Source organism: Lineus longissimus, chromosome 4 (genome assembly GCF_910592395.1).
Source record: "Lineus longissimus chromosome 4, tnLinLong1.2, whole genome shotgun sequence".
Classification (NCBI taxonomy): Eukaryota; Metazoa; Nemertea; class Pilidiophora; order Heteronemertea; family Lineidae; genus Lineus; species Lineus longissimus.
In genome coordinates this window covers 21,736,523-22,176,300 of record NC_088311.1, presented here as the reverse complement: position 1 = coordinate 22,176,300, position 439,778 = coordinate 21,736,523, and the positions used below count along the sequence as shown (strand labels likewise).

The 439,778-nt window shown below is 41.6% G+C and overlaps 36 protein-coding genes and 4 long non-coding RNA genes across 74 annotated transcripts; 19 read left to right on the top strand and 21 right to left on the bottom strand.

The window, feature by feature from the left end:
- Positions 1 to 24,701: 24,701 nt before the first annotated feature.
- LOC135486828 (neuronal acetylcholine receptor subunit alpha-10-like) lies at positions 24,702 to 26,294 on the bottom strand. The gene is made up of 3 exons (XM_064769932.1): positions 26,287 to 26,294; positions 25,568 to 26,127; positions 24,702 to 25,225 (listed from the first exon to the last, which is right to left on the bottom strand). Exons 1-3 carry the CDS (start codon positions 26,292 to 26,294, stop codon positions 24,702 to 24,704), a joined length of 1,092 nt encoding a protein of 363 aa, XP_064626002.1.
- Positions 26,295 to 32,867: 6,573 nt separating this feature from the next.
- LOC135486721 (uncharacterized) lies at positions 32,868 to 44,449 on the bottom strand. 8 transcript variants are annotated; one of them, XM_064769782.1, is made up of 7 exons: positions 44,341 to 44,449; positions 41,961 to 42,055; positions 41,328 to 41,450; positions 40,523 to 40,655; positions 39,702 to 39,863; positions 39,335 to 39,463; positions 32,868 to 38,958 (listed from the first exon to the last, which is right to left on the bottom strand). In XM_064769782.1, exon 7 carries the CDS (start codon positions 35,449 to 35,451, stop codon positions 33,295 to 33,297), a length of 2,157 nt encoding a protein of 718 aa, XP_064625852.1. In that variant the 5' UTR covers positions 35,452 to 38,958; positions 39,335 to 39,463; positions 39,702 to 39,863; positions 40,523 to 40,655; positions 41,328 to 41,450; positions 41,961 to 42,055; positions 44,341 to 44,449; the 3' UTR covers positions 32,868 to 33,294. The 8 variants fall into 8 exon arrangements, with proteins under 8 accessions (XP_064625852.1, XP_064625853.1, XP_064625854.1 ...); XM_064769783.1 differs by lacking the exon at positions 44,341 to 44,449 and adding an exon at positions 44,298 to 44,328; XM_064769784.1 differs by lacking the exon at positions 41,961 to 42,055 and having other exon boundaries at positions 44,294 to 44,449.
- On the top strand, positions 42,494 to 46,749 carry LOC135486723 (uncharacterized). 2 transcript variants are annotated; one of them, XM_064769790.1, is made up of 6 exons: positions 42,494 to 42,543; positions 42,723 to 42,796; positions 43,544 to 43,610; positions 44,931 to 45,156; positions 45,375 to 45,533; positions 45,990 to 46,749. In XM_064769790.1, exons 1-6 carry the CDS (start codon positions 42,505 to 42,507, stop codon positions 46,061 to 46,063), a joined length of 639 nt encoding a protein of 212 aa, XP_064625860.1. In that variant the 5' UTR covers positions 42,494 to 42,504; the 3' UTR covers positions 46,064 to 46,749. The 2 variants fall into 2 exon arrangements, with proteins under 2 accessions (XP_064625860.1, XP_064625862.1); XM_064769792.1 differs by having other exon boundaries at positions 42,501 to 42,596.
- LOC135486720 (collagen alpha-6(VI) chain-like) lies at positions 46,734 to 59,399 on the bottom strand. The gene is made up of 20 exons (XM_064769780.1): positions 59,243 to 59,399; positions 58,224 to 58,781; positions 57,548 to 57,574; positions 56,671 to 56,713; positions 55,738 to 56,297; positions 55,317 to 55,364; positions 54,421 to 54,978; positions 54,115 to 54,141; positions 53,837 to 53,882; positions 53,005 to 53,564; positions 52,372 to 52,518; positions 51,889 to 52,003; positions 51,476 to 51,569; positions 50,702 to 50,798; positions 50,222 to 50,272; positions 49,672 to 49,701; positions 48,730 to 48,956; positions 47,984 to 48,305; positions 47,378 to 47,557; positions 46,734 to 46,952 (listed from the first exon to the last, which is right to left on the bottom strand). Exons 1-20 carry the CDS (start codon positions 59,307 to 59,309, stop codon positions 46,810 to 46,812), a joined length of 3,900 nt encoding a protein of 1,299 aa, XP_064625850.1. The 5' UTR covers positions 59,310 to 59,399; the 3' UTR covers positions 46,734 to 46,809.
- A 1,285-nt stretch (positions 59,400 to 60,684) lies between these two features.
- LOC135486717 (uncharacterized) lies at positions 60,685 to 63,636 on the bottom strand. The gene is made up of 4 exons (XR_010446742.1): positions 63,585 to 63,636; positions 62,721 to 62,839; positions 62,106 to 62,333; positions 60,685 to 61,349 (listed from the first exon to the last, which is right to left on the bottom strand). It is a non-coding gene; the product is annotated as an uncharacterized LOC135486717 (long non-coding RNA).
- A 1,534-nt stretch (positions 63,637 to 65,170) lies between these two features.
- Positions 65,171 to 91,948, top strand: LOC135486827 (uncharacterized). Its single transcript, XM_064769931.1, has 21 exons — positions 65,171 to 65,548; positions 67,579 to 67,784; positions 67,892 to 68,107; positions 68,270 to 68,411; positions 68,764 to 69,344; positions 69,685 to 73,652; positions 77,864 to 77,897; positions 78,236 to 78,349; positions 80,185 to 80,354; positions 80,452 to 80,562; positions 81,135 to 81,385; positions 86,413 to 86,573; positions 86,935 to 87,223; positions 87,428 to 87,605; positions 87,879 to 88,383; positions 88,677 to 88,812; positions 89,098 to 89,223; positions 89,557 to 89,721; positions 90,036 to 90,137; positions 90,459 to 90,794; positions 91,149 to 91,948. The coding sequence occupies exons 1-21, from the start codon at positions 65,440 to 65,442 to the stop codon at positions 91,292 to 91,294; spliced, it is 8,046 nt and encodes a 2,681-aa protein (XP_064626001.1). The 5' UTR covers positions 65,171 to 65,439; the 3' UTR covers positions 91,295 to 91,948.
- On the bottom strand, positions 74,507 to 77,486 carry LOC135486716 (protein SLC31A2-like). 3 transcript variants are annotated; one of them, XM_064769776.1, is made up of 6 exons: positions 77,218 to 77,486; positions 77,012 to 77,115; positions 76,429 to 76,492; positions 76,035 to 76,140; positions 75,558 to 75,639; positions 74,507 to 75,431 (listed from the first exon to the last, which is right to left on the bottom strand). In XM_064769776.1, exons 2-6 carry the CDS (start codon positions 77,021 to 77,023, stop codon positions 75,225 to 75,227), a joined length of 471 nt encoding a protein of 156 aa, XP_064625846.1. In that variant the 5' UTR covers positions 77,024 to 77,115; positions 77,218 to 77,486; the 3' UTR covers positions 74,507 to 75,224. The 3 variants fall into 3 exon arrangements, with proteins under 3 accessions (XP_064625846.1, XP_064625847.1, XP_064625848.1); XM_064769777.1 differs by having other exon boundaries at positions 77,335 to 77,486; XM_064769778.1 differs by lacking the exon at positions 75,558 to 75,639 and having other exon boundaries at positions 77,218 to 77,484.
- On the bottom strand, positions 82,128 to 85,637 carry LOC135485963 (potassium/sodium hyperpolarization-activated cyclic nucleotide-gated channel 3-like). Its single transcript, XM_064768396.1, has 3 exons — positions 85,388 to 85,637; positions 83,628 to 84,808; positions 82,128 to 83,210 (listed from the first exon to the last, which is right to left on the bottom strand). The coding sequence occupies exons 1-3, from the start codon at positions 85,635 to 85,637 to the stop codon at positions 82,128 to 82,130; spliced, it is 2,514 nt and encodes an 837-aa protein (XP_064624466.1).
- Positions 91,949 to 92,583: 635 nt separating the features above from the next.
- On the top strand, positions 92,584 to 96,749 carry LOC135486714 (uncharacterized). The gene is made up of 2 exons (XM_064769773.1): positions 92,584 to 92,881; positions 93,071 to 96,749. The coding sequence occupies exon 2, from the start codon at positions 93,093 to 93,095 to the stop codon at positions 94,359 to 94,361; it is 1,269 nt and encodes a 422-aa protein (XP_064625843.1). The 5' UTR covers positions 92,584 to 92,881; positions 93,071 to 93,092; the 3' UTR covers positions 94,362 to 96,749.
- A 96-nt stretch (positions 96,750 to 96,845) lies between these two features.
- Positions 96,846 to 112,482, bottom strand: LOC135486713 (protein Hook homolog 3-like). Its single transcript, XM_064769772.1, has 17 exons — positions 112,355 to 112,482; positions 111,075 to 111,160; positions 110,483 to 110,658; positions 109,883 to 110,031; positions 109,509 to 109,753; positions 109,164 to 109,243; positions 108,675 to 108,823; positions 108,206 to 108,248; positions 107,741 to 107,826; positions 107,199 to 107,363; positions 106,784 to 106,850; positions 106,430 to 106,658; positions 104,799 to 105,096; positions 104,489 to 104,593; positions 103,980 to 104,051; positions 103,055 to 103,188; positions 96,846 to 100,265 (listed from the first exon to the last, which is right to left on the bottom strand). Exons 1-17 carry the CDS (start codon positions 112,391 to 112,393, stop codon positions 100,247 to 100,249), a joined length of 2,142 nt encoding a protein of 713 aa, XP_064625842.1. The 5' UTR covers positions 112,394 to 112,482; the 3' UTR covers positions 96,846 to 100,246.
- A 791-nt stretch (positions 112,483 to 113,273) lies between these two features.
- On the top strand, positions 113,274 to 116,934 carry LOC135487157 (E3 ubiquitin-protein ligase RNF170-like). Of its 2 annotated transcripts, none has more exons than XM_064770594.1 (4): positions 113,274 to 113,471; positions 114,481 to 114,665; positions 114,863 to 115,056; positions 115,341 to 116,934. In XM_064770594.1, the coding sequence occupies exons 1-4, from the start codon at positions 113,353 to 113,355 to the stop codon at positions 115,638 to 115,640; spliced, it is 798 nt and encodes a 265-aa protein (XP_064626664.1). In that variant the 5' UTR covers positions 113,274 to 113,352; the 3' UTR covers positions 115,641 to 116,934. The 2 variants fall into 2 exon arrangements, with proteins under 2 accessions (XP_064626664.1, XP_064626663.1); XM_064770593.1 differs by having other exon boundaries at positions 114,475 to 114,665.
- A 2,544-nt stretch (positions 116,935 to 119,478) lies between these two features.
- On the top strand, positions 119,479 to 131,368 carry LOC135486712 (glycine dehydrogenase (decarboxylating), mitochondrial-like). The gene is made up of 19 exons (XM_064769771.1): positions 119,479 to 119,852; positions 120,125 to 120,203; positions 120,976 to 121,111; positions 122,192 to 122,356; positions 122,670 to 122,747; positions 123,451 to 123,598; positions 124,012 to 124,208; positions 124,666 to 125,008; positions 125,246 to 125,326; positions 125,693 to 125,796; positions 126,130 to 126,256; positions 126,552 to 126,770; positions 127,099 to 127,374; positions 127,495 to 127,607; positions 127,894 to 128,153; positions 128,435 to 128,638; positions 128,869 to 128,933; positions 129,205 to 129,285; positions 129,532 to 131,368. The coding sequence occupies exons 1-19, from the start codon at positions 119,613 to 119,615 to the stop codon at positions 129,691 to 129,693; spliced, it is 3,078 nt and encodes a 1,025-aa protein (XP_064625841.1). The 5' UTR covers positions 119,479 to 119,612; the 3' UTR covers positions 129,694 to 131,368.
- A 2,590-nt stretch (positions 131,369 to 133,958) lies between these two features.
- LOC135486897 (mpv17-like protein 2) lies at positions 133,959 to 140,471 on the top strand. The gene is made up of 6 exons (XM_064770063.1): positions 133,959 to 133,977; positions 135,560 to 135,781; positions 137,987 to 138,148; positions 138,476 to 138,552; positions 139,135 to 139,263; positions 139,884 to 140,471. Exons 2-6 carry the CDS (start codon positions 135,586 to 135,588, stop codon positions 140,181 to 140,183), a joined length of 864 nt encoding a protein of 287 aa, XP_064626133.1. The 5' UTR covers positions 133,959 to 133,977; positions 135,560 to 135,585; the 3' UTR covers positions 140,184 to 140,471.
- Positions 140,472 to 140,599: 128 nt separating this feature from the next.
- On the bottom strand, positions 140,600 to 148,715 carry LOC135486896 (uncharacterized). 5 transcript variants are annotated; one of them, XM_064770060.1, is made up of 3 exons: positions 148,678 to 148,715; positions 143,642 to 143,980; positions 140,600 to 143,129 (listed from the first exon to the last, which is right to left on the bottom strand). In XM_064770060.1, the coding sequence occupies exon 3, from the start codon at positions 143,090 to 143,092 to the stop codon at positions 140,786 to 140,788; it is 2,307 nt and encodes a 768-aa protein (XP_064626130.1). In that variant the 5' UTR covers positions 143,093 to 143,129; positions 143,642 to 143,980; positions 148,678 to 148,715; the 3' UTR covers positions 140,600 to 140,785. The 5 variants fall into 5 exon arrangements, with proteins under 5 accessions (XP_064626130.1, XP_064626131.1, XP_064626129.1 ...); XM_064770061.1 differs by lacking the exon at positions 148,678 to 148,715 and adding an exon at positions 146,989 to 147,144; XM_064770059.1 differs by lacking the exon at positions 148,678 to 148,715 and adding an exon at positions 146,993 to 147,144.
- A 1,797-nt stretch (positions 148,716 to 150,512) lies between these two features.
- Positions 150,513 to 152,086, top strand: LOC135485845 (uncharacterized). Its single transcript, XR_010446638.1, has 3 exons — positions 150,513 to 150,616; positions 151,186 to 151,276; positions 151,669 to 152,086. It is a non-coding gene; the product is annotated as an uncharacterized LOC135485845 (long non-coding RNA).
- A 1,859-nt stretch (positions 152,087 to 153,945) lies between these two features.
- Positions 153,946 to 158,036, top strand: LOC135486209 (dynein light chain Tctex-type 5-B-like). 2 transcript variants are annotated; one of them, XM_064768865.1, is made up of 5 exons: positions 153,946 to 154,093; positions 154,904 to 155,094; positions 156,375 to 156,474; positions 156,689 to 156,779; positions 156,903 to 158,036. In XM_064768865.1, exons 2-5 carry the CDS (start codon positions 154,921 to 154,923, stop codon positions 157,066 to 157,068), a joined length of 531 nt encoding a protein of 176 aa, XP_064624935.1. In that variant the 5' UTR covers positions 153,946 to 154,093; positions 154,904 to 154,920; the 3' UTR covers positions 157,069 to 158,036. The 2 variants fall into 2 exon arrangements, with proteins under 2 accessions (XP_064624935.1, XP_064624934.1); XM_064768864.1 differs by lacking the exon at positions 153,946 to 154,093 and having other exon boundaries at positions 154,710 to 155,094.
- Positions 158,037 to 158,829: 793 nt separating this feature from the next.
- LOC135486160 (histone H2A deubiquitinase MYSM1-like) lies at positions 158,830 to 165,786 on the top strand. Its single transcript, XM_064768731.1, has 14 exons — positions 158,830 to 158,888; positions 159,151 to 159,247; positions 159,466 to 159,536; positions 159,651 to 160,990; positions 161,197 to 161,380; positions 161,529 to 161,659; positions 161,910 to 162,004; positions 162,334 to 162,411; positions 162,613 to 162,738; positions 163,077 to 163,263; positions 163,507 to 163,634; positions 163,805 to 163,937; positions 164,173 to 164,336; positions 164,656 to 165,786. The coding sequence occupies exons 1-14, from the start codon at positions 158,830 to 158,832 to the stop codon at positions 164,770 to 164,772; spliced, it is 2,910 nt and encodes a 969-aa protein (XP_064624801.1). The 3' UTR covers positions 164,773 to 165,786.
- A 3,155-nt stretch (positions 165,787 to 168,941) lies between these two features.
- Positions 168,942 to 175,788, bottom strand: LOC135487124 (glutathione peroxidase-like). 4 transcript variants are annotated; one of them, XM_064770519.1, is made up of 6 exons: positions 175,369 to 175,788; positions 171,163 to 171,257; positions 170,783 to 170,927; positions 170,450 to 170,601; positions 169,966 to 170,050; positions 168,942 to 169,724 (listed from the first exon to the last, which is right to left on the bottom strand). In XM_064770519.1, the coding sequence occupies exons 1-6, from the start codon at positions 175,402 to 175,404 to the stop codon at positions 169,686 to 169,688; spliced, it is 552 nt and encodes a 183-aa protein (XP_064626589.1). In that variant the 5' UTR covers positions 175,405 to 175,788; the 3' UTR covers positions 168,942 to 169,685. The 4 variants fall into 4 exon arrangements, with proteins under 4 accessions (XP_064626589.1, XP_064626588.1, XP_064626587.1 ...); XM_064770518.1 differs by lacking the exon at positions 175,369 to 175,788 and adding an exon at positions 174,985 to 175,092; XM_064770517.1 differs by lacking the exon at positions 175,369 to 175,788 and adding an exon at positions 174,288 to 174,401.
- A 1,585-nt stretch (positions 175,789 to 177,373) lies between these two features.
- Positions 177,374 to 182,913, top strand: LOC135486184 (uncharacterized). Of its 2 annotated transcripts, none has more exons than XM_064768821.1 (11): positions 177,374 to 177,540; positions 178,214 to 178,290; positions 178,635 to 178,849; positions 179,185 to 179,322; positions 179,631 to 179,740; positions 180,128 to 180,223; positions 180,813 to 180,896; positions 181,054 to 181,109; positions 181,486 to 181,662; positions 181,895 to 182,077; positions 182,352 to 182,913. In XM_064768821.1, the coding sequence occupies exons 1-11, from the start codon at positions 177,459 to 177,461 to the stop codon at positions 182,508 to 182,510; spliced, it is 1,377 nt and encodes a 458-aa protein (XP_064624891.1). In that variant the 5' UTR covers positions 177,374 to 177,458; the 3' UTR covers positions 182,511 to 182,913. The 2 variants fall into 2 exon arrangements, with proteins under 2 accessions (XP_064624891.1, XP_064624892.1); XM_064768822.1 differs by having other exon boundaries at positions 177,501 to 177,558.
- An 857-nt stretch (positions 182,914 to 183,770) lies between these two features.
- Positions 183,771 to 194,968, bottom strand: LOC135486708 (reticulocalbin-2-like). Of its 2 annotated transcripts, XM_064769763.1 has the most exons (6): positions 194,670 to 194,968; positions 188,406 to 188,553; positions 187,794 to 187,959; positions 187,352 to 187,553; positions 187,117 to 187,128; positions 183,771 to 186,003 (listed from the first exon to the last, which is right to left on the bottom strand). In XM_064769763.1, exons 1-6 carry the CDS (start codon positions 194,854 to 194,856, stop codon positions 185,720 to 185,722), a joined length of 999 nt encoding a protein of 332 aa, XP_064625833.1. In that variant the 5' UTR covers positions 194,857 to 194,968; the 3' UTR covers positions 183,771 to 185,719. The 2 variants fall into 2 exon arrangements, with proteins under 2 accessions (XP_064625833.1, XP_064625834.1); XM_064769764.1 differs by lacking the exon at positions 187,117 to 187,128.
- A 340-nt stretch (positions 194,969 to 195,308) lies between these two features.
- Positions 195,309 to 199,117, top strand: LOC135486612 (uncharacterized). The gene is made up of 9 exons (XM_064769547.1): positions 195,309 to 195,389; positions 195,963 to 196,074; positions 196,370 to 196,496; positions 196,638 to 196,753; positions 196,858 to 196,942; positions 197,268 to 197,910; positions 198,129 to 198,258; positions 198,481 to 198,525; positions 198,767 to 199,117. Exons 2-9 carry the CDS (start codon positions 195,967 to 195,969, stop codon positions 198,884 to 198,886), a joined length of 1,374 nt encoding a protein of 457 aa, XP_064625617.1. The 5' UTR covers positions 195,309 to 195,389; positions 195,963 to 195,966; the 3' UTR covers positions 198,887 to 199,117.
- Positions 199,118 to 200,431: 1,314 nt separating this feature from the next.
- Positions 200,432 to 206,521, bottom strand: LOC135486957 (trafficking protein particle complex subunit 12-like). Its single transcript, XM_064770168.1, has 10 exons — positions 206,432 to 206,521; positions 204,139 to 205,991; positions 203,822 to 203,938; positions 203,402 to 203,515; positions 203,040 to 203,178; positions 202,674 to 202,786; positions 202,038 to 202,184; positions 201,731 to 201,835; positions 201,257 to 201,442; positions 200,432 to 201,038 (listed from the first exon to the last, which is right to left on the bottom strand). Exons 2-10 carry the CDS (start codon positions 205,969 to 205,971, stop codon positions 200,778 to 200,780), a joined length of 3,015 nt encoding a protein of 1,004 aa, XP_064626238.1. The 5' UTR covers positions 205,972 to 205,991; positions 206,432 to 206,521; the 3' UTR covers positions 200,432 to 200,777.
- Positions 206,522 to 206,588: 67 nt separating this feature from the next.
- LOC135486826 (annexin A6-like) lies at positions 206,589 to 230,723 on the top strand. The gene is made up of 19 exons (XM_064769928.1): positions 206,589 to 206,617; positions 206,926 to 207,010; positions 207,468 to 207,562; positions 207,689 to 207,802; positions 208,186 to 208,276; positions 208,443 to 208,591; positions 208,857 to 209,034; positions 209,354 to 209,466; positions 209,779 to 209,925; positions 212,845 to 212,913; positions 215,277 to 215,303; positions 215,763 to 215,838; positions 216,096 to 216,190; positions 217,216 to 217,329; positions 225,203 to 225,293; positions 225,671 to 225,819; positions 226,900 to 227,074; positions 228,165 to 228,277; positions 229,022 to 230,723. The coding sequence occupies exons 1-19, from the start codon at positions 206,591 to 206,593 to the stop codon at positions 229,148 to 229,150; spliced, it is 2,037 nt and encodes a 678-aa protein (XP_064625998.1). The 5' UTR covers positions 206,589 to 206,590; the 3' UTR covers positions 229,151 to 230,723.
- Positions 230,724 to 232,085: 1,362 nt separating this feature from the next.
- On the top strand, positions 232,086 to 235,237 carry LOC135486825 (annexin-B12-like). The gene is made up of 8 exons (XM_064769927.1): positions 232,086 to 232,116; positions 232,426 to 232,542; positions 232,825 to 232,995; positions 233,427 to 233,631; positions 233,759 to 233,910; positions 234,303 to 234,477; positions 234,755 to 234,867; positions 235,109 to 235,237. The coding sequence occupies exons 2-8, from the start codon at positions 232,537 to 232,539 to the stop codon at positions 235,235 to 235,237; spliced, it is 951 nt and encodes a 316-aa protein (XP_064625997.1). The 5' UTR covers positions 232,086 to 232,116; positions 232,426 to 232,536.
- Positions 235,037 to 238,014, bottom strand: LOC135486707 (uncharacterized). The gene is made up of 4 exons (XM_064769762.1): positions 237,968 to 238,014; positions 237,012 to 237,074; positions 236,735 to 236,813; positions 235,037 to 236,299 (listed from the first exon to the last, which is right to left on the bottom strand). The coding sequence occupies exon 4, from the start codon at positions 236,146 to 236,148 to the stop codon at positions 235,708 to 235,710; it is 441 nt and encodes a 146-aa protein (XP_064625832.1). The 5' UTR covers positions 236,149 to 236,299; positions 236,735 to 236,813; positions 237,012 to 237,074; positions 237,968 to 238,014; the 3' UTR covers positions 235,037 to 235,707.
- Positions 238,015 to 238,263: 249 nt separating this feature from the next.
- On the bottom strand, positions 238,264 to 239,859 carry LOC135487283 (uncharacterized). The gene is made up of 3 exons (XR_010446801.1): positions 239,730 to 239,859; positions 239,065 to 239,307; positions 238,264 to 238,503 (listed from the first exon to the last, which is right to left on the bottom strand). It is a non-coding gene; the product is annotated as an uncharacterized LOC135487283 (long non-coding RNA).
- Positions 239,860 to 242,663: 2,804 nt separating this feature from the next.
- On the bottom strand, positions 242,664 to 246,205 carry LOC135486524 (poly(U)-specific endoribonuclease-A-like). The gene is made up of 7 exons (XM_064769374.1): positions 246,152 to 246,205; positions 245,801 to 245,863; positions 245,207 to 245,310; positions 244,843 to 244,938; positions 244,222 to 244,459; positions 243,767 to 243,926; positions 242,664 to 243,423 (listed from the first exon to the last, which is right to left on the bottom strand). Exons 2-7 carry the CDS (start codon positions 245,833 to 245,835, stop codon positions 243,142 to 243,144), a joined length of 915 nt encoding a protein of 304 aa, XP_064625444.1. The 5' UTR covers positions 245,836 to 245,863; positions 246,152 to 246,205; the 3' UTR covers positions 242,664 to 243,141.
- A 109-nt stretch (positions 246,206 to 246,314) lies between these two features.
- On the top strand, positions 246,315 to 252,499 carry LOC135486729 (ethanolaminephosphotransferase 1-like). Its single transcript, XM_064769801.1, has 9 exons — positions 246,315 to 246,368; positions 246,995 to 247,063; positions 247,326 to 247,518; positions 247,924 to 248,186; positions 248,575 to 248,695; positions 249,144 to 249,192; positions 249,796 to 249,976; positions 250,325 to 250,507; positions 250,869 to 252,499. Exons 1-9 carry the CDS (start codon positions 246,315 to 246,317, stop codon positions 250,953 to 250,955), a joined length of 1,200 nt encoding a protein of 399 aa, XP_064625871.1. The 3' UTR covers positions 250,956 to 252,499.
- Positions 252,500 to 259,354: 6,855 nt separating this feature from the next.
- Positions 259,355 to 311,198, bottom strand: LOC135486824 (uncharacterized). The gene is made up of 95 exons (XM_064769926.1): positions 311,184 to 311,198; positions 310,675 to 310,757; positions 309,880 to 309,938; positions 309,528 to 309,652; positions 308,855 to 308,942; positions 308,340 to 308,466; positions 307,806 to 307,974; positions 307,074 to 307,263; positions 306,607 to 306,815; positions 306,397 to 306,518; positions 305,887 to 306,110; positions 304,957 to 305,102; positions 304,410 to 304,586; positions 303,684 to 303,842; positions 303,085 to 303,227; positions 302,485 to 302,719; positions 302,198 to 302,364; positions 301,774 to 301,966; positions 301,330 to 301,494; positions 300,826 to 301,017; positions 299,918 to 300,425; positions 299,243 to 299,432; positions 298,644 to 298,891; positions 297,829 to 297,956; positions 297,357 to 297,498; positions 296,778 to 297,063; positions 295,948 to 296,197; positions 295,074 to 295,368; positions 294,815 to 294,869; positions 294,404 to 294,588; positions 293,772 to 293,948; positions 293,276 to 293,540; positions 292,631 to 292,941; positions 291,537 to 291,807; positions 290,916 to 291,214; positions 290,504 to 290,759; positions 290,231 to 290,373; positions 289,604 to 289,695; positions 289,279 to 289,333; positions 288,842 to 289,054; positions 288,252 to 288,452; positions 287,795 to 288,133; positions 287,314 to 287,529; positions 286,666 to 286,989; positions 286,349 to 286,552; positions 285,967 to 286,031; positions 285,553 to 285,702; positions 285,244 to 285,361; positions 284,697 to 284,993; positions 284,279 to 284,488; positions 283,737 to 283,977; positions 283,174 to 283,427; positions 282,478 to 282,704; positions 281,974 to 282,133; positions 281,283 to 281,508; positions 280,698 to 280,917; positions 280,370 to 280,576; positions 279,731 to 280,031; positions 279,352 to 279,563; positions 278,633 to 278,940; positions 278,179 to 278,447; positions 277,817 to 277,997; positions 277,396 to 277,562; positions 277,047 to 277,174; positions 276,285 to 276,537; positions 275,907 to 276,078; positions 275,374 to 275,732; positions 274,967 to 275,130; positions 274,522 to 274,681; positions 274,057 to 274,245; positions 273,580 to 273,828; positions 272,951 to 273,110; positions 272,170 to 272,551; positions 271,750 to 271,903; positions 271,154 to 271,381; positions 270,479 to 270,690; positions 270,070 to 270,215; positions 269,546 to 269,679; positions 268,970 to 269,239; positions 268,181 to 268,650; positions 267,668 to 267,904; positions 267,230 to 267,439; positions 266,675 to 266,849; positions 266,043 to 266,308; positions 265,673 to 265,819; positions 265,143 to 265,326; positions 264,687 to 264,835; positions 263,929 to 264,231; positions 263,296 to 263,491; positions 262,606 to 262,811; positions 262,159 to 262,249; positions 260,930 to 261,313; positions 260,493 to 260,643; positions 260,020 to 260,168; positions 259,355 to 259,862 (listed from the first exon to the last, which is right to left on the bottom strand). Exons 1-95 carry the CDS (start codon positions 311,196 to 311,198, stop codon positions 259,501 to 259,503), a joined length of 19,494 nt encoding a protein of 6,497 aa, XP_064625996.1. The 3' UTR covers positions 259,355 to 259,500.
- A 2,779-nt stretch (positions 311,199 to 313,977) lies between these two features.
- On the bottom strand, positions 313,978 to 321,404 carry LOC135486703 (DEP domain-containing mTOR-interacting protein-like). The gene is made up of 8 exons (XM_064769754.1): positions 321,276 to 321,404; positions 318,274 to 318,455; positions 316,993 to 317,113; positions 316,341 to 316,519; positions 315,627 to 315,812; positions 315,018 to 315,208; positions 314,629 to 314,733; positions 313,978 to 314,354 (listed from the first exon to the last, which is right to left on the bottom strand). Exons 1-8 carry the CDS (start codon positions 321,341 to 321,343, stop codon positions 314,208 to 314,210), a joined length of 1,179 nt encoding a protein of 392 aa, XP_064625824.1. The 5' UTR covers positions 321,344 to 321,404; the 3' UTR covers positions 313,978 to 314,207.
- Positions 321,405 to 323,327: 1,923 nt separating this feature from the next.
- On the bottom strand, positions 323,328 to 330,611 carry LOC135486705 (plasminogen receptor (KT)-like). Of its 5 annotated transcripts, none has more exons than XM_064769760.1 (5): positions 330,593 to 330,611; positions 325,606 to 325,738; positions 325,074 to 325,204; positions 324,656 to 324,765; positions 323,328 to 324,073 (listed from the first exon to the last, which is right to left on the bottom strand). In XM_064769760.1, exons 2-5 carry the CDS (start codon positions 325,684 to 325,686, stop codon positions 323,967 to 323,969), a joined length of 429 nt encoding a protein of 142 aa, XP_064625830.1. In that variant the 5' UTR covers positions 325,687 to 325,738; positions 330,593 to 330,611; the 3' UTR covers positions 323,328 to 323,966. The 5 variants fall into 5 exon arrangements, with proteins under 5 accessions (XP_064625830.1, XP_064625826.1, XP_064625828.1 ...); XM_064769756.1 differs by lacking the exon at positions 330,593 to 330,611 and adding an exon at positions 328,612 to 328,702; XM_064769758.1 differs by lacking the exon at positions 330,593 to 330,611 and adding an exon at positions 328,605 to 328,678.
- Positions 330,403 to 347,840, top strand: LOC135486704 (uncharacterized). The gene is made up of 4 exons (XM_064769755.1): positions 330,403 to 330,543; positions 342,703 to 342,987; positions 343,737 to 343,980; positions 344,156 to 347,840. The coding sequence occupies exons 1-4, from the start codon at positions 330,477 to 330,479 to the stop codon at positions 344,250 to 344,252; spliced, it is 693 nt and encodes a 230-aa protein (XP_064625825.1). The 5' UTR covers positions 330,403 to 330,476; the 3' UTR covers positions 344,253 to 347,840.
- Positions 333,066 to 339,876, bottom strand: LOC135486706 (uncharacterized). The gene is made up of 7 exons (XR_010446741.1): positions 339,824 to 339,876; positions 339,539 to 339,598; positions 338,126 to 338,812; positions 337,472 to 337,557; positions 336,933 to 337,057; positions 336,275 to 336,647; positions 333,066 to 334,962 (listed from the first exon to the last, which is right to left on the bottom strand). It is a non-coding gene; the product is annotated as an uncharacterized LOC135486706 (long non-coding RNA).
- Positions 347,841 to 348,695: 855 nt separating the features above from the next.
- LOC135486702 (tyrosine-protein kinase SRK2-like) lies at positions 348,696 to 362,170 on the bottom strand. Of its 2 annotated transcripts, none has more exons than XM_064769753.1 (12): positions 362,036 to 362,170; positions 361,010 to 361,173; positions 360,164 to 360,254; positions 358,880 to 358,987; positions 358,462 to 358,553; positions 357,960 to 358,121; positions 355,523 to 355,672; positions 355,111 to 355,373; positions 354,576 to 354,735; positions 353,898 to 354,032; positions 353,447 to 353,682; positions 348,696 to 353,276 (listed from the first exon to the last, which is right to left on the bottom strand). In XM_064769753.1, exons 2-11 carry the CDS (start codon positions 361,149 to 361,151, stop codon positions 353,468 to 353,470), a joined length of 1,518 nt encoding a protein of 505 aa, XP_064625823.1. In that variant the 5' UTR covers positions 361,152 to 361,173; positions 362,036 to 362,170; the 3' UTR covers positions 348,696 to 353,276; positions 353,447 to 353,467. The 2 variants fall into 2 exon arrangements, with proteins under 2 accessions (XP_064625823.1, XP_064625822.1); XM_064769752.1 differs by lacking the exon at positions 357,960 to 358,121 and adding an exon at positions 357,746 to 357,910.
- A 134-nt stretch (positions 362,171 to 362,304) lies between these two features.
- Positions 362,305 to 383,888, top strand: LOC135486701 (proto-oncogene tyrosine-protein kinase Yrk-like). 2 transcript variants are annotated; one of them, XM_064769751.1, is made up of 12 exons: positions 362,305 to 362,655; positions 366,757 to 366,959; positions 367,349 to 367,451; positions 367,724 to 367,822; positions 368,090 to 368,193; positions 369,185 to 369,334; positions 369,711 to 369,875; positions 370,314 to 370,573; positions 371,929 to 372,082; positions 372,347 to 372,478; positions 373,602 to 373,818; positions 378,043 to 378,171. In XM_064769751.1, the coding sequence occupies exons 2-11, from the start codon at positions 366,791 to 366,793 to the stop codon at positions 373,808 to 373,810; spliced, it is 1,545 nt and encodes a 514-aa protein (XP_064625821.1). In that variant the 5' UTR covers positions 362,305 to 362,655; positions 366,757 to 366,790; the 3' UTR covers positions 373,811 to 373,818; positions 378,043 to 378,171. The 2 variants fall into 2 exon arrangements, with proteins under 2 accessions (XP_064625821.1, XP_064625819.1); XM_064769749.1 differs by lacking the exon at positions 373,602 to 373,818 and having other exon boundaries at positions 362,309 to 362,655; positions 378,043 to 383,888.
- Positions 383,889 to 384,391: 503 nt separating this feature from the next.
- Positions 384,392 to 391,494, top strand: LOC135486254 (protein KRI1 homolog). Its single transcript, XM_064768923.1, has 16 exons — positions 384,392 to 384,501; positions 384,968 to 385,138; positions 385,465 to 385,570; positions 385,984 to 386,070; positions 386,368 to 386,446; positions 386,837 to 386,917; positions 387,095 to 387,201; positions 387,559 to 387,682; positions 387,918 to 388,013; positions 388,130 to 388,300; positions 388,811 to 388,898; positions 389,152 to 389,222; positions 389,388 to 389,490; positions 389,736 to 389,866; positions 390,066 to 390,223; positions 390,486 to 391,494. The coding sequence occupies exons 1-16, from the start codon at positions 384,393 to 384,395 to the stop codon at positions 391,156 to 391,158; spliced, it is 2,355 nt and encodes a 784-aa protein (XP_064624993.1). The 5' UTR covers position 384,392; the 3' UTR covers positions 391,159 to 391,494.
- A 4,578-nt stretch (positions 391,495 to 396,072) lies between these two features.
- On the bottom strand, positions 396,073 to 401,319 carry LOC135486883 (S-phase kinase-associated protein 2-like). Its single transcript, XM_064770015.1, has 11 exons — positions 401,089 to 401,319; positions 400,281 to 400,476; positions 399,930 to 400,077; positions 399,595 to 399,703; positions 399,112 to 399,226; positions 398,640 to 398,686; positions 398,235 to 398,369; positions 397,885 to 397,983; positions 397,483 to 397,610; positions 396,946 to 397,108; positions 396,073 to 396,524 (listed from the first exon to the last, which is right to left on the bottom strand). Exons 1-11 carry the CDS (start codon positions 401,166 to 401,168, stop codon positions 396,329 to 396,331), a joined length of 1,416 nt encoding a protein of 471 aa, XP_064626085.1. The 5' UTR covers positions 401,169 to 401,319; the 3' UTR covers positions 396,073 to 396,328.
- A 9-nt stretch (positions 401,320 to 401,328) lies between these two features.
- Positions 401,329 to 404,633, top strand: LOC135486884 (holocytochrome c-type synthase-like). The gene is made up of 6 exons (XM_064770016.1): positions 401,329 to 401,423; positions 401,968 to 402,258; positions 402,499 to 402,646; positions 403,178 to 403,298; positions 403,506 to 403,589; positions 403,814 to 404,633. Exons 2-6 carry the CDS (start codon positions 401,977 to 401,979, stop codon positions 404,031 to 404,033), a joined length of 855 nt encoding a protein of 284 aa, XP_064626086.1. The 5' UTR covers positions 401,329 to 401,423; positions 401,968 to 401,976; the 3' UTR covers positions 404,034 to 404,633.
- A 971-nt stretch (positions 404,634 to 405,604) lies between these two features.
- Positions 405,605 to 412,432, top strand: LOC135486698 (sushi, von Willebrand factor type A, EGF and pentraxin domain-containing protein 1-like). The gene is made up of 8 exons (XM_064769741.1): positions 405,605 to 405,687; positions 406,416 to 406,695; positions 407,189 to 407,380; positions 407,590 to 407,781; positions 408,380 to 408,562; positions 409,155 to 409,406; positions 411,116 to 411,364; positions 412,162 to 412,432. Exons 1-8 carry the CDS (start codon positions 405,634 to 405,636, stop codon positions 412,209 to 412,211), a joined length of 1,452 nt encoding a protein of 483 aa, XP_064625811.1. The 5' UTR covers positions 405,605 to 405,633; the 3' UTR covers positions 412,212 to 412,432.
- On the bottom strand, positions 412,387 to 435,528 carry LOC135486699 (cys-loop ligand-gated ion channel-like). 8 transcript variants are annotated; one of them, XM_064769746.1, is made up of 9 exons: positions 433,386 to 434,238; positions 421,573 to 421,701; positions 421,083 to 421,280; positions 420,550 to 420,807; positions 419,280 to 419,435; positions 418,690 to 418,878; positions 417,899 to 417,946; positions 416,914 to 416,994; positions 414,999 to 415,089 (listed from the first exon to the last, which is right to left on the bottom strand). In XM_064769746.1, the coding sequence occupies exons 1-8, from the start codon at positions 433,569 to 433,571 to the stop codon at positions 416,944 to 416,946; spliced, it is 1,215 nt and encodes a 404-aa protein (XP_064625816.1). In that variant the 5' UTR covers positions 433,572 to 434,238; the 3' UTR covers positions 414,999 to 415,089; positions 416,914 to 416,943. The 8 variants fall into 8 exon arrangements, 7 of the variants coding, with proteins under 7 accessions (XP_064625813.1, XP_064625815.1, XP_064625817.1 ...); XR_010446740.1 differs by having other exon boundaries at positions 415,031 to 415,089; positions 416,884 to 416,994; XM_064769743.1 differs by lacking the exons at positions 414,999 to 415,089; positions 416,914 to 416,994 and adding an exon at positions 412,387 to 413,064.
- Positions 435,529 to 439,778: the final 4,250 nt, after the last annotated feature.

Sequence of the window (439,778 nt, the reverse complement as noted above, 5' to 3'; positions counted from 1 at the left end):
TTTGTGACACTTATGGAGCTTGAGATTTACCTATCGACATTTTTTTCATCTCGTCGAAAACTGACATTTTGACTGACCTGGGTAGTTTATCATGTTTATACACTTGTTTTTGATTGCATCCATTTAAATGATACTACATAATTTCTTCTTACATATGTGTCTCCCCTATATCTCTCGTTATGCAATTGTTCTTAATTGCATCTATTTACTTAAACATGTGTTCTTATATTTGTCTCCTCATAACTCTCTTACCTGACTTTGAAACATGTGCCATCCTGTTTCAAAGGTGATGTCATCTTCACCAGGGCAATTGGGTCTCCCCAGCCGGATCTGGCACGAATATCGCCTGTTCGCCATTAATATTAAGTTAATCATCGTACATCTGGATCTCAAGCAAAGTATTGCACACTGGATATATGAGCATATCGAAATACTGAATTCCACGTGGCAGAAACGGCGGTCGTCGAGAGTGTGCTTATAGAACGCGTATCCAAAAGACATATCCTAAAGATGACTCGGAATAATCAGGATAAGGTATTTTAAGAATGATATTTTGCCGAGGAGGATTTTTCGTTGATTCTGAACAGATCCAAGGAACAGATCTCGACTTAGAACCAGATGAAGTCAGTAATCATGATCAGAGTACATGTTTTACTGAACAGAACACAAATTGAGGAACCATATATTCTCGAAAAAGGCAGAACTTTATTAAATCAAATTAAAGCTGACATCAAGTATACTGTAAAAAGTGAGAACACCTAGAACATGTTCAAAATCAGAACACCTCGATTTGAACCCATTTTTTGAACACGTTCTGAGAACATGTTCTTCATATTTCTGGTGTTCTAGTTCTAGAACACGTTCACAATACAAGGTGTTCTACCAAGGAACACGTTCTACAATGGGACACGTTCTCCAGTCAAAAGAACATGTTCTAGTATTTCAGAACCTGTTCCTGAAAACATGGGTTTTCTGAACATTTTAAAAACAACGATTATCTCTCTTTTTACAATTTTTATTTCAAAATACAAAAATAAACTGACATGTACATGTTATCTTGCCTCAGGAAGCTTCCTGACATTTGGGATACTGGCCCTTTTAATAGGTTTCCAGACAGGTACTATTTTTCACTAGTCCCTACCAGCACCTACCAGGAAGACCCAGAGAGGCTGACAAAAACGCAAGAAGTCTTTGAACACGTTGATGATTCTCATCCCTACAGAACAATCATCAACTCTAATTAACACAATTCCACTCTGTCAACGCCTTGGTTGTCACATGGACCAAAACGTCAAATTGTACTACAAGTAATTGTACTACAGATTACACAGTCAGAACACAACACTCGGTTCAGCAAAACAAATCCTTGGAAATGGAAACACTCCCAGCAAGTTAACAGATTAACGGAATTACCAGTGACTGCTGTAGGGACACACTAGTAGATCTGAAAGTAAAAAAAGAGAACTATAGGCACTGAGAAATACAGTTTTGACAATCCGCCTGGACACGTACATTATGTATGCATCAATTCATGTAGCCATACATGTGTCAGCCTATACATTGATGTGTACATTCAATAGTCGGATGATTGTTGTAGGGTCGCGCTGTCAGTCAGTCTCTTCAAGCAGCTGCTGGCGACGCCTTGGCTCTTCTTCTAACGCTAATATCAGTTCTACAACATCGACTGGCATTACTTGACCAATTGCATGCATTGAAATCGATACAAAATCTATAAAAACTCACCATTTTCGCAGAACAGTTCGCGGCTCAGTTTGAGAAAGTTCACAATGGCGGCGGAAAAATGGAAGCGAGGCCGAGGGATAGTCTCAGAACGCGTTCGCCGTGTGGGGAGAACACCGCGGACGCGTTCGCAGTGTTCCCTGTTCAGCTTGCGCATGTTCACAGAAAATGAGATGTGTTCTGATCCTTCACTGAACACGTTCTGAACACGTCATCTCAGAATTCTTTTTCTGCGTGCCTAGGGAACGTGTTCCGTGTGTGTTCTGAACATGTTCCATGTGTTCTCACTTTTTACAGTGTATGCATTATGAGATCCAATGCACACAAAATGTATGTCCAATTCTTAATGTTCATACTCGGCAAAAGTTAACTGCAAGCAGACATCGAAAGTTGTGGACAGTCTACACTCTAATCGATGATGAGAAACTTCGGAAGAAATATCATTGTACAAATAATGTATGGTGACAAGGAAAATCAAGGGCATCGCTTGTAAATCATGTCCCATTGACTGCAACGTGCATGATCTGTGCATATGTGATACAATTCGACGAAATGCCACCTTGCTTTCACCAGCTAGACCCAATAGAACAGAAAAAGTCATAAGATGCTGTTTAATGATTTCTAAACACTTCTGGACATCCTAAAAAGAGAAAGTATTCAGCCACTTTACATGTATGTATGGCCTGTCACGGTTTGATAATGACTGTAACGCTTTAATAATGGGTCCAGATGATATCGATCCTTAATGTGGCAGCCACTTAGCAATCTGGGTTAACTTAGACATGGTTTCTTTGACCCCTTCCCCGGGCGACATCAGTCATCGTTTGAAAGCTTACCAGTTACCTCCCCTGAACAAAAACAGCAAAGAACAATCTTGTGCGGAGTCATGATATCATGCAACGATGGTCTTTTTTAAGAGGCTACTATACATGTACAGGGCATAGCTATTCCAATGAAAATTAATCCACCTCACATACTGTAGATATTGCAATACGTGACTGCCGAATGAGATCGGCAAAGCCTACATATCAATCAAAATATAAGCATATTCTGATACCAGGGAATGCAGTATATCATCAGGTGCATATAGATCTGCTAGGATAAGCATAACACAATTAAAATAAATGAAATGTCCCCATTCAGCTTGCCCTATCTTTATTGACCGAAATGGATCGTTTATTTGTCTCACTATTTTTTTTGTAACATTGCCAATGATTGCTCTCCCTCTTTTCAATATCTAGACCTCAAAATCAATATCAACAAGAGCCAACCAATTGTTATTCACTCCATGCAACACCACTCCCTGGAGAGGTGCCGCAGCCTAAATGTACGTACCTTGCATTATATTAGTTCAGGAGTGCTTGGATAGGGCTGTATTTATCAGTAGAGGTCATGAAGTCATTATCTAATTGTCTAATTATGTATATGAAATGTACCAACTTCTCGTTTGGTTAACAAAATCTTTGCTTTTTTTTACCTAACAACTTTCTGTAACCCTCCTAACTAACCCAAACAGAAATGACGAAAATGTACTGACTGCACAAGACAGTCCAGATAGTACTACATACTGATCTGTTAATATCCTCGCTCTCTCCCTGGCTAGCAGTGTTTTTGCACGCCAATACATAGAGAACACCTTGGGCTAAATCTGTGTTGCTCTTGGGGCATGCTGGTCCCGAATCACCGGGAATATGGCAGTATCTTTCAAAGCGACATTCAACCCCATAACATATACATGCACGTTTACATTCTTAACACATTACTTACGATGTGTTCCTCGTTTTAACGTGAAAAATAATGCTAGAGTAAAACTCTAGCCAACAGTATTTGTTGGTAAAATTTGCAGGAGTTCGGTCCGAGAGAGAAGGCGGACGTTGAGGTCGGCGCCAACTGACATAAATGCAGCTTGTTAAGAAACGGCAAGACATGTGGTTCAGGTCAGCACACACAGACCTACAACGAGCCAACAGAAGGCAATGCATTGGGGCTGATGCAGCACACGCAGACATACAGCATGCCGAAAGAAAACAAGGCATGAGGCTGTGGTGAGCATATGCAGACCTACAGCTGGCAAACAGAAGGCAAGGAATGAGGGTGATGCCAGCACACGCAGACCTCAACATGCCAACAGAAAACAAGGCATGAGGCTGAGGTCGGCACACGCAGACCTACTGCATGCCAACATAAGACAGCTGGGCATGCGGCTCAACCTGCCAACAGAAAACAAGGCATGAGGCTGAGGTCAGCACCCACGTGACTTACAGCATACATTTACCAACAGCCGACACTGTGTGAGATGAGCACCCACGTAGAGCTATATACATCATGTATATACACATCGTAAGGCACAGATTTGTACTATTTCAACCAAGCAACCAAAATAGACCAGATGTTGAACTCAAGAAACGTTCCTGTGGAAAACCCTCAAAGAGATAAATAGTTTAATCTTCCTTGCCGCCTGTGCCGATATGGCGCTCTGAATACATCGTATCACGGCTTTAAAATATACCGATTATTGGATATTTCAAAGACACGATTTAGTGTATGCAGCGCTAGATTGATCTGTGAAGATGTGACAGCATCCCACACATTCCAAGATGACACAAATATGGAGAAAGATAAACGCGATTCAGCATTCCCATTCTTGTCTTGTTATAAGCATAATTTGAAATCGCATTGCCGGTTTCCAATCCATTCCTCAGATGGGATTGCGGTTATTGGTCCGTCTTGCGGTAGGATCTTGAACGAGTCTAAAACAACTAATAAGACAACCACCAGACTGGCGACACCAAAATATGGCCATCAAACATTTAGTCAGAGATCCAACGATAAAATTTGCTTGGAGCAGTTGATACCGAACAGGTCTTGGTTGTACACTCTCAATTGTCTTGTCGCTTCTAGTTTCAGCAACCGAAGCGGTGCAGTCGGAATGAGGTGTAATGCATTGTACGTAGAAAATGACACTACAATGAAACCAAGATGTTTTAGAATAAAAAAACATATAAAACACTTTATATTGATAGAGCTGGTCGTCGAAATTTATTTCTCCAGAGTAGACTGTGATACTATAGCCTGTCGCGCGACACACATAGACCAAACTTGTGACAAGATCTCTCGATGCAAACTCAAGTGATTTGACAACAACGAAATATAGAAATCAGCTATCTTTTTCCAAAACTAGAAGTTTGGTTAATGGTAACATGAATTAGTCGTCATCAATTCTTGATAGTGCATACCTCTTTGGCGGATTTCTGTGGTTTACCACGCTAAGGCACCACCGCTCCATAATACACCTACCTGTCTTTAACTTAATAAAAACGTCGTTAAGTCTCCTCTGCCTCTAATTTCTCATTGTCTTGTATTCGTTCCACAAATGAACTAGCTCTAGTCTTAACGGGGCTTTATAATTTGTCACCAAGTTGGCGATTAAATGATATACTTCATTAGAAGAAATTCTTTGTAAAATCCTACTCATAACTAGCAGTGAATATTCTCACATCTTTGAAATATTCCCTCTTCGATCCGGTTCGACTAACATTCCTAAAATGATAAAACCCACCATTTATATCACTTTTCAAATAAAGATTGCGGAAATCAGGCTTCCTCGTAGTGATTTTGAAAGGTTTTGAAAGCAATTTTATTTTGACTTCATCCAGTTTATAGGTTTTCGTCGGTAGGGTTGCCTGCATTGGAGAGCAAGGTATCCTAAATGCAAATATCGAAAGCGGAATGGGGAAAATGTATAGGAGGAGAAGATCCCGTGCGTTTATACTGTGAGTGTGTCTAATAGGCTTGACGTACATTGGGCCTCCGCGATGCCTGCTCAATAGCCGACAGTCCCTCGTACAGTCGTACAGAAGGAGGGAAACATAGTATCTACCATCAACCAGAGTAGTTTGCGTTGTTATCAAATCATTGTTCGGTAAAAACGTGAAGGCGCGAAGACGTGCAATCTTTAATGTATTTCCATGGGTCAATCTTACGATTTCCTCCTTTGAATGTCAACTCATGTTGTATATATTGACATATTTGGTCGTTCTTTCACTGCAACCAAAAGCGATGATGCGTTCGTTTATGACAGGTGCGGAATGTCGCCTACATCTTCGGCATGGGTCGTTCCGGGGAAGATACATTTTCTTTGTAATGGTACCAGTGGAAAGGTTAAACCTTGTATAGCTTATTTCTACCAACCTCCCCATGTTGTTGTAGCGTTGACACATGTATAAGACGCTTAAAGAAAGGAATACGGAGCAATGACACCGGCACCTTCCCTCGGGCTTTGTTCTCACTTTATATCTTGTGTAAAAAATGGAACTCTCTTGATCGTAATCGTAAACAAGGAATTTGTTGTCATTCGTTTTCGGATCAGCTCCAACAATATAGAACATGTTCGTTGCTCCGTCAAAGTGCCATGCCTGTTTAGGCCTAGGGTCTACTACTGCTGGCGGTATGAACTTTGCGATACGAGTCCATCTGTATCGTAAAAAACCCTTCTGCTGGCAATAACATAGGAGGGACAAGGAGAGGGTTTAAAATAATTTGGTATTTTGTATCGGTAGGACAGGCTGGCAAAAAGGGCCACGACTGCTCGTAACAGGATACGTGGACGAATATGGCGCTACAATAGCCTGTACACTCTCAATTGCGCTGAAAGTGTGGATGTCGTCCTGGGTGCCGACAAATGGTACCCAGGTTCGAGATCGACTGGACAATAAGCACCCTGGGTGCCATTACACTAGACAAACAGCACCCAGCTTCTTTTTGCCTGGCTTACGGATCTTAGGGACGAGGACGTTTCTTGCAATCTCGCGCCTTGGTACTTGTGGCATTAGCAGTGCGCGAAATAAAAAGAACAGATAAACAGAAAAAAAACGCGTTTAGGCCTAAAGGTCTTTGAAAGCACATTTCGGATGATTTATTCAGAAAATGTATGTAGGAGGGATATATCCAAAATGTGCTTTCAAAGACCTACTATAGGCCTAAACGCGTTTTTTTCTGTTTATCTGTTCTCTTTATTTCGCGTACTGCTAATGCCGCAAGTACCACGGCCCGAGATAAAACGAGATTGCAAGAAACGTCGTCCCTAAGATCCGTAGCCAGGCAAAAAGAAGCTGGGTGCTGTTTGTCTAGTGTAATGGCACTAGAGTCCATTGATCACATTCTTTTGTTATGAAAGGGTATTTCGATGCGAATCCGCTATTTATCAATGGGCTATACTCCGTCGGCATTGATATGTCCACTTGTCCACCCTATACAACAAAGAATTGGGCCATGGAATGTACTTCCTGTTAGTATAGCAGGCTCTGCTTATGACGCGCTTGTACACAGTGGTGAGGCCTACATGAAATTCGCACACCACCTCACATCCTTCATTGGATATTACCATGGTGTAATGTGTGTATCGTTCATGCATTGTGCATCAGGCAGTGGTGGATGATTGTGACCATTAGGGGTACTGAAATTCGCCATCAAATGCCCTTCTTCTCTTCGGTCTTTCGATCAAAAAATAGTATTCGCAAAATCCGTCAATATGAATTGCTTGTGAAAATTCGGCGGATATTTGTGACACTTATGGAGCTTGAGATTTACCTATCGACATTTTTTTCATCTCGTCGAAAACTGACATTTTGACTGACCTGGGTAGTTTATCATGTTTATACACTTGTTTTTGATTGCATCCATTTAAATGATACTACATAATTTCTTCTTACATATGTGTCTCCCCTATATCTCTCGTTATGCAATTGTTCTTAATTGCATCTATTTACTTAAACATGTGTTCTTATATTTGTCTCCTCATAACTCTCTTACCTGACTTTGAAACATGTGCCATCCTGTTTCAAAGGTGATGTCATCTTCACCAGGGCAATTGGGTCTCCCCAGCCGGATCTGGCACGAATATCGCCTGTTCGCCATTAATATTAAGTTAATCATCGTACATCTGGATCTCAAGCAAAGTATTGCACACTGGATATATGAGCATATCGAAATACTGAATTCCACGTGGCAGAAACGGCGGTCGTCGAGAGTGTGCTTATAGAACGCGTATCCAAAAGACATATCCTAAAGATGACTCGGAATAATCAGGATAAGGTATTTTAAGAACGATATTTTGCCGAGGAGGATTTTTCGTTGATTCTGAACAGATCCAAGGAACAGATCTCGACTTAGAACCAGATGAAGTCAGTAATCATGATCAGAGTACATGTTTTACTGAACAGAACACAAATTGAGGAACCATATATTCTCGAAAAAGGCAGAACTTTATTAAATCAAATTAAAGCTGACATCAAGTACACTGTAAAAAGTGAGAACACCTAGAACATGTTCAAAATCAGAACACCTCGATTTGAACACATTTTTTTAACACGTTCTGAGAACATGTTCTTCATATTTCTGGTGTTCTAGTTCTAGAACACGTTCACAATACAAGGTGTTCTACCAAGGAACACGTTCTACAATGGGACACGTTCTCCAGTCAAAAGAACATGTTCTAGTATTTCAGAACCTGTTCCTGAAAACATGGGGTTTTCTGAACATTTTAAAAACAACGATTATCTCTCTTTTTACAATTTTTATTTCAAAATACAAAAATAAACTGACATGTACATGTTATCTTGACAAAAACACAAGAAGTCTTTGAACACGTTGATGATTCTCATCCCTACAGAACAATCATCAACTCTAATTAACACAATTCCACTCTGTCAACGCCTTGGTTGTCACATGGACCAAAACGTCAAATTGTACTACAAGTAATTGTACTACAGATTACACAGTCAGAACACAACACTCGGTTCAGCAAAACAAATCCTTGGAAATGGAAACACTCCCAGCAAGTTAACAGATTAACGGAATTACCAGTGACTGCTGTAGGGACACACTAGTAGATCTGAAAGTAAAAAAAGAGAACTACAGGCACTGAGAAATACAGTTTTGACAATCCGCCTGGACACGTACATTATGTATGCATCAATTCATGTAGCCATACATGTGTCAGCCTATACATTGATGTGTACATTCAATAGTCGGATGATTGTTGTAGGGTCGCGCTGTCAGTCAGTCTCTTCAAGCAGCTGCTGGCGACGCCTTGGCTCTTCTTCTAACGCTAATATCAGTTCTACAACATCGACTGGCATTACTTGACCAATTGCATGCATTGAAATCGATACAAAATCTATAAAAACTCACCATTTTCGCAGAACAGTTCGCGGCTCAGTTTGAGAAAGTTCACAATGGCGGCGGAAAAATGGAAGCGAGGCCGAGGGATAGTCTCAGAACGCGTTCGCCATGTGGGGAGAACACCGGGGACGCGTTCGCAGTGTTCCCTGTTCAGCTTGCGCATGTTCACAGAAAATGAGATGTGTTCTGATCCTTCACTGAACACGTTCTGAACACGTCATCTCAGAATTCTTTTTCTGCGTGCCTAGGGAACGTGTTCCGTGTGTGTTCTGAACATGTTCCATGTGTTCTCACTTTTTACAGTGTATGCATTATGAGATCCAATGCACACAAAATCTATGTCCAATTCTTAATGTTCATACTCGGCAAAAGTTAACTGCAAGCAGACATCGAAAGTTGTGGACAGTCTACACTCTAATCGATGATGAGAAACTTCGGAAGAAATATCATTGTACAAATAATGTATGGTGACAAGGAAAATCAAGGGCATCGCTTGTAAATCATGTCCCATTGACTGCAACGTGCATGATCTGTGCATATGTGATACAATTCGACGAAATGCCACCTTGCTTTCACCAGCTAGACCCAATAGAACAGAAAAAGTCATAAGATGCTGTTTAATGATTTCTAAACACTTCTGGACATCCTAAAAAGAGAAAGTATTCAGCCACTTTACATGTATGTATGGCCTGTCACGGTTTGATAATGACTGTAACGCTTTAATAATGGGTCCAGATGATATCGAGTCTTAATGTGGCAGCCACTTAGCAATCTGGGTTAACTTAGACATGGTTTCTTTGACCCCTTCCCCGGGCGACATCAGTCATCGTTTGAAAGCTTACCAGTTACCTCCCCTGAACAAAAACAGCAAAGAACAATCTTGTGCGGAGTCATGATATCATGCAACGATGGTCTTTTTTAAGAGGCTACTATACATGTACAGGGCATAGCTATTCCAATGAAAATTAATCCACCTCACATACTGTAGATATTGCAATACGTGGCTGCCGAATGAGATCGGCAAAGCCTACATATCAATCAAAATATAAGCATATTCTGATACCAGGGAATGCAGTATATCATCAGGTGCATATAGATCTGCTAGGATAAGCATAACACACTTAAAATAAATGAAATGTCCCCATTCAGCTTGCCCTATCTTTATTGACCGAAATGGATCGTTTATTTGTCTCACTATTTTTTTTGTAACATTGCCAATGATTGCTCTCCCTCTTTTCAATATCTAGACCTCAAAATCAATATCAACAAGAGCCAACCAATTGTTATTCACTCCATGCAACACCACTCCCTGGAGAGGTGCCGCAGCCTAAATGTACGTACCTTGCATTATATTAGTTCAGGAGTGCTTGGATAGGGCTGTATTTATCAGTAGAGGTCATGAAGTCATTATCTAATTGTCTAATTATGTATATGAAATGTACCAACTTCTCGTTTGGTTAACAAAATCTTTGCTTTTTTTTACCTAACAACTTTCTGTAACCCTCCTAACTAACCCAAACAGAAATGACGAAAATGTACTGACTGCACAAGACAGTCCAGATAGTACTACATACTGATCTGTTAATATCCTCGCTCTCTCCCTGGCTAGCAGTGTTTTTGCACGCCAATACATAGAGAACACCTTGGGCTAAATCTGTGTTGCTCTTGGGGCATGCTGGTCCCGAATCACCGGGAATATGGCAGTATCTTTCAAAGCGACATTCAACCCCATAACATATACATGCACGTTTACATTCTTAACACATTACTTACGATGTGTTCCTCGTTTTAACGTGAAAAATAATGCTAGAGTAAAACTCTAGCCAACAGTATTTGTTGGTAAAATTTGCAGGAGTTCGGTCCGAGAGAGAAGGCGGACGTTGAGGTCGGCGCCAACTGACATAAATGCAGCTTGTTAAGAAACGGCAAGACATGTGGTTCAGGTCAGCACACGCAGACCTACAACGAGCCAACAGAAGGCAATGCATTGGGGCTGATGCAGCACACGCAGACATACAGCATGCCGAAAGAAAACAAGGCATGAGGCTGTGGTGAGCATATGCAGACCTACAGCTGGCAAACAGAAGGCAAGGAATGAGGGTGATGCCAGCACACGCAGACCTCAACATGCCAACAGAAAACAAGGCATGAGGCTGAGGCCGGCACACGCAGACCTACTGCATGCCAACATAAGACAGCTGGGCATGCGGCTCAACCTGCCAACAGAAAACAAGGCATGAGGCTGAGGTCAGCACCCACGTGACTTACAGCATACATTTACCAACAGCCGACACTGTGTGAGATGAGCACCCACGTAGAGCTATATACATCATGTATATACACATCGTAAGGCACAGATTTGTGCTATTTCAACCAAGCAACCAAAATAGACCAGATGTTGAACTCAAGAAACGTTCCTGTGGAAAACCCTCAAAGAGATAAATAGTTTAATCTTCCTTGCCGCCTGTGCCGATATGGCGCTCTGAATACATCGTATCACGGCTTTAAAATATACCGATTATTGGATATTTCAAAGACACGATTTAGTGTATGCAGCGCTAGATTGATCTGTGAAGATGTGACAGCATCCCACACATTCCAAGATGACACAAATATGGAGAAAGATAAACGCGATTCAGCATTCCCATTCTTGTCTTGTTATAAGCATAATTTGAAATCGCATTGCCGGTTTCCAATCCATTCCTCAGATGGGATTGCGGTTATTGGTCCGTCTTGCGGTAGGATCTTGAACGAGTCTAAAACAACTAATAAGACAACCACCAGACTGGCGACACCAAAATATGGCCATCAAACATTTAGTCAGAGATCCAACGATAAAATTTGCTTGGAGCAGTTGATACCGAACAGGTCTTGGTTGTACACTCTCAATTGTCTTGTCGCTTCTAGTTTCAGCAACCGAAGCGGTGCAGTCGGAATGAGGTGTAATGCATTGTACGTAGAAAATGACACTACAATGAAACCAAGATGTTTTAGAATAAAAAAACATATAAAACACTTTATATTGATAGAGCTGGTCGTCGAAATTTATTTCTCCAGAGTAGACTGTGATACTATAGCCTGTCACGCAACACACATGGACCAAGTCTCGTGACAAGATCTCTCGATGTAAACTCAAGTGAATTGACAACAACGAAATATAGAAATCAGCTATATTTTTCCAAAACTAGAAGTTTGGTTAATGGTAACATGAATTAGTCGTCATCAATTCTTGATAGTGCATACCTCTTTGGCGGATTTCTGTGGTTTACCACGCTAAGGCACCACCACTCCATAATACACCTACCTGTCTTTAACTTAATAAAAACGTCGTTAAGTCTCCACTGCCTCTAATTTCTCATTGTCTTGTATTTGTTCCACAAATGAACTAGCTCTAGTCTTCACGGGGCTTTATAATTTGTCACCAAGTTGGCGATTAAATGATATACTTCATTAGAAGAAATTCTTTGTAAAATCCTACTCATAACTAGCAGTGAATATTCTCACATCTTTGAAATATTCCCTCTTCGATCCGGTTCGACTAACATTCCTAAAATGATAAAACCCACCATTTATATCACATTTCAAATAAAGATTGCGGAAATCAGGCTTCCTCGTAGTGATTTTGAAAGGTTTTGAAAGCAATTTTATTTTGACTTCATCCAGTTTATAGGTTTTCGTCGGTAGGGTTGCCTGCATTGGAGAGCAAGGTATCCTAAATGCAAATATCGAAAGCGGAATGGGGAAAATGTATAGGAGGAGAAGATCCCGTGCGTTTATACTGTGAGTGTGTCTAATAGGCTTGACGTACATTGGGCCTCCGCGATGCCTGCTCAATAGCCGACAGTCCCTCGTACAGTCGTACAGAAGGAGGGAAACATAGTAACTACCATCAACCAGAGTAGTTTGCGTTGTTATCAAATCATTGTTCGGTAAAAACGTGAAGGCGCGAAGACGTGCAATCTTTAATGTATTTCCATGGGTCAATCTTACGATTTCCTCCTTTGAATGTCAACTCATGTTGTATATATTGACATATTTGGTCGTTCTTTCACTGCAACCAAAAGCGATGATGTGTTCGTTTATGACAGGTGCGGAATGTCGCCTGCAGCTTCGGCATGGGTCGTTCCGGGGAAGATACATTTTCTTTGTAATGGTACCAGTGGAAAGGTTAAACATTGTATAGCTTATTTCTACCAACCTCCCCATGTTGTTGTAGCGTTGACACATGTATAAGACACTTAAAGAAAGGAATACGGAGCAATGACACCGGCACCTTCCCTCGGGCTTTGTTCTCACTTTATATCTTGTGTAAAAAATGGCACTCTCTTGATCGTAATCGTAAACAAGGAATTTGTTGTCATTCGTTTTCAGATCAGCTCCAACAATATAGAACATGTTCGTTGCTCCGTCAAAGTGCCATGCCTGTTTAGGCCTAGGGTCTACTACTGCTGGCGGTATGAACTTTGCGATACGAGTCCATCTGTATCGTAAAAAACCCTTCTGCTGGCAATAACATAGGAGGGACAAGGAGAGGGTGTAAAATAATTTGGTATTTTGTATCGGTAGGACAGGCTGGCAAAAAGGGCCACGACTGCTCGTAACAGGATACGTGGACGAATATGGTGCTACAATAGCCTGTACACTCTCAATTGCGCTGAAAGTGTGGATGTCGTCCTGGGTGCCGACAAATGGTACCCAGGTTCGAGATCGACTGGACAATAAGCACCCTGGGTGCCATTACACTAGACAAACAGCACCCAGCTTCTTTTTGCCTGGCTTACGGATCTTAGGGACGAGGACGTTTCTTGCAATCTCGCGCCTTGGTACTTGTGGCATTAGCAGTGCGCGAAATAAAAAGAACAGATAAACAGAAAAAAAACGCGTTTAGGCCTAAAGGTCTTTGAAAGCACATTTCGGATGATTTATTCAGAAAATGTATGTAGGAGGGATATATCCAAAATGTGCTTTCAAAGACCTACTATAGGCCTAAACGCGTTTTTTTCTGTTTATCTGTTCTCTTTATTTCGCGTACTGCTAATGCCGCAAGTACCACGGCCCGAGATAAAACGAGATTGCAAGAAACGTCGTCCCTAAGATCCGTAGCCAGGCAAAAAGAAGCTGGGTGCTGTTTGTCTAGTGTAATGGCACTAGAGTCCATTGATCACATTCTTTTGTTATGAAAGGGTATTTCGATGCGAATCCGCTATTTATCAATGGGCTATACTCCGTCGGCATTGATATGTCCACTTGTCCACCCTATACAACAAAGAATTGGGCCATGGAATGTACTTCCTGTTAGTATAGCAGGCTCTGCTTATGACGCGCTTGTACACAGTGGTGAGGCCTACATGAAATTCGCACACCACCTCACATCCTTCATTGGATATTACCATGGTGTAATGTGTGTATCGTTCATGCATTGTGCATCAGGCAGTGGTGGATGATTGTGACCATTAGGGGTACTGAAATTCGCCATCAAATGCCCTTCTTCTCTTCGGTCTTTCGATCAAAAAATAGTATTCGCAAAATCCGTCAATATGAATTGCTTGTGAAAATTCGGCGGATATTTGTGACACTTATGGAGCTTGAGATTTACCTATCGACATTTTTTTCATCTCGTCGAAAACTGACATTTTGACTGACCTGGGTAGTTTATCATGTTTATACACTTGTTTTTGATTGCATCCATTTAAATGATACTACATAATTTCTTCTTACATATGTGTCTCCCCTATATCTCTCGTTATGCAATTGTTCTTAATTGCATCTATTTACTTAAACACGTGTTCTTATATTTGTCTCCTCATAACTCTCTTACCTGACTTTGAAACATGTGCCATCCTGTTTCAAAGGTGATGTCATCTTCACCAGGGCAATTGGGTCTCCCCAGCCGGATCTGGCACGAATATCGCCTGTTCGCCATTAATATTAAGTTAATCATCGTACATCTGGATCTCAAGCAAAGTATTGCACACTGGATATATGAGCATATCGAAATACTGAATTCCACGTGGCAGAAACGGCGGTCGTCGAGAGTGTGCTTATAGAACGCGTATCCAAAAGACATATCCTAAAGATGACTCGGAATAATCAGGATAAGGTATTTAAAGAACGATATTTTGCCGAGGAGGATTTTTCGTTGATTCTGAACAGATCCAAGGAACAGATCTCGACTTAGAACCAGATGAAGTCAGTAATCATGATCAGAGTACATGTTTTACTGAACAGAACACAAATTGAGGAACCATATATTCTCGAAAAAGGTAATTCCGTTAATCTGTTAACTTGCTGGGAGTGTTTCCATTTCCAAGGATTTGTTTTGCTGAACCGAGTGTTGTGTTCTGACTGTGTAATCTGTAGTACAATTACTTGTAGTACAATTTGTAGTACAATTTTATTAAATCAAATTAAAGCTGACATCAAGTACACTGTAAAAAGTGAGAACACCTAGAACATGTTCAAAATCAGAACACCTCGATTTGAACACATTTTTTGAACACGTTCTGAGAACATGTTCTTCATATTTCTGGTGTTCTAGTTCTAGAACACGTTCACAATACAAGGTGTTCTACCAAGGAACACGTTCTACAATGGGACACGTTCTCCAGTCAAAAGAACATGTTCTAGTATTTCAGAACCTGTTCCTGAAAACATGGGGTTTTCTGAACATTTTAAAAACAACGATTATCTCTCTTTTTACAATTTTTATTTCAAAATACAAAAATAAACTGACATGTACATGTTATCTTGACAAAAACACAAGAAGTCTTTGAACACGTTGATGATTCTCATCCCTACAGAACAATCATCAACTCTAATTAACACAATTCCACTCTGTCAACGCCTTGGTTGTCACATGGACCAAAACGTCAAATTGTACTACAAGTAATTGTACTACAGATTACACAGTCAAAACACAACACTCGGTTCAGCAAAACAAATCCTTGGAAATGGAAACACTCCCAGCAAGTTAACAGATTAACGGAATTACCAGTGACTGCTGTAGGGACACACTAGTAGATCTGAAAGTAAAAAAAGAGAACTACAGGCACTGAGAAATACAGTTTTGACAATCCGCCTGGACACGTACATTATGTATGCATCAATTCATGTAGCCATACATGTGTCAGCCTATACATTGATGTGTACATTCAATAGTCGGATGATTGTTGTAGGGTCGCGCTGTCAGTCAGTCTCTTCAAGCAGCTGCTGGCGACGCCTTGGCTCTTCTTCTAACGCTAATATCAGTTCTACAACATCGACTGGCATTACTTGACCAATTGCATGCATTGAAATCGATACAAAATCTATAAAAACTCACCATTTTCGCAGAACAGTTCGCGGCTCAGTTTGAGAAAGTTCACAATGGCGGCGGAAAAATGGAAGCGAGGCCGAGGGATAGTCTCAGAACGCGTTCGCCGTGTGGGGAGAACACCGCGGACGCGTTCGCAGTGTTTCCTGTTCAGCTTGCGCATGTTCACAGAAAATGAGATGTGTTCTGATCCTTCACTGAACACGTTCTGAACACGTCATCTCAGAATTCTTTTTCTGCGTGCCTAGGGAACGTGTTCCGTGTGTGTTCTGAACATGTTCCATGTGTTCTCACATTTTACAGTGTATGCATTATGAGATCCAATGCACACAAAATGTATGTCCAATTCTTAATGTTCATACTCGGCAAAAGTTAACTGCAAGCAGACATCGAAAGTTGTGGACAGTCTACACTCTAATCGATGATGAGAAACTTCGGAAGAAATATCATTGTACAAATAATGTATGGTGACAAGGAAAATCAAGGGCATCGCTTGTAAATCATGTCCCATTGACTGCAACGTGCATGATCTGTGCATATGTGATACAATTCGACGAAATGCCACCTTGCTTTCACCAGCTAGACCCAATAGAACAGAAAAAGTCATAAGATGCTGTTTAATGATTTCTAAAAACTTCTGGACATCCTAAAAAGAGAAAGTATTCAGCCACTTTACATGTATGTATGGCCTGTCACGGTTTGATAATGACTGTAACGCTTTAATAATGGGTCCAGATGATATCGAGTCTTAATGTGGCAGCCACTTAGCAATCTGGGTTAACTTAGACATGGTTTCTTTGACCCCTTCCCCGGGCGACATCAGTCATCGTTTGAAAGCTTACCAGTTACCTCCCCTGAACAAAAACAGCAAAGAACAATCTTGTGCGGAGTCATGATATCATGCAACGATGGTCTTTTTTAAGAGGCTACTATACATGTACAGGGCATAGCTATTCCAATGAAAATTAATCCACCTCACATACTGTAGATATTGCAATACGTGGCTGCCGAATGAGATCGGCAAAGCCTACATATCAATCAAAATATAAGCATATTCTGATACCAGGGAATGCAGTATATCATCAGGTGCATATAGATCTGCTAGGATAAGCATAACACACTTAAAATAAATGAAATGTCCCCATTCAGCTTGCCCTATCTTTATTGACCGAAATGGATCGTTTATTTGTCTCACTATTTTTTTTGTAACATTGCCAATGATTGCTCTCCCTCTTTTCAATATCTAGACCTCAAAATCAATATCAACAAGAGCCAACCAATTGTTATTCACTCCATGCAACACCACTCCCTGGAGAGGTGCCGCAGCCTAAATGTACGTACCTTGCATTATATTAGTTCAGGAGTGCTTGGATAGGGCTGTATTTATCAGTAGAGGTCATGAAGTCATTATCTAATTGTCTAATTATGTATATGAAATGTACCAACTTCTCGTTTGGTTAACAAAATCTTTGCTTTTTTTTACCTAACAACTTTCTGTAACCCTCCTAACTAACCCAAACAGAAATGACGAAAATGTACTGACTGCACAAGACAGTCCAGATAGTACTACATACTGATCTGTTAATATCCTCGCTCTCTCCCTGGCTAGCAGTGTTTTTGCACGCCAATACATAGAGAACACCTTGGGCTAAATCTGTGTTGCTCTTGGGGCATGCTGGTCCCGAATCACCGGGAATATGGCAGTATCTTTCAAAGCGACATTCAACCCCATAACATATACATGCACGTTTACATTCTTAACACATTACTTACGATGTGTTCCTCGTTTTAACGTGAAAAATAATGCTAGAGTAAAACTCTAGCCAACAGTATTTGTTGGTAAAATTTGCAGGAGTTCGGTCCGAGAGAGAAGGCGGACGTTGAGGTCGGCGCCAACTGACATAAATGCAGCTTGTTAAGAAACGGCAAGACATGTGGTTCAGGTCAGCACACGCAGACCTACAACGAGCCAACAGAAGGCAATGCATTGGGGCTGATGCAGCACACGCAGACATACAGCATGCCGAAAGAAAACAAGGCATGAGGCTGTGGTGAGCATATGCAGACCTACAGCTGGCAAACAGAAGGCAAGGAATGAGGGTGATGCCAGCGGGTAGTTGTAAAACAAGAAACACAGAAACGAAACAGAAACACAGAAACACAGAAACGAAACGCAGAAACCAGTCTTGTGGCGAATTCTGGTCTGCAGACTCCATCTTGTTGCCATGGTTGTGGCCGCGAACGCGGGTGTAACTAAAACTGGTATTCAGTCGGAATAAAAGGAGGAATGCTCATTTCCCAATACCCCTTTTAGCCTCATCAACGTGTGCGCAGATTGGCAGCATCCGGCCTTGATCGTGCCCCTGACAATCCACCATCTGTAGGGCATGAGGACTTTATGATCGATATGAGCCGCCAGTAAGTCGGCATGACCAATGACCAGAACACGACCATAGGCCTGCTAGGAATGTACAATAGAACATGACTCTCTAGTCGAAGGACTATTTTCTATTTACACTGACCTCCCCAATACACTACATGTATGTACTACACGGCGTAAGTAGAAAATAGTCCTTCGAATAGCGAGTCCTGTTCTTTTGTACATTCCATGGCCTGTGCACGACACTGGGCTGAACTTCCCTACTGCAACCTCATTAACATAAACAGATATTTAAAGGGACTATTTAAAGGCAGTAGCTGGGCAGGCAAGATTGAGTTACTCCAAGTCCAAGTCTAGTGCCCGCCCGCCCCCCCCCCCCACTTTACTCTATTCTAGTCGCCAAAACGTCGAAATGATTCACCCATGTACTGGTACCGTACCTTGCATTTAGTGCTGCATCAGACGGGATTTGTAGGATGATCCTGGTACTTCATGTAAATTGAACACTACAAGGCAAGATGTTGCTCTGCACCTTCATTTAAAATAACATGCTGTAGGAATCGAATCGAACCTACCAAAGTACTACACCACCACCTCAAAAGACTTCACCCATATCGTGCCGCCCCCCCCCCAAGGTGCTCCATGTATCCCCTCAACAACTCTATTGCATTCCAGCTGGCCGCAACCCACCAACCTCAGATTTTACTTTTAAACGACAATAACAACGGATTGGGCAAGGAAAGTATCGGCGTGCCGCTTGATTCCAACTTTTATGAAAACCCGTTTGATTTTCGTTTCTGCGTTTCGTTTCTGCGTTTCTGTGTTTCTGTTTCGTTTCTGTGTTTCTTGTTTTACAACTACCCGATGCCAGCACACGCAGACCTCAACATGCCAACAGAAAACAAGGCATGAGGCTGAGGTCGGCACACGCAGACCTACTGCATGCCAACATAAGACAGCTGGGCATGCGGCTCAACCTGCCAACAGAAAACAAGGCATGAGGCTGAGGTCAGCACCCACGTGACTTACAGCATACATTTACCAACAGCCGACACTGTGTGAGATGAGCACCCACGTAGAGCTATATACATCATGTATATACACATCGTAAGGCACAGATTTGTACTATTTCAACCAAGCAACCAAAATAGACCAGATGTTGAACTCAAGAAACGTTCCTGTGGAAAACCCTCAAAGAGATAAATAGTTTAATCTTCCTTGCCGCCTGTGCCGATATGGCGCTCTGAATACATCGTATCACGGCTTTAAAATATACCGATTATTGGATATTTCAAAGACACGATTTAGTGTATGCAGCGCTAGATTGATCTGTGAAGATGTGACAGCATCCCACACATTCCAAGATGACACAAATATGGAGAAAGATAAACGCGATTCAGCATTCCCATTCTTGTCTTGTTATAAGCATAATTTGAAATCGCATTGCCGGTTTCCAATCCATTCCTCAGATGGGATTGCGGTTATTGGTCCGTCTTGCGGTAGGATCTTGAACGAGTCTAAAACAACTAATAAGACAACCACCAGACTGGCGACACCAAAATATGGCCATCAAACATTTAGTCAGAGATACAACGATAAAATTTGCTTGGAGCAGTTGATACCGAACAGGTCTTGGTTGTACACTCTCAATTGTCTTGTCGCTTCTAGTTTCAGCAACCGAAGCGGTGCAGTCGGAATGAGGTGTAATGCATTGTACGTAGAAAATGACACTACAATGAAACCAAGATGTTTTAGAATAAAAAAACATATAAAACACTTTATATTGATAGAGCTGGTCGTCGAAATTTATTTCTCCAGAGTAGACTGTGATACTATAGCCTGTCACGCAACACACATGGACCAAGTCTCGTGACAAGATCTCTCGATGTAAACTCAAGTGATTTGACAACAACGAAATATAGAAATCAGCTATCTTTTTCCAAAACTAGAAGTTTGGTAAATGGTAACATGAATTAGTCGTCATCAATTCTTGATGGTGCATACCTCTTTGGCGGATTTCTGTGGTTTACCACGCTAAGGCACCACCGCTCCATAATACACCTACCTGTCTTTAACTTAATAAAAACGTCGTTAAGTCTCCACTGCCTCTAATTTCTCATTGTCTTGTATTCGTTCCACAAATGGACTAGCTCTAGTCTTCACGGGGCTTTATAATTTGTCACCAAGTTGGCGATTAAATGATATACTTCATTAGAAGAAATTCTTTGTAAAATCCTACTCATAACTAGCAGTGAATATTCTCACATCTTTGAAATATTCCCTCTTCGATCCGGTTCGACTAACATTCCTAAAATGATAAAACCCACCATTTATATCACTTTTCAAATAAAGATTGCGGAAATCAGGCTTCCTCGTAGTGATTTTGAAAGGTTTTGAAAGCAATTTTATTTTGACTTCATCCAGTTTATAGGTTTTCGTCGGTAGGGTTGCCTGCATTGGAGAGCAAGGTATCCTAAATGCAAATATCGAAAGCGGAATGGGGAAAATGTATAGGAGGAGAAGATCCCGTGCGTTTATACTGTGAGTGTGTCTAATAGGCTTGACGTACATTGGGCCTCCGCGATGCCTGCTCAATAGCCGACAGTCCCTCGTACAGTCGTACAGAAGGAGGGAAACATAGTAACTACCATCAACCAGAGTAGTTTGCGTTGTTATCAAATCATTGTTCGGTAAAAACGTGAAGGCGCGAAGACGTGCAATCTTTAATGTATTTCCATGGGTCAATCTTACGATTTCCTTCTTTGAATGTCAACTCATGTTGTATATATTGACATATTTGGTCGTTCTTTCACTGCAACCAAAAGCGATGATGCGTTCGTTTATGACAGGTGCGGAATGTCGCCTGCAGCTTCGGCATGGGTCGTTCCGGGGAAGATACATTTTCTTTGTAATGGTACCAGTGGAAAGGTTAAACATTGTATAGCTTATTTCTACCAACCTCCCCATGTTGTTGTAGCGTTGACACATGTATAAGACACTTAAAGAAAGGAATACGGAGCAATGACACCGGCACCTTCCCTCGGGCTTTTTTCTCACTTTATATCTTGTGTAAAAAATGGCACTCTCTTGATCGTAATCGTAAACAAGGAATTTGTTGTCATTCGTTTTCGGATCAGCTCCAACAATATAGAACATGTTCGTTGCTCCGTCAAAGTGCCATGCCTGTTTAGGCCTAGGGTCTACTACTGCTGGCGGTATGAACTTTGCGATACGAGTCCATCTGTATCGTAAAAAACCCTTCTGCTGGCAATAACATAGGGCGGGACAAGGAGAGGGTGTAAAATAATTTGGTATTTTGTATCGGTAGGACAGACTGGCAAAAAGGGCCACGACAGCTCGTAAAAGGATACGTGGACGAATATGACGCTACAATAGCCTGTACACTCTCAATTGTCTCTACAATACACTTATAATGTACTGTCCCGGCATGTGAGCACAGTGTACACACGAGCTGCTATATCTCCCGGAAGTAGAGTCCATTGATCACATTCTTTTGTTATGAAAGGGTATTTCGATGCGAATCCGCTATTTATCAATGGGCTATACTCCGTCGGCATTGATATGTCCACTTGTCCACCCTATACAACAAAGAATTGGGCCATGGAATGTACTTCCTGTTAGTATAGCAGGCTCTGCTTATGACGCGCTTGTACACAGTGGTGAGGCCTACATGAAATTCGCACACCACCTCACATCCTTCATTGGATATTACCATGGTGTAATGTGTGTATCGTTCATGCATTGTGCATCAGGCAGTGGTGGATGATTGTGACCATTAGGGGTACTGAAATTCGCCATCAAATGCCCTTCTTCTCTTCGGTCTTTCGATCAAAAAATAGTATTCGCGAAATCCGTCAATATGAATTGCTTGCGAAAATTCGGCGGATATTTGTGACACTTATGGAGCTTGAGATTTATTAATCCACATTTTTTTCATCTCGTCGAAAACTGACATTTTGACTGACCTGGGTAGTTTATCATGTTTATACACTTGTTTTTGATTGCATCCATTTAAATGATACTACATAATTTCTTCTTACATATGTGTCTCCTCTATATCTCTCGTTATGCAATTGTTCTTAATTGCATCTATTTACTTAAACATGTGTTCTTTTATATTTGTCTCCTCATAACTCTCTTACCTGACTTTGAAACATGTGCCATCCTGTTTCAAAGGTAATGTCATCTTCACCAGGGCAACTGGGTCTTCCCAGCCGGATCTGGCACGAATATCGCCTGTTCGCCATTAATATTAAGTTAATCATCGTACATCTGGATCTCAAGCAAAGTATTGCACACTGGATATATGAGCATATCGAAATGCTGAATTCCACGTGGCAGAAACGGCGGTCGTCGAGAGTGTGCTTATAGAACGCGTATCCAAAAGACATATCTAAAAGATAACTCGGAATAATTTAAGAACGATATTTGCCGATTTTTCGTTATTCTGAACAGATCTCGACTTGGAACCAGATGAAGTCAGTAATCATGGTCAGAGTACATGTTTTACTGAACAGAACACAAATTGAGGAACCATTTAACAAATTGAGCTATAGTTCAGCCGTGAACAGGAGACGTACAGGTCAGTTTTGAATAAATTCCGGCCTTCTTCTGCCGTGTGGGACGTCGTGATTTGAATTCAATATAGGAAGTTTGATTGTCAAAAATATTGACCCGTGAAATCATATTCGCTACCAGATTCTCGAAAAAGGCAGAACTTTATTAAATCAAATTAAAGCTGACCTCTTAAGTCCTGGCCTGATATCGAGTATGCATTATGAGATCCAATGCACACAAAATGTATGTCCAATTCTTAATGTTCATTATCGGCAAAAGTAAACTGCAAGCAGACATCGAAAGTTGTCGACAGTCTACACTCTAATCGATGATGAGAAACTTCGGAAGAAATATCACAGTACAAATAATGTATGGTGACAAGGAAAATCAAGGGCATCGCTGTATAATTGTAAATCCTGTCCCATTGACTGCAACGTGCATGATCTGTGCATATGTGATACAATTCGACGAAATGCCACCTTGCTTTCACCAGCTAGACCCAATAGAACAGAGAAAATCATAAGATTTTGTTTGATGATTTCTAAACACTTCTGGACATCCTAAAAAGAGAAAGTATTCAGCCACTTTACATGTATGTATGGCCTGTCACGGTTTGATAATGACTGTAACGCTTTAATAATGGGTCCAGATGATATAGATCCTTAATGTGGCAGCCACTTAGCAATTTGGGTTAACTTAGACATGGTTTCTTTGACCCCTTCCCCGGGCGACATCAGTCATCGTTTGAAAGCTTACCAGTAACCTCCCCTGAACTAAAACAGCAAAGAACAATCTTGTCCAGAGTCATGATATCATGCAACGATGGTCTTTTTAAGAGGCTACTGTACATACTGTACAGGGCATAGCTATTCCAAATGAAAATTAATCCACCTCACATACTGTACGTGGCTGCCGAATGAGATCACCAAAGCCTACATATCGATCAAAATATAAGCATATTCTGATACCAGTGAATCCTCAGGTGCATATAGATCTGCTAGGATAAGCATAACACAATTAAAATCAATGAAATGTCCCCATTCAGCTTGCCCTATCTTTATTGACCGAAATGGATCGTTTATTTGTCTCACTATTTTTTTTATAACATTGCCAATGATTGCTCTCTCTCTTTCTCTCTCTCTCTCTAGCAGTGTTTTTGCACGCCAATGCTTAGAGAACATCTTGGGGCTAAATCCGTGTTGCTCTTGGGGCATGCTGGTCCTGAATCCCCGGGAATATGGCAGCATCTTTCAAAGCGACATGCAACCCCATAACATATACATGCACGTTTACATTCTTAACACATTACTTACGATGTGTTCCTCGTTTTAACGTGAAAAATAATGCTAGAGCAAAACTCTAGCCAACAGTATTTGTTGGTGTAGTGTGTTCAAGATGGAGTTCAAGTCACTCTCACTGAGAGTATCAAATTACACTAAAAAAATTGTGTGTCTGGAAAGAAATACTTTTGGCTAATTACATTGATCGTATAGACATTGAGAAAAAGCGTCATTCTTTTCCTGTTTTGGTTTCATTTGAGAAATCATTTGGCCAGGTGGTGCTAAGTATAATGATGGTGGAAATCACGGTTACAATGATATAGAGGGTCATGAAGCTGCGGTCGAGGATCACCGCTGCAAGCCGCCAGCAGGGTCCGAATTGTCCGCTAGGGGGCTGTAGCAGTCCATCGAAATCTGGCTCTCTCATTGACGTGAAGCCCTTGTTATTTTGAATTTCCATCCCTCCGATCTGCACAAGGGAGATAGCGCTCCTTTCCGCACCAACCGAGCGGCAATCTTTCGGATAAAGTGTACTTGGATCAGGGGTAACCATTGAGTGACTTGGGAAAAACTCAGCTTCTAGCTTCCTTGCAGATTGCCTTTTCAAGGTCAGAAATGCAAGTCCTCTGAAGGTCAGCCATCTAAACCATTTGGGAAGTGGCTTGTCGGGGTCTTGGTGATGTACGTTTAGGACCAGCATCGTCAGAAACACAGCAAGAGAGGACAAGCACACCAGGACCGTCAGGTAAACCGCTGAAATAAAGGAAAAGTTAAGAAAACGAATCCATTCTATGATCGTCTCCAAATTACTTCAGTTGTTTCAATCACTGCTCTGAGCATGGTTCTGCAAAAAATCGCAATGTAAAACATTGATCAAGAATGATGGTCACTGTAAAACATCCCTCTCCCCTCGAAGTAGTCAGGTCTACCTTTCGTATCACATCCTCAACCCAATGGTTTCCACTCCATTTTCGATAAGAGAATTAATGAAAGACTTGACAGTCAATGTTGGTCTACAACATGTTTTCCTTTTCAATACGTTCAAGAGCTTTAATGCATTAAAGATAGAATTGCATGATAAATAAAATGGCTTACACAATCTGGAAGTTGTTTCAGACGTCCTCGGAAGGGAGTCAGCAATAAGGAGTTGGTATACCGTGAAGGCGAGTAATATAGTCACGGTGAATGACACCCTTTCTCCAGAGTCGATGGGCATGTAAAACGCCAAGGCAACCAAAAGTGAGATGCACATGCACGGTATCAGGATATGGACCCAGTAGTAACCTGTCCGACGCTGGAGGATCAGCTTCAGGGTGAATACGGAGTACTCCATGACATCATAATCCATGCTTTCTCGGTCAGAGTCGGCTATGATATGGACTTCCTGTATTGAATCCAACAGTTCCCATTCGCTGTTCTCCTGGTAGAAGGATAAGCTCGCCTTTTCGTTCAAATTGGAAAAAATTAACTGGTCTATAGTGTAGCTTGGCGAGCTCATTACAACTTTGCAGGTCTGTTTGTCAAATGGAAAGTTGGACATGTCAAGGACGCACGTGGTGGTGATGATACGCTGCACTGGCCATGCTACAACTCCTTTTGACCAGATCTGTATTTTGCTGCCCGTTTCCTCGGCCATGAGAACTTTACCGGCAGCACTGGAATGAAATGTCAATCATTAATATCTGGTAGTTATTCGTTTGCTTGCTGGTCAGGAGAGGAAACAACGGAACAAGCGGGAGATTAAATACCAAGTTCATTGTCTCAGATGTCTTTCGCCTTCAAACGTTGACCATCTACCCGGACATACAACTTACTTGTTCATGATTCCTATGTCAGGTAACCAAACGGTTGAAGAAGGAATTGACAAAATGTTGATGCCAGTAATGTTTACATCCTGTTGCCAATCTAGAAACACGTCTTTCCACCACTGCAAATACATTGTTATGCGAAGATCGTTTATCTTACATGTTGCCTGTGGCATTTGTTACCATCCCCAAGGCCACAAAAAGTAGTTTTTGATTATCCACGCCTCTTTCGGCGTTCTAAAAACATGACAATGAGGGGAAACACTCACACAATACAATGCACTAAGGTGGACCAAAAATGGTCCTGATTTTAGCGGCAATGGAAATCTTCTTTCTATAACCCACTATTGTTCCAATACAATCAACGTAGCGATTTATTTTAGTATCGGAAGGACAAAATATATTTGGATATGAACGAACATCTTTAATACAATCTTTACCATTACCGAATTTTCAGAGCTTTGAAATTCAGAACGAAAATGAAAATACGTGTAACTTACAAAGGTGATCCTTGCCGATATTTCAAGAACTTGGGAACGGTCGTCCTGAAAGATTGAATTGAAATAAACATTTAATAGAGCTCGTTATCATTACACTGCTTCGTCGTGATCAAACTGACGACACGAGATTGAACAGTATAACGGCAACTTTTTAAAATGTGTAGCACCAAAAACCCAGTGAGATCTAGGATGGTTCCATATACATGTACATGTAATCAACTCAATATTGGATCTTCGATATTTTTTCCCAAAGTATCAGTGGGATTGAAAATGGGTGGGTCACATGTGTCCGATGGCCAAACGCCATGCTCCGATAGAACCTTGCAACGAAAAATTTCAGAGACGGTCTTATATAAGCGAAACTAGAGTAGTTGCAACATGATATACAGTTTAGTTACCAATGACAATATCTGTAGGAGCGTCACTTGCGGATACACTATAAGTGGTATTGTTGCATCGTGGACGGGCCTAGCTAATTTCTCATAGCTGTTTAGCAAAAGATTGATGACGTCAGCTTCCACGATTGCCTCGGATGTGATATTGCCTACGAGAAAAAACAACAACCGTGAAAATCGCGAAAGCCCCACTCCGTTCGTTCCAAAACAATTAACATAATCTAATTGCCAGGTTTCAGCGAACTTGCGTGCATAATAACTACACTTCTGTAATGCCATTTCTTTTTTAACCCAGCCACCAGAAAGTTTCATCATGTACTGTAATCATTTATCATGATAGAATCATACTTACTCTGCACCAGAAAAATGTTGCCACCAACAACAGCTATTCGGATTTGGTCCACATCTTACATGCCGATTCGGATCTGACATGTCCTACATCACTTTCAAGCTTTAAGCCTTGGAAAAGTCGATGACATTTAGGTATATGATTATGTGCAACGTGTATTTGAAACATTCTTACCTGAGATTGCTTTTGCCGTTGTGCCCTCATTCGAGTCACCAGATGTAATCGTTTCACTGGTGTCATCGTCTCCTTTGTCGAAAGTCGCCGCAGTAGTCGGAGTAGTTGCGTCGTCTTTGGAAGTTGCCGCGGTAGCCAGACTTGTCGAGTCGTCTTTGTAAGTTGCCGTTATAGCCGCAGTGGTAGTATCGTCGTGGGGAATTGCCGTGGTAGCCACGGTAGTCGGGTTGTCTTGAGAAGTTGCCGCCGTAATAGCCACAGTGGTCACGTCGTCTTGGGAGATTGCCGTGGTAGCCACAGTAGTCGGGTTGTCTTGAGAAGTTGCCGCCGTAATAGCCACAGTGGTCACGTCGTCTTGGGAAATTGCCGTGATAGCCACAGTAGTCGCGTCGTCTTGGGAAATTGCCGTGGTAGCCACAGTGGTCGCGTCGTTTGTAACCACCTTGCCCGAATCCGCTTGTCTACATCTTAGCAGAGCAGTAAGTCCAATCAACGAAATCACTGAAATACACTTCATAGTTCTTGCGGTTATATTTTCTGCGATAAGATTTCATCAGAGCACGACTCCTTCGTTCAAATTGAAGATGGTTTTGAAGAAAAAAATGCTTTGCCTAAAATCACAGCCACTGATAAGTTGGAATCCAATAAAGGCATTAAAACGAAAAGTTGACTATGCGCTTGTCACGAGTAATTCTTCGTTTCAGGACGATTATGATACAAATGCCCCTTTCTTGAAGAGTTTCGCTTTGGAGAGGTCCGGACAAGCATTTATTGGGGACAGGATCATAGTACGAACAGATTCGACCGAGAAGGTTAGAGAAAAATGACACAACACAACGAATTTCTCCTCAGTGTTCCTTATCGTTTTGTTGACTGACAAACTGCAACAACCCGTTCCGGTTCTAAGGAAGGTTGCAAATGAGACCAGTCCACTATCATCTGCGTGTGGAAGTTAAGGATCCCGGGAACACGATTTACTAGACATACAACCTCATGTAACTTGTAATTATCATGACATTGATACGTGATCTTGTTTCCGTGAAAATATTTGATCATTTTCTCATAATATTAACTGATTCTACTTGCGACACAAAACTATGAAAACATCAATTTTTACCAGAACCACATTACACAAGTACAACAATCGATCTCGCCCAATTGTGCAATAAATGTATTCCGTAGTAGTTTTCTCGTACACATATCATTGGGCTACTAACCGCCATATTTTCATTGAAAATATACTTGGCGCTCGCATGTCGTAATTCGTTCTTCCCTGCGTTCTGTTTACCTACTTGGTGGACACTTTAGCTATGAATTAGCCCTCTAATTACGACGAACTTGATACAAAATCGTAATCATTGTTTTGCTAATTGTCAAAAAAATATGCGGTGATGTTATTGAAGTTATTGTTGTAGCAAGTAAATGTGAGCTCATATCATGTCAAAATATTAATGTCCGAGATAAGTCAATATCTACTTTTATGTAACTCAACCAAATATGAAATAAAGTCTTCAAAACAGAAAGGAAGACAAGATGCTTGCTACACATTCCTTGTAAACCAGGGAGTTCTAGACAATGCTTCTGTTGAGTGTTTTGACTAATTACCCATTCATTCCCCAAGCCCAATCCGGATGCCCTTCAGTAGAAACCATACTGGCCACACTTGGCCATTTTAGGCTACATTTGGCCATTTCACGCGACTGCGCTGAGGTTCGAGTTGCACTCGTCGAGTCTTGGACCCACGACCACGACCAACGACCGTTTATATGGGATGACTAAAGCTTGTTCCATTCACGCTTGTCGCAATCTAAAAAATAACGCGTTTGTAGCGTGTTTGGCGGCATTAGTAGGAATAAATTGGGCAATCACGCAATGTCTGAATTTGTCAAGGGGTAAAATATATATCATCATCATGGAAACAAAAAGCTTAGGCAACAGAAATTAATAAAACTTAAGAGAAAGCTCACTCGTCTGGTTGCCTGCGCATCATTTTCATAACACGTCCACTGTGGTTGATTGCTTTAAGAGCGCACGAGGCAATTGCACATCAGGGTAACGGAAAGATATAAAGAAGACTCAGAGACAGCACGAGAGTTTCTATTTAATCCATTGTTTGGACACAACCACATCAAAAATGCTTGATTTACATATGTCATTTTTCTTATTGCTGATATCCGTCTGGCATTTGCTCCCCCAGGAGACGACTGGAGCGTGCTTAGGTAAGGGAAGTGGGAACACATAAACCTCGCATTTAAACTTTTCATGGGCATCTTCAAGCTGAGACATTGTTTTAATTTGAAAGTTTAATGTGTGGACTATATGATCTTTTCCTTTTTGGAAAGTGTTTGGGTCCCGACGGGCCGGGGCCGGAGCGCTACCAGCTATCTTCAATGGCCAGTGCAGTTTTTTCTCATGTTTGATGCTGCCGATGGAGATGTGTTTTCGTGTGCACACTTAAAAATTACACTTTTTTCGCATTTGATAGGCTTTGTTGATTTTTCGGCCAACACAAATATGGACTTCGTGGATGTTTTGCATCAAAGTGAAAAACCCTCAGAGGTTCTTAACAAACTCAAAACGATCTTTTTTATTTGCCGCATCCTTTAACCAAATTAAATTTAAACAGCAAACGACTAAGAAGAAGAAATTTACTGCCGTTATCTCGTCAGCTTCTGCTTATTATACTCAAATCAATCTTGCAACATTTCAAAAACCATTACCTCACTAACGCAATTACATTGTCTTTTTCAGGTGAGAATGTTGCACAATACCGGCCCTCGTCCTACCCAACTTTTGTCGGCGATAACTTAACCAATGGTCCTTGGCTGGTAACCGCCGTAACTGGCGGCGATCGGACCAATCTGGAGGAGTGCATCTCCATATACTTCGGCAGGCCTTGGTGGTATGTTGACCTCGGGGATGAGACAACCGTCAAGACTGTCGTTTTCATCTACCGAGTTGATAAAGGTGAGTAAACAAACAAGTAACGCTGATACTGTGAACCTAAAAATGTTCGCGTTATGCCTCTACACTTTGACTTGAACCGACAGAGCTAAGTGCTGCGCCGCCCAATGATTTCAAAATTTCAATCATTCCAGCCCAGCCAAAGGCAGGATTAACCATCAGGTTGACGAACACGACTCCACCAGCTGATACAGAAAGCAAGATTTGTTATGAGCATAAAGGACTTGCGACGTATGAGGTGGTGGCAGCAGAGTGTCGAGGAAACAGTCGTTATATCATTGTCAGTCTGGACTTAACTCCACCCCTATTCCCTGCTCTCTTTGTAAAGCTCTGTCAAATGGAAGTCTACAGACCATCTGATGGTAAGTAAAAAGGAAACTCCAGCCGATACGAATTTAAAGGCCTATGCCGTTTGTTAAAAATCTGAAATTTTTCAGTGAATTTGAAAATTTCCAATTCTGAGAACACGAACTGAATATAAACTTCAACGTTGCCATTGTGTTGACAGATGTACAAATACATTGTGTATAACTGCATTTCTATTTTCATCGACCATCAGTAATTCCTTTAAGAAACCGTCACGGTGCCGTTTATCAATATGAGTATTATGATCTAGTGTCATTGTTTCGCAGTACTTACATTTTGAGCTGATTATAATTACATGTACCGCAAGGGCCTTCGATGTTTTTTCAACCACATTGATATTTGTGATTTTTTAGTTCATTTTTTGTTTGTTGCAGGGTTCAGGGGAGACTTCTTCGCCACTCCTCCTACTGTGCCGGTTCGACAGTACGAGGCCCTCACCAGCCCGACAATGATAGGCTGTGCTTTGACCTGTGCGGATACGGACGTCTGTGTCGGGTTCAATTACGCCACTCAAACAAAAGCGTGCACCCTCTTCAGAAACAGCACCACGGCATCAGGAAGTTTGCCCGAATTTACTTTGGACTGTAGCTAGACAAAGCCGCCACAGTGAACTGACTGAATTCAAAGTCCGTCGTTCTACAAACTTTATGACACAGGAGTAGCCGTAATCGTTGACTGAATTCAGAGTCCGTCGTTCTATAGACTTTATGACACAGGAGTAGCCGTAATCGTTGACTGAATTCAGAGTCCGTCGTTCTACAGACTTTATGACACAGGAATAGCCGTAATCATTGACTGAACTCAGAGTCCGTCGTTCTAAAGACTTTATGACACAGGAATAGCCGTAATAATTGACTGAATTCAGAGTCCGTCGTTCTACAGACTTTATGACACAGGAATAGCCGTAATCATTGACTGAATTCAGAGTCCGTCGTTCTATAGACTTTATGACACAGGAATAGCCGTAATCATTGACTGAATTCAGAGTCCGTCGTTCTACAGACTTTATGACACAGGAATAGCCGTAATCATTGACTGAATTCAGAGTCCGTCGTTCTATAGACTTTATGACACAGGAATAGCCGTAATCGTTGACTGAATTCAGAGTCCGTCGTTCTACAGACTTTATGACACAGGAATAGCCGTAATCGTTGACTGAATTCAGAGCCCGTCGTTCTACAGACTTTTTGACACAGGAATAGCCGTAATCATTGACTGAATTCAGAGTCCGTCGTTCTATAGACTTTATGACACAGGAATAACCGTAATCGTTGACTGAATTCAGAGTCCGTCGTTCTACAGACTTTATGACACTGGAATAGCCGTAATCGTTGACTGAATTCAGAGTCCGTCGTTCTACAGACTTTATGACACAGGAATAGCCGTAATCATTGACTGAATTCAGAGTCCGTCGTTCTACAAACTTTATGACACAGGAATAGCCGTAATCGTTGACTGAATTCAGAGTCCGTCGTTCTATAGACTTTATGACAAAGGAATAGCCGTAATCGTTGACTGAATTCAGAGTCCGTCGTTCAACAGACTTTATGACACAGGAATGTTGCGTGTAACACCGGAATGGAGGCAATTTCAGCATGGTATTTCGGGTTTTCGTTATGTTTATTTCACGGGTGTTTCAGGAAAAATGTTGTTGCTGTTTATAGGTGTATTGCTAATCTGATGACGTGCTATCCAACACGAAGAGAAATTCAAATTGCCCATGAGTTATAACTCCACACCACTCGAATAACTCAGCAATTGCATGTTTTAGTTTGTATCGTTAGGAAGTAGAATTTCCAACCGAAGATAATATAAAAAGAAAACGAGGCGTCGTTGCAAGTCTACATCAACAAATGTTTAATACGTGTGCAGTAAATTTACATCATTCAGATAACTTGTGGTACACGATGCTCCACTCATTGTACATGTTTTACGAATCGATCATATGAATCGGAAAATACATTCTGGAAAGATGCTAAAAAATGAAACACCATGATATTTTGCAATGGCATACACCCTGTATCTGCAAATGAGATTGTGCAGTGGTAGAGGCATTAAAGCGTCGGATTCTAATAATCAGGAGATCGTGGTTCTTGCTTTGGTTGCAGTTTGGCTCGGATCAACACTATATCTGCGCGACCTCAATCGTCACGTGGTGGAATGGAAGCGCGGACAGACTCTTCAATATGACGATGACGGATGGTATAAGACGGTCTAAATGCCCAAATCTCGTCCCCAAGTCGACCATCTAAGGTATTATAGATAAAGTCTACAGACTGCTAGTCTGTGTGACGCGTTTACCACTGCTTGAGGACAAACTATTCCTAGCTCGGCGGTAAATTACTTTTGATCCAGTACATTTCTCGGTTACCTGGTGCCATATATTCTTCCTACACAAGAATACAAAGCAAATGAACAGTCCTTGCATACTGTTAAAAACGATGAATAAGTACCAAATAGGCTCACTATTCGACACAGTGCCTATAAACCCAAATAACCAGGTCAAACCCATTATTACGAATAATTTAAAATATATAAACAAATAATATTTATCTTTCTTTCCCTTCCGTGCAGCTTTTGCCTGCTTCTGCACTGTGCAGATGCCATAAAGCGTCAACATAAACAGAACCAGGTTTGCGACAAGAACTATTGCGACAGGAATGAGAAAAAACACAAGTTGGGCGCTAGGGTTCCCGAACCAACAAACGAATTTACCGTATAGTGGTCGTAGATTAGGGGCCAGATCTGCTTCGTTAAAGGTAATGGCTACTGCTACGATGAGCACAGGCGTAAACCAGGCGTAAACAGAGTACTTCACGAACCTTCTCGTTGCGTGTTCGTAATCTCGCGTGATTATACTTGTTGACGCGAAGGTTGACGCGAGATCAAATGCTAACACGTTCATCCACATGAATGAGACAAGAAAAAAATAGTGTACAAGAATCCCGGCTATTTTACACCACAGGAACTGATCGATTAAACCTGACCCAACAAGAAGGTTGACTTGTCCGAGTAGCAGCGAAACGTCCAGCGACATTATGGCCTTACTTACTGGTATGCGCCTTAGAGACTGAAATATCATCGATGCTACTAAGTGGATAACCAAACCGATCATGGAAAGTATCTGGCCGATCAAGGACACGATCCCTTTTGCCGTGTCGCCACTCGTAAAGGGAAACTTAGCCCGGATGATCTCCCGAATAATGTGCTCGCATATGAGGAGGCTTCGATTTTTTAAAACGTAATCCCCGCCTGAAATCAAAGCGGCATATTTGTTGATATAGACAGAGTCATTTGCGTTGATCGTGTACTCCCATTGATCAAATGTAACATAGGTACAGTTCCCAGTGCATAACTCATCCGACTGGCCCTCTAGAGTAAAACAGAATAAAAACCGACACTTTTCGGAAATCGGGTCGTAGACCTCGGTGTCTTTGCATGGATCAGTGAAGAGGCCACCTCCCGCGATATGATCTAAATCAAACAAAGTTACGATTGAACTGAAGCCTGTCATCATGGCAGGATCGGAATAAAATGTAGCCCCCAGCAGGTTATCAAAGGAGCAATGGAAATCGGAAATATTATTACATTTGGCACAGTCCTTATTGCTGTACTTCACTGCATTCTGGTGTCCCGTGTAAGCATAGACGTACGACGTGTATGCTCTACAGCGTTTTGTGACCTTATCACCATCCTCAGACCAGTCGTCAGGGCAGGAATTCACAACAGGGTCACATGATCGCAAAGAATTTGCTATGGGACTTTCAAACATAAACCCGTCTACATTTTCGAGTGAAGTTTCATTCAGTTTGAAATGATGAAGTAATGTTCGCCAAGCAGGGGGAATTTCCTTCAGTCGAAATGCATCCCCTTTCGATTCTTCATTTCCCAATACATCATATTCAAATTTGTGTGCGCTGATTTTCCAGTAAAGCACATCGGAATCGCCCCAGCACATACTGCAGAAGACATTCTTGTACATTATGCCATACTTTTTGCTAGTCACGGGTAAGAAAAGGAACAAATTGCTAACACCGCGATGCTCACATTTTGATTTCATTGTAGGATCTTTGTACCACGATGGACAAGTCGCGACTACGTACTTTTGGCTCGGCACCAAAATACGACCCGAGACGAAATCACCATAGGGACTTCCATCACCAGGCGTACACCTGAAAGCCTTCCTCAACTCCACATGATGTTCATCACTAACCTTGACTGCCGAGTTATAATCCTTGCAACAGTCATTGTATACCGAGCAGAATCGGTCACAGAAGCAGTTCGGATCTGATCCCCCATCGTCTCGGCATTCCGTAGAACATGTCACATTTCGGCAAGTGGAAAATCCAACCAGTACAGAAACGGAAGTCACGATAATTCCAAATATCCGTAACTTACCACACCCTTTGGAAAAGTGGCCAGCCATTTTTTAGCAAACGTTCATTCCGACCATCAGTTCGTGAGGTCAAAATCGATTTCCCATGAGTTGTGAGAAGTTATTTTTTAACCAATGCTCATTTTATGAAAAGAGTCCCCATGTCTTGATGTCAGGCGTCGAAATTTCGTGATTGCTGCAGGGATAAAGACTCTCGACTGTTCCATTGACGTCTGATTGAGCTTATTGCAACCTACAAACTTCTAACTAACATTATCATTCCTCCTAAGGTTTGGTGTGCTGCTGACCCAGTTCGTCACTTACTCACAGTTCAAGTAAATTATTTTTCATTGAGTTCAATCGCGTTTTACTCGGAAGAAATTCGCTTGGAATTCGACACTGTAACCTACCTTAGGTTGATGTGTTTTCCTTTTAAACAATCTTTCTTAAGACACCTTTTTTTAGTTCCGATCCCATCGCCTATATATGAATAACTACTCCTTAAGTATAGGCAGAAACATTCCGTTTATCTTTTTTTACTGAAAACTATTCAGTCGATGTTAATTCTTATCAGCACTTTACAGTTCTTTTTTAGAACTCACTGACAATGCCTAAAATCCATCTTGACAGTGACACACAATGCTGATGTTAACAAACCACGTGCACCTGATAGAGTGAGGAACTTGATTTGTTGGACTCGGAGTAAGAATGTATAACCTAATAGTTCCCATGTTCACTTACACCAACGGTAAATCGTGAAAGAGCAGCAAACTTACCACTAACAAGCAAAGAAACACGACCCGGTCTTTATTGATTAAGAGGGCAGGAATATAACGTAAATCCGAGTCGATGTGTCCAATCTCAACCTCAGACATTGCTAACGTATTGTAAAAGATACTCCAACCTTGCGCACTAAAAATCAGACGGCTTGAGCTGCGAATACGAACTCCGAAGTTAAATACATGACAATACGCAGCGTACAACCTACGTTTTTGGCCGGTCTAGCGGCATATTAGATCCTGGTAAGGGGAATAATCTGATGTCCACCTACCAATGGCGTGATGATAAGTCTATAACCAATGTCCCGGGGTAATCCTGGAGAGCCGTAAATTGTTACGCGATACGTTCCCAGTCGTTAATGAGAGCGATATCTGTTGACAAAGGAGCACAGCATCCGAGAATGACCGGACAAAACAAACCTTTGGGATATCACTCACATGGTAATCAGATCATTGTCAATATATAGCCAGTTCACTTGATCTATGATCTATGATCGCATGTTGTGTTTGTTTGTGTGTTGATGTTTCATTACCGTTGTTTCAATGAACTCATCCTCGGGAGACTCTTGTCTGGTTTATTGTAAATCATTCGCAGGGTCTGGTTCTACAAGAGCGGCTTTCCGCTGCTCCGACCTACGCGGCAAAACTACAGTCAACCAAAGCGGGATAGTACATGCTGGAGCCGAACGAAATTCTACCGCGGCGACGGCAGCGGGAAAGCTTTCCATAGGCTTTTGCAGAAGTTGAATGAACCCGTCCTTTCGGGCCCCTAGGCCGATTGACTTCTGACCGCAAGTGTACACGAATACATACAAAAAACAAGGTCAGATCACTGACCCCTTCCAATGGAGTTCACCGTATTTAATACCGATATGCCTCTAGCTTTGATGACTTACCTCGATTCGTATGTAACTACAAGGAACGTAGCGTTAGTGTTGGTCAAAATGTCATTGTGACAGACCTAGATTTGTAAATTCACCCCCCCCCCCCCCCCCACGTACATTTGGTAATTGATATTTACAATAATTACCCGAGATTGGCAACAGTTACATTAATAATAGCAACGACAAATTGCTCTTGATTTTCCCAGCTTGACCTATTTACTTTACTCGCCAATTTACATCCAGCAGTCTAATCACGTTGACAGGCTCGTTCGGCACGTTTGATTGAATATAGCCTATCAGTAACATGTAACCGCAGCTGATTTCATCCCCAGTGACGCCACATGAACACATGTATGTCGTGAATGAAGTAATTGATGGCGAACTGGCGTCCAAACTCCAGCAAAGAGATATCCATTTCTATTCTAACACACCTTAAAGGCCTTCGCCGTTCGATAAAAATTTGAAATTTAATTTGAAAATTTCCAATTGCATTTATGGGTACTAACTGTATAACGTTCAGCATTGCCGTTGTGTAGATAGATATACAAATAATGTAAATCCAAAGTTTCAACAAATTCGTATCCATAAAAACTGCATTATGGCATTTTGTATAACTGCATTTCAATTTTTCTGGACCACCAGTAATTACGAACGGCGTACCCCTTGGTACATTTTAGGCATAATCCGCCAAGAATCTGTTTTCGACGCGCTTTATACTCACTCAAGAGGTTGTGGTACTCTCATCCAGAGAATCCGCGGTTTAAACGAGGCTAAAACATCACCAATTATGAAAAAAATAACAACATTTTAACCAGTGGTTTTAGAATTTAGATTATGATAATCGTGACCTACTCCAGACTGAGTTCTGAGATTAATGGGTTTTTCGAAAAGAATATATAATTGAACTAAAAAGATAAGATGACAATTGCCTTTAAAGTTACTAAAGCTGTCTTATGCAATATTAAGAAGATGGAATGTGTCTTTATTTCATGCCATATTTTATGATGTTGGTGGTCATCATGATCAAAACCATGTGAACTTACGTATCAAACAAGCAAAGAAAGTCTTAGCCCATTATTAATTATATAGCCTCGATCCGCTACGCTGTACATCGAGCCTATGTGCTACCTCAAAAAAGCCAGGAATTCCAGCCCAAACGCATTTAAGCTTAAACAATGATGAAAAACAGGAAAAACCCTTGGTGTAACAATAGTTTGACGTCACAAGGCTAGCCAACCAATCAGGGAGCCATATTTACAAAGTCCTCGCAACTTTTCGACCACGCTAATCTTTTGTCCGCCAGTCAGTGAACAATAGGGTGTATGCAGGTGAACAATAGATTTGCGTGGTCGCAAAGATGCGAGGGCTTTGTAAATACGGCCCCATTGTTTCGTCAACCAATCATTTTCGCAATATGCACCTCGCACTTCGTCCCTTTTGGGGATGAAGTATTGGTCTAAGAAGGTCTTCTCTACGTAGCCCATCGTAGCCCCGGTCAACTCCGAATGTTTTTATCAAAGTTGAACTGCATTCATTACAGATACTATAAGCTTTCCAAAAGCTTTTCTCGCAAATTGAGCAGTAAAGTAGCCGCATTATGTTCCAACAATTTATTCTATCTTCTTATTGAGGATGGGGCATACACCTCTTCGCGTATAGTTTTTCATAATACGGTAGTGAATGCTCAATCTCCTCCCTGACAGCGTCAGGGTAATCATCCAAGTTCCTTTGTCGTGTTGCTGATTTATGCAATCCTGTAGAATTTAGGACACCCTCCACCCAAGGTTCCCAGCCGACAAAGCATGATTGGTCTGCTGGTTTCTCGTCTCCCCACTCCACCATCTTCTTGGTGAACGGAAGTCCAGTGTGTCTGCAGTACTGCTGGAGATACAGTTCTGTATAACAGGAAAAGACATGACATTGTTTGGAAAAGCTGTAAAGAGCTGAACACGCGTTAGGTGTCACGCATTAAATCCCTCATACGGCCAAAATTACTTGTATCGACTGTTATAACTTTTATTTTCAGGAGGGAAACTTTTTGAAAAGACAAAATAATTCAAAGAATTCGAAACAATGCGGGACGAAGAGTACCTCTACAAAATAAGTCGCGTACAAAAACAATATATTCGAGGTTCAGATCTTGATCTGAGAACGAGAACGAGGTGATTTTTTTCCCTGGTTGACCTCAAGTCAAGTTGACTGTGTTGTATACATGTAATTGCTTCTGGGCATTACCAGCTATAAGGACACACTGTTTCAGTGCATACTCACCAGGGGATTCAAGCAGATCACCCGCATCAAACACCAAGAGTTTATCTTCACCGATATTCTTCGCGAGAAGGCAGTACAATTCCCACAACTCCTCGAATCCAGCTTCGGACGGGACGAAAGAGTCAAAACCTAGCATTTAAGATACAGTAAGTTAAAGAACCTTTCAATCTGCGCTGGCTTTAAAGAACAGCGCGTCAATTAGATGGGTTAGGTCACGAGGCTAGCCAGAAGCTATCAGTTTACATGTAATGTACCTCAGACCAAGAGAACGTCGTAACCGCAAATGGCATGCATATGCACAGCGAATCTTCTACATGTATTTTCATTTGATTTTATCTGGAAAATGGCATTTCGTGAAACCTCTAACCTGGGTACTTTCCATTAGAAACATCATAATATGACATCACCGCGTCACGTGGATTTCGTATCAAAAAAGTGTGGACGAAGCCCTTTGGAATATACTGCTGCACGGTGTCGAGTTTGCCGGTGAGAAAAAATGGCATGTCTTTCGAGAAAATGCAGGTGTTTTCTGAAATCATGAGGTGACAGGGCAATCACGAATGGTCATGTTTATTTTATTTATTTATTTTTCGTACTAGGTACAATCAGAGGTGCATGGTGTTGAAATATATACAGTGCTGTAACAAGTTTGACAAAATATCGATACAAAATGAGGACATATAATTTAGTTGTACATGAGGCACTCCAGCGGTAGAATCCCATCAACCGAGGAAGTCACCTAAGATGTACATAAGTAGTCTAATATCTCATTGAATAAAGAGTTGGCTAATAGTACCTTCACTACATGTGGTGCAAGTAGGATACGTCACGCACACTTTCTTTCTGGTCAACTAAATTATGAATTTTATCATAGTCTTTTGCGGTGTTCCTCACTGAAATGTAACCAGATTTAAAAAAAGTGAGATTTGCGTGGCGTATTCTACTCGCACCACATTATCTGCGGTATTCCTTTCCATCGAATAGAATAATTTTTTGATTGCACCATAAAAAACATTTTTCAGCAACATAAGTTCACGATTTTATCGAGTTCAACCCTGGTCAAATCCCTTCAGCTTGTGTCGTGTAAAGGAACTGAATCTTATAATTCCCATCAGAGTGTAACTTATCTTTCGCACAAAGACTGAACTTAAAAGAAGAAAAAGAAGAAGAATGAGAAGTCACATTTACCCGGATATTCTTTCTCCAGCGTATTCTTGATGTCCAAAAAGGTAGCGTCCTCTGTTATTGGTTCGTCGGCATATCGCGTACTAACACGCTCAGACCCGAAGAAGTAAGCGTTGCCAAATGGTTCCAGGAATGCCTAAAGGTTGGCAAAGATAGCAGTAATAATAATACAATAAAGGGCAACATGTCATTTTACTGGTAAATCGGAGCTGATGCCTGTAACATACTGAAAGATTCTTCGCACCGATATAATTGCTCATATTCAAAAGTCCTACATTGAAAATGATTCTTCCATTTTTCGCCGCAATAAACTTATGTAGCCGTTGTTGGACGGTTGGTGCTACATATCCCCTGCGGTTGTGGATATGCATGCTTCGTCTTCTTCTTCTTCCGGCGTCAAACTGGTTGAACAATAACTTCAGTCCTGTGGCGGAGACCTGCTGGCAAGCCATAGGTCTGCCGCCACAACGAACAAAAGTTGTCTGGTATAAGCATTATCGGCTGCTGTTGCGTGTTGGCCGGTGCGCTCCGTCTTCAATCAGATTTTATTTTGGAGTCTAGTGGTCGCCATTTCCCGACTTCCCGGTTTGATTCTGGCATGTTCTCTCCTAGACTGCTTGACACCAGGGCTATTGAAGCCAGTTTCCCCACGGGATATGCATGCTTCAAATGTTTTTGCATTGGCAAAAACATTGTAAGAAAACTAGAGAATCTATTGGCTCATATGTCTCAGGAAAATTTGTTCCAGATTTTTCCCAAAGTTGCTGCCGGTAACAACCCCTAAAGAACCCGGTCGTTTATTCCCTACCTTAATTCCTGGAATGGTCATCATTGAGCGCAAGAATGCGCAAGAGGTGCTGCGGGGATGGCACCACAGAAGCACGCGAGGTTTCTCCATCTTTGCTTGAAGTCGTTTCAAATATCAGCCATGCTGGTGGAAAGAAAGGTTGCCTTAAGTTGGCTGCCATCTTGTATTTTTGGAGGACTCATTTTGGCGACATTTCTGCCAATGTTTTCTATCTCTAACAAATTGTGATATGCATGCTCCGTTATCCTAATGTTAGGCCATCAATATGCATGGAGTTCGAAAACAGTACGCTGTATATACCGACATTTCAGTATACTGTGTTTAACCTAAATCGGCATCAAAAGTTTTCGATGGGATTTAAGGGTTGACCATAGATACCACCGTTTTGGCTCGGCCTCAAAATCCTAAAGCAATTAGAACTTTTTCAAAACGTAGTGAATGCTTATTTCAAGGGCTGGAGGCTGTTCTTTGTTTTCCAGAAAACAGCCTCCCGGGTCAATTCATTTGGAAAGTGTTTTAATTGCTTTAGAATCATGAGGCCTAGCCAAAATGGCGGTACCTATGGTCAACCCTTAATGGCAAGGAATGCAAAATATGTCCTCTTATAGCCGGAATATGAAAGTTTGTCCTTACCGGTCTACAGATAAAAATCGTCGAAGTACCCGCACTCGGCACCGTGACTTCTCGTCGTGTTCAACTTGCATAAACCGGTTATGCTTTGCCCGCATCTGTTGAATTGTGTAATATTTTCAGTGGTATTACTCTGTATGAGCATTTCAACTTGTACATTGTCAGTGAATATGTAAATGTAAATGTATGAAGGTTGCTATAAATAAATTCAAAAATTATAAAATGAATAAAACAATTTTGACCCACATCTCCATCTATATTACAAAATTGAAATACTGTGTTTGATTCAAGGGTGCCTGTTCAAAAAGCCTATTTTAAGTCCCATAGACCTTTTTAGCGCCGTTTGCAAGGGACCAAACCAGACCGGCACTTACCCGGTAAAGCATGTGGAAGTTCTCAACTGTCATATCACCAAATAGTGTACCTTTATGGACTCGAAAGTTTCTTGTATAGGCCTACTGATTCATGTATTTCAAAGCTTTCATTCATTGTGAAGTCAAGTTAAACGTCACTCGATATGTTCGAGTCGTTACTTACCCAGACCGCCATGTCACGACCGACGACCGCGGTTGCCCCTGGCTATAATGTAGGTTAACTATGAATATTCCACCGTAATCGTCAGCGGATTAACTACTGCATGTATGTTATTTTTTGGCTAGTCAAGATTTGCAAATAAATACGTATAAGAGGCTACACACTAAGGATTTCGTACTTGATAATGTGAATACAAGAACTGATAAATTTCTTGCTTAACATCTTTCAAAGTCGGTTTTCAAGATGTCGATGGACTTCCTTAAAACGACCTACCGACCTGCTATTCCACGGGATACGAAAAGCAGGTAAGGGTTGAGCAGAATGCTTGGTACATGTACATTAATGTCATGTTCTTAAGGCCGTTTAAGTCAGATATAACCTTGGACGAGCCCCTGTCACAGTTATACTGGATAGACTGGGCCTACATTGTGTCACGAAGGTTCCCTGAGCTGCTAATGTATGGTACTGTCAGTCTGTATGGGTCTACCAAACCATTTAAGCAGACCATTTATCACATTTACTTCGGTTTCGAACTTCTTACTAACTGCGAAGTAGGCCTACGAAGTACATACGAAAGTACGTGGTGTCATCAACAAGTTCTGAGCTGATTCACTCACGCGACACAAGTGCACTTCCCTGTAACTGAGTTGTGGGAGTAAATATTCTGGATAAAATACATGGAGAGGCGAAGCTCAAAAAGAGGCCTGGATACGGTTTTTGAATGTTACATATTTCGTATATCGTCGTTCGATGCTCTTCATACGGCGTGCGAAGCCTGACTATTCTACAAATGCCCACAACAATAGAATGATGTACAGACGGACCTGAGTTTACCTTTACGCCAGCTCGGTGGTCGACCGAACACACGCCGCTCCTCGCCCTGAGCATTCAACCTTATACATCAATTTGCAAACTACTGATGAAATAATTGTCAGACCTTTTGCAGCTAAGCAACGCTGACGGTTGGTGCATACGTCGTGAGTCTGCAAAAGCATATTCCGTACAATTCTAAAGCTACACTGATGTATTCTTAAATGTCCTGTTAATTTCAGGACGTCGTACAGCCAAATGAACAGCTGGATGCAAATGCCACCTATGGAAAAGAAGCACATAGTTCAGGTAAACCACGTTAAAGGGGGAGTATAGGTAGGAGCAGGGGAGTTAAATTGACCATCTTTTAGTGACTTATATGCACAGGAAGGGCGCAAGGTCATTTTGATGCACCACTTTCCCTCGTACAAGCGTGATTAATTTTGACGTACTTGATCTTGCCTACCTACATGTAGCTGCTGCAGAGTTCCTTTAACGTAGAAATATGGGGCAGCGGTAGCGCAGTGGAAGAGAGTCGGCCTCATGATTAGGAGGTCGTGGGTTCGACTCCCGGCCGAGTCACTGCTTAGTTCCCCTACTGGTCGAGTTCAAGTGAGCACCTTCTGGGGTTGCTCCATGAAACCCCTGATTGATTTCTGTGGAGACCGGGGTAATAATATGATATCCCCAAGCGCTTTGAGCGGCCAGTTGATGGTTGGATACTGCGCTATATAAGACTCGTATTATATATTATTATTATTTCAACTGTGAGAAAAATGTCGTTAAACCGTCAAACATTGGTCGAGTATCCTCTCGTCGTAAAAATGTTCAAACAACCTCTCAGTTAAAAAAGTAGAGGATTGGCAGGAGAGACGGCAGTGCGTGGGCAGGTATTTTATCGCGGGAAACCTCGGGGAGGCTTGGGTTCGGAGTGCGACTTGGGGAACACGAGAGGAAGGGTCGGCAAGATAGTTAAATACTCATTGTCTTACTAACAGCATCTTGACCAGCAACGTTTTGAAATCGCTAAATCACTCACCCAAGGTTGTGGAGCTCAATAGTGGTGACGCAAACGCATGAGAGTCAGGATGTACTAATAGATATAGGGCAGTGTTCGCGTTTGTAAATCTCGCATATGTTTACGTGTACATGTTTGTAGGTGACGGATAATTTGCCCTACTTTTTTTTCAAGCATGCTTTATCCTATCACCTGCATAGATATTGTCAGCGCATAGTAGGGCAGATCAGCATTAAAGGCTTATCTGCCCTGTTTAAAATCAACCAAATTGGGCAAGAGTTATAAATGTTTTTGGTCACCCAAAAGGAAATGATCTAGTAATCAGCACTGAAAAACGGCCGAATTTGAAACAGTCATACCATTAGTTTTAAGGTTGATATATTTAAATAAATTGAAGGAAATAATCCAACTGCGAATGAATATATTTTTTGTACCAACGTCCGTGCTCAACTGTCGCGGAAAATGTGGCAGCGCATTCAGTGTGGAGGGTATAGCCTTAGAATTACTTTGATGAAGACCTCCTCTGTTCTTGATAATCTCTTATTGTTGAACACCCAGATACTCCTATTGCGTCTTGCTGTTGCTAACACTATTTCACTGCTTCTCACTAGTTTGGGGGTGCAAGCAACATCCCGCCACCCGTCCACCTGCAATACTACAAGTCTGGCGGCTACGACGATGCGCACAAGGCATTCAGACAATTGGAGAATCAGAACCTAGCCAATTCATATCCCCATTACGGTCCCCCGAGGCTGCGTAATGGTCACGTGGGTGGTAGCTGGCGTCATATGAAGGAGGTCTTACAAGCAGGCGGACGCCGCATAGTATTTGTTGATGGTACGTATTGGCAAATTCCTTTATGGAATTCGTAGGTACTGCACGTATTTAGATATTTTCTCGGCTGTCCGCAGGGCTGTCATATGCAGCGTGTTTTTAAATTTAATCTCTACTTTGGCCGTTCGTGGTCTCGAAACATCAATGTCCCGCTGGCTGAGACCAAGTTATAACTCGGACTCAGCCGCGTAAATCTCGCTGACTCGGCTTTCATTATGCAGGTCAGATCACCAATGATGATCGTCATCGATCAGAGCGAGTGCCTCACGGAGACATGATCCGACCTATCATAAGGAAGCACAACAATGACGAGCATACGGCCATGGCCGATCACCAGCCAGATACCCTCCCGAGAAGACAAAGGATAAGGCAACTCAATAGTATGTAACCATGCAGTGCTGAGACCAAACGACTGTCTGAGAATTAGTCTCCAATATAACGACGAAAGGAGGAAACCGCACGTCGGTTAAAGGGCATCTACCCCCCCCCCCCCCCTTGAATATTCCATAAAGATGCATGTTCAGACCTTAGGCTTAATTGAAACGATATAATCATATCAGTCAGCAATTCCTCTTCTTCTCCTTCTTCTGCTTCCTTCTCTCTTGCATGTGGGCGTTTGTTGCGCAGTATGTTTATCAAAATTTACTTAAGATATGTTTCTCGCATGGGTGTGCTATATTTCACCGGCCCCTGGGACGCAAAAACCAACAGACCCCCAACATCATTCGATAAGAACAGTTTGATGACAAGTATGATTACCATTACAAACATTAAATCACCTCATTCAAGACCCAAATAGCCAGTGATACAATTCAAATTTCATTTTACCTTTTCAGTGACAGCCTACAGAGCGACAGATACCGAGGGCCAGAGGGCCAGGGAAAAGGTGAACTGGTGTGTAATGCGATAGTAGCTGATGTGCGTGTACCAATCCCATAAACTTTTCTTGGCTTTGCATTACAAGACATCTTCCGAAACATGCCTTTGTCTGGATTCTAGAGATTTATCGTATACCATTTATTTTTGCGAGGAAATTGCCGGAGCTTTCTTCGAAAAGCTGTATGATGAATGGTAGAGTGATATTTTCGCAGCACTAGGTGTTTTCGCAAAATCGCCAAAGTCAATTTCTTTAGTGTTGTGAATGGATGGATCGCATATTGTCCAACATTTTGGCGGCTTTATCGAAGATCGCTTAAATAGTTGTGCTGAAATATCATATCGTGCACTGCTATACATATGGATATCATCCGAGACTTCAGAGGCGTATCTAGCTTTTTGGTCGGGGTGCCTGAGCAGAAAGCAAATTGATACGTTTTAAAAATTTCGACGAAAATACATTTTGGGCGACTTCTTGGGGAGCAATGGGCATCCACCCCCACGCTAACCCCGCTAGCTACGCCCCTGGATTGCTTCCCGATGTACAAGCAAGGAGAAGTAATACATGAGTGATATATCCTGAGGTCCGAGAAAAACGTCCGAAAAACTCATACCTGGGTCAATTAATAGTTTTTAGTCAATTTAAAAAATGTGATAATTTAAAAAGTATTAACCTAGTTTGAATAAAGAAACAAACAAAGAAATATGTCTGATGAAAATTTATCAAATCAGAAATTGCTACACGCACGATGAGTACGGATTAACGGAAACCAGTCACAATCAGCCAGAACACGTGTAGGAGGTCTTGGGCCTGTCGCCATTTCTCTCGATGGAGCATGTACACTTGTGATAGATTGTTCCTTGAATCCGGTAGCTGAAGTTTTCTCCAGGCAGCTTGCAGTTGCCGTACACATCAGCACACTCTGAAATGAAATGCACACATGATTGTAAATTTTGAGAAGTATTTTGACTTTGAATGAAACCCAATCGTCTATTAGTTGACTCCCACTACGCAGGGAAAATCTGGCGATGTATACATTATTTACGTCTCGTCAGATTAATGTCCAATAGATGTCTATTAAACATTTGTCTGGCACATGTCTATAGGACAAAAACTTTACTTCAATTTTGATTGGGTAGTCCTCCAGTCAAAATACGAACACCAGGAATAAACTGCAATTGTTTTTCCACATCCCAAAATCAAAGAATAAATCAAAAAACTTCTGCTGTGATTTGTTCTAGATTCGGTCATTTTTTCGTATATTGACTGGACTAAAGTGAAATCTTGCCTTCTTATATTATTTTCATCTTACAAAAGGTTTTTATAGCAACTTTTAAAATAACTTACTTATGTCCAGGATTTCCGTGTACGCCTCTATGGTCTCCCTATTCGCCAAGCATTTATATACCACACAGCCAGATATCCATTGCTCATTTTCTTTAAACACCTTGCCCGCCAGCTTGGGATCACTGCACGAGTACACGTACTTCGTGATCGTTTGATAGGTGGTTTTCCACATCGTGTAGGCTGCCAGAGAGAAATGTATGTGAATCTGATGAAAAGTATTGCATGTATAATTATAATATAAACAGAATTCAAGAAGTCGTGGTTATATGGCGTACGAGCTAACAGTAGAATAGTTCATCATTTTCTCGACTTTCTTTCAAGCATCTCGTTTATTCACCCTTGTCGGTTTATGCCTATTGTTCCGATGAAAGCTGTGTCGTGGGGGTTGATGTAACCGTTTGATAAGCGAGTAGAACAATGGAAATCGAGGTCTCGGTGCTGGCGTGCTTTGTTCAAAGACAACGTGTATATTGGGCTCGGCCTTAGTTCTTTTAACTGCGAAGTATAAAGGGGCAAAGATCTAATATCCATTTTACAATTATAGCGTCACAGGACATGCACTAAGGGAATATATACCAAGCTGCGAGAGTCACCCTGAAGACTTACTTGAGTGGATAACGTAGGAAATATATTCGATGTTGTCCCGAATCTGCATGACATGCCAGAACGAGATTATCGTACTTCCGCTGGTTGTGAGCACCTTCGCCATGGCCGATTTGGCCGATGATTGATATATGAAGGCAATGACATTGACGTTGAGCTTCTTCAGTTCCAGGATGAGTTGCTCGACTACGTGTGCTTCGCCGGCATTGCCGCTGAACTGGCCTACAAGGACAATGACCTTTTGGGCATCGGGGCGACTTGATTTAAACTTCTGGACCAGCTGCTCAAGGGCAACGACTATATCCACGGTTTGAGAAGAAGAAGTCTGAAATTTACGAAGAGTACGTGTATACCGCAGACAGCTGTAACAGGGTGTTAGACTTAACCATTGCAAACCACTGTATTTGTCAGTATGTAATAGACAGCAAGCTTTCAAACATGTTGTCCAGTGACTAGAGGGATTCAAATAGATTTCCGGTAACACTAGACAATTGTAACATCTAGATCTACATGTAAAGAACGACCATTCGTGTCTTACATATTTATAAGGAAGGCCCTCATAGATCTTAATGGACTATATTTGTGCGCTCATAAAGTTATAAGACGCACCATTTGTTGACCTATCAGAAGGGCCATTTGTGCCCTTATAGATCTCTAAGCAGGGCCATTTAAAGATCTATAAGAAGGGTCTATAAGAATGTCCACTTGTGCCCTTATAGATCTACACGAGGGATCACTTTTAGGCTTACCGTTATTCGATCTATTGCGGTAATGATGTCGCTATCAGATTGAGGACCGTTTTCCAATGGAATGACCTGTGTAGCTCTTCCGCCAATGGTGTAGACGCCGACATGGACGCCAGCGCTGCTGATGTGATATCTGCTTAAGACGTATCTAACTACCATACGATAGGTGTCCATGCTGCCGGTGTTCTCAATGATGAAGACAAGGTCGACCTTTTCGTCCTTACCGCCAACTGCAAAAGAAAACAGGACAAAATGTTCATCGAATTCGCCGGCCGTCAGCCGTATTGGTTCATTTGGTTTCCAACAGAGCCAAGCTGCTAAAACCTTGTTGTCGATGTACACAGAGATGTGGAGGGCTATGTACACAGTGTTGCATTTTCTGCTTGGCAATCATCATGGCATCCGCCTTGTGAATTCGGTGAATATACGTGAATACGACAGATGTTGACAGTCGAATACGGTGAAAAACTTTTAAAGATCCCTGGATAAGTGTCGGAGAACAAAAAGGTTTATTTTGCGCTGTTTCCCTCTGAGGTATTGTCGGTTACGGTCTCAATATCACTGTATACCTTTCAAATCTGTCATCATGCATGGATGGACACTTTTTCCAGGGGGACATTTAAAAATACTACATCGGACAATAATTCGATTGCTTTGTACAACATTTGTTTCGTATTGTTTCTAGGCGTACAGTATTTTAAACACATGCAGCTTCATTGCATTTCGGACAACAGGCAGTGCGATATTCGTCGTTCTCGTTTTCATTCTTGGATCAAAATCTAAACTTCAATATTGTGACCTACTGCGGTGACAACCCACATATGAAATAATGAAAATAACGTGAAGAGTGTCTTGGGTGGTAAAAACATCGTCAACATAGTAATAGCAATAATATCCGACTGGTGGTTATATACGTATATTTGGTAGTGGAACTAAAAAACGTACCCTTATCCGCCTCTGGAATTTCTTCTGGCTCTACAAATAATAGAAAAAATGGGTTTGCAATCTTCCTTTTTAATTCATGAATTTACGACAAGATTTCAGAAATTTTCCTAGAATTAGAGTAAGGACAATATACATGTACATGTACTAGCAGTATAGCCACTACGAAACGAAACGTAAGGTTTTCCAAGCACGCTTGAAATATATTTTGATAACGCCGTCTTGTGCCAGACAACTGACGATTAATGGCTATCGCTAGGTCTGAATATCTAAATATTTGAAATTCAATATCATATCAATACATATCAATGACATATTTGAATTTGAACATAAATCGGAGATCTAAATTGTGTGTGCATAAGGACTGTTCGTGCCCTCATACATCTAGTAGAAAGGCAATTTGTGCCCTGGTGGATCTTTAAGAAGGACATTTATAGTTTTGAAATATTACAATATTAAGATATAAAATCTTTCCTGTGAGAATACAACCTATGAAACATTAGCAAAACTAAGCTGATTACACTCCGTTTGAACTAAAATGAAATTTCCCTACCTTGTTTGGGGACTTCTGGAGCGCGAGTGCTTTTGTTGGGTACCTCCCCAGCTGCAATAGATTCATATTTTATGTGTTTAAAGAGTGATATCAGTAAGTGTGGCGATACAAAACTGCCAAATACATATACGTCCACATGATCACGGGGTTTCTTAAGGAAGGCAGAGTGCGGGTCGATGTAAGCTTTTTTCTAATCACGAAGGGTTAATGCAATCAAGTATCCAATGGTGGTCAATATTTCATATCCTCCCCCCCCCCCCCCGTCAAGCTGTCGACGCCTGTCGCCACTTTGCATTTTTTTCTCTAGGGCCAGGATTCCTCACTCGTTAATCAAGGGCTGGAAATCAATGAGAAGTCAGGAGTTCATCTACATGTACATATACAATGGAATACATTATATCAGAACAAATCTGAAATAAAATACGGTAACAGCGCTACAGTGACAGGGCTTGATGGATGTTTTATTGTTATTCAGCTTACATGTTACAGTGGCTGTGATTCGCTCATTCACCCGGAAAGTATGGCTACTTGTGATGACGTCGATGTTTGTAGATGTACTGTCGTCGTAGACCCTGAACTGAAAAGATAGGCATTCGAAAAATATAGAAATATGTTTCTGCTCATGCCAGACACTCGAAACTCTTGTGTCCACATGTCCGCATACACTGCACCAACGTAAACAGTGCAGTCTTCAGGATATTTGACTTAGACTGGTCAAGGCCTTTATTCTGACACTTGCATCGGAATATGTGGCGACTCAAACAATGACAGATAACACCAAATCACCCCCTACAAAATGGCGTTGGGCTCCGTCCGACTGTGTACGATAAGTTGGTCGGCTTCGATACGACGACATGTACGTGGCCTTGGGTCGACGGCATGTGTACTGAACAACAATACTGTACTGTACTGTACTGCACTGTACTGAAGGGAACAAGCGGAGGGAGTCATGTATGGAAAGGACATGGGAAGTCAGCGGCATACTATTTTACTACAGCCATGGTCGCCCGGGTGTATGAGGGGTGATATATAGTTAGAGCAGCTAATGTGAAAGGCCTCAGGTCAAATGCATGTGCTGTCTGAGCAGCGGCGGGACACATGTGTGGAGAAGCCTGGTGCAAACCCGGTTATTGGACGTTCGGCAAGGCGATATAAAGATTGCTGAGAAAGAGCTTAGTGGGATGCTGACTATACTAGTATTTGCGCACAGTACCACCTTGCCGTTTTGTTTTGGCGAACTCAGCTAATACCTACCAGCGTCATGGTAAGCTCTGTAGAGGCCCCATTGGTGATCTGAATCTTTTTGATTGTTCCTACATCGGGGCATTGCAATTCAAACCTGTTCACCCTGAAAGAGACATAGAAATCTGGTTGACATTGTGGCTTTCATCAAGCGAGCCTCCCCAAGGTATTATTGCTATTTTGTCTGACCAACTGTCTTATTTTTAAATTACAAAAGATAAATGTAACGATTGACAGCATTGTTTTTGCACTCTGAGACTCCTATATGTACTCAGTGAACAGAATATGCATGTATGTAATTTGGAGAAAAAAGTTGTTTTTGAAGCCAGTTTGGCGACGAATGGACAAAAATGTCGATCTCTAGAAAGTTCACAACAAAACGGTTAGTTATGATGATAAAACCAGGTTAAACGGTCAAAACATACACATCGTTTCCCCTGATTCTTCCGAGTCTCATATCTGAGCACACCCCTGATGAACCATAGATGACGATTTCCAGTGGTCCAGGGTAATCTTCCACGGTTGATAAATAGAAAGTGTCTGAAAAAAGGGCAAATTCTGACTATGTTGGTTCTTGATTCGTTGCCATGATCCAGTTATGACGAGATGATCAATCAGTCAAGGGAGGGGGTTCGCATTCAGAGTAGTAGGAGTTTTTGGATAAGAATTACCCTTTATGTTTAGGGGCATAAGGATTCTGGTGTATTGACGGTCATGGACTCTATGAACTACATGTACCATAATCTGTCAGAATACAATAGTGTCGACTTTTTCTTAGGGACATTTTTGACTGCTACACCAGCTCTATGCGTTCTTCCAATAGGAATGTACGGATGTTCTTTTACAAGTGAATGTGATCGCTGTAATTCAGTCCCAACGGTGAGTCGGGATCCCCAGACAAAACTTACATGTCTTCGTATTGGTTGGTCTGTCTGTGATGACGTCAAACATTGGAACCGTTGTCGTTGTTGTAGTTGTTGTTGTTGTTGTTGTTGTTGTTGTCGTTGTTGGTGTAGTCGTCGTTGTCGTTGTTGGAGCAGGTGTTGTTATTTCAGCTGAAGTTTAAGGTGAAAACTGCCAGCAATTACAGCCACATGTAATCGAGAGGCCAGGTGAAAATCTAGTGATATTTACCGATATAAAGGGCCGATTCCACTAAAATGATTTCCCACTTTGATCGCCGCTATGGCAAAGCTACACCTGACTCCAGCAATTATTTGGTAATTAGAAATTACCCACTGATATTGTAAGCAGGTAATTTGAAAACCCGCAGTAGCATTGAACTTTGATCTTTCAGGCACAGACTGTGGCTTCATTAAAAAAAATGTGTTCATCCCAACAGACGACATACTTGTAGCTGACGTGCTTGTTATCTAACGATGCCTTCATTAAAATTTCACACCGTTTCGGTAAAATCTTAGATCGATTTTAAAGTGGCCCTTTCAAGGATAGAACATGGACAAAAAGTAGACATACTGTATGCTACTACTTTTTCGAACCATCCTTTTGTATTAAACCAGTTAATGAAATAATGCACTTACCGAGTTTATTGAAGGTCACGACATAGTCCATAGTTAACGCATAATTATAGACGGATACCCTGGCGATCTTTCCTTCGAAGTAAAGATTTCCAGAATTAGGCAGGTTGCCCACGATGTTAGTAGTGCTTCTAGTTGGGTACAATGATTTCCCTCTCAAGACCTTCTCGGCCACAATATCACCATTCAGGTATATGACCGCTTTTCCGTTCGTTCTATCCCACGTGACCACAATCACCTGCCAGCCATCTTTGTTTGGGCCGGAAACATCGCCGCCTTCCAAGTCTTCAAATTCATCGTTGCCGTTGTCCATTAAATGGACCTTCAACTGGACCGTGTTTCTCTCCGTAATTGATAGAAGATATTGTCGGGTGTTTTTTGTTGTTCCCCAGTCGCCTATGATAACTTGGGCTTTGTTAAATTTGGTGACCTTGACGTAAATGCTGAAGGTGAAACTCGATTGCGCGATTTCCGGGCGAGGAACAGTGACGTAGCTGGTTGTTCCGCTCAGAATGAATACCTTTCCGAATATACGGGAAGTGATGTATTGCACGAGATGAGTACTGGAAGAAAACAGTTGCATAATCATATACATGTATGATGTATATTTTATTGTATGCTGTAAATCGGCTAATTTTCTCGGGGTTATATTTTTGCGGATTTTGCGAATATCTGAGATTCGCGATTATAAAAATCGCGAAAAATATTTTGTGATCAGAAAAACTGAAAGGACTCCACCAAACTAAAAATCGTAAAAATCACTTCCGCAATTTTCGCGAAACGGCGCGTAAACTCCGCAGTTAAATTCAATCATACAAAAAGTACAAACACTTACGTGATTTTGGAGTTGATCGTGCCATCAAATTTCCAAGTAGAGAGCACTAGAAATACACGGAAATTTTGTCATTACATGCAAATGCCTTGCTATTTTATACCTTGCAGCGTGGCTTTAGTACTAATAAAGAGGTTGAAGAACAGAGGTTGAAATTCTCATGCCGTCTTGGGAGACCAAACATGACAACATCAGTGTCGTGCAAATGCAAGGCAATTTCACGTCTTGCCTCTTCAAAGAATTGAACAGTCATAGTTTTAAAGATTAGATTGGAAACTTACCAGTGTCCTTCTTAGTTGCTTCTGCAGCTGAAAAATCAGAAAACGCGGTCATAATGTTGGTAAACGAGAAAACAGCCCAGTGACTCCTTTTTTATATAATCGGTCATAAGCTGTGTTATTTAATATGATTCACCACTTCTTTCAACTGGACAAGAACAACAATTTTTTAAAATACAATAAGGTACTTAGTAGCTCTAATAAAAACTAATGATGAAAATAAATGCAATTACGTGTACCCGAAACGGGATAACATTTGTACCGAGGCTGGTTTTTTTATATTCGACAATTTGATGACCCGATATTTACCTCTACAAGTCTTCTCTGCCAGGGTTCCAATGAAGTGGACCAACTGATCGAAGTTTTCAGCTCTAAAGACTTTGGACGAGTCCGAGGCAATATCATGCAGTTGCTCATCAGATATCGAGGTGCCAATACCAATAGAGAACACGTTGATACCCTCGGCCTTGACTAGATCCGCTTCTCTTTTCGTATCTGCTGCACTATTTGCATTCCCGTCGGTCATGACGATGAGAACCTTCGGTATTCCTGCGCGGTGGCCCCCATTCGCCGTAAAAACCTTCGTGCGAATGTCTTCCAGGCCGAGGTCGGTACGGGTTCTTCCCTGTGGGTATCTGATGGTCTTGATGGCTTTCAATAGGGAATTCTTTGTGGTGTATCTGTTAAAATCGAACTTGACCGAGGACCGGGAGGAGTAGACTACAGCAGCGAACAACACATCATCTGGTCCGACAGTATATTTCGTTACAGTCTCTTCGATGAAATCTAACATTTTAAAGAAGTTATCCTCCATTACGCTACCAGATCCATCGAGGAGGAAAGCGATATCGGCTCGGAATTTGCAAACTGAGGGAAAAAAATTATTGATTTATCAGCGGTTGCAATTTATATACTCATGTAAATGAGCAAATACGAAACCCTTTCGATACCTTTTCACACCCTACAAGACCTTGAATTCAGTGTTTAACATTAAAGTAAAAATTCAATGTGGATAGGCTGATGTCCGTGAGTTTGTAATCTTAGTAGCTTGTAGGAAAATAATTCAGCGCCCGGTTTCACAGAAAACACGAAATTTCGTAATCGTGAAACTATTTTTCATTACTGAATTATGATAACGGGAATACCGAAAACATGGGCGTGATACCTTGCATGTTTACGCGGTTCTTGTGAATAAAAACACTCACCAACTGGCGCTTCACCTCCTTTTACGTCAGATGACGGTTTAGTCTCGACTGAAAGTTATAGAAACACTTATCAAATACTTGACTGAATTATACAGGGAGGTGATCAAGAACATCACATCAGAGAATTGGCACCAGTAACTAACACTAGGAAAAGGGGGGATTTTGATAGTATGTTTAATGCATTTGTATAAACTACGCAATGAGCGCTTTAAAAATATGTCATTTTTTAACATGGACATTTTTGAGTAGCAATGGACATTTAGCTAAGAATAAACGATTCGTTCATAATGACGTCACATGTAACACCCGAAATTCGTTACTCAGTAGTGGATTACCTTGTTCGAAATTACCTCTTATCGCCAGAACTGAAATGTCTGCTGAATTGCAGAAGAAGCAAAATACAACTTGGATTTAAACTTACTCTTCTTATTAAATGTTTTCACATAGTCAATCGTCAGGGCGTAGTTGAAGATAGACAGTCGTGAGATTTCACCGGTGAAGCGAAGTCCACCGAGTTCCTTAATGCCACCGATCTCGTTTGTTGGACTGCTCCCGGAAACAATGGTAGCACGGCCAAGGGTTTTTTCTCCAACGACGTCCCCGTTGAGATAGATAACTGCCTTGCGTTGATTCCTGTTCCACGTGACCACAACAACCTGCCAACCAAACTTCTTGCTCCCAGCAACGTCGCCGCCCTCAACGAACTCCGTGGCAGGTTTACCAGACGTACGGAAGTTCAGGTAGACCCTGATCTTATTTTCCCTCGTTATTGCCACTAAGTATTGCCTCTCATCATCGCTGGCGCCCCAGTTCCCGACGATGGCCTGATCCTTCCTGAACGTGTCGACCTTAATGTAAACACTGATGGTGAAACTTGTTTGGACGATGTCGGCACGTGGTATAGTGACGTAGCTGTCGAAGCCATTCAAAATCAGTACTTTTCCAAAAACTTGCGAAAACTCGTATTTGGCGTTCTGTACTCTGAAAAGATTTATGGTGAAGCGATGTCAAGAATACTGATCGAAAAGAATATTTATCATCCGGACCTTGGTTTCATCCGATATACAGTAGAGTGCTTTCACGGTCAGCCATGTTGGAGGGCAGGACAAGGCTGTGGCGTGACTGACTTAGCTGAAACAAGAGCTGTCATGGTCATGTGGGCTTGCTTTCTTTTGTCTGTCCCTCCAACAAGGCGGATGATGATGTCACGTGAAACCAATCTACACTGCCCGAGAGTTCCATTTCTTGTAAGGTTAATATGCATGCAGGGAAAAATATTGCCCTGTGTTCACGACTACTCAAATATGCTAATGCAGAAGAACTCCAAACCAAAAGTAATAAATTTCAGACTCACGTGACTCCAATGTCTTCGCCAGTAAACTTAATAACGGATGTCACTGAAATGATAAAAGACAAAGGCCATTGAGAAAAAAGTATCAAATGAACAGATTTCCGTGCAATTCATCAGATAAAACTATTCAAAATAGTTCAAAATGTGTCCTTTAGGGGGCAATCTCAATATTTTGACTATCACTTAACAACTCAAGAGATTAAATAGGATTCATTTATTGATGTCAAAGATAACTCAATCAATGCCGCCATGTGTTAGTCCGATGCCAGCTGACAAATATTTGTTCAGAATTGTGCAGAAATTATGCCTAATAGTTGAACATAATTGCCTCTAACAGATCGATAATGACTAATTAGTAGTAATGATCGAATAATTGAGGTTTCAAAAACACATGGGATCTGCCAATGACAGGGGGTGTCATGCAATAATCAGGGGTATCAGTTACACAGTGTTTGGATTCCGTTCCATCGTCATCTGCTTGATCATCCTGTTATTATAAGTACATATGCGGGTTTCTTATCAAAGTTTAACGATTTGAAGCGATTTGTGCTACATCGACTAGAACCAACTCGCCGCAATTGGCAAAAACCGATATCTGGGGAAAGAAGCTTTTTCCTTGGCCTGTTCGCTTCAAAAGAGAATGAGCATGTCATTTCATCGACTCACGCATGAAAAGACATGACAGAAGACATGCCGGTGGGAATTACAAAATTCACTTCTGTGTCAATAGTTCAATGGGTAATGCAATGATCATTTGTCGGTTCACAAATGAAGCATGAAAAATGAATGATGAATAGTAGAAAGCGGATTCCTATGTAACATGAGCCTCGTTTTTCTCTGAATATACACGTTGTTCTACACTTGTTATACGTGTACTTACCAGTGTCCTTCTTTGTTGCTTCAGCAGCTGAAATAAACAGATTGTTAAACGTAAGGACTCCTTCAAAACGAAGTGCATGTCAATTTCAAGGGAAGGAGTCTGGTCTTTGTTTTTCCAGAGAACAGCCTCCCACACTTGATATTGACATTCACTTCATTTTGAAGAAGTTCTAATTGCTTTAGGATTTCTAGTTCTAGCCAAAATGGTGGTGGCTATGGTCATCCACTAATATTCTATCAAAAGACAAAAGCGAACGTTCTGTTTTGTTGGCATCAGAAGTCCAACCCAAGCTCGGTGTTGGGGGTTGGGGTAGGCCTCCTACACGAACACTACACCAACACCAACACCTAACACTTTCTCAACCCCAAGACTTGACCTGACCCAATGTGTGGTGTCAATCGTATAGATGACACAATGACACAATGTCACAAAACAAAACAAGAATCCTGCAATTAATGTATATCAATTAGATCTCAACTATAAGAATCGTATTTGGATTTTCAACCTTGAGTTCTTTTTATATCATGATTATGATATACTTTGATATACTTTTATGTACGAGTAATGGTAATGATTAGTTTTGGGGGAATGTTAGGTGCCTCAGGTAAGGGTAGTCAGTGTGGTAAAGGAAATGTATTACTGGACACAGCATCAGAGAATATATCGGCAGTCCTACCTTTGCATGTCTGCTCCGCTAAGCTGCCGATGAACTTCACCAAGTCGTCAAAGTTAGCTGCGCGGATCACCTTTTCCGAATCGGACGCAAGCTCCCGCAGCTGAACATCAGATATCGAGGTGCCAATACCGATAGAAAACACGTTGATACCCTCGGCCTTAACTAGATCCGCTTCTCTTTTCGTATCTGCTGCACTATTTGCATTCCCGTCGGTCATGACGATGAGAACCTTCGGTATTCCTGCGCGGTGGCCCCCATTCGCTGTAAAAATCTTCATGCGAATGTCTGCCAGGCCGAGGTCGGTACGGGTTCTTCCCTGTGGGTATATGATAGCCTTGATGGCTTTCAGCACCCCATTGGTGGTTTGGTATTCGTTGAAATCGAACTTGACTGTGGACCGACTGGAATAGAGTACCGTCGCGAACAACACGTCGTCTGGCCCGACTGAGTATTCCTGGACGACCTTTTCCACGAAATTCAACATCTTGTCGAAGTTGGCCTGCACCACACTGCCAGAGCCGTCCAAGAGAAAGGCAATATCTGCCTTAAACTTACATCCTGAATATAAAGTATATGTTATTTGTTATTATGATTTTCCTCACAAAGCCTTGTTAAACAACTTTTTGGTCTGACATATGTTTCCAACATTTCAATTCTTGACGTGAAAATTCATAAAAGTCATGTATATCGTGTGTTTTTTTAATTATCTCTGTACATGTATTTCATTTGACTTGTGACCAAGGTACATGTACATGTAGGTTTTTTATAGGCCCTCCCTTGCCCATCACATGTACATTACTATTTGGCGTCTAAATTCTACTTGCACTTCTGCAGTGCTAATATTTTTGTAATTCCTTATATGATTACAATTAACTAGTTGTTTGATTTGGCATTTGATATTTTCGTCCGCAATAATTGAGTAAAATTATATTTTTTTCAGCCAAAATGTTTGTGAGTCAAAAAATTAAAAAGAAAAAAGATGCACGCCAATTAGCTATGGTACATAAAAACGTACTCACCTTCGCTTAGAACGAATGGTAAAGCTGCAAGAAAGACCATGCTAACGGTGGCCAGGAACGTCCTCATGGTTGTAGATTCGAACAGACTCAGGACTGAGAATTATAGTCGTGTGGCCCAGCGTTGTTGGGTCACTTACAGTGAGTCCACATCTGTGATCATCTTATATTGCGGTCAAAAGTGCCTTCGTCGTCATCTGATTTGTTGATTATATAAACAGTGAACATATGATCATGTTGACAACATTGCCGCCAATTATTTTAATGAACAAACAAGAAAAGTGTGAGAAGGAATCTAGATTTAATTATGGTGATTTTAATTGTTTACTTTATTCAAAACAAATATTAATCTTGTGGTCTCAAGAACACTGTCAATGCTATCGAATTCACTGTCATTGATTAATATTTAAACGGTGATGAAAAATTACCAGAAAAAAGTTACGCAAATTTGGATATCCCGTTGGCAAACCTATTCTCATCTCTTTACTGCTTGGTGAGTTATCGATCACAAATAATGAATGACTTGAAGTGATCATATCTCGGCCTTCTGGCGGTGACACTGTCATCAAGAGATAGATCTGAGATGACCGAATAGAATGAGTTGTCGTTACTTGTTTGTTGATGCATGCCCACTCCCAAATCTGCTGTCGGTGAAACACAGTCATGAAAGGATGGTTTGTGACGTGTTTTCATCTCAAAGGTGGCCATGTTAGGATTTCTTAGGCTCTTTATTGACGGTAAATATAGTGGGTATTATTACAAACAAAGAGTTTTGCTAAATACAATGTACATGTATTTGCATCTCGGGAAAATAACACTTTAAGGCAAAAACTGCCAATCTCAAATTCCCTTCATTTTCACAACTGCGCAAGTTCATTCCCACAGCTGAGCTGATTTTTTTTAACACAGATATTTAAACAGCATTTAAACAGCATTTCTTTGCAGAATGTATTATATCAGAGGAATGCCATTCCTGACAGAAATGTTGGAAATATCAGCCTGCTGTCAAAAGCCGTGTTTTGAAGGACCTTTTATCCCGACAACTTTAAATCATTTTGAAATCCAACTGTCTCTGTTTCTTCTGGCTTCTGGCAGCCAGCTATAATGATAATAATAATAATAATAATTCATTATATTAAAAGTGCTTTTGAATGAAAATCATTTGCAAAGCACTGTACAGTTTAAAAAACAACACTGACATAGTAAAAGAGAAAATTGTGCATAGAGATTAAAACAGTCATAGAGATTAAAACATTTAGGTGCTGCTGTCGAAGTGTTCGATAAAAAGGTGAGTTTTAAGATGTTTTTTGAAGGCGCTGGTGCCAATGGGATCACGCATCCAGGCCGGAAGTGAGTTCCACAGCCTGGGTGCCAAGTTCCCCTATCTGCATCATCTAGCTTGTGTGAGATGACTAGGTATAAAATCATGAAATAGAACGAGACATGGTTTTTGTAATTTTATTTATTTTTAAGTTCTGGATCATGTCATACATGAAGTTCGGCTGTCATACTTATGATTACAGAGGATCACGTGACGTCGACATCTGCCATCGCACTTCTGCGACATGCCAGTGGTTGTTATGAATAAATATTTATAATAAATGCTTTTACTGGTATCTTATTAGACATTTACACAGAGGCTTCCTATAGGCTACATAACTGAAGTAAAAGCATTCACAAGCCTTTATTCATAACACCAAGTATAGATTACCAAGAACAATAGTAAAGACTGGAAGATTTTGCACTTACGATAAAATGTAACATATGTCTTTTATCATTGGCACATTTGGAGCTCTAAGTCAATGATGTATCATTTTGTTCGACTTGATTTCATCTTTGCAGAGAATTGATAAAATAAATCAATTATCTGAGTTCAGGAAAACCTGGAAACACTTTTTGGCTTTTCTTAAGTTCAAAATATTCCGTCTTGACTTTTTCTTGATATTACTCATTGGAAAGCATTCTACTTCTTATTTGCACGAGTAGTTCCTGGTTGCCTTTCCATTGGATTCGTCGATGCTACATTTGCAGGTGTTGTAAGTTTGACCAATCATAGTAAAGGTAAATATCTCCCCTGGGACTCTGCACGTCTTCGAATCGTCCATGCACTCTGCAATCAAGAGAAACCGGTGAAAATTCAAACCAATACTCCGTTGAGGACATTCAATCAGCGCCCGGCAGAAGATCAAACTAAAATTCCAGATTTTGCATCATGCACATGAATAATTATCTCTTGGTTTCGGCCAATGCGCATGCGTAACCGGATAAATATTCTGTAACCTTGGTTCTGACTTCTGCCGACCGTTTGGTTGATTCGAAGGCCTAAAAGGTACCAGCAAAACTTCGGCCGCCGCTTCATGGCGCTGACTGTCACTCAAGAATAGAAGTGTTCTGACACTTTTGGCGGGATGTCAATATCCTATAGCGTGGAAGAAGGTATGGTTGATGGTTGGGGTAAAGTCAAGCGTTTATAGAATAATATTTGAAAATACCAAACTCTTGTATTTGCCGGCAGATTTGTTGCTTTAACGACCATCTTCCGATCGCGTGCCCCCCCGCCAGCAGGCGATAAACATCAATTGCATCAGTACGTAGTGACACAGTCGATCTGGTTCTAACCGATCGGCCACTTAACTTCTGACAATGTTTAACCAGGCAAATACTCCCGTCTACTCCGTCTTAATCGAGAAATTGAGTGTGGAGATGCATGCACCAGGATGCAAGTGCCCTACCACATATAGTCCCAGGCATTGGTTGCCATCACGTGGAACATTTTCCTCCTGTTTGTGATAACCAACGCTGTGAAACCGCACCACAGGAGGAGAGCAAGGATTCCCCGCGATGGATTTACACTATTTTGACTTACTGGTTGTCTGTATTTCGGATTTGACCGTCCCAGCACTGTAGTTGACGGTGCATTTGTACGTTACACAGTTATTGGTCCACACATCGCCATCTTTGTAGGTGAACTGGTTCGTCGTGGGGTTGCGGCAGCTGTAGCTGGTTGTAGTTACGGTGTTTGTATTTGAGATGCTAGATGATTTGGCAGGCTTCTTAACGACTCTATAGGTCGTGGTAGTGGTTATCTTTGTATCTATTGAAGCAAAAATACGCCAGCAATGTTTACTTTTTTAGAAACACCTCCGCAACCCGTTCCGAAAGACGCGCGTTGGGACAGAGCTCTCTCGGGTCACGCGTTGACCCAAGCCAATTCCGCACAACTGGAACTTGAAGAATTCTTAAAATTCATTGATTTCTTTGAAACTATTCAGATATAGTGACAAAGACTCTGGTTGTACATGTACGAATTATAATATTGGTCCAGTGCCTTCAAGTTTCTGATACTATTGATGGTGTTACCTAAATTTAGAAGAAACTCATAATTTCTCAATTTGTGGATTTTTATAGAAATATTTGGAACAAAAAGTCATAAGATATTACATGTGTACCTTATTATAATGGCAAAACATCAATAACTTACATGTGTGCTTGTAGAAGCCGAGGCCCTGAATGACCGAAACGGCCAACAGTAGCAGAAGACAGCTGGTGAAAAGAGATATCTTCATTGGTTGGAATTTTTGGTCTGTGATTTGGTAGTCTCTGAAGAAAAAAGAAACCCTTGTGCACGAAAGCAGGCAAATCATTGTGTAGAGACATATTTCGCTCGTTTAAAACAAGTTAGTCACTGACTTGATGTATAAATTTGACTGTTGGCAGCGGATAGCTCGATGATAATGTCCTTAAACTCCGTTAGTCCTTTAACTAAAGGGTTTACTAGTTATTTTAAGATGATTTAATACCAAGTTAGGTGATTTGTTCAATAAATGAGTAGTGAGTGACAAGACCAGACCAGAACAGACAGAGCCCGGTGTAGCATATGTGTCGTTCTTCCCCATATCTCAGTGTTCAGTTCAGCAGACAGTTGGAGAGACCATGACTTTTCATTCGGAGGAAACTCAGAAAAACGTGTCCATCTATCCTTCAGCGGTCCCAATTAATGGGGGACACACCAAGACGATCGCTCTGTGGAGCTAATTGCTTCGAACGCCCGTGAAATATGTCTTCATTTTTCGCTAAATATGGAAACTACATGTACGTGTAAATGATGACGTGTCAGCCACCAGCTTGTTACTGGTGCCACTAACTGGACGGTTGTGTGCAAATGGCCCGTATGGTGTCATTTTGAGCATGTGGTTGATGTATCGTGTTGAAACTAGTTTTATTTAAAGATGAAGTCGTTTTAGGTGACCTACCAAGAGTAAATTGTATCAAAGTCGAAGTATAGATACAATCCCTTGCTTGTATGATCGGCCGAAATTTCTTACAGAGAAAAACTTTTACCTACCTTCTTGTTCAATTACTTCTCATAAAATGTCGCAACGTCAGTTTTCATCAAGGAATACAACCTGGTCGCCTCAACTTATCAATAATTCTACTTTTGACAAGTTCGTGTAGTGCAGTCATGTACATGAACAGGACTAGCTGCTCGCCCATTGCAGTCGTTGAACGAGGTTTGGTTGAAGAGCGCTTACGTGATAAATCACCAAGGTAAGAGGGAAGAGACAACCACCTGCCCTCTTCTGAATCATGAATATGCGTAAAGCGAGGCGATTCATGAAAGATTGACAACTATCCCAAGGCAATATGTTCGGTGAGGCAACCACCTGCACTCTTCTGACGTTGGAGAGGTACGTCAAACACACTTCTGCACATTATGCTTCAGGAATATTGATACCCGATTAGCATTGGATGTGTCACCAAAGCTTAACTGAAGACAAAATCCGAGGCGCTTTACGAATTGCCGGTGTTGATTGTAGATGAGATGACTACTCCATCCAAACTGTGTTTGGAGAGACAACTTCATGGACCTGCCCTCTTGGGAGCCTTCAGGGTTAAACCTCATTAGGGTTAATAATAATAATAATAATAATAATAAAGTTAAATTTATAAAGCGCTGTTTCCATTTGAAAATGTTCAAAAGCGCTCCCCACTATAGTTGACAGTCATTAGTTGCGTGAGAAATGTTTTCTGAAAAGCTCAGTTTTTAGAGCCTTCCTGAACTTGTTCAGAGTGTCCTCCTGGCGTAGGCCTTGGCCGAGAGAGTTCCAAGCCAATGCGGCCGCTGAGCTGAAAGCTCTCCCGCCAAAACTCGAGCTTTGGGACCGTGGGGTGACGAGAAGGTTCTTGTCCGCAGATCTAAGTGCACGCTTTGGTGCGTACGGCACTAACAGTTCCTCCAGATATTTCGGGGCCAGTTGGCGATAACATTTGTAGACAACTGCTAGGATTTTAAACTCAATCCGCGCTCGTATGGGTAACCAGTGCAGGTCTCGAAGCGCTTTTTCACGATGGGAACTACTGCTATATTGCTGAGTTATAGGCAACTGGGCACGCAGCTGACAGCCAGGTAATAATGCCCTTAATAATACCATTGATCCTTTAAAGAAACCAACAGATGTAAGATGTGCTGTGCCCGTTAAAGGAGTTACCATGCCGTATAAGTGTCAAAGCCGTTTTTTATGTCACCCCAGGAGTATTATCATCCTGACAGGTTTATATCAAGAAAGCCTTTTATGAGGTTTTATAGGCATATTGATTTATTAAAGCTGCCATGGAATTATCATGTGACACAAAAGCCGGGCCACCAGAGCCGTGAAGACTGCCCAACTATGTATAGGCCCTTATAATCGTTTTAACTATGGCTAATCCAAGCATGTTCCAATATAATAGCTTACTCTATGCCGAGTAGCCTACTCGTATAAATATATATTATACTAGGCCTTTCAGGTCAATACAACTTTATAAACGATAACGGTGCTATTGATAATCAGATTCGATTTTCCGGAAAATTCCGATTGGCGTCCGGAGATCTGATCGGCTTGTCGTCGCCATTGGTTACTCGATACAATCGTGCCGCCGGTGGCGTACGAATATGTTCGTGTGATATGTTATCATAGATCGTAGGCAAGGTATACTAGACACGTATGGCCGATTAGTTTACTGTATTACACGAAGAGGAGTATATTTATATATCTATTTACTGCTACTGGAACCGTCACGACACGGCAGACTATTTCACCCGTCGCACGAGATCACGTCTTGGAATGTCTTCACTTACCACTGATTTGCCGATTTCGCGCTAGCTGTCATTGGGAATTTTTGCAACCACCAAGGCTTACGCGTCCAACCTTCCGGATACCATGGATTCGGAAAATAGATCACACCTCGTCAAAGGGACGCTCAGTTTGGATGCCACTCCTGAGGTACCCTCTAGGGTGATTAAGGTGTTTTTGTCTTCGACGTCCACTGGTAAGTCATTATGCAAATAAACAACCACAGCTCACAAAACATGCGAACGCATCGAGTTTCCTAGTGTTGCCAGAACGATTCAAATATCGTTGTGCACTTAAATAACGACACCAGCGTGTATATATAATATGGTACTAAATTCGGAACACCTTTTTTCTACAACTGCTGCTGCTTTTAATGGAATGCAGGAACGGTCAAACTCTCGTACCTACATTCTCACTTTCATAATGTCCGTGATGATGACCCTTCGCTTTCAATTCATTATTTTGATATTGCTAGCCACCGGCATTAGCGGGTGTAATAAATCGGCATATAAAGCATTTCTGAACGACGCCAATCAAACTTCCTCGTAAATCAATTAGTTTATCAATCTGCTACTGAACCGCCGAGGTTTTTTCATGTTCATTACTTATTAAAAGGTAGCAGTTCCTTCTGCGAAAGGTGATCGTGTGATATTTTCCCGATAATCAAGCTATTACGCAGCGGTGTTTGTGCGACAGTTCGCGCCATTACTTGGAGTAGCCATGGGTTACTTCTCCCTGAAATAGTACATTTGGCTTTCGACTGAACGATAAGTTACTGCTAGTAGTTCGATCACCAAGCGCAAGTACCACAGCAGGCTAGAACACTATGAATTTTTAAGTCAATGTTAAAGAGGAAGGGCTTATCTGATGTGAAACCTTAAGGCGGTGAACATATCAATAGCGAATTGAACACTTCAAACATGGTGAAGACCTTTATTTGTGACCACTCTGATGGGATAATCATGTTCCACTCATAATACTTAATGCATTCACCCTAAAGAAAATAGCTATAGCACAAATATAATATTTATCCATAATGTTGTGTTCCACTTTAGAGCAACTAAGGCTATTGTTGATTATATGTTAAGGGTGTAATGATGCGTTGTACACGCTGTCCCATCGATTTGGCGTGACGTGGTTTTGGAATGATTTGTATGACTTCAATAAATGCAAAATGCCCTTAACCTACAAGTGGTCTTTATTGTGGTGAGATTTAGCGGCGACGAAGCCTGGCCAACAAACCCAGAGGTCACCAACGACTACTACGTGAACAAAGTATTAAAAGTGTGTCCGTTGCAACGAATGAACTGCTTTAAAGCTCATACGAGTTTCTAAGATCGGCATGCTGCTCGTAATGTCAATGTTATCGTAAACTTTATTTTTGTCTCCATAACTTTATGAACTAAAGCAATCGTAAAACCAAATTGCTTTGATAAATTTATGGAATCTAGCACCGGGGTGGCCAATATACTAATCCAAAAAATGAATATTTGGCTTTAACCGCATGAGTTGTACATGTATGACTTATAATAGCCTGAGCTCTTATCGGGTATAGCTAGGCCTATGAAATGGTAGGTATGTGTACTTACACAGGGTACACCGCATGTTGACACTAACAGTTAGCTGATCGAGGCACTACACTGTAGGCCAAGTTAGCCGTGAGATTGTAACAAAGCCAACTATAACCATTGACATAGCTTTCAGGTTGGATAGTTTGAAAGCAACGTGAATCAATTTTCTAAAACCAGTGTCACTCAAGCTTGTAAAACCATCAATTGAAATGATGAACATTCCGGTTTAGTACCCTCTGCTCAACAACAAACACACGACCCGCCCAGAAATCGCATTGATTGTAACCGAGCTGGGATTGTCCTATACCCAGGTCAATTTCGTAAAGATATTCTCTAACAAGCTAGGTCACGTTGAATGGATTCTTTCAAGTTGTTTTGTCATCAACTCCGATAATCGTATGCCAACTCAACTCTCACTGCATCATCAACTACTTGAAATTAAAGGGAGAAGTTGGTAATCCGAAAAATTGAATTTGTTGTTCGTAAAGAGAGGAAACGAGTAATGTGTAGCGTTAAAAATGAGAGGCAAACGTAGGCTTGCAATACCTGACCACACAACGATCAACACTGGTGTAGTCTAATTGTGACCATCACATTGACACGATTCAGCAAGAAGGTCTTATCTGTAACATCTCCCTTCCCACACCGTTTCCAGATATGCTCCAGGAGAGAAACCTTCTTGTCGAAAATGTCTACCCAAAACTGCGGGAATACTGTCGGGAGAAGTACGGGCTGGAGTTCGAGGTGGTTGATCCGCGATGGGGGATCAAAGATGAGACCTTTGATGACCATTCCTTCACAGAGAGAAGCCTTGCTCAACTTCAAGATTGCTGCAGTAGTTCACCGGGACCGTACTTTGTGGTGAGTTGCGTTGATTTCTCTTGACCAAATGTTGTTTCTATTGGTGTATTGATCTGCGAGATATTGATCATTTTAGCTGATCTTTAAGCTATGTTTTCTCTGTCCAGGCTCTGATCGGCCAGAAATATGGCAGACGCCCCCTACCTGCAGCAATTCGAAGTGACCTGTACGAAAATATGAAGACATTGTTGCGACGCCACAGAAGTCGTGAGACGAGGGATGCGGGTCTGTTGGACCAGTGGTATAGGCGAGATGAGAATGCTGTCCCGCCTGTCTATAGATTACAGCCCATCAGTTCCAGGTTTCCTAGATTTATAAGCAAGGTTTGTCTCTAAAACCCGTCCATGAGCTTTCTTCTACTACTGCTACTAATGGTAACTCAGTAAACGATGCTCAGATTCGTAACAACTGGCCATGGTTACTCCTGACTTTGCGCCCATGACGATATCTTAGGTTCCTATGCAGAACAACCATATATTTTTCAGGACGCGGTAGAGATGCAAACAGCCAAGAAGTGTTGGGAGGAGACCGAGGTCGTCCTGAAACGTCTCGTGAAGAAGGGACTGGAGTTGTGTGTCATTGACGGCAAGCTGGATGACTACAGTAGACACCAGTTGGTCATGTCAGGTAAATAGTTTTAAAGTGGCTTATCTCGCTCTTAATGGCTTTGATTCCTTGATTGAAATGGAAAGTGGATAGAGAACTGGACTTTCCTTGAGGCTATGTTTTTCAGAAATGTCGAACTGGAACACACCCCCACACACACACACTTGTCACGTCCTTTTGGTCGTATAAAGCTTCTCTTTTTCTGATGAATTAGCTCTCAGTGAGAACATTCCTTCTTCCCTACTTGGTTCAACCAAGTGGTTTTGCATTCGTACTATAAACATCACGTCCAAATAAGAAGCATATCCTCATTGTTGGATTTCTTTAGTTATGATTTCAATTTGATATCTTGTTACTTATTCGACTTTTTCAGATCTTGAACGCGAGGTCCAGCTTTGCATGATGCAGCAAGGTGACCCAAGTGAAAACTGCCTCGTCTTCTACAGAAACATAGAGGACTTAAAGAACTACATGGACCACGAAAGGGCTTCGAAATTCATGGAAGTCGTCTACAACGAAAAGGAGGAGAAAATCGAAGAGGACTTAGAGTGCCAAAATCTATTAAGAGACTTGAAAGAAAGAAAGATCAAAACGCAATGGATAAAAGGGAATGGCGTTGAAGAAAGAAGTGTGCTGTGGCGGTTTGACAATGGAATAAACCCTAAACTGCACGAGCAATACTTGACGGCGTTCTCGACGAGCTTCCTTGAGAAGATGACCAACCTTATAGACATTCACGCAGCCAGGCTCTCTAAGGGCTGTGATGATGCACTCCTCGACGAGATCTCTGCCCATTTGTGCGTCATGAAAGCCAAAGCAAGCGACTGTTCCATGCGGGACTCGACACTGGACGATATCAAGGAGTACCTATGCGGAAAGAGCAGCAGTCCATTGACTCTTTTCGGAGAAGCGGGGGTGGGAAAGGCGACTCTGATGGCGGCAGCACATTTGCAGGTGAGCTATTACTTCATTGGCTACGCTACCAGAAGTAAGGGGGCAGACCTCTTATCAAATTAAAAGGGGTAAACAGGCAGGTTAAATTCTTTCCTTGATGGTCAATGCTGATTGGCAAGTTTTAGATTTTGATAAAGCCTGTTGTCAGCAATAATCCTAGACGACTATATTACCTTAGCAGTAATTCCACCTAATATGATGGATGAAAAAGACTCGGAGTTGTGAGTGCGTGCTCTATGTTCATGATTCTAGCGTGGTTTCAACATCAGTTGTCCTGTAACTTGCGGCATCCATGAAAGTATCCCGGTGACATAATAACTTACGCAAATGTTTTCTTCAGGTACTGGATTGGCTTGGAGATGATACTCATGTTATATCACGCATTGTTGGACTGACTACAGTCAGTTCAAACATCCGGGACATCCTGTTGACCGTCTGCCAGCAGTTGATGACCATCCTCAGCCAAGAGACATCAACACTTCCGAAAAACGCAAAAGGGCTTCAGAGCTGCTTCCAAGAACTTCTAGACCAGTTTCCCAGTAGCAAAAACTTGGTGATCATGTTTAGTTCACTGGAAAGACTAGCGCCAGACGACAACGCCCATTTCATGGGGTGGCTGCCGATTTCCTTAAAGGAGAATGTGAAAATTATCCTGAGCACACTGCCAGAGACTCATGGATTACTGAATCGTCTGCAAACTGAAATTTACAGTGACTCTTGTAGTTATTTGGAGGTGTTGCCACTTTCTTCTGACGCTTGTTTAAGTCTAGTGAGTGATTGGTTAGAAAACGATGAGAGGACACTGAGTGAAGAACAACAGGACACCTTAGGTTACGTGTTCCAGTCGTGTTCTTCTCCGACATTCGCTCGGCTCATTTGCGCGGAAGCCAAAACGTGGCCATCTTGGTTTGCACCTTCTGAAGGTCAATGCTTTAAAACAATGGAGGAGTGTGCTGGGAATATGTTCGATTTGCTCGAGGCGCATTACGGCAAAGCTGTCATTGAAAAAACTTTGGCCTATTTGATCGCCGCGGATACTGGTCTGAGTGATTGTGAAATTGTCGACCTTCTCTCACTTGACGATGACGTGTTAGCGGAGGTCTATAAAACATGGCATCCGCCGGTCAGGCGCTGCCCACCGATGTTGTGGCTGATGATAAAGTCTGACATATCAACATTCCTGACAATCCGAGACAGGGACGGTGTCACACTGTGTGATTTCAATCACACCCTCATAAGAGATATTGCTACAAAGCGGTACTTATCTGACGAGTCTCTAAAGAAGAACATTCATTTCAACCTGGCAGACTACTTCCTTGGAAATTGGCATGGCAAAAAGAAGCCGTTCCTCATTCCAAAAACTTTGATCGAAATGAAGAAACTACCGGTCTCGGCAGCGGAGGCCGATCGCCTTGTACCAGCCCAGCCTCTCACTTTCAGAATCTCTGGGGGATTCAACCGAAGGAAGTATGATCAGGTCCCCCGCCACCTCTATCTCTCTGGCAGACTCGATGAGCTAAACATGCTGGTACTTTTCAACTACGAGTGGCTTTACAACAAAGCAAAAGCGCTATCCTTGCAGCATATACTCCAGGATTTCAGCTTAAACCCAAGCGTTGAAGCCCAGCTGGTCGAGGAGGCCTTGCGTTCGGGTCAAGCCATCATTGAGGCAAATATCAACAACATGGCTGCCGAACTGGTAGGCCGTCTTCTGTCCTACTACCAAAGCCATCAGCTGATTCGTGAGTTGATCAATCAGAGCGACAAGACAGGTTTAAAGCACAGCGCTTTGATCCCGGCCTACCCCTACCACCAGACACCTGGAAGTCCGTTACAGTTTACCCTTAACTGTGAGACAGCAATGGACTTCTTCCACATCTCAAATGATGGGCGGTACCTCATGTGTAAAAAGATAGACAGATCAATTGTGCGGGTGTTCGACCTCGCAACCGGAGAGCACAAAACTGACATCCCTGTATCCGTCGGAGACCTTCACGTCACTCCTGACGGGAAATACTTCGTCCTGGTTGACCACGTGACCAGAATGGCGGTCAAGATACATGACGCAGAGAGTGGAAAGTTCATCGGGCAGCTCATCCCTGCCAACCACATTTCCCTCACCCCTCGGGAGAAGTATACGCTCGAAAAGATCAGCATTTCAAATGATTACATATGTCTGCTTGTCTCAGCTGAGACGAGTTTCGTGTGCATAGCTGATTTGAAAACCTGTAAATTCCTGCATATTGTTGGACTTGAGTCCAAAGGAAATGTTTGTGAAATCATGCCAGATAACATGTTCGTTGTCTGTAACGCCGGCCCGAACATTCTGTCGTATAATCTGCAAACATTAGAACACGTTGGTAGTGCTAGGTATGAGAAGAAACCCATGATGATCGTGTTCACCAGTGACGGGAGTCGGGGGTTCTGGATAGACGGCGTCGAGAACAAGGTGACCGTAATGCATCTAAAGAATGGCTGCGTGGAGATGTCTTACAGAATAGTCTTGGATCATTCTATGCCCATGGATCGGGTGTCTCACATCGAGGTATCAAATGAGGACAAGTACCTGATGGTGCGGGGGACTAACAATATTCTCGCCTACGACATTCGAGGAGAGAAGGTGGTAGTCCGGTGTCAGCGCCCGCACGATATTCCCAAGGAGTTCCGACTACCTCAGTCTCATAGCGTTGACATGTGCTTCACTCATGCAGCCTTCTCTCGCGACAACAAATACCTCATTGGCTCTATCTTCCGCAACGTCTACATCTGGCACGTCAGTGGAGGACAGCTTGCGACAACACTCCAGGCCCCCGTGGGCGTCATCAAACGCATTATTGTCAATAAGCACAACTCTCAAATCATTAGCTATCTCGACCAGCATCCAGCAATTCATGTTTGGAATGTCGAAGACGCCATGTACGACATCGGTATACTAGACAAGCTCACACGAGACATAGTGGAAGTCCAAGTCACCAAGGATGATAAGACTAGTTTCGTTCGCTGCCGCAACAGTGATGAAGTCGGTGTGATTGACATGAACACGGGGACGTTGACAGATCTTCTGACTCATGATGGCGTCGTGACGAACCTCTCCATCACCCCGGACGGACAGTACGCATTCGTTGCAACAGATACAAGGAAGCCGAATGTCACCAACAAAGTATGGTACGTCCCAGAGCGCAGGTTAGTGTACGAATTCGGCAGCGAGCCCGCCTTTGGGGTCAGCACGTTCAATGGCGACTCTATCTACGTTATGTATAACCACAACACCGAGGGACACCAACCAACCTTTATAAAGAAGCTTTGCTTAGACGAGGACACAGTTCGGGAGATCAACTACACCAACACCGCGAATAGGGCGCTTGGTCGGCCTTTCCTGTCGCCTGACGACCAACGCCTGGTCATTCTGACTGAAGCCGATGGCGGGGGAGTTTTCGACAGCAAAATCATCTCTGTCTTCAAGTTATGCAAGGATTATTCACACACCATGGACGCCATTACGATATCGCCTGATCACCTTCAGACGTTTGTCAATGTCAAGAGAATCTTAGACGCCAGACCCTGCTACTACAAACCAACCATCTTGATAATCCTTTACGATACACAAGAGAAGGTAGAGAATGGGATGATGAACGTAGGTTCTGGATACTGCAAAGGGCTCCTCCTAATGGACTTGGAAACAGAGACTGTGGCTCATGTTTGCGACAGCTTCCTCTCACCCAGCACACCTATTGACAGCTCGTTACTCTTCAGCAAAGACATGCGGATCTGCCTCGATAAGGAATCCAACATCTACGACATCGAAACGGGGTTCTTCTTGAATCAGCTGCACCCAGAAGGGAAGCAGCCGATTGGGCTGACGCTTGGTGGGACTGTGGCAATCTTCCATGACAAACGAGAGGTGTATGCGCTTCGTATCGATGACTGTGCGGAGATAGCCAGGTGCAACATTCAAGGAGATATCACGTGCGTCACCATCGGTCATGATGAACACACCATTGTCATTGGCTGCGCTGACGGTCGCGTAGTTTCTCACGTGATCATAGACGAACAACGGGAGCAGAAGTCGGCCATTATGAAGCAAATAGCGAGACGTCGATTTCCATTATCTGATGGCCGTGCTTCCAGCAGATCGTGGGATAAAGTAGATACGGCAAGTGACCCTCCGTATTCGAGACCAACATCAGGAATCAGCCTCGGAATCGTCGATAAAGAACTTCTACGCAAAGTTAAGCCGGTCCCGAGAATTCGCCCAAAGTCTGACACTCTTCTGTATCTCAATCCGAAAACTTCAGTTTGCAGTGTTATGTGAAGTAGCATTGGGGGTAGCAATATTAGTTTCAATGACTAGTGGCAGGGAGCAGTATTATGAGCATACGGCTTCCGTGAGGCGCATCTCTACGTATAATGTAAATAAATTATTCTAAGTAGTTTTTCTGAGGACGTTCTAGACGGTGTAGCTATTAAGAAATGTTTCGTCAAAATACTCTGTCACCCACTGAGCCATGTTGATCCCTTAGCCATGTAGCTGTGCCCTGAGGTTGGAAGGAAGCATTAAGGGATACAAATCCTTCCTGGGAGTCGGGATGCCATTGACCAGGAGAATTATGCTTTCTTTTTTCCTTGCCACCTTCTTTGATAAAAGTTATTTTATCAATCTAAAACACCAAGCTAATGAACCTTTTTGGCCATATACGTGCAAGGTTTAAAAAAGTAGGTAACTTAAAAGACAAAGGTTATAAGAGTTGGACGAAATAGTCGTGCTAATTATCAAATCCTCCGTTGGATTTTAACCTTGTATTATACATGCGTAGATGTAAGCTTACTTAATTTATAGTTTATCCATTTTGCTAAATTCATGCGTTCAACGCGGAAACCTGACTGTGATAAAAACCTTTCATTTTGTTGTGAACATATTTGCAGTAATATGCTAAATTATTTGTCAAAATTGATATGTCAAAATGATTATGTATGTCCATGTGAAGTGTTATATAGTTCCGTCCGTACAAGCTTGCATCAATCTCGTAGATGTCCTTTTTAAGTTTCACCCTAAGAAAGGGAAAGGCAGTCATGTTGCTGTCCTTACTTGGGAGTTTATCTGTTACATGTGGTAAGATCGATTACTATTTCAAAATTTTATTTAAAAAATTGCTATTTGCAATGACTATACATATAATGAGCATCTGTGAAACGTATCTGAAAATGTTGGCATCCTTAACAATAAAATCTGATTTAAAATTGTGTTTACTCGCAACTTTCGTCAAAATTTAGAAGTATTAGAGCCAAATAAATGTATTTTTTAAACGTGTGCTTTTCCCTTCTATGGCACGTGCAGAGGCTGAAGTTTAAGGAGATTTTGTAGTCACAGCGGGTTAAGGAAACGACCCCACATCGATGTGACTGTGAAGCCACTCGTTAATACCCGATGGGAAATACGGAAAAGCGCCGGCTACAACTGCACTGAAGTACATGTGCATGTATTCGTTTACACTATGCATGCGATGTAACACACAAGGCGACAAGCCTTCAGAACGCAATGAAACAATGAAGAGCAATTGTTCGATAGCCAGGGGTGATGCATTTCACAAACTGCCAAAAGATTAAAATTGAATACCCACCCAATATGAAATAATAACTAAGTACACATAAACTACGGTGTGGCCTACTTCGGCATTCCTCCTTCTTGCACCGCGGCAGGCCGTATTCAATGAACCATATTCCAAGAAGAATTTGAACCTATGGACCAAAAGGATTTACAACAGGTCTCGGCATCGAATCTTTTCAGCTACACAAAAAGCCTATCGTCAGAAACTGGATTCCAGCTGCAGCAGTATTGCTTGTTTTTTAAAGTCGTTTAATTGTTTGTCATGGTTTGGTGTTCTACTTTTTACACGCACTTGTTGAGGAATTTCCTGTCGAACATTTAGAAGAGTCCACGCGCAACTGAGATAGCCAGCGCCGGTGCCAGCGATTACAGACAGCATGATCCAGAAGTTGAATGTCATTACCATGAGCATGAGGAGGTAACCAATCACCAACTGGACCATGTGAAACAGCGTCCGGCTTGCGTGATAAAGCACGCGCAACCTGAAATGAAAGTGAAAAACAGATGTTGAGACTACTGCATTGAAATGAAACGAAATATTGCGTCAGTAAACACTTCCGTTGTTTATTACTCTCATGCAGAGAACCGTATACTGACGACCAACTTACATGTAGTCTGTCACGTGAAGACTCATGCATGGCGAATGAGCGCCACCCGTGGGGCCTAATGGTATTAGGCTCGGCTCCGTCACTGAAGTTAAGCAAAGCCAAGGCCGGTTAATTTGTGGATGGGCGTCTGAGAGAAACATCACAAGACCAGCTGCTTTAGACAAATCGATCACCCCGATTTTGAATGAGTCGTCTGCTCCGCAAATGATACCTTGCGCGCGCCATCTTGGGAAAATTACACACCACTTTCTTGTGCAGTGTAGGACCTTTGACCAATCAAAACCCAGTGCTAAATTACACCGTGTGGTCAGCACGAACGAGCTGAGCAAGACAGCTCTCTTCTGATTGGCCAATATCTGACAAGTAGTTCCAAATTGCTGCTTGAAGAAAGTTGCAAATTTTCAGTCGATGCAACGAATGAATTACTCGACCAATCCTTATATTCCGTCTGAAATGCAATAAATATCCGTGACCTGCCTAAATGTCGCACTAGGCGAAATGATCAGGAATTTAATCATCACCATCTTGCTAGCCTCGAGCAGAACAGCGAGCAATGCTGCCGTCACACCCGCAATAGCAATATCTGAAAAAGGGGAAACAACTACATGAACATGTATGTATATATGATATAAGAATGATTAGCTGTTCCACTCCATATTAAACTTGGGCAACCAATCTCCAAGCCTCGACATTTGTAGCGGTTACTGGTGATACTAGCACCGTTTACTGAGCGCACTTTTGCTGCGGAGCGAATGCTACCTATCCTCTCATTGGGAGATTGTTGGGAAAGCCGGACTCGGCATAGTTTTGGAATGTAGACTGCACTAATATTGCATTGGGAGATTCAAGTATTTTGTTGACGAACGCTTACCCGACGCAGACGTCACATTCCATCCTTTGAAGAGTAGCTCGATCGGCTCAAGTTGGAAGTTTATCTAAAAACCAAGCAATTACACGCGTTAATTTTGACGCCATCTTCGGTCACTCTACGCGGTCTTCGTAAAAGTCAAAACCTGAGAATACAGGCGTGACTCCATACCTCCGGCAAAATCCAATAGGGTTACGACGCCGGTAATGATAATGATGCTGATGCTGATAATGGATATGCCATTGGCGCATCACTCTTCGAAGCTTTCGTCGGTCGATTCGGGCCGATTTACTCTCCGCAATGCATTGTCGGTATAGTTCGCACAACATAATGGGAAATTAACGGAAAATTTTATTGGTACGAAGCAACTAGTCAATATGAACAATTTCGATACCTCAAAGTGTCAGTAGCGTAGGAATAGGATTTTTAATATGGCAGATCCTCCGTACTGGAGAGGTTAAAACTGTGAAAAAAGAAAGACAAAAATCGTATCCTCTGCTACGGAGAGTGATAACACGCGGTGGGTACCTTCCCATTACAGTGTTTGATTGGTATTATCCAAAATTCGGCCCTCAACTTTGCCTACCTTGTGTGACATGTCAATTCGACGATATTGTTGTCCAGCTATTCCGCGATTTCTTCTTTGTATATACTGGATCGTGTTTTAGTCAGCCTCGCTTGGGAAAACTCCTGGACAAACAAAAGCCAAGAGGATGTAATTGATTCGACACGCCGGGTAATTCCTGCATCGTAACACAACAGAGTAAATGAAATAAAAATCGGCGACCTTACCTGATTTGTTTATGACTGAGTCATTTGCTTATGACTGAGTCATTTGCTTATGACTGAGTCATTTGTTTATGACTGAGTCTTTTGTTTATGCTGTAGTCAGTGGAAGTGTTCACTTACATAGAAGTTGAACTACATGTAGAAGCAGAAGCGGGTGGGCTGTCTACTAAGCTAAGGAGCCGAATAACCCGACATGAACATGATCAAAATGGTGGCCTAGTTAGGCCTGTTCCATTACATATGCATGTTATATCGCCAAGTCGAAATCATGTACAAACATTTGACGTTCAAATAGTAATCCTTTACTCGGTCAAGCCATAATTAACCCACAGAACCTTTCATACATTTGCCCTACATAGCTAGCATAAGACGGGCGACTTTTGAATGTAGGTGATAGTGGTAGTGATATGCAATTCATTTAAATGAATTATGGGCGGCAATGTTTATGAGAGCTCACTGTGATAGCGGAATCGCTCAATAGCTTGAATTAACACAGTGAATGAGATCCGTAGAAATCTCGGAAATCTCATCACAGGTATTTGAAATCGATCTGCCGGTTTGGCCTATTATATATCGGACAAGACTCGGTGATGTGATGTGTCAAACACGAAAGCCTTCCGAGAAGATGCCTTATCAACTCTGATTTCAGGAGTAATTTCTCTAGTCCCGTGAACAGAAAGGACGTAATGTATGTCTCGAACGTTTCTATTGGTGTCTACTAAACTATGTTGCCCAACGCTGTGTTGGTAATAAACACCTCAGTCAACCAGAAGAAATCATGAAAACAAGGAAAGTTTGTATTGAAGTGTCTGTCACGGAATGTAATATAAACCGTAATTAATTTAAACTAATCTCAACTAATCACTCTACGATATGACAAACAGGAAGGTTCTCTGAAGAGACGTCTTATCAAATGTCAATTCACGAGTAGCTTATCAAGGTCCGGTAAGTGTCATGACGTAATGCGCGCCTTCGTTCATATCGTTGGCCTATAATACTCAATAATAATCATTTTACCCAGACACGCGATCGAATTAGGATGTGGCTGCGCATGTCGATATTTGTAGTGTTCGCGCTCGGGGCTGCCCAGGCCCATAGCATCCTTGCTGACCGGTTTCTCTTCCGCAAGAAAAGAGTGAGTGTTTTGCATATTTTTTTAATTTACTACTACATAGCTCCAGTTGAGTATAAATGAGAGTTTTATTTATCATGATTGTAATCCATACTATAGAATAGTCTTTATAAATTCTAGACATATAATTATCTGACCTCCGTGGTAAGTTTTTTAAAAGGACACAGTAAAAAAGGTTATACAGTAAAAGGCTACAGTAAAAAAAGGTTATACAGTAAAAGGCTACAGTAAAAAAGGTTCAGTAAGAGAGTTACAGGGTAAAAAAGCTACGGGCCTTTTTTACCGCTGCGGTAGGCTTTTTTAAATAGATTCGGCCTTCCTCAATGTAGTAGTTTTGGTGGTATTCTTTTTAGGTTTCCGCTATTGTTCATTGAAAATCTGTCTAAAGTCAATCCGTTCAATGTTTTGTCAGGTGTGCAAGGGATAGTAGTCCTAGGGCTGATAGTCCGTGTAACAATAGCCCGCATTGCTAAATGTTTTGGTTAGGGTTAGCGGTACAATAGATCATGCTGCTTAATTGATCAAATACAATGCTACCGGACCTTGACTCCAGGGGGACTATATCCGCTGTCACACCGGTGCTGGATGCAGTACCTCACTGGTCACCTGAATCGCACGCCCTACTTGTGTATCCATCGATGTATGAGCAGCAATCCAAACGATTCCGGTTAAGGAGTGAGCGGTATTTTACTTTAATATTTTACTTCATCCCTTGTTTCATTAGCAAACTGTATATACTTCTGAAAGTTTTTAAGGTCTATGGCATGGTGGCATGGACTCGACTGCGTATTTATTCGAAATGCCGTAGTGTATGCAAATTCGCTGAAACTTGGTATTTGTAGTATTTGTATACACGTATCTGTCTACACAATGTCAATGTTGAAAACGGGCCACTGAACATTTTCAATTTCAATAAGCAATTTAAAAAATTTAACGAATGGCACAGGCTTTTGAATTGTCAACATCTATAAATAACGTATGTTTAGTGGGTTCCATTCTCAACTTCCAACTTTATTACCAACTAACCCGGAATACAACTAATGTAATACAAAACCGACATAAAGTTTGATGCCAACTGTAGATAAGGTGACATTGGGTAATAATTATGAGTTGATACAATTTCGATCGGAAAAGTGTCATTTCCTAAGGCTCGACCTACTATCACTAAATTAACTGATATTCTAGGCCATAACCATTTAAATTTTATTTGCTTTGTACTGATGAACCAGAAATGTCTTAGCAGCAAACAAACTTGTCATGCTGATTTGGCCCTGATTTGGTTCGAAATTCAGCCTCTTCCTGTGTCTGTCACTGCTGATCGTAGTCATATTCGAATCGACAAAAAACGACTTGGCACCATGATTCGACTAAATTGTGGAGGTCGACTATCTGTAAAATAGCTATAGGTTGTGGACCCTTCTGACTCCCACTTTTACTTCATCTCAGAGGTTATTTTTTGTCATGTATAGATATATTCGATTTAATTTCATTGGCGAAGGTTTTTCATCTATTTATTAGATATTCCACCTGCATCTATACAATAATATTTTCGATTCCACACATAACCTGTACATAAGATGGACATAAAATTAGCCAAGTCGTAGGCCATCACCACGACTTGGGAATACGACTCCTCATAGGGGAATTTCGCAAGCCTTACAAAGATACGAACGACGAAATATTAAGAAGTATGTGAATGTACTTTATCGCCTTCTTTCAAAAAATCTCCGATTTCTCGTAAAGCTGAAATATAGAAGATAATATACGAGCGTCACGTAAATGAATTACATGTAGCATATGACCGATTCAGACAAACAAATGATGTCTTTTCTTTTCAGGATGTATCCGCGGGACCTGACATTCGTTACCTTTACATCAAGACTGATGTGGCCTATCGTTTTGCCACCACGAAGGTTGCCAGCCTGTTGGCGAACAAGGCGAGGAAGTCTCGCGAAGCTGTCTTTACGATCGAACTACCCAAGTCTGCCTTCATTACGGAGTTCTCAATGTATGTATCACCGACCGCATCGCAGGCAAGGTTATTCATTTTTTTAAATGACCCACCTTTGAGAGTTAAATTTTTATATCTGATGTTATCATTTCAGGACCATTGAGAACATTGTCTACAATGGCACAGTAAAAGCCAAGGAAGTGGCTAGAAAAGAGTACATCGAAGCAAAAAGACGCGGGCAGAGTGTTGGACACGTTGCAGCAAAGTAGGTATTAGTTGAAGTGAAATGAATTAGGTGGCAATTTAAAGGGGAAGTTAAAGAATGTTCCCAGCAGGTTCTGCCCTGTGCTTGAAATATCTCGTGATGGTAGAATGCGTTGACCCACAACCACAATATACCGACTTATACCGGCGATGAACATCAATCCTACCCACAGCGACGATCAATCGGCATGCAACCACATCATCATCGTCGTCGTCGCCGTCGTCATCATCATCATCATCATCATCATCATCATCATCATCATCATCATCATCGGCTTCGTGACTGAGGCCATGTATTGTCTGCACTCTCCCTGTAAGGAATACCACATGCAACAAACGGTACTGTAATAAGCTCCGCTGGCGCACACAGTTCTTTCAAAATCGACGCTTTAACCATCTTCGAAAATCCAGAGTCAGTCGTATCCTCCTCCAATCGCACTCGGTCGTTAGTGCAGAGTGTTGGTCAGAGGCTCACGATGCGCTTGAACTGGTGTGCCCTTCTTCATGATTTGTCTTGCGATATCCAGACATGCCAGATACACTACTACAGAGAGTTATACACAACTATTGCAGGACAAGAGATGCCAACACATTCGACGTGTCTGTCAACGTTGCCCCGCAGCAGAAGGTGACCTTCAACTTGACCTACCAGGAGCTCCTGCAGAGAACTCTTGGCATGTACCAAAATGTGATGTATATCAATCCGGGTCAAATCGTCCCAGACTTGAAAGTGGACGTCTTTATCAACGAGTCGAGAAATATTACGACCATCAGGGTGCCGGAGTTGAAGAGAGACGTGGAGGAGTCAATCAACTCACTTGAAGGTAGGCCAAATAATATTTGTATAATTAATAATAATATACAAATAAATTATATGTTTTTTGATCGCCATTTCTATGAAACAAATTCTCGTGTTGGTACAGAGAAATTCACTTTGCCAGCAAAAAGCTATTCTTACTACACATGTCATTTTTCATCATCCGGTCAGACACTGCCGTGTTGTTTTTAAAAGCTGTAGCGGCAACAATGTACGGATCGATCAAAAAATCCAAAACACGGATGGCTATCATTCGGGGCACAAACTACTGCTGTAATAGACATCTTGTTGGACCAAAAATCTATAACTTTTAATGGTCAGAGGTAATAAGTTTTTGTCTAATAAATAGACATCCACAGGATGTTCTAGTATAACCACAACAATGACCATACCACATCAGGTAAGATTGGTGTGATGTCTAATGGACATTCAAAATAGCCCATTGAACATCAGTCCAAAATCATTTTTTATTTCTTCTGATAAATATGGTATAACAAACAGAAAAATATACATTTTTTACTCTATCTGGTCCCATCGGATCTGCCTATACTGGCATATGAAATCGGGACAACCCGGGGGAATATGAGGTGTTCATTCCTAACAGTGCCAAGAATTCTTGAAAGTTCTCTGATTGACGAGTGAAAGACTGTCGGGAAACGGACTTCATGTTTCTGACAGATACTATGGTATCGGCCAACGTCATCAGAAAACATAGTTTTTTCTTCTTTGAATGTTGTTCAATTAATGCTCTAAGCTTTTGTGTTTTCATGTACCACCGTACACGTGTCTGGTGAATCATCCATGTTTTCAACAGGTTTGCTATCTGCACATTTCTCACTACTACTATTGATATCTTTTGAGGCTTGCATCTCGTTTGCCGAAGTCATGCCAGACGTGTTTGAACTCGTGCGTTGCGAGTTTTGGTCTGGTCCGAATTTGCCATTCTTCCCACCTTCGACAGCAAGGTTCCCTATTGATACGATTTTGAATGGCCAGCCAGTCGTGGCCTCCTCATCAGAGTCTTCCGGTGAGCGGCTGAATATGTTGGGATCTCTCCCTATTTTGGTCAGTCTTTCTGCTGCAACTGTCTCCATCGTTCGTCGCATTACTGGGTAGTGCTTCAAAACTGCATTGAAATGCTCTGCAGCTAAGGAGAACATATTGCAGTACGTCTCTGCCTTGACGCTCGCTACCCGTTTCGCATTTGTGAGAAGGCAGATTTCGCCGAAGTATGATCCATCCGATAGACTAGTAGCGACATCCCCCTCCTTGGTGATGATATCCACAATGCCTTCCTGTATAAAGTACATTTTCGTACCGATGGTGCCTTCCTTGATAATGATATCACCCGGTTGGAATACTTTGTATTTGAGTTTGGAGACGACCTCTGACACAAAGTTAGGATCAGCATGCGTGAAAAACGGAACAGCAGCAACAAGTGGTCGGCAGTTAAAGTTGACGATGTGCTCTCTAAGACACTCGGAAAGTTCCTTCATGATGTTCTCTTCATCGAACATTTTACCCTGGTAGCGATACTCAAAGTAGTCAGTGATCTTCTGGCGCAGATCTGGTGGAAATTTCCTGTAGGACATATATTCCTCGACTTGTTTGATCTTATCACGATAAAGCCTTTTCGATGTGTCGAATGACTGGATCAGTGTTGTCGCATGACCGACGAAGAGTGCATAGCATATTGCTCCAATTAGCATGCTAACCATGGTTAGCCAGACATCAGTGATGCTTTGGGGAGGAAAGCGACCATATCCAATGCATAACATGTGAGAGAGGGCTTTAAACAAAGCCCATGTGTACTGTTGCCACCAAGGGGCGTTCTGAAACGAAACGAGTTTGGCATGTGTACATGTACATGTATCCTATGCTTCAATATCCTATGCCTCGTTGCATAGGGCGTGAACAAGAAGAGTTTTCTTTAGAACAATTGGACGACTACAGCAGGTTTTATTTCCTTTTAAAGTTTAAAAAACTTTGACAAGTGGCCTGATATTATCAGGTCACTGATTTTTAGTCAGAATGAACTATTTTACTGTAGCATGCGAATCGAGTCCATCTTCAGTAGAATACGACGTATTGCGGTGTACGTAAAAGGTTTTGGCTTTCTAACCAAGGTCACGTGATGTACTGTGGTTACATCAGAGACTGATAAGTTGAATAGTATGCAACCACCGTTGACAATATCGTATAATAGCACGTGACTTGACGTCATCACGTCACCTTCCTCTGTTTCTTACCTGTAATTCATTGATCGCTATCCATGAGTTTGGGGGGAAGTCTTCTAGCATCGGAACCAGGAACTGAAGGCAGCCACTCCAGTGGCTTATAAGCAACATAAAGCCGATCAGGTTGAAAATACGGATGAACATGCCAGCAAAGTTGAAGAATGCTTCCGCCTGGCCGACGTATCTCACCAATCTCGACAACCTCAATAGACGGAGTAGACTGAGAAGCTTGGCTAGCCTTAGCATACGAAAGGCTCGACCAGCATGGATCAGCTGAGTGACGTCCGGTGCGCTGTTGTCAGCGTCTATCATCAGGAATATGTAATCCATAGGGATGGAACTGATCAAGTCCAAAACAAACCATGTTTTTAAATATTGCACTGCTATTTGTTTCGGGTCTAGTAGAATCTCGTCTCCAATATCGTTCATGATGACCCCGGTGCGGAAGTTGATGATAATGTCTACGAGGAAGACTGTGTCAGATATACAATTGAAGACTATCCAGTGAATGCTGAGGTCGTCGTTGAAGAAGGAGATTGCTATAGGTAGAGTAATGAGGTTGGTAATAAGCACCAGGAGCATGAAGAAATCCCAGTAAAACCGGAAGTTACTGCATGGGTGAATGACCCAGTTGCCGACTGCTTGCTGTCGCCGTTTTTCCTTCAAGAGTGCGCTCTTGTTACCGAAGAGTTTCAGCGCCAATTTATTGTCCGCAGGTTGAAAGAATGACACAATTTGGTCCCTAACTTGTACAGCTGAACTGACCACAATTGTCGATGTCTGCCTTCCAAAAAACGCAGGATCCAGCAGGATACTGTGAGCAGAATCGTTCTGGTCCGTTTCTTTGAAACGCACCTGCCCTTCCTTTTTGCTATCGTGGCTAAGACGTGCACTGATATGGGAGTCTGCCTTTTCGTCCACGGAAATTGTGATAGCGGGGCCCATCGTTGGGCACGTCATTGAGGATCCCGCAGAGGTATTGAACGACCCGACCCGATTACCGTTTCGGGTAAGTTTAGGGAACCTAAGGGATACGTTAGGCGAAGACGATCTTAACGTAACATCAGCAGCACTTGAGTTGTACTCTGAATCACTGGAGTTCTTTGCCGCGGAGTGCAATGGCGCTTCGCGGGGAAAGCTTGATGAACCTTTGTCTTCGCTGGCATTCACTGCGATGGGCCAGGTGGCATCTCCTAAAATAACAAGAAGACGGAGGTCGACATTATTACATTTTCCGCACGATAAACTATAAATTGACAACATCCTAAAGTAACAGTGATAACAGTGATTATGAGTAGAGCCTGGTAGAGTCTCATTATCATTGTACATGAAGGCCCTATCATATATGTATAATGAATATGCAATCAAAATAATGGCATAGGCTCATGCTCTTTGACGCTTGGACTATACCCAGGGGAAATGGTGCGACCCAGGGCGGGCCCATGCGCCCGCAATCGTGGCGACCAGCGTTTTGAATCGCTCGTTTGCGCGGCGCTTTAAACGTTGTCCACCTCGCTGCTTTCGCGAACCATATAGGCAATAAAGGATAACATGTAGGTGTCTCTCAAGGACACGAAGACGAAGCAATAGTGATTCATCATGGCATTCGAGAATCAAACCCACGAGCTAATAGACTGGAGGTCCTACCAGTACCACTTTGTCTTTGCCATTGCCTATTGGCATTGGTGATCAAACACGGCTTTTCGGATAAAAGGGGAAAGATTATTTCTGCTATCTATTGTGATGTGCATGATATGAATAGGCTTACATACCAATGAAGTCGCTCATAAACATAGAATTTACACTTCCGTCTGAGGAAGTCATTTCCGAACGTTCCACCGAATCCGATGCCTCGTCATCCGCCATCAGTGATTCACGGTCTTCGAGATGATGCGGGTAATAACTTTTTAATCCACCAGAGAAAGATCTGCAATTATTTACCGCCAAGTCATAGGCTGGAGGCAGATTCTCAACCTCCAGCACACCCGGACCAACACATTGCGGGGTGGGGAATCGGGACATCGTTTCCCCGTTCTCCCGTTTGAAAATTACGAATTGTGCGAATCGGCCATTTTCTCTCGGACCATAACGTCATCCAACAAAGGTCGTCACGACACAATTAATGACCGCCAGCCTCCAATGTATGTAGCGTCGCGTCGCGGGTTCGCAAGCTCCTTTGCGTGACACGTTTTGCGTTGGATTACACGTCTTTATTATAGGTTTTGCTCGGAAATCTTTACGGCTGATGATCTATTCTATTGGTCATTTTTCAAAAGCGTGTTACCGAGATAATGGTATCTCTTTTGAATAATTTTTGGGGATCATTGCAAAACAATACATGTAGATTTATATACTTGACTGGGAACATTGTTTCAAAAAGTGACCATGCCACTTTGTAAAAGTTAATTTTTGGTAGGATTCTGTGGTAAATTTTTGTAACACTACGAATAATGCATTTGGTATTTTCTCCTCTGCAGGGTTCGTTTACCATGAGGGATAAGGCGCAGTTCAGAAAATAATAGTTTATTTGGGCTGTAGTTCATGAAACAGCTGGCCTGGGTCATTGTTTGAAAGCATGCTTTCTAACAACCGGGCCCTGGTAGTTTGCGGTCGATGGATATTTGATGACCCATTCTATGCTACAAAGCTTTCACGAATGCTGATTTAAAGAAAGCAACCCTATCTGGCTGACAAGCCATCAAACCTCGACGCTATGTGGTTTATTTTTTTACAGTATTGCACAGAAATAAAGGCTTTAGCAGAGTATTTAAAACTATTCTGTGTATTATTCTTCCAGACAATCCCATCGCCGTTGTTGATAAATCGTCGCCAACGAGCGCCCACATCAGCTATTACCCATCGATCGATCAGCAGAATGTGATCAATGAGAATGGACTCACTGGACAATTCATCGTACAATATGACGTAGCCAGGGACTTTGATGGCGGGGACATTCAGGTTAGTGTTGAAAAGAACCTTTCCTATGCTTTTAAAGGAGCCCTTTCCAACGTAAATGCTCGCCATACACGATCAGATATTGTCCTCCACTTTTCTAAAAATGCTGCTTCATCTATGGCCATGGCTTGAATGTAATGGCGCCCGTTTTTAGGCTATAAATGTATATATCTAATCTAGCAATGTTTGAATAAAAGTTGTACGAAAAAGGTTCCGGATTAAATCTAGAACTTGTGTCGATGATTGACCCATAAAAATTGATGAAATAAGAAAAAGAAAAGATAAACATTGATAAGCCTTGCATAAGCCTTGCATAAGCCTTGCATAAGAGAAATTGCATTTTTTTCCTTTATTCGTTTTCAAGGTCGTTGACGGCTACTTCGTTCATTTCTTCGCCCCAACTGGTCTGCAGCCGGTCAAGAAAAACGTCATATTCATTCTTGACATAAGCGGCTCGATGTCGGGCAGGAAGATTCAACAGGTCAAGGACGCCATGAAGGTTATTCTGGATGACCTTCAACCCGGTGACCTCTTCAACATCATTCTCTTTGATAGCCAGATAGAGTTCTGGAACAAGACCAACCTCCTCGAGGCGACAGAAGAAAACATTGATGCTGCAAAGAGCTACGTGTTGAATATGGAAACTAGAGGCTGTAAGTGCTGGTTTGTTTGGAATCATTCTACGGTCTGAATGATAAAGTTCTAGATCTCTACCTTAACCAGTAAACGTCGACTGCGCTAATGGCTCATGAGCTATCAGCGCCTAAAATCTTTCAGAAAACGATGGACTAGATCGGTCGGATATGTATGTTGGTGTCAAGGACGGTGACCTGTCATCCATTTTTCGCCTATTTCAGCAACTAATATCAATAGTGCACTCATCGACGCCATCGGGTTCCTTGACGATATGCGAAATGATGAGAAGGCGATGAACCCGTCTTCTATCATCGTTTTCCTGACCGATGGTGACCCAACCTCTGGTGTGACCAACATTGACAGGATTCTGGAAAACGTCAGGACCGCCAACGAGGACAGGTAAGCATGTGTTTATAGGAGCAACATAGTTATCAAGGGCATTGTTTCCAAACTGTCGACAGTCACCTTCCACTCTGCAGCTAGTAGTTTTCAGCATTCTGTTATGTGCTTTTAATCTTTGAGGAATTGAAGGTCATGGGTGTTTTAGAACCATACCTTGTGTGTGTGGGGGGGGGGGGGGGAGGGGGCATTGAAGGCTGCCACGATGGTAAAAGTCCGTGTCGGATTTAAAACATTTCTTTCGTGTATACAACGCAATTATCTTTTCTGCAGATACTCAATCTTCAGTCTCGGTTTCGGCGAGGGCGTCGACTTCGGCTTCCTCCGCAAAATCTCTCTACAGAACAGCGGAATCGCCCGAAAGATCTACGCAGATTCCGACGCCACTCTCCAGCTACAGGACTTCTACAAGGAGATCTGTGCACCACTTCTAACAGACGTCAACGTCGACTACTTGGACATTGATAACACGACCAAAGTGACGCGACGGGTCTTCCCAAACTATTTCAACGGGTCGGAGATTGTGATCTGCGGAACGTACACCCCGAGGGTCGAATCTGGTCCACGATTTAGGGCGGTAGTTCAAGGGAAGTCCAACGGGAACTCAATAATAATTGAAAAGGAGTTGGATGTCAGGAGCAAGACTGGTATCCGTGCCTCGACGGAGAAGCTGTGGGCCTACCTGACCATCAAGGAGATGTTAGATAAAATGCAATGTGCGACGAATGAGACCAACAAGAAGGAGATGAAGGCCGAGGCTCTACGGCTTTCACTGAAGGTAGGACTTGGCTGTATATTCACCAGTTTGGTGATTCAAGTTGATAATACATACAGTATACTGGAATAGACTGAATAACTACTTTTTCGGGCTGGTGAAATTGAGGGGCGAAACGAACTGGTAAACAACATTGAAAAAGGAGTAAAGGTGGCCAAGGGGCCACGTTTGTCCAAATATCAGTCAAGTGGAGGTGGACATGAAGCCACAATGCCCGAAAGGTGTGACAATTGTTATCGTTGCCGCAGGTCAGCCTTTCCAGGAAGAGAAGTTTACATTTTTTTCTTTGAATGCAGTATTCATTTGTGACACCTTTGACATCCATGATCGTGAAGAAACCTGACCAGAATGCAACGCGAACAGACACAGAGGATGAGGAAGTGGAAGCTGTAGAAGAAGCTGCAGACCTAAGACCAAGTCGATATTCGTCTTGTAAGTACCAATCATCCTAACAGACAACTCCTAAAAGTAGGATTTTTTCACATTCATCAGTATTTTCACGGATTACGATTTTTTTGGAATGCCGTAACAAATCATTTCCACGATTTTTTTTCGCGAATCGAGGTTATTGGCGCAATCGACGACAACAACAAAAACGTCCGCGAAAAACCTCATTTAGTTTATCATCCCTTTCAAATGTTTAGCATACCCTGTATCACTCTGTTGTATATTTTGGGAATATAATATATTTACTCGATTTTTTATATCGTATTGCAGCTTCAGGTTATGGGGGTTCGAGTGGTAGATCCAGTTATGCAGTTCCGAATTCAGCTTATGGTGGTTACGGGGCTGGCGCACCTGCCCTCGGCCTCCCGATTCCTCGGAGGAAATACGCTTCCTATCGTAAGTCACATTGAAAATCATTTTTATGGAGTTTGAATAATAATTATAAAGGTATTAGGCCTAGATGTAGTACACGTTATGTGTGCTGGGTCATCTTGGACAGGTGTTAGATAGTTTTTCGCTATTTCGATTTAACTTATGATAATAATTCATTCCATGATCGATCCCCTCCTTTTAAAATTTTGATTTTAGATGATTTCCGAGACTTTACGATGTTCTTTTTGCACACGATCCCAAAGGATAACCGGAAGTTCGTGTCTGATTACCGATCCAGAACCCTCTGACTGTCTGAGTTATACTAGTTTAAAGTAGGGCATAATTCATTTTTTACAGCCTATGGTGGAAGACCGGCGCCTACGTACATGCCTATGCTGGTAGCAACGATGATGTCCTTCCTGACCACCACTACCACTACACCTGCTACGACCACAACAGTACCAACGACTACCGCAAAACCTAAACCAAGGGTTCCTACAACCAGGGTTACCATTATGGGAGGTACGTTCATAAGGTCTGACCTCTTTTTCATTATAACGATATGTTTGATGCATATCTTGATGAGAATCTTTGAGACATGGTTACATTATTCCATTCAACCTTTTTAATTGAAACTGTTTAACTTCAGACGATAGACATTTTTGTTGTTTTATCTCTAAGTGAGTACGAATCTATTGCGGAGACTACCTACCGTCCTGTTACACTGCGAGAATGCAATGATGTTCAGTGACTTTCCAGCATGGACGCCATTATTACCTTGAATGCAAAAGGAAACACCGAGCAGACGACTAAAATTATTGTTTTCTTTTTAACAGGTTCACCTAGTTTAATGGTTGAGGTGACCGGTAGATATTTCTGTATTAATTGGCCCATCACTGCGGGGAAAATGCACACCTTATTCAGAGATTCGAAGAAGCGTAAGTTTATAACAAAAAGGGATTATATAGACAATCCGACATGTTCAGAACTAAGAGGACCTTGTTCCATCTTATAGGATGATGTAGTCTCATTTCTCTTACCGTTATTATCCGATCCCGCTCAACACTAGAAACGGAGGACTTGGTTTCAGAGGTCTTTGTTTCGGTTGTCATGTTCGTTTTAATCGATCGTTATACCTTACCGTTGCTCACTATATTTCTTATGCAATTCGACAATATCACCGGAACGCTGACAACTATTCTGTCAGTGTAGGGCAGCAACTTGTGGGTGACATTCCAATAACTTGTGTGTATTTTCAGAGACCGTCATCCTGGGCGAATTTGAAGATTCTAACGGATTTGTTGGACTGAAACATATCATCATTCGCAATGAAGCCACTGGTGAGGAACTGGTCATCGACAGCCAAACGATTTCGAACAACTTCGCTTCGCAAATCCAGATCTTCACATGGGAAAACGCCCAGTCTGATCAGATGATTAGCATGGTGGATACCAACACTATTACCGTACCAAAGCATTCTCTTTCTAATTGTATTTCCCTGGACATCGTCAGGAAGCAGCGGAACAACGACCACTACCTCGTTCTCAAAATCAACTGGCGTCGGCGATCCAGAGTTGGTCTCAGTGGATTATTAAGTATGTTGGTTGTGTTGATTGATGAAAACACATTTTCAATTTATTTTATTCTATTTACAAAACGAGGCCAAGAAATTTTAAATAACTGGCGTGGGGAACGTTTTAAATACATTTCTCTTTTCAGAGAAAACACGTAACCAATTCAAATAATCGAGTTGTTCATGCAAAGGTATATACAGGGTGTAAAGTAAAACCTTTCGTCTGAAGGGCAAGCAAATTTTGATTAAAATTATCTAGGCCTGATATGTCTTGTTTATATTTCTTTGAAACCATTTAAATGTACCGTGTAAATTGTATATATTGATGGATGTTTGATGTAGCTGGAACCTCTTAACAACAATATTCTTCTTTCAGGAAATTTTGTCCTAGCGACCATGAGTAGCACGGGCCTGAACACTAGGTCGGCAGGACTAACACCAGGGACTGGAAACCAGGGGGCCATGAGAGTTGAAGACATCAGCGGCCAGCAAAGGACATGCAAACTTTATGCTCGGGTCTAATTTTATCTAGGACAAAGCGATGGAACTCTTCTATTGCCCATCCTCGTATATAGGGGCTTTCAATATGACGTATATGATGAAGGAGCGACAAGAGCCTTTGTCTCTGAAGACTGACTTTCGTTACGTCTGGTTGAGAATGCAGAGTGCAGACATCCGCGGAAGAGATTGTACATCGGTTACCCTCAATCCCGGGTACTTAATTATATATATATGATAGATTTTATGTGGCGTTTACCATTGACCAGAGTTTTATCAAGGTGCTTAACAACAATATAAGCAAGCATGACCTGTGATGAACCAAACGTCCGCCAAATACATGTAATAGCCTCAGACGCCCTTAGGCGATCGGACAGCACTCTAGGAATTGACTATCTTCCAAATGTATTATGTAATTGAGGCTGGACTGAATGAGACAGACCATGCAGATAGTGCCAGTGGTTCGAACCTACGAACATTGCATTGGAATCCGCAGAGTCAAACACGCTACAGCCAATAAATAGAGCGCCACTGGGCTCAGGATGTTAGAGAAAACGGACTAGAAGTTTTACTTGAATACTGTGCATGGCTTTTTCGTTATTTTCGCAACATACAACACTATACATGTACATACCTTTATAACGAAAAGTTTGTGAATAATAAATACATCTTGTGCTACATTTGTTTTGTTGGTGGCACTATTACCCTTGAGAAAAGAAATTCTGAAGACCGGTGTAACATCTGTGCTTGTTCCCCATGTTTCAGTGTTTCCAAACAATAGGCAGCTAGAGAGACCATGACTTTTCAATAGGGGGGATACACAGAAAAACTCGTCAATCTATTTTTGAGCGTTCCCAAACAATGAGGGGAAACACTCAAAAACAGAAACACTCAAAAACATTACACCGGCCTTAACGAACCAAAATCCAGGTTCCGATAGTCATCACTTCAATGAATATATCAAGAGTTCCTCGATCGTGTGTCTAGAAAAACGGCACACTCCTGCTTCAGAGACGCGATAAAGTTATAATTTTACGCGTGTGTTCGGATTTGGGTATCTTCGGAAGTTTCATCTCTGTAGTTCCGTTCGATATGCTGCAATATGTGAAAAACTGCTGTCCATGCAACCTTAGCAGGAATACGCTCATTGATTAAAATAATAGCGCTGCCACCGTATGTCGGGTGATCAGATTACCAGCGGATACCATCTGCTGTGACCGGCTTCAGATTCCGTATCGAGCTCACATCCATTGATTTTCAAACCTAGCAATACCACATGGAGAATATTTACTTCGGGTTGGAGCATAAGGGTGAACCAGGGAGAAACGTGGGCCAACACTGTATATAGTCAGCCATCCCATTGTTAGACATCGTATGGCAGTATTGACACCTTTTAGCTGCCCTTCCGAGTGATCGATGATTTTACTCTGTTGGCAGTTGCATGTGGTGTGGGCAAGCTCTTCGTCGAATTCAAGGGCTTCAAATCGTTCCGCTGTGTGAATGTCACAATTTTACTGATCAAACAGCTGTCCACCATACATTCTGGATATGCCTTTAAACTGTTATTTCATACGCTGAAGCAGACGACCGGTAGGAGATAACCAAGTGCAGGTATGTTCATCAGTCGCCTAAACTCTTATATAACGATATAACCATTTTTTGAGCAGCTTTCTGGTTTTCGGCCAACACAGATATGCATCCCACAGAGGGCTTTCAAAGGAGTGAAAAATTCTTCTTCAGATTCTCAAAAACTCGAGTAAATGTAGTTTACACTCTGTTGAATCTCTCTTTCTCTTTTAGGAAATCTCAGACATCCGCTGCCATGATGACGCGCCGAATGGTGAAAAGATTGTTACTAGCCATTTTCTTCCTTTACCTCGTCTACTTATTCTCCTTTAATGGAATGGACTTGAAACTATTCGATCAAATGGTGGCAATTTCACACAAGGGACGAGGATGGATGAACGAGAATGGACATAGATCATTTAAACCAGACCGCATGTCAGGGTCGAATGAAGGACTGCGCAAAATAGACTCAACGAAAGATTTCGAAGTAACAACGCTGACTGGAAGTGAAGAGAATCTCGTTTCATTCGCTTCTTCTACTGTAGCAGCGGCCGGGCGCAGACATCGAACGTTGGACCAAGTCACTCATCAGAAAGTGATGTTTGCAAAAGGAAGAACCGAACCGCAGAACATGATCGCGGCGAAATCAAAATTGACTCAAACTAAACAAAAAAGCTTGTCTCCACCTAAACGCCGTGAGCGGATTAATCACACCTTTCCGTTGACTGAGGAAACGCAATCCCGGATGCAATCGAAATCGCACTATTTAAGATCACGTGACGAACCGAAATTACCTCCACCAATGGGATATGATCAACAAATAGAGATGGAACCTTTCAAGAGAAGTTTGGATGCAAAGGATCGGGATACATATATGTTCCTTTTGAAGTTGTTCCACGACACATTTGTGAAGCATCACCTGACCTATATGATGTACAGCGGAACTCTCTTAGGTTCCTATAGATATCATGGATTTGTGCCATGGGATGATGACGTAGATGTGCTGATTCCCTACGCAAAGAAACGTATCGCCACGAGAGTTTTACAGAATTTGGGCTCCAATTATTCCGTTTTTCACATAAATGGCAGATTGAAGTTCTTTCGAACCAAAGACCCGAAATTTCGAGATTACGAATTTCGATATCCTTACATAGACATCAGTTTCTATGGAGAAAAAAACCATTCGATTTTCGACATCGGGCTCCTCTCTGATCGGCGGTGGAAAAAGTACGTCTTCAAGAAGGACATGGTGTTCCCATTAACGAAAAGACCGTTCGAGGGCCACTGGTTCTACGCTCCTTTCAAGACAAGAGACATACTTTATGGCTTACATAATCTAACCAAATGTGTCACAAATTGGTGGAATCATAAATTGGAAGTTATGAACCACCGTATGCTGTCCCTTCCGTGCGACGACCTCCGGCCGTACTTCGCCATGGTAAACAGGACAACCGCACCAGGCGGAAAGGTCGCGGAATCATTGACATTAAAATCAAGGCTTTTATATACAATCTTTTACGATTGATAAGTAATAAAAGCTCACCACTGTAAAGCACATTTCCAAATTGGTACCCCGACCCATCCAACATTCCAAGGTTATATCCAGGGAGTTTAGGGAGTCGAATCCCATATCCTCTCTAACATCTGCACGAGACCAACCCTCCTTCACCACCACTCTTCGCTTGATCGAGTTCAAATGAGCAGCGCCCTGAAACGTGTGTCTTCTCATATATTGGAGACGGGTGTCTTCAAGAAGGATTCCCCACTTAAAGGAGACATCACAACCCCGAAAAGGATTTCAGGATTGTCCGCCCGTATTCTTTGTGCTTCGTATGTCCCTTGCTTATCCCTGTCTAACTCCAATTGGAAAGAACCCTTTGTAAGTTAGAGTGGATGCGAACTGTGTCCCTGTTGATCAGCCAAACGAAAGGACACTCTATGCGTATCGTATGTTTTTGCTTATCCACATAATATGACCCGAAAGATGGTAGGAACAACTTGTGTAAGCCAGGATTTGGCCTGTCTCTGCTGTTCAGATTGCACACCGAAGGTGGCCCTCGGAAGGACCCCGCAAGGAAACACGGAAACGTGGACGGCCAAAGAACACCTGGCGCCGCACGATGACGAAAGAGCTGGAAACCTTTGGCCACAGCAATACGAGTAGCCAAGGACAAGGGAAGATGGTGAGAAATGTTGAAGGCCTTATGCCCCAGCACCAGGGACGAAGAGGACTAAGTCTAAGTCTAAGTCTGCTGTTCAGCGCACTGAAGGACCGTCTTTGTGTGTCGGATAGCCCTTGCTATTCCTCGTTGTTTAACCCCAAGTGGAAGAAACACTTTGTAAGACAGGATGCGAACTGTCTCTGCTGTTTGGCCCAATGAAAGCACTGTCTTTGCATGTCAGGATGTGACTTATTGTCATGAGTTGGTACCACCACAAAAAATGACGAATACTTTGTAAGGATCAAACTGGATGGAAAAAAGTTATCTAAACTCCCGAGGAATTCCATTCGTCATCCTATTCCTACTTCCTTTAAGAGGAGGACCGAGGCCGATCCACTGCCTTCGGTGTTGAGGTAGGAAGGTAGGTCTATCATGAGTGCTTTCTCTTCCGAAGAATACATCCATGTACTTCGATGGTCCACTGCGTACGGAGTGCACATCCAATGGACAGTATCTTGTGGTAGATTCCTCCCTACCGAAGACGGGATTCACGAGGGGGATTATATTATATCCAATCAGCGCACAACTGTGGCACACAACGAGCATGAAGCTGAACACCCCGGACCGGAGGCGTCGTTTCTCATCGATTTGCGCCCGCCTACGCTGGGGAGGAGCGTACCATGACGCTAGTCTATTTTTTACCAGTCACCGTTTCGGCATGGCTTTGAGACGAACCTTCTGATTAGATTGGAGAAGGCCCAGCGGGACTGACACTGGCATTTTTTACGGTGAGACATGAGTTTTGACCCCGAATGACGTTATGCTGATGTAGAATATATCCAACAGTAAAGACAGCGAGGAGTGAGTCCTCCATCCGGACAATCCTTCCTAAAGACACCCGTCTCTTATATATGAGAGGACAATCTCCCCTAAGTGTATAATTCTTCCTAAAGACACCAGTCTCTTATATATGGGAGGACAATCTCCCCTAAGTGGATAATTCTTCCTAAAGACACCAGTCTCTTATATATGGGAGGACAATCTCCCCTAAGTGGATAATTCTTCCTGACACCCAACTCCAATAAATGAGAGGTCAGTCTACTTCAAGTGTAGGAACTCTTCCAGAAGACACCTGTCTCCAAGATATGAATGGACAGACTCCTCCAAACTGGGTAACCTTCCTGAGGGCTGGTCCCTGCCTGGCAAGACACTACCAGTGATTGCCAGTCATCCATCAAAGCTTGCTGCCCTGCTTCCAGGTCTGGTAATGGCCGACTTTTCAGGGCTGGCCACGACCGGAATACACCTGGGACCCAGGGCTGCCCATGGCTGTTCCAAGGCTGGTTGATGGATCTAAATAGGGGTTCCTGGCCTAAAGTTGAGCTTATGCTGGTTTGTCCTTCCTTGTCACAGGGCGAGGCATCCAGAACGGAGACAAGCCACACCCTGGCAAGCAAGACAAAGTGTTTGGCCATCTTGGAGAGAAAATGAGGACAAGGAAATCTCTACCAGACATGAAAAGAAACTTCCTTTTAATGTTTGGCTGAGCAACAGGGACAACCACATCTCAATCCCGATGTTTGTCCTGTATTTGGGTTTAACAATGAGGACAACCTAAATCTTTGTCACAACCCAGGCTGGACGTACAGGATGTCTGCCCTACAATCCTAATATTTTGATGCGAGAAGACAATTCTATTGCCTGTTTTGAGGAAATGTTATTGGCTTTGGTGGTCCGTAAATCAGGACAAGACAAGTGTGCGGACCACCACTCTTGAGACTCTGAACTCGTAAATGACGGAAAATTGCCGATGTTTGGCTCTAACCATTAAGTTAACAGGAGAATGCTTCATTCAGGTCACATTTATTAGTACAAATATAGGTGTTCTCAAGTTTCAAAGAATACTCAATCAATGGAACGACAGGCCAGATACAGGGGAGTTACTTGATGATGCGCATATTGTTGATGATTTCATGAAGTGACCAATCAGCAAAATTTCATTTTTTTTAGAAAACTCTACTCTAAGATTACGTATAGATTGAATGACTCTGTGCATTACATATGAAAGAGTATAATGGCACAAAATGCATGAATAGAGGGTAAAGCGAAATGACATTGGCTTTGAACATCACCATGATAATTGGTGTGAAAGTAGACATGACTAGTACATCTCAGATGGCGCTGTTATCTCCATTTCAGAAAAATCGCAGACTGGTCACTTTGTGAAATCATCGACGATTATAAACCAGAAACAAAATCTGGAAATTTTGTTTTACAGCTGCTGATCCCACACTGATTCTTAAGGAGTGTAACACAAACCTGTGTTTTGATATAATAATACTTCCATATATATCAGTGAATTCTCCCAATTTTAGCTTTGCACACCAGAGGTTAATAAAATAATGATGAGACTTATATAGAGCTAAATCCAACTGGTTTCAGTCGCTCAGAGCGCTTCACATTATTACCCCTAGCTATTGGCCATTCAAGCTTTATTTTTTGGGAGTATTACAGATCCGAGCAGACGTTATACAGCGCTCGGCACTAACATCTCTGCCAGCTAGGTACCCATTTACTCTTAGGTGGAGAGAAGCAAGTAGGGTTAAGTGCCTTGCTCAAGGAAACAAAGACGAAACAGCAGTGACCCTTCTGATAATCGAACCCACGACCTCCAGATTACGAGCCCGGTGCTCTAGCCACTGATCTCCCTAAATGTTGCACCTAACTATTATGTGATCAGTCATGAAACAAGCAAAATACCAGAAAATAGTGTTTGTTCAAGCAAGTACTTCCAATCCCGCTCAGCAGGACCAGGTCTGGTCAAGTGCATTTCAAATTCTAAAAATACACCACCAGTAACAAAATCCACATTCCTCATCAGAAATACCTTATAAATGACTTATTGGCAGCCTGCAAATCAGTTATGTCTGCCTTTGATAAAGATAGTAAAGTATATATTATGGCCTACATCAGGTACTGATCCTAGCAGGGGCAGTCATGGCCCGAGTTCCCTAATTTCAGCAAACCTTTGAAAATGACAATAAAATATCCTTGAATTCGAACATGATGAAAGTGAAGGCCCTGTCCCCCTCTTACCTTGAGTCTTTGATCCGCCTCTGAACATGTAGGCCTACAGGACCTGGATGTCGCACTTATGGTGATAAGGAGTCTGCCTGACCAATTGATCTCAAGCCCCAAGCAGGCAGGCTACAGGTTCTTTCCAATAATTTCAAGATAACAAGTTCAAAATTTTACAGTTTACCGTGTATATTTTCACCAGAAAATGTATTTGTCTGATGAGAAACTTGGTTTGTTTAGCTGGCTTTTACACACCAGACGGAAGTCTATCAACACATACTTAAAATATTAGTAAAATTTTCAATTGCGAGAACATGATACGAATAAAACCTGGATACTATTTACAGTGAACTTAAAAAGTAACAGAAACATTTTTCAATAAAAACAAAGAAATACATGTACGATGAACTGAATCACTGTCAAATTATCCTCAGGCATGCCATTATTGAGGCGGTACATTATTTTTCTCTGAACTGAACTCCCCAGTTTTTATAATTGGTGCATCACAAATTACATCAGAAGAACATAAAGTTAGACCTTGACAGGAATCACCTTTTATTTATGCATTTATTCATACATTCATTCATTTATATATATAATCACAGATATAAGGAGAATAAACAATGTGTAAACAAAGAATTTCACAAACACTATGCCTTTCATGTTATACCCAGTTCGAGCAATACTTCATTCACTTATTATTGATAACCTCGTTCCTGAAAATACCAGTTGCAAGTGGCTGCTATTTCTTACACCGCACAACCCCCCCTCGAATCCATCTTCAGAGTTCAGAACACAACACTGACTGCCCATACCTATAACAACTTTGTACATAAACCTACAAGTATATACAAACACAAAAATACTGAGTATTCTAAAATGCAACATAAGTTTGAAGAGCCTACTGGAAATTTACTGACTATCAATCCCAAAATAGGCACACACAGGCACTAGATCTTTTCAACCAGGAGAAAAAGTTGCATGGAAATTACTCTGAGCGGGGGGAAGGGGATATATCTGCCCGATATTCTGAAGACCCCATCCTGATTCCTGACAGATTATTTAGGCAAACCCCCACACAGTCCATGATATCCAGGCCATTATTGGTCTATCCCGAAAAAAAACACCCATATAAATCAAGGATTACATAAACCATACACACAACCGATCACTTTGGATCTTTTGAATTGTGCTATGAATAGGCAGAGGCTGCCCAGTCAGGATGCTCATTACTACACGACAGAGTTGAACTCAACATCACCAGTGAAACAATACTTGGTTTTCATTTGCAGACACTTTTAAATAAATCATAATCAATCGATGTGAGAAAAAGAAACACACCAAAGTTTTCTAGCCATGTGCCGTTCCATTGGCAGCTCTTCCCTGCCGTCTGCTGAAAAGGCACCTTGAAATTTGACATCACAGTGACATCTACCACGTCAGAAAACCTGCTCTGTTATCAAGAATCCACAACCGAACAATCTCTTCGACATGAGGCTGCTACAGAGCCACAAGGCATGCACAGAATAGAGGCCATGCAGATGACGTCATCAAAGGGATGCGGGGAAAGCAGAAGCCACCTCGAACACCCGAGCAATCAAATGTATGGCAACTCTATTGGAATCAACTGAAAAACCTAGTACACCCTTGAACGGGTAACTGATAATACCATTTACAATCAGTTAAGTTTCCAGCAACTTTTTGATAACCGTTTTCTTACGACAGTAATCACGAGTTGCCATAGGTTTGATTGCTTGTGTGCAGAGGGAATGCAGCTGGTTTGAGCCTTGTCATCAAATGTCATAAATGCAGATGATATATATTGGGTCAGACAAAGTTTTAGTGTTACCTTGGTGTTAGACTTTCATTGAAACTATGAAATGTTTATGAATAGTCGCGTCACAGAATCATGCCAATCTGAACATTTTTGAAAAGTTTTCTGCACCCAAGGCTACCAACAATCCCTAAAGGATCCAACAAGTCAGATGGAAGGGCAACTAGGCAAACCTTGGGCTAAGACTAACACCAAGCTAAGACTTTGACTTGGCCTCACCCTACAGATCCTGACAGATGAAGCATGCAGGCAGGGCAGAGCACAGCGGCACAGGTCCGGTCTCTCTTGGTGGCGGTGGTGGCATAGCGTCGGTCTTGACGCGGGATTATCATGCGGTTAGTATTCAAGGTAGTCGCTGCAAGAGAGAATGAATCCGTCAACTATGAAATCATAACAAGACAGGGAAAGAGGGAAATGGGAAAATGGGCTGTACAGTATGAAGAAATCTTGTTCGTTATTGTAAGTATCGCAATGCTTGAATATACTTCTAAGCAAACTATACGCTCTTATCAAAATATCTTTCACATCAGGGTCATCCATTTTGATTTTGTCCCAGAAAAATTTATTTTTTCCATTTCCATTTTTGTACCCAGAAAACGAGTTTGCTCCAAAACAAATTCACAGAGATGACAATGGTTTCACTGTCAGCGCACCAGGACAAATTTTGCTGCCAACTTGGCAAAAACTCAAATGAAGTTTAAAATGTGACTGCACCCAACCATAGAAATGTGGCTTGGAGAACACTGCATATAGCATTCCAAGCTTCCAGCAGCAGGTCTGAGTACAACGGAGTAAACTTGAATGCATCAAGACGCTATAATAGGCAACTAAAAAGATTTGTGCAGACACACATTTATGATGTGCATACCTAACGAAGATCGAAGATGTATCTAAAGATTAACTGAAAACAAGTGTGCTACCTATTCCTTAGCCTTGGGAATAGGTAGCATGAAATAGCTTGGCTGTTGTAACCGCTTAGCAAACTGAAGTCCAGCAAAACAGCAAAGTAATCAATAGCTCAGCTCTGGCAGTGACAAAATTCATTGAAACTTCTCAGTTTAATTTCTCAAGCACAGTGGCACAAGATCATGGAACCAGTATAACATCGTCTAAGGCTGGGTTTACATATAGAGCTATGGCATACGAACATACTTGCAAGCACTGGTTTCATGATCATGAACCATTTGTGAAGCTACTGCTTGCCAGCGTACATGTACATCTGTATACCGCATAGCTCTAGCTAGCTAAACCTGGCCTAATTGACATGACTGTGCATGCACCTCTAGATAACTCCAGCCTTGTGGATATTAACAGTGTCCGCAGAGCAACACAAGAAACGATTCTGAAAACTAGAACATAGCTGCAAAGAAGTTTGGAAGCATCTTTTCTTACAATAAGCGACCATTATAAACATACAATAAAGTCTGGTATTCCTTTTGAGTTGGTCATGCAAACAAAATAGATTTGGAGCGCATATTGTCAAAAAAATTGAAATGATTCATGGATGGTGCTTCATAAGGTGCCCAGCAAACAAGCGATTTACATCGCAGTGACCTACCATCATGATTGCATGTGACAGAAATTGCTTGTTTGCAGTGGTCGTTGCAGATGACTGCAACAAGGATTAGCGATCGACGCGACCTGGGATAAATATCAAACCCAGCGCTTACCGGTTTTAACGGCAGACAAAATATCTTTTCGCAGCAGCGCTGATAGGTCACAGCTACTTTAAATGCTTGTTTGCTAGGTGCTTAAGATCAACAAAACTTCTAAGAGTAAGACAGCAGGGAAATGTTCAAAGTCAAGTGTAGGATAGGTTTAAACAGAGTGTTTCATAAAGACTGCATAAACCAACCTCCCAGTGATTATTCAAGTTATATCGAATTTCAGAATATCGGATCCACGCCTCTCTGATTACCATCACGACCTGGCAAATTGGGACCTGATGTTACCCACTGCACTGCTTTCTAAACTTGGAACAGAAGCTCGAGTAGAGTTTCGGAACAGACCTTTTAAGGTGCACAGAGCCACTAGCAGCTGATGTTTTACTCAGAGAGACCGAAAACTGGGTAATCAAGCCATGCAGTGTTTTTGGGACACCCTGTGATCGAGCATGTCAAAATCAATACGAACATGATTCTTCCTTGAGTTGATGGAAGAAATGAAGAGAAATAACAAACCATGTAAGAATCAGTTTAGGAAAATTAAAGTTTTGAATCTGAGCAAATTTTGAAACTGTTTTAGGGTTACCAGCGTATTTCAAAATCTTACTCTACAAATGTAGTACAGACACTCATAAGCTCCATCTAAGAGGTGATGGAACATATCATATCCAGAGCTTAGCTCTCAACTTAATATTTTCAAACTCAAAACAACTCAAAACATAACACAACTGTCACAATTTTCACATCTGGACTTACTCATTGTTACACAATTACTGTTCCTGGATTTTGTAATCTATCGCTAGAACTAGAGTAGATAGAATGGTCTCGGGTTAGTTCAACTCACAGCGGCATATGTTCGTATTTGAGTATGGATTTTAAAACGACAGAAAATTAAAACGCTCAAATCTAGTTTGTTTGCATGACCTAAATTATCAAAATGAGACGCCATCACAACGCAAGAGAACACTGCCCCGCCTTCTTTTGCTTACTTTAGTTTCACCAGTCATGTCAGGAGTTCCTTGTTACAAAAGGACTATATACATGTATGCTTATAGCATTAAAACCACACACCGACAACCTCAGCAAAGAAATGTTGAACTAACATGGCAATGTGTTGTTAAAACCCCAAAACAGATTTTAAAATTGGAGGTTTCAAGCCAGTTAAGAAGATCAACAATCCTGACAAAAAAACAATTTACAAAATTATGCAATACAACTTACAAATTACATACATTTCTCTAGCACCTTCTAACTAATTTCAATTCAATACGTGTAATGTTTATCGAAACAATTCAACATCTTTTTAAAAACGATATCGTACCACTTCAAGACTGATGAGACTGTGTTTTTTTCCTGACAGAGATAGTAAGGAAGAATAATTCATGATTCGGAATCTGGCAGACACCAAAAAAACTATTTAGTTAAATGCAATTTGGAGCACCACAGGTCTCCAGGAGACAAACAATGATAATTTATTCACCTTGATGAGGTATTAGCACCAGGGAGGGTTTGCAGGCGGCGGTTCTGGGCCTGACGTTGACGCGCCAGGAATGACTGACCGGCACCGCTGTTGGATAACCGATCCTCAGCAGCTTTTCTGTGCATCTGCATACCCTGAAATTGAATAAAAACAACATAAACATGTGCCGACCATTGAATTGTCAATATGATATACAATCCATAGACATATGAGCTTTCACATGATAAGATTTTCCAATACAATTGATCCACATTTGAGTTGTATGTTATTCGTGTTGTGTCCTTAACTATCATAATGATGATAGATGTGACTCGCACTGTCTCCATGTTTCTTTCAGCTTAGAGGCCTGGCATTGGAACATTTGTCAGTGATGTCAGAAGGAAGTTAGGATAGCGAAGGAGGCTTATGTTACACAGACAGAGTTTTCCCACTATCTACATGTATTTAGTTGTTTGATTGACATTTCGAAGCTGGACACCCATATGGTAGATAACTATCTGTGATTCAGGAAAGCAAGAGACTAAATCCAGAGCAATCTAATACACATGATATATTAGTTGGAGGCATGCACAATATGACTTTGTCCAGAAGTCTTAACTCAGTTGAAAATATTCTAATACATGTACGATTGTTTAATTTTTTCTGCCTCACTGCGATGATTTCCACCTGGCAAAAGGTATACCTGACAAGTCAAAATTGCTATTGTGTGTTTCAGAGCCCTTCAAAGACAGGTGTGGGTCACAGAATGCTTGAAATCACTATCACTTTCAAAAACTGTCTCTCATAGAAACACACGTTTCTCTGGTAAGGAAACTCTAGCATGTGCCAGTGTTTTGATGTGCTTTCTCTAAGAATGATGGGAATAGGACTAGTTTTCCTCACAATCACTCAGTTTTTTTAGAGCTGACTACGGCACACAACTTACCAAATTGTACCAAGCAGAGACTATTAACTTTTCCTCTTGATCACGTATTGTCTTTGCTCTATCATGATCTCTCTGCAAGAGGAATAAAGAGGTCAGAACTTTTCATGCTGTGCAGGGGGACTAGCATGTTATCAATATCAAGCTGTAATGGCATAGACTAAACACCAAATGTATTATGTTTGAAACAGATCTAAGAAACTTCATCTAACCGAAACGACAGAACACTTCCACCCAGCACCAGTTGAAAAGGAAATATAGCAGTTATGTCACGAGTTTAGAAATGGTTAGCTGTATGTACAAATGTGTTAAATTTACGAAGAATAGCGCTCTACATTCGTGACGAAACAATCAGAGGTGACCAGGATCTAAAATTTCTGCATTGTGTGTCATAGACGTAGCATCAGTTTTGTTCGAATTTTGATGTCGGCCATCATGACATATTTTCTGTGCAATGTTCAGCCTGAGTGTGGAGCGGTATTTGTATGTACATTTGTATGAATGTCACCTACCTCTAGATGTTCAATGAGCCTATCTTTATCCTGAAGTTGGTTTCTGAGGGCCTGCACTTCAGGGGCAGCACCAGGGTTTTGTTTAGGATCTAACGTCCTTATCACCTGAAACCCAAAGAGTATACAATGAAGTCTCCTATTTTCCAGGTACTAGTGAGTTCTGACCAACTTAAAAGTTGTAAGGTCAAACACCTGAGACTTGAAAAAACACTGTGTAGTCAAACGCCTGTAGCAAATACCTCCCAACTTTTACCAACACTAGAGGAATACTTTGTAATAAGTTAGGGTGACAATAAGGATTCATACTTACACTCTTTGCTTTCTCGAGGTATTTCTTATACCTCTCCTCCATCGCCTTCATCTCATCCTCCTTCTTCAACAACTTATCTTCCAGCTGCGTCGCCTTCTCCACGCTTTTCACACACCGAGATTCCAACTCCTCACTCTCTCCCCGCCGACGCTGTAACTCCCCGTCTAACTCCTTTGTCTTCTTGATTTGTTCGTTCAGTTTCTTCCTGACCTCACTCTGGTCGCCACTTGTGGTTGTCTGTTTCTCTTCCATGTCTTCAACCTGAGCCTCAAGCTCCAGGATTCTTTGGTTGGCGATTCTGAAGGACGAGATTTAAAATGATTGATGAGGAGGAGCCTCATAGCCTTAATTGTTCACACTGCTCGCCTCCAAGCAATAGGGCATGCGCTCCATTCTGGGGAGAACCCAGGATTGTATAGGAGCCTCATAGCCTAGTGGTTCACACTGCTCGCTACCAAGCAATAGGGCATGCGCTCCATTCTGGGGAGAACCCAGGATTGTATAGGAGCCTCATAGCCTAGTGGTTCACACTGCTCGCTACCAAGCAATAGGGCATGCGCTCCATTCTGGGGAGAACCCAGGATTGTATAGGAGCCTCATAGCCTAGTGGTTCACACTGCTCGCTACCAAGCAATAGGGCATGCGCTCCATTCTGGGGAGAACCCAGGATTGTATAGGAGCCTCATAGCCTAATGGTTCACACTGCTCGCTACCAAGTAATAGGGCATGCGCTCCATTCTGGGGAGAACCCAGGATTGTATAGGAGCCTCATAGCCTAATGGTTCACACTGCTCGCTACCAAGTAATAGGGCATGCGCTCCATTCTGGGGAGAACCCAGGATTGTATAGGAGCCTCATAGCCTCATAGCCTAGTGGTTCACACTGCTCGCTACCAAGCAATAGGGCATGCGCTCCATTCTGGGGAGAACCCAGGATTGTATAGGAGCCTCATAGCCTAGTGGTTCACACTGCTCGCTACCAAGCAATAGGGCATGCGCTCCATTCTGGGGTAACCCAGGATTGTATAGGAGCCTCATAGCCTCGTGGTTCACACTGCTCGCTACCAAGCAATAGTGCATGCGCTCCATTCTGGGGAGAACCCAGGATTGTATAGGAGCCTCATAGCCTAGTGGTTCACACTACTCGCTACCTAGCAATAGGGCATGCGCTCCATTCTGGGGAGAACCCAGGATTGTATTGGAGCCTCACAGCCTAGTGGTTCACACTGCTCGCTACCAAGCAATAGGGCATGCGCTCCATTCTGGGGAGAACCCAGGATTGTATAGGAGCCTCATAGCCTATAGGTTCACACTGCTTGCTTCCAAGCAATAGGGCATGTGCTCCATTCTGGGGAGAACCCAGGATTGTATAGGAGCCTCATAGCCTAGTGGTTCACACTGCTCGCTACCAAGCAATAGGGCATGCGCTCCATTCTGGGGAGAACACAGGATTGTATAGGAGCCTCATAGCCTAGTGGTTAACAATGCTTGCTACAATGAAGTAAGGCTAAGTTCCATCCCATGATTGTATTTCTGGATGAACCGGCATGGCTTTCAAGGAACTAAATTTATCAGCTCTTCACAACCAGTTATTAGATAAGGGTTTGTTTGATGAGACCAAAAAGCCCCTACCTATTCTCCGACTCTAGCTCACTCTTCCTGGCATTGGAGTCATCCAGTAAACTTTTCAGCATCTGCGAGTCCTCATTATCTGTATCACTGTTTGTCATCTGTGCCTTAAACATTTTGTTCTCGTGCTGCAATCGGATTAATCTCTCTCGGATTTCTGGCGGGATCGACATCATTTCCATGTTTGGTGACATTGATAGATTTGCCAGGTCTTCGGAGCTGTCTCTATTACCTGAGGAAAAGAGATGTGGCAACGTAAGTATCACATTGTTGTTGTTGTTGTTGTTGCAAAGAGGAAGAAAGACTTTTCAACTGGAACCGATTGAAAAAATGACTCAAATGACTCAATATGCCTACCTTGTAATTGTGTACATGTGAGTTCTTCATTTGTTTCCTTTAATGAGTCTCTCTCTGCCACCAACCTCTGCAAGACAGAAGAAAATTATCGACTTCAAACAAAATTTAAACGTCCTAAGTTTTCAGCAGAGAAATTAAAGACGGCTATTGACTTGTGACAATATCTGAAATTTCGACAAGATATTCTAAATGCCGAATAAAACTTCTTTTTTGTTGTGTGTGTGTGGGAGGGGGAGGGGGGCTGCACTCTGGCACTGCCCTCATCAACAGTTATAATTCACCTTTCCATTTTCAAAGCAACTGATCCACTTCTTGTGATTTTTCGAACAAAATCATCAATTTAAAAAAAAAATCTTATTCGATAAATTTCTAACCACCATGGTATTTTGCGTAAAATGGTGGTATCTTTGCCTACCTCTCGTTCCCGTTGCAACGACGTAATCTTCTCCTGAAGTCGTTTATTTTCAAACTCTGACTTGTCGGCCCGCTTCGTCTCCTCTGATGATTTTGTCTGCAGCTCCTGTACTTGTTTCTTGTAGATGTCAACCTGGGCCTTCCAGCTCCCACCTTTACGCACGTCCTGTAGATACATAGAGAAGTTAGCTGAAGCAAGGACAAAAGATCTGACGCAGATCTAACATTTCCAAGCGGAGAATCTCGACCTTCCCCAAATTTAAGAAATACCATAAGTCATTTCAATGAGATATAAAGTGAGGTTCCATGTATCTGGTGCCTATGCCAATGTACGTGATGTGATGCCCTGTCCGATGTCGTCCCGTCATTTCATCCTTCATGCCTCTGACAGCAGGTCACCCTCTCAAACAGGGACTGTGATTTTGGTCCCCGAGGCCTAGTTTTCTCCATTTCTGCTGTCAAATAAAGCCCTTTTTTGAAGGAGGAAAACAGATACCCTCCATAAATTGGAAATGTTTCATCCCAGTGATTCATAGCACCTACCTCCTCTAATTCCATATTTTGTTGCATATATGATGTATTTTTGTCTTCAAGAATTTTAAGCTGCCTTCGAAGATCACCCATTTCCTCTGAAATACAAAATCCAAGTATCGTAGACAAACATATTCAGTCAGAACAACCAATTCAATTTGCTATTTTGGAGATGAGAAAGAGCAAAGATCACTCAACATTCAATAGAGGACTTGAGAAATCAAATCATTATTGGATCACCATTTGGCCACAGCAAAAAAAGCTTCTAATGCAGGGCTTTTCAACTTCTCCTCAACTTGGCTCTTTGCTGAAGGTCTCAGATGCAAAGATAAGGCTGAGAAAATAGTTCACTGCAGTACTATATGAGCAGGAAACTAACATATTACGCAGACTCTTGCCATACTACATGTACACCAGCAGCACTCTCATTACTCTAACATGTCTTATTGAGAAACTTTCTTTTTTCATATGACTTACCTAATTTCTTTTTATACGTGTCTATTGTGGCTTCATACTTCGCCTGAAGATGAGAACATTTCAGAAATAGTTATTAATGGAAAATTCTGATACTACTCAACTTACACAATTTTTCATTAAGTGACTTTTGATGTTTGTCAAGACCTGTCTTTAGTTATCAATAAAGGGCACCAAGGGAAAATTTACGACTGTAAGATCATGATTTTGACCAGATCTTGATAATCCAGATGACGTCAGCAACATCGATGATCAGCAAAGATCAGATCCCCTCACGCTGTCAAAGACTGCAGACTATCACAGTCTATCACATGACTGCATCGGGAACGACTGAGATTCTAACCCAGGACCTCGGAGATGACAGGTGCTGATATATCCACTGCACCACTCCGACATCCCAAGCCCAATCTGATGAACCTGAATGGATCGCAGGATTATCCTTATCATTATGAGCACAGTCGAAGATGCTTACCACTTTGTCTGAATGATGTTTGAGTACATCAACCTCATCCTTCAAGGCCCTGGCCTCCTCAGTCACTATATTCATTTCATCACACTTCAGTTGTAATTCTACAATTTCTTTTTCCTGAACCTCGACTTTTACCTGGTAGTCATCACGTGCTGTAGGAGAGAGAGGACAACATTTCATTTATGATCTGACAAAACTATGGTTGCACTGTAGGCTTCCCTCTAATCTCATTAATATCAAAATCAAATCAGGGGATGTGGAATATGAGAGTCAACTTTCTTTAATGAAGGATTCATCCATACTTTTGTATGGTGGCTGTTATCCATCTATACTCCTGGGAAAATCATAGACGAGAGCCATGGAGGATCAGACGCCTTGCTCAAGGACAGATAAAACAGCTGCGATCTCACCGAGAGCTGAACCCACAACCTCCTGCTTATGACCCATGCTCTTATCACTATGACACGGATACCTTGTCTCACAAGTACTTACCTACTTCTATCCGATACATCTCCTCCTGAAGTTTTTCGACTTGACTTTGAAGCTGTTGATATCGTCGCCCAGAAGGCGTGCTGAAGAATAATTTTGAAAATGTCATTTCTCAAATTCGAATAATAAACCAACGTCGGCTGTCGTGTTGGATTTTGGTCTGCATATTCAGACTACCCAAGCAGCGGTCTTGATTCGACAACCAAGGAATGCCACCTTGGGATTAATTCCTTGATTTTACAAGACAATGCAGCAACATATCAGAGCTACTCCCCTCACAATCACAGAAAAGCTTTGTCCAGATTAAAAACGCTGTAAAGTAATCAAAGTGAATAGGCATGCCCTAACCTTGGATCTTCCATACTTTCCGACTGGTTGGCCCTCTCCTGTAACTTCTTGTTCTCGTCCTGCAGGCTGACCTTCTCTTCCTGCAGGCACGCCACCTGAAGGTCAAGCTCGTGACAACGCTGCCCAATCTCCTCCTTCTGGCGAACGACCGTGTTTAACTCCTCTATCGTCCGTTTCAGCTGATCGCCCAAATCTGTCGAGATGCCTTCTCCCGAGTTGTAAGCGGGAGACTCCTTGGTCATCAGCTGCAACCAAAATGGTGTAACTTAAAATCTGAAAATGCATTTCATAACAGTACTAATTTTTTTAAACAGATTAGACTTATTGGTTTGTAGATTGAAAGACCCTCCTTCCCTAAGGCTAACACAGCTTACCTCCTGAATAGCATTCATGACGACATGTTGAACCGTCTCCTCCATGGCCATGATGTTCTGAATGTACTCTTGTTTATGGCTGCAGTTGACAGCACATCCCAGAATCAGCTGCAGCAATCGACCAAGCTCGCTATAATCTTTATGTTCACCTGAAAGTGGATAACAATGCTGTAGAAAACCACTTGCTATTCAATAAAGGGCAAACCCATAATAATAATGACTGGTGTCTTATCACTCTTTTCGGTACTCCACACGGTGTCACAGAAACAAAGATGGAACAGATTTTGAAAATGTCTAGACTCCCAATGCATTTTTAAGGTTTTTACATGTTCTAGCATCATAACTTTTTTGCATAGCGAGGACATAAAACTAATCGGGGACACATTTTCACCAAAAAAACCCAGTAACTTCTGATATGATTCATAATTATTAAGGGAGACATAGGTATCTTTTAATTTGGTAATCCAGTAGGGGTGCCTTCCAAGATATTTTCACCAATGGTGAACACGCAGAACACTGTATGCTATCTTCAATTTCTCACATAATTCAATAAAATTCTGAAAAAGGATTTGGAGCGACCATGACTTTCAAAATACCAACCTATGGCATTGACATCTGGCATATGGAAATTATTGATGTGTTGTCCGAGAATATCTGAATAGTAGTCTAAAATGCCTTTCAATATCTTCTTCAAATTGCTGACTTTCAAGCGCCAGTTATTGCCAGCATCTGTTTTGATTTTTGACATCCAGCTTTGATCGAAAAAGTCTGGAGCTCTGAAAGTAAAAAGGTATTGAAAATGTAATGTAAAACCTCAGAATTTGCATGGGTGGAACTTTAGTGGCGTTTTTTCCAAACTACTGGTCTACACAATGCACAAACTAGGTCAGGTAATTTAAATTTTTTCAACTCCACAAATGTAGGCATATCATGATATAATTACTACATGCAATGTTTACATGCCACATCAGAACATAACATTGCATACATGTAGGCATATACATAGGCCTATTCTCTTCTCATCAGTTCAACAGGAAACATGAAGTTTGTCCTTCACAAGTTCCCACCCTATTTAATTAAAAGGGTCAATGCGTGCAACTGCAACCATCAAATTACCATGCTAAGTCACTCGGTTATGTTTTATCGTGCTTAAGTCTGAGAGGCCTACTTCATAATTCTTGAGTTTGCTTACATTTGATTTAAAACCTGTGCCATGGCCACCCCATCTGAGATGTCTTCAATAGTCGAGTTTGGGGCTTCCACTGAGAAGGTTTTAAGCTGGAAAGAGAAAGGTGCAGAAATACTTAGTGGGGTGTCATTCTACCATCCCCCAGTAGCTCCAAGTATGCAGTACATAACTTAAAACAGGATGACCCAGTACAAATGTAGTTTATCACCAGTTGTTGCAAAGGAGAAGAGGACATAATATTCTCTAACCTAAATCAAGCAAACTGCTCATCAAGAATATCAACAAAATCAGCCCAGGGTCAGAACAACATGCAAACAAAGCGAATCGTGAAAAACCAACAAATTAGATTTCCCATTAAACCGAGGGGCACCAATTTAATCTGTGGTATGGTTTATTTGGTGTTAACCCAATTTGTGTCCAGAGGAGATCAAGACAAAAGACAAAATGCACCACCTGGCAGGCCTATTTAGTACACCACAATAACCATCAATGAAAGAGATTCAGCTCGGCTATTGTAACAACAACATGCTTTAGCATATCCTCAACAAGTCCAAAGACAACCCCAATAATGAGAGGCGCGAAGTAAAGATTGGTGTTTGCATTCAATACATTGGATTTTTTCAGTTGAAAGGTTGTTGTCGCTTTTCAAAAGAAAAAGATTATATCTTCAGTCTGGTACTGGTAGTGGTAAATTGATGCCCAACAGACAAAATAATTTCGATTTTCTTGCATGATCTTTATGAGATGGTAATGATCAAATGTATTGTTTCTGACTACAGTTTTTGCCAACATGCACACGTACCACTACCATAGGAAGGCAACTGGCTAGCACATTTTAAAGAATTGTACTAAAAACTAATCCGGCAAGAGCAGACACTATCAATATCATCTGCAGATGGCGTTTGCGCAGTTTTTGACGATCCTCGACTCAACGTCAAGGGGATGATGATTTGACTGATCCTCTCTGCACGTCATCAGAGCTAGCTGAGGCTGACCAGTGTCGTGAGGGCGATGTACTTCGAATGGAAGACGACGACAGATGCCAATATGCCAAGCCCCAGCACATAAGGGAGTAAATGGATACCCATGTTTGATATGTTTACATTACTGTTCATGCATGTGATAGTGCCGTGGGACCGTACAGTGGCCCGTACAAAACATAGTGCATTGGCTGTGCATTGCTGACAGTGTATTGGTAGCTAATTTGACAAGGTAGCAGATCCAAAAACGATCGCTACATTTCAATGGGAAATCGGGAATTTTACATTGAAAATTAACCTTACCCAAGTAACCAGGCTTTCACACAACACCTCTTTGTCCATCCTGGAAGAAAATGAAGCTGAACTATCGAGATTTTGACACAAATTTGAGACAGAAAATTGGCAACCCTCCTCAAAAATTTAGCGATATGTTACATCTTCGCTTGGCTTCGATGTATGGACATCGATGTCAAAGCGCTTCTCCAGGTGACGCCACCATTAGTTTATAACGCGGGAAATGGGAACTGAGGTATAAATTCACAGGTTTTCATGCCCCCTCCGTAGGATTTGTTACTTTTAAAGAAGGGGTCCTGGGGGGTTCAATGTGAACTCAAGTTAATCGATGTTGTCATCTGAGGGATATGGATTCATACTGGTGATATACCATTCAATGGTAACTCAAGTTAATGTGATCATCTGAGGGATGTGGATTCATACTGGTGATAAACCATTCAATGTGAACTCAAGTTAATGTGATCATCTGAGGGATGTGGATTCATACTGGTGATAAACCATTCAATGTGAACTCAAGTTAATGTGATAATCTGAGGGATGTGGATTCATACTGGTGATACACCATTCAATGTGAACTCAAGTTAATGTGATAATCTGAGGGATTTGGATTCATACTGGTGATAAACCATTCAATGGGAACTCAAGTTAATGAATAATGTGGTCATCTGAGGGATATGGATTCATACTAGAGATAAACCATTCAGTGTGATCGCAAATGATTTCAGCAATCAGAGGATTAATGGATTCATGCTAGAGTTAAACTATTCAATGTGAACTCTGGTGTATCTTCAATATCAATTCATCCCCGAGATGACCACATTAACTTGAGTTTGCGCATCCGTGTTTCCCGCGTTAAGAATTTATGAACTATTGGTAGCGTCACCTGTGATCACTAGGAGAACTCCAACATCCGTCGATGTGTGGATTGAGGATGTAACAAGTCGCCATGTTTATGTCCTCAAAACACTATCTAAACACACGTATTATCAGCGAACTTTGATAGCATAATGACGAATCCAGTGACGGGTAGTCTAGTTGAGGGCATCGCTGATGATTTAATCGTTGGTGCATTACTTTTTGTGGTGTTACTTGCCATTTTCATAGTGTTTATTGTGAACGTACAAGGGTGAGTTTTCACTTTTTTGTCCCTTCTGTGTAGGCCTACGTCCAGGGTATGTAGATGTACACTGTTATGTACATTGCATGCATGTTCTTTGGCCAGAGGTTCCTCTCCTCAAACTCATGGATTGAGGAAATCAGTGCATTATTCTGATCATGACATGCAAAGTGATACATTTGGGGCCATTCCTCATGTTTTTTTCTTTGTTGTCCCTATATTAGGTTTGTTTTGGCTTTGCATGACCTCCTTGGCTTTGCTCTGACTAGTCATAGTCATAGTGTGATGATGTCTTTTTGCTGTATTTGGCATAGGCTTACAAAAAGTCAGAAATGAGATGACACTGTTGTGTTTCTCACTGTTAGTGTCACAGTGTATACTGTATCATCACCCCTGTTTAGTGTATACCAAACATGAACATGTGTGCTATGCATCATCATTTAAACAAATAGGGTGCTGATGTGTCTAAACTGTGGAGTGCCAACTCATCATTTAGCCTGTTGTGAGTCAATTTGCTAGTCTTGACTCCTTCTTTCAAACAACATCATTGAGAAATTCATTGTTCAGAAGCAAATTTCAAAGATCAGAACAATTTGGGATTATCTACTGCAAGTATTCAATAACCTGTTCATTTTTACTGTAAAATGGGGAAAATACTACTCTCAAGACTTCTCAGATGGTGAGTAAAGTTCGATAAAATGAATGTCTTATTCTCTATTAGTGCTTCTTCATGTAGAAGTAGTCGCAGAGTTGGGCAGTTGTTTTCAAGTGTTGGAAAGGTGGTTTAAAAGTTCACCAATGATTCATAAATTAACCTTCAAAGGATCAACAAGCCAAAGGTAATACGCTTACCCTTTAGAGAGTAGGGCATGAAAAACACGTTGATACTTGCATAGAGAAGTCGACCAATCGGATATTTCCATGGTTTGGCACCCATGGTGTATACATGTACATTTTGTAATAAAACTCCACAAATCGTTATCACTTTGATGACTTCACTATTTCATTTCAGCCACAGAAGTCGTCAGCAGCGTCAGATCCATCCTGAGAGTGAGGCGAGTGTGAATACAACCAGGCAGCGACTTGAACAGCGGAATTTAATGTCCCGTAATGTTCGGAACCCTGGGGAATCTTCCACCTGTCCAGTATGCCTCGGCGACACATCTTATGCAGTAGAGACAAATTGTGGACATGTGTTTTGTGGTACGGTATTCTGCCTTTTAAAAAGTTACGAGCCGATAAGTTAAGTTGTAGTTGACATTGCTGGTCAAGCCATCAAGAGCATCTGGATTCCCATCTGAAAGGGTGCGACATAAACTATACACTGGACACTGTAAAGGAGTATTGGAAGGAGAATTTGTCATTATTCTATCTTATATACCTTTCGATTTCCATTACAGGTAGCTGTATAACAACCTACTGGCATTATGGATCGTGGCTTGGTGCTATTCGCTGCCCAGTTTGTCGGCAGCAGGTCAATATACTGCTGTTCAACTTCACGGAGCAGGAAGCACGAACAGTCACGAATGAGAGGGGTGAAATAGTTCAAGAAATTAATAATTATAACCGGAGATTTTCTGGGGAACCCAGGCCTGTAAGTACCAATCATTGAGCCATGGGATAGCTCTATCTTGGATACAATTCCTTCTGGTTCGCAATCTCACAATTCAGAGCACCAAATTACGATCTTTGTGTAGTTTGCTGACTGTGGTATACTGTGTTCATCATCTTGACCCCCAAGGTCTTAAGATCGCTATGTTACTCGTACAATGTGGATCCCAATAGTGGTGATGCAAATGCATCAGAGTCAGGGTTAACGTTCATATTCTTTAATAAACATTGTTACTAGACTTAATGCTTTTGGTTCTCCATTTTCAGTGGATGGACTACATCCGAGATCTCCCCACCCTTCTCCGATATGCTGGCAGCGAGTTTTTCACTTGGAACGGTCTGGTCTGGGTATTCCACGCTCGTATCCTCATCTGCTGCCTGGCTGCTCTTCTTTATTTCATCATACCATTTGACATTATACCTGAAGGTGCTTTCGGACTAATCGGCTTTTTCGATGACATGTTTATAGTATTTATGCTGGCGATTTACATTACAATTATATACCGGCGACTTGTCGAGGCGAGAGCGAACAATATCAATGCTGCTAACAATGTCCGAGTAGGATGAAGAACACCCCACCAAGGACTGTTCAGACAGAAATACTGGCTATCATTGCTCATTACTTTATCCAACTTATATCAGTTTGTGTTTGTGTTTCTCTGTTTCCTCTTTTTGTTTGGGAAACACTTGAAAACAAATACATTTCCTCTGTTGTGAAATCAATGGAATGCCTCAATCAGTTACGGGGTACACTGGAACATGAATACAGACATATCTTAAGTATTTTTTAGAAAGCCAGGTCATGATATCGTTTTGGTTATTGTGTTGGAAATGCCGGAACACGCCCAGATTTGTTTCCGTGTCCCCTAAGGTTAAATCACTTTAGCATCAGTCAGTTGTACTGGAACATGAAAACTAACATATCCCTGGAATTGAGGACAGTTTTTCCCATATGTTTTTTAAAAGCCAGGACGTGGTGTCTTCTTGAGGATAAAAGACTTTATTCTTCGTGTGAGAAATACTGGAAAAGAATACATTTCTCAGTGTGTTATCTGTTGTGAAGCCAGTATTTGAAGATTTTGAATATCTTTGACGTGATGGATTTCGACCGGACTAGGTCTCCGTATCTGTCCCACTTAAAAGGGGATTTCGCCCCACCAGCACTTCAGGCACTTGCCCAGGAAAATGTACCTTGTTATAATTTTTTGTTTAATTGTGCGGCCTGGTGAACATGTGGGCAATAGGGGTACATTCAGAAACTTGCACATAGCTTAATGTTTCTGGAAGGGCATTTTACAAGGATGTCTTGCTGATATGAAATTCGCTTTAAGTTGAAGTCTGCAAAGAGAAGAAAGATGATTTATTTATTGATTCCGTTTCTGTTGTCCTGTTTTTATGAAATGTGTCAATTAATTAGTCTGTTATCCGTGTTGCCAAACTTTGTGTCATGTTTTAATTTATATTTGATTTAAGACCAAAGCCATTGCCAATGAGATTGGTGACTAGACATGAATTTTGAGATTTCTGTGTTGTGGGCATTGGCAGAAGTAAATTTTTTTGGCACTGATGAATAAATTTCTCGTGGAAGCACCTACCGAATTCACTATGCATACTGATCCAATAGCCTCTGGTTCTTGTTTTTGTCTCGTTGCTACATGTACTGAAAGTCTTTCAAAGACTGTGCTACACATTTATATCATGTACAGATATTTTTCGTATGAAAATAATAATGTTTTGTAGATGTTTCAACAAAATATTGTAAGGACAGCTATTAAAATTTAATGAATATTCAAGGGTTTTTTGTGTAGCTGATTATTACAGGCTATTTCCTGCCTGTGTGATTAAAGCAAATCATTTTCTCTGTTCTTTTGCTCTTATAATTATTCATTTGCTCTGCACTTGGAGATTTTATTCATCGGGGAGTGTTTGTCCTCCAAGGTGGCAGGATGGTTTTCTTGTAGTAGTTTACTCTATATTCAATGAGAGAAAAAAACAGATGAGCACATTGTCCATGGACCATTCCATCTGTTCTAGTGTTGAATACATGTACATGTATGCATAAAAATTTACATTGTATATGAATATAATGACTTGATGAACATTGATGTCTCTTCAAAGTGAAAATCCTTTCTCAAGACAACCATCCCAAACACACCTGATGACACTGCTACCCTGCGTGGAATGAGAAATATTCATACCATTATTGTGACAACATTTACCGGCTCTGATAGACTAAAAGCCCACCTCAAGAGGATGAACATGGCCAAGTTTGGAAGGTGCCAGTGCAACATATCTGATCAGACAACAGAGCATGTGCTTAAGACTGCCAACTCTGGGACACCGAGAGATTGGCCACATGGTCATATAACACGGTGCATCATTGGAGACTTAAGCTCTGGGGTAGAGGAAGTAACAAGAGACGACAGCCAGGTTTATAAGAGATATAGGCCTGGTTGTGTAGTATAGTAATAACAAAAAACCTGCCGTCATGTGAAATGAACAACAGTCAACACAAAAACAAAAATCCTATTCTATTATCAATGACACAACCGCATCTCATACCATAGCTGGGACAAAAATGATGTGTACCCAGTAAAAAATGATCATGGCCCTATGTTGTATATCTGCTAGGACTGTGTGTTCTTTAGAAATAAAGTCTGCCAAAGGCCCTAACCTGACCCTTTTCCTTGGATTGAGCTAACTTCTCTCTGACATGCATAAGCTGGACGTTATTCGGGTACATGCATTATAATCTGACTTGGTCCAAGCCAGCATCTCACAATTTTCTGGAAGACATTCACAGCCTTGTCTCTCCCACAGCAGTTATCTGGACCTGCTGTCTTGGACTGACCTAACATCTCACTGTGCTCTAGAGGATATGCACACCAGGGCCTACTGCCTTAGGCTGAGCCACCATCTCACCATGCTGGTGAAGACAGGTACAATGTACTTGGCCGTCAACGAAAAAAATCTTGGATTCGCCAGCGTGAAATCAGAATTGTAACAGCTACTGTCAATGATCAGCTTGGTTGTGACAGTGTCTAGGACGAGTGAAGTATCTTGGACATTGTAGCAGCTACTGTCATCAGATTGGTTGTGACATTGTCTCTACAGGGAGACATACAAGACATGCCTTCCCAAATCAAATACAATGTAGTTGCTTGATGTGAATTTAAGCAGTTTTTGTAAATCGCTCGCTGATAAATGATCAATCTCGTGTCGATAATAAAAACGAAGAAAATATTATCCTTCATTAGAATATTGATTGCAGTGTAAATTGATACAACAGGTAGTAGCACAGACGTTTGGCCAACAAAAGGGCTTGCCCGGGAGTTGAACCCGGGACCTCACGCAGCCTGAGCGAAAATCGTACCACTAGACCAACGATTTTCATCACCCTTTGTCACTGGTGCATTAATACAACAAGTGACAGCACAGACGATTGACCGGACATGTCAGTAAGCCCTGATTTAGCGAGTGAATATCATTTTTTTCCTGAATGTGTGAATATCATTTAGGCAAACACTCTCAATGAACCACTTTGTAATGTTATGTATATTTGATCTCCTGTATAAGACAAACGTGGTCGTCTTACCCTATACGATCAGATAATGTCATCGGGATAATACCACAGGACTAATGCGGAGAGAATCAGCAAAACATAAAGGCCGTGGTATGTGAGTTAAGTTCAGATAAGCTGTGATCTATCCGGTCAACAGAGACTGTTTGGGGTTCATGCTGTCCCGGCCGACCTAAAAACGGGCGTGATCTTTTTATTTCAGGCAAAGTCTATAGGTCCAATGTCTCAGTTCAGATGGCAGCACTTGGTAGTGACGTACTCCTAAAGATGTGGCAAGTGCCCCGGCCGTGTTTTATTAACACCTTCAGTGCCGAACCACGTAGATCTACGTGGCTCAAATCCCCCCTCTTTGAGCTGGTTATCGGACATGTCGGAGTCTCATGGACTGAAAAGACCAAACGGTCTTTTCAGTTCCTACCGTGCCCTGAAGATGGGACTACGCCATCGCCATCTTCAGGGCAAGGTAGGAACTGTGTCTTTTCCTGAGTTTACATTGTTTATCACCAGTATGAATCAATATCGGATTCCTCAGATGATCACATGCGCATTCACCTGAGTTTACATTCAATGGTTTATCACCAGTATGAATACAGGCTAACAGAAGCCCCAGGCTGACACCCCCTCCCCTCCCCCCCCCCCCCCCAGTACCCCCTTCAAAAATCCTACAATGTGTCATCTCTTTTTAAAGAATCTCAAGTAACCAAGTCCACACGAGCGCATTCGTATTTCCCGCGTATAGGATCTCGTGAACTAATGGTGACGTCACCTGTTGTTACTAGAAGAACTCCGACATCCCTCAATGTGTAAATCGAGGATGTAACAAAATGTACAGTGTTGTGTAAAAAGATCGAAGGGCCTAAAAAGATTCTCTCAAAAAACTTATTTCGGTCTATCACAAACGAAATCATTGCTTATTTTGATTTCCTGTCGATTTGATATTTGAAGAACGCTCGGTAGCCATGCACCGAGTTTGGAGGAGTGTGAATTCAGTTCGCAAAGCGAGTCGAATCCAGATCCATCCTGCTGCAGGAAAAGTCAAAGACTTTCAAAAGTTTCAATTTCGCCTCCTTTCATCGAGTTCAGCAGATGCAGAGCTGCATCTCAGCCAATTCTTCCCGAAGCATGATGACTTTACAGTCCGTCACATTGGGCCAAATGCAGCTGAAAAGAAGGAAATGCTTGACTTCATCGGAGTTGAGGTGTGTGCTTGGCGACCTCCGCTGTTTTGTGTCGGCGCCTCTAGTTTTGCGTTTACTACTTGCCTTCTGTCCCTTGTCTCTCTTAAACGTCCTTGGCAGCAGATACTGTGCCCAGAACGAACTGTTGATATAGTAGTACTAGTCTTACAAGTACCATTCCATGTGTTCTAGAGTTAGACTAGAGTAACCAATATGATGGAGATGAGTAGGGATTTACATTGTATATTTGAATATAATGTCTGTTTTTACTTCACTTTCCTTTCTTCACGCAGTCCATTGATGAGATGATACAGAATACTATTCCTGAAAACATAATGCTGGGCAGACCACTTCATGTAGAGGAAGCATATAGTAAGTATTGGACCGATGACTATTGAGTTTGTTTCCTAGGATGTAATGAGTATGACTAAATAACCTCAGGATGAAGTAGCGTTTGTTGTAGTACTAGGCCTATTTGGTACCATGTGAGGGGCTAATTTCATGAAGGCAGACCGGGAATAACACATAGCAAAATAAGAATTGTATCACCCCTCCCCCCCTCCCCCCTCCCCGAAGCTTTGTTCCAACTTTAAGTATCAGTTAGTAGGCCTTCTGTACTTGGTACTTGTCATTGAAAATTGGCAGTGTTCTATTTCCATTTGCCCTAAATCTCAAAATGATCTGTTGGCACCTGTACAAGGTCAGGACAGCCGAGATGAAAGATATTACAACCTACAAAACACTCTTGCTCCATAGTTTATTGATTGATATGCTGCTCTCATTTTATGAGGCCGTGGTGACCTTCAAGATCCTGGGCCAAAATTTGATCTTGCTCAGAAAAAAATTCCATTTTCCTGTCGCCCAATGCAGCAGCTTGTAACTTATTAGACGTTGAGAAAGCTGGGGATATGGGGGGGGGGGGGGCTTGAAGCTTGAATCATACAAGGGTCTTGGTGTCTTCTTAAAGATAATTTCTTTGTGCATAATGATAATGCACACAGTAAGTAGGGTCGTCCTTTAAGTAGAATATTGGTTAAATCAAAAATGAGTTTTTGGTGAATTGGATATTGGCACCTGTGACTGGGTCTTTCAATGAACCTCTTTAGATGTGCCGATGATTAACTATATAAATGCCTTGTTCCAGGCGAGAGAGAGTTGATCGAAAGAATCCAGGAGATCGCAAAGAAAAACAAAGTATGGCGCTCGTATATTGGGATGGGATATTACAACTGTTGTGTGCCAAATACAATTCTGAGGAATATATTCGAAAATCCAGGATGGTAGGTATCGATTGTAGTAGCTCTCATGAGATAGACAATTCCGTAGGAACAAAAATAGGCTTGGGCATAAGCTTACAACCAATTTGCTACCATAACTAGTGGATTGTCCCCTGTGAGACCTTACTAATCATGTAAATCTCAGTTCAGCCCTGCAATGGTAGAAGGCAGTAACTCCATATTTTGGTCAAATCCACCTTTTGGGCATTTCTGGAACTACTGCTAGTGCTTTATCTTCTGAAATGGTTGTTATCCCTGTAGAAGCAATATTTTCTGAGATTTCAGCATGGGGGTGAGAAGTAACTCCGACCTCCAGACACTAATACAATGGTAAAAGGCAGTAACTCCAATTGCAATGGTAAAAGGCAGTAACTCCATGTCCAATGTGGAGTTACTGCCTTCTACCATTGTTTTTTTTAAACCCCTGTGGAGTTACTGCCTTCTACCAAAAAAGAAGTTCAAATCCATTGCCTGGAAAGCTGTGCACTGACCCCCACACCCCACCCCAGTACCCCGCCCCTGATAATTCATTGACTGGGTGCCCTTGATCCTTGACAGCCACTGTTCTCCCACTTCCCTGTTACAGTCAAAAACGCATTGGAGTTACTGCCTTTTTGTGGCGGTGGTTTACAATGGAAGAAGGCAGTAACTCCACTTTGACCTTGAACTCTGACCTTTTGACCTAAATCACAGTACTTTTGATATTTGGAAGATGAAAAGACAAATATCAAATTGTAAGTATTTTGATAAGATTCCTCATGTTTGAGGCATAAGGTTGATCACAAATTGTTGTTTTTCTCAAAACTATGAAAAGTGGAGTTACTGCCTTCTACCATTGCAGGGCTGAGTTGGGTTCCAACATCCTTGTTTGGGTTGCTTTAGAAGACCTCGATTCTGGCAGAGATTCTGCTGCTGCTAAGTCAAAGACTCCCAGAGATGGAGATCCTTGGGGGGAAGCAGCCAAGCAAAAACGAAAGAGGCCAGGGGGCTAACCTAATGCTTCTTCAAAAGGTGATACTGATATGGAATCCACACAAGTAAAAATGTGGTTAGATGTGACAGATGATATATTTTTGCTTCCAGGACCACCCAGTACACGCCTTATCAACCAGAGGTTGCCCAGGGTAGACTCGAGGGTCTTTTGAACTACCAGACAATGATATGTGATATGACAGCGATGGACATAGCAAATGCCTCTCTTCTTGATGAGTCGACTGCTGCTGCTGAAGCCATGGCTCTGTGCTTCAGGTAAAAATTTTGAAAAAATTATCATTAGGCACAAAGCGGCCAAAAAGATGTAAAACTTTCTTCTTCGGTGTTCCGAATTTTTGGAGATGTGCGGAAGACAAGTCAGTCTGTTTTTGCTAAAGAAGTGGATTGTCCTAAAGAGTTGCTCAAGAGGTCAATGAAGCAGTGAGTCTTTAATGTCTAATGCCTAGAAACAATAATGCAAAACCATTGAACAGGTGAATTCTAAATTAAAACGATTTGATTGTCAACCAAAATTTGTAACCTAACAAGCCTCACACATTGACAAATTTCCATTTCTGACTTATTGCAGACACAACAAGCGGAGGAAATTCTACATTGACAGCAGATGTCATCCACAGACTATCGCTGTTGTTGCCACTCGAGCCAAGTAAGTTTGGGACACAGTCTTCAAGGCCTACAATGTTCTTTTAAAAAATTGAACATGAGTTTGAAAATTTCGAATTTTCAAAATACATGTACACCAAAACACTTATTTTCATTGGGCCATCTGGATTCCTTCATATTTCAAACTGTTTGGAATAATTGTGCCCTTCAAGTACTTGACTCTTTTTAGTCTCATCCATCCAATGTTTATATACCGTACTAGGCCTAACAAAAGTTGAAGATGTTTTCATTTCTAACTCATATTATACTATTGTGTTGCACTTTTAACCTTTCTTATTTGCATTTAACATACATGTATGTGCTACATTGAATTTATCATCCGGCCTTAGAGCTAGAGGTCATCGTAATTGGTTTTAATCTGACAGCTGTCACTGATTTAGGCCTGAATATGTCTCTGGTGGCAACCGCATTGCCTCATGTGTGTGAGGATGGTGTTTACTTTATGACAGATAATAGTCTTATCTTATGGTTATAAGGTTAAGAGAGCAATTCAAGGCCTATATTTCCGCGCTATTAATCCAAGAGAACTTTAGTTAACACCTTAACTTTTCCCTTTAGCTTTTGGGTGTACTCCTCTGAGTCAATCCCCAGATTCAGATTTGAACACAGTCTGTCATGTAGATGTACTTATCCAATATGAGTAAAATGCTGCATAGTTCCATTCAACTTGATTGACTTATTTTCAGTGCCATGGGTATCGAAGTGTTGCCCACAACCTTTGACGAGATGGATTTCACCAACCGCGATGTGTCTGGTGTGTTATTTCAGTACCCAGACACTGAAGGCTCAATCTATAACTTCTCAGACCTGGTCGAGGCTGCACATGACAATGGGGTAAGACGCTAAATGCTTGCGTACACTTGGAGATGTCAGAGCATTTGGACTTATAACAGATCCACAATATTATTCACATGACGTAGTAGTTGTAGATATCTTTGTTTTGCTCACTAAGAGGAAATCAATTACATACACAGATCAAGGGCAGTGTACTGCTTTGCCATAATTGTCTTGGGCAAATGTGTCATCCATGCAAGTTTCAGGAAAACCGCTGTGGTACACCTTTAATGCCATCACAATCGAAAGGATTGTCTCTTGAGGACTCATCCCCTATAGTTCATTTTAAAAACTGAGGGTGCAGCCAAAATTCAACAATTTAAAGGCTTGTCTTGAGAAATTGGTTGTTAAAGAATCTGTGCAAATCCTTTATCTAAATGAGCAGTTGACTTATCATAGTACCTCTGTTTCAGTCTCTGGCAGCATGTGCGAGTGACCTGATGGCTCTGACCATCCTCAGGCCACCGGGTGATTTTGGTGTCGATATTGTCCTCGGGACCAGCCAGAGATATGGTGTTCCTCTAGGGTACGGTGGGCCCCATGCTGGATTCTTCGCTGTCAGGAATGACTTTAAACGTCTCATGCCGGGGAGGATGGTGGGGGTGACGAGGTGAGTGTCCCTGTCCAACCAAGGTTAAGTCAATCAGCTCGCTAGGGTGACTAAATATGGGCATGACCAGTATGAGGCTTGAACATAACTGGAAACCAAGATGGCACCAAGACGTTACGACGTTGGTGCAGGATGCAATGGTGATGTTAGTACAGTTACATCCACTCGATTCACTTGTGAGAGGATTATTTTGACAAATTCAAACAAGACCCAGTTGCCCAACTGTGCCTATTTGTCCTCTGGAGACCACCACCTGGACTCCCTAACGTCTGAGGACATGTTATTGCCACATCATTCATATTGCTGCCATTTTCGTCATGACCCTATCCCAACAGAACTTGGGCAATGATATGCACAACCTCGTGGCGATAACATGTCTGATGTTATCGCTTGCCTGATAAATCCCCTTGTCCTTGTCCTTACGCTCACATCAGACCTCTTCTGGTTGTGTTTTCAGAGATGCTACAGGTGACAGTGCACTCCGCCTCGCCCTACAGACTCGTGAGCAGCACATCAGACGAGACAAAGCGACCAGTAACATCTGTACGGCCCAAGCCCTCCTGGCCAACATGTCTGCCATGTACGCTGTCTACCATGGTCCTCACGGCCTAAAGCATATCGGAAAGAGAGTCCACCATGCTGCGTTGATCGTGGCAAATGGGGTGACAGACGCCGGTCATCAAGTTGTCAACCCGCAATTCTTCGACACGCTCAAAGTGATGCCCAACTGTGATATGAAGGAGATCATGTTTAAAGCTGGACAGAAGGAAATCAACCTACGATATTATCAAGATCAGCATGTGAGTTTCAGTTTAGAGCTCTGGAAATGTGTTGGCTCTTGTGATAATCTGATGGTCACTAATGCTGAAATTAACTTAACTTGGTGTGAGAAGACCGATGGCTTTGTCCTCATGTCCTGGTCCCATGTGTGCATTCAGTCTTCAGAACTTCAAGATCATGGTGACCCAGCTCAGGAGTTGCTAAAGTATCTTTCATTTGTTGTTATATGTGATGATCAAGAATGCAATTGTTTTCAGGTTGGCATAGCGATGGATGAGACAGTCGGTGTCCAAGATATCAATGATCTCCTCTACGTTTTTGGCTCATCAAGAACAGCTGTAAGATGCCATAGCTATTCATTGCAATCAGTCAAGGCCATTTCTCCAGGAGGTCACTGATGTTACGTCTCTTCGGATGGAGGCCACCAATGTGCATAAGAATTGAAAATGACATAGCTGACATAATCACAATCAAAAATGATGTCATAGACGTGAGAAAAAACGAAGAAGACTTCGATACATGCTAAAAATGTTTGAGTTTTCCACAACGACGATGTCATGTATCATTTTACACAATATTTTTTTTAAAGAGAGCTTATATCTCATTTTCATTTCATAGTTTCATTGAATAAGTTTGAGCTGGCCAAAAGTGAGAAGAGAAATAATAAATAATATTCAATGCTTCAATTCGTTTGATAACTTCAGGCTGACATCGCCAAAGCCATATTCAGCGAAGACGAACCAAGTGGAATTGAAGCATCTGAGTTCAACAGGACGAGTGACTACTTGACTCATCCAATATTTAACAAGTAAGGTAACATTCCACTCAAATTCCGACTCGATTTCTGAAGAAAATCGATTCGAACTTTAGTCATAATCCGCCCAATTATGACATCATTGGCGCCAGAAACCAATTCTTTCAAGCGCCATTCGAAAAATGTTTCTGTGCTGCATGTCACTAGAGGTTTGACGACATGCTATTGCTGCATGCTCCAAAATGTGTACGTATGCATTCTAGTGCATTGCTTGAGTGCATCAAGGAATTTGCTGCAAATCAATGCAAAAGAGAGAACTAACTTGCAATTTGACTTGGCAAAGTTTGTACAGGAAAATGGACACTGATGATGACACTTAATTTTCAGATTCAACTCTGAGACAAATATTGTGCGCTATATGAAGATCCTGGAGAACAAGGACTTGTCGCTGGTTCACTCGATGATTCCACTGGGATCCTGTACCATGAAGTTAAATGCGACCACAGAAATGATGGTGAGTGATCGGTCCCAATCTCTTGTCTAAATTCATTGTCTATTTAATGGTTTGTCTGCTCAAGTTAAAGGTCAGGTTCTTTCTTTCAAAGTTTGTACTTGAATTTGAGACAGACTGAGGAATTGGTACCTTACGGGAGGTGATTGTTGTCTCACCTAACACTTTGAGGGTGAAGCTAAAAACAAGCAAGCCAAAACTGAGGCGCCTTAAAGAGGTTTGGAATGAACCAGTAGCTCAACCCTTGTAGTGTTTCGTAGAAAAACCAGTCTGATATTTTTCCCATTGTTTGTTGCAGCCATGTTCATACCCCGAGTTCAGCAACATTCATCCGTTTGTTCCCATTGACCAGTCCCTCGGTTACCTACAGCTCTTGAAGGAGTTGGGACGGGATCTCTGTGAAATCACTGGTTATGATAAGATATCGTTCCAACCGAACAGCGGTGCGCAGGGAGAGTACACAGGTCTACGAGCAATCATGGCTTATCTGGACGCTCAAGGAGAAGGACAGCGCAGTGTAAGTAACATGGGAGAAGGGGGCACATAGTGCACACAGAGAGTAGGGCAGTCTCGGGCTCAACCTGGCTTATCCATCAGCACAAGGGGAAGGACAGTGCTAAAATTACTTGACGAGTCTATCCATGCACTACACCTTTTGGTGGGTGGGAGGGATCGTTTGAAATGTTGTGTCCTAGAGATCTGCATGACTCCTGATGCAAGAAGCTTCCTGGAGTTGAGATGAAGCAATGCTCTTGCTATGGTAAAGGTATCCATGCTGGTATATCTCACCCATCCTGCCACTGCTCAAATTCATTCAGAAATTATTCCCTCTGTTACTATTCCAGGTGTGTCTCATCCCCGCGTCGGCTCACGGCACAAACCCTGCCAGCGCGCAGATGGCAGGAATGAAGGTCCAAGCCATCATGGTGGACAAGAAAGGAGCCGTTAGCATGAAGCATCTGAAGGAAATGGCTGAGAAGTATAAAAAGACGTTGGCGTGTGTGATGATTACCTATCCTTCCACGAATGGAGTGTTTGATAGGGAAATCCGTGAAATTTGTGATCTCGTGCATGACTGTGGTGGGCAGATATACTTGGACGGTGCTAATATGAATGCTCAGGTAAGCAAGGGCTGTGCCTGTTTTACTCTCAGGAAGGCAGAAGTCTTCAGATTTTCTTGTCCCCACATAAATACAACGTAAAGATAGCATTTCGATGAAAAATTCTGTCCTCTTTTATAGGTTGGTCTCTGTCGCCCGGGTGACTATGGATCTGACGTCAGCCATTTGAATTTACACAAGACATTCTGTATTCCTCACGGCGGAGGCGGACCTGGCATGGGACCAATTGGAGTGTAAGTAGTCATATCCTCCAGCACATTTCGTGGATCCTTTTTAAATGCATTGGTGTTTGTTTTAGTTGAGCAGACTTTTGTTGGGGCAATAATTATGTACACTTAGTATAGGCCTTTTGTGCAACCACCATTTGACCGGCTCTACACAGTATGTTATTTTATGCGTCTTGTGCCGCTGCTGTTTCACATAGGCCTATTACACATAATGTAGGCTCAGCAGTGTCTACACAATATGTTAATTTAGACAATTTGAAGAGAATTTGATCATAATTTCTTTAATTTTCAGTAAGAAACATCTGGCTCCCTATCTTCCAACCCATCCTATCGTTCCTCCCTTTGGCACCACCGGCCCGATGGCAAAGTCTTTCGGTACAGTCAGTGCGGCCCCATTCGGTTCAAGTGCGATCTTACCTATATCTTGGGCCTACATAAAACTGATGGGACCGGAGGGACTGCGTCACAGCTCGGAGATCGCCATTCTGAATGCTAACTACATGAGTAAGAGGCTAGATGGATATTACAAGACGGTCTTCAAGAATGCCGAAGGTAATTTGGGGGGGAGTGCAGTGTTTTAGAGAGCAGCAGCTTGTGGGTTTGGTTTCCAATGGTGTGAATACTCCATTCCCCTACTGGTCGAGTTCTTGTGGGCTTTGTTGCTGCCTATAAACAGCCCCAGGTCATCGTATCAAGACGGTATATGTTTAACTTAACCACAAGTCTTGTTTTTATCAGTGTGGGTCTAAGTTTGATGAAGTACATTTCTTGTGTACATCACCCTAGATTGTTTAGCTTCAGTTCTTCATAAGTTTTGGTCAATACTTTTGTAGGTTTCTGTGCACACGAGTTCATCATAGACTGCAGAGAGTTCAAGAAGCAAGCGGGTATCGAAGTTGTTGACGTCGCCAAGCGGCTACAGGACTACGGCTTCCATGCACCGACCATGTCCTGGCCTGTCAGCGGTGCACTGATGATCGAACCAACCGAATCAGAGGATAAGGAGGAATTAGACAGATTTTGTGATGCCTTGATCGGTAAGTTTTGATTGGTCACCATGTAGCAGGGTGAAACTGCCTCTTGGTGGGGGATAAAGTTTTCCTCCCATCTTATTTTTCACAGTAGTTCATCGCAGCATGAAATAAAAGTGCTGAGGGGAATTATTTTGTTGAATTCATCCTTAAGTTAATTCAAGTCTTAGTAATAATCAAATTGGTGTTGCTCTGCTGTTAGTATCTTTTCAAAAATGTAATTTTTCTTCCTGCAGCTATTCGGAAAGAAATTGAAGACATTGCAAATGGGAAAATGGATAAAGTTAATAACCCATTAAAGGTAAGGAGCACATTTCATCATCATCACCATTATCATCGTCATCCCCTTTGGTTTCATGGTCCACTTAGGATCTTTGCCGTATTTGGAGGAATCAGCCCACACCAGGTTACGCATTTTCCCTGGTCTGTCATGTGTTTTATGTTATTAAACATGAACCATCATTCATGTCTGTTTCTTCTCATTTGATGATATCAAATGGTTTAAAATCAACCACACAGTTGATACACCATCCTCGTAGGTCAACTTGTGAAGAATCCTTGTCCTTTTCCAGAATGCACCCCATACTCTAGCTGCGCTGACGTCGGACCAATGGGATAGGCCTTACACCAAGGAACAAGCCGCATACCCAATGGTAAGTCATAAGATTCCATATTCCATGTCTTCTTCTTTCATCTTTTTGATACTGGAGCAACGTCTTCATAAAATGGCTCTGTCGCTATGCAGACAAAGGAATCTAACCAGTGCTATAAAAGTAATTAGTATTTGATGGACGAAAGTTACTCTGTCACACTGCTGTGGTAATTTTCAGTTGGCAGAGCATCAGCTTGCATCAACTGAGTGTCAGAACTTCTACAGTGTCCTGTCTGTTCTCTTTCAGTCCTACATTGTGCCAGAAACGAAGTTTTGGCCAACGTGTTCCAGAATTGATGACATTTACGGAGATCAGCATCTTGTTTGTTCCTGTCCGCCGATGTCGTCATACATATCTCCATTCATTGAAGCAGACAAGAAAAAAGCTAAAGTTGTGACTTTTACATAGACTTACAAGAAGGATTTTGTTTGTTCTGTTCATCAAGAATTGAACATTTCGCTAGCTATCGTGTGTTTAGAAATAAAGACAGACTAGAGGCATGAGCCAGGGAGGGCGGATTAGGTTCCATGAAATTGCCAATAGGGGTCTCATTATCTCATGTACCGTAGAGAACACGGAAAATATTGTGCTGTACATGTATGAGGAATATAATTCTCTTCAAATCAAACGCAAATGTGCAAACGTTGGCAGCCAGCTGAGGACTTCTAATTTGACATTTTTCCTCGCCATCTTTAGACTAAGCAACAGATGGATGTGTCATGGTCTCAGTGTATGCGTGTGTATATGTGTGTTTTTAACTTGAAGGTGTCCTGAAACACCTTTTAACATGCAATGAAGGTTAAAGTGTCCCCCCCTAGTCCCTCTGACATGTAAGGTGGGCAGTTTGATTTTTATGCAGTTTTCACCATTGTGTTTCTCATTTTAAGCACTATAATACTTTACATGTCACCATTCAGTTAATATGAAAGTGTTCCAGTGCTTTATTTCAGTAGTGTAGTCCCTTCTGTTTATTTTGAATGTTCCAAATGTGATAGGTTGCATCCAAACTGACAACAGACGATTGTGTGGAGTTTGTTTTTGAGATAAGTCACCATGTTTAACACAGGTATTGGTAATAATGATAATAATTCGGTGAAATTTGATAAGGGGGCTACTATTAGATGTCACTCACAGCTTACGAAACCACTGAGGTTCGTGAGGAACTTATTCATGACCTGGTGCTGATACATGTACACAAATTTACATGTGACTCCTACGTTTAATTTAAGACCAACGTTAATGTGCCAAATTATTTGTAAGTCTTAAGAAGTCTTAATCCACAACAGAATTATCTGAAAAAGTTTGATGTTAAAATCTCTATTCTGAAGAGGTATGAAATGATCGAAATAAATATTAAAATAGGCTTACTTAAAAAGTATGATTCCTGTGGGATTGTTGAATTGATAAATATTACCATTTCGGCCTGTTAGGAAAAGTGTGTGATGTCAGCCACATGTGTTATGAATAGTGCAGTGCTTTGATGCAACCAAATTGCATAAAACCAGCATGAAATCTCTGTTGAGGTGCTGGATGACTATAGAATTTATGTTTTTGCTGACAATTCTTGGAAGTGATGAGCAGAACAATTAGTTATGGATTTTAGGAATGATAAAAATGACAGAATGTCGATTGATTGAGAAAAAGTGTGGTATTGTCAAGTTTCTGTCCTGGTCACGAGTCCCAGCAGACGACACAGCAAGTCATGTATCTTTTCAAAGCCCTTACAAACATTGTAACGACAACCAAGGTCCAGGGGCGTAGCTAGTAAAGGGAATGCCCCCCCCCCCAAAAAAAGTTCCGTGAAAATGTGTTTTTGACCATGCCCTAGGCCAAAATATTACAAAAATTGTCATTTTGCATTTTGCCCCCCTCCAGACCAAAAATCTAGCTACGTTCCTGCAACAACAACAGTCAATGACTATGTCGTCTGCTATTGATTTCAAATGTTGTTACGCAGGATGTTTTGTCATCATATTTTCACTCTGTTTGTTGTTTTTTGTGAGCCCTGAAGTGGTAGCACCCCCTATGGTAACAGATCCGATTGATTACTACCTATTAGCATGAATAAAAAAGTAACTATTGATTGGTGTCTTCTGCTTTATTCTTTTTACACATACTGCTTGTGGAAAGTGCAAATAGCCCAGCACACTGATAATCATCTTTTTTTGCATCTGCAGCATTTTTATCAATTGACTTATCAAACTTATTACCTCTTTGGATGAAGACTATAGTCATGAAAATCCATTGTCAAAAAGCTGACAATGCCTGTGAAAAGTTGCCAAAATCAAGTGAATGTTGCGTTCAAATGAGCTTCCTTTGGCCAAAGAAAGGGGATGGCTCTTTGGCTCACCGTAAGGGGAGTCTATATGATAGCGCTGTGTCCGTCGTCGTCGTCGTCGTCGTCGTCGTCGTCGTATCCTAACAGTGGCACGTTTCTTAACTGCTAGGGCTATGAATTTGAAACTTTGTACACAGTATGCCCTAGGTCAGCAGACCTCTGACACTGATTTTCGGTCCGATCTGATTCTCTGTTTGGCCACCAGGGGGCCAAATGTCGATATCTAAAAAGTGTGATATCTCGCTTATTAGTGACTTGTTTTCGATGAAACTTTTGTTGTAGGTACTCATAGCAAATATACATCTTATATCGTACGGGTTTTTAATTTGACCTACTTTTCAAGGTCACAGAGGTCATATGGCGTAAATTGGTCATTAGAGTGTAAACTATGGCACGTTTCTTAACCACTAAAGCTATGAACTTGAAACTTGGTACATATAACCCCCTATATCACATAGCCTTTGGTGCTGAATTTCAGTTTGATCTGATTCTCAACTTTGCCACCAGGGGGCCAAAAGTGGAAATCTAAAAAGTGTGATATCTCGCTTATAAGTGACTTGTTTTCGATAAAACTTTTGTTGTAGGTACTCATAGCAAATATACATTTTATATTATACAGGTTTTCAATTTGACCTACTTTTCAAGGTCACAGAGGTCATATGGCGTAAATTGGCCATTAGAGTGTAAACTATGGCACGTTTCTTAACCACTAAAGCTATGAACTTGAAACTTGGTACATATAACCCCCTATATCACATAGCCTCTGGCGCTGAATTTTGGTTCGATCTGATTCCTAACTTTGCCACCAGGGGGCCAAAAGTGGAAATCTAAAAAGTGTGATATCTCGCTTATAAGTGACTTGTTTTCGATAAAATTCTTATGGTAGGTACTGTTTGGAAGAATACATCACATATTTTACGGGTTTTCAATTTGACCTACTTTTCAAGGTCACAGAAGTCATATGGCGTAAATTGGCTGTTAGAGTGTAAACTATGGCACGTTTCTTAACCAGTAAAGTTATGAACTTGAAACTTGGTGCATATAACCCCCTACATCAGATAACGTCTGATGTCGAATTTTGGCCTGATCTGATTCTTTATTCGGCCACCAGGGGGCCATAACGGAAAAAGGAAGAAGTGCAATATCTTGCCTATTTGAGTGAATTGTTTTCGATAAAATTTTATGGCAGGGACTCCTAGCAAGGATACATCACATTTCCTATGATTTTTGGATTTGACCTCCTTTTCTAGGTCACAGAGGTCAAATGGCGTAAATTGACCGTTCGAGTGTAACTATGGCACGTTTCTTAACTGCTAAAGCTATGAACTTGAAAGTTGGTACATGTAACCCCCTACATCAGATAATCTCTGACACCGAATTTTGGCCTGATCTGATTCTTGATTTGGCCACCAGGGGGTCAAAACTGAAAAAGTAGGACGTGCAATATCTCGCTTATTAATGACTTTTTTTCGATGAATTTTTTATTGCAGGGACTCTTAGCAATCACACGATATTGATCTTGTTGATGTCATAGACAATTATTGGTTGGATCATAAACTTATATATACTGCCCTGTCTTATTACTTGACATCAATACACATCTAAAAAAAGTCTTCATGCCTGATTGTGTTCACCATATTCACCTCTAAACTAAGCATGATCCTGCCTAATAAAAGATGTATACGGTGAGCACAATGGCCCCTGGCCGTTTCATTTACATGGTTTGGCAGACAATGGGTGATATGAATAAAGACTAGCAAATGCTTTTATCTAAAACTCCATGTACATTTACACTGGGCCTTTCTGTACAAAACTGAAGTAAAAGCAATTGCTAGACTTTATTCATATCACCCAATGTCTTAACGGTAGTTGATAAAGTATGGAATTAGTGAAACCTTGGAAACACTGATAAACCTTGGAATATTCAATGTAAACCATGGAATCACTGTGCAAATAGCGCGGTAAATCGGGTGCGTTCCTTCTACGATTTATACCCTCCCAACTGACAGTCTCGTCCCAGCTGACTTTATTGATAGCAATTTGCCAGTTAGTTCAGAAGCCAACATTTTTAATGTGGAGGATGACGTCATCAATTGGCAATGCGCTGTGGTCGTTAAAATATTTTATTTCTCTTCAATGGAAGCAAAAATTAGTTTTTATGATTGTTTTGTATTCCATAGACGATAAAGTATTATGCTCGGTACTAGATGCACGAGATCATAGGACAAACACACACGTGAATAAAAAAACCGCTTAGAACTGGTGACGTCACAAAGATCTCTGCATCCCTCGATGCGTACTGGAAGATGTAAGAAATCGCTCACGGCGAAGGAAATTTTCATCCGCAAACTTCGGTAATAAACATACATGACTAGGCTTCTTTTATTCATCGTTTGTTATGAAATATCAGTCAATCATAGACAATTAAGCCTAGACATAGTCGTCAACCTTATCCATGCATAATGCATGACAGGCCCCCAATTTTCTCTGTATCACCCTGTATGAACAGACCGATCCGTAGTTCAAATAGGCCCCGCGTGGTGGTGGCGTATTTATAAGCGGAGCGCTATTGGTTCATATTATGGGTGTGTGGTGGGCGTGTCTTCCCATATTTGGGAGATCAGTACTGTACACTGGAGGCGAGGTACAACTCGGTTGTTCTTAAATATAGACTATTGAATCGGATATGCGACAGATTTCTAAATTACCATAAAATTCCGATCTGATCATGTAAGAATAAGCTCCAAATGTTGATTCGTAACCACGTTAGGTTCGAATGGCATTATTTCATGTTTTTATGCATTTTTAGGACTGATTCCAAGGTTTATCACTGGTTCCAAGGTTTCACTGATTCCAAGCTTTATCAACTACCCCCATATACAGGTGGCCATCATTTCCGTATCCAATCAAATTATGCTGATGGTCGCTATCCTGTTCGCAGCTGGATTGATCATGATTTACATTAGGATGGACATGCTGGTTGCTGTGTAACATGTTTATATGCTAAAATTAAGTAATGGGTTCTGTGTGACCTTGGGCTAGCAAAATTGGTTTTAGTGCATTGCATCATTAACTATTTCATGGCCAGGTGTTGCATCGGGATGAATACTGTCATCTACTACTATATCGACCCGGACAAGGTTAGGATATTCTTATATATGGTAAGGGCATTTCTGCATTTACACACTTGACAAAGCCTAAATGCACTGGTCTGCACCGAATTGATAATAGGACAGTAGGGCCTACTTGTACCGGTATCAGGCTGTTTCGCTACATTGCCAGTTCGCTACCAGTCGTTTTGCTACATGTGGCGGTCGTTTCGCTACATGGTAGGTCGTTTCGCTACATGGGTGGAGTCGTTTCGCTACATGATGGGTACGGTCGTTTCGCTACATGGAGGACGTTTCGCTACATGGGTGGAGTCGTTTCGCTACATGGATGTAGGTAATTTCGCTACATCGTAGGTCGTTTCGCTACATGGGTGGAGTCATTATTTTTTCAAGTTTGTGCTAAACTCCGGGCTAAATATTTGTTGTGAATTTAGGGAAAAAATGCTCGCGTATACTACAATCAAGATGTACAGACCGGGGGAGCTGGCGGTACGTACCCATAAGTCTTTGCGGTAGTCTCGCGCGTACCTTAGGGTTGAGGCCTACCTGTTGACAATAGGCCTCACCATTTTGGCCAGAACTCATGTATCTTAATAGGCTTTGGCCTTTGGGAAGGACATTCCTTCATTCAATTGTGGCAATAACTAGTTCTGAAGCAGGGATCGCCAAGAAAGGCAATGTTAATGTCATTGCCATGGTTTATAATGTGGCAGTGAAGTGCATATCAGGTCCAGCATGACTGACAGGACCATGTGAAGCTAACACTGTTGGCATGTGCTTTAATACATTTTAATCATAAGTTGGTCACTGATGAAATTTGTTTTAGGTGTGAAACCTGTTAAAGTCTTCAAAATGCTGAGGGCTGGTGTGTCGCGTCTTCGCCCAATGGTAGGAATGGTTCGGACAGCAGTCCAACGGTACCCCACGATACCGACGGTTCTGTTGGGTGGCGCCTGTATTGGCTTGGGAGATGTCGCTGTACAGAGATTCGAAAATCAAATGGTCAGGAAAACTGAATTTGCTGCGTGGCTAGACCCTGAACGATCAGGTAGGACGTAACATTTTTATTCTAGTTTCCAGTAACAATTTATACTCCAAGACTTGTTCCTTCATGTCTCTTGTTGGCTCACCGTAAGGGGAGTCTATACGATAGCGCTGTGTCCGTCGTCGTCGTCGTCGTCGTCGTCGTCGTCGTCGTATCCTAACAGTGGCACGTTTCTTAACTGCTAGGGCTATGAACTTGAAACTTTGTACACAGAATGCCCTAGGTCAGCTGACCTCTGACACTGATTTTCGGTCCGATCTGATTCTCTGTTTGGCCACCAGGGGGCCAAATGTCGATATCTAAAAAGTGTGATATCTCGCTTATTAGTGACTTGTTTTCGATAAAACTTTTGTTGTAGGTACTCATAGCAAATATACATTTTATATTATACGGGTTTTTAATTTGACCTTGTTTTCAAGGTCACAGAGGTCATATGGCGTAAATTGGCCATTAGAGTGTAAACTATGGCACGTTTCTTAACCACTAAAGCTATGAACTTGAAACTTGGTACATATAACCCCCTATATCACATAGCCTCTAGTGCTGAATTTTGGTTCGATCTGATTCCTAACTTTGCCACCAGGGGGCCAAAAGTGGAAATCTAAAAAGTGTGATATCTCGCTTATAAGTGACTTGTTTTCGATAAAACTTTTGTTGTAGGTACTCATAGCAAATATACATTTTATATTATACGGGTTTTCAATTTGACCTACTTTTCAAGGTCACAGAGGTCATATGGCGTAAATTGGCCATTAGAGTGTAAACTATGGCACGTTTCTTAACCACTAAAGCTATGAACTTGAAACTTGGTACATATAACCCCCTATATCACATAGCCTCTGGCGCTGAATTTTGGTTCGATCTGATTCCTAACTTTGCCACCAGGGGGCCAAAAGTGGAAATCTAAAAGTGTGATATCTCGCTTATAAGTGACTTGTTTTCGATAAAATTCTTATGGTAGGTACTGTTTGGAAGAATACATCACATATTTTACGGGTTTTCAATTTGACCTACTTTTCAAGGTCACAGAAGTCATATGGCGTAAATTGGCTGTTAGAGTGTAAACTATGGCACGTTTCTTAACCAGTAAAGCTATGAACTTGAAACTTGGTGCATATAACCCCCTACATCAGATAACGTCTGATGTCGAATTTTGGCCTGATCTGATTCTTTATTCGGCCACCAGGGGGCCATAACGGAAAAAGGAAGAAGTGCAATATCTTGCCTATTTGAGTGAATTGTTTTCGATAAAATTTTATGGCAGGGACTCCTAGCAAGGATACATCACATTTCCTATGATTTTTGGATTTGACCTCCTTTTCTAGGTCACAGAGGTCAAATGGCGTAAATTGACCGTTCGAGTGTAACTATGGCACGTTTCTTAACTGCTAAAGCTATGAACTTGAAAGTTGGTACATGTAACCCCCTACATCAGATAATCTCTGACACCGAATTTTGGCCTGATCTGATTCTTAATTTGTCCACCAGGGGGTCAAAACTGAAAAAGTAGGACGTGCAATATCTCGCTTATTAATGACTTTTTTTCGATGAATTTTTTATTGCAGGGACTCTTAGCAATCACACGATATTGATCTTGTTGATGTCATAGACAATTATTGGTTGGATCATAAACTTATATATACTGCCCTGTCTTATTACTTGACATCAATACACATCTAAAAAAAGTCTTCATGCCTGATTGTGTTCACCATATTCACCTCTAAACTAAGCATGATCCTGCCTAATAAAAGATGTATACGGTGAGCACAATGGCCCCTGGCCGTTTCATTGGAGCCTTGTTAGAGCCAAACCCCAAAGTTCAGTGCGTACACTCCTGATTACGCAATGATTCTCTGGATGATAAAACTGTGCAAAGAAGCGATTTTTGTTGCTGCAACATGCGTTAAGTCTAGAATGGGAAGTTGATCTGCGGTAGATAAGCATCCTATCCATGGGAGTTCTACTTCTTCTTCTTCTGCATTCAGACGTTACGTAACCTTGGCATCATATCTTCAGGTCATGTGCGGACAAAATCGGCAGTGTTCGCTCGAGGTCTTCAACAGTTCCCCACAGCTTTGGCTGCAGCCGAAAGTCTTGTAGCCATGGGAGTGTGATCCTGTGTGCTTTATGCTGCAGAGTAAATAACGTAAATATCCAATTTGGGACCAAAACCAGTGACCTAAAACGGCACTAAATTTCCTTTTTCAGGTCGAATGGTCAAAATAGGAGTTGTAATTTGTGCCATCGGGTTGAAGTGGTATGCGTGGCTGGACAAGCGTTTTCCGAAGACGAATATGAGGACGGTGGTTAAAAAGGTCTTCTTAGACTCAATTGTGATGGCACCTGTATTTATTGCAGTGTTCATTGGAGGTAGGAAGACCTGTGAAGCCCTTTTCATTTCTCATGTTTCAAATGTATGTATCAAAATTGATGATAGGCATTAGGATGATTTATAGGATCACTATGATGCCCGAGATGCTAAAAACTGTCTATTTTTTACCACCTGCTCTTCAGCTAGCTTGCTGGTAGTATGGTGAGTGCTGTCCTTAGTCGTTGTCTGTGAACCATTCGTGTGAGTGGCCTGTTACTAAACCACTTGAGCTGTATCCTTGATACTACTGGTACACATGACCCCATAGATCAGATACTGCATCTGATGCTGAATTTATCATTTGTTTTCTTTATCTTCTACTGTAGGTCTTAAATTGTTAGAAGGTTGTTCCCTCCGTGAGAGCATTGGTGGTGTGACTAAAGCAATTGGTCCCATGTATGCAGTAAGTTGCTCCTAATATCTTTTAAGTAACCTATATTTTTATAGTTGAGGTATAATGGTATCGAACTAGAGGTATTGGTTGTCTTACCAAACACCTCGAAGGTGGAGCTAAAATGATGGTCAGACTGATGCAGCAGCCAAGGTTTTGTGCAAAGTGACAGCTCCCCCTAGTGGTGTTTGGAGAGACAACAAATACCAACAATGAGGAATCACTTTCTTTTGTAAAACACCTCAAATTAAAGATGAAAGGTGTTTTTGACTGCCTCCAAATTTTATAGTATCAACCCAAGAGATGGCTGTGACACCGAAACGGCAGCTGAGAATGCCGATTGATTATGTGATTTTGACTGCAACAATATTTTGCACTAACCCAAGCGGTTATGCTTGCCTGATGATGACTGCCAACTTCAAAGCGCAGTTTTGCAGGTGCAGTGTGCATTTAAGTTAACTGCTCAATGGTGTGGACTCGGGGGTTGTAATATTTTCAGAAATGATAACACATACTAAGTGGGAATTTGGGTAACAACGAGCTGCTATTCCTCTTGATGGCACGACCTTGCCTGATGCGCTCTCCTGTTTGCAGTTTCAGATAATATTCTGGGGCGGTGGACAGACGTTCAACTTTGCCTTCATTCCACCTCAGTACAGGCTTCTTTACTTGGGTGCTCTCTCAATGGTCTACGATGACGTCCTCCTCTCATACTTCCATCATGTAAGTACAGCGGAACCTCCCTTAGCGGACACCTCTCTATCAAGGATACTAGTTTTGGTCCCAAATTGGTTCTTTCCATTCAATTTGACCTAGAAGGACAGCACTTGTCAGTCCCGAGGGTGTCCTAAAATGATTGGTTCTACTGTAGATGTAGCCTGTTTTATACAACCCTTCATTGGCTCCTGGTCCAACAATTACGACGCATCAAGTTCGAAATGTTAACCTTCGCTTTCAATGCCGTGCAGGGCCACTATCCTTAGCTTCCACTTCAGAGGCCAAGACAAGAAGCCAGAGCACACTAAGCTCCTACCACGGGTGGAAACAATTCCCGAAAGTTACTGCTTGTGATAAAGCTTTGGAATGCATTGCCACCACATCTGAAGCAGATTGAGTCTTTTAACAGTTAAATGACTCAATAAAAGTTTTATGGAGACCTATTACAATTAATTGCTTTGATAATGTTTTGAAATGTCATTCTTGAGTAAATGCTACCAGGAAGATTGAGATGGTCCAATTGCAGAGACATTGGATGTTGGACATGAGAGTCTTGCATTCAAGAGTGGGTGAAACGTCTCCTCGACGTTACTTTGCCTGGTCTGATTTACATTTATATGTTTAAGGTTTATATCAACTATGACCAGTCCGAAGCTGATAAAGACAAATCAGGCAATCCAACGGAAGGAAGTTCAATACTCGAGGCTGAAGAAAGTGACCAAGAGGGAGATCGAGTTCGAGGGACTGCAGGAGATGTTCACTTAGTGAAAAAGACTGTGGTTGATGAAGCGTCTGGTTTTGAGGATGTGAAAGATGACAAGGGAGCAGAAGACAGCAATACTGACCCTGTACTGATAGATGACATTGATGAGAACTCCATTCAGAGGCCTACAGTTGACTCAGGTCAACGATTCCAGACTAGATGACGGGGGCAGGATTCTCTCAATGGCTTAGGATGGAAACAGAGATGTAGCTAGCAGTTTGGTCTTGGGGGGGGGGGGCAGAATGACACTTTTTGCAATTTGTGGGCCAAAATCATGGTCATGAACACATTTTTTTGGTGACCTCTGGGTCTGCCCCCCCCCCCTCGCTACGCCCCTGTAACTGTCTCCTAAAACTGTAAACTTGCCCTGTTTTATTAAACAGGTACAGTGCTCGTGAGAAATGTATATCAATGCAAAAAGCTGGAACTTTTCTTCCTCCAAATATATTTGATGTCAAAATAAATAAGTATTTCAAAGGGAATTTCTAGACTAAATTTTATTACCGATGAATCATGCTGCCATTGATCAACTCAAGAAAATCTCTACACATTGACACTTGGCATCGCTTCAATGCTGACTTGTGGCATGTTAATAGTCAACTTAGTGGAACCTGATGCTTTTTAGTCGTTGAGGGTGCTGACTTGTTGGGAACCTATTGCAAAATAAACCAACTGGAGCAATTGCTGTTAAATCATTTACTTGACCCTACACGTTGTACACTATGCTTTTGTATCAACCAGATAACCGCATTTTATCGGCAAAGTTTAACTTTGAAACCCAACCCCGTCTTCCAACCCCTTATTTCCTGAACCAGGTTCTCCGACCTTGACCTTCAGGTATTTGACCTTTGTTTCATCATTATAAACCACTCGGTTTGACCTCCTGGAGTCCGTGTCTCGCCTGAACTTGCTGTGTTGGAATCCATCATAAGCATTCATGTCGAACATAGCATTAGGCATCTTTGGATTCTTAGCACTACCTAAAGATTTGTGTACATTGTTATTTGACAGATTTTCGGCGACATTTTCTGAAGATTGATTGAACAAATTATCACCAACTTGAGTGACTTCATTGTCTACATCATCAGCGATGTTTACATCACTAGTGTTGTTGATGTTATCTACATCATTCACTTTAGTTACAGTTAACTCATCCGAATTCATATCATCCTTGTCTCTTTCAGAGTCTTCAGAATTGTAATTTTCTCCCACATCCCTCGTCTCGCCTGACCAATCTGGGTGATCAACTGTTCGGACTGGTGATGGTGTTCTTGTGGGTTTTGTCCTTGGTGTTGAACTGCGGGAACTGATTTGAACTGAGCGAATGTCCAGGCTTGGATCACATGACTTTGGCTGCGAGTTCAGATGAGACTTTTTCGACATCTGAGAAGTAGGCCGCGAATTTGACCTCTGATGAGACCGAGTTGTTCTATTGGACGCAGACGACAATCCATTTGAGTTATTTTTGAGATTATTCAGACCTACACTCGTCTGTCCCTCAAGTACTTCTTCATTTTCATCATCTAACTGATCATTAAGTCTATTGTCACCAATATCTCCAGATGATGGGCTGAAGGTGACACCCACAATCTGCAGATCTGCTCTTTCAGCTTGTTTACCCTTTGACGGTGTATCTGAGACATTTGCAGAATTGGACCTCGATTCTTTTGAATATTCTGATCCGGTTTCCCGACTTGATTGGTCGCTCATGAAAGCTGCCATTGTGGGTACCTTGATTTTGATTGGCTCGACATCATGAGCGCCATTGTCATTGATAGGCTTGGTAGACTTGTAGGTGAGCGGAACATCTTGATTGAACGGAGAGGGAACTTTGTACCTATAAAACTCCATTTCAGGTGGAATGGCCACCAAATCTGGTTTTTGAACAGAAGATACACGCGCTCTCATTGAACTGTCACTTTGTGTTGAGCTTGGTCGATCTGGTCGTGTTTGTTTACTGGTCTCAGCGTGCCATATTGGTTTGCGTGTTCGCCGCAGACAAGATGGGACTTCAGGTACTTTCAGCGTTTCTGAGTTGTACCTCTTCATGTATCGGAAATCAAGCTTACCATTCCGACCAACCTGTCGCCCAAGCTTTTTAGGAAACTCCGAATCCCTTTGGCCCTCTTCTGCTTTCATTGCTTCATTGCGTTCGTAATGAGCGTGGAGGGGTGAGGCCCGTGGAAGAACACCTTTACGGGATGCGAAATCAGTCACAGCCATGGTATGTGTGTAATTACCAGCATCCCGGCTGAATGTAGTGATAAACGACTCGTAAGTGTCAGCACCTTCAGTGTTTATCTCTGGTAGTAACGTCTGCCCTTGAGATGACACGATACCTGGGTGTGCAGTCAAACGATCTATCTCGGTCATCACATCACCTATCTTAGCATTGTTTTGCAGGCCAATTTGCACCATCCTATATTTCTCGGAGCCAATCACAGTAGCTTGCGCATCCAGCGGATGAGGTTCAGTGGTCAAGCCCTGTATTGCATCTGCTGAAGTTTTGTTTTTATCCCTTCCGTTATAGGCACTATTCGATCGCCGTCCCTTTTTACTATGATAACGCTCACTCCCCTTTGGGGTTGGCGTGAAAACTTTAATCCTGGTAGGTGACCTGCTATTTTGTCGTCCATTGGAGCTGATATTAGTAATGTCATCATCAACCACAAGATTTGAACAAGGACCTTGTTGGTCTCGAAAGTCTTTGAAAGAAGAAATATTTGTTGATTTCAGCGGCGAAGAGTCGATAAGACCATTGGGCAGTTTTGAAGTCTGACTCTTCGTTGGTGTCAGAATGTTTGTCAGAAATGTTTGATCCTTCAGAACTCTGAGGTTATTGAAAACGTCTGGTATTTCTCTACTTGCAGACGATATGCGGTTCTGCTGTGCTTGTGCTCTGATAGAACGTCTTGAAAGTAATTTTCCAGCTCCAAGGTGTTTTTGTTGGACACCTTGGGCAAGTTTGAGGGATTGGTAGTTTGCGAGTGCTGAGTAGGGACAAGATTGCTCCATCTTGGTGTGGAGATATTCTGGCAATATTAATGATGATGTATTGTCAAGGCTTCTCATCCCTTCCGTGCCTGATTCTCATAGCGGAGGACATGACCTGGAATCAAAATAAAGCAAATTACAGTCTGCATCTATCCTTATCACAAACACAATGCCAACTGCAAGCAATGTCGCTCGCCCTTGGATCCATTAGCTACCTCCGAGGCACTGAGAACCTCATGGTACCAGCTTGAGGACCCCATGGGGGGGGGGCAATATGGTGTAAAAGACGTCATGAAGGACAAGGGGAAGTTTTGTCCTGTCCCAATGACCCTCTCCTGTGTATCCGTGGCTACCACCACCACAACCACAACACCCCCACCAAAATAGCAAAGGAGGACCGCTTCTCAAAGGGTAACTTTTTAACAGCCTAGAAAGACATTGGTTCTTATTACTAGATGTCATGAAAATGCACATCTAGCCATCAAAGTTTCATCTAGGATTGCCCTCCTGACCCCTGCCAAAAGGCTTAAGCTTAGTCAACAATTGAGTTCAACCTATACTTGAGATGAGCACCCTAACCCCATGGTCAGACCAGCCTATTGCCCAGAGAACCTACTATCTACTTACTAATCATCCCTGATTTAAGTGTGTCAAGTTTTATCCCCAGTTTGTCTTTCATTTGCCTTGGACGTGGTTGTTCCTTAGTTCTGTCCTTACATGCTACACAGTTGTGAAAGTGTTTTTACTCCAAAAGATACTGGTACAAATATCCCTGGGCTTTGTCAAATTGTCAAATTCGAATGGATCAGTCACATCTCCTAACCAGTGGCTTCCTCATCAGAAGTCTTCTATCCAATCTGTTCTAGACTCCCGAGGCTGTCCATTGCATCATCCTAATTGAATCGAATGAGGCAAAGGACGTATCAAGAATATTTGAACCAACAATCACTTCAGCCTCACTCTAGTCTGTAATGAGAAGACAAATAAGAATGGTAAGTTAATGTGCGAAGATTCCTGAGATGGGAAAAGCTTCCCATCTACACACAGAAGTGTGTGCAAGTATATAACACATCAGATCAATGCTGTCTGCATCTTGACAAACAAGGCTCGGAGATTGTTGAGTTCCTTTAAAGGTTGACCATAGACACCACCATTTTGGCTAGAAGTAAATTACAACTCTTTCAAAACGAAGTGAATCTCAATTACAATGGTAGTAGTCGGTTTCTTGTTTTCGGCAGAACTTACTCCCATCCTTGAAATTGGCGTTCACTTCATTTTGAGAGAGTTCTACTTGTGTTAGCGTGTCAAGTGTTCACCAAAATGGTGGTGCTTGTGATCAACCCTTAACTAGAGGGACAACCTCACCTATAACTGGCTTCTTTAAGTTCGGGATTGGACTTATTGGGCTATATGGGCTGTCTGTAGTCTAAAGCGCCATGTTACCTTCCTTGGAAGTGAGCATGACAATGGGTGATATGAATAAAGACTAGCAATTGCTTTTACTGAAAACCTCATGTACATTTACACTAGGCCTTTCTGTACAAAACTGAAGTAAAATCATTTACTAGTCTTTATTCATATCACCCAATGTCACTCTTTATCATGAAATGTTTCAAAACGTTTGTTCTGTCCCGATCAGGATTCCTTAGAAGGTCTAGTGGTTTTGGTTCAAATATTCCCTAATATTTACAAGGCAAACACTTTTATAAGAAGATCATCTGAGGGTGGACGGACCAATAATAAGTTTGATTTATTAGTCTACTACAAGAACATGTCACAATTAATTTCAATTAGGGATCTTTACATATACTACTCTCATTCCCTGTTCAAATGAGTTTGGTTATAAATCTCAGACCAGTCGTGCATGGCTGAATGCCTTCATAAGTTTCTTTAAAAGTCCATTTGTATAATGATTCCAGTCTATTAGGCACCAGCATTTTAACTCAAGCTTGAAATCCTGAAGCAATCATAAATCCTTCAAAACGAAGTGTTTGAGGACTATGAAGACGGGAAAGTTTGTAAAAATGGTAACGAAAAAGGGTCACTCTATGATATAAAGATAATTACCACCACATAATGACGAATACGAAGCCGCGGCAAAAACGGTGAGGAAATATTTTCTCCCTCAAAGATGCTGAACAAGAGACCACAATATTCCTGCACATATTCCAATGAAAACACTTCAGCCTTTGGTCGTATAATCACACACGACGATGTTAATATCGGATATGAATATCCAGTTAGATATGAACTCTAACAATCCCGATTGCACTAAATGCACAGAATCGATTTTTCTCAAAATAAATTGTATCAACAAGAAACTCAGCTTGAGTTATTTTTAATTGAATATGTTGTTTCCTTTCGTCACTTAATAATCGATAACATGACAGAACAGGGCGATATTCCAATTAATATTTATAGTTGTTTATTTTTCCATGGATACCTTTTCATTCACTGACAACGCGAGAATGATTGGTGAATTTCTGTGAACCCAAAATGCGATCAAATCATGATTGTGATGATGGCAGTAGCAGCTATCAGATTCAAATATCACAGGCAGTCTTCAATACTGAATTAAAGTTGACTTTTGACAGTGTAAGCGGTTAAGCCTACTGTGTATATAATCTGCTTTAGGCTATAATCAGAACACATGTATAAAAAAAGTTCAGGATTAAGATAATTGGAACGAACCACGATTTAGTTGGTGTGCCAAGCTTTCATTTCTTGCATTAGTGATCAGTCCAAACTAATTTGGTGCTACTGCTAACAGAAACACTTCGGACGCCATGGACCGGTCTCATTTAGGAGATCCAATTAGGATGACGCAATGGACTGCCCCAGGAGTCTTCTGACAGATGGCAACCGAGGAGGATGCCGAACGCCACCACTGCTCTGGGAGTGTATCATTATGTGTGCCCCGTCTTCAAGAGACTCGTACTGTAGAACCAGACCAGGAAAAAGCCAGAAAGGCCTCACCTGTTCCCTTTTGGACAACATGCATGCCTCCCGAGACGGTTGATGACACCAAGACGTCACATATCATGGCCTGGCCTCGATTTCGACTTCGATTTCGGAAGAAATCATCAACCGATCGTACATCAGTGAAACTAGATGATGTTATTTCGTGATATATGTAATAGGCCTCAGCAGCAGGGCCTGGTTATTCAAAACAAACTTGTCACTAACGTTGGCGTTAACTTAACAAAGCGTTATCTCCTTCACTTCAGTTAAGTTAAGTTAAGTTAGCGTTAGAGAAAAAACTTGTTTTGAACAACCGGGCCGAGATCGATAGAAACCTGGCACTTGTATAAAAAAACATGCACCCTCCGTGGGGCCTACTTAGTCCGCCAACTGGCTTAGGCATTAGTGTCAGCAGCTTTTTATTAGTGTCATAGAAGTAGCCATGGGGGTTACCATGTTCTAATCCTACTGGTATATCGTTTATATACTCATTTCATGTCGATTAAAAGTAAGATCAATTCGAGATTTAAGTAATCTGCTTATGTTCCCGGCTTATCTCGCAGCAGTGGTCGTCCATTAATCGCACCCGGTTTCTCACGTGGCACTCATTCAACGACACAGCTTTGATTTTGATTTTTGCTTGAAGAATGATTAGTTATCATAAAGATACGTTTATCAATCTTTATGGTATGTGGCTTTGTTAAGTTGAACCGCGGGGAGCAAAACCGTTGAACTGCTCATCATCTGCCGGGGAGACAGGTTGTCAGGCCAAAGAACTTTATTTCTCCTTTTGGCCATGACATGTTAATGACGTCACAGACGTTTAGTGATAGGACGAGTAGATTTTGATGTGGCAAGATATATTTGATGATGGTTACAAACAATTCAAAATATTCTTTGATAGAAAGAAATGCATCCTTTTGGTAGCAGACTATCTAAATCAATATGCTTGCTATCACGGATATAGACCGGAGTGACCCCTATTGGCAACTTCGTGTAAGGTTTAGTCTGACCTACCTGGCTCCAACCTGTAATTTCCCTTTGAGGTTCAACTTTTCAATGAAGCAATTCAGGAATCATCTTTGCATCCTCGGGAAATTCCCACGAGGCATAATTCCAAGGAAAAGAGTCGTCTGGTAGTTTATAAATGATCACTTACACTCGTTACCTTAAATCAGCAACCACTGCCTAGAAGGCTTTCCGTCAAAGCCTACACATTACACTTCAAAGGGCCTACTGAATGTTTGCATGGATTTAACAAGTTGTCCAGTAAAGCCTAGCTAAGCCTTTACAAACTTTCCCTCAAGTTATTCTATAACATTTCAATGTGTAATGAATATACGTTTTAGAATTACTTTGTGTTTGTTGTCACTTCATCATAATAAATCCGGCGTCCTCGAGTAAGTTTGAACTAGCAGACGATAGACAAGCGTATTGTTTTGATCTGGAATCAGCGACTCCTGAATCATTGGCTACTGGTATATATGGCAAGAAAGATTCATAGCCTTATATATATACATGTACCTCTGGACTTAGATCGATTTTTATTGCACGATCACTATGAAGTCTAGTTTATGGGCCAAATATTGCCAACTTCTGGTCAAGGTTCTGTTCCATGATGGACTCCCATGCGGTCCATTTCGTCAGCCTGATCGCCTCTCGATGGCGACAGGACGAGGCCGGTTCACTGCAGCCGGCGGAGTGTAATCCATGATGGAATAAGTTAATAAGCCGTGCCTTTTCTCAGCCGTGCCTTTACAATCCAACTCGCACAAACGGGCTTTGCAGTATTTCTAAGGCAATGTGAGATGGGACAGAGAGGGAGAGCCCCCTGCGAAGGACGACCACCGAATATTTGTTCAAGCTGGGCTTTTTTCAAAGTGATATTTACGACAGTGTCGGTTTAGAAATCATATTGAATACTACATGTATCTGTTTCTACAGAAAGATGATTTGTAAGGAAATAATGCCAGTGCCTGATGGGGTTTGTCAGCTGTCATAAAGCCATGCCCAGCCTTTGACAAACCTGATAAAAGATAGCAAACAACTTTTGATTTTTCTGTCCGAAAGTATGAGTTGTTTCTCTTCAGAACTGGCAGCCTATAGATTCTGCTGTGAGAAAGTTTGACGAGACGAAGCCTATCTTTTGGACGATCATATTACGCTTAACACTCTGGACGCTGTCGACCGGCCTCGTCCTTTCGTCCATGCAGACGATCAGGATGACGAAATGGTTGGCATATAGGAGTCGAATTACACTTACACTCCGGACGCTGCAGTGGACCTGCCACGTCCCTCACCGTATCAGTAACTATGAGTATAGGATGATGAAATGACCTGCCCGGAGAGTCTAATTACACTTGGCTCCAGCGGGTATTTGGCACAGGATTGGTATTACCCACTAGCGTAGTTGGTGGGAGAGAAGTATAATCAACTGTATTACAGCAAAGTTTTCGCGCCGTTTTGTTTCTGCGCCATTCACGAAAATTCCTGACAAAAAAACATTCACACGATGTTTGTTTTATCTTCATCACGAAATTTTCTCCGTTTTTCAAATGAAAAATGTCCTCTTTCGCTAAAATGAAACGCAAGTTTAGCGGTTTACAAATAACTGCTTGAGCCAAATGTGACAGCTGCGCGCGGGAAAATGTGCACGCCTATGAAAGTGAACTGTCAGAGTATAGCAAACTCTATAAACTTACCAGTAAGCACTGATGACTTGATATCAACGAGAAGACCTATCCTAGACAATCCCAGTTTGATTAAGTCCGACAGTTTGTAACATCGGGCAGTCAAAAGTCAGTCCTTTGAGCCCAACACAAGCTTTCACACGGGTCCTTCACACGTCGAGAAGTCTTGTGTCGATATTGGCGTAAAACACTCGTCAGTAGTTGGTAATAATATGTCAATGTGATCAAAATATAAGCAGACATACATAAAATATAACATAACGTGGCATTAGTAATCTATATGAATGCGCGTCGAGTGGAGGACTCAGTTAAAGGGACCGTGGTCAACGTTTCAAAAATACTACTCTTTGGTATCGGGCTCCTGGCATGCAGGTGGTTTAAATTTTTCACCCTGCGTCTCAAGTGACCAAGTCTCTGGGTTATGGATTATCAAATTATTTATTAGCGCTTTACCGAATTGGCTGGTTTCAGTCCTGTGGCGATTCTTTGTGCCTCGAGGTTGGTTTTAACCTATGTGTAGTCGTTGTCGCAAGTTAACATATTTTCACAGCGTGTTCTGAAGAGATTTATTCAAGAAATTAAAAAGAAGGAAAAAAATGTTTAAAAATCTATTCACAATGTTCATATTGGAGGTGTATAAGGAATTTATTGCTTAGGCATGAATTTAATTGAATTAAACACGCGATTGCACAAAATAAACAACTTCGGGCATTTTAAATCACGCTATTCAGAAAGCAATTCAAGATTAATTGAGTATTTCTGTATCATATTCCACTTGCATACGACTATTTTATTCCCCGCGGTGACTGCAAACCAGCCATTTTGGTCGCTGCGAACTGCTGATATCTCTGCAATGTTTGACCAAAAGAAAACTTAACCGATAACCCTGTGAAAAAAAATCATTCCCCGTTTTAATCCTGCTCTTTATTTTATTGATTCTCATGGATTAATAGCTAAAGAGGCAATACCTCTATCCCTGCAGAGTCTTCGTGTAACAGGATTGAGTGTCCGCAGGAGGTTTTGGCATACACGGGCCGCTTACAATGAACGGTGCCTGACTGAAGAAACCAATGACCCTATACCGGTATATAGTTCAAAATATTTAGGACAACAAATTGTTGGACAACAGCTTCTCAAGTAGACAGAAGTCTTCCGCATGACTGCTGGTCCCACAGCCTCTGTTTACGACAGCGACCCCAGACAATTATCCACATTGTGATTGACTCGGCCCATAGATTGATCATGACGTCAGTAAGAAGTTCGTCTGCTGACGCAAATGTTTGCTAAATTCACGAAGGTGAAGCTATAGGTCTTCAGAGGATTTAATCAGGGATTAAGAGGTCAATATTTGATACATCAAACTTGAACGTATGATGGGAAAACAAATAGTTTCTCTCTTCTGAGGATGACGTTACAATGCCTCCCTTTTCTAAAGATGACGTCAAGGCCCTTCCCCGTGCACTGTTTTTTTATTGGAATGCAGCAAGGTGCGGTTGTTCAAAACTAATGTCACTAACGCCTGCTTTAACATTGTCTCTCTTATGGACCCCCATTGCCAACTAAGTGACCCGACCGAATTAAGTTTGATATCATGCTATCAAAGTTGGCAATTGTATTCTGTTTCGAATGTTTGCAGGTTTCGAAACTGAGCGTCCTACTAACGACGAACTACATGTACAAGTACATGTACAAGTATGTATGCTAAAGCCAAGCCCACATTTTGACAATGCCTGTCATTTTTTGACAATGCCTCTCATATTGACACTACAAGTGCCCGGATGTTGTGAAGTCAAATGTATTGTCTTCTGCATGATCGGTCGCGTTTGAATTGAACCCATGCAGTCGGTTGGTGTGTGAGCTGCGGAGAACGTCGCGGGAACACTTTCTCCGATTTCAAACGTAAAAATGCCTTCAAATTTTCCGAAACAAATCAAAACGGCTGTAGCAGATGGTAAGGCACAGTATCTATTCCTGATAAAAGTATGGATTGGTTTCAAAGGGTTTTTATTGTAGAAATAGTCATACTATCAAGGCGGGAATGAACTGCGTAGTTTGAAATTTCAAGTCCGACATGTGTGAATTATGAACATCACTGTACTTCATGTACATGTTCAACGGCAATTTTAATTGCTATCCCTAATCAAATACCATTTGCTGAAAGAAACGGCGCACATCCAAGTCATGATGGCAAGGATGGAAGTGATCATGTTAAATCTGCGTGATAGTTAACAGTTTTAAATTCAACGACCATTCATTTGGCGGCCACTATCCCGACTGTGGTGTAGCACCCGACTATAACTGGCATGAAAAGGGGATACGCTGGTTATGGATGTCAGATGGTGGTTCCGTGAACTTTGCAAACAATTTCACTGGACGTAACCCACGCGGCGACATGTGGGTCTTAATTCACGTTGCGATTGTCCATGTGAAAGGTAAGTCTTGCTGGAAATTTATTGGAAGGAAATCTTGATCTTGTGTTCCTGAATTTGACCATTAACTTGATCTGTCTCATGATTTCAGAGGTGACGACCCCGGGGCCCATAGATGTGAAAGCGAGAATGATCAGTGCCAGTCTTCAGAATGACGAGGTGGCAGTGCCCAGTTTAAGCAGGTAGGATGCAGAACTTGTGTAACCAAATACGACTCGGATCCAATTGCACCTGATGCATATGATCGTACATGTATATCCAGAGTAGGCTAACGAAACGTCTATTCCATCTTGACCCTCAAATGTATTGACATAGCTCAGCTTCGAGACAACGCGTGTATGGGCGGAGGCTGTGGAGGCAATAGCGCTGGCAGTACGGACTCTTCGGATTGATACCCCAGGGTCATTTAAGTGCAATTTGTGCAGAATCGTAGTGGCACGCAAGAAACGCACAGAGGAACGAATTCGGGTGAATTCATGCACATACGAGATGGAGACTGGTCTTCAGGGCACAACAATTAAGCTTCTCAGTGAGACGCTCCCTATAATATCGATGTATCTTATTTTATTTTCAGGGGCATGGAACAACTCTTCCCTCCGTGAAAAGACCTCCATGGAAACAGAAATAACTCTGGGCCAAGTCTCAGTAGAACCATACCTTATCCCGACGTCACCAACCAAAAGGGAAGGACGCGTTTTCCAGTGGTCATGCCATTCTACTACCCTACCAAACTGGAGCGCCACCTGTTCACACATGTAGTGCCTTCATAGCTTTTTGTAAGAAATATCTTTTTTTAAACCTATTAGTGATTTTTAAATATGGACAGATGAAGATACCAGTTCAAGTTGAACATTTGAATTTGTCCTAAAAATTTCAAATATCAGTCCTTGTTTGCTTTTGAATGGGGCCTGGTGCAAGAGCGTTTGGGCTTGTGTCATACTGGGCTTCAAAGCCCGTGATAAATTACCTTGTAATGAGTTTTGCATGAATGTCCTGACATGATTGATGCAAAATAAAAGTTATTTTTAAAGCTATTTCCATGACTTGAGTCATTCCTATGTACTGTCAAGGATGCTGGTCCCAGGAGCAGAACCAGATATGTTGATATGATGCCACCCGTTGCTCTCTGTGAACTGGTTGTTGACTGACACCTTTCTGATAGGTGAGAGAGGTGTGACCAATCTTTTGATCTTCTTCGATGAGATGCCGTAAGGATGGATTATGGGGCAGTATTTATTGTTCCCATACAATTTGACTAATATAACTGCTGCCTTAAAGGCCAGTGTCTTTGGCACTCGCACCAACTTTCTGTGACGTCACGTCGAATTCACGAAAAAATACGCATGCCCGCCTCGAGCCCGCCGAGAGGAGAACTGCACAATAGGCCTAGTGGTAATGTCAAGAGTTGCTCTTGTTATTTTTGCCAGCGTCCTCTATCATTAACCATACAAACTGAATTTCTAAGTTTTTGAGCGCCATTTTCAAAACATTCATAGAAATTTGTTCATCAAATTTTCCCAATTTACTTCACATCGATCACTTGGGTTGGTATTCAAAGTAATTCTTTGTCGAAATAAAAGTTAATAGGGGCAAGAACTCTAAAATTTATAAGTTTGCGAACGAGAAATTAAGATGTATTTCTTAATCTGTGAACGTTTGTGGCGCGGCTGGATGATGCACCACAGCACTATGCACTCACTCTGACACACACTGTATCATGAGTGTAAGTTGCATTGTCTTTGCACTGCATTGCATGGTGATGCACGCACGGGTGCACGCATCACTCACTGCCCAGTGTTCTCCACAAGGCAAGCAATTTGGCAAGGCGTCCCACCCTACCTTGACAGCTTGCCACCCCATCTTCGAAGTAGCCAACCTGCCTTGCCCTATAGGGCCTACTTCTTGTAAAGGTTTTCTTTAATCGGCATTGGTTTGTTGAGCCTCCCCCTGCCTGACTCTGAGTATCTCATGCCCAATATCATGATATTATACCTCAATGAATTGTTGTGTGATTTGATCCCATTGATTGATTGATCTTGACAGTGTCTGTTGTGTTGTCAAGGATAAAGTCTCATTGCTAGGATGGGCTCATTGTCCCAGTGTCATTTGATATGATTAATCGAATCAGTTCCAGATCAATATGGGTGTCCGGTGAATAGAGTGATATTAAACAACCCAATGCAATATGTGCCTAATCTTCTGTAACCAAACCCAGCCATTTGCTTGTTTTGTAGTAGTACAGGGTAGTAAATTGTGAAAAAAAGAAGTGTCTGAAAAGTATCATTTCTTCAATTCATGCCATATGTCCCCACCAAGGCGTAGGCCGGGGTAGGGTTATAAGTATGATACAGGAGTTGCATTTGCCTCTTTCTAGAACTTTGAATTTTCAAAGTTGGACCACAAAATTGGACCAATCACAATCACAAAATCACAAAATTGGACCAAAATGAACAACATTGTATTTTGGAGTAATTTTTTTGCCAGGCAGTTCTCAGAAGAAAAAAATCAGTTGTTTTGCTTTGAGCACCGTCACATCCTGCAACAGTCGCGAGACAAACAAATAAAGGAAATTGTCTGAGTGCTCTTGACGATTGATATTGATTTCAAATCACCATTCAAAACAATTCATCAGTGTCGAAATAAGAGGTGAGATCATTTCAACCGCTGCCACTAGCGACTATCACAACATGGCTGCAGAATAAATTTAATTGATTCTTGATGCCATGAAAAGAAGTATCACTCAACTGTACTGGAGGACGTGTTGTGTTAGTATCATGATGACAAGATCACCTTATTAATTCAGTCCAGCCAATGGCCTCTATAAATTGGCACTGGGCGAATCACTAGTCATAAACTGATATATCAGGTGTGCCAGCTTATCAGAGTTGTAAACTGAGATGGGACAGATCAATCATGTTGAAAATTGATTAGATTCAATTTTATTGTGAAAGTGTCATCATTTGGAGTGGGTCATAGTAGAAATAGAAGACGAAAGGCAGGTAGGTGGTGGTTTTATATTTTATACAGAGACTGTATTTAGATCAAGAAAGGTTGGGTTTTTCTGTACATTGTTTCCCTTCAAGATGAAATATGGCTGTGACACTGTATCCATGGCTCCTTGGGCGGTCTTGTAGCAGATGGGGACACGAACCTTGTTTAGCACAGTTCTCAACATAACATTATGGCTAATTAGTGTCTTCTGACGCCTTGAGTTTGATTGCTGAAGGTTGCGTAACAAGATGATAGATGTCGACGTAATCAAGTTAGGTAAGTCAGTTAGCAGGTTGGCTGTGAGTGTGAGACATGGTTATACATGTCCAAGTAATCAAATAATCAAGTTAGGAGTCAGTTGGCAGGTTGGCTGAAGACATCGGTAGTATAGACATTGAGTCTTCTGCATACATGTATGAGGGACGGCAAAGGAAGGTGATTCTCACAGCATAACAGTGACTCTTGATCGATTATCTTGGTTTACTGAAACTAAGGTGAGTAGCCATGGGTGGAGCAGGGGGGGGCGGGGCAATACAAAAAATTGGGGTTTTACCACCCGGCCCTGAAATTGGCATTCACTTCCTTTTGAAGGAGTTCTAATTGCTTTTAGGATTTCAAGTTCTAGCCAAAATGCATCTTGACCCTCAATGTATTGACATTGCTAAGCTTTACAGACAACATGGAGGCAATATCGCTGGTAGTTCAGTATGGCCAAAATGGTGGTCAACCCTAAAACCGAATGACAATTTTGTCATCCATCCTGTTGTGTTTTTTTAAGTTACGACAATGTCTTCCATCGTCCCTCTTCAATTCTTCAGACTTCAGAACTGATGAGATGACTCATCTAAACCTGCCAGACCAGAGTCAAGGGGCAAGGAGGTCCAGCTTGTTTCAGATTCCGATAAATTTCAAGCCAGCTCCAAGGGGGTCAAGCCATGTCTCATTCATACGCGATCCACACCATGATGACACTTTACATGAGGACAGCTTCCACAGGAGGCCAAAGAAGGCAAGTATATTTATACAGTACTGCCGTAGATTATAGAAAACAGAAGTGTTACATAATCCACTTACCACACGGGTCAATAACGACCTTTTAGAGTAATAGACTCGTAAATAACTGATTGGTTGCAGTAATCTATATTGAGATATTAGCATGATAATCTATAGACTTGTTTAAAAATGCATCTTGTTGGTGTTTGGGTTAACAAGCTCCCCTAAAACTGAGCAGTACCGTGGCTATAGTATAATATAAAAGGTCAGAGGTCTTGCCAATGGTCTATTAGTAGTTCCTTGGAGACTGTGTTGGTCAGTCATCATCGGTGGAGAATGGAAGCTTTTTGAAAGTGTCCAATTGATTGCCAGGGATAATAAATAGCACCGGATGATGAGTGAATTTGACGCAGTGAGTATGATACATTGTTCATCTTCATTTAAAAAGTGAAGGTACTAAACAAAAGTAAAAGTGAAAAGGTCCTAAGAAGAAAAACCTTTATAGTGGAGTGAAATCGATAGTCTTCCCCAGCTTGTCGGCTGGGAAGCCTAACCAGAGTACCATATTTTGTGAAATGGAGTATTAGCCTGTTTCATTCAATGAAGGCCTGATTGGTACATGAAAGAAATGAAAATTATTTGTTCCGCTTTGTTTAGTTTTATTGCCTGTTGAAGTGCATGTATTCCCCATTCATTTTCTCTCCACAGAGTTCTGTCAGGTCTAAAAGTTGGGACAACTTGACTGTCAGTCATTCCATTGTCACAACTCTCAGCAATGTATGTAGAAAGAAAAGTTTTCCGTGAGAAATTTTTGGTTGACTTGACTGTGAATCAAATTGTGTTGAAAGATATCTAAAATGTGTGACATTTGATGGAGCAATGGGTAATCACGCTTGAAAAATCTTGAAATGTGTGAAATTTGAGTGATAAGATTATTTGTTTGATTGTGTTTTTCTGTGTGCTTTCAAAACATAGCGGCTTCATATAACCATGACTAATGTAGGGGCTTTAACCCATGACACCATGTCCTAAAGTGCAATAAATATGGCGATGTAAATCTGAGGGTACCGGTAAGCCAGAATGGCATGACACATTCATAACAGGATGTTATCTTCCCCAGTACTACCACCACACAGAAGCAAGAATCAGAATCATCTCAACTTTTAAGAAGTTCTCCTGAATTCACATTTTTTCAGGCGAATTATTTTTTAAAACTCATTGGAAAGTTCTCCTGAATAGTAATTGTTTGCTAATTTGATTATGAATGCTTTTGATTTGATTTGATTGCTCTTTCAGGTTTACTATGAGAACACGTACCAGATGGACCCGCCCGAGAGGTTCAAGGCTGAACAGGTGTCTGATATCATCCGGGAGGTACTCAATAGTTCACTGGAAGGTCAGCACACTTCACACCCAACTCAAAAATTCCAAGTCCAAGTCTTTTTTAACTTGGTGAAATTTCATGGCAGTTTCTGAGATTTTTAATTGAATGGGAGCCCGGAGTCTTGGTGTTGCTGGAGTAGAGTTTGAACCTGGGCAGACCAAGATTTCAGAGTTGCAGTGTTACACCATCACTTGTACCAAAGGTTACTTTTCCAATCCATTTTCAGAGACAACGTACGAGCCAATGGCATGCAGCATCCTCTCAAAAACAATCGCTCAGGACATAAAGCTCAGAGTTGAAGAACTAGATTTCAAAAGGTGAGCACAATTTCAAAAGGTTTATTCAAATTGTAAATAAGGACACTTCTGTTGACTACGGTGTTGATTTAAAGCAGGTGTACGCAAGCTATAACAGTACCACCTTATCTTACTCCATTGCAGGTACAAGCTAATCAGCTGGGTCACAATCGGTGAGAAGAAGGACCAGGGAGTTCGCATCGGAAGTCGTTGCGTGTGGGACCAAGATAGAGACAATTTTGCCACAGCAACGTTTGAAAATACCCATATTTATGCTGTTGGTATGATGTATGCTGTTTATTATGAATAGAGAGACAACCAAAACTCAGAATTACATTCATTGGAGAGAAAGAGCGATATGCGTCTGGTATTGTCATTTTCAAAATTGTTAGGTAAATTACTGTACTGTACTGTGGTCTCTATTGTCACATTGTACAGCAATGACAGTCTGAAAGAGGCTCATACCCAACAGTGAAGTATTTAGAAATCAAAGTTTATGGACCGCAAGAGACAATCTTTTTACTGCAAATAAGGTTTCTTCAATGACAGATGAGAGAGGGAGCTGTACACACTTTATAGGATGTGCAAAAACAAAATGCATTTTATGATCTTACCAATCAATGGGGATGGTATAACTAGCAGTTACCATTAGTATTTATTTGTTGTTTATGTTCGCGTTGCAGTTTTATCAGTATTCTATTAAAGGGTGACTATAGGCAAGAGCCAGGTAGGTAGGTCAGATTAAGTCATACAAAGTTGCCAGTAGGGGTCTCTCATGTCTCGTACATCAAAACTGTTCGTCCTTGCACGAGGAAGATATCGCTAAATCACACATGACCAAGTCCTCTAAACTTAGTGACCCGAAGACCACCAATTTGACCACGAGGCACCTAGCTCCTGCCTATGGTCCCCCACCCTTTAACATATTCTAAATGAATATGTGCAATATTTCTGTGCCATGGAATATTAAAAATGCCAGAAAAGTATTCTAATAAATGCCAGCACCGGTACTTTTGCTTTTACACTTGAGTGCACCTGCAAAAGACTCTTAACTGTTGTATCGAACCACAGGATATGCATGATTCTTACAAGTGTTTTAGCAGAATGTCCCAGTTAACACTCCAGGACCTCTGCAGCAGTATTTTTTTTAGTCCAGCAGGCATTTAATTGACATCGATTAACAATGACATTTCATGATATCAACATTTTTAACTAAAGTTTTAGTGTTAAAAGAAATTGATTTATCTGTAAATAAAAATGAACTTTGTTATTTTAGAAGCTCGTCTTCATTCAAGTCATTGTCCATGCCCAAGCCTTTGTGTCTCAGTCTTAGACAGAAGCAGCACTATGCAACTATCTTTAAATTGGGAATGCAGGGTACTAGTCCCACGTCCAGTTATATAAAGACCCCATCCCGTGTGTCCTGAATCCCCTATACAAGTGGTTGTCCGGAATCAACTGTTGCACCCATCCGGCATGCGAAAAAAACCCTCATCACCTTTTGTTCACTTTTAGAATACAGTAATTGGGAATCACAGGAAAGCATTCTGGCATTTTTGTTTAAATTTCTTGCTAATTAGCACTTTTTGCCTCAAATCCCTGTGGCCCCATGGACCAGGTCCTCTTCTCAGTTGGTGTAGTGTATAACAATCTTGTATGAGCTGAGGATGGCAGTGGATTTGTTTTGTCACACAACAAAGCGAGAGCTGTACAGGGAGGCCCTTATCATTGTGGTCGATCTCCCGGTCTTCGGGCCGTAATTTCGTAATTTTACATACACCCGTTGAAACTCTTACATAGTCAGTAGGTCGAGTGAGACTAGTGCCAACGGTCACCGTTGACGATGCTTGGAGAATGAATTGTGGTCTGTCATTTGTAGCAATATATTCGTACTCAAATATTTTTTAATTCATCAAAGAACACAAATTAATCGGTATTGCCAGCAACCCATATCAGATGTATGACAGAGGGATAGTGTTTTATATTTTAGAATACTTATATTGATGAACTTGTATTTGTTCTCGAATGCACATCGATTCCTTAATCCTACAGAGCTGGCCAAAACCGCAAAATGGCGGACGAAACTGAGCTCGATGTCGATGTTGAAGGCGATTTTGACGTTAAAATAGGGTATGATAAATCGCCTAGAGACATGATAATTATGAATGCAGTGAAAGATACAGACCTCACCTATCCAATAAGAGTATTTATATCACTGTTCTTCGTTGCTGAGCTATTCCCAATGAGCATGAATAAGGGACAATCCCTTGGATTTGTGATGCTCATGTCCTAGTACACATGCATGTGCAATACTAACATGCAGGGCCTATACTGTATACAATACATGCACATAGTGTTACGAGATCATTATTCTGACATCTGATTGTTGCAGGTCTGATTTGGACTTTGCGTTCGATACCAATGAGCCTCCTTCACGCACAGTTCATCTCCAACCCGAGTTCACTCACCATCCTTGGGTTTTGGAGCAGGTGAGTAGAGAAATAGATAATCAATTTCGAGGAAGTTTTTTATTTTTGGGGCGCTGACCAGTCATGCGTTTCACCTGGAACAAACGATCACAGATGACAGAGGCTAGTCGTTAACATTGAGAACATGTTTTTTTGCCTCAAACACTGGCAACACTGCCAACAGGCACACAATTGATATTGTAGTATCTCAGTTCCTTTTTCTCTTCTCTTAATTTAAGGGTTGGTCACTCGACAACTGCACAGATGAGAAGAGCAAGGCCACAATAGAGAAAATGCTACAGGAAGAACAGTATCCTTTAAAAACGCTGATAGTGTCAGTATCATATTTTCAGGTTCACAATGTTCAAACTATGGAGACCGTCCATATTTTCAATTCATCACCTTTCCTTGACTTTGCATCTAGATATTACTTGAATGGTCATCGCCCACCTGGAAAGTTGGCTAAGAAAATGGTGATACCCCAGGCTACTACACTGAAGAGGACATGGGCTCCAGAAGAGAAAGAACTGTTTCTAAGAGGGCTAGAAATCCATGGAAGAAGTTGGACAAAAATATCTGAAATCATTCAGACAAGGACGCCTCTCCAAGTGAAGAACTATGCGCAACAGTATTTCAAACAGCAAGCTAAGTTTCAACAATCAAAACCCTTAGCTGCAGCAACAATTAGTGAGCCAGGTTCATGCCTGGAAGCTACTCTTATATCGGTTACGACTGCTCAACCTACTGTGTCTGTTTCATCCCGAAAATATTCCAAAAGGTCACCCCAAAAATTATCATTGACATCACACAGTGGCAGAACTACGAGTCCATTGAAATCTAAGGCTGTCAAGACTGTTCGTCAAATTATACAAGATGGAATGGGTGAATCGGAAAAGCATGTTCATGGGGATATAAAGATCATGAATTTAATTGCACAAGACCCGACTGTGAAGAAGATTGAAAAGGTTTCAGATGATGAGGATGTTGAGATTGATGTGGAGTTTGATGACGAAATGTCAGAACATAGTGCAGTAGATCAGACCGCATCGGGTCCTGGTATGCAAACAATTGTTGTAAAAACCGATAGTCCAGCAGATAATGATAAAGTAAGGGACATTGAGGACAGAATTTCAGTATCTGTAGCAATTCCAAGTCGGGAAACTCAAGAGGGGAAGGGTTTCATGGTGTTGGTACATGATACAAGTAAGGAGGTTCAAGAGTCTTGTGCAAGTTCGGCAGCTGTTACTTCATCGGATCATGAGTTCCAGCAAATCAAGATGAATTCACGAACTGAAGAGGCAGGATTAGGAGTGTCCTCTGCATGCGAAGGTGGTGAGGCCACAAACATTCTTGTTATTGAGACGGAGTCAATTGATGTTGACGTCGACGAACCAACAGATCGAGAAAAAGTGCAATGTTTAACTGGTAATGATGAGAACAGAGAATTAAAATCGTCAATCACTCGATGCCCTGAGAAGGGATGTGTGCAGTCAGAATCTGCAAGTATTGATGAACTGAAAATGTGCTCTGAAAATCTAGTGTTGCAGGGCTTGGAAACGTGCAATGAAACTGTCGGTCATGAGGTGTCCGAGTCGGAAAGCTTAGATGAACATAGTTCTGAGAGTTTGACAATCAAAACTCCAGTAACCCATCCAGAAATGGAAACGGTTGTAGCCGGTGGTTCACAGTCGGATGAAACCGATTATGAGGAGTGTGGTGGTAAAGATGATCAGTTAATGAAAGATGGGGAGGAAAATGCATCAGGTGAGTTGCTCTGTTTCTGGGATGAGATGATACAGGATCTGGAGTGAAACAAGACAAAGTGGATTCAGAATCAGATTGCATTCTATTGTTAATGACCCCACAAGTAGAGGTTTTTGTTTTGTTTGATCATGGTAATTTGCAGGGCACTGGTATTGGAACAAGTTGCCTTCATGTATTACTCATCCAAATCTTTAATTTCATTTTAGGGGGCTATATTTTGACATCTGCTGGTGAATGCATATTCTTCCCTCCACCAACAGAAGAGGTACAGGTTGAAAAGGAGACCATTGTTGAAGAGGAGAGGCAGATTCATTCCGAATTCTTTGTGGGTCGGGCGTCAAAAACACCTGAGCGCTATATGAGAATAAGAAACTACATCATAGATGCATGGTAGGTATTTTCAATTTGGAAGTCTAAACTTTTAAAACCCTTTGGTTCCTACATACATGTAATATTACCCTAAGATGTTGCAGATTCGTTTCATTCCCTGAGTTACGATTTTACCTTTTCGTTGAAAAATTCCATTGTTTTCTTTCAGGGAGAAGTGTAAACCGGAGTATCTCAATAAGACATCGGTGCGGCCAGGACTGAAGAACTGTGGCGATGTCAATAGTATTGGACGAATTCATGCCTACTTGGAGCAGATTGGGGCCATCAACTTCGGATGTGGTAGGAACTTTTGATACCGTTATTTTCGTGGAGAGAAGTCCATTGACTTGTACAAGAGATTTACATGCAGCACTGTCGTATTTTAAACAAGCCTGTTGTCATTCTGAGGTACTCAACTGTAAAAAGCTGTTCTTAAAAAGCATGGACTAAAATAAAATGAGACTACTTTCTTAGCATATTTGTAAATCGTACTTGAAGGTAATCAGTGAGGTCTGTTTTGAAAAAAGTTAGCCTGGTTCATTTCATTTAGAGCAAGCCAACTACTTTCGACGAGTGAGGCCTCCGCTTCCTTCAAGTTCAAAGGAAAAAAGACCTGAATCGAGGGCTGACCGTACTGATCCTGTGGTAAGTTGTAAGATATACAAGAAATGTAAGAATTGTCAAATTTACCCCAAAACTGTTTTTAATCATGATGAAGACGTACAATTGATTTTGAGAGACTTAATGAGACTGGTCTCCTTAGCCTTGGTAGGTAACCAGTCTTGGACATCACATCAAACCAAAATATTAATCCCTCGTTGTGAATTGGTTAAAAGACTACCATCACCCTTCCTCTTTCCCTGCTCCCTCTCCCTCTACATGTAAAGCTCAGAGCAACATGTTCTTGTGATTGAGGTTGATAAGCTTCAGCCCTGTTCTTAGTGCCCATTAAGATGAGGAATTTTATTTTCTAGAAATCACGAAAAAGAAGAGTACGCGATGTGTTTGGTGAATGGATTGATGAATCAGAACTAGAAGGTCGAACAATTGAGGTATGTATTACCAAGATAAACTAATGACCAGCTCTATACGAGTACCCCCCCCCCCCCCCGAGGTATTGACGGACAGTAGATTGTATTAAAAATTCGTAACTATTATATGTCCAATACTGAATTGTTTGCTCTGGCCAATTACAAGTAACATACTCCAACTAACACAAACTTGACAATAATTTTGTTCTCTACGCATTGCAGCACAAGTCTGAAGAACACCGGCCTAGTGCTGTGCCCAGAGCTCGCACTCCCAAGATAAGAAAAGACACGTATTGGTATGACCCATTCAAGTTATTACCATGTGAAAAATTCCCAAGTGAATTACCAGTAAGTTGTCAAGAACTTAAAGGATCAAGAGAGTTATTAAGGGCATTGTTACCAAGTCATCTGCTGCAAACATGTACTCGCCCTTCAACTCTACGGAAGTAGTTTCCATGACTGAATTATCATGTTATAACAATTTCAAATCCCAACTGGACGTTAGTTGGCCCATCGTGCAGTGATCATGTTTAGGTACAATTGCCTTAGTCGCACTATGTCATACATGTAGTTGCGCATACTTAGAGTAACAAATAATGAAAAGAACTTGTTGTAACCTGGTCTGTCTATTTCTTGTTATATTGTGTTCCGAACTTGCAATCAATGTCAGTTGTTTCTGATTCCAGGCGCCGTTCATGTTAGACATGTCATGCTCCGCGATGGCCGTGATGGACGTGCATGCCCATACCTCCAAGACCGAGGTGATCGGCCTGCTTGGAGGTCACTACAACAAGGAGAGAGGGGCGTTAGAGATACTGACTGCGGAGCCCTGCAACAGTCTCAGCACTGGTATGCAGTGTGAGATGGACCCAAGTAAGTGACAAAATGGGACTTTTGATCAGAAATTTAAACAGCTTCCATGAAAAGGCTAGAGGTTAAAGAATATTTTTTTCTTACATGTGTATAAATTTGTGAAAACCGGGGCCACTGTGAAGCTCTGGTATTAGCTTTGAACTACTGACAACAGTTTCTTGGCTATCATTTCACAAAGTTTATTTCAAAACTAAAAGAAATTTGATTTGCTAGCGTTATAATGAGGTTGACGTTTTGTTTCAGTTTCTCAAACTCAGGCGATGGACCGCATCACGAATGAGGACTTCAGTGTAGTTGGTTGGTATCATTCCCATCCAACCTTTGCACCAAATCCTTCTGTGCGAGACATCGAAACGCAAGAGAAGTTCCAGGTGAGATACCTTGTGTTTAGATCGCTTTATGCAAAGTGGGTTTTAGTCAGTTTCATTCTTGAGTGTTTGGAATGGATGCAGAAAAGTCTAAAAATTAAGTCCCTCATTCTTCCTCAATGTATTCTTTGATTATGACATGTATTTGAAATTGTTTGTTTTTAAATTTCCAGGACTGGTTTTCTCAAGGAGGTCTGCCCTTCATTGGTGTGATAGTGAACCCCTATAACAAGGCCAGTCAGTCGCCCTGTTCAACCTTCAAGTGTTTGATGGTCAGGAAGGACAAACACCCTGAAGCTGAGTGCCGTAAGCAATGAAAAAATTACCAATCTGATAGATCATAGCACTTTTTATTGACCTGGGGGGTGTCTCAAGTAGAGTGGCTGACACTCTCTCTGGCAGGCAATTGTTTTTGTTTTACCTGCATTGCCATGCAATACGATGATCATTATTTTTTGAAAATTAAAAAAAAATTATACCCAGGGCCTTTAGCTGCAAAGAAGTTTATGGTGCTCATTTGGGGACTGATTTCTCATTTCAGATTCCCCATTCCAGTTTGACTACCAGGTCATTAACACCGGCATTCCATTGGGACAGTTGTTGCTCAAACTGCGCGACCTCATTCAGGTGTCGGCCAAGAGTTCCCATCGTGTTGAGATGTTACGTCTCTACAAGAGAACGTCGGATGTGACCTGCTTGGAAAAGGTTAGTCGTTGAGATGTTGCTGTTTATTTTATCTGAGGCGTCCATCGATGTCTGCTTGTTAGTGTATGTCTTGACCGAATGCTCATTGTTATGAATACGAGGCGCCCCTCGCCACATACCGTAGGTTGCAAGTTTTGCTAGTTTTTAGGATTGGAGGTGTGCCTTGCAGTGCCTGTCCAATTTTCAAAGTGAGATATTAATGCAAGAACAAAAGCCACAAAACATGAGTTTGTACCTTGTCAGCATGTTCAAGGAGTAAAACGAGCAGCCCTTGGCTTTAGCCTGATTTCTCTGTTATCGGTTCGTTATCATCTTTCAGATGTTACTGTCAATGAAAGACTACCTTAGAAACCGGATCGACAATATGGACAAGCTTATCATGGTGCTACGTGACCTCATGATGGAGAACTTCGTAGAAGAGGAGTTCGATTCATAAAAATCAAATTTTTATATTAGAAAATGGTTTGCAAGTTTTGATCAGGTTCTATATACATGTCACAAACGCAACAAGGAAAACTGTAGATCACTTTATCTTTGCAATATTCCAATGTTTATGTCCATTTTCCATGTTAAGTAGCACCCTTTATACACAAGTTATGAATTACATAATTAATGCTAGGCTTTAACTAGTCCTATCAGCTCTTTAAAAGTTGATTTGTTACAGTGTTCTCTGCAGATTTGAGGTAAGAGATGACGCTTGATACAGGGTTGGGGCGCCCCTTGGCATTTTCGCCACTTGGGAATGTTGCACATGAGTTGCGAATGTAAAACAATGTCTGGCTAAACATTTTGCAAATTCATTTTGAATTGCCATGATGTGGCGAGAGAGTAATAGTGTTGTGCGAAAATTGGTCAAAGTCTATCAAAAAGATCCACTTCCACACCAAATACACCAAGAAACGATCGTTAGTCAGTCAAACTTTATCATATTTGCGGGCGGCCGCCCTATCACACGTTGTTGCTATCGTCTGCATTGTAGTTCTACCCGTTGCCGCTACAGTGATTTGGTGGCGCTGCTGGTCGCCTACCGGCTAGTTTCCCGCTCGCTTCGTTGCCATGGAGTCTCCGGTCACGTGTTCCTCGAATCGTTCGTTGATTGGCTAGTCTCAGTACTGGCGGGCTGCCATTCTCGCACATGTTACTGTTGGCTGGGTCGGACCGGACAAACGATCGGCAATGGCTAGAGCTAACTCAATATGGCTAAACGTGACAGCCACTAGGAGGAAAAAATTCACAGAGCCAACCCTGTGATACATTGAAGTCAATAATGTTATTTGTTAAGGTCAATCATTGTCACCAGTCTATGGGCTTCTTGAAAAGTCCCGTATTGTTTTGATTTTGCATAACATTTATGCATAATTTCAGCATATTGCACTTTTGTTTTTAAATCTGTTGTTTTTTATGTAAATAAGAGGTTCTATCTGAAAAATATATGTTATTTTATATTGGACTAGTTCGTTTATTAGTTATTTCCAGGCATTTGCATGAATCTTGCTTCCTCCGAAGACCCCCCCCCCCCCCCAGGACGCCCACGTGTCTCATGCTGAGGTCAAAGCAATTTGGGATGAAGTGTCTTGTTCAAGGACACTAAGATGAGTAAGACACTTAACCATAGGGAGGTCAAAATCTGAGGGTACTTCTATGCATAACTCACACTGGTGAAGTGGAATTTGGACCATTTATCTCTTCTTAGAGGTGTCCTAACCTTGTCAAAAGATAAGATAAAGTAGGGGTATACTACATTCGTTTTGCATGGGCATGTTACACCTATTACCTGAGGAGATGTGTCCATGGGGAAAGTTTCATAAATTTTAACTTCTTGCCAAGAGAGTCAAGAAAATTGCTCAGCTTGAATTGGGGAAGCATTTTGAGACAGTTCGATATAGTTGTCCATACAAATGCAAGGGAAAAGCACAACTTGGTAGTTTATGGTGTGGGGCCAGTTGCATGCTAAGGGGGCAGAAGGCACAACCAGAACTGAGTGATTGTCTGTAGACTCACTGAAGGACAACAGCACAACCAGAATTGACTGTATTGAGAGATCATTATTCTATCTATTGCTTCAACCTGTTGAAGGACAACAGCACAACCAGAATTGACTGTATTGAGAGATCATTATTCTATCTATTGCTTCAACCTGTTGAAGGACAACAGCACAACCAGAATTGACTGTATTGAGAGATCATTATTCTATCTATTGCTTCAACCTGTTGAAGGACAACAGCACAACCAGAATTGACTGTATTGAGGACAACCTCTATTCAACCCATTTCCTGTACATATTGAGAGACAACTGAACAACCAGAATGAATTGAGGACTTCCTCTACCTATTAAAAGACAAAGGCACAACCATAGTTGACTGTACGTGTATTGAGGACTGTTATTCTACCTGTACTCATTGAAAGACGACAGAACAAGCAGAATTAACTGTATTGAGGGACCATTATTCTACCTATCGCTTTGACTTGCAAAAGGACGTATCACAACCATATATCGAGAGACAGTCATTCTACCTATTACCTGTACTCATTAAAGGACAACAGCACAACCATAATTAACTGTATTATAAGGGACAATCATTCAACCTATTGCCTGTACACATTGAAGGAAAACATGTGCTACCAGAATGGGTTGTTGAGGGACAATTTATTACTAGTATTTAACACAATTGCCTGCACACATTGAAGGACAGAAGCCCACTCAGTACTGACAGTCGCTTAACCAAGTTGATACAGCAAAGCTTCTGAGGTTTTGTGGCTCAGGTTTCTGACTTCTACTGCCATAAGCTGCATGACTGTAGGTCTATTTCCTTACCTTGCCTAGTGCCCCACCCAGGCGTATGTATAGGTACAGAAGTCTTCAGGCTGTGGCATTGATTTAGCAGCTCATCTGGGTTCTACTGAAAGGTTTTAGGATAGGCCTAGGTTGGAGTTTAAAGGCAGAACCTGTGCTGTCGTTGATATCCGACTATAAACCACAAGCTCTTATCTTGGCTGCATGCAGAAAGAGGTACAACCCAGCTACAGTATCAAGGGACAAAGAGAATCCAAATTGCCTATATCTCAATGAAGTGTCACTGATTGTACGGCTGTCCTTCAATGTGTACAGGCAATTAAGTAGAATAGAGACCGGGGACAACATGGTTATCTTTCAACAGGCCAGGTGGAGAGCACTCGGTAGCAAAATAAGTATTTTCCAAATTGCCCATTGATACTGAAGGGACAAAGGCCCAACAAAGATTGGAGGACAAATCAGTAACATTTTGTCATGCAGTTGCCTCTGAGACAAGGTCAACCTGGCCAAATGTGCCATGTGGTGACCAAAGAGACACATGCACAACAAATTGAAAATGGGACATCATTTCAGAGCCCATCATCCTCAGGAGGCTTATGCAGTACCACTGCAGTCATGGAAATGACCTTGTTAGTGTACTAGTTGCCCCATGCCGAAGAGGACAAAGGCACAACATGTCTTAAAGTGAATCTCAGGACCAAAGAGAAGGAAACACAAGAGGTGTATGTTGGGGATAGACATAAATATTTTCAGTATGTAGCGTCTGTGAGCAAGAGGGGAATGACAAACAGAACTTCGCACACACCAGCATCCACTATACAAAACTTGCACTAACCAGCTGCCACAGCCAAGCAGCTACCATCCTCGAACATCACCATGAGGATAACACAAGGCTTTGTTGGTGGTGAAAGCCCCAGCCCACTACAAATAAAAAATGGATATATCACAGGAATACATTCAAATAATACACAGCTGCCACAGCAACTTTCTTCAAACTCGGCACCATGCGTTAGGTTTTGTTGGTAATGCCCCACAATAAGAATGGATATATCACAGAGCAACATTAACACAATCACTTTCAGGTATGGATGGGAAAGTGGCACAACCACACGTGTACTGCGAACCATGTGTACAATGTAATGCAGTTCCATTGAAAACTAGAGGACCAACTTGTTGATAATCCTGACATATCAGGCCATTTCACTCGATACATACTTACTCCCTCATGCGTAATGTGTCAGGTTGTTGGCCCTGTTTGCAAGAGGATTCACGTTGATATACGTCTTCCTCTTCTGCATTTTAAATCTTAGATGGACAGTCCTGTGCAGTTGTGGGGACAATAAACACATTGAGCTGGTCCTTGAGGCAGGGTCCAGATGCACTGAACTCCTTCCTCAGGGCTGCTAATGGGGGCATTTCTATCTGGAACTAGAGCTCCTCTTCTGTGAACTGCTTGTTGGGGGCATTTTGATCAAGAGCCAAACACCTCCCTTTGGGCTGCCAGTTATGGAATCCTAACTCCTTTCTTAGGGCTGCTCGTTCTGGGCATTTTGTAAGGGTGTGATCGGCAGTCAATGGCTAGTTGTTGCAGGGGTAATGGTGCTTAGTGTACGAGTAGCCTCTCAATACTGTAGTGGCCAACAACAGCCAGAGACATTGAGAACCTGAGGTTCAGCCAAACAAGAAACCTGATCCAAAGTTTTGGTTATACCAAAAGGTGGTTCCAAACTGGAGAACAAGCACAGTGTCAGTGATCATTGTTCCTCTCACAGCACCAAAATCAGTTTGAGAAAGAGAAAACAAAGTCACAATGAAGTCATAACGATTTACTTTTATTTTGAACACATGTCCTCTAGGATACATGTAGTTGGCACAATAACTTAAATTGAGCGAGAAAGCTTTCAAAGACTCTATCTATTAAAGGCTCTTATCCTATAGTCACGAGGTTTAAACTTGATGCCAAACGTTCACTATAAGCCCTTTAAGAATAGAGGGTCCTTTGTTGTCAGGCCAAGATTCCTCAAGTAGTAGACCTCAAATTACGTCCAAAACCCTTGGCTTACGTCTCTGGTTTTGCTCTGCATTTTTAGTCCACCCAGCGGTCTTGATTAGACAGCAAAGAACTGCCAGCTCAATATAAATACCTTGAACAGGATCAAACCTCTTGACTGAATGAGAATCTGATAAGTGGTCGCAGACCATGAATAAACATAGAGTAAACATTGATTTTACTCATCTGGCACCATACATGTTAATACACAAACAAATGCTTACATAACATCACCCCCCCCCTCACACAAACACAAGATATCTCCAATATCTCCAATGCATGCTGAATATGTCAACCAACTTTCACAGAGAACGCTGCTATAAAATATGACATTTCCTGTCCACCCTCACCCCTAGGAAGGTGCACACAAGGATCAGGTTCATCCCACCAGTTGCCTGGTTTCAAGACGAACCGTCATAAACTCCCGGATGGAGGTGTCGTTGAAATATCACATAGGTGGCAGACCGCGCTCTGCTCGTGTTGTCATGGATTCGGAGATCACAGTTTATTTCTCCAGTTCACTCTTTATGTCTGGCTCGATATTCTGTAATGAGAATTAAAGTTGTGTAATAGACATTCCAAAGTCCTTGAGTTGGACTGTCTGAGATTAAATCAATTCATCCAAATTTCATGAAGATTTTCTGTTTGTGAATAAGTTGCAAGATGGGGGACTTTATTAGAGCAAATTGTCAAGAAAAGATTCCACCATTTGTTTTTTATCATAAGAAGACCCTTTCGGTAAATTCTTCTTCTTCTGTGTTTGTAACAAACTTATGGCCCCTTACCTTCGGCTCAAAGTTAGGAGCATATCTTTTGACTGGTATGCCCTCTTTACTGATTAGGAACTTGCTGAAATTCCATTTTATGGCACTGCAATCAGAAAGACAACACATTTTTAAGAACTTCCAGCATCAACAATCAGTTTGTCAAAACTATTGTATCAGAGTTTGAAATACTGAGCAACTAACTTTTGGCAACACAGGGTTTTCCTCTTTGCCAGTAAGTCCCTATTTTGAAACGCAGTACGTGCCCTCCTACAAAATGTGATGCAGTTTTTCCTAAGACAGTGAAGCGCCACTGACGGCTTCAAAACCTCATGAAGCAAACACCTCTATTAGCAGGACACCTCTCTACTAGGGGCACTTTTGGTCCCAGATTTGTTGTCTCCATTCAGTGATACCTCCATAATCAGGACACCTCTCTAAATAACAGCACTTGTCAGTCCCGAGGGTATCCTTATTAGAGAGGTTCTACTGTACCAGTACTTACTTAGTGATTGTTCCAGCCTGTTTCTTCTTCAAATACTTCCAGAGTGGATGAGCATCTCCTCCGTTAACCTTGACCTTGCTACACATGTCAAAGGTCACAGGGTCGGGTAATTGAGAGATGAACTCCTTGATCGTGGCTTCATCACCTGGTTCCTGAAGATGACCAATGAAAAAGTACGAAATTAACAGACAGAAATTCAACATCTTTTTGAAAAATGGTTCCTAAACTTTACTAAAATTCTTGGGGATGTTTATTTTGCTGACTTACAGTACACAACATTTTCCTGATATACCCCCATTTCTCTGCCCCCTTCTTAGGGAAAGCATATCTCACCTGGCTACCAAACTGGTTACACGGGAATCCAAGGATGCGAAGGCCTTGCTCAGCATACTGTGTGTGCAGTGTCTGTAGCTGAGCATAGTTGGCCTTCGTGAAACCTCACTTACTGGCAACATTCACGATTATCACCACATTACCCCTGGAAAAACAAATTTTAGAATTGTTAGCAGTGTTCTTCGTGGGATTTTCTATACAAGTAAGGTGGAAAAGGTGATTTTCCATTGAAAACATTGGCCCATTCATAACAATTTTAATAGGGGGGGCGCCTTCCTTTTTTGTAATGGTGTTGATAATGACTAGCCAATAGGACATGGAAACAACTGAGGCCTTTTTAATAGCCACCCTCCCCCCAGGAAAAAGTCTTCACAACTTACTTGTATTTTTCTAGCGAGAAGTCATTTCCGTCAATATCTTTGGCCGAAAATGCATAGATATTCTCAGCCTTCTCCCACGAGTCGTTGGCGGCCGCCTGAAGTGAGAAACCGGTAAATAATGGTCAGGCATAGAATAAGGGGTCAAATAAGTCAGAACCAGAAATAGAAATAGTTGGGGGGGGGGGGGGGTTCAAATGCACTCGGTTATGACCCCATATGGACAGACTATATCATAAACTCTAAAGAATGCAAGTACTTAAAAATCATGAGCAAAAAACCTTGTAGTAAGACTCGGTTCAATATTTTCAAAACATTGCTGGCTCTCCACAATTCTGTACTGCAAAGTAAAGTGGTACAATTATAACACAGAACATTCACTGCTGTCCTTTTATTCAAGGCCTGCATGGCAGCACATTAATGCATTGAGGCGATAACTTTACAGGGCTAGAGTTGTACCACCTTACCTTATACATGTATTTATAAGTGACATGCTGTCTTGCTCATAACCTACATTACCTTATCAGTGGGGTCACTGCCGTTTTGAAGGTAATAACCCACCACAACCAAGAGTGCTCCAACCAGAAACACTTTGACACCACCGTGCATGTTACATGGTAAAGCGCTATTGTACACACCTGCCCTCCACGAGATCATGACAAAATCTATATTTATCCAACCCGCTGTGATCAGTAATGACATCTATAGCTGCGCTTACACCACGAAATATTGGTGGACCAATTGCACTTACACCACCACATTGCCGCGACAAATTGGTTCGGCAATCCATTGCCGATACAAATTGCCGAGCGAATTTGTCCCACCAAGCTTGATGGTCCAAATTCGCCCGGCTTGTTAAAAGCTCGGCTTTGTCGTGGTGTAAGCGCAAATGGATCGGCAATTAGCTAGTTAGATGGTTCGGCTCCAGGCGGCGCTTTCGAAATGGCGCTTTCTGTTTTTGTGTGCAGGAGCGCACCAGACAGTGAGACGTGGAGGTGTGTTCAGTGCTGGTGCTGTCAGTAGACTGAATCTGATTGGCCATAGCGATCACTAATATGGGTCGGGATCACGTGATGTGACGTCACCGCGGTATCCTCCTTGCTTTCTGCCTAGGCTTTCTGCATTCTGCTTATTGTTTGCGCGCCATCTGTAGCCGGATTTTATAACTAGCTACAGCGCTGGTGTAAGCGCTTGGTGGATTTTCGATGGTGCGGCATTGGTTCCCGAACCAAGATTGGTGGTCCATTTTCAGGTGGTGTAAGTGCGGCTTATATCTATCCAACCCGCTGTAATCAGTGTTCACTGACCTGCATCAAGGCATTGTTATGAAATGATTGTTATGAACTTGAGTAGTGCCAGATTTTCACACCAACACAATACATGATCTCGCTCTGAAATTGTCTGAAGAAAAAAGCCAAATTTTATAATTGGGTACCTTCAGGTTTATACCCTTAAAGGTATTTACTGACTTCTTTACTCTTGGATGTCCCTGAACTTTTTAAGGTGGCACTTATCACCACATCAGTTATGTAATGATGTATGCACCAAAACAGCCTAATTGTCCTTGTTGCCAGGAAAACTGTAACCCACTCATTTTCGGCCCAAGTTTTCTCCGAAACCATTGAATATGAACTTGAAGGGAGGTTACACCGTAGTTCATCGCCACAGGATACAATTTTGCACGTTGTGTTTATTTTCATTTTGAGGCATGACAAATAAACAATTCAGCTAAACTTCGTTTTCTGGGAATAAAGATCGGCCAATGACCACATGACCAAAAAGGACCCCTCACCTAGTTTCCTTCAACAATTCCAATGATCGTCCCACTGAGGTCTGAATCATCAGAGTCAGATGGCTGAGCAAATATGCTTTGCCATAATTGACTTTTTACAGTTCCGGTATTCATTTGGAGTAGGAAATAGGAATGCTGTACCGAAACAGTGAATATTCACGAAGCTTGAAAAATTTGGTGAATTTGCCAATTTCCAATTGATGGTCGACTGGCTTTTACCACTTTGAATAAGGCCCACAAAAGACCAAAGACTTTGTCACGCAGAGACCATTAGACAAATCAGATATAATATTGTAATTTTTCGCAGAATTTTTGTGGCATGACTTTCATGATGAATTCAATTTCCCTTTGGACTTGAGTAAATTAAAAAGAATATAGAATTACTGCTTGTTGATCCACTGCCCTACTGAATGATATTTTAAATATCTCCAATATCATTCACATCATGATAAGAACTAAATTATGTATTGTGAATGTGATAGTCATAAGTCAGGCTCATGTAAGCTTATGCAACCCTTGAGAAGTTAGAATTACGCTTATCATTAGAATAGAAGGTCTACACTAGTCACTAGATTAGGCCATGACAATTATTAATCCTGTTTACCGTCCACCTCCCGCATGGGTTCTGAGCAAGCATGAAATATTTTCATTATTTTTTTAAAAATCTATTTATTTTATTGTTGCCATCATTTTTTTTATTTAAATAATCTTTCCAGTGGTTCATCTTTACATTAAATGATTGAAAAACACAATAAAAACTTGGCAGGGTAGGCTCTTCATCATAATAATGACATTTTTTCAATGCCTCATGTTGATGACCAACCTGATTTCCATTTACTGGAACTTGCTGAATCGCGTGTTTTGACCAGTAAATCAGAGTGTAAACCAATAATGAATAAGGAAAAATGAAAAAAGCCTCATCATCTTTTTAAATCTCTCGGACAGTAAACAGGATTAATCATTCCCATGGCCTTATACTTTTTATAGAAGTAGAGTGTATATAATAGGGCCTGGTATAATCTTTTATTGAAATCTTGTAACTCATAACTGCATCTCCGATCTCGCCTACCTGGCGGCTCGATCTCCTGCATGTAGCCTTGTCTCCCTTTAAGCAAACATTCCATTCATATCCATTGCATGCTATTACATAACCAGCCAACCCTGATCGCTGATGGTTATACACGTAGACCCATGCATGATGGTATTATGACTACTATCATGTCATGATAACTCAAAAACACCAATGAAGCTTCTGCTCGCTCAGCAGGCGCATCAAACCCCATTGACGGGCATTGTCAATTTCTCCTCTAAATATCGGGAATGTGAGAGATCTTACCATGGCAGAGTAATGGACAACTGATGCTGTGAACAAGCTGTGGAGTTTGGAGATGTGTTTTCCAGCAGACCGCAAAGTCATGTTCTGATATCACTTTCGTGATATTTAGTACCTCCGAACGCGAAAGAGTGAGTGGCGCGAAATTCGATTTCGGGGGCCATCTCAGAACACGTTGGAACTAGGGCACGTGTAGCCTAATACAATTAGGCCCCGCGTGGTGTCGCTGAGGTTATACGCTGGCACTGTATACCATCATGCATTCTCCAAAGCAGCGATAATATTCAAGCATATTATCGATATCAATAGTATCGGTCATGCGCAAGGAGGTTGCACTTTCTGATATTCCCTTCAGTTGGAAAACTGACCTCCGAACCCCAAAACTGGAATTGCCTATATACAGCCCCCTCTTTTAACGGTTTTGGGAAATGTGATTAGGACTGTCAGTTTATAGAATGTGACATTCAATCACGTTGTGCAAGCAATGCAATAGTATGATTATAGGCCTACTGTATCGATGTATCGACGTTGGTTATGAGGGGCAGCACAATACCTGTCTCAGGTGGAATCAGGTATAGGCCTACCGTAATCCTATAGGCCTATAGTCTGGTTACTCGAAGGTAAAACAAACCGGCTTAATAGAGTCGACACATACATGTACATGTATGTTATAGGACAGTCTATGGTGCAAATCACTTACCTCTCCGTTGGGGTCCCCGCTGAAGCCAGCAATCGCCCACCCGACTGCCTTGAATAACCCGGACATTTTCTATATCTCAAGCATTAAACTATGACCTGCTTACTATATATATATATACAATACATGCTGTGTTTGACTCTTTGAGTACCAATAGGTCAAGGCCAATGTATACTGTGACTGTCCGCATGTGAATCATAAGCCAGGGTTATATGAAAAGATGTAATAGTTGTATTGGTTGACAAACATCCCCTCATACCCTTTTCGCGACAGGCTTTGTTTAACCCTTACCTAAACACTGACAGAACACCCCTGACTCAAAACATAATTTACTCCCTTTGAATAATCTTGGTGGTCAAGTTGCTACGATGCAGATTTTGTGCTGACCTGTGCTGCGTTATCCGAACTGCAAGCTGCTCCCATCCTGTCGTCTGCTACTCCTTTAGATTTGTCGTCTGCTACTCCTTTAGATTTGTCGTCTGCTAGTCCATGCTCTTAATTCGACTTGGAAGTTCACGGTTGTAGTCAAGGTTAAGCTTTTAAGTTTGTTAACGGATCACTATAGTTCCTCTGTGGCGCGGTCCCAATTCTATCCCTATTGAAAAAAATGTCCCGCGTTTTCACGGAGAAACCGTCTTCAACTTCTTAACATGTAGAGTATGTCTCCCTTGGAACTTTCACACTCTCCACACTTACGACATGCTATGCCTTGTGAATAGATAAATTGAAGCTTTGCGCCATTTTTTATGCGCCATTTGTTGTCTAGTTGTTGGGCAACAAGGGACAACACGCGTTAGCTCGTTGATTATAACGTTCATAGATTAGCAATACAGTACTACAGAAACCATCGCCACCACTGGTCACTGAACTCAACTGTAAATAGATGTAGTGATTATTTTAGCTGCTGGCCAGGTGGAAATTCCGACAATGGTGTATTGATTTCACTCCAGTTGCAATCTTAATCATTAATGATATTGATCACAACCCAATTATTACAGCGATAATAATAGGATATCCAATGCCTCAAATTAGGCACCATCATTTGCGATGCTCTGGGTTTTTCCCCAATGTTGTAATAATTGGGGGGGGGGGGGAGGGGGCAGAGCAAATGCTGATGCAAAATTTCCGGCATTGAAAATCCTATACAGAAATATCAATCTGCATGTATAGGCTTTGTTTGAAATAGCAAGTAACAAAAAAGTGTACATTCGTCAATCTCACCTTGAAATGACAGCTTACTTTTGCAGGTCTCAAATTGAGATACAGTTATACCTCAGGGCGGGCTTGAGATAACATGCTACACAGTTCTCTCAGCTTGAGATAACATGCTACAATCATCTATCTCAAAATGAGACAACAATGGTACACATATCTCTCAAGCTATTAACATGCTACCGTTCTATTAACATGCTACCATATCTCAGCTTGAGATAACATGCTGCGTTAACTTGAGATAACATGCATAGTCATCTATCCCAGCCTGAGACATCGTGTAAATTGATTGGTAGTGACGAGCGGTCAACGAAATAAATCTTTATTAGGACAACTCCTTATGTTACACGATGTACAGTAGAGACACCTGTACTAATATACGAGAACTAAAAACGTCTGAAGACAAGTTACACTTCGGACGCAGTGGGCCGGCCTCGTCCTTCACCACAAGGAGATCGCATTGAGGATGACGCAATGGGCTGCCCAGGGAGTCTAGCTACCGTCATCGAACTCAGCCTGAGATAATTATGCTACCTCTTTCTGTTTGAGATAACATACTTTAGCCTACCATTCCCAACTTGAGACTACATGAAACATTAAGTCTTCGGACAGCTGGCTATAAGGATGCAATATCACTGGAAGTTCAGTATGCTAACAACCGCGTATCAAGTCATGAAATGGACGCGACACGGTGTCGTCATGACATTTATTCCAGACATATCAATAACCATTACGTGTATTTACTAATAGATTTTGCAACAAAGTTGAACCATAGTAACGTAATCCTATTACAGCGGCAGCTGGATAATGGAAGTGCAAATTAATAGCGACAAATTCAACATGATACTATGGAGACAATCGACGGTTTTCAAATAACCCGATAACGCTATAACTGGCATTACCTATTCGTTTTGATTAGATATCATAATGTCACAACCACTCAATTGTATGCCGAATGGATCAATAATTATGGATGTGACGAGGTCTTTTTCATAATGGATGTCGTCACAACAGTAACCACCAGTAACTAGATGTGACAACGGCAGCTCATCTTGTAATAAATTGGTCAACAAGGCAAGGACTGCAGTGTAAGCTTACATGTAGTTGGTTATGCTTTTTTTACCTCAGTCATCCTGCGATCGCATTTTGACCTTATGAGACGGCCCCCTGCCTTCCTGATAGTTGACCCAGTTCTGATATCTCTGCCGGCGACCACAAGGTTTTTCTGGGGTGCCTTCTTTCGTCCGTTTCTCTTCTCTGCAGTAATGTCATCATTTGCCCCCTCGTCTAAGAGGTCCAAGGTGGCCCAGGGAACCAACAAGAATGGGGATGCTGAATTCTTCCCTGGTGAGTAGGAACCGATTTGTAAGTGGTCTTAATAATACCTCCATGGTTGTATGTTGCAAAACAGAATGTCAATAGTGGAATCTCCGTTAGCGGACACCTGTCTATTAAGAACAACTTTTCTATGAAGGACACTAGTTTTGGTCCCAAATTGGTTGTTGCCCTTCAATTTGACCTCTCTAATCAGGATACCTCTCTGTTAAGGACAGCATTTGTCAGTTCCGAGGGAGTCCTTAATAGAGAGGTTCTACTGTACGTTGTATACCCTTTATATCTTAAATAATCATATGTCTAATCAATAAATGGATAGGAGTTGTGACTGTCAGAGCTGATCAGCTGATAGTGATGAAAGCATAATATGATAATCATAACTTGATAACCCTAATACGCGTTTAGTAGAAGCCCTGATGGTGTCTTCTGGCCTTCTGTGAGAAAACGTTTTGGAGTTAAGACATTGCTGTGGCTGTCTTTATTGCAAGGCAAAACTCATCGGCCTGTGTCGGGGGGGGGGGAGGCCGTAGTGGACATGCACACTCCCCCCCCCCCCCCCCAACCACCACTTGACACTGAATTTGGGGTAAGATCGCCGAGCAGTATTTCCCAGAATTTCCCCACTGTGCAGGTATGACAGGAAAACCTGCTGATTGCATGATGGTTTTTAAACTGATCATTTCAGGAATTGGTAAGATCCCATTCAAGCCCTCCGCAGGACCAACAGAGGCTTTATGTTTCAAACATTACAACGCACAAGAGGTGAGGCTGTTCTGCAATACCTAGTCTTCATTGGTGTTGGAGCTTTGTCTTGTTCTCTTTGTACAGAATGAGAGCTATGTATGAGGACGTCTAAAGGCAGAGCGGCTTAACTGAGGGACACCTCTCAATGGGCAGTACTTGTCAGTCCCAAGGGTGTCCTTTTAGAGAGGTTCTACAGTAACTTCAATGATCTAATCTATCCTCATTGACACCAAGTTAAAGTCAAAGCCAAGCTAGTGTAGTGACAACTGGCCCCAGAGCTAATGGTGCTTGGGATTGGTACACAGTCCCTGAAATGAGCATTTCATGTAATTATCACGTCGACCAAAAACTCATTACTCCAGGTGGTGATGGGGAGGACGATGGAGGACTGGTGCAGATTCTCTGTGTGTTACTGGCACACTTTCCGAGGGACTGGCGCTGACCCGTTTGGTTTCCCGACCCTGGACAGGCCTTGGGAGGATGGCACTGATAGTATGGAAAATGCCAAGAGGAGGCTCCGTGTTGCGTTTGAGTTCTTTGAGAAATTGGGGGTCAAGTTTTGGTGTTACCATGACAGGTAAGAACTGGTTTGTTATTCTGATGGCCGAGTTACCTTACTCCAGATGCCTCGTCTTGAGTCTACTAGAGTCGGATGCATATGCAAAATTTGCAAAAATTAAATACAGTAAGAAAAATGAGTGCCTTTATGTCAAGGTAGGATGGTAGGAAGGTCAAATGGTGTAAATTTGACATTGAGACTTAACTGTGGCACAATTCTTACCAGTTCTATCTGGTTGGCACAATGGCCTGTAACTATCAAAATGCAAATCTAAGCGGATGCCAGAGTTAGAACTTTCTCAGGCATTGGCCCAATAGTGATTAATTTCCTTAACAAGGCTTTCTTCATTTCAGAGACATAGCTCCTGCAGGAGAGACCATGGAAGAAACGAACAGGAACCTAGAAGAAATAACTGATTTAGCATTTGAACTAATGAACAAAACTGGTGTCAAGTTACTCTGGGCGACGAGTAATTTCTTTGCACATCCAAGGTAAGATGCTAAAAGGACAGTGGGCTCAATCATGAGGACAATGGCACAATCATGAGGACAATGGCACAATCATGGGGACAAAGGCACAATCATGAGGACAATGGTGTAGAATTATGCATATTTCTTCAAAATGCCTTGGTAAACCTCAAACTTTGCAAATGCTGTTTTCCTATTGTTCGTGTTGTTGTTAGACTCCCTGGGATACCCCCCCCCCCCCCCATTTCTAAAAGGTCTGGATCCGCCCCTGCAGTATGTAGTGAATTTGTTATGTGGTAGTGACATTTTTACTTTGTTTTTGGCCTCTTCAGATTCATGAATGGAGCCTTTACCAACCCAGATGCCCACGTAGTAGCCTGTGCTGGTGCTCAACTGAAGAAAGGTCTTGACATGGCAAAGAAATTAGGTGCTCTGAATTATGGTGAGTTCGATTTTTTGCTGGGAGAAAATCAGTGTAGGTTCATTAGCACATGATATGGATAAAGATGATATTACTAGTTCGAGCACAGCTGTTAGAGGTAATTATTGGATGTAAGTGCATACATGTATACTATAGATGAATTCCTAATATGTCCAGTACTCTCATTTCTGCTCAGTTCTCTTCGAACCTTACCTTTGATCAGCATTTCGATTTGGGCAGAACGATTGATGTCTGTCATCATGTTGAAAAGATTGTAACATTCGTGTTGACCGACATCTCAGTTGGGTGGATGACCAACTTTCACTTTCAGCAGCAAAAAGTTGTCTCCAGATGACTGAGGCAGTCCCCTCAAGTTTTCATTGCCAATCTTGATTTTAAATTTTTCAGTGTTCTGGGGTGGTCGTGAAGGCTTCCACACCCTCCTCAACACCGATGTGAAACTTGAACTCACCAACATGGCAAATTTCTTTAAGATGGCTATCGGTAAGTATCGTACAATCTTTCTATTAAGGACACCCTCGGGACTGAAAAGTACTGTCCTTAATAGAGAGGTGTCTTGATTAGAGAGGTGTCCGCTGAGGGAGGTTCCAATGCACACACATCGTATTCAGGTCATCTCTGTCAAACTCCCAGATCGTGCCATGCGATGGCATCTCCAGGCATTGTCGAATCGAGGAGTTTTGAGGGGTTGTTGCTCAACTTGGGGACAGCTCACTGTTTTGGGATCTTTGCCTGTCTGGTTAAAGGGCTCATTCTATTGACAAATACAGAAGTCTAGCCAAAGTGCAGTACCACCATGGCATCTGGTGACTTTACCAAGAACTACATGTAGGAAATTGATGACATGGCTGCACTGTGTGACATCTGATGTCCAATGGCTGAGTTTTTTCTGCGTTCAGGTGCAGGAATGAATAGGTTTTTTGAGATGCCATATACACATGTACATGTATAGTGACGTGTTTTACAAGGGCCATGCAAAAATAGTACAAAGCTTTTGGAATCATGAGTGGACATAATTAGTTGTGAAGTCTGTTTGCAGTACTTTCTAAATGAGTTTTTTCTCCCTCCTCAGCTTACAAGAAGAAGATAGGTTTCACAGGGACTTTCTTGATAGAACCCAAGCCAAAAGAACCAGCCAAACATCAATATGATTATGGTAAGTCAAATTTGGATTTTGACATGAAAAATTAGTATTCTGAAAAACGTGGACTGACTTACATGGCACCAACTGAAAACCTGCAGTGATGCACACATTTCTTTCCAAAGAGCAAATGCCAAGAAAGGTTTAAATATGTTCTTCTTTGTCGCTTCAGATGCAATGACTGTGATAGCATTCCTTAGGACCTATGGTCTAGAAAATGAATTTAAGGTGAGTTCAGCGGTGTCACTTTTCTGCTCCTGTGCCTAGCTCAAAGGAAGGTTTCAGCGGTCAGTTCTGCTCGTCTATAAAACCATTTTACATTTCAAGCGTCTGGACTCATCAGTACACTTTAACTCATCTTGAACGACGTACAACACCACGGGTTCCAAACAAGAGCAAAAGCTTGGTGATGATGCCCAAAGTTACACCAGGATATAGGGATATAGCTAGTGGGTACAATTGACTGGTTAGAAGCTGAAGTGTAAAGTGTACAAAGATAAAAAAAACTATGTCAGCACTAAAGAAGACAATTTGTGTCTAATGATTGCTTTCATTGCAATTTCAAGTTGGAAATCTTTCTGAGATATTTTTATGATTTCTTCAGATCAATGTTGAGCCAAACCACACCACCCTCGCTGGCCACTGCTATGAACATGATGTCGTCATGGCATCGGCCTACGGGATGCTGGGCTCGGTCGACTCCAACACAGGCTCCCCTGACCTGGGATGGGACACGGACCAGTTCCCAATGGATGTCAAAAATACCACACTCGTCATGAAGGTGAGATGTGCTAGTTTTGCTCTGTATCTATCAAAAACCTTGAGCTGTTTGGAAATCTTGTGCCTTTATCAAAAATGTTCATGAAATATGACAGTCATAATGATAAAAATTATAGTGAGACTTCTGAAGTGCAAAATCCAGTGAGGGTACCAATTTATAGTAGTGGGTGGAGGGAAGTTAATGACTTGGTAGATATTTCAAAAGTCTGATCAGTTTGATGATGTTTTTCCAGACCATACTGAAGCAAGGCGGTATCCAACCGGGGGGCCTCAACTTTGATTGTAAAGTACGTCGAGAGTCAACAGACGTGGCAGACATGTTTATCAGCCACATCGGGGCGATGGATACGTTTGCGAGGGGTCTTAAGAACGCTGCCAGGATCATTGAGGAGGGAGTGCTGGATGATTATGTGACGGTTAGTATTCTTAGTGATATCCTCATAACTGCTACTGCAGTCAGGGCCCCCCTCTTATCATTTGAGGGGGACACTGCTTGTTCCCATCTGCTAATCTCATCTGATCTCAGAGCTGCCTTAAAAGACTGATGTATTTTAGTCTCGGCGGCGAGAAGGTTAAGTATGGGCTTTTTATAAACTGATAAGGCCTCAACAATAAAGTATTCCTTCAACCTAAACAATAAAGTACGTCCTTTACATGTAATCTAATCAAAAAAGTTATTGTTTGTTCCAGGATCGTTACAGTAGCTTCCGCTCTGGTATTGGCAAGAAAATCGCTGAGGGAACCTCGTCCCTAGAGGAGATGGAGGCATACGTCCAGAAACACGGCGAACCAGAGTTGAAGTCTGGCAAGCAGGAGTATCTCGAGGGGGTCCTTAATCACTATGTTTAGACAGAATTATCTCCAAGAATCCTTTATTCTATGTTTAGGTCTAGTCATGGTTTAGAAGTGGAGGGGGGGGGGTTGGTCCCCCTGGTTACACTCCTGGGTGTACATGCATTCACCGCTATGGTTGGCCTCAGTAAAAGGCTAGGCATTACTGTACAATGTTTTTCTCTTTGGTCAACTGGCCATATAGTAAGACAACATACAAGCGAAGATTCCGTAATTACGAATGATATCATAGACAAACGAATCTAGCCATTATAATTTTATACTTTCCAATATTTTGCTAATAATGAACATATCTCTATCTCTTGGAGTCTTGCTTGTGGCAGCACAGATATGATACATGTTTAATTGTGTCGCTGTTAATCCTGTATTTAGTATTCTACAATAAATTTGATACAATAGATTCTATTTCTGTTTCATTTTTTACTTCGGAGGGATAATGGCTCTGGCAACCACCTGGCCCCCTCACTCCATTATCTTCCACAGTACAGCGTGTTCAGTGAAATGATTCTCAACTGTTGCTGATTAATGCATCCTGAGATACAGGTTTTTGATACTCCTACCATTGAGAGGTGGAGTACAATGAAAATCACTGGTTATGTCGGGATGTGATTAATGATGATCCTGTCATGTCCTGTCCGCTTGCTTTTGGCACCATCACGATATTGCCATCCTCTCTCACAAAGAGTGGGGCAGTGCTGCTGTTTTGCTTTCTTGGCATCTGTTGGGGCTCTTGACAGTGCTGCCGATTCATCCTGAGGAGTATAAATAAGGTCCCCGTAGGGCCTTGAATTACCTGCTGGACAGTCTGCTTTCATGTTGAAGGAGATTCCACAGTGTCCAGGGATGTAGACACTAAGTGGCCCCAATTGGTTGTTTCCCTTCAATTTCACCTTTATAACCAGGCGACTGCACTTGTCAGTCCTGGGGGTGTCCTTTATAGAGAGGTTTTCTATATATACAGGTTCCATGTTCTAATGCTGAATCATCCTTAGCTACATATCTGTAGCACCATCTGGGTATTGGACCAGCTGGTGGGATAAGTTCTCAGTCAACACCAGCTGTGTCACTTGTCCCACTTCAGATGAGATCACCAGAAATAAATACAGCCATATTGGAATTCAATTGCAACGTGTGCTTTAACCCCTTAAAGGCTAAGTCATTGCCAACATTGTGCCACTCCACAGAAAATGTTGATGATACTAAAAAGACAAGAGTGATTGCTGGATTCTGCATAGAGTTAACAAAAGACGAAGAAAGTTGTGAAATCTAACAATTATTTATTGTAAATTCATTTGTAACAGTGCACTAAGACTATTGTAGAGAGGCCTAAAACCAGCAGAAATAAGATCAGGAAATTCTCTGAAAGATTTATATTCCTTCAACTGAAAATAACTTTGAAAAGATAGTCAAATTTTTCAAAGGAAAACTAAGGAAAAATGAAGCTAAAGAAGAAATTCTGGAGGGAGGAATGATTTCTCGCGATAGCTTGATGCTCTTTTAACTAAAAATGAAGTTTAGAAAGATATAAAATCTTTCAAATTAAAACTTAGGGAAGATCAAGCCAATAAGGAATTTCAAAGGGAGGATGATTTCTTTCACAATATTCTCAATTCCCCCAATTTCTTTTGTAACTTAAATAAATCAGCATTTTGAAAAGCGGTACCTCTATTAAATTCGAGGCCTAATGGACATTATTATGCATAGATATCTTCGTTGTGAATGATAATGACAAGATAAGCTTTTGTTTTTTTACAGCCTTTTTCCAAATTTACTTTGGAAGGAAAACTGTGAAATTAACACTTTCAGGACAAATGGCAAGGTTTTCAATAAAATGAAATTCCAAATTAACATCTGGAGAATGGGAAGGCATTGTCATGGTTTCACAAAAGTTTTGGAAACTTCCATGATTTTGAATACAGACTGTCCTTCAAGGGTAATTCATTAAAAGCACTATTTCAGAAATTCAAGTTATGACACTGTGAAAAGTTGACATAAAATTGTGAGATTCTATCTTGGTACCCGGTTACAAGGATAGATGTATTATTCCACCCTACTGTTATCGATTATACCAATAATTCTCCTCTGTTGCACTATTGAAACAAAATTATGATTTCAATTTTGATACTTGCATAGATGGTCATGGCCTTCATGTCCTATTATTACTTGTGTGTGACATAATATTGCATAACTTAAACAAGACTTTCTTGAGCTATGACAATTATGTATCCGTTAACAGCAGTAATTTCACGCCATTACCATATATAGCACATAATGTTCACATCTGTTTTAAACAAAATATCAAGCAGATATAACGTCTATTGGAGAAGACTATAGAATTAAATAAAGGATTTGTCCCTACTAGGGCCCAAACTATTCATGGCTATTATGATTAAATAATAAAACTACAACTATATTTTTAGCGACCATATCAGCAGTTTTGCCTGAAATCAGTTCAACACAAAATTTTTAGAAGAAATTAACATAGGGACTTAATTGAGATGGAGTAGCACTCAAAATTATACCAGTGATTTGAGAAAAAATTATGCTAAACTAGAGAATTACCAAACATGAATTTGCTCTGCAAATGAAGCTTCAACCAGATGTCCCAAATGCCAGGATGAACTTGTAAACAACTTATTCATAAATTGCTGTACGTCTGCTCGTGACATGGGTTTATGATGCATCATTATTCTTCCATTGCCCTTTAGTTTATGTGCACTGGGCAGACAATGAATATATCCTTGAAAAAATGAACATATCCTTGAAAAAATCATGATTATTTCATTTGTTTTCATCTTCTGAACAAAAAGCAAGTCCGGACATGCGAAAAATTGTAACTAAATGAAGTAGGTTGGCAGGATCGAATCTTGGATGGAAACACCCATAATTTCTAATTGACTACGACAAAAACGGAAATGCACAAATATATTACACTGCTGTGAAGCATAGCACAAAAATTATGCTACCTTCGTCTGCAATCTACAGGTCTGTGGTACATCATAGATACTAGTTTTAGATAGAAAACACAAAAGTTTTTGTAACTAAAACCAAAATTAAAGAAATTATTAGTTTCAGTTCAAACTTCCAAAATCATCAAGGTACGCTAGAAAAAGCAAAACAAAAATCGCCATAATTTGGACCAGCTTCTAGGATGCACACACAGCAGGACATTCAAATACATTCTCTTTGCCTATCAAAGTCCACATTTATAACTCCTCCTTCATCCTCTGAAGGGCGTCACCATAATCAGTTGCCTGTGATCCTACGAACAAATCGTGGCTGTCTGTGATCTCGTCCATGGTGAGCTTGCCGTCCTTGTCTTTGTCGGCCTCCGTAAACAGATGCGCCGCCTCCTCCACAGAGAGCTCATCCATGGCAGGGATGACCCATGCCTTAACCTCGTCAGCATCGAGATGGCCGTCGTTATTTTTGTCGTATGATTTGAATTGTTTTTCCATCTCGGCTTGATCTTCCTCTTTTGCCTCTTCACCTGGAAACAGACAGGAGAGAGTTAATTTGTCCTTGATTCTTATTCAAAATTTACCAATTAACCAAAATATATCAACATGAAATATAGTTGTCTTTTCTGCAAACATTTTATACTAGGCCGCTTTAAAAGTCTTAGTTCACACCATAATTAGCATAGTACATAAAATAAAAATTGCTTTTTATAACTATACACAAAAGAAAGGCACAAACACACAGGGGTTCAAAGGACTATGGCAAGCCTTAGTCCACTGTAAGAGGAAGCAAATGTTTTTGATGAAATGACCCGCGCTCACGTGGGTTTGCTTATCCGATCATAAAAGCCAGGTTTCGAGTGTCGGAACTATGGTTTAGTATAAGAAAGACACATTTCTGCACTCAGAGATTTGTACTGAACACCAGTCTAAGTTTCTGATTATTGTAAACCCCTGTAAGTGAAAGCTGCATAAACTAGAGTTCACCATCAGTTATCACTGCTACAGTTGGACACTAGGCTTGCCATAAATGACAGTTCAAACAAGCAAACATTTCAGAGTGACACTTCACCTCTCGTTTTCTCATTGCGTCCGAGTTCCTTCAAGATTATTGTTTGGTCAAAACCTAAAACAAATTTCAGGAGCATGCACAAGGTACTGTGCCTTCTGATATATAGATTACAAGGGAACATGAAGTTCTATTTGGACAGGTGCGTGCCGCAAGTTAAATCCATTATCCATTGCCAAGTCACTCCAATTAAATGTGATTGATATTGCACTGGACTCGTCATTCTCTTCATAGGCATCGATCATGAGTTCACCCAGTGGTGCTTAAACCTTTTCAGGGTAAAGGGGTTAAAATCAAACTGTTCTATAATACATCATGCAGAATAAAAAGGGCTATCTAGATGAGAATAAACATTTTTCTAGACAATGCTACAATACCATCACCTTATTTTCATCACATCAATTATTCACCCTACCACAACCAAGTGGATTGAACAACTGGAACTCTACTTAAGCATTGGAACTACAATGGTGTGACCTCTGAAATTGAACTGGTTGCTATTGGGACTCCATAGCTCATGGATAGAGTTTGAAAACGGAATTTCTAAACATGTCAAATAGTACTTAAACGTTACCTTTCTTTGGTTCTGGTAAATAAACATTCAAAACGTTATTTCTTAAATCATCCTTCGAAGTCTGTTCTCGTTATTATCAATCCTTATATATCATGAGTCATAACGTTGCAACACTACTTTATTGCTGTACTTTAATTGCTACAGGACATTATGGCTGCGAAATGTCAGACGATTTGAGACACCAGCCTAGATTTCAAATTAAAGTCTGATCTTCATAATTCTGATTTCCACTTACTCTCATCTTTCTGTTGGTATTCAGTGTATGAGATCTTGCCATCCTTGTCCTTGTCATAATCGCGCATCGTCTTCTCGACCTCGACGGGTGCCATACGGGCGAAGTTATGGGGGTTGTGGTAGGCAACAAATTCTTTGAAGTCAAGGGTTCCGTCTCCACTCTCATCAGCCAGGTCGAATTTCTTCCTGTCATCCTTGGTCATCTAGGGTTAAAATATAAACATTGTATGGTACGCTGTATGGAACTAAACTCTGCTCATTAGCCCACTTGTATGGAATTGATTTCTGCTATTTTAAACCCCCACTATATATATATATGCAGTTGAACTCTGCAATTTTAATGATCCACTGCATGGAATTCAACTCTGCTATTTCAAATCATCATAGAATATTAAAGACTCCGCTATTTTGAAGACGACCCACTGTATGGATTTAAACTTTACCTGGACAAAGTTCTTCATTTCATCAGAGGAGTCATTCTCGTGTTGTGCGACTTCTTCGGGGGTGTAACCATAGACCTCCTGCAGCATCTCGCTCCATGTCACGCTGCCGTTCTTGTCCTTGTCTTGGCGGTCAAACTGCTTCTTGGCGTCGGCCTCATCTAAACTTCTGGAAAGACGAAGTCATGAATATGTTAAAGGGGGAGGGTCTCCACTGCATCAATGAGATGATTGAGGTCATCACTTATACTAATGATATCAAAAGTGTATGACTGCTGATGATATTTACTACAACCAGCCAGTCCAGATGAGAAGTTGACACTCACAATTGGATCCCTTAAACTGCAATACAATACAATAATATGGTACCAAATGTTGGAGCAGAGTGACACCTCTAACGAATGAAATTATGGTGAATGAGCGAGCTGGCTCAATTTAGGTTTCATTCCACTTGAGTGGAAACTGTCAAATGACGCGGAAAACACGAATTTTTTGCAGGCGTGCATCAATATTAATGTAGGTTATTGGCTTAACAGTTTTATGTGAGCAGAAGAACCAGTGAATCGCAGAAACTGCAATGGTTTCCCGCTCCATTGTAATCCGACCTTTACTTACTTGAATGAGTTTGAGATCCAGTGCTGGAGTTCGTCCTTTGATACATCGCCACTCTTGTCCGTGTCCATGCGCTTGGCAAGGACGAGCAGACGCTTCTTGGCCTCGTCGGGGTCCAACTCTTTGAACTCATCGGCCTCATCTTCAGATCCTAAATGAATAAGATAAAGAATGGCATGAGTTTCTGGGGACACAGCTCTATTTGGGATATAAGTCAAAGCTCTAAATTGGGCATATCTATTGTGAGATATCTAGCCAAAGCTCTATTGGGCATATCTATCCAAAGCTCTATTGGGCATATCTAGCCAAAGCTCTATTGCGAGATATCTAGCCAAAGCTCTATTGGGCATATCTATCCAAAGCTCTATTGGGCATATCTAGCCAAAGCTCTATTGCGAGATATCTAGCCAAAGCTCTATTGGGCATATCTAGCCAAAGCTCTATTGGGCATATCTAAAGAGCTTCATTACAAACCCACTGAACGCATACTACAACTCATAATATCCCAAACTGGAGGTTTTTTTGCTTGAAAACACATTTTCGGTGACCTCTGTCGACAACCACCCCATCTAAAACTTGCAATCGAGCCAGTCTTCTGCAACAAACATGAGCCATGGCTGTTCATTGGAAAACATCAGCAAAGTTCAGTTTTGCAGCAGTACCATGGCCCGGAGCTGCAAACATGTCAACGGTATCGCCATGCCCACACATTATTATAGTGCAAGCTGTGATTTCCAATATTTAGCTTGGTTTTCCAATACTGAAGTGCGTACCTCAGAATGTGAATAACTAGTCCATGGTTAATAGATAAACATGTATTTCAGTTCTTCTTGCTCACCTAACAAGCAATAACGAATGAAATTTTACCATACAATGGAAAACTTGGTGGTATTTTTCAAAGGGAATTGTGGTGCACCAGCCAGGGATTGGGTAGGATGAGGTATTGTAGTGGTCATGAACACATTGATAAAAGTTGGGCAAAATCAACAAAAGCTTTCTTAAATGACAATGGCAAAAAAGCAACATAAACTTTACTAAACAATTGGGAAATTCACTAAACATGTCAAACTTTACTAAACAATGTCAAATTTCACAATATAACAGAATACAATGTCAGACTTCACAATACAATGTTAAATTCCAATATACAATGAAATTAAAACATCACCATACAATATTGATGTCAAACTTCAACATACAATGTCAAACTTAAAAACTATACAATATGTAAACTTCACTTACAATGTCAAACTTCACCATACAATGTGTTAACATCATTAGGCTATACAGGATCAAACTTCACCAAACAATAATTAGATTTTCACAACAGTCTACCTTCCGTGTGCACATATTCCAAATTTTCATTCTTTCTCTCGAGATGTTTCACATCATCTACGTCCCTTTTTTTCCGCTTTACATCTGATTCATCATCAGTTTTGTCATTGTCATCGTATTTAGAATCATCCTTTCTGGATAGATCCGGCTCATAGTCATCAGGTACGCCATCTTGTATGCCATCATCGTAACTAGGATCCGTCCCACCGTCGTCATAATCCACATCATCATCATCATCATCATCATCATCATCATCTTGGTAGTTTTTTGGATAATCGTAATCCATTGTGTCATTATAACCATCATAATCAGTTTCATTGAAATCGTTATAATAATCATAATTGGTATCATTGTAATTGTAATCAGGGTAATCTGGGTAATCTGGGTACGTATCGTTGTAACCATCATACTCATCGTCAAAGTCACCATCCAAAGGCTCATCAAAGTCACCATCGTCAATGTCATCATCTTCTTCTGGAATTGTCCCCTCCTTTTCCTTATCTGAAAGTCATGAAAACTTTAAGTGTTGCCCAAACAACAAGATTTAGATCGCCTAGACCTGCGATCATAATTGGTCCTTTTGGCGACAAATGTTACGTGCAACAAAAAAGTATCTTGTCTGAGGGTAAAACTGGTAATTGTTGGTTTTAAATTGATTGCAGGTTGCCGCGATCAGCGATTCTTGTCGGAGACGCCTGTGATGACAACCGCAAACGAATGATTTCTGTCTCGTGTGATCATGATTACAGGTTGCAGTAATTTCAAATCACTTGTTTGCGATTGTCAAAGTAATCACCTAAAGGCATATACACATCAGATCTCAAAAGGCCTAGCATTCTTGCAAATCATTATGAGAGATTTCTGATCAAGTTTGTTATAGACACAGACATATAGGTATAGGTAGGCCTAGCCTGGAGCATCAACAAGGCCTATTAATACAAAGAGGGATTACTGATCGTTGTCATGGCAATGAATCAGGTAACAGATGAAACGTTTATGAATTTCGTATTGACTGTGTTCTATTTTAAATGATATTGACAGTCATTTCTTTTTCAATGTGGATTAGGCCTGATAATGAACATCATTCTGATTTACCCTTTAATTCTACACTACAACAAGATTTGATCAAGACACAATGATTGGATGAATTTTGAAAATACTTTCATATGATTTTTGAAGAAAAAACCATTCATCCCAACTTGTTTGAGCCATACAGACCACGTCATCACAAAACACGTGAAAGACACACGGTAAATCCACGTGGTCACTCTTTGAAACCACACGTGTCCTTATCCGTTCCATCATTTCATTAACTGACATATCACCTACGGCTTGAGTTTCTATGACATGGGCAACACTTTTAAAAGCAATTAACACTAGAATGGAAAAGACCTTTATCAGTAAATGATACAGTTAGTCTAGTCACACCTGTGGTCAAGGAAACGGCTGGTCCATGCAATACCGATGCACGATGCAACAGTCGTGTGTCGACCTTTAAATCGTGCATCATTTGTCACAACGTGTGACAGTTTCACCATTGTGATCTGATAATTGTCAATTAGGCTCGGCGGAGGCATGAATGAAAACTACCAACATGTGTTCTGTGGTGACGTGTATATCGTTTATCGGAGAATCTATCATCTGGCTGCGTCCATCTGGGTGCATGGGGTCCTTCAATACTGTCTAGCTCTCTAACTTAAAAACAGCAGTCTAGGCCTTTTAAATAGTTTGCAATGCACAGGCCTATAAAACTGAAGATAACTTTTTTACTGAAAATGTTATCCCGGACTATGACTAAATAAACCAGTTTGTCTCTAGCTTCACATACTTTGGCTGTCAGTAATACATGTAAATTCATTTCAAATTCAATGAATACATTTGAGATTTAAACACGGTGACTATATGTAACAAACAGCTGCTAAAACATGAAAAATTGATTAAGTATTCCATTGGATCAGTACATGCCGTACTCTGCTGAGTTAGCAAGTGCTTCTGTGGACCTGTTGTTCAACAGCGCAGTATGGTCTACATCTATAAAATTGGTCTTTGTAAACCTTGTATTTTTTGCCTATTCTATCTTTCATATTGTTTTTATATAGGCCTAACTGCATCCATAAGGAAACATTCCCAGCACATCGCCTAATGCAGGGCCACCTAACCAGGTACTGTGGTAGATTGAAACAAAAAAAATCCTTCTTAGTCTCCGATAGATTTCTACAGTTCAAACCACTGGAAGAGCTTAAAGGCCTTTTCCATTCGTTCACAAATTTGAAAATCTAACTTGAATTTGAAAATTTTCAATGCTTTTGTGGAAACTGATATACATACAAGTACTATAACTGTTAAGTTTTATCAAATTTGTGTAACTAACTACTATGGCAGTGTTGATTTCTCTTTACCTAAGCAACATTGAAACTACTCAAGATAGAATGATGTAGGCCTTTTATTTAAATAGTAGGCCTACCTTTCAGAGGGCCAGAATGTGTTTATCATCATTACCATCATTGATTTCACTTTTGGCACAAACACTAAAGCATGTTCCAAAAAACAGGGTTAATGATCATTATTTCATCTAAACATCCTAATATAAATTTGAATATGATTTACAAAACCACCAGAATGATACTAAGTTCATTCATATTAGTATTTCTTACACTTAGCCTATTTACTTAATCTTGTGGGCTTTCAGCTGCAGATCGATTTACAGCAAATAGTGGGATTACTGCTGGATATTATTGATACTCTAGTTTCACCATTTAAGACTGCTTCTGAACATTCAATTCTCAAAATGAGCACATAGACAATCGATGCAATTCAACGAGTTCATTTTGAACAGAAAATGGATTGGTGACACCAATTTGTCAGATAATCATGCAGGATGTCAGGTTTCCATTTGGCCATTTGTGTCGATGTTGTAGGAATTAGTGAAGCAGTCTTACATCGATGGACTTAGAGTATTTTCACTAACCCGCAAATGACACGTGGACATATCTCGTATGTCTATACAAATAACCGGTTAAAAATGTGTATATTTAAAACCAGCCAGGTGGACAACGTGGCCTATTGTTCAAATGTACACCTCATCTCTCAAAACCGACAAATGGAATTAACAATATAAATCATCATCAGTTGTATTGAAATGTCTGCTGAATGTTCGAACCAGCACCAGATGTAAACGGCAGCTGGCGTGTTTAGTGATACCATCACATCCTGTCATCAGCTGAATATAATGAGATTTGAAATTCACAGTGTGACTTTCCTGACTCTATTGAATATGAATACGTTTTAATTTTCATACTTAATTCTGGCACGTGTTACTAGACAAGCTGTGTTCACAGTTAGGCTATGCGAGGTGTCTTAGATGTCTCAGCTGCAATTCAGTATGCTACTAATCAATTTTTAGCCTTCGAAATATCCTAAATATCATCTTGACTTGGAAGGTTTTTGAATCTTTCTGACCACTGCCAAAAACACATTGTTTTGGCCATTGCACAAAGGGTCCAAAAGGTAGCCTGAATTATATTTACACTTCTTCAGGGTATGTTCAAATTTGGGGTGCGGTAGAAAGCTTTTTAAAAGGGAGTTTAGAAATATTGCTCAATTCTACACATGCAAGTCAAGTCATATGCTGATTGAGCTTTTCAAAACCTTTAAGAGGAGTTTTGGGGAATTGAAAAACCCTTTGAAGATTTTCACAATCTCAAAAACCTTTGGGGTGTATCATTTCTCTGAAAAACCTCTATATAAGGGGTGCATATTTGTGTTGGCTGAAAAACACTGAACGTGTTCTTTTTGTATTTTCAATAGTCCATATCTTATACTCTAGTATCACTGATCTAAGACCCCTTAAGTAATCACTAGGAAATTGACACAAAGGCCAGGCCAAAACCTGACCTCACCAAGAGAACTTGGAAGTAATGCCAAAAGTATATGAAGAGTGATAACAATATAAAATCATTTCAAACTCATTGATGAGACAGGGGACAATGACTGTTTGGTTGTGAAAGGAGAAACACTGCCTCAACCAAATCTAAGTTGATACATTTTACATATGTTTTCACTTAAATAGAAAAAGAGTTATAAGCCTCAAAACATGTCAAGTCAAAATAGCTGCAGCTCATGCAGTAACTCAATGGCAGTAACTGTGCTTACCCCAACCAACTGGCCATGCCAAAACACTGGTATATGAGGATCAAAATGCCAGCCCAGCTCACTGACAACACTCCTCTACAGTAGAACCTCTCTATTAAGGACCCCCTCGGGACTGACAAGTGCTGTCCTTAATAGAGAGGTGTCCTAATTAGAGAGGTCAAACTGAATGGAAACAACCAATTTGGCACCAAAACTAGTGTCTAGAGAGGTTGTCCTTAATAGAGAGGTGTCCACTAAGAGAGGTTCTACTGTATTTGTATATAATTATCATTTTGAGTGTGGTCAAGTCAGCTGGAGTTCTGATTTTCATGTGCCTGTGGCAATAATGACAATCTTATCACTTTATAAACTAGTAAATACATACATTGGCTACCGGCTTTTGAGATGACTCATGAATATACATATAGTTCTACCTTACACCGCAACCGCATCTTTTTTAAATGCCTGGTTAAACTGAAGTGTATTACGTCATGGCCAGCGGTAACTAAAGACGCTGTCCGTTGAGTGCCGGACCACGCCTACTTGGGGGCCTGACCACGTGGTTATGAAACCTGAAGTAGCAAATAAGCAGATAGAATGTTGCAAGCAAGAAGATTTCGTTAGACATTAAGCAATGACTTTTGTGAGAACAGATCAAGTTCAAAGATGGTGAAAATAGGCTTGAAATATCACTGGAAATGTGAAACAAACTGGAAAAGCAAGCAAATGGGGTTAATGAATTAAACCTCCTTAGCAACCACCAGGTTTGAAGCATGCTGAAGAAACGGGATCATATCTTACCAAGGAAAGCTTTGTGATCATAGTCTGCATCGTGCTCACCATCTTTGAAATGAAGATTTGAGTCAACTCCAGGATGCGCCTCTTCCTTTACGTGGTCTCCTTTTCTATGCTCCTTTGGATGAGGGATGCCGTCAGCAAAAGCTAGAGACAGAAGTCCAAATAAAACCACTGAGTACAAAAGCTTCATTTTGAATTGATTCAATTGTCCTTTAGTAGCACCCAGTAAGGCAAAGAGAGTGTTTCGGAATGCCAGTGTTTAGACCTCCCGCTATCGATATGAAATGGACGAGACGCAACACAGCAATTTTATTTATATCAGGAACTGCTGCCGGGATCTAACGTGTTAACAGGTGGTTGGCGTCATCTGGTACTCTACGCAGGTCATCGCGCAGTGACTGCTAGGAAACATAATTTGCATATCAGATTTGCATGAGATGTCCCACACATAGGTCTTAAAACATTCATTACTGGTTCCTATAATCTTAAAAAACACTTATTAATTAATGTTCATTAGTTATATTGTAAACTAAGACCTAATTTTGTATCTAGATAATGCTTTGATATGCTCAGAATGAGCACCACATCAACTTATTTAAAGTGTGGGTTAGGTGCGTCATGACAAATGGCTGCCCTTTAATCAATCAAAACATGCTTAGGGCACTTGTGGTGTTTTCTGATCGATATTTCAATGCTGTTGATGACGATCCAACAATAGGACATGTACGTATCGTATGCTCATTGGCTAGATCATGGATTGATCTTCCATTTGAAACCAATCATATATCTTTTAGCGCTTGAAATGTTTTGGTAGCAGTGAATAAAGAGGAGGCTGTTTTTAAGATTGTGAGCCCATAGCCATGTGTTAGGCCTAAAGGGACAATGTAGGCAGCAGCTAGGCAGGCAAGATAAAGATACACAAAGCCGCCAATAGGGGTCTCTCATATCCCACAGTAGGTCGAAATGATTCACGCTTGTGCGAGGGATATATTTGATGCTGAGTCTGACATGACCAAGGCGCTTACTGTGTAGGCCTACTAGTCACTTGAAGATAGCCAAATTAGCCAATCTCCTCCTGCCTATAGTCCCCCTGTTACTGTTTCCTACATTGTATAATGCAAAGTGTAGTATGTCATGATGTACAACCATGGCATGGATGTCTCAAAGGGTACAAGGGTCAAGAAAGCCTCCTATTTCCAAGTGTTCAAAGGGTGCAAGGGTCAAAAACGCATCCACCATATCTCGGCCTGAAATGATATCACTAGATTTTGATATATCAATATATCTGTGTTTCAGAAACATGACTGAAGAAGAAGATTTCCTTTCCTTCAATTTTGAAGAAGAAGGAACCCAAGTCAAGACACCCAGAAAGAAGTTTTCTTATAATGCTAAAGTCTGTGACCCGGAGGTAAGTAACAGGGCTAATTTGAGCTTGCTTTGTTCAGTTTAGTTGTCTAGTTTCGCATCATATCAACAGCATAATCCAAGATGCCTTAACCTATGCATCCGTTAGTTAGTCTCTTTTGGGGAGGGACTTGCATGGACACCATCTTCAGCTTGGGGTTAATCTTGTCATTTAGTCAATATGCTAAAATAGTACAAAGGTGAGACCAGGCTCACTATTTCAGCCGTAGAGTAGTAGGCATGATGTTTTCCACTGGGAATAAACCTGATGTTTTCCTCATGTGCTTCTCCAATTCCAGTGGTTCCTGACAGCTGAACAACCTGTCGACAGAAATGATGTTATCACATACCACAAATTCAGGGCCGATCTATTTTTTAAGAAAAAGCAATATCATGATGCCTACACAGAGTATGAAAAAATAAGGGGTAAGTGGCCTCGTCATTTTATGGTCGACTTGCTCATGAACACACATTCCATTTGGTCATTATACTGAGAAGAAATGGTGCTGCAGTGTCCCAATAATTTATGATTTACAAGTTAAAAAGAATGCATTTGTTTCTCTTCAGTTCTTTTGCCTCCGAAGAATACCTTTGTAATGGCGGATATTTTGGAGTCGCAGGTTCGATGTTTGGTCAATATTCCTGACCCTACAGCAGACCCTGTCAAGCTGGCGCTAAGTTTGGTAAGTTATTACAAGTCTTAGTATTATTACAACTTTTGCTAGTGTGCATGAATAATTCATTGTTCATTGTCACAGTTAAATATATTTTCCTTTTAACTTTTCAGTTGGAATCCTGTAAGAACGATAACCAAGTTATAAACTGTTTGTTGTTGCTACAGCATGTCTACCACACATTGGAAATGACGCAAGGTAAGTGCTGCCATCTCTAGGAAGAGTTTGCACTTCAGATGAGGTGTTTGTGAAATTAAGTCACAACCAAGACAAATGTCACAACCAGAACACGAAATGAAGACAGAAGTTGATAGCGGCCTACAATACAATGTCGAATGGACCATCAACCGCGCTAAATCAAGTTAGCTAGTGAACTGAGTAGTCATAGTGGCCGTTCAAGTCCACGAGGTGGCGCAGTGAGTCCAGTACGTTTACACCTGAAACGACGACGTGAATGCTGCTCTTATTTTTTCCTTCTTTCAATGGCTTATTGATAATGATAGGTGGCTTACAATTATTTCAGATGAGATAATCGCGCTGCAGAAATGTCTGGCTGTCCATCACCAGAGCGTTGACCTCTGGATGAAACTGGCAAGGGCCTATAAGAAACTCTTTAAACTAGATGAATCTCCTGTGAAAGATTTGACGCAGAAACTAAAATCTACAGTATTATCAGAATCGCCTCAGAAGAATGCTGGTTCGGATGACGTCAGTTTAGCTGAATCAGTGAAGGTATCGAATGACTCAGGTTGTGGAAGGCTGGATCAGGGTGATAAAGTTTCAGCTAAAGACGTGATTGAAAGCAATATGGACAAAGCTGGTAATGACTGTGACAGTGCTGAAGTTGCGGGACAAGGTGACAAAGTTTGTGATCACACTTTTAGGACTAGTCCCGAAAATTCTTCTTCTGACGCTGGGATTTCTGATCCTTCTGTCTCTGGTGCTGTGGAAGGGATTGTAACAAACCTATCATGTGAGGATTCTGGTGCCAGCCAAATAAATCGGCGTAGTACTAGTAGCTGTGATAGGAGTGCCAAACCAAGTCATGAGTTTGACAATCATAGGAAGACAGAGTTTTTATATTCAGACGTTACCATGGACAGCTGTCGCCTGAATACAGGTATGCCTGGGAAGCTGGTGGTGCTTGCATGTTGGCTCAGGGCTAGGTAGGTAGGGGGTTTCATCACATTTGAGAAATCTTACAATTTTTCCAGAACACCTTGTGAAAAATATTTTCCAAAGGAATTAAAATCTCCTGAAAAAAAGAATTTAAAAATGTACCTCCGTATTTACTCCCTTGTTCGAAGGGATGAAAGGTATGGAGGGCAGGTAGGGTACTGTGAAATTATTTTTGCTGTCTTCTCAAAGTCCGTATTTCTTTCAGGGCTCTATTATATAACCAGCGCGAACTTGTTGGGTTGGCCTTAGAGCGACAGACCCAACAGCAGCAATATGTGATGGCAGAGATTGAAAGGATGAAGGTGCCAGACGATATTTTCCAAACGCTCAAGATGGTATGTGTAGAATATCAATTTTCCGAAAGTTTTTTAATCCTTTCCATCACTTTTTCATTACCAGTGTTAATGGTATTGGTTTTTTGCAAAATCGTCATCCTATTTACTCTGGAGCATAAATGACTTCTTAATTTTGTGAAATTTTTTACTGAGAACTGTTTGCAGCCAACTATTATTTTCTAGACCTTGTTTAGTAAAAATGGGAGTTTTCTTATTTTTCAGGAAGTGTATCTGACCCCATCAGTGTTTAAGACAAAAGTTGCTGAGGTAAGAAATATGTCCTCTTGGCAACTGTTTCCTTGTACTAAGAAATCTACAGATACCGGGGAAATGGTCTTTTTCGGGATGATTTGGCTGTAACTCACGGTCAGGTTTCAGGATTATGTTTAACGGGATTCGGGTCAAACAGTGGATTGCATCAGGAATCAGGCCTTCTCAGACAGGATGGCGGGACAGATGCTCCCTTTCTCCTTGCTGCACCATAATATAGTTCTCTCTTCTCTTCCAGATTGATTTGAAGGATCCATCTTTCCAAGATTTCTTCGAGAATATATGGTTCTCCTGGCCAAAAGACGTCAAAGCTGACTTGGAGCTGCCAAGTACCGAGGACAGCTTCGAAGGACTGTGATTTGTTGGACTTAGAAATAATTCAAAAGACTATTTCAACTTGGGTCTCATTTTATTGCAGAATTGCAATACAGAGATTGTACCATCTAGGGATTCAAATGGGAAATAACCACTATATCATGCAGGAAAAACACTTGCTTAAATGGTAATTTTTGATGAAGTAATGTTGAATGTTGTAACTCCTAGATGCCGGGAAAACTGCAAGGCATGTTTTTGAGAAAATAAAACCTTATCATAGCACTTCTCATCTTTTTGACTCTGCGTAGATTGTTTGTATGTGGATGTGGCATACCTTGATTTAGCGATGGAGACAGTCACAATCTTGGAGGAGCTCAATTCCATCTGACGTGTGACATACCATTGTGAAGTAGGACACATATTTTGTGTCATTGCCCTGATGTAGCATGTGATGCCGGAGGACTCAGTTTCTGTTGCATCATAACAATGGCCCCCAGATGTGGCAGAGTCAGAAATGTGATTGTCTTTTGCTGGCTGTGAGTAGTCTGGTATTCAAGTTGCACATCCTTGCATAAAGGACAATCGCAGCTCTGGAGACACAAGAAATACCACAACCCACCCAGTTGCAAAGGACAAGTTTTGCAGTTCAGTGCTCAATCAGGCTCAACGACGTGATGATACATGTACCACAATTGCAACTTGACATCGTAGACTCTAGTCCAGGGTACCCTCACTCCAAAAGAAGGGATAGGCACATCCTTGTCCATGGTCATTCTTTAAAGCCCCTTATGGCAGGCAGGTGCCAGCAGTGAGAAGCTTCGGTGCCAGCTTCAATCCACACATCTTTTATTGGGTTGACAAGCACGATCTGCCCGGCGACAGTGTTAATTTTTAAGTCAAACTCAAAATTGGGGCTCACCATGCTTTGAAATGATCTGCATGGGTGTTCCTGTGCCGCTGGGGTGTGGTGTGGTGGCTTGGACTCCTGACGGTCAAGAGATCCCTACTGTCGGCGTGAGACTATAGCTCAGGGTCTAGCCTCTCCCCCCTAGAAGGGAAGAGGCATGCACATCCTTGTCCATGGAGATTTTGTAAAGCCCCTTATAGCAGGCAGTTACCAGCAGTGAGCAGCGTCAGTCCACACATCTTTTAGGGGGTGACAAGCACCATCTGCCTAGCGACAGAGTTGATTTGAAAGTCTGGCAGTTTTTTGTTTCAAAATCTGGCCTTTCCACACTTTGAAATGATCTGCATGGGTGTTACTTGGGCTTGGACTCTCGACTAGTGGTCAAGAGATCCCTGGTTCGATCCCTACTGTCAGCGTAAGACTGTAGGCAGGTCTCTTTGTCAAACTGGCCTCTCTCCACCTAGGTGTATGAATGGGTACCGGTCAGAGATGCTAAATTGAGCGCTGGTCAAGCAGCCCATCCAAGGTCTGCTGAAAGGTTTCAGGACAGCTCGGGGATAAAGTGTGAAGTTCAATGATAACCTATATCGTGGTTGATATGCGACTATAAACTCAAAACTTTAAACTTGAAATGATTAATAAAGAAAGACTCTGGTTTCCATTACGTCTATTTATACTTTATTCATTTATTTAATGGAATGAATACAACAAGCTGCTTGACTTAAAGGATGGGTAGTGGTGTTAATGACAGCCGTCACTAATGTGTTATTACAGAGTTCCTGTGCATATTCAGAATGCCATTCTGTGGTGCAACGAACCGTTGGTGTACACTCCGAGATGTTGAACTACATAATCCCCTAAGGGAAAACTGTAACCATACATTAGGGACGACTGGTGTACCACTTTACTCTTCCTTTCATATCAACCCACTTTGATTAACCAAATGGACAGCACATTTAATAAATTACATACATCCAATTATACTGTAGCAGTTCAGAACACACAGATTTCCGAAGAGTCCAAACAATTATTTCTTAGCCAAAAGTTCGCTCATTTTCAGGCAGCCCACATTGAATCCATTGCCTTTATATTTACTGACTAGTTCCAACAATGCCTGTTTCTTGTGCAGAGCACGCGAAGACTCTAGTTCGTATAGCGTACACAGATTGATTAGTATTCCTTCCTGGAGATACTTTGCCGGGTTTTGGTGGACGAGATCCTCTAAGATCTGCAGCGCCTCCTTTAGCTTTCCCATGTAGAGGTAGCAGACGGCCATGTTGTTTACCGCCTGGAAGATAAACAAGGAGAAACCATCAGTTGGAGGGAATTTCAATTTTCAAGACATTTTCTCGAGTATCAAGTTATACAGCGAGGGAACTGGGCACTCGAAACTTTCTCAAAGTAGGTCCTGCCCTTTAAAGCTGAATGAAAACTTCAGCAAACACACTTTGTTTCAAAATTCTTGCTATTTGAAGCTCTGGGGTGGTTGATAGTTCAAACACTTACCACAGCATTCGTTGGTTCCATCTCAACGACATCCTTGAAGAAATTCTTCGCCACTTCGAAGTCGTTCTGTCCAAGAGCAAGGAAGCCTTTATTCATCTTCACACGACATCGCCCAGCCTTGTCCTTCTCGCCAACCATGTCGGCGACTTGATCAAAATATCTCCTCGCACCTTCAATATCGCCCATCTGATGAAGAGAGGAGGAGTAATGTACTGAGTTAAAAGACACAAATTACGAGGAAAATGGTGTGCCTAACCAGGGTTTGTAAGGAGCTCAGTAGTGAAGCAAGTGGAAGATCGGACCTGGTAGCATGAGGCTAATCCCATAGGATTTGTAAACGTTACATGCACAGCCAAGATAACGTGAAAGCATCCAGATTTTGAAAATCTTATTCGCCTTTCAATTTTATAGTGATTGAGACTCAGAATAAATAGCAATCTAACCAAGGCCTTAACCACAAGTCAAATTACATACCTGCATATATAATCTACCAAGGCCAGAATGAATGGCAATATTGAAATCTTTCTCGAGGTTTTTCTTGATAAGCAGTTCAAGCACATCAACTGCTGTGTCATACGTCTGAAGAAAAGAGTACACAGTACACATTACTACCTCACCCATCTGGAACCTGACCAACTTTTTGTTGTGCAAAGTTTGTCTGCTGGGCTATTGCCCCAACAGTCTGGGACTGAACAAGGACTCTGATGTCCTCATTAACTTCAAGCTCCAGCCAAACATGCCTGGAAAACCCTTCAAAATGTTTTTCCGGATCCTAGTGTACCTTAATGCCGACTAGAATATTGACGATGGAAAACAGGATATGCATTTCTCTCTTTTCCCACAGCTCTTTTGAAGCTTTCCTCTTTTCATCGGATAACTCCAACATGCTGCCATCTTCAGCTAAACCCATCTCGAGATGACCTGTAATCTGAGAGGAAAATGAAACGGTACATGAAATGTCACACTAATTATGAGGTCTCTGCAGGTAAAGACCATTACAGTGGAACCTTCCTTAGCAGACACCTCTCTGTCAAGGTCAAGGATACGTTTTGTAGTTTTGTAGTTCTTTCCATTCAATTTGACCTCCCTAATCAGAACACTTCTCTATCAAGGACAGCACTTGTCACTCCCAAGGGTTCCCTTAACGGAGAGGTACAACTGTTGTTTGCCAAAACAGGAGAGCAGGGGTGAAAGCGTCCAACTCACAATCAAAGGACGTGCTATAGTTATACCTTTGCATGTAGTTGCCACTTGTTCTTCCAAGATGGAGCTCCAGTAAGCACTGCACTGGCTGCAGCTTTTCGGTACCCCAGGGTCCTTCTCTGCAATAGCAGTTGTTGTGAAGAGCTTTGATGTCATTCAACCCTGTCAGGTATGGCCCCTTTACGAGCGATCTAGTCTATCAAAGCATATTTACCTTTTTGACAATAGCAAAAACATAGTAGAGTTTATCAAGTGATTCTTGTGATCTGCCGAGGAAATGTGGGAGCTCTGCGTTGATTACACGGAAAGAGAATGGTACCATGGAACCTGAAATATATATACATTGAGGTTGTTTACTCAGACATTGCAACGTCTCGGACATAATTTTCAGTGCAACATAACTAAACTTTGAAGATAGGAATCACATTACTTGGGTCTAACACAAGAGAAATCATGGCAGCCAAAAAGGAAAGTGAGTTGCCAAAGATCAAAAGAGTCATATACTCATGACCTTCACCGGATTGTGAACAATCCCAAGGTCATTCAATAACACAAGTTGAAGTTTGATTCCAAATTCTACCTTTTCTCCCAGGATATAGGTCAGGATAATATTCATAAAACAAATCTGGTTTGTCAAAGTTTCCAAATGCAGCGTTCTCGCTATCAGCCAGGCTGTACAACTTGAGTCTCATCAGAAGGGATGTCCGCACAAACCATAACTGGAAAGATATAAGAAATAGAAGGCATAAAGACAGACCTACTAGCAAGATATTGTCACAAATTCACTACAAGGTTGAATCTGTTCATTGGGTTCAAATTTGATTGTCCACAGTCTCACTATTGTCCACAATGGCTTCTTCAAGACTGATGTGGTTTTCTTCCAATCTCACAACACCATGTGAAAAGACAGATAGCAACTGTTCAGGCATATATTCTACCAACCTGTAAAGTCTGAGGAGTAATTTTAGACTCGATATTGGTTTTGCCAAGTCCTTGGCCGTGCAAGGTCATTAGTCTTCCCGTAAGGTCCACAGCTGATCGCCAACATTCTGCTCTCTGGAATATGCAAAACAAACATCATTTTAACTACTTCGCCTCATGTATGGCTTTCAATGGCGTCAATCACTGCAATGGCGTCCCATCATGCATGTTGCGCCGCCATACATCGTGTCTGACATGACATGATGTCTGACACCAGACTGGTATCTCGGTCCATGAGAGCATACAACATGACACTCGTCCTTATATTTCAGGGTCACGTTGTATGCTTCAAACACCAACAACCCTCCTCAATTTTGCAAAAACAAAATTGTGACTTAATTCAAATGCTCTATATTGACAGATCTGTTTTTCGGAACTTACTATGAGTTGTCTTAGACCTTCCTCATCCTGTGGTACGCTGTCAGCCGTCAAACTTTGCCGTTTCAGTGCTTCATGCTCACCGACACAGCGCTTTAACAAGTCGTGCACAGGGTCGCCCTGAATATTTCAAAAGATCAAGTCAAAGGCATTAACTAATGAGCAGATTTGATCATCTAAACATTCAATCAGCTTGTGTGTTAACCTAGTTCTCAGACTTGTACTTAAAAAGACACAAATGATGCAGGCACACTGACAAGACATGCAAGAATGATGAACATATTATTAAGGCACATTGCATGGGAGTACAAAAGCCTTACCTGGGGGTCATTGGCTACGAGTCCTGGCATTGTGAGTTGTTCTTGTTTTGGATAGAATGTCCCTGGCTGACTGGTGATCATAGACACCAGTGTCTGTCTCGTCAGCTCAGAAGGGATCCAAGCATCACGTTGGCGGTCTGCCTCATTCATGTTGAGACTTGCTGTAAACACGTCGTCAGGTTCAGGAACGTTATGACTACTGAATGCAGGAAGCCCTGTCATATCGCTAGAGAATCTCTGGGGGGAGTATGGCGTTTTCTCACTTCCGATGCTGGTCCGGTGCAGTGGTGTCGCATTTGGTGTGGGTACCGGTGTCGCATGGGCATGATGAACAGGACTAGCATAGGCAGACGTATTGGGCGATGGTCCTGGAGACAGATGGGGCAAGACAAATGCAGCACCTGGCTTCCTCTTCTCCTTGGAGATAACCTCTGGTCCAGATACCTGCAGGTTCTCCTGAGAATCTGGCTGCGCTTGAATCTGTCCCTCCACAACTTTCAACTCCCCAACACCTTCAGAAGTGAAATGATCAAAGAACTCTTTCCCTTCCTTGTCCTCATTCGTATCATCTGGAAAGAACTGCCTGACTGTACTCTGCTCACTTGTGCCATCCATTTTCAATGCCTCCCCTTCAAATGATACAATAGGTGTCTCTATACTAGCTGAAGCATTTCTATGTCTCTGATGAATTATCTCAATTGGCTCACTCTCCTCAACATTGTCTAGTTTTAACTGAGGAGAAACCGGATCACCCAACCCTAATGCATCGCCGCCTTCTTCTTCAGTTTTACTAACACCTGTCTCTTCTAAAAGAACGGGTTCACTAGAGAAGATTTCTGGGGTGGGCGTGGCAACAGGAATCTTCTCTTCAGGCGCCTGGACAACAGTCTCCGCAATAGTGTCAAAGATATTGTCCCCACTGCTAGGTACCGAGGCAAAATAACTGCTCAATTTGTTTCTGTCATCATCTTCCTTTGACTGTCCAAAGTGTACACTCAGTGGATCAGGTTGTTGTCCGAAATGTACATCCACTGGATCCGGCTGTTGTCCAAAATGTACACCTAGTGGATCCGGCTGTTGTCCAAAATGTGCACCTAGTGGATCCGGCTGTTGTCCATAAGGTGCACCTAGTGGATCCGGCTGTTGTCCAAAATGTGCACCTAGTGGATCCGACTGTTGTCCATTATGTACACCTAGTGGATCCGGCTGTTGTCCAAAATGCACACCTAGTGGATCTGGTGTTGCAACAGGAGCTTCCACAACTTTAGCTGCTTCTGATTCAGCTTCTTGTTGCTCTTCTTCTGCAGGAACTGTATCATTGAGAGAAATACCATCCATATCTTTCTCCAGTTTCTGCAGGTCGCCGACCTCTCCCAAGGTCAAGTCTTCCACACTTAAAGCCACATTTTCTCCTCCCAAGTTCACGTCAATCTTGGCATCTTCCTCCCTTACTTCTTCAGATGCTTCCTCCAAGACATCCTTTTCCCTTTCATAATGCATACATTCACGATCCAAACTTTTTGTGTCTCCCAAATCAAGATTCTCCATCGTTGGTGACATTTCCGAATCCAAGGCTATGGTGTCTAAGGTTGCCACAGAACCGAATGGTTTTGGAACACTCTCGCCCTTGAAACTAATTGCATCCTCCTCCACAGATGGAGTAGTGTCACTAAAGGGAGAAGCAGTGCCCTCTACTGGATGCGACTCGAAATGCAACTCGTCAGCTTCGTCATCCATTTGCAGCTCCTCCTCCTCATTTGTTGGGTTGTCTGCCATTATGTCTTCACCTGGCTCCTGAAGACCTGGCTCTGTAGGGCCTTGCTCTTCGCTCATCTTGGTAGATGCACGACACTCTGAAAACAGTTAATTCAAAGAACAAATAAACCCTTGCCTATCTCGAATCCGTCCTACTGGCTAGAGAACCTGGAAAAATCAGCCATTCGGCCTACTCTATAGTGTATAGGTTGTCTCTTTCAAGAGGAGTGCCTCTTGGCTGGCCTAGTAGTAGTAGACTACCGTACAGGAGAGCTAATTCAAGGCATGTTGGCAATGTTACGGTCAAAATCAACGTACTAGAAGTATAAGTTGCACAGTAAAACATCAGCTGGCTGCGTATCAACATGCAATGTTATCCAATACGTCACATTTTCGCTGGCATCAGCAGATCAGGTCAGGTCCCAACATTTTCAGTTTTCAGGAGCCGCTTTTCCCAATTTGCTGATACAAAATCAGCTAAAATGTGAAATTAGTACGTTATCTTACATTGCCTGAACATAATTAACATCTAACTTACCACTTTTGATCAATAACAATGCTGAAAATGGGGATTTATTGACAAAATTTGGTCATTTCCTGTACTTTTTTCACAGCCACTGCGTAATACGTCATCAGAAAGTGAGAAGAATTTCAGTGCTCCCACCTCTCGGATTTCTGAGAAACTAGTGTTTACAACATGGCGGACGTTGGAGAGAAATGTCAAGTAAGAAGATAAAAAGTATCGTAGTGACGGATCATCACTTATTGATTTGCCTGATTGATGACTTCAACCGTTACATATAATATACTTCTAACTTCTGTTGAAATTTGACGTGTATAGAATCAGAGGTTCTGTTTTTGTCCGGATTTCTATCTCAAATTTCCAACATTTTCTGGAAAATTCGTCTGCTTGAGTCATGACAGATGAGGGATGGGTGCTCATATAATTTGCTGTACATATCTCCAGTGGATTATACTGATAATTATCATGATTTTGTATTCCATCATAAGCCTTTTGCTTTCCACTTCCAGGGAACTGTAGTTCCAAGGAAAGACTTTGGAGATGCCCAGGCAGCACAAGCTGCAGCTGTGTTTCGCAAAGCAATGAAAGGATTGGGTAAGCACTTCTAACTGCTTTTGACTGAGGACTTACAGTAATTAGCAATGTTTACAAAGAATACATGTTGTCACTTGTAACATGTCAATTTTTACAAGATTCTTGTGACCTGAAGAAAGAACATCAAGTCATTTCCAAAGAGCGGTCATCATTCATAGACATCACATTTGTCACTTTCACCCTTTTATCACTCATGTCATGTTTGTGTCAATGAGTGAATAATAGCTGTGACAAATGACATGTAGCATGTGAAACTTGACATGTAACATCATCTATCCTATCAAAACCGAACCCTAGGTGTGCAGTGCAGTGGCAATAAAACGACAAATGGTTATAGCACCAATAAATGATCATAATGATGATGACTGATAGAGAGGTTTCAGTGTATGTGTGTTGAATCCAGGTGCTAGTTATGATTAATGTTGTGTCTCATGCTATTGTCATGTTATGTTTCCAGGCACCAATGAGGCTCACATAATTGACATCCTCGCAAGCCATACAAATCAACAGCTGCAGGCTATATGGATGGCCTATAAAAAGGCCAATGGCAGAGTAAGTTGTTCATTTTGTGGTTGAAAGGACTGCTCATTTTCTTAAGAGTATCAATTTTAGCACGGCAGGATGATGGATCAGCATTGATTGATGGCTTATTTGATTGATTGATTGATCTATTTCCAGGACTTGTTGGCCGATATCCGTGGTGACCTAAGTGGTGACTTCTTGAAGCTGGCGGAAGCATTATTGAAGGAGAGAAAGCAATATGATGCAGAATCTCTCAAAGCAGCCATGGAGGTATGCTGTACTCCTCTGTTTTAAATTCAATTTTGATCTGAAAATTTGGGGAAATACTTCTATCAATACTTAGGCCATGTCGGTTGCTCTTATTTCAGCCCTAATAAATAGAAATGATGTTTCAATATGAAAATGCTAAAATTGATTGACAGCAGAAAACAGTAATGGAGAAGGCAACATCCCCATGAGAGTAATAAGTGGACCGCCAACAACTATTTTTGATGAAAATGGCCCTTGCTGAGACCTATGTAAAATAGACGCATCAAAACCAACTACATACACATTATTTCTGGTGCTTTTGCCTTGGAATAGTTTGAACATCCTCTCCTGCATATTTATTTTGAGCTCTTTTTCTTGTCAATTACTTATATTTTTCCAAACAGGGACTTGGGACAGATGAAGATACACTGATAGAAATTGTTTGCACAAGAAGCAACAAGGAGCTGATGGACATTAAGACCAAATATCATTCATGTGAGTTGTAGGAAATTTGACCCCAGCAAAAAAGAATACTCTTGGGTTTGAGAGATTCATCTTATCTAAGAAGAAGGCTTTCTCTGAAAATCTTATAATATATTCTTCATTCAAGAACATTCAAATCTCACACAAAATCTTGGTAACTCCTGTATCTTTATTGCAGTGTACTATGCAAATTTGGAGGACAATATCTCAAGCGATACCCATGGCAATTTCACCAAGGTCTTGAACGGGATCTGTGCAGCAACAAGAGACGAAGGGACCACTGTCGACAAGGAGCAATGCAAGCGTGATGCACAGGCACTCTATGATGCAAGTATTAACTATTTTTTGATTGATTATAGAAGTTAGAGTTCGTTTTCTTAGCGTTTTCCATGGCATGGCCTTGCTGAATGCGCATCATCATCTGGGGAAAACAGATGTCACTTTAATGAATTTTCTCACAAGAAAACATTTCATTTATGGATTTCAGTAAGAGAACTGTTGGTGTTTGAGCTCAGCGCTTTGGTAATTTCAAGGATGGCCTAATGCCTGGGAAGATTACCTAAATTCAATACTTAATGCTTTTACTTTCCAGGCCGGAGAGAAAAAGCTTGGTACAGATGAATCCGTTTTCAACAGGCTGTTTGTGACAAAGAACGTGCATCATCTCCGTCAGGTGTTTGACTTTTACAAGGAGATAGCAGGGAAAGACATCACTGAGTCCATTGATTCAGAAACCAGTGGTGATTACAGGGATGTGCTGCAGAATTTAGGTGGGTGGGTTTGGTTTGGTTAGGGAATTGTCTGTTTCTTTCGGGCTGTGTACGACTCAATACGACAATACTTTGAATCGGGGCTGACTTTTTCCGATCAGCAATTTCAGTGACTGTCTAGGCAAGAAATCTGACATTCTTTGCTTTATTGAGAGATCAGCTGGTTGGCTGGGTCATGCTTACCTGTGTATTCATTGCCTTCCAGGTCACATTTATAGCCAGACCATGTGTGGACAACATACTATATCATAAACGACATGTAAAACTTGCACCCAATCAGGAGAGTTCACATTCTAATTTTCATGCTTACCTTTTCCAGTCCGCATCGTGAGAAACCGTCCTGAGTACTTTGCTGACAAGTTGCACAAGAGTATGAAAGGCGTTGGTACGAATGATACGGCTCTGATCAGGCTGGTGGTTACAAGATGTGAGGTGAGTTTGGCATGGACTCGGTTCTTTTGTATGTCTTAGTTTAATAACACTTCTTTTATGATTTAATCCTCGGGTAGTGTTGGCATTGGCTCCACCTAAAAGACTGCATATTAGTTTTTTGGAAACAATTTAACTGATAACAGATTATTGCTCAGTGTCTGTTATCTGCATAGAGTGTATAGTTGCAATACACACTTTATGAACTTCTTGCCAAAGGGCTACAGGTCAAAGTGATGAAATTGTTTGTTTGCTGGGCACTTTACTTGTATGATAGACCGATACATCATCTTATTTGAAGCCATTTTCTTGCAGGTCGATATGGTCCTGATCATGGAGCAGTTCCAAAAGAAGTATGGCAAGAGTCTGTCAGACTGGATCAGGGACGACACCAGTGGTGACTACAGGAGGGTCTTGCTAAGGCTTGTTGGCCTCACTCCTGAGGAAATTGACCCAAAGAAGTAAAAAGTACCATTTCGGCTTGTGTAGCGTCAAAACTTGATCAGGTCAAAACGTCATTAGGTTAGCAAGAGTCAAAACGTCCTGGCCTAAAAAAATTTAAAATCTAGGCACTCACTGGTTTATCTTTAGCAAAAATAGTAGATGTTTAGGTATTGGCACCGTGCACTTGTTCAGTAATGTATCTTGTAACTTGACAACTTGAGTCTCCCTTTGTGCCTGTATCTAAACAATTATTACCCAATTATCTGTATCAATCAGGGCATATCTAAACCAGCTGACAGCAGGTACATCCTATCCAGTCTTTTGTCGTATTTAATAAAGGATATTAGAGTCTCAATTTTTAAGATCTGTATTATAACTTTGCCTCGTATATCATGGACCTTCCTTCTTATCTTTCTACAAATTGTTATCTATTTAACAACTGACATAAGTCAAGTGCAATAATGTATGTTTGTAATTGTAACATATTTATAAATTATTCAAATGTTTTATTTAATGTCTCATTGTATCTGTTTATAACTTGTCACTCATAATTTGAATTTGTATTTGAATTCACATTTATCGAGATTTTTGCTGTGACTTCAGATAGGAGATTCCCTAATGGTTGGAGCGCAGGGTTCAATGGGTTAATGCTAGAAGCATGCTAAACATATCGCTATGAAGAAGCAGGCATCATCGCAGCTGAAACTACATGTACCAGTTTGTTGTATTTGAAAATAACATGTACCCATTTGTTGTCTTTCACACAGCACTTTTGTTGTTTATGTTGTTGGTTATTTTTTGTTTATGTGGAGGTATAAATCTCCACTCATTCTTACATTGAGTGACAACAACTGTATTTCGATTAATTTTTATTTTGATTTATTACCTGGTAGCGTTAATATCATTTTGCTTCCAACTGATTTATCTTGCCACATTTTAACTTGGTTATTTCAAGCAATTATCATTTGATAAATGCTTTATCCTTTATCCTATCATCTATGCAGCAGCTGTAGGCCATGTATTGGAAAGAATATCTATTGCTTTGAAACACTTGCCAGTTCACCTATCTGTGAATATTGAGAGGCTTTAACATTCGTTCCATATTTTGAAATTTAAGATTTCCTAAGTTATCAAAAGTTTTGCCTATGTATCACATTTAATTGTTGCTGGATTTTGTCTTATCATGTTGATATAAGGTTAGGTGGTACAATTATAGCCGTGGTACAATTATATCATCGGTGTGCACTACAGTGTATTGCTAGCTGCTTTCTACACTCTAAGGGTTATCATTGTACCCCTTTACCTTATATGTACCCACCTTGACACTTACAGTCTGGAATATCCACCGTAGTATATGTCTCTGCTATACATTATTGTTGATTAAATAATGTGTTGAAAATACAATCGTTGTCTTATTCATGAAAAATATGATTTGTCCACCCTCCACTGAGGAATCTCAGATCGTTTTGTCCAAATTGTTATGACTACAGTCTGAAGAATTGAAAAAGCCAGCAGATAATATGGACAGAAGAGTCTCTGCTTACCTCAAGAGCCTTAGTGCATGATGAGACGTGGAAGCAGACCTGGGGGCCCCTGGATTTGAGTACCTGATGAAGAGGCACCATCTGTCCCTGCGCTTCCCACATTCCTGATTATTCTGCCGGTATAATTCCAAGTGGGCGCTCTCATGCTGAATATCTACTCTCACGCAGATTATCTGGATGTAGGCCCTTGTAGAACATCCTGAATAAAGCCTGGTTGTTGCTGGGGCTGGCGCGTGAGGCATGCCCCCCCCCTTGCGTCTGAGAGCCATGTCTTTTCTGCGCCCTCTCCACAAAAAGCACAAACTAAATGTACATGTACTTCTATTTCAACCCGACAGTTGCCCAGAATTCCTTTTGGGGAAGGGCCAGCAGACCTTCTCCTTGTTTCCAAGAAGGGAAGGGAAGCATCCCTCTTTCCCTAATTTCTGGACAATAAAAATCAATCCCCCTCCCCCCCGGATCTGTACTTTTGTGTCTCTGGAATAAGTGTCCATGGTTACTCAATGACAGATTAAGGGAAGAGGCCAAAGGTCTTAGACCAGTTAAAAGCATTCAAAAATATTTTTTTGCTGGACTTTCTATTTAATGGACAGCAGTTCTTTTCACACTAGCCATTTTCATGCTTCTCCTCCCAAACATAAGTTGTCAGAAGTAAACGTAAGTAATCATTTGACACTGGAGATTATCTACTTATGTCTAAGTTACAGGCAGTTCTGGGTATTTATTTTGGATTAAGCTATTTTTGTAGATAGTATCCCCCTTGGGGCCAGTTTATCAATGATGACCAAATGATATTTCACAAAGTCGATTTGTGAACTGAGATAGCGCAATTAAGCCGACGGTGATAGCCTGAGTGACAAGGACCGGTAGATGGTGCACCGTGGTAACAGGTTCGATTAAGTATTGGAGCCTGGGTTGGAGTCTTGCTGTTACCAAGGAAGTTTCATAGTTAAATAGTACCTCCATTCTGTTTAACTGATGTTTTGAAAGGTGAGGGATAGAGGCCGGTCCACTGCGTCCGGTGTGTAGGCGCGAATCAGCCGCTGCGCAAGGTCGGCAGGCCCTCTCTGCATGTCCGCGTCTAAATGGCCTACATGCCTACTTCTGCCTCAGAGGCCTTTCGAGTGCTTGTCCCTGGAAACATTGCATATATTGTCTTGTCCTGGGCCGCGCCCTAAGCACCCCAGAGTGATACTATCAACCCGATTAGACACCATGGGGTTAACTCTTTTGCGGGAACATGTCTATTCTCGTCCCCTAGGACAAATTACAAAATTTCCGATCAAGCAAAGAATTCATTACGTGTAAAAGAACTGAATGCGAGGTTGTTTTGCCCCACCGCCTGCATGCGCTATCGTCTGCTTACAATTTCAAAGTTGGTTCATTCCTCTAACCGGTGACATACTTGTTAGATCGTCTGCCTGTTTGTGCGATCAAGAAGAAAACTGCCAAAATGCCCAAGGTAAGTAAAAACTATCATTAACTTTCTATTTTTTTTAGATTTACAAGATCATTAACCGATCTGACTAGGATATGCTTAGTGGGATGCGGTCTGCTTCTTGTCTGCGGCTCTTGTTCTCTAAGGTTATTGGAAGACCGCGCCCATATGGGAAATGCAAAATAACTGCCTTGGAATAGAAAATTGAGCCTACTACCATTAAGGCATACCTCGCATCCCAAGACATGGTAGTCCTCTCCAGAATATGTCTTAGCATATCGTGAGGTGGATGGATGCATGATTAATAGAGATAACAGTGCCCTCAAGCCAGAAGTATTATATACATGTAGGTCTGGGCTAGATAGTAGAAGAATAGAAGCCTTTAAGGATGGTGTTAGGATCCTTATGCATTCTTATTCAGTTATATAGCCCTACATGATATAACATAGCCTTTTGCTACATAACTTGCTGGAAATGTTAGGTCAAACTACAAAACCTGTAAAGACATTTTGTGCATTTATATGCCTGTATAGAGCAAAGCTTTGCAGATCATTTGTGAAAGGTCAGTTCTTCTGCAATGTGTTCATTAGGAAAACATTATACCTATTCAAAAAATCTTTTAGACCCATAAATATCAGAGAAACTCTGGTTGGTTAGTGTTTGAGGGTTGACCAAAGGCTCCACCAGTTGGACTAGACCTTGAATTCCTAAAGCATTTTAAACTCTTTCAAAACGAAGTGATGAATGCCAATTTCAAGGGAGGGAGTCTGGTCTTTGTCTTCCAGAGGACAGCCTCCCAGGTTTTGAATGTGCATCCACGCCATTTCGAAGGAGTTCTTATTACTTCTAGTCAAGATGGTAGTGCCTGTCGTCAACCCTTATATCTTCTGACTGCACTCTGGACATATGATGATCATACCTTCCATATACGTACATCAGGCATGGTCTCAACATGGTCACCACACTCTGGTCACTTCATAACCAAAGCACATTAAGCTTACGAGGTCTTTTGGCTGTGAAAGATGAGCATGCTCTATATAGTGTGAATCCTAGTATAAATAACATCAGAGCAATTAGATGGGCCACAAGTTGTATAATTACTGTCTACTATTACACCCAATCAATGATTACCTATCTGTCTGATCAACAGCAGATGACCCTGTCTAATGTGATCTCTGGGCATTGACCTTGCCATACAAGATATTTAGACAGGTTGAATTTCTGCTCAAGCCTTGAAGAAAAACGCCATGCTTACTCCATTAGGACTGAATTGGGAGGCCTAGACTTACCTTTGTATCATTGGCAATGTTACTTTAAACAGGCTTAGTCCCTCATCTAATGGACATCATTTGGTTTAGTTTTGTGCGAGAGTAGAAAAACACAAGTTAACCCAAACTAGAACATTCTTGTATAACGAGAGGGTTTTTTAATATAATTTGCCTGTCAATATGACTTAGGAGTCATGTTGAAAAATCCTAAATTGCGACCCTGGTGAAATTGCTAGATATCAAGTCTAGACTGGTCTTTATTACATTTAGTTCTTGCTGATAACTGAGCTGTCCCATTTGTTTCTTAATGTGTCATGTCCCATCTACCGGTCGCATTCTTGTTTATCTTGAGCCAAGTTTGTGTATACTACTTGCTTGAGCACGTAAGACGAGCCATGTCCAATAAATCTGAGCTTATTTGTGTATTCTTTTTTGTTCTGTGAACATACATCAATTTGATGTAAAATAAATCTGACCTTATCACATATACTCTCTTTGTCATTGTAACTTTTGAAGAGAATCATTTCAAAAATTTCTGAAAAGCAGTCTATGCGTGTAGTTGTTATATTTCTTCCAACAATGGTTATGCACAAATTCCATGCAATTTGTCATTTCGATTATCGAAAGTTAACCATTACTGGGATAATAATAGGCATTTCTGACTAGGCTAGATAGATGATTAGATATATTTTCTGGTGCAGAACAAAACTTTTCTATTGCTGTGTCTATTGAGAGCCATGCATCCCATAAAAAATATACATCAAGTTCAGACAAGGTTTGTGAAAATTCCCATGGCCACAATTCAAAAATAACTAAATCATTTACAAATTCATAGGAGAGGAAAATTTGATTATCACTTCAGTTTTAAAGGGCAAGCTTTTTCACAGGTTGCGGTTGTTTCTCAAATATCAAAAATGTCAGTTAATCTTTGAATGATAAATGAACCATATTTACATGAGCTTATCTGGTTGTGACCTTGTCATTATAGGAAATGATATGAATGGAACTTATGAGCACAATTGAGAATTGATAATGACAACCTTTTCACTTGGATTCATAATGATCAATATTCCAATTAAACCTCCCATTCTATTATATCTTTCCTGCTAACATCATCAGTTCCAGGCGATTAAAATTCGGGCGTCCGTAAGTTTGAGCATGAAGGAATTGTCCACCATTATCATTCTGCATGCAGTTAAAGGGGGACTATAGGCAGGAGCAGAGGGGCTAATTTGGCCATCTTCAGATGACTAATATACACAGTAAGGGCCCTGGGCCATGTCAGATTCAGCACTAAATATATTCCTCTTACAAACGTGAGTAATTTCGATGTACTGTGAGATGTGAGAGACCCCTATTGGCGACTTTGTGTAACTTTATCTTGCCTGCCTAGCTGCTGCCTATATTTTCCCTTTGACAGCACTTTCTATACTTATGTTTTAGGAAAACTGCAAATGCTTGACAAGTTATAATGATTACTCGATGAATGAATTTTGATTGAATGATTATCATTCTTTAAGGGCCGATAAGAATTTGGAATCTTGCATTAATGAGAAACAGTCTTGTAAGCGGTATTTGCTGATCATTCCCATGTGCTTGTTTCAGGGAACTGTTTGCCCCAACCCTCACTTCAATCCTGAAGATGCCGCGGCCAAACTCAGGAAGGCCATGAAGGGACTTGGTAAGTGAACTCTACCATTGGTAGCATGATTCTACCTCAACTGCATTTACTTTAACACCTCACAACGTGGATCTACGTCTTTCACACCAACGGTTCGGTGCTCAGAAACGTGAATTTACGTCGTCTAACCCACCGACTGTGGCAGTCACCCTTTTGAAATGAGTAGTTTGGTCAACTTCTGTGATCTTCCAATTAAGGAATTTAGATATGGTCTATGATGTCCTTTTATAACAAGTTGGTTTTATTGACCATTTCAGGAACGGATGAGGATGCTATCATCGACGTTCTTGCAGCCCATGACAATGCCCAGCGACGAGAGATTGCCAAGAAGTTTCAGGTCATGTACGGAAAGGTATGTTTGATTCTTCGGGTTAAGCTCTTTGTACTTGATTGTCTCTGTTTAACTCCGCGAGAAACTTCCTACAAAAGTGTGGGTGAGAAAATGTGTGATGATTTCTTGGTCACAACTTTGTAGTAGTAATAGCCTAGTGGTATCTTTGAACAGCTCCCTGAATAGCCTTGGTCCACCTGAGTTGCTCTAGGTAAGGAAAGGTGGTACAGTTATAGCCACTGTCTACAACCTGCACTTTTAAAGACTGTAGAGGCTACAATTGTAACACTTTACCTGGTGGTTCCAGTCTTTTGGAGTGTTCCAATTCCTAGACATCCTGTCAGTGGCCTTGGTCTTGGCAGGTTGAGTTCCCCAAGTAATCCTGGAAATATTTTGGTCTTAAGCTGCTGCAAATGAGAAATTTTGTTGCAGTGTCCCAGAGGTCCAAGCCTTTTGAAAAAATGTTTAATTTGCAAATTTCAATTTCAGGAAGATGGGGTGAGATTTTTAAGCAGTAGATATTTCATGGGTTCTGCATGAAAAATGAAACCAGTTTTTTCTGTGGTAGTGAAGCTCTTGTACTTCTTGGACTTCATACGCTGCAAACTGTCAAATTTTTGGCACATTTCGCAAAAGTTTAAGAAAAAAATAAAATGTTCAAGTTTTTTGGTTTTTGGATAAAAAAAGCTCTTTCCAATTTTTCGTATAAAAATCTGCAATATCTGCAAAAATAAAACGCTTGCGAAAACTTGGCAGTTTACAGAATCATTCTTGGACAAAGGTTTTGGAAGTTGGTTCACTTACGAAATTGAGATTGACAACTTATACGGTTAGAAATCATAATATTTGATGCCAGTTTTATGGGTATTTCATTCAGTACATGGCATCTTCCCCAATGGCATCTAACCTTGATCTCGGAATTTTAGCATCCGTACAAGTTGTTATATATCAACAATCATATTTTTGTTAAATCTTATTGGAAGAAGACATTCTTTGGGCAGCTGACATCCAACGTTTCCCCATTTTCAAAATGATGTTTCTTGCAGGACCTGGTCGACAACATCAAGAGTGAAGTAAGCGGGAACTTCAAGGACCTGTGTACTGCCTTGCTCAAGGAGCCTCTTATGTACGAGGTCGAACTCGTCCATGATGCCATGGCCGTAAGTGTTGCCTCTTTGTCCTTTCTGCCGATTTCTTAGCGTAGGTGGGGGGCAGGTGCTTATAGTCAAGAGGTCCCATGCTCACTGTGGTTGGGCAACATTTATCCGCCTAATTTGCCTGAAAGTTTTGTTTTCTAGTGGCAGATATCAAAAGCTGTCAATTGCTGGTCTTATGTGACTAATAATATGCATAGTTAAGATGTGGTCATGTTTTATTCAGCTGTAAACATGTTCTTAGAAAACAAGCCTGAACAATTTTGATAAACTGTGAGATAAGGAGACACCGCTACTGGCAATTTTGTATAACTTCATCTGGCCCACCTGGTTCATTGCCATAGTCTTCCTTTAAGTGTTTTTGCAACAACTGGTCAAGACTGGTTCTGCCTGTGCATAACAAACATGTCTATCACATGCCTGAGGGACAGCCAGCTTGCCCATATGTGATTGATGGACTGACTGATCGACTTAACAGATTGTTCGAATTGTAGGCCTTAGTAGGTCGGTAAAACTATTGTAAAGTTACTACACAGGGATGTGACTGTGCCCGAACCAAAAAAATGCTGCCTTTGTTACTGCCCGAACTTGCAAAATATACTTCTGAAATGGTCATGTTTTGGTTGTGTCCAATTTGGAAAATTCAAGTTCTACTGAGATCTGAATCATAGATCTTGTCATTTCTAGTGTAAAATTATTGTGCATGCAAGTTTGCTGAAACTTGCTATCACTGCGCTGGAGTATGTATTTTGATGTGGAACTTTGGCCGAACCAGAGATATCTATGTAATACAATCCGAAAGCTCAGCACTCAAGCAAAAGGATGTATGGCCATGGGACAACTTGCCTGAGTTGATTACTGGTACTAATATACTGCTGCTGTTGCCTTTCTATCATTCCTGGTCTAAAATGAGCCATGTCAGTCTGATATCATAATACCAGCCCCGACCAATCATAATAATAGTAGGCTAATAATCGGATATGTCCCCTTCTACATCATTCAAATGTTGTTTGTTTTATATGGCTGGTGTGTTTATCATGTGGTTATTAAGTGATCAGACATTCATTGTTGCAAATTGAATTGGCTTTGTGCATTCAGTGTTATACATGTTATAGTTACTGCCGTAGAACCTCCCTATTCAGGTCACCATTGGTACTGACAAATGCTGCCCTTAGAGTTGCCCTGTCATGACAAAAGTCGAATTGTATAGAAACTACCCATTTGGGACTATAACCACTGTCTCTAATAGAGAGGGTCTCCTGCCATGGGAGGTTTCTGCTTAGAGTTTCCACTGTATGTCCACAAGAAACGTTAATATACGTTTATAAAGTCACATCCTCTTACCAAAGACGTAGATCTACACTCAAAATTCATTTTGTTAGAATGTCATCAGATGGTTTCCAAAAAGACCTGAGGTATCTTACTGGAGAACTAAGGCATGTCAAGCATCGCCCATATTCTCGCCTGCTTGTCCTTCATGCCCCGATTTTTCTATCCATTATAATTGCTGGTTATGTATTTGGTGATGATAGGAAATAAGTCTTATCTCATCTGATATCTCCTTGGTCAACAATAGCAGAAACCAGTAACATTAATGACAATCGTAACAGCTGAGATTTCGTTCAAAATAGATTGTCTATCAGCACATTTCGTTATCAACACTTTCGAATATTAGGTCAGTGGTTAGGTGTGGTTACCAAGAGGTCATTAATGAAAAGTATGGTGCAGTGTTTGCCAGTTCTGCAAATGATTTGTAATGGAAAAACTAATTCAAAATTGTGGATGGCACTCGGATCTTTATGTTGCAATGCGTGCAAACATTGCAGATTGCACTTGACATATTTGGTACCTGGATGTGAATGACTATTGACATGAGTAATTCATGCCATAGTCAAGTTCCGATTGTTGAGTTTTTTCCAACATCCTCACATGAAAAGGACAAGTTTGATTTTATTTGCGGAGGAAGGGGAGGGGGTCGCCGTCAATACTGACAAGTGTCTCTGATCCAGCTTGGCTCTAACCTAAGCCCTTGCCGATATCTGAACATATACCCCAAATTTAACCCACTACAGGGAGAAGGGGGAGATGTATTGTTATTTGTTTATCAGACAGAGGGGAACTGATCTCTCTGATCGATGTGTTCAACTTTTGCCATGAAGGCTACCACAATTATTAGCGGTTACCCATAACTAGAGATCATGAACAATCATGCAACCACTTTGATAGGCCTAGGTCTATGTATATGATATTTGAAAATTACTGGTAACAGTCCTATACTTGTTTTTTTAGGAACCAATTTTAGGTCAAGTCAAATACTTGTTTTTTTAGGAACCAATTTTAGGTCAAGTCACAGGTTATGAAAATTATTATTTTATAATGATGTATGATACCTACAAGGCTTTTGTGCTTGTTTTTTTGTTCGGAGACCATCAATGCCAAAGCTAAAAAAGTCTAATTACAATTCCTCTATCTGTATTAAGATTAAGAAAAAGAAGGTGAGACGGTTCACGGTTTGTTTTTTTCTCTCACTCTTTTATCAATCAGGTCATAAATCACAGCGAAATATATTTTATTCATCTTGAAACTTCAAGGGCTAAAATTCACAGATTGGGAATTAGCAGATGAGTTGGTGAATATTAACCCTTGAGAAACTGATATGATTTTATTGTACAAAGGAAGCATGTTTTCCTCTCCTCCAAGTTTCACCAATCCTGCTGCCATTAGACCGCTATCATGTCCACAGGGTGGCCCAGAAAACGTTTCCCTCGCACAATGGATACACAATAGAATTCTATTGTGCAAGGGAAAAGTTTTCTTGGCCACCCTGTATACTTGCTTACATCATGTATGACTATGAGTGTCTTCTTCATCACAGCAAAGCTATCTTGGCCTCAAGGCCTATAGTTTTTCTTTACTTCCTTACATCAAAGCCTTCTTAGTCACCAGGCCTCTCGTTATTCTCTACTTATTGCAGAAAAGCTATCTTTGGCCATCAGGCCTCTTTTTATTCTTTACTTCAGCACAGCTAACTATCTTCATCAGGCCTCTTTGTCACAAGACTGAGTCATCTTTATTACAGCATTTACTAATGCAAAGTCAGCTTGTCACCAGGCCTCTAGTTTTTCTGAATTACATAGGACTGGTCTACTTTACCATGACATCACCATCACTACAGCAGCCACTCTGGCCACCAGACCGCTAGTTATTCTGAGTTGGAATAACTAGAGTGAGTTAAATATAAATTCTCTCTACAGCATTCACTACAGCAAAGCCACTCTGGCGTCTATTTAGTTATTTTTGGTTTTTGTATGGTCTACTCTACCATAGAGCCTACTGCAGCAGGGCCTTTCATACTGCCATGCAGGCATCTGGTTTTATTAAGAGTATTTCAGAGCGGAAGTCTAACCTATTTATTCTTCAGGCCTCAGTGTCAAAGTGCTTTATTTTGCCTTAAATCTCTTCCTGAACAGCCTGCGGATAAGGTGAGACTGTTACTACCAGGGATAGAAAATTTGTGTATGGATGGCATCCTCATAGATTTGCTATTGTCAATTTCACGAGAAAATGGCACATAAGATTTCATACAGACAATTAAGCAGTTGAACAAAATGTTGTATTACGGTACATCTGAACTGTCCAAAGTATCTGAAAATACGTACGTTGCCATAATCTGACAAATTATCATCAAGAACAAGTCATTTTCAGCAAAATGCTGGCTAATTTTCCCAGCCATTTTATGCGTTTTTGTGATGTGCCATTTTCTCATGACATGGACTATATAATTAGGGGTAATAACTCGGTCATATTTCTATAAACGGTAATGATTTTGAGAACTTCCAGATGATTATGGGTGGATAACAGAATGCAAAACTGTCAAACACAATACGATGCTTCAAAAACATTAATTCTATTTTTTTCTATTTTTTAACAATATTGAGAAAAAGAAGGTGAGATGTTACCAAAAGTTTTTTCACGTTTTTTAATCAGATATTTTTTCACATTTTTATCAATAAGGTCATAACTAACTGGTTAAATTAGTTTTATCATACCCAATTAGCATGATTTTTTATTTCCCAATATTCTGCATGAAACAAACATAATCCTGCTCACACATAATTTCAAAAAATGCACTGTGACTGCTCAGAAAACTCACTAAAAAGTTGTACTTTGTATGGTATATTTCACGTTATGTTTTAGTCGTATACTTCATTTTAGTCAACTGAATCTGTTGATCAGTTATCTCGGCACTACAGTCTTATTCACAAGTGACATCCCTAAATTTGCGCGCAACACGATTGACCCATTTGGCGAACTTGCATGCACAACTCGGTGTGCAACTTGGGCAAAAGTTGCAGGGATATCACTTGTGACTTGGACTGTATGCTCACACTACCTTCCCCAAGGCAGCACCTGAATATCAAACTCATTGAATACAACCAGGTGTTTCAAACATATACCTCTTTCAATATAATTGAACATCGAATCCATGAATGCTACAAATTGATTGCAATGCTTAACATTTCCTCAAGTGTTTAACGCTCGGAGTCCAATTCATTATCATTACTTTTAAGCACAACGTGCACGTTGCAGCCAAGGTGTTTTAGAATGATTGTAAAAACCCCACCACATAGATTGTGCTGAGGATGGTTCACAAGATCTTCTAGGTAGCTGTGGTGCGTAGTTAGTGCTCAGACTCAAAGCATCCATTTCAACAGATATGTACACGTTGTGATCATGAATACCACCTGTGTTGAACCTTATACTGCAAGCATCTTACCAATTCGAATATCCACTCATCTAACAGGTGATTGTGACGAGTCTCTGAAGAGGGCAGCTGGAATGGTTGTCATGCAGAGAACCCTTACATCTCCAGCTTATATCACCAGTCTCTACCTCTTCCACAGGGTAACCGGAAAAACGCCGACCGACCGACCGACCGACCGACTGACCGACCGACTGACCTGCCAACCTACTCATAAGTCAATGTGGTATATCCAATCCACAATAGCAGGTCATATGCAATGAAATTGTAAACAAGCGCACGTAAGCTGGTCAAATGACAACAAATGCATGTTGCGCGTTGCAGTTCATGCATTGCATCGGTCGAGACACTCGAGTAGAAAAACTACAGTGCATATACTAGGCCCAAATCAAGTTTTTTATATCCACCGACCATGTAGACAAAGCATATCTTTAGAGTATCGTTATCAGTTCCTTACCGCGTGGGCTCGTTTTCCCGGTATAATTGACTGGAGATGCTGCTGTCAGACACGTCGGACTCCATCACGTCCATTGCGCTGGGCACTACACAGATACATGTGCTATAGAGAAGCGAAAGGGATACTGCATATGACGGTAGGTTGGCAGGTCAGTCGGTCAGTCGGTTGGTCGGTCGGTCGGCGTTTTTCCGGTTACCCTTCCACAGGGGCGCTGCAGTTGCCATTTGGCTTTTGATAGGCAGCAACCCCTATGCACAATGCTGCAAAACATGCATCCATTGGCTACTGCACTCTGACATGGACCTTCTGCAGGATTGTCGACAGGGGTTGCTGCCCATCAAAAACAAGTAGCGACTCCAGCAGGCCTCTCCGACAGGTTGTACCAATCTCAGCCCAGCTTGGCACATTCTTGTTCCCACACGCCCTTTTCAAAATTGTCATTGTGCCGACCCTGAACCCTCTCTCCAAGATCCTCTTCTGAACTGTGGCAGGCTAATTACCGGACTTATGGCTGGGATCTGACCTATGGCAGGCTGATTACCAGACTTATGGCCGGCATCTGACTGATGGACTTTTGAATTCATTCACGAGACCATTCACAAACAGCTAATTACTTCGGCCACTTTAGAACCGAATAGGCGTTTAAATGATGTCGTCAGTTCATCGATTAATACATATATTTCAGCAAGTAGGAGCCTTCTTATCCGTGGTAAATCCACCACGGCCAGCTGCTCTTTGCATCGTAAATTATTAGGAGAGGCCTCTTGGGTATTTTAGTGAAACTCGGTTATTAGCCGAACACAAATTACTCATCGCAGCTTTCATGCCTGTTGATTTCTCTGTAGGTCTGAATTCAATGTGATCATTGAAACATTAGATTCAAAGGGAGATGTTTATCTGATGAGTCGTCTATACAGTAGAACCTCTCTATTAGGACACCATGGCGTCTGACTAATGCTGTCCCTAATAGACGGTTTTCCTGATTATAGAGGTCTAAGCAAACGGAAACAACCAATTTGGGACCGAACCTAGTGCTCTTTTGGAGTGAGAGAGTGTCCTTAGTAGAGAGGTGTCTGCTTGAAGAGTTTCCACGATAATTGAATGTTATTAAATGTTGCGTATAACGATGATAGATGTTGTTTCAAAATTAGTTTTTCCATGCTGATGTAATCGACATGCCACCCTGCCTCCCAAGTTGGACGCAGCAGTTCCAAATGTGTTTATGAAAATTTGGTTGTGAAGAGAGTTTAATGGAATTAGCATATTTTTGTTATTAATTCGTCAAATGTTTCCTGTTGTGTAATGTGCTCATATGCAATTAAAATGGTGTAATTTACTAATGTTGCTGAAATATTTTTTGATGGTGAAGTTGCTTGCGGCTACTATGCAGAAAAGCATTTTCCCTTGTTGCTCTTATGTAAGAGAGAAATTTGGAAATATTGAGTTTCAATGGTTTTCATGATTTGCAACCTGATTTGCAACCTGATAATGTCAGATGCCTATGGTATGCCATTTTATTTACTTGCACCACAAGTAAATATGAATAGACATTGCTGCTGGATCAGACTTGTCAATATGATGAAAATTAACCTGTGGAGAAATGTTTATTGCAACGTAATTGAAAAAACTGAACTTCAGTTTGAAAGTTGTAATGATTAGATGACTTTTTGAGGATATATCTTAGAATATATTTGTTGGTCTCTTGGAACTGATGTCTGTTGTCAACGAATTACACAAGTTGCATGATCAGCAAACAGCACAAATTATTTCAGTCAAGTTTGTATCATTACTATACAGTGCACCTTTAACTAGGACTCCCAAATGGCCGCTTGGGGACTTTTCATTCCAGGGATATCATCCACTATCAAATCGACCGTAAATGTTGACTTAACTTTTATGTCCATTAGGCCATCATCAATAATTACAAAAATTGTCTGTCAATTCCCGTATTACTGTTAACGTCATCAGTGTGCGACTAAGTAGCTTTCCAGTAGTTTTTGTCCAAATGACTTAAGTGTCACTTGTTCTATGAGCTATATATAATCTGTTAATTAAGCATAATCACTCTCATTTCTAAATAATGTTTTCATGACATCGATAGTTCGGGCAGAATTGTTAGGTCAGTGACACCCAGCTGCCTTAAAGGAACAACGTTGCGAGACAACGGTTGACCAGCACTGATGAAATTTGCTGCTTTCCTTGATAGAGGGCAGTTCTTTGAGAGACATTTAATTTTCTGTTGACTGTTTGTTTACATTTTCAGATGTTTATCTGTAGTGCACTCGAAAGCTGTAACTTCATGCATTATTTCGAGAAGTTACTCCTTAAGGGACAAGCTGATGTATCACAATTTACTAACTTGATCTCTGATTGTGAAAGTGGACCTCTGAATGACAAAAAGTGTTGGTACTTCATGGTCAACAAAAGTTCAAAATCCTGTGCCTAACAAATTGGCATACTGAACACCTGGCTCAATGGGGTGTAACACCGTATGACTGGACTTTGTCTGTTGGCTGTTTGACCTGAACCTGCACATATGACCAAGGGGATACTGGCGTAACTACAGCCGCCACTAGTGGCGCTAGATGTCCCTAGGCTTTCAGGACTTTGATCATGTTATTTGTAGTCATTCTTTCAACTTGCATTTCGTTATTTGACAGGGACTTGGTACAGATGAGCGCGACCTGATTGACATCATTTGTACAAAGAACAACCATGAAATCAAAACTCTGAAGGACAAGTACAAAGAGAGTAAGTACAATATAACCTGTTACCATGGTTAAGTGTCACGCCTGAGGACACAGTGAAGTGAAATTGGCAGGACGAGGCAAGGCAAGGGAGTGACAGGACCTGGACCCGCCCTGAGTGACCTTTCAGTTTCTAACCAGCATGGAACCCATTCAGTTCATTTTGCCTACTTAACCAGGCATTTTTTTCGCAGATTTCAAGAATCGATTTGCAAGAATAAAAATATTGATTGGAAAAAGTGGAAGAAATACCGTAATCTGCTAAAATAGAAATTGTAAAAATTTAATTTTTTTTAGAAATATTCATGAGTGAAAAAATAATGAGCCGTGAAATATTTGGCGGATACAGTATTTATATCTATAGCCTCCACTTCTTTCCAGAATATCGCAAAAATATCGAGGATGATATCAAGGGCGACACTAGCGGCTATTTTAGACGCGTTCTCATCGCGCTGCTTGCCGCCTCCAGGGACGAGGGCTGCAGTGTCAACAAGGCCCAAGTGAAGGGCGATGCTGAGGACTTCCACAAAGTACGTACACCCACCTGGTTTATTTTGAAAAGCATCAAAACCAACTCATACGTGTGCATACTTGTCCTCTGCCTATTCTGTCTCTTGCTATTCCGATCATGATGTTCAGATTGGCCTCACAGGCCCCAACGATTCTGATATGGCCACCTCAAGGCAGTGCTACTGATAAATGCCCTCGAGACAACCTTGGTTGCCAAGCCTGGCTTGGAGGAGGGTGTCCTAGCATGTGATAAGTTGAAAAGAAACCCCCATCCAACTGATGAATGTGTGATTTCAATTGTCTTACTATGCATTCTGCTATCAAAGAGAATAAAGGTAAAATAACGTTGTGTATATATTTATGAATAAAGTTTAGACCATAATTGTAGACACATTATTTATGATTTATGATTTATATTATTACTGCTGCATGATATTCTTTTATAGAGATTTAATAATACATTATGATATGATGTATTTTCAAGTGTGAGTCTTTACATCAGAAAACAATTTTCATTATGAGCAATTTGCAATCCGTCAGTGCATGTCTATTTTTAGACCAATTATGTATAATTCCTTCTTATCACTTGGCATGATATACAGTAGAACCTCTCTTTTAAGGACACTCTTGGGACTGACAAGTGCTGTCTGTAATAGGGAGGTGTCCTGAATAGAGAGGTCAAATTGAATGGAAACAACCAATTTGGGACCAAAACTAGCGTCCTTAATAGAGAGGTGTCTCCTACATGTAAGGGTGCCAACTGTATGGCACGTTAGGAAAACACTATTTTCATTCGAAAATACCAATTAGTTCTGAAATTTTTTAAGTATTGGCTGTTGGCAGGTGTTTCCACGGCACTGCATGAGGAATTCTGGTCTAGTCGTAAACTGTATCTAGGACCAGCTGTTGGTTCTTGGGCAACATTTCCAAGCAAAGGGATATGTAGTCAGACGGATGACTGAACAATTTTCTATCACATCCCGTCTACTCAGCCCTTTTGGGGACAGGAGAGCCTACCAATCAAATTCCCATTTTCCTGTAGTCCCTTGCCTTTTTCACCCTACGCAAGCCTTGTTTTTACTCCCTTATCCTTTTTGTAGGCTGGTAAGGGACTTGGAACAGATGAGGTCAAATACAACCAGATTCTCTGCTCAAGGAGCTTCAACCATCTCCGAGAGATGTTCGATGAGTACAAGCGACTGACCGGCAAAGATATTGAACACTCAATCAAGTCGGAAACAAGCGGAGATTATGAAGATTCACTCTTGGCTGTCGGTGAGTGGAAAGACATGAAACAGTAGTTTTATGACGTTGTACAGTCTTGGCTTAGAGTGACGTGGCGGGTCACTGACGTTACGACTTGAATGTGACATTACCTTATTGAGTATGTGACGTTACCACTTGACAATGTGACATTTCCAAATCAGAATGTGACATTACAACTTGACTATGTGACATTACATATTGACACACTTTACTCTGTGATGTTAATGCTAGACAATGTGACATTACATATTGACACACTTGACTCTGTGATGTTAATGCTAGACAATGTGACATTACATATTGACACACTTGACTCTGTGATGTTAATGCTAGACAATGTGACATTACATATTGACACACTTGACTCTGTGATGTTAATGCTAGACAATGTGACATTACATATTGACACACTTGACTCTGTGATGTTAATGCTAGACAATGTGACATTACATATTGACACACTAGACACTGTGATGTTAATGCTAGACAATGTGACATTACATATTGACACACTTGACACTGTGATGTTAATGCTAGACAATGTGACATTACATATTGACACACTTGACTCTGTGATGTTAATGCTAGACAATGTGACATTACATATTGACACACTTGACACTGTGATGTTAATGCTAGACAATGTGACATTACATATTGACACACTTGACACTGTGATGTTAATGCTAGACAATGTGACATTACATATTGACACACTAGACACTGTGATGTTAATGCTAGACAATGTGACATTACATATTGACACACTTGACACTGTGATGTTAATGCTAGACAATGTGACATTACATATTGACACACTTGACACTGTGATGTTAATGCTAGACAATGTGACGTTACATATTGACACACTTGACTCTGTGATGTTAATGCTAGACAATGTGACATTACATATTGACACACTTGACTCTGTGATGTTAATGCCAGACAATGTTACATTACATTGTGTCAAGAGGGCCAGTTCACGCCATCTCTACAGGAACTGAGTAAACCATATTATTATTGGCCCAGCATAATTTTGAGACCTGGTTGGGGATAGTTTTCAATGAATTCCACCTTACCCTGTCTTATTTGTTTCCAGTGAAATGCATCAAGAACAAACCCCGTTATTTTGCCGAGCGTCTGGCAAAGAGTATGGAAGGTTTGGGAACCAAAGATAACGATCTGATTCGTGTCATGGTCTGCAGGAGCGAGGTAGGCACAAGGGCTAGCGTCCAGCGAAATTTTAATTCATCTCCAAAAAGAACCAAAAACTTTCAATCTGTAAAATTTGAAAACGTACAGTATAATCCGATGCCATTGTAACAGGTTCAATTTGAACAGTTTGAAGAGTTTATTCCCCCTTTAAGTCTGCTATGACCAATGGTTTAGCTCAGGTTATTTTGGGCCTTCACAGTCCCTGAGCCTTATGTCATTTCATTGCATGTGCTTTATCAGCTATTATTGTTTGTATAGTTTTCCTGGTCTACTGAGTTTCCCTCCAAATTGAGTTAGCCTTGGGATCCCGAACTGTGAACATGCATGTTGTAGACCTGGCCAGATGATTTTGATATAAACATTTCCTCATATTTGATTTCTTCCTTTTCCTCCATCAACAATGTCACAAGGATTGGAACAGTGAATCTGTGGACCTGATGACTGATTTAATTCAGTATTACACAATGATATGTACATACAGTAGCATTTCGTAAACTTACATGTACATGAGACGATCACTCTATACACTGTAAACAAACGCATGCACATTGACTGCAGGCGCCGCCTGGTATTACAAGATGATACTAGATATAATCAAACCACTGGTATGACTCAAAGATCTGTCAACGGATGGCGAGGCCTTTTGTTAACCTCTCGTCTTTGCTACAATGGATAATGCTATATCTGTATATGTAAATGTCGATGGTACCCTGGATATTGATGATGTGTTCATTATTTCAGATTGACTTGGCCGACATCCGAGCGGAATTTTACCAGTTAAAGAAGAAGAACCTTGAAGATTGGATCAAGGGGGACTGCAGCGGAGACTACAAGAAGTTGCTGCTGAAGATTCTGGGAACGCCATGCTAGAAGTGGTGGCAGCATTCGGTGCAATTGAACAACAGAATTTGAAAGAAAAATCGGGTTGTGAATGAGAACTTGGCTGTTCCTGAATGGTGGTAGAGCTGTCTTCAAGTCTTTCGCTACCGGGCCCACAGTAATTCACACTGCTAAAGTTTCCCCAATTTCTCTCGTTCACCACAGTCCCTATAAGTTTTTGGTTGGTCACACATGAAGAAACGAAATGGCAGTTAACTGCACTCAATTCAATGCACACCTTGTCCCAAGGATTGAGTAATGCTAGCTATTTTACAATGAAACTAACTTTTTTCTCAGCCAAGTTGGGATCCAGGCCGCCCGGTCATACCGGGTGCGGGCCAGGGGTACGGTTCATTGCCAAAACCCTGAGGTAGTGAAAGAGTTAATGCCTTGCTCTGGGTTGAAAAAAAGAAGAAGGGAACAACATGACCAATAAAAATTTCTCTAAATTAGTGCAGTAACATTGTAAAGGAAACAACGTAGGCCTTTAAGGGGTCAGCACAAAAAGCATTTTACAACTCTCACCAAGTTTTGCAAAGCCTCCACCCCCAGTTTGTTATTCAAATTCTATGTTTATGTATTTCTGTCATATTTATCATGTTATTATATCAAAATGGTGTATATGTAAACAGGTCATTGTTGAAGGTACATTAGTTATGTGGTGTTCTACAAAGGGAGATAGAAAGGCATAAAACATGGAAATGCATTTTGACCAATGTAATTAATGCATAATTAATCCTAAAGCAATTACTAGAACATTAAATCTGACCCGGGCAGATTGCACATAAGCACCTGCTTTCATACTACTGATGATCACTTCTTTAAAAGCTATGAAAGATTATTTTGCTCTAAGGAGCCAATTCAAAATCATTTTATCGCCCTTGGTAGAATGCCATCTTTTGTTCATAAATGACATTAGGGTAGGGGGTTATTTCAAGCATATTTCTAGCGTTTACTTCTATCTGTTGCTATGTATTATAAATATTTCATCTGACTTCACCGAAACCATTTTTAGATCTGGATAATGGTATATTATGGCATGAACTAACTTATATCATTTTTTTTCTCAGCCTGTGTCATCTTCAGGAAATCACTCTGTGCAAAATGCAAAACAGATGTTTTCCATTTACACTCTAGATAATCAGTTTTCCAACTTGTGGAGAATTGGGCAGGTGCTCCATCTTACAGGGTTGGTCAGCTTTGAAAGGGAGTAAATGTTGACAAACAAATTGGTTAGAAAGAAGTCCCGAGTTGTCAACAAAAGCAAGCTGTTTCTAACTGGTAGTAATGTTGCCAGCTTTGGTTTTCAATATTTGAGTATATGTGACTGACAGAAAAATGCTTGCCCGAACAACAGGATTCTTGGCAAGTTGTATACCTGATTCGCTAGGGTGATTTTACATATTTAAAATCTTTTCATTCAGAATTCTGGAATGATCATGCCTTCGTATGAAATTGTGAAATCATTCCAGACTTGTTATGTATAGGTATTTGAAATGAATTCCATCAAAATGGAATCTCCATGAGATGTAATAAAACTTGGTTTGTGCAATAACAGACAGAATATCTTGTTTGACTTTATTTTCTTCTTCCGTCTTGTTATCGCTATCCAAAGAGACCCCCCTCCCTCGTCGAGAGTCCCTGAAAAGCCCCTTGTAAGCTGCTTAAAAAACTCCAGATGTTACATACACTAGGCCGTAGTTAACCTTTTGGTTCAGGTGGTGGGGGTGAGTTTGCTCTGGGGCAAGAACAGCACTATTAGTCTTTATGCCCTGCCCCCATCCCTCCTACAGCCCTGGACCACTCCGGAGAGGGACCTTTGAAAGCTGAGAGAGTACACCTCTACTTCACGTCCTGATGACTGTCTTCATCCAAGGACTAAATCTCCTATCACATCATTTGCATCCTTCAGCTGATAATAGGTCCCTTCAAATGACTAGAGCTACTTTGGGACCATCCTGAAGCTCGGGCCAACACTCGAGCATCATACCTCCAAATGAATGCAATTCCTGGGAGACTAAACATCCTGTTACACCAGAGCAATCTTCTAGTTTAGGAATATCTTTGGTATTGTCTTTGGGTGAATGCACCTCCAAATGAGGTGTCAGTTCTTTGCACGTCTTGTTTTCTTTGGGGAGAAGGGGGGGGGGCTTGATTGGCAGTGTGGCACAGTTCGGCTAATATGAGACAGTTAAAAAACTTATTTAACCAATGAGGAAGTGCCAACTGAGAGTTGTTTTTCAAAGCCATCATGATCCGTCCGAGACGCTTTGTCACAATCTGTCTTCAAAACGAGCCTTGTCACTGTCGCCATCTTTTGTCCACCACTGGAATCGAACCTAACTGAAGAAGGGCGTAGTTTAGCGCGAGTTTGTTTTTCTAAAAGGTTATGAACATTGTTTCTTCCTTCTTTACACAGTCTTGAAAGCGACCCATAATCAATTAGAATGCAGCGCACATCTACGCTGTGCAATGATGACAACATCAAGCGCTGTGAAATATGACCTGAAGACCATTTAGACCTGTGACAACATCTGGAGGCCATGTTGCGCATCGGGCTTGCTTAGGACAATGTCACAACCTCACTACGCTGAGGACGATTGCGGTCTGCCTGTAGACCCCTTTAAAAATGCTCCCTTCGGAAATACCAAGGTCTCTGCCGCTTTTTCCTGATGAAAACAAAGAGGATCCTGTTTGAACCTGATCTTTCATGGAACTATATATATGATTGTATTTGTTCTGTCAGTCGACAAAAACCAAAATGCTGTCACTAAGCGGCCAAAGGATCAGAGGACAAGACCAATTAATCACTTTAATGACCCTTAACGTAAATCACCGAACACTTTACTCAGACCGTGTGACAGTGACCACGGGCTCCCCTTGTGGAGTCGAAGTGCTACAAAACGAAGGGAGAATTTCATGGTGTTTGATGACATGATCTCCATCTTTCATCCCAAGTAGGTTTCATGACGACAGATTCACAACCCGGGTCACAACATGAAATATGTAGACCAATCAACCATAATGTACATGTATTACTATATATAATGGCAGTGCTTTTGATGACCTATGTATAAGTGCTTCATTGCTAATATTGTCATAATTCTTAATGACGACCGAACCTTTTTGTCAATTATTAAAGCCCTCTATATCAAGTCAATTTTACGCAACTTAGACATTGCGGAACTGATCGGTTTGTTAAAGAGTGATCCCGTAATCCAAAAAGCCATAACAAGGCCTAATACCACCCACCTTTAAATTCCAAGGGCCTATGCGTCTACAGTCAGTATGACCATAGGCCTATACCTAGTACCAAGACAGTGACCGCTGGACAACCGTGCCGACATTCCCAAATCAAGGATAAGAGACCATTCATAATGACAGTAAGTCTATCATCATTTCATTCTATCTAATGTAGTTTCATGAGGACCGACAGGTCGGGGAGCTTTTAAACAACCACCCAACCTTTCAGATGAGGGCGAGCCCTGCACCCCTTCGTTGTGTTTTCGCGCATCTGAAGTCTCAAATAACAAATTCGTCTCAACTTGATCCGACCCGCGACCTTTGTCATGGGGCGCATATGACACGCGGGTCTATCTATTCTCTTCGCCATTTATAAAGAATAAGATCTCTTTTCAACGATTTTGCATGGTTTCATCTTACAGGGAACAGTGTCCGCCAACCCCAACTTCGATGTCCAAGAGGCATGCGAACAACTCGAAAAGGCCATGAAGGGCGCCGGAACGGACGAGGCCAGACTCAGCACGGTCCTCGCCAGACACAGCAACGCTCAGCTCCAGGAGATCAAGAGCAAATACCAGACTATGTATGGAAAGGTACGTTGTTATTTCAAACAAAGTCATTTCTCTTTGTTTAGAATGATCCAAGAAATTGACTTGAAGATGTTAAAAGCCTGCTCCAATTAGCCTGGAGTTTTCCAGCAGTCTCGCCACCGCCGAGAGCTATCCGGCTCGGCCCCCAGTTTATGATATGTTGATGTGGTTGGCGTCTTGATATCGGTTACACCGAATACCCCCTAGGGCCGAGAGTACTTTCCTCGGAGGCAACATGTAGGCGCGAAAACGCCTTTCGACATTGCATAAACTTTTATTGTAACGAATTGACTCGCCCATTGTTACTCATCTTACTGACTTCAAAAACCAGTGAAAGCGGTAAATTTCACCTCCAAACCCGAGACTGATGGCAGAATATCACTAAAATACATTAATCCGCAGGGGACATTCAAACTCTTCATAAACTTTTTTAGATCCTTGAGGATGAACTCAAAAGTGAGTTGACCGGTAAATACGAGACGCTAGCGCGAGCCCTCATCAAAGAACGCCAGGCGTACGAGGCGGAGATCGTCCACAAGGCTGTGTCCGGCGCCGGGACAGACGAGAGAGACCTCATAGACCTCATCTGCTCAAAGAACAATGAGGAGATCACGGCTCTCAAGGAGCAATACAAAATACGTACGTGTTCAAAAATATTAATCAACCCTTAATTCCTTGGCATCAAAAAAACTAATTCACCCTATCTTCTTAAAATACTAACATCCAGAGACAGGGACAAAATAACGTGGATCCTTACTAATTGTAGATTACCACAAGGACCTTGTGAAGGATGTAGCTGGTGATACGAGCGGTTACTTCAAGCGGGTCCTGGTGGCCATGTTGGGTGGAAGCAGGGACGCAGAGTCCGAGCCCGTCAGCAACGCTAAGGTACAGGAGGACGTGGAGAATTTCATCAAGGTACATGTACATCTACTTTTCTTTTCCCATCCCCAAGTTTGTTGTGTGATGGCAAAACAACCGCCAGTTTTGTGGTGTTGCCGCTAAGGCCTATCAGTCAGGTAGTCCTCTAAATTCAATCGGAGGCGGTGCCTTTCGGGATCCTCGCCAGTATATCGTCTGCTGCTACATAACTATACAAATATTTTTTTTAACAGATATTGAAGAAACGCCGACCAGACGATTGATATGATCAACCTGAATTGACAATCGAGTTTTCTTGATATGGTCAACTCTTCTACAAACTTTCCTTGATATGTTCAACTCTTCTTCAAACTTTCCCCTACCAACCTCAAGCAGATATCGTCTGCACAATTTTGTTGGTGATTGAATGTATTTCGCCTTGTTTTCAGGCCGGAGTTGGTGTCGGTACAGACGAGAGTGTGTTTAACGAGATCCTCTGCGCACGGAGCCACGCCCATCTGAGGGTGTTCTTCAAGGCTTTCGAGGCCCAGAAGGGGAAGCATATCATTGAGGAGATCAAGGGAGAGACCAGCGGAGACTACGAGGACTCCCTACTCGCTGTCGGTGAGTGTGGTCTACAGTTGGTACTCTTCAGACGCAGTAACCTCAGAACGAAGGAGACCAAATCGTGAACCACCCCGACGCCACTATTTGGCAAATTTCAAAAGCCAAATAGACTAGAAGCTCCGAAGGGTGGGTGGGGGGGGGTCTGCATATTTCTAATGAGTGAGCGGGTGAGGCAGAATCTGTTTCTCAAATTGTACATTATTATCGGAATTCCGATGAACAAATTGTTGCTGTCAGCAAATCTTAGAATTTGTCATCCTTTTCACCTTTCCAGTAAAGACAATCGAAAACAAGAATGCGTACTTTGCAGAGCGTCTTTTGAAGTCGATGAAAGGTGTAGGAACTGATGATGAGAATCTCATTCGGTTGGTTGTCTGCCGATGTGAGGTAGGTTTTGATTGGTTCGTTGGTTATTACTGTCGCGGAGACGGGATGTTTCAGTTCATCTAATTGGTTCGATGCCGATCACACAGTCACGGAGTGTGAGTTTTCTGTTCATCTCAATGGACAGAAAGGCAGGAAGTTTGAAAAATGAAATGAAAAAAATCGCTAAAGGTCATCTATATCAGGCTTGTGTCCAATGGTTGGTTGCCTTTAATCAGAATCTCATTTTCTACATTATCTGCAGATCGATCTCGCCGACATCATCGACGAATTCAATAGGAACTATGGTGACGGCCAGAGTTTCAGCGAGTGGGTGGAAGGAGACACTAGTGGGGATTATGGTGACCTACTCCTCGCTGTTGTATCAGAGTGAGAGGCATTTGAACAGACAGAGGTTGGCCTCTCATTCAATATTACGTCGAGAAGTCTTTGAAATGCCCTGACTCTGCATGTTTGCCCTTGGAGTAGCGGTTGACGCAACTGCCCGTTTAATTAGTTCTGAATGCATATGTTTATTTCTCTCTGCACTTGGGTATGAAAATACCAATTAACCCTTTCAAAATGCCGTCCATGAGAAAAAGCCCCTTTTAGAATGTCATCCGAAATTGTCGTGAAACAATGCAAAACGTATTGCCACTAAATAACCTGTAACTTTGTATCTGTCTATAGTTCCTCCATGAATATTGCAGATATTGAAAAGAATGTTGAGAGTGCTAATTGTTTTGCTTCTTGTAGTACCAGGGAGGTTCTCGAATAAATTATAAGCTGCTTGACCGTCTTTTCGAACCACACTTGTTTTTGCAGTACATCCTTTTCATGTTTCTCGGAATGAAGTGTATCAAACTATAGATGAGGTATCGGGCAGTAAAGGTCGTTTTCCTTCATCTCATCCCAATCTGATTCTGCCCTGTGTCCCTGACCTTCAAGCGTCTTGTACCCGGGCAAACGTACGGCACGTGCGCTATGACCTTGACCTTCTAAAATGCTATGCCCAGGTAGATGAATGACCTCATGAGCCTGTTCAAGGTCATTCACTTCTTCATATAAATTTTGTTCCTCGATTTGATCTCGACATTGTCCAAGGTCACGGCCACCATTGTCACCTGTCGGGCTGATGTCATCAAACGCTTGGTAAATGACATTATCTTTCATTTGACCTTCGGGGAAGTGATTCAACATTTGACCTTCAACTTCATCTATACCCTGATAGAGGTCATTTTCTTTCAAGGAGAAATAATCGAGACCCCGAAAGTCTGAAGCCTGGTAGAGATCATTTTCCTTCATACCCGTCTCGTCTCTTGCCTCTATAGTCCCTTTTTTTCTTGCGTCTCTTGCTTTCACGGTGCTCCACCTGGTGACGTCTTTGGCGGGGTCGTCAACAACGTGATTCGAACTTGGTTTTCTGGGTGTGACCACGTAACTGGTCAATTTTGGTCTGAAAGGAGGTTTTTAAGATGTTATCATGATTGACGATTGGCGTTTCGGCGGATTTGCGAAAACTACCTGTTTACTCTCAACGCGAAGAAGCCTGGCGGCGCTTCGATTTACGGTCATTTACCAAGTTGATGGTGAAGGTGCAACTACCCGTCACTGGAGCGACCCAAGCCCCAAGAAGAAAGGGGGGCATTAAGCCAATTCAAATAGGCCCCGCCCCCTTGTAGTGGGGCGGGCCAGACCGATGTAACAGTAACAAATGCCCCCCTGGAAAAAGTGTCCGGCTCTATCGTATTCTGCAATATGGTTTTATAGAGACCCTAACCGTCAATAGCTCAGAGATTGAAGCGCATGATAGAATCCTTTGTTTCCCGGGCATTCTATCTTAGGACATTTTAAACTTCTACACCGGTCTAGGGGCCATATGGCAACCTACCCGCAGTACACGGCGACGGCGATGTTGATGAGCAAAAGTATCGTCACTCCAAACACGCAAGCAATTATTATGATGATGACTGAAAAGTAAGCGGAAATTATTGTGGATGGAGTTCAATGAAGTTAGCTATTTTATCCTACACTGTCACTAAAAATAAATAAAGACTATTCTTTATTCTTGCTGTCAGGTAGGATATATATGGAGCAACTGGGCCCTGCAGTGGTAGAAGGGTTATTTCAAGAGTTCCAGAAGGAGAATATAACTTTCAAACTCTTACCCGTGCTGGAGAGAGTTTTTTTGTTAACGACTTCGAACGTATGAGGAGGAACGGTCGTCTGGTCTGTAAGATAAAACCCTGCGATAAAACCGGAATTGTGGAAAAGGAAGATTGAATGGAATTGAGTGTTCGACGAAGAAAACTTGTGTGGAGAAGGGAGGGTTCATTGAATGAGAATAGGAAACCTATTTGAGAAGGCAGTGCCGTTCATTCAGTGAGAGGAGGGGAACAGCAGATAAGGGACGTGCACTGAGAGTAGGAGGAAGGAAACCTGTATGGAGAAAGAGTGCCGTTCATTGAGTGAGAGGAGGGGAACAGCAGAGAAGGTATGTGCATTGAGAGTAAGAGGAAGGGAACCTGTATGGAGAAAGAGTGCCGTTCATTGAGTGAGAGGAGGGGAACAACAGAGAAGGGACGTGCACTGAGAGTAGGAGGAAGGAAACCTGTATGGAGAAAGAGTGCCGTTCATTGAGTGAGAGGAGGGGAACAACAGAGAAGGGACGTGCACTGAGAGTAGGAGGAAGGAAACCTGTATGGAGAAAGAGTGCCGTTCATTGAGTAAGAGGCAGGGAACCTGTATGGAGAAGAGAGATCCGTTTATTGCGTCTGAGGAGGGGAATTGCGGAGAATGGAACCTATTTGGACGGGGGTATTCGTGAGAGGAAGGCAACCTGCACGGAGATCAGGAGGGAGTGTGCGTCACGTCGGAGGAAGAAAACATGTGCGGAGAAGGGCGAGCTCGCTTCGTCGGCGGAAAGGAAGCTAGGTAGGGAGAGGAAGGGCTAATTGAGTAAGTCTTCGGTGGCATGGCGAATGGAGAGGGACTACGCTTTTTTATTGTGAAATTAAACACAAATGTTGGTATGTATCAAATTAATGATCCAGGACCATTCTTTCATTTCACAGTGTCACAGTCATATGATGTGACGCGGCGCCTAGCGCGATCATTGACCTACCGGGGAAAGACTCCGCGATTGGGCTGGAAATGTTACGTCGGTTGCTGCCTCCTAAAGGTATAGAAAAGACAGTGCGTGCATTCATTTTGTCATAGAAGGAAGCTGAGAAAATAGTATCGTAGAGCAAGTTCCGCGGTTAATCATCCGTCCATAAGCATAAAGGTGAAAGACGTCTGAGATTTCTTCAAACCCGTATAGAAGGGCGAACTCAAAACTACTAAATTTGTGCACCTTGTTGATTCAAGAACGGCATCAGTAGATGTTCCCTTTGTATCATGCAATTAGCCTACCTTCACACAAATAATGTACCCGGAGAGCTGTTTCTGGCACCCGTTTCTGACAATTCTGCTTGCCTTGGCAACTCAGTGAGATGTACCGTCCAAGCGATGTTGCGTTAACAGAAACCTCCGTTTCCGTCGGAACACAATTCCTAGACTCTTGGCAGCAACCCAGCTGATAATATTTTGTCAGATGGATTGTTTGTTGTCCAAGGCAATAGAGGGAGATTGTGTCGTTATTGCAGCCTGTGACATTGCCTGCAGAGTAATTGGGAAATTGCAAAGAATTAGACACGAGATTTTTATCGGCGATTGATAGATCTAGAATTTACAATCATAGGCAGCATTTTTCTCATGACAAGTACGTGTAATTAGCTATTCATCTCAGTCGCTCGTTCTGACTATTGTTCTTCAATATTAAAAGTGGGTCGGGACCATTCAAGTATGTGTAGACGATGTATCCAAAGGTAGCGCTTACGTATAAAACAAAGCGGGAGTTTAAACCTCTGTATTTAAAATAATCAGATATCGTTGCTGCCGAATTAGAAGGGCTGTAAGCTCCCGAGCCAGTTCATTCGTCATCCTATCAATTAAGCTCGTGATACTGCGCGAGGGGACGAGACCGGTCCACTGCGTCCGGAGTGTAATCATCATCATCATATCATCATGGACAATGACTTCTTCTGACTCGGTTTCGCAACACCCCCCCCCCCCCCCCCCCCCCCCATTCATATCAAGTCAATTATCAAACAATGACATGTACAACAAACAGAAATGTATCAAGGGGACACTGTTACATGTCTTGGTTCTCCGACTTACCGGCGCAGTGATATTCCACCCCCAAACCCTGTCCTTCCTTTATATTCGACGGCACGATATTACAACTTGAGGACATGTTGCACCTGGACCAAACTCTGTCATTGTTCTCCTTATCCAGGATAGACTCGGCGCACCCGTCTCTGCGACAGTCATCACAACCATATAACCGCTTGATGGCAATGCCTTTGTCTCTGCCACAACTTATGGTGACATTCTTAGCGCCGCAGACGATCTCTCGAAATCCTAAAACGAAAATGCCTTAACACAAATTTTAGAAGAAAATACAGGAAGCCCAAAGCATTGTATCTTTAAAATGGCCTGGTATCTCAAGTTTCTTGTCGCATTAAGGCAAGTATGTGAAATGGTCTGAGATATATTAATATCATGCAGACGTACCCTTGTTATTTTCTGTATGGCCATGACCTATGAAATCTTAGGCTCCCGAGGCAGCTCGATTTCCTCATCCACTTTTGTCCTCGTCCCTCCATCTACGGGGAAAGACGACACCAACACCACTTCGTCCGGAGGAACGTGGCGGAGACGTATCCGAGTTGTGATGATGTTAGGCGTTATGAGAACATGCCCCCGAGCATGGGCTCCAAGTGAAGAAATTAGCACATAAATATCTACAAAATTAGGGCAATCGAATCATGAAAAAAGCCTACCTTTGCTAATAGTCATCAATGCTGCTAAACACCATAAGGTTTGGCACAACCGTCCGAAGACCTTCATGGTTTTTCATCTCCAAGTTAGAAATAATGAAGGCATCGAATATCATGACATCAAATCTCAACTGCGCGTTTTTAATGTGTCGCTTTGCAAAACTACCACTGTATCTAAATTCCCAATATCACGGCAATATCCAGGGGAAAGGTTGTCGTCTACTCGCTATTTCCCAGCGAGATGATGTGTAAGATCGCAACCTCTACTTCTGGAGAATGGCGCGCTTATCAAGTTGACAGGAAACCTGCTTAGCCAATAATATCCTACTTCCTTCTATATACACTAATATCCAACTTCCTTCTACATACACATCAACCGTGTTTTATAAATAGGGCCAATGCTACCTAAATGACCAATAAATTGCTTCAGATCGGTCCTAAATTAACCCAAGATTTCATTGATTTCGCACGATAATTGTCTTCGATTCATTTGGATCAGTCGTAAACCGACCAATCAAATAAATATAACGGTTAATTTGTGTAACTGTTTAGTGTCAAATTTGTATTTATTCCGTCCTAGATTTTGCTGACTTCTGGTCCAGTGTCACATCCATGATAGAGGATGGATATGCTAGACCATTTGCTGTGTCAAACCTTCAAACAGCATGATAACCTGGTGTCGGTTGTGACACGAACCTGGCAGGACGAGGACATTTCGTGAATTGTAACAACCTGCAGGAACGATAAAAAAGAATCAGAATGAAAAAGAAATCGCAAGGTGGTGTCACAACCAGTTGTCTAACGGACCCAATTGGATGGCGACACCATTTCACCAAACGTCATCATCATGCATGTAGACTCCCGGGACAGTCCGTTTCGTCATCCTGTCGTCTCTCAAAATGCGACAGGGCGAGACCGGTCCACTACGTCCGGAGTATACCTGCATGCGACCTAAAGTCACTGCCGGCTGAGACTTTACACGCATGTATGTTGCTGCATGATGATTACGTGGGGTAAAATGGTATCATAACCAGGTTATTAGCAATCCCAGGAGGAAGGATACATTTCGTCATGCGGGTCACTACATATCTTAACCTACAGAACTGAGAATCACAATCAGACTGAAAAGAAATAGGCAATGTGGTGTCACAACTAGCTGGGTTTATACTCCGCACGCAGTGGAGGCCTCGTCCTGTCACCAATAAGAAGAAACGATCATGATGACGGATTAGACTGTCCTAGGAGTCTAGCGGATATTCCATAAACCACACGTGACCTATGTACCTGTCACAACCCCCTTCTGTTTGTGTCCAATGGAGACAGTGTAATGCTGGCGTCCCCAAACAGACGGTTACACTCTATAGCAAACTCCAAGTGTCCACTGAGATGGTGTACTGCTATTGTTCATTCTCAGTTGCCAACACTATCACAACCACCTGGGGACCGAATGCAGCTTTAAGTTGCCCCCAAGACGATCACAACAACGTGGTGTTCACTGGAGACAGAGGGTCCACTGATGGAGTAACACAACACCATGCCCCTTCTCCTTGCGATGGAGCGCCCAAATCATTGCGTCTTGAAAACAGGCCCTACCGGACTACTGAGACGCAAATAGCCTACTTAGAGTAGCTCGTTTAGCTGAGGTAGCTCATGTAACTGTAACAACATCAGAACACTTTTTCCCTTTGTGGAGCTTGACTTCACTCTGTATTTAAAGACAGGTCCAACCTGGCTATTCATGCTTCCCGAAATTGGTGGCTTGCATTGGAACTAACTTTTTCCCCCTTGTCCGTCATTCAAGGCATTCAAGTGTGTTGGTCAACCATGACTATCTCCTTTGTCCCTCCACCATAAGGCCTAGTTTCCCCTTATTACATCACTATTTCGGGCACTCAGCGCCCCATTTCTGGAAATGTGTACAGCGGCAACGCGTACCTCAAGTAGGGTCCTTGAGAAACCACATAGTGTTCATTAGAGACAGTGCAGGCCTGTGAACGAAAACGTACAACACCAGGGCAAACAGTTTCTGAAGAGTTCTGCCCTTGGAAGAGCTTCTGCCTTACTGTACACTTGAACACAGGCACAACCTGACCATTCAGACAACCTGTCTACCTCAACTAGCTACTGTCTGGGATGTACTTGACACAAACCATGCACCTTGGACAATATCAGGACCATTCTGCCTTTGGCCGAAGTTCTATCTCACTGTACCATTGAAGACAGGCACAATCTGACTAAAGAGACAAATCATCTAAGTAAACTCGCTCTTGTACCTCAGGGATATACATGAAGCTGACACAACCCATGCACCAGAGACAAAATCAGGACCATCCCACCTTTGGTAGACATTCTATCACGGTGCCCTTGAAGACAGGCTCAACCTGTTCACAGAGAGACTGCATGTACCTCTAGTAGGGCATCTCAAACAGGGCACCTGAGACCAAGTAGGGCACTTGGGATAACATCAAGACCAGCCTGGCCATTGCGGCAAATCATCTACCTCAAGTGGCTCATGTAATCTCAGGGATGTACTGGATACAACCCATGTAGAATGCTATTGTCCCTCCTCAGTTGGTAACACTTTCACAACCACCTGGAGACAGAAGGCACCTTCAAGTAGTCCCCGCTGAGACAGTCACAACCCCCCCTAGTGTATACTTGAGAATGTTGGTCTTCTTATAGAACGGCTGAACAACGACCCCTTTGCCTGTGATAGAGCTCTTGAAGACAGGCCCTTCCCGAGTATCCAGTGGAGACAACACTGGTTGCCGGTCCACCATCTCCAGTTGTTTGAAATGACTGAGTTTTGTCCTCAACAAGCCCAATCTCACAGATTGGTCACCGGAACATCGGTCCTTGGCAATCACACTGTCACAACTTGGAATATCCCGAGTTAAAATTAAAGAAAACGTGTCACCACAAATTGTTATAAATCTGTTTATTAATGAAAGACAACAGAGGACAAGAGAATATTATTATAAAGTTGTATATGAAACAAGAGTTAAATATGTATTGTTTATGTCCAGCAGTCCAGTATAGGGACTTCATTAGAATGGACAAGTGACAAGGCCATCTACCAAAATGCGACTTAAGTCTACCATCAGATCATTATGCCCGGTGGCAAGTATAGATCAAGCCATACTTGCCGGTGGGTATTGCAACTTTTCAACTAGGCAACAAAAGTATTGCGTCACTGATAGGTCTCGACAGACTGTACAGAGAAAGTTTGACATCACAAATGCAGAGACCAATGGATTTTACCACCCTTAGTCATTGACTTAGTTCTTGTACTAGTCACTGATCAATGGATTTTACATCATTTAGTCATTAGCACATTATTTCTGGAACATGTATGAGACGAGACAAGCTACACCAAAAGTCAAGAAGAGACAGAGCCACTACTGCTGAAGCCAAGTTACACATATCCCGCAGCCTTAGGGAAACAGGACGCCAAGTACGGCCCCATCCTATGGACCTGTAACTCGACCTTCCACTTATCGGCCAGGACGACCCCGATATTCTCCAAACCCATAAAGTAGCACGCGGAGTAAATGGCGAATTCAAACTCCGGGCTCGTCCCCAGGAAGGAACTTCCCATCTTTTTGATTGCTTCGACGTCGTCGTCTGGGTCTTCGTCATCCTCGCCCTCCCAGCCAAAACGTAGCGTCAGCATCCGTGGTTCCTCTTGATTCTTATCCTAGGGGAGGAAATGACAAATAAATTACAACAGGTAAGATTGAGGTTTTTTTCCATTAATTCTAATTCATGAGCACTTGGGCAGAGCTGCTCTAAACATGCCTTACACACCCAGGAAACAGTAGTTTAATCCAAAAACTATAGGTACCGACATTTTTGAATGCGACTTCGACAGCGAAAGGGTCAACGACAGTCTATTGCTTTTGCATATAATATTTTTGCAGGTTGACCCAAGGCTGTGAAAATAACACCAGTCCATACCCCAATAGCACTTCATTGAATAGGGAAGAACTAGAATGTGAACAGCCAATAGAATTAAACAATGCAATCATATTCATACTCACAGTTCCCCATTTGAAATAGCCTTTATAATCAAGGTTTCCCGCCTTCTCCGACAAATAGAGCTGTATCCAGTTGTGGAAGCCAGTGACCTCCAGACCTCCGTGATCGAGTTTCTTAATCTCGCCGACAAACACATGCTCAAATCCTGACGAATCTTGATCTCTGAAAATAATGATTGACATTGTGGAACATATTTTACAGATTTTTCACATGTTATATAAATCTGGCGCTATGAAACTGCAGGTGTGATTTCTTCTTCAAATATCAGCCCCTTAGTCTCAACAATTAAGTGTCATGGGCATAGTTAGCTTTTTGGTCTTGGGGGGGGGGGGGGATGCAAAAGGCTGAGGGGGCAAAATGACACTTTTTAAATATTTTGGCCTAAAACATGGTCAAAAAGACATTTTTGGGGGCATTTGCCCCCCCCCCCGCTCTCTACACCCATCAGTGTGCTTACCTGTCTCCCTTTGTTCTCCTATATAATTGAAACCAAGTTTTCTCAAGCAGCTTCATAAATGCCATTTCATCGTCAGGAATGTTATCGGCGTTTTTTTTAAGGAACTCCCATGTGCGCTGCATGACGGGTGTGCGCATGCACTCTTGGATGAAGTCTCGATTCTCCTTCACTTCCGCGCGCGTCACAACCTCTTTCTCCCCGCCCATGGCGATATAGTTATCAAGGAGCCTGCTGAATTCTGCAGATGTGAATTAGAAATGATGACAACATCTTTTAGAATAGTACCTTAAGTTATCTCTACGAAAATTTCATTGCAATTCAATCCATATGCCCATGCAATTCAAGTGGAGTCGGGCACTGTTTAAAACTACTGTAAACCCTTTTATTTTTGCAAGCAACATGTAATATTATTCTGATTTTTGCAAGAGGGAGTACAATCGCGAACTTAAGGGGCACAAAAATGTTATAACTTAATGGTTTTATCGTTGGAAAATGCCATCGAGTATTATCTGAAAAGGATTCTTTCTTCGACAGTAAGGGCCCCAATTGCACAAAATTAAGGAAATTCTATTGAATTGCAAAAACAATGGCATGAAAGTTTACAGATTTCATATTACTTACTTTCGTAGGTTGGTCGTTCAAACAACTTCTCGTCATCGACCCATTTGAAGAGCTTCGCCCTGGCCTTGTCTGTTCCGCCACGAGAGTCTGCATGACCTAGAATGGAAATAAAGGGAGAATATTCATAACTAGCCTGCTTTTGATAACTAGTACCAGCTTTGTCATGCATGAGCAAAAATAAGCTCACCTTGTAAAGAAGTTAGGTAAGCTCATGCACCAGTAAACTATGACCAACGCTAACAGAATACTTCTCTCTAACCTGAGCCCAATAGCCAACCACTAAACATGTAGGAGGTTCCTTGATAAGCACTATCTGAGGCCTAGTACAATTGGGTATAACTACATAACATATCAGACTAATTACCTTGTAAATTTATCACATAGTGTTCACCATGGCGGCATCTTGCTTCTTCATCAAGATCCCACAACTCATTGATGAACGTCGACATGAGCTCATTTTTCACAAAACTGAAAATAAAGAAAGTGTTTTAGCCCAAGGCAAGCATTTAATAATTGAAACCAGAAGCAAATGCATGGAGGCGGATGCAAAGCCCATTTTGCCTCGTTACCCCAAAATTTTAGGTAAGCCAAAAAGGAAAAGTAGCCTGGCAGCCTTACCGAATTGCAGTGATGTGCTCCGATATCAAACTGTCTATAATCCAGTCAGCATGTCTATATACATCACTCCCAGTTCAACAGGAACATTTTGCCCTGGTAACTATGTTGTTATGACAGCACTACACAACAAGGTGTTTTCTGCTTTTTGTGTAGGTTTTGCTGAACCCTCAAATTTCTTCGTCAAGAGGCCAGTGTCATGATGTTGGAGCACGTGACTCGTGAGCAAACAATAACCAGGTCATCCCAAAACGATAACTTGGAAGGGATATTAGCAATAGATCAATAGGCATGGACTATGGAGCTGTTCCACATGTAGGCCTACTCTAAAGTAAATCATTACCTGCGTCTGTGGTAATTACCACCTCGTCTTGCCATGATCGAGATATTTTATCAGGTTTTAAGACTGAAGTAAAAAAGAGCAAAATATGGTGAAAATATCTGCCAGGTTAATATTTTTGATAGTGAATTTTAGCCATGGTGTGGGCCATGGTGTGGTTGTGGCATTGCCATGCCCGTGCCCATGGTGCCACACCCACCAAGAAGAAGGTCATCACACCGAAAAGTGGGACAAAACTGAAGAAGCCCGCCAAAAATCTAGATGCATCATTGTTCTTAGAAAGTAAGAAATACTGGCTTCTGAAAAATAACAAAGTTGCGAGAATCTTCGCTATCTTTGATAAATAAAACGTACTTTATTGATGATTAAAATTGCCACAACAGCAAAAGCAAACAGCCTTGACCTCCGCCTGACCTTTGGTACTAAGCCGGTACTTTCTAAAATCGATTTTGATTGGATGAAAAAAACTATTCTAAAGCATTTTGACCAATCACCTTTGAGTTTACACGCTGACAAGATGTCGTTCAATTATCTGTCGGATGAAATTCTGCGGGGATTTGATACCTATAAAGTTAGTGATATTGTCGATTTTGTTTCTCAAGAAGCGATCAGAATATTGCCTAATGATGATCTCCATACATATCATTCCTTCGATTTCTCACCTCGCGCTTTATTCATTGAAATTATGATTTCTACTGCATGTATCCGACAATCGAAAGCTTTTTGAAGCCCTTGCCGTGTACTGCATGCATGTTGTGTAGTATGTGGACACATTTGTTTCTAATTTAGGACACTTTGGTCTTCATCATAACTTAAGTTGTTTTCACCTCCTGTACCGTTCAAAATGGCTCTAGGTCAAAACGACCTCAAGTCAAAACGGCAGATTGAGAGTGGGGTTTTCCAGTAAACCTTACAACACCGGAGCTTTGCCTACATGTTGGTCCCGTATCGCCTAGTATCGGCGTATGATGATGGTATGGTTTGCACGAACTGACATGACCTCTAACGCATATCTCCTTACAGTATTCAAAGGGTTTGGCGGCATTGAAAAAATGTTGCGAGTAATGACATTTCTTCAATCTCAATGGCGACGCAATCTCTTGCCAGAGTAAATCATCCTAAACCTAAACTTAAAATTCTTTCCAGAAAAATCCCAATAGAACTCAAAATCACATTTTTCATCCCTTTTGCTTTCAGTACAGTTCTGTTGACAACAGTCCTGTGAGTAATTACGTGACACATCCATTCTGGAATTGGGTAGTTAAGGTGAGTGGTTTTTTATTGTTACCACTAGTTATCAGCATATTTGGTGTAAAAATAGATTCTTCGCAAATTATTTGAAAATGAGTCCAGGAGTTTCTCAGCCAGACCAACACCCCCTTTTTCAGACTGCCCAGAAAAAAATTCTATTGGAGATAGCCTAGCTGCATAAGGTATTTTGCAATGGCTTCTCATTGCAGTTTCTACCAAGATGGTTGGCCCAAAACTTGCTATTTTTTACCTCTCCACTCGATTTTTCTTATTGCAGTTTCTACCAAGATGGTTGGCCCCAAACTTAATGACTCTGGCTGGTTTCGTACAGCTGCTTGTCAATTTCTTCTTGCTGACCTATTATGATCCTCACTTTTGGGCAGCTTCAGACCAGGTCCTTGAATACCCTCCCATCCCGGCCTGGGTGTGGCTTGTTTGCGGGCTCAATAACTTCATATCTCACACTTTAGGTAAGTCAACATTTTTTTTTCTCTTGAAACAATGGGCGATGTGAATAAAGACCAGCAAATGCTTTTATCTAAAGCTCCATGTACATTTACACAAGGCCTTTCTGTACAAAATTGAATTAAGAGCATTTGCTAGACTTAATTCATATCAGCCATGGACCTAGGATCTGATGCAAAATGCAGTATGGTTTGTTTAGGATAAAAAAAATGGTACTGTTGACTGCCAAATTTGTGCACCTCTTTGAATTTGTGATTTGTTGGGTGACTATAGCCGCTTTGGCTTTGTGACAGGCACGTGTCATGGAATCATTTTCTAAAAATCGTAATTCTGATGCATATTTTGTGATTTTATAAGAAAGTAACTATGTTCTTTTAAGTTTAATTGAGGGTGTCTTCTCACTGTTACAGATGGATGCGATGGCAAGCAAGCGCGGCGTACAAACTCCAGCACGCCACTCGGCGAGTTGTTTGATCACGGCCTCGACAGCTGGGCTGCCCTCTGCCTCCCTGTGGCCATCTACTCCGTATTTGGTCGTGACGACTGGGGGGCCAATGCCTACACGTTCTACCTGGTCCTCGCCTGTGTCCTCGGTTGCTTCATCATGTCGCATTGGGAGAAATACAATACAGGAATCTTGTTTTTGCCATGGGGCTATGATATCAGCCAACTGGTAAGTGAAACATGCTTGTTCATATCACCAAGAATCTACAAAGGCTTTATCAATTGTTGATATTACTTTATCTAATCTGGGCTATTTACACAAAACTTAAAGTCTCAACATACTTCTTTTGGTGGATTAGGAAATTGGGATCGGCTATTCTACTCCAAAAATATTTGGGGCATCTTTAGTTTCGCGAATTGTGGATATGTGCAAAAATAAAATCCCAGCGAAAATGGCGGGTTTCTGTTTTTGGGTGTTGTGGAGTCATGGGGTGATGCACTACTGTGGACAAGGTTTATATACAGCTGAACCTCTTTAATATGAACCCTTTGGCAGTGCAGTCCTTTGGGGAGGAGCAATTCTTACACTGTTTTATAACAATTTTGCTTTATTTCAGGCCATGACGGGAGCTTATCTTATAACATTCGCGTTTGGCTACCAGTTCTGGAAAAACACCATCTTGCTGCCTATCATTGGGACAGTGACTGTTGCTGATTTGTCTCTTTTATCATTATTTAGTAAGTGATATAACAGTAGAATCTTGACTGACAAGTGCTGTCCTTAATAGAGAGGTGTCTGGATTAGTGAGGTCAAAATGCAGAGAGTCAACCAATTGGAATCGTTCCTCTGCCTGCTGTGAGGATTCAAAACTTAGTGATTATATCACCACCACAACCTTTGCCACATGGAGATAAACTCCATGAAGATGTTTAGTTCAAGCTGTGATTTGCAGATGGTGCAACCTGTGGGATTTGCGGTGCTAACTAAGTGCAGGCAGTTCAGCAAAAAGATTTATGCAATGTACCGATGGGTCAGGCATCAAGGGGTTAACATCCCCTTTGAGTTTGAGTACTTGGAGACACTGCTTTGAGCAAGGATTCTCCAATAATAGAGTGATTATAACTGTTCAAGAAAGCCCCTAAGACTTGTATTGCTTTTGTTATACAAACGTTTCTTCCATTTCAGTGGGATCATTGGGGATGTCGCTGCCAATGACGATGTATAATGTGTACAGGTATGAACTCATTGTAAAGGAAATACAGTGGAACCTCCCTAAGTGGACACCTCTCTATTAATGAAACTACTTTTGGTCCCAAATTGGTTGTTTCCAGTCAATACGTCTTCTCTAATCAGGACACCTCTCTATTATTATCAAGGACTGCACTTGTCAGTCCCAGGGTGTCCCCAATAGAGAGAGGTTCTACTGTATATGGACTTCCTGAAAGATGCTGAAATTGAGCATGTTTCTTCAAACAGTAACCACATTGAGATGGTTCTATTACGAACCTAAAAAGTTCCGATGACAACTGTCCATCTTGTTCACGGAATGACCCCGACTAATGGAAATGAGGCCAAGGTTCGAAGATTGAGTATATTGTTAAGTCTCCTGCCTCCTTCCTGATAGATGCTCTAGAATACCAAGTCCAAGCTCTGGTAGAAAATAAGTCACCAAGTCAATGATGAATGATAACTTATACCGTTTGATAATCAGAGCAGCTCATGTTCAATGATGGCAGTGTTCTGCTTTTGAATAGCTAAGGTCTAGCTTGGCCTGTTTAATGGTTTGTAATCGGTGCGATCCTTACCAAGGCCTCATCATGTTTTATCACTGTTTCAGAGCATACAAAGACAAGACCGGGAAAATGTATGGATTTTACGAAGCGATGCGGCCGCTGCTGTCGTGTTTTGCTTTATTCATCCTCATCACCCTGTGGATCTACCTGTCCCCGGCCAATATTCTACTTCACCAAGCAAGATTAGTCTACTGGACGCTAGGAACCATTTTCTCAAATATCACCGTGAGTATGTTATTGCATTAACATTAACTATAAGATTCCTTTTTGGAGTGCCTTGATTTTATTTCGTAGTTTTACCTTGTGTGTGTTATGCTGCTAGTGCAGATTTATGCAAGGTTTTTGTAATTGTATGTCGATGTATTTCGTTTGAGGATTTGCAGCCATACATCCAAGTAAAAAATCTGACAACTGCCGTAAATAAAATTTCATGAATTAAACAAATTTCAGTGCACTCCAGTGCAAATGTATAAAATGTAGACTCGAGGACATTATCAAGGTGTTTGCTAAGGGAGGTTCCACTGTACATACATGTACAACCACGCCTCAACTTTGTTTCATTCCTTTTTTCAGTGTCGTCTAATTGTAAGCCAGATGAGTTCAACTCGCTGTAGCGGCTTCAACTGGCTGCTGGTGCCGCTGATATTGGTGGTCGGAGCCGTCCTGTGTACAACTTTAGCCAAGTATGAGATGGAGATGGCGTGGGGGCTCTGCATTTTCGTGACAATTGCACACATTCATTATGGCTTTAACGTGGTAGGTTGAGGTGACTCGATCCTCAGAATGATGTCTATCAAGGACAACACTGTGACTAGAGGGCTTGATACTCATTTTTAACCCTCACCTCTTGGCCACCTTGTACCCATTGTTGTATCAACTGAACAACCACTGATGGAAAGTTTGAAAGAATCGAAAATGGCATAACTATCCCATTGTGCAGTATTGCTAGGTATGCCTCACTCATTCGCGTTAAACTCCCCTCTGAAGGACCGCAAATTAAACTACCAGAACCAGGAGCAGAGCCTGTCTCTCCAAGACAACTCCATGGAGCAAAGGCCAGAGAGGTCCTTGTGACGAATATCAAGTGTTTATTTCCATATCTCGTCTTTGATTTCAGGTGCGGCAGTTGTGCGACAAGTTGAACATCTACGCTCTGACACTTGAAAAGAGAGAGAAAGTGACCAATAACCTAAAGAGGAAATAGAAAATCACGGGTACTGATTTAGGCACTGCCTTGGTGTAAGTTCTTAAGGCCAATCAAATTATATTTTATGGTTCTTGTCAGCCACTTTTAGAAAACGGGTGCATGATTCAATCACAGAAGTCAGTGTGTTTTATACGGTCAAGCAGTGACTAAGCTGTCCAAAAAATTTACAGTGTTCTCCACAATTTCACAGTTTGACTCGACTCAAAAATTTCCCGAAGTCAGACTCGCTTCACAACTAGCTTCAAGACGTCAACTGACTGAGTCAGTTCCTTCATCATCCTGAAGGTGGCGTTCATGTTACTTTAAGTTGAAGCCTTAAGAGAACTAATATACGGCCGGAGGGGGGAATTTTTGGTCGAAAAAGTAACAAAGATCTTCGCCGGATGGCGCTGAAAGTGTAGGACAGTCACCAACATGGTCATTGAACATTTTTGAGAATCTGTGTCTCCGAGAACTATTAGTCAGCCTGTATGTACGGGACAGTGAAGAAAAATTAGGCCTATAACAAGTAAAATAATGAGCCTTTTGTACAGGCACCCCTAAACCACCTTCAACCAATCGACACAGTATATTCCTGGGTACATATGAAGATGTACATTTTATTTTATTCTAGAAATAATTTAATAAATAGTTTTTTGACACCCTGTATATTCAGGTGCTTACCCAAAGAGCTCATGCTTATCTTTCCAGAACGGATGTATAATTTTTCTTCTGTTATTTAAAAAAAAAGTTTTATAGTTGCTTTCCAGATTCTCTGTGATTTCTTTATGATTCCAATTGAACTCAAGTCAAATGTTAGTTGCATCATTTCAAGGTCATCAGCAAAGGCTCGGGTTTGTTTCATCAAATTTTGAAATTTGAAATTGAATTTCAGATTTGAAATTACATTTACGTTATTACACATTGAACATTGATGTACGCACTTAAATGAACAGTATACATACCATGTTTCATTGAGCTGGTGTGTATAGTTTATACTGCACTATTGCCATATTTGTTATCACTACCGGTAGTAAACAATGCACACATACAGACCTGGTCTTTAAAAGTAGCCATATTGACAAGTGACCCACTACACCAGTTACACCTTGATGTTGTTAAAGTAAGATGCTAAACATTGTTGGTGTTTGTATGTACATGTATGATCAAAAGATATACAGGGTGTTTCGAAAAACATGATACAGTCTTCTTCTTTCTGTTTGCAACATTATACAGTTGTGAGGGTGTATAACTTTTATTTAAATAACTTTTGCCTGGTTATTCAGTATCATTGTAAACTGTGCCATGATTTTTTGAAATGCACTGTATTAGTATTTATGAATAATTATCTAGTGTATTAAGTTGATTTCAAAGTTGAGTTGATAGTGGTAGATTTTATTTTTGCATGAAGAGTGAAATGTCTGTTTCAAAATATTATAGGTACAGTGGCAGTCGGGAGGAATTTGTGTGAGAGTAGTGATCAATTCACTCCCGTGATGGCATTTTACGTAAGTAATGTACAGTAATTGAAGTTGAAGCAAGGATGTCCACGGGAAATGTCCATCACTCCCGCAAAGAATTTGCGGGAGTTACGGGAGTTGGAGTGATCACTCCCATCTCCTGTTCTGTCGCCTAGCTGTCACTGTAGGTAAAGCACTGGATAGGTTGCTGTGTAATACTTAATTTGTTTTTAATCTATTGTAGAAATTATGCGATTCAAGGTGTACAATTTGGTCATAACTGTCTCCAGATTATGAAGTGCAGATGACGTCACTGGATGGCAAAAAATATAGTCTTGGACGGGAAATGATGTTGCTGTGCGAGTACAGCAGCGCTGGACTCTATGACTTCATGAAACTGACAAAGCATAAACTTGATTTGTTTCCAGCATTGTGGCCCTGACGTTTTGTTATCATTTGCCATCCACAACGAAACGTTTGCCGTCCATCACGGCTCCGCACAGCATTGAAAGATGACGTCGTGATCAGCACAGTGGACTCCAAACCGGTGTATATGAATGTCAAAACAATAGCGTTAACAGCACTCTACCCTCGGACGTCACTTACCAAATGATGTAACCTGAATGTACGGGGTGTTGCAAATCGTTTTGCCATTCATGGTCACGTATTTGCTCTTCAGTTCGCGGTATTAGGTGTCACTGGTAAACAGTATTGGTTGCATATAAATGTGTAGGACCTAATTTGGTTTAGTTTGGGAATCACATGTAACATATCAAGATCGTCAATGGAATACTATTGGAGTTCTGTCTCTAGTACCTTGCATTGCAAGATATTGATGCTTCACAGCTCTCATAAGATGAGAAGTGTCCTTAGCATATAGAGAAATATTGTAAACTCCTTTATATCTTTCCTAATATTTTCACAATTCGAGCACACGAATGCTTACTTAAGGTGAGAGAAAATGTTCAATCAAATGGTTTAATCATAGATGGTGCATCAGTTGCAGAAATTAATTGAAGCGAAAACTGGAAAAGGGAAAATATAGGGCCGTGAAATGGAAATACTAGTGATGACCACACAGCATAGTCTGTAATCTTAAACTGGTGCTCTCTATTTTTTAGGTTTTGGGTACAAATTAGTTATGAATAAACAAAGTACTTAGCTTGGTGAGTAGGTGGTAGATGACATGCTGTTTATAGTTGGTTGTAGATGACATGCTGTTTATAGTTGGTGTTGGGGTCTGCCTTAGTTTTGTGAACTACAGGATTTGTATTGTAGACTTTTTGTGTCCATACTTCGTGTCTCGTGCAGCTAGTGATCCACTGCAATATTCTCCATCACCCTGTATTTTTTACCTCTGACTAAGCCAAATACAGTCTGATTGTTGCTGTAAGCATTGCAGGCAACCCATAGCAGGGGTGTCAACTTTCAGATTTTAGCCAGATTTAAGATTTTTCCTCTTTCAAATGCTAATTTGACAGCTGGAATAAAAAGATCTCTGTCTCTTCTCTCTGCAGAGTTTTGGATTTTCAAAATTGGACCAAAAATGAGCATTTTAGAGGCATTTGTGTACATGTGTGTGCTGATCAAACGACAAGATTTTTATAAGAAAAAAGTTTCAGCTCATTGGCATCCCTGCCTTAGGGAGCATAGCAAAACCCATTCAAGTCAGAGTGATAAAGTCACTTGGTCAGGGAGTGTGGCATGTGGTTCATGATTTTTATCATTGCATCTTTGCTTTCTGAAGAAAAAAAGAAAAATCTTTTGTGTCATCTTGGTTGAAGCAATGAGGACATACATATGTTATTATGTGTTGTTATGACCCTAATTGATTTCATGGAATAAATATTTGACTGCTTGTATGAGATGAACTTTTTTGAATTTGTTTTGTCGCTGTATGATCTCACTTATCAAGGAATCAGGACTTTGAAATGGTTCTTTATCACTGTACTCTTGAAGACAGGCCCAACATGACCATTGAGACAACTGAAGTACCTCATGTTGTTCCAGGATGTCCCTGATACAGCCAATGTACTTGGGACAATGTCAGGACACTTCTGCCTTTGGTAGAGCTCCTATGTTACAAGGCGCTTGAAGACAGGTCCGACATGACCATTGAGACAACTGAAGTACCTCATGTTGTTCCAGGATGTCCCTGATACAGCCAATGTACTTGGGACAATGTCAGGACACTTCTGCGTTTGGTAGAGCTCCTATGTTACCAGGCACTTGAAGACAGGCCCAATCGACCATTGAGACAACTGAAGTACCTCATGTTGTTCCAGGATGTCCCTGATACAGCAAATGTACTTGGGACAATGTCAGGACACTTCTGCCTTTGATAGAGCTCCTAGGCACTTGAAGACAGGCCCAACATGACCATTGAGACAACTGAAGTACCTCATGTTGCTCCAGGATGTCCCTGATACAGCAAATGTACTTGGGACAATGTCAGGACCTGTCTGCCTTTAGTAGAGTTCTCTCTGTGCACTGATGAGGACAAGCCCAACCCGACCATTGAGATGAATCAAGTACCTCATGTGGCTCTGGGGTGTCCCTGATACAGCTCGTGTACATGGGGCAATGTTACAACCCTGTCTTTGGTAGAGTTTCTATCTCACTGTGCACTTGAAGACAGGCCCAACCCGACCATTGAGACAGCTACCTCGTGTAGCTCCGGAGTGTCCCTGATACAGCCAATGAACTAGGGACAATGTCAGGACCTGTCTACAATGTCAGGACCTGTCTTTGGGGGGGGGGGCTTTTATCCCACTGTCTCGGGTCCCGACCATGATTGAGACCCCCTCAAGTCCCTTTTGAAGCTCCCTGATACAGCCAATATACTTGGGACAATGTCACAACCCTTTCGCCTTTGGTAGAGCGCCCCTCTTACCGTACGCTTGGATACCGGCCTGACCTGACTATTGAGACAACTGAAATACCTCATGTAGCTCTAGGATGCCCCTGATGCGGCCAATGTACTTTGGACAATGTCAGGACACTTCTCCCTACGGTAGAGCTTCTATCTTGCTGTGCACTTGAAGACAGGCACAGCCTGACCATTGTGACAACTCAAGTACTTCATGTAGCTCTGGGATATCCCTGGTACAACCAATGCAGCAAGTCCCTTATGAAGCTCCCTGACACAGCCAATTCACATGAGACGATTTCAGGACACTTCTGCCTGTGGTAGATCGAGCTATCTCACGGTGCACTTGAGGACAGGCACAACCTGACCGCCGAGACAGCCCAAGTAGCCTATCTGAAGTTGATCATGCACCTGGTGTTTTCTTCCTCCTGCTAAAGTAGCCACAATGTGTTAAAGACAGGTGACCATTCCTCCTACTTCAGCAAGAACAGGTTGTGATATGGGACAAGGGGATCAAGACACGGGCGAAAAACAGGGAACTATTCCTCATGCTGCACCAGTCTCAAGCTGTGAAAGATCTGGGACTACATATTCAGCTTGTGAGGGACATGAGACCAAGTTGTGAAAAACAGGGGACTATTCATCCTGCAATGCCCAGTCGCAGGTTGTGAAATACAGGGACCAATCCTTCTGCTACACCAGCCACAAGTTCTGAAAGAACGGGGATTATTCCTTCTGCCTTACCAGCCACATTTTGTGAAAGACAGTGGACTATTCATTCATCTACAAAAGTAACCAGTATAAATTATACTTTTCCACAACTGTTGTGGAAAAGAGGAGATTACACGACATGTTACACCAGCCACCGGTTGTAAAACAAGCTGAGACGATACCTCCTGTTTTTCGAAAGACGGGCCTATATTGCTCCTGCTATACCAGCCACATTACCCGTTGTGAACGAGCGACGACTATTCCTCCTATTACACTAGCCGCTGGTTGTGAAAGACAAGGGACCATATTCTCCTGCTACACCAGCTGCATGAATCTGTGAAATACAGAGGATTGTTCCTCCTGCTACACATGTATCGTCGGATGTTCAGGATACCATTTTTCCTGGTTCAGCAGCTACAAGTCGTGAGAGATAGGGAACCGAATTGTGAAAGACAGTGAACCTTTCCTCCTGGTACACCAGATAGAGAGACAGGGAACCAAATTGTGAAAAACTGTGGACTATGCTTCACCGGCTACAGGTTGTGAAAGACAGGGGACAAGATTGTGAACAAGACAGCGGACCATTTCTCCTGCTTCACCAGCTCCAATTTGTGAGAGACATGGGGCCGAATTTTAAGAGATAGAGGACCATTTCTCTGCTTCACCAGCTGAAGGTTCTGAGAGACAGGGAACCAGCTTGTACAGAGGACTATTTCTCTTGCTTCACCAGCTGCTACAGGTTCTGAGAGACAGGGGACCAGATTGTGAAAGACAGGGGGAACATTTCTCCTGCTTCACCGACTACAAGTTATGAGAGACAGGAGACCCGACTGTGACAGACGGGGGACTTTTTCTCCAGGTTTGCTAGCTCCATGTTGGGAGAGACAGCGGACAAGATTGTGAAAGATAGGGGACTATTTCTCCTGCTTCACCGACTACAAGTTATGAGAGACAGCGGACAAGATTGTGACAGACAGAGGACTTTCTCTTCAGCTTTGCCAGCTCCATGTTGTGAAAGACAGGGGACCAGATTGTGAAAGACAAGGGACTATTTCTCCTGCTTCACCGACTACAAGTTATGAGAGACAGGAGACCCGACTGTGACAGACAGGGGACTTTTTCTCCAGGTTTGCCGGCTCATGTTGTGAAAGACAGGGGACAAGATTCTGAAAGACAAGGGACTATTTCTCCTGCTTCACCGACTACAAGTTATGAGAGACAGAAGACTCAATTGTGACAGACAGGGGACTTTTTCTCCAGGTTTGCTAGCTCCATGTTGGGAGAGACAGGGGACAAGATTGTGAAAGACCAGGGACTATTTCTCCTGCTTCACCGACTACAAGTTATGAGAGACAGCGGACAAGATTGTGACAGACAGAGGACTTTCACTTCAGCTTTGCCAGCTCCATGTTGTGAAAGACAGGGGACAAGATTGTGAAAGACAAGGGACTATTTTTCCTGCTTCACCGACTACAAGTTATGAGAGACAGCGGACAAGATTGTGACAGACAGAGGACTTTCACTTCAGCTTTGCCAGCTCCATGTTGTGAAAGACAGGGGACAAGATTGTGAAAGACCAGGGACTATTTCTCCTGCTTCACCGACTACAAGTTATGAGAGACAGGGGGCCCGATTGCAACAGACAGGGAACTTTCTCTCCAGCTTTGCCAGCTCCATGTTGTGAGAGACAGGGGACCAGATTCACGGGACTATTTCTCCTGCTTCACCGACTACAAGTTATGAGAGACAGAAGACTCAATTGTGACAGACAGGGGACTTTTTCTCCAGGTTTGCTAGCTCCATGTTGTGAAAGACAGGGGACAAGATTGTGAAAGACAAGGGAATATTTCTCCTGTTTCACCGACTACAAGTTATGAGAGACAGCGGACAAGATTGTGACAGACAGAGGACTTTCACTTCAGCTTGCCAGCTCCATGTTGTGAAAGACAGGGGACAAAATTGTGAAAGACCAGGGACTATTTCTCCTGCTTCACCGACTACAAGTTATGAGAGACAGGGGGCCCGATTGCAACAGCCAGGGAACTTTCTCTCCAGCTTTGCCAGCTCCATGTTGTGAGAGACAGGGGACCAGATTCACGGGACTATTTCTCCTGCTTCACCGACTGCAAGTTATGAGAGACAGGTGGCCCGATTGTGAAAGACAGGGACTTTTTCTTCAGGTTTGCTAGCTCCATGTTGTGAAAGACAGGAGACCAGATTGTGAACGACAAGGGACTATTTCTCCTGCTTCACCGACTACAAGTTATGAGAGATAGAAGATCAGATTGCGACAGACAGGGGACTTTCTCTCGAGCTTTGCTAGCTCCATGTTGTGAGAGACAGGGGACCAGGGATTGTGAAATACAGGGGACTATTTCTCCTGCTTCACCGACTACAAGTTATGAGAGATAGAAGATCAGATTGTGACAGACAGGGGACTTTCTCTCCAGCTTTGCCAGCTCCATGTTGTGAAAGACAGGAGACCACATTGTGGAAGACAGGGGACTATTTCTCCTGCTTCACCACTGCTACAGGTTGTGAGAGACAGTGGACCGCTCAGTAGTAATCGCCCCTTATAACTTTGTCCCTCAAAGGAGGAATGGTTTCACAAACACTATATGCTGATGCAGAGAAGACAGAAAACATAACAAGACCAATTTTGTTAAAGAAATGTTTATTTCGCGCTGACAGATATTAACAGATGTTGTAAATTTCAAGAAAAGAGTAAGGTCCTCATGTTTGAAAAATATTGAGAGATTACCCATGGACGGATTACAATCATATTGGTGCTTGAAATAGAAGAAATATATGTAAAAATATCCAATCAATTTCAATAATTCTCGAAAATACAATCTTTTAACAACATAAATCTTGAAATATTGAAAACTGGGATGGAATCATTTCAAAAACACATTTTCTATTAATTTTGATAACAATCATTGAAGAACCCAACAAACTGAGATCCTTTGTTTGAAACATATAAAAGTTGTTCCCTTAGGAAATCAGATGAGCACATTTCATAGACTTTTGAGACAACAAATTAGATCTGAAAGACCATTTTAACAGACATTTTTTGTAATATTGTCAATAATCATATCCTGTCAGAAAATGTTGACTGGTTGTTGCATTTCATACTTGTAAGAGGCACAAGCTGACCAGGATTTGAATTAGTTTCTTGCACATTTCTAGAAGATTACGGAATGATATTTCTTCTGGATAACCAAACGTATAGACATATCTGGTCAAACAGGGACAAACAGGAACATACTTAACAGGTTTTAAATCAGTTTTCAGTCACACTTTTGAGAGTGCTACAAAATCAACCAAGTTTCGTAAAGATACACGATGCAGTCTGAGAAATGGAAGACATACCCAGGTTGGAAGCACATATATTGAAGACGTCAGTTACACATGTTAGAGGTTATACAAAATCCAGCGATGAGTTCATGGGAAATGGTTATCCTCATTGATTATTGACTTGGGGTTCATAGAGTTAATCGGTTACAGGAAAACGTAGCGTTCGTTAGAAATTTGTTCCGTCAATCATATCTTCTTGATTCTGCACATCGTCACGGAGGTCGTACAGGCGTTTCTCGAGGGCTTCAATTTTGAGTTTCATCTCGAGGTCCTTCTTTTCAGTGTCGCCGTCACTGTCAATCGTTTCAATGGCGTCTAACAAATTGTCGATGGTTTTCTTTGCCACCTCATTTCCGCTTGATGTTTTACGGACAATCGCAAATATAAACTGCGTCTCCACGGAGAAGTATTCCTGTTTGGAATTTTTCCTGGTCTTGCAGACAGCTGTCGAAACAGTATTGCCACTTTCATTTGGAACTATTGTTGGCATTTCCCCACAGGTGGCACTCATCATCCAGGTGAGTTCAGCTGGAATGAGAAAGACAAATTTATGTTGACAGGAAAAAAGGTGCAAACTAACAGCATTACAAGATTACTGACTATACCGGTGATAAAATGCGATGATCCTACAATCCTGGATTGAAAACCTCAACTGTTACGCCGACACGCTCCTCAGCTGACTTACTTGGGTCCCAGTGGAGTAACATTCGTTCCTGTGAGTCGTCTGGTACTTCGTTCGAGAACGGGACCATAATCTTGACATTCAGGGCGGTATTGAATGGAGCTTGTCCAACGGGGGATATAAAGAAACTCGTATCCGGCATCGTAACAATTCTGAAATATAAGTGAAGTGTGTGAGCAAACAATCAAGCTCCAAATTGACAGCAACATTATGATAAAGCAAGTCATTCAAACTGATGTCTCAGTAACCCACAGTTTTCAACATCAAATTTGATCTTGCTTTGAAGCAAACGGCTTAGAGAGCTGATGGATGCCAGGATGTGCCAAAAATGATGTCAATTTGGGTTATGTGTCTGCACCCAGAAGGTAGAATGAACACAAAAGGCTGTATATTCGTTATTCAAGTACATTTTGCCCTCCAGGTTAAGCCAATGCCCAAAGATCCTGATGATGGCGCCTGCACCAAAGGTCACTCACCTTCCTTGAAGGTCAGTCTCCACAAGGTTACTGCTTGACTGAGGGTCATTGATGTAGGGTACAAAATCCACAACTGCGTCTGAGCCATATTTCTTCTTTGCCTTGACGCTATCGATCACGCCCATCGTAACTGTTTGGCCGGCTTGGAGACCTGCAGGGGGTAGGAACGTCATAGACTTACACTGATACATGTGAATATAGTCCATCTCACAAATACTAATCAATTCTCGTCAAACTCGCATATGAAGTGGTCAGTGGCCAACAATGTAAGGTCAAATGGACGTTAAAATCTTAGTTGTCACAAAGAGATGTATTTTGGACCATGTGTTTGGGCGAAAGACTTCAAAATTAAGTGTCATTTTGCCCTTCCAGAGAGAGAGCCTTTTGCCCCCCTCCCCGACCAAAAAGCTAGCAAAACATTGTAATATGAATCATACCCGTAAATGATGGCATCACTCTATCTTCTCCTACGCTCAGGGGGATTTCACCCGACGCGCCTTCTGTATTGATGACGTTGCCGCTCTCCACAACCGTCGTACTCCCGACAAACTTATAACGACACGCGTATGCCTCGTTACAGATTTTCATTTTGGTGAAGAAGTTACGTCCTGGCTCCATCTCAAAGCTATTATCACTGTTATTCAGCGCCGTCATACTTGTGTTTTTGTCCGGTAATATGTAATGCGATAACGGTTTTCCCTTGATGTTATTGAGGTAGATGTGACCATCTTTTATGTCAACGCGGCCGCTGGTGTTAACGGCAAGCCAGGTACATGGGAAGACGTCATCTATGGATTCTAAAGATGTCCCGATACAGAACTCTGAAATAAACAAAACAGAATTCCATTCAAAATATTGTCATCTATGGATTCTAAAGATGTCCCGATGCAGAACTCTGAAATAAACAAAACAGAACTCCATTCAAAATATTGTCATCTATGGATTCTAAAGATGTCCCGATGCAGAACTCTGAAATAAACAAAACAGAACTCCATTCAAAATATTGTCATCTATGGATTCTAAAGATGTCCCGATGCACTCTGAAATAAACAAAACAGAACTCCATTCAAAATATTGAAACGACCGACGACATGGACATTGGCATGGACATTTTAAAAAAACTGATTTTTGCAAAACTTTAGAGCCACAGAAATACGTTTACAGCAGCAACAGTAGAGATTTAGGATAATTCAATGCTGACCATATCTTCCAATGCTTGCATCACTGGCCTTGGACCATGTTGCCCCAGCCTTTGTTGGGCTGTCTGTCTGCATGGCTCCAGTCGGGTAGACAGGAGGGACCAAATCAAAGGCGGTAGCATGAGTCAGGGTCGTTGTGACGTCATCGATGTTTGGCTGGCCGAGAAGAACCATCACACCTAAAGAAGAAAAAGGTTTGGTCAAGATTTTTTTAATTTGAAGAAACAAACTGGTCAGATGTCCAGCTTTTAACGTCTAATCATGATTCTGATTATCCATGCTGTAGGAGCTGAAGGAGTCCAACCCATTTCAAAGTTGTTTGCTCATGTCTGGGAACAGGCAAATTGAAATAGGATTACATGCTTTTGCCTCTTTACCTTTTGAGTCAACTGTTCGCAATTCCAATCCAGCGTGGTTGATGCAAATGATGGTCACAAAATACGCCTGTTGGTTAAATAGAACCAAACCGGTCTTTGTACCAGTGCCAAGCATCCCAACAGAGGTGAAGCCTTGTACGTCCGTCTGTCCTGGCTTCGTACCGATCGCCCAGCTGTTTTCCTGTAAATGCGACAAACAGATTTGAAAAAAATGTTGGAGATATGTATGGAGGGACCAAGTCTCCCACGAAACAAACAGAGCTGTTGAACTCTTTTATCCATCAAATCAGTGCAAATAGACACGGTCATTTCATCAGGGGGGTGGGGGACTGACAAATGTGGGAATAATGAAAGTAAATTTTGGGCTCAATCGGTATAGGATATCACAAATTAACATCTACTACTCTAGCAGAAAACTTCCAGCGTTCAGTTTTTCTTTCTATCAAGTTTTGCACATTGTCTGCTTACAACAGGCTTCCCATTTCACTGTTCATTCACTTAGGAACATTTACTCTGACCGTAATGACCTTTACTGACCTTGATACCACTCTCACTGTCGTCACATTTCCAGATCACCTTAAGCGTGTCACTGGACTTCTGGTAATGAACCGGTTCGAATGCTCCACGCTTCACATCTATGTACATGACACCAACGTCGCTATCGAGGACGGGCGGCGTGATGTCGATGTAGAAACCAGTGGAGGATTGAATGGCGTACGCACCGGAGCCAAGCAGTGCTTTCACTGGGGAAGAAATGTACCAAGTATTACTCATCCATGTCGATTCCAGTTTTAAGATTAGGCAAACCTCGTACACCTCTTTGTTAGGAGGTTAACCTGATACACCTCCTGCCATCACTGTAGTGATGTCAACTTTAAACACTTTCCGCTATGACTGTAGTCAGGTTTACCGGATCAACCTTGCTATCACTGTGTCAGGTGAACCTGATACACCTCCTGCCATCACTGTAGTGATGTCAACTTTAAACACCTTCCGCTATGACTGTAGTCAGGTTTACCGGATCAACATCTTGCTATCACTGTTTCAGGTGAACCTGATACGCCTTCTGCTATCACTGTCATTTGGTAAACCTGTTACACGTCCCGCTATATCACTTTCATCAGGTAAGAGTGCTCAAAAACCACTTCTAACTGGCCCTTTCATACGGAATGACACCATAAAAAACAAACTTCTAACAAAGATTGCCAAACTTTATTCTCAACCTACCTGTCAAATAGTACATTATCTCTAACTTGTCCTTAAATTCTCCCTTCTTGCCATGTGCGGTTGTTATGTTATTGTCCAACTTCAGTGACAAACCGTCCAACTGAATCTGGATATTACTAATGGACTTGGCTGGACAACTCTTGTTACACGTGAACACATCGCATGATTTGACGCACGGCACACAAGGAGTGGCAACCTAGAAGGAAAGGTGATAAGAATGAAATGGAGCCAAGTATATTTCAGCCGTTGATATTTTCAACGGTTTTGTATAGGGAGATGTAAAGAATATGGTAAAATGGAATACTCACATTTTAGCCGTTGACATTTTTTATGATATTTTGGTCATTTTTGTATCTTATAACAGAATATGACCTTAACATGTTGTGGCTACAAAAACTGTCTTTCAATTCTAATTGCCCGTTCTTTGTAAATCATTGTTCAATATTGCCTACTAATGAACACAAGTATTACAAGACACCAAATTTGAATAAAAAGTTTTCAACTATCGTTACTTCTGATTGAGATCATGGTCCCTTCACTCGGGTTATTAAAACTAAAAGTGGCCCAAGTAAAAGGAATTTCAGTCTAACATAAACACTTTCAGCTGTGTAAATAATCAAGGAGTCATCTTACCTCCTTGAAAGCTGCTATATTCGTCAGCGTAGCATTTGTGCCGATTCCAGCTTCATAACGGATAATGGCGGTGTCGCCGCCCTGGAAGATCTTGCCGTAGCGACACAACTCTTGAGCAGACGGTGGCATGACGAAGTCTTTGAATAGCGCAACCGCCTCGTAAGACGGATCGGACAATATGTAATTATTTTTGTTGAAAACGTGGAAGATGGCGATCGTATTTGATGTGAATTCTTCAATGCCGCACACCTCACCAATCAGAAGACCAAGTTTCTTGTTTTTAACTGTGAAACACCATTGTGGCTGAAATATAGATTAATTTTTTTAGAGTTTCTCATTTTTGTAGTCTGTTATCAACAGTAGAGTTTGAAGTTACCATTTAATCCTTGCCTATACTGAAACTTATCAGTAGAACTTAGATGAGCTGCTCAATCTATCCTACAACAGCTGATTTCCGACCGGTACCCATTGATCCACGGCTGGGTGGAGTGAGGAATGTCCCGTAATGCAAAGAGAGTGTCACACAGACAGTGGAGTTTGAACCAGGGACCACATGGCTGCTCGTCAGTGATTTTATGAGGAAAGTTTGTGATTTTAATGTCTGAATGAGCCTTTTGAAATAATTTTTAGAATCGACGTCCGAGGAAGTAGTTTTTGGTGCCAATGATGTCCTCAGGTGGTGGTTTTGCACTAAAGTTGGGATCGATTCTATCCCGAAAATCGTTGATAAAGATATCCGACAACACTTGACGACTTACATTTACTGGGTCGTCATCTCTGTAATGGACCTCTATCGTGTATTTGTGGTAATCAGCAGTTGGGTCGTATGGTAAATCCATCTTCTGGCTGAGTACAGACTGCGTGTCATTTGCATAACTACACCAGAGGATGGCGTAGGGGGTGGCGTCTGAAGATTAAAGAACAAAAAAAATGTGCGTAAAGTTAATAAATGCTACCTCCATTCGTTCAAAAATTTTAAAAATTAACTTGAATTTGAAAATTTCTAATTGTGTAAATATGTAACGAATATAATTTTTACTAATGCTGTCGTGCAGACTGTTCAACAAATACTGCAAGTGACAAGTTCCAGCAAATTCTGTGCATAATAATTGAGTGATTCCTGTCACCTCTGATGACAGACGCTAGCGATTTTTGTCACGTACGATAAAAACGCTAATCTGTCGTTTGCATTGATGGGACAGAACTGCACTTACCACCCACAAGTTGTAACCCGCAGGCACGTTGTGTCTGATACTCAACACCGCTACCCTGATACGGAATACCATCGTCTTGACTATCTTGACTATCTTGACTAGGCTCAGCAGTGGCCTTTTGCGTTAGGTTTTTATAATAGGCCAGGTCGGCCAGATAGGTGGTGCAATTGCAAACACACGACGACTGAAACAAAGGTTAAAAGATGAGATTTGAGTATAGAATACAACTCATCGATGTAACCCATCACAGCAAAACCACGCGCATGTTACTCTGAGCTTGGCAGGTTGAGACAGACTGGTTGTTCATTTCACTATTGTCTGCCTTTTGTGAAATCTGAGTACACCAATTTCTTCCATCATCTCCTGGTGTCACATCAGCTCATCTTGCTGTGATGGGTCACATATACCGATCCCGATGGCCTTGTGATTAACACGTCTGCCTCCTGATTAGAGGGTTGAAAGTTGAGAGTCAAAGTCAAAATGGACAACTTTTTCTTTCCATGGGAACCCAGCAAAAGTATTCAACTTACCGGGATAGGTTTTTTAAGGCAGCACTTGCAATTTCCTTCGGCCCACGATGGCTGATCCACGTAATTGTAGTCACCAAACGTGCCAGGTTGTCCGTCCCAGAAGACCACACTAGTTACAGCCTTCCCTCTGGTCGCCTTGATCCCAATCTGAAGACAAAAAAATCTAGATTCGAGTCCAGGTGTTATAGGGACTGAAATGACTGTATAAACTTTTCCAATAATCTTTGAAGGCCTGGGGCTCTTCAAGAAGATTTCATTTCTTCCGGTCTTCATCTAGGACGATCATCAAAGCACAAGACAGTGCAACAAGTACATGAAACAGTGCAACAAGTATATTAAATCGCCGCCAAAATTTGAAAACCAAGATTACCTGATAGACGCCTCCTCTAGCTATTTCAGCATTTCTGTAGAAGCCGCCAGTGGACATTTCATCCCCACTCTCACGTCTCATCGTCACCCGCAAAACATCGCTATCGGAAACGTATTCCACGTTACGACGGAGATACTGAATACCCCACTGTGTGTTGTTAACTTGGAGGTTTGCAGCGGTGTCCATGAATGTCCAAGAGGTTTCCATCGGCATATCACGATTGGGACACGGGTCCTCGGAATTTGTAGGGTAATGAAGAATGTTGCCTGAAAAGTATTGACTTATCAAAATATCATAATAATAGAAATCATTTATAAAGTGCTTTGTCTTGAACCACATTGTTAATCAAAGTGCTCACTTTCCAAAAGGAAGTTCACTTTCCAAAAAGAAGTTAACACTTTTGGTACCGAGGGTATTATACCTTATGGAGAAGAAGCACATTGAAGACAAATAAAAAAACTTTATGTAGTCGTAACATGGGGGCAAAATTGCCACATTTTTCACACTATAATTCTTTATTGTTTGTCATCATTATTACAGTCTGTCATATCTGTTAAAAGTCACAGTTCACCTTTAAACGAGTCACGACCTCAACGTACTGGACGCATCGATGGCAAAATTATTCTACTCACCAGTGACCTTATCATTGTGGGACACCCAGACAATATCCTGTTTAAACAACGGACCATCAACGACATCACCAGCGGTCGGTTCAGTGGTGTCCAAGAGGACGGGTGCAGCCATCACCTCAGTCTTCAGATTGGCTTTGTTGACCGCTCTCAGCTTCACATAGTATGGTTGTTGCATCTGTCAGGATCGAGAAAAATCATTGAGTGAGACTATGCAAAATATTAGAGCTTCTTTGGGAACATTTCTTTGTGTTTTTCTTGTTTCACCAGTCAGAAAACCGCCCGTGATGCCAAAAAACTTTCTTATGTCATTTGGACTCGTATTTGAGGGGTTTTGGGAGCATGCTTCAGAGGGGATTATCAATATTACCCAAAAAAAAAGTTTGAAAAATGTTTAAAGGGACGTTCCTCCCCAATTCGGGCACAGGGGGCGATCATCATGGCATTAGGCCCTAAATGCTGTGAACTTATGTAATTGAAAGACCTTAGTTGTCAGTGGCATAAACCATGCCCGAAAATTGACATTGGATGATCTAAAGATGTTAAAGAGACGCCTACCCTTAGCACCAGATCAACAAACTTGTATGATGTGGCATTTATAGGAAGGACGATCCAGTCTTTATATGCGGTAAGGCTGTTTTTATGGTCCGCCCCACAATCCAGAGAAGTCCATAAAGAGATGGCAAACCACTTGATACCAGACTCAGCATCGGCAAAATTCCTCCATTCCACATCGATGGTTGAGAGAGAGTTGGTATACGCAGCTTGCTGGAAAAACAAATCAAAAGTTTGTTGAATCAAGGAATTGTTTCTAGATTCGGGAAACGCTTCTTGGTTTGTCCGCACTTTTCTTCTAAACCGACACGAAACCTGGTATGTAGTCTTAGACAGCCACCGGGGCTTGGAGTGGTAAGTGAGAACCATGAAAACATAACTTATTGTCTATCTTGTACGCATGAAAATCCCAACCATGGAATCGCCATACTATCCACTTACCATGTTCCAGTACGGACCGACCTTGACCTCGCCCGGTGTCGGAGGCGTATTATCGAACCTGAACGCACGTTCCGCCATGCTGCATTTTCCCGCACCATTCATCCCAATAACCGTGGCATAATATAAATGATTAGGGACCAGGTTCAGGCCTCCTGTACTGAAAACAGTATTGAGTTGGACATTCTCCAGGGGTACAACCGGGAAGAGTTTAGATCTTGTTGCTTTATTCAGTGTGAGCTGAAATGCAATCATTTGAAAAGATAATATGCATTTCACTGAATTACCGATATCTTATTCAATTCAGAAGTGCCACTAAAATTCACCTAATTGTCTCAAATATCAACGGTTTTCAGCACCGTTATTAATTGTCCTTTCAAGTTTTCAAGTGCAATCTGACAACCATGACAACATATCTGTTTAGTAGAGGCATCCATATTCGGTGTTCTCTTTTCCTTACACGAAAGCACAGGTGGCCAAAAACAATTAATAGCATGTGATGAAAGTGATACATACCAGTTGCCTGAGAGTATAAACATGATCAAACTGCGCGAGGGGCTTGTCCGACACACCAATACTATACTGATTCATGCCGACTTCAGTCCCAGAGTTGAACTTGTCCCACTGAACCACCAAATTTGTCCTATCGCTCCAAAAACTATCCGGACTGGAGATGACCGATGGCATCACGGGAGTATCATATCCTGCATAGAATCCATTTGAGGTCACTTCCGCCATCGACTGCGACGTACTGTAAGCTCTGACGGTGAAGAAATACTGCGATCTTCCCCCCGTCAGCTGTAGGTCCTTGAATGTGACGGTGTGATTCAAGCCAACGTTTGTGAATTGTACGATATTGTCCCTTGTGCGTGAGAAGCGACGGTCAGTCCCCAATGCAACCTCGTAATAGTCGACCAACTGGTGATTTTTGTTATCCAGTGAGAATCCCACACCAGCATTAACTGAGAATCCCACACCAGCATTGCCTGAAAGAATATGACATTTTAAAGGCCTGTTTAGTTTGTTCCAAGTTTGCAATTTTAAATCATCATCATCATCATCATCGTCACCACCACCAACACCGGTCCTGTCATATACCTATTGAATTTAGCTAGAGGTATGGAGTCCGCTATAGACTACTTTGCATCTATGAGAGATGTTTTACTTAGACACTCGAAAACAAGAGTAAAATGCCGACCTTTTCCCGTAAAAAAGCATTAGACAGAAGATTCATGGAGTCCGCAACCTGTAATCTGTGATGAAACTGTCCAAAAAACTAGTGAGCACGTTAACCTTGACCTTTACCTGTAAGAACCTTGACCTCTGAGCCTACTTCACCACTACCAAATCCGTCCCAATTGGCAGATATCTCGCTTGTCGACGGCAAATACATCAGATCGTAGCCGATGACATCACCATCGGAGATGCGTCCCGGGCGTAGTGGATTGCGCCTGATTGTCACGCCATTGGAGCGTTTGATTAAGACCTGGTCGATCTGGTTGATGGCGCGTACTATGACGAAATACAACTCCCCTTCCTTCATTTTGAGGTTATAGTTGATGCCAGTTGTCTGGCCTGAAAAGATACAATACATCCCATAATATGATACTGGTTAGCAAGTCTCGTAATCACGAAAATTTGCGAAAAATACAGTGAAAAAGTAAACTATCGATTTAAACCTTAATACCAGTAGTCTTATTTCAGCAACCCAAAAGTTTGTTAAATTTGCTCATTTCTGTTGCCAAGGTAAAAGATGCCACTGTTTGCTGTAGAAATTTAATGGCTACTGTGTGCATGCTCAACATCCGTGTTAGACACTGCATAAACTCAAAAACAAAGCAGTTGCAAAACTAAAATTCACAGCATTAAACTTTCTTTTACCTGCTGTATCAGAATAATTTTGCATGACCACCCCATCAAGCCTCTCAATTCTCCACTCATAACTCTTCATAGGACAGGGGTCGCCACGGAAGTCCCAGCTGGCAGAGATCGTACTCTGGCTCTCCTGGTAATCGCTGAAATATTATGGCACAGCAATCATAGTTAAGTAGAACCTCTATTAAAGAGACCCTTGGGACTGACCAAGGCTGTCTTTATAAGATAGGTGTCCTGATTACTGTGGTCATTCTAAATGGAAATGACAGGTTCCTGAAACACCTGATGACACTCCTGAAAATCTCAAATTGAAAAAAGTTGTATATGCACAAAGCCAGGCAGAATTCTGGCTTAACTGCAGACTTTAAACAATTGCTTTGACTTTGAAATGCCTTTATGGGACTCGTGCAGCTAAAATTCTGCCTTTCGAAATGCAAAAGGAATGCGATGGGTCACTTAAAAGTTTTCATCTGGATCGGGGAAAATCCTGAAATCTGGTGACAGATTCAACCTCACTCAGGTGGACTTACACATCATTATAAACATCAGGTCCATCCGAGACCATAATCTGGCTCAATGGCGGCAGGCCCTGTGTGACGTAACTGAGGTAGACGCCATTACTTGTGGCAGTGGTGGACATCCCGGCTTCGTTGTAGGCCTTGATTGTTGCAAAGATCTGAAAATATAAAATGGAAATGGAAATAATGTCAAATAAGAACTCTACTTTAGCCTGTAGAATATCCCGGGTTTGATTTTTGGTCGGTCCTGGTATACTCATGTGACAGAGAGAGCAACTCTTCAACAATGGTTTTTCTGTGAGTTGCCCAATTTCCTCCAACAAAACCACTTGCACAAACATTATGTTAACAGCCAATAATCTTGACTCAATATCTCAAAAACTAATCTCCCAATGCGATTGTATCAAGTCTGTAGTCTTACCTGCTTCTCATTCTCCAAGTTAAGATTGTCTATGATATAGTTGTTGGCTGTGAGAGGAACCTCGACGAAATGTTTGATCTGTGAGCCTCCAGGAGAGCGACCAATCGCGATGTAGTAATGGGTGATTTTTGTCTGTTTGTCAGTGAAGGGCGTCCAGGCAACGGAGACCTGTGTGACAGAGTTCTGGCAGACGGCGTCTATCTTCAGGCACTCTGAAAAGATGACATATATTTATTCAGTTACATTCGGAGTTATAAGCAATTTGATTATTTCATTGTCTTAACAAATATTACGACCGAAACCAAAGTCTATGAGTGTGTCAAAACCGTGATGGTTTTCCGCTGCAGTGGAATCTGACCCTTATGGAGGCATGTCATACTTGACCTGTGACCCTATGCTCACCCTTTGCTCTCCACAGTATCATAATCTAAGTCTACAATACTAAAAATGCCTGTTTTTTTGTTTAATACATTTTCTTTTGAAATTTCGTTGAATAAATGCCAAACCCCAAAAAAGCAAATCAAAATCTTCATACAGATACTCTGAAAAAAAGTTTAGCAAAATTGGCCTTTTCACAACAATTTGCAGACTTTCATGAGCCTTAAATAATGTCAAGGAATCAAGACTCAATAAGGAAACAAATTTGAGGGGTTCTGGGGCTCCATTTGAACATACCTTCTTCACTATCACAAGTCCTCTTGTTCCTGATATCATTCTTGCTCTCCTTCGGTTTCTTGAAGTCGATGTGATAGGTGTGTGACAACTCCACGATGAATCCCGCCGTAGGGGGTGTGTCGTCAATCATGATCACATCGGAGAATGATTCACAGAACAGGCCAAGGCTGTTGATCGCCAGCAAGGTGACATAGTACTTCTTGTGGTTTTCAAGTGGGGAGTCAAAATCTGAAAAGCAGTCACGATGCAATGCACTTGTTGATGTTGAATTTTGAGAGGAGAATCATTTTCTAAAATTAAAGTTGATGACTTTTTATGACTTGACAGAAATTTCCATTTCTCTCATGACCATAAGGCTGACGTTACATAGGCCTCATTCGTTCACTTCCCACATGTCACGTTCCAGCTTCACTTAACGTTCCTCGGTGAATGCACGGCCTTGTGGCATGCATTCAGTGAGGAACGAACGCATTAAGGGGAACGTGACATGTGGGAAGTGAACAAATGAGGCCTATGTAACGTCAGCCTAAGGCCTCATTTTTTTAGTAAACTTTCATCACTTTTCTATCCCGTGAAAAATTCCCCGCTAGACTTACGTGTTGCCAGATGTTTCTCTTTGTACGGCGGCAGTGTCCTGAAGCTGTAGATATCATCCTCATTGGGCGCCGATCCAATCGCAAACGCAAAGGAGGTGATTAAGCTCTCTTCCTCGTAGAACTTATGCCAAGAGCACTCCAGCTCAGTAACAGCCTGAAAGAGTTAATTTAATCGTGACACACAGACAGCAGTCACGATCATTTCATGGAACTTGCCTTACAAAGTCTTTGGCCATTCAAACCAATCATATGACTTGCTCTTCAGTTTCTCTCCGGCTTGCAAAATCCAAGATGGCCTCAATTTCCAAGTATATGTAGGAATGGCCTCGCTAGTGCTTACCAATTTTACTAGTCATCCATCAACAGTTATACATAAATACACCTGTTGGGCCAATTAACCATCAAGATCAATGTACTTACCTGAATGGTCTTAGGACATGTGACCCTTCCACACACTGGGGGTGTGTCATCAACAACTATCGCCGCAGACGTTACAGTCCCGATCAAGCCGACCGCATTCACAGCATACACCTCGAGGATGTTTGCACGACCGTCCGTAACTGGTGTTAATTTACCAGGGGCGACAGCGTTGGTGTGGGTCACATAGATCTTGCCTACGTTTGTCAGATCAACGATGTCATGTCCTCCAGGGTAGGTGCTGAACGAATACACTGCCGCCATGATGGGGCTACTTGTATTTTGGTCAATCTTGTATTCCCAGGATCCCGAGAGGGAGTCGATAGCAACTTGATAGATAACCTTGCCTTCTTCGAGACTCGTTATGTTGTCCGAGAGCGCCAAACTGATGAAAAGAGAAATGGGGAGAGGTTTTCACCATGATGATTCAAGGGTTGGATATCAAAGACTTGAAATGACCTTTTCACATGCATTTTCGATGCAACCTATCTATGAGTGATCAGGCATGATCAGCTGAGGTTTGTGATCCAAGCTTTGCACCTCTCAAATGAATTCACCAATTCAGATTGGACCGGTGCATGACGGGCAAATCACGAAGTCATACACCAAGTCACAGTGTTGGCTTACGACTCATTATATCCGTCTTATGATTTGTCATTATAATCGTATTTGGAATTTTCGAAAATTATCATTCAGATACATGTGATAAATCAACACAAAAACGTCGGTTAATTCAGTCGAATTGAAAGTCTCAAAGTTGAAGTCAGCAATAAAGTGATCATACCTGGTAATGATGACCTCTGGTGCCTTCTGATCGATGAAAAACCCATCGGATGTCGACTCCAAAGTCTTTCCTTCAAACGTCGTCGCTCGGACACTTGCGTAGTACTTCTTCTGGGCTTCAAGTTCGACCGGAGCGGAGGCCTTGCCAGCGCCAATTTGACCTTGAAAAGAAACAGAAGCTTTTGTGGTCATCACAATTTTGGCATCCCTGCAAAGACACCTTAAGCTGAAGATACCTTTACCTACATGTATATCAAATTGTACACCTCCAAAGAGGCACTATGGGGATTCCATCAGGAGGCTGCCCATACAGCGCATTATTACTTGCCTTGCAAAGGACATAATGCAGCAACCAGACTGGGGTTTCAACTCCTTCCCGAACATTTTGCTGTTAGGGTAATTTGGCTTTCTCCTACTTGCATCATATATTCGCTCAGAGAACCTGTCCCCTCTATCACACAAGTGTACCGGGACCGACTGGGAGTCAAAGCCAGGACCTCAGATGTGACAGGCGCTGATTTTTCCATTGTGCCACTCTGACAGCTCTTGTGACTCTTGAACTCTAACAATGCGAGTTTAATGTAAGCCTGACCAAAGGCTCAATTCACATAGAATTCAAATATAACTCACCAACTTCATTTCCATCCAGCAAAGAGTCGTCATTTCTAAGCACGATACCTTCCCTCATGTAGGGCTGAACCTCCTCCCCTAATGGACTCAAACCGATAGCCCACGACATGTGTTTGATACCGTAGAGCTTACTCTCGAAACCTTCAAACTGCACAGTGACGGTGTGATCGTCGAGGGTGTAGTCCATGTCTACTCCAATGGCCGTCTGTGGCTCAACTTCTGTACCATCGGCACCATCAATGACATGACCTACAAGCAAAGTGGAGAAGTGGCTTATATTATTGTCACTTCGATAATTAGAAACTTGGTTTTGTTAAGACGGCCCAAAGCTGAGGCAGAGTTTTGGGGCATATTTTCAGAGCCCCACCCAATGGTATAGTTATTTTGGGAATCTTTTTGAACATTCAGTGTTGTCAGAAAACTTATTTTTGATAAGGAAAATAACTGGACAACATGAACCCTATCGACGTTACTCACCGGCCTTGTCTTTCTCGACGACTTTGAGCGGTGTTCCGCAGACCACATCTGACCACAGGCCAGCACCATTGAGAGCCTTCACACTGACGTAGTAGTACCTCGTATTGTTGGAGAGCTCTAGGTTCAGGTTATCGATGTAACCGTCAATGGTCTTACCCATGGAGCGCCATGCGGACACTTCACATGTTCCTGGAAGAAAATGACTTTGAATAATTTGGCAGACAATGTGGCCTTGATTTTTATATTCGATTGACACTCACTACATGTACCAACTCAGACAAATATCGAATTCCAGCTGCAGTGCCAATAGCAATTGTCTAATATGAACAAGTGTGACTCCGTTCATTTTAACCCACGAGACTGGCGTTGAAATTGACAATCATCACAGTTACCACTCAGGCAAGCTTCGCTCTTATCAGTTTGGACCATTGAGGGTTGATAACTACACAAAGCAATGCAACCCACCATTTGATAATCCAACGCAGACTCTATACTCCTCCACGCCAGATTCTCCATCAATGGCCAACCACGATGCGGTGATACCTTTCCTGTCAGACTGCAATACCTTGCCGTTGTACCTCTCTTCATTCATACCGGTCACAACACCGACACGAACTCGTACCATCTACACAAAAAAACAAAAACAAATGCATTTCTGAGTACTCATCATACTCTTCATTCAGTAATATTGCGAACCAACCTATGTCACTACGGACGCTGAGGTCACTATTTGGTTTTGATAGGAAGCAACCCCTATTAGCAATGCTGCAAAAAGTTCAACAAAGATGGAATTTTCACCAGGACCAGGCTGTTGTAAAGATAATTAGGTCAACTCTACCAACCATCACACACATCAGACCCCGAAGGCCAGGAGACACAAGGGGAACTTCCAATTCCCAAAGTAACTTACGTCTGGTGCGGTCTTGTCGATCTTGAACCCAGTTGTCTTGTGTATGGCATGCAGGCTTGGCTCGGCGTTATTCGATGATGACACCAAACTGAAATAGGTGGCGCCATTCTTCAAATCCAATCCAGTTTTTGTGAAAACTTCCTGGGAACTTGGAAGTTCCGTAGCTATAAAAGAGGGAATATTAGCAATGGTTTGCAAATTTGAGAAATTCTGAATGGTTACTCCAAAAATGATTGCGAGTTACTTTGGAAATAACAGAAATTTTCTCGGAAAATTATGTTTTGATGATCGTCTTGTCAGTGGGCTGCTCTAATAAGATGCAACTAAGGTCAACAATTCCTAATTCCTAATCCAATTTATAAGAACGCCACTACGACAGGGAACCAGTCCACAAAATTTGAACTTACATTCTGCGATAAGCGTCTTCGTTTTCTCATAAATCTGATACAACTTGACCTTGTGGTTCTTGACACCGGACTCGTCGTCATGGAAACCAAAGTTGACGGACATATCGTCGGTGGTGCTTTGGAAGTTTATGTCCGCATTAGGGGTGCTTCCATCTCCAATATGATCAAGCTCGGGCGGGGTCAGATCAACGACGTAGCCATCAGTTGTAGCTGTGTCAGTGTTAAAGGCACCGTTTGTCACATGCAGGGTCGTCTTCACATGGGACTTGTGGGCAAGATTGAAGTGATACCAGGTGAAATTCTCATTCGGGTAGACTGACTCGAAAGCGTGGTTCACCTCAAAGGGTTGGGTGCCATCGCTGAAATTCATAAAAAGCATTATAGGCAAGTTCTAGGGTGTCTTTCTTATTATAATGTGGTGGAAATAAAATTGTGAAGTGAAAAGTTGGCATCTCAATCAAAGCACTAGGATTGTTGATGCTCTGTCTGACCGAAAGATCTTTTGTCTGTGGGTAAATATACAACTGACTTACGGAGAGACTTCAACCTGTGCTTCATAGTCGATAATGTTCGACTCCGGATCATTGAAATTCCTCCACTGGGCAGATACAGCCGCTCTCTGCGAGCTGAACCGTACATCGTGGAATCCAGCAACATCACCATCAATGGCATCACCCATAACAGGCGGGGTCAGATCAACTTTCACTGAAACGAAACAAACATATTTTTAACCCTCTTGGTCTCAGACTTGCTAAATTGCGAGGATGGGACAGTGAGAACGGTTTGAATCAAAATTTTTACTGTGCAGAAGCAATACTGATATAGTAAAGGAACTTGGGCCGATTCCACTCTCTGTGACAGTATCTTTTGTATTAGTATGCAGCAGCACTGGTGAATGAACAACGACTTACTGCCTGCAGATTCTGCCTTAATGAACAGCTGCCTGATAGCACCGTTCCATGCAGTAATGCTGGTCTTATAGGACGACCCATGAGAGAGCGGAGGATAGCCATTCTTCACGAGGTCAATGCACCCTTCGTAGTCAATCGCCTTAAAGTTGGTCAGATTCACCACGATATTGCCATTGCTCACATCTGTGACTGCCATCTGGTAATATGCAATACCGGATTCCGGATCTGTAAAATCTTTCCAGCTACCACACACCTGGGGAGAAAATTATATAGGTAACTTCAATGAACATCCTGTAAACTGGAAAAATAATTGTGGTTTCTATGAATGGTCAAACATGGATGATGGCAACATTAACAATTGAATCATTTGCTGATGAAGACTCATAGCAACAAACAGACTATAGACCAAAAACGTGCCTGTTTTCAAAATTGTTATGATGAAAGATTTCACCGAAATATTTTAAAGCCGAGCCAATGAAGCTCTCTAGATCTAATGTGGATGTACACACTGCACTACTACTGCAAAGTGGGTAATGTCCACAACCAGTTTATTTTCTTGTTGAGGAAGGCCAACGAGAACATCAAATTTCAACTCCTGACCAATGCATTTACCCACAATTTTTGGCAGCAAACATGAAACTCAAATGAAAAAGGAGCAAATTCGCAAACCTTGGGCATCGCAAACATTTAACAGATTGAAGCTCCCGTGCCTCTGACCGGCATCCATTTTCAGGGTCAAATGCACGAAGACTAAAGCTATACCTTTTTGTCGTTCATAGTAAAAGTTCTCTGATGCCATGTTTGATCACCGTCATAAACTTCCCCGGGGATCGGCGGAGATGTGTCAACCAGAATTGGGGTCTTGGTGCTGCCACTGGTTGTTAGGTCAACTGAAAGAAAGGTCATAGAAATATCTTATTATCTTAATCAAAACATGAAGAAAGTCATTAAACAACATACAGTCATTGAAATTTTTTTCACGAACCCAATTCAACTTAAGATATGTTTTGATTTGTTTATTTTACATTGCAGGTACATTACCAAGTTTAACAACAAACCGACAAGAGGACTTGCCGAAAAACAACATCATTCAAAATGACCAAATACTCACCATGATTCTGTGCTCTCAGTTTTGGCCATGCTGGCACACCGTCAGGAATTTGGAAAGTGAAGTTCATCATGTCGTTGCTTTTTAACAGCGTCCAGGCTAGGAGATCGCAATCTTTCGTTGTACGGCCGAGGCAACCATAGGTACGGTTAATACCAGATTCAGGATCCCTGCAAGGCAAATGTGATAAAACCCTTACAAAACTTTGAGAAAATTTTGAAAAGGAATGATCTAATCCGCAATCTTAACCCTTAACTGCTTCTCTCCTTCCAAGGAAATTAGCCTGCAACTGACCAGCATCCTGTCAAGAAAGAGCATTAAGCTACTGGTAAGAAGCATCAATCTGTTCAACAAATTGTCTTGGGTGGTGGAGTTAAGTAGAATCTGCTAGGGGACAAATTACAGGAAATACTAAGAGACTTACTCCACGCTGTGTTTTGCTGTGATAATAAATGTTTCTTCATTGTAGCCGACATCAAAGATCTCCCTAAATATGGGTGGTGAATTATCAATAGTCAGTGGTGTTGTGTGGCAGACCGTTGTAGCGAGCGGGCCACCATATTCGACCTTATTCAGACTCCTGACGGTTGTGTAGTATTTGCCATCTGAAACAAACCATGGGTCATTTAGCACAATTGTTAACATTGACGCCTGCGAAAATCTGCCATCAGTGAATGTGGTTTCTCCGAACAGACGCCGGAACACATCCTGGAAGAAGGTCATTTGATTACCAACTGACGAGAGGCCTGGCTGGAGTACAACGTAACCGAATTGAAGAAGACGTACCTGCAAGTTGTTTATCAGGATAGATAGTTCCTGAGTAGGTCCATTCTGATTGGTCGTAAAGGTGAGCGTGAGGATCGGTATGTGCACCGATCTTTTCTGAGCAAATCGTCTGTCCAACTGCCCACGTATATCCCAAGATGCCTGTGTCGTTGTCGTGGAAACCGTCCCAGTTGACAGAGATGAAATGATTGGCTCTCGTGTAGAGCATGTTTTCCATTGCATTGTAACCATTGAAGATGGTCTTGGAGCCCTCCCCGTCGATGACGGTACTGAAATGTGGGACGAAAATTGACTATTACAATATACCGTTCATAGCACCATTATTGCTTAAAGCAAAATTAGCTGCAGTAATTGCTCAATAGAGCTGGTCTAAACCACAAAAGAAAGTACAACTCTCATCAATCAAAGTTTATGAGAAATCAACTACCGGTATTTCAAGCAAATATTGACTTACCGATGATTTTTAATTGTGGTATCAGCACCAGTACAGCGCGGCAACCAGTCTTGACGATTCGAAGGAATCAATTTGGCGCAAGCGGTCTGCTCGAAAATGTCTGACTTAGCGTTCTTTATTAGGCCTGTGTCTGGTGGGGAGAGGTCCACCAGGATAGCGTCGGTGCTGATGATGTTGGTGAAGCCAAGGCTGTTGACCATCTCAACATTGAAGAAGTACAGATTGTTGTGCTCTAGGTAGACGTCACCGAAATTGAAATCGACAACTTTGCCAATGTTGAGACGTTCAAAATAGAAGAAATTGCCCGACTGAAAAGAAAATACAAATACTGTTAACTCAGGGGAAACTGCTTTAAAAGTTCCTGCCTCTCACAGTACAGCATTTTTCAAAAGCAGTCATCGCCAACATCAATCATCTTTGTCTCGGCGCCTCTGTATCCTGGGAAAAGACTTGAGGACAGTCTCCTCATCCTCCCAGAACATGCTTGGCACTAAAACCATTAAAACTGGGCTCTTTTTTCAATAAATCACACCCAAAACTATAAAGGTTGGACCTCACTTCACAAGCTAACAATGCTTAAACAGTTTTCAGATTGCAAAGTGACACAGGTAGCCTTATACTTGTCACCCCCAATATTCCAGTTTGGGTTCTTCCAGTTAATACACTAGAAAATTCCAATAAGAAAAGCGGGGTTGTAAAGGTTGAACTGTTATACTTACTGCACCAATCTTGTTTTCTGTATTCTCAATGCCTTCCAGAAGTTCGCACTTTCCAGTATTACCATAATCATAGTTAAAACTCAAACATTGTGCTGGCAGCAAGCTTAGGCATGAACTTGCACAACTGATCACGTCAGGCTTCCCGCTTGTGCTGTGAATCTTTGCGACCAGTCGTCCAGCCACGCCTGCGGTGAATTTGTCCATCACTGACCCTGTAACAAAAAAACATTGTGTGGTAAAGTCTGTTGGGCCAATTGGTTTGAGCCGATTACTGGCCCAATAGAGCTCATCAAACATCAGGGAAGCCATGTTAATGATGATATCGGAGATGATGATGATGATGGTGATGATCATGATGGTGATCATGATGATAACATACCTGCGCTCACAACAGCCACAGGATCGAGAGAAAACTCGTGCCAATGCTTGATCTGGTCTCCGTACATCCCACGTCCGAAGCCAACAGCAACTTTAGACTCGGTTATTTCGGAATCCTCAAGGGCGAGCAGTGATGCCTTTATCACCTTATGGTTGCTAGTACTTTTGAAAGCTTCACGCAATCGGCCAAACGGTAGAGTTCTGTCGTATGTTGGCAGGGAACACGTGACATAGCTTGAGCCACTGGCGCTGTTCGATCCGCTGATTTTGAAGTATACAGGTATGCCTTGAGTATTCAAAACCTGCAACAGGTAACATACGATCAGAAAGTGAAAAACACAGAAATATTGTTGCAAAAGAAATCAAACGGCATAGGTGTCCCGAGTCCATCCTTAGGCCAGGTTTACAATAGATTTACAAGTTCACATGTCATGTTTGACGTGTCACGAGCAATGTCATAGGTAATTGATTAGGACTTGAAAACCTTGTGAGTCACATCATGACAGGAGAGTGGACAGTGACAGGAAAGTGAAGAGTGACACAAGTGACACATGTCACAAACTTATTTGGAGACGACTTGTGTGTTCTTATCGTCACTCATGATCTCTTCTACACCCAGACTTAACGATATGTTACATACTGTGGTAATGACGCTTGACTGGCCGCCAACCTCCACACTTTTCAACAGATCACTTCCGCCGGGTACGGTTCCAACATCCATCGATAACTTGACTTGTGATTTATCATCCTCTGCTCGTGCTGCTATCTCGAACGCCGGCTCAGTGTAGTCTCGGCCAGCAATCTGCGACACTTCACAGCTAATGGCCTCCGCATTTCTCTTGGTAACCTGAAGGAAAACGTAACATCATAACTGATTCCGTCAAGATTCTCTAATGAATGCATGTTTATGCGCCCAGTATTGTTTGGAAAAACTGTAAGAAATTTCGTCACCTGTCAACTTTACCCACCTCATTGGATGAAAACTTGGAGAAGGATGGCGGAGTTTCATCTTCGTCTTTGGTATGTACATTAAAGATGTTGGTTGTGATTGACGGAGCACGATACTCAAAGATATTCATGGAGAAGAGCGTCTTTGTGATTGAACCTAATGGCCCAAGGTCAATTTCCAAGGTCACGAGTCCTATCAGCTTGAGCGTGAGAGGAATCACAACCAAGTCCATTTTCAGCCTAAAAGAGTTTAGAAAATATTATAAATCCTCCAAATGTCTTGCCAGTTCTAAAAGACTCGGTTGCAACTCAAAATCATCTAATTCTAATGACTTTTATGACCAAAAGTGTGAGATCAGCCAGAGAACCCTATTGGTGACTTTGTGTAACTTTATCTTGCCTGCCTAGCTGCTGCCTATATTGTCACTTTAATGACCTGTGATACTACAACCTTTCCATGTTGTCTTTGAAATAACAAGTTGATGAATATCCTTCCACTCTGTCACACGAATATTTTCAAATTCGGTTTGAAGCTGGATTTGTGGGTCCACATCCACTACTGAGAGAGAAGATTTCGACTTCCGGTCCTGCAATACCAAACTTACCCGACATCCATTGGGAATTTGTTGAAGTAAATTTCGGCGTAAGTCGGGAAACGTAGCTCGCAAATGCTTCCCTGGAAACGTAGCTTGCCATACAAGAGGAAACCGATACCGAGCTCTCCGTAGATATTCACGCCGACAAAAGGGACCGCTGTACCAAACGTCATCATCTCAAGGACTTTAGCTCCAAGTTCTATCTCAGCGCCATAGTAGCCTTCTGTGCCAAACTCTGTAAATATCGAAATACATTTTCCCTGAAGCTCTTATACTCTTATAACACTTCGTTACGGATGTCACGAGATGTTCTTTGGTTGGCCAAAGCTTTCTACAGGATCATATGCGGCTGCAATGTAACGCCTTGTGTTGTTTCAGGCATTATAGTGCACTGCGTCAGGATGTCACAAAACTGGCATTTCGGTCTGTCGTGGCATGCAAAATGACGCATCGGATGTAATGAAGTACCGCACCAGAAATATCGGTCCGCCTTGTGAAGTTGTTGAGGAAACCAACTCGCTGGGCAAAGAAGTCTATCAGACATACTTTCTCAAAATCTAAATTGCAAGACTAAATATTTGAATGGAATTTGATCATGGTAAACACCAGAGCGATATTTCTGTGCTGCAACAAAATATTTTGTCAAAATAAGCAGACGTCGCTGCAAACATGAAGTATTGCTTGTATTCAATCCACTTACTAAATGTCATTGGGACAAGCCCTCCCACCATGAAGAACTGCTTGTACTCGAAGAATTTTACGAATTTCTTGGGACAGCTGAAATCGCCTTTGAGCGTAACATCGAGGGCCGAGAATTCACCATCCATCGCAGCAAGGAATGCATCGACAAGTTCGTTATACTGAAGAAAAGGTGTAAAGGGATGGTAATGGCAGCTATACTGTGACAAGGAAATATTTGTGGCCATTTTGTTTCAAGACTGTGAAATTGCATATTTTTGGCATAGTTTTCATTCAGCATTAGCATATACAGTTTCAACTCCTATTCTAGGACTTGAGAACCAAATGAAATCTAATAAGGATATTTCGGGTGCCAGACTCCACAAAATGTGATCAACAACACCAAGAAACTGATGAATATGCAAGAAAAAGGTAAATACTCAAGCATGGAGGTATTTGCTCCACAAGTACCCCACAAATACTCAATAAATACTCACTAAATACCCCACAAACCCAGCACACTTACAATTGCAACAAACAATTCCTTCAAGTCCTTCATCAGTAGGATCACAACAACCGGATCGAGATTCTGCGTGTCCAACATTGCCTCGATATCCCCGACTGTCATATCGGCCAACTGAGCACCAAGAAGCTCTAGTCCAGCTTGTGTTAGCCCGGCACCGGGGGTGAAAGCCTCAGCAGCTCGGCCAATAATCCCCGTCACAGAGCCCAACATTTCCGTGATCTTGTCAGCTGAAATTTTATTGAGGTCATCATTATTACAGTGTAGGATAGAAGGCGCTGTAGAGATACTCCGTGTATGCAACCAGCTGGTTTAATGTTATTGTACATTTCTGAGGCAAGCATGATCCGTCAGAACCACCTTGTCCAAGGAAAAAGACTATCACCACAAAGGGGATCACAGGATTTCCAGTTGGTATTTGTTTGCCCAAGAAGGGACGCTTTCCAAAAATTAAAGGATTTTTGCGATTAGTTTTCAGGATGTCTTTCAGAACTGTGTTATTTCACGATCAAAATCAAAGATTTTTTTGAAAAGGGGAGCTGTTCCCCTTGCCCTGTTCCCCCTTGCCCACAAAGGAATGCAGTGGTGTAGTGCACAGTTGGGACACCAAACTTCAGATCAAGAGCTCATGGGTTTGATTCTCTTCTATCTAGTTTTCCTATGTAACACCTCCTCCCCTTTTATGCTAGTAATATTTACCTCCTTTAATATCAAACTTCCCTGAAGGGTCACGGTTTCCGCTCATGAAACTGGCTGCACCTGTCCCGGCAATTGATGTCATCCTCGACCTATAACCCGCAGGGGCCTTGTCATTAACCACCAGGCCTTGTTTCTGTCGTGAAGCGGCTGCATTCATAAAATACGCCTTAATTTCTGCCACGGTTTTGTTCTCCGCCTGCATTTTCTTGACGATAACATCAATGTCGTCATCAGGGGTATCATCAAGCTTGTTCCTGAAACATCAACAAATATTCAGAGGCTGAGACAGTAGTCCTCTGTTAGAGTGCAATCTGATGTGATTGTTGGTACTGTTGGGATCTAGACAGGGCCACTCTAGGAGCGGCACAATATTTTCCTGAAAATATTCCGCAAACCAAATTTTTCTGGTTTTCGAACCCAAGTTATCCAGAAGTGATTGGGTTGTGATTATCAAGTACATGCAATTTCAAAAACCTTTTGACTTTCATATTTCAAAAAATACACGGCCCTCATATTGAGAGGGGTTAGTATTCCGCCATTAAAAAAAGGATTTTATGACTTACAAATCCACTGATTTTGACCTCAATGCTCTCCTCTCTGGATGATGATACGGAAGTGCCGCTCGCCTGCGTCTTGAACAACCAGGCTTCGTGAAGTCCGTCTTGTCCAAGAGAACTTTCTCAAAACAGTCGCTACTAGATAAGCAGATGCTGACTTTCAAGCTGGCTGTGAAACGATTGATGTTGTCCCAGATGGTGTAGGTCAAGGTCATTTCATCGCCAATGTTTTGCGTGTGCTCAACTCCTGGAAAAGAACAAATTGAGACCAGTTGAGATCAAGATACTCTGAGTCGACACTGGAGCTGGATCACTGAGGAGACAGCCTGATCCAGCATCATGCGTCACGCTCTGACATGGAACCTACCGGGGAAGAGAAAAAGGGGATGATCCAGGAACAGCTGGCAATGGGACCTCGAGAGTGACAAGACCATAGGTCACTCGTGGCAGGACCTGGAGAGGATCGCCAGGGACAGAAGACGGTGGATGAAAGTTGTTAACACTCCTCTGGAGAGCATAGGCTGCTAAGAGAGTTACATCTGACTTACCAAACCCGAACGAAATCATTGTAAATGTCCAGACTTTGTTTTCAAGTCCATATGAGAGCTTGTTTATGCAGTAGTTGAGATCGAAGAAAGCGTATGCTTGGAACCGGCTCACTCTAAAGTCGTAATCAAAACAACACTGTACTCCCATGCAGCTGTCGGTCAGCTTGCACGCGGACTGGGCAATTGCAGGCAGGCTCACAGCACGGCAACCTACAAAGAGGAAAAAATGTTCAAAAGTGCAAACTTCTGTGAAGTCAAAGAGGCTTACACTGAGACTTATTGCCAGTGACTAGCTTCTTTCAACTGTGCACATTTACGTGGAGGACATCACACCGGTTAGGGTGTCGAACATGCAATCATATCAAGGGGTTGTGGGCTGAATCTCAGTCGATTGTTGCTATTATCAACAATAACTTACTCTTAGTCGGCTCAGGTAGTGGAGCAACGCATGCCGGCTTCTTGAAAAAGTCTGAAGAAACACCAATTATATTCATCAGGATGGTCTTCATCGTCAGATCCTGCGGCCAACTGATCGTTCCATTGTTATGACAGAATGGCACGGGAATCTGCACGCCCTTAAGGATGTTCAAGGTCACGCAGCTGCCCTCCAAGCACAACTCCACGTCGAGCGTCAGTATGAACTTGCCATCGTCGGGCGAGTGGTCAACGCTGTAGCGAATGTTGATATTGCCGATCGTTAACGTTTTCGTCTCGCCTGAAAATAGGAACAGACATCAAGGATTACCAAATTTTTACCACCATCCTGGGACTTTGGACAAATTACCCCTTCTATTGCAGAGTTTTCAGCTATCAAGGTCAAATCCCTTTCAAAAAGTTTTTTGATTTTTTTTAAAAAAGTACCCCTATTTCATTTTCTTGATGGTTCCACACCAGTAGCAACATGTTTCTGAGAGATAGAGAGAGAGAGAGAGAGAGAGAGAGAGAGAGATGATAGTCTTACTCACCCCATTTATACAATCCATTTCCAATCGACATATTGAAGTATTCTCGCTCAAATCCAATGGAAAGCGACAGCTGACATGGATCAATCATCGCCCAAACCTTGAAGTTCCGCGAAACAACCTAGAACAAGAAAGTTTGAATTTTTGTTACCACATCAAAATTTCCTTTTTTAAATTTTTGACAGTTGGTCATTTGAACCTGAATTCATATCTTCTAAATGTATTTTTTTGTAGAAATTTTTGTGACTTGCAAAAATTAAAAGGCGTCAGAAATTTGTGTTTACAGAACTTGACGATTGTTCAATTTCTCACCTTCAGATCCAAAGTAGCACAGCACTCAACGCCAGTACAGAAGTCGGTCAATCTACATTTGACAGCGCTGGGCAATGATGGCAGCTTGAAACTTGGGCAAGTGTCAGAGTTGTCTTGAGGTGGTGTGCATTCCTCTCCAAAGAGTTCGTCCTGGAAAAGATGCATGCGATCAATTTTCTATTGTCATTTTATTCAATCATGGTATTGTCAACAGTGTCATCTGCCAGCTCTACAACTGTTCAAAAAATATCCAGACACAGTTGAGACAATATCTTAAATCACCATATATTTTTCTGATAACATCATTCTTCTGGAGTCTGACCATCATTTTGGACAATCAAATTAATCATTTTGGATAATGAAAGTATTCCTTTTGGAAGACTATTCCAATTTGCATAATTATTTTATACATACCATTGCCACACCAAGGCGGTTGAGCACAAGCCCGCTGGCAGCCTTCGCCAAGCCATTAACAGAAACTGAAAAGAAATTATAACCAATCAAGCAATTGGTTGACGGGAAAGCAAGGTCAGCAAACGGGAACCGAAGCGATAACTTCACTTGGTAAAAAGGTACACAGAAGTTGCATATTCATCCACAAATTTTTTTGGAAATTGACACAAATATTTCTGAGTTTACTCGATTTCCATGATCTCTTGATATGCTAATTATCTAGAATTACTCGGTACAAGCAGCACAGCTTCAAATCTTTGAAATTGACGAGGATTTCGAGTTTGAATCTGGGCCCCACATCTACCAATGTAACACAGGATGAGTTTATTCTGAATAGACTTACTGGAAGGCCATTGGAAACTTCCATCCGTATTACAGAAAGGTATCGGCACTGTTACTGCATTCAAAATTGAGATATCATCGGCGCAGATATCATCAAAGCACAGGTCAACCTTGAGAGTGAAGAGGAAGTCACGCTGGTCCACGGTCTTGTCCACGATGTATTTCATATTCACTGCTGAGCCAATTTTTTCTGTCTTTTCAACACCTGTAAGAAGAGACATCCAAATTTAAAAAAACAACTAGATCCGAGGTTTTCTTAAATGTTCAACATATAGTGCACAATGATATTGATCATTACCCAAAAAATAAATAACTTACCCCAAGCAAAATTCAAAAGTGTCACATTTAGAGTCCATTTCTCAAATCCGATAGAAAATGTGAAAAGACATGGGTCGATTTTCAACCAGGCCTTGAATGACCTCTTCACGACCTTCAGATCCAAGGTCACACAGCATTCGATTCCCGTACACTTGTCGCTGATGACGCAAGACACGGGTTTCGGAAGCGCCGGCAGGGTGAAGTACGGACATGTCTTGGTGTTAGTGTTATTGACCTCGTGGCAGCCAGACCCATAGAGCAGATTTGCGTCCAGGCCAAGACGGGTGAGAATGATCCCACTAGCCGAATCGAAAACTTCATCCGCTGAAAAACAGACAAAAGTTATCCATCATCATTCGGCGTCGATAACAATATTTTTATGTTTTTTGTAATAATTACTGAACCAGGTTAAGCTGGTTTAGTTTTAGCGATAAATACCAAGTCTTTAAGAACCATTCCAGGACAGTTTCCTTTTGATCACAGAAAGGAATTTCGAGAGTAGTTTGAAATTTTGACTGATGAAGTCATTGTACGCCCACGCACAGAGAAGCTAACCAAGAAAGGCCAAGGAATTTCAAATTGGATATTCGCTGTACATTCAGCAATGATTGCATAGTATCGTTGGTCTATCCTACGATTCGAACTTACGCGTTGCCCATTCAAGGACAGGTTTTCCGCCCTCTTGGTTACAGAATGGAATCGGAATGAGCGCTTTCTTTAGTAGTTGGAATTCTGGAATAATGAGGTCGTCTTTCGCCCTCACAGAGAAGCTGACGCTCATCTCAAAGTTCTTGTTGTCGGCCGTTTTATCGATAGTATATGTCACACTGATAGCCCCAGCAATATCTATTGTTTTAGGTGTGCCTGTGGAAAGATGGATAGAATAAAATAATGAGTATTTCAAGTTAGTTCATATCAATTTAGTCAGGGGCAGATCCAGTCATTTTTTCAGAGAGGGTCTGCCGTAGGGTCACAGGGAATAGGGGCCTTCCCCCAAGAAAATTTTGATATCAAGATGCTCCGAGATGTGATTTATGTCAACATGATTACCGGTAGGCGGTAGTCGTTAGCACTAGTTAGGTGTTGGTATCCTTTAGTTAAGAAACCCCAGGCTGATTATACAACTTACCCCAACTGTAGCTGAAAAGTGTGTTATTGAAGTGCCAATTCTCAAATCCAAAAGAGAAGACAAAATCGCACGGATCAAGCAGAGCCCACGCTTTGAAAGACCAACTTGCAACTTTCAAATCGACGTCCAGACAGCATTCGACACCGGTACAATAGGAACTCAACACACAGTTGATACTCTCAGGCAGATTTGGCAATTTGAAATATGGACAAGTCGTATTGGCAGGTACCGCGCAAACTTCACTTCGGAAAAATTTCGGTCCGAGGCCAATTAGATCGGTGACCGCATCTTTGCTCTTCTGAGACAGCCACTGCTTCATTTCTTCGGCGGAAGGCTTCACTACAAAAGAAAAATTCAAAATACTTGGTATTATATTGGATAACATCAAATATACACCTTCACGGAAATGTATCGTCTAAATAGAAAAATCAAAAGTTATGTCGTGACAGATTCCTACCTTTTGGCCAAACTATAGTTCCATCTTCTGAGCAATACGGTAAGGGCAGCCGAGTGCCATCGAGGAGGTTAAACGGCTTAGAACACTGGCCGTCCATGCACACCTTGATGTCCAAGGTCACCAACAGGTCACCTTTGCCTCCGCTCACCAACTTGAACCTCAAGCCAAGGGCATTGAAGATCATCACCTCACGATCAAAACCTACAACATAATTGAGGACAGTCAGTAAAGTTAGGCCTCTCAAGTACCCCAAAGACACAGTGCTCAACAGAGTCTAAATTGGGAAGGAGCGGGTCAAGATTACTATAATAATTACTATTTAAGATTCCTATTACAATATCTAGCAAAACGAAAAAGCTAATTTCAAACAAATCTGACCAGTAGCCGCTTCCAAGAGCTCAACATTGAGGAAAAATGAATAGACTAGATGTCACTCTGACCATGACCTGTGGCCAGAGAGGTCATCACACCAAGCAGTAGCACGTGTCACAATGCATGTCCACGAAGACCATGCATCCCATTTTCAGCAACCACAGAATATAATCTCCATAATTTGGTTGCCGCTACGAGTCATCGGCAGCAAAATTTACCGAAATTTTCAAAGATGTATTTCTGGTATTTCCAATTCTCGACTTGGGCGTTGAATGTGTAGTTGCAGGGATCAAAGAAGACGCGGGCCTTGAACGTGTATTCAAAGGAAAGAACCTTCAAGGTTACACAGCAGGTCATGCCCAAGCAGTTTTCCTGGACTTGACAGCGCACGTTATCTGGGAGCCAGGAGGGGACTGAGAAATGAGGACATGCTGAAAATAATGAGACATTTTGTAGGAGTACTGTGAAAACCAATACATGTACTGATAGCTGTGGAGAAGTATTTGAAAGCTGCACCTATCCTCCAGTATGCGGTCCAGTGAAACCTGCTTTATTAGGACACCGATTTTGGCCCATTTACTGAGCACTTCCATTAAATTTTAATTTGTAGTTGGGACCACACTTTTCATTTAAGTGCAGCAGTTTGGAAACTTACAGCTTGATGAGACTGCATTCTCAGATATGGGGCAGGCGGACATGTCAAAGAAATCCTGCAAAATGGAATGAAAATCTAGAATAAATCTGTGCATACAAAACAACCCTCAATGCGAAACACAGTGAAGTTATATTTTCATTAGCGAATATAATCTCCAGTTTGAGCTAATAAAGGACATATGATCGACACAAACTACAGGGTACTTCAGTTTAGATTCATTTTTCGATTTCTTAGCCTATCACCTTAATATGTATCACATGAACAACTCAATAAAAAATGCTTTAGAGGCACTGCTGTGTTCAAACTTTGGCAGAATCATTCCTACCATGCTCAATCCAATCCTTTTGAGGATCTGCTCTGTCACCATTCCCTTGAAGTTATCTGCCGCCTGTTCTTTGAAGTCCGATATTGTTCCACCTGAAATTGGAAATCTCAACATTGTCAAAACAGGTTAACTATGTTACTTTGATAAGGATCGGGAAGACTGGCCCAGAAGTTGAGATCACAGAATAGGCTTACGAGAATCTACTCGATGTGAATGTGGAGCTGGAGTGCTAACCCTGATGAAGAATAGAGAGGAATCGTAACTGACCAAAGGACACCACCTTGACCACAAAGTTCTGAGGCTCTGTGGCATCCTAACGCCAGTTACCCTGATGAAGAATAGAGAGGAATACTGACCAAAGGACACCACCCTGACCACAAAGTTCTGAGGCTCTGTGGCATCCTTATGCAAGTTGGAGGCCATTACCTTATTAGCTGGCACACCTTGATCTTATATGCATTTTATCAAATGAAGGTTTCAAATTTTAAAGTATCCCTTCAAAATGTCAATTGTCATGAACGGAATATCCAAAAGCTTTTATTTTCAATACCGATAATCAATTTCACCCTTACAGACGACTAGTCATTCTACTTGGCAGAAAACCAAGAACAAAGAAGCTTTACTTACCAAGATCAAAGTCTGGGTTACAAAAAGGCTGTGGCATTTCAAAATTGTCGAGGACTTTATAATCGACAACTTGGTCTAACATCATTGCCATGTTCAGATCAAACTTCAACATTTTTTTCGGGGTATCCTTGTCCACAGTGAAGCTGGAACGATGTGAAGAAATGAGATGTCAGAATAGTACTTGAAACAGATAAACCTTTGTGCCAATTTGCAGCTTTAACCTTAATTTACATCATATTTCCATGAAAGTGAAAAAACAAACACAATACTTACAAAATCCTAAAATATTCTGACACATCAATGATCATCTCCTGTCCCCAGAAACTCGAGGCAAGTGACTTATTGTAGCTAAACTTCTCGAATCCTGCAGAGATTGCGTAATCACAGGTGTCGGCGATCGCCCAGGCTTTCAAAGACTTCTTCGTGACCTTGAAGTCCAACTCCACGCAACACTCGATTCCGAAGCACATCTCATCGAAGGTACATTGCGCCCATTTCGGAAGTTTGGGCATCTTGAGATGAGGGCAGACTGGAATTGAGAAGGAGAGGTGATAACCAGGAGATAAAGTTCAAAGAACTGAAAGATAACATGCATTATAATGTCAACAATTATACTGCTTCGGACTCTAAATCAAAAGGTTTGGTATTGATCAAGGAAGATCAAGGAAAATTAATACATACTTACTTGCAGAATTATTCGGAGCAACTGGTGCCAATGTGCACAGATTCCCATCCACAATATTCTGTAGCCCCAAGAACTTTAGCGCTGCCTTCCACGCATAATCTCCAGCCTGTCCTCCCACATCCTTCTTGAAATCGTCCCAGTTTTTATATGGCAGAACAAAGGTGGCATTGGGATCGCAGAAGGGGATTGGAAATTCGTAGTTGGTCAACACTTTTATGTCCATCGGTGGAAAATCGGGAATGTTGGCAGTGACAGCCAGATTGATTTTGTAGTTGGTCTTTGACTTCCCAATTGAAAATCTGAATAGGAAATATGAGTATTGAAAATTATAGATCAAAATGACTTGATCCTGGGCTAGAAATTTTTAAAAATCAATGGACATCGGTTTCAAAGCTTGTGTACTACAAATTATCCAAAAGTCTTTGGAAAATACCAGATGGGAAAAAAATACTTTCCAAACTTTGGACAGGATGTTTTTGTGGCAGCTTAGAGTGATCTGTCTTCTCGGTTGGACTGTAATCTGCCTAAAATATCAATAATTTTGAACTCACCACAAAATTCCATCTGGACCACCACATGCTGCCAAATTTTACGAGAATGCAAAAAAACGTATTGACTTACACAATAGCCATATAATCCCCAAGTTTTACTTTTTCCTCCCTGCCCCAATCGTAAGTAAACAGCGTCAAGTTGAATTCCAAGCCCTCGAATCCAACGGAGAGTTTGTAGTCACACGGGTCGATGATTGCCCAGGCTCGGAAGCTTCTCTGCAGGAAACCAAGGTCCATGCTGGCGCAGCACTCGACACCGAGGCACTGGTAGTTAATGGCACAGCTGATGCTGTCCGGGAGAGTTGGCAGGCTGATGTTGTATTTGTCGATGTACGGACATGCTGAAAGGACAGATTTTGAATCTTAATGCAAGCAGGAGAGGATTTTCAGGGTTAGAATAAACATCAGATAAGTCTGACAGACTGGTCGGTCGGAAGGAGGAACTCTGTCCTAGATTATCATTGGACATAGATTTTCTTCCAACCCAGACATAGATTATCTTATGTAATAGATTATCTTATGTTACAGATTATCTTCTGTCATAGATTATCTTCTGTCATAGATTATCTTCTGTTATAGATTATAGCCGCACTTACACCACCTGAAAATGGACCACCAATCTTGGTTCGGGAACCAATGCCGCACCATCGAAAATCCACCAAGCGCTTACACCAGCGCTGCAGCTAGTTATAAAATCCGGCTACAGATGGCGCGCAAACAATAAGCAGAACGCAGAAAGCCTAGGCAGAAAGCGCCATTTCGAAAGCGCCGCCTGGAGCCGAACCATCTAACTAGCTAATTGCCGATCCATTTCCGCTTACACCACGACAAAGCCGAGCTTTTAACAAGCCGGGCGAATTTGGACCATCAAGCTTGGTGGGACAAATTCGCTCGGCAATTTGTATCGGCAATGGATTGCCGAACCAATTTGTCGCGGCAATGTGGTGGTGCAAGTGCAATTGGTCCACCAATATTTCGTGGTGTAAGCGCAGCTATATCTTATGTTATAGATTATCTTATGTTATAGATTATCTTATGTTATAGATTATCTTCTGTCATTGATCATCCTCCAGTCATAGATTCTATGACGGATATTTTAGCCTGTGTAGCATTAGCATTAGCATTAGCATTAGCACTTTCACATCAAAACAACAACCAACTTACAGTTTTGTATAGGCATTCCCTTATTGGGGCAAAGTCCAGTTCCGCCAATGAATGCCCCAAGTCCCAGGGCCCTCAATGCAGCATCCAGTGCCTGACCGGCGAGTTTTCCACCCTGTTCCTTCATGAACTCTTTCACAGAAATGCCACTCGGAAGAGAGAAGTTTGCAGACATGTCGCACAGAAATTGTGGGACCTCCGTGTCTTCCAACATCTTTAGCTCCATATCGCAAACATCATTTTTGCCAAACGATACACAAAGATCTGCATTCAGGATGAACTTCTTCCTCTCTCGAATTCTACCGATGGAGTAACTGAAGACAAAAACGCGAATTACCGTTAAATTTTCATGCCTCTATTTTGCCATTCGCCAAACTTTTTTCATGCCTTTCGCCAAACTTTTTTAAAAAAAAGTATTTTTCAAGATTTCGGAATATGAATTTTCTTTCCATCAGCTTTTTTCCCTCCATAAGGGCAGATCTTTTTCACAAACCACTGAGTTTCAGACACCACTATCAACATTGCATATTAACAGAGAGAGATGTGGGATTTTTACCTAGCCAAGGCACAGACCCTCCGGTGACGACACCAGATCACTATGACTAAATCATTTAAAGAAGATGATTAAACAAGAGAAAAAACAGTTACCTGATTTTGAATATATCCATCAAGTTGAGCTTTTCCTGCTTTCCCCAGTCATAGGTGAACAAGGTATAGTTGAAGTTGATATTCTCAAAGCCAGTCTTAAACACGTAGTCGCAGGTATCGAGAACGAGATAAAACGTAAACGAATGGGTGTACATTCCGTAGAAGTCCACATCGGCGCAACACTCAATGCCGGAGCAGGTGTCAACAAGATGACAGGAAACCCAACTTGGCAGCTTTGGGAGTTTGAAGATACTTTTAGGACAGTCTGAAACAAGAAGAGAAAAACGTCAGGCAAGAGTTGAAAATTGGTGGTCATCATGACCATGAATATCACAGTTAGTTATCAGCGATCATATCATTACTGGTGTCGTAACCCAATTGGATTTTTGCTTGTGTAATGGAGTCCGCAATTGGCTACTCTCCACCTTTGTAGGATCTCTGCCCGGGAATAGACACTCAGGTGCTAGGGACCACGGATGGTGAGAAAGATACGTACCATTTTTCCACCCATTGACAGCTGGGGCATAAGGTGCACGTGAAGAATCACACTGCCCAGTTGTCTTCAGATATGGTTTGATGCCAAGTTCGGTCAAGAGCTGGTCAATACCGGCTGCAGCCAGCTTCTTCCCGATTTGAATTCCTTGCGTCTTGGCCCAATCTTTGATAGACGTGTCTGGAAAAATGAAAATTTGAAATAAGACCTGTGATTGGAGAATTTTTCAACCTGACCATTAGATGGAGTGGTCGGAGCTGAAACATTTCAATAGAACTCAGATGGGCTGCTAAATCAGCATTACAACTTGAGCATTTTCGACAGGTCACCGATTTAAAGACCTGGGTGGAGTTAGGCAAAGAGACAAGTTTATAGAGTCTCACAACAACAGCTGGGATCAAACCAGGAACCTCCTGACAGCTAGTCAGAAACCCGAGGCACCATACCTATGCCACTCCTCCTGGCTCCTCAACAAATGAAAGGTGTTTTCTACAAGCAAAAGAAGTCATCATGCAGTTCAATACTGGCTTCTGATACAGAAAGTATTATATGCATTGGGATGCAGTGCAATGTGAATCTACTAGAGAACCTTAGCATGCAGGGAAACATCACTGCCACTCTCAGTTTATACCTACTTCTAAACTTGGCAACGATTCCCGCCATGGCATTTGCGTCACACAGTGGTACAACCATCTTATCCATCAATTGGAATCCATTCTCATCTGGAATGCAAATCTGGGTGCCATCGATGTTTAGGCAGACGGTCACGTTCAAACTCAGAATGAACGATTTTGCAGCGTCGTCTTTGTCGATGATGAAACTGGAAAACGGAGGAATGAGAACGTAGAAAGTATTTCAAACTCGCAATCTGCACCTTCCAACAGCGGTTTTCAATAAAATTAAACTCACGCTATGCACCTTCTGCCAGCTGTCAAGCCGATTTGTGGGCTACTTTATTGGACATATCACCAACGAACAAAGTAGCCTGAAAATGACCCAAATTGCTATTACCGTCCTCCAGTTATGAGAAGGAGAATGCTTATTACCTGATATCAATCGGCGGTGGGTCCCCTGATCCAATGGTCAGACTGGTTTTCTTCCCTGAAAAAGTAAAAGGGGTAAAATATATGGCGATCATTGTACTGAAAGAAAGAAATTCTTTGCCAAATGGTGAATTAGCATGATTAGTAGAGACAATTGATGACCAAAGGTTTATGGTCAAAGACCACCAAAACAAGTTGTATTTCAGCCCAGATGTCACTTTGCAATGTAAACATAACTTTATGATACCTCAATGATACTTACCCCAGTCATAAGAAATCAGCTTCGTTTTGTAATTCCATGGGCCGAACGCGGCTTCGAAGGTGAAGTTACATGGCTCAAACTGGAAGAACGTCCTGATATTCTTATACACCGGTTCCTTAACCAGCGGCAGCTTGAAGGGGAGTTCTATACAGCAATCGATTCCGAAGCAATTGTCGGCAAGTTTACAGTTTAGGAGTTTCTTGACGGGGGCTGGGAGGAAGTCGAGGTTGAGTGTCCAAGGGCACGAATCAGGAGCCATTGTTGGCATGACGCATTGTCCATCCAGAAGAACTTCCTGGAAAATAAGGCACAAGGAATCAAAACTATCATCTGGTCCCAGGCATCTGTTCTGACCAAAGTCGAATAACCCCCCGGCTTGGTGATAAAAGTACATGCCCATCAAATTTCCAACTTGACTTCGATGTGTTCGCGTGTGATTTGCGATGAGAGTTTCCTGTTACAAAAAGGTTTACGCAAGTACAGTGGAACCTCTCCTTGTGGACACCTCTGTTACAGGACAGCCTCTGGAATAAGGACACAGACGTTCTTAAAATTTGGCAGTACACTTGTTTTTTTGGTCAACCAGACAGGTTGACAGCCCTGGAGAGCTATTCATGAGAACCCTGGAGAGCTCTTCACGAGAACCCTGGAGAGCTCTTCATGAGAACCCTGGAGAGCTCTTCACGAGAACCCTGGAGAGCTCTTCACGAGAACCCTGGAGAGCTATTCATGAGAACCCTGGAGAGCTCTTCACGAGAACCCTGGAGAGCTATTCATGAGAACCCTGGAGAGCTCTTCACGAGAACCCTGGAGAGCTCTTCATGAGAAGTCACATTCTTGTCATGATTGATTTTCAATATCTGAACAAACTTACGTCAAGTTTAAACTGCTTCAGAATCACATTAAAAGCAGCCATGGACATCTCCCCGCCCATAGCTTGGAGGAACCCACTGATTGAACCATTGCCTGGTAGCGAAGCCGTGAAGTTCTCATTACAGAACGGCTGCAGGATCGTCTTCTTTTTCAGGAGAGTGACGTCAACGATGCAGTCCGCGTCTGTACAAATCTTGATCCCCAAGGTGACAATGAAGATTTTCTTCTCATCATTCTTGTCGATGTTATAACTGGAGCAGAAGCCAAAACATCATAACGAAATCAGAACCACGAGCAAAATAGTGCATGAAGTACAATTCAGCTTATCACTATGTGCAAATAAGCAACTAGCTTTTATCAGTGGTATTACTTTGAAGCTAAGACACAGCCTTTTTGTAGAGGTATATACAAACTGGGTTGTTGGGTCTAGGAATCGCTTAACTCCTCAATTGCTAATACCATTATCTCTCAACCTGATTTGAAATCAGATCCTCAATGACAATACGTGATCCATCATAGCAAAGCAAGGTCTTAATGTCGCACAGAAAATACGCCTGAAACAAGTTACCAGGAGATAATGGGAGAAATTTATGTACTGAGATTTCACAAAAGGCAGACAACAGTGAAATGAACAACCAGTCCATCTCAACCGGTCAAGCTCAGAGCAGCATGCACCTGGTTTTGATGTGATGGGTCACATATAGCAATACAACCATTACATGTCGACATATTATCCCATCACAGGTTGTTGGTTAAAAGGACGTGAAAGGACCTTTATCTCGCATTAAACTTTTGACCTGCCTGGTCTGCGTTAATCGGACATCCACTTACTTTATAATAACATTGTCGCTGATATTAAGTTGCCTATCCGTCCCCCAGGGATAGGTGAAAATCACGATGTTGACTTTGAACAACTCGAATCCAATGTTTATCTCGTAGTTACACATGTCGAGGTCAATATACGCCCGGAATGCCTTCGTATAGTCGATCTGCGGGATCTTGAAATCGACGCAAGCATCAAATCTCATACAGTTATCGGAGATTGAGTAATAGGTATTGTTGACTAGGCCGTCCGGGATGGGCAGAAGCTTGAAGTCTTTTCCCATCACAGAGCATGCTGAAAGAGATAAAGCATGTAAAGAAGCTGCAACCAGACTGTGTACTATTTCCGGTTGAAAAAAATTGAGTTGAAAGCTGCGTGTCAACTTGGACACTATTAGCTCAACGAACAATATTGGGCCATTTGTAAAGGAAACCAGAGATCCCGGATGAAACTAACACTGTAGAGAGTCATACTTTCTGTTACACAAGTGTACTGAGATCGACCTGGGATTGAACCCGAAGGTGTTTACAGTACATTTGTTGTAATATCAAACAGTTTCTGGCAGTCCATGTGAAATTAAAACTTACAAAAGTCATCGTCTCGCAGTCTTAAGTTCTTTTCAGCACGCGTGCCATTTGTGGCGAGCTTCCTCTTCTCCAATTCTGTGTCCAGCACCTTTGTTGTCATCTCGCTCGGCCGCGGGCAGGGGCCAGTAGCTTTCAACAGACCCTGCAAAGGAACAAGCAAAGATATCTTTAGCATGTTCCATCACTGGTACAGCGCTCCTATGAGTAAGCGCCACAGCACAGCGTTCTCTAATGGGTAGACATCCAATCACTCATGATAGACATTATCTGTATTTGAGGATAGACATCCACTCATGAATGGTAATCCGAGGTGTTTTAGACATCTACTCTCCAATGGTAATCGAAGATAATGAGGGTAGACATCTAACCTCCCATGGTAGGCCAAGATATTTCAGGAAAACCTCTTACTCACTGGATCGACGCCTACACACCATAGGTAATCCATGATATTTCAGGATAAAGGTCTACTCACCGATGGCAATCCAAGTTGTTCAAGTAAGAGAGACGCTCCAGATGTGATGGCACTCTTGGCAGCTTTCTTTCCAGCTTCTTTCAGACGATTCTTGATTGCATCCTTGCTGAAGAAATCATCCCAGTTCACTGTGAAGAGAAGCGATGCATTTAATACTGATCTTTTATCTGCGGATACAGAGGCTTCATGTATCTCATTTGGGCATCCATTTTGGACGTCAATTGGTTCACTTGACATAATATCGAGCATACGCTTTACATGCCTTTGTAAAGATGGCCGCTCTTTGTAAAGATGGCCGCTCTTTGTAAAGATGGCCGCTCTTTGTAAAGATGGCCGCTCTTTGTAAAGATGGCCGCTCTTTGTAAAGATGGCCGCTCTTTGTAAAGATGGCCGCTCTTTGTAAAGATGGCCGCTCTTTGTAAAGATGGCCGCTCTTTGTAAAGATGGCCGCTCTTTGTAAAGATGGCCGCTCTTTGTAAAGATGGCCGCTCTTTGTAAAGATGGCCGCTCTTTGTAAAGATGGCCGCTCTTTGTAAAGATGGCCGCTCTTTGTAAAGATGGCCACTCTAACATTCATACAGCACTGGACACCCATGCAGTCATGCAGTACAGTCCCGACATCTTGATCCTCGGTCACGTTTGAGGATGCGCTCACGTTGTCGACTTCAATACTCGAATGGCAAGGACAAACAAAAAACATAAAGCCTTCTCTTGGCAGGGGGCTCCTTTTAAGTAACAGCAATGACAACGAGATGAACACCTGTTGTAGCTCTCGATAGAAAGCACCCAACAAAGAATCCAGAGTTAATACTTACCATCAGGCCACACAATGGTTCCGTTCTCGAAACACTGCGGCAGAGGAATAGCAGCCTCATCCAACAGAGGTAGCTCAACAAGACAGGTCTTGGGGTCATTCTCTTTGCACACAGCAGCAACAAAGGTGGCGAGGGCTTCGGAATCTGTCTTTTCCAGTTTGTACCGTACTCGTAGCTCAATTCCACCAAGCAGGTCCAGCTTTATTCCGGTACCGATATCATTCTCATGACCTAAGAAAATAGAAATTCTTTTACAAAATCTATTCTTTATCACCATATCTAGTATCTTGTTTTAACCAGCCTGGGGAACCTATATAGGAACCTCCCTCAGAAGACACCCTCTCTATAAAGGACACCCTCTCTATTAAGGTTTCAGCCATCAAGGCCCTTGTTGCAACAGCACCACCAATAGGCTTTGGTGGTGGTGTTGCAAGGACAAGGACACTCAGAACCAGGTGGCCTATTGTTTGGAAGTAAATCTATAGTAATTCGTGGCTACCAGAAGGAGGTGGTGATTCGCTTCTGTAGAAGCTGATTGGAGATTGACCAAAACACATGTTCCACATTTTAACCTACCGAAGAATTTATCAATCGGAAACTTGATTTCATACTTCCAGTTCTCAAATCCGAGTACAAACTTGAAGTCGCATGGATCAAAGCGAGCATATGCTTTAAATGCCTTTGTAAACATGGCCACTTTGACGTTCATACAGCACTGGACTCCCATGCAGTGGTCATCGAAGGTACAGTACATCTTCTTGGGCATCCTCAGCTGCATGAGGGGACATCCTAAAGATAAAAACAAGAGGACATCATCACAAGGTCAAAGTAGCACTTTACATCTAAAGATAGCATACATGAATTTCCTTGCTCAAGGACACTCAGAACCAGGTGTCGGAGCCATACACGACCTCTGCTGAGATCAAACACGTAATAAATCATTCTATTCATTCCTCATTTTCATAGAGAAAGATTCTGCGGCGTCTGATGACAATTTCCATTGGTCTAACATTGGTCTAGGCTGGGTTTACCTTCAGCTCACATAGTCACTTGTAACCATTCACTTTTTGTTCACAACCCCACCCAGCCTCTCAAGGTGGGGAGATAGGTTGGTAAAAACCATTTTTTCTCAAATGGAGATGTAAAAAAAGAACCGAAACTGGTGACCGTCCAATAGAAACCTAGCCTTATGATGCAAATGTCACAACTGGAAGGCCAGGATAAAGCTACTTTAAAGCTCATTCATGACTTGGTTGGTATTTAGGGCGACTTACTCTGATCAGCCTGAACTATTCGCTGCATCATCTGCTTCCTATTCCCTGTCGTCTTCATCTTTCGGTCGCCAAGTTCCAGCCGAAGCTGGTCATCCGTCAACTGATGCGGATTAAAGCACGGCTTACTGTCAATAAGCTCCTTAATCCTCTTGATAACCTTTGCCATTTTAACTGTACTATCTTTCATCCCAAGTTCGTCCAAAAATGCAATAATGGCACCCATCTTCAAATCGCGTAGTTTGAATTTCTTGAGGACTTTGTTTCCGAAAGCTTTGAAGTCTGGGAAGCCGAGCGTCTTCTTAGGGGATTTGCCTTGACTTTCTTTTTCCTTCATCATGTTAAAACTCGAGCTGGGCTCAGTTTGGAGTTCCTTTTGCGTTTGAGAGATAGGCTTGTTTTCAGCTTTTGGTTTCATTGTCGTCGTTGGCGCCGGTTTTCTTGGCGGCGTTTTGTCCTTCAAAGCCTTGCCTGCGAGACCAATGATAGAGCCAGCAGCCAAGGTTTGACCCTGAAATGAATTCAAACTTGTTATTTTACAGAACGAGGACAAATGATTTGCAGTGAAATGCGGATAGTTTACGATTGTAGGTTGAGCCAGAAGAAGTTGGTACACCAAGCCAGCAGCATTGTCACTGAAGTGCAACTTAGTGAAAATGGCACTGGTTCAGCCATGGGCCTTGTACCCAGGTCTTACAGGCTTTTCAGTCCAAGATGACAAGGGATTCCCGGGACTCGGCTGGCTGGTACAGATGCCTCATGCCCTCTATAGAGCTATGACTCGTGCATTGAGGACCATTCCGACAGTTGTATCGACTTCAGCACTAGCGACCTCGTCATCAGCACCAGCGACCTCGTCAGGTCAACAACACAAAGTGGAGATAGAGATTAAGATCTACTGAATAACTAACCTTATACACCATTTTATAATCGTCACAAACCGAAACCCACGTTGGAATTTGTATCGGCCTTGGTTCCAAGTATCGGGTTGGGTCAACAACACCTCGTGGCATGGTCTTCCTCATTGCAAAATGGATGTGGTTGGTTGCCTTGTCGCATCGCTTGGACAGGATTGCAACACCAATCTCCTGGCCTGCATAAACCTGCAAACAAGAGAACAGATAAAACAGCCTTTGTAACATACACCCTTTAATAGATAGATATCTGATAACGCAACGAAAGGTAGCAATTGCCTTGCACATGCAGCACGCCGCAGATCACCATCTGAAAGTGTGCAGAGACACTGGTTGGAATGTCTGTACACAGACATACCCAAGAACTGCCCCCAATACAGAAAATCTGTTACTTTTTTGGAAGGCCGGTGTATCTGGAGACAATCCTCCTTAACGACATGTAAAAAGTGAAATTCAGTTGGCCGCTGCGTAAAAGTCACAAAAAACCCCAGACATACTCACTTGATTCAAAACATAATCCTTATCCGTTGGATTCTTGATGGTGTCGTTTGGCGCGATATTGGTCAAGAAGATTTCATTGCGAGCTAAAGATCCACCGATCACCTCGATCTTGACTTCGTAGCTGTTATCGGTCAACATGATCGACCCAGCAAATGGTGCCACGATCTGAAGTAAGAAGACAAATGCTAACGGAACCGGACGCACGGGACGTGATGCCCCAATTTTTGTTGAGGCATTTATTATATCGAGTTGAGAGGCGAGCGTCAACTAGGACATTGTTAGCACTATACATTAAAAATTGCCCCAGATTGTTTAAAGTAGGAGGAAACCAGTGTTGTCTAAGAGAGTGGCCCCCTCTGTCGCATGAGTATACTGGGAACAATCGGGAATCAAACCCAGCACGTCTGATGTGACAGGTGACCTTGTTTCCACTGTGCCACTCACCCTTGTTCCTGGTTTAACCAGCAAGTCCAACCCACTGTTGGGGTACTCGTCCGCATCATCACCGTTTTTGAGCAACGACGGGTAAAAACCATCTCCATTACATTTCCCGCCCTTCTCACGAGTCTTCCGCGGAAAATTTTTGTGCGCTTTTGGCCCAAATATCTTGTCGATCATTTGCCTGGCGGTTTCGTACCTGAAAAGTGAAATTTGAAAAATATGGAATATTTAACAGGACCAGCGAAAATGAACAATTGCGATTAGAATCATCATCATCATCAACATTACTGTTGTAATCCTATTATATTTTAGCCAGAGGTATAAAGGGTCCACTGTTTAAAGGCTTTTGTCCACCTGTGTGAGATCTTTTACTAGACACTCAGCGCGCACAAGGTCTCTCTTGAAAAGCGTCATTCAAAGAACCTACCCAGTTTTGAGTTGCACATAGGCCTCCTTGATTCGGTTAACAAGATTCATCACGGAATTGTACTGATCCAAAAATGGCTGGATCATTTTCGACAATTTGGCAAAAGGTTCGGTGAGAGACTTAATGACGGCCTGAATATCTTCAACAACCTTCCGTCTCAGGTCACTCTGAAAATAAGATTAGAAAAATACGACATCAAAGAGACTCTAGGAAGGGCTAGGAGGGCAAAAGTTTCACCGAGTCGCCAAAACCTTTTTCTATTACATTGACACTATTACCCAACTCACCGTGCTTGTGTTTCCACCAGTGAAAGCAAATATAGGATCCTTTTCCTTGACCTTCTGCACAATCCAATTTGGGGAGCCACTGGCCATCGCCTTCACAGCAACCTTGACTTCCTGCAAAATCTCGATGAATTGTGTTTTCAGGTCCCACCAATAGGGGCGGTTACCCTTCAGGAAGAAACATGCCTCCATTGTTTTATTCTTGGCATCGAGAAGATCCATGACGGCCGTCTTTATGCTGGGTGGCAAGAAGAGAGATTTAAATAAGTTTTAATCAAAAACTTTCATCTAGTACATAGAACATTGAGGGGTATTAGCAGTCATGTATGCTTGCCAAAATATCCATTTCAGATTTTCATGCCCGCAAGGTTTTCAGCCCAATAGTGTGTATACTTTCTTGTGACAGAAATGAGCGTGACTAATACAGTTCCCCCCCCCCCCCCATCCCCCACCAGCAAAATTAGACTGTGGCTATTTTTATGCCACATCACCAAGAGTAGAGAAAAACTAGGCTGGAAGTCGAACCTGCAATCTCTCAACCCGAGGCCGATGATCTTTCCACTGCACACCGCTGCCCCAAGAATGAAATAAATATGGACTTACTTCATGACTGACTTGAACACCTGAGAGATGGCCTCTTTGGGCGAATCCTTGAATGACGCAATCGAATTAATGATGGCCTCGACAGACTCGAACAAAGTCTTGGCAGACCTTGGGATGATGATCGTGATCGAGTCCACAAGTTTCTGGAAAAAAAGCAGTCGACAGATAGAATGATGGAATGAGAACAAGATGCCTATGATGGTACTTTGGATTGGTTGCTTTTGACAGTTTTGAAAAACAATTATTTCATCAGACATATATTGGCAGCTCAAAGTAAACACATTTGTTCAACAATGGTAGAATGCAGTCCCACTACAACAAGGTCGTGTGTTCGTCGGTTGATAGGATCCCCGCTCATCAAAAGACCTTGCCATGCCGAACAGTTTTATGGCTCATCAGGCAGGAGCTTATCTGGGTCACTGTAGCATCATGAGCATCTCATACTGGAGAAGTGATACTCCTAGTTGTTCTAATCACTCCATTTTCATGCTCATCACAAATCAAGCCACGCTGACGTCTTTTTTGAAAATGTACGATTAATCGAGCAGCCCAGCAAAATGCCGACTCGGCATTCATATAGTCAATGAGCTATCACTTACATTATAGAAGTCCATCACATCCGTCCTGATATCATTATACAGGGTCGAGATTCTGACGATCACGTTTCTTGCAGGACGGATAAATGGTGGGAGTTCATCCTCGTCAAAAACGCCAATATTCATCATTGCGTTCATTGCTCGCTTGCGGATGTCCACCACCTGAAACAGACCACAAATTAAAGTGTACATGTCATAAAGTAGAAATTTGTTTGTTATATTGTCACCCCGACTGAAAGGGCCAGCCAGAATTGACTTATGAGAGACTTATTTCTTCCAAACTCCTATCGTTGAAGCCAGCCCTCCTCACGAGAAGGCAGTCTGTACCCTACATTTAACTAAGCTTGCAGCTATAACCAACTAGCAACATCAGAATGAGCTACCTTGTTCCCATGGGCATTGAACCTTTCACCTTCCATTCACGATTATCATGACTGATAGCCAGAAGGGTTATTCGTCAAAAAGGTTGGTACATCTTAGAGCAAAACAGTGAACAGTAGCCTTTCCTTCTAAGGACTGACAAATACTAACATGACCTCATACTCAGGCACACTGAGGTACATCCCCTCTCAGGACAGCAAAGTTTTAAGTGGCAGGTGTCGTATTATCAACTGTGCAGGGACACCCAAATGGACGGGGTCCTCCAGCCTCGCCTAGATTTTATCTTTCTTATATTCTCTTTTCAAAGAAGGCGGACTGATCGTGAATGATGACTTTAATAAGACTTACTATGCCAGGCAACGCTTCAAGGGCATCAATCAGCGCCTGGAAGATGTCACCAATCTTGATCTCGCCGTTAATCAGTTTGTCAAGTAAACTGATGCCATCCTTCACCGCCTGGACAGTGTCGCCGATTAGATTCTCATATTTCTTGATCTGTGCAAGAATCTTATCAAAACTGAACTCCTGCAAGCAAGTATAGGAATCATTAGGGTTTAAGGGATTGATATCACATCGGAGGTATTGGTTGTCTCACCAAATCTGCGAGGGTGGAGCAAAAATGTAGACCAATACCAAGGTGGGGAGCCGAGGTTTTGGCCAATATTTTAGTGCCACCGAGTGGTTTGGGCGAGACAATCAATACCGACAGTGAGCTATCAATTTCTATTCTAAACATCTCAAATTAAATAACTAATAATTTGGTTTTAAATGCTTTTTGACTGCTTCCACATTTTGCCATTGTGTACAAATGCTTTCCTTTCTTCCTAGACCAGCAGAAATTACTGATGGTTGCACCCCTTTAAGATGAAGTGGAACATAATATAAAATGGCTCACCTGCAAAATATTGAGATTGTATTCCGCTTTGCCGTGAAAGCAGACGCGGATGAGGAGGAGGTCGATATTGATTCCCATGAATCCAAGATGGACGCGAGCGTAGGCTTCATCGTGGACATCCACCTCCATTTTGCCTTCGAGAGGAGCTGAAAACAAGAAAGACAGATCAGTAAATACTTCATCTAAAACACATACAGACCTTTGATTTACTTCTAGGGGAAACACACTTGGGCGATTTTGGCTGTTTGGTTACCTATGTCAAGATCCAACCCATTCTCGATAGTCAAACTAAACACACCAATGTCAAGATCCAACCCATTCTCGAAAGTCAAACTAAACACACCTATGTCAAGATCCAACCCATTCTCGATAGTCAAACTAAACACACCTATGTCAAGATCCAACCCATTCTCGATAGTCAAACTAAACACACCTATGTCAAGATCCAACCCATTCTCGATAGTCAAACTAAACACACCTATGTCAAGATCCAACCCATTCTCGATAGTCAAACTAAACACACCTATGTCAAGATCCAACCCATTCTCGATAGTCAAACTAAACACACCTATGTCAAGATCCAACCCATTCTCTATAGTCAAACTAAATATACCTATGTCAAGATCCAACCCATTCTCGATAGTCAAACTAAACATAACTCATGTCAAGATCCAACCAATTCTTGATAGTCAAACTAAACATACCTATGTCAAGATCCAACCCATTCTCTATAGTCAAACTAAACACACCTATGTCAAGATCCAACCCATTCTCGATAGTCAAACTAAACACACCTATGTCAAGATCCAACCCATTCTCTATAGTCAAACTAAATATACCTATGTAAAGATCCAACCCATTCTCGATAGTCAAACTAAACACAACTCATGTCAAGATCCGACCAATTCTTGATAGTCAAACTAAACATACCTATGTCAAGATCCAACCCATTCTTGATAGTCAAACCAAAGGATGCGCCAATTTTGGTCGAGCCAATCACTTTCCTCCAATCCATGCTAGGCGACTTGAGATTGAATTTGAAGCCCTTGAAGACAGATTTGAGCGTGCTTCCAAGATCCCTTCTTTGAGGTCCGATGATCGCATTGTCAATTTCACGGATGCTTGAATCTTCGACTAGGGTACCATTCTTCGGCCTGAAATTTAAACGAGTTTTTATCATTTATTGGGCAGACTGAGATGATATTTCAATATTTTTCCCCCATATTTTCATCTGGTACTGCACAGTTGCGTATGGAACCAATCATATCTGGAGTAAACAATGGCCCAAATATACAGCAGGCAACACATTCACCCGAAAACTGGATCCTCAGTTAGCTTGGTAGCTTGGTTCTCATTCCTCCTGACCTCTGAAGAAGGAATTGACCTTGTGTATGGTTGACCAAAAGGTGAACCCATTTAGCTACTGTTTTCCATACTCACCCAGGTCCATCGAAGAGACTAGCCGGCACAGCCTTGGGGTGGCGTTGATAATGGAGCCCTGCTTCGTAGCGGACCACGTCATCCGCATCATTGGTTGCAACTTGGAACAGTAACTCGGCAGCCTGAGGAATTGAAAGCACAATTAAAAGAGACTTGACATATCGGTAACTAGGCAGGAAATCAAATAGTCGTGACATTTCACAAACCTACCTCATCATGGTGGAAGTATCGTAGAGCGTGAAGTCCCGATCGTTTGAGAAGAGGGACTGTCGTCACATTAACATAGGACACGATGTGCTCGTATGATCTCTCCATTCCGGCATTACCGAGAGCTTCAATCAGGATCATGTTCATGGTATCGTGATCCAGCGCCTCTTGTTCTGATAACAGTGACCTCTTTAGTCGGTATTTGTAAGGATCTGGAAAAACAGTTTACAAGATTAGTCAACAAGACAGAATGCAGCTGAGTAGTTAAACTTGCTCATGGATAACGGTGTGTATCATTCATAGTGTATCACTGTTGTTTTTACTTTGTGACAATTATGATCCTACTTCTAGACCCAATTTAGTGGATATCTTTTACTAGGTACCATTATCGATACTAATTCAAGAGAAAGGTTAACGAATCCAAGTAACCAAGACACCTCAAATGAATGGGAGAAAACCCCCAAAATTACCGTGAATTCCAAGCATTGCCTCGAGTTCCCCAATCAAGGAATGGGCCTCCTCCATTTCATTGTGCTTCTTCAGTGTATTCACATAGCTACCAAGCACGAGAAGGGCTGAGTGACGGGTCTCCTGTCTATTTAGCTCATCCGGGAAATCCTCTGGGTGGAAAGCGTAATGCTTCAACTCCTTCACAAAAAGCTGAAATAATATCAACATGGAACAATAAGTGAAATTTCTATTCTAAGAGCACACTCCCTGGCAAATAGATCACGAAAAACTACGTCCACATTTGATTGTGCTTGATTTTTTGCAAATAATGACCACAGAGTATTTCAGTATACTGTACTTTTTGTGCATTTCCACTCTTCTTGAAGTGTTCTCTTCTTGCCATGCAAATAGCCCTCAAACGTCGGTGGGCTTAGAAAATGATCCCACTACTTACCATATCAAATAAGACCAGGTTGAGCAAAACATGACCGTTGCTGATGGGGGAGGTAAAAACATCCTAAAACTGAGCTCCATGACGAGATATTCCATGGTGTATTTCTGAGATAATAATTACAGTACCTGTGATCCGAATTGGCCTGATGAGGACAAAGTCACAACCACAAGGCTAGGAAATGCTCGCTTTCATCACAAGAGCCGTGTTTCACTTTAACTCTGCGAAATGTACCATTGCATAACAGAAGATCAATTAAAGAGAAGAATTCCTGCTCTGGAAACTGAAGACACTACTTTACCTGCTGAGGCAGACTATCCTGTCCCACAAAATGAGAGAACATCCTTCTCATGATCTCTGGGCTGGCCTTGAAGCCAAATTTGACGAGAAGGTCAATGGAGAGCTTGGTGTTCAGTTCAGCGAAGGCATCAACAAGGTACAGACGGTCACTTTTCATTCGTCGGGTTATGCTAAAGATAAACAATTAGGGAGTTGAGTTGATAAAGCAAATCGTAGATCCCACAATCTCAAACCCTATGTTAAGAATTGTCAATGCCAGCTTGTTCTACAAGCAATAGACTATATAGGTAATTGCCTCAGAGGGCATAGGTTTTCTCTCACACCATATTACAAGTTTGATAATGTTTATGGAGATATACATGTATGTATGTCCCACTTGACCTCTTATAGCTCAGAAAGTAAATGACTATAAGTTAAGAAGAGACACGGATTCAGTCTGCAAAGCTTGTGGTCCACTGGTGACCTGATTTAACTCAGACTGAGCTCTGTGACTGGTCAGAGCAATCTGAAATAACTCCTGACCCACAAAACTTACATTTTCCCTAGAATGGTATCATCTTTTGCATAGAAGTAAGTCTTGGCGACATTGATGAGTTCTTCGTCTGGAAACCTTGACAAAAGGTCCAGCAAGCGACGGAAACAGTTGATACCCTCGATGGAGCCTGAAAGAAATCAACAATGTTAAATTTGTTCATTACAGTGTTTTCTGTGGCATCTTTCGTGGCATTGAGTATCTCTATGTATTGTGTGATGTTGGACTCAGACCTATTTTGAAAGGAACATCAAGTTGGGATACAATTATCACAATCCACACAAATTAAAAAATTTGTCCCTAAATGGTAGCTTGCCAAGTCCACCTCTTATCCACGAAGATCTATTTCAGAGTTAAACATGTTTTAAAGAAACAGCCAATGCTAAAGATCACATTTCCCACTATGATATATTCAGGATCTGCCAAAATTGCTTGTCAGGAATCATAATCCTGTCATGGGAAGATAATGAGATGTTAGGACAAGCACCCTGACCCCCTTTCATTTATACCCATCTTACCATACTGAGGCTGGTTGTAAAGACAAGACAAATTTCCTTTCAATTCTGCTCGGTCATTTTCAAGCTTCGTCTTCTTTGGACCGGGATGCTGAAAGAGGAAAAAAGAGACTTGAAGAGATACGCACACTCTAGTTTCAGATTCTGTCAATGTCAAGTGAAGAGTTAAAATGAAAAACCCAATCCATTTCAGGTATTTTCGAGAAAATGCAACTTTTCTGCTGTGGCTAATGGTTTTTGCTTTAAAAGTGATGTCTTATGAAATGTTTTTTGATAGAACTGCATTTTGCATTGAAACAGTTTATTATTCAGATCTCACTGTCAGCTTAAGATAATCTCTTTTTTCAAATGGCTTTTAGCGACATTGATAGCATCTGAATTCTTCAAGTGTTCAAGCAAAGTAATGTTAAACCTAGTAGCCAGACACTGATTGTTACTAATCTTGTGACTTTTGGGTGCTTTAAACAGGCATTTTGATAATCATTGAAGAGTGGAACCTCCTTTAGTAGACACCTCCCAAATCAGGACACCTTCTCTATTAGGGACAAAAAGTGTCATTTAAAACAATTGGACTTCTGTAGGCAGGACACCTCCCTATTAAGGACAGCATTTATCAGTCTCAAGGGTGTCCTCAATAGAGCGATTCTACTGTATTCCGCTCCCAGAAGAAGCCTACCTGATCCACATGAATAGTGCCATCGATAAGCCCCGACTTCGGCTTGATGATACTTGGCCCCCGGACCTTGTTTCTGGTAAGGATGGATGCATGGCCGGACGTCACACTGGCAAAGTTTGGAATGTCTGGATAAAATAAGAATTAGGATAAAATAAGAATTAGAATAAAATAAGAATTAGGATAAAATAAGAATAAGCAATGATTGACACAAGGAACTTTTCCTTCAAGAGACCAAGTGAAAAGTTGAATAACAGAAAAACATTTCTAATACCAAACCCTCCCAGGAACGTCTTGGTAGTTAGTTATCCACTTAATGGCACATCCAGGGTAGCATCTCTTCTTTTTTACTTACTTAATGGCTCGAAGTTGTTTACTGGCGTCACAGGTCGGTAGTTTTCAAAAGGCTGGTACCTAGAAAAAGTCCATGTTGGTATCAATAACCATAATTGGTGAGTGCAATTTCACAGTTAAGTTCACCTTCAAAGTGCCCAATTTCACTCTTGAGGCACAAGCGTCTCCCCAAAGGATTTAAGCCAGACCAAAAGAAGGCCTTACTGATCTTTCTCCAGGTGCAATTACACTATTTTTCTTAGTTTTTCATCACAGCCATGTCAGTGCAACAGACCATTTTCACACCCATTTCAAATTTACTTCCATTTATTTCTGCAAATGGGTGCAAACTAAGTTCAACTTTAAAGAACACATTCTTATCAAATCTGTAAGGGAGATAGTGAATTTCTCCTTTGAGATCATGTTAACTAAAGTGTAACCTCCCTTGGCAGACACCTCTCTATTAAGGACACCCTCTCTATTAAGGACACTAATTTTGGTCCCAAATTGATGGTTTCCCTTAACTTGACCTATCTAATCAGGACACCTCTTTAATAAAGACAGTAATTGTCAGCCCCGAGTGTGTCCTTAATAGAGAGGTTCTACTGTGTGATTAAAAGTTTGTAAGTTTTCGGCGATATCTGTCATTCTGTCGGACACAGTTGTCATGCTCCAATGATTAAATCCTTAACAGCTAGCTAAGCTACAAGACAGTTTTCAAAGCTTTAAATTCAACAGCTTGTGAAATAAAAGTGTGCCAATTCTCTATTTGAAACTCGCCTGCAACAAGTTACAACCAGAGTAATTAGAAACTTACCCTTTGACGGCTTCTCCCGCAGTGAAGGATTCATTGACAACAGCATTCGAAACAACTCCAATGTGTTCATTGTATTGCAGAACCTTAAAAGAAATGAAAGCTCTTTTAGTTCCGTGACTGCGTAACAAGCCATTGAGAACTGCTACATCATATTATAGTGAAGTTGTCTCATAAGTCATGTGATCAGACCAGAGATACAGTGGAGCCCTGGTAACACGATCACTCATGGGACCGAGGTTGAATGGTCGTGTTACCAGGGTGGTTGCATTAGTGAAGTTGAAAATCCAGGTACAAAATGCATGATTAGGTTTCCCGGCAAAATTGTTGAACTTATTCATAAGTTCAAAATTCTGAAAGATTTTTTCAAAACCAAAATTTACACTGTTAAGGCCTCGGTCACCCTGTACGAGAGGTTTTTCGGTCAGCCAATAATAGGTCAAATCACAGATTGTAGATACAGTCTGTGATCAAATGGAGCTGCTCCCGTTCCTATGTGGTTTCGCGCCTACCTTCTGGTATTGCATGTTCCCGTAGGCGACTGGATGGTTGTGCCTCGTCTTTGTGAACTGGACTCCAACGTTGATCGGTTCAGCATGGTAGGTAGCGAAATGCGGACCTGCACGAAAAGCAAAACATCAAGATTTATCACTTTTTTCTGAATAGAGGGTGGGGTTGTCCGACGTCGAGAAACAGATTTGCAAAAGTTGGAAAAGTTCACAAACAGGATTCGGCATTTCAAGCATGGATGTCGTACCTGAAGCCGTTTTTATAACAAATGTCGGGACAGATCTATCCTTTCCGCATTACATAAACATAATGAAGACCTAGGCACTTTCCTATCCTCTCACTCCATACAGGTTCCCTTCCTCTCACTCAATGAACGCTCCCTTCTCTATACGGGTTCCCTTTCTGTCACTCAAAGAACGCGCCCTTCTCTATACGGCTTCCCTTTCTGTCACTCGATGAACCCGCCCGTCTCCATACAGGTTCCCTGCCTCTCACTCAATGAACCCTCCCTTCCCCTATACACGAGGTGTTTTTTTTTCTTGATGATTGGTTTACAATTAGGCCTATGATAATTATTTGGATTGGAGTTCTCTATCATGATTTCAAAGTTGGCCTTGGCACTGCCAAAGATTTCTAATTTTGTTTCATCACATACTGGTATAAAAAGAAGCCGTAGGCTACCTTCGTGTCCGAGCTCTTGTGTCGTATACTGCCATTTACCAGTTTCTTTGTCATGTTCGACAGCCTGCAAAAAAAGGCGTATCAGACACACTCAATCATATGAATGACAAAACAACCATCCTTTTGGAGCAACATCGATGGGAGAGTTTCCATTCATAATTGGGCGTTGACCCACTCAATAATCGCATTTAAAGTAGAGGAAATACGCTTACCTGCTCAGTGTCACCGGGAGCGTGGAGCTTGCCAAAGATGATAGAAGCAAAGGCCTTCTTCATGCCGAGTACGGTCAGGTCTTCTTCGGGCGGGTAATGCACTTTGAGGATCTCCCCATGGAGGTTCGTGACGAATGAGAACCACTTGGTAAAGTCGAGGTCGCCATCGGGGCTCTCCTGGCCGTCTGGCAGCTTCTTCATCGTGACGGCGTACACCGCGAGGGAGAGTTCGGTCTCATTTTCGGACTTGGCAATGGGCGAGAAGCTGATCTGAAAATTGAAATGGGAAAATGGCGAGCTATACTTTTTGGGATATTCATTCTTATATCCCAGGATAGGCTCCAGTTATATTCGTTGGATATGTTTAAAGATTGGTCTTTCTTGTGCGATCGTAATGTACGGCACTGTGAGGTATCAAAAAACCGATCAACCAGCTGAAAGCGGACATGAAGACATGAATATATGACGGTCTCGTCAACTCTTAGCTAGATAGGCTGGGGACGGGTAACGTCATTTTTTAACCATCTTTGGGTCAAAATTGGCCAGTCAAAATATATTTTCAAAGACGCTTGTCACTCGCCGCTCTTTAATGGCCCCGATCATCTGTTCTTTGAAAGTGCATCTCCTCATCACGATGTAGTTTAGTTTGTCTTTCATCATCAAAATGCGCGTCAAATGGTGAAAACAATCACAACAAATTTATCTTTCTGCATTCACCTACCTTCGACTTCATTTGGAAGGTGCCAAACTTGTGGAGGACGCAGTCGGCCACCGCTTTGTAGACGTACTCATATCCGCTCTCGAAACGGAAGTATCTACCCGAAGTCGCTGCAACCAACGACAGCAAGAAGAATATTGAGAGTTTGGGAGACATCTCGAATATTTGGAGTCTCCCCGTCTCGCACTTCAAGGATATATAGTAGGAACACTTTTCTGGGCTGAAGTGTTTTGGAGATTTCCTTGTGAGGACTGTTTACCAAGTGTCGCCCGTCGTCTTTCTGCCCAGAATGATCAGACTAAAACTAGCCCGCCCTTTTTACATCAGACTCGAAGACATTATATATGCGATTACCTATAAAGTTATTCTCTGTTACCTTGGGGTTTTTTTACACTGAAACGCTTGATTGGTTTAAAGGCCTAGATTCCACTTAAGCCCTTTAAACTTCGGGAACAGTTTTAACCCGCGGCGATTGTCTGGCCATAATTGAGAACCATTACGCGAGTGTTCTGCAGGCTGTTGAATCGGAGGGAGGGAGGGTTCTACGAAGTGCTTTTTGTTCTACAAGTTGCGGATTTATCTGCGGTGTGCGTCAGTTCTTCAGTCTCATCCTGCACGAGGGTTACCAACGCACAACGCCGATAGATCGGCATGATATGTAACGGGCGCATTTATTATTGATCCAATCAGAGATTTTTTTTTTGGCATTCATGGCACGAGTGCACTGTCTGTCGTTCGCACAGCCGTCTGCAGTTGGGCGTACTAAGGAAAAGGTCGCTTAGTATAACGAGCCTGAAATTCCAGGCCTGTGGAGTGAAGGCTGGGGCTTGAACAAGTGGGCCTACAAGATCAGTGACGTGCGAATGCCCCCACATCTGTTTGTGTCAAACATTTCTGTCTGCTGATGACATTGACCATCATGCTTCTATGTCTGAGTGTTTCTCCTATATCAGGCCTCGAATGGTTGTTGTTCGGTATTAAGTTTACCCGTTTAGAGGGGAACAAAAAGGGAACACTGAAATATGGGAAACACTGAGAGATGTTACAACGGTCTGTCAAAAAAAACGAGGTCCAATAGGCATTCTCGAAGATAAGTTCCAGGGTCTTCAGAATCCTCTCACGGAGGGCATACAGAAAACAAGAAAAGGAGCTTCAAAATTGAAAACAAATCAAAGAGTTGTGGATTCAAAAACTTTATTTCAACATTTACACTATCTACATTTTTACAACATTATAGAATGTACATTTGTTCCAGCGATACATATATCTTTACATTACATAAAATTCATATTTAAAATGGTTATGGTGAGACACCACACATGCGGCGGTGTGTAGTGGCGCTGAGGCACATTATCTTTCTGGTCACTCCAATCCCACGCCCATATGTTGTCCCTCAGTGGAGATCACAGGTCTTGTTACACCTTTTCGATGGATGCATCCCTGAAGTGCATCATGACGACAAGGTCGAGGCCATCATAACATCCCTTGATGATGCTCGCAACTTCCCGGTGAGTTTTCCTGAGAACAACTTGTCCATTCACCGAGTAGATGTACTGACGGACCTGAAATGACGGATAAAGCATTTTTGAGGTTTTTCAAAACCTCAAATGTGTATATGCTGATCGATCTAGTATTTGACAATCAGTGGAAGTGTGGTGAAAAGATCTTAAATGACTTTCATTCGTAATGTGGCCAAATCAAAAGACTTCAATCATGCGTATGGACACAGTCATCGGGATTGAACCAACAAGGGAGTATTTTGGTTCTAGTTCCTCTCTGGTAAAAATTTTAGTTTGACAAACTAAAACTACTTCAAAGTTTAAGGGAGGGGCTTACCTTGAGCCCCGCACTTGCAGCTGGTCCAGTTGGATCGACGGTCTGAACGTATGTTGGGCTCATCCCCCGAACAACGAATCCAAAGCCAACTGTATCGGCCAATATCTAAGAGACAAAAGTTGAAAAAGTGTCAGAAATCGCTCGCTCCTCTTTTAAAGAGACAAGTCGTCGTGCATCAGACACAGTTGGTTTTTCACATAAAAAAGACCTCCAGTCGGGCTTTTACATCTCCATCTTTGAAACTGGAACGGCTGAAAATCGCAAGCTATGTCCAATCAGAAGATGTTGAATTCGCATCTCCGTTGAAGTCATGGGAAATTAGCCAATCATAATGCGTCATACTTGGTAAATCATTCTTGGGTGAATGGAGACAAACGCATGCGACTTACACTGATGTTTTTCTTCACAAAGGGAGACTCTGGATCCTCCAACTCCACGGCAGTGACCTTTCGAATGATGACAGGTTTAGGCGCTGCACCCTCGACCACAGGGAGGCTGTCGTCATTTTCCAAGCATTCACTGTATGTGGTTTGGAACATGAAGGAGAGAGATGCCTCGCTAGAACTGCTGCATGTGCTCCCTGAAAGGTGAATAATTGTGTGTTTAAGTTCGGCCACGAGAATGTTGGCCGAGGTTAACCTCCAAGACCGGCATGGCAGGCTGTATTCGGCACAAAGATGTTGCCGGAGCGACCGAATCATTATAGACTTCGGATGCAATGTTGGTGGTACGATTTGAAGCTGCTATATAGATGCATAGTCGAATAAGTCGAATCCAGACACGTTTGAGCAACGGTTCCCTTGTAAAGCGCCAAAACTTAACACTAAGTTTAGTTGTGTAGGCTTTATATCACGTGAGTTTTGGTCGAACTTCTCGGAACAAGAGACTGTTCGGTGGATGCAAATATGCCCGGCAAATGTACCCAACACTTTACTACTCCGCACCGGAGGCTTTCTTATAAAATGGAAGCTCTCTAGCTGCACAAACTTTGATCTTACCGACTGATATTTTTCGAAGTGAAGGAGTTGAGCTGGTGGTAGAACTGTTGGAGTCGGCGTGTGGCCTAACATTGTTCTGCTGGGCGGACTTTGTGAGGAGTAACCCCACGAGGCTTCTCTTTCGATGAAAGTCTGGCTTAAACTGGTAAAGTAGGTGGCCATCTTTAAAGTGGTGGTCGTCTGTAACTGCAAAGAGAAAACAAACACCAATATTTAGTTGGAAAATCATGATATTCCAGTGTGATACAATGATCCAGTATTACACTGATCTGACAAAAAGAAGATGATGTGAAAAAGTGTATTATTCGGAGATTCGACCTCCGCGGACTTCGGTAGAGAAATTCTACACTGTTCTCACTAGAGGAGATCAAAAGAGTTACAGTCGAGAAAAAATGATGTCGACATCGAAATGACATATAGACATCGAAAGGACATCATCCAGGAACATTTCTTTTGTGAAGTTGAGTCAGTTCCCGAGTTAGACCAACCAATCATGTCTCAAACAAGTCTTCCTGGGGTTATGCACTTTCTTACTGTGCGACGGGGATTTGTTCATCAGGCCAGTTTTAAGTACACTCCGGACGCATTGTACCTGCCTCGTCCTGTCGCATAAGGAGAGCCAATTAGGATGACTCAATGGACTCACGCGGGAGTCTAGCTTTAAGGCGCGGCCGGAAGAATCATCGCCATCGTCGGGCCTGGTCCGATTCTTACCATGCTTAATGATACCAAACTCCAGCAATTCTTTGCACTCCTCCTCCAGGTCTTCTCGGCTCTTCTTTTTATTCCAGTTTTCCTTTAACCACGTGACCAAATCGTCGCCATAGAAACTGTCTTCATAGGTGTTGCCATGTTCTTGATGCTCAATGACCACACTCAAATCACCATGCAATCTAAAAATGAAAAGATTGGATGATTTAAGGCCGAGTGCGATACTTTGAGCGCACATGACTTTCGAACATTTGAGATTTTGATTTCTCAGGAGTTGACCTATTTCTCTCAGATTGAGGAGGCATGTCAGAAAACGAAGACAAGAGGAAGGAGGAGGCGGAGAAGACGAGGAAAGAAAAGGAGGGGAGGAGAAGGAAGAGGAAGAGGAGGAAGAGGAATGCCAAGGCCGCAGACGATCTATCTTTCATCCACTTCCTGAAGATCCAGGTCTTTTGACCCTCTATATGCCTGAATGAAGAGTTCTCTATAAATTTGTACTTAATTAGGGATGTTGCGATTATGCCATGCCCGTGGATTAACCTGCAGTGGACAACACTGATGGAGGCCAATCAACCTGCGATGTGCATAATATTTGGCAATCAAATAGCTTGCCATACCCGCCCATCCGTCGAGGAGCCTCGCCCTGACTGCTTACCGTCTGTACAAACTGAGTCCCCTTGACAAGACTTTGGACGCCTTGCTGTCGATGAATGAGTTGTCATCTCGCCGGAACCGGTAGAAAAGGTATTCATCTTTGAAGGGATGGTCATCACATACTGTCAACGCAAAAAGAAAAGGTTGAATGGCAAAAGCAGAAACCGCTACATGAATTGTCCCTAGCTAACGCTGCAACATATAATACTGTAGGAGGATCAGTGTTTTTGAATGATTGGTAGATCGGATCTTTCTTGAAACTGTTGGACAGCATCCCGTCCTTGGCTATTTGAGTGTAGCTGAACGCCGGTGCAAAGATGTCTGTGCTCGGTCGGGAAGCGCAAATCTAGCCAGGTTAGGCTTGAGACGTCAACCTTAGTTCGCGCCCAGGAATACCTTTCGTCAAAAGCATAAGACGCTGCCTGTTTGTTGTTGCAGTTGTTTAGTGCAATGTTTAAGTTTTTGGCAATTTATCAAGTTCGATTTAAAATTGGCCCTGACCGCGCATTCACAATCGATATTGTGTGACTTCAAAGATAACATTAGAGAGGTTCGCTTATCACGAATCCCTATACGTATACGGATAGAAATGTGCACAAATTCGTCCTCTTTCTAGAGTTTTATCCATATACATATGGACCCTTGATAGGTCGCTGTTCGCAGTCTCCCTGGACCGCATATGTGCATACCGTGCATAGTTATTCGAAACTTTCTTCTGATAGATACACAATAATCTTTATCGAAATGACTTATCATAAAATGTCAATGCTCGATGCATAATTTATTGTAATTCTGCCAAATTGTCGGACCACTCATTAATTACATGACTGGTTTATATCGTAAAACATAACCTTGCATTATTTTCAATGCCATGCACTTCGCCTCGATTAAGTATCAAACTATAAGACTAGATACAATAGTTATCCATGACTCAAAAAAGAAAAATTGAGAATAAGAATTGAAACATTGACAGATAGAGAAGGAGATGACGCCGAGTTTTAGGTTAACGCCAAAGTTTTGAACAATTTGGCCCAGAAGAACAAGAGCAACGCATAACAAGCCAGAAATCCCCCACTGGTGGTTTGTCGTCAGTCCGCAATGATGAACAGTCGAAAATAATTCGAGATTCCTTAGTCAATGAAACCATTATAGGGAAAGCGACGGTGCTGAGTGCAGAAAGGGATCTTTATAAACTTAACAGCATCGGGATCAATCATCTAAGAAATGTTGCAGCTAGGAGCGAAAACCACATGCAAAATGATTGCCAAGGAAGGAAACTCACCATGGTGTACTATATTATGATCTACTAATAACTGCATGGCCGCCAGCGCCACTTCCCTGCTCTGGGCTTCACCCTGCTGGACCAACCAGTCTATACATTCAGAACCCACAAAACACGAGGTAAAGTGTCTCAGGTGGTAGCGGCGATCTCTGATTACATTTGGAGCAGACTTCATATCATTTCTGGAAGAGAAAAACATGGTCATTGCCTTGCCAGTCCCGGGGCAGTCCATTGCGTCATCGTCATTGGATCTTATTGTGGGTGAGGGACGAGGCCGGTCCACTGTACTGCGTCCGGAGCGTAGCCATGCGTCGCTCGAAGCAGTAACTATATAGTCTGGCTCATTTTTTTGCAGTTTTATGGCCAGAGAGACGCCTCTGATAACCTAGCGTTTGGAGGACTTATCTTGTTCCTGGTATAGGCCATGGATGCTGCCTCTAATTAACTGCTGATGGTATCAACCATCGCTATTTCGCAAGTAATTTCTCTTTGGTTCAAAACACCAATAGATCGAGACATGGTGACCTGATCAGCTATATATCAAGTAACAACAGACCCAGCGCCGAAATCTATTTTGTTTGGCTTGGCTTGGCCAAACTTGATAACTCACGGTATCATTCAGAAATGTGATTGATTTTCAAGTACATGTCATATGAAATCGATATGACAAGCCCTACATTAAAAGCAATGTCCCACTTCACACTTGTTTCGAATGTGCAAAATGGCCCATTTTCTAAGTCTATTAATGATTAACATATAAGTAAATTCGAAGGGAGACTATAGGCAGGAGCAGGGGGGTTAAATTGCCCATCTTCGGGTGACTAATATACACAGTGAGGGCACTAGCTGGGTCATGTTAGATTCAGCACTTAGTATATTCCTCGTATGAGCGTGAATAGTTTCGACGAACTACAAAATGCGAGAGCCCCCTATTGGCGACTTCATGTAACTTATCTTGCCGACTTAGCTGCTGCCTGTGGACCTTTAAATAACTGGATGATACTCTAAAAACCATGATCAGTCCTGACCTAATTAGACACATTGCGTGGGCTCGAACAACATTTTGTGATTGTTTACCATTGAGGAAGGCGTCATGCCCACGCAGTAGTCTACTTCCTTCTCCAAAAAGTGAGTTAAAGCAAATATAGGGTAAAGTGGTACAATTTTGTAGTCCCAGTGCAATTATTGTAGCCTCAGTCTGTATTGTAGAAAACAACTGAAAGTACCAATTAATGCACACAGGGGCTACAATTGTACTGGGGCTACAACTGTACCACTTTACCTGTACATGTATACGCCTAAAACGGACTGGGCCACATCGGGCACCCGTATGATATTCTTCATCCGCACAAGTATTTTCATTCCCGCGCCAGTTTGGACTTCCGGTCAGAGTCACACTCCTGACGAAGTAAATCGGCCTCGCAAGACTATGTTTCGGATGATGAATGGACGGTACTGCCAGGGGTAAGAGATTCTTGTCAGAGTAGGCCTATATTCTCCGACAAACTCTCCCGCAGTTTCTCACTGCTGCGAATATATAGTGCATACAGTGCTATAAAAATAAAGACCTGGGGAAGATCGCGACATGCACTGACATCAGAAGCTGTAATCAGATTGCAGAAGTGTCAACTCGTCCATATCCAATTATGAAGCACAATTGTCTAATATCAAAAGTCAACACGGGTTCAAGACGGTCAAATGTGAAGAGACAATAAAATTATCGAGTGCAATATGAGTATTTTGAGTATATATACATGCCATAATCGTATATTTCACGGAAATCGTACATCAACTCCTTGAGACTTCTGAGTCATATGTCCCGGGATTCAGCTAATTAAAATTCGTCCAAATGGCAAATGGTAAACAAGTTGGATAAAGTCTTATCGAAACGGTGTCATCTCAGTTGGGTCAGGAATTAGAACGTCTCAGAAATTGTCAGGCATGATTAGTTTAGGCCCCTATATGCCGCAGTGTTCCCTTCCACTCACGAAATTAACCCGTCCTTCTCCATAAAGGTTCCCTTCCTAGTGTCACTTAATGAACGCTCCCTTCTCCATACATGTTCCCCTCTTCTCACTCAATGAACACTCCCCCGGGAGTGTCTGCACCCTCTGGTGTTTGCGCGGCTCAGAAACGTATATGTAACGTTACATAAAATAAAATGAAATAAAAAAAAATAAAAAAAGATATTTCTTCCGACTGAATGCAAGGCTTTTCCAGTCCATGCTATTTAGTTCGTATCTTGATAACGCGGTATTGCGAGCTGACCCCGCCTACGGGAATTCACCTTTCATATCACACTATCGTTCAATATAAAAAACAATAAATTAATGTTTTATCCAGTGGAATGTTTGCATTTCGATATTGCCCGAGGAATTTGATATCATGATTATGAAATTGTGACATCGAAAGTGCATGATGCCTGAAGTGAGTGCCTTAAAAAGGCGCCCCGCAAACGAGCGATGTGTCGCTGCGTTCTACGACAGTTACCGCGGCGATTGGCAATAAAATGATCGTTCGTCTGAGGGTAAACAGGGTAATCCCTCGGATAGATATTTACCGCCGGTTCTTGTCGCAGGCACCTGTAATGACCACCGCAAATGAGAGTCTCATGCAATCATGACGCGACCTTTGGTTGCAGCGAAAACTCATTACTTCAAGCACATTTATTTACATCAGTGAAATTGGATTACAATTGTGTCATTGAATTCGCTACTGAGATTTGTTCTAGTTGATTCAAAGAGCATTTATGAGAACCAAGTAACCAACTCGTTTGTGTGACGATGCCACAGGGCCGTTTACACGGGGCCAACCGATCTAGATGGATCCGGATCGGTCAAAATTTGTCTGCATGTAAACGCGCATGAATGTGATCTGATATGGTCTGGTCTGGTTTGGTTTGGTACCGTGTACACGGTCCTTCTGTTTATCAATATCACGCTCGAAATCACTATGGAGGTACGAGCATCAGTGAGCGTCAGCAGTAGCCTTGGCCTACCTACCTGATTTGTTCGCCAACTAAGAACACATCAGTATCCAACGCCATTTTCCTCGTTTTTGTCTCCCTCATGCTTTAACTGGGAATACCACCACTGTCACTAACTTTGTTCTGCCCAGTAATGTCGTATTTGTAGTGCCTGTGATAATAATAACGATTGCACTTAGGCGTTTTTAGATAACAACTCTCCGAAGCAATGTCTGACCTTTTAAATGAAAATTATAACAATTCATGATATTTTGACCTATTATTCGGAGAGTTGTTGGCTTAATATACCTAATGATCCCAAATCAATGTACGAAGGTTTAGTAGAAATCATCATTTTGATTAATAAAACTCATGATTTCGGTTCTGATTCAACAAATCAATTTGGCCTTGTGCATGTTGAACTGTTAAGGTCTATGTTAGGTCACTCCATCCCAGTACCGGTATAGAGAGGTTTATATTTTGATACGAGAACGGGGTAATTTTTTCTCTGGTTGACGTAATCAATGACAATTCACATTGATAGTTTTGTAGGGCGTTTTCGCAAATCCCCGAAACGTCCACGTGCACGCCTATCTCATTGTTTGACCTCCTAATAACGATGTCGAACCACAGGCCCCTGAAGCCTAGTTAGCGGGATTATCGGGCTAAACAATGGGAAAAGCCAGGAACGTCTTCAGGGGCCTGTGGTCGAACAATAGGATATGCGTTCACGTGGACGTTTCGGGGGCTTTGCGAAAACTCCCTAGTTCGAGAGACACCAGATATTAAAGAAACACTGTTTCAGTTCGGTTACCAAGCGTGAGGCGGTTTCCATTGCAATCATGGACAGTGCACTACCGACGCAGTGGACCAGCCACGTCCTGTCGCATGAAGGAGAGACGATCAGGATGACGAAATGGACTACATGGGAGTCTAGTCCACTGGTTATAAGCAACTGGTCCTGAAAATACCATCATTTGGGGGCCACATGTCATCTAAAATGTCAGGATCAGGTGTCAGGTAATACTGGTCGACATTGCAATGCGGTAGTGAACAACTACTGTAAAGTCGTCGCTGACAAATGTTCGCTGTGTGTCTCATCATGGCAGGCCTGCGGGCGAGAGGGAGACACACGGGGAGATATGCACATTCAGATGTTGGACTTGTCTTGTCGTCAATAAGTTCTGCATAATATAAGATCTCTCAGTACTGTATTCGTTATTGTTTTCACCTGTCCAATAAGCTTTTTGTGCATGCAACCTACAAGACTTCCGATGCGGAGGATTATTGCTACGCCTGAAACATCACATGTGCTTCTGTCAGGGAAGTAGCTTTTCATCTAGAAAGTCGGCTTGGCTCTTGGCCGACTTGACAGTATTCATGAACTACATGTGGGCCTACTGTGCGTTTACCTCTGTCATGCATTCGTAGCGTGGGCAAGATAAATATCACGAAGTCAAGACGGGGGATTGACACGCAGCGCATAACCAGGTAACAGCACCTCACCTAGAAAGCTGGAACAACTTTTGTTCATCCAATTCATGTGACCTGCGTGATACAAAGACCCATTGGCATTGCGCTATGGTACATGGATGTATCGGTACATACTACAAATGCATTAGCTCCAATGACGGCTCCTGGTCGTATTTGCAGCATTCAACTATTACTGGCAATGACGTCAATTGGGAAGACATCATAATTCAACCGATTCGCCCGTTTTATGCTCTTATTCAAATGAAGTTGACCGTGTATCCGCACAGAGGTCAACTTCGCATATATACCAGGGTCAGTTCCATGCTTGTCCCTTTGCCTGCAAAGGTAGAGGTCGCCACTCCCATGTGAAGGCCCTGAAGCTCAGAATGCAGAGCTATCAAGAAGGTTTAACTGACAATCTACAAAATTTACCTCAACAAAGAAGACACCATTAGACACCTGAATCCGGCAGGGTCTTTGACAAAGATGAGACACACGTAGATTCCCAAAATGAACCAATATATTTGGGCAAGTTTGATCAAAGAATGGAAGACCATAACTATATAGACCAACTGAAATTAGAGTAAGATAAAAAAAAACGGAAACTATATTGTCATCATAAATTACTTTGATAAGTGTGCATTTATTACAAAAGGATACATAAACAGAAATCTACAGAATATGTGGTTAACAAGAGAGCTTAATCAGTCTTATTTACAAATAGCACATAATGTACCCGTTTACATTGAAACCTGGCAGTAGACACAGGACCATTCTATCTCCTACATATCAAGCACAGTAAACAACTTGATTTTTTCACAGCCTGATATGTTTGGCTGTTGTTCTTGTCAGCCCAGACGACTGACCACATTGACTTTGCTGCTTCATATGAATTTAGAATATCTACACAACCACGATTACCCATCAAAATATAGTTAATTAACCTACAAATGGTCCATTATCATGACTTATGTTAGAAGCAAGTAATTAAATGAGACTGCTATTATTTCTATTCTACGACACCTGATTTACTGCTCTTCAAAATACTTCCTCAAGTATGGCCCTGAGATGTTGTACATGCATTTCCTGGATGATTTTTTGCCATAAAATAATTGTGCATATGTTATTGTGAGAGAATGGGTTAATGTCTTTGCCTTATTGTTAGCTGTGGTGCCATCAAAGTTAAATCCATTCTCCCACATTCTAATACCATCATGATTATTGCCCTATCAACACTAAGAGATCAATCGTTGTCCTATTTGTCCGCTTGTCCTCTCCTCTCCTCAATTTGAACAAGAGTAGGTAGTCCCTGAGGTAATTCTAGTAGGCTTCCTTCTTCTGCCAGCATCCTATCAGCTTCCTCTGAAAAATCATCAAAATCTGATGTAGTGCACTAAATCCCTGATTTTTAGCACAGTAAAGCAACATAAATACATTAGGGATCATCCATACCATCAACGTGTTTCAAAATCCTAACAATGCCATCATTGAACTTGACCCCTTCATCTCCCCGAATCCCAACTCCAAACATAAACAACCACCCAGTATACAGGAACTCTCAACAGACTAATGTTTTAGCCGACAGAAAAGACGATCCTTACAAGGCCTTTACCCACTTCTTACATCGATATGGTTGTAAAACAGATTGTGTAGTGATCTTTATAAACAACTCCTTGTGGGCAATCTACTGAACGTGACAGGACTAAATGACGAAGTGTGATGACATCACGGTAAAGGTACAGACAACGGAACCGTTCTTCTTTCTATTGGATATTGCCGGCACCTCAGAAAAAATTGGTGATCGCAGTAACCTGCCATCAATATCAAACACAGCAACTATGAGTTGTACCTGCAGATGAGAGATCTTCTTGTCGCACATAATGGCGATTACAATTGCAGATCGAGTGATTTAAATTGCTCGTTTGCGCAGTGTTTAAGACGAACCTCGTATTCTGTGTATCTTTGAACCATATGCCAGATCGTAATTATAGGCGAGGACAAATCCTAACGGAACAAGTGGCGCCACCACGCCAGGATTTCTTGTGCGACGAAACCTGAAAAACGATAAATCCACGGTTGACATAAAGTCTAAAGGGTGGTCTTTTCCAACCAGGCAATACTGCACAAAAGTTGGCAAAGTGAGCACGCTTAGATACCTCATCCTCTGTAGTTTTTACATGAAAAAAGACATTGCGTTTAACTACATTGCTTTCTGTGTGGAATTACAGGTACCAAAGATCTGAGTGTCATTGTTCCTCAAATGGACTATATGTAACGATGGAGAAACTGGAAGAGTTCAAGGGTATCATTTCATGCCCCAAACACAATCGAAAATTCCAACACTTAATATTTGTCGACTTACCCAGCTAAAAGGCCGAATGCTATAACACTGTATCCAGAAGCTAACCAAGTAAAACATTCTCGGCTTTTTGCCAACTGAAAGGCCATCATTTTCTCACGCATTAGATTCTGCATCTGAATCTGTCGTTCCAACTTGAAATATAGAAATAAATTTAAACAATGTTTTATGCTAAAGTTGGTCAAAGTTTCTTTTCGTGAAATTGACATTCCATGAAACATTTCCAACTTCTGCCCCAAAAGCTCTTTAACAACCTTTTTAATCTAAAGGAGGAATACACTCACGACAGTTGGTGGGACAGATTTTGGCTTGGGAGCGTTTTTTTGAGTGGCATCATTCTTGGTTTATATGTCACTTGTGCATACTGTAGTTGTTGGAAGACTTTTGATAATGGCAGTCCTTCTCTCAAAATAAATTTGACTTGGAACAGGTGTCCAATTCTTTTACGCATCTTTCGTATATTTCAAATTAAATATCTTTTAAAATAGACTAAGAAGTAGGCCTAGACACCATTTTAAAATAGATATGATGTTACCATTGTTTTCTGATTCTCCACCATGAAGGCTTGTTGTTTCTTCATGTTCTCATCCATTGCTTTGCCAACGATTGAGCCCATTTTGACAGATCTTTACCCCCTGATGTCGTCAAGTAAAAGAAGCCCCAGTAGTCTGAAAAATAAATTGATATTTAGAGCGAAGACAACGACTGACACTGGACAAGACAGATGACTTGGTCAAGTAAAAGTGGTATGCGAAGGATGGGAATTATCTTTTACGCGGACAATGAGAAGAAGAAGCCACGAGGCTGAGTTTCGTCGGAAAATAGAGAACTGTTTACACACAAATGGCAATGCGTATAGAGGTACACGTCAACTGGTCATTGTCGGACGTATGTTCGCCAAGAAAATCAAAGGAATTGAATTCATTGAACTCATCAACACATCATTAGTTTTCAGTGAAGTTCGACTGTATTCCTAGATACATCACTTTAGTATTACAAACTGAGGTAAAGGGAATACTCCAATCCAAGGCAAGGGTTTGTTCACAAACAGAGCCAGAGCCTGCAGAGGGGTCATACTAATTCCCGACCTTTACCAACTTGCGGAAAATGCTGAAAAAATATAGTGTTTTTTATCATCAGAATATTTACATTTGGGCTGAACTAGAATTACCGATCGGATGTTCCTCCGCACTATATAAGTTGTGAATCGGTTTAAAAGAGATGGTTAGGGGAATTCCATGGTTAGGTTGCGCGCAGGGTTGCGCGTAGCATGTTGCATGTTGACTTACTTATTCATTATTCGGTACGAAGTGACTATTGACACGACCGTCGTGTCTGCAGCGCCATAATCTGTAAGAGCATTACCCGACCGTCGTGTCCGCAGTGATGCAGGGTAAGACTTGCAGCCACGACGGCCGTGCCACGGTACGGTCGGGTCCGCAATACTAAGTTTCATCGCTGCTTGCACGACGGTCGGTAAGCCGTATTCAGGTTGTTCCAGTCCATGTTTTATATTCACGCACGGTCGGGTACGCAACACCAAATTTCGTTCTTGTTGGCACGACGTCGTCATTTCCGCAATGAAGGGAGCCTGCATTGCGGAAACGACGGTCGGGTCCGCAGTGCTAACAATAACCATTCGGGGCACGACCGTCGTGTCAATAACAGCTTCCTATTCGGTATTCATTCGCGCCTTGGACCTATACTTCCGTAGCCTGGTACCACTGGCCACCGTCAGACGACGCTGTTGTGTTTGACCTATTTTGACTTTTGTATTGACGGGACGGACGGTCAAACACAACAGCGTCGTCTGACGGTGGCCAGTGGTACCAGGCTAATCTTCTTCTTCCAATACTGGGTTTCAGTCTAAGCAGACCATTAGTCCCAGGCGCATGTTGAACAGATAAAAGCTTGGTTGGTGGATGGTAAAAGTTGATAAAATGTAAGGTCGTGCAAGGTAAAATAGTTAAAATCAGCGCTGGTCTAAGTGGTGAGCATCTTCCTGAAGGCGTCGGTGTTCTCGGCCGTCACTGTGGCTTCAGGTAGGCTGTTCCAGTCGACGGTCGTACGCGGGAAGAAGGAATTTCTTTGGGCCTCGGTGGTGGTGTGGTCCTGCCTGAAGGATCTTGAGTTGCCATGTCTGGTCCTTCTGGTTGTCGCGATGAGGTGGTGTTCAACGACGACCTGCAGCTGGAGGATTTTGAAGAAGAGCAGGAGCCTGGCTTGCCGTCTTCGTTCCGCAAGGATGGGCCAACCTAGGGTGCCTATCATCTCGGTCACGTTGCTGGTGTTGTGGTGCCTGCCAGTTGCCCATCTGGCCGCTCTTCTCTGGACCATCTCTAATAAGACCCCCTTTAGGAGGGGCTCTTAAGATACACGTGTGTGCGGGAGTATATAATGTAAATGAAGAGAAATAAAGAGAGTAATTATTGTATATCCAACAAACAATTTTTTTTGGTATTTTTCTGAATTAACTCCGTTGAGTTTACCGATTTCTCCGCGATCTTCCGGTGGTGGTTGCTATCCCATTTGTTGAAATTAATTTAAATCTTCATGGGAATTCGCTACATCATATGCCTAAGAAATTGGCCAATTATATTAATATTTTATTAGAGAAATATCCGTCCTAAATAATGACAGAAAAGGGTGGTTTATTTCAATTTTGTGTCGACATGATCGAGGTCACGTGACATAAAAACAAAACAATCGCACACACCCGTCCAAAAAAGGCACTTTAAGAAAAACAAATACGTTTTTCCAGCTTAAAACCACACTGACGACTAAGTTATATTGGTCTACTGCCCAAATCTGAAGTATCAAAATGAATCACAAACTAGAACTAGCTCTATTTAGCAAAAGTTGCGTGAAAAATTCGGGTGAGCGACATTCTGCACCCTAGCGGCCAATAAATAAACTACTTTCAGCCGTCTGCTCCGGTCTCGTTAGGGAGTTTTTCCCAAATGTACGCGATGATGACGTGCCCCATTAACAGGACGTAACATCTATTTTAAAATGCGTTTCCAAAGTGAATGCATGAGGACAACCTATTTGTGTCGTATATCACTGGAAACGCCCGATTCCCGTGAATAAGGACAATCACAATGTATTACTTTACCAAAACAAAAATGTGTCGGAAGGAACTATATGGATGGTCCCATCGCACCCCCCCCCCCTCCAGCAGTATGACACAGAAGGGCTAGTTGACTGTCCACCGGGGGGGGGGGTTTGGGGGGAGCTTCCCCCCAACGCACTGGTAAAAACCTATGTCGACGGAGGGGGGTTTGGGGGGTGTCCCCCCATTGTAACAGCTGTAGTTGTTAGAGCTTGCACTTAACATATGCTCGTAGGGGGGTTCGGGGGAGCTCCCCCGACCTAAAGGGGGGCTCACTAAGTTCTTGACTTTACATATTACTTCCGATCGGGAATTCTAAAGTCGTTACTATATTTGTACTGTTTACATACATATACAGCACGTCTGTTAATTTCAAGACTTTTGAACGATGCTAAGTTGAGCAAATCAACTCCAATAATTACATCTTACACCGCAATTTTTCTGCAGGTCGGCAATGGAATCCGTCGGCAATCTATGTTAGTTGTGGTTGTCGCTTCTTGTAAACTGTACATGCATATGCTCGTGTCCGGCCTTGTCAAACTCGCACAGTGCCGAAATTAAAATTCAACGCCTCTCGTGTCAAGATTGCGGCCTTGTCTGAACCCAGCATTAATGGCGGGAAAATAGCACGTGGCTGGCTTTGGCGCTAGTTGTAATGGAATTTTAAAACTATTTTAAAACTTTTCGTTTACTTTCAGTTGATGGCAGTGTCAATGAAAATCAGCTGAGATATTATCATCAGATTTTGAACAAGATTCTTTCTCATGTGAATTCATACCAAAAGTCATAAAAAATATATATTTCTCTTGTTGACTTCAACGTTTGGTTAAGTGTCATGACACCTTCGCTCCCTTCTACTCACGAAAGTGATGAGATCCCGGATGAGATGTCGAAGTGGTCAGCAATTAGTGTCATGACACCTCTCCCTCCCTTCTACTCATTACCAGACAGAATTGAACAGTCATATTAAACAAGTCATTTATTTCAAAAGATATACATTAAATGCTACAAAATGAAATATTAGACAACCCAGGAAGTACAAGTAGAAGTACAAGAGGTGACTCCTCTCCTTCTACCACTGCATTTCGTAAGGGCTCCTGTTTTCTGCAAAATAAAGTTGATCAAAGTATTCATTTCCTGCCATGGCATATCTCACCATCGGTCATTGTCACCCATGTAGATTTCTGCGCCCATATTGAAGGGCGACGTTCTGGTAGTATGAAAGTGGGGGACGTTGTGACTGGGGGACGTTATGGCTGGACACCTCAGAGTTAGATACATGTACCATCCATTCATTCAGTTCAAGGCCCAGTCCGTATGATCCCCGAAGGAAACTCATACCCGCCCTCCGCATTCACGTTTTCGAACCACAACAGAAACACGGACTCCCTCTCAAGTGTCCAACATACTTTGATGTGATTGGAGATGGAAGTTTGCCAGGCCCATAGTGCCTTTGAAGGTATGATAAAGACAGCATTAGTATGCTACCTGGTGCAGATATATCAATCACATCATTTATTTAAAAATCGTCTGCTAGGACATACAGGACAACGTCGGTGGAGACAGTTGTGACATTTCAATTTTCATTGCATAGAGATTTGACGGACTGATTTGGCAATTCATTCCAACCATGCAACTGTTTCAGAAATGAGAAAAAGCTCCTGGGTGTCATGACATGCATTCTATTATTATTTCACCACAAAGAGCTGCTTCTTTCAGCAGATATGAGACAGCTACCGGGGCGGGGACTATTTCTTTATGGGGCCTTATTGTTCAGCGTCTCCAAGGAATTCTATTTTTAGAGTCCAATGGGGGGGGGGTTGGGGGGGGGGCCTTCCCCCCAATGTACTGACTAAAACCTGTCACTTTCAGAGAACGGGGAGGGGGTTTGGGGGACTCATCCCCCAATTTACTGGCTATATATGTCAGAAGGACAGGGGTTTGGGGGCTCCCCCATGTCAAACAGTTGTGTGAGTTCACTAGAGATTGCTCTTTACATATTATTGGGGTGTAAGATAAGGGAGATGTTGTCTAAAATCACATGTATATGGGAAGCCCTATCAATCAACCTCCAAGAAATGTGGAAAATGTCCTATTTATTTCGTTTATGACCCCTTGTTTATGACCATCAGATTTTATTTTAATGACTCTAAATATGCTTTTAAACTTGGTGGACGCTGGTGGACGCTGTTTAGTATAACCTCTCAATAGGTCGCAACATGGCGGAAGTTTCACTCAGTTTTTGTGATTTCGTACTAGTTTGCTCAAAAAAAGCTTCTTAAAAAGACAAATCCATGTTCAAGATGTACTTGGCAATATTGTTTGTTGTTTTGTCAATTATGCTGACATCGTCATTAGTCGGTAAGCTGTTTCAATTCTTCGTAAGCAGTGAACGAATTGCAGTGTTTACCTTGTGCTTGCGGTTCATCTGACAGCGTCGTGTACTGTGCAGTAGTGCATGCATGGCATGTCTTATGCATAATTCCAATGCATTGCACAGCGTTGTAGAGGGTATCAGGCTGTTTCGCTACATTGCCAGTTCGCTACAAGTCGTTTCGCTACATGTGGCGGTCGTTTCGCAACATGGTAGGTCGTTTCGCTACATGGGTGGAGTCGTTTCGCTACATGATGGGTATGGTCGTTTCGCTACATGGAGGACGTTTCGCTACATGGGTGGAGTCGTTTCGCTACATGGATGTAGTCATTATTTTTACTCTATTTTACCCTACTATAATTCCCGGTGGTGACTACAAATTTATTATAGCACAGTTTGCCGGTAAAAAAACTTATACGGTTTGATGGCGCGCAAGGGGTTCTTGTCGTTTGTTCGCACTTGAATGGACCAGTAACCTCATAGACATCCATTCGCGTTGGCTCGCTCAATTACGTACTTATTATTGATTGACAGGGGTCATTCAACCGCACTTCAACGCAGATTTGGAGGCCTTTGCAAGGCCTTCGCGTTGGCTCGCTCAAACGTCTGTATCCGTGTATACGTACTTATTATTGATTGACAGGGGTCATTCAAACGCACTCCAACGCAGATTTGGAGGCCTTTGCAAGGCCTTCGCGTTGGCTCGCTCGTCTCACCCATGTAGCGAAACGTCCTCCATGTAGCGAAACGACCATACCCATCATGTAGCGAAACGACTCCACCCATGTAGCGAAACGACCTACCATGTAGCGAAACGACCGCCACATGTAGCGAAACGACTTGTAGCGAACTGGCAATGTAGCGAAACGACAGTAATTCCTTGGCTGGAATGAAGACGACATCGATGATGTCAATCTATGGGATGCCGCCGATGGACATGTTGGATGACCTAATGAAAAGTACATTCACGATAATCTTTTGAAGCATTGTCCAACCTGTGTTCACTTATGTGTTACGTTCCTGTGATGTGTGGCGAACAATTAGATTTCAGAAAAAAGATCAGGTTGGGGGAAATGACAAATGTGTGCATTAGCCCATGTCCGATTGTCGGATGCCATTGATTGAATGACCAAATGTAGTCATACCAAGTGTGTATTATGATTATAGAAACTACGTGAATAATAAGTTATTGTATATAATTACCAGATTCGATGCATGTTTGAAAAGATCACCGTATATGGGATCTTTACAGAGTATTTCAACTCGAATCTTATATTTTTTAACAAAACACGAGCCGCTTATTGGCGGATCATTCTGCAATGTTCTGTGGACAGTTCCAAGGACAGACGATGAAGTATGCTCTGCGGTGCTGAACGGGTGGGGATATATCACTCAAAATAACACTAGAAATAATAGAAATATTATCATGCTAAAGCTAAACAAAAACGTAATAAGTGCCAATAAACTCTCAAACTTGCTGTGCCACAAACTGCACACTACGCGAGACATTAAGATAAACGAAAAACTACTTGCAGAGGATGTGGTGAGCGTTGACGGACTGAGGAATTCCCTCTGTCGTGTCTGTCATGTGACCGTCTCATTCTTCTGGCGGGAAACTCTGACGCACGTGGCAGTACTGTAAATCTGATAGGAACCATAGTTACTTCATTCGTTACTCCATCCGTTACTTTCAAGTGGAATCACTTGCAGTTGAAAGAATTACATCTCATGGGCAGAAAGAACGGTAGGGTGGAGTCCTGATGCATCCTGTTGTTGGTCTTTGACTGGAGATCATAATCACTCGGGGTAGTTCTGTGATCCTTTTTATGATGTGAGCATTTGCACAAAGACTTAGTGGTAGATGCCGCAGGGAGGGACAATGTCACAACGTCTGATGATGCTCCAGGGTAAAATTGATGTGGATGCATGAAATCTCGACCCCCCTACAAAATGAGTAGTCCTTTGTGGACCCAAACTGTTCAAGCGATGCTGCAAGGACAATGTTGCCACCTGTGGACAGCCCATGCTGGTGTTGAACAGATTGTGACATTGTCCCTGGGGGGTTTGAAGCTGAGAAGCGAACATTAACCCCCGATTTCCTCAGAATGAGATTTCGGGGAACACGATAATCTGTATCAAAACAAAGGGACTTTTTTTAGCATGACTAGGATTGTGGTTCGGGGCTTATCTTATAATGAATGCCACTGGTTTTTTACCCAGCATGAAAACAGCTCGAGTGGTAGTGAACTACCATGCAAACAAATATTATGATCAATGGACTCTTCCCCTTGGGTGCAAAGGTCAGTATGCGCTTGTAGTCCAAGACAGTGGTTCTGGTCATTGCAACCTTATGCATGATCCACTTGGTAAGATGACCTCGGGGGTGGGGGGGGGATTTTTTATTTGACCAATTTTTAAGGTCAATATCTGGTAAGCACAACAGTGGCTCCGATGAAAAGTTTCGATTAGTGATGGTGTGTCAACAGGCGAGTCAATAAGAAAAAAAATGTTTCTCTTTCAAAAAAACTTTATTGCTGTACATTACAAAGAAAACAGATGACGATTTGGAATGTAGTGTAGGAGGAAACCCGCATACCGGGAGAAAACCTACGCAGTCGGAGGGAGTCGCCATCTCCATCACACAGGTGCTTATGTTTGAAATGACTTAATACATTGTATATTATAGTTCATACAATGATCGTAGTACATTATTTTTTGGCTGCACCACTCCGAAAGCCCAATACAAGAAGAGGACCGGGAGATAGTTTTTCTATCCCTTTAAGACGTGGTCAACTTCTTTACAAGATGTCACAAAGAAACACTGATAAGTGTCCTTGCAACACAATGCTAAATTGAGATCAAAAACAATAGACTCAACTACATGTACTCCACCACAATGGTTTGAGTTAGCACTAAACCTCTCCATGCATTCATCATGTTTATAATACATGAATAGCTATTGTATTAAAACCTATTGTTCATGCCTTCAGGTGAGCCATGTGAGCTTACAATAGATTTGGTCACTGCTGATGATTTGAATAACAAAGGAACCACATTTGTCATGGCCACTGGACAGAGCTGGCTGCCACTTAGCATAACAAAGGGAGCAGTTATGACATGTGGTTTGCATGACAAAAGAGGTGACCTCGACAGGGCAAAGATTAAAAGTTGGCTTTGCCATACTTTTTGCCAAGTCATGGAGTCTAGATCTCATTAGACATTTTACAAAATATTTACATGCAAGATTTACAAATACATTCATACAGGACAAAAGTTTTAAAACGTCTAAAAGTTGACGTTTTTAAGCTACACTTTTCTCAATCAATTCAGTATCATGTAAAAAATTGTCATCAAGGAACCATTGTGATCACTCATTGCCCAAGGTGATGTACCCATGGACAACATCATCATCAACAATTTGGGGTCCCTGTTAAGCCATAACAAAACATGCATGCATGCCACCATTGTCGAATGACATGCTTTGACAACGGCTCACAGTGTGACCACTAGGGAAGGATCAGTCTTTAAATTTCGAATAAAACAGTGAGAGTTTTAAATCTGACTGTTTTAGTTCAACTGGAAAGATGTTTTGGTATTTCTTCAAGGAGGAAATTCAAATTCAACAATTCACTGTTGGTCATTTGTCTCGAGCATGATAGTACATGTATTGAGCAACTGAACCAGCCAGTGTGATGTAAGGTCATGGGCATCAGAGCCCAGGCCATGTCAGTTGATTCTGTGGTACTGATGAGATTGAGGAACAGTATGAAAGGCCTACAGTTCCATCAGACACATGTGTTCTTGTTTCGTGGGGTCAGCGAAACAAGAACACATGGACCCCATGTCAAAAGTGATGGATATACCAGTAAATATCTGATGAATTCGGTGATTTTTAAGCATACAAATAACTTTTGCCTGAAAAGAATTTCAGGGTCCTCATCTGGCAGCTGTTGGCTTCTCTGGTAGCCACAAACAACCCATCCCCCAAATTGTTATTCCTTCTTATCTTAAGAACAAAACTTAGCTTGAAAATTATTTTGTTTGGGTTCTGGAGCGACTTATCATTGGCTCCCTTGTTAGCCATAAACAAGCCATAATGATAATTTCAATCCCTTCTTTGAAAAGTGTAAGATTTTGAACCATGGCACAAGTCATGATCATAACCAAACATAGATTAAAACAATCTATGCTTGTCATAAGCAGAGTAAATATTTGCCTTCTCACCATCAGAAAAATTTGAATTTTCATTAAATCACCTTTCAATCAGATATTTTGATAAAACGATAAAGCCTACGGTGACAAAATACAATCTAACCGTCGTACTGTTACTTGACGGCGATGGGAGCATGGTTGGGATGTGCTGGGTCAACAACATCCTTCTCCCTTCTGTGGGATGGCTCATCATGCTGAAAAGAAAAAGACAACATAAAATTAAGGTTGTTCATTCATGCTCAAGTTGATAATTCAATGTCAAGGGGCCGGGCCATTGTGCTGACCGTATAATCTTGTGGTAGTAGACAATTCATGCTGGTTAAGAAAAGTGCTATAGGTTTCAGACGAAGAACTTTTCGAAAACATCTTCTCTATTAAACCTTCATTTAGGACTCTCACGCTGAGCGCTGCTTTGGATGAGCAAGAGACACAAATCTGTGTTCCTCCCCGACATGCCTGATTTCATTACAATGACTAATTCTAGCCTTAATCAGCAGTTTCAGAGGGAGGTAAAGGACTAGAATTTGGGAAGTTTTGTCAAAAGTGCGGTTTGGTTAAGGAGCATTTTCCAAGTCATTATTTTGAGCCGAGGTTTAGCTCCACCCTTGTGGTTTTGGTTAGTCAATCAATACCGACATTGCACCAACCCAAGCGGCCTAACCATAACCGCTGAACTCAAAACGAGGCTTTGTTGGCACATGGTGCATTTACACAAGTGCGGTTCATTCTAAATCCAGGTATTTTAGAATACTAACAACGCGATTTTCATCAGAATTGCACAGATGATAGTTTTAACCATTCTTTATATTGAGTGCAAAAAGGTGTTGCCATAATACTGCTTATGTAATAAAACAACACACTTTTACTTTTATTTAATACTTGCAACCAGACCCTGACCATCACTACCAAAGGGTTTCTACCGAGTCTTCAGCTATTGTTTATCAGCAACAGTTGATATTCATGCTCATTACAAATAAGTGCCTGGGCAGCTTTCCAAAGAGGAATCAAAAGGCAGCCGCAAGGTAGGCAAGATAAGTTTAACACAAAGTCACCAATAGGGGTCTCTCACCTCTCAGAGTATGTCGAAACTATTCACGCTGTATGAGGGATACATTTAGTGCTGAATATAACCTGACCCAGTGCTCTTACTTTGCATATTAGTCACCTGAAGATGGCCAATTTACCCCCCCCCCCCCCACTCCTGCTTATAGTCCCCCTTCAACGTGATTAAAGCCTTTGACTTTGCATGTACATAACTAAATTATCCTGTTTACAACCAAGAACATTCTTTATCGTCCAGTTCTTTTTGCAACATTTTATTGTTTTACTAATTGAGATTGGTCCAAACTATCATCACCGCGAGTTTGATGAAAATTGCACTGTAATTGGTGTCGCAAAAATAACATTTGAAAATTGTTCCTCAACAGAGAGCTCACGATCTCTAAATCAGGCCAATGGCTATACCTAAGGGCATTTGAAAAACTGAAATTGATTTGTTTATATTACCGTGTGATGGCATCCTTCCGTAGGTATGAGATAGGCTGTCCTCATGGTGGCTGCAGGGTATCATGTCAGGGCTCTATGTCCGTAGCTTTCTGTAAGTCCAGAGAGTCCCTTTCGAGTTAGGATTGTCATTCTAGTCAATTAGAATATTGTCATAATAGTCTATTAGAATGACGGACATTTAAGTGTCCTTCCCATACACACAGTAAACACGTTCCCTTCTTCATCTTAGCGAAGGTTCTCCTTGAATTGGTCTGTCAAGGCATCGTTTGCTGAACTGTGGTTCATCACTCCTGCACATGGATATCCCTCAGCGCAACCATTCGATCCACTGAATCCACTCGAATCTCCGTCGTCTGCCCGTATCTGCGAGCGACTGGAAAACAAAATTTAAGGTTACTCCATTATTCTACCATGATTGATGCATGTGCCGTAGGGCCTTTCATTCAGTTTTATCAAATTTACCAGTTAATTTTCTAAAAGGCTTAGAATACTGACGACCACAACGCTAGAGTTCTTGACACTTGATTAGCAATTCAATTCCAAACTGAGGTTGCTCGTGCAGTTTGAAGATAAAATCAACCATTTTGCGACTTGATGAAACGAACTCAGCCCATGGCGTGTTCACCCATTTACCGTCTTGTCATCTGTTTATATTTACCATATATGCATTGGATTCCTTTGTCATCCAAAATCGTTGAGAGTCACATCTACCATAGCACGAATTGTAGACTGTGGTTGCGTGGTTGGATCTTCTCGACAGCCATCATCTCAATCTGCAGAGGGCTAGATAACAGGAAAAATACATTCAAGGACCTATCTCAAAATGAATAGATTGAAACCAAAAGATTTTCTTCTTTTCATATGGGCGAGATGGTTGTCAGTTGACAGCGTTTTCTTGGGAATAAAATGTTGATCGGCAAACTCTTTGGCAGGCGTAATCTTCATGAATCCTGGCCAATTTCATTTGTTGAAGACATGAAGACAGAGTCTTCAGTTTTTAGTCATAATATTAATAAGGGGGTAGAGGGTTCACAGAAAAGAAATAATTTCTTTTGGCTTCAGTCTATTTGGGATGATTCCTATGTATAAGTTGACATTAATTTCAATGACACCCTTTAAGTTCTACTTCTTTTTTTATTATTTTTCTCTGATCAACTCCTAATTATTTGGTCGTCAAGATTCAGATCAAAATTTCACCCTGTAGACTGCAACATCGTCTTTTGTGTCCCTTGTCCCTGTGTCCCTTGTCCCTGTGTCCCTTGTACAATGTTGGCTCGGGCTGCCTAAAAAGAATCATATATTTTGTTGAGGGGTTTATCTAATTTCTGTGTGTTTCTACTGCATACTGCGTTCACACTGAATTCGATTTAAAACTGTTTTCCAGAGAGCACTCTCCGGAATACGAATTGGCTACACCAGTTTCGAAACGGCTGCACCACACTTGGCCTAATGCACATGCAATTCGATTTGAAAAGTGCAACTCTTGCCACGTATTGTAGTAACGTGCCTTTCGCGGATGAGTGTCCCTGCCCTTTGTTGTAATTAGTAGATAATCAAGACAGAACACAAGCTTGTGTGCATGACCCCTGTCAACGGACTGTTTTGATATGTATTAACGCGCACACCACAAGTTTTAATGAGAATCAGTCAATGCGAATTCAACAAAGTGCATTCAATTGCATTCTTGAACCAAATTGGTTGAAGAGGTTTCAAAACAGATTGAACAGAATTGAGTGTAGCTGACCCCAATACGTATAAAGTTGAAATTGTACGACAGATTGATACTTTTTTCAGAGTTATTTTGACGTCTTCTTTTAATCCAGACATAACTGACGACTAAGTGATGCTTACCCTGTATGGCTCCAACATTGGCAGCAACATCTTCTTGGGGTCCATCCAGTGTCTTCTCGGCTGACGAGTTGGAGGCCGGCTCTCCTTCTTCATCGCCGTCTTGTCGATTTCAGGGGGTGTATATTATTAGCTTTGTGAGGCACAAGGAGGTGAAGAACACTGTTGTTATCCAAAGAGCCCAATGTCTTCGTCATTTGTACTAAACAGGTTCAGCACAAGTCCCACACGGACACGCCTGACATTTCATCCGACGAAATTCCGCAGGTTAACAACAGGTCTTAACCCCAGTCATTCCATCCCCCTCGAGATCAGGTAGGGGATCGCTGGCCAGCTATTGCTTACTATTGTTAACAGTCGTAAGACTTATCCCGCCAACACTCTAAAACAAGGGGACCAATTGAATGACTAGCGACACGCAACTGTCTATTCCCCCCATCAATCAACCACAATGACTCAAAGGGAACACGTACTTTGAACCTAAGTCCATGTCATCACTGTCGAAACTTAGATGAGGACCGCAGAACAAAGTGGCAAGCATGCCTGGGACCCAGCCACCGCGCCTTGGACATGAGATGAGATAGACTCAAGTCGCCAGTCACGATAACCAAATACACCAAGCGTATAGCTTGAATCGAACCCGATCTATCATCGTCATTGGTCACCTGGCCTGGCCTGGACAACTGAAAGCTGAATAGGTTTAAATAGATGATAAGCAGGAAACAAAAGAATAACAACTATAATAGCTAGATAACTACGATAGCTAGATAACTACGATAACTACTCTAACAACTAGAATAACAACAATAGCTACAAAATGAGCAAGTCGGTCATCAGACACACTTCCAACTCTCACAATAGTCACCATAGTCTCTCCCCCCCCCCGCCCCACATGACCTCCCGCACCCTTTTCCTATCCCGTCTCAAACACACACACGCACACAAAACATCTTACTATGGTTACAACTTTTGAATAACCCGCCTGATTTGGAGAGAGAAGTGTCACTGTCAATTCATTTTTAATTACATGACCAAAACATGATATGGAAAAATTTGTACCGAATTTATTACGGCATTTTATAAACATTTCTTGGTATAAAAATCTTTCATTTTGAAATTCAAATTATGGATATGTTGAAAGTTTTAATATCTTTGATTAGTTAGGAGAGTGCATATAATAAAGTTGCAATGGCGATAACAGTTAGAATGTGTTTCGTAATTTGTATTCTTCATGCCAAAATAAATTGTTTCATCCTTTTTCCATATAACTCGCCAATTATAAGTCTGGAATATTTTCACTGCCTTGAGGATCTGTGGGAGTCAAGTTACAAGTTTATTTTACCAACAATAACACAGATTTGACAGTGGCACCTCTATTGACAAGGCAGACGAGTCATAACCAGATACTTTACCTACCCTTCTTCTTGGAAATCAAACAAGAATCTTCGAATGCAATTGCGGACAAGGTTGTGTCATCTGAAATAATAAATTGGCACAAATGTGTAATAAAATTACAGCATTTCTGCTTGTATTTGTATTAGTACTCAGCAGTCATTATACTAAATGCCGAAAAATTATGGTTGAATCTCAATTTTTCACATGATTTGCTTTCCTTTGGCTGAGGTTGACCTTATTATGGAAATAAATGTGAGCCAGGTCATGGCATATCATGCCGATCCATCGTCGTGCTTATATACATACCCTTGCAAATCATACAAGATTCTTCAGTTGCAATCGCGGAGAGGGTTTTTAGCTCACCTCTTAGCAGAGGTGAGCTTATCCCATACCGTGGCGTCCGTCGTCCGTCGTCGTCGTCGTCGTCGTCGTCGTCGTCGTCGTCGTCGTCGTCGTCGTCGTCGTCGTCGTCGTCGTCGTCGTCGTCGTCGTCGTCGTCGTCGTCGTCGTCGTCGTCGTCCGTCGTCCGTTAGCAGGGCACGTTTCGTAACTGTTAGAGCTATTGAGTTGAAACTTGGTACACATGTACCCTTATGTAATGACACCTTAGAGACCAAGTTTCGGTCCGATTCGTTTCATGGTTCGGCCACCAGGGGGCCAAACGTTAAAAATGAAAATATGCAATATCTCCCTTAATAGTAGTCGGGAAATTTTGAAAAAAATATGGTAGGTACTTCTAGCAAAGGTGCATCATTTATCCTCCGGGTTTTTGATTTGACCTCCTTTTCAAGGTCACAGAGGTCAAATGGTGTAAATTGGCCGTTAGGATGTAACGATGGCACGTTTCTAAACTGCAATGACTATTGATACCAAATTTGGTACACATTTACCCCTTAGTCAGGTGATCTCAGGGACCGAAGTTTGGTCCAATATGATTCACCACTTGACCACCAGGGGGCAAAATCCAAAAACCTTAAAAATGTGATTATTCCTTAACTTCTTGCCCGATTGCCACCAATTTGATATCATGGGTACATCTAACCACCATACAGTATATGTCACACAGGTTTTTAATTTGACCTTCTTGTCAAGGTCACAGAGGTCAAATGGCGTAAATTCGCCATCAGGCCGTAACTATGGCACATTTCTTAACTGCAATGACTATTGATCACAAATTAAGTACACATGTACCCCTTGGTCAGGTGATCTCAGGTACCGAAGTTTGGTGCGATCTGATTTGCCATTTGGCCTCCAGGGAGGGGGCCAAATCCTAAATTCTTCAAAATGCCATTATTCCTAGTAATGACTTGCCCGATTGGCACCAATTTTATATCATAGGTACATCTAATTCTAACAACCATTCAATGTGTCACCCGGGTCTTCTTTGATTTGACCTACTTTTCAAGGTCACAGAGGTCGAATGTACTGTAAATTGGCCATTTTGGGGAAATTGTAATTGCTTGGACCTACATCAAACCTAACACTACATGACACAATACCATGCTCTTTATCCATCTTTCCTCCACATGAGGTGAGCACAATGGCCCTGGCCATTTCATTAGCATCTGGAATGAGAAATTGAAACAGATACATAATATCATCAATTCTACAAGAAGTCATGAAAAAAGCAACTTTCAGCCAGATCCAATGAAAGTACCAGATTTTGCCTGATTCTCTCATGCAATGACTCCTAAAAATACATATTTTCCACAAAAAAATAATCAAAGGAAAGTTGGGCTCTCTTCCAAAATCCCTTTTGCCTGTAAAACGATATAATGTCAAGATTTAGTAGGTGACACCCACCTTTTGGAACATTGATGCTGAACACATGTAATTTGGCTATTTCATAATGTTGAAATGAGTCAAAGTGTGCACACCCTGCCAGAAAGAATATTCTGCTTGCACTGCATGCTTGAACCAAGCATTGGAAGGTATAAAATGTGACAGGTAGTGGTTTTATGTAACACACGCAAACTTTCCTTCAAGGTTGACTGAGTCTGTTGTTGGCTTAGATAACCAAACAAAGGTGTCAGATGTAATACACTAATAGGCCGTGAAGCCAGATTGGTAATGAGATTGGCCATAAGCCATGAATAAATAACCATTTTGATTATTGTGGATTGGGTCTAATAGAAATAGTAGAGTTGCTAGTTTTTCCTAAAACAGATCTTGCAATGAAAACTGGTAGAAAAAAGTCATAATGGTGAACTTGGTGGATACCAACTTTTCGAATTCTGGTGAATTTAGAATAAAAAACCCATAAAAGTCCTGTAGTTTCATGGACGAGGAATTTCATCACATACAGATTTGAGAACGAGAAGTTGAATACACCCTTAGAGTTCATACCGTAGAGAATGCTATTATAGACTAATCGTAGTACCAAGCACTCAGACCAAAGTATTAAGAGGGCACGTCATCATTGCGTAAATTCAGGAAAGAACCCTTAAGATGGAATGACAACATTTTCATGAGCTCAGAAACAATTAATTTCAACTTAAACATGACTTGGCTAGGAATAATTTCCAACAAATATCTATATGATTATGAAATACGCAATGTTGGTGAACAGAGCGCCGTTCGAAACAACAGTAAAACTCGGCCCCTTTTCATCAAATTTGGTAACTCATGACAACGGAGCCTCAGAGGTGTCCTATTTATAGCGAATCCAGTCAGACTTTTAGCACATACGCGTACATTCAGGGAAGACTCCCTAACGAGACCCGAGGCGAATTGGCACTGTGATCAGTCGTGCTGTCACCTGATCATGGCAAAACTGGACGCTCGTGACTGCGCCATTCATCATTAAAATCTATATCTTTACGCATCTGTTTGACACAAAAACATTGTTGCTGTTGTGAAAACTATATCACACATGCACGACATCCTTAAACTGTCTTTTATCTATCGAAACATAACATTAACAAGGAGGCTTTACATCCATGTTACAAGCAGCGCACTATGACTAGGCCTAGGGCCTAGGCCTATTAATATAGGCTACACTGGATCAGTGTGTTGACGATCAAACTCATGGATTGTAGTAGGCCTGGAGGGACTATATGTGAGAAAGGAAACAAAAGTTGTTGGCTGGTTGGCCATAATATTTGGTCAATTGAATTGAACTGCAGCAGCGAATGAAACGGTTGTTTCTGCCTCAGCTTGTCATGTTTTGTATGATTATTTTGCAGGCTCCTCCCGCAATGACCAGAAGATCAAAATCTCAGTTTGGCAAGTGTCTGGTGACAAAGTTCGTATTCATTGGCAATCGGCGTATAAAAAGATGATCCAACAGTGTGAGCTGAGCATCAACCCTTCACATGGCGTCAACATGAAGGTCATTCAGAACTACATTCCTTCTCAGAGTGGGTTTGAGGTGGACCAACTCAAGCCTTCAACAGAGTATACAATATTCATCCTGTGTCACGATAACCTGAAGAATACATATTCATCGAACTTTGTCAGTTTTAAGACAGGTAGGTGTGTAAGTAAGTTGCAAAAAGTGCAAAATCTTGCTGCACGCATAGTTACAAGGTCACGTAAATCTGACCACATCACCCCAGTCCTTAGGTCTCTCCACTGGCTACCTGTTCACCAGAGAATCCAATTCAAAAGTTCTTCTACTAGTCTTTAAATCTCTGAAGGGACTTTCACCCACTTACATCTCAGAACTCCTGCCATTGTATGTGCCTTGACGATCGTTGAGGTCTGAAGACAAATGTCTTCTCAGGATCCCCAGGTTTCGCCTTCGGACATATAGTGGCAGGAGCTTCACAGTCCAAGCATGCAGGCTGTGGAATAGCCTCAGTCCTGATCTGCAGAATGCAGTTAGTGAGCAAATCTTCAGACGGGGTCTTAAAACGCACCTTTTTCGAACTTGTTTTGGACTGCATTAGAGCAATTCTGAATTGGATTTTGCGGGTATAAATGTAAATTTTATTATTATTATTAATTCACAACCATCCTACCATAGCATGACTTTGTACACTCTCTCAAAGCCCTGCTGAAAATGGACCTCATATTACATGAACGTGTAGTGTTCAGAAAGTCATTGCATATCTGGGTCCTTCATTTTTATGTATTGTAGTCAACCTAGGATGATATCAATTCAACTCGTGTGAAAACTGTGCAGTTTCCCGCGATTGCCTCTGCAGTTGAAACAAACATTTACACTTTCATTTTGCTTACATGTAAATATAACTCGCAGTTTTTCTCCATTTTCAAGGTAATGATAGCCACTTGTTTAAAGCTGCAACGAAAGATGGCAAATATTACGAAAGCCATGAATCTAGTAAATATTCTAGAGACTATCCACGAGTGTTCCGTGAAAAACTAACGACAAGTGTCTCGACGTTAGACATCGCATTAGGTGTTGTCTTCAGCTTATTTGGAGTGATAATCATCATATCAGGTGCATTCTATTTTTGGAGAAAGTATCAACGGAGACGGAGGATTCGACGATTCACCAGGTAGGTGGATTTCATCCAAGAGATTTTTCGAAGTTATTCCTCGAAGGTCGAAGTGTAAAAAATGTGTCAGACGGATTTTACTTCTTGAAAACCATCCTTGGACCCTGATGTCCTCTGTATATTGTGCTCATCATTATCAATAATTCACTTACTGTTAAATATGCCTATATTTCAGACATCAAGACACGGACAGTTTTCCGGACCTTCAAACTACGGACAGCAATTCAGACGTGCAACTTTCATCACAAAATTCGTTTGTTGTGTCAATCTAAAATTTTTAGAGGTCATTGCGAGATGGATGTCAATTTATTGGTTTATCCTCACGGTTTATACTTTGAACCTGGACTGTTTTGAAGTGTTTAATTTTCCACGAACAGATGTCAAATTGTAAATTTTAATTCATTGAAGACCAAGTACTGTTGAATTTTGTATTAAATTTTGTGGGCAGCTCTTCATAAATGTTGACTTAATTAACTTGAAATTTGGGTTGGACTGATTTGATAACATTTAAAAAATATCCAGGTTTGGAGGATAATCAGTAATGTTGGATTTGGAGTTACATCATTAGTGTCAATGAACATCCATTGTTATCAAGAACAACTAACTTGTCTGTTAATTCTTAATATGTACAAAATGTATAAATCTGAAATTCCAATGCTGTCCTATTCTATCCTATGCTGAATATTTTGTTCATTGATGACAAAGTATTACAATTACTTTGAACTTTGATTGTACTTTTTCTGGATTTAGAGCTTGTTGAAAATCATGCTACATGATCAGTTATGATGGGCTTCTTTTGTTCCCCGGTTCGTCCTCAGAATGCAGATGACAAAATCGTCGGGCATTATGTTCAATCAAATTTTCTTACGTAAGTACTGCATTTGGATCCCAGGTTTTTTGATTACATCAAAATCAAATAGTTCAATGTTGTGTGTGCCAAAATAGTGGGGGGGGGGGGCCCAAAATTACAACACCAAAGTCAATTTGGGTTTTTTTTACCACCTGAAGCGGTTTTTGGAGGTCTAAATGGTCAAAGCTGCTCCAAACGACCTTAAAATGACATCACAAATGTCTGAGGGAATGGGAAGTATGTTAAGGAAAAAAATTGTGTAAGCATACATTGTAGCTGATCATGCAGGGTGAAAATGGTGACCGTCCATGTGCTTTAAACAGTGAGTTCTTTGATGAGTTTATTTCAGTAGTAAATATTGTCGACTGGTTTAGAATTTTATTGTGATGTTAATATGTGTTCATGACAATCTTTATATTGTCCAGTCAAGCCTCTACAAAGAATGTTACTTTTGGGGCCATACTTTAAAGTGCGAACCCATCTGAGGGGTCAAGAAAATGTTTGGCACGTATTCACTGCGTATTTTCCTGTACATTTTGTGCACAAGGAGGAGGGGTCATGAAAATCAGAAAAATGTACATACTATTACATGTACTTTAAGTATGGCCTGTTGTCAAAACAGTTCTCATGAAGTTACGTCTAAAATGAGTTTGAAATAATAAGTGCAATATTGTAGCGAAACCACTTGGTATGGGCAAGGGCTGTGTGCAAGAAACAGTTATTCAAAGACTGGAGGCAGTTAGAGAGTGATAGATGACATTGTAGGGCAGGGAAGAAATAGTGTTCAATATTTGTCTATTATTTATCAATCCAATGCATCAATTCTGAGTAAATTGACTTGGAAAATGTTATGTTTGAGCACTTATGTTGTGGTGGTTGTCCATATTGTGCTGGCTGTGACAACAACAGGTTGCACCATGTAAATTGAAATATATACCCACCGTCTGCATTATTTTAGTCACTGGAGAAGAATCTGCCACCCCTGGTAGCATGGTGGCAAACTAGTTGGCATCACTTTCAGGGCTAGAGTTTGAGGCTGTGGGGGGGGGGGGGCGAAGCCACTTTGGCCTTGACTATCTTGCACTTGTCAGGGGCATGGAGTCCAACCAGGGAGGAACTGAGGCCAACTATTCCTGCCGCACTAGAACAGAGGGCAGGCCCGTGATGGCTTATTTGATTGTTAAACTTGTAGGGACAGGGAGCCATTTAGGAAGGCACTGCGGCCTATGGCCTTGGTGTCACAGTAAGAATCAATCCCTACACTTTTGTGGAGACATGAAAGTCCCTAGCACTTGCTGTATTATTTCCTTGTTGGCTCACCGTAGGGGAGTCTATACAACACCGCAGTGTCCGTCGTCCGTCGTCGTCCGTCGTCGTCGTCGTCGTCGTCGTCGTCGTCGTCGTCGTCGTCGTCGTCGTCGTCGTCGTCGTTGTCCGTCGTATCCTAGTTCAAAAACAGTGGCACGTTTTTTAACCGCTAGGCCTATGAACTTAAAACTTTGTACACATGACCCCCTAGGTCAGATGACCCGTGACACTAAATTTCTGTCCGATCTGATTCTCTACTTGGCCACCAGGGGGCCAAATGTGGATATCTAAAAAGTGTGATATCTCGCTTATTAGTGTCTTGTTTTCGATAAAACTTTTGTGGTAGGTACTCATATCAAGGATACATCATATATCTTACGGGTTTTTAATTTGATCTACTTTTCAAGGTCGCAGAGGTCAAATGGCGTGAATTGGCCGTTTGAGTGTAACTATGGCACGTTTCTCAACCACCAAAGCTATGAGCTTGAAACTTGGTACATATAACCCCCTATATCAGATAACCTCTGGTGCTGAATTTCAGCCTGATCTGATTCTTGACTTTGCCACCAGGGGGCCAAAACTGAAAAAGTAAGAAGTGCAATAGCCTGTTTATTAGCAAATTGTTTTTGATGAAATTTTTATGGCAGGGACCCCTAGCAAGGTTACCTCAGATGTTGCACGATTTTTCGGATTTGACGTACTTTTTAAGGTCGCAGAGGTCAAATGGCGTAAATTGGCCGTTTGAGTGTAACTATGGCACGTTTCTCAACCGCAACAGTAATGAACTTGAAACTTTGAACAAATGACCCCCTAGGTCAGTTGACCTTTTACACTGAATTTTGGTTCGTTCTGATTATTGACTTGGCCACCAGGGGGCCCAAACTCAAAACTCAAAAAGTGTGATTTCTCGCTTATTACTGATTTGTTTTTGATAAAAGTTTCATGGTAGGTACTCCCAGCAAGGATACATCACATATCTTACAGGTTTTTGATTTGACCCACCTTTCAAGTTCACAGAGGTCAAAGTTGAAAACTTTACCGTTCTTGGTACGTTTTGTCGTTGTTCAATGTAAAGAGTTTTAATTTTGTGTAATGATGAATCTAAGAAGCCACTATTTGTATGCCAAGTTTCAGCCAGATCGGAATTCAAATATGGCCGAAATTGCATCTTTTGTGGGTTTTTCCTCGTATTGTGGCAATCAAAAGGTCGTGAGTTCAAACCCCGGTCAAGGACAGCCAAAAATATTTTTATTTTTCATCTTTTCCTTTTTTCTTTTCTGAGTTCTATCTTACATTTTCTTCATTTTTTTATTCATTTGGTGCCATAGATTTAATTTGGCGGCCATCTTGGAAATCGTTTTTTGCCGATTGCTGTAGTGTAACGAGTGATGAAATTGTTATGGTCAGGTGGATGTGTCTACATCACATATCACCCTGGTTTGTTATTTGACCTACCTGTCAGGGTCACTGAGGTCAAAGTTAAAAATATATTCACCATTGTCATACTGTAGCACTTTCTGTAACTGTCTACTAAAAATACTTACGGTGAGCACAATGGCCCCTGGCCGTTTCATTTTTATTGTTGATCTGTTTAATTGTAAAAAGTGTACATCTAGGAAAGGCACATCTATGAGGAGTAAAACATTTGCATAGACTTTTGCAATAATTGTTCTCAACTTGCTAATAAATCTTGTATTGTTTACTTGGTTGTCTTTAGTTGTTCATTCTAATTATCACTATTATAGTGGATACCCCTGCCAGTGACATTCCGGCTGCCCACTACCTTACAAAACAAATTGCATAACCAATGAAGTTCAAGATGTGCTCAAGGCGTTGACAAAGGTCATTGCGAACATCTCATACACGAGAATTCGAAACCTGGTTGCGCATCAGTGCAGTGTTGTGGAGGAGTTTTGCAGAGTGCCTGAATCCCATATTCTTTGTTCTTGTATGGTGAAGATGATGTCCATTGCGTGTCGATGCTTCAGAACTATTGATACAAGATGTTGATCGCTGTAGTGTGACATCTAGGAGTATGATCGGATGGGCTATTACCCAATCGTGCTGAACAGCTCATTACACCTGATCGAATTCAATATTTCCAAGTATTACTCTTGGAGTTCAAAATCCGCTGGGCTGTTGCCCAATCACGCCATCGCAATAAATGTCATGTGACAAACATGACTCGGCCATTTGAAGACTTAAGCAGCAGTTTGACAGAAAGAGTGAGTGGATTGATGTCGGAAGGCTGCATGTCGCAGTTTGACAAAGGGACACCGACATGTTCTCAGTTCTTGTCCTTGCGGGCAAGTGCTTTATTTTGACAACATAATGTTCAGAGGAATCGGAGGCAGATGGTATCACTCGGGATAGGGTAACCTGATTATGAGTCAGAGAATAACCACCAGATGTATGCCACTTATATCCGCTAAAAACAAGTCTGAAGCTGTGCGTAAATCATTTGAAGCTCTGCCGGGCAAAGTTCAGGTCTGCATGATTTTGCTCATTGATGTAGGGAGTTTTTCAGGGATGCACAGGAAACATGGAAAAGACGTAGTCATCTCATTGTAACTTTATTATATGTATTCGCTCGACAAGATTAAATGAACAATTCCTGTACAAAAATACATTGCAAAGTTAAAATATTGGTACAGAAAGTGAACTAGAATTTAAGATTCACAGGAAAATGGCTAAAACTACGGATTACTTGACTCAAGCTATTATTTATATACTCATGCATACCATTGTCAATAAAATGCCCACAGTGCAGAGTTCTGTGGAGTCACCGAAATTCAATGCACAACATCACTTGCCATAAAAGATATATGGCCTTTAGGGTAGGCGTTTGGATATTAGAGAGGTTCTGATTTTGATTCAAGAACAAAAGAGGATATTTTTTCTCCAGTAAATGTTGCTTTTAGTCATAGCAGACATTATTGAAGACAGACTGTTTCATTGCATTTCTAAAAATAACAACATGCTATATCCTATAGATCGGTGTGGCTATCAATCTTGAATAAATACATACATCGGGTTAATATACAAGCTGTAAGAAGTTTACATAATATGATACAGTGTATTTACTTTCAAAGTCAGGCAAACCAGGGATCAGAATGAAATGCAATAAGAAATTAAGTTCTTAGAGTGCACCTTATATTGTACTGTCTCAAAGTGCTTTACATTCATTCTTCATCCTAATCCAGAAACTTTTCTGCAGAAATCAAGGATAGAGTGCACAGACACAGGTTCCTGCCTCCACCTCCTCTGAATTCTGGTGCCTGCAAAAATATCACTCATAAGGATAATGAAGTTACATGTCGAGCAGGCTTACAGTCTCACATTTTCTTAAAACATCTAGATATATTCAATCTAATTTAATTTTTGCATACAAAACTGATAATAACCACCATTTGAAGATGTACAATGTACACTACATATACACTATCCTATGAAACGGCTTCACATTTACATTCTACAGCCAACTATCAACTTGCTAAGTCGCCATCAATCACAAAGAAAGTGTATGAACAATCGCAAAAGATATCGACCAAGAATCGTACAACCCTTTCACGGTAAATATTCACAGGTATAGCCATTCAGAGGAACACAATTCTAACAGAAAGCATGATTGTTCAACCATATCGAACTGATCACAAGCGCACTGGAGGGTTCACTTCAGCCTGGTGCAAGATGAGGTGCAAGTGCTAAGAAGAATGCTGTGACGCTGTAAACTAGAGCAAGCGCCACGCAAGTAAACGAACATGCTGCTAGAGGAGACCCCAGAATAAACAACAGCCAACACTAATGTGTAGTTATTGACATCATCAATGACAGAAGGTTTACATAAATGGCATTATTTTCTGTACTATCTTTGATGCTTCCCAATAACATTAGTACAACAAAGGCAGCCATCAGTAATTCCTGGGACTACTTTAGATTACTTAGGACAGGCATATTTGATGAGAAATCCATCAAGACTCCGTTTGGCAAATGACTGTGCCTCCACTCCAAGATTAAAAAACAAGCATACACGTATATGTACAAACATCATACAGTGGCCAAATGATTACAGCTTATATTAGACATGTAATTTACACATTCAGGAATACGCTAATACAAAATTTAAAAAGCCCCGATAAATGATGCCCAGTGGGACATCACTTGAGGTTCAATAACATTGTAAAATTTTAGCAATTGGATATCAACCGAGATCATATTTCAAGAAGCATGTGAATCTTCCTAACAAGTGTAGTTTGTTATACAGTGGTACCTCTCTAAGCTGACACCTTTCTATTAAAGACACCCTCGCTAATAAGGACACGAGTTTTGGTCTCAAATTGGTTGTTTCCAATCAATTTAACCTCTGTAATATTGACACCACTGTATTAAGGACAGCACTTGTCAGTCCCGAGGGTGACCTTTATAAAGAGGTTCTGCTGTATGAAAGATCTTAAGTACATAACTGACAGCAAAGGATCTCTCTAGCTTTGATTAATCATTCATATAGCAATAAAAGTGGGACTAGAACGCCAGGTTTACAGACATGCAATTGAATGCTGATTGGTGGTGCAGTTTTTAAAGCACCTTGTGCGATTTTCATTGCTGTAACCAGTGGCAATTATTGCTGTGGTGATAAAAAGATCACTCATCTGCGGATAAAACTGGGTTTTATATCATATTGGCAGAACAGATTTGCCATAATTTCAGGATCGTTTGCCGTTTGCCATCATTTCTCTAAAATCAAATTCATCTGCCCTGTTTTCATGAAGTAAACCAGCTCCAAGGATTGCTAACTTGCGTCAGCGGCACAAGTTGTGATGTCATGGCTAAAAAAATGCAGATGCACATACCCGGCAAAGTGTAGTACAAGATATCGAAAACGCTAATTTTGAACTTATCCAGATGATTGTTTGAATCTCAATTTACACTTGAAAGAATCACAAATAATATCAGTAGCACCATAACATAAAACAATGCCGAAATGATAGGAACAAAAGTCTGAAAAGAATTCTACTGCAGTGTTCAGGAGAGAAGACTTCTAAAGGAGTTATCTGGACAAAAGACTTTCTCATAAAAAGCTGATCAAGCAACTCTTTAACGTCTGTTTTATCAAATGCAAAACATTATATTGTGATATTTCCATGAATTTTCCCAAGATTTCACCTCGGGTTCGGTTGCTACCGTAATGCTAAAACACAAAGTTCAGAAGTAACAGAAAGTACATAAGGTAAAGTGAGACAATTAGAGCCTTGTGCAGTGTGCATTTAAACGTGTACTGGCAGCTGTGTTTTTACACTAGTGGGGTCCTAGTTGTACCACTCACTTCCAACATCCAGGATAGCAACTAAAAACTGATCAAATGTATAACATAAATACCCATTCTGTGAAAAACTATAAACATTTTGTAACAAAATCCTAAAAGGGCACCTTCAACGTTCAGAAAAGGTACCAGTAGAAAAACTGAATCAATACAATACAAGTTACAACATTAATCTCAAAATGTGTGTAGTTTTGACAAATTGGTGACAATTGTTTCTTTTAATATGACCTGCAGTGTTTGGACCTTTTAACTAGCATCTCCTAAGTTAACCTACTTCCCAAGGTGATTTCCAAACTTCAGGTTTCATGTTTGCATGCTATGATAAAAGAAAACCCGCTACAGTTCTGTCTACCGCGGTAAATACTCCCGTAAAACACCAACATAGTAAATATTCCGACTAAGTACAAGGATATACAATACCATTTTACATGTGACTTATCTAACTCAAGGAAAATGAATCCCATTAATTTGGCTGATAATCATCAATTCAAATCCACAAAGCCAAATCCACCCAGTATTAAAAAATGACCTGTCAGGCAAAACCTGATCATCTCCTGTTATTCAAGGAGATTTAAACTTTTAAAAACAGGCTTGCTACTAAATATCAGTTTACCTAACAATCAAACTGGCATGGCCTGAGCAATTTATGACTTTCACGACGTCACACGAGACATCAGTGTACCACACTGTCGTTGCACTTGTGACATCAATGCTGACGTTTGCGCCCAAGCCAGTTGGCAGTGAACCATATCACAATGCATCACCAGTACATTTAGGGCTCGAAATCGGCAAGATAGACAAAACCGACTGGGTTGAAATTTTAAAGGCAGCGAAACTATGACCTACTGCGTCAAAATTCAAATTGATCTAAGTTCGGACCAATCAGAGCGAATGATTTGTAAGTCTTTGTCAATATTTCACTAATATCAATACCTCGACGAGGATCCAAGAGCCTAAACATGACTCTTCGATACACACCTTAAGCCGATTCATCAAATACAGACCGACTTAAAGGACCAACTTCGAGCCCCAAGTAGCCCTGAAATCAGCGAAACTATGACCTACTGCGTCAAAATTCAAATTAATCTAAGTTCGGACCAATCAGAGCGAATGATTTGTAAGTCTTTGTCAATATTTCACTAATATCAATACCTTAACGAGGATCCAAGAGCCTAAACATGACTCATCAATACACACCTTAAGCCGATTCATCAAATACAGACCGACTTAAAGGACCAACTTCGAGCCCCAAGTAGCACTGAAATCCATCGAAATACTGGCACACTCTACACTGTGATCTCTCTGCTGTATATGTTGCTATGCCATTCCATATATTACTTCCATTACACTATAACTACACCACAAAGCATGTTCTAGGATATTTATCCAATAAACCACAGATTGTTCAAAATAACTGAATAAGTCTTTCAACGCTGTCCTTCAAAAGAAATATTCCATTATTCTCCACCACTCGCACCAAGGGAACCTGTCCGGTTCCTACTTTTTAAAAGTCGTTTATGAACCACGAAATAGGCACTAGTCTTTATTCACTTCTCCAGTGAACTTGGTCTAACCAACAGTTTACTACAGTCTACATGGTCACACCACTTTTTCCCCACTGCAAACCTTAGTCAATCGAAGATGTCTCAAATGCTTTCTTAGAAGTCATGAAATATCCATTGAAGGACTGTTTTCTCAACATAAAGTTGTAGTACACATCAACATATTTTTCTATTGCTTGAAGCGAGCATGTTCAGGTGGAGACTGTTATTGTCATCTTGTCCCACAGATGGCAGCACCTTAAGACATCATTTTGATCTGAAAAAAGAAAAAAAGATCTGTATAGCACAGCCATGAATGAAGTGGTTCATCTTTCAGCCCCGTCGCAATGATCAGGAGTGCCTTAAATTTCAATGGTTTTCCACTTCTCCAAATTTAAAAAGTGAAGTAGATTAACATAACTAACCAAAATAGTGAATGCAACCTACCTTCAAGAGATCAGACAATCATCAATGTGTTGGCTGATAACTTGCTTCCGCCGCCACAAAGAAATCATCGAAGTACATTTTAAGGTAGTTAAACGTCGGTCGATTAGCCGGATCCTGGTCCCAGCATTTCAACATCGTGTCGTACAAGTTTTCCGGGCATTCTATCTTTCCGTAGACCGGTCGTGGCATACGGTAACCCATCTTGACTTCCCGTAGCGCTGTATTATTATCCATGCCTGTAACAGAGTAAGAATCATTTTCTCAGCAACGGGAGGACAAGTAATCTATCTTGAAATATACAACAAAACATTTAGACTTTAAACTCTTGACCAACTCCAGTTAGTTTCTGCGAAGTGGCTAAAATATGGACACAACTTTCTGTCACAGTGTCACATGACCCAATCTTATTATTACCATTTGAAGTTTTACAGCAGTGGGGAACCCTACTTACCAGGGTATGGTAATCTTCCTAAACTGACCATTTCATACAAGAGAACACCGAACGACCACACGTCTGACTTGACCGTGAAGCTCTTCTTGTCCGAGGCCGCTTCTGGGGCTGTCCATTTGATCGGGAACTTGGCGACTGGAGGACAAGATAAACCATGAAATATTTGTAACTCAAATCTTAGCAGAAGCATGAATGACACATATCTTGGTACATTAAGATGTCATTCAAACCCAGTTCAAATTGAAGACTACACATACATATGTTGTGTTTGTTCTCATCTGTTATCAATAACGACTTTTTGAACATTCACAAAACCACCGGGCTTTGATCATGAGTGCCATGGTGTCTGTATCATTGATCAACGAGGAGTTACACTATAGGTCCCTGGATTGGATACCCGGGAGTGTAGTGACACAATGGAAGAGCAACAAAACTGGAATTGGAAGATGGTAGGTTCAAGGCTCAGCCAGTGCACACACTGTACTCACAACTGGGCTGAAATGGCCTTGTGACTCAAGTTTGTGAATACCTTGGTTTACTTTAGAATGGTTTCTGGATCAGGTTGTACAACAAACGTCTAGTGCTTTGAAGTGCTTCAATTGAGTGATAAGAGAACTAGCATTTATTCAATCTGTAATAATCAAAGCTACAAGAAGAAAATAAAATAGACTTCAATACCTGAATTCTCTTGCGAGGCTTCATCTCCAGTATATGTTAGCTGAGCTAAACCAAAGTCGGCAACTTTCACCATGTAGTTCTCACCCACTAAAATATTGGCAGCACGTAAGTCACGGTGAACGTAATTTTGCTGTTCTAAGTATTCCATACCATCTGCAATCTATGGAAAAGAAGTCATCTTGAGAAAATAGGTTTAAATCCTAACACATTACCATCGTCCGAGTTCATTAATACAGTGAGTGTTCATGGGTATCACTGCCACAACAGTTAGAATTCTGTGCACTTTATTTTCCCCATCTACTTCCGAGGAAAGTTTGGCCAACTTGTGTACCCAATACTCTTATATTGAAATACAGCAGAGCCTCTCTATTAAGGACACTCTCGGGACATGTGCTGTCCTTGATAGAGAGGAGTCCTGATTAGACAGGTCAAATTGAATGGAAACAACCAATTTGGGACCACAACTAGTGTCCTTATAAGAGAAGGTTTCCTTATAAGAGAGGTGTCTGCTAAAGGAGGTTCCACTGTAACTTACCTGAGCAGCCATGTCTATAACTATTGATAGATTTACATTTTGACCCTTCTCCTCATTCCGCAGATAGTCGAGCAGCGAGCCGTCCCTCATCAGCTCGGTGATGATGTAGAGTGGCTCACTCTCCGTACACACGGCAAGCAGGGGTAGGATATGAGGGTGATTCAGTGTATGCATAGTCCGCGCTTCCTGTAGGAAGGCTTTCGTGGTCATTGTGCCTTCTTTCAATGTCTTAATCGCAACCTCGACGGACCGATTCCATTTGCCTAGAATTTCAATAAATATCAAATAAAATTTTTCTGGAATCCTTGACATTTACATTTTCGGAAAAAAGCCAGAATCTTCTCTTGAACAAGATTCTGAACAAATCTTATATTGAACAAAATCCTGAAAAGTTTCATCCTGGAAAGCTCACCTTGATACACCTCGCCAAAACTTCCATGGCCTAACTTCTTGTCGAGTTGAAAGGCCTCTTTCTTCTGAATCATCTCCTTGAAATGAACTGGCGGTCGGTAGTACCGGGGGCAAGGTTGGCTCAGACAACAACAGAGACCATCCGCTACGGCTGAAGAAACAATGAGCTAAAAGTCTGAAAGATCATCCTGGGCGCTAGCAGTTCCCAATGTTGGTGCACACTGGACTGAAAAGAGGGCATATGGTATCCAAGATCTCAAGAAAAGGTGTTATTTTCAAGAGATACAAGGACCATTCACAGTTTTTGACAACCAAAAGGTTTTTCTCCATCAATTGAAATGATTTTTCTATATCATTTGGGGATGTGTTGAAAATTGCACCCTTTACCATCCTCTTGCTCTGCCTATGTAGACTTCCCCTCTTCTATGTGCAGGACGGAAAACTATGAACAAATACAAAGACACCTTAATTGTGCAAGTAGTGTCAATAACTGCAGGGTTTTGCGTCGAAAAATCCACATGGGATTTTCAGACAAATACACGTGTAATATAATATAGAGTTAAAGATCATTACTACATGTACGGCGATGTGGGAAGGGGTTCGATTTGATATCATGCCATGAACGTGGTATAAGGAGCCTTAAGGTAAAGGAGGGGCGAGAAAAAACAAATCAGTTAATATTGTAAACACAGAAATAATAGCAGCCATTACAATATGTCATCGTCCGTACTTTTAAGAAACTGCCACTTTGGCACATCATCAACTTAAAAGCATTTTGACAACCTATAACAGTAATTTCAATCTGCAAACATATATTGTGCAAATATTTCCGTGTTTACAGTATATCATCGTCATCATCATCATCATCATCATCATCACCATTCTGACCAATTTCCGGCGCAATGAACGAAGCAATTTATATTGTTGCAACCTTTGATATAAATCGCAAGCACTGACAATCGCTAGTTTGCAGTTGCGATGGTCATTGCAGGTAGAGTCCAAATCACAACTGTCATCCCTAAATTTGCATCATTGACGTGCTACCCAGCATGTAGATCACGCGTAATTTACGCGAAACATAGAGAGATAAGCTCGTCACTGGTGCGTCATTGAAGTGCAACTCGGCATAAACATTGCGTGTATCATGCACGTCAATGACACGAATTAGGATGGATGTCATTTGTGATGTGGACTGTACGAGAATCAGCTTCCTCCGATCAATATCAACCAAGCGATTACCGGTACCAGTTTCACCCGCAGACGAGAGATCTTTTTGTCACACACAGCAGTGATAATAATTACAGGTTGCAGCACCAATGCCTGTATAAGAGTCTATCTATGTGACAATGTGATTAGAAAGCGGACACATAGGTGGAGCTGTCCGAGCCGAGGCAAAACACCTGCTCCTTAGTACATGCAAGCTGATCGGAGTTAGATGCAATCTGTCTTATTATAAACAAGCTTCGGCATAAAGGTTCCTCATTTAAATTCACCCTGGAGAATCACAGTTTTGGAGAAGAGCAAAATATTGACAAAGATTTCTATTGAGTTTATTTGCAATTGTACGATGTAAACTTCAACATTTTGCAAGTCTTAAAATAATCAAAGGATACATTTTCAAAGAACATCATGTTGTGTGAAGGGCGAACCCCATACTATGCTTTACAAGACGATCACTCTGACGACTTAGAGCTAAAGGAAGCAGACTGAGCTTTTTTTAGGGCTTCAACTCAGGCAATGACCAATCAAAAGCCCTGTAAGCTTCAAGGTCCATGCTTTCTGCATCAAACAAGCATCATAAGTGTCTTCTGATTGGCTAATATAACGAGTTTTGGCAGAAGCATACTTTCTTTTCGAACAATGCATGACGTATCGATGTATTGATAGTTGTGTCATGATTTCCATTACATTGTATGCAAATTTCATAAGAATACGTCATAAGTGAGAGATTCTTTTGAGCAACCTGCTGAAACTCGCTATCTGCTGATCAGAAGTCCCAAATTCCTGCTCGAGGAAAGATGTGATTGCCTAAAGTAAAAGAAAGAATTTCTCAGCAGCCCATCTTGGCAAGCAACTAAAGTTCATGAATCTTAGGAATAGAAGTTTGAATTAATAAGTAGTACTCAATTTGAGAGCGGGTATTTGGAAAAATGAGAGTATTCTCCAGGGCCAAAATGGAAGAATAGCTGAAACAGCCTAGTGATTTCCACAATCAAAAACTTACTCTCATGGCTTGCAATTAATGCATCAAAGGAAGGGTATACGCCCTTAGCTTTGCTTAAGCGGTAACCGCCATTCTCACAAGGAAAAATCTTATAATGACGCACAACCCAAATGTCTCTTGCCTTGTCCTTGTCGCGTATGGACAAAACATACGGGGGCGGTGGACCTGAAATAATAGATCAGAAGCAACGTAAAACGATTTCCCGCATACTCACTTGAATAATGTGCAATTAATTCATCAAAGGAGGCGAATTTTTTCTTGGCAGCTATGAAGTAGCCTCTTTGTCCATCTAGAGGTCGAATCTTGTAATGTCTTACGACCCATATTTGTTTGTTTTGGTCAAAGTCGCGCACAGATAGTGCATATAAGTTAGGTTCTGGAAAAGAAGATGGGCAGAATGACGCAAAACCTGATCGATGTAAAAGTTAAATAAAGAAAAGAAGTTGCATGTTTTTTCAACACAAGCACTACCGTATACATCACAACTGACCAAATTTCTGTGCCAAAATATTGCCATATGAAATACACCAGAAATTTAAATCGGCCATTTGAGGGGCAATCGTCTTGGCAGCAAAAAATGGTGTCGGCCATGTTTGCAAATATTACATCAGCTAATGCAAAATCCAAGCTAGTCACTGCGTTGCTGTCGGCTGGGCACTGCGTCAATGACATCACTCCAACCCCACCACAATTTTAACTCAAACATTTTTTCTTACGAGAGCAAGGTCTGGCAATGTATGTCCCGGGAGGATTCCCAGGTAGGAGTAGACTCTTGTCCGCCTCCCTTCTAGACAGATTGAACCAACACCTGAAGAGAAGCGTACATATTAAGACAGGAGAACCGAGGTGGAAGAAGCAAGGTTTGATATCACATGACAAACTAAAAGGAGATTTCGCACAACCAATGTTTCAGCCTATTTTTTACACTTTCTCGGGCAGTGAATATGAACCTTCTCATTTCCTGTTTATAAGTCAGGCACAGATCAGTTAGCGAGATACGGCCTGACGAACATGCAAACAAGAGTGCCTGTAATAGGGCTCCACTCACAAGCTCGCGCATGACTTGATGATGCAGCAAGTGGTTTGATACGGTCTGAGGCATGGTAAGGGCATTGTATTGATCGGAATACGTACTCATGTGACTCTGGTTTCCCATCTTCCTTCTGAACGTAGTTGCTTGGAATGTAACCGACTTCGTCAGGACGCTTCAGATGCCGGGCATACCACCAGTCCATATTCTCACTGAAATTAGGACAGGTAAAATCTTGATGGATCAAAGTGACATCTTTTGCCAAAAGCAAGAGACTTCAGTAATGCGATAACCTATTTTAGGGCATGACTTTATTTATTGCCAAAACATGGTCATGGTCTGACACAATAAAGACCTTTCATGGCCTTGGATTCAAAATAATCAGAGGATAGTCAAAATCCCACCATAAGCAATAAGGGTTTCCTTCAGAGGCGGGGATGGGGAAAAGTCCTCTCCTCAAATGAATGATTCAAGGGTAATGTCCCTCTGAAAATTGAGGACCAAGGTTGATTCAACTAATTTTCATTGTCTTTTTTACGGAATTCAGGCATTTAGGAGCCAATGTAAGGGGTTTTAGATGCAAAAAACATCTCAAGGGGTCATTGATACCCAATTTCTTTTTTAGGAAGCATTTCTTCTTCAGAAAATCCCTGATAATGTCAGCTAATCATACTTGAATTCCCCGTTTGACCTTCATTATAATAAATTACAGCAGAACCTCTCTATAAAAGACACCCTCGGCACTGAGAAGTGCTGTCCTTAATAGACAGGTGTGCTGATTAGAGAGGTCAAATTACACAAACTTATTGCATAGTTGTTTATGCTTTGCTGTTATGGACTAAGGATGTAGACTGGGTTTTCCCAACGTTCAATACACATTTAATACAAGGGAACAAAAAGAAACAATAAGCATGAGTGAGCACACGTACGCAATATTGAATACCTCGCAATACCTCGCATTTGCTTTGAATTCGGCATTCAACATTTCACATCATAAAGGACCAATATGAATAGACATTTTATTAATCTGATATTGCAAAAGCTCTTTCTATACATTACATATCTTACAAATTTCTTTAGGGTATCCTGTCTATAGCAAGTCCTACATAAATTTACAGTTACTTATGCCATCATTCTGACATTAGAATATAAAGCTTTCTTGTTCCACTAAACTGCATTCACAAACTCTTCATTTTGTATAAATCCTGCTGTTTGAAGGCATATCAGGCACAGAAACATTACAAATTGTCACTCTTTTATACTCGTAAGGCAAGTCTTCAACTGAGAATCAAAAAGACGTGTTTTGTATTGATTTGTCATGTTTTTGGTGGCTAAATTGTAATTAGGAATTTTAACACTGTGATGTCTAGGTTTAGTTGTTAACCTACCTGTCCTCAAGGAGAACCATCTTATCGCCTTTTTGAAACGACAAATCATCTGGATTTTGAGCTTGGTAAGTGTACAGGGCTCGTATTAAAACTGGAAAAAAACAACAGAATTCATAATCAAAGAAGGAGGCGATGTAATTTTTTTATTGAGGCTTCCCTGGTCAAGATATTCATATAGCAGGGCTTGGTTGAACTCCACTTTCCAAATATTTATAAACTAAAACTGAAACAAATTAAGAGACTTTCTTCAATCAAAGGGCAGGTTAGATTTTTCCATTGTTTTCTCCCCTTTTAAGGACGTCATGTACTCATCCATACATATCTCATATGCACTCTAGAATATAACTACATGTATGAACAGCCTAATGATTTGGTAATCAAGATCCTTAGCTGACTATGTCCTTTGCAAATTTTATCAACATGTGGGTCATCATAGATATAACCTGATTTTTAGTATACCTGACATGTTTTGAACTGCTAGTGTAAAGTGACAGGGGTTGACTGTTGTGGTACATGTTTTAAAAACCATCTCATGGGAACCACGTTTCTAAGAAAGATGAAGGCAAAATAAAGATCAATCAAACTTTAGCGCTGGCACCAATATTGTCAAACCCTGACAAAAATCCTTTGTTTTCTGTCTCAGGCAAAGGAAGATTGTTGATGTGACTTGCTCAAGGGGACAGAGACAAATCAGCTGGGATCCTTTCTAGTCGAATCCACAAACTTCGGACTATGACTAATGAGCCAGGCACTGTCACAACCCTGGACTTGTGCTAAAAATAGCCCAGGTAAGCATTAACCATCCACCATGACCATATTATTTGAGGCGCCACATTCCTAGCTCACCTTGTGGTTCCACTTCCACCGCCACATCCTGTGTGTTGATGATTGGTCCAGGCTGCGGGTCAGGGTCCGGCAGTGGCGATGGGTTTGGAGCCTGATGAGGAGGCTTGGTTTTGCGGCAAAATTTACAACTGCTGTTGCCCATTTTGATAATATTGTGTCAAAACCTGAAAATAAAATGCAGAAGGTCTTCATAATATTCCAACAGCCCATCTTCATGATCTTTGATGTCCTCAACAAGATTTTTCACTTGGATAAATACAACTGGAATTTAATCAACATTCATAAGGGAATGCAAGCAGAAAATGACCAACCAAGACTTCATCTTCTGCACGCCTCACACTTGGTCATTTTTGTGCAGTTAGTCCAGTATCATGAGTATAGACAAATTCGAAGAAGTTTGTTTTGGTGCGACCAGTCATGCGTTTCACCTTAAATAAAGGATCGCCGTGTCTATAGACCTTTAATTGCCCGGAGTCGGCTTAAGCCTTGTGACGTGTTCTGAGTGTGTGCATTTGATTCGTTTTGGCGGCGATTCGTCTTCTTCGAAAAGGCCTATTTTCGCCGACGAATATCTTGTTAAATTTTTGGTAGGGCATTGTTGCGCGATATTGTATTGTTACGTTGTGCGTTGTATCACCATTTACATCATGACTTTAATTCCCATTAAAAAGTGGCAATATAACGCAAAATCTTCCTGCAATGCGGCAGCGTGCATCATTACTAAGTAGGCCTACTTTACTACGCATTGCACAAGCTGCCTGCTGTGCAACAACCATGTTCATAAATTTGGTTTAACGCCCTATCATGCCTGAGCAGTCTGTGATAGGACAAACTCACCAATCATTCCCCCCCCCCCCCCCCCCCCATGGCATGGCACATCATTTCTCAAAGATGTGCATGTAGTGTGTAATGCTACAGTGCATCAATGCATGCAATGCATGAAAAGTGGGAGTCCACACAAAAATTGACATGAGAATGGGCCACTTCAGCCGGCAAATAATACATTATGCGTCTAACATAGCTCACCAACACGTTTGTATAATGTAGCTCTATTGTTTTAAAAGTCAACAACTCGGAAAGAAGCCACTAAAAGGGCATAGTTGAGCAAAATATCACCGATCCATCCCAAAAATCAAATGCAATGAGGAAGTTCCGTCTGTCACTCAGCTTGAAAACCGGCTTGGGCGGTTCTTTGTCTGATAGCCAGGAGGCGCCGCGACTTGAAAATTAAATGGCAAATGAATCAAAATTTTCAAATTGCAGCGCCTCCATGCCAGCAAATATCTAACTAATCTGCTAATTGAAAAATTGATTGGATTGTTTATTCTTTAGATTTTGTGGTCATTAGCCGGTGCCAAAGCTTCTTCTGTCTTGGGCATGAGTTCTATTGCACAGACTTGCTATTAGAGGAGGAAGTTGGTGATTGGTAACGATTTTGACTCATGTTCAGTTGGTTTTGCATCCACAAGTGTCTCGTCAGTCGGGAGTGGCCATGTTGTAAATTTACTTCCTTGTTCATCAACCAGGAAATATTTGCTGCAGTGATTTCGATTTTCCATGGTCGTGTTCTGCTTGTCAGAAGCTTCGATCAATCTATCAAAACCGATTTTACTTTAACATGAGGAAGACACAGTAGTATTTTTATGGTAAGCCGGACATTAATTTATTTTCGCATTTCAAAAGTGAAAATAAAAGTTCTAATCAAAACTTGTGTACACACTGATACTCGTACTGCATGCATACTGTGCAGTGGAACTGCATGGGTGGGTTTTATATATGGTGGGTGGTGGTGTTCCTCTGCCTGGTTGGTGTAGGGTAGCATCTATAGTGATGTGTGTACAGCCTGTGGGATGGAAGTGAGATATAGGGCCTTGTGTGGTTCCAGAAAAGTGCCCGATACGTTCAAATTTCTCCTTTGCAGTGTCGTTGCTGACCCTTTACATCAGCCAGGCGGTGGAAGCTACTGCTGTCCCAAACAAACCTAAATATAGGCACAACGAACAAAAGAACATATGGTGTGCGACCATGCGGTCTTTAGTTTGCTGCTTGTTTGTTCTGGCCAGCAGTGGCTTCCTCCGCCTGGTGTAAGGGCCTCTAAGAGGTAGGCCTACGAAGTCAACAGTACCTACAGTGGAATCTCCCCCTTAGTGGACACCTTTCTAATGAGGACACCTTCTCTTCTTCATCTTCAAGTTTCTCTGCAGACCACCTTACCGCGTATTTTGCAGAGGGTATGTGGAGTCCTAATGCTGTTTCTTTGAAATACTCTTAGGGCTTCAAGTCTTTGAAAAGCTGTGGGAGAGCATTCCATTCCATTGGGAAAGTAATTTTGGTGAAACGCCTCCCTACTTAATACATGTACATGTAGGACACTTCTTTTGGTCCCAAATTAGTTGTTTCCTTTCAAATTGACCTCTCTGATCAGGACACCTCTCTATTTTAAGGACAGTACTTGTCAGTCATTAGGGTGTCCACTTACTTACATGTAGGTTCTACTAGAATAAAGGGTTGTACATGTGGTCCAGAGATTAGCTGGGACTTATCAGCTCAGCTAGACCAGAAAGTGATGAGCACCGTGAAAATGCCTCTTGTACAGTGGAGTGGTGACCAATTATTAAAACAAATTGTATCAATAAGTTCCCAGGCCTGTTTCATAGGTATGTGGGCCTATGCATGTCAGCAAGTACAGGCTTCAGACATTGTACAAAATCAATAGAAAGAATCATAATTATGATGATATTTATTTGTGAATTATCAAGTTCATTTATTGTGTCCCACATTTGGAATACCAAAGACTCATAAGAGCAGCAATTAAAAGTAAAAAAACTAGGGCTTAATTTGAGGACTCTTTGTCTTGGGAGACCACAGTTAAATGGCATTGCAGTGAACAAGTGTGCTTTCTGGCCATTCCTTCTGACAAATGCCGGTAAGGTGTCACCTGTCTAGTGCAAGCTACATGAGTAATCTCACGGTACGTCTGTCGTGTAAAGATAGGTTTTTGACCTCTGCTCTGAGGCTTGCCTATAGACTATTACTAGTATTAGCCAACAAGCTCAGTGTATTTGATATTACTGTGGACTTGTCGAGTCGGACCGATGTATCATACTGTGAAATACATGTATTTTAAATTATAGGTCGTGATCATTTACAAGTGATCAGAAGACACCTCGGGACATGTAATTCTGAATATTATGGTGTGTTCACACTGGATGCGAATTGAAACCGAATTCCGTAGAGCGCTCTCCGGAATACGAATTGGTTAATCCAGTTTCAGAACGGTCGCGTCACACTGACCCGAATACGTATTCAAATCGGTTTAAAACGCGCTACACTCAATGCGTATACTAACATCAAGCATTCAATTTCAATCTGCAGATCCTGCAAGAAGCAAATTCTAGTACATGTACATACATACATAAAAAAATACAAGAACAGTTTCATTCAGCATACATTCCTTGGCCATTCACCATTCAATCTTTGGTCTCTGTGGCGTAACAAACAATCAAACCTCTGATAAGATCAACTTTACTCCGTACAAAAATAAATCTATTCAAAATTGCATGAAAAAATTATTCTAAAAAACATCTTCATATTGTGTTTGGCAGATCATAACTCTACCATTTACCAGGCATTCACTTCAGCACATCCCACAAGACTAGCACAATCAATTGAATTGATAGAAGTTTGGCGCGGAGAATTAACGGAAGGGGAAGTGCGCCGGGCGCATGCACAGTGCGATCGAAATTATTAATTCGTATCAAGCGCGTCACACTTGAAATCTCAATACGGTTTCGTTGATTCGGATTAGCTGATTCGCATTCAATTCGGTTTAAGAACCGTGTTGGTTAAAGCGGATTGAGATCGGTATGAACCGAATTGAGTGTGACGCCCCAATACGTATCAACGTTTTAATTCGAATTCAATTCGTGTTAAAACCCCAGTGTGACCACGGCATAAGAACCTTTCATCGTGCTTGTATTTTGTAGATAAGAAGTATTGATCACGGGACAACTTGTCCCCACCCCTTATATATAATATATTGGAGGAAGGTATCTTGTAAATGTAAACGGTTAAAGACATTTATTGTTACCGACTAGTGGATCATTTTATCACCAGGCAACTCATCCCATCCCTTGGCCTTGTGGACAGGAGTCCCTTACATGAAAATGGCAAGGAACTTAGGAATGTGCACACTCAGGGTCAAGATAGTCCGCCTAAAACACAAAAATACAACTTATAAAGAAGAGAGATAATGATTGATAAAACATGACCCAATAGACAAGAGTCATGAGACACATTGATGCCAGGGATATTGTCTGGCACCCATGTCTGGCAGGATCTTCACCCGAAGGATAGCATAGCTGGGGGGGGGGGTGCAAGTCACCAAAAGTGTGTTTTTTTACCATGATTGTGGCTGAAAAATGTCCAATAGAGGTGACGCAAACACATTAGAATAAAGATAGTTTGTCTGCATGCACTCTTCGTGCAAAATGAGACCTGAAGATCTATCACCTGAGAGACCACCTGAAGCCGAGGAATTGGATGGATGTTTTCCGACCATTACTCATTGGTTTAAGTTAGTCATTGATTGCCTATTGCTGGCTCTCATCATCCATGTCCTTGGAAGATGCGTGTGAGTCTGACGTGATTCATTTCTTGTAGTCTTTTCTTGGCTGATGTTTCATCATACTACATGTCTTTAGTGGTACGGTACAGTAGATCCTCTCTATTAAGGACACCCTCGGGACTGACAAGTGCTGTCCTTAATAGAGAGGGTGCCCTTTATAGAGAGGTTTCCCCTTAGGGAGGTTTTACTGTATATCCATGTGTAACCAAGATTTATTTCTTGATATTGTCAGATGATTCATGCTTTGGTGAGAGTGGGTGATGTCTTGACATTGCTTGACAGTGATTCTCAAAATTAGGAAGATTTGAATTGCTGTGACATGTGATTGACAAACCGCATCGGAAAAATTACTTTGTTGTTGAAAGACACAATGATGCCAGGGATATTATCTGGGCCACACTATTCTGACACTTGCGACACCACTATTAGACTTAGCGATTTCAAAAATCCTCCCAGACGTGGGTGCCAGACAATAATCTCCCTGATGTGAATGAGGTTACGTATGACTGGTGTTTTGCTGTTTGGGTCATGTTTTGTCCAATATAACATTTCTCTCCTTTTGTGTTTTCATGTGTCAGACGACTACTGCATACCAAAATTTCTAATTATTTCTACTACAGTGTTGCGAGATTTGGGACTTTAGCATATCACTTTCTCAAATTCATGTATTACTACATGTATGAATCCTAATTAAGATTCAGCTATTTTGTATGACCCAAATTCTTTCCTTTGTTCTCAAAAGTCTGTAGAGTTAGAAATGTGTAAATGTAATCAGATACATGTAGAATAGAAATGGGACTATGCTTGATACTTGGAATAACACTAATTCAAACAATACTGGGAATGATTTACAGGGAAACCCTCCAATGATTTATGATATAAATTATAATCGAGCAATATTCTAAGGGATTCCAACTTTAGCGTACATGTAGTTTTAATTCAGCATTCTGAGAACACTTTAACAGTAATTCTAATTAAAGTTTGTTTTTTGTGCCGTTTTATTTTCGGCAATTTTGCTGGTTGCGGAAAACTCGAAAGTAAGACGCAAGCGATAAGACATGGTTCACAGTGTACCAAATATCCTACATGTCTAATGATGAAAAACGTTTGTGTCTTTCAGGTTGTATGAATTGAATTCACTCCAAAACATCACAATGGGAAACTGTCTTGATAAGACGAAGGGAACGTCTTCTGCTGGTGTGAAATATGCAACAGACAGTGGTACGGGGGGAAATGCCGAACCGAGTGCCACCATTTCGAATCCCGCATCAGCTTCAGGGAATGGAACTGCGCCTAAAGAAAAAATCAAACAACCTGCACCAGGTACTTCGTTATAACTACCTTACTCTATAAAGTGTCAACAAATAAGTGATTTGAATCGCTGAAACCTGCAGGCAGGATGCATGCAAGAAAAATTGCTTATTTGCAGGTGCCTGCAACAAGAATTGGTGATCACGGCAATCTGCAATCAATATCCTACATAACCGGCTTTCCTGGCAGATCCGTTGTGACTAAAATTGCTTGTTTTCACATTAGTTTATTGTGACAGTCTGTTGTCAAAAGAGAGTTGAAACTTGTTGTATTGATGTCTTATGACAACATGACTTGACCTACACAATATCATCGCAGTTCGATCTACTTCCATGTGTTCTGGCAGCCATCTTCGTCCTCACGAATTGTGATGGCAAAAATTATGATAATTATTAATTTAGCTCCAGGTGCCAAAGTTGTACGAGCGATGTATGACTATGCGGCTCGGACCCAGGAAGACTTGACCTTCAAGAAGGGCGATATAATGGAAATCATTGATGATAAGTAAGTTTGAGATGGTGAGAATGACAGGCATTTAGGTAGGAATAACTTTCATGGTGGATCTTTTGGACAATTGACTACTATGAGTGAAGCGAGGCAATTAGCTTAGGCCTTGCTCTGGGACACAACGGTTAAGCTGTGGTCCTAAAACTTGCATTCACATTTCGTCAGCCTGTAGTATGTACAGTACTTGTTTTTGGATGGATTTGGAAGTAGCAATTTGTTCTGAGTAGTCTTGTTGATAATGAGGCTAGAATCGTCTGTCTCATTTTCAGGGACCGTGATTGGTGGTTGGCGCGCCATATGTCACACCGTTCAGAGGGTTACATTCCCAGTAACTATGTAGCTCCGGAGGACTCATTAGAATCATACGAGTAAGTCCTTTTTTCTTTTTTTACTTGGGAAAGTCAGTTTAAATACCTCTGATGGGTTTTAAGAACTTTCTTCTATCTGAAAAAACCCGATAAAAAAACTGATGCCAGTAGTTACCTTCTGAAAAGAGAGAGGTTAAGATGAATTTCCAACTCTGACTCTTGACTCAACTTCGAGGTTGGCTTACACCACAGTCATATAATGATACTTTTGACTGAACTAAATTGAAGAACATTTTCAAAGCAATGCACCAAATCATTCTCTTGCAGCTGGTTCCTGGGCACCATTAGTCGGAAAGATGCTGAGAATCAGTTACTTTTACCTAGCAATCCCCGAGGGACGTTTCTGGTCCGGGAGAGTGAAACTATGTCAGGTAAGTGAACACAAGGTGGTGATTGAACCGACTCCGTAACCACACAGCATCTTCCTCTTCAGCGTTCGCTCTGCACTTGGAGGTGATTACACCAGGGAATATTCCTCCTCAGGGTTCTCCACTATGCTTTTTGTCCAGGCGCAGCACCCGGGCAGAATCATCTTCCCCACTTCAGCACCCGGACAAAAAAGTTAGCACCCGGACAGATTCATAGAGTTGGTAATGGTTTTACTGTTATAGCACCCAGACAGATTTTGCTGCCAACCTGGACAGAACTGAAGTGAATTCTCAATTGTGTCAAAATATGGCGACAGCACCCGGCCCAAAAAAATTGTTGGGGAGAACACTGCTCCTCTAAGGCAGAATGAGCATTTGTGCGTTCCACTGCGGTTAAGGCACCATGGGTTATTGGGTTATTGAGTTTATTGGCCTGCCCTAGTGATTCTGACTTTGGCCAGAGGTGGAGTCCATGCAAGCTATACTCTTAGTTCTCACCTGAATCGAAACCCTCACCTTTTTGCTTTGTAGCCAGCAGTGTTAACCACTAGGCTATGAGGCTCCTCAACCGCTGTGCTTAGTGAATATGATTTCTCTGGTGAGGAGGATAAAGCTAGCTGTATGTAAGACAGTTATAGCACAAGCCAGTCAGATGAAACTTCCATGTGAACAAAAACATGTTCCGCGTCTGTATTCGCTGTTGTTAGCATTTGTAGATGCAACTACGGTTGGGCACAAATGATTTTTTGGGGGGGAAAGTAACATGGTTCTTGGAGAAGGAAGTGAAATTGCATTTCTCACTTTGACGAGATTTGTTGCTTGCCCTGACAAAGGCAACAGGTACAGGTGATCTTGATTTTACATTTCATCAAATGAGTAGTCAAAGTAAAATGACTTGCCTCAAAAGGTATCTCGCTGTCATATATCAAACTAATGATACTGGGGTTAGAAATCTGACACCTTGCTATATTGTTTTTTTAATCTTGCGTTTTAGGTTCCTATTCGTTATCGGTAAAAGACAAAGACGACGTAAAAGGAGACAATGTGAAACACTACCGCATTCGGAACATGGACAATGGTGGATGCTACATCACAACAAGAAAAACGCTGCCTTCAATCAACGAACTTGCCAAACATTACCAGTGTAAGCTAGTCCAACTGCAATCAGCTTCCCATTTCAACTGATGATGAGACACATTGCTGTCCAAAAGTGTTGGTGAAATACTGTACTAATCACACCTAATGTTAAAACTTTGATAAATTTTTTTGAAATATTACGCAAAATTATTCCCTTCAATACTGATATAGTGTAGACTTGTACAAACACTGTCAGTGCCAAGTTTAAGCAAATAGCATGCGTTCCAATTGCACTACGGTACTGTTTATGTCTATATACCTGAGTCACAAAAAATGCAGTCACACCAATTTTCTTCAAATCCTTAGTTTGCGTGGTTTAGGAGATAATGCATGTTGTAGATGTTGTATGCGCACGTCTGAGTGTTTGGTATTGTCTCTTTCAGCCTTCGCAGATGGTCTATGCTGTCGGCTGACCAAGCCTTGTCCCAAACCGAAACCAACCATGTGGGACATGTCACGAGAAACGAAGGATCAGTGGGAAATTGATAGAAAACAGTTGGTGCTGAGCGTCAAGCTGGGAGCAGGCCAGTTTGGCGAAGTATGGCGCGGTAAATATTTCAAAGTTGAAGTTAACACCTGTGCGGAAGTGTATGGCGAACCAGTTGGTCATTCTCCAATTGCAGGCTTTTGGATCGTTCCTAAGATTCACTCACACCAAGCTCTGCTGAATTGAATGTCATACTCATGCATGTGGTGGTCCGAAAGTCATTCTAATGCTGCGGGAGAACAGTGGGAGAGAGTTGGCCTCATCATCAAGAGGTCGTGGCTTCGACTCCTGGCCGAGTCACTGCTTGGTTCCCCTACTGGTCGAGTTCAAGTGAGCACCTTCTGGTTGCTCCTTAAAAGCCCTGATGGATTTCTGTGGAGACCGGGGTAATATTATGGTATCCCAAAGCGCTTTGAACAGGGATTATCCCAGCACATAAATGTGATGTTGTTTTGTCGATATTCTTTCTCATGTAAGTTAAATTACGTGTTTTCTTCAGGTAAATGGAACGCCACAACAGATGTTGCCGTCAAAATGCTGAAAATCGGTACGATGAGTCCAGAGGCATTCTTAGAGGAAGCTCACATCATGAAGAAATGTCGGCATGATAAACTCGTACAGTTATATGCCGTCTGCTCGGGTGAGGAGCCGATATACATCGTCACGGAGCTCATGACACGAGGGGCTCTCCTGTCATACTTACGGGATGCAGAAGGCAGAACCTTGGAGCTGCCAAAACTCGTTGACATGGCTGCGCAGGTGTGTATATGTAACGTTAACTGCTATTGCGGACCCTTGGCTCCCTGCATGAAGCTGTGCCCTTTCCACAAAAAGGGAGTCAAAATTCCAAAAAAAATTGGAAATATCTCAAGACCTCACAGTTTTCGAAAAAAAGTCATTTTTCCCAGGTGACGACATCATGTAGGAATTAGGATTTCTGCACAGACATTTTTTATTGTATTGCTTATCGTTATCATAATGATATCAAATTACAAAAACGTTGATATTATCAACCTTTAAACCCTAGCTTACCCATTTAGGATTTCAGATTGCCCAGAGCCAACCAGGATGTTCTGATTTCAAAATCTTTAAAACTTTATTTGTATGCTTATGCAATGTGAAAGAAAATGTTATTGAATATAAGCAAGTCTGAAATGAATTCAATAGTCTAGCTAAATTTAGGTCAAGTTATGAAAGAGTGAGCCTACTCCTAAAGGCCTACGCCGTTCGTTAAATTTTTTTTTACAAAAACGTCCTGAATATAAATTTTACATACAGTAGTGTGTATAGTTTGTCTGCCAATAGGTGGTATTTTGGTCTGTTTGAGGGTTTGTACTGTTGACAGGTTGTGAAGTTTGCACGGTTTGACATTTCCCATTTGTTGTCTGTTGACGTCTTTAGGCAATGTATGTCCACATTTCGTCAACAGATGCTGCATTTAAGCAAGTGCTAATTTAAAATCGGTTATTTTGCCAACTTTATGCTTAAGCAACACTGTCATCAGTATTTCAGTTATTGTGTTAAAATCCGTGCCAAGTATCATACATGTATATATTTATTTTGGTGTCTTGAAAATACTTCCTGGTTTGTCTGTCCATTGTCCATTTTTGTAAAATCGATCATGAAGTACATGATAAATTGTATCATTGATTGTCTGAAGAAGATTACTTGTGCCCGTTTATATCACTCAGGTCAGGAGGCGAATTATGATTACATTGTTCTTCAAGGCCCAAGCCATGGAATTTGAAAAATTTCAATTGAGTACATTTTAACTATATACAAATACTATTTATATCAAGTTTCAGCAAATTCGTATGCATAATACATGTACATGTAATAACTGCAGTGTGTATAACCTTTTTTTCCTTGACCACTAGTAATAATGAACGGTGCACCCCTTTAACCTGGTATTACACTTTTGTGAGAGAAAAAACTCGTACTTTTGCATTGAAGGGTCGTTCTTGTCGATTTATTGGGTCATGTCACTGATGTGTTCCCAGGAAGGGCTGGGGGATTGATCTTGAACTGTTGGATTATGGTTTAGTGACCCCATAGTCATAGAAAAGTGGTGGTTTTGCAACTCGTAGAATTTGTATTTGTGTTATATGTTTCAGATCGCAAGTGGTATGGCGTACTTGGAGCGAGAAAAGTACATCCATCGAGACTTGGCGGCACGTAATATATTAGTCGGTGATAACAACACGGTGAAGATAGCCGACTTTGGTCTGGCGCGACTCATACAAGATGATGAGTACACGGCAAGACAGGGTGGGTCTAAAAAATGTTTCCAATATCAATTATAGATGTTTTTATTACAAGTAAGATTTGAAATTTGCCCCTAAACAATTCTACCAAACGCAATGGTTTTCTGCTGGGCTTCGGCGCCAGTTGAATGAGTCATCAGGCCAATGTTTATCCCAGATTTTGTAGCATTGTGTGACTAAGGGTATTACTGCCCCTACATTGGATGCCAGCCCATCACACCATAACTTTGACCGGGACCTTCATTCATGTGTTTGGTTCATCTTTCAGGTGCCAAATTCCCTATAAAATGGACGGCCCCTGAGGCGGCTCTGCAGGGTAGATTCACGATAAAATCTGATGTGTGGTCATATGGCATCCTACTGACAGAAATAATCACACACGGACAAGTACCATATCCAGGTAGAGTATTGATAACTCATTTCATCAAACCTGCCGCTGACGCTAGCACTGCTATCCTCAATATTACCTGCATTTTCTCCAAATTTTTTTCGGCTTTTCTTAAACTTGAAAAATATTTGCGACAATTTTCATGAGACTTTCTTTTCATTATTAAGAACGTGACTGCAGTCAAATATTTTCAAGCACAGCTTTCTATGTGTACTTCTCTGGAATTTTGCCAGGGCATGCTCCCCTGATCTCTTTAGTTATAAAGGCTCACTCCATTCATTCAAAGATTTGAAAATTGAACTCGAATTTGAACATTTTATAATAATAATAATATTGAGTTCTTTTAAAGCGCTTTTCCATGTTTGCCTGATCAAAGCGCTTTTGGGATATCATATTATTACCCCGGTCTCCACAGAAATCATTCAGGGGTTTCAAGGCGCTCACTTGAACTCGACCAGTAGGGGAACTAAGCAGTGACTCGGCCGGGAGTCGAACCCACGACCTCCTGATCATGAGGCCGACTGAGGCGTATAGATACGCACTGAATACAAATTTCTAGACAGATATACAGATACAGTAGAACCTCTCTATTAAGGACACCCTCAGGACTGACAATTGCTGTCCTTAATAGAGAGGTGTCCTGATTAGAGAGGTCAAATCCAACCAATTTGGGACAAAAACTAGTGTCCTGGATAGGGAGGTAGTCCTTGCTGGGTGTCCGCTAAGGGAGGTTCCAATGTACTTTAAAGACCAAACCTCAGTAAATTTGCACGAGTAAGAACTGCACTGTGGCATTGTGCCTTTCTATTTTGCTGAGATCATAAACGGCCGACTGTACAGGAATAAAACCTTTGTGTCAGCTTTAACAATTCTGTTTGCATAACCTCTTTAGCACACTGTCGACTTACCACAGACCTCTGTTCTCAATCCAGTTTGAAAGTAGCAAAACAATGCCTTCAAGATGGCTTCTTTTATTGTAGCAATCTTGGGTGACCTTCACCTTCGGGGTGATTTTCACCTTCAAGTGACCTTCACCTCTAGAGTTAAGCCATTGCTTCTCGCTAACGCTTTGGTATCGATGGTGTCTATTGAGAGTTCCAGTGCTAACCCACTTGATTGTGGCTTTCTCTTCAAGGTATGAATAACACAGAGACATTAACACAAGTCGAGCGTGGATACCGTATGCCTATACCAGTGGGATGTCCGGACCCTCTTTTTGAAATCATGTTGAAATGTTGGGAACCGGTGGCAGACAATCGACCTACTTTTGAGTTTCTCTTCGAATTCTTTGACGACTATAACACAGTCACGGAGCCAAAATATCGGAATGCAGTGGGTTTTTGACCCGCGAGGTGCTGATAATTGTTTGGATACATAGGTGGCGCCTCTTGAAAAACAGGGCTAAAGTAGACGCAAGAAACCCGAAAAGGGAATCAATAAATTGAAAATGAACTGTTTCTTCAGCTGAGCAGACGTATGTTGATCAGGTGTGTTCAGAAACTTGGCTCGCAAGTACAGTACAGTGAGAGTGCCAAAGAAAGTGGCAACTCACAATTTCTTGATTTTGAGAAAAATTCAACTTGACCCTCCTTTTTGCACTTGGTTCTTCAATTTGAAAACGGAGACCTGATGCTGTGTTGCACAGGACAGAATTTCCATCATGTCCATGAAAGTCTTACGGTTTCGCTTAATAGATTCATATTGGTTTTTGAACCTATTCATTGAAAAAAGATAAGACTGATAATATCATAATATCAGTTTGGACAAATCGTCCTTCAGTACGAGCCCTGTTTTGAATCCTGGCGTCACTATGAGTTCAATTTGCTTGTCTTTCTCGTCACTAACTTTTCTCTTTAACAGCCTCTCCGGGTTGCTTGTTCAGCCTTTAGCATTGTTGTAATCTTCTGTCTCTTCTACAGGGTGGCCCTGAATTATTTTCCCTCACAATAGAATTCTATTGTGTAAGGGAAAACCTTCCTGGGCCACCCTGTAGTTCTTAACCATCACATTCTTTGCATTTTGTTTTTCATCTACGTTATTACGTTTTCACCAATCTTAGACCACTTTATAACAGGGATTGAATTAAAGGGGATTTCACTCACCAATGATTTAGTCTACTTTTTAGCTCACCTCTTAGCAGAGGTGAGCTTATCCCATACCGTGGCGTCCGTCGTCCGTCGTCGTCGTCGTCGTCGTCGTCGTCGTCGTCGTCGTCGTCGTCGTCGTCGTCGTCGTCGTCGTCGTCGTCGTCGTCGTCGTCGTCGTCGTCGTCGTCGTCGTCGTCGTCGTCGTCCGTCGTCCGTTAGCAGGGCACGTTTCGTAACTGTTAGAGCTATTGAGTTGAAACTTGGTACACATGTACCCTTATGTAATGACACCTTGGAGACCAAGTTTCGGTCCGATTCGTTTCATGGTTTGGCCACCAGGGGGCCAAACGTTAAAAGTGAAAATATGCAATATCTCCCTTAATAGTAGTCGGGAAATTTTGAAAAAAATATGGTAGGTACTTCTAGCAAAGGTGCATCATATATCGTCCGGGTTTTTGATTTGACCTCCTTTTCAAGGTCACAGAGGTCAAATGGTGTAAATTGGCCGTTAGGATGTAACGATGGCACGTTTCCAAACTGCAATGACTATTGATACCAAATTTGGTACACATTTACCCCTTAGTCAGGTGATCTCAGGGACCGAAGTTTGGTCCAATATGATTCACCACTTGACCACCAGGGGGCAAAATCCAAAAACCTTAAAAATGTGATTATTCCTTAACTTCTTGCCCGATTGCCACCAATTTGATATCATGGGTACATCTAACCACCATACAGTATATGTCACACAGGTTTTTAATTTGACCTTGTTGTCAAGGTCACAGAGGTCAAATGGCGTAAATTCGCCGTCAGGCCGTAACTATGGCACGTTTCTTAACTGCAATGACTATTGATCACAAATTAAGTACACATGTACCCCTTGGTCAGGTGATCTCAGGTACCGGAGTTTGGTGCGATCTGATTTCCCGTTTGGCCTCCAGGGAGGGGGCCAAATCCTGAATTCTTCAAAAAACCCATTATTCCTAGTAATGACTTGCCCGATTGGCACCAATTTTATATCATAGGTACATCTAATTCTAACAACCATTCAATGTGTCACCCGGGTCTTCTTTGATTTGACCTACTTTTCAAGGTCACAGAGGTCGAATGTACTGTAAATTGGCCATTTTGGGGAAATTGTAATTGCTTGGACCTACATCAAACCTAACACTACATGACACAATACCATGCTCTTTATCCATCTTTCCTCCACATGAGGTGAGCACAATGGCCCTGGCCATTTCATTGTTACATTTTCTCGGGCGGTGAAAATTAACCTTCTCATTTCCTATTCATAAGTCGGGCCCAGATCAGTTAGCTAGATAAGGCCTGCTGAACATCTTTCCTCAGTGAACATTTTCAACAGTTGATCAACTTGACGAGTGGTCGTGGGTTCGACTCCCAGCCAGGTCACTGCTTGGTTCCCCTACGGGTCAAGTTCAGATGGTTGCTTCTAAAAACCCCTGATTTATTTCTGTGGAGACCGGGGTAATAATATGATATCCCAAAAGCGTTATGATCAGGCAAACATGGAAGCGCTTTATAAGAACTCAATATTATTATTATTATTATTTTATAACCAAATCCTGCACCTGAATGGCTTTTTATAATCATTTTTGATTTTTATCACAACAACTTTTGTGTTCCATTTATGTATTTTGTAGATTTCACTTCACTTTGTTTCTCCGCTACACCACTGTCAAATATGATTCTCAACCTCGGCACCAGGTGGACTTCACCCTCCAGCTCCACTTAGAAAACACCCGTTGTTATGTTGTGTATTAATATAAATGTGCTGTGACGTGCTGTTGTGCAGGTTCAGGGGAAAGAAAAGTCCTGTTGCCTGCAAGAGCAAAATCTTGGTATAATTTTTGAACTGGGTACCTTTGGTAATAACATTACAATTGCTGAATTAACGTCTTTGTAAAAGACTTTAAAAATCTCTCTACTTTAGTTTGCTTTCATTTCATTCCATTTAAAAACCCTAATGAATAGAATCAGTGTTTGATTTTTGCAAGCTTAGTGTATACTATCTGCATGATGCCGTTTTAACGCATGGATATGTATAGGCTTTGTAGAGAGCAGGAAGTGGGGCGTTTCTTTCTCTATCAAACCTTTGTGCTATTTTTGGGTAGACTGCCAAGGCCTGGGTGATAGCTGGGTTGATATCATTGGTTGATTTATTGCACTAAGGAAAATCCCCCATTCTATCATATTTGCTTCCTGGTTTGTATTTAGGATGATCACGGTATGACCTCTGGTGTTAAAAACATGTACCATATCGTCACTATTCATACTTAATGCTTACATCTACATTCTGGAGCTGAGGGAACATACTGTGCTGGGAAATGACCAAATCCCGGTAGACTTGCATTAGAAACAAAATGCCCCAAAAGGAAAGTTCTTCTGCTAAAATGCGAGTTGGAAGACCAGTGTTTACCAAGAAACAATGAAAATATTAAAAAAGTGAACACTCAGTGTGTATGGTTATCTTAACATTACAACAGTTTTTAACCTCTGTTTTACTTTTGGGAATTTCTGATGTCAATAGCCATGAATCCTCGCCATGAATCACTGGTTCCAATGCTTTTCAATGAAAGTGTTGATGAAGTTTGGACTTTTACCCAGGGATGGAGTCAGCAGACAATTTCCTGTTATTCATTTTCTGTTGGACTAGTCTAAGATGCTACATCCTTTGACATTTAGTGTACCCGGTAACTGCTTAGACTAAAGGAGTGGTTCAGTTGTGACACATTTTTAACATTCGTATTAACGGTGGTAATTAGACCTGTCTGAATAGGCCTGTCTGAATTGCAAAACAACCCAACTGTGAACACAGCGCTAATATGCTTTATCACTCCTGTTGTTTGACTATTGGCATGGCCTGGTGTTAGAGTGGTGTACTAGATATAGTTGTGGCATGAGAAAATACAATAAATACGGAGGGTTTCGACCTTTAAGGGGTTTTGTGGAGACACATGTAGAATCAAACAGAACCAGTCCGAGCAGGCACTAACAAGACTAAAACGCCCTGCATACAATTGATTTTTGTCACAACAATTATGATTGCATAGAATGAAAGTTTCTTGTTTGTGATGGTCATCGCAGGTGCATGTGACAAGCATCGTTCATTGCTGCAACCTCTGATCAGAATCAAACTTGGCGATTACTGGTTTTACCCACAAACAAGAGATCAAGAGAACATTCAGCCTTTGATAAAAAGCAAATGCGCCCACCATGTCCCATTGAACTACCTTATCAAGAGAGAAAGCAATATGTAAATACTGTATTTTTGTGTGAGGGGGTTCGCAAACTGCAGGGGCGAGAAAATGTTTAGCTCAATTCTTTAATCATTAGGAAATGAATAGAAGCAACATCTGAGAAAGACGTTTTCGCAAACATTTAGGACCGCAAAGAAGGTGTTCGCATTACGCGAACTGATGTGCCTCCTTCTTTTAAATTTCAAATTATTTATTTTCCAACTTTCAGGATGGGGTAACCGTGAGGTGCTGGAGCAAGTAGAGAGAGGCTATCGTATGCCACGCGCTAAGAACTGCCCCGAGCCCATCCATGAGGTACAGCTTCAATGCTGGGCTGCGGAGCCCGAATCAAGGCCAACGTTCGATTACCTGTTTGGGTACTTTGATGATTACTTCATTGCAGCGGAGCATAAGTACCAGGATCATACTATCACTTAAAATGTCAAAGGCAAATGTTGGGGAAGCCACCAGGTGATATTGGAATAAGATTGGATAATACTGGATACAGGACAGACTGCATTCGTAACAGAACCTCGTAATAACGACACAGTTGTGACTGATTATTGCTCTTCATAATAGCAAGGTGTCCTAATTACAGAGGCTAATTGAATGCTATGGCCAATTCTGTACTGAAGCCAGTGTCCCAAACACAAATGATGTTGTGCTAAGCGAGTTAGGTGTCCACGCCGCTAGATGCTGCATTGCCAAAATGCTTTCAAAGAATTTGTGTCAAAATTCAGTTCAGGGAGCATTGTATCAGAAATTAATCCATGTACAAAATATATGTGTCTTGATGAAACAGTATGGTAAAGTCCATTTTTAGTATTTTTTAAAATTTTTAGGTTAAATAATTATTATGCATCTTTGCTCATGCAATTTAAGACTTAGGTAGGTCAAATCATTTTTTTATTAAAAAATATTCTGTCCTGCAATGTTTCTGTAACCTTTTTATGATCACGATATTTCAGTGATGTTTATACCCAGCAATTCTCAACTGAAGTGAATGGGAATCGGGATGCTTAGTCTCTTAAATGCATGATTCATTTGTGTACATTGTTTCCAAGTGTTGAAAGTAAACATGGCTGCAGTGTTGTTTCTAGACAGACCAGTGGGATAAAAAGCAGTTTTGGTAGTGCTTTTTATCAGTCTGCACCAAAGCATTGGTAAACTTTATATCTAATTTGCAACAACTAAATAAGAAAATCTCAAATTAAACTTCAAATTTCAAATTTTTGACAAATAAGCCTGGCCTTTAAGACGATTTATATAGCACTGTTCAGCATTTATATGTGTATTTTATACGTTTGTCCTAGAAATTGTCTCTAAAATCGTGTTTTAGTCGGGAGTCATCCCGATAATTTTTCTCTCCATTTTTTGGGTCACAAAATCTGTTTTTGACTGTTGAAAGTTTATTAAAATTGTGCTCAGTCATATTGAAATGTCTAGTAAAAATGAAAAGAGTGACAAATTGATAGCTGCCAATTGTGTTGTTTATGAGTGTTTGAATTCCATTGCTTGTGCAATTAAGATTAATCTAACCCATCATTGGTTGTTTTTTTATTAAAGGGGGCCTATAGCAAAGAGCAAGGGGGCCAAATAGGTGTCTTACAGGTGACGTATATCCAAGGAATCTTTCATTACACTCAGTTACTGATATTTGAGTAATACTGTATCATATACATTAGTAGAAAGAATGAGATATTGTTTTTACTCTTTGCCTAAAATTTGCAGATTTTTGAGAGACAAAGAGTAAAAAGTTTGGGGTTTTTTTGACGAAAATCGGGGTTGAAAACAATAGCTGTGTAAAGCAAAGGGTTAAACATGCAAACAATATTTTAAAGATGAGGTATTTGTAAATTTTTTAAATCCCATATCATGGGTTTGTGCAATTGCATACATGTAGCATAGTATTAAAACTAACCTCTCTCGGAGTCAGTTAACACATTTGGTACCGGTATCAGTATACATGTAGGCAGGAATAAATAGTCTTTATTAATCCTTTGTGTAAGTTTGTGTGTTAGTTTTACCCTTTTGCTGCAAGAGTCACATTTCTGAAAAACGATTTTGCTTTTGATGGTCACCTGCCAAATTAGGCACATTTATGAGACTTTTAGGCATGCTGGAGGTAATAGATGGCGTGGTAGGGCAGTTCGGGATAAACATTGAATGAATTCAATGAACAGGAATTAATTTCGCAGACTTGTGTGTGTATAAAATGTCCAAAGTTCTCATATGCAGTCTTGGTTCTGTCCATCCTCGGGTGCTATCCAGTGAGCTGTCTGCTGGGTTGTTGCGGTCCAGTGAGCAGTCTGCTGGGCTGATGCGGTCCAGTGAGCAGTCTGCTGGGCTGATGCGGTCCAGTGAGCAGTCTGCTGGGCTGATGCGGTCCAGTGAGCAGTCTGCTGGGCTGATGCGGTCCAGTGAGCAGTCTGCTGGGCTGATGCGGTCCAGTGAGCGGTCTGCTGGGCTGATGCTGTCCAGTGAGCGGTCTGCTGGGCTGATGCTGTCGGGTGTCTGCTGCGTCATAGGGAGCTTGACAGTGTATATGTGTCCAGTTGATTTATGTTTGTTTGTATATGAAGAAAATTAGTTGTAGTTTTCAAATTTTATAAAAAGCCTTTGATCAACCGGTTGTAACAAAGTGGATGAAAATATATTATATGATATGTTGGCTATGATTTGCCTTTAATCTTGCTTTGCTGAAAACTTCTCTCAATCATTAAAATCCGCCACATTTATACAATACGAATGTAGAACACCGGTATGTTTTTCTGTCCTTGGACAAATCTGTCTGTTAGGTTTTTTAATGAGATGTCATCAAATCAAAACCCATAATTTGGTCTTATGCACGTTGCACAGGATGAAATAGTTTATTAAATTTTCTGAAATGATGATGCAGGGCCTTCAGCATGGAAAGAAGGCCTACATAAAAGACCTGAATCTACATATTGAGGAAATATGGTGAAAAATATGATCGTTTGCACTAATATGCGTAACTAATATTTTGCTAAATTTTAATACTTGTGTACATATAATTCTTTGTAAATTTTTACGTCGAATTTTATACTTATTTCTCTTGGTTTCCTCAGCATTTTGTAAGAATACTGAATGTCTGATGTCTTCCGTTGTGCTGTTGTTTCATCTTATCAGATGAATGGATATAAAATGGTGTCTAAAAGAATGTCTAAAAGAATGCCAAAAACATTGTCTTTAAGCTGGATGCTCTGAATTCTTGACTAGTGTTTTTGTCTGCAAACGTTTCTGAAAGCGGTATGCTATTAATGCTGAGGACACAAAATTGACTATTTGTGCCTGATCTTATAAAAGGGAAATGAGAGTATCCTCGAGTCATCTTTAACATTTGTGTGATGAGCTGCTCCCTTGTCTTTATGGCATGAACGTGATAAGCATGATCAGTCGGTCCTTAGTGGGCCCAATTGAGCCGTCCAAGATGAGGCAATGGGAGGGTGGAAAATTGGCAAGTTGGCACCAATTATTGCCCATTATAAGAAAGTTTGTCCATGTCATTTTTATTAACTTGGTCAACATTACGTGATAATCAGTTTGATGATATTCATAGCTCATGATCTTGATATGAAATTTAATGCAGTGAATTGTTCAGGTTGCTCAACATATTTGCTCTGCTTTGTAAACCATTTGCTTGTCGCAAGCTTCAGTGAAATTCAGTGAAATTTAGTGATACTGTTTAACTTGGTCCAATGCCAAGGGAAGTTACAGCATTAAATCCGAAGTTTTATTTAAGAGGTTTGATAAATTTTTATGCAAGGACTTGGGGTTATTTAGTCAAAATGGCCCCTAGTTAAAACGGTCCCTATTTTATGTCTCTTTTGTACTTCTGAGCTTCTATTTGGATTTTCTTCTTTTAATTTAAAGTTTAAAGTTTAAATGAAGTTTAAATTGATTAAATCTAATGCATTTTATGCAAACTTTGCCTTATTTAGTGTTAAACGTGCACTTTCAGGGTCAAAGATTCAGATTGAGATGAAAAATAATTTCAGAGTCTTATAAACTTCATTAAAGGGTGAAGTCAGTCTATTTTAAAATGTACTGGGTACACAATCCAATTCAAGGATAACTGCAAATTGAATCTTAAAATTTAGCAAATATTTTACCTATCGCTTGAATGTAATAAAGTCAGATTCGAATAGATGTTTAATTAATTTGTGCATGCGAGAAAGAGCAAAAAATGTGTTACGTCACCAGAGCAAAATTACTGGTGATGATCGACATAACCTGTTCTGATTTATGAACATAGGAGTGAAAACAATTAAACCGGCTCGGTGAAGGGCAATCACTAGCCCTATAAAATTCATCGCCCGTGCTTTATGAATCCAACATGCATGATAAAGGTTTTCTGTATTTTATCTGAGGTCGTTTTTTTAGCTCACCTCTTAGCAGAGGTGAGCTTATCCCATACCGTGGCGTCCGTCGTCCGTCGTCGTCGTCGTCGTCGTCGTCGTCGTCGTCGTCGTCGTCGTCCGTCGTCGTCCGTCGTCCGTTAGCAGGGCACGTTTCGTAACTGTTAGAGCTATTGAGTTGAAACTTGGGACACATGTACCCTTATGTAATGACACCTTGGAGACCATGTTTCGGTCCGATTCGTTTCATGATTTGGCCACCAGGGGGCCAAACGTTAAAAGTGAAAATATGCAATATCTCCCTTAATAGTAGTCGGGAAATTTTGAAAAAAATATGGTAGGTACTTCTAGCAAAGGTGCATCATATTTCCTCCGGGTTTTTGATTTGACCTCCTTTTCAAGGTCACAGAGGTCAAATGGTGTAAATTGGCCGTTGGGATGTAACGATGGCACGTTTCTAAACTGCAATGACTATTGATACCAAATTTGGTACACATTTACCCCTTAGTAAGGTGATCTCAGGGACCGAAGTTTGGTCCAATATGATTCACCACTTGACCACCAGGGGGCAAAATCCAAAAACCTTAAAAATGTGATTATTCCTTAACTTCTTGCCCGATTGCCACCAATTTGATATCATGGGTACATCTAACCACCATACAGTATATGTCACACAGGTTTTTAATTTGACCTTCTTGTCAAGGTCACAGAGGTCAAATGGCGTAAATTCGCCGTCAGGCCGTAACTATGGCACGTTTCTTTACTGCAATGACTATTGATCACAAATTAAGTACACATGTACCCCTTGGTCAGGTGATCTCAGGTACCGAAGTTTGGTGCAATCTGATTTGCCGTTTGGCCTCCAGGGAGGGGGCCAAATCCTAAATTCTTCAAAATACCATTATTCCTAGTAATGACTTGCCCGATCGGCACCAATTTTATATCATAGGTACATCTAATTCTAACAACCATTCAATGTGTCACCCGGGTCTTCTTTGATTTGACCTACTTTTCAAGGTCACAGAGGTCGAATGTACTGTAAATTGGCCATTTTGGGGAAATTGTAATTGCTTGGACCTACATCAAACCTAACACTACATGACACAATACCATGCTCTTTATCCATCTTTCCTCCATGAGGTGAGCACAATGGCCCTGGCCATTTCATTTAGGAATTATGTATCCTATTTAACACACATAGAGTTCAATATACCAGAAGTACCCACAGGCATATCAGGGAAACAGTCGTTATGGGGAAGGACTAAGACAGAAAAGTGAAATTATGATATCCGGGTTTGGGCTTGTACTACTAGAAACTTAAAACGTTTGCAATGCTAAAAGTCAGGGAATTGACACATTTACATTTTGCAGTAGAAATCTTTTTTGAGCGCGACTCTATTCTGGGTTAGCTGCCAAATGGTTTTACTCAATTCAGCTCAACTGTATCAACACTTTGGTGAGGGTACCATCAGGTCTGCCTTGCAAATCGTAAGTAAAGTCGAGAACGTTTCCTGGTCTAGAGTAATCCATTGATCTCCATCCTGATTTGCCTGTGGTCACATATTACAATTATCATGTTCACAAAATGTAAAAAAAGTGATAATTATATATTTCTGTCGTAATATGCTTTGAATGACGAAAACGGATATGTAACTAAGATTAAACATGATTGTAAATAAACTTTTCATATTGAAAAACAAACCTCATTCATTGTTCCGACAAGTGGAGTATTTCTTCAAAATGCCAGTATCTCCTGTTTCAAATGAACTATGGATTAAAATGGCCAAATGAAGTCAGGTTGCTATCAACTTCGGACACAGGCCTCGCTTTCCAAATTTGCAAGCAACATCGACATTCCTGCCCTCTAGTGTTAAACATAGAATCTTCAAACCACTGGGCATGGTTTATCAACGATCATCGGCTCATGGACCCTTTCCCGAAATGGATTCGAAAATGGGAGTGCAGCAACTGGGCTAGATTCCTGTCCTGCATTGGTGATTGTGACAAAATATTGGTGTCCTTTCATCCTTGACGAATTGAGTTGTCCGATCTCTTTGAAATGCAATTTGACCTGTTCATCCTTATCCTATCGGGTTACTAAGAAACTGGGTCCCGAGATCATGGATGTGACATTGATGCGGAGTCTTTCCACGGCTAGCATGGAGTCAGCGGAAGAGTTTATATAAAACGACAAAAAAGCATGGCGGACGAGCACGAGGGTTCGAGCGATTCTGGTGACGAATTTAGAATAAATACAGCTTATGCTGAGAGATACAACACATGGAGACGAAAGGAAGAACTTCAGAAGTGTAAATACTAAATGAATTCGTAATTTTCTTTATCGAAGTGGTAATTGCCCCGACTTAGGCCTAGTCTGGTCTTGTTCGGAATGCCAAAAGCAAAAGAACAACAAATACATTATGATGAGACATGCCCCCACACATGCACATGGAATAAGTGCCCTAGCCCCGCATGCCCTGCACGCCGTCGTAGTCGCAGGATACAACACTTTCGAACTTCGACCCTGGTCCTTACTCCTGGAGGCTTGATGTGACGATGTCGATGGTAGGTTTGCGGATGAAAACTGACCAATCAGCTAAACAGAGCCAGCAAATGATGTAAATCGTGACATGCATAATCGGGTGGCTCTGTACATGTGAATGAGGAAAGAAAAAGCAGTGTACTAAAGTAGGCCTACCATCGTCCATACAAACATGATGTTACGTCTGTTAAAAATCACTTCCACCCTCCCTGCATGTGACATATCCTTTTCAGTGAAGGATCGGTATGGAGATGAGGATGAATCGTCGTCGACATCTGAAGAAGAAGATGAAGATGCTGAGGCTCTAACACCTCATGTTGAGAAGGCCTGGCTCCGAGCATATGCTGCAGTCAAATCGAAAGACCCAAAGATCTACCAGTCCGTCAAGTTCTTTGACAGCGAGGGTGAGTGGTGCTGATATCAACCTATCTGCTGCGGTCATCCTAAGCTGCGTCTAGTATTGTTTTGATTAAAAAATCTATCAAAATGAATGAAATGAGTCGGCTATTTGATAACTTTCCTGGACATTCCATGACATTGGGTGGAATACAAGCCAAAGGGTGGTTGGCTAAAATCACAAGTATTCAGAAACTTGGAAGCCCTGTTGCCCTGGTCATTCTGTGAAAAGTAAAGGAAATTCAATGAATATCAATTTTTGAGCTGTTTCTCTTGTTGTTGGGAAGTCGAATCTCACCCAGTCCACCAACTTAAACAATATCCTTATTTGTAGATGAAGAAAGTGAATCAGATTCTGATGAGGAAGAAGAGAAGAAAAGCAAAGAGAAGCCTGTTTATTTGAAAGATTATGAGAGGAAGGTCATCCTTGAGAAAGGAGGGTGAGAACCATCTCGATCGCCGAGTTTGCAATGAGCATTTTGCATTATTTTCTTCTTCCTGGCGTGCAATTTACTTCTATGACTATCGTACAGAATTGATCCTAGGTCTTACTTAGATAAACCTATTAGTTGTCTCCTGTTTCTCTCTTGATCCCTAGAGCTTTGTTTCCATTATTGCACTGTTTGTGGCCTGTCTCTTGGTGTCTCAGAGCGGGCAGTTCAGGAGCACATGTTTTGATGTTTGATCTGATGCATTTACACTGATACTGATCAACCCCTTACTTTTCTGAGAAGTCCAGATTGACAAACAATGATTTCTGTTGTGTGGGGTCATAGAAATGGGTCACGTCCAGTTTCATCAATCAAAACTGGGCCTGTATTTTTTTGCTCAGAATTCTTCTTTATTATGGCAGAAAACTGAGTGACGAGAGTGAGGATGACCAAGAGATGATCACGCCGGGACCGAGCTACTTCGAAGAACAAGATGAAATCAAGAAAAGGTCAGTAGGTTTTCAATCAAATACACTTTTGAACTAGTGGAGTAGTGGGACAGCGTGGTCTCATGCCAGTCATGATCACCATTTTCTCATACTTGACACCGGTGCATCACTTGTAGTTTTGGGCATGTCACTTTACTTCAGCTTTAAGAGAGGTGAAGGTCAGATTGAAATCTTGAAATGGATTCAAACAGCATGGGTGCTGCAAGCCAGTTTTTACTTGCTTGAATCTCCACTGACAGCCCCCCCCCCCCAAGTTTTATTTGAAAATGTGACAGTGACTATTTGAAATGTTTCCAGTATCAAGGAAGTAGTGGGTTCAGACTCTGACTCAGAAGATGACCTGCTGCAACAGAGGAAAAAGACGAAAGAGGAAGAGGTTTGTTGAATCAATATCTCTGAATGTTTTGGTTTTGGCACGGCCTTATTTCTGATTGAATAGACGTGGCTGTTTCTGCCCCCTTTTGGAATCAATCTACGTTTACCTGTCCGTTTGAAATCGAATTAGTTTTCAAAAAAGCGCTTTGTCTCTGTCTTTTGCCATGATAGATAGCGTATTGAATGTTGATATATCCTTTTGCAATCCTAGTAACTTTTGTCTTTGCCATGTTTCGTAGGCTAATCCTGAGAGCTCTGCCAGCACATGCCCCCTTCTTTTTAAGTGACCTTTATATTTTGAGAAAAAAAGTGGTGAAGGATCAGAGTGCCCCTCTGTCTCTGAATCCTGATTCAACCCCTGCTTGATAAGTTTTGTACTATTTAATTCCAGGCAAAAGAAGAAGCTGACTATCTGCAGTGGTTGAAAGGACAGAAGTCAACCTTAGAAGATGAACAAGTTGGCATTGAATTGGTATGTCATTGGTTTATCGGCAAATAAGGGGCTCCAACCATTCTGCTGAAGAAGAGAAATCGTCTCAAATTAGAAGATGATGAAGACTAAACAGACTTTCTCAGTGAATTTGTCTCAATTTCACTGATATTTGTTCAAAAGCCATTAGTCATGTTACAATCCGTGTGACTTTTGCAGGATCCTCTACGGAATTACTGGAATGATCCCAAGCTGGAGCCCGGCGAGAAATTCCTCCGTGATTATATTCTGAATAAACGTTACATCGACAAAGATGATTATGAAAGGTTGGTAAAAGCCATAATCACACGCACAATCTTCATGTAACTTGTCTGACCCACCGGACACCTGCCTACAGTCTCCTTAAGAAGTAAAAACTTGCAGATCGGATGCCTGTTAAAAGTATCATTGCAACGGTATTGACACTGATTGACGCAACGCTCAATCACAACCGTCTAATCTGCGTACGGGACAAGTCAGCCCTCTTTACGTTTCACAGTAAAAGTATCCTTAACAGCGGAAGGTTTCACTGGCTTTGAAAAGGCCTGTTTTGCGCACTAGTTAGCATTTTTAGAACCGTGCTGCAACTTATATACGCACTACCAAACTGCAAACGGAACTCTGCATCTTTTATCTTGTTGCAGAATTCCGACATATGGGGAAATAGTGGATGAAGAAGATTTATCGGACGATGAGAAAACACTTGAGAAACAGGAAACATTTGAGCGGAAATATAACTTTAGATATGAGGAACCTGACCCAGAATATGTAAGTGGGTCCTAAGGAATGCCCTGATGTGACAATCACCTGTATGTTGCAAAATCAAAGGAAAATCCAAAATTCAAATAAACATTTTACCACTCTGTAGACATTTTAAGGACACCTTGCCTCACTTTCTGCAATCAACATACACTTATTGAAAGTCTGAACCAAATAAATCGCTATGGAACATTAATGGGCACTCCAATGATAAATATATTTCATATTGTTTTCTTTCCTATAGATCAAGAGTTACCCCCGAACCATCGAAGACACCGTCAGGAGGACAGACGATCGGAGGAAGGTCAAACGACAGGAAGTCAAGGAAAGGAAGGAAAAGGTGAGATTATATAAGCATAGATGTACTTATTTACATGTTATATTTCTGTGTTTTGAACCCAGCAGACGACAAATTTCATGAAGGTTTAAAAAAATTTAATTTTTAATCTATTTCAGGAAAAAGAGAAGAAACAGGAAGAGTTGAAACAGCTGAAAAATCTGAAGAAAAAGGAGATCATGGAGAAACTGAATCAGTTGAAGGAGATCACCGGGAATCCAAATGTTGGATTTAACGAGGACGATCTGGAGGGCGATTTCGATCCTGCTGAGTATGACAGGAAGATGCAGGTGGGTGTATTAGAGGGCTGAAAGTAGAGGCCTGGGCTGACCTTTGTCCTGTACTTGTTGATTGAGTAATCCTGATCTGAAGGCAATGTTCTGTTTGTTACTCTTTGTGAAAAATGGAGGTTGAAATACCTCGGGCCAACTCATTCTTGATTGGTTTTATAGGGTCTGACATCCAAGGTAGAAAAGTCACGGTCCTTGATGGTTGCTTAATGAATTCTAAGTCACTTTTAAGAGCGGTGTGCAGTAGATTAAAGAAGCCTTTCCTCCCCCAGCAGAGGTTCACTGATGACAAACTAAACCTGCTTAGTTGAACACATTACCAGGGGTCTTTGGTCTTTTGGTTTGAATCACCTGTAAAGTTTAAAATGAAGTTTGTTTTAATTGCCTCAGAAGAGCGCTTCTAGTCAAAATAGTTCTTAAGCCATGATTACCACCAATGTCCTCTCAACAAGTTCTTTTGACAGTGTTGACAGTTGAAAAACTGAATAGTCTCTTATATTTTGATTGCAGGCTGTTTTTAATAATGAGTATTACGATGAGGCAGAAGACGAACAGAAGCCTGTGTTTGATGATGACGAGGACCTGGGTCTTGATGAAGGTGAGTTGATTTGGCTCATGAGACACTCTTTACTTCCTAACTTGCTATCTCAATGCCAGGCCCCTGCAAGGTTGTACCCTATATTATATTTACTAGGTGGCGGCTAACCAACTAGCCGCATCGAAATGAGCTCCAAATAGGGTGTGTATCTATGACTATTCGTTTGATGGTAAGGCCTAGGCCACTAGGCCTTCAGGATTGGTTAGTATTGGCGAGAGCAATCAGTACTTTGAACTCATTGTTATGTTTACAGATGACTGGGACAACTGGGATTATGGGGAAGAAGAAGAGCATGAACCTCACTGTGAGGATGAAGACTTCAATGTAGGTTCCATTTTGTTGTTATTCCTTCGGAGACAAATTCAGTTTGTATTCCCATCTCCTGCAGGATTCTGAAGTGCAGTTAAGGCCTCATTTTTGTCTTTTACTAATAGCAGCATATTGCCCTGTGTCTTTAGTCTCATTGTAATCATTTCTTTTTCTATTCAGATGGATTGTGACTATGACCCAAGTCAGCCGAAGAAGTCCAAGAAGGAAAGGAAATCTAAACTTGCCCAGGCAGTAGCAGCAGCTAAACCAAAATTCGACCCAGGTAGGCCGTGATTGTGTGAATGATAATATTGGCTGGCAGTTAGCTTCACAAGTTTTACCCCGCTTTTGGCCCGACATCTAAACATTGGAGTCTGGGAGGACACTTTACAACACTCATCGAAGCGAAAAAGAGACCAGTCGTTTTCTGTTCAAACAGTTGGTCATTGTCAAAGTCTTGGGTGATCACTCCCAGTAGATATAGCAATGTCTGAACACTATCACATTTCTTACATTTCTTGTTTTCAGCGGACAAAACATTTGAACAGTACTTTGACGAATATTACAAACTAGATTATGAGGATATCATTAATGACCTGCCATGTCGGTTTAAATACCGCCAGGTTCCAGCTAATGATTTCGGATTATCAACTGGTGAGGTAAGGTCTTCTTTGTTCCATGTCTTTGTCAACTCTATCTAAACCTGGCCTAACATCCTAACCTAGCATCCTTTTAAGTTCAAAACGCTTCCAGCACAATGTTCAGCTTTTTTTCAGATTAATCGATGAAATACATTTGAATTTCACACAGTGTTAAAGCTAATTGTAGAATGTTCCATTATGTATTTGAACATTTCAGATTTTCAAATGTCGCGATAAAGAATTGAACGCCTGGGCGTCTCTTAAGAAGATGAGTCAGTACCGTACAGAGGAGGAGGAGTTACATGATGTCAGCGTCTACAGGACGAAGTCTCGTAACGAGAGGAAGAAACTCAACCTGTTGCCGTCACTAAAGGAGTAAGTTACATATCCATGCTTGTTATTATGTATCATTGTGAATGGTATTGTCACAATCTGATCATCGTCAAAACCCTTGTTATCCAAGCCTTCAGTTGTGGTTCTCTCAAGAACATGGTATTCTTAAATGGTGACGACTGATGGGTCATTATCAAGACCAACAAGTTTATAGTTTGGTAATTCGAGGATGACTTGTCAATAGTAATCGTAATTTTAAGGGCAGTGATGTACATTCGTTAATCGATTACCTCATATTTTGCAGGGAAGAAAAATCGAAGAAAAAACAGCCAATTAAAGAGGCCCCTGGAACAAGTACATTGACAAACACGCAGAAACGAAAATTAGACAGCAAGAAGGATAAATTAAACGGAGGTTCGCCGTCAAAATTACAAAAGCTTTCGGGAAAGAAAGCCAAGATTGAAACGATATCTAAAGCCCCTTCTGACGAGGAGAGTGTTCAGACTCGGACAAATGTTATGCCCTCCGCAGCCTCACCTAGTAAAAAAGACTTATTTCACACTGGGAAAGGATGGAAAGTTGAACCCATTAAGCCTAAAACTGATGAACTATTGGCAGAGAAAGCAGCATTCGGAACCGATTCTGTGTCCGAAGTTACACCTTCCAATTCAGCACAGACTGTGACTGTTGATGCTTCTGTGGCGAGTGTAGGCCCCGGGGGGAAAAGGAAACGTAAACGGAGAAAGAAGAAGAAGGGTGGGGCTGGGGGTCAAGGTCAAGGTCAGAGTCAGGGTCAAGGTCAAAACCAAGACCAAAGTGAAAAGATGGACGCTCAGAATGATAAAGGGAAGAATGTTCAGAAGAAGGTTAAGAAACCTGTTGTTTCAGATGACCGACTGAAGGCCTATGGTATCAATCCTAAGAAATTTAAATTCATGGACTTGCAGAGAGCTCCCAAGTTCAAACAGCAGTCATGACAGTGTTAGCTGTATTGATGATGGCAGTGGGATGAACAGTTACCCTTATTGAAAATGGCAAAAGCTGCTAAAAAACCATGCGTTTCAGCCATTGTTTCAGCTACTCAAAAACATCTGAAGTTGATAGAGGCTCTTCAGTTGTTGCCCAAACCCATGGTTGATGTTCCAGGAATAACGAACAGTAAACTGTTAAATTTTCATAAGAGCATGCACAGAAAAGAAAAGTGTACACATTGTAAGAAATCGACATGCATGTGCATTGTAATCACATGCACACACATTGTATATGTACATACGTACGTATTCTTAGATTACATATTTTAATTTGAAAATGGACTTCTATTTTTCATGTTAGTTCATTGCATTGATTAAACAAAAGTTTTTAAAAAAAAACCTCAAGCAGCCTCCTCCCTTAACAAGCCTTTCGGTCACTTCCTGAACACACAACGTGTTTGAGACGATCGGCTTGCTATGGGAGGATGGCATACATGTTGGACCGAGTCTCAAGCTGTTTAAATATTCCTCCTGCTGCACCGGCCATAAGTTTAGAAACGCAGGGACCATTCCTCCTGCTACACCGACCATAAGTTTAGAAACGCAGGACCATTCCTCCTGTTACACCAGCCATAAGTTAAGAAACGCCGGGACTATTCCTCCTGTTACACCGGCCATAAGTTGAGAAACGCAGGGACCATTCCTCCTGTTACACCGGCCATCAGTTAAGACACGCAAGGACCATTCCTCCTGTTACACCGACAATAAGCTGAGAAACGCAGGGACCATTCCTCCTGTTAAACCGGCCATAAGTTTAGAAACGCAGGGACCATTCCTCCTGTTACACCGGCCATAAGTTTAGAAACGCAGGGATCATTCCTCCTGTTACACCGACCATAAGTTCAGAAACGCAGGGACTATTCCTCCTGTTACACCAGCGAAAGGTTGTGAAAGACGGTGGACTATTCCTCCCGCTACACCAGCGAAAGGTTTTGAAAGTCCGGGACTATTCCGCCTGTTACACCGACCATAAGTTGAGAAACGCAGGGACCATTCCTCCTGCTACACCAGCGAAGGGGTGTGAAAAGCGGTGGACTATTCCTCCTGCTACACCAGCGAAAGGTTGTGAAATTCAGGGACTGTTCCTCCTGGTAAACCAGCAAGATATTGTGAAAGGCAGAGTCACAATGAGGAAGGCAGTGACTCTTTCTTTCTCCTGCTGCACCAGGCACAAGTTGTGAAAGACAAGGACTATTGACAGTGACCTTGCTACACCAGCAATAGTTTGTTAAAGGCAGGGACTGGTCCTACTGTTACACCAGCCACGGGTTGTTAAGAAAGTTGTAAAAGAGAAGGAAATGTTTCACCTGTTACACCAGTCATAGGTTGTGAAAGACATGAAACTGAACCTCCCTCTTTACCAGAGAAAAGTTGTCAGCGACAAGGACTATACCTCCGACACCAGCATTAAGTTGTGAAAGTCAGGGAATTCCGACTGCTCATCACTGGGGAAAGGTTGTGAAAGACAGGAATCCATCATATGTGGTTAGACCTATTAGAACATCTGACATACGTCTTTGATAAGAGAGACAGGGGACTATTCCTCCTACTACACCATCCATAGGCTGTGAAATGTAGGGACTTTTCGTCCTGTTACACCATCCACAAATGGTGAAAGACAGGGACTATTCCTCCTGTTACATCAGGCACAAGCCGTGCACGAAAATGACTATTCCTCCTCCTCCTACACCGTCCACGACCGACCTGTAAAAGACAGGTTGTGAGAGACAGAGGACTATTCCTCCTGCTACACCAGCCTTACATTGTGAAAGACAGTGGACTGTCATTCCTCCTCCTACACCAGTCACAATCTGTGAAAGACAGAGTCACAGGTTGAGAGAAACACGAGACTGTTCGTCCTGCTACACCAGCTATAAGTTGTGATAGACAGGGACAACCACTCCTGCTACACCAGCCATAGGTTGAAAAATACAAGGACTGTTCTCCGGCTACACCAGCCGCTAGCTGTCAAAGAAAGACAGAGATTGTGAGAGACAGGGGACTAGTCTTCAGCTACACCAACCATAAGCTTTGAAAGACAAGGGGCTATTTCTCTTCCTTCACCAGCCATAAGTTGTGATAGAGAGGGACAATCACTCCTGCTACACCTGCGAAAAGTTATGAAAGACAAGGCTATTATCCTGCCACACGAGCCGCAAGCTGTCAAAGGCAGTCAGAGGTTGTGAGAGACAGGGGGTTATTCAACCTGGTACACTTCACCGGTCATTTGTCGTGGAAGACAGTGTGCTATTTCCCTTGCTATACCAGCCACAAGCTTTGAAAGACGGTCACAAGTTGTAAGGGACAGTGGACGTTTCTCCTGCTGCAAAGGCCATACGTTTTGAAAGGCAGGGACTATTCCTCCTGCTACACCTCGAAACGTTGTAAAAGACAAAGACTATTCCTTCTGCTACACCAGCTACGAGTTGTGAAAGTCAGAGTCACAGGTTGTAAGCCAGTAATTATCCAAATTAAAATTTCAAATCTATTGAATACACAGGTTTCGGGCACCTGTAACCTAGTATTTGTCAGATGAAATGTGACATCTTCAAAGGCGAAAGCTTTGTGTCCCGTCCAACGAACGGTCTTTAGTCCAGATTGCTAATGAAATGGGTTAGCTTCTACAGTCGAAGACATTCTTCCTACGGTTACATTCCATGTCCCCCTTTCACACCACCTATGGCTGATGTAGCAGGATGAATAGTTTCATGTCCTTTAAATCTTGCGGTTCTGGAGGAGAGGTACTTTCTGTCTTTCACAACCTTTCGCTAGTGTAGCAGGAGGGATAGTCCCTCGTCTTTTATAACTAATGGCTGGTGTAGAAGGAGGAATTCTCCATGTCTCAACAACGTTTCGCTGGTGTTCCAGGAGCTTGCTGTGCTGGTGTCGTAGCCATTTTTTTCACAATTCGTCGCTGGTCTAGGAGGAGGAAAGGTCCTGTCTTTCACAACTGATGGCTGGTGCAGCAGTTGGAATAGTATAATGTCTTTAGCTAGCTGAATGAAGGGACAGTAGGAGTAGTCCCCTGTCTTTCCCAACTGAGGCGGGTGTAGCAGGAGGAATAGTCCCCTGTCTTTCACAGCTTGTTGCTGGTGCAGCAGGAGGAATTAATAGAGCCATATTTTGCAACATTAATTGGTGCAACAGGAGGAAAGATCCCCCATCGCTCATAGCTTGTGACTCGTCTTCACGGCTTGTTGCTGGTGTTGCAGGATGAGTAGTCCCCTGTCTTTCATAGCCAGTGGCTGGTGTAGCAGGAGAAGTCCCCTGTCTTTCATAGCTAGTGGCTGGTGTAGCAGGAGAAGTAGTCCCCTGTCTTTCATAGCTAGTGGCTGGTGTAGCAGGAGTAGTCCCCTGTCTTTCATAGCTAGTGGCTGGTGTAGCAGGAGGAATAGTCCCCTGTCTTTCACAGCTTGTTGCTGGTGTAGCAGGAGAAGTAGTCCCCTGTCTTTCATAGCTAGTGGCTGGTGTAGCAGGAGGAATAGTCCCCTGTCTTTCATAGCTAGTGGCTGGTGTAGCAGGAGGAATAGTCCCCTGTCTTTCACAGCTTGTTGCTGGTGTAGCAGGAGAAGTAGTCCCCTGTCTTTCATAGCCAGTGGCTGGTGTAGCAGGAGTAGTCCCCTGTCTTTCATAGCTAGTGGCTGGTGTAGCAGGAGTAGTCCCCTGTCTTTCATAGCTAGTGGTTGGTGTAGCAGGAGGAATAGTCCCCTGTCTTTCACAGCTTGTTGCTGGTGTAGCAGGAGGAATAGAGCCATCTTTTGCAACATTAATTGGTGCAACAGGAGGAAAGATCCCCCATCGCTCATAGCTTGTGACTCGTCTTCACGGCTTGTTGCTGGTGAAGCAGGAGGAGTAGTCCCCTGTCTTTCATAGCCAGTGGCTGGTGTAGCAGGAGTAGTCCCCTGTCTTTCATAGCTAGGGGCTGGTGTAGCAGGAGGAATAGTCCCCTGTCTTTCACAGCTTGTTGCTGGTGTAGCAGGAGGAATAGAGCCATATTTTGCAACATTAATTGGTGCAACAGGAGGAAAGATCCCCTATCGCTCATAGCTTGTGACTCGTCTACACAGCTAGTGGCTGGTGTAGCAGGAGGAGTAGTCCCCTGTCTTTCATAGCTAGTGGCTGGTGTAGCAGGAGGAATAGTCCCCTGTCTTTCATAGCTCGTGGCTGGTGTAGCAGGAGGAATAGTCCCCTGTCTTTCATAGCTAGTGGCTGGTGTAGCAGGAGGAATAGTCCCCTGTCTTTCATAGCTAGTGGCTGGTGTAGCAGGAGGAATAGTCCCCGGTCTTTCATAGCTAGTGGCTGGTGTAGCAGGAGAAATAGTCCCCGGTCTTTCATAGCTAGTGGCTGGTGTAGCAGGAGGAATAGTTCCCGGTCTTTCATAGCTAGTGGCTGGTGTAGCAGGAGGAATAGTCCCCCGTCTTTCACAGCTTGTTGCTGGTGTAGCAGGAGGAATAGTCCCCCGTCTTCCAATATTATTATTGGAGGAAAAGTCCCCTATTCTTGTGGCTGGTGTAGCAGGAGGAATAGTCCCGTCTTTCAGAACTTTTTACTGGTGTAGCAGATGGAAAAGTCCATGGTCTTCCACAACCTTTCGCAGGAGTTGTCCTGTCTTTCCCAACTTGGTGCTGGTGTAGAGGGAGGAATAGTCCCTTGTCTTTCACAACCTGTCACTGGTGTACCAGGAGGAATAGTCCATCTTTCAGAACTTTTGGTTGGTCATAATCTGTCACTGGTGTAGCAGTAGTCCCAGTCTTTCAGAACCTGCTACAGGTTAGCCTCGGAGCTCTATTGATCTCATAGTCAAAGATAATACATGTACATGTATTTCAATAAAGTTTTAATTTTTATTTATATGGTAGTTCTTGTTATTTTTGAGAAAGCAATGATAAATTCCTTCGGCAAAACTGGTTTTAGCTGTTGTGACCGAGGCTTTTTCTGAACCAACACATGATTGCAAATTTACAGATCTCAGCTGAAGCAGGGATAGTAAATACAGGTAATCAAACTATTGCATAAAATTTAGGATCAATTCAGTAAACTTGTTGTAACAACAAGTTTAACTTAACCCACTCTGCATCAATATTCCCAGATAGATGAATGTACATCTCCATTTCATTTATAAAACACTGTCTCTGACCCGCAAACCCCATATACTTGTCCGCCGTATTCCTGTTGTCGGCCTTGCAATGTTTGAAAAAGGGAATTTATTGATTTCGACATTCGGCAGGGCATCTTGTATCACTTCTAACGCACCGTCTATCGTTGTTCCGAACAGATCCAGTGCCATCAGCGAGACCATGGAGGACAAGGCACTGAAAGGAAAACAATGCAAAACAATCATCAATTGTATCATGATCGAGGAAATTTTTACCATTTTACAAAAATTCTAAAATTTATGCAAGTTCATATATAGTGCTTTGTACTCTGCATGTACCATCTCAAAGCTTTACAATTATTCCCCCGCCAAACTCAGAAACTTTTCTGCAGGAACCAAAGAGTGCACATACTATGCTTGCGCTACACTCAGCCATTTCAGGTCACTAGAAAGTACCAAGTAGCACTGGCCGAGTCTTGAACCCATGACCTTCCAATCACTGTTAGGACACTAGAGAAAGCTGTAGTCAACCAGATCACATATAGGCAAGTAGTTAATCCTTCAGAAAAAAATTGCTTCTACGAAGTAACATTACTGAGTGCCAGAAAGAGCCATTTTTTATCAGCTAGTTAACTAACAGTAAATGAGAGGCCGGTATCCGATAACATCTGCTAAGGGCAATGTGCTCTAATCCCTTCAAGTTGGCGACAATGTCGTGTAAGATGGCCGGCGTCAACAAGAGAGCATCGCTAAGATCCAACTCCTTCAAGTGAGGGCAGGTACGGATTAGATTTCCCACATCTGGAAATGTAAATCTATACAATGACGTCTGACCTAATAGAAGATCTATAAGTACATGAACATTTCTATCTAAGGATGGAAGTCCCTCATGCTTAGTAATAACAACAAACTTTTGGCAATATGGATTTTGACACTTCAGCGCGTAACCTCTCTTATATGGCCATCTCTCTATTAAGGACACTAGTTTTGGTCCAAAATTGGCTGTTGCCATTCATTTTGACCTCTCTAATCGGACACCTTCTAAATACGGACAGTACTTGTCAGTCCCAAGGGTGTCTGTTATAGAGAAGCTTTACCGTCTGAAATGGCACACAGCGTTTTGAAATGGCATCATAGCCAGCACGACTAATTGAGCTCCGACTTGTTTTTATTACCTTCGTCAGTGAGTGTCTCCCTTGTTCCACTAAGGTTCAGTTTCAGGAGTCCGCTGGGCAGACATAACACAAGGTACACGACAGTCTCTCGATCTAAATACGTCCACGCAAGGTTCAGCGACTCCAAACTGAAAGACAGACAATTTGGAATGTTGACAATCAGTTCTGAAACAATTGGAAATTTAAAGCAGTACCCAAGCTTTGTTGGTGTCCTTTTGATGAGCTCCACTTTAGCTGATCACTCCAGAGGTAAATGGAGCACAGCACAAAAGGCAATTTGAACTAATAAAGTACCAAAGTCGCACATCACCAAAGTAGTGATCTTTCACAACTTAATCATTTTCGATAACTGATTTATGCTTGCGTGCATGATGAACATGTGATACATGCATAATTTCTTACCAAACACAGTTTGAGGTGATTTCTGACAGACCTTCAGTTGTGAGATTCTGACATGAGGACAAGTTCAACACTTGGATGTTTCTGTTTTGACCGATGTATCTGCAAGGTAGAATTACAGGGATTAGCTTTCGACATCCAAATAAAGTACTGTAAACTGTCAGGTTTTTGTGGGTATTCTTTTCCACGGTTTTGCGAGAAACTGAGAGGCGTGAAAATAAATCTTGCCAAAAAATCATACGGTAAATTTAAAACAGTGTAAAACTCAGTTCACTCTGAAAACAACAAATCAGGTTACAGGTGCCCGAAACCTGTATATTCAATAGATTTGAAATTTTAATTTGGACACTTACTGGCAAGTTATGTCTGTGAGTTGACAATTCTCCAGGCTGACTTTGCGGAGTTTAGTGCACCTGGCAAATATCTCCTCCAAACCTTCAGGCTTTATCACAGCCATTGAGAGGTCCAGGTATTGTAATTGACATGGTCTGAAAATAAAAATGAAGTTGGTTTAACCGTATATTTGCCGACTTGAGAATTTCCTTGCCCAAGATAAAGTCAACCAAATGCAGGGCTGCCAATGGGTTTTGACAACTCTCTAATCTTTTGTCAAAAACTTTACCATTTCTCTGAATGCCAAATTTTTCTAAATTTTTTAGCCAAACTTCTGATACATGGACTGCATTACTGAAATGAAGATAAAATAGCTGGGAGTTAACAGTACATGTATTTGATATACCAGTAAGGACTTCACTTACCTGACAGAGTTGATACATTGTGACAATGTGTGAATAGGTGAGGAAATCTAGAGAAAAACAAAGGAAAATTGAGCAGATGAGTGGGGAGCAGTAAAGGAAAATGACTAACACTGAAATTCCTCAAGAAGCACATCTGACATCAATCAAGACACCTATACCTATATTGGTCGATACCTCACTTGCAGCATTAAAGAGCTTTGCTGTCCGCTCACAGATCTTTAGTAACTAGTGGTCCGATTATATCTAGTGTCATATTCTGATGATGGGCATAAGTTCACGTACAGTGGTGATAATAGTATCAATTTTCAACTGATTAGCCATGTTCATAGATTGGCATTAGAACACACTGTATTAAGGTAAGTTTAATTATTATACTGATAGAAAATTTCTGTTTCAGTAACATGTGTATGCTTTCAAAAAGACCCCTTCGATACTGAAAAAGCGAAATTCACAATGTCGCGTGAATCCTCACCTCTGTTTTTGACAATCTGAGTATGGAGACACCGCGGTTCAGCACATTCCCAAGTACACCAGCGCTGAGCGATTTGTTTGCCAAGTCCATGCGCTTCCAGAATGATTCATCCATCCTAAAAATCAGTAAATATCCATGATTTTTGATAGTTAAAACTGACATCAAATAATACAAAAAAATTTCTAACATCTACACACCTAGCAAGTATAAAGAGAAATGTTGGAGTATTTGTGAGTAGTTTCCTCAAAATCAGAAAATAGTCATTGTCTTCCACCCTCTAGCCTCAGAGTGTATTACTCCTGCATGTCTAATTCCCAATGCATTGCCTATTAAAGTTGCATAGTAAGACACATAACCCGTATATAAAAATAGTTTGCTTTAGACACTATCAAAATCATCAGTGCGTCTAAGATGGCAATATTTTCCTGTGTCCTATAAGACCTTATGAGATTGAGAATCAAACAAGGCAGTGATTGTACCTACCCAAGTCTGTACCATCTCTTACAGACACATGCACATTTGACGAGCATGAAGCGCGGTAACCATCTAAATATGGCCAGGATGACCTCATCAGGTAGCACATTGATCATACCTAAAAAACAAATAGTTCAGAATTTGCAGGTGTCAAGCAGACAGGGCAAATAATCGGAAAATTGGCACCGATAAGCTTCGGATAGTTTGTTTGCACTTTGGGATCTTCATGCAAAGGGAAATGTCCGCCAATAGCTTGGTAATAACGCCCTCGATAATGCCATTGGTGCTTTAATCAATCGTGGCATCATGCTATCCATGGACAAAACACCCAAGCCCATACTCACCATCCCCCGTTAAAGTGTAAGACTTCTTTTTTCGACTGATGCTGAAGACATTTGAAAGTGGACTAGAATTGAATAACTGATTCTCAGTGCTTGAATTGGAATTACTGCTGCCTGGGCTGCTGTTATGGATATGAAAGGCAACTGGAGCCTGAAAATACAAGTTAAGAGATCAATCAAAACGGGAAATTTGACACCACTGTTTCAAATAGTGTACGGTAATTGCTTCGAAACATTTCTTTTATTTGAGGGTAAAGCCTAATCTTTTTTCATAAATTGCTGGCAATGATAATGACATTTACAGAATTTTTCACCCATCTATTCTTAAAGGCAAAGCTCAGTGACAAAGCCTACCTGGGGTGGTGGTATATTTTCACTGTCATAACAGGGTGGTGTTGGTCCCAAGCACTCGTCTTGACTGTCTTCATCAAACAGTGACATGCCCATCTCCTCCAAGATGAGGCTTGTTTTTCGATCTCCCATCCTAGACCAATGTTTTTGGGATGGGGACTTTTTCACATCGCCGGAATCAGGCAACTTGTTCTTATTTCTGAAAAAAGTTGAAAGTTGATCATAATTTAATTATATCATAAAAATGACACAGCGGCAATTACCCGAGGAGTAGTCTCATTGCAAACAGATGTGGTGGCTAACCAACCCTCCCTGGGCTGGGGAGAGGGAAGTGAGGCATTTATTCATCATGTTTATTTGATCTCCGCAGTCGCTGCTGGCTGGACCTAGATCTGATATGCAGGCCCCATATATATTAAATAGGCCTACAGGGCATTTAATGACTTCCATCTAGGCCTAGTCATGGCAGGAGCCCGGTGTAAAAGGAATGGTAATGGATTAGGATAGGAATGCAGGACCCCATACAATAGCTGTGTCAACGAATATCATCAATACAGCAATATGGTTAATGGTTTGGTTAGGGTTAGTTACATAATCTTCAACAAAGGAACTCGGCGACTCTGCTCTGTTCATTTTAACTAAAGGACCGGACTTCGATTCCGGGGGACTTGCATTTCTTCTTTTACACCAGCCTGCTAATAATCTATAAGATATGACCCATCAAAAAAGCCAGATATTTTTAAGCAAATTAATCTAAAAACAGAAAACTTTACATCAAAGTGCTCTCAACATATTCACGCATCCACTGTACCTGTTGTTTGATTTAACATTTTCTTTCAATGAGGTATTTTCAGGATAAGTGGTTATTACTTTCTCCCACCGAACATCCATGACTTCATCTTTGCCGCCATCCCGTGATCCATTCTCCAAGCGTCATGAATAGTGATCATTGTCGCCAAGCATGTCTCACTCGACCTACTCTCTCTGCTTGACAATTTCAGCGGATGCATGTAAATTGGACATTTGGCCCGGCGCCCGGGAGATTGCGGAAGCGCAATAGTGAACTTCCGTTTTAAGCCGTGGAGGATTTGCCAGAATTTTCTTTACTAAATTGTCGGATTTCATTTCTCTCTTTGATCAGATTTGGTACGTAATCACAGTATCGTCGTTCTTAGTATATAGCAATCCAAATGATGTCGAGAAATAAGTATGGTTGTTGACAGTTCTTAGGAAAAAGGACGTTTTTAAGTAGACCCTATTCTCCATGTACATTTTGTACACAATACTCTATACATAACACATTTATGTAATCACTTCTAGTTCTTATCATGCGCTACACGCTAACCATACTTAAACGTTTTGTGGACTTTTCATAGTTTATAGTGTGAGTATATCCAGCTGTCAGACACAGTGACTGATGTTGTTATTTGTGAGGTCTACTTATACTAAACATGACTAACCGTGTTGTTGTCCCACTGCCAAGTCCGAGGCTGGGCTGGGCAGTAAGACATGCTTATCACTTCTGTGGACTACAATGTTAAGGGCGACGAATTGGGCTCCTGAAATAGACATCATCTTATCTTGGAAGGCGTGACATCATAATCGAGCCTGGTCCAGATGCCCCATCATTCTTTTCACATTTCTTGCTTTTGTAATTCGATCACCATGAATTAAATCTTTGTCTTTGCAGTGCTAAAAAATGGGTGCTTCTGCATCAACTGATGCTGCGGCAAGTCTTACTGTACCACAACCAGCTGTTGCTGCAACTCAGACGCCTAGGTCTCGTGGAGACAGAAGCACAATACAAAACGTTCCAGCAGAATGCCCTATGCATCAAAAGACTGCATCGCCTCCTAGCGAGTGTCCAATGAGTGAGAACTACCAGAAACCAGCATATCCTTCAGAATGTCCGATGCATCAGGAAGGAAGTCCTAAGCTAGTTACAGATGTCAACACTAATGATATTGATCCAGCCAATTTGGTAAGCAGTTTTCCCAGTTGTCTGTAAGAGGGTGGAAAAGGCTGGTTTTTGTAATTGAAAACTTTGGGTTTGAAGTTTAAGATGGATGGCAGAGAAATTTAAGAGTGTTCTTAACATTTCAAAATCAACATTATTCAAGAGCGGAGGAGACGTTCAAAAAGGGGTGGTATATGGTGCAGTATTGTAAATAACCAGTTAGCAATTCCTCTTCACTGATGTTCTACATTGTGATTATTTCAGATGCCACCCCCAAACCAGCAGCCCTCTCCTGGACAGCCATTCTCCTTGCCAGTCAACAGGGAAACGTCAACCATTCCGAGGGCTGGGACAGGTGGTAACTGGGAATATCCCTCCCAGCAGATGTTCTGGAATGCTATGATTCGAAAAGGTAAGTTCGACCCGACTCTAATGTATCAACGTGAAGAACACAAGGATTTTTGCAAGTTGTCAGAAATTGTCTAAACCAGGTATAGACATGACCATTGTCGTTGAGCCTTCAATGAGTAATGTAAGGTGGTACAGTTATAGTACTGGTAGAGTGGTAGCCCCTGAATACATTAGTGTGTACTGCCAGCAGTTTTCGACACTTAAAAGGGCTATCATTGGGCTACAATTGTACCTCTTGCCTTACTTCTAAGGATACTTTTGAACAAGGATGTATTTAGATTTGGGGTATTTTGTAACTTTTCTCAAGCTGCTGGCCCCTGTCCAATGAGGGCTAATGGGAAAGGCAAGTGATACTCTAGTCTCAAAAATAGAGTATTTTTGTGCTCTTTCAAAGCGGGCTTGATGATTAGAAGCAAACACATGGTATTCAGAGTAGTGGTAGTAAAGTATTGGGGCTCTATGAGGCATTCTGAATCAGAATTTTTAGGGAGGCTTGGAGTCTTCTTAAAATGCCGACTTGCTTTTGTTTCAGGCTGGCGGTGGAAGGATGATGATGTTTCGCCGAATGACATGTCACACATTATCAGGATCCATAATGCAAACAATGAGCAGGCTTGGCAAGAGGTTCTCATGTGGGAGGCCCTACATGCAAAGTAAGTAGATAATTGTTCTTATTAAAATCTTTCAATTCCCCTTGGTCAGGTGATATCTGGCACTGAAGCACAGGGGCACCTGCTCATTTCATTACTAATATCAGATTTACATAACTCTTTTTTTGCCGAGGACCTTCTCTCTCTCTTCGAATTTTTTTTCCGACAGCCTGATGTAGCAGTACGCAAACCTTTTGTCATATTTTCCAGGGAATGTGGACATCCGCAGCTAGTTCGGTTTGGCGGACGGGCAAAAGATTTTTCACCAAGGGCGAGGATGCGGTCTTGGATGGGGTAGGTTTAAATATTTCAGTTCTTCATAAGGTACCTTTCTCAGAGCAGTGTTGGTCACCAGAAATTATTTTGACGTTTGAAGATATTCAAGCATACACTCTGTTGCGGGTACTACTGTATAAACTCTGGAAAGTACGGCTGCAGTTTTCTGTTTAACCACTCCACTACAAGATGTTTGGCAGCGTCATTCACAAGGCATGTAATCCTGGTCTTCCTTTCTTCAGATACGAGTTGCCATTCGATCGGCATGACTGGATCGTGGACCGTTGTGGAAAAGAAGTGCGGTACATCATTGATTATTACGACGGTGGCGTAGTGGATGAAGAGACGAGTCGTTTTGCAATCCTCGACGTACGACCTGCCATGGACTCGTTTGAGAACGTTTGGGATCGGATGAAAGTTGCCTGGTGGCGCTGGACTGTGAAACAGGATGATCAGAGTTGAAAAGAGTGACATTGTTCTAGGACTGCTGAGAATTGATCTACTTAAAGGAAGAGTAGCTCAAGATAATGCCAGGCTGGCACTGAGGAAGTTGACAGTCTCTGTAGGACGGTTTTTGATCCATCAGGAAATGTTTACAAATGTCCTTTGAACTGTCGGTGCACACTTTTCGGTTAATGTGTCTGTGAACGTCCCACAATGCAGTGGTTGTTTTGTTTTAAATTGAGATACTTCTCATGATCCTCCGTTTATTGAGAGGTAACTTTGTGGTTTGCACTACATACATTATGTATGGATACACAGCTGTACAGAGACCAGTCCTGGGAAAAATCAAATCAAAAAACGTACAAAACATTCTTTATTTGTACAAATTGTACTTTTTTAGTGTATTGATATATATTGCACCTTCTACAGTGGAACTCTGGCACTCTCGATATATAATACAGGCCTTGCAGAGATTTGACAGCTGTCCCTTATAAGTTATGTGAATTATTAGTCTTGGTGCTGGTGATAAGTCACTGAGGAACTTTGGATGTTCGACTTTATAGATTGATTTGGAGCGACACAAATTGTGATGGAATAAAAAGTTTTGCATTCTGTATACATTCTGGAGTCTTGATGGTTCTGTGTAGAATATTGTTCTTTTCTGTTGCAGAATGGTGATTAGGGAAAAGACTCATGAACAGAAAACAAATCCCAACGGTTTACTGTGAATTCTTCTGCTTCCAAAGGCTAGAATTGAAGCTGTTTGCTGCAATCTTGCCAAATTGTTCATTAAATGAGGTAAAAAGATTCAATGCGCTTCCATTAAAATTCCTTATCAGATTTCACCCAACCATTGACATTGCTACATATTCTAGTCCCATTTGCCTTGATTTATACACAGACAACAATAAATAATGCAGCCATTTGTTCATATCTAAAGTTCTGTACTTCCGACCTGCTCGGGTCCTTGGGGTCAGAGATGTTCTTTCTGATGTCCTTCCTGAGATGTCCAGTTAATAGGGGCAGCCTGCCGAGATGAAAATAAACTACGTCACAATGTCCAAGCCCCGGGATGTTGTTGATGTTAGTTCTGTCAAGAAGACACTGGTGACGTGATCGAATATGAAATTATGTCGTTGATGTAAAGAAGCTTGTACTCGGTATTGACAGCCCAAAGTGGCCAAGAGTACCCAATGCCAATGCTGGAGAGATGGACGGTGACCCAAGGAGAAGCCTGGCTGACCTGTGTAGTGTTCTACATGGTAACACACTTCTGGTCCCGCTTCTGCTATTCGCTGGGCTTAAATTCGGCCTGAATGGCTTCACCAAAAACATTCTTCACTCCCTTCTGTGAAAATCATATGAAAATAACTAAATATAGGCATTTTAATCAGCCTAGGGTAGAATATCATGGTATAATGCCTTAGGTCAATCTTAATTACTTTTATGCCCAGGCCTGTCTCATCCCCGGTTCTCATATTGCTGGTCCACTCCTTTACTTAAATTGCCATGAGTTTGTTTACCATAATAAAATGGTGTCTCAAGTTATCACTTAGAACACCAATTGTAACGTCACTGACTGTCTGTAGGCCGAGGAACCGGTCTCACTTTTCATCTAATGGCCATGATGTCAAGTAAGATATGGCTGGCGATTTGGCTGGCGATTTTACAGGCAAGTTCTTTTTAATGTGGACGCCCAATTCAACGAGGTGGAGATTGGAAAAACTCTTATCACGGATCAGAGTCTCTTTGTAGGACTGCAGGATGACGTTAAAGGGACAACTTGGGTGTGGGATTTATGTGGCCAGATGTTGCCACCATGCGCTGCTGTCACGTTGTTAATGCAATTCAACCAAATGTAGAATTAATTCAACTATAAATGTTGGGAGGCGGTTTTGGGCAGGTGGCTTGCGAATTTCAGTCATTCCGTTCAAGTATACTGTCTATTGCAATTCAATGATTCTCTTCTGTTATCCACTTCGGAGAAGTCGCGGTCCTTCTGGAAGCACCTTTTGTACTGTGAGGAAAAACCAACTCATCCCATTCTCAAGTCCCTTTTAATGGGCATCCTGACATAACCAGGGATTTTCAATATACTCCGCCTCTCGATATTTCAAACTACGAGGTAGGAGAGTATCAAAAACCTGTATCTCAGGATGTTTAATGTGAGGCTTGCTGAATTTCATAAGAACCTGATAACGCACGTGGCACGTGGAACGATTAGGTGCAATCTCCAGCCTGTGCACTATCGTTCATTTGGCCTCTTCCGCGGCTTGGTCTCTTCCGGTTTATGAGGCAATCGTAGCAAGTCCTCACATAGGGAGATTGGTTCAAGTGACATTAGTCTTAAAGTTTTCCCAATGTAATGCATGATGGACAATCTTCTGGTTTCTTTCTCAGTGTGACCAGCAAGTCCTGGCGGACATGGGAGACTTTGATGACCTTGATGACTCTCTGGGTGATGGGGCTGGACTCGATGGAGGGGCCTCCACAGGGGGTTCATCTACAAAGAATTGTCCATTACTCAACATAACGAACGCGGTTCTCGCAACGACCGATAGGAACGTGGGATCATTCATGTTGTTTACTTGTATCCATGGTTACAAGAAATCAGGAGGAAGTGACATGAGAGAATGCAAATCTGACGGAAAATGGGCTGGAAAGGACATCGTCTGCAAAAGTAAGTTCCCCGGTCTTTTTTCAATAAGCACTGAAAGGACGTTTAGAAATTGTAGATGCACGTGTACATGAATAGTATACTATAAGGCCTTCAATGTTACTAAAAATCTACAGGACCGCATATACATCGCCTCCCTTTAAACATTATGACCTTGTTCGTCCTGGATCATGCTCGTCCATGGGAAGACTGCGTTGGACTGGCTCGGGGCCGAAAAGTACCGCGGCAGGTTCCAAACTGGTCACTCCGACAGGAACGCAACGAGAAAATGTTTTTGGCTCCTGATTTAGCTGTTTTTGGCTCCTGTAATAGCTTGCAATGTCAGTGAAATAAACAAAGTCCGCCGAAAGGCTTTTACCGTTGACAGCATCCTGAACTTCAGTGCAACACTCGACACAATAACCGAGCTTATGTATCTTGTGGCGATGGGAGCAAACGACTGACTCTGGTATTCGAGGATGCGGTCACAGTTGTTTCCTTACCAATATCATTTCAGTTATAACATGCCCGTCGGCACCATCCGTTTCGAATTCAACCAAAGTCGTCACCAAAGCTTCAAGCAGTGGAACTCCAGTCCTCGGCACAACCGTCACTTACAAATGCTCCAAGTATTATTTACCTTCGGGAAATAAAACCCGGGAGTGTCTGAAAAGTGGTGAATGGTCCAAATTAAACTTCAGATGTAACGGTAAGTGCATGTAAGAAGTTAGCATACGTGTATTTACATGTAATTTGATATTTTAATTGTCTCTAACTCCAATATCACAAATTTTAACACGTATGTCGGTCCAGGTATAAAATATTGGAAATTATTTGTCAGGTGAAAATACCATTTCCCGAGGCTTTGTTAACTTTCTATTTTTATATAATCATGCATAAGTATACCTTATTTTTTAGAAATCGAGTGTCCCGAACCACCAGCAATACTGAATGCGATCAGGACACCAACGGGTAGACTAAGTCAAAAAGTCAAAAAGGTTGGTGGCGTTGTGACGTACTCTTGTAAAAAAGGATACATTCCGAAGGGGTCAGGCCGGATCACGTGCCAAAATAATGGAACATGGACGATCGCCACTTTAACCTGCGACGGTAATTGGTCAAATTTTTACGCAAAATGGTTACGGGCCATCTCTTAAAGGGGGACTATAGGCAGGAACAGAGGGGCTAATTTGGCCATCTTCAGGTGACTAATATACACAGTAAGGGCCTTGGGTCATGTCATACTCAGCACTAAATATATTCCTTGTACAAGAATGAATCATTTCGACGTACTGTGAGATGTGAGAGATCCCTATTGGCGACTTCGTCTAACTTTATCTTGCCTGCCCGGCCGCTGCCTATATTGTCCCTTTAAAATCGTATTTCCTGTGATAGATCAATCTCCAAGTCTTGCTATTAGTAACTGTAGCTAAGAGTAAAACATATTTTCGCTACTATCCGTATGTTCTATGGACTTCATTACTTTCAAGTAATGAGTTTTTGACTTCAATGAAGCAGATAACGTCTAGTCAAACTTACCGCAAAGTTAATCACTAATTTGCCGATATTCTTCATTCATATAAATCTGTGATGAATTGAAAAGTGATTTTTGTCGGTCGAGGTTCTTTTCGGCAAAATATGGCCGCCACGTTGAAAATTTCATCACAATGAGGAACAGGAACAATAAACAATATCATTTCTTCTGCAGGTAATTGTGAATCTCCGGCAAAACTACCAGGCACGACCTTGATGGGCAAATTGAACTACCACATAGGTTCCACCGTCACTTATTTCTGTAAACCACCTTTGGCGTACCCACTCGGTTCAAATCACAGCTCCGTTACCTGCCTCAAGAACAGGAAATGGTCAAAACCAAATATTAAATGCGTTGGTAGGTACGCGTATATAAGTGATTCACCTAAAAGACCATTGGCGAACAAAATTCGGTGTGTAGAAGTTGAAAATGTCGCCTGGAAAATGTGTCCGGCCCAGTTGTATTCCGACTGATTATTATGGGGTTCTAGATAGAGGCCGACCGTCAATAGCTCTGAAATTAAAGCGCGAATGCTGTTTAACGAAACTTTGCAGAAATACATAACAAATTAGAACCTGAAGATTTCATTAATATTCTCACGGCAGTAGGTAGCGCGATACAGAACTGAAAATATCAAAATCGGTGCACTCCGTCAGTGTAAACATATATATGTAAATGTAATGAAACACACACATTTTTTTCTCTGTCGTAACAGCCGTGAGAAATAAAGAAATTCGCTTGGTACTTAGGCAACACAAAAAAACTTTTCCCAGTGATCTTGAATAACTACCAAAATATAAACTCAATTTTAATAAACTCTCTGCCACATATATGTATATACATGTACATGTAGTTCACATTAATACTTTTGGTTTCAATAGCAAAAGAATGAATCATTTTTGTGTCACGCAGTATTTCAGATGTGCTTTTCTGTGTCGACTTATTTCAGAGTACAACTTCACGCTCGGGAACTGTTTTGGACATGACATCCACCCAGTCCTTCATCTAAGCGCGAAGCAAGGAGTTGAAGAATGCCTCAAAAAGTGCGCACAACTGCCAAAATGTCAAACATTCCTGTACCTCTCCAAGAGCGGTCGCAAGCGATGCTATCTCAAATATGTTGAATGTCCGGATAAGAAGGTCAAGTGCCATGGCCATCCCGATTTCAATCTTTACCGAAAGGTTATTCACGAAGAGGAATGTAAGTACATGAATATATAGAATAAACGGAGGAAATTGGAGGAAATGTGGGATAATGCGAAAGCCCAGAAAGCTTGGTCGATTTCGAGTTTTGAATTTCGACGAAGTCGGGTTTTGAATTTCGAAGTGAAGTTTTGAATCTCGAAGTCGTGTTTTGAATCTCGAAGTCGAGTTTTGAATTTCGTAGGCTAGCCTATTTTGAATCTCGAAATGAACCCTCTGGGCTTTCGTCCAATTTGGAATGTGGACTATCATGTGCGGGTGGAGTATCAAATTATAACGCTTGTCAATTAAATCAAATCGAATATTTTACTAGTTACTATTTTACTACTGTTCAGCCTCGGAGAAGAAGTCGGAAGGGTGTCCAATCTAACCACAGCTCGCTGCCACCAATCACCGCCGTTTGCAGCCATTACCAGCTATTGCGGGCCTAGCCAATTAAGCCAATTAGTGCACCTGCTTAATTGGTCCTGGCAAGCCTAATGGAAAATGCATAGGAAATATCAATAAAGTTGGCTTTTTGGGCGGGGTGTTAAAATAATCCCAACTCCCGACTTCTGACACAATTCTATATATGTCTAGGTATTTACTGGCAAAATTTGGAGTGATTTGGATGGAAATTCGATGTGTCCATCTATAGGTTGAAAATTTTGGTAAATCTGTAATGCTTCACTCGTAGCCCGTAGTGTAAATTCCTGAGAAAGTGGGTTTTGGGGGCTTTTCTAGCTGCGCTAGCTCCGAAACTATACATTTGATACAAACTCCCGACTTCAGACGTGGTTGATATAACTCTTAGGATTATATTCCCAAGATTTCAGCTTTATTGGAGAAAAATTCATAGTGTCCATAGGGGGGTTGAAAATTGGAGGATTTTCAATTTTTTTCCCAACAAATATGCGAAAAATATTACTTTTCACCTAGAATTAATCAAAGTTTCGCAAACTATCATAAAGTACTTCCTTGCAACAATCATTTGTGAAGCTTTCAAAACTTTTGGCTGATTTATTTGACCCTAAATCAGCAAAAACCAAACATTTTAGTGTTTGTATGCACCAATGCACAGGAGGCTAATTGCCAGATTAATTCACACCTTTCCAATCTCAAACAATAGGAATGATGGAGTCTCCCTCTATTCAAAACAGAGCGTGCTAGGCCCGCAATAGCTGGTAATGCACCTCTGTACAATCTCTAATATAACTCATCGTCGTGACCACCCTGAGATCAGGTTTTTGCTATACTCCTACCTCGTATACAAAATATCGAGAGGCGGAGTATATTTAAGACCACTGATTACGTCAGGATGCGTCGTGACGCAATGCAAGACCGAGGCACGTCATAAAATTTAAACATCCGTCTTCTACCACCTCCAAAGCACTATCTGGCCTACGCCGTTCGTGTACTTTGTATATACTTGTGGTACATGTACAGGTAAATAAAAGTTGCTGCTCTACAGTACATGTATATATAGCCAGACGGGTCAGCATGTTGAAAGTTGTTCTTTCAAAGTATCGGGGTGTATACTGTATATGCACTGCAAACATGTTGAATGTACTATTGAATGTAATATTCAATGTGTAATACGTAATTGAAGATATTTTATGATTAGGCTATATCTTAAAGGTCCAGAATAAATACAGTTTTTGTAACGGCCGGCATCACTACTAACCACAGTAGCAATCACGCGCGTATAACTTGTCTATGCATTTACAGACACAAAGCGTATGCATAAGAAAATCGCCAAGTGCTTTAGTCACACATACGGAGATTGCTACGGACGCGACATCATTAACTTTGGAGATGTGAAATCAACTAGGCGGTGCTTGGCCAAGTGTTGGCAACGAGATAGCTGCAAGTCTGTCTTGTACGTCAAACGAAGATCGCGGTGCTACCTAAAGCACTATAAATGCAAGCCGAACCAGATATCTTCGAAGAAGAAGAAGGGCCTCCATTATTTCACGAGTAAGCATTATCAAATTAATGATCATTGTTTATATAGCCTCTCAATGTCAGCCTGGTAAAACCACACGCCTCCCTCATGATCATTCGTTGGTCGATCGCTCCGGTCAACTGACTTGGGACAAGGCTGTCTCAATACGACACTTTAAAAGTACTTCGGTCGATGGTACGGTTTGCGCAGAACTGACCAATCAGCTAGAGCTAGCAAAAGTCGTAATCAAGTGCGCAATCAAGTGCGCAACGTCATTTGCTGGCTATGTTAACTGATTGGATTGGACAGTTATGCGCAAACTGTGGGTACCACGTCATATCCGGGACCGAAGTTCTTAAGTGTCGTATTCGAAGTCGGTGCCACGAAATTAGTTGCAAACTAGTGCTTTTATCATAGCTGATGTTCTATTGCTCTGAAAAAGTCACCCTGTGGTATAAAGACACAAAAATTACTCAATACAATTTAGGGATGGTTCCGGGAAAAGAGTTTTTGAAATGCTCATTTATTTTGAAAGAACCTTTCCAACTGTAAACACCTGATGACATTTAACTTTTACTATAGTGCCTTTATACAGTAATGCATACATTCGTTCATATTCCTCTCTATTCTCCTTTGGGGTTAGAGCTCTTAAACTTACTCTCATACACTGTACCTTGAGGTACAAAACAAAATGTACACACCACTCTACTCTGATGTGTAACATCGAGACATCTATTTGTATGGCGCTGGGTTTATTATATTCATTGGAACACATCTTAAGTCTCGTATCGGACCATTTTCATATATGCTTTTGTTTGCTTTCTTTCAGAAAAAAACAGTGTCATTTGCCGACAACTTCGAAAAAGAACTAATCTTTGAAGAGGAACCAACATACACGACATGCCCTTATAGAAACAAATCGATTGCATAATATTTTTTATTAGAAGCCCACTCTTAAAAACACAGATGCGCATTCAATTTTCTAGCTGTTGTGGGAACTACTGATATGGTACTGATAATTATAACCACCTTAAACCAGAGAAGTTGCCAAAAGTCACTCATGATCACATAAATACAGAAGATTGAAGATATTTCAACAACTCTTCGCTGGTTGATTATTATTTGCTTATCCTTTATTAAGGTGTGATTCGCTCGTTTACGTTGTCCACATGAGTTACGCTGGTAACTTGAAACGGCGTTTACAGAGATACACGCCAGCGCTGTTAGATCAACTGAATGTTATCTCCTTCTGAAAACCGTTCAGTCCTGTACAAATAATGGAATAGTAAAATTATTCAACGGTGAAAAAAAGTATTCCACTCCGCGAATACCAAATCACTAAATTCTAATTGCTTCAGGATTTCAAGTTGTAGCCATAATGGCGGTGCCTAGGGTTCAACCCTTAACACTGCCTCAAAGAAGGCTAACCCCGAAACCTTGCTGGACAAACCAAGGAGCCCACGTACTGCGCTGTCCCTTTCAGGCGAGCGGATGTCCCCTGATGTTTTTATGAAACTAAGTTTCAATTCAGAAGAGTGACCGACACCTCGCTCGAAACGATACGATCGCGGTTTGCGACATCTCTCATATTTGCGACTGCACAGGTCGGCGTGCAGTACTAGACCACGGTAGCATTCTGAAAGCCTCTATTCCGCATGCCTTTCTTTTTTTGGCTGAAAGAGGGTCTATTCTTGAGGTTTGCACGAGCATTTGTCAGCTTCTTGACTTCAACCTGAAAGAAGATTGAAAAACAGTTTACTACTGAGAGGAGGTCGCTTTTAATAGAAATCCGACTTCGCCACATACTGAATGATATAAGTGAAGGTTTTTAAGACTTTATACTATAAAGCCACCTCCTGGCTTCGAGTGAAAACCGCGTATAGCAGTGGTTTTTTTCGAGGTTAACACTAAAACTGCATATTATACTGGGCCTGGACGCAGCAGGCATGGACACCTTGATATACTCGTACCACGTGAATTCGGTGACTAATGGCATGTCCAGCCAGCGTCTTTGCACGTTCACACAGCAACTCGGTACGATTATTCGTCTCTGTGTCATAGCTGGACCTATAGAAGTGGTCTCAAAGAGGACGGCGACCTTGGCCCTAAGACGTTCCATTGAGTAAGGGAGAGGGATGCAGGGTCACCATTCTTCCGAAGTGATCAATTTTGTAAATGTGAAACATGACAATAACATAAACGACCGATTGTGTATCATATTTTTATTGACATGTGTGTGTGAACAACAAAACCTAACTACATGTTGTACTAACAAAATCAAAGAGGGCTTGATCATAAGGAAGAACATCTTCTGTATACATGTACATACTTATTATACAAATATTTATTGTGCAATATTTCCTCTAAAACACGAAAAAACAGGCCATCGATGACAAATGCAATCATTTTTAACTAGATTAGAGGCCTACTCTTGGCCAAATGGAACCCATTGAATTTTTCAAGTAATAACTGGAAAAACACAAACATTAGAATATTGCGAACCCAACCACGTCACTGACGAAAGAAGCTTAGATATGGTTCGATTTCAACTGATCTCATTACATTTGGTAAATTATAGCGTAACATAGTGCATCGATGTACATGTATTACTAAAATGTGCGTATGGCGGGCAATGGCCTATTTCGTTGTGTGGGATTCTTATACCTATACAATTGATATTGCCTCGTAATGATAAATACTATAATAGATAAAGTAAATATTTAAGACATTAAATGTGTTAAGCGCGTTATTGTCTTCCACATATGACAGAACAAATTCGTTTGATACAAATGGTTATGCTGTGAGCATGGTGGAAATGATCCTTTCCCTAAGTTGGCAGACAGAGTACCAGCATACATATACCACACACTTACACGTATAATACACTTACACGTATAATATACTTTTTTGCTGCGTATCTACTTTTGTCTCGGCCAACAAAACCTTGATTTCTTACCAGCCAGAAAACGCTTGATGCGAACTTACAGACGTGGACATATACATGTACATGATAGTTTCCGCCCATAATTATGTCGGTCGATTTGAAGACGGCGATATACAAAAATATGATATAAAACGTGTTTTCGATGTGCAGAAACGATCACATCTACAACAGTAGAAATAAATCCATCTTGAACATCAAGGCTTTTACAAAAATGTGTTTGGTCATTCTGAATAGATGAGATCAAGTAATCCTTACTTGACGAGATATTAAAAACCTTGGCGGTCCAGATGCCACGCTACTTGACATCAATGAAATAAAACTCGTTTAACATAATGCATTATTTTCCATGTCTTTCCACATATTAGACGTTGTTTCCGAAGGCAGAGTGCCAGTTTAGGCTTACCCTTTGACTTGATACAGAAATACACAAAATGTATACATGTACACACTAGAGTTTAGATGTTTATCATCAAAGTGTAGATTAGATTTTATGGTGCGCAAGACTGATTCGTTGATTCGCAAGACTGATTCCCTGATTCGTTGCAGTGCAGTGCAGCGCGCTGCACAGTTTGCGATAGGCACTCGCTGCTGCATTCGACCTTGGCTCAATTTTAGACTTAGCAAATCTAGCGACGGTTAACAATATCGTGGCTTGGAGATTGTTGTTCCTGTGATGAAGTATGTACAAAACGATCACGAACGATAGTCGCTCTTGAAGGTGTGGTTCTCGTGGGAAGTGGGAGGCGTGATGACCGTCGAACGGCCCTGCATCATTCGATTCCGATGACTCGCCTCGAATACAAGCTTCCTCTCCTGCAAAAGAATCATGCGATGGATGAAAACATCGGCGCTATAGGAACTTATCAACTTGCAAGAGAACAAAATCAGAAAACTCTATTTTCATGTCAAGGTCAGCCCTCTATTCTTGGTATGCACTGCACTGTACCGCGGAAATTATGTCCCTGATAATCACCGTGGTTCAGTTATTTGTTATAAAGCTAAGAGGCTGCAATGTATACCCCTATCACAATTTATCAATAAATACAATATTCGGGGCACGAAATTATAATGAGCATTTGTTGCTAACATGATAGAAGTGAAACGAGATTTTCACAGGCTTTAGAAACCTCCCTTCTTGAACACGTTTTTTTTCAGGCTGACTATGCTAATGATATCTAATCTCTAATCTCTGATACGAATCCAATGCTGATGCAATTGAAGTACATGTATTGCCCTGGGAAAGAAAGATCTCAACCTGAGATATGAATTTCACTTTTACAGGCTGAGGTTCGCTAACTAAAGAAGTTTTTAAACTATACAGCTCTGATGAACACAAAATTATTCATAAAGCCCGCACATTCTGCTTTTCGTATGTCTATTTTCTCATATCTATACTGACTCGAGGAACAGGCAGTTATCATGGTTATTTATGCCACCTCGAGATTGTGTAATTCTACGTAACTAAAAAGGGAAAGGAAGGGCTAACTGGAATAACACTGAGCATGAAAGCGATTTCTGTTGCAATTAGGAACAGCCTCAAAAATCGCTAACGCGTTTCCTGGTGTTGCGAGCTGCAACACAAAACCTAAGCATGCAAAATTTAGGTTGCATGTCGCTGAGACGAGAGATTTTACTGCATACGCTCTGATAACAAAGCTAGTGTCTGTCAACAACATGCAAGCATGCAAGCATGCAAAGAAAGCATCGAGTGCAAATAAAAGTGCCGTGACAAGCAGCGCATATAAGTTTGAAAGCCACTATTACGTAACTGTATTGTGCATTTGATTCGCATACGCTCCGGGTTTTCGTTGTGCGGCGACCACAGATTCCCAGCTAGTGGTCTTCAAATGAAAATCGCATCGTGACTCCGCCCACGACTAAAAATGATGCACGTGCATGCAGTAGACACGACTGTCACGCTTATTTTGTCGAACATTGACCGCGGCCAACGACAATCGGATCAAGCATTCCAAATCGCATTCTGACTGGTTAATCTATCAAGTCTATACAGTATCAAAAATGCGTTACCGCTGTGTGGCGTTCCTCCAAATAGGCGAAAGTGAAAAAGATTCTCAGTATACATGCCATGCCAGGAGTCCGGAATCGGCCGCGCTGCGATTCAAGCAGGGGTAGGTTTCCACCGAGTGCGATTGCGTGAGCGCGCATGCACGCGTCAGGGTGTCACCGCATCCAAACCGAACCAACAAAACATTTTGCTCTGCGATGCTATTCAACGAAGTTGGTCGCATGCCGCGAAATAACCATGCAATATCATGCTAACCATCAATAACTGCAGGAAAGGACTTGTGAAGCCTCGACCATTGGACGCTTATTGAGCATGCCTTGATACAATAACAGTACTCCACGGAGCCGAACAACATTTGAAAGCCATGTAGCTCTTTGTCTATGTAATTTTTAAGAGTCTCTGCATCAGGAGGAAGTGAGTGTACAGCATATCACGACTTGATTTCTATTAAAGAACGGTTAACTGTATCTTACGAATGGCATTTCTGAATGGCTGATAACTTGGCAGGATAACTTCCCAATGATTAAGTACAACACGTATGTGCAGTATATGATTTACGAGTTTACGTACATTTCACGTACATTTAAACTTTGAAAAATGCATTACGGTACCATACAATTCACAGATCATCGGAGCGACAGTCACACAATGCTTGCAGCTTGAAGCACTTTCTGCAAAGCCTTTAACTTGCGCTGATGGTAAAATGTAGAACACAATGAAAGCAATTTTTTGGCTGATCAGTACAATTTGTCTGAATGAACGAAGATATTGACCAATCAGAAGCACTGTACGATCGTGTATTGTGCTTCCTATTGAACATGAAAGGTATCTTCTGATTGGCGAAACCTGATCGCAAGTCTAAATTCCTGCCACGAATGAGGAAAGCGACGAATGGAGGCCTTGACCACCTACTCGTTTAATCAATTCGGATAGTGGCTTAGACGATTTAGACGAGTCCGAACATTTAAATGTAGTAATAGATGGCAATCAATGGGACAGTAAAACCGAAAGTTGACAAGCAATGTACAGGACGGCGTCTCTCGATTTTAAGCATAGAACAGCTCAGAATCTTTCAACAAGTGACAAGCAAGCTAAACCATAGTAAAAAAACACTTCTATCAGATACTACTATATATATACTATCAAAATTGTCCTCACTTTAACTTTATACTCCTTTTGAGCGATTAAAGGATTGTGTACAAGTAAAGCACTGTATAAGATGCCAGAAAATTTCTCATGGTCATCAGGTTCTGTTGATTATCTGAACTGGCTCAGAAAGATGTTTACCTGATCAAATCTACGGCTAGAATGAGAAGTTGGCTACTTAATCCAAATTCAGGCTGATTGAACGGGTTACGAACCATTAGAACCATGTAACCAACATCTAGGCACGAGACTCTGAGATATAACGTGATTTCCTAGAAGTCTTATGAAAGGTAATGGCGTTTGGACTTGCAAGGGTTAAGATGTGTCTTGGACTCAGGGCAAAGGGTGGGGAGTTAAAAAATCAGTATTTTAATTATTGGAATGAGGAACTAAACTGGGAATACGTGGCCAACTTCATCCCGGCTCCAAGTTCTTAAGAGAACGTGTTACCTTGTATTCTTGGTCCTTTCTGTACATCAGTCTCCGCCGCTTCCCGGCCTGAAAATATAGTATTACATTCACTTATTCATTCTCATCATATCGGCCTTTTTACATAGGTCAATGTTATGAAATGAAAAATTAAATGTAAGTTCTACAAGCGCTTTCATACTTTACAACATACTGAACTACATGTATACTCAGAACGCTTTACAATCTTTTGCAAGCAAGGGCGGACATTCTGCGCTACTCTTGGTCATTTAGGCCAGCTGAAAGTATCGAGTTGCACTGGCCGTGTCTCGAACCCACGACCTTGCGATCACAAGGTACGCTCGTCCACTGTGCCATCACCACTCCCTATTTTGTAACTAAATATATCTTTTAAAGCGTTGGCCAGAGAGAGATTGAGCGAGGTCTTGACATGGGCATCTTGACCCTCAATGTATTGACATTGGTCAGCTTCCAGAGACTATGGAGGCACTGCCGCTGGAAGTTCAATACGGACATGGGTGGAACTTCATCTTCAACTTTGCTGCGTCCGGTCTTAAACTTTTGTTGATGTTTTTTTCAGTTTGTACTGTTTAGTCCAAAGTGATATACAAAACATTGGTATACAGACCTATCATTTTTTAATAATTCTGGACACCTCTCATCCTGATATCAGGCTATTTTACTCCTTCGTCATATACAAAAATATCGAGAGGCGGAGTATATTGAAAACCACTGGTTATGCCAGGATTGACACCTCTTTGATACCAAGATTTAACAAAGACTAGTCTTTATGAATTCTTGCTGATACTTACGTCTAAGTATATATGGGCAAAGAAAACGATGTGGAAGAATATGTACAATAAACCAATGACGACAAGAGCAAATATATCCGCCTTGTCTACTGTCTCGGTATCGCCTAAGGTCTTAAGCAGCACGCTTACTATGGCGTGCCAGAAGCACACCAGGCACAGGATAAACATTGACACGAGAATGTATTTGTCCTGAAATAAAAAGGGCCAGATTTGAATGAAATTAAAAGTAAGCAGTGAGGGGTCACATCCGTAGTGTGGATTTAGTGAACGTCCGCATCGTTGACGAATTACGATGACTCCGACTTCAACATAGAGGCTAAATTAAAGTTGTCAGTTTTCGTAAAGCCCCTGAAACACCAACATGAACGCCTATCTCATTGTTCGACCTCCTGATAATGAAGTCGAAGAATGGGATAGGCATCCAGCGGCACGGGGACGTTCGGGAGCTTTGCGAAAACTCCCTATAGTATCTCGTGACGGCGATCAAGCTGAGTTCCTTCAGGTGAGAAAAGTATGAAGGCTGTGAAATTGTCGCTGAGACGTTTGCCTCTCTCTCGGAATAACCATATAATAAGGGAACAACAACTTACCAAGTACGTTAAGTATGAAATCTTTGGCAGACTTTGATTGACAACGAATTTAAAAGCGACCCCTGTGAGCACCAATGTAAACGACAATTGTAGACGGTTTTGTGTAAGTTTCTTCTCGACGGAGTAAGTGACAAATGCTAACGTACAGATAAAGAACTGAAATGGAAGAAAAATATACTTTTATAATTGAACTTCTTGTTATGCCCCATCTCAAATAAAGCCAAATCGGTATATGGGGCCTACTCGCCTACTTGCATGAGGACAACCCATTTGTGTCGTATGTCACTGGAAACGCCCGATTCCCCTGATTCTGCAGGATGTTAAATCGGGCATTTTATTTCTTTAAATAAATCATAAGCGTCGCATTTGCTCCTAGATCTGTTCACCATCCCAAATGGCAATATTGCCAATTGGGCCGGACAATCACGAAAAACCCCAAATATTATAAATTTCTTCCTGAAAAGTTCTTACAGTGACCATTCCCCCATGAAAGACAGTTGCTTACGCTACACAAAAATCCGAAAAAAATCGAGGGTTAACCATTGAACTTTTGAGATATGTCGAATTTGCACAAATCAGCGAAAAACGCACCAACTGGCACTGGACGGCATTTCAACATGTGGCCGACGCACATCCCAAGTTCAGTGTGCACATACGTCGGCAACAACAGTAAATGCGTAGTATCTTGTTAGCCGCCTATTGAGTAGTATACTCTTCATCCAGTTTAACCTAATCGAACAAAAGCTGTATACTGATGCCTGGTTAATCTCTTTCACTTGTTGCTTCTGGTAATGAAAAGACTCGAAATAAACTATTATCAAATATTTCAGTGCACACTCAAGTTTTCTTTACGCCAATGACATATTGAATTTGAATGTCATTGGGGACAATAAAGCCTTGCTTAAACAACAGAACTGTTCAAACCTCAGGTCGGGTTACCTGGCGATATTTAGACAAAACAACCCTCGATAATTGTCTGGGTTTTTTTGTTTTGATGTAGATGAACTTGGATTTGTCAGTTTGTAAACTCGGCAAAAGAATGAGAGATGGTTCAGATTCTGATTATAAGTCCTCAAAGTAGTATGGCATACTTTTCCGCATTCTTATGTCGGACAAAGGATTAATTCCATTCTTCAAGATCATGGCTTTCGTTGACGTAAATGATGGCAAAAAATGACGGGGTCGTCAGCTTCGTTATATTCAAGCCTATCCCATTCGGAGAAAATCCCTTTCGACACACTCTCCCCACTCAGCATATCATCTTACCTACCATGATTAAAAGAATGTTATAAATGAAGAACCCAGGCCTCCTGGCAGCTCGACAAGTGAAGACCAAGGCTGGACACTTTAACTGCGAGCCCGAGTACTCTTTTGTCGTCACCTTCTTTGAGGTCTCGACGTGAGTGTGAAGGTCCCACTCTTGGGCGTCGATGAAGGACTGCACGTTAATACTACTCAGCTTTTTATCATCTGTAAGAAGTTCCATCTCTGTATCTGAGCGTTCAGTGGTGATTGTGATCGAAAGGTCCTGAAACGAAATGTAAAATTGAGAATTTCATCAAAGAGTAACTGGAGAGAGGCTTAAGCATCGTTCCGCGTAACAATGTCATGGTGCGCTTCGAACATCACCCTTGCACGAGTCAACGCGTGACCCGAGAGAGCTCCGTCCCTCGTCCGCCTCGGCGGACTATGTCCCAATGCAGGTCTTTCAAAACGGACGGTTGCTTTGATGTTGAAACCGTAGCCCTACGTTCCCTAGTTGCCTGACTCTTTATTGAAAATCTCTGGTCTACCTCAACTTACCTGCGTATCAAACGGAAAGTGCTTCAACTCTAAATTTTCAAGAAAAGTGCCTTTGATGCGTTTCTTCTCGATCATGCTGGCCTGACCACTGTCGTCAAATTGTACTGACTGCCATAGCTCCTCCTTTGGGTCTCCTAGCGTATTATCCACAAAAAGACGCGGGTTCCAGTATTTTGAAAAGTCCAAGTTTTCGACATCCTGAATGAAAGGAGAGATGAGATGCATGGTGTTTTCTGTGCATATCTGTGTTAGCAGAAAGCCGAAAACCTTTATTTCTAAGAGCGAATAATGGCCAGCCTTTAGCTGCCTGAATCCCCATTGACAATGAGTATATGTCAGGGAGTAAAGGGCAATCGCTTCTTCAAAAACCACTTTGGAGTAATGGGTTTTGGCACCTCCTAGATTAAAGCAGCTTCGTAACATGACTTCTTAGGTCTCTTGCCTTGAATTACGATGAAGTCTTCACACGACCGACTATTTTATGGTTTACCTTTGTGGACCGACCGTCAAGTGAAGGTTCCCGCCAAACTGTGTAAACAAATATGTCGGCTGCATAGTTCTCTTTTAAGGTATCGATTTCACCAATTTTCAGGAATACTAGGCGGACTTTCACGGTCACCTGCAGAGAGAGAGAGAAAGAAGAGAGGCTTAGAACATTAAATGTGGATGAATTTACAAGTAAAAACGTTTCAAAAGGAACACATGAAACCGTTAATGCCGAAGAATTAGTCACTCCAAACAGTACTCAATATTGACATTTCGTCTCACAAATTCGATTATTTTGGTTATACCAATATTATACGTGATATGTTTTTTATGATATTCTGTATAGCCTATGGTAAAGCAATAGTATATCTTAAAATACATCTGTTGTGTTTTTCTTTCAAAAGGCAATTTTTTCACAACTTCCACAAAAAAACAGTTTTGAAAAGTAAACGTTGGATATCGTTGAGAGATCGATTTCTGATAAATTGCAATAATGAACATCGATCATAACCGAACGAGCAGGTAGAGACATTTGTATATTGATTTCAATTTTATATGCATCGCTAGTTTTAGGGCGTGCCGCGACCAGCCCTTTTTATGGCAAAGACTCGTATCCACAGGCTTGCGAACGATTACAAGATCAATAGTTTGAGGGAAACTCGATCAACATTGTGACTTACGATAAAATAAAACCGCAGCAGTGAGAGATTTTTTCACCTGCGATAACGCCTCCCTCTCACAGACTGACAAATTTTATCGCATTATGGGTTGTTTGCATCCACATCTGCTTATTAAGGGAGATAGCATTGGATGTTACAGGCCAGGAAGGAATCATGATCTGACAGTGACAATTTCTCACTTAACTCCTTCCAAACAGATTTCTTTGACACGATATGAGGAACCATTTGGTCGAGTGGTTGTCCTCTGATTCAGACCTCATAAAAAATCCAGTTAGCCTTGTGAAAACATTGGATCACGATCGAATCATTTGACTGCACCCGGAGTTCATTTCAATGTGTCAGCAGTACTTGCCTTGAAACAGAATACGGTGAAATCAAATGATGCCGAAAATGTCAAGAACATTGACAAAGAAATCCTGGCATTAACAACGCTACCTTATACAATATTCCACAAGGCTTTTGTGAACGACTATTATGCCAACGAATAGTATCAAAGCTGTTGCTAGCTATATCGAATAACAACGGCCTTGATATTTCAAATTACAAATTGACAAAATCATCGCAACATTGGGTTCAACCTCACCCAGTTCCGTATTTGGACCATTTTGTTTTTGTTGTGTAAGGTTTGACTTTATACTTCATGTTGCATAGGACAGATAATGTCAATAATCGCCACAAAACACATGGATAAAAACATCGAAATAAGACGCCAAGGTACTTATAACGGAACAATTCCAGGTAATGAGAAAACAGAAGTCTCTAAAGGTCAACACTGACTTGTGGTTGCTCTCCAAACCGTTGGTAATATAGAAAGATGACATCGTACACGGCACATCATTTATCTCTTTCACTTGCATCTTCACAATGATATTTTATAGTCATTCAAAAGCGAAAACTCACTAATGTGAAATCTACGACAGTTTAGTCGTATCGAAGTTGTCATTGGACGACTGTATTTCCACTTTCAATGTCGTAAATGAAGCGCTAACCCATGCATAATGCCCTTTTCGAATCTTACTTTGAATTGCGTTTGTTTGTTTTTTTCTTGGAAAACGACCACCATTCTTGAAATCTTTGCTTTTTCGATACGCCTATAGTATATACGCCTATATATACAGACATCTTGACCCTTGCTCAGCTTCCAGACAACGCGCGTCAAGATGGGTGGAGGCTACTCTATATACGGAGGCAATACCGCGTGAAGTTCAGTATTCTCATACCTTTACCCGGTTACTGCCACATACTCCCATTACGAGTGCCTCAATCATCTGACATAAAACATGCCTCAAGTGTTTACCCCTGCATTGTAAAATCGCCAACATTAATATTTTGATGAACTATCCATTAACAACAATGGGATGATGCATTATCTGACTGTGTCCTGACGGTGCATATAGTAACGACTTAAAGGCCTACCCCATTGGTTAAAAATTTGAAAATTGTATTGAATTTGAAAATTACCAATTGCGTAAATACGGACTGAATATAAATTTCAACATTGACGTTGTCGGCAGTTTCATAACTAATACTATTTTCACCAAGTTTCAGCAAATTCGTATGCATAATAACAGCACTTGACGCCATTGTGTATGAAAGCCTTCTATGTTCCTGGCCCACCAGTAATTACGACCGATGCCCCCGACCCCTTAAGCTGTCATATGCATCAGATCCTGTATTTGAATGGTACCTAATATCAAAAATTTATTACTGCAAAGTACTTTGAAATAATGAGTTTTTGATAACATTATATCAATGATTTATCGTTTTTTACGTTCCCCATATCTCAGTGTTCCATGCAACAGACAGCCAGAGAGACCATTACAGAAAAAGTGAAGGGATTTTATAATATTTTCCGAAGTCAGCACGTTTTCGAAAAACAAAATTCTGCACGAAGCGGTGCACACTGCTTTCTGTCGAACAAAACAGAAATAGGGACCCAGATGAGTCTTTGTGATCAGTCATCCGAATTCTACAATATATTTGATTCGATTGTCAAAAGGCGTTCGATACCCTAGATTTCTCTGCTCATCTCCAGAATCATTCGATAGTCTTTGTCATCACAACAATCGATTCTGCTCGACAGCGTTCATCAACAGAAGCCGTGATCTATTCCCGTCTGTCGAGATGAAAGTAACCAGCGCGAGAAAAAAACGCCCTGCGGCGAACGCCGATGAGGAAAAACACAAACCTTTTGGAGTTCAGTGCTAATATATATTATATTCGAATTAATGTATTAATGTTTTCTGTCAGCTCTGTGGACAGGTTCACGTTTGTGATTCATGTAGAATTTATACAGATGTTTTAATCCGTCATTCGTTGGCACAGTAATTTTGCTTGAAACGATGATGAGTTTTTAAAAATCTTCTTGCATGATTTTCTATGGGGTGTTGGGGGATTTGCATTGACACGGTTCGTAATTCAAATCCAGGGTACTGTCGGCTTCATTTTACCACACCTATATTTTTTTCTGAATGGCTTTTAGACTAGCTTTTGCAGATGAACCCTTCAATCCAGAGCAAGCAGAAAAACTAGGCCTAATGTACCTTCCTCGCAAGAACTTGTGTAATTTTCCCTACTTTTGTAAACGAAGCCTCTATTCAGTGTACACCAACATTACTTAGTAGAACCAATGCAATATTTTATGGTTTTCTCTATAAGATAGCCAAGAGTTTTCCGATAAAATTGAAACCGGACCTTATGGAAGTTTGGCTCTACTTGAAATCCTAAAGTTACTCCAAGTTGAAATTTAACATGTAGTTGTTTTCGTTGTACATAATTGCATACAATGCATGAAGTGTTTTGAAATTAAGTGTATTGACTCGGCCGTCTTGCAACCCGGTGTGCATCCTCGAAAATCAAGAGTCGGTCGTATCCTCCTGCCCTCGCACACGTTACTTATATAAAGCTCGGTCGATAGTGCCGAATGTTGACCTGAGCTTCAGGATGCCCGTTGTGATTCTTTGAGTGCTTCCGTTTTTGAGCGTTTCCCATCATTGTTTTGGAAAGCTGTAAGACAGTTTGACATGCTTTTCCCTGTTCACCAAGGTCGTGGTCTTTCTAGCTGTCTATAATACGGTGAGATATGGGGAACAACCAAAAATGTTACATCGGTCATTCTTTCAGCTAGTGTATGATGTGACAGCCCGTGCACACTGCATGCAAACAAACAAACAAACGTCTCAAATTGATTAAATGCTTACTTGTATAATGTCGACATTATGACTGCTTTGAAACGAAACACAAATGCAACAGATCATCACAGTGCCTCAAAAAAGCTTGCTTTATGCAAGTTAATGTTCAATAATGACTGCTTTTGTGAACACGAAAGGATTAAAAATGTATTACCATTTATGCATTTTGATAAACCTGGTGACGAGCTAATTGAAATGTATATGCTGCATATACCACTATTTTACTGTGCTCCGGACACAGAGTACTTAAACACATTTATTGCAAAACTGCAGCTGAATACAGGTATGCACTTCAAACTCCTGACATGTGTTAAAATAATTATAGAAAATTACAATTTCGCTGCAATGAACAGATGGAATTGTCATGACTAGTCCAAAGCTGTGTTTCAAGAGTTGATGTGTATACTTCGATGGGACTGCAAATATTCTGAAAATCTGAGAGTATAGTAACTGACCTGATACAAGCCTTTGTACATGTACATCGTAATCGACATTCTTTTTTAAAATCGTTTTTAGAAAGCAACAAAATGGCATTTTCTTAGCTGTTAACACAATTTGGTGGCTTCCCGTCTTGCGACAGGGGCGATTTTCACCAAAGACATAAAAAATGCCACCATCTTCTGCTCGCCAATGCGAATATAAGATCTTCACTTCACGCGACGTTGAGTAGGTTTCGAGTTTCATCACGGCTTTGTTATTTTATCCTCTGCACCCAAACCGAACCACGAAAGCTTCCGCTTTGCAATGTCACATGCGCTTCAAGCAAAACTGCTTTCAGGGGCAAGTAACCCTTACCTCAACTACAATTTTTAGACCGGTATACGGTCAGGAAGTCTAAGACAGATATACCCTAGCTCAAGAAGAACTTAAATAATACTTAGTAAGCTGCTTTTAAGGAATGATCACCAATCTAAATCACGTTATGGATATTTAAAAGAAGCTTTTCAACCACCCGACTGAAACACGGGCAGTTCCCCTCCCCTGCACCGTCACCGCGGTCGAGAACTTTTCCAAACGTGCCTACCTGATGGTCCCTTATTGGTGTATCCGCTTTGGCTACCCTGGAATGAATGTGTACAGTCCTACCACCCTGATGCCCATCCATGTTGTTGTGTTGCCCTGCGGTCACATTGGTTCTCAATAAGAATGCATCCGACATTGGTGACTTCTATCGGAAATAACGAATAATTCAATTGATCGCAAAAGAATAGTAGCGTATAGGAGTCAGACTTAAAGCGTTTCAGAGCTTCTCTTGAACTGTGTATGAAATGTAAATGCACCCCAGTTTATTGGAACTTTCACAATGGAAATTATATATAAATGATATGCAACGCGGCATCAGTATAAGGCCTTCTTCATCAACAATAACACTAACAGTGAGTTGACAATGAATCCGGGCGGAATTTATTAAAGTCCTGCGTTTCATCACCTGCTCATCATATATATACAACTTTAACTCCTCATTTGCATACCAGACGAGGCTGAAACTGTCAGTTAGGCAACCACTAGTTTGTCAATTTTTTACGGCATCTTGCATGATAGCCCCCATTGGTTGTCACTTGCACTGTCTTTGTTTACTGTGTTGCTAAGCTTGGTGGACAGTTTCACCGCTGACGTTCGATGCTTTTTCTGCTTTGTTGATTCGACCATCAATCTCTCACAGGAATTGATCAATTAGTTTGGGTTTTAATTTACCATAAATGATTATGGAAGGCATGATTCGCGCATGCGACAGCGACAGCGTAAACAAACAATTATTTTGGTCTGTAAATTCTAGTTCACCGCAGAGGCGTAAAACAAACGAAGCCGTAACGCGTACCTTTCGCAATCTCATTCAGCGAAACGTACCTTAAAAAGACCTATCTAAAGCTTTTTTTCATGAAGTGGTTCCCACACTTGTTTTTTTTCTGGAGTATACACAGTAAAATCATGTGATGTCCTTTCCCAGCCACCGTACAGAAGCGATAGCTGCATGTATAAACTCAACATGTAACTTCAGTCTTTTACCCAAAAAAAGTTCTTACCTTATAATCTCTGGCCGGAGGATCGTCTTTCAGTCTAGCCCTGGTAAATATTCTGACACTCCTCTCCTCATGTTGGTTCGCCATATTGTTAGTGCTTGGTAGTACGGAAATAGTATTTGTTCTCATTAGTAATGCAGTATCCCCCATGACTGATTAAAATTATCGGATTTTAACTTAAATGAAATTGAAAAATCTTTCACTTCTCGACCGACCCCTCGTTCACCACAAAACGTTACGAAAAATGTTAGTGAAGCCAAGTTTATCGGAAATTATGGCGTATAGATTGATGTCATTGCTTATTTAATCCTATTCAAAGATGAATTACCATTGTTGTTTAATTTATTTCGGAGAATTGATTATAGGTGATAAAGTTTATTTCAGTGATTTTTCGATCGATCTGATCGTAAATTCTGGATTTGCCTTTGGGTCTAAGGTTATTTGATAGTTTTTCGGCAAAAACACCCACGCCTTGCACAAGTACAGGCGTAGGCACTGCATCGGGCGCTGGTCGCTGTTACGTTCTTCTTTGTTTCCCATATTTCAGTGTTTCCTTGCAATAGGCAAGTATAGAGAGACCATGACTTTTGAATAATGACAATGGGAAACAGAGAAAACCGCATCAATGTGTATTTCACCGCTCTTAAAGGCAATGAGTGAGAACACTCTGAAGATCGAAACACTCAAAATCAGTCCAACCTTATACACGTATTTGGACTTTTCTGTAATAACTACGCCAACACAAATTCATACTGAACTTCCAGCGGTATTGCCTCCGTAACCTTGACGCGCGCTGTCTGGAAGCTGAGCAATGTCAATACATTGCGGGTCAAGATGACACAAATTGTGATCTCCACAATTTCACGATACAAAGTGACTCTGTATGTAAATAATAGACATAAGGCTATACTCCGTCAAAAAAGGCATTTATTGATGTGTATACATGTTGTTTCAACATTTGAAACGGACAACGTCAACGAATTCTCGCTGAAATGAACGCAGTAATTGTTTACAGGGCTAATGGAAACGCCACAGATGTTAGATTATGATACTCCGAATGTGTGTTTTTGAATCATCACCTCCATTGTCAGTTTGCCGCAATTTCCGTCCAAACAGTTACTATAATGATTGACCCATTCTCCATAGCAGCGATAATATTCAAATAGTTCCAGTCATACGCAAGGATGTTGTGATTGACGGTTACTCGCATTCTCCAAAGCAGCGATAATATTCGGAACGACGTCGATTTAAATACATTGTAATTCCAGTCATGCGCAAGGAGGATTGGTTACGCGATGGACTTTTCGGTTTCAACTGAGTCAAAAAAAAGTTTCCAGCCATCGATCGAGTGCTTGTCCGTACAATTCATTGTTATAGCATGTACATATATACATTAAATCCAACACCTGTCATATCATTAATGCATATCATCGAATTTTCTGAGTCAAGGACACTTGGCAGTGATGACAATTGGTCGATGATCCTTTGTCAGCAGCCCCATTAAAATGTCATCACCACGCTTATATACATTGGTCTGTTGATGACCTTCTGCGTAATGACATTACAAGATGAGAAAAGGTGACGGCGAATGATGGGCCAACTCTCTCTTGTCACGAAGAAATTCTGTCACCATTTACAAAAAGGTATAAAAGTTCTCAGGAGATCGAGCAGTGAGATTGGCGTTCACGTTGGCGTTTCGGGGGTTTGCGAACGAAAAATCCCTAATAACTCAAGAACGACCAAATATTTTCAGTGTATTCTGTGCCAGTAGACGATCTTTCTGTTCGAAATCGAACCCGATTCATGATTCAGACAGCCACTAGGGGGCGATTTTATCAACCCATCCCCAGTGCGACGACTGGAGAAATCCCCTTAGCTTTAGACAGATGGAATACCTCTCATCAACCCATCCTCAGTACGATTGTTTCAGTAGCATCCGGCTTTGCTAGAGCCTCTAAGTGGCTGGAGTATATAGCCTTTAGAAGGATGTATCGCATCATTTTGGCTAAGGAGAATTCGAAGTTTAATCCACCTTTTCTTTGGATGTAGAAAAAACCGAAAACTGACAATCTAGCAAACAACTAAAAAGGCTCATTGGCCACGATAGAACTCAATTTCACCTTGACGACTTTTAAATCGCCAATATGGTCATGTCAACTTGTCAAAGGGAATCTTCCGCGCGGAAACTATGGTATTTGTTAAGGCAACCATAAGAGTTAGAGTTAGATTGGCAATGCTAGTAAGTGCTCTATCCGAGACAACCACAGCAACGCGTGCTCCCTTATGCAGTCCATTTCGTCATCCGCATCGTCCTTCCTCGACGACGAGCGCGGTTCACTCCGTTCGGAGTGTAGCTCATTCAAAGTTCAAAAAATTTCAAAGTCCAAATTTTTTTTCACTTGTTTTTTTTCTGCTCAAAATGAAGAAATATCATCAGCCCCAAAAAATGTTGGCTTTAAAAAATTTCAGAATTTTGGACTTGTGAAAAAATCAACACTGAAAGATGAAAAGTACTGTAACAACAAGTATTGTAAAATGTATGCGTACGCCGCATTAATTGAGCGGCCCGTTATAATAAAAGAGTACTTGGCACGCCTCGTCTGCCTCTGAGGCTGTGAAGGGCTTTTCCACGACACATAATCTGTTGACTGGACCTGATCACTTACCCTACATGTACAATTGTCGGCCTGAGAAAGGTCAAAATCGACCCGATTTTGGTCATAAATGGTAAACTGATAATCTCTGGTTGTATGATCTGTGACTATTCCATTGTAAGGATGCGAAAAGCGGCATAAATTACATGATTCCATCTTATAAGTACATGTACTTGTATGTACGAATCGCGTCTCTTCAGGTCTGTTGATGTCGAGGTATTAAGTAGAATGGCCAATGGCTGCATCTGGTGTTATTTGATTTCTGTTTAAATCAAATATGACTTATTTACTTTTAATCTGGAAAGCGCTTCCCAGATGATGAGCAACAGCCATTGGTCGCCTCACTTCTCTTTGCGTACATGTAAATCCCAAGATGCTATATGCAGAGCATGCGCAGTTAGTCTTCTTCCCCGGACCAATTTCAGAGACTTCGTCTTTCATGGAAATCGGCACTTAGGCCTACCTTGTAAATCATGGCGCCGGTTCCCGAATTAGTGGCCCACTTCAAATACATGTATGTCCAGAAGATTCTCAACTTAGTGCTGGCCCAACCCATGGATAAGCTTTATATATGTACATCTACTCTATCAATCATACTTCACATGCCGTTCTCTATGTGTTCTAAATACATGATAACATCGCTTTTACATATATATTACGTATTGATATTAAATGTATAAAGCATGCAAATTTTGGTATCGAATAAACTGTCGGTGTAATTTCCCAAAAAAATACATTATACTACGTTCGACGAACACAGTGTATACGGCAAAGACTCGCTCACTGTAAACTTCGAACGAATCTTACCAGTAAGTAGTTGGCGCCGTTGGTTTCCAATCGATACGTAGGAGTATCAAAAACCTGAATCTCAGGATGGTATATACTGTATGGACTAATCGCATTGGTAACTTGATCATAACTCTCTCCCAATATTGAACCATGCGGATTAAGACACTACATGATCAGTTCAACCTGCGGCCTTTTCGATAGTACGTTTGGTTGTAGTACCTGATGACAACTGATAGAGTGGCTTACGGTGACAGACTAAATAGTTGGTCAATTTTAACCCTATTCATAAACCGCCGCCAAGGCTATGCTTAGGAACGAATTTTAAAACTAAGATTGTTACCGGCTTGCATCGTTTCTAGACGCAATGACCCAACGCGCCGCGTAGCGGCAAAATAACGAAGCTGAGGAGTCACCGTGATCTCATTATGGACTTATAGCGCGATCTAATGGGGTTGTAACTATTTTGCTGTATATTGTCACGAGGAAAGAAAAGCACGCGACCTAACGCCGACCTATTTATGTAAAGTGATAATTAGAAGGCATATAGTTCAGGAAATGTTATAGTCATTCCATATCGTCTTTTGAGAGCATTTTTAATTGTAAAAAATATATGCCTACGTCACAGAGTCTCTGCAATGGTCATTTTTATCATAGTAGTCTCGCGCAGCCTGAAGTTTTTTCTTTATTAATATGGCGCATCAGACTTTCTTTGTACGAGACGTTTTCCAGCACGAAGTATGTGGGCAGAAGCAACACTGCGCAAGATTACCTCGAGCAGGGGCTTATAATAGATTATGCTATTGGGCATACCTCCCTCAGTGAGTTTTCCCAGAATGGTCCATATCGCGCAAAGCTCGGGACGGCATGGTTGTCTTTTGACTGTGCTTTAAGAGAGACTGGCACATGCCTAGTCTCTCTGTTGACTGTGCTTTAAGAGAGACTGGCACATGCCTAGTCTCTTAAACACAGTCAACAGACACCCCTATACCCCATCACATCGCTGTGCACAACAGCAATATTGATGTAAGCACATAATTGAAAATCACAAATTCAATTCAGATCGAAATTCTGAACAAACGGCGCCGGCCCTCCTAAGTATTCTGTACACTCCAGATGCAGTGGACGGCCTCGTCCCTCACCCTATAAGGAGATCCAATAAGGAAGATTCAATGGACTGCCCCGGGAGTCTATTATAAAGTGCAGATGTGTAAAATAATTGACGTACATCCCTTGCCTCTTGGTTTCCCGCTTTGAGGGTCATGGATGCTATTTACCACAGCCGTCACCACTCCACTTTAAATTAGTGCACCATCCATCCAGTATAAAAAGCACTAGTCATGGTCATACAACTTCTGTAGTAAAGCAAAATATCAGGAAATTGAAAATTTCCAATTGGGTAAATACGCAAATGAACTACAGCATGGTCGTTGTGTAAGCTATAGACAGATGTACAAATACAATACACCTTTCCAGAAATGGGGCGCCGAGGGTCCGAAATAATGATGTCATAAGGGGACACCAGGCCTTATGGTGGTGGGACAAAGGAGATAGTCATGGTTGACCAACACACTTGAATGCCTTTGATGGCGGACAAGGGGGAAAAAGTTAGTTCCAATGCAAGCCACCAATTTCGGGAAGCATGTATAGATACAAAGTTTCAGCAAATTCGTATGCTTAATAACTGTGCACTGGCATTGCATGTGCATACACTACATTCTAATTTCATGGGCCACCAGTAATTTCCAACGGCGTACCCCTTTGATAACAAAGAAGATGGTCAATGGGCTCATCTTTCTGTCATACAACAAGTGTACGAGCATTGTCGACTTTGGTTTTGTCACATCCACCCATCTGGTCAACACAGTATTGTTGATATATAGGCATATGAGTAAGAATCGATCGTACTCGTATCGGGGCGTTGTAAAGGAGTACGAGGTTGTGTAGGCCTATAATACTGGACTGACTGCATGCAGTGTACCATAATCAAATACATAACATATACCACACATGCAGAATATCACAAAAAATATTCTAATAACCGAGAGGTTCTTGTGTGGTCCCAATGCTTTATTCAGTTGGGCTGTTTTTGGAACTGAAGTCCACACGTATATTGGTTGTTGCCTTTATATATTGAAGGAGAAAAAATGTTACAATGAAACAATGTACGTGACATGAACATTTATAAAATTTCTGAAAAACAATTGAGTATGATAGAACAGCTTAAGGTACCGTACCTTAACCAAGGTACCGCCATTTTCGCTAAGACTTTGAATCCAAAAGCAATTAGAACTTCTTCAAAATGAAGTGAATACCAACTTAAAACCTAAGAGGCTGTTCTATCATGGAAAACAAAGAACAGACTTCAACCTTTGAAATTACGTCATATAAGATTTCATCTTCTTGCCAAAATGGTGGTGCCATGGTCCATTGAAATAATGGTTGTAAACCTTTACTTCCGAACAAGAATTCGTTTCATTTTTACCTGCTCCTCATCCCGGAGATCATGGGCACTGCTCTGCGACCGATAGAGGTGTTTCGACTTCTCCAGTCTGCCCGCCTTCAGGGCCACCCGATTAAGGGCCTCAGTGTATCGTTCGATACTGTTCTCCAATGACGTAATACATGACATCACCTCGTTTGTCTTCATCATCACGCCGTCAGTATTCATTTTTAACCCAAAATTCTCAAATTACGATTTAATGATATCAGGTCCATCCAAAACTGCCAAATTACGAAGTCACTCGCACCAATTGATATTATATAGAATACTAGCATTAGTCTCTATTTGTCATTAGAACCTCGTTTTACTTGATAAAGTCGCTGTTTCTTTCTCTCCAAAAAACTGTTGACATCTAGTTTCTTTATTTCAAAAATAATGTATCGTGACTGATCAACGTGATTAACGTGACAGAATACGTATAGTAAGTTGGTCCGCTTTAATAGTGGAACACGGTAGAATCGGCTCGATATCTGTATAACTGCCGGTTCAGGAGCTTTCCGTGTATCCATCAACCAGAATTCATGAGAGATGGCGAATTCTCACGTGGTGATACCTGATGGGGAAGGCTGTGATCACTTTTCGAATCCTGATGACTAATATGCAAATATCCATTTAGGGATACCGCGATATCCTCCTGTTAAAAACCACAAGTGAAATTTATGACACATCCACTTGTTTCTGTGTCTTCCTCACTTCTGAGACAGAATCGGTCCAGCTTGGGCAGGGTTGCGCCCAATTGGGTGTCGTCTGTTGCACGTACACCATAAACATATAAACAAATGCCGTGATTCACTGACAGGTCCGATTCAGAGTTACTATTTGTACATCACCGGTCTTAATCTTGTCGATCGATTGTGCGCATGCGCGTTGTCCACGTCCGGGACGATAATCCCGGCCGCCATATGTTCTTGTATTGATTCAGGTAACATCTTGTTTGATACATGAACCATAAGGCCAATGCATTTGAATTCTCAATGTAATATCGGGAAATCCATCTAAAAGGCACGCTTTAGTCAGACAGACTGAGAAGGAGATTGTTCCATAAAGGGTTGACCATAGGCACCTCCACCTTATATATTTTTTATGCAAGCTTACAGCTTGTATTCCTGTAGGAAATACAATCATGTGAGTTGGTTAGTTTTACCAATTAATTGTAATCAATCATGATATATTCGTATTGCAAATTTTGAAGGTGGGCAACCATCCTCTAAACCGCTCTTGATGTCAGAACGAATATATGGATATTTTCGTTTTCTTCTTCTGTACAAATCATGTCAAGATATCCGGCAAACCATCCAAATATCGGGGATTATGATAGTATGAGCGCGAGACTAAGAAAAACTGATATTTACTCGGTGTCACTTTTGAAATATTCTTGGTTTGTTATATAACGCTACAGATTTCAGATTGCGAGATATCGCGCCAATCTTGACTAATTAAACCATCAATAGAGGGCGGATGTCATCCTTGGGATGTGTAACCATCAATAGAAGGTGAATGTCGTCCTTGGGATGGACAACCATGGTAGAAGATGGATGTCGTCTTTGGGATGGGTGGATATATATATAGCGGGCAGTGTTGCGGGGCCATTTCTGCAATCAGCCACACTGTAACACCCTAAATTGCCATTCCACATGTTTATCATTTGAGACGGAGATATTTTCGCAGGATATGAATTAAATAAACACCGTTTATGACAGAGAAACAATTAAGAACAGTGCATTTGACGAAAGAAAGATCTGGTGAGAACGTTCGAAACGTAGCTACAATCCAACCTTGCGCCAGGAATTGGCGGAGGCGCGCACTGACTTGGGACGAGGCTGGACGCTGATCGATAAAATGCTCACCGTCACCGGAAGCAGACAGAACTTACCTTTTCATAGTTCCCTATTCTGACCATTAGTTCAGTCATAACGGCTTGATTGTACATACAGCTTGTTGGTTATGCAGCAACAAATAGATGTATCCTTAAGACAGTGTCTTAATTGATTAGTATCCTAAAAGAATTGCAGTTCTTTGCGAATTATATAACGGTACCATAATATCCTCAATGTAATGCACATGCAAATGTTCGGGGATACATAAGAAGAGACCCACACTAGTCCATTGCATCTATATATGGACAGCTGCATTGATGTTCTACATTCTAAATGCTTTGAATTCACGACAAAATTTTTAATTTCCATTTTGTTAGTACGTGACAGCTGGTTAAATTTGTTAATTTTGATTAGAGAAAACATGACATGGTTGAAATACAATGGATCATGTTTCGAGAGCGTCATACATTGTACCTAATCTCAGGAATTAATGAAGACTAAAGTCCTTATTTACCGAAGAGGAGGTACATGTACATGTGTATTGGTTCAGTTTTAATTAGTCAAACTCAGAGATGAGATGAGAATGGCATGTACATGAACATGTCTCTCGTTTTGTGATGAAATTCTTCAACTGCTGCCCAGTTTTGATACAGGTGGCAAATAGGCCTATACATCACCAGTAACCTATGCTCGGACTGGTATTCATGAACCAAAATATACATCTATCAGCATTATCACCACGGCCGGATGTAATCCTTGATATTTACACCCTTTAATAAAGTTTAATTGCCTTCGGCAGAAGAATTGTTTAATAAAAACCACTGGAAGTTATTCATTTTACTGAAACACCTTTACGGGTGCATATTTGTGTTGGTTGAAAAACCGTCAAAGGTTTTTCAGGAGCTCAAAATATCCTTTATTTCTTAGAGTGTAGCCAAATGCCAAGTTGTTTTCATTGTCCATATAAACTTTTGACGCCGAACAGTAACACAAGTTATGTTCGGAGCGGTGCAGAATCGATAGGGGTATCTGAGATCCATCTCTCGGCCGTCACAAGAATGATATTCCAGCTGGCGAATTCAATGACATGGCGCGCAGGAGCCAAGTAATAGGCATGAATAAGTTACACGATGTCTCCGATAGGAGATATTCCCTTTTCTAAGACTGATTACCACATTAAACATAGAAGAACGTGTGAGAATGGGAAGGTTCAAGCTGCACCCACTCTCGTTGATTAGAACTTATGACACGCCGGTATCGGAAGATTTAGCCTATCGCACGAGTGCGTTGTGGTCATCAAACGGGTGTCAGTAGGCTATATAGAGATGTGACTTGTACTGACTTTTATCAGCGTTTTTCTAGCGGCATTGGTAACCAATCGTCTCATAGATGGCATAACAGAAGACAAATGAGACGACCTAACCGCAGTGGCACGTTAAAACGCTTATCCCGCCTTGGAGGAGAAATACTCTCACGACGAGAATAAAACCTCATAGGTACGAAGCAAGCGCTGAAGAAGGAGAACTGCAACAGTATTCCAGTTTTTGCCATTAAGGAAGCACTTTCGAACGTATTCGCGCCGGTGCAAACGCACAATTAATACGAGGCTTATATGGAGTTGCTGCTTCAATCTATTCAGAGACTGGCGCCTTCCCATGAAAGACAGCGTCTCCTCTGGCAACCAGACAACTGAAGAAAAGTTTTGTAGAAGACGGCAGGGGCCTATTTACCAGTTCTATTTATACATCCATTAAATTCAAACATTGGTGACATTCAAGCAAAGAGAAAGGCAATGTGGCTTGGGGCGAATCCACTTGACAAGAAAGGAAAGGGCAGACGTCACTCATTATGGTGTGCACTAATCAAGAAAAATTGTACAGAAACATTTTGCATTAGGATATATATACATTATGCCTAAAAAATGCTAAAAAGGCATTGCCGAACGACCATATAGTATAGCCTACGTTCCGTAAGTAAAAATAAGCAAAATTATTACCCATAAGCTGAAATTAAGAAAAAGACGTATTAATTTTTTTTCTCTTTTGTAGGTGTGGGTTACGCTATTGATTGGTCGACGAGAGGAAGAATTGGAGCCGCTGTGGACTGACTGTATACATGTAGTTGATATCAGACTATTAACATTTTAAACCCTAAAAAGACAAACCGCGGAGGTCACTGTTGGACTTCGCTTTCACTTTTATTTCGAGATTTCTAGTTCAGTAATCCCCATTCTCTGCCAGTCGCGCGCAACTCAAAGCAGTAACTGGACTGCCCATTCTCCATGCACTTGACCGGAACTCTATTTATTGATGACGTTTGTTTTTCCCTGCTTGAATTGGCCGTCATTGCTTCCGAATGGCCTCGGCCATTTCATTGGTCACATCAGGCGTAAGTTTGTGACGTGGTCAAAGAGATACATTAGAACAGTTTGGTTGAAACAGTTTTATTTTAAACACGACATAATTTTGGTAATTTTAGGCCTAAAGTGAGTTCTTCCAAGCTCGACAATAAACCTCGTCCGTATAAACTGCATATTTTAATGAGAACGCAGTGACGCATACTTAGTATATAAGTCTCGTTCAGAATTTGAAACAACTTGAGCTTTTGGCTGAATGGTCGCGAAAAGGACAGCCAAAACCGTTATTTTGCTGACGGCTCCCGGATGATATATTTCGCAGATCTTATTTCTTTACCATACAGGATCCGGAAGAGCATTAGGTGCGAGTTGATGACTGCACTCGGGGAAGGCCGCTTAAGTAGCAAGGTGGAGTTTAAGTAAAGATGAAATGTCAGCGTAAGATCTCTTCAATTTAACACTATACATAGAGATGGTACCATAGAGATTGCCTAAGGATACTCCGTATATGTTAGGTTGGGTCTTATGATTCGCATTGGTTATCCAGTGCATTGACGAACACGCATATAGGATTGGGCATAGAGACAGTTGCGATACCGAATGTTAGTTCACTTGACTTCTGTAGATCAACTTTTATTTTGGTATTTTACTACTGGGTGACCAAAAAAAGATTCGCTACTTTTGATTTTAAATAACTTCTATATATTTTTGGTCAGGGTGGGGAGGGGGGTTTTTGTTGGCCGAAAAATTCATTAAAGCTTTTCGAAAATTAAGAAAAACTTGATTGCTGAGAGTGTATGAACATTAGGGGAACAAATAAATCCATGAACGGAGATACACGCTCCATTTCATCACGAATATCAAAAATATATCAAGACGTTTTGAAGTTATATTTCGAGTCAAACCATTACCAGTTCCGTGACTGGATAGTCACATTGGCGAACACCAACTTCACTCCCTGGCTCCTGCCTAAAGTCCTCCTTTAATGGTCGATTACTGATTAAGATACAAATGGAGTCAAATGGTAATTACTAACTTACAATACAGACCCTATTTCAGGGGAAAGACTTTTCTCTTACACCTGTTCAATATTTCACTAAATAAAACGTGTCAAATGACACGGCGACGCATTAATCCTCAAAATAGCATCAAAATATGAGTTGCTATGGTAATATCATTTCATTACTTGACTGAACGAGAATTCTTACAAATGCTCAATTTACCGATGGTAAGAAACTCGACACTATACATCGCCAACATCGTACGTCAGCTTTATCACTGAAATTCAACCATTGCTAATCGTACTTTACAGCAATTCGCCGATTCCCATAAGCAAAATTTGAACGAAACTCTTCTAATATATGGATACCCCGTGGCCGCGATCCCTCGGTTTGACGCTCTCCCCCTCCCTCAAGGCTGATATTATAACTGATACTGGTCATGGGAGTTGACATGTATGGGAGTTGTCATAGGGATTAACATGAATGGAATGTGGACATCACCTACATTTCAAATGTTATTGAGATATATAGGCGTCCAATTGGTTTTGGGGGTTGAGATCGTTTTTCAAGGAATGAGAATATGTACTGGTGGAGGTCTTTGCTCTAGGTGTAAGGACCAACTTTGCCTATTTCGCCGGGTTTACATACATATAGAGCGACGCGGTACGGACACGCCGGCGAACAGTGGCTTCTCAAAATTCGTCACCACTGGCATGAAACCACTGGACTAAGCCATGTATACACGGTGTCGGACTCGCCGGCGAGCAATGGCTTCACAAAGGGGTCATCACCAGTAATGGCTTCACAAAGGGTTCACTATGAAACAATTGTTCGGCGGCGAGTCCGTATAGCCACCCCCCCCCCCCCCCCGCCCCGCCTAAGGCTGAACGGGAGCGGCGAACGTAAGGGTGACTGATGTATGGATGAGTAGTACAGTGCAAGATAACGGGTGGCACGTGGTCACCACATTCTAAAATTTTTATCATCATGGAAAAAAAAAAGAAAATATAGGCGACGAGTGGTGCGAATGTGTGTAGGCCTGGGTAGAGGCAGTGGCCTTCGCCCATTGCAAGGGTGGTTTGTGGAGTCACATATGTTGTGAAGATACTAGGAAATACAAGGTCTCTCAACAATAAAAAGAAAGGTATATATATAATTAGTGTTCGGTATGAAATGGGATTCCGTATTATTTCCTATACCG

Coding starts and splice junctions, on each gene's coding strand:
- LOC135486828 (XM_064769932.1), bottom strand. Junction 25,226..25,567: donor TGAAACAACTTCCAGATTGT/GTAAGCCATTTT, acceptor CCTTTATTTCAG/CGGTTTACCTGACGGTCCTG.
- LOC135486721 (XM_064769784.1), bottom strand. CDS start 35,451: ATGGCTGGCCACTTTTCCAAAGGGTGTGGTAAGTTACGGATATTTGGA.
- LOC135486723 (XM_064769790.1), top strand. CDS start 42,505: ATGTCACGACCGACGACCGCGGTTGCCCCTGGCTATAAT. Junction 42,544..42,722: donor CGGTTGCCCCTGGCTATAAT/GTAGGTTAACTA, acceptor CATCTTTCAAAG/TCGGTTTTCAAGATGTCGAT. Junction 45,157..45,374: donor CCGCATAGTATTTGTTGATG/GTACGTATTGGC, acceptor TTCATTATGCAG/GTCAGATCACCAATGATGAT.
- LOC135486720 (XM_064769780.1), bottom strand. CDS start 59,309: ATGAGGACGTTCCTGGCCACCGTTAGCATGGTCTTTCTTGCAGCTTTA. Junction 52,004..52,371: donor ACCAACCAATACGAAGACAT/GTAAGTTTTGTC, acceptor CCCTTTTTTCAG/ACACTTTCTATTTATCAACC. Junction 50,799..51,475: donor CAGAGCTTACCATGACGCTG/GTAGGTATTAGC, acceptor CTATCTTTTCAG/TTCAGGGTCTACGACGACAG.
- LOC135486827 (XM_064769931.1), top strand. CDS start 65,440: ATGGATTCGGAAAATAGATCACACCTCGTCAAAGGGACGCTCAGTTTG. Junction 69,345..69,684: donor TGGCGGCAGCACATTTGCAG/GTGAGCTATTAC, acceptor TGTTTTCTTCAG/GTACTGGATTGGCTTGGAGA. Junction 90,795..91,148: donor TGGTCTCAGTGGATTATTAA/GTATGTTGGTTG, acceptor TTCTTCTTTCAG/GAAATTTTGTCCTAGCGACC.
- LOC135486716 (XM_064769776.1), bottom strand. Junction 76,141..76,428: donor GAATGTGACGTCTGCGTCGG/GTAAGCGTTCGT, acceptor CCCCTTTTTCAG/ATATTGCTATTGCGGGTGTG. Junction 75,640..76,034: donor TCGCCTAGTGCGACATTTAG/GCAGGTCACGGA, acceptor GCTTAACTTCAG/TGACGGAGCCGAGCCTAATA.
- LOC135485963 (XM_064768396.1), bottom strand. CDS start 85,637: ATGTCCCGATTCCCCACCCCGCAATGTGTTGGTCCGGGTGTGCTGGAG. Junction 84,809..85,387: donor GTTTATGAGCGACTTCATTG/GTATGTAAGCCT, acceptor TTGTTATTTTAG/GAGATGCCACCTGGCCCATC. Junction 83,211..83,627: donor TAGCGATCAATGAATTACAG/GTAAGAAACAGA, acceptor GTTTCGTTTCAG/AACGCCCCTTGGTGGCAACA.
- LOC135486714 (XM_064769773.1), top strand. CDS start 93,093: ATGATGACGCGCCGAATGGTGAAAAGATTGTTACTAGCCATTTTCTTC.
- LOC135486713 (XM_064769772.1), bottom strand. CDS start 112,393: ATGGACAAAGAGGTGTTGTGTGAAAGCCTGGTTACTTGG. Junction 110,659..111,074: donor GCACAGGTTTTAAATCAAAT/GTAAGCAAACTC, acceptor TTTTACTTTCAG/AGCTCCAGACTTTTTCGATC. Junction 104,052..104,488: donor GGCTCATTGAACATCTAGAG/GTAGGTGACATT, acceptor TTCCTCTTGCAG/AGAGATCATGATAGAGCAAA.
- LOC135487157 (XM_064770593.1), top strand. CDS start 113,353: ATGACGAATCCAGTGACGGGTAGTCTAGTTGAGGGCATCGCTGATGAT. Junction 114,666..114,862: donor TTGTGGACATGTGTTTTGTG/GTACGGTATTCT, acceptor TTTCCATTACAG/GTAGCTGTATAACAACCTAC. Junction 115,057..115,340: donor TTTCTGGGGAACCCAGGCCT/GTAAGTACCAAT, acceptor CTCCATTTTCAG/TGGATGGACTACATCCGAGA.
- LOC135486712 (XM_064769771.1), top strand. CDS start 119,613: ATGCACCGAGTTTGGAGGAGTGTGAATTCAGTTCGCAAAGCGAGTCGA. Junction 125,797..126,129: donor ACTCATCCAATATTTAACAA/GTAAGGTAACAT, acceptor CTTAATTTTCAG/ATTCAACTCTGAGACAAATA. Junction 126,257..126,551: donor ATGCGACCACAGAAATGATG/GTGAGTGATCGG, acceptor TGTTTGTTGCAG/CCATGTTCATACCCCGAGTT.
- LOC135486897 (XM_064770063.1), top strand. CDS start 135,586: ATGCTGAGGGCTGGTGTGTCGCGTCTTCGCCCAATGGTAGGAATGGTT. Junction 138,553..139,134: donor CAATTGGTCCCATGTATGCA/GTAAGTTGCTCC, acceptor TCCTGTTTGCAG/TTTCAGATAATATTCTGGGG. Junction 139,264..139,883: donor TCCTCTCATACTTCCATCAT/GTAAGTACAGCG, acceptor TATATGTTTAAG/GTTTATATCAACTATGACCA.
- LOC135486896 (XM_064770060.1), bottom strand. CDS start 143,092: ATGAGAAGCCTTGACAATACATCATCATTAATATTGCCAGAATATCTC.
- LOC135486209 (XM_064768864.1), top strand. CDS start 154,825: ATGACAATTTTGTCATCCATCCTGTTGTGTTTTTTTAAGTTACGACAA. Junction 156,475..156,688: donor ACTCAATAGTTCACTGGAAG/GTCAGCACACTT, acceptor ATCCATTTTCAG/AGACAACGTACGAGCCAATG. Junction 156,780..156,902: donor GAAGAACTAGATTTCAAAAG/GTGAGCACAATT, acceptor ACTCCATTGCAG/GTACAAGCTAATCAGCTGGG.
- LOC135486160 (XM_064768731.1), top strand. CDS start 158,830: ATGGCGGACGAAACTGAGCTCGATGTCGATGTTGAAGGCGATTTTGAC. Junction 161,381..161,528: donor AACTACATCATAGATGCATG/GTAGGTATTTTC, acceptor GTTTTCTTTCAG/GGAGAAGTGTAAACCGGAGT. Junction 162,005..162,333: donor CTGACCGTACTGATCCTGTG/GTAAGTTGTAAG, acceptor TTTATTTTCTAG/AAATCACGAAAAAGAAGAGT.
- LOC135486184 (XM_064768821.1), top strand. CDS start 177,459: ATGTCATCATTTGCCCCCTCGTCTAAGAGGTCCAAGGTGGCCCAGGGA. Junction 179,323..179,630: donor AATTTCTTTGCACATCCAAG/GTAAGATGCTAA, acceptor TGGCCTCTTCAG/ATTCATGAATGGAGCCTTTA. Junction 180,897..181,053: donor CAAACATCAATATGATTATG/GTAAGTCAAATT, acceptor TTGTCGCTTCAG/ATGCAATGACTGTGATAGCA.
- LOC135486708 (XM_064769763.1), bottom strand. CDS start 194,856: ATGAAGCTTTTGTACTCAGTGGTTTTATTTGGACTTCTGTCTCTAGCT. Junction 188,554..194,669: donor TGATCACAAAGCTTTCCTTG/GTAAGATATGAT, acceptor TTATTCATTTAG/GATCTGAAGATGAGGCCGAT. Junction 187,960..188,405: donor TGGATCTCAAACTCATTCAA/GTAAGTAAAGGT, acceptor TCGTCTTTCCAG/AAGTTTAGATGAGGCCGACG.
- LOC135486612 (XM_064769547.1), top strand. CDS start 195,967: ATGACTGAAGAAGAAGATTTCCTTTCCTTCAATTTTGAAGAAGAAGGA. Junction 196,497..196,637: donor AGAGTATGAAAAAATAAGGG/GTAAGTGGCCTC, acceptor GTTTCTCTTCAG/TTCTTTTGCCTCCGAAGAAT. Junction 198,526..198,766: donor TTAAGACAAAAGTTGCTGAG/GTAAGAAATATG, acceptor CTTCTCTTCCAG/ATTGATTTGAAGGATCCATC.
- LOC135486957 (XM_064770168.1), bottom strand. CDS start 205,971: ATGAGCGAAGAGCAAGGCCCTACAGAGCCAGGTCTTCAGGAGCCAGGT. Junction 203,939..204,138: donor TCGTAGCCAATGACCCCCAG/GTAAGGCTTTTG, acceptor TGAAATATTCAG/GGCGACCCTGTGCACGACTT. Junction 201,836..202,037: donor ATATTCTAGTCGGCATTAAG/GTACACTAGGAT, acceptor TCTTTTCTTCAG/ACGTATGACACAGCAGTTGA.
- LOC135486826 (XM_064769928.1), top strand. CDS start 206,591: ATGGCGGACGTTGGAGAGAAATGTCAA. Junction 208,277..208,442: donor TAAGACCAAATATCATTCAT/GTGAGTTGTAGG, acceptor TCTTTATTGCAG/TGTACTATGCAAATTTGGAG. Junction 225,294..225,670: donor GAAGGACAAGTACAAAGAGA/GTAAGTACAATA, acceptor ACTTCTTTCCAG/AATATCGCAAAAATATCGAG.
- LOC135486825 (XM_064769927.1), top strand. Junction 234,478..234,754: donor GGACTCCCTACTCGCTGTCG/GTGAGTGTGGTC, acceptor TCACCTTTCCAG/TAAAGACAATCGAAAACAAG. Junction 234,868..235,108: donor TGGTTGTCTGCCGATGTGAG/GTAGGTTTTGAT, acceptor CATTATCTGCAG/ATCGATCTCGCCGACATCAT.
- LOC135486707 (XM_064769762.1), bottom strand. CDS start 236,148: ATGAAGGAAAATGATCTCTACCAGGCTTCAGACTTTCGGGGTCTCGAT.
- LOC135486524 (XM_064769374.1), bottom strand. CDS start 245,835: ATGGCAAGACGAGGTGGTAATTACCACAGACGCAG. Junction 244,939..245,206: donor CTATGTGATAAATTTACAAG/GTAATTAGTCTG, acceptor TTTCCATTCTAG/GTCATGCAGACTCTCGTGGC. Junction 243,927..244,221: donor AGGAGAACAAAGGGAGACAG/GTAAGCACACTG, acceptor CATTATTTTCAG/AGATCAAGATTCGTCAGGAT.
- LOC135486729 (XM_064769801.1), top strand. CDS start 246,315: ATGTCGTTCAATTATCTGTCGGATGAAATTCTGCGGGGATTTGATACC. Junction 248,696..249,143: donor GTCTCTTTTATCATTATTTA/GTAAGTGATATA, acceptor CTTCCATTTCAG/TGGGATCATTGGGGATGTCG. Junction 249,193..249,795: donor ACGATGTATAATGTGTACAG/GTATGAACTCAT, acceptor TCACTGTTTCAG/AGCATACAAAGACAAGACCG.
- LOC135486824 (XM_064769926.1), bottom strand. Junction 300,426..300,825: donor ATTATAAAATGGTGTATAAG/GTTAGTTATTCA, acceptor AATTCATTTCAG/GGTCAAACCTTGGCTGCTGG. Junction 297,064..297,356: donor ACTGCGAGACGATGACTTTT/GTAAGTTTTAAT, acceptor TATCTCTTTCAG/CATGCTCTGTGATGGGAAAA.
- LOC135486703 (XM_064769754.1), bottom strand. CDS start 321,343: ATGAGGGAGACAAAAACGAGGAAAATGGCGTTGGATACTGATGTGTTC. Junction 315,813..316,340: donor GTTTGGTATCATTAAGCATG/GTAAGAATCGGA, acceptor TTCTCTTTGCAG/TTACAGACGACCACCACTTT. Junction 314,355..314,628: donor CTGCAAGTGCGGGGCTCAAG/GTAAGCCCCTCC, acceptor CCGTCATTTCAG/GTCCGTCAGTACATCTACTC.
- LOC135486705 (XM_064769760.1), bottom strand. CDS start 325,686: ATGGGCTCAATCGTTGGCAAAGCAATGGATGAGAACATGAAGAAACAA. Junction 325,205..325,605: donor TGGAGAATCAGAAAACAATG/GTAACATCATAT, acceptor CTATATTTCAAG/TTGGAACGACAGATTCAGAT. Junction 324,766..325,073: donor GCATTCGGCCTTTTAGCTGG/GTAAGTCGACAA, acceptor ATCGTTTTTCAG/GTTTCGTCGCACAAGAAATC.
- LOC135486704 (XM_064769755.1), top strand. CDS start 330,477: ATGTTCAAGATGTACTTGGCAATATTGTTTGTTGTTTTGTCAATTATG. Junction 342,988..343,736: donor CTTTGTCAGTTTTAAGACAG/GTAGGTGTGTAA, acceptor TCCATTTTCAAG/GTAATGATAGCCACTTGTTT. Junction 343,981..344,155: donor AGGATTCGACGATTCACCAG/GTAGGTGGATTT, acceptor CCTATATTTCAG/ACATCAAGACACGGACAGTT.
- LOC135486702 (XM_064769752.1), bottom strand. CDS start 361,151: ATGGGCAACAGCAGTTGTAAATTTTGCCGCAAAACCAAGCCTCCTCAT. Junction 355,673..357,745: donor ATTAATTGCAAGCCATGAGA/GTAAGTTTTTGA, acceptor TTGTTTCTTCAG/CCGTAGCGGATGGTCTCTGT. Junction 354,736..355,110: donor TTATAGACATGGCTGCTCAG/GTAAGTTACAGT, acceptor TCTTTTCCATAG/ATTGCAGATGGTATGGAATA.
- LOC135486701 (XM_064769749.1), top strand. CDS start 366,791: ATGGGAAACTGTCTTGATAAGACGAAGGGAACGTCTTCTGCTGGTGTG. Junction 367,452..367,723: donor ATGGAAATCATTGATGATAA/GTAAGTTTGAGA, acceptor TCTCATTTTCAG/GGACCGTGATTGGTGGTTGG. Junction 368,194..369,184: donor GGAGAGTGAAACTATGTCAG/GTAAGTGAACAC, acceptor CTTGCGTTTTAG/GTTCCTATTCGTTATCGGTA.
- LOC135486254 (XM_064768923.1), top strand. CDS start 384,393: ATGGCGGACGAGCACGAGGGTTCGAGCGATTCTGGTGACGAATTTAGA. Junction 386,447..386,836: donor AAAAGACGAAAGAGGAAGAG/GTTTGTTGAATC, acceptor ATTTAATTCCAG/GCAAAAGAAGAAGCTGACTA. Junction 388,301..388,810: donor AGTATGACAGGAAGATGCAG/GTGGGTGTATTA, acceptor TTTTGATTGCAG/GCTGTTTTTAATAATGAGTA.
- LOC135486883 (XM_064770015.1), bottom strand. CDS start 401,168: ATGGATGTTCGGTGGGAGAAAGTAATAACCACTTATCCTGAAAATACC. Junction 398,370..398,639: donor CAATGTATCAACTCTGTCAG/GTAAGTGAAGTC, acceptor TTTTATTTTCAG/ACCATGTCAATTACAATACC. Junction 397,109..397,482: donor GGAGACACTCACTGACGAAG/GTAATAAAAACA, acceptor TTACATTTCCAG/ATGTGGGAAATCTAATCCGT.
- LOC135486884 (XM_064770016.1), top strand. CDS start 401,977: ATGGGTGCTTCTGCATCAACTGATGCTGCGGCAAGTCTTACTGTACCA. Junction 402,647..403,177: donor GAATGCTATGATTCGAAAAG/GTAAGTTCGACC, acceptor CTTTTGTTTCAG/GCTGGCGGTGGAAGGATGAT. Junction 403,299..403,505: donor TGGGAGGCCCTACATGCAAA/GTAAGTAGATAA, acceptor CATATTTTCCAG/GGAATGTGGACATCCGCAGC.
- LOC135486698 (XM_064769741.1), top strand. CDS start 405,634: ATGGCCATGATGTCAAGTAAGATATGGCTGGCGATTTGGCTGGCGATT. Junction 405,688..406,415: donor TTTGGCTGGCGATTTTACAG/GCAAGTTCTTTT, acceptor TTTCTTTCTCAG/TGTGACCAGCAAGTCCTGGC. Junction 411,365..412,161: donor GGGCCTCCATTATTTCACGA/GTAAGCATTATC, acceptor GCTTTCTTTCAG/AAAAAAACAGTGTCATTTGC.
- LOC135486699 (XM_064769742.1), bottom strand. CDS start 433,571: ATGAATACTGACGGCGTGATGATGAAGACAAACGAGGTGATGTCATGT. Junction 421,281..421,572: donor TTGACGGTCGGTCCACAAAG/GTAAACCATAAA, acceptor CCTTTCATTCAG/GATGTCGAAAACTTGGACTT. Junction 419,436..420,549: donor ATAACATTCTTTTAATCATG/GTAGGTAAGATG, acceptor CTTCCATTTCAG/TTCTTTATCTGTACGTTAGC.